The sequence below is a fragment of the Lichenostomus cassidix genome, unplaced genomic scaffold, assembly GCF_008360975.1.
Source record: "Lichenostomus cassidix isolate B80296 unplaced genomic scaffold, HeHo_3.0 HiC_scaffold_44, whole genome shotgun sequence".
Taxonomy (NCBI): domain Eukaryota; kingdom Metazoa; phylum Chordata; class Aves; order Passeriformes; family Meliphagidae; genus Lichenostomus; species Lichenostomus cassidix.
This window is the reverse complement of record NW_028148053.1, coordinates 898276-1326870: the sequence shown is the minus strand read 5'-3', so window position 1 is coordinate 1326870 and position 428595 is coordinate 898276. Positions and strand designations below refer to the sequence as shown.

At 51.1% G+C, this 428595-nt stretch overlaps 22 protein-coding genes, 7 long non-coding RNA genes and 1 pseudogene across 37 annotated transcripts in view; 16 read left to right on the top strand and 14 right to left on the bottom strand.

The window, feature by feature from the left end:
• LOC146420228 (uncharacterized) overlaps positions 1–11524 on the top strand; it is an 18351-nt gene extending 6827 nt beyond the window's left edge. Inside the window, exons 5-6 of the mRNA XM_085048548.1 lie at positions 11332–11426; positions 11516–11524. Coding sequence (XP_084904674.1) covers positions 11332–11426; positions 11516–11524 — 104 coding nt within the window. The remainder of the gene's footprint in view (positions 1–11331; positions 11427–11515) is intronic.
• A 2661-nt stretch (positions 11525–14185) lies between these two features.
• On the top strand, positions 14186–19145 carry LOC146420227 (maestro heat-like repeat-containing protein family member 7). Of its 2 annotated transcripts, none has more exons than XM_085048551.1 (12): positions 14186–14985; positions 15284–15342; positions 15451–15600; positions 15785–15933; positions 16258–16405; positions 16643–16830; positions 16923–17060; positions 17338–17452; positions 18079–18216; positions 18426–18602; positions 18740–18895; positions 19054–19145. In XM_085048551.1, the coding sequence occupies exons 1-11, from the start codon at positions 14865–14867 to the stop codon at positions 18779–18781; spliced, it is 1425 nt and encodes a 474-aa protein (XP_084904677.1). In that variant the 5' UTR covers positions 14186–14864; the 3' UTR covers positions 18782–18895; positions 19054–19145. The 2 variants fall into 2 exon arrangements, with proteins under 2 accessions (XP_084904677.1, XP_084904676.1); XM_085048550.1 differs by having other exon boundaries at positions 15278–15342.
• An 8343-nt stretch (positions 19146–27488) lies between these two features.
• On the top strand, positions 27489–45680 carry MSH4 (mutS homolog 4). The gene is made up of 20 exons (XM_085048516.1): positions 27489–27781; positions 27859–28020; positions 28199–28362; positions 28805–28915; positions 29669–29784; positions 30398–30571; positions 31967–32139; positions 32968–33035; positions 35295–35369; positions 35768–35832; positions 36412–36581; positions 37441–37577; positions 38031–38134; positions 38941–39065; positions 40162–40362; positions 41404–41522; positions 42040–42168; positions 42858–43029; positions 44967–45055; positions 45300–45680. The coding sequence occupies exons 1-20, from the start codon at positions 27553–27555 to the stop codon at positions 45483–45485; spliced, it is 2769 nt and encodes a 922-aa protein (XP_084904642.1). The 5' UTR covers positions 27489–27552; the 3' UTR covers positions 45486–45680.
• Positions 45681–72954: 27274 nt separating this feature from the next.
• Positions 72955–219967, top strand: LOC146420216 (serine/threonine-protein kinase pim-1-like). The gene is made up of 6 exons (XM_085048547.1): positions 72955–72987; positions 73719–74063; positions 74174–74224; positions 74433–74799; positions 219426–219602; positions 219861–219967. The coding sequence occupies exons 1-6, from the start codon at positions 72955–72957 to the stop codon at positions 219965–219967; spliced, it is 1080 nt and encodes a 359-aa protein (XP_084904673.1).
• Positions 76805–77741, top strand: LOC146420225 (uncharacterized). Its single transcript, XR_014849252.1, has 3 exons — positions 76805–76895; positions 77075–77187; positions 77610–77741. It is a non-coding gene; the product is annotated as an uncharacterized LOC146420225 (long non-coding RNA).
• LOC146420224 (cytochrome P450 2G1-like) lies at positions 114660–126966 on the top strand. 2 transcript variants are annotated; one of them, XM_085048591.1, is made up of 10 exons: positions 114660–114860; positions 117150–117312; positions 117992–118141; positions 119545–119705; positions 120944–121120; positions 122681–122822; positions 124076–124263; positions 125438–125579; positions 126056–126389; positions 126830–126966. In XM_085048591.1, exons 1-9 carry the CDS (start codon positions 114693–114695, stop codon positions 126235–126237), a joined length of 1473 nt encoding a protein of 490 aa, XP_084904717.1. In that variant the 5' UTR covers positions 114660–114692; the 3' UTR covers positions 126238–126389; positions 126830–126966. The 2 variants fall into 2 exon arrangements, with proteins under 2 accessions (XP_084904717.1, XP_084904718.1); XM_085048592.1 differs by lacking the exon at positions 114660–114860 and adding an exon at positions 115632–115712.
• LOC146420223 (uncharacterized) lies at positions 128051–138032 on the bottom strand. 4 transcript variants are annotated; one of them, XR_014849258.1, is made up of 6 exons: positions 137054–138032; positions 132701–132769; positions 131792–131840; positions 130844–131131; positions 129468–129633; positions 128051–128342 (listed from the first exon to the last, which is right to left on the bottom strand). It is a non-coding gene; the product is annotated as an uncharacterized LOC146420223 (long non-coding RNA). The 4 variants fall into 4 exon arrangements; XR_014849255.1 differs by lacking the exon at positions 132701–132769; XR_014849257.1 differs by lacking the exon at positions 132701–132769 and having other exon boundaries at positions 131072–131131.
• Positions 151223–153754, bottom strand: LOC146420222 (uncharacterized). The gene is made up of 6 exons (XR_014849254.1): positions 153663–153754; positions 152877–153053; positions 152463–152616; positions 152053–152225; positions 151528–151688; positions 151223–151347 (listed from the first exon to the last, which is right to left on the bottom strand). It is a non-coding gene; the product is annotated as an uncharacterized LOC146420222 (long non-coding RNA).
• LOC146420213 (uncharacterized) lies at positions 164731–255669 on the bottom strand. Its single transcript, XM_085048586.1, has 3 exons — positions 255507–255669; positions 165583–165661; positions 164731–165394 (listed from the first exon to the last, which is right to left on the bottom strand). Exons 2-3 carry the CDS (start codon positions 165632–165634, stop codon positions 164787–164789), a joined length of 660 nt encoding a protein of 219 aa, XP_084904712.1. The 5' UTR covers positions 165635–165661; positions 255507–255669; the 3' UTR covers positions 164731–164786.
• On the bottom strand, positions 171562–174465 carry LOC146420221 (inositol 1,4,5-trisphosphate receptor-interacting protein-like 1). The gene has a single exon (XM_085048549.1). The coding sequence runs from the start codon at positions 174357–174359 to the stop codon at positions 172575–172577; it is 1785 nt and encodes a 594-aa protein (XP_084904675.1). The 5' UTR covers positions 174360–174465; the 3' UTR covers positions 171562–172574.
• LOC146420220 (uncharacterized) lies at positions 178828–180464 on the top strand. The gene is made up of 3 exons (XM_085048590.1): positions 178828–178860; positions 179053–179372; positions 179539–180464. Exons 1-3 carry the CDS (start codon positions 178828–178830, stop codon positions 179996–179998), a joined length of 813 nt encoding a protein of 270 aa, XP_084904716.1. The 3' UTR covers positions 179999–180464.
• On the top strand, positions 184750–190729 carry LOC146420219 (maestro heat-like repeat-containing protein family member 6). 3 transcript variants are annotated; one of them, XM_085048556.1, is made up of 15 exons: positions 184750–185672; positions 185946–186004; positions 186151–186267; positions 186452–186600; positions 186881–187028; positions 187273–187460; positions 187553–187690; positions 187942–188056; positions 188211–188366; positions 188575–188751; positions 188884–189039; positions 189196–189297; positions 189684–189786; positions 190067–190123; positions 190435–190729. In XM_085048556.1, the coding sequence occupies exons 1-15, from the start codon at positions 185552–185554 to the stop codon at positions 190632–190634; spliced, it is 1986 nt and encodes a 661-aa protein (XP_084904682.1). In that variant the 5' UTR covers positions 184750–185551; the 3' UTR covers positions 190635–190729. The 3 variants fall into 3 exon arrangements, 2 of the variants coding, with proteins under 2 accessions (XP_084904682.1, XP_084904681.1); XM_085048555.1 differs by having other exon boundaries at positions 184751–185672; positions 185940–186004; XR_014849239.1 differs by lacking the exon at positions 190435–190729 and having other exon boundaries at positions 184753–185672; positions 185940–186004; positions 189196–189372; positions 190067–190086.
• On the bottom strand, positions 197327–198943 carry LOC146420218 (uncharacterized). The gene is made up of 2 exons (XM_085048539.1): positions 198289–198943; positions 197327–198237 (listed from the first exon to the last, which is right to left on the bottom strand). Exons 1-2 carry the CDS (start codon positions 198941–198943, stop codon positions 197858–197860), a joined length of 1035 nt encoding a protein of 344 aa, XP_084904665.1. The 3' UTR covers positions 197327–197857.
• LOC146420217 (inositol 1,4,5-trisphosphate receptor-interacting protein-like 1) lies at positions 210949–212045 on the bottom strand. Its single transcript, XM_085048538.1, has 2 exons — positions 211208–212045; positions 210949–211064 (listed from the first exon to the last, which is right to left on the bottom strand). Exons 1-2 carry the CDS (start codon positions 212025–212027, stop codon positions 210949–210951), a joined length of 936 nt encoding a protein of 311 aa, XP_084904664.1. The 5' UTR covers positions 212028–212045.
• Positions 220831–221938, top strand: LOC146420215 (uncharacterized). The gene is made up of 3 exons (XR_014849249.1): positions 220831–220944; positions 221120–221232; positions 221653–221938. It is a non-coding gene; the product is annotated as an uncharacterized LOC146420215 (long non-coding RNA).
• On the bottom strand, positions 239815–242097 carry LOC146420214 (serine/threonine-protein kinase pim-3-like). The gene is made up of 3 exons (XM_085048546.1): positions 242085–242097; positions 240848–241041; positions 239815–240469 (listed from the first exon to the last, which is right to left on the bottom strand). The coding sequence occupies exons 1-3, from the start codon at positions 242095–242097 to the stop codon at positions 239819–239821; spliced, it is 858 nt and encodes a 285-aa protein (XP_084904672.1). The 3' UTR covers positions 239815–239818.
• Positions 255670–256085: 416 nt separating the features above from the next.
• Positions 256086–258785, top strand: LOC146420212 (inositol 1,4,5-trisphosphate receptor-interacting protein-like 1). Its single transcript, XM_085048585.1, has one exon. It carries the CDS (start codon positions 256802–256804, stop codon positions 257462–257464), a length of 663 nt encoding a protein of 220 aa, XP_084904711.1. The 5' UTR covers positions 256086–256801; the 3' UTR covers positions 257465–258785.
• An 8489-nt stretch (positions 258786–267274) lies between these two features.
• Positions 267275–271770, bottom strand: LOC146420211 (maestro heat-like repeat-containing protein family member 6). The gene is made up of 13 exons (XM_085048558.1): positions 271732–271770; positions 271400–271548; positions 270972–271119; positions 270540–270727; positions 270310–270447; positions 269945–270059; positions 269651–269788; positions 269266–269442; positions 268977–269132; positions 268719–268820; positions 268230–268332; positions 267893–267949; positions 267275–267587 (listed from the first exon to the last, which is right to left on the bottom strand). The coding sequence occupies exons 2-13, from the start codon at positions 271537–271539 to the stop codon at positions 267388–267390; spliced, it is 1662 nt and encodes a 553-aa protein (XP_084904684.1). The 5' UTR covers positions 271540–271548; positions 271732–271770; the 3' UTR covers positions 267275–267387.
• Positions 271771–271783: 13 nt separating this feature from the next.
• LOC146420210 (uncharacterized) lies at positions 271784–272941 on the bottom strand. The gene is made up of 3 exons (XR_014849244.1): positions 272356–272941; positions 271995–272059; positions 271784–271848 (listed from the first exon to the last, which is right to left on the bottom strand). It is a non-coding gene; the product is annotated as an uncharacterized LOC146420210 (long non-coding RNA).
• A 7735-nt stretch (positions 272942–280676) lies between these two features.
• LOC146420209 (serine/threonine-protein kinase pim-1-like) lies at positions 280677–283179 on the top strand. The gene is given in 6 exon segments (XM_085048545.1): positions 280677–280707; positions 281041–281237; positions 281354–281404; positions 281613–281979; positions 282589–282765; positions 283022–283179. Coding segments are annotated over 6 exon segments (981 nt in total).
• A 270-nt stretch (positions 283180–283449) lies between these two features.
• LOC146420204 (uncharacterized) lies at positions 283450–343288 on the top strand. Its single transcript, XR_014849240.1, has 4 exons — positions 283450–283584; positions 342197–342357; positions 342537–342649; positions 343073–343288. It is a non-coding gene; the product is annotated as an uncharacterized LOC146420204 (long non-coding RNA).
• Positions 298358–300754, bottom strand: LOC146420208 (uncharacterized). Of its 2 annotated transcripts, XM_085048580.1 has the most exons (3): positions 300550–300754; positions 299477–299555; positions 298358–299288 (listed from the first exon to the last, which is right to left on the bottom strand). In XM_085048580.1, the coding sequence occupies exons 2-3, from the start codon at positions 299526–299528 to the stop codon at positions 298450–298452; spliced, it is 891 nt and encodes a 296-aa protein (XP_084904706.1). In that variant the 5' UTR covers positions 299529–299555; positions 300550–300754; the 3' UTR covers positions 298358–298449. The 2 variants fall into 2 exon arrangements, with proteins under 2 accessions (XP_084904706.1, XP_084904705.1); XM_085048579.1 differs by lacking the exon at positions 300550–300754 and having other exon boundaries at positions 299477–299868.
• Positions 308811–311477, top strand: LOC146420207 (maestro heat-like repeat-containing protein family member 6). Its single transcript, XM_085048578.1, has 7 exons — positions 308811–309426; positions 309714–309778; positions 309925–310041; positions 310225–310373; positions 310654–310801; positions 311047–311234; positions 311327–311477. The coding sequence occupies exons 1-7, from the start codon at positions 309306–309308 to the stop codon at positions 311466–311468; spliced, it is 930 nt and encodes a 309-aa protein (XP_084904704.1). The 5' UTR covers positions 308811–309305; the 3' UTR covers positions 311469–311477.
• LOC146420206 (maestro heat-like repeat family member 5) lies at positions 311702–314459 on the top strand. Its single transcript, XM_085048576.1, has 8 exons — positions 311702–311830; positions 311987–312142; positions 312349–312525; positions 312657–312812; positions 312969–313070; positions 313455–313557; positions 313838–313894; positions 314206–314459. The coding sequence occupies exons 1-8, from the start codon at positions 311720–311722 to the stop codon at positions 314403–314405; spliced, it is 1062 nt and encodes a 353-aa protein (XP_084904702.1). The 5' UTR covers positions 311702–311719; the 3' UTR covers positions 314406–314459.
• On the top strand, positions 334847–340463 carry LOC146420205 (serine/threonine-protein kinase pim-1-like). The gene is made up of 5 exons (XM_085048537.1): positions 334847–334898; positions 338358–338641; positions 339006–339098; positions 339303–339669; positions 340276–340463. The coding sequence occupies exons 1-5, from the start codon at positions 334847–334849 to the stop codon at positions 340461–340463; spliced, it is 984 nt and encodes a 327-aa protein (XP_084904663.1).
• A 16052-nt stretch (positions 343289–359340) lies between the features above and the next one.
• Positions 359341–360245, bottom strand: LOC146420203 (uncharacterized; annotated as a pseudogene).
• Positions 360246–388448: 28203 nt separating this feature from the next.
• On the top strand, positions 388449–391172 carry LOC146420202 (inositol 1,4,5-trisphosphate receptor-interacting protein-like 1). The gene is made up of 2 exons (XM_085048560.1): positions 388449–388652; positions 388901–391172. The coding sequence occupies exon 2, from the start codon at positions 388904–388906 to the stop codon at positions 390431–390433; it is 1530 nt and encodes a 509-aa protein (XP_084904686.1). The 5' UTR covers positions 388449–388652; positions 388901–388903; the 3' UTR covers positions 390434–391172.
• Positions 391173–403190: 12018 nt separating this feature from the next.
• Positions 403191–409800, bottom strand: LOC146420201 (endogenous retrovirus group K member 6 Gag polyprotein-like). Its single transcript, XM_085048517.1, has one exon. It carries the CDS (start codon positions 409763–409765, stop codon positions 408698–408700), a length of 1068 nt encoding a protein of 355 aa, XP_084904643.1. The 5' UTR covers positions 409766–409800; the 3' UTR covers positions 403191–408697.
• Positions 403191–411145, bottom strand: LOC146420200 (uncharacterized). The gene is made up of 2 exons (XR_014849236.1): positions 410522–411145; positions 403191–405476 (listed from the first exon to the last, which is right to left on the bottom strand). It is a non-coding gene; the product is annotated as an uncharacterized LOC146420200 (long non-coding RNA).
• Positions 411146–413950: 2805 nt separating this feature from the next.
• On the bottom strand, positions 413951–419531 carry LOC146420199 (maestro heat-like repeat-containing protein family member 6). The gene is made up of 16 exons (XM_085048552.1): positions 419442–419531; positions 418959–419168; positions 418612–418676; positions 418360–418476; positions 418029–418177; positions 417601–417748; positions 417169–417356; positions 416939–417076; positions 416573–416687; positions 416261–416416; positions 415876–416052; positions 415587–415742; positions 415329–415430; positions 414842–414944; positions 414505–414561; positions 413951–414193 (listed from the first exon to the last, which is right to left on the bottom strand). The coding sequence occupies exons 2-16, from the start codon at positions 419077–419079 to the stop codon at positions 413994–413996; spliced, it is 1992 nt and encodes a 663-aa protein (XP_084904678.1). The 5' UTR covers positions 419080–419168; positions 419442–419531; the 3' UTR covers positions 413951–413993.
• Between the last annotated feature and the right edge of the window lie 9064 nt (positions 419532–428595).

The following is a 428595-nucleotide window of genomic DNA, read 5'->3' as shown; positions in this document are numbered from 1 at the left end:
GCAACAGACGAACAATATTAAAAAGGCCCTTTGTGGGCAACAAGGTAAAGAGGAGACTCCAATGAAATGGCTGGGATAGTTACGAAGGATATCCTTTCAGTTATATTCACTAATTGATCTGGACAGTGTAGAGGGCCAAACATTATTGAAGGTTTATTTTGTCACTCATGCATGGCCAGATATTTGTAAAAAGTTAGAAAAGTTGGAAGGCTGGCAAGAGAGAGAGCTAGATGGTTTGTTGCAAGAAGCACAAAAGGCCTTTGGGAGGAGAGATAAGGAAAAAATGCAAGCAAAAGCAAAAATGATGGTGGCAGCAGTGAGGGAAGGGAATAAACCACAGGAGCACACTGCTGATACAAAAAGAAAAGGAGGGAACCCAACGGTGAGACAGTGGAGCCAAGATAGACCAGTACGGAGAAACTGCTTTTATTGTGGTCAAGGTCATAACCAGAAAAATTGTGAACAACAACATAAGGACCAAAGGACATTCAAGGAAATTCAGGTGGAAACACCTGAAGATTAGGGGTGGCAGGGGCTCTATCTCCTGGGCATGAGTACCACATGGAGCCCTTGAAAAATTTACAAGTTGGTCCCCAGGAGGAAAATGATGAGGTTTTGGTTGATACTGGGGCGGAAAGAACTTGTATTGGTAGGGTACCTAGGGAGTGTGTTATTAGTGAAAAGGCTATGAATGTTGTGGGGGCAAAAGGAGAGTATTTCCAGGCATGACTTACTGAGAATGTAATCATAAAAGGGAATGCTCGACTAGAAAGAGGTGATATTGTTTTTATGCCCAAGGCAGGCAGTAATTTATTAGGCAGAGATTTTCAAGTTCAACTGGAAGTAGGAGTTCTTCTAACACAGGGGAGAATGGTGGTACAAATGTTATATTTAAGACAGCAAGATGAGCAGGAGATCGATGTAATAGTGTGGACCAAGAGTGGTAACGGGGGAAGGCTGAATATTACCCCAATAAAAATCACCATCACTCACGAGAATCCACCTGTTAAAGTACGCCAGTACCCCATATCATTGGAAGAGAGGAAAGGGCTGCAACCCGTTGTAGAGGAACTAATAAAGGATGAGATTTTGGAACCCTGCATGTCCCCGCACAATATCCCGGTGCTGCCAGTCAGAAAGCCAGATGGATCCTACAGGCTGGTGCAGGATCTGCGAGAGGTTAATAAGAGTTCAGATAAGATATCCACTGGTCCCAAATCCCTACACTTTGTTAAGTGAAGTACTAACGAGATGCGACGAGAGGGAAACTCACGGCACTCTCAATATGAGATATAAAGTAAGCTCCCTTTTATTTCACCAAACGAGAGACTTATATACTGTTACAGAAGTTTCTATTCATAGATACACACACACACCTGCAGCTGTTCTCACACATTCAGGGATCCTCCTGCTAACTCCCTTATTCTTTTCTCATAACACTCCTGACTCCTAATCTTTCTCATGGCATTCTTCCCACAGAACATTCTCAGGCAAACAAACCACTGCAGCTTGTTGGAATTTTACTGAGGCCTGGCAATACTGAAGCCTTGCTCAGCCCTGCTCAGTTAGCATGAGTTTTGCTGGAAAACTGCGTTTTCCAACAAAGTACCACCACAACACTGATGGTATAGTGTAGTTGACATCAAAGATGCTTTCTGGGCTTGTCCCCTAGCAGAAGAAAGTAGCAATATTTTTGCCTTTAGCTGTTTTCTTCTGGTGTTAGGGAAGACCCTAACACCAGAAGAAAACAGCAGTTGCAATGGACTCGGCTATGGCAGGGGTATACTGAATCCCCGATGTTATTTGGGCAAGCCTTAGAAGGGTTGTTACAATCATTTGTTATCTTAGAAGGGACCCAGATAACTCAATATGCTGACGGCTTATTAGTGTCAAGGGAGCAAGAAACATTGGTGAAACATCAATTTATTAAATTTCTTAGGTAAGATTGGGCTGCAGGTTTCAAAACATAAGCTGCAATTTGTAGAGCGGGAAGTAAAATATTTAGGGCATTTCATTGGACAGGGAAGTCGGCGCATAAGCTCTGAACGAATAGCAGGAATACTTTCCCTTCCACCCCCAAAAAGCAAGAGAGAGGTGAGACAACTATTAGGTTTGATTGGATATTGTAGAATCTGGCTGGATGAATACACTCAGACGGTAAAATTTCTTTATGAAAAACTAGGGGAAGAGGAACTGGTAAAATGGACTGAGCAAGATGATGAAAAATCGGAAAAACTGAAGTTTAAATTATCAACTGCACCTATTTTGAATCTACCATCAATAGAAAAGCCTTTTGATTTATATGTAAATGTTGACAAAGGGGTAGCGTATGGGGTGTTAACTCAAGACTGGGGGGGAATTTGGAAACCCTTCCTTTCTAAGTTACTGGACCCTGTTACCTGAGGTTGGCCCACCTGTGTACAAGCAGTGGCAGCCACAGCTGTGTTAATTGAGGAAAGCCAAAAACTAACATTCGGGGGAAAGCTGAAAGTGCACACTGTACATGCAGTGAGAAATATATTAAGCCAGAGAGCTGCTCAGTGGCTGATGGACCCCCCATATTAAAATATGAAACCATTCTAATCCACTCTGACCATTTATTCCTGGTCACCAATGGATGCAGCAATCCCACTCAATTTTTGTATGGACCCCCTCAACAAGAATTATTACATGACTGTTTAGAAGTAGTTGATCGGCAGACAAAAGTGAGGAAGGACCTAACAGACTGCTCTATTCCTGGAGGAGAAAAGATCTTTGTAGACAGATCTACTAGGTGTATAATGGGGAAACAATGTTCTGGATATGCCCTGATAGATGGCATCAAGTTAAAGGTAATTGAGAGAGGGAAGCTCCCATCAAATTGGTCGGCTCAATGTTGTGAGCTGTATGCATTAAAAAGGGGATTGGAAATATTAGCTAACAGCACTGGAACCTTATACACTGACTCTAGATATGCCTATGGAGTTGTCCATACCTTTGGAAAAATTTGGGAGGAGAGGGGACCATTAAACTCTAAAGGTAAAAGCTTAATACGGGAAGGGTTAATTTTAGAAATTTTAGAAGCTTTAAAGAAACCAAGAGAAATCGCAGTGGTATATGTAAAAGGTCATCAAGCAAGAATGTCATTGGAAGCAAGAGGGAATAGTCTGGCAGATAGGGAGGCAAAGGAGGCTGCAGAAGGAGTAGAAAAGGTAACGGTGGTCAGAAGGGATGAAGATGAACAGGAGGTCCCCATTTTTAATAAGGCTGAGGAAGAGGTGATAAGGTCATTGGAAGGGGATAAGGACCAGCAAGGCCAATGGAAACTTCCAGATGGAAGGCAGATGTTAAATAAGGCATTGACTCGAGAAATATTAGAAGGTTTACATCGAAGTACACATTGGGGCTCACAAGCCCTTTGTGATGAGTTTTTAAGGACTTTTGGATGTGTAGGGGTGCATGAATTGGCAACAAGGGTAACTGAAGGGTGTTTGGTGTGCCAAAAGGTTAATAGAAAAGTGATGAGAAAAAACATACATGGTGGTTTAGGGAGAGCCAGGAGACCTTTTCAACATGTTCAAATTGATTTTACTGAATTGCCTCAAATACAACAGTGGAAATATTTATTAGTGATTGTGGATCATCTTACACACTGGGTGGAGGCAGTACCAACTGTAAATGCAACAGCAAATGCAGTGAGTAAAATGTTATTAGAAGACATTTTCCCCAGGTATGGTATTATAAATAAAGTAGATTTGGACCGAGGAACCCACTTTACCTCCCAAATTTTACAGAAATTGGCTAAAAATCTCAGCATTGAATGGAAATTTCACACCCCTTGGCATCCACAAAGTTCTGGCTGGGTGGAAAGAATGAATCAAACCTTAAAAGTGACTGACAAAATTTAGTTGGAAACTAAAATGTCTTGGATTAAATGTCTGCCCTTGGCCTTACTAAGCATTCAAACTCAGCCAAGAGCTGATTTAGGGGTCTCGCCCTATGAGATGTTGTTTGGACTGCCCTTTATGATCAATAAATATGAAATGGCTCAATAATTGATCAATAAATATGAAATTTATGATCAATAAATAAGGTGGCTGCTCCGCCATCTTTCTCAGCTGGCGAACACAGGCGCTTGGCCCGGGTCATTAACTAGGGCTAGGGCTAGGCTTAGGCTTAGGGCTAGGGTTAGGGTTGAGAGATCTAAAGGGCCTGCAGCTGCAGGCACACTGCCACTGGAAAGAGCCTCCCAAGGTGTCGGGGGTTGAGAATTTCTTCCCATTCCTGTTACTAAGCAACAAATGGTCCGATGTTCGGAGCGATCAAGCCTTTTGTAATAGACAAAGGCTAGGTTTTTGGGCAGGGCAAGGTAAGGAAGAGCCGGCCCTGGGAACTCTCTCTCGTGGTTCGGACGCTGAGGGTAGAGGCTGCTGGCTCTTTGCTTTCCAGCTGCTACCCGAGGAAATCCAACTGTGCCCTGTTTTCTTTTCTCTCCTGGCTGGGTGAGCTTTGATTCAACTTTTCTTCCCACTGGGAAGGGCGCGTTTTCCCCGGGCTGCGTTTCCCCGCAGCTGCTGCCGGGAGAGTCCGGCTGCCTCTGCTGCCCTCCCCTGCCCTCCTCCGCAAGAGACCGCGGCGTCTGCTGTGACTGTAGAAATTCTCGCTGGCCGGCGAGAGAGAGCGCCCGCTCCTGCTGCCCTGCTCCCTCGCTGCCCTGAGCTGTTTTCCGCTGCCCTGCGTGTTTTTCTCAGCCCGTCCGCCATTGCAGTTGCCGGATGGTGACCTGACCCTGCGCCACAGCGCCACCTGCAGCCGCTCGGGAGTCATCGCACCTGCCCTGGCTGGCTGGGAGCTCAACAGCGCCCCTGCTGCTTGCAACCGTGATTACACCACACGGGAGAAGGCTCAGCAGCTCACGTTATCTGCGGTTTGGTTTTCTGGTTCTAGTTGTGGTTTGCTATTATTGTTATTGTTTGTTTATAGATACTAGTAAAGAACTGATACTCCTTTTTCCCATACCTTTGCCTGAAAGCCCTTGATTTACAAAATTAAATAATTCGGAGGGAGGAGGGGAAGAAAAATCACATCCTCTGCTCTAGGGGAAGGTTTAACCTCTCTTGGCAGACACCTGTCTTTCAAACCAAGACACAAGGCCATTGCGAGAAGGCCCTAACGTGGCTGCTCCGCCATCTTTCTCAGCCGGCGAACACATGCGCTTGGCCTGGGTAATTAACTAGGCCTAGGGTTAGGGTTAGGGCTAGGGTTAGGGTTGAGAGATCTAAAGGGCCTGCAGCTGCAGGCACACTGCTGCTGGAAAGAGCCTCCCAAGGCCATTGCGAGAAGGCCCTAACGTGGCTGCTCCGCCATCTTTCTCAGCTGGCGAACACAGGCGCTCGGCCCGGGTAATGAACTAGTAACAGGAATGTGAAGAAATTCTAAATGTACTCAACCCCCGACACCCAGTTGCTCCCAATATGTCCCCAGTTTTCTCCCAACATGGGCCCAGTAACCCCCAGTCAGGTTGTGCAAATGCCCCTCGGGGAAACATCAGGGTGTCCCTGGGAAGTGTTTTTGGGGGGTCCCAGTGATGCCTAAAATGCTGGTAAAAATTGAGACGCAGACACCGCAGCATAGGAAAAAGGGTATTACCTCGGTTTAATAGGATCCAAAGTGCACCTTCATCAAATGTGGTACCACGACGAAAAAAAGAGTGGGCCAGTACCACGCGTATACCATTTATAGACCTCACCAATTAGCATACCTATTTAGAATTCCCCAATAAGAAACCTAACAAATGAAGTAATTACCCCCTTATTCTAATCACTTCCCCCCGAAAAGGCTATAACTTAGTTTACAAAAACATTTTCCAGGGATGAGGCTCTGTTCAAGGTTGGTGCCTCATGTTCTTGAGATTGTGGGGATGTTTCATCTTCTCCAAAGAATTCTGATCCAGGCTATAGTACAAGTTATAAACATGTAGGGCTAAGATACAGGGAGTAAAAGTACAGGAATAGTAAAGGATATAAAGTATATAAAAAGGGTGTAAAAGTATAATGAAAAAGGACAAAAAACCCATCAGGCATAACCAGTGGCAGTGCCGGCAGAGACCCAGCAAGGGGTGGGGGGATGCGCATCCCCGCCACGGTGGGGGTTGGGCTCTGCCTGGGGCCACATGGAGCACACATGGGACAGGTGGGATATGGGGGACACTGGTTTTGGGTGGCCCTGGGAGAGCCATGGGAGGGGAGTGCAGAGAGGGGTGATAGCAGAGCTGGGGGACTCCCGGAAGCCTGGAGGGGGGACCAGTGGGACCCTGAAACAGGGACCCACAGAGGAGGAACCCCCAGGAGCCCCGGCAGCCTGCAGAGAGAGAGAGACAGGGGAGAGATGATCCCTGCCACCCCCAAAGACCCTTGGTATATTGGTTTGAAAACAAACCAGTGGGAGATCACAAGTCAAGATTGAAATTAAAAATAAGTGCAATAATACAAGGAAAAGCACTGACAAAGTCAGATACAACCTAAAACCCTGTTAGGGTGGTAGTAGCAGTCCGACTGAAGTAGTCCAGTTGAAGCGGTGATCCTGTGAAGGTCTAGTCTCCAGTTGAAGATCCAGTGGTAGCTCTTGTCCTCTGGGAACCCAGTAGACAGGGCTAGCTCAGGCAGTTCCAAGGCCAGGTTATATCCAGGTGGGAACACCTGGCTCCTCCCTCCTGGGCAGAGCATCTCACAATGGGATGAGATAAGTCCATGAGTCACACGGTGGGTCCCTGATGGCCCATTGCCTGTAATCCGGAGTGGGTCATTAGCAGCTGATAGCAGCTAACAGCCCACAGCTGGTGGTAATAGAATACTTAACTACATCTACATTGCAACCTAGGACACCTGGCTTCCCTAAGCAGAACCCCAGAGAGAGGAGACCCCCAGAACCCCAAAGCGGCTAAGTCTGATAGGGAGAACTCCTGGGACCCTTGTCAGTCTGTGGAGGGTGGGGATGCTGGGGAGGCCGGACCCCTAATACACATGGCACCCCTGCAACCTTTACAGGGGGGAACCCCAGAGTGAAGAGGCCAGAGAGGGGAAACTCTTGGGAGAGTATTTTTTGGGGCTCAATATTGGTAGTCTGGAGGTTTTTATGAACCCCAGTTTTGCGGTGACTTGTAGATATGGAATTAGACAGGGTGACCTTCAAAAGCAATGTAGTCACCCCTTGTTTTCCTCCCAAACCAGTATTTCCCATTCTCAGACCTTGGCTGGATGGAGCAGGAGGCTGTGAGGAAGAGGAAGATGCCCCAGGACCCCCAGGCAGGTGAGGAGGAAGTCACTGCTCTTTTCCTCCTCTCTTCTGCTCCATCTCCCAGCCCAGCATCGCCCCTGGCTGCAGGACAACCCTGCTGCTGATGCTGTCCTGCTGGGGATGGACTGGGAGGATCTCCTTCCCCTTCCCTCTGGCACAGAGGCAAATCCCAAATCCTCTCCTTGTCCTTCCTTCCCCAGGCAATGAGCTGAGGATGGAGTCCACGGAGGACAAATCCTTGCAGCAGAACTTTGTGGAAGAGGCCATTTTGAGCAGCTGCATGACACAGGAATTGAACAGGGAGGAAAAGCCCTTTAGATGCTGCACAAGGAGGGGCTGCAAGCCCAGTCCAGGGTGCTCTGAGGAGGAAAGACCCACCCTGTGCCAGGAAGGCAATCAGAGCTTTAGCTGGAGTTTGGAACTGGAGGTTCCTGAGTGGCTTCATGATGGGGAGAAGCCCTACAAGTGTGGGGAATGTGGGAAGAGCTTCAGCAAGAGCTCCAACCTGATCCGCCACCAGAAGATCCACACTGGGGAGAGGCTTGAATAAAGACTTTAGTAGTAGTCATGCTAAGGCTTGGAGGGATCAGTAGGCCTGAGTGTAAACAGTGTTGTGTAGCGAAGTTGCCAGTAGCGATCAAAAGGATCAATAGAGCATACTGAGGAGGGCAGAAAGACTTATCTAAGGAATGTAGCTATAGAACAGTTTGTTTATTTAAGTAATCTGCTAAGTGAAGTGTGTGACTTATCTAATAGGGTGTAGTAGATTAATGATGATAAAGAATGTTCAGTTAACGAAAAACAAAGTCACAATGTAATCATAAATCAGGTAGATGTGTCTAGAAATCAAATTTGTTGAGATGAAGCAATTTGGAAAGAAAACATATATATACTCAGTGATTTTGTAACAGGTTGGGGCTCTGACTTTGGACATTTGTCCTCAGGTCCCCAGGGCCCTCAATAAAGCACCACATAAAATAACTTCGGTTGTTTTGTGTTTCCTCGGTTCGGGCAACACTACGAGTGTCCTGACTGCAGGAAGAGGTTTCAGACCAGCTCCCATCTCCTCAGACATCAGCGGATTCACACAGAGGAGAGGCCCTTCCACTGCCCTGACTACAGGAAGGGCTTCAACCACAACTCCACCCTCATCATCCACCAGCGCATCCACACCGGAGAGAGACCCTATGAGTGTGGGGAATGTGAGAAGAGCTTCAGCCAAAGCTCCCAGCTGATCAAGCACCAGAGGATCCACACAGGGGAGAGGCCCTACGAGTGTTCTGAGTGTGGGAAGATGTCACTGTTGAGCCGCTAGCAGAGAAGAAACCTGGATTCTCAGCGTGGCATAGAAAAGAGAGCTTTATTATTTTGAATCCAAACTATATAGACTTTTCAGAGGTCACCCAGATTGGTCAGTCAGAAACCTCCCCCTAGGCCTGATTGGCCAGGCCTGAACTGTACAAATCTGGAGACACTGTTCTAACAACATCCAAACTTTATCTTTGTTTATAAAACATAGAAGAAAGTTCTCATGGGAAAGACCCATGCTAGCCACAGGAAGAGGTTTCAGACCAGCTCAGAACTCCTCTAGCGTCAATGGATTCACACACAGGAGAGGCCCTTCCGCTGCCCTGACTGCAGGAAAGGCTTCAAGCAACTCCAACCTCATCAGGCACCAGCGCATCCATACCGGGGAGAGGCCCTATGAGTGTCCCAAGTGTGGGAAGAGCTTCACCCAGAGCTCTAACTTGACCAAACACCAACAGACACACCAGTAAGGGAAGCCCTGCGAGTGCCCTGAGTGGGGGTAAAGCTTCGTGCACTGCTCTGTATTCATCCCCCATTGGAGGACCCACACTGGGAAGAGCCCTGGTGACTCACACTCCCAGTGACCCAGTGTTGTGGTTTGACCCTGGCCAAATGCCAGGCACCTACGAAATCTGCTTTCTCTTCTCTCCCCTGCTGCAGCTATGCAGAGAAGAGGGAAAAAAAAAACCCCTAACACACACAAACACGCCTCGTGAGTCGAGGTAATGAACCGGGCAGGATGCAGTGAAGGGCAAAACAAGCTGAGAACTTAAAGTTGCAAAGTGATTTATTGGTAACCTAACCCTAAACAGAGTCATAGGAGGCAAATGAGAAGTAATAATAAGCTCTTAAGACACTGTTTCTCTGGCCACCCCCCCACCTCCTTCCCACCAATAGCACAGGGGGTTGTGGGGGGCAGAGTTTGGGGTTTTTTTGGTCAGTCCATGACCAAAATTTCTTCCGCTGTTCAGGGAGAGGAGTCCTCTACTTAGCCATGGGTGCCTCCCACTGGAGACAGTCCTCTGTGAACTTTGCTGTGGGTCCAATCTCACAAGCAGAAGCCTGCCCAAATTCCGCTGCAACATGAGTTCTTGTCTACAGGATTCAGACCTTTGAGCCCAGGCCAGGCTGTTTCTATCTCAGGAACAAGGCCTTTCCCTCCACTGGGACTCCCACTGGATCACAGCTTCCTCCAGGCATCCACCTCCTCCTCTGGCTTGAGCACCTCCCCACGGGCTGTGGGTGGATCTCTGCACCTGTCGTGGACCCCATGGGCAGCAGGGGGACAACCTGCTTCACCATGGTCCTCACCATGGCCAGTGGAGGATTTTCAGCTCCAGCGCCTAGAACACCTCCTCCCCCACCTTCTCCACTGACCTTGGTGTCTCCATGTTGTTTTCCCTCACATATTCTCACCTCCTCCTCATCCTCTGTCTAAAAAGAAGTGCTTGCGCACATTGTTTTGATTTCTTCTTAAATATGATATCACAGAGGTGTAACCAACATCATCTCTAATTGGCCCAGACTTGGCCAGCAGCATGTCCATCACCTTCAGAGCCATCAGAGACTGACTCTGCTGGACATGGTGAAAACTTCTAGAACATCACACAGGACACAGGAGCCATCTCTGTGCCCCTCCCCACCCACTAGCAAAAACTGGGCTAAGGAAAACCAACTCATGAACACAGGGGTGAATTTTCTCCCAACCCTTCAGCCACTTCTTCAGACCTACCAGAACAGCTTTTGAAGGGTTTCAATTTCCCCTAGATGCTAAAGATAGCTTGCTGATATTCTGGGCTAAGCAAAAGTAACATACTCAGGTTGGGAAGACAGCTGGCTGGTGGCTTCCACATCCTCCTGATTCCCTGTAGCCACCTGGACAAACACACGGGCAGGAACATCCATCGGGACTCAGATTGACATCTGAAATTCATTGGGAAGAGCTGATTTATTAATGTTACACCCTAAAAAATGTCTCCTGCCGCGTTCTTGTTTCTTCTGGTGGCATCAAGCAATCCTGGGTGATCTTGGAAGGTGTTTTCCAACCTAAATAATTTCCTTCTTCACCTTGTCAGAAAAACCAAAACTGAGGTAAAATAAAGGAAATTACACAAAGAGATCTAAAGCTGCACCATTTTACAGTGGATTTGTGGGTGAATTTCAGGTTCAGGGGGATATTCATGAGGATTTCGATGATCCGGGGCTGCCCAGGCTGGGGGACAGGACAACAGTCTCATAGTTGTGCCAACAGAATGTGTCCACTTGAGCCCATCTGTTCTCCAGGAATTCCGGTTTTCTGTCCCCGTGCCTGGCCTGGATCTCCCCATTTGGGCTGTGCCCCTCAAAGTGCCCAAATCTCTGCTGAAGTGCCCAAGCTGCTCCCAGCTGTGGATGTTCCTGGCCACCAACCTCTCCTGGTCAGTGTCATGGGGGCCTGGAAGGGGGTTTAGGGAATCCTGGGGTGATTGGGAGGGGCTTTTGTGGCTCCTGGGGGCACTTGTGGTGCTTGGAAGGGGCTTGATGGGATCTGTGAGGGAGTTTTGGGGTCCTGGCTGGGCTGTGTGGCTTGGAGAGAATTTGGGTGGGTCTTGGAGAAGATGGAAAGGGTTATGGTGTCTCTTAGGGCCATTGATATTGCAGGGAGTGGTTTGGGAGGGTCCTAGGAGGAGCTGTGGGGTGGTTTGAGGGGCCTGGGAGTGGCTGTGGGGTTGGCTGTGGGGTGGTTTGAGGGCATTGTGATCCCCCCAGACCCTCAAAGCAGCCACCAGACGCTGCCCTCCATGATGCTGCCAGGGTTCAGGGGCTCCATGTTGGGGTTCCTCCTCCTGGTGCTGCAGGAGAAGGTGAGGGGCGTCCCCAGCAGCTATGTGTGTCCCCCCAAGAGCATGCGCAACCCCCTATCCCAGTATCACCCCCTTTTCCCTCCCCACAGGGCTCTTGACCCAACTCCTGCTCCCCCCAGGAGGGAATTTGGGGAGGGGGCACAGGGTGTGCAGCCCCTGCTGGGGGATGACCCTGAGCCAGCGCCCTTTGTTTAGCACCAACCTGGGCTTGGCGCCACAGGAGGAGGAGAGCTGATGTGTCTGCTGGGGACACCTGAGCCTTCAGGGAACTCCTGTTTTCTTCAAGGAGTTGCTTTTTTTTTAGTATGTAAATACTGAATGTGTTCTAATACACAGACTCCCAGGATTTTTCTTTCGGTGCCCAGTGTCTGCAGGGCTTAGGGGAAGAGGGGAAAAAGGGTGCTTGTGCTCAGCAGGTTGCCTGGGCATGCAGTGTGGAAGGGAAAGTTGCCAGAAGCCCCTTGGCCTTTGGTGGTTCTGCTGAAGCCTTAACGCTTGCGCCAGAGCGAGTGAGCAGAGGCCAGAGCTGCGGAGATCCCTGCGAGACTGTGCCTGGAGATGGCCACAAGCCCTCTGCCAGCCAGGAAGCGCCATCTGTGTCCTGCCCATGTGCTGCCAGTTGGATTGCTGAGGGCTCCAAGGTGCCTCTTGCTGCGGCTCCTCTGGAGCTCCAGCTGGGCTGTGCTGCTGCCGGGCAGGTTGGCCGGGCTGGGGCAGACCCTGAGGGGAGGGGGTGCTGGGAGGCCGTGCAGGGATGAGGTGCTGCACAGGCCCTGAACGGGACAAGGCAGTGGGAAGGCACAAAGGGAGATGTGTCAGGGGAGGCTGGCAGGAGGCTACAAGGGGACAGGAGGCCCATGCGGGGCTGGGGTGCTGGGAAGCCCTGAGGAATTGGGTGTCAAGAGGCCCTAAGCAGCCCCCCGGCAGCTGCCTTGTTCCTGACAGCCCAGCCAGCTGCTCTGGCGTTTCCCCGAGGCACCTGCCATGCCTGTGGCTGAAGGCCTCGAGGCTGAGCCTCAGCAGGAGGGAGGGAGGGAGGGAGGGAGGCTGGGGACACTGCTTAGGTGCCCAGGCTGGGCTGGCTGGAGACAAGGAGGGCAAGGGGGCCCTGCCGGGGCACGGCCACTGGGTGCTGCCAACAAGGGGCAGTGGGCAGAGGCAGGACTGGCGGCCAGCCTGGACCTCCGTGGCTGCCCAGGCCATGGTGTTGCGGCTGAGGCCCCCCTGACAAAGAGCTCTGGCACCACAGAGCCGCTGCCACCATGGAGAGGGCAGCGCTGTGTCCTCGGGCAGGCATATGGAGTTGGTGCTGCCAAAACAGCTCTGGATGCCGCAGAAACAGCACCAGAGTGTGCGCAGGAACAGCAGGAGGCAGAACACCGGGACCTGCTCGACAAGGCATTCGCACCAGCCGGGATGCCAAACGGGGGATATCATGGGCACAGTGGCACGTGGTTTCAGCAGAATTGGCCACAATGGCTTTCTCTTGACTTGCCAGCCTCACAGCAGCTTGGCAGCTTCTGCTGCAGCCTTGGTGCCATTGTGACACAGAGACCCTGATGGGACACGAGCCCTGGGCTGCAGCTGCCATCCCTCTCCTCTGTGCAGGCACCTTAAAGATGACACAGGCATGAGCTTGAAACAAAATCCTGGACTTTGTTGGAACAAAGGAAGAAGAAGCAGGTGGTGAAGAAAAGCAGGCAGGTGTGGCAAAGGTTCAGGGCTGGAGGGAAGCACTTTGATGGCTGCTGAGGAGATGGCCTACTTCATAGGCACAGGTTTTGCTGCTAGATGATCCTGCTTTGCTCTTGCAGTGCACGGCCCTGCATTTTTCCTGCATCAAGTCTTGTGGACTTGTGGCAACAAGTCTGTCCCGTGTCCATCTGACAGCAGAAAAGGGCAGGACACGTCTGCTTCCAGCGCTTCCCTGGGCTGCTCCTTCAGGATGCTGGCACCATCATCAGAGACACACAACAGCTTCTCCTCCCAGAATTATCCCTACCGCCTTCACTTCCCCAGGTGACTCCCTTACATTCTCTGGTGAACCTCCCTATTTGTGCTGTCCATTGCCCTGCTCAACAGGCACCCAGCTGTGTTTGGACAGGAGCTGCCACAGCCAGACATGCAGCATGTGAAGCACTGAATACCAGAGGCTAGGCTGATTCCTTCTTTCCCCGAGTGCAAGAAAGACAGGAAAGCCCAAGGAAACTTCACAGTGTCTCTGTGGAATCTCTCTGTCCTGTGAACCTCAGCAGCTGATGGTGTTCTTGTGCTACTGCTAATCCCTTCCAGGAAAAAGAATCATTCCAGGAAGGCACAACATCATCTCGCAGATACCAAGCATTGCCACCAGTTGCTGCAGGTGCTCCTGCAAACAGCCACTTGTAGGAAGGAGCACAGACACCAATGCCTGTTGGCTTTGGCTGTCCCCTGGCAGAGAAGCCCCCAGGGGCACACGTCTCTGGGGCAGCAGATGGGCACTGGTGCTGCCAGGGCTCAGGGGGTGGCAGGTCTGCTTCAGCAGGGACTCTGCAGCACCTGATTTCAGTGCTCCCCAGGCCCCAGGGGTCAGAGCAGCAGTTGTTCCCACATGTTCCTTGGCCCACATGTTCCTTGTGTGTGTCACACCCCTGTGTTTAGGATGGCCAGCAGCTGGGACTTGTCCCAAGCAGGCCGTGCCAGCTTCTGGGCAAGGCCCTGTGCCCTTCCCGCTGCAGCTGCGTCGGCAGCCGTGGGGGCTCCTTCTGCTGCCCTGAGCCTGCAGAGCAGGGGAGTGTTTGCTACTTGTCTGAGTTGTTCCTAAGGTTCCTGTCGGGCTGCCTTAGGTGCTTGGGGCAACAGATTCCTTCCAACCTGGGCCACTTTGGGTGGGCTGGGGGCAGCCCCAGGGCAGGCGGCAGTGTGTGCAAGGGCCCTTTGTGACACGGTGCAGCATGCTCACTATGGGATGGACCCAGGACAGGATGTCCAAGGGCCCTTTGTGACACATCGTGACATAGGTGCTGGCAACGACACAGCCACGTCACTGTGCTCGGAGCACGCGACGGGACAGGACGGGACAGAGCAGTGTCGTGAGGATTCCCCGCACAGCACACTTGTTCCTTTCTGACCCAGAGCTTTTCCGAGGCGTTACTCCTGCAGGTGACCTCGTGGACAGACCACAGGACTTGGTGACCTGTGGCCTTCCCGAGGCTTTTGTTCTGCAGGGTTCCTCAAAGGCAGACTGCAGGACTTGGTGCCCAGAGCTCTTCCGAGGCATCGCCCATCCCTGTGGCCTGTGCCCTCGAGGCCAGACTGTCAGACTAGCTGACCATAATCCTTGACGAGGAGTCTCCCACCCTTGTGGCAGGAGCTCTTGAGACCAGAGTGCAGGACTTGCTGTCCTGTAGCCTTCCCAAGACTTTTCCCTTGCATGTAGCCATAAATCCAGTCACTGACATGGAGCAGAGACCCCCAGGTGCACCCAAGCTGGCCTGGGAGAAGGAGGTGGAAGAAGGCCCTAGAACTGCCTCAGCACAACAGCCTGGAGAGGTGGAGCAGCTCCAGCCACTGCAGGAGGGTGAGTGGCAGAGCTGGGCCACAGGGCTGGTGCCTGCAGCAAGGTTGGCCCCATCCCATCCCATCCCATCCCATCCCATCCCATCCCATCCCATCCCATCCCATCCCATCCCATCTACTGGGGACATGCCCACGGGCAAGTCGGAAGAGGGGCCGGGGCTGCCACCCCCCACAGCCGTGCTCCATCCCCTGGGCAGCCCGGGGCTGTCCCTGCCTGGGCAGTGCAGGGCTGGCCTGTGCTCTCTGGCCTCTCCTGCAGCCCCTCAGCTCTGGCTGTGCTTGCTCTTTGCCAGATGTAGGCGTGGACCAGACACGAGAGCAGGATGCTGCCCGTGGCCTCTTCCGCAGAACAGCGCAGGTAGCTGCAGCCATCCCCACCTGGGCTGGGCCTGCTGTCCCTGCTCAGCCGAGCTCCAAGCTTGGAGCACTCCGTGGAACATCCCTTCTTCTCGCCCTTCTTCTACAGATGCTTTGCAAATTCATCAGGAGAATTCGGGAGGAAGAGACCAGCACCATGGGCCCTGGTGTCGGAGAATACTCTGACATCTTTAAAAGCAAGACCAGTGCTGCTCTGCTGGATTTGCTTCTGGAGAATGGTGTATGCAGTCCAAAGCAAGTAAGCAGCCTGTGGCCAGGGCTGGAGTCCCCCTGGGAATTCCTTGGCCTCCCAAGCCACACCCGCTGGTCCCTTGAAGCCTTTGAGGCCATCCCAGTGTGGTGGCAAGGGAAGCACTTCTCTGGGGAAGCTGGGGACATTACTCCCTCCGGCAGCTTTCCAGCTCTCCCCGGGCCTTCTCCAGGTGCCCGCCATGGTGAGGTACATTTACCAGTGGCTTGTGTCCAATGAGTTTCCCAAGCGCAATGTGTACAGGGCGCTTCTGGATCTGACTGAGGAATACCCCGCTGATGTGGTGATAACTCTCCTGCGTGTGGCCCCATCGTGTGACAGGTACAGGGCCCACCTGCCCAGAGAGCTCAGGGCTCCCCAGCCCATCACCCTGTGGAGCCCTGTCCCAGGTGTCTGACAAACAGAGAGTTCCAGGGCCCTCTGGCTCCTCCATTTCCCGGCCTTGGCATGTCAGCCCCCAAGCTTGCTGCCATGCTCCCTCCCTGCCCCTCAGGGGTCTGTCCCCACAGGGGTGGGCTGCCTGGGTGCTGCCAGTGAGTGGAAGTGGGCAGAAGCAGGGCTGGCGGCCAGCCTGGGCCCCCACAGCTGCCCGTGGCCACGGTGCAGTGTCTGAGACCCCCCTGAGACAGAGCTCTGTCCCTGCAGAGCTGCTGGTAGCATGTGGAGGGCCATCATGTGCTCACTCAGGGCTGCGGAACCGGCGATGCTGACTCTCCTGGATGTGCTGGGGAGCTGGCCAGAGCACAGTACATGCACCTCCGATGGGGACAACACGCACGTCTTTGCCCTGGCTGTGAGTTTCTGCAACTGGTATTTGCTTGTTCCCAGGCCACCTCTCCAGCACCACTCCATCTTCCTTACCCCCTACACCTCCCTGCCTCTGATGCTGGGCAGAAACCTGTGCTGGGGGCAGTTCCTGGGCACCAGGCCCGGTGCTCCTGCTGTGTCTCCCCTGGCCTCTCCCTCTCCTCCTACACTCAGACACCTGGGCAGAACTGAGCGCTGTCTCGGGGTGCTTTGTCTTCTGCAGGCAACTGTGGTGATATGGAAGATCCTCCAGGTGCCCTGCTGCCCACAGGCAGTGACGGTGTATTTCCCCCACCTCTTTGTGCACCTGCTCTTCCAAGTGTTCTTCAGCACATCAGATATGCCAGACAAGGTCAATACCTTCTGGAAGGAATGTCAGCAGCAACACGGCCTTGCCACCAACCCCAACAGGTGCTCCATGCCAGTCCTCCTGTCCCTCCCATGTCCCCAGGGCAGGAGCCAGTGCTGCCAGCATCGTGACCTGGGCTTTGTTCTGCACACAGTTTTGCAGTGCAGACCCTGAAGGCCCTGCTCTGCCAACTGCACTATGAGGATGTGGTGGCAGCAATGCAACGCAAGCATGGCTGGGAAAGACTGCGCTGTGCTGACACCCAGCACCATGCTGTGCGTCTGATGGCCAGGTGAGACCCCCTTCTCCCCACTGCCCTCGGCATTTGTGTCCTGTGCCCAGGGTGCCACTCACAGTCCTTGTGCTTGTGGGCCAGAGGGCCTTGTCACCGAGGGATGGCCGAGCACACTGAAAAAGGCTGGTACACGAGGCTGCCTACAAGGAGCCACCTCCCAAAGTGCCCACATTCCCTCCAGGGATGCTGGGGAAAGAGCACACCTCCGGGAGTCACTCCTGGGAGAGGTCTGCCCCCCCACGTCAGGGTCTTGGTGCCTTTTTCCTCCTGCCAGGGAGATGTCCCATGTCTCCATACCCTTGTGTTCCTGGATCGCTCGCCCCCTGCTCAGGCGGCTCAGCCGGAGGGAGCCACGCTGGGACCTGCCCGCCCTGGCTTTCCTTGTGGAGGTGAGCCTGAAGACCCGCGTGTCCTAGGTTGCAATATAGATGTAGTTAAGTATTCTATTACCACCAGCTGTGGGCCGTTAGCTGCTATCACCTGCTAATGACCAGTCCCGCATGACAGGCAATGGGCCATCAGGGACCCACCGTGTGACTCATGGACTTATCTCATCCCATTGTGGGATGCTCTGCCCAGGAGGGAGGAGCCAGGTGTTCCCACCTGGATACAACCTGGCCCTGGAACTGCCTGAGCTAGCCCTGTCTACTGGGTTCCCAGAGAACGAGAGCTACCACTGGATCTTCAGCTGGAGACTAGACCTTCACAGGATCACCGCTTCAACTGGACTACTTCAGTTGGACTGCTACTACCACCCTAAAAGGGTGTTAGGTTGTATCTGACTTTGTCAGTGTTTTTTCCTTGTATTATTTCACTTATTTTTAATTTCAATCTTGACTTGTGATCTCCCACTGGTTTGTTTTCAAACCAATACACCGCACTGCCTCGCTCAGCTGCCTCCCAGCTCTCTGGCCTCTTGGGTGCCTGGGACTGCGCCATGCCTATGCTGCTGCCTGGGCCCAGCTCTGTATGGCTCCTGCTGGCCAGCTCCCCTGTCACTGCGTGTGCCTTTCAGATCCTGGAGTGCCTAGACTTGAGGAAATGTGGGAACACAGTCCTGAAAATTGTCTCAAGGCACCTGTGGAGTGAGTGCAAGGAGAGGCGGCGCCTGGCACTCAGGGCCCTCCTCCACCTCACTGACGATCCCTTGATGGTGAGAAGGGGACAGTGGCTGAAGCCGTGCTGGCAGTGTGGGGCTGGGGAATGCAGTCACTTGGCCTTGGCTGGGCTTCAGGAGCTGAGGCAGCTTCTCTGAGCTCTCCTGCCTCCTGCTTCAGCTGCCTGAGTGCTTTTGGGACAGGCCTTTGGCCTCTGGGCCCTGCAGCAGCAGGCTGGGGTTTCACAGACTTGTGTTCTGCACAGACCGAAAGAATGTGGCGCCTGACCAAAAGGCTTGTCAAGCTCCTGTGGGACACAGATGGAGGCATGGTTTTGATGACACTCATGGTACTCGGCTATACAATCGTGGACAAAGTCACGCTGATAGCCAGCCCTGTTGCCCTGCAGCTGGCTGAGGTGCTCCTGCCCCTCTTTGACAACGTAAGGCTCTGCACCCCCAGCCACAGGCACTGGGTGCTGCCCGGACACTTTGCACCCTGTGCATTTTCAGGCACGTGCCTAGGTGAGCTTGGAGCCGCCAGTGCTGAGGTCTTTCTTTCTTTCTTCCTTTCCTACAGGATAATAGCATGGTGCGGCTGCTCTCCATGGTGCTCTTCTGAGCCTTAGTGACTTCTAGTGTGCAAAAGGAGAAAAAGGCCTTGAAGGCACAAGTGTGTCAGAGTCTGCTCCCACTCTTCTTGCACTGCCATGATGAGAAGCGGTCTGTGGCAGTGGTGAGGACTCGTGGGCTGCTGGCGTCCCCCTGCCAGGGGGCTCAGCTGCCTCCCGCCCATGCACCTCACGGGCTGCAGCCTCCTCGTGGCCTTGGCACGGGGACGTGGCTCTGTGCCCTGGGCTGTGGGGCTATTTCCCTGTTTCTGCTGCTCTCCAGGCCTCTCGGGAAGCACTGCTTTCTGCGGCCAAGTTCCTGAAGAGCAGGCATTTCGAGCAGCTGGTGAAGAACAAGCAGCTGTGGAAGTTCAGCGAGTGCCTGGTAAGGACAGTCTGGAAGCCCCAGCCGCAGCCTGGAGAAGCCCCCTGTGGCCGGTGCTCAGTTCGTGGGGCTGGCAGCTGTGCCCCTGCCCACTGCTGCGCCCAGAGGGGCTGAACCCACGCCAAACCTTCCCTCCTGGCCCTATCTCTCTGCAGCTGGCAGAGCACAGGAGCCGAGCGGCCGCACACCTGCGCCAGGCCCTGCCCTACGTGCACAGCCCACAGGAGCCCCTGCGAGAGGCAGCCATCAGGTTCATCGGTGAGCCACGAGCCCGGGCTCCCTCCCCGCCCCGCCGCAGCTCGGCCCCAGCCCCGCCTGCTGCCCCGCCAGCGCCAGCCGGCCCGGGGCTGTGGAGCCCCGCCTGCCCTCGGGGCTGCTGCCGCCCTCCTCTCGCAGCCCTGCCCTTCCTCGGGCGGCACGATGCGGCAAGGGCCCGGGCTGAGCCCTGCCGGCGCAGGAGGCCGTGCGGCCACAGGGCTGGCGGCGCCGCTGTGGGGGAGCTGTGCCGCTGGGGCTGTGACAAGCTCTGTGTTCCCAGGGATCGTCGGGCGGAGCTTCAGGGCGCAGCAGGAAGAATTGCAGCTCATCTTCAAGGGTGAGTAAGGGCAGCGGGATGTCAGCGGGGGCTGGCGGGGGAAGCTGCAATCCCTGCCCTGCTGGGGAGAGCTCCGCTTGGTGAGCGTACAAGGGGCCACGTGGGCAGAGCGGGCAGAGCGGGCAGAGCATAGAGAGATTTCAGGGGCACATCGGGGATTCGTGGCCAGCACCTTTGGGCTGATGCCCTGGCATCTGCTCCCTCGTGGCCAAGGCAAGAGCGGGCTGGAATGGCCCTGGGCAGGGGGTCTCCTTATATCCCCACAGATCCGGGATGTGACCGTGGCCTCTTCCTCTCTGTCCCAGCCCTTGAAGATGCGGCAGAAGACATCAGCCTAACCGTCAGAAGCCTCGCACTTCAGACATCCCACATACTGCACGTGGTGGCGAGGCCTCGAACCTCCATTTTCCAGAAGCGGCAAGATCAACTCCAGAGAGCGTGGCAGACACAGCCTCGTCTGCGGGGCCGTGGTTGGCTTTGCTGCTGGAGCTCTGTGGAGAGCTGATATGTCTGCCTCATCCGCTGGGGCCACCTGAACCTGCCAGGATCCCCTCTTTTCTTTGTTTTTTAGGATGCATTTTCGTTGTTTTTTAGGATGTAAATATAGAATGTGTTCTAATACACAGACTCCCAGGATCTTTCTTTCGGTGCCCAGTGTCTGCAGGGCTTAGGGGAAGAGGGGGAGAAAGGGTGCTTGTGCTCAGCAGGTTGCCCGGGTGTGTAGTGCTGAAGGGAAAGTGGCCAGAAGCCCCTTAGCCTTTGGTGGTCCTGCTGAAGCCTTAACGCTTGTGCCAGAGCGAGTGGGCAGAGGCCGGAGCTGCGGGGATCCCTGTGAGACTGTGCCTGGAGATGGCCACAAGCCCTCTGCCAGCCAGGAAGCGCCATCTGTGTCCTGCCCATGTGCTGCCAGCTGCATTGCCAAGGGCTCCGAGGTGCCTCTTGCTGCGGCTCTTCTGGAGCTCCAGCGGGACTGTGCTGCTGCTGGGCAGGTTGGCCGGGCTGGGGCAGACCCTGAGGGGACGGGGCAGTGGGAGGCTGTGAAGGGATGAGGTGCTGCGCAGGCCCTGAACAGGATGATGCAGTGGGAAGGCACAAAGGGAGATGTGTGAGGGGTGGGTGGCAGGAGGCTACAAGGGGACCTGCAGAACTGGGGTGCTGGGAATCCCTAACGAATTGGGTGTCAAGAGGCCCTAAGCAGTCCCCAGGCAGCTGGAATAACAGAGGAATTGCACTCAACAGTGTTTAACTTAGCTTAGAACTTCTATTAAACTTGACAACTTAGCAAAAGAACAACCCTTATCCCTTAAACTTAAACTTAACATAAACTTAAACTTAAACTTAGCATAAGAACAACACTTAGCTTATACCTTATGACTGAACCTTATTTACAGGCCTAACTTACTTAAATATCCAAGGCACTTCAACACCTCTGAGCGCAGCATTTCTCCCCCATTTGCAGAGCACAGGCACACGTGTGCACACAGACAGAAAGAGGCAGTGCCAGGGAGCTGTCAGAAATTGCCCTCGAGGGCAGGGAAATGCTCACTGCGGATGCTTTTGCATCTCCCCAGCAGGCGAAGGGTTGGGGGGATCGGTCCAGGGTCCTTCATTGTTTGGGGATGCCCCGAGTGCAGCAAACGGGAGAGTTCCCGGCTCGGAGAGGCCCCACTCAGAGGGAGCTCACTGCTCCAGGAGAGCTCCAAGGGGCTCATTTTGGAGCCCTGTTCATAGGGCCCCAAGAGATGGGCTTTAGTCACAGCAATGTTTCATCCTGGCTGCATTTCGCATCAACAGCTTTCTTTGACACTGTGAGAATGGGGATGTTGTGCCATTGAGGGAAGAAAAACAGTTCCCAAGGCTGCTCCTAAAGCAACCAGGAGGTGGTTGGACAGCAGCAGTGCCTGGGAGCAGACAGTGTTTGTGATCAGCTGCAGAGGAGCTGAGCCCAGGGGCTGTTGGCCAATGCTGAAGCCAGTGAGCATTTCTCAGATCAAGGGGTGGCCTGGAAAGGTGGTGGTGGGGAAAATTCACACCTTCAGTGTGATCCTAGTTCCTCCCAGTATTTTCATGTCTGTGCTCCAAGTGCTGCTCACAGCCCTGATCCGTGGGGATTGGAATGTCCCACTCCCTTCCCAGGGCAGTGTCACACCTGAGCCAGGTGTGCAGGGCAGGACCTTGCCCTGACCCCAAGCACTGTCCCACCTGCAGGATCTGCTTCCGATTGGCCTCTTCCTCCTGTGTCCCCAAGCCCAGGTTGGTGCTAAACAAAGGGCGCTGGCTCAGGGTCATCCCCCAGCGGTTCTGTGCACCCCCTGTGCCCCCTCCCCAAATTCCCTCCCGGGGGAAGCAGGAGTTGGGTCAAGAGCCCTGTGGGGAGGGAAAAGGGGGTGATACTGGGATGGGGGGGTCACACACGCTCTTGGGGGGGACAGACATAGCTGTTGGGGACGCCCCTCACCTTCTCCTGCAGCACCAGGAGGAGGAACCCCAACATGGAGCTCCTGAACCCTGGCAGCATCATGGAGGGCAGCGTCTGGTGGCTGCTTTGAGGGTCTGGGGGATCACAATGGCCACAAACTCCCTCCCAGCCCCACAGGCAATTCCAGACTGTTCAAACTACTCCACAGCTCCCCCTAGGATCCTCCAAAACCACTCCTTGCAATATAAATGGCCCTCAGAGCCACCATAACCCCTTTCCCATCTCCCTCAAGATCCACCCAAATTCTCTTCAAGCCACAGACCCAGGCCAGGATCCCAAAAACACCTCACAGACCCCACCAAGCCCCTTCCTAGCACCACAAATGCCCCCAAGAGCCAAAAAAGCCTCTCCCAAGCCCTTCAAGATTCCCTAAACCCCCTCCCAGGCCCCCATGACACCAACCAGGAGAGGTTGGTGGCCAGGATCATCCACAGCTGGGAGCAGCTCAGGCACTTCAGCAGAGATTTGGGCACTTTGAGGGACACACCCCAGATAGGGAGGCCCAGGCCAGGGACTGGGACAGACAACCAGAATTCGTGAAGAACAGAGGGGCTCAAGTAGACACATTCTGACAGCACAACTGTGAGATTGTGGTCCCTTGTGTCAGGTTTGGTGGCCCCAGAACACCCAAATCCTTCTGAATATTCACCTGAACCCCAAATTCACCCACAAATCCGAGTAAAACAGGATTTGTTTTACATCTGTGTAATTGTTTTTATTTTTACCCCAACTTTGGTTGTTTCAAGAAGACAAAGAAGGAAATTATTTAGATTGGAAAAGACCTCCAAAATCATCCAGCATTGCTTGATGCAACTTGAAAAAACAACTGGACAAAGCAGGTGAGATTTTTTAGGTTGTAAAATTAATAAATCAGCTTTTCCCAATGAATTTCCAATGTCAGTCTGAGTCCCGATGGATGTTCCTGCCCCTGCGTTTGTCTACGTGGCCACGGGGAATCAGGAGGACGTGGAAGCCACCAGCCAGGTGTCCTCCCAACGTGGGAGTGTGGGTCACCATGGCTCTTCCCACAGTCGGGGCACTCGCAGGGCTTCCCTTACTGGTGGCTCCTCTGGTGTCGGGTCAAGGTAGAGCTGCTGGAGAAGCACTTCACACACTCACACACTCATCGGGTCTCTTCCCAGTGTGGATGCGCTGGTGGGTGATGAGGTGGGAATTGTGCTTGAAGCCTTTCCTGCAGCCCCAAAGCAGCCCAAAGCGCTCTGCCCTGGGGGGTCCCCAAAGCGGCCCCGCCCCGCGCGGCACTGGCAGCACCAGTCCGGAGCAGTGCGCAGCGCGGGCGGGCGGCATCAGCCGTGCCGGGCAGGGCCGGGCAATGCCCGCGGGGCTCCCGCCGCACTCGGCCCCCGGTTGCCGGGACAGCAAGGGGGGCCCGGCCTGGGCGCCCCCCACCTCCCTCCTCCCCAAATTCCTCTCCCGGGGGTCCAAGAGGTGCCGGAGCCACGTGTCCCCCCGCTGCCAGCGCCACCCCTGAAGGATCAGGGGTACCGCAAAACTCCCTCACAGCTGCCGGATACCCCGCAATCCCCTAAGGAGTAGAGTCCCCCTGGCTTCATCACCCCGACCCCTCAGCTGCCTCATCCCAGGCCCCGTCCCACCCATCCCCCTCCCGCAGACTTCATCCCACACCCCAATCCACATCCCACCCTGCCTGGGCCCCATCCCATCCCATCCCATCCCATCCCATCCCATCCCATCTCATCCCATTTTTCCCAGCAGACGCCACCTGGACCCCCCAGAAACGTCTCATCTTGGGGACACCCCCAATATCTCCCCAAGGGGCATTTGCAACTCACGTCTGGAGTCCTGCAAGATGCAATATCCGCCCCCTCGTCCCCCCCCTAAAAAAAACCCCACCAGGCAGCCAATGAAGATATTTGGGGCTCGGTTCTGGAGTCATACAAGGTCCAAAAATCCCCCCCTCCTAAAAAGAACCCCAGGCACCGCCCAATATATTTGGCGCAGCTCCCCCTGCCTGCTCACCTGCGGGATGCCCCGAGAAGGGTGATGCTCCCGCGCCCGAGGGTTGCGGACACAAAGAACAATTTCTATTTTACCCTAATCAGAACAATAGATGCACGTGGTGATTCCTCTTCCTGCTTCACTTTTCGTTCCTCTATCCCTCCTCTTCCTCCCGCTCCTCCCCCTTTATCTCTTCTTCTCCCCCTGCTCTTTCTCCTTCTCTGTCCCTCCTCCTCCTTGTTATAGATTGGACTCACAGAACCAATACGGAGTCAAGCCAATTAAGAATTTATTATTTATTACCAAGCGATAGCAAGGGCGGCCAGGCTCTGGTAATGGTGCGCGAACTCCCCCCCCGACTCTACAGTCTTTTATAGGCCTTATCTTCTGGGTTACGTGTACTCTGCGCTGTGCAGCTTTCTGGGCTGCTTCTGTTCTTCTTCTGCTGAGACAGTACATCTTGCAGAATGCCAAGGTTACAGATTACTTTTTATTTCTTCCCTGCCAGCGAATTTTCTCACCCAAAACAACTTTCCCTTTGTTTTTAAGCAGTGTTAGCAAGATTTGCAATTTCCTTTTGTTCAAGAGGTGTTAGCAAGATTTTGATTAACAAAGAGTATCTCTTCTATTACACTCCTCTCCTACTGGCTCCTCCTCCCGCTCCTCATCCTCCTGTTATTTCTGACTCCCATCCCAACTTTGTCTCACATCACACCTGGTCCATCGCGTGCTCAGCCGAGCATCCTGTGCTCTGTCAGCACTCTCTGCTCCTTCGGGAAGGATTTGGGATTTATGCCAGGCACAGACACTGAACCTCACCCCAAACTGCCCCGGTGCCATTGCTGTCCCCTGGGTGCTGGGCAGCTGCTGTCCCAGGGCAAGCAGGGACACAAACGGAGCCAAGTGCAGCCCAGCTGCCCGCGCTGATCCAGACGAGCCCCAGGGACAAGGTCCTGCAGAGCCACACGGAGCCCTCAGCTCCTGGCTGGCAACGGCTTGTGTTGTGGCTGCCCCAGCGGCCAGAGCGAGTCCTGGAGCTCCCCCAGCTCCTGCAGCAGGACCCAGGTTCCACCTGCTCTGCCAGGCCCTGGCCAGGGGCCAGCAGATCCACTGGCTCCATGCAAAGGGGGAAGACAAGAAGAATGCATTGGATGCAGCCCCCAAGGACCTTGAGCAAATTGTTCAGGAACATCCAGACCTTGACCTGATGTTTGTAAAACTGCAGCTGGCAGAGTTCTGTGGTGCAGGAGACGCAGCACAGGAAGAGGGGACCTACAAGGAGCTGCAGGAGAAACACCCTGAGCCTCTAAGGATGTTTTGCCTGGAATTTCTGCTGGAGAAAGTACTTCCAGAAGCTGTGGGGGGAAGGAGCGAGAGAAGTAGAAAAAGAGTAATGTTTGAGCATTTAGTGAAACTCCTGATCTGTACTTTTGGGTGCTCAATGTGTCTGCTGGGAGCCTCCTCAAGGGCCTTCAGCCACTGCTCAGCCCATGGACAGCAGCAGCAGCACCTTTGCAGGGCCCAGCAGGGTTCTTGGGAGCTGCCCTTGCCCACCTGCACACAGAGCCTCCCCCAGGCAGGGCCCTGCAGACAGGCAGGTTACTGTAGGGCTGGGCGAGTGCACAGAGGGTGGGATGGGCTCTGTGAGTGCTGACAGGGACAAGGCTCCTCTCAGGAGGAACATGTGCAGCACAGGGAGATGATGAGGGAAGGAGAAGGAGCTGAACAGAGCAATGCTGTGGGCAGGAGGGCACTGTTGGTGTGTGGGAGGTGCCGTGCACAGCTGGGGACAGGGAACACTGTCCTGAGTGCCAGGCTGTCCCTGCCCTGCCCTCTCAGGCACAGCATCACAACATCTTCTCTTGTTTCTGCACTCCTCTAGTACTGTCTGGTGCTGTTATCTGGGGCTCTCAGGGAGGCTTGATTCCTGATTCCTCCCAGGCAGTTGTGTCCATGGGAATGGGGTGTCCGAGCTTCCCTGTGACCTGTGGGGCTGTGGGCAAAGCAGTCCATGGGAAAGGGGAAGGAGCTGAGCCTCCCTCCCTGAGATGCCATCATGAGCACACCTGGGGATCTCCTTGCTGTGTCCTTCCAAGCTCTGAGCTTCCCTCCTGGGGGCAAATCCTTGCCAGAGCCTCTTGGAGTTCCCTGAATGTCCCATGGGGAAGTGCAGAGATGCCACAAGTGAGGAAATGCTGTTTGTTAAAAACAGGCTATTGGAGTTGGCTTTTGCAGATGATAATTAATTGGTGGGAGGGGTTATGATCAAAGTGTGGTTCTGATGGTTGTTGTTGATATTGTTCATTTGTTGAAGGATAATGAGTTTGTTGCAAATGGTTGTATTTCTGGGCAGTTGATATTGTGTCAAATTAATACCTGTGTTGTAAGTTAATGATAGTTATAGCTTAGGTACATAACACAGTACCTAAGCTATAACTAGTACTAGTACTAGTACATTCACCTCACTAGGTGAATGATAGCGAGGATTAGAATGTTCTAGAATACTGGGGATGTAATCGAAGGACGAGTTGGATGGGATTTTTGCATAAAGGGATAAATGCAAGGAGATCATGGGGTGAAGAGCGAGCCTATGGCAAGATCCCAGACAACTGAGAGCAAGCGACTAGCCAATGGAAGGGACTGACACAATCTCCAGCCAATCAGATCGGGCCTTGGGGGCGGGCTTAAGGGCGGTGCTAGGGCGGGGTTTGTGGGGAATGCAGTGCAGTGACACAGCGCTCGGGGCCGTGTGGCTGCAGGTTGTGTGAGTCACTGTGCGCTGAGCTTTGCTTTGGGGAAAGGCACACAGCCGTTCTAAGCCTGTTATCCTTGTTTGTACTAAGTAAATGAGCAAATAAATTCTTTCAAAATTTAAATAGTGAGAGGACCTTTCTCACAGTAATGAATATGTATAGGGCCATTGAGTAACTTTATGCATATGTAACCTGTAACCTGATTTAAACCTAGTGAAGTGCTGCTGAGGTGTGCATGCCTTTGGAGGAGCTACCCCCATGCACCCCAGCTGGAATAAACGCATACCTACTTCATAACTATTTGAGTTGTGGAGTCACTCCGTGCCTCAGCCGGTGCTGAACTTCGCTCTGTGTAAAGGCAGACAGCCGTTCTAAGCCTCTTATCGTTGTTTTTACTATGTAAATGAGCGAATAAACTTTTTCAACGTTTCCCTTTCGAGAAGCCCTTTCTCCCCAGGAGCCGTGTCACAGGGCGGGCACTCAGCCCCGGGCGGTGGCCCCACAGCAGGGCCCGGGCTGCCCCCACTGCCGGCCGGCAGAGCGGGGCGCTTTGCGGCTTGGAGGCGACATCGCTGAGGGCTCATTGCGGCATGGCGGCCAGCTCGGACTCTTACACGGGCCGCGGCTCTTCCCCGCCGGGCAAAGCGGACGGGCGGGAGCGCTGCACTCTGGGGCTTCTGCAGACGCCGTGCAGCTCGGAGAGCACCGGCGGCTCCTCCAGCGGCGGGGCGCGGCCGTGCGGCTCCACCTGGGAAGGCCTCGCTGTCCGCCGGGCCGCGGGGAGCAGCGCGGCGAGGCCGGCGCTTTCCGAGAGGGGAGGTACGCTCTGTGCCCGGGTCCTTCTCTCTTGATATTTTTAATTGTCCTCCTGCTCTCTCATTTCTCTCTCCTCTCAGAATCCTATTTTGGGGACAGAAGTTCTTGTGCAGAAAATGCCGACACACTGAATCTCACGAGTTCTTCTTCTGGGCGAGGCCTGAACAGCACACGAATAGGAGAAACACCTCTCTCCGGCAGATCTGTCTGCAGAAGCCATTCCCCTCACACGGGATATTCGGGTAAGATGAGCAGCTCTTCGAGGAAATAGTCCAGCTTACATTTCTGCCGTTATTTTATTAAACAGAGTTTAATTTTTAATGTATATTTGTTTATCCTTGCTCTGTCGTTTGTGATGCTTCTTGACCAATCTTTCATTGATCTGGAATGAATGTTACTGAATATTTATGACTTTTACAGCTACATCCTCGTCTGCAGTCTCTGCTGATTCTGTTGCATCTGTGATTGTAGCTGTAGTAGAAGGAAGAGGCCTCGCCAGAGGTGAAGTAGGAATGGCCAGTATAGACTTAAGAAATCCTGAGATGGTCTTATCACAGTTTGCAGACAATGCAACTTATGCCAAGGTATTTTATGGGGCTAATTATGATCACTTAATTTCTTTGAAAAAGCTTGCCTTTCTTCATCTTCCAGAGCACTATCAACCTTTCAGCTGCCAGCCCAGAAAGCTGTCATCTGTTAAAATAAGTCCTTCTGCCCTGTCATAGCCATGGAATATACTTTTGGACACTCATCTCTTGCTTCAATGGCAAGCATGATTCTGTGTTCAAGTAACAGGGGATAAGCTCTAATTTTTGTTTGTTTGGCTTTTTCTTTTTTTCTAAATTTAGTTTCACGTAAATTTAGATATGTACGAATTTGACTCGTCAGTGCAGAAATTTGCAGAAAATTTGGAGCTAGACTGATTTTAACCTACAAGGGTTCTGTATTTTGTTATTGCTGTTCATTATTGTCTAAATGTTTTAGATTATATAATTTTTATTGAATTATTTTGAATATTTTGTTCAGGTTATTACTAAACTCAAGATTTTAACACCACTAGAAATAATAATGTCAAGCACTGCTTGTGATGCAGGGAACACAACCAAATTGTTCAGTCTGATAATGGAGCATTTCAAGGTAAGATCTTAAAATTCATTCGTTGTTTTAGAGTTCTTGTTGATCACTTTTATGTGATGGTTGATTTGAGAGTTTGACACAACTTTTAAAATCTTAAATGCAGACAGAATTTGTTTTCTATAATTTTCAGGTTGAATTTTACAATGGTAATAAATAATCCATATGCAGCTCCAGTGCTGCTGCTTCTAATACTGACAATTACAGACATAAGTATATTGCTGATTAAAGCTGAAAGTTTTGAATTTGTGGCATTGGGTAATCTGAGTCATACCGAACCTAGAAAAGATACAGAAATTAAAAAATCAAGCATGCTCCTTTGCTTCTCCCTTGTTCTCTCAGCCTGGTAAATCGAGATGGGGCTAATGTATCACAGAACAGGAAAAAGAACACCGTCAGGGTAAAAGAGGATGAGATGAACTAGTATATGTAATTTATGAGTATCAAAGCCTCAAAACCTTTAAAAAACTGTATAAATTATTACCTGAATTGCTTCAGGCCTACAGAGCTAATGGCTTCTTCATGAGTGCTCTTCTACTTGCTGACCTCTCTCCTCTTTTTCTCGCATAAATCACTTGTTCATCACACACCTTCAGTGACATTGACCTGCTTGTGCTAGGAAGCTAGAATGAATTCTGTGATAACAGCTTGCAGAATTGGTTGATAGATTTCTTGGAAACACATTTCACTAGAAAAATACAGAAATCTCTCTGATGTCACTTTTAAAACTATTTCCTTTCATCCCCATCTTCACAGAATGTGGCTTTTACAACTGTCCAGAGAAAATACTTCAATGAAACAAAGGGTTTGGAGTACATAGAACAATTGTGTGCATCTGAATTTAACACCATTTTCATGGAGGTTCAATCGAAGTATGTTGAAATAAGGAAGAGCATGCTATGTCCAGATAAGTTTTCAACAAAAAACATTTTATATACTCATTACATCAATCTGTGTTTTGTTGCAAAAGTTAGAAAATCATAACAGAGCTATCTTTTTATTTTGCCCTACAGCATTTCTCATGTATCTAGAAACATAAATAGAAAGCCTGTGACATAGTTGGGTGGTTTTTTTTGAGTTTTCACAGCGTTCCACTTTGTCGTTTTCATTCTTTCCTTAAACATACTTTTTAAGAGCTATGGTTGCCTCAGCAAGCATTTTCCTTGTATCAACAATTTTAAGTATCGATACTTAGTCCCCAGGGTCTTCAAGTCACATGTATCTGTTGAAATAGTATGGTCACAATACCAGCTATGCAGTATAGTGTGTCAGGTGTACAGAGACTCAAACATTCATGAATATTTGATTTGCATGACTGTATTTTCATTAGACATGGGTTCGTGCATGTTTGAAATATCCTGCTTTTTCAGTGCTATCAATCCAGTAGTTGCCAGACTGCAGTAGTGTGCATGTTATTTCCGTAGTAGCTCTTGTGCTATTTCCATGGCAGAGTTCAACACTCATTAAAGATTGTTTCTTTCCAAGGTATTACTGTCTTGCAGCTGCTGCGGCTTTGCTAAAATACGTTGAATTTATTCAAAACGCCGTTTATGCTCCGAAATCGCTCAAGGTGCGTTTCCAGGGGAGTGAGAAAACAGCCATGATAGATTCGTCATCAGCCCAAAATCTTGAACTAGTAATTAATAACAGAGATTCTCGGTAAGAATAGTTTTTCCAAGTTATGTTTTTATAAAGTTGGATTTCGCTAAGTTTCCTTGACATTTGTGTCAAAAAGCTGACCATTGTATTTATTTCTGTGTGAGAGAACTTGCATGCCATGCAGAGCTTTAAAAAAAAATATATTTGGACAGAGAAATGTTTTTCAATTCAACACAAAATTTCTATCACAGGAAATCCTAAAGTGAATTGTGGAAAGAGATGATGAATAGTCATCTTTACATTGATGTGTATATTTTATTCAGTCTTAAACATTTTGTTTATGCAAAATTTCATGGACTGTGAGATGAAAGAGGCAGTGTTTCTGCTAGGAGTTTTTTATGTAGGATTAACCCCCCTACATTTTACTCATTTTACACAAGATACATGCTTCAGCCTTAAAAAGTTGTTTTATTTTAGATCTAATAGTGGCAAAGAGTAATTTCTCAAATGATGGTAATGTGCAATGTGGTATTTGATTGCATGGTAGTTTTCCACGTTGAGATCAAATCTTGGAGCACTTTCTTCATGAAGAATTTGAATTTCCCCCTTTTTTATTAGTACTCTTGGCTATTGCTTTGCTCTTTTATAGCATGGTATTTCAGGAGTTTCTGCTTTGTCTGTCCTCATGGTGGTTTGTTTGTATATTTGTATCTGGTTTCTTCCTGTTCAAGCTCTGGTTTAAATCAATATGTTAATATGGCCCCAGTATTTTCATGGGCCTTCTTCTAGCCAATAGCATACAGGATGTCAGGTTTCTAAAACTGTTTAGATTTAGGTGTAAATGCTATATATGGCTTATTCTACACAGATGCAATCACCCTTAAGTGTGAAACCTTGGGATATGTAACGTGTAAAAGCCATAAAGATGAAAATAATATTCATAAATTATGTGCATGTTATTTAGCTCCTGTATTGACTGAAATAAGTTATTTTGAAAAATAAAATCAAATATTATTTCTCTTTTGGATTTCTAAGTATTATAAATTATTTTCATAAATGTATTTCAAGTAAATTGCTCTGATTGGTATTTGCCTCCTTTGTGGGGTTGGTTCATTCATTTTAAATTAGTTTAATTGAAAGGCAAAAAGAGAACTTTACCACTGCAGTAGCAATGGAATACTATTACAAAAAAAATGGGTAAAATACTAAGTACAAATGTATTTCTATACTTTGGAAAACTATATAATTTAGGTCTAATATTACATTAAATCCCATTGAATTACCTGACTTCCTGAGCTGCTGTAGTTCATATAATATACATGGCAAACAGGGAGATGCTAAGCATACCAAAGCATGCCTCAAATTTGTAGCATACTCTTACCTGAAAAGATCTCTTGACATTTGCCATCTCTTTTTTTGGTGCATGTATTCTTCACATCTATTTCGTTTTCAAAGGAGTTGTCACACACTTCTTGGTGTTCTAAATTATACTAAAACTCCTGGTGGAAGTCGAAGACTTAGATCCAATATCCTGGAACCTCTAGCTGATGCTGAAACAATTAACAGGAGACTGGACTCTGTTCAGGAATTCCTCCAGGATGAGGAGCTCTTTTTTGGTCTTCAAGCAGGTAGTTAATTTTGTAATACCTAATGTTGTAATTCTTCTAAAACATTTTCTTCTAATACAGGAAAGTATGTAGTATGACTCATTTAATGGTTTGTTAGGTGACATATTGGACACTTAATTTTTGGAAGTAATCCATATTATCATAGTGACACTTTTCTCAAGTGTTTTGCTTAGAAAAGTGAGTTTCTCTGAGAAAGTATATAGAAGTGTGTGAGCCAATAGCTTTTTTAAGGAATTGGAATTTGTCTCTTTAGCTCTATGGCTAGGTATGCACTATGTTTGATGTATACAAGTATACATAATGGATACATGAAAAAACAGAGACATTGATGAAGTTGTACTTGTGTGTATTTTTTTTCCCCTGTTGCTTCATAAAACATAAGGTCTAGAGAAAGGTAAAATAAAATACTAGAAGTGGTCCACCTGAAGCTGGGTTGTATAATCTTAATCTGTTTCACAAGAGAAATATGATTCAGAAATACGATTCAATCTTAAGAATAAAAGTATTTCTGAATTGACAGATGTCTACGTATACAATAATCATGGCATGCTTAGCTATAGTAAGTATAATTATGAAAAATAATTCAGATAGCAGCTGTTTTTAACCTAGATTTTACCCTGTAAGTAATTTGAATTATATATATATATATATAAAACATACAAAAATATATAAAAATATTAAATACGTATACAAAAATAAATATATATATAAATAATAGAGTGTAAGGAAAATATTAGCATTAGTACAGCCAAGTAATTGTGTGCTTTAAAAGAAAATAGATCTTACAATTTCAGTTTAATTTTTGATGTGTATACTTTTGTTTTACAGTTATCTCAAAATTCCGGGATACAGATCAACTACTCTCGGTTTTGGTACAAATTCCAAAGCAGGATACCGTATGTTTCAAAATACACCTTAGAGAATCAATTATCTGTCTATAACATGCAATATATAAATGTGGTATCTATAATTCATCATAATTTATGCAAATACACTTCCAAAAATGTTTACTCTTTCATCACTCCCCACCTTTATTCTTGGTAAGTGTACATTTTATTCCGCAGTGCTCAGGTGAGAGGAATTTTCTTCACATCAGCATCAATGGAAAAAGTCTTTAGTGACTTACAGTCCTAGTGAGTGTTCTGTCTCAAAGCAAGATTACTTTTTTCATTGGGCTTTGCCTCATACATCACTCTGTATGTTAACAGAGTAATACAAATAGCAAAATGGAATACAACTGTGTAGTTCACCACTGAATCTTGGTTGAGACAGAGCACAGCAGTTAACCACGGAGAGCGTGAGATAACTGAACCTCAACTTTGTTTCCACTAAGCATATTGTAACCATAGCATTGTAAATTACATTTGCCTGCAGTGATTGAGTTGGATATTTCTGCCAGGGCTTTTGAGGCTAATGTTTCCTGATGTCGATGCTTGTGATGCTTGATGCATCTTAAATATTCACAACTCTTTCACCTCTCACTGTCTTCTCACATGCTGACTTACCCGCTTAGATAAATTATTAGTCTAATACTAGTTTAAGAAATCAGGTACAGACTCAAACAGGACAGTAATGAATGTAGATAAATCTCTTTAATGACAAATCCAAACCCCAGAATGTCTCTTGCTCCCAGCTTTCCTTGTAGAGATTGGTAACATGAATTCCTGAGTTCATCTATGACTGTCACGCTGGATGCTTTTATGGATGCAGAGGACCACATACACCTTATAAAATAAACTTACTTACTGCAGTGTTTTCACCATTGACTGGTTCCAATATAGCAGAGCTTACTATTCATACAACAGACATGCTTATTCAAGGTTCATGCTTATTACTCAGTGGCATTTAGGAAGTGCTAGATGAAGCAATTCAGTGTGTTTCATTCCTACTCTCCATAAAAATTTTCATCATAAACCTTCCACCAGTCAGCAGGTGAGATGCACCTCTGAAAAGCCTACAGTATCAGTGACTAAACGGGTGGTATGTTCAGCTTGAGCATTCTCTCATCCTGAAGAGGCTGTCACCTGACAATCTTGCTGAGATGTGGTACCTGAAAAATCATGCCAGTGGTGAAATCATTTAATCCCTTTGGTGTTAAGTGTATCATATGCAAAGATTCACTTTTAACACCAGTTCAGTTAAAATTCCTGTAAGAACTGACTAGGCAAAGATATATTCCACTACCAACTCCTCATGTATAACCACATCTGTTCTTTTGATCTCTGATTCCTTCACGGGACTTAGACCCCATATTTATTTGGATATTATCATTCTTCCATTCATGCATTTAGCACTTTTTAGTTCTATATTTTACAAAAAAACAGCTTTATATGACTGTAAGATAAGACAAGATATGCCCTCAATCACAAGAGTAAAAGGATACTATATACGAGTGAGAGAAGATTTCACATTTTTCATGCTCCTACATTCATGTGCTTATCTATGTTACTTCCTTAAAATCCTCTTGCACAGTACATGTGTACTGCATGTGCTGTGACCTAATGTCAGCAGCAGAACTCTTTGTCATAAGTGTTAATGGGGCATAAAAAACAAGGCAGAGGGTTTATGTGAACGAAAGATTTGAAGAACAGTCATTAATTATTGTGAGCAAAATTTTGAAATATTTACCAGATTTTATTACTACATGGGCAGCTGTTTAAGGACGTTCATGTATCAACCAAAGAGAAATCAACCAAAATGTGTTACATTATGTTTAATGACATTAATGGAAAATGTGCTGTTCTTTACAAACAATTATGCTGATAATAATTATGCACATAATAATGCTTTGAAAAAGTCTACAAGTTTTATAGAGCTTGTGTAGAGTTAATTACACATAAAATATGAAGTTTTCACAGCTTGGGTGTTCTTGGATGTTTTCACAGCAGGATGTTTTTAGACTCAGTTATTATCAGTTCAAACATAGGAAAATCATAACTAATGATGGACAAACTATCACTGCAGGCAATGTAAAATTTAAGTAAACTTTTCTTGTGCAGACACAGAGTTGTCAAACTGAGCTTATGAAGCATTTCAGGAATTTTCATTAAATGTATAAGCCTGTTAATGTTAAGAATATGAGTTCTGCTAGTTCTAAAGTACTTTTAAAAACAGTCATACAAATACCTGCACTACTTTGAAATTTTTTTCAACAGGATAAAACTGCTGAATCAAAAATAACTAATTTACTCCTCTTGAAGCATACCTTAGAACTTGTGGAGCCTCTAAAAGTAAGATGTCTTTGTTTTTGGGGGGCTTTTGTTTTTTAGGGTTTTTTTGTCCTTATTTTTATGAAGTGCAGTTTGTTAAATTTCATAGAATATAGACTAGAATATCTCAAGCTGGAAGGGATCAATAAAGTAAAAAATTTAAATTATGGAGCACAATACTACTGATGTAGTCTGTTGATTTTTAACACCAATTGAAAATATGCATTTAAGTCTAACACTGTGAAGAGCAGGATTCCTACCATTACCTGAATGATTGATGATATAACAAACATTTACCTGAAGCTCCTGCTCAGATTCCACAAACTATTTCACTATTTAGCCTCACTGAATGTGAAGAGTTTCAGTCCTTTGAAAAGGCTACAAAACCAAGTAATTTTTAATATGTCAATCTTCAACAGGCTGCTTTAAGAAGCTGTAACACACAGCTGCTAAGGGCTTACTACAGTTCTCTTGAAGACACAAGGTATTTTTCATCATAACTTTAGAAATTCATCTCAAAAGTGCCTGTAAGGTCAAAGATGTTGCATCTATGCTTGTTTATAGTTCCGGGTATAGCTCAATTCTTTTGCCTAAAAGCTGATTTTAATTGTCAGAAAGTCTAATTTTCAACTAACAAATACAGGGGTAAAAGCAAGAGAGCTAGCTGTGATTGTGAAGTTGCTGCTGAACTGAACTCCCGTAGAAATAACTCTGAAAATACTCTAAATAGAGTATATAATAAAAAATACTCTGAATAGAGTAGTGATTTCCTAGAGTCCCCATAATAATGCAAAAATTATGGCATCATGTATTTGGAAAATTTGTATATTTGAGAAGTAATTTATATCTCCCAAAGATGTGAATAGTATTTTTAGTCAGATTTTGGTATAGTCACTCTTCATTCTGAGGCGAAAACAGAAATCTAATGTTTTCTTTCAACAGTAGAAAGTTTAAAAGTAGCGTCACTTATTTCTAATACTGCTATTTGTAACTTGGGGATGATATTTCAAGTAAAAATCATAAAGCCTTATGTATCTAATTAGTGATCCAACTGATATTGCAGATTTGGAGTGATACTTGAAAAGATTACAACGGTAATTAATGATGATACAAGATACACAAAAGGATGTCTGAGTATGAGGACCCAGAAGTGCTATGCCGTTAAGCCTAACATCAGTGAATTCCTTGACATATCTCGTAGAACATACATGGAAATTGTGGATGACATAGCAGGTATTTCTAAACAAAATTTTGTATTTATTTGGAGTTTAAAGTACATTGTACGTGGCATATGCAAGCTCTGTAATTATATGTGTAAATATGTCTAAATATATGTGTTATAACCTTCTCCTATGTAAAAAGTATTTAGTATTGGTGTGAATTGATTGTCATTGATATGCATCTGAAGTTCTTTTGAGATACTTACTGAGATTCTCCTTTTCTTGATAAAAAAGTTTTCTTTTAATGAAATTGAGCAATTACATTGAGATTCCTATATTCCAAGCTCTATTAGTTCTTGTCCTCTTAAAGTACAAAAAAGTTGAAGTAATGGAACAAAATTATTCCATCTAAAACATTCTGCATAAAACATGTAGATCTTTGGATTAACTTCTTTATTTAAAATATCTGTGTTCTTTGTGCTTTATATTTTAAGCAGTCTCAATCCATCTGTGGACTACCTTTTAGCTAAGGTATTAAGAGTTGGAAAATACGAACAAAAGGAATTTTAGCATGTGTGTCACTGTGTTTTAGTAACCTTCCTGTTTATCATCAAGTCAAAGTAGAAGGAAAAAAAATCTTCTGAAACTGATTTCCTTATTTTTAGTATAAATTGATGATTTCTCGCTAAAGGACCATCTTAGTTTAGTCTATAATTGGAAACCTAAAAAGGCGTCAGAAACTTTAGCACTTGTCATATGTTACAAAGTTCCTGTTTTCTTCTAATCCTACATTCATACACAGTGAAAAATACAGATTTTTGCATTTCTGAAACCTTCCATTAACAGTGTCCATCTTTGTACCAGCACAGGTATGTGTGTATTTGTACACAAATGTATATATTTTGGGTTGAGTCTTTATATGTGGTGTGTAGATATGATAACACAGCTTGCAGAAAAGCACAGCCTACCAATGAAAACAAGTTTCAGCTCTGCTCGAGGATTTTTTATCCAGATGAAGGCTGATTGTTCAACATTACCTAACGGCCAACTTCCTTCAGAATTCACAAAGGTATCTGTACAAGATATTTTTAGCATATTTATTTTTAATATTAATATAATATTTATAACATTGAAGATTTAGAATATTATTTTAATATTATAAATATTTTAAATATTCTTAACACATTAATAAAATATGCATTATACAGTAAACAACTGTTAAAATCATTCCAGTGAAGATATCTAGAAGTAAATGAAGATTTAATTGGTATGTTGTTATAATTACCATATATTCAGTTATATGATCAAAAAATGTGCAAGTACATGGAGTTACATTTTATGTAAGTATAAAGTTGTATATCTTGCTAATAATTGTTTTCTTAAAGGGATTTTTCATGAAAACTGAAATCGAGCATTGTCCTTTTTCTTCCTTTTTCCTTATTGTTCCCAGTTTGGTTTTTAGAAACTGTTTTTCCTTCTGATAACAAGGCAAGCTCTTATTGTTGGTTTCAATTCCCCATAGATCACAAAAACGAAAAACACATACAGCTTCACTACAGCAGACTTAATAAAAATGAATGAAAGATGTCAGGAGTCCCTGAGAGAAATATATCACATGACCTACTTGTAAGACCTGTTAGAACTATTTATTATTTGCTAAGTATATTTATTTTTTCCAATTAACAGCTAATTACATGGGTTTTTAAAGCTATCTTTACGTGAAGTTATGGCTGCTTACAGAAATAGTTTAAAGCAACCCAGTTCAAGTGTATCCCCTGAGACAAAAACCCAAAAACATAAAGTGTGTATTGTATTCTACAATTGCAAATATATTGGCATTATTAGTAAGTGACCATCATGTAAATGATCTACTCCAAATGGCACAATGAATGTATCAGTTTGCATCAGTAATGCAGAATTGTTACTTTTAGTCAGAGCTCCTTGTATTTAGGGTAGAACTATTTCTGTACCTTGTCCTTGCTGCTTGTCCTGTTGCTCTCTGACTCAGAACTTACTGAGTATAATGTTGCCTGTCAGTTGAATGGAAATTCTTTCTAGCAACCATGGAGGGTTTTTATTAACATGAAGGTCTAAGGGAATTAGAGTAGAATTTCATGTTAATCAAACATACTTGATTCCATAGCTGTATTTTGAATTCATTCTCTGTGTGAAGCTTTCATATGAGCTGTTGGTGTTCGAGGTATGTCTTGTGTCTGATCAGCAGAATGTGAGCTGAGATGATGGTATGAGATCTTAATTTACCTCAAAGAAATGTATACATTTGCTCACATCTGGTACATGATTGTGTTTTATGAATGACCTTTTACATATCCTAATGTAAGCAGTATGAACAGTGCAGCTCCTTTCTTTCTGTAAGCTGTATAAAGTGACAGGATGTGCTGTGCAACAGCTAAATCAGTGTCTTATTTCAGAATAGTGTGTAAACTGCTGAATGAGATCTATGAACACATTCCTTGCTTATACAAGCTGTCTGACATTGTGTCTATGCTGGATATGCTGCTTTCCTTTGCCCACGCCTGCACTCTTTCTGACTATGGTGAGTTTCTTCTTTGATTCTGTTACGGGCCAGATGAAAACCCTTTTGATGCAGAATAACCAGGCTGTTTTGTCTGGCTCCATTTCTTTTTCTGGGTCTCAGTAGTCTTGAGGTGAGTGTCTCTGGTTTGTCTTTGCCAGTTTTATGCTGTTGTTCTTTCTGCTTCCACTCATTGAAAATAAATTCTGCTAGTTAGCTGCTGTAAGCCTTCCCAGTCAGTCTTCTCAAGACAGACAGATTAAGCATATTCTGTTCAAAAGCATGAAGTGTACAGGAATTCTGGGTTTACACTTTTTTCTGTTCTAGTGGCAGGAAGATAGTATGAGCAGATGAACATTAAGTATGTCCTATCAAACAAAATATGTGTCTAACTTTGTTTCTCTGCTTCAATTTCTGAAACACTTTTAGACATTTTTGGAAGTAGAGTCTTCTGAGGCGTCCAGCATGAAATGCTCACCTGAATATTGTTCATGCTCTTCCCTAGCCCAGTCCTGCAATATATAAATGAGCACTTTGTCTTCCATTAATGCAGGTAGATAAATAGGAGCCAAATGTAATCGGTTCAGTAAAGTGCTGTATTCTGACAGAAATCCATAGAGATAGTTCCAGCATCAAATGGATCTTTGTAGGTGTGGTATTTTCCCAGAGAATGAATATGGTAATATATAAAAAAATAGAAGGAATGCTACTTCCTTGTTGACCATGCAGACACAAAGTACATATGTAGAAGTAGCAGGAGTCCATGACCCCTTGTACTTTATAACCTCTTAGCAGTATTAAAAAAAAAAAAAAAAAAATCAGTAAAAATACTTCAGCTCTTTGTATTTTTATTTCTGGAGTCCAACCCTACTTACTAGAGAACAGAAACAAAGAAAATTAATTTAGAAATAAAGTTGCAGTTACGGCCTTTTTTTTGTAGTCACAAATCATGAAGGCTTGCATGGCAATCAGAAGCTATACCTGAAAGTGGCTGGTAATTCTTCCAGGAGCTCTTCTCTGTGAGAATTAACTTTATTTCAAAACATACTAGTTTAATAATGTAAAAGAAAATAAATATACTAATTCCTCAGTGTTTTACATCTTTTTTCTCATTTAGTTCGTCCAGAATTTACTGATACTTTAGCAATCAAGCAGGGATGGCATCCCATTCTTGAAAAGATAGCTGTGGAAAAACCTGTGTCTAACAACACCTACCTGACAGAAGGCAACAACTTTGTCATTATTACAGGACCAAATATGAGTGGAAAATCGACATACCTAAAACAGATTGCACTCTGTCAAATTATGGCACAGACTGGTGAGTAAGAGTGTACAATATTAATGACTCTGCAGCACATTATTTTTTCATGGTTAAAAATAATTGGAAAGTTGAATGATTTGGCTTCCAGAATAAGATTATATCTAAATAAAATATTTACAGGTAATTTGTAGTTGATTTGCTTCAGCTCTTGTGTTGCTGACAGAGGCAACTGTAAGGTTTTGCATCTGCCGTTGGAAACTTCTGGAAACTTTCCATCTGTGTATCTTGAAGCTTTCCCTGTCTGTCTTTAGAGAAGCACAGCAAATAATCAACTACTTTAAATAAAACTAGCAACGAATACTGCCAGGTTCTGTTACTGGTGTTGTAAAAGTAAACCAACTATTTGTAAACTCTAACTGAGACTCATTCCTATATCAAGGAATTCCTTGTGACTTTTTTCTTAAAAGTAAGTCTGGTAGCACAAGCTTAAGATTTAACTCTGTAGAATGAAGCTGCTTAGCAGTGGAGAACAAAATTTATCCATCGTGTGTTCATGGGTTCAGTCCCCAATAACTGCAAGTTCTTGAGGAATTGCTCTCAAAAACATGAGTTTTAATATGAATGAAGCAGACTTGTAAAGTTTTTGGCAAAAGGTTCTCGTTCTTTTCTCTTTGGTAAAACTAATATGCTTTAAAGTCTGATAAAGGCAATGTAATCTTGATTTTAGGAAACTAAGATTTCTTGGGATTAGTAAATCAGTGGCCACAGAAAGGTAAAACAATCCTAGGGTTTATTCTTTTTTCTGCATCCCTTTAGACTGACAAACAGCTTCAGGCATATGATTTCTTTAAAGTTCTACTGATAAGTTTCTTTAATTATAGTATCTATATCATAATTTTTTTCTTATAAAGTAATGGTAGAACATAATCTTACGAAACTTTATCAGTAAGATGCATTCTCTGCTGTGCACAAAAACCAAGTGTAAAATTAATTTTCTTTCCCAGTGACGTATTTGGGCAAATGTCACAGTGATAAGAGATTGTATTTGTATTTTATTGTATTTGTATTTGATTGAATTGTATTTTACTTGCTTTGTAGGTTCTTATGTCCCAGCAGAGTATTGTTCTTTTCGCATTGCAGAGCAGATTTTTACCAGAATAGGTATGGATGACGATATTGAAACAAATGCATCAACATTCATGAAGGAAATGAAAGAGGTATGAAACAGAGCTGTCCAGGGCCCATTTTTACTGTGAAGCTCATAGAGATTGTACTTATGTATTTCCAGTGAAAGTGTATTTCAAAAAGTAGTCAAAAATTCAGCCTTCATCTTGTTGATAATAAACCGCAGAAAACCAGGCATCTCTTAAGTAAAAAAATTATTCCAGTGTGAGTGGAAATCGGTGCTTTGTTAGATAGTATTTTCAATATTTTTGGGTTTGCTTAGGCTTTAAATTAATTTTTGTAGGGGCCTAAGCTCTCTCAGTTTCCTCTCACAAACTCATACTATTTTGAGGATAAGTGATACGTTCATTGGAAAAGAGAAATAGTGCTGTAGTGTGAGTCTGCTTGATTAGAATTGACAGCTGTTTGAAAGCTTTGGAAAGGTAAAATTGGTGTATCTCAGGAGATTTTTCTTATTTCTGCATTATGTTCCATCAGAATAACACAAAAAATACCTGTTTTTAAAAAATGCATTTCAAGGAATGAATAACACATGGAATATTTTTCTAGCTAACGTACATCATACAAAATGCTAACAATAAATCACTCATCATTATTGATGAACTTGGCAGAGGTACCAGTGCTGAAGAAGGTATTGGCATTTGTTATGCTGCCTGTGAACATCTGTTGAACCTAAAGGTAATTCTGTTTTGTAAGAAATGGAAGCCTTAGAATCATTGTGTCATCTTGAAAGTATCTTGGGCTTGAGATAGTTTAGTAAGTAAAGGAAAGCCACATGCAGAGGCAAAATAAGAAATTCATTCACTACTTGCTGTCGGCAGGCAGATGTTCAGTCATTTCCAGAGGTTAGAAACTTGTTTAGAAAAGTGGAAGATAGTTTTAGATGGATTGCAAGTTTCATCTCCATTGCTAGTTATGTGATTAACCTTTTGAAGTGTGCAGGTATTTGTTTCTCCTCAGAGTTTGTTCAGTGTACTTTGTGGGTTTTTTGGTTTGAAAAGCTCAGGTACTTTCTGTCACTTGTACTTTTGATAAAGAATTCATTGAGAGAATCAAGCAACCATTTGACAATCATTCTGATCAACACCTGTCAGATTTTTAAGCATCATGGATTTCCTTTTGTTTCTGATACTGTTTTCCTTCTATTGAAAAATGAGCAAGAGAATCCCCAGTTAGGTAAGATGTACTTGCCAATGGTAGAATTCATCCCTTAAGGCTTTTAATTTGCTTTAGTAATTCAAAAACAGCTTTTCACTGTTTTGGAGGAAGACATGGACATCTGTGAGATAATTTAATTTTTCTAAATTATTGTAATTTATTTCAGGATAATTTCCAAAATCAATTTTCTTTCTCGTTTTCTTATTTAGGCATTTACACTGTTTGCTACACATTTCCTGGAGCTGTGTCATATGGATGCTTTATATCCCAATGTGGAAAACTACCATTTTGAAGTGCAACATGTGAGAAGCAGTGCTGGAAATGAGAAAATTGCTTACACTTACACACTTTCTAAAGGATACACAGAGGAAAAGAACTACGGTAATGGATTCCACTGTGACTTAGCAGTTGGTAAAAATTACAGAAGATACTATTTCAGTTATTAGGCATCTAACAGTATTTTTCTGATGACAGATTTCTCCTGAGTTTGTGGCTTTCTCAAAGTGAGACACAGAGATCTGCAGATTTCTAATTTGTTCCAAATGCTTGCGTGTTTTAAGTAACCATGTAATGAGATAGTAGTGTCGGGTAGCATGAAGAACTTACATGAAATTTTGTAGTGAAAATAACATCTTACTGATGTCACGATCTGCTCGATCCATGTCTGTTTGAATGAATTGAGTCATTCTGAGCACACGTGTCTTGGTTTGAAAGACAGGTGTCTGCCAAGAGAGGTTGAACCCTCCCCTAGAGCAGAGGATGTGATTTTCCTTCCCCTCCTCCCTCCGAATTATTTAATTTTGTAAATCAAGGGCTTTCAGGCAAAGGTATGGGAAAAAGGAGTATCAGTTCTTTACTAGTATCTATAAACAAACAATAACAATAATAGCAAACCACAACTAGAACCAGAAAACCAAACAGCAGATAACGTGAGCTGCTGAACCTTCTCCCGTGTGGTGTAATCACGGTTGCAAGCAGCAGGGGCGCTGTTGAGCTCCCGGCCAGCCAGGGCAGGTGCGATGACTCCCGAGCGGCTGCAGGTGGCGCTGTGGCGCAGGGTCAGGTCACCGTCCGGCAGCTGCAATGGCCGATGGGCTGAGAAACACGCAGGGCAGCAGGAAACAGCTCAGGGCAGCGAGGGAGCAGGGCAGCAGGAGCGGGCGCTCTCTCTCTCCGGCCAGCGAGAATTTCTGCAGTCACAGCAGACGCCGCGGTCTCGTGCGGCAGAGGGCGGGGGCAGGCAGCAGAGGCAGCCGGACTCTCCCGGCAGCAGCCACGAGGGAACGCAGCCCGGGGGGGGAAACGTGCCCTTCCCCGTGAGGAGAAAAGTTGAATCAAAGCTCACCCAGCCAGGAGAGAAGAGAAACAGGGCACAGTTGGATTTCCTCTGGTAGCAGCTGGAAAGCAAAGAGCCAGCAGCCTCTACCCTCAGCGTCCGAACCACGAGAGAGCCTTCCCAGGGCCGGCTCTTCCCTTACCGTGCCCTGCCCAAAAACCTAGCTTTTGTCTTTTACAAAAGACTTGATCGCTCTGAACATCAGACTATTTGTTGCTTAGTAACAGGAATGGGAAGAAATTCTCAACCCCCGACAACACGGTACTTCAGTTCATTTAATCTAGTTAAATTCATTTGATTTCAGAAGCGAATGAATGTTCTGGAGAGACTTAAAGATGTGTCTGCCATAAGCAATGATATGATTTAAATAGCAGCTTGGCCCTTTGTGATTAGCAAAAAGGAATCAAGTTTCTTTAAAAAAGGAGAGGAATTTTACAGTATATTAGGCTAAGACAAATTTGAAAGGGTCCACAAAAGCATCAGTGTTCTTTGAAAAGTGGATTTACTTCTCTTTTAACTTTAGAATAAATTAAAGTGTAGATTGGACAGATTGATGAATTATGAGTCAATAAAGGAGTGAGTGACAAAGATTTAAAGAAATCTGTGTGTTTCCAAAGACTAGATTCTGATGTTGATTCCATGATTTAGGGAACATTTAATCAAGAGGAAATTAGCTACATACTGCTTTTGCAAGCTATTGGTAACCAAAGACTAGAGATTATTCCACTCAAGCTTAAAGTAACTTAAAACAAGAAAGAGTGCAAGGGCTCTTCATGACCACTTTTTATTTTTAAACCTACAGTATTAAATAACCCACTGAACCACCAGAACAACCCAAAGAGAAAATATACCAAAATTGTTTGAATAAAAATTGAATCTTTACCCCCTAGAAAAATAGCCTAAGTTAATTCTGGAAGACATAATGTGGAAGGTAGGGATAAAAATTACAACAAAAATCCTAATTTGTATTTTTTATATTTAGGACTAAAAGCTGCAGAAGTATCCTCCCTACCATCATCCATAATTTTGGATGCAAAGGAAATCATAAATCACATTACAAAACAACTTCTGGTATGTAGTAGAAAATTCTAATGCTGTATTTCCTAGTTTCTAAAGAACTCAGACGTATTTTCAGTTTCTAAAAGACGCAGGATAAGCAGTGCCTATGTTTTAATGACAGCAGGGTAAAGGAGTATTGGATGCACACCAAGAATTGTGAGATCAAAAACAGGCTGGGAAAAAAGCTAATATTAGTATTTTTCTAATAGAATGTACTTGATTTCCTGTTTTAATGTCTGTATATTTTTATGAACAGCACAGGCAGAAGAGCACTCCTGAGATGGTGAAACAGAGAGCTGCATACCAGCTAGCAGTGAGATTGGTTCAGACTGCTAGAAATTCCCGTTTGGATGCCGACAGTTTGCGAATGTATTTGAAAGGCCTGAAGAAAAAGTATGAAGCTTGTTGTTCCACACCTGGAAAAAATGATGAGCAACAGTAATGGGTAACATAGGCTGTTGTTCTGGTTTTTGTGGTTGCAAGATGATTCTGGTTTTTTCTGTAGTATTAGTACTATATTTTCACACGGTTTTACATTTTAATTCTTGGTCTAAATTATACTCATTAATGGAAGACCATATCCTTTATGGTTTGGGTTTTTTTCCCTAACATACCTGGAATAAAAGCATTTACTTTCTATGAGGAACACAATTCTTTTTGACAATGAGTTGTATAATTTTCATTATTTCTATTAAATTATTACATTATTATATTAATAAATTACTAATTATTGAACTGTATTGTATTATATTATTATTAAATTAATTAAATTAATTGTTTAGAATTGTATTTTAATATTTAGTATAAATAATTTAATATAATACATTATAATTTTGATACATTACTATATTATTTATTATATAATGTTAAAATTTAAGATAATACTATTTTAATAATAATATAATTGTTAAAATTAATAAAAATAATTACATTGATTATTAAATTAATTAAATTACTGAATTTAATGCTTACTACTTTATAAGTGGTATATGCGTTATTACAGTTCTTACATCTGATACAAAAAGCACTCAGATGGTTCAATTATCTTGCACAGACAATCTTTACTTGCGCTGTTGAACTTGCATCCACAAATGCTGCTGTTCCCTATTCAAGAAGGGTTCTAATTCTCTCGGTTGTTGCACAAAGTCCAATGTAACACAGACAATCTGAATCTGCTGCCTCTCCAGCACTGGGCAACCAGAACACATTTCTGGAACACAATAACAGCTTACTATTGTGGTATTGACACTGTTGATAATTTTTTGTTTAGAGAGTTAGTAACAGGAAATCTGTAAAAAGTTGAAAATACCATTTTTCCTTGAACTTTTTTTAGCACAACTTCATTGAATGACTTTAACCATGAGTTCTAGCTTGAAGGAATTTATCTTTTCTCACTCCATTCTAACCAGCATATAGATATGAGTGCATGTTTTAAATTATGTCTACATAACTGTAGTAATCAATTATGTCTGCATAATTTCTGAAGAGTCATACCTGGCACAGGGTCCCCAACTCTGTCACTGGCATCACCCAGGTACCTCCAACCACCCCCAGGACCCCAAAAACATCCCCAAGACAGCAAAACCCCAATACAGACCCTCCAAAAACCTCTCAGGACACCATAATTCCCACAGGACTTCCCAACACCCTCTGTCCTGAACTCCTTTGAGAAGGTTTATCCCTGGCATGTAGTCCCCATCTCCATCACTGGCAGGTACCCCAAAACAGCCTTGGGACCCCCGATTTCCCCCCCGGGATCACCCAAAGCCTGCCTTCGGGGGCCCTGAAAACCCTCAGAAAACCACCAAGACCCCAAAAACCCCTGTGGCCCACAAAACCACCCCAGAAGCTCCCCATGGAGGTTTATACCCAGCACGGGGTCCCCATCTCCATCATCGGCATCACCCAGATACCCCCAAACACTCCTAGGACCCCCAAACCCTTCCAGGACCCCCAACACCCCCTGGGGCTCTGCTGCCAGAATAAACGGGAGTGGTGTAGCCCTTTTAAGGGGAGTTATAGTGGGGCCTGACTTCACCGGATTCTTAAAGCAGCCATGGGAGGGGGAACCCCAAAAATACACCCTGGGGAGCAAAACATCCCTTAAAGGGGCTTGTAGTGGCGGCCAACCTCAAAATGTCACTTAAAGAGGTCATGATCCCCCCTTAAAAGGGGCTGGTGGGGTTGGGGCCCACCAAATACCCTAAAATGGGGAGGGAGAAACCCTTCAAAAGGGCTTGTAGTGTTGGGATCCCCCCCAAAAAAAACCTTAAAAGGAGCAAGAGTCCCCTTTAAAAAGGCTTGAAGGCTTGGTGACCCTTAAACCCCTCACAATGGGACAAGATCCTCTCCTCTGCTGGGGCCTCTCTGGGTTGGGAACTCTCCCGGGGGCTTAGGGGAGACAAGGGGTCCTGGGCTGAGCCCCCCACCCCTCGAGGCTCTGTCCTGCACCTGCTGGGGAGATGCAAAACCACCCCGAGTGAGAATTTCACTGGATTCCAAGGGAATTTCTTCCCTTGTTCAGAATTTCTTGAAATTCTTGTTCAGACCCTTCATTTCCTTGTGTGTGCACGGGTGAATCTGCCATAGCAAATGTCCTGGGAATGCTGCTCTCACAGAGCCTGAAATCCTTCAGATTTGTCACTCAGTCAGGCCTGTGAGTTCCTGTGGTGGTAAATTCTGTATGAATCTTGTGCTGAATTGTTTGAGTTCTGGGTTAAGTGCTACTCAGGTTCAGTGCTGTTCAGCTGAAGTGAACTGAAGGCTGTTGGGGCTTTTAGCACAAACTGTTGATCAGTCCGGGCTCAGTTTAGCACAGCAGGTGCTACTCTGACCTTTGTTTCGGAAAACATACCAGCTTAAAAATTTTTTGTGTGACTTTAGTCAAGGGTTTTGTTTGCCTTTGCCCCGGGAAAAAGAGTTTTAAGTTTTTTTCCAGGGCATTGTTCCACCAAGTGGGGTTTGATGAACTTAACAGACTGGGAGTAGCACAGAAGATAAAGAGCTATCAGCAGAACATCAGCGAGACATCAGTGACTATCTACAAACAGCTACCCCCACCTACGGAGGGAGCTACGCCACTTCCAGCAGGGGTGAAGACATCGGGTCAGAAAAGCACTGATAGGAAAACTGAAGTGTGAAAAATCTAATTAACATTAGAGGTGAGGAGATTCGGGTCCAATGGGAAACTGAATACTGTGGGTTCGCTCAACTTTGGACCAATGAACACTGACCCAACAAATTTCGAAGTATTTTGACTGTATAAAATATCTGAAAAGATCTAGTAAAAGTCATGTGTCATAGAAAGATTCTCTCTGCACATCTGGGCTATTTGTGGATGAGATGATTCCTGAGGTACATCCTGGCCAGAACAACATCCTGGACAGATAATAAAGTAGTGCCTTGTCTCTCTAACATTAAAAATGTTGCTGGAGGGTTTTTGTTTTTCCCGCAATTTTGGTGACACTGGGGGAGCTCCAGGACTCGCTCTGGCTGCTGGGGCAGCCACAACGCAAGCCGTTGCCAGCCAGGAGCCGAGGGCTCCGTGTGGCTCTGCAGGACCTTGTCCCTGGGGCTCATCTGGATCAGCACGGGCAGCTGGGCTGCACTTGGCTCCGTTTGTGTCCCTGCTTCCCCTGGGACAGCAGCTGCCCAGCGCCGAGGGGACAGCAATGGCACCGGGGCAGTTTGGGGTGAGGTTCAGTGTCTGTGCCTGGCATAAATCCCAAATCCTTCCCGAAGGAGCAGAGAGTGCTGACAGAGCACAGCATGCTCTGCTGAGCACGGGATGGACCAGGGGTGATGTGAGACAGAGCTGGGATGGGAGTCAGAAATAACAGGAGGAGGAGCAGGAGGAGGAGCCTGCAGGAGAGGAGGAAGAGGGACAGAGGAGGAGGAAGAGCAGGGGGAGGAGGAGAGATGAAGGGGAAGGAGCGGGAGGAAGAGGAGGGAGAGAGGAATGAAAAGTGAAGCAGGAGACGGGGCTGCCAATGTGCGTCTATTGTTCTTTGTGTCCGCAACCCTCGGCCCCGGGAGCATCGCCCTTCTCGGGGCACCCCGCAGGTGAGCAGGCAGGGGGAGCTCGGCCCAAATATTTTGGGTGGTGCCTGGGGTTCTTTTTGGTAAGAGGTAATTTTTGAACCTTGTAGGACTCCAGCATCGAGCCCCAGCTATCTTCGTTGGCTGCCTGGTGGGTTCTTTTTGGAGGGGGTGGGGGCGGATGTTTGGATCTTGCAGGAGTCCAGAAGTGAGTCGGAAATGCCCCTTGGGGGGATTCTGGGGAGTCCCTGGCACGCGGGTTTTTTGGGGGTCCCGGTGGCGACTGCAGGAAAGATGGGATGACATGGCATGGCATGGGGCCGGGAAGGGTGAGATATCGATTGGGGTGTGGGATGATGTCTGGGGGAGGGGGATGGGTGGGATGAGGCCTGGGATGAAGCAGCCGAAGTTTGGGGGTGATGAAGCCGGGGGGACCCCACTCCTTAGAGGCTTGCAGGGTATCCGGCAGCTGTGAGGGAGTTTTGGAGTACCCCTCATCCTTCGGGGGTCGTACTGGCAGTGGGGGGACACGTGGCTCTGGCACCTCTGGACCCCACCTGCGCCCCCCTCGCCCCCAGTGCCCCCAAGAGCAGAATTTGAGGAGGGGGGAGGTGGGGGGTGCCCAGGAGATCATTGCCCCCCTGCATTCCACACGTGACCAGGGAGGCAGAGCTCACCCCAAATCAGGGGGTCTGCAGGTCGGTTCTTTTTTTTTTGGAGGGATGTTTGGAACTTGCAGATTCTGGAACTGACCCCCTGACATCTTTGCATGTCCCTGGCAGGGATTTTTTGAGCCAAAGGGAATGTTTGGATCTTGCAGGACTGCAAAGCTGAGTTATAAATGCACCTTTGGGGAGTATTGGGTGAGGTCCATGTGGGACTTGCCCACTATCGGTGTCACAGGACATCGGTTTTGGGGATCCCAAGGAGAGCCGGGAGGGTGAAACACAGGACTCCTAGAGTGGAGAGAGCAGAGAGGGGCAATACCTGAGCTGGGGGACCTTTGGCAGCCTGGAGAGGTGGGGGAGGCTGGAGATGAGGCAGGGCTGGGACACTGTGACACTGAAAGGGGTGATGGGGAGAGGGGGAAGCCCCGAGTGCCTGAAGTGGGGGGAGCCTGAAGAGGGGGACCTGGGAGCCCTGGGAGCCAAAGCACAATCAGGGAAGAAGGGACCCCTGGGAGCACTGAAACCCCATGGCATCCCTAAGCAGGACCCAGGAGAAGGGGGATCCCCAGGACCCATGGGAGCCCAGCAGCTTTGAGAAGGGGAAGCCCCAGAACACCGAAGACAGGAGACTGAAAAGGGGGAACTCCTGGGAGGCTTTTTCTGGACTCACTCTTGACTTTAGGAGGATTTTATAGACATAAAACAACCAGTGACTTCTAGAGATGGACTTGGGCAGGAGAATCCCCCAGCCAAAGGCACTCACACCGTTTTTGTTCCCAAACCAGGATTTCCTTTTCCCAAACCTAGGCCAGATGGAGAAGGTGGCTTTGAGGAAGAGGAAGATACCCCAGGACCCCCAGGCAGTTGAGGAGGAAGTCACTGCCCCTTTTCCCCTCTCTTCTCCTCCATCTCCCAGCCCAGCATCGCCCCTGGCTGCAGGACAGCCCTGCTGGTGACACTGTCCTGCTGGGGATGGACTGGGGGATCTCCTTCCCCTTCCCCCTGGCATAGAGGCAAATCCCAAATCCTCTCCTTGTTCTTCCTCCCCCAGGCAACAAGCTGAGGACAGAGACCAGGGAGGACAAATCCCTGCAGCAGAACTTCATGGAAGAGGCCATTTGGAGCAGCTCCATGACACAGGAATTGAACAGGGAGGAAAAGCCGTTTAGATGCTGCACAAAGAGGGGCTGCAAACCCAGCCCAGGGTGCTCTGAGGAGGAAAGACCCACCCTGTGCCAGGGAGGCAACCAGAGCTTCAGACAGATTTCAGAGCTGCAGTTTCCTGAGCAGGTTCATGATGGGGAGAAGTCCTACAAGTGCTTGAATTGTGGGAAGAGTTTCAGCAAGAACTCCCACTTGATCCACCACAAGAGGATCCACACCGCGGAGAGGCCCTACAAGCATTCCGAGTGTGGGAAGAGGTTTCAGAGCAGCGGCAACCTCCTCCTGCACCAGCGCATTCACACAGAGGAGAGGTCCTTCCACTGTCCCGAGTGCAGGAAGGACTTCAAGCAGAACTCTCACCTCATCACCCACCAGCGCATCCACACCAGGGAGAGACCCTATGAGTGTGGGAAATGTGGGAAGAGCTTCAGATGGAACTACAGCCTGATCTTCCACCAGAGGTTCCACACTGGGAAGAGACCCTATGAGTGTCCCAAATGTGGGAAGAACTTCGGCCACAGATCTCACTTGACCCAACACCAGAAAATCCACACCGCGGAGAGGCCCTACAAGTGTTCCAAGTGTGGGAAGAGGTTTCAGAGCAGCGGCAACCTCCTCCTGCACCAGCGTATCCACACAGAGGAGAGGCCCTTCTGCTGCCCTGACTACAAGGTCTTCAAGCAGAACTCCCACCTCATCACCCTCTGGCGCATCCCCACTGGGGAAAGACCCTATGAGTGTCCCGAGTGTGGGAAGAGCTTCACCCAGAGCTCCAGCCTGATCCGCCACCAGAGGATCCACACTGGGGAGAGACCCTACAAGTGTCCTTAGTGTGGGAAGAGCTTCTCCAGGAGTTCTGCCTTGACCCAACACCAATGGAGCCACCAGTAAGGGAAGCCCTGTGAGTGCCCTGAGTGCAGGAAGAGCTTCATGCACTGCTCCAACTTGATCACCCATTGGAGGACCCACATTGGAAAGACACCCGGCTGGTCGCTTCCATGTTCTCCTGATTCCCTGTAGCCACCTGGACTAATGCAGTGGCAGGGACATCCTTTGGGACTTAGATTGACATTGGACACTCATTAGGAAAGCTGATTTATTAACTTTACATCCTAAAAAATGTCACCTGCTCTGTCCAGTTGTTGTTTCAGGTTGCATCAAGAAATGATGGAGGTTCTTGGAGGTCTTTTCCAATCTAAATAATTTCCTTCTTCATCCTGTCAAAACAACCAAAACTGGGGTAAAAATAAAAAAAATTACACAGATCTAAAGCTGCACCATTTTCCCAGGAGTCGAAGGTGAATTTGGGGTTCAGTGGGATATTCAGGAGGATTTGTGTGTTCTGAGGCCACAGAAGCAGGCAGAAGGGGCCACAATCTCATAGTTGTGCCAGCATAATATGTCTACCTGAGCCCATCTGCTCTCCAGGAATTCTAGTTTTCTGTCCCAGTCCCTGGCCTGGGTCTCCCCATTTGGGCTGTGCCCCCAAAGAGCCCAAATTGCTGCTGAAGTGCCCAAGCTGCTCCCAGCTGTGGATGTTCATGTCCACCAACCTCTCCTGGTCAGTGCCATGGGGGTTTGGCAGTGGGTTTAGGGAATCCTGGGGCATCGGGAGAGGCTTTTGTGGCTCTTGGGGGCTTCTGTGGTGCTTGGAAGGGGCTTGGTGGGGTCTGTTAGGAAGTTTTGGGGTCCTGGCCAGGACTTGGAGAGAATTGGAGTAGCTTGGAGAGAATTTGGGTGGTCTTGGGGAAGAAGAGAAAGGGGTTATGGTGTCTCTTGGGGCCATTTATATTGCAGGGAGTGGTTTGGGAGGATCCTAGAAGGACCTGTGGGGTGGTTTGAGGGGCCTGGGAGTGGCTGTGGGGTTGGGAGGGGATTTGTGGCAATTGTGATCCCCCAGACCCCAAAGCTGCCATCACATGCAGTCCCCCAAGATGCTCCTGGAGGTCGAGGGCTCCATGTTCGAGTTCCTCCTCCTGGCGCTTCAGGAGAAGCTTCAAGATCCCCAGGGGTCATGTGTGTCCCACCCAGAGCGTGTGTGACCCCCCATCCCAGTGTCACCCCCTTTTCCCTCCCCACAGGGCTCCTGACCCAGCTCCTGCTCCCCCAGGAGGGAATTTGGGGAGGGGGCAGAGGGGGTGCACAGCCCCTGCTGGGGGATGACCCTGAGCCAGTGCCCTTTGTTTAGCACCAACCTGGGCTTGGGATGCAGGAGGGAGAGGCTGATGGGAAGCAGATCCTGCAGGTGGGACAGTGCTTGGGGTCAGGGCAAGGTCCTGCCTTGACCCCGGGGGGACAGGGGACAGGGGGGACCTGGGGGAGGAGAGACCCTGCTGTGCATGAGCAGCACTGGACTTCTCTGGGGGAACTGTGAGGGGGGGCTGGGGCAGAGTGACCTCCCCAGTGACCTCACACAGCCCCCTGGGATGTCACACATCCACCTTGTCATGTCATAAAGCCCCCCTGGGATGGCACACAGCCCCTAGTGATGTCACACAGCCCCCAGGGATGTCACACAGCCCCTGGTGATGTCACATATCCACCTAGTGATGTCATACAGCCCCACTGTTATATCACAGCCCACTCTGGGATGTCACTGCCTCCACCAGGATGCCACACAGTAAATCTGTGATGTCACACCTGCACTGTGATGTCACATCCCCCTCTGTGATGTCACACAGCCATCTTTTGATGTCAAATCCCTTTCAGTGGTAGGACACTACATCCTCTGTGATGTCACACAGCAAGTCTGTCATTTAACAGCTGCCCTGTGATGTCACACAGTCCCCCCTTTGATGTCACAACCCATTCTGTGTTGTCACTACCCATTCTGTGATGTCACACAGCCATTCTGTGATGTCATGGCCCACTCTGTGATGTCACACAACTGCCCTGGGATGTCACAGCCCTAGCTGCAATGTCACAACCCTGCTCTGTGATGTCACACTACCACCCTCTGGTGTCACAGCCCACTCTGTGATGTCCCACAGGCAGCTCTGTGGTATCACAGCCCACTCTATCATCTCTCATCACCATCCTGTGATGTCACACTCCTCTCTGTGATGTCACACAGCCTCCTCTGTGTCACAGCCTGCTCTGTGATGTCACATATTCCCTCTATGATGTCATAGCTGCTTGATGACCTCACACAACCTGTTCTGTGATGTCATACAGCCCCTTTCTGACATCACAGCCGCTCTGTGGTTCTACGACAGCCACAGAGGTGTTCCCAAAAATTCAGTAAAATAAAAACCTTCTTAACACCAGTGCAGCATTAAGCAGCAGCATTCTTTATTCAGCCAGATGCACAGGGAAGAGCTCCTCCCAAAGCTGTGCATGCTGAGCACAGGAAAGTTCCTGTTTCTATCCTGTATTTTACAGACCTATTCAGTGATTGTCCCAGAATAAACTTACATATGATCATCTTTTCCCAAAATCATTACCATATTTCCCCCCACCCTTTGCACATCTGTTCTTCTGCCCTGGGGCTCTCTTTGGTGGTCCCTGGTGGTTGGTGGCCCCAAAGTCCTACCTGACCTCCTGGTGAGCTGGTAGAAGTTGGCACACCTGGGCTGATTGCTTCCTACAGAATAAGCATTGTGTGGTTCCAGGGGCCAGGGGGTTTTGGACAATAAGCATTGTATGAACCCACCAGGTGCAAATGATTCTTCATCTGGCAACATTGCCCTCCTCTGAGGCTTGGGAAGCTTCTCTTCCCTTCAAGCCTTCATAAGCCTCACTCTGCTCTTTTACTCACATCCCATGAGTTCCTCACCTGCATTCCCAACCATGTTCTTCAAACAGCTTAATGCAAGTGTCATAATCACAATTATTACTAATTATTACTACGATTACTGATCCAAATTATACTTTACAAAAGTAAAGCCAACCAAGCAGTCAGAGAAAATCCAAGTCCTTTAAATATTTTATTTAACCAGTTACTTACTAATCCTCCCCTTAATTCCCTGCTGGATGCAGCAACCAATTTTAACCTCTCTGCCTGATCATCCAATTCAGCATCACATTTGCAATGTGCACACAAGTGTTGTTGTTTCAATTCAAGGATCCACATACTCCAGTTAACAGCAAAAGATCTAATGCCAGTTTGTTCTGTAAGGTCATTTTAGTTGTGGCTTGCAATTGTTCATTTATTTCAGTAAACCCCAACCGAGTTGCATTCACTAAAGTTCCCATTTGCAGTCCAATGGTGTGTGTTTGGTCTGTTCCTAAAGGCAGATCTTTGAGGAGTAAAGATGGATTCTAAAATCCATCCCACTGCAGTTCCCATGCTGGGATGTTTCCAAGGTTCATCCCCTTTAACCTTTCCCCACATTTGGGTTCCCAGGGGTGACTCCTTCCACAAGGGATGTAACCTTAATACCCCAAGTGTCCATTGTGCTCTTGATTCCCCCAAGGGCAAATGTGTGCTCCAAATTCCATCACTTCCCACCCATCCTGTGTGAACTAATGATTTTACCATGTCCTGCTGATAGTCTGTGTCTCTCCAAGCCTCACTGTTTATTAGGTGAGTGTGGTGGTTTTGATTGGCCCGAAACATCAGTGAAGTGTTTTTAACATCTAGGAGAAATTTGGACCCCTCAGAAGCTGTTCTAGTAGGCCTAGGGAGGTGTCTGAGGGGTGGGGTGTGGCACAAAGATGGCTCCTGTGTGTCCTGAGTGCAAGTTCTGGAAGCTTTTACATCAAGTCCAGCAGAGCCAATCTCTGATGGCTCTGAAGGTGATGGACATGCTGCTGGCCAAGTTTGGGCCAATTGGAGGTGCTGGTTACGCCTCTGTGAAAACATATTTAAGAAAAATTCAAAACAAAGCAGGCGTGCACTTCTTTCACTTCTTTGTAGTTGGAGGAGGAGGAGGTGGAGGTGACAATATGCAGAGGGAGAACAGCATGGAGAGTGCCAAGGTCAGTGAAGAAGGTGGGGGAGGAGGTGCTCCAGTGTTGGAGCTGAAAACCCTCTGCAAGCCACAGTGAAGGCCATGGGGGGGCAGGAGGTCCCCCTGCAGCCCATGGAGTCCACAGGAGTGCAGAAATTCTGCCCACAGCCCACGCCAGAAGGGCAGGGGGATGCCTGGAAAAGACTGTGAACCAGTGGGAGTCTCATTTAAGAGTTAAAACTGCAAAGGCCTTGCAAGAGAGAGAAAGGCCTTGCTCCTGGGATGGAAGCAGCCTGGCCTCAGCTTGGGAGAGTCTGCACAGCACCCTATGGACAAAAAGACTCATGTTGCAGCAGAATTTTGGGCGGGATGTTGCTTGTGAGATTGGACCCACGCCAAAGAAGTTCTCAGAGGACTGTCTCTCGTGGGAAGGACCCCTGGCTAAGTAGAGAACCTCTTTTCCTGATTGAACTGACCAGAGGACCCCTCAACCTGCCCCTGTCTGTGTTGCTGGTTTGGAGAGAGAGAAGGGGGGGGGGGGTGAGTGCAGAGACTGCTTCTTAAGAGGGTGGGGGTGAGAGCAGAAAACTGTCTGGAGAGAGAGAGAGAGAAACAAGTAGAGATAAAGAGTATTTGTAGTAGAAGAATTGTAGTGATGAATAAATTTGAGAATCTGCTCTGTGGACTGAAAAGAGACCCCACACCCTGGCCCCCCCCCCACCCAGCTTGTGGATTGTAAAGGAGGAAAGGGGGTGAATACTATAGGTTCGTAAGAAGGAGGGGGGAAGTGAACAAAATGATGTATGAAAAGTTTATTTTTGCCTTGCATTTATCCTCCATTTCTGTTAGGTAATTAAATCACCTTTTGCAACTTTAAGCTTGAAGCCTGTTTGCCCTTTTTCGTGCGTCCTCCTGGCAGGGTCCTGTCTCAAACCCACGGCAGTGAGACCTAACAGGTGTCATTAAGAAAGGCAGAATAATTTCTACAAACACATCCCAGCCTTAGAGCCTGGGCCACAGCCATGAGCCACTGTACCTCAGGATTCCAAATAGTTCAAGTGTCTATCCAAATGCAATTCCACTTTTCCTTTGTCCTGGGATCCTTTGGCCTTGACCTTACTAAATCAGGATATTTTATACCCACCTGGAAGGGGTCCTCTGGGAGGCCTGGGCTCCCTTCCCAGTCCAGACACCACTGAACTGGCTGGATATATTCCCATTGTCCTGTCTGAGGGCTGTTCCATACTTCTGGAATTTGACATCCCCAAGGGGTATCAGTGCAATCTGTCAGCCAATAGAAATTTCCCGAGGTGATTTCCAGATCCAGTTTTGAGATATTACAATTCTCAACAATATCATTCTGATGTCTAAGAATTCCTTTGGAAGGAATATTCTCCTTCCATCCCCTTCCATTTGCCCTGGGTGCTATTTCCTTCTCACACATGTTCCCAGATTTTTGTCAAAGTGCTGACTAAAGCTCCCTGTGGAATTGGATTTTCTGCAGAGAAAATGTGTTGACAAACAAGCTGTTATAGGGGTTACATTCTGTAATCTGCAAAAATCTTGCATTAACTTTAAGACCACATTCCCCTCCCCAGAGGTTAACAATATAGTTTCTATATCTGTTTCTAGAACAGTAGGAGATATATATATATCTTTTATATATGTATATATAAAACCTCCAGGGTCCAGGGTATCAGTCAGTTTTCTCTCTGCTGTATTTAATGTGTGGTTGCTGGTTTTACCTGCGTGAGATGAACCCAGGGTTTGATTCCTTCCACCCTGAGGGCAGTGTAGGTTACCAGGAGGACTTGGGAAGCTGCTTGGCACTTTTCCTTTAAGGGTTCAGAGCTCCAGCTCTTTACATACACAAAATCCCCAGGCTGGAATGGATCAACAGGGGCATCCACAGCAACTGGTCCCAACAGGGTTATAAACTGCCTTTCCTAAAGAAATCAGGTATAGATTTACATCTGTTTCTCCCTTTGAATGGATTTCTCCAGGAACTGATGGTGTTTGGTACAGCCAACCCTACAGCAATTCACTGGTTTTGTCCCTGGCTGAATTCTGACTCACAGAAGAGCCAGAGGAAGGGTCTGTGGCCATTTTAAAGGGGTTTCTTTAAGCCCCCCAATATGAGGCAAGGTGTCCACAAGGCACATTTTACTAATTTGTTGTTTCAAATTCTAAATCATCCTTTCCACTTTCCCACTCAGCTGTGGTCACCAAGGGCTGTGTCAGTCCCTTTTTATACCCAGGGTTTTGCTCAACTGTTGTACCACAGCTGCTATAAAATGGAGGCTTCTTTCTGAAGACAACCCAAGTGGCCCCCAAATCTTGGTATGATTGATTAAGCTTAACTTTTACCACTTCCCTGCATTTGTTGGTGTGACAGGGAAAGATCTCTGGCCATTCAGAAAATTTGTCCACCATTACACCAAAAGATACTGATTCCAAATTTGTCTGGGTAATTCAGAGAAATCCATTTCCAATAACTTCTAGATTAATTTCCCTGTTTGACTGTTCCAGGAAGTGGCCTTTTCCTATTTCTGGGATTGTTTTTAAATAAATGGAACAATTCACTGTTACCGATTTTGCAATTTCACTCTATCCCACAGCAAGCTCAGAATTTCAGACATTAGCTATATCATGGACTCAGTTCTCCAATGGGTTTTGTTGTGGGCTTTTTCCTTTATTTGCCTCACTACAAAAGGTAATTCCTCCATCCCTCTTCATTCTAAGCGGCTTTTAACATATTTGCTAAACATTGATTTGTACAGGGTTCCACTCCCCTCCCACTCGGTTTGAGGGGTCTCATCTCGTCTTTTAGCCCCCCTTCTCCCCTTTCCCATTTACCAGCCCCCGCCCCCCTTCTCACCGCGCCCCCCGCTCACCCCGCGGCCGGGGAGACTCCCAGCGCCACCAGTGCCACCAGTAGGGCCCCAGCTGGCCCCACACGCTCTTCCCGTGCCCAGCGCCGGTTTTGCAGGTGCCCAGAGCCCCAAAGCAGCCCAAAGCGCTCTGCCCTGGGGGGTCCCCAAAGCGGCCCCGCCCCGCACGGCACTGGCAGCACCAGTCCGGAGCAGTGCGCAGCGCGGGCGGGCGGCATCAGCCGTGCCGGGCAGGGCCGGGCAATGCCCGCGGGGCTCCCCCCGCACTCGGCCCCCGCTTGCCGGGACAGCAAAGGGGGCCCGGCCTGGGCGCCCCCCACCTCCCCCCTCCCCAAATTCCGCTGCCGGGGGCGCTGGGGGCGAGGGGGGCGCAGGTGGGGTCCAGAGATGCCGGAGCCACGTGTCCACCCACTGCCAGCGCCACCCCCGAAGGATGAGGGGTACCCCAAAACTCCCTCACAGCTGCCGGATACCCCGCAAGCCCCTAAGGAGTGGGGTTCCCCCGGCTTCATCATCCCGAACCTTCGGCTGCTTCATCCCAGGCCCCAATCCACCCATCCCCCTCCCCTAGACTTCATCCCTCACCCCAATCCACATTCAACCCGTCCCATCCCATCCCATCCCATCCCATCCCATCCCATCCCATCCCATTTTTCCCGGCAGACGCCACCGGGATCCCCAAAAACTCGCGTCTAGGGAACACCCCAATATCCCCCCAAGGGGCATTTGCGACTCACAGTTGGAGTCCTGCAAGATCCAAACATCCGCCCCTTTCCCCCCCCAAAAAAAAAAAGAAACCACAAACGGGGACATTTGGGTCTCGATGCTGGAGTTCTACAAGGTCCAAAAATTCCCCCTTCCAAAAAGAACCCCAGGCACCGCCCAAGATATTTGGGCCGAGCTCCCCATGCCTGCTCACCTGCGGGATGCCCCGAGAAGGGCGATGTTCCCGGGCCGAGGGTTGCGGACACAAAGAACTATAAACGCACGTGGTGATTCCTCTTTTGGCTTCACTTTTCGTTCCTCAATCCCTCCTCTTCCTCCCGCTCCTCCCCCTTCATCTCTCCTCCCCCCCCGCCCCTCCTCCTCGTCTGTCGCTCCTCCTCCTCGTCTGTCGCTCCTCCTCCTGCTACTCATTCTCCTGGTATTTCTGACTCCCATCCCGGCTTTGTCTCACAGCACCCCTGGTCCATCCCGTGCTCAGCCGAGCATCCTGTGCTCTGTCAGCACTCTCTGCTGCTTCGGGAAGGATTTGGGATTTATGCCAGGCACAGACACTGAACCTCACCCCAAACTGCCCCGGTGCCATTGCTGTCCCCTCGGCGCTGGGCAGCTGCTGTCCCAGGGGAAGCAGGGACACAAACGGAGCCAAGTGCAGCCCAGCTGCCCGCGCTGATCCAGACGAGCCCCAGGGACAAGGTCCTGCAGAGCCACACGGAGCCCTCGGCTCCTGGCTGGCAACGGCTTCTTTACCTTAATAGTGGGTGATTAGCAGGAGCGATTGGGAATGATGAAGGTGATCAGTGACCCATTAAGAAAGTAAAACATGTAACCCTGGAAACCAAGTTCTTGTCACGGCTAAAGTCATACTTTGTAACAGTATAAAAAAGATGATTTTTTCTGTTCAGTAAATGGGACTGTGCATGAATCAGGCTGAGACCCCAAATCAAATGCCAACAACTGCAAGCTTTGGGAGAAAAAAACACTCCTTTTTTCATGCACTGACCACTATTCTTCCTTTTTCAAAAACCTTAGAGAGGACTAAAATATCACCCGAGATAAGTTTGGAGGCCTCATCACGTAAGCAGCAGGTAGAGGCTGAGGGCCCTGGGCTTAGTTGTGTGGAGACTGAGGACAGAACAGGAGTAGCCTGAGAGTGCTTGAAGGGTTCCACAGATGGTGGAGCTTTTCTTCAAGGTGGAAATAAGCATGAGGAAAAATAAGGGCACCAAGGGCAGCTGGGGAGGTCCAGAATGGACACGAGGAGAAAGGAATTTCTTTGCCAGGGCAGTGCTGCGGTGCAACACCTTCCCCAGAAGGAGTCTGGATCAGCCCAAGGCTTTGTGTGCCAAGGCAGAGCCAGGCAGGATGCAGAGCTGTCAGGGAAGGAAGGGCCAGCGAGGTGTGGCAGCCAGGGGATGACGACAGCCTGCAGGGACAGAGGCACAGGGCATGGACAGCGTAGGACAGCCTGGGCTGGAGAGGGCAGAGGGATGTGCAGAAGCTGCAAAGCCCTGACAGAGCCAACTTGTGCAGCACTTTGGCCATGGCTGCTGTCCCTGGCCCTGAGGCCAGCAGGACACAAGTGACCCTTGCAGCCCTGGGGCCTCATGGCCTCCTTGTCCCTGCCCAGCAGCCTGGCAGGGGCCACCCCATGGTCCTGCCCTTGGCATTGCACATCCCCACATCCCAGTGCCCTGGGAAGAGCCCTGAGCACTGAGGGAGGGACAGGATCTGCCTTGCCAGGGGCTGGGGCTCAGGGCTTGGCCCTTTGGATTCCTGAAACATATCCAGGTTTGCTCAGCATCAGAGACACCTTTGCCTTGCTTGTCCCCACCTGCCTGCAGTGTTCTGCTCTAACTGCAATGTGGGGATACTTTACCAGTCGTGTCTGTTAGTGGAAACCATTCAAACTACAAGGAACTTCAGTGTTTCAATCTCACTTTGACTTCTTGAGAAGTTTTTTGCACACACTCCGAGGGACTGAGTCTGATGCAAACAGCACCAAAGCCCCACAAGGATCATTCCAGTCCCTGTGCTGTTGCTGTGCTGCTGAGCTGGCCTGGGCTTCTGGCACAGAGGAGCTCCCAGCAAGTGGCAGCGCTGCAGAGAGACAGCTCTGCCCAGGAGTGTGGCTAGTACAGGTCTTTCTCATGAGAACATTCTGTTGTGTTTTATAAACAAAGATAAAGTTTGGATGTTTTTTAAACAGTGTCTCGAGATTTGGACAGTTCAGGCCTGGCCAATCAGGCCTAGGGGGAGGTTTCTGGCTGACCAATCTGGGCGACCTCTGAAAAGTCTATATATATTGAAATCAAAATAATAAATTTCCTCTTTCTTGTCACACTGAGAACTCAGGTCTTTTCTCGGCTAGCGGCTCAACAGCAACACAGGAGCAGCTCCTGTGCACAGCCCAGCAGGGCTGGGGCACTGCCGGGCCATCTCAGGGACACCAGCAGGGCACACCCAGAGCTCACAGGTGCTCAGCATTGGCAGGGGCTGTGCCATGGCCCAGAGGGGGCTGTGTCATAGCCATGGGCACCTCTGGGGCTGTGTCAGAGAGCCACGGAGCAGCTGTGATGTCAGAAAGGAGCTGTGTGACATCACAAAGTGGGTTGAGTGAGATCATGTAGCAGGTGCAGCATCATGGAGGGGACTGTGTGACATCACAGAGCAGGCTGTGACATCACTGAGAGGCTGTATGAAATCACAGAAGGCTGTGATATTATAGAATGGCTGTAACATCACAGGGCAGCATTATATAATCATAGGGAAGACTGTGTGTCATCACAGTGTGACTGTGTAAAATGACAGGTTTGCTGTGTGAGGTCACTAGGGAGGTCACTCTGCCCCAGCCCCCTCCTCACAGCTCCCCCCAGAAAAGTCTAACACTGCTCGTGCACAGCAGGGTGCCCTGTCCCCCAGGTCCCCCCTGACCCCCAGTGCCACAGCCTCCCCCAGAGGATGTTCCACCAGATCGACCACCAGAGCCTGACATGGGGACAGGGGGGACAGGGCCCTGGGGGGTGGGACAGGGGGACAGGGACCCCCTAGCAGTGTCCCTGTGACCCCGAGGGCAAGAGCCTGGCCCAGGGCTGCTTCACCCTCTTACCAACGAGGGCTTGAGAGCACTTAAAAAATCCCCAGCAAGGAATCAGCAAAAACCAGATTTAATATTAAGCAACAGCACAACAAAGTTCCTTGGCAAGAGTCACTCTGCTCCTGACTGGACAGTTCAGGCACACCAAGGGAACAAAACAACAACACAATCAAACAAAATCCAGGCAATCAAATCAGAAATGAACTGAGGACTGTGTGTCTCTGTGTGTGTGCGTGTGTGTGTGTGTGTGTGTGTGTGTGTGTGTGTGTGACAAAAGGACAGTGAGGGCAAGGATAAAAGGAATATGGCCTAAAAGTGTCACAGCCCGCAAATCTAACAGAACTTAACTTCTACATTAACCTTAACTTATACCTTAAACTCAACAACTTAGCAAAAGAACAATCCTCAGCAGCATTTCACTTAGCTCATACCTGATGACTGAACCTTACTTACAGGCCTAACCCGCTCAGATATCCAAGGCACTTCAACACCTCCCAGAGCAGCATTTCTCCCCCATTTGCAGAGCACAGGCACACGTGTGTGCACACAGACAGAAAGAGGCAGTGCCAGGGAGCTGTCAGAAATTGCCCTCGAGGGCAGGGAAATGCTCACTGCGGATGCTTTTGCATCTCCCCAGCAGGCAAAGGGTTGAGCCTGGAGCAGTGGGGGGATCGGCCCAGGGTCCCTCGTTGTTCGGGGATGCCCCGAGTGCAGCAAACGGGAGAGTTCCCGGCTCGGAGAGGCCCCACTCAGAGGGAGCTCACTGCTCCAGGAGAGCTCCAAGGGGCTCATTTTGGAGCCCTGTTCATAGGGCCCCAAGAGATGGGCTTTAGTCACAGCAATGTTTCATCCTGGCTGCACTTCGCATCAACAGCTTTCTTTGACACTGTGAGAACAGGGATGTTGTGCCATTGAGGGCAGAAAAACAGTTCCTAAGGCTACTCCTAAAGCAACCAGGAGCTGGTTGGACAGCAGCAGTGCCTGCGAGCAGACAGTGTTTGTGATCAGCTGCAGAGGAGCTGAGCCCAGGGGCTGTTGGCCAAGGCTGAGGCCTAATGAGCATTTCTCAGATCGCAGGGCAGCCTGAGAAGGGGAGGGAGGAATGCACCACCCCAGGACCCCATGGAACTGAGGAGACCATGGTGACACTGTGGGGCCTTGTGGGACCGAGGGACCATTGTGACACTGCTGAGCCTCATGCAATGATGGAGACCACTGTGACATTGCAGGGCCCCATGGAACCAAGGGACCATTGTGACACTGCAGGGCTTGTGGAACCAAGGGGCAATTTGACACTGCTGGGCCTCATGGAAGCAAGGGGCCATTGTGACTCTACAGGACCTCATCAAACCAAGAGGCCACTGGGACACTGCAGTGCCTTATAGAACCAAGAGTCTATTGTGACACTGCGGAATCACAGGAGACCTTTGTGACACTGTGAGACCCCGTGGAGCTGAAGGTCCATTGTGACATTGCAAGGCCTCATGGAACAATGGAGACAATATTAAGAAATTTCAAAGCTTCATGGAACCAAGGGGACATTGTGACAGTGCAGGGCTGCATGTAACCAAAGTTCCATGGTGATACAGAGTGGCCTCATGGAATCAATGGTTTATTGTGATACTGCAGAACCAAAGAAGACCATTGGGACACTGCGAAACCCCATGGAACCAAGGGGCTATTGTGACACTACCGGGCCCCATAAAACCAAGGGAACATGGCACAGGTCTGGCTGGTTTGGTCTCCTGGGGGCCACCTGACTGCTCCAGCCAACCTTGACATGTTTAGAGTCACTTCTCATCTGCCACTGAAACACTGGGGCTCTCTGCTTTCCTTCCTGTGGAAAAGAACTGTCCTTCTCCTCCAGGCACCCATGGCCAGAATTGGCATTTCACCACCACATTTCCTTCTATCCAGGCATTGTTCCCATAGGAATATTGCCTAGTGCTCAGAGTCCACAAGCAACTGTAATTCCTTTCAAAGGTCTAATTGAGAGAGTTGTTTGGGGCCTTACACCTGCATTCACCATTCCACAGCCCACTGCTCCCAGGAGAGCCACAAGCATCCTGTGAGGCCACAGACCCCCATTCCCTGGCAATGGGAGTCAGGGCTTGGCTGTCCTGCTTGGCACAGCCCAGGCAGGGCTTTCACAGCCACATTCCACAATTCATTTCCCACCTGAACCTGGTGGTGCCTCTGCGTTCTGCTTTCCCAGCCCCAGGGATGCTCTCCTTGTCTGCTCATTCCCCTCACAGTCTCCTGGCAGGGATGGGCTCAGTGGGGGCTGCTGACATCCTCAGAAACTTGGAGGTTCTGCTAAATTTTACTTCTCCAGAGGCATGTTCAGCCTTCAGATCTTCAGGAACTCAGTGCTCCAGGGCTCATTAACTCAAAACTGCTTAACAAGTCAAGCTTTTGGGAACAATTTGATTTAAGTTTTCAAACCTACTGTGATTAATTAGGCAGATTTCAGAAGTGTATTCAAAGTAAATATATTATATTTTAAAAAACAGTGGGAAAATACTTTTTAGGTTTTGTTTAGGGTTTTTTCCTGTTAATACATTAATATGCGCAATTTCCAACTGATATTGAATCCAAGTTTCCCCCAATACAGTCTGAATAGATAAGAAATTCCTTGTCTGCTCCTGGCCTTGCTGTCATCCCTGACAGCAGCTCTGTGGTCCCTTTGTGCCCCACTGCCCCAGCCATGGTGCCACAGCCCCCCTGTGCAGCCCAGCCCAGGCCAGGAGCATTCCATCTGCACACATCTATCTCCTGGCAATTGGTAACTTGGGAGGGAGCAGCAGCTGGAGACTGCAAAGACAAACTAAACATCGGCTTTGCTGTCAACCCCAATGCCAGGCAGTGTCCAGCGTGGCACATTGTGGCATCCTGGAGCTTTCAGCTGCACAATGTGTGTGGCCAAGCACGTGTCCTCTCAGGCTCCTTGTCTCAGGAGATTTATCAGGGAGGCTGCAAGAGATGCATTTGCAAATGCATTTGAGTGCTGCAGCACCTCTGCAGGCACCTGACACAGCCAGTGGGATCCAATGTCCTGGCAGGAAAATACCCGTGTGCCTCACAACGAGTTCCACAAAACAGCCTGGCAGCTGCTGGCCTGCAAAACAGAGAGTTCTGGAAAATCTCCTTGGCATGGCTGAGAGCTCTCCTCCCTGCAGAGATCCTACAGAATGATCCCTGCACCAGGGCAGCTCTCTCGGAGGGGAAGTGGACACAGAAAAAGGAGCTTTTGCATCAAACCAAGGCCTTGTGGCACAAGTCACAAGCACTTGGTGTCTCTGCATCCCTCCCGCCCCAGGCAGCGCCTTTCTCCTCTGCCCCACACAGCACACACTGCAACGGCCCAGAGACCAAAAGGCTTTGGCCTTCAGCAGTTTCCCCAAAATCAATGGGGGACTGCAGTGCAATGAAAACAACAAGCACTTCTGATTTGTCAATTCCATCATTTTATTTCAATAAAAGCATCTTATGGAACCTGTTCTAATGGAGCAAGAGCTACAGCTCAACTGCCTGAGGAACATATGCCAGAGGAACATATTCCAGGCAAAATGCTAAATAATATTATCTATCATAAAAAAAGAGCTCCCTAGCAGTTTTCTTTACCAACTAATGTCTAGTTTTAACCTTTGAAACTCTTTACCTTGTTTATTAATTTAGTTAATTTAGTTATTAGGGCTCAATTTTAATGTATTTATTTATTTAGGATTTTTTTAATTTAAAACCTTAATTTATTAATTAAACAGGGATAGAAGGCATAAGATAGCCTTTATCCCATTATGGTAAATTCTAGAAGAGAGCTCTACTAACATCTACACCTATTTTAACCTACAGAATTTAAATTACTTTTGGCCCTCAAATTCTTGAGGTAGCAAGTACAATGGCACCTCAGTCTTGAGCCTCCTGGCCCTGCAGCAGATGGACATTGCCACCCAGTTCGGTGGCGTCTGCAAAAATGACTGAGGATGCCTTCAATCATCTTGTCCAGGTCATTGAAAATGTCACTGCCAATGATCTCCCTTATTCCGTGGAGCCCCAGAGTGTCACAATAGCCCCTTGGTTCCATGAGGCTCTGAAGTGTCCAAATGGTCTCCATGGTTCCACAAAGCCCTGCAGTGTCACAATGGCCCTTGGTTCCATGATGCCCCACAGTGTCACAATGGCCCTTGTTTCTATGGGGCCCAGAAGGACCCCAGAAAGGTCTCCTTGGTTCTGCAGCATCACAATAGATTCTTGGTTGCACGAAGCCCTGAAATGTCAAAATGCTCTCCTTGGTTCCATGGTTCCCCACAGTGTCACAGTGGCCCTTGGCTGGTTAGGTCCCCATGATGTCACAATGGCCCCTTGGCTCCATGAGGCCTTGCAATGTCACAATGGTCTCCTTATCTTCATGATGCCCTGCAGTGTCACAATGGCACCTTGGTTCCTTTAAGCCCCACTGTTGGAAAACGCAGTTTTCCAGCAAAACTCATGCTAACTAAATAAGCCTGAGCAAGGCTTTAACATGATCAGGCCTCAGTAAAATTCCAACACGCTGCAGTGGTTTGTTTGCCTGAGAATGTTCTGTGGGAAGAATGCCATGAGAAAGATTAGGAGTCAGGAGTGTTATGAGAAAAGAATAAGGGAGTTAGCAGGAGGATCCCTGAATGTGTGAGAACAGCTGCAGGTGTGTGTGTGTATCTATGAATAGAAACTTCTGTAACAGTATATAAGTCTCTCATTTGGTGAAATAAAAGGGAGCTTACTTTATATCTCATATTGAGAGTGCCGTGAGTTTCCCTCCCGTCGTATCTCGTTAAATGGTGACTCCGACGTGATACGGAGCTAGCAAGATTTAGAGCCGACGACTACGGACCCTGACAGCGGAGTTTTACGACCCTGCTTCTGAGAGCGGCGGGAACGGAGAGGTGCTGGAGCTGTGCAGCTTCAGCGTGTCAAATCTTCGCCCGAATTGGGGAAGATCGGAAGACACAGGCCAAATAGGACCTGCCTACCGTGGGGGCTATACTTCGGTGAACTGCACAACTCTGGCAATTGCGAGCCTCGATCGAGTGCTTAGACGGTGTTGACCAGGACCCTTAAAACCAGCTGGACCAAAATGGAATCAGAGGTAGCCCAAATTTTATTGTTATGCTTTTTAGAAAAGCACGAACTCAGTAGCCTGTTATATTTGGCTGGCCTGATGGCAGTAGGACAAGCTTATGGATTTTTTACAAATCCTATTACAGTATTCAGTGTAACAGAATGGCTGAATTACGGAGCTGTTTTGCTTTTGAACTGTGATAAAATGGCAAGAAAGCTTGGCAAATCATGGAGTAAAGTTGTAGCCTGCTTACAAATACACGCCACGGAGCAAAACCTTACGTGGCTCACGGCGCAGGACATAGCACCCGCATTGAGCAGAGAAAAACCTGTGAATTACTGTGCCGCTTTTGATATGCGTAAAACTTCGGCAGCCGCGGCACAGCTGCCAGGGAAGCCCCCCCCGCCGGGGAGGAGGGGGGAGGGGGAGCGCGCCGTGCCGCTGCTGGTAGCCGAGAATGCAGGGTTGCTCGATTGGATGAAAAGTCTGTTCCTGTCTCAATGTATCACAGAGTATGGCAATGTTACAACGAAAAACATCTTAGCTGCTTTGTTTGAGAGAGTCACTGTTGGACTTTTGCCAGAACAACTGAATATTTTGTTAGAACGAGCTCCGATATCGCGGATAAAGAAACAGAGTAACCAGAAATCATCCCGATGTTACCGATGCGGGAGTGAGAGACGCATGCAGAAAAACTGTAGCAGAAAAGCTTGGTGTTCCCACTGCAACAAAGATACTCACAGTACAGAAGCTTGCAAAAACAAAAAGAACAAACGGAAGGTGACCAGTGACCCAGGAGCAGCGGCGGCCCCTACCCTGCGGCACGCCACACAAAGGAGACCTGAAGTGGAAGTTGTTCCAACCGTGGTTTCCGGCCGAATGACAACCAGAGCGGAAGTCCCAGAGGGTGCCCCGGTGGGCGGAGCCGCGAGCCATCCACGCCTCCTTCACTGCCCCAACTGTGATGTCTATGATGAGACTCTAAACTCTACTCCTCCCCAAGGATGAGGAAATGATTGACAGCTTCAGCAGCGAACCAGAATTAACCAACAGCGTTGCCAGCAGAAACAGCAGTTTGATACAAGATAGAGTTGTTTCTTTTGTAATCATGGAGAACTTTTAAGAATTTCAAAGATGCGAATCTTCTTCAGTGCTCTGAACTAGAGATCCTTCATCTCCCGCTTGGGAATCACGTTCATGTCGTTCCCCATGGTGGCAGCGATCCTGCCCCGCTCTCTAGCTTCAGAAATAAATCTTTGAACACGTTCTCCAGCTGTTTTCTCCAAAACCTCTAATTATTCGCTTTGCAGGGTGAAACATCCATTGCCACGTATTGACCAACAGGCCAAAACCTATTTCCAGCAATTTACTAATAAAGAAGCATTGTAACAAGATATTATCCTGATAAAAAAATAATAACACCTTGAATACTAAAAGCTTTGAACGAAAGCTGAATTTTGCTAAAGCAATTGTGTGAATGTGTGAATGTTGTAGGCCTACTGAGAGTGTGTTGAATGCTTTAATGTGTAGATGAAGCCTGATTGATGAGAGTGTGATTTTGATTTCTTGAGAGTTTTAATGTGTGAATGAGGACCTGTGAGTGAAGTTATACTGAATAGTTTAAATTACCTGTTAAGTATCTTTAGTTAAGCATAAATTCTGTTAAAGTTAAGTAATAGTGAATTTAAATTCTATTAAGTTGTAAGTTCTGTTAAAGTTACAATTCTGTTAAGTAATATTAAGTGATGTTAATTTTAAATTCTATTAAGTTTTAAATCTTGTTAGAGTTAAGTTGTTAAGATAATATCAATTTTAAATTCCATTATAGTTAAGTCCTACTTGTTGGTTTAAGATAAGAGTTATTAAGATTAAGTTTTGTTCATTTTTAGTGATATTAATTTTAAGTTTTAAGTTTGTTAGTTTATATTATTATTCACAAAAGCTTTGCAGTTTTATCTTTTTAGTTAAAGTTAAGTAATAATATCTACTATTTTCAAATATTTCATCTCACCTTATATAGCTATCTACAAAAGTGGTAACATGTTAAGATACTCTTCTTATTGATATTAATCAAAGCTTGTTTATAAGATGTTCTAAGAAAACCCTTCCACTTAGCACCTGAGCTCTGGCCAAGCTTTGGTTCTAACTGGCTGGGGAACATGCCATGAGTCCCAAGTGTTCTACATCAAAATGTGATCAAATAATTTTCATTTACCAAATTGAGTTTATAAAAGCTAAACCTTCTTCCAAGTAAACTTAGAGTCCTTGTCCGGAAAAGGTTCTCTAAGCTTTACCTGTGAAGTGAATGTTTTCAGTAATGATAATTCCTAGACCATGGCAACATATCTGAATAATTAATGAAATTTCCTTAGGTAAATTTATAGCAATTCTAATAATAAGAATTACTTATAGTAAAGCAAATTAATCTGATAACAAGACAATGTCTGTTCTCACAAGCGAAACGGGGGAACTGTTGGAAAACGCAGTTTTCCAGCAAAACTCATGCTAACTAAATAAGCCTGAGCAAGGCTTTAACATGATCAGGCCTCAGTAAAATTCCAACAAGCTGCAGTGGTTTGTTTGCCTGAGAATGTTCTGTGGGAAGAATGCCATGAGAAAGATTAGGAGTCAGGAGTGTTATGAGAAAAGAATAAGGGAGTTAGCAGGAGGATCCCTGAATGTGTGAGAACAGCTGCAGGTGTGTGTGTGTATCTATGAATAGAAACTTCTGTAACAGTATATAAGTCTCTCGTTTGGTGAAATAAAAGGGAGCTTACTTTATATCTCATATTGAGAGTGCCGTGAGTTTCCCTCCCGTCGTATCTCATTACCCCACAGTTTCACCATGGTCCCCTGGGTTACATGAGGCCCTGCAGTGTCACAATGCACCTTTGCTTCTATGGGGTCCTCAGTGTCTGTTTTGCTGGTGGGCAGTGTCAGTAGACTTTAGCATCACCCAGACCCACACATCAGCTGGAGGAAGCTGTCACAGCCAAGGACTTGAGAGCGACTCCCAGACTCTGGGAATTCCTGCAGATGTGTCCACCTTTGCAGCCAACGAGGCTTCCAACCTTGCTGTGAGAGGGCCCAGCTTGGACAGTGCTGGATAAACAAACTGACAGCACTTCCAGTGCAGGAACATGTGGTTTCATTCTCCTGATTGGTTTCACCCAAAGCCTGGCCAGGGCTCAAGGAGGAACCAAGGGAGTTGACTTTGATCCTAAACCCTCAAACAAAGCCAGATGTGGCCTTGTCTGGTTTCTAAATACAGAAAGGTAAATACAGGTTTCACCAGTGAACAGATACATAGATTGTATTGCTAATAATAATTCAGTAATGATCAGCTTCAAATATAACCTTTGTTTGGAAGGTTCATGGAGAGGTCAGCTTTGGCCCAGGGCCTGTTGTTCAGGCCTTAGTACTGCAATGGGTCCTTTGACCTTCATAACTACAACCTTCATAACAATTCTTTGGATAACAGAGTCTTAGATTTAGGTGTTAGGCGTAAAGGCACTGTCTCTTGTTCTTCAACTAAGTGCCACTGAAGTTCATTACTCAGAGGTATAATTTGCATTCCTTTTAAAACATGACTAAATTAGTTGCTATTCTCTATGTTCTTTATCAAATCCTCTTTTTTTCTTGAGACTGTGTCTCCTTTCAGACAAGTCTCAGTGCTCCATTTTCCAGCAAAAAGTGTCACAACAACTCTAACATGGAATCATAACACACCAAGTGCACACACTGCATTGATTACAGACACTGCAGTGTAATGCATTTCACAGCAGCCTCCAATTTGGCAGCCATGAAGCCAATCCCACCAAGAAGAATTTTCTTCTTTCTGCCACTCTTCTACTGCTCTTTCTATTGAGGTGATTCCTGACTGTTGAACTCCAAACCCATCACTGATACAAGTGGAACATTCCTGTCCTAGAATAGCACAGATTCCTCCCTGGACAGAAAGCAGATAATCCAAGGCCATGTGGTTCTGTAGAGCTCCCATTGGTGTTTGTTGGAGCTCATAGGATGTGCTATTCGATATTTTAGCAGTATCATTTGCTACTTCTTCTAATAATAAATTTATTATATTATTATATATCATATATTATATATAGAAATATTATATAATATTCTTATATAATAATCTGTAACATAAACTCCACAGGACAAGGCAATGCACAAGGCACACAGGGTGAACCAGAATCTTTGGCTTTCTGAAATCAAAGGCACTCTTTGGGTGGAAAATATTCCCTTGGCCCCAACTCCTTCCTGTGGTTGTTGCCAAAGTACACAAAAGGGTGGCACTGTAGCTGAGAGTGGTGTAACACTGACCCTGAGCAGCTCCAGCACTCCAAGCTCTATTGACATTGTGAGTGATGTTCAAGCACAGAAATCCTTTCACGCTGTTGTTACGGTGAACTCAGTATTTTTATCGCAGGCATCATGATTAGCAGAGATTGAAATATTCACAAGTCCCTGAGGATTAAGTGGAGGAGAATTAAGGCCACACAGGCTACATTCACAGTGCCCAACCACTGCCCTGTTGCTGGTGCTGTTGAAATAGAATCAACTTACAGAGTCCATCACAGAAATTACCTCTGGAGTGTGAAATAAAATGAAACTATCCACCGGGAGAAAGAAAAACCGCAACTTCTTGACTCGCTTCATTGTTTCCTCCTGGCACCAGAAAATGGAGAAGCCAAGAGGAATTTCCAGCCACTGCTGATCCCAGTTGGAGCCCAGCCTGCTGCAGAGTCCCAGTGGAATCTGAGCCCAGCCCAGGGAGCTCCCAGAGTGTCCTGGAGATTCTTTCTCTGAATTCAGTCACACTTGCATTCCCGAACAAGTCCTGTTATCTCCTCCTCTTTTCTTAGGTTAGAACAGTCACAATGAAAACCTTACCAATGGCACAACTCCCCAGTCCACAAGGAAAAGAAAGGACAAGTTGTAAAGTTCTGCACACATTTGTCCTGCTTGGCTGCAAAAGTCGTGATGCACACACAGCCTGGAAAGCCAAGAGAAGCTGCAATTGGTGGCATATCTTGAGACAAAAGTCGGACCTTGTTCTCCAGGAAAGGTTCTTGAAAAGAGCAAACAGGGCTGTGGAGAAGATTCCTGGAAAACTGAAACAGCTTTCGGGAAGTGAAATGAAAATGCAAAGAAACAATCCAAGATGCTTTCCTTTATTTCTGTGCTCTCCTTTTCCATGTTGTGCTACTTCTCCATGCCATTAATTGCAATAGGATCTCACCTCGAAGATCTATGGCTTAGCAAGTTTTAGACTCCCTGAAATACTGTGAGTTACACAAAGTTTGTCTTCCCCCGTTTTCTTGGAAAGCAATGCTGGAGACACAAGTGCAATTCTTGGGTCAGGTATGAATTCTAGAGACAGGGAATGTGCCCCGGTAGTGTTTGACCCTCAGCAGGGACAATGCACAACAGCAGCCAAAGGGATTGCTGTGCCACTGTGCAGCAGTCAAGGCTCTGGATGTGGGCTGAACACGGCAAAGTTCCCATGTTTGGACAGACTCAGGGGCTGCCCCCGGGGGCGCGCGGGGCTCGGCCGTGGGGCGCGTGGGGGCGAGCGGGGAACGGACAAACGGCCACTCGGACAAACGGCCACTCGGACTAACGGCCCTGGAGCTTCAGTTGCAGCGGCGGCAGCGGCGGCAGCGGCGGCAGCAACGACAGCGAAAGCTCTTCGACCCTCTCCGTCCCTTCCTCCTGCACCTTCTCTCGCTCTCCCCCTTTCTCTCAGCCTCTCCCGCTGTCCCTTTCCCTGTGTCCCCTCCTTTCCCGGTGTCCCTCTCCCCCTGCCAGCCCGGACCATGCCCCAGGCTCACCCCCAGCCCCGGCCGGGGCTGCCCCCTCCCCGTCCCTGGGCGTCCCGCCGCGCTCTCACCTCCTCCCGGCACTCGCCATCGTGGCTGTGGCGCTGCTGGGCGGGCATCAGTGGCTGGGTCTGGGGCGGCATCGCCACCCTTTGGCTCCGCCTGTCCCGAGCCTGGCCCCGGCCTCGACGCAGGGTCCAGTCCCGACCCCGACCGCGGCCCCGGCCTCGACCCTGGCCCCCGCTTCGGCCCCAGCTTTGGCCCCAACCCCAGCTCCGGCCCCGTTACCGGCTCCTCCCGGGGCCCGCGGAGGACACACACGGCTCGGCTGCTCCCGCCACCTCCGCTGCGCCTTTCCCGGCCCGAGCTCCGCCGCTAGGCAGTCCAGCCGCCGGCCCCGAGCTGCCCGTGACCCGTTCAGAGGGGGATGCCCGGCCCGGGGCGGTGCAGAGGCGGTCGGGGGCCGTGTCTGTCCCCGGGCCGAGCGCTGACGGCCGCGTGTCGCCCGCAGGGAAGGCGCAGGAGGCCCTGCAGGAGCGGTACCGGCTGGGTAAGCTGCTGGGGAAAGGCGGATTCGGCAGCGTGTACACGGGGACGCGGCTGGCGGACGGCGCCCCGGTGAGTGGCGGGGCTGGCGGCGGGCAGAGGAGGAGGAGGAGGAGGAGGAGGAGGGTGGGGCTCGGCAGGGCGGGCGGCGAGCTGAGCCCGCTGTTCTCTCTTTCTCGCAGGTCACCATCAAATGTGTGTCTCGGGATCGCATCCATCATTGGGGCGAGTTGGTGAGTGAGCGGGGCCAGCGGCAGAGCCCGGGCCGTGCCGGGCGGGGATAAGCCGGGGCCCGGCAGGGTGGGAGCCGCCAGGACACCTCGAGGGAGGTAGAGCGGGCGTGGGGTGAGCGGGGGACGCAGAGCATCCCGGGCTGGCTGAGGGGTCCCAGAGCCCTGGCAAGGCCTCAGCCCTGCTGATGACATCGTGGTCCTCCTGCAGCCCAATGGCACCCGTGCGCCCCTGGAGATCGTGCTGCTGGACAAGGTGTCCACTGGGTTCCACGGTGTTGTCCAGCTCCTGGAATGGTTTGAGCTCCCCACCAGCTTCTTGTTGGTGATGGAGAGTCCGGAGCGCTGTCAGGACCTGCGTGATTTCATCCTGGCTCGCAGGTTCCTGCCGGAGGAGGAGGCTCGGCGGCTGTTCTGCCAGGTGCTGGAGGCAGTGCGGCACTGCACCAGCTGCGGGGTCCTCCATAGAGACATCAAACCTCGCAACATCATCGTTGACCTGTGCACCGGACAGCTGAAACTGATCGACTTTGGTGCTGGCACCTTCCTCCGACGCACAGTCTACACCAAATTTGCAGGTGAGCCATCCCAGGGGTTGCTCCGGGGCGCCTCATGGCCCAGCCTGGGTGTAGCAGCAGGGATTCCCCCATTTGCTGCAGGTCATAGGATTGCTTCTTCAGCCAAGTTGCTTTTGGGTGGGAGGACCAGCTCTTGGCCCTGCCGAAAGCCTTCAGCATCCACTCTGCCCTGGACTGGGGCTGGGGCAGGGGCAGCCAGCCTGACAAAAACCCCCATGGGGTAGCAGTGAGGGGGGTCAGACCCTGTGCCCTGGCTGGTTTGGTGTGCAGGCGAGGAAGGGCTTAGACTGCTCCACTCCCCTTGTTTGCCTTGGCTTATTTATGTTTTATGGGGGCAATGCAGGCAGGGAGGAGAGTGGTTTTTCCCCACCACTGGGTGGGTTTTTCATTTGCATGTCATGATTGGGCACTCCCAGGGCTTCTGCTGCCCACTTCCAGCCCCAGTGGCTTCTTTTCCAACCCCAAGTTTGTACACAAGTTCCAGGTGCTGGTGAGAGGGCAGCAGGTCACCCCGTGTGCCACTGGTGCAGCCCCTGCATGCCCAGGGATGCCGGGGTGAGGCTCTGCGATCAGCAGCATCCCCTGATGAACTCCATCTATATTCCATAGGAACCCTGTCCTACAGCCCACCAGAATGGACCCAGCTCAGATGCTCCACTGGCAAGGCAGCAACAGTCTGGTCCCTGGGTATCCTGCTGTACCAGATGGTCCGTGGGAAGCACCCATTCAGGAGGGGCCAGGAGATCATCTGGGGGTGGATCTTGTTCCCACAACAGCTCTCTCAAGGTAAATCTCTATGGCATAGGGGGAATACCAGTGTTGGGAGAGAGCAGCAGGCTCATGAGCATCCTGCTCTGGCAGCTGCTGAGGAGGTGGCACATGTCCTGTTCTCCTGCTCTCCTCCAAAATAGAGAATCCCTGGGGAAGTTAAGGCTGAGCTCTGAGCACACGCAGCATGGCCTGGGCACGGGAACGGGGAGGGAAAAGTGGACAGGAGCCTTCTCCAACTGACTGGCAGTTTCTGGTTTCTCTCCTCAGAGTGCCAAGATATTATTAAGAGATGTTTGTCCATAGAACCCTTGGACAGGCTATCGTTGGAAGACCTCTTCAATGATCCTTGGATGCAGGATGTTCATTTGCCGTAGAAGATGGGAGAGATCCATGTGCACAGTTTGATTCAGGGGCCTGGCAGGTAACAGTTCCACACATCTCTTGGCAATCAGAAGCAAAGCAAACCAGACGTTTTTTGACCTGCTTGTAGCTCTGAGCAGGGATCATCAGGAGGGAGCTCACAGCTCTTGTGCTGGAGCTGAGCTGGAGATGTGCTCTGGCAAGCACTGGTGGCCACCATCCACCCTGGTTTTGCTTGTCCTGGTTCATTCTTGTCTGCGGCCCTGGGCAGAACACTGACAGCCTGCTCTGACCTCCGGGGAAGGAGAAGGAAGCCCTGGAGAAGCTGGACCAGATGGGCTGCTGCTGGAGACATCAAGGACAGCTTCAAGGATTAGCACCTCTTCCTCGATCTGGCCATCTGTAGCTGAAGATGATTGACTTCGATTCTGGCGCCTTCTGCAAAGACACACTCCAGACCTAATGTGCAGGTGAGTCCCCAGCCAGGGGATGCTCTGGGCATTGCACAGCCTGGCTGGGCACCAAAGTTTCCCCTCTTTGCTAGGGTGGATGCAAAGAATTCTTCAGTTGGTTGCTAAGCTGCTCTTTGGCTCTGGGCATCTGCTGAGGAGGTGGATCTGCCATGGCTGGCTGGAGGCTGGGCACATGTCCTGCCCTCCTGCTCTCCTCCCAGAGGCAGCAATGATGGGGAAGTTTGGGCACAGCTCTGAGCACAGCCAGCATGGCCTGGGCACTGTGGGCAGCTGGGACAAGGGGGACAGGAGCCTTCAGCTGATGGGCAGTTTCTGGTTTCTCTCCTTCCAGCCGAGCTCTGCAGATGCTGAGGCTGCTCTGGGCTCTGCCAGGGCTCTGCTGAGGCTCAGCCCTGGGCACAGCTGGGTCTGCTCTGCCCTCCCATTGCTCTGACAGCTCTGCATCAGACGAGCCTGTTCTGAGCACACCGACAGAGCTTTCTGCTTGTGCAGGTGAGTGAGACTCTCCTGCAGGCCCAGAGATTGCAGTGAGGGATACACATCCAATTGGCCAGAACCCAAACACTCCACAGTCCCAGCAGAACGCCTGTATCTCCACAGGTTGTTTTGTCTGTCCCACCCTTCAATCCTTTTGGGTTGGAATTGTGCAATTGCATTTCTTCCTCCTCTAGAATGCCACAAGTGAGCCAAACCTAGCAAGAGGGCTGTGTTCCTAAGGCAGTGCAGTCTGGAGTTGGTGAATGAAGAATTGCCCTTCTCCACTTCCAAACCAGAGCAAAAAGCTGTAAGTGGGACTTTGCATCTTTAGGAAACTACTGACAATTTCAAAGGGAATGTACAGCTCATTCACAGGGTGAGAAGGAAGGGCATCTTCTAAAGGAATTGAGGTTTGACAGAGTTTAGATTCCCTGTCCTGCTTGGAACTGTCAGGGCACAATCAATTTCTTATTGCTTCAACCACAATTTAAAAAACCAATATTGGAAACAAACCCCAAAATCTATTAAAAAAGGCTGCCGAGGTCAGTAAGATAGGTCCATGCTATCAGCACACTGACAAAGTAAAAAACTGAGTTCTCTTATTCAAAAGATCAGTTATCTTTTAATTCAAAGTCACAGAAGATTTTTCTCTACACACTTGGGTTTCTTTTCATCTTTCATATTTCATCTAGCTTTTTTTTCTTTTCCCTTTTTTTTTTCTTAAAACAGAGAACATGTCCTAAAAAAGAAATGTCCTTTGCTCCTGGTTCTCTAGTGAAGCAGCTCACTTCCTGGTGGCCCCGGGGCTTGGGGCACTGTCAGCACCTGCTGCTTCAGCCACTGCTTCTGCTGGCATTGAGAGCAACAACCAGATTGTGGCTGATCCCGAGGGAGCAGCAGCAGGGCCTGCCTGGAGCTGATCCCTGAGTCTGGGGCAGGGCTGGACAAATGACCCCACAGCAGCAGCAGCAGCAGCAGCAGCAGCGGCAGCGGCAGCAAATGGATCTGACTTTGAGCACAGCCCCTGCCACTCTTGCCTCCTCTTTGCAGTGGTGTCACAGCAGCCTGAGGCACCTGGGAGCCCTCAGTGCCAGCAGGGACTTGAGATGGCAGGCCCTGGGCTCCTGGAGGTTGTGCAAGGAACACAGCTGGGCACTCTCTGTCCATATGGAGCTTGCAGATGGAAAAGGCTGCTGTGCCCAGGCAGCTCCAAGGGCAGAGAAATGAGGCTCTTGAGCACTTGATCTGGGCCAGTTCCACAGTCCTGGGCAGCAGCCAGCGAGCAGAGGGGGAACAGAGGGCACAGCAAGAGGGACAAATGCAGTCAAGTGCAGAGACTGGAGAGAGCCAGGCCTGGCAGAAGGAACAGCTGCTTCCTTGCACTCTTGAAGAAAGCTCTTGGCTGTTTCAGAGCACTGGAAGGCGTGAAGGGCAGAGAGGAGGCGACACCAAACAATGCTCCTGTTTTCACACCCTCCCCTCTCAGTGTCCAGAAGGAATTGGATGAACTGTATTCTTCTCTCTGAGTCATCTCCTTCAGCATGAGCAGCTTAGCACCAGGAGCTAAAGGGCCTGAAGCCTTAGGCCTCAAGAGCTGACCAAGAGGGAACTTTCTGAGCACAGTAATGCTGCTAATGTGGACCAAGCTAAATCCAGCAGATAGAATACTGGCATTATAGAATCCTTTCTGTTGGAAAAGACCTCTGAGCTCATCAAGCCCAGCCGTTCACCCAGCACTGTCAGCCCAGCACTAAACCACATCCCTGAAGTGCCAAGGCCTGAACAAGAGGCCTGACTGAGGCCTGAACAACAGGCCCTGAGCCAAAGGTGACCTCTCCATGAACCTTCCAACCAAAGGTTATCTTTGTATCCACTCATTACTGAAATATGCACGATCATTAGCATTGTGATAGATGTATCCACTAATTAGTGAATCATGTATTGACCTTTCTGTATTTAGAAGCTAAACAAGGCTATGAAATCCAACATCTGGCCTTGTTTGGGGGTGTATGGTCAAAGTCAAATCTCTTGGTTCCTCCTTGAGCCCTGGCCAGGCTTTGGGAGAAACCAAACAGCAGAATGAATCCAGCTGTTCCTGCACTGGAAGTGCTGTCAGTTTGTTTGTTCAGCACTCTCCAAGCTGGGCCCTCTCACAGCGAGGTTGGAGCCTCACCTGTGGCTGGACACAGCTGCAGGAATTCCCAGTGTCCAGAGTGGCTCTGCAGCCCTTGGCTGTGACAGCTTCCCCAGCTGATGTGTGGGGCTGGGTGATGGTAAAGTCTGAGGGTAACTGGTGATGGATCTTTCTAAATCATTACAGGCACTCTTTGGTAGGAATGATGGGGTGCATTGCTGAGCTTCTCCTGTTGTGATTCTTTGCTGCTTTGAACTGTAGGAAATTGCACTGATTCCTTCAGTTGGTGTCTGTGTCTTTGGTGCTGGCCCTGCCCACTGGCAAAACAAAATTGGCATAGTCTGTCCAGATCACAGCAAAATGTCGCTTTTTAAATATAAATGTAAGGAATCGGTCCCATCCAAGATTCCTGCTTGGGAAGACCTTCCCTATGGTTTGCTGGCTCTGGAGTGGGCTGAGGTCAGAGCACTGTGTGAGCAATGGGGAAGTCAGCTAAGAGAATCTGATCTGCTGGATGTATTAAAATACATCCAAAATTGCATATGGAAAAAGGAAAAGATCTTGTGGGTTTGGGAGGATGAGGATAAATTTTGTAACAGTATATTGTAAAAATCACCGACAGAAGGAACAATTGTTTTTTGAATGCTCCCACATGGAGCAACAGAAGTTTTTAATCTTGAGCTCAGATTTCTTTGTGGAAGTGAATTAATATTATAATATAATAAATATATATATCACAAAAATTATATGTAAAAATATAATTAAAATATGTGTGTATATATATACAAACTAAATAATAATGTGAAATAATGCTGACAATATTAATTTGTTACCTTTTGCTGCTCAGGGATGTAACACTAAATACCCTACAGAAAATGTTTGGCCAGGACCTGAACGTCAGTGACAAAATTGGCGAGTTTGGGTATAATGAATAAAGGAGGATAGGATGAAATTGGCTATTTTTATAGGGTTTTTGTATACTGTGATATGGAATGCTTTGTCTGTTACTGTGAGAACTTGTTGCAGTTTAAAGGATGTTTCAGCAGACTTTACCCTAGAGCTTCTCTACCCAGCCCGGTTCAGCGCCTCAGTGCTCCAAACCCTCTGTCCCAGGGCTGGACACTGCGCTCTCACCAGCCGGGGAGCCATAAGGCTAGCTCTGGTCCGTCTGCTTCCACAACCGGCGGTGATAAAGGAGGCGAGGAGGGTCTATGCGTTGTGTCCATGGAAGATGTTTATTCACATGGTGCAGCAGAGGCCAACGACCTCCCCGAGGCAGAGATGCCTCGAGGGCGAAGGCCTCACAGGCTCAGCACATGTGGAGCATAAACACACATGGAGCATAGACAGCAAGATGGCGGAGGGTAAGGGGTTTTATAGGGAAACAGAGAGGGGCAGGGACAGCACACAGGCCCAGTGACCTCTGGGTACAGGGGAGGTACAGGGGCGGACTTAGGAGTACAGGAACCAATAGGGGAAACCCGAGGGAGTGGCCAGGGCCACGTGGGGTTAGGGTACAGGAACCAATAGGGAAAACTGGGGGCGTGGCTAGGACTGTGTGGAGTAGGGAAGGCAGGACAATAGGTGACAAGTACAGTCGTTAAGAAAGGGGTGTGGGGAACTTGCAGCCATTATCACAATAAGAACTAACGTGATTAAGGCTGCTGGGTTTTTCATATACCACACTATCCACAAGCTGTAGGATTTGTGGAATGGATGGAAGGTGTGTTAAAAGAGCAGATGAAAAAACAAGGAGATGGGAACCTGTCCTGATGGAGAACCCCTTAGAGGTCCACTCCAGAAGCTGCAGGGCTGGATCTTTGTGCATTAGATTTAATGAGGGTAAATCAGAAGCAATGAGAGTTATCAATACCAGAACAGGAATTCAGATTCCTCCAGGACACTTTGGTTTAATAACTGCTCACTGGAGCTTGGCCTTGCAAAGTGTTCATGTCACGGGAGGAGAAATTGATGCAGATTATCAGGGAGAAATTCAAGTACTTCTATGAAACAATAGTGACCAACATTGGATTATGCAACCCCATGACAGGGTAGGACCATTATTGATATTGTAGTTTTAAAAACAATTGTGAAAAAAGGAGATCCACCTCAAATCACTACTGCTTGTGGAGATAAAGGATTTGGATCCAGCAGTCCTAATAATGAAGCCAAGATATGGGTCCAGAGGCCAATTGGCCCTCCTGAGTCAGCTGAAGCAAAGACAACACAGTTTTAATCCTGAAACCTGGGCAGGAACAATGGGAATATGTCCCTGCAGCCAAGTGTTCTATGGGAGAACAAGTAGATGTTACAGGATGTTGTTTTACAGATCCTGCCAGACCAAATCTCCCTGTTTGTTCCCTTTGGAAAATGCTCTGATCCAGAGGGCTCCATGTGAAGGCTGATGTGACCCTGAGTGCCTTCCACAGGAATTCCAGCCAGGAGCCTGGAGCACCTCAAGGTCTGGGACCTGGCAGCTCTCCAGCCAAAGGGGAAAGGACCCCACCAAGCTGTCTTGGTTTGAAAGACAGGTGTCTCCCAAAAGAGGTTGAAAGCCTCCCTTAGAACAGAGAATGTGATTTTTCTTTTTTCCCTCCCTCTGAATTATTTAATTTTGTAAATCAAGGGCTGTCAGGCAAAAGTATGGGAAAAAAGGAATATCAGTTCTTTACTAGTATCTATAAACAAACAATAACAATAGCAACCACAACTAGAACCAGAAAACCAATAGCAGGTAACTTGTGAGCTGCTGAGCCTTTTCCCGTGTGGTGTAATCACGGTTGCAAGCAGCAGGGGCGCTGTTGAGCTCTCGGCCGGGCAGGGCAGGTGCGATGACTCCCGAGCGGCTGCAGGTGGCGCTGTGGCGCAGGGTCAGGTCAGCCTCAGGCAGCTGGATGATGGCGGACAGGCTGAAGAGCAGGCAGCCAGGCAGCTCAGAGCGGCAGAAAGCAGGGAGGCAGGATCAGGCACTGGCTCCCTCCCGGCCAGCAGCGAGGTAGCAAAGATTTCTGCAGTCACAGCAGACGCCGCGGTCTTGTGCGGCAGAGGGCAGGGGCAGGCAGCAGAGGCAGCCGGACTCTCCCGGCGGCAGCTGTGGGAAAACGCAGCCCGGGGAAACGCGCCCTTCCCAGTGGGAAGAAAAGTTGAATCAAAGCTCACCCAGCCAGGAGAGAAGAGAAACAGGGCACAGTTGGATTTCCTCTGGTAGCAGCTGGAAAGCAAAGAGCCAGCAGCCTCTACCCTCAGCGTCCGAACCACGAGAGAGCCTTCCCAGGGCCGGCTCTTCCCTTACCGTGCCCTGCCCAAAAACCTAGCTTTTGTCTTTTACAAAAGACTTGATCGCTCTAAACATCGGACTATTTGTTGCTTAGTAACAGGAATGGGAAGAAATTCTCAACCCCCGACACAAGCTTTGTTACCCACAGACACCGCAGTGAAGCTGAACAGCAAAGGACCTTGGGGCATTATTGTGGAATTAAAAAGGAGCCATCTCCATGGACAATGGAATTATTGTTCCTAACCCAAATGAGATTGAGGAAAAAGTCACTTGTCACTAAAGAACTACTTATGTCTATAAGTTGTATCTTGATAGTCAACCAGAATCTTTGTTTGCCAGAAACACTCTGGAGTTTCACTAAGGGATTAGTCATAAGAATTCTTATGAAAATGTAAAGATCAAGGTAGCTAAAATACTCAATGTAACTTATTGCTGGGTATGTTCTCAACCAATGTTGGGAGGAATGGGATTGCCTTGGAGGGCCCACCCTACGGGGTGGGCAGAACTCTCTCAATGGGCTCTGACTTGTAACGGAGTCAGTGAAGGGACAGTTAAAGAAAATTATACTGTGGAACAAAAGAGTACAATGTTCAGTTTTACAGGATTCAGTAAGATTTCCCTTCAGGAGAAACCTACCCTGTTATAGTTAGAGGCCAAAATGTGAAAGGATTTATATGCTTTAGCATTACTGAAAAAGTCAATAGAACTTGGGGTGCTGGAGCTGCTCAGGGTCAGTGTTACACCACTTTCAGCTGCAGTGCCACCCTTTTGGGTACTTTGGCAACAACCACAGGGAAGAGTTGGGGCCAAGAGAACATTTTCCACCCAAAGAATGCCTTTGCTTTCAGAAAGCCAAAGATTCTGGTTCACCCTGTGCCCCTGTGTGTGCTGCCTCATCCTATGAAGTTTACATTAGGGAGCTGAATAGATTATTAGAAGAAGTAGCAAATGATATTAAAATATCGAATAGCACATCCTATGTGCTCCAACAAACACAAATGGAACTCTACAGAACTGCATGGCCTTGGATTATCTGCTTTCTGTCCAGGGAGGAATCTGTGCTATTCTAGGACAGGAATGTTGCACTTGTATTAGTGATGGGTTTGGAGTTCAACAGTCAGGTGTTAACATTGGGATAAAATGTTACTTAAAAATAGACTTTAGGAACAGGATAGGTAGGCACTACATGTACGGGGCTCAGCGACATGATCACGAAGATTGCTTAGAGAATGGGGATTGTTTTAGTGAAATCATGCGGATTAGCACCTGTGAAATAATTCAGAAATACTGTGGGAGAAGGGGGGCTTAAAGTCATGCTTGGGGGGAAACAATGGAACAATGATAAGTTGATAATTAACATATGATTACATCACTGTTCTGTAAGGGAAGGTATAAAACTGGATTCACTTCAAATCCATGTTGAAGTCAGATTTGGGTAGATATTACACCCCAGCTTCCCGAGCTCGAATAAAGGCACCTGCATATAATCATTCAGTGATTATGTGTTTTCCACGCTAACACAGGAACCACCTCAATAGAAAGAGCAGTAGAAGAGTGGCAGAAAGAAGAAAATTCTTCTTGGTGGGATTGGCTTCATGGTTGCCAAATTGGAGGCTGCTGTGAAATGCATTTGTGGCAGTGACTGTAATCAATGCAGTGTGTGCACTTGGTGTGTTATGATTCCATGTTAGAGTTGTTGTGACACTTTGTGCTGAAAAATGGAGCACTGAGACTTGTCTGAAAAGAGACAAAGTATCAAGAAAATTAGGGGATTTGGTAAATGTGATAAATTACAGAAGGTATAGTTCACAAAATCATTTAGAAAATCAATAACTTTTAATTCTTTACTTTTGCTAAGCTCTGCTTTTTAGTTTTGCTTTAACAGAAAGAGTTCCTGTTTGAGTGTCAAACTGTTCTGCTGAAGATTTGCAACAATTGTAACTCTTTTCGAAAGGCCGCTCAGCAGCCTTGTGTGATTCCCACAGGACACAGTCTAACTGCTATGCAAGAAAGAAACCCCCCCCAAAAAACCTGCGTACCCCTAATCACTACCAACCAACGCAGAGAGTGACGATTCCACGGCCAATCGAGACACCCAAAGGAACGTCAGTCAAACCCACGAGGGCACTCAAGGGAGGGGGTAAAGAGAGCTATAAAAAATGATGATTTGCCATCTTCGGGTGCGGTGCTGTAGGCGTAGCAGGGAGGCTCGCCGCGCCCGCCCAGCGCTGTAACTTGGCTGCTATCTGCTTGCTCAATTAATAAATTCTTTAATTGGCTCTACGTCTCTGATTGATTTTTGAGACTCAACTTATAACAATTTGGTGCCGTGACTCGGATAGGGAAATTCCCCTGGAGTTCCCCAAAGGGAGGCGCCCCATCGTGATTTGACGGCCTGGAGGGGACACTTCACTGGCGCACCCCTACCCAACGGACCTAAATTCCGGATATCAGCCAAGGGTTCAAGGCCCCTGAAACTTCGTGCACGGAAGCCACAAGACGCTGGACAGCGGAGTGTGAGTATCAGTTGAGACACAGAGACACACATGGCGTGGGTGGTCGGGGTGGTTTTCCCGGAGTGCAGCGTGTGAGACGTCCATTTGCAGATGAAGTGATTGTGGACTCCCCAGTAGCGCAGTTCCTGTTCCCCGCGAGGGATCAGGTCGCGACCGGGAGGAAGCAAGTGTTGTGTTGTTGGTGCGTGTGAGGGCACTCCGGAAGATGGGACAGAGGAAAAGCAAGCCCCCTGGCCCCATGAAGGGGAGCGGGAGACTCCCAGGGATTCCCCCTGACAGTCCGTTAGGCATACAGCTGAAATATTGGGCTGATGACCCTCGGACCCAGGGGAAGAGTAAAAATAAAATGATCAACTACTGCATGGTAGTTTGGGGAGGCAAACAAATTAAAACTAATTCCCTATACTGGCCTATCTTTGGATCCGATGAGGATTACGTTTGCCAGGCTTTGAATCTTTGGGTTAACAGTAAAAAACCATTTAGTCAAGAGAAAAGCGATTATGCAGCACTTTAGCTTCCTTCTGCAAGGGGGGCGGGGGTGTATGTGCTCCAGAAGAAAAACAAATGGAAGAACCCTGCTGACGCTCCCCCACCATATGCACCCCCACTGCCTACAGCTTTGCCTGGCCGGGAAGGGGTGGGGGAAGTTCCACTAGACTTCAGCAGAGAGGGAGCAGCTCTGCCAGCAGAAGAAAGGGAAGGAGCAGCTCTGCCAGCAGGAGAAAGGGAGGGAACGGTTACGTTAGCAGGAGAAAGGGAGGGAACGGTTACATTAGCAGGAAAAAGGGGAGGTGCGGTCGAGCATGCAGTCCAGTTGCTATTTCCCGAGGAGCTAAAAAGCCCCTTGTCTGAACATGAGAATAACATTCCTAGAGGCCCGATCACCCGGAACAGAGCTCACAATTTATATCCCTTAAGGGAAGTAGCTATGGGAATGGTAAACCAGGCAGGTGGCAGCCAGGTACCAGGTATCGGGTATGTGGAAGTTCCCCTAAACTCTATGGATGTCCGAGAATTTAAGAAAGAAATGGGACATCTCTTAGAAGACCCCCTTGGGGTAGCAGAAAGAGTAGATCAGTTCCTGGGTCATAGTCTCTACACCTGGGATGAGTTGCAATCAATTTTGGGAATACTTTTTACAATGGAGGAAAGACGCATGATCAGAATAGCAGGCATGCGTATATGGGAAAACCAACATCCTCAGGGTCCCTTTGGTGATGTGAAATGGCCGTTACAGCGGCCCAATTGGGACAACCAAAACCCACAGGATCGGGTTAACATGCAAGACCTGAGAGCTATCATCATTCAGGGAATAAAGGAGGCAGTGCCTAGAGGGCAGAATATGCATAAAGCCTTTAATGACAGCCAGAAAAGAGATGAAGATCCTACCACCTGGCCGGAAAGGCTAAGAAGAAATTTACAACAATATTCTGGAATAGACCCTGATAGCTTGGCAGGCCAAACTCTCCTAAAGGTACAATTTGTGTCAAAAGGATGGCCTGATATTCGAAAGAAATTGAAGAAAGTAGAAAATTGGCAAGAGAGAGGGTTAGATGAATTGTTAAGAGAAGCACAGAAAGTGTATGTGAGAAGAGAAGAAGAAAGTTACAGAAGACAAGCGAAAGTGATGGCTGCGGTAGTGCGGAAGGAACATAAAAATGTAGGGGGCAGAAATAAGCTGCTTCGGTCAGGAAGCTCATGAGCTGAGGGAGGAAGCTCATGAGCTGAGAGAGGAAGCTCACGAGCTGAGAGAGGAAGCTCACGAGCTGAGGGAGGATTCTCACGGGCTGAGGGAGGATTCTATCCTCCGCAGAAAAAGGAGGACAAGAGCAAGGACATGAATGAAGTTATCTGCTTTTACTGCGAGAAGCCGGGACATGTGAAAAGAAACTGTAGACAGAGGATTGCAGATGAGAAAATGTTTGCTGAGGATTAGAGGTGTCAGGGGCTCTATTGGCTCGGGTCACATAAGACCACCGAGCCCTTGATAAAAAATTCTAATAGGACCCCAGCAACAAGAATTTGAGTTCCTTGTGGACTCAGGGGCTGAAAGATCAACAATTAAATCTTTACCATTAGGCTGTAAAATTTCCAAAGACACAGTGCAAGTAATTGGGGCAAAAGGGGAGCCTTTTGGAGTACCCGTAATAAAAGATGTATTATTTGAAACTCCATCGAAATTGAGAGTGGGATCATTACTACTGTTGCCAGAAGCTGAATTCAATTTGCTAGGACGAAATTTGATGATCGAATTAGGTATTGGATTACAAATAAAAGAAAATGGGTTACAAGTTAAATTATATGCCTTGTCCACCCAGGATGAGGAAGAAATTGACCCACGAGTATGGTATACACCAGACACTGTGGGTAAACTCAGTATTGAACCAATTACTGTCACTCTCAAACACCCAGAAATACCGGTTAAAATAAAGCAATATCAAATATCTGAGGAGGGCAAGAGGGGCCTGCAATCAGAAATAAAACAATTATTAGAACAAGGTATCCTTGAGCCATGTATGTCCCCCTACAACACACCAATTCTGCCAGTTAAGAAACCAGATGGCAGCTATCGATTGGTCCATGATCTAAGAGAGATAAATAAAAAGACCATTGAACGATTCCCAGTAGTGGCCAACCCATATACCATCTTAAGCCAACTGGGACCACAGGATACATGGTAGAGTGTAATCGATTTAAAGGATGCCTTTTGGACCTGTCCGCTCGATGTAAGTTGTAGAGACTACTTTGCATTTGAGTAGGATGACCCAGATACACATATCAAACAGCAACTCCGATGGACAGTATTACCACAAGGATTTACAGAGTCTCCAAATTTGTTTGGCCAAGCATTGAACCAAATCTTGAAGAATTACCAACTAGGACCCTCCGTGAAGTTAATCCAATATGTCGATGACCTCCTCATAGCCGGACCACAAGAGGGAAATGTCCGAAAAGAAAGCATCAAACTATTAAACTTTCTGGGTTCTCAAGGTTTGAAAGTATCAAAACCTAAATTACAATTCCCAGAACAAGAGGTAAAATATTTGGGACACTGATCAGTGAATGGAACCAAGAAACTAGATCCTAGTCGGGTCCAGAGCATATTAGATCTGCCTCCTCCGACAACCAAAAGAGAGATCAGACAAATATTAGGGCTATTTGGATACTGTAGACAATGGATTTTGAGCTATAGCCAAAAGGTAAAATTCCTATATGAAAAACTAGCTCATGATGGCTTGCTAAAATGGGAAAAGCAAGACGATGAGGCTTTCCAAAGTTTGAAACAAGAACTAATCAATGCCCCTGTACTAAGTCTTCCAGACTTAACTAGACCTTTCTGCCTCTTTGTGAATATAGAAGAGGGAACGGCATATAGAATACTTGCTCAAGATTGGGCTGGGAATAAAAAACCTGTACGTTATCTATCCAAATTATTAGACCCAGTGAGTAAAGGGTGACCCACTTGCCTACAGGCAGTAGCTGCGACTGCCCTGATGGTAGAAGAAACAATAAAAATCACCTTTGGGAGTGAACTTCAAGTGTTTTCCCCACACGACATAAGGGGAATCTTAGCCCAAAAGGCAGAAAAGTGGATTACAGATGCCAGGCTGTTAAAATATGAAGGGATATTGATAACATCGCCTAAACTGACCCTAGAAACTACATCGCTCCAAAATCCAGCCCAGTTCCTATACGGTACCCCCTCCTCAGAACCACTGGCACATAACTGTCTCTGAGCTATAGAACAACAAGCAAAGATCAGGCCTGACCTTGAAGAGGAACCACTCAGGGAGGGCAGAGAATTTTATATAGATGGATCTGCTAGAGTTGTAGAGGGGAAGAGGAAATCTGGATATGCAGTAATTGGGGAAAATCTTGAAGTACTCCAGTCAGGACCCTTAAGTCCTACTTGGTCAGCACAAGCCTGTGAGTTATATGCTTTACTGCAGGCATTAAAAATTTTGGGTTCTGATAAAGGAACAATTTATACAGATTCCAAATATGCTTTTGGGGTAATACATACATTTGGGAAAATATGGGAAGAGAGAGGTCTGATTACATCTCGAGGGAAAGGACTCATTCATGAACAACTAATTAAAGATATTTTAAAAGCTGCTAGAAAACCAGAACAACTAGCTGTAGTATATGTAAAGGGACATCAAAAAGGGATTAATAAAACTATCCGGGGTAACAATACAGCAGATCGAGAAGCTAAACGTGCAGCTTTACTAAATATAAAAATTGTGAGCAAACCTGGTGACCCCTGGAGACACCCACGGCTAGACTGTGAGAGCTGCGCCCCAGATCCAGAAGACCATCCCTGTTATTCCTGCCTAAAGGAATTGAGCCCAGATGATGCATTTGTATGTAGCTGCTATAATCCTTACAGAGACCACTGCTATAAACATAACATAGATACTCAAGATCATGAAAAACTTACCTATAACCCATACTGTGGAGATATAGAATATGTTGTGCCAAAGCTACTAACCTTTACTGCAAAAGAAAAAGAAAAACTAACCCAAACAGGGGCAGTTGAAAATCCAGAAGGGAAATGGATGCTAGCCGATGGGAAGGAAATTTTACCTAAGGGCATGGCACTCCGGGTATTAAGAAAGTTACATAAAAAGACACATTGGGGCACACAAGCTTTGGTAGATCATTTTGCCAACAAGTATATGTGTATAGGAGTATATAATCTGGCTAAACAAATAACTATGGGATGCATAACCTGCCAAAAAGTGAACAAACAGTATTTGAGAAAAACGATCCCAGGGGGGAGAGAATTGGCCCACCGCCCATTTTCACATGTACAGGTGGATTTTACTGATCTACCCCAAGTGGGACGATATAAACACTTACTCGTTATTGTAGACCATCTAACTCACTTTGTGGAAGCCATTCCTGTGGCTAGCACAGTTTTTCCATGAGAAGTTTTCTTGTGTTTTGTAAATAAAGATAAAGTTTGGATGTTTTTGGAACAGTGTTTCAGAACTTGGGCAGTGCAGGCCTGGCCAATCAGGCCTGGGGGAAGGCTTCTGACTGACCAATCTGGGTGACTTTTGAGAACTCTATATATGTGATGAAATCAAAACAATAAAGGTCATTCCTTCTTGCCACTGAGAACCGATGCATTCATTACTCTGCTAGCTGCTCAACAGCGACACATTCCTACAACCAGAACCACAGCACAAACTGTTACTAAAGCTTTACTGGAGCAAATAATTCCCAGATATGGGCTAATTGAAGTTATAGATTCTGACAGAGGACCACATTTTATTTCCAAAGTGTCTAAATTGGTAGCAAATGCATTGGGGATTCGCTGGGAACATCACACACCTTATCACCCACAAAGTTCGGGGAGGGTAGAATGCATGAATGGGGAAATAAAGAAGCAGCTAACTAAGTTAATGATAGAAACAAAAATGAGTTAGGTGAAGTGCTTGCCTCTGGCTTTACTAAACATCAGGACACAGCCTCGCACAGATATTGGAGTATCACCATTTGAAATGCTATATGGAATGCCATTTGATGTAGAAATCCCTGCAGATCATCCTAAAATATCTGATGCCCATTTACAAACTTACATTAATCAGCTGTTTAATCGGAGGGAAAAACTCCAACAGAAAGGTTTAGTAGTCCAGAGGCCTTCCTTATGGATGCCAATACACAAACTTCAGGTAGGAGATGAAGTATTAATAAAATCATGGAAAGAATCCACACTCACCCCTCAGTGGGAGGGACCTTATGTCGTTTTACTCACTACAGAATCTGCTATTCGAACGGCTGAAAAAGGGTGGACCCACGCCAGCCGTGTAAAGAAGCTCACCCGAGATCCGACGTGGCAAATCATCCCGTCACAGCAACCTGAGGACTTAAAGATAAGACTTAAGAAACAATAAGTCTCCTATAACCCACATGAACCCTGTTAACATTTGTCTAAAGGAGCCTCCTCACACCCATACATGAGGTTACCCTTTCAGTCAGTATGCACAAGACTATGTGGGCAAATGTTATAATGCTGGTTGCATTTGTCATCCTTTTGTATGCTTTGTTTGCAAAGTATGCAAAGAGAAGTGGTGGACTCATTGTGGGGGAGGGCCACCCTCACCGGGGGTTTGCCCTCCTTGCTATAAAGCTGAAAGAGCTGAAACAATGCAAATGTTACAATTGGCAGTTAACCTGAGCAGATTAGAAAAGGGGTCTAAAGAATGGTGGAGGATCTTTGCCCAAGGCATTCACCCCGAGCTGTACTGTTACCACTCCAATGAACCTAAGCCCTTGGTGGCTGAACTTATCAAGAGTGAATGCAGAGTCGAGCTGGCATATTTACCTCTCACAGGAGAACCACTCAAACATAAAAACTGGAACAGTTACAAGATCCGCTGGAAACAGTGAACAGAAACCCATGGGTTCCCTGAAAAATTCTTTTGCTGCCGTGAAGAAAGACATTCCTGTGGCCAGCAGCAACCTGGTCGACAGGCGAGGCAGAAAAGAACCAATAGTAGGAATAAAACCTGAAATTATGACTTTGAACTCCCTTTTCACAAAACGGAGTAAGTCGGGGTGTTTGCCAACCAAATTGGGGAACAATCGGGCTTCACTTAAAATACCAAAGACAATGAGATCCACCGCTAAGACCTTGTCAATATCACATGCAGCAGTAACCTTGATAATAGCCTATCTCACTTGCTCGGTCTCCTGCGGCACTTCAACTCAGACACACCCACATCAGCCCTTTAAATGGTCTGTAATCAACATGTATACATCCACCGTGCTTGCAAGTGACAAAGTAATAGGTCCACAGGCACCCAATCTTACACTAAGCCTGAAATCTGTTATTGAAAGCTACCACTATGATGCAGTACACTTTTACATGTGTCCAGCATCTAACCCAGAGAAAAGCTACTGCAACTGGCCCGGTGAATATTATTGTCCATATTGAGGTTGCGAAATTATAACATCAGGAGGAAAGAAAAATCATGATAAATACCTAGATGCTCAGCTCTGGCCAACAGGTTGTGATCCGGGCATTGCAGCATACGTAGTACATCTCTTCTGCAAACGAATACAACTCACTGTATTAGAACCCACGAATACCATTTGGCTCCTAGGACGAACGTATGGGATTCGAGTTGTAGAGATTGGATACAATTATGGTGGGATGGTTAAAATAAAGAAAGAGCCTCTTCCTGAGAACCCAGAGCCCCTTCCTCAGAACCCACGAAATAGTTCACAGCAGGTACCACCAGGGCCAGGAAACCTACTTAAACTAATTACAAGTAGTTATCTTGCTTTGAATGCTACAAATCCAAATTTAACTGAACATTTCTGGCTTTGTTACACGCCAAAACCACTCTTCTATGATGCTATAGCCATTAGTGGTGAAGGGAACAAAAGTAATGATATCAATCCAACTCAGTGTGCGTGGAAAAAAAGCCTAGAGTTACAGGCCGAGGTAACCTTAGCACAAGTGATCGGCAGTAGCACCTGCATTGGTCAAGTCCCAAAAGAAAAGCAAAAACTATGTAATGAAACTATCAACAACCCAGCCACAAATAAAGAGCAAGCTAAATGGCTTTTGCCGGCCAAAAATACATTTTGGGTTTGTGCCAGCATCGGAGTCACCCCATGTATGCCTTTAAATGCCCTAAACACCAAAGATTACTGCATTCAAGTCATGATCATTCCCCGAATCAGTTACCATCCTGATGATTATGTGACAAATCATAATACCATGCCTGAACATCACCTAGTAAAAAGGGAACCAATTACAGCCTTAACCATCGCCACTTTATTAGCACTAGGAGCTGCTAGAGCTGGCACCGGAATAGCATCGCTTGTAAAACAGGGACGAGAGTTCTCTGAACTCAAGGTAGCTGTTAATGAAGACCTTGAAAAACTTGAAAGTGCCATCACTGCACTAGAAACCTCTTTGAGATCTCTATCTGAAGTGGTATTACAAAATAGGAGGGACTTAGAAGTCCTGTTCGCACAGGAAGGTGGATTATGTGTAGCATTAAACGAAGAATGTTGTATTTACGCTAATCACACTGGGGTAGCACGGGATGCAATGTCTGAACTGCGAAAGAGGCTAGAAAAGCGCAGATTAGAAAAACAAGCTATGCAACCATGGTATGAGAGATGGTTCAATTTTTCCCCTTGGTTAACCACATTACTGTCTGCTATCGCTAGACCTTTCATTGTGCTCCTTTTAGCTTTAACGATAGGCCCTTGCATTTTCAATCATGTAGTTACAATTATTAAAAACCGCTTAGAAGCAGCACACCTGTTACTCATCACAACGCATTATGAGACCATCTCAGATAATAGTGGTAACGAAATCTCAGGTGACAGCAATGATGCTGACTTAGAAGTTGAGTCATTTGAGTTGCCCTGATATAAGTTTGTGAACTAAAAATGAACAAAAAAGAGGGGAGAAACTGTGATAAATTACAGAAGGTATAGTTCACGAAATCATTTTGAAAATCAATAATTTTTAATTCTTTACTTTTGCTAAGCTCTGCTTTTTAGTTTTGCTTTAACAGAAAGAGTTCCTGTTTGAGTGTCAAACTGTTCTGCTGAAGATTTGCAACAATTGTAACTCTTTTCGAAAGGCCACTCAGCAACCTTGTGTGATTCCCACGGGACACAGTCTAACTGCTATGCAAGAAAGAAACCCCCCCCAAAAAACCTGCGTACCCCTAATCACTACCAACCAGCGCAGAGAGTGACGATTCCACGGCCAATCGAGACACCCAAAGGAACGTCAGTCAAGACCCACGAGGGCACTCAAGGGAGGGGGTAAAGAGAGCTATAAAAAATTATGATTTGCCATCTTCGGGTGCGGTGCTGTAGGCGTAGCAGGGAGGCTCGCCTAGCCCGTCCAGCGCTGTAACTTGGCTGCTATCTGCTTGCTCAATTAATAAATTCTTTAATTGGCTCTACGTCTCTGATTGATTTTTGAGACTCAACTTATAACAGTAAAGAACAGAGAATAGCAACTAATTTAGTCATGTTTTGAAAGGATTGGCAATTACAGCTTTGAGTAATGAATAGCACTTAATTGAAGAACAAGAGGTGATGCCTTTACACCTAATACCTAAATCTATTCTCAAAGATTATTATCAAAAGAATTGTTGAGAAGGTTGTAGTTCATCTGTAGGTCAAAGGACCATTGCAGTACTAAGGCCTGAACAGGCCTTTCCTGAGGCCTGAGCAATACCTGACCTCAAGATGAACCTTCCCACCAAAGGTTATATTTGTATCTTCTCATTAATGAAACATTATTAGCAATATGATCTATGTATCTGTGCATTGGTGAAACCTGGGCTTCCCTTTCTGTATTTAGAAATACACATCTGGCTGTGTTTCGGTGTGCAGGATCCAAGAAAACTCCCTTGGTTCCTCCTTGAGCCCTGGCCAGGCTTTGGGAGAATCCAAGAGCAGAATGAAACCAGATATTCCCTCACTAGAAGTGATATCAGCTTGTGTGTTTAACAGTGCCAAAGCTGGGCCCTCTCACAGTGAGGTTGGAAGCCTCATTGCCTGCAAAGGTGGATGCACCTGCAGGAATTTCCAGTGTCCAGAGTGGCTCTGCAGCCCTTGGCTGTGACAGCTTCCCCAGCTGATGTGTGGGGCTGGGTGATGGTAAAGTCTGAGGGTAACTGGTGATGGATCTTTCTTAATCATTACAGGCAATCTTTGGTAGTGACGACTGGGCGCATTGTTGATCTTATCCTTTTGTAATTCTTTGCTAATGATTCTGTGCATTGCTGAGCTTATTCTTTTGTAATTCTTTGCAGTTTTGTGTTATAATAAATTACACTGTTCCCTCAGTTGGTGTCTCTGTCTTTGGTACTGACACTGCCCACCAGCAAAACAGACACTGAGGGCCCCATAGAAGCAAAGGTGCATTGTGACACTGCAGGGCCTCATGTAACCCAGGGGACCATGGTGACACTGTGGGGCTTAAAGGAACCAAGGTGCCATTGTGACACTGTGGGGCATCATGAAGATAAGGAGACCATTGTGACATTGCAAGGCCTCATGGAGCCAAGGGGCCATTGTGACATCATGGGGACCTAACCAGCCAAGGGCCACTGTGACACTGTGGGGAACCATGGAACCAAGGAGAGCATTTTGACATTTCAGGGCTTCGTGCAACCAAGAATCTATTGTGATGCTGCAGAACCAAGGAGACCTTTCTGGGGTCCTTCTGGGCCCCATAGAAACAAGGGCCATTGTGACACTGTGGGGCATCATGGAACCAAGGGCCATTGTGACACTGCAGGGCTTTGTGGAACCATGGAGACCATTTGGACACTTCAGAGCCTCATGGAAACAAGGGGCTATTATGACACTCTGGGGCTCCATGGAACCATTCTGACACTGCATGGACTTGTATAACCAAGGGTCCATTGTTATCCTCTCCCTGGCACTGCCCAGTCCAGCCTCTCCCCACCTCTGCCCCAGCCCAGCAGAGCAGCCCAGTCCTATCTGGCCCTGCAGCAAGAATGGGAAGCAATGGAGGTCAGGGACAGCGACTCTGTGTCTGGAATGCTCAGGGGATCCTCAGCTCTGGCATCTCCTGCAGCCCCAGGACAGCCCTGCTGCCCAGGACAGCAGCAGAGAGTTTGCCCCGGGGCTCCTCAGGCAGCTCCTGCTGCCCCAGCTCTTGTCAGGACTCCTGTGCACACACACAAGGGCTCCTGCTCTTCTCCTGGCACATCCCAGCTGCCCACAGAGCCTTTCCCAGGGGATCACGGCTATGCTGGCCTGAGTAGGCATTGCTGCAGCCCCTGCCCTGCTCCCCACAGCCCCACAGAGCTGGGGGTGCTGCTCTGCAGACCATGGGGGCTGTGCTGCCCGGGGCCATGGGCTGCCTCTGCTGGGCTCTGCTGCTCCAGCTGGGACACACAGGCAGCTGATGGTGCTTCCTGCACTCACCCCTCCCACATGAGCTCTGCTGGGGCCATGGAGGCTGCTCAGAGCTGCCTGCCTTGTTCCAGGCCTGCCAGATGGCCTTGGGGCTGCCCTGGATCCTCCTCTGGAAGTTCCCTGAGGGTCAGAGGAGGCACTGCCCAGACTCCTTTTCCTGTCCCTGCTGTGTCCCCTGGGGCTGCAGAGCTCTCATGGGTCATAGCAGACATTCAGTCCTTTATCTCTGGGTGACTCTGATGCCTGGAACAGGCTACCTGAAAACTGAGGCCAAAACAATTAGGTGTATAAAAAGCAGACAAATTTATTCAAGGCCTTCAAGGTACATTCGGGCAAGCATAGTCTCCCTCAGGGACTACACCCAAAATGGATGCCAGGTCACAAGCTCTTTACCTTTTAAAAGTTTTGTCTTATTAGCATATTGGTCCCTAATTCTCCAATCACACCTTCAGGCGATGATACTGACAGCCCCAGGCCCTTCTCCCCACTTTCCACTGTTCAGATATTTTCAGGCCATAGGGTAACCAGTACGTCCTTGAATCTCTGTCCCAAGAGCTTTGTTTTGTTTAAATGTGTTGGGAACAGATGTTTTCAGCATTCTGTAAGCGCACAGAACTACACCATGTTACAGACACATGAAGAGAAAAAAAAAAAAACCAAATTATTAAGGCATTATTGTGACCCCAGGGATATCCCAGACCACATCACTTCATGCTCAGGATATGCAGTGGGGGGAAGAAGGAGGAAGGGGGGAGGTTTGGAGGGATGGCTTTTGTCTTCCCAAGTCACCGTTCTGTGGGATGGAGCCCTGCTCTCCTGGAGGTGCTGAACAGCTGCCCAGCCCTGGGAATGGCTGAAGGAATTCCTTCTTTTGCTTTGCCCATGTGGTGCCTTTTCTTTCCCTGTTAAAGTGCCTTGATCTCAACCCACTCCATTTTTTACCTTCCCAGCTCTCTTCCTGATCTCACTGGTGGGGAGTGACCGAGGGGCTGTGAGGTGCTGCCTGGGTTGAACCAAGACACCAATTGTCTGTGCTTTGCTTTGCAATATTTCAGATCAAGTGTGTGTTTCATTCACCTCAAGGAGTGTAACAAAAGTTTCCCAACAGCTTCTAAGAGATAGAATACCAAACATCTTGAAAGGGTTTATGGATAACTTTTAAAAACTTGTATGACAATGAGCCTGGAAAGCACAGATGCTTATTTTACCCAATGTTTAACAGGTACTCAATTTACTTGAGCATTTACTCAATGCTTAAGAGAGCTCCTGGGATTTACTGTGAAGAAATATTCAGGGATCCCTTGGAGAGCTCTCTTCTTCCTAATTTGCTTCACTGGGTTCTTCTTCTACTTTTACATGTTTATAATTTGAAAGTTATAAAATTTATGTTGTCTTTTGGAGGGGTAAATCCAACTAGTTTTCCATTCTGACTTTCAAGAAATTTCAGTGTCAGAGTTTGTGAATGACAGTAAATTCACTCTCATACAGATATACTGAAGAATTAATTGTTAAATTAATACTGGAGGGTGTGACATGCAGCCTCATTCAAAGTTATCATTTGTAGATGGCACACATTAAATCCTTTTATTGAAAGAATTTATGATCCCACTATTACTAATATTTTAGTAATATTACTCTAATTACTAATTAGAGGAATTTCCTGTTCCAGAGTCATGACAAAATTCTAACAGATCTAACTACATCAAATGTTATCCTTTGGATGTCTAAGCACGATGGACTTGACTTCTCCACGCTGATGTGAAAAGTTTCAGAGTTGTTTGTAGAACCAGAAAATCGTGGAACCCCAGAACAGTTTGGGTTGGGAGGGACCTTGAAGCTCATCCAGTGCCACCCTCTGCCATGGGCAGGGACACCTTCCACTATCCCAGGCTGCTCCAAGCCCCAATGTCCAACCTGGCCTTGGACACTTGCAGGGATCCAGGGGCAGCCACAGCTTCTCTGGGCACCCTGAGCCAGGGCCTGCCCACCCTCCCGGGGAACAAGTCCTTCCCGAGAGCCCATCCAAACCCTCAGAAACTGGAGTATTCACCATCATCTCCTCTTGCAATTTCCCAGTTTCAAAGGGAGCAATGTGAACATTTCAGCCTTTTTAGAAATTGTATTCCAACAGCTCCTCTCTGGAGTTCTTTCCTTTGCCTCCTGAACTGTGGGAGTTCTCCTCTGTTTTATTCTACATTATAAATGAGCAAATGATGGAATTCTCAACTCTGGTGGAAGGAAAACCTTTTTCCCAATGAGCCCAGTATTTGCACACCACAGTTCTTGACCCTAAACTTGGGGATGCACATGTTTCATGTGCAAGAGCCTCTGTATTTTTCAGTGGACCCTCTATCCTGATTTTAGAAGGGAATTCTCTGCTGAGTGTGCAATTATGTGAGTTAATAGACACCAAAAAATGATTTTTTGGACAGAAAATGAAGTTTTTGGAAGAGTTTCCACAATGATTTCTACCTTCTAATTATTTACAAACAAATTTTAGCCTGCAGCGATGCCTTCTAGAACTTTACAGCTGTGCATGATGTGCAAACCCAGTTTTTTAAAGCTGTGGCGCATGCACTGATTCCTTTTGCAGTCCCTGATGTGTCCCTGCGAGAGGCTGTGTGACAGCTCTGTCACCGCACTCTTTGCACACTGTTGTCCCAGCCGGTCCCAGCCGGTTCCAGCCGGTTTCAGCCGGTTTGCAGCTGGTTCTGAGCCCCCCTAGCCCGCCGCTGTCCTAGGGCTGCTGGGGAGTGGCCCTTGGGGACAGCAGTGCCTTGCAGGCTGCTTTGTGACATGTGGCTGCGCGTGTCCAGAGCCCATTGTGACACCTGGGGACACGGCGTGAGCAGGAGGCTATAAAAGGGCACCGAGAGCCCGGGGCTGCCACTGCCAGGAGAGAGAGCTCCTCTGTCAGGAGACAGCATCTCCCGGGAGAGACCTGCGTCGGAGTGACTCAGGGATGTCCATGGACATGGAGAAGAGCAGCAACGCCCAGCCGAAGAAGAGATGGCTGATGTTCCAGAGGAGGCAGAAGGTGAGGGATGCGCTCGGGCTTGGGGCCAGGCTTGCGGGCACGGAGGGAGCTGCTGTGCCAGGGCAGTCTTTTGCAGGCCCCGCGGCCGCCTGGGTGTCATGCTGCTGCTGCTGCGTGCAGGTGCCGAGCTGTGAGCCACGGGCAGCCCCGCAGGAAGCTGAGGAGCACCGTGACTCCTGTGCTGCGTCTGTGGCGCAGGCGGCAGCAGCAATGAGCCGGGCAGCCTCACACAGCCCCAGGGGCCGCGGCCAGGCTCTGCTGCACTTACTGCGGCACGGCTGCCGTGCCATGCTGAGCGGGATGGCGGCTGTGATCCGGCGACGCGGCCAGCAGCCGGGGACACGGCGGCCCCCGCATCGGGGCACGGGGACAGGGATGGCAGCAGCAGCCCCCGCAGCAGGGCCAGAGAGCCGGGCAGCTGCCCCGCACAGCCCCTGCTGCCCCCCCAGCCCGGAGCCGGCCAGCTGGAAGCTCTGGGTGGGCAGGGGGCAGGGGCGGCAGGGGCAGCAGTGGGGGCTGCCCTGACAGAACCAGGGATGGAGGAGAGAGCCTCCTCCATGGCAGAGGAAGACTGTGAAGTGGACAGTCCCGAAGAGCTGTCCCAAGAGGAAGAAGGAACAGGGCCGAGCCAGACGAGTGAAGAAGAGAGGCCTCCTTTGAGGCCAAGAGAGGCCTGGGCAGAGCACGGGAAGCTTCAGCTGTGCACAGCCACAGGCCAAGGCCCAGCTCTGCCCAGCAGAGCCCCTCAGAGCAGGGAAAAGACCTCGACTCCAGAGCTGATTCGGGAGCGCTCCCCATGCAGCCCCGCTCCCAGGCAGCTGGAAGATCTCCCTGGGCAGGGGGCAGGGGCAGAAGCAGAGCCATGCCTGTCAGGGGCACCAAATGAGGAGGGCTCCAGCTCCAACAAGCTCAGGTCTGTGTGCAGTTTGCCAGGGCTGTCCACAGCCTGGGCAGAAATCTCCCACCTGAGCTGGAGCACTGAGGAGGAGAGTGGCTCAGGGTCCCTCCTAGGTGGGTCATGGTGCAAAGACACAAAGCTGAGCAGCAGGACTGGGGGAGAGAGTGGCTCAGGGTCTCTCCCATTCGAGGCCTGGGCCGAAGACAGAGACCTGAGCGTGAGCACTGAGGAGGACAGTGGCTCAGTGTCCCTCCCAAGTGACTTGTGGTCAGAAAGCAGCGACCCAAGCGGCACTGCCTGCGCTCTGCTGTCCCACTTCAGGAGGGTGCTCAGGGCTCTGCGCAGGGCGTTCAGGAGCCTCAGGCATTTCAATCCAGTGCTCCAGCCATAGGAGGCATCCCACTATGGCTCCGTGGGAATGCCAGTGATGTAACACCCACAGAGTCATGAGCACTGGAATGAGCTCTGGAACGCTGTGTCCTTGCTCTCCTTTGCTCCATGTGTGTTTGTGCACAGCCCCTGAGCCAGGCCCTGCAGAAAGTGGATGCATTGGCTGGAGGATCTGCAGTGCCTTTGCATTGTCCCAGGCATCCCTCTCAGCTCTTGGCATGCAACTGGCAGGCTTGGGATGGAGAGGTTCCCTTCCCCAAAAAATCTGGTTCAAAGGCACCTTCACCACTCTGGCAAGGCCCCAGCCCAAAGAACCTGCTTCTTCTTCTTTGTGACATGGACATGACCAGGAAACAAGATGTGCCAAAGCAAGTGCCAAAGCAAGTGCCAAAGCAAGTGCCAAAGCAAGTCAGGGTTCTGGTGTGAGTAACCAAACCCTGACATTGGCAGTGACATTTTCAATGACCTGGACAAGACGATTGAAGGCACCCTCAGGCATGTTGCAGACGCCACCGAACTGGGTGGCAATGTCCATCTGCTGCAGGGCCAGGAGGCTCAAGACTGAGGTGCCATTGTACTTGCTACCTCAAGAATTTGAGGGCCAAAAGTAATTTAAATTCTGTAGGTTAAAATAGGTGTAGATGTTAGTAGAGCTCTCTTCTAGAATTTACCATAATGGGATAAAGGCTATCTTATGCCTTCTATCCCTGTTTAATTAATAAATTAAGGTTTTAAATTAAAAAAATCCTAAATAAATAAATACATTAAAATTGAGCCCTAATAACTAAATTAACTAAATTAATAAACAAGGTAAAGAGTTTCAAAGGTTAAAACTAGACATTAGTTGGTAAAGAAAACCGCTAGGGAGCTCTTTTTTTATGATGGAGAATATTATTTAGCATTTTGCCTGGAATATGTTCCTCTGGCATATGTTCCTCAGGCAGTTGAGCTGTAGCTCTTGCTCCATTAGAACAGGTTCCATAAGATGCTTTTATTGAAATAAAATGATGGAATTGACAAATCAGAAGTGCTTGTTGTTTTCATTGCACTGCAGTCCCCCATTGATTTTGGGGAAACTGCTGAAGGCCAAAGCCTTTTGGTCTCTGGGCTGTTGCAGTGTGTGCTGTGTGGGGCAGAGGAGAAAGGCGCTGCCTGGGGCGGGAGGGATGCAGAGACACCAAGTGCTTGTGACTTGTGCCACAAGGCCTTGGTTTGATGCAAAAGCTCCTTTTTCTGTGTCCACTTCCCCTCCGAGAGAGCTGCCCTGGTGCAGGGATCATTCTGTAGGATCTCTGCAGGGAGGAGAGCTCTCAGCCATGCCAAGGAGATTTTCCAGAACTCTCTGTTTTGCAGGCCAGCAGCTGCCAGGCTGTTTTGTGGAACTCGTTGTGAGGCACACGGGTATTTTCCTGCCAGGACATTGGATCCCACTGGCTGTGTCAGGTGCCTGCAGAGGTGCTGCAGCACTCAAATGCATTTGCAAATGCATCTCTTGCAGCCTCCCTGATAAATCTCCTGAGACAAGGAGCCTGAGAGGACATGTGCTTGGCCACACACATTGTGCAGCTGAAAGCTCCAGGATGCCACAATGTGCCACGCTGGACACTGCCTGGCATTGGTGACTAGGGGGGAATGTGGATGTGGCGAGCAACACAACTCACTCCCCGGCTTATGAAAAACAACTATTTATTAATTAACAACCAAAGAATGGAAGTGTTAAGCTCGCTACTTCTCGTGACAAGGCAGATCCAAAAACAGCTGCTCAACGCTGAGCGCTCTCCCTGGCAAGTCCAAAAGGGCAGAGGACCAGGGGCAAAGCACTGGGTCACTCTTATACCCTCGCTTATCAAACCCCATTGGTCCATTTGGGATCCTTCATCTCACTGGCTCGTTTGTCCGAATGTGATTGCCTCGTTTCTCTGGTGTATTCCTGTCCAGTCATGGTCTAGGGGTCTCTCCTGGTTGGTTCTCGTCCGGTCCAATCCGCGTTCTTGATGACATCACCCTCTTCTGTTGGGATATTCTAGAAACATCTTCCTTTATATGGGTGCTTTCATGCACATTCATTTAATGGGTGTGTTTAAATGTTACACTTAGTACAGCATCTTGCTGCCTAGTAACTCTAACATAAGTAATATAAAGAACTTAACTTTATAATTAACCTTATGAACTCATTAACATATTATTAACTCATGGAATAATTAACTTTAGTGAAATTAAGCTCATTTACAACAGTCCCCTCTCTCATCCTTTGATCGGGCTTTTGTCCACATCAAGGAAAATCACACAAATTGATGAACTCTTAGTTCCCATACAAACTTCTCAGTTTCTGGTATTTTTCATGTATTTCTTGAGCAGTTTCATTGATTCCCTCTTCCTGATTATCTTTTATTACCATCAACGTTTCTTCAGTCATCTTTTCTAGGGTGTTTTGGGTAATACTTGTTATCATCCATATCATGCAGGGAATTACACATGGGAGAAAAATAATACTTGTTAAAGCACACAGACCAATAAACGCTATTCTTTTTACCCACCCTCCATTAAAGACATTTTCCCACTAATGTGCTTTAAAAAGGGGTGTCCATTTTTGGATGGGCACATGGGCTAGTTTGTGGATGTTATGAGTGATATTCTTAACAGTTTCCCTGTGGTCATCAATGTCAATGCAACATTTGGATGAGTTAAATTTTCCACACACTCCACCTTGTTCCCCAGGAGATAATCTAGGGCTATTCTGATATATTGCTGTGCTCATTTGGTTTTGCTGTGCTGTTATAAGGTCTGTTGCCAGGGTCGTTTGATTTATTACGATTTTGAGGACCACTTGTAATCTGATAATGCAGTTCAACATATAAATAGGGATTCTATACCCCCAAGAACCATCTTGTGCCCAAGTGGCCCAAAAGTATTGATGATTCCTTCTGGGGTCCATTGGTCATCTGCCCACTTCTGAGTTCCCCCTATTAAATCTCTTTTTTGTCATTCTAATTGATCATAAAGTGGGACTCCCAACTCTCATCCTTGAATCCCAGGTAATAGAAAGAAAGAAGGTCTAATCACTCCTAATGTACAACTTCCCAACCAATTTTGAGGTAACTTAGCAGAAGCAGTATCCCCACGTAACCAGAATAAACCTTTTGGAGCTTCCCAAAAGTGGTAATCTTCCCTTTTTATCTCTTCCTAAAATTTTGAAATTCCTGGGGCATCTAGGAATGGAGTTACTTCTTTTCTGATGCATTCATATAATCCTTCATGATTTATGTACACACACCCCATCTTTCCTCCTTCTCTAGACCATACAAGTTAGGGGCTTTCAGTATTGTCTTGGTTTGAAAGACAGGTGTCTGCCAAGAGAGGTTGAACCCTCCCTTAGGACAGAGAATGTGATTTTTCCCCTCCCTCCGAATTATTTAATGTTGAAAAATCAAGGACTTTTCAGGCAAAGGTATGGGAAAAAAGGAATATCAGTTCTTTACTAGTATCTATAAACAAGCAATAACAATAATAGCAACCACAACTGGAATCAGAAGCCAATAGCAGATGACTTGTGAGCTGCTGAGCCTTTTCCCGTGTGGTGTAATCACGGTTGCAAGCAGCAGGGGCGCTGTTGAGCTCCCAGCTGGGCAGGGCAGGTGCGATGACTCCCGAACGGCTGCAGGTGGCGCTGTGGCGTAGGGTCAGGTCAGCCTCAGGCAGCTGGTGATGCCAGGCTGAGAAGCGTGCAGGGAGGCAAAGCAGCTCGCAGCGGCAAAAAGCAGGGCAGCAGGGGTAGGAGCTGGCTCTCTCTCTCCAGCTAGCTAGCGAGGTAGCAAGGATTTCTACAGTCACAGCAGATGCCGCGGTCTCGTGCGGCAGAGGGCGGGGGGCAGGCGGCAGAGGCAGCCGGACTCTCCCGGCAGCTGCTGCGAGGAAACGCAGCCCTGGGAAACGTGCCCTTCCTGGTGGGAAAAAAAAGGTTGAATCAAAGCTCACCCAGCCAGGAGAAGAAAAAACAGGGCACAGTTGGATTTCCTCTGGTCGCAGCCGAAAAGCAAAGAGCAGCCTCTCCTCCCAACGTCCGAACCACGAGAGAGCGTTCTAAGGGCCAGCTCTTCCCTTACCCTGCCCTGCCCAAGCACACCTTTTGTCTTGTACAAAAGACTTGATCGCTCTAAACATCCAACTATTTGTTGCTTAGTAACAGGAATGGGAAGAAATTCTAAATGTACTCAACCCCCGACAGGTATCCACCGGGTATGGATGCCTTCTGTAACTAGGTAACGTTTACACGATAATTGGCCTACCTTTGTGTGACGCTTTGGTCCTTTTCTCTATATACACTCTTTGCCAATGGTTTTGGCTTGTAATTTCCATTTCCCCCCTCAACTTCTTGTAGCTATTACATCTCTTTTCATTTTCATCCACTTTAACACATCTTGCGCCCTTAAACTTATACCCTCCCATGGCCACATTTCAGTCATCTTGGTACCTCCGCAAATCCAGCAATTGGACACATTAAATTCTTTGCTTATTTTCTCTACCATGTCAAGAAATAGATTTTTCCCATATGGTATCATGCCTTCTTCAACATCCCACACTCCTTTTTTTGGCTCTTTCTCTTTGATTCAGTCTTCCACATTTCTACTTCGAACCCTCCCTCCGGATTATGCTTGAAACAAATCCATTCTTCTTTTACAGGGCATTCTCCATCCAATTTTTGTTTGAAACTCCCTATGGTTTTGGCTAGCCAATATATTTTTCCTTCTTCTTCACAAGTTAGTAATTCAGGAAGATTGATACATTTGGTGTTCGGATATGCATGTATCCTTACAAGTGACTTTGTAACATCCCCCACACATAAGGGACAATAACACTTGTCACAGGGACGCGCCAAACTTCCCAGGAGGTGGATACTCAATATCTAACCTAGCCACAGGGGTCTGGCACAGGATACCCTCCCAGCCCTCAAACCTATGGGGGCTCCTCCCAAGGGGGGGATAGTTCGTCTGGCAAGAGCAAAGCCTGACCCAGTCTTGCCCACTCCGTGCTTTCTCTTTACCTGGGTGTGGTATCTTCCTTCAGGACTCATCTTCTCCTTTTCCTGAAACCAGGTTCTTCACAATTGTTTAGGGTCTGATTGTCTAGATAGATGGGGAGTGCTCTATACTTTTCACTTTTGGTGGAGAAAAACACCAGAACTGTGAAATTATTATAATTAACAAGATAATCTGGGAACTTTAAAACAATTGACTCAACTTGTGATTGTTAATTCTTATAATATAATCTCACAAGCAGTTTTTAAACATAGAAACTTGATATAGGTCATTGGTGGTCATGGGGTGGACGATTCCTTAGGTCTTTTCTGCAGGGTCAGCTTCAGACCTCCTGTCTGTCCAGCAACTGACCACTCAGTGGAAGCTCGAACTGGCCCTTTCACTCGGGTGATGTGACTCCAACCCCTCTCTTTGGTTTGGACCGTGGTGTTCGTCGTAAGAAGAACCTGCAAAGAACCTTCATATTCAGCAGTTAGCAGTGTATCCCTTCAGACTTTGGTTAAAACCCAGTCACCCGGCTCAATTTTATGGATCTCAAAGTCTATGGGTGTAGTTTGGGGCAGATATCCTTGCTTCCTTAGATCTTCCGGAGTGACGGCAATTGTCTGAATATACTTTTTGGTGATATTCTCTCCTTCAGCATATACACCTGCGCTAAAAGGGGTAGTCAAATAAGGCAGCCCAAAGATAGCCTCATAGGGGGAAACTCCCAAGTCAGCCCGTGGTCTGGTTCTAATCCTTAACAGGGCTAGCAGAAGGCATTTTAACCAATTCATTTCTGTCTCTTCCATTGATTTTGTTAAAGTGTTCTTAAGTGTTTGATTCACCTGCTCAACTTTCCCTGAGCTCTGGGGATGTCATGGTGTATGAAGATGCCACTTTACCCCCAAAGTTTCCATTGTCTGCTGTAAAACCTTTGAGGTGAAATGAGGACCTCAGTGTGAGTCAATGGTATGCACCACCTCATACCTCGGTAGGCCATTCAGCATGAGAGACACCTTTGCCTTGCTTGTCCCCACCTGCCATCACTGGCCGCAGTACTTTGCTCTAACTGCAACCTGGGGATACTTTCTCAATTGTGTCTGTTAGTAGAAACCATTTAAACTACAAGGAACTTAAGGGTTTCAATTTAAATCTTACTTCTTGAGAAGTTTTTTGAACACACTCTGAAGGACTGAGTCTGATACAAACAGTACCAAAGCCCCATGAGGCTCATTCAAGTCCCTGTGCTGTTGCTGTGCTGCTGAGCTGGGCTGGGCTCCTGGCACAGAGGAGCTCCTGGCAAGCGGCAGCGCTGCAGAGAGACAGCTCTGCCCAGGAGCAGCTCCTGTGCACAGCCCAGCAGGGCTGGGCACTGCCAAGCCATCTCAGAGACACGAGCAGGGCACACCCAGAGCTCACAGGTGCTCAGCATTGGCAGGGGCTGTGCCGTGGCCCAGAGGGGCTGTGTCATAGCCATGGGCACCTCTGGGGCTGTGTCAGAGAGCCTCAGAGCAGCTGTGATGTCAGAAAGGAGCTGTGTGACATCACACAGTTGGCTGTGTGAGGTCACAGATTGGGCTATGACATCACAGAGTGTTGTGTGAGGTCATGGAGCAGCTAGGGCATCATGAAGGGACTGTGTGACATCACAGAACAGGCTGTGACATCACAGGGTCGCTGTGTGATATCAGAGCAGGCTGTGCGGTTACAGAGCGCGCTGTGTACCATCACTGAGTGGTTGTATGGCATCACAGAGTGGGCTGTGATATCACTGACTGGCTTGTGAAACCACAGAGCAGATTGTGACATCCCCGAGCAGGGTGTGATCCGTGACATCATAGAGTGGGCTGTGGCACCACTGGTTGGTTGTGTGACATCAAAGAGCAGGCTGTGACATCACAGTGTAGCTGTATGAAATCATACAGCAGGCTGTGAGGTCACAGGGTAGACTGTGTGACACCACAGGCTGGCGATGTAACATCATTGAATGGGCTGTGACATCACAGGGACGCTTTATGTGACCATAATGAAGGCTGTGTGACATCACAGAGTGAGTTGTGACATCACAGAGAAGCTGTGTTACATTACAAATCTGTCTGTGACATCACAGAGTGGGCTGTGATATCACAAAGGAGATGTGTGATATAATAGAACAGACTCTGACAGAATGGTTTGTGACACCACAGGGAAAGTTGTGTGACATCACAAAGCAGGCTATGATATCACATGGTGCTGTGAGGTCCCGGGGTTGCTGTGTGAGGTCACTGGGGAGGTCACTCTGCCCCAGCCCCACCTCACACTTTCCCCAGACAAGTCCAACGCTGCACATCAGGGTCCCCTGTCCCCCCAGGTCCCCCCCTGCCCCCCAGTGCCACAGCCTCCCCCAGAGGATGTTCTACCAGGTCGACCCCCAGAGCCTGACATGGGGATAGGGGGGACAGGGACCTGGAGGTGGGACAGGGGGACAGGGACCCCCCGGCAGTGTCCCTGTGTTCTCCAGGGCGAGAGCCTGGCCCAGGGCTCCTTCACCCTCTTACCAACGAGGGCTTGAGAGCACTTAAAAAATCCCCAGCAAGGGATCAGCAAAAACCAGATTTAATATTAAGCAACAGCACAACAAAGTTCCTTGGCAAGAGTCACTCTGCTCCTGACTGGACAGTTCAGGCACACCAGGGGAAAAAAGCAACAACAAAACCAAGCAAATCCAGGCAATCAAACCAGAAATTAACTGAGAACTGTCCGTGTGTGTGTGTGTGTGACAAAAGGACAGTGAGGGCAAGGATAAAAGGAATATGGCCTAAAATCTTAACAGCCCTCAAACTTAACAGAACTTAACTTCTACCTTAACCTTGACTTATACCTTAAACTCAACAACTTTGCAGAAGAAAAACCCTCAGCAGCATTTCACTTAGCTCATACCTGATGACTGCACCTTACTTACAGGCCTAACTCACTCAGATATCCAAGGCACTTCAACACCTCCCAGAGCAGCATTTCTCCCCCATTTGCAGAGCACAGGCACACGTGTGTGCACACAGACAGAAAGAGGCAGTGCCAGGGAGCTGTCAGAAATTGCCCTCGAGGGCAGGGAAATGCTCACTGCGGATGCTTTTGCATCTCCCCAGCAGGCAAAGGGTTGAGCCTGGAGCAGTGGGGGGATCGGCCCAGGGTCCCTCGTTGTTCGGGGATGCCCCGAGTGCAGCAAACGGGAGAGTTCCCGGCTCGGAGAGGCCCCACTCAGAGGGAGCTCACTGCTCCAGGAGAGCTCCAAGGGGCTCATTTTAGAGCCCTGTTCATAGGGCCCCAAGAGATGGGCTTTAGTTTTCATCCTGGCTGCACTTCGCATCAACAGCTTTCTTTGACACTGTGAGAACAGGGATGTTGAGCCATTGAGGGGAGAAAAACAATTCCTAAGGCTACTCCTAAAGCAACCAGGAGCTGGTTGGACAGCAGCAGTGCCTGCGAGCAGACAGTGTTTGTGATCAGCTGCAGAGGAGCTGAGCCCAGGGGCTGTTGGCCAAGGCTGAGGCCTAATGAGCATTTCTCAGATCGCAGGGCAGCCTGAGAAGGGGAGGGAGGAATGCACCACCCCAGGGCCCCATGGAACTGAGGAGACCATGGTGACACTGTGGGGCCTTGTGGGACCGAGGGACCATTGTGACACTGCTGAGCCTCATGCAATGATGGAGACCACTGTGACATTGCAGGGCCCCATGGAACCAAGGGATCATTGTGACACTGCAGGGCTTGTGGAACCAAGGGGCAATTTGACACTGCTGGGCCTCATGGAAGCAAGGGGCCATTGTGACTCTACAGGACCTCATCAAACCAAGAGGCCACTGGGACACTGCAGTGCCTTATAGAACCAAGAGTCTATTGTGACACTGCGGAATCACAGGAGACCTTTGGGACACTCTGAGACCCCATGGAGCTGAAGATCCATTGTGACATTGCAAGGCCTCATGGAACCATGGAGAGACCATTAAGAAATTTCACAGCCTCATGGAACCAAGGGGACATTGTGACAGTGCAGGGCCCTGTGGAACCAGTGAGACCACTGTTACACTGTGAGACCCTGTGGAGCCCAAGGTCCATTGTGACATTGCAAGTGAGGCTCAGATTACCTCCACAACTCAAATAGCTATGAAGTAGGTATGTGTTTATTCCAGCTGGGGTGCATGGGGGGTAGCCCCTCCAAAGGCATGCACCCCGTCAGCAGCACTTCACTAGGTTTATATTAGGTTACAGGTTACATGTGCAGAAAGTTACACAGTGCCCCTATACATATTCATTACCTATCCCCAATTAGTATTACAATGAGTTCAGAGTTCATTTAAATATGTTCACGCAAGCACAGTGTCACAGATTAATTGTGGGCAAGGGTCCCGAAGATGAAGTTAGTAGTCTTCCTCAGGATGAACTCTTCACCCTGTTCCCTTGCACATGCTCCCTTGGTTCTTGGTCCATGTCCAAGTCTTAGTACTAACTTGTACCAGTTCTGGGGCCTGAGAGCAGGATGTTCAGTCACACTCAGTAGTTTTTCTCAATTATTTGGGTTTCTTCTCTGTATCCTCCCTGATACTAGGTAGGCACAAAATCATTAAGTGAATAATACATTGTCTTCAGCAAGCAAATCTTAGTAAATCCTTATCCAATCTCTGGCTGTCTAAATCAGTTCAAAAAATATTCTTCTAGTTCCCCTAAATTAGTAAATTCTAGCCCCCCATAAATCATTGGGAGTTTGGCTTTTCTGAAATGCACCAGGAGCATCCTGAACAAAATCGAATCTGGTAGGGACAGAAAATTCTGGAAAAATCCCAAAAAATTGAGATTATGAGAAAACTTAGAGGGTTTGGATCCCAAAAAAAGGAGTTTTTGGATCCCAAAAATGGAGGAAAATGGAGTTTTTGGGTCCCAAAAAAAAAGAGAATTTGGATCCCAAAAATTGACATTTTTGATCCCCAAAAATTGACATTTTGGATACAAAAAAAATTGAGATTTTGGGTCTCAAAAAATGGAGATTTGGATCTCAAAAATGGAGGAAAATGGAGATTTTGGATCCCAAAAAATGGAGATTTTTGGATCCCAGGGATGGAAAATTTGGGAGAAATGGAGATTTTGGATCGCAAAAATTGAGTGTTTTGGACCCCAAAATTGTTTTTGGAAATTGGGAGTTTGACTTTTCTGAAATGCGCCAGGAGCATCCTGAACAAAATTGAATCTGGTAGGGATGGGAAATTGTGGAAAAATCCCCAAAAAATTGAGATTTTGGGTCCCAAAAAATTGAGATTTTGGGTCCCAAAAAATTGAGATTTTTGTATACAAAAAAAATGGGGATTTTGGATCCCAAAAATGGAGGAAAATGGAAATTTTGGATCCCAAGAATGGAGATTTTGTACCCCAAGAATGGAGGAAAATGGAGATTTTGGGAGAATTGGAAAGTTTGGGATCCCAATAAAAGGAAATTTTGGGAAATTGGGAGTTTGGCTTTTCTGAAATGCACTAGGAGCATCCTGAACAAAATCAAATACGGTAGGGATGGAGAATTCTGGAAAAATACCCCAAAATGGAGATTTTGGGAGAATTGGGAAGTTTGGGAACCCAAAAATGGAGATTTTGGATCCCAAAAATGGAGGAAAATGGAGATTTTGGATCCCAAAAAAGGAGGAAAATGGAGATTTTGGATCCCAAAATCTCAAAAAATCCCAAAATCCCAAATTTTGGGAGAACTTGGAGATTTTGGATCCCAGAAATGGAGATTTTGGGAAATTGGGATTTTGGCTATTCTGAAATGCGCCAGGAGCATCCTGAACAAAATCAAATCCAGTAGGGATGGAAAATTCCAGAAAAATCCCAAAAACTGGAGATTTTGGGAAAACTGGGGAGGTTTGGGAACCCAAAAATGGAGAAAAATGGAGTTTTTGGATCCCAAAAATGGTGAAAAATGGAGATTTTTGGATCCTCAAAATGGAGGAAAATTGAGATTTTGGATCCCAAAAAATGGAGATTTTGGGAGAAATTTGAGGGTTTGGATCTCAAAAATGGAGATTTTTGGATCCCAAAGATGGAAATTTTGGGGAATTTGGGAGTTTTGGATCTCCAGAAATTGAAGGTTTTGGATCTGAAGTATGAAAAATTTGGGAGAACTTTGAGGGTTTGGATCCCAGAAATGGAGATTTTTGACCCCCAAAAATGGAGATTTTGAGAGGATTGGGAGGTTTTGGATCCCAAGGAAGGATTTTGGGATCCCAAAATTCCCTTTTTTTTCAGGGGACTTTGGGACCAAATTTTCCCATTTTTCCCAGAGAATCTGGAGGGATTTTGAGGTTTTTTGGGGGTGATTTTGGGACTCCAAAATTCCAAGTTTTTTCAGGTGATTTCAGGGTGAATTTGGATGATTTTGAGATCCTAAAATTCTCATTTCCCCCACAGTATTTGATGGCATTTTGGGGGATTTTTAGTGGATTTTGGGTGATTTTTTTGGCATTTTGGGACTCAAAAATTCTGTGGTTTTTTCCAGGGAATTTTGGGGTGAATTTAGGCACTCCAGGATCCTAAAATTCTCATTTTTCAGAGGATTTTGAGGGCATTTGGACGGAATTTTGGGGTGATTTTAGTATCCAAAATTTCCCATTTTGTTCAGGGGATTTGTGTGACCTTGGGGGGGAATTTGGGGGACTTTGGGCCCTAAAATGCCCTTTTTTCAGGGGATTTTGGGGTTATTTTAGGTCATTTTTGGGTGATCTTGGTACCTAAAAATCCCCTTTTCCACCCAGGTTTTTATATGGCATTTTGGGGTGAATTTAGGCAATTCTGGGACCCAAAAATTCCCAAATTTTTTCAGGAGAGCTGGATGCAGAGCACATGGGCTCAGGGATGCAATACAGGGATTTAGGGGGAATTTTGGGTGATTTATTTTGGCATTTTGGTGCCAAAAAATTCTGAGTTTTTTCCAGGTGATTTTGGGGTGGATTTGGGTGATTTTGGGATCCTAAAATTCCTGTTTTTTTCAGGGGATTTTGGGACCAAATTTTCCTTTTTTTCCCAGAGAATCTGGAGGGATTTTGGGGGATTTTGAAGGATTTTGGGATCCCAAATTCTGGGTTCTTTCCAGGGGAGTTTGGGTGATTTTTTGGGTATTTCAGTACCCAAAAATTCTGGGGTTTTTTTCCATGGGATATTGGATGAATTTGGGTGATTTTGGGATCCTAATTTTCCCATTTTCCACAGAGAACTTGGGTGAATTTTGGAGCATTTTGAGGGGATTTTGACTGATCTTTTGGGGATTTTGGAACCCAAGAATTCCATGGGTTTTTTCAGTGGATTTTGAGGTGAATTTGGGTGATTTTGAGACCCAAATTTTCCCTTTTTTTTCCAGGGGATTTTGAGTGATTTATTGGGGGATTTTGGGACTCCAGAATTCCCATTTTTTATGGGTTTTCTTCAGGGGATTTTTGGGAATCTGAGGGCATTTTGGGATCTCAGTTTTCCCATTTTCCCCAGAGAATTTGGGTGAATGTGGGGGGATTTTGAGGGAATTTTGTGCGATTTTGGGGAAATTTTGTACCCAAAATTCCATTTTTTTCTGGGCATTTGGAGAGATATGGGGTGAGTTTCAAGGTGATTTTGGGACCCCAAAATTCCCTTTTTCCCAGAGCATTTGGTGGTATTTTGGGGGATTTTTTTGGCATTTTGGTACCCAAAAATTCCAGGTTTTTTCCAGGGGATTTCGGGGTGAATTTAGGCACTTTGGGATCCTAAAATTTTCATTTTCCCCAGATGATTTGAGGGGATTTTGGGTGATTTTTTTTTTTTATTTTGGGACTCAAAAATTCCTGGTTTATTCCCTGGGCATTTTGGGGAATCTGAGGGGATTTGGGAGGTTTTGGGCCCTAAAATTCTCATTTTTCAGCAGATCTTGGGAGATTTTGAGTGATTTTTTGGGTATTTTGGTATTGAAAAATTCCTGTTTTTTCCTGAGTTTTTTCCAGGTGATTTTGGGGATATTCACATGGATTTTTTAGGGGAAAAATTAGGGTTTTTTGGGGGGGTTGGGGGAAATTTTGGGGATTCTATGGAATTTTTGGGTGATTTTGGGAAATTTTAGGTGAATTTTGGGGAAATTTTTTGGGAGTTTTGGGGGATTTTAGGAAATTTGGGGGATTTTAGGAAATTTTGAGGGATTTTAAGAAATTTTGGGGGGATTTTGGGGGATTTTTTGGAATTTGGGGGGATTTTTTAGGGGATTTGGGGAATTTTAGGGGAATTTTGGGATTTTTTTGGGGAGGAATCTTGATTTTTGGTGTTTCCCTGGGTTTTTGATTTCAATTTTTTGTGATCCTCATTTTTTTATCCCAAATTTTTCTAATCCCCATTTTTCTACCATCCCATTTTTTAATCCCAATAGTTTACAATCCAAATTTTTTAATGATCTCCATTTTTTAAATCTGATTTAAGATTCCATTTTTTTAATCCAAAGTTTGTTGCAATGTCCATTATTTTTTATCCCCGTGTTTTTAATCCCAACTTTTTTAGCATCCCAAAGTTTTTGAGAATTCTCACCAAATTCTCACTTGAAATTTCAGAATTTCGGGAATTTTCACCTGAATAAACAAACCAAATTTTTGGGAATTCTCACCTGAATAAATCCGTGGAATTTTGGGAATTCCCACCTGGAATTTGCTGGAATTCTGCTGCTCTGGGCTGAAACTCCCCTGGGCTGGTGGAGCTGCCAGAGAGAGGAATCTCTGTATTGAATCCCTGAGCCCATGCGCTCCAGGTCCAGCTCTCCTGAAAAAAAAAAAAAAAAAAAAAAAAAAAAAAAAAATTTTGGGCTTTTGGGGTGGAAGTTTGGGATTTTTCAGTGGAATTTTGGGATTTTTGGGTGAATTTTAGGGTTTGGGGGAATTTTGGTGATTTGGGACAAATTTTGGGGGGTAATTTTGGAAGGAATTTGGGATTTTCTGTGCCAATTTTGCAATATCTTGGGGGTTTTGGGGGGAATTTTGGGGTAAAATTTGAGGGCGGATTTGGTGATCTTTTGGGGAATTTTGGGGGAAATTTTGGGGATTTTTGGGGACACTCTGGGACATTTGGGGACATTTTAGAGACACTTGGTGGCACTTTGGGGACACTCGGTGACAATTTGGTGACATTCGGTGGCACTCTGGGCACTATTTGGGTCCCCAAAGTGTCCCAAAATTGTCCCAAAATGTCCCCCAATTGTCCCCAAAGTGTCACCAAATGCCCTTAAATGTCCCCAACGTGCCTCTGAGTGTCCCCAAAGTGCCCCAAAATTGTCACCAGCCCTGTCAGTGTCCACAAATTGTCCCCAAATGTCCTCAAATTGTCTCCAAGTTGTCCCCAAATGTCCCCAGATTGTCTGGAAATGTCACCAAAGTGCCACTAAATGTCCCCAAAACGCCGCCAAATGCCATTAATGTCCTCGAAGTGCCACGAAGTGTCCCAAATTATCCCCAGATTTCCCCAGGTGTCACCAAATGTCCCCAGATTGTCTCCTCCCTGTCCCCTCCCCGCCCCTCCCCCCAAGCTCCACCTCCTCCCCTTTTAAAAACCCCCCAAATCGCCCCAAATCGCCGCCATGTCGCCTGTCCTGGCCCTGCTGGCCCTGCTGGCTCTGCTGGCTCTGTCGCTGCTGTCGCGACAGCGCGCGAGAGTCTCGCGCCTCCCGCCAGGACCTCCAGCGCTGCCGCTGCTCGGCAACCTGCTGCAGCTGTCGCCCTTCCGGACACTCAAATCGCTGCTCAAGGTGGAAATTTGGGGGATTTTGGGGAAATTTGGGGATATTAGGGAATTTTTGGAAATTTTTGGCGTTTTTTCCGGTTATTTTTTGGGTGAAATGCCGATATTTTGGGGCAGTTTTAGGGTACTTGGGGGATTTTGGTGGACTTTGGACCTCTCTGCAACTTCCATTCCCTGCTCAAGGTGGAAATTTTGGCAATTTTTTTAACTTTTGGTGATTTTTTTTAAATTATCGGTGCTTTTTCTGGGGTGTTTGGGGTGAAATTTGGGGGTTTTGGGGTGATTTTAAGGGAAATATTCGTGGGTTTTGGTGGACCTTGGACCTCCCTGTGCCTTCCAGTTCCTTTTCAAGATGGGAATTTTTGGGGATTTTGGGATTATTTTTTTAGGATTTTTCAGAATTTTCGGGTATTTTGGGTGAATTTTGGGGGTTTTGGGACATTTTAAGGGGTTTTTGTGGACTTTGGACCTGCCTGTGCCTCCCGGTCTCTGCTCAAGGTGGGAACTTTGTGGATTTTGGGAATATTTCGAGGATTTTAGGGAATTTTGGGGATTTTTTTTAAATTTTCGGGTTTTTTCCCGGAGGTTTTGAGATTAATTTTGGGGGTTTTGGGGTGAATTTTAAGGGAAATTTTCGCGGATTTTAGTGGACTTTGGACCTCTCTGTGCCTTCCGGTTTCTTTTCAAGGTGGGAATTTTGAGATTTTTTGGGAATTTTTTTGGTTTTTTTCGTTTTTTCCCGGGGGTTTTGGGGCGAAATTTGGGGGTTTTGGGGTGATTTTAGGCGATTTTGATGCTGGGAGGCTCCAGGATTTTCCTGGAAACTCAGTTGAGTTCCGGAAACAATTCGCTGCTCAAGGTGCGAATTTGGGGGGATTCTGGGGGTTTTGGGAATTTTTGGGAATTTTTGAGGATTTTTCCGGGGTTTTTTTGGGGGGGGGGTTGAAATTCCTAGATTTAAGGGAGATTTTGGAGCAGTTTTAGGGTATTTTTGCGGATTTTGGTGGACTTTGGACCTCTCTGCAACTTCCATTCTCTGCTCAAGCTGGGAATTTGGAGGATTTTGGGGGATTTTGGGGGATTTTGGGAATTTTTGGGATTTAAAAAAAAATTTATGAGTTTTTTTCCACGGTGTTTGTTTTGGTTTGGGGCGATTTTTAGTAATTTTTGGGGGGATTTTTGAGGACTTTGGACATCCCTGCAGCTTCCATTCTCTGCTCAAGGTGGGAATTTTTGAGAATTTTTAGGAATTTCTGGGGATTTCAGGATGTTTTGGGAGAAATTTTGAGGGTTTTTGGGGCGATATTAGGGATTTTGGGAGGGTTTGGGGTGGATTTTGGACACCCTGGAAGTTCCAGTCGCTGCTCAAGGTGAGAATTTGGGGAATTTTAGGGGATTTTTGGGAATTTCTGGCGATTTTGGAAAGGTTTGGAGAGGTTTGGGGGGATTTTGGGTGGGTTTTTGTGCATTTTGAGTGAATTTTTGTGGATTTGGGTGAATTTTAATGGGATTTGGGTGCATTTTTGTGGGATTTGCGTGAATTTTTGTGGATTTTTATGGGATTTGGGCAAATTTCTATGGATTTTGGGTGAATATATGTGGGATTTGTGTACATCTTTGTGGATTTTGAGTGAATTTATGTGGATTTTGGGTGAATTTGTGTGGATTTGGGCAGATTTTTGTGGGATTTGGGTACATTTTAATGACATTTGGGTGGATTTTGTTGGGATTTGGGTAAATCTGGGGTGGATTTTAATGGAATTTTAATTGGATTTGGGTGGATTTTGAAGGAATTTGGGCAAGTATTTACGGGATTTTAGTGGGATTTGGGTGCATTTTGATGGGATTTGGTTGGATTTCTGAGAACTTTTGTGGATTTTGGGTGGATTTTAATGGGATTTGCATGGATTTTGAAGGGAATTTTGTGGTATTTGGGTGAATTTTGGTGGATTTTAATTGGATTTTGGGTGAATTTTTTTTTGATTTTGGGCAAATTTTGGTGGAGTTTTGGGTGGATTTTGATAGGATTTGGGCAAATTTTGTTTGCCCAATTTGGGCAAATATTTATTGGATTTTATTGAGATTTTAATGGGATTTGGGTGCATTTTTATGGAATCTGGGTGGATTTTGATGGAACTTGGGCAGATTTTTGTGGATTTTGGATGGATTTTTATGGGATTTGGGTGGATTGATGTCCATTTTAATGGAATTTGGGTGGATTTGGGTAATTTGGGTGTATTTTCTCGGGGTTTTTTCCATTTTTTCTGGGATTTTTTCTGGAATTCTGTTTCCCCAGCTGAGTGAGCACTATGGCCCGATGTTCACGGTGTGGCTTGGGCCTCGGCCAGTGCTGGTCCTGCGTGGTGCTGAGGTCATTCGAGAGGCTCTGCTGGGGCAGCCTGAGGCCTTTGCAGGCAGAGGGAGAATGCCGACCTTGGAGAGCACTTTTAGGGGTTATGGTGAGAGCCACAAATGACCTGACATGACCCAAAAATTACCCAAAAACTGTCCCAAAAACTGCACAAAAAATCACCACCAAAAAACCAAAAAAACCCCACCAAAAAACCCCAAAAACTGCACCAAAAACTCCCCCAAAACACCTCAAATCTCCACCAAAAACACCGCAAAAACCATCCCAAAACACCCCCAAAATACCCCAAAACCCACCCTAAAATACCCAAAAATTGGCACCAAAACCTCCCCAAAAACCACACCTAAAGCATCCCAAAAACTCCCCCAAAATCATGCCAAGAATACACCAAAAACACCCCAAAATACCCCAAAACCACCTCAAAAACCAGCCCTATAACCACCCCAAAATACTCTAAAAACCCATTGATTTTCCCCATTTCCCATCGATTTTCCCCCATATCCATGATCACCCCACAGAATTTTTCCCTTTTCCTATGGATTTTCTCCATTTCCCATCAATTTCCCCATTCCCATAAATCCTGACTCCCTGAAATTTCTCTCTCCATAGACTTTTCCCCATTTCCCATCAATTTTCCCCCATTCCGCATGGATTTTTCCCGGTTTTTTGTATCTTTTCCCCCTTTTTTCACATTTTTCCCCTTTGTTCGTATCTTTTCCCCTTTTTAAAAAACTTTTCCCAATTTCCATGGATTTTCCCTGTTCCAGGGGTGGTTTTCTCGGATGGCGAGCGCTGGCGGCAGCTGCGCCGCTTTTCCCTGTCGGTGCTGCGGGATTTCGGGATGGGCAAGAGGAGCATCGAGAGTCGAATCCAGGAGGAGGCCCAGGAGCTCCTCAGGGAACTCCGGAAAACTCAAGGCATGAAATTCCACTATTTTGGGGTTTTCTGGGGGGAAAAACAGGTGGGAAATAGCCTGGAATGATCCCAAAAAAATCAGCCCAAAAAAAAAAAATTGCACTGATAATTGGCCCAAAATGATCACAAAAGCACATGGAAAATACCCTGAAATTATACCAAAATTATCCCAAAAATACCCCAAAACGATCCCAAAGTTATCCCAAAAAATCATCTCAAAACCCACCCCGAAAATACCCCAAAATTACGCCCAAATCATCCCAAAATAATCTCAAAAACTACACCAGAATCAGCCCAAAATCATCTCAAAACCACACTGAAAATAACCCAAAATTTTCTCAAATCATCCCAAAATTATCCCAAAAAATCGTCCCAAGTCCACCCCAAAAATACTCCGAAATTATCCCAAAGTATTACAAAATTATCCCAGAAAATCCTCCCAAAAAACCCAACTGAAATTTCAGAGGCCCAGGAGCTCATCTGGGAATTCTGGAAAACCCGAGGCATGAAATTCCGAGATTTTGGGTTTTTTTGGGGGGGGAAATGGGTGGGAAATAGCCAGGTATGATCCCAAAAAATCAGCCCAAAAATCAAACTGAAGTCTCAAAATTCCCCAAAATTATCTCAAAAAATCATCAAAAATTATCCCAAAATTATCCCAAAAAAATCATCCCAAAATAGCCCAAAATTATCCCAAAAAATTATTCCAAAGCCACCCCAAAAGTACACCAAGATTATCCCAAAATACCCTAAAATTATCCCAAAAAATTGTTCCAAAAAACCCAACCAAAATCTGGGAGGCCCAGGAGCTCCTCAGGGAGCTCTGGAAAACTCAAGGCATGAAATTCTGAGATTTTGGGGGTTTTGGGCAGAGAGAAATAGGCAAGAATGATCCCAAAAACCCCCAGAATTATCCTAAAAAATTATCCCAAAAAACTGGACCAAAATTGGCCCAAGATCATCCCAAAACCACACAGAAAATACCCTGAAATTATCAAAAAATTATCCCAAAAGTATCCCAAAATCATCCTAAATTTATCCCAAATAGGCCAAAATCATCCCAAAAAAACACCCTGAAAATGCCCCAAAATGATCCCTCAATGCTCCAAAATTATCCAAAATAATCATCCCAAAACCACCCCAAAATTATGGCCAAAAAATTGTCCCAAGTCCACCCCTAAAAATTCCTCAAAATACCCCAAAATCGTCCCAAAATACCCAAAAATTATCCCCAAAAATTATCCCCAAACCCACCCTGCAAATCCCTCAAAAATCTCTCAAAAACCCCCAAAATCCCAAAAAAATCCCTTTTTCCCAGCAAAAAAAAAAAAATCCCCCAAAATTTTCCCATCCCAAAAAATCCCAGAAAACCCCAAAAACGTGGGAATTCTCTCCAAAATTCCAGGGAAACCTTTCGACCCCACATTCCTTCTGAGCTGCGCCGTCTCCAACATCATCTGCTCTGTCGTTTTCGGCGATCGATTTGACTACCAAGACCCCGAATTTTTGGGGATGATGAAGATGATGAACGACGTTTTCCGTGAGATGAGCACGGCCTGGGCGCAGGTGGGGAATTTGGGAATTTTTTTTTAATTTTTGGGGAATTTTTAAAAAATTGTTTTGACATTTTAAAAAATATTTTCCATTTTTTTCTCTTTTTTTCCCATTTAAAAAAAAATTAAACCAAATTTTAATTTTTTTCTGATTTCTTCTGATTTTTTTTATTTTTCCGATTTTTTTCAAATTTTTAAATTTTTAAAAAATTTTTCCGAATATTTTTCTGAATTTTTTTAAATTTTTTAAATTTTTTTTTTTTAATTTAGGGGAAAATTTGAGGGATCTTGTGATGCAGAATTCCCAAATTCCAGAATTTTTGGAAGTGTGGGAGACAAGAATTTTTGGGATTTTGAGAAAATTTGGGAATTTTTTTTTTTTTTTTTGAGGATTACGAGCGAATTTGGGGGAATTTTGAGGGATTTTGTGGTGCAGAATTCCTAAAATCTGTAATTTTTGGAAGTGTGGGAAATTATCAGGCAGAATTTTTGGGATTTTTTGGGGTTGTCTTTTGAGGTGATTTGGGGTTATTTTTGGCGTCCTTTTTTGGGATTTTTTGGGGTGGTTCTGGGTTGAATTTGGAGTTATTTTTGGTGGGTTTTGGGTGTTTTTGTGGGGGTTTTTTTTGTAGTTTTGGGGTTATTTTTTTGTTTTTTGGTTCATTTTGGGGGGTTTTGAGGTCATTTTTTGGGATTTTTTTGAGTGGTTTTGGGGTGAATTTGGAGTTATTTTTTGTGGGTTTGGGGTCATTTTTTGGGATTTTTTAGGGTGGTTTTGCAGTTTTTTGGGGCTCATTTTTGGGGTTGTTTTGGGGTATTTTTGGATGTTTTTGGGGGTTTTGATGCCAGGTTTTTTAGGATGATTTTGGGGTGGTTTTTGGGGTGTTTTTGGGCTGACTTTGTGGAGGTTTTGGGGTGTATTTGGTGTTATTTTTTGGGGTGGTTAGGGGATTTTTTTGGGGATGGTTTTGGGGTAGTTTTTAGGGTGATTTTGGGGTGTTCTGGGGGATGATTTTGGGGTATTTTTGAGTGGTTTTGCTATGGTTTTGGGACGTTTTTGTGGTGTTTTGGGAGATGATTTTGGGGTGGTTTTGGGTGAGTTTTTGGGGTGGTTTTGGCGTTTTTTGGATGATTTTGGGGTGGTTTTCTGGTCTTTTGGGGGATGATTTTTTGGTGTTTTTGGGGTGATTTTTAGGGTGTTTTTGGGGTGATATTTTTTGGATTTTTTTTACTTTTTTTCCCCTCCCCAAGCTGTACGACATGGCCGAGTCTCTGCTGCAGTTCCTGCCAGGCCCTCACCGCCGCATCCCGAAGCTCCTGGGGAGGATGAGGAATTTCATCTCCCGCAGAATTCGGGAAAACGCCGAGAGCCTCAATCCCAGCAGCCCCCGGGACTTCATCGATGCCTTCCTCATCCAGATGGACAAGGTGGGCTTTCTGGAGGGGTCCGGGGGGGTTTGGGGGAAAAAATCCCGAAAAAATCCCCCCAAAATGGTGGGGAAAATGCCGAAAAAAAATTTTTAAAAATCGTGAAAAAATACAAAAAAAAGTAGTGGGGGGGGGAAATCCCCCCAAAACATCGTGAAGAAAATCCCAGAAAAAACTCTGAAAAAATAGTGGAAAAATAGTGGAAAAATCTCCACAAAAATGGTGGAAAAATTTCCCCTAAAATCCTGAAAAAAATCCTGAAAAAGTCCCCAAAAATCATGGAAAAAAATGCTGGGGGGGGGATCATGAAAAAATCCAAAAAAAATTGTGAAAAAATCTTGAAAAAATGCAAAAAACAATCGTGAAAAAAATCCTGAAAAATCCCCCGAAAATAGTGAAAAAATCCCGAAGAAATTGTGAAAAAATGCTGGAAGAATTGTAAAAAATATAGTGGAAAAATGCCAAAAATATAGTGAAAATCCTGAAGAAATCATGAAAAAAAAAAAGCTGGAAAAATTGTGAAAATATCATTAAAAATCCTGGGAAAAACTTGAAAAAAATGCCAGAAAAAAAAAGACCAAATCATGGAAAAAGTTCCCAAAAAATCGTGGAAAAAATGCTGAAATGCAGATCCTCATCCAGATGGACAAGGTGGGGTTTTTGGGGGGTCCTGTGGGGTCCTGGGGAGTTTGGGGGATTTTGGGGAAAAAATCCTGGAAAAAATCCCCTCCAAAATGGTGGAAAAAATGCTGAAAAATTGTTAAGAAATCTTGAAAAGATCCCGAAAAAGTCATGAAAAAATCCCCCCAAAATCGTGAAAACAGTGAAAAAATCCTGAAGAAATTGTGAAAAAAATGCCAAAAAAATTGTGAAAAAATTTTGAAAATACCATGAAAAAGTCCTGAGAAAAAATCCTGAAGAAATTGTGGAAAAAATGCTGGAAAAATTGTGAAAATACAGTGGAAAAATGCCAAAAACCCCACCAAAAATATAGAGAAAAAAGCCTGAAGAAATCATGAAAAAACAGTGAAAAAATCTCAAAGAAATCATGAAAAAAATGCCGGAAAAAATGTTTAAAAAAAGCTGAAAAAATCGTGAAAATATCATGAAAAATCAAGCCAAAAATATAGTGAAAAAAATCCCAGAAAAAAAAAAATCCAAGAAAAAAATAGTGAAAAAATCCCGAAAAAAAACCTCTAAAAAAGTGAAAAAAGAAGTGCCAAATAAAAAAGAAAAATTGTGGAAAAAATCCCCCCAAAATAGTAAAAAAATCTTGAAAAATCATGAAAAAAAGGACAAAATTGTGCAAAAATTCCCGAAAAATCCCCCAAAAAAGTGAAAAAATCCCCAAAAATTTTCCCAAAAAGTCGATTTTCCCCATTTTTTTCAGGAAAAGGAAAATCCCAACTTGGAATTCACTGTGGAAAACCTGGAGCATTTTTGAGATCCTGGGTGGGATTTTGGGGCTGTTTTCGGCTTTTCTTTAGTGTTTTTCCCAGATTTTGTTGTTTTTCCCAAATTCTGGGTTAATTTTGGGTCAATTTTCCCCATTTTTTCCAGGAAAAGGAAAATCCCAACTCAGAATTCACCATGGAAAACCTGGAATTGACAACTCTTAACCTCTTTATTGCCGGAACTGAAACTGTGAGCTCCACACTGCGCTTCGGCCTCCTCTTCCTCATGAGACACCCCTGGGTCCAAGGTGAGACCCCAGACCCAAATTTGGGGGGAAAAAAACCAAATCTGAGACCCCAAACCCAAATTTGGAGGAAAAAACACCAAATCTGAGACCCCAAACCCAAATTTGGGATCCCCAAGAGACCCCAGACCCGATTTGGGACCCCAGATCCTAAATCCCCAGTTCGATGGATCCCATGAGGGCTTTTAGGGGTTTTTTTAGGGGAATTTCATGGGGATTTCAGGCAATTTTAAGGAGATTTTGGATGGAGATTTGAGATTTGGGATTTCACATTTATTTGGAATTTCAGATTTGGGATTTTTGTGATTTGATATTTGAGTTTGGGATTTGAAATTTGACATTTAGAATTGAGGTTTGAGATTTGAGATTTGATATGTGATGTCTGATATTTGGGATTTGAGATTTATTTGACATTTGGCATTTGGGATTTGAAATTTGGGATTTGGGATTTGAGATTTGGGATTTTGGGAATTTTGGGAATTTGAGATTTGATATTTGGGATTTGGGATTTTATATTTGGGATTTGAGATTTATTTGGGATTTGTGATTTCGGGTTTAAAATTTGGGTTTTGGGATATGAAATTTGGGATTTTCCCCCTTGCAGAGAAGGTTTTCAAGGAGATCTCGGCCATTGTGGGGTCTGGCTGAGCCCAAATCCCAAATCTCAAACCCCAAATCCCCAATTCGATGGATCCCATGAGGGCTTTTAGGGGTTTTTTCAGGGGATTTTAAGGGAATTACAGAGAGGTTTTAAGGGAATTTCAGGGTGATTTTAGATGATATTTTTAGGGGGATTTTAGGGGAATTTATGGGGATTTTAGGAGGATTTCAGAGGGGGTTTAGGGGTTTTTTTAGGGAAATTCTATGGGGATTTCAGGCGATTTTAAGGAGCTTTCACATGGGGATTTGAGATTTGGGATATGCAAGTTCAGATTTAGGATCTGAGATTTGGGATTTGAGATTTCAAATTCAGGATCTGGGATTTGATATTTGGGATTTGGGATATTATGTTTGGGATTTGACATTTCAGATTTGGGATTTGATATTTGAGATTTGGGATTTGAGATTTCATATTTGGAATTAGATATATTTGGGATTTGAGATTTATTTGGAATTTCAGATTTGGGATTTTGGGGATTTTTGGGATTTGCCATTTGAGATTTCATATTTGGGATTTGAGATTTATTTGGGATTTTATATTTAAAATTTGAAATCTGAGATTTGGGATATGAAATTTGGGATTTTCACCCTTGCAGAGAAGGTTTTTGAGGAGATCTCAGCTGTTGTGGGGTCAGGCAGAGCACCGAGCATCGCTGATCGACCCCAAATGCCTTTCACTGAGGCCACGATCTGCGAGATCCAGAGGTGCAGCGACCTCATTCCCATGAATGTTCCTCACCGGCTGACCAAGGACACCAAATTCCGGGGATTTGTCATCCCAAAAGTGAGCGGAAAATCCTAAAAACCCTAAAACCAAAAAATCTGTGTAAAAACCCCAAAACCCCCACTGAAATTCCCCTAAAAATACCATAAAACTCCCGTAAAAATACTCTAAAACTTCTCTAAAATCCCCTTAAAATCCCTCTGAAATCTCCCGAAAATGCCCACAAAATTCCCCTAAATTCCAATGACATTCTGATGAAATTCCCCTAAAAAAACCCCTAAAATCCCCCAAAATCTCCCTAAAATTCCCCAAAACTCAAACCCCATGAATGTTCCTCACCGAGTCACCAAGGACACCAAATTCCAGGGATTTGTCATCCCAAAAGTGAGCGGAAAATCCTAAAAACCGTAAAACAAATCCTTAAAAAAAAAACCCTAAAGAAAGCCTAAAAGAAGCCCTAAAAAAAACCCTCTAAAATTCCCCAAAAGTAGAACTCCATGAATGTTCCTCACCAAGTGACCAAGGACACCAAATTCCAGGGATTTGTTATCCCAAAAGTGAGGGAAAAAACCCAAAAGATGAAATCCCCCGGAAAATTCCCGTTAAATATTGCTAAAAAAACCCCCTAAAAATCCCCTTAAAAACCCATTTAAAACTCCTCTGAAATCTCTCAAACTAAAATCTCTAAAATCTCCCTGAAACTACAATGACTCAAATAATCCCAGTGACCCCATTGATCCCAATAACCCCAATGTCCCCATTGACTGCAATGATCCCAATAACCCAAATGACTCCAATAACCCCAATGTCCCCAGTGACCCCAATGATTCCATTGATCCCAATGACCCCGTTGACCCCAAACGACCCCAATAACCTCGTTGATCCCAATAACTCCATTGATCCCAATGATGCCATTGACCCCAATGACCTCAATAACCCCACTGACTCCAATAACCCCACTGATCCCAATGACCCATTGACCCCAATAACCCAAATAACCCCATTGATCCCAGTGGCCCCAATGACCCTATTGGCCCCAAATGACTCCATTGATCCAAATAAGCCAAACACCCCACTGATCCCAATAACCCCATTGACCCCTATGACCCCACTGATCCCAATAACAACAATAACCACAATGATTCCAATAACCCAAATGACCCCAATAACCCCATTGATCCTAATAACCCCATTGACCCCAAATCCTCCTCTGACTGCACAACTGACCCCACAGGGCACAGAGGTTTATACCCTGCTCAGCTCAGCCTTACATGACCCCAAATCCTTCAAGAACCCCAAAAACTTCGACCCCAGGAACTTCCTGGATAAGCAGGGAAGATTCCAGCGCAACGAGGCCTTCGTGCCTTTCTCGGCAGGTAACGACCACAAAAAAATCCCATAAATCCCAAAACTCCATTTGGGATTCCATAAATACCTTTGGGATCCCAGAAATACCTTTAGGATCCCAAAAATCCCATTGGGATCCTATAAATATCTTTGGGATGCCAAAAATCCCATAAATCCATTTGGGATCCCATAAATCCCTTTAGGATCCCAAAATTCCCTTTGGGGTGCCATAAATAGCTTTGGGATCCCATAAATCCCTTTGGATCCCCAAAATCCCGTAAATCCCCTTTAGGATTCCAAAAATCCCAATCCACTTTTTGGGTCATTTTCCCCATTTTTTGGTCATTTTCCCCCATTTTTGGGTCATTTTCCCCATTTTGGGGTCCCCAGACCCATTTTTGGGTCATTTCCCCCAATTTTTGGGATCCCCAGACCCTTTTTGGGTCATTTCCCCTCATTTCTGGGTCATTTTCCCCCATTTTGGGGTGATTTTTCCTGGTTTTAGGTAAACGGCTCTGCCTGGGCGAAGGTTTGGCTCGAATGGAACTTTTCCTGTTCTTAACTTCGATGCTCCAGAATTTCCAAGCCAAACCGCTGGGATCTCCAGAAGAAGTGCCAACAACTCCTGAGGAGAGTGGATTCGCCAACATCGCCCCTCGTTATGAGCTCAGGATGGTGTCCAGATGAGACCCAAATTCCCGGAATTCCCAGAATTGCCCAAAATCCTGAAATTCCCAGAAAAATCCACATAAAAATCCCCCCCAAAATGCTGAAGAAATTGAAAAAAATACCCAAAATATCACAACTCCACCCCATTATGAGCTCAGGATGGTGCCCATGTGATAGATAAGGATTGATTCTCTAAATCGCAACAGGAAAACAGGGCCCCCACGGGCCAAAGACCTCCTGCTGGCATAAGCAGAACTTAAGCATCCTGTTTACACAAGGCTTATACAAAACTTGCAAGGTTTAGGAAGAAAGGCAGGCTGCAAACGTGACTACGACCTTTCGGAAGGCAGCGGCGGACCCTCTAGCAACAGCAACACACTACGCAGACACAGCCTTATCTCCAGCAAATGACACGTAACCCGGAAAACGGGACTGCATAAAACCTCGGCACACACAAACCTCTGCGCGGTGTGTCTTAGGCAGAGCGAAGGAGCATGCCTAGCCCGCCCAGCGCTGCTTTGACCTGTATCCGCTTGCTTGAATAAATTACAAATTACTGAATTGGAATTGTCTCTGATTGACTTATTGAGACCCAATTTATAACACCCAGACGAGACCCCAACCCCAATTCCTGGAAAAATCCCAAAACTTCTGAAATTCCAAAAAAAAACCCCACAAATAGTCCTAAAATCTGGGACGAATTTATCCCCAAAATAAAGAAATTTGCCGAAAATATTGCAAAATCCACCCCATTATGAGCTGAGGATGATGCCGAGATGAGACCCCCCCCAACCCCAATTATCGGAATTCCCAGAAAAAACCCCTGAATTTCAAACCCCCCCCCCCCCAAAAAATCCACAAAAATAGTGAAAATCCCAAAATCTGGGATGGAAATTCCACAAATAAATCAAAATTCCCTCAAAATCCACTCCGCTATGAGCTGAGGATGAGGCCGAGATGAGACCCTGTTGAAAGCTGGGGGGGGTTGGAATTTTCTCCATCCCTGTAACTAGGAAACCACCGACCAGGTGCTCAGAGCCATTAATTCTTTTGTAAGAGACAAAGGCTGTAGCTGGGTGAAGTAAGGGGAGGAAAACTCAGGCTGTTAGAACCAGCACTCCCTCGTGGGACACCAGGAGGAAAGCAACTGCTTTTCTGCTTCTGGCTGCAACTGTGGGACATCCAACCGTGCTCTGCCTTCTCCTGGCTGGGTGAGCTTTTGCTGGGGAAAAGGCACGGGATCCAATCCCTTTTCCCCACCGGGAGCGCACGCCTTCCCAGCTGCGCTTTTTGCAACAACTGCGGAGAGGTCTGGCTGTCGCTACCCCTGCCCCGCTTGCCAGAATGCACCACAGCGTCTGCTGTAACTGCAGAGCTCCTGCCACCATGCTGGCTTAGCCCGGGTGAGCCATTCCTGCCGCCCCGCTTACCGCTCCAAGCTCTCTGCTGCACTGCTTGCTGCCCAGCCTGTCCACCATAACCAACCCCATGAAACCAATCTGACCCTGTGCCACAGCGCCACCTGCAGCTGCTCGGGAGTCATCGCACCTGCCCAGCCCAGCCAGGAGCTCAACAGCGCCCCTGCTGGCTGTGACTACACCAAACGGGAAAGTGCTTGGCAGCTCAGGGACATCTGTCGCTGGTTTTCTAGGTTTTGTTTGTTGTTGCTGTTCTTGTTATTGCTTGTTTACATCGTTATAGATACTAGTAAAGAACTGTTATTCCTTTTCCTCATACCTTTGCCTGAAAGCCCTTGATTCCAAAGTTAAAATAATTCGGAGGGAAGGCAGTCACATTCTCTATTCTAAGGGAAGGTTCCGCCTCTCAGCAGACACCTGTCTTTCAAACCAAGACACATCCCCTCTGAAGAGCTGAGCAGGACGAGCTCACAGGTTGTGCTGTAGAGCAGCTTTTGCCTTCAGAGAGATGGAAGTCTGCTTGGCAATGACCTTGCTCACCTTGGTTCCTCTCTTGGTCAGCTTTGAGGTGCTGAAGCTCATGCTTTGTGGTCTCTGGGCATTCCTATACATCTTCTTCCAGAGTCTGAATTCTTTGAGAGAGCTGCTGGAGGTTCTTCTTCAAGCTGATTTCCAGGGCTCTTGCAATTTCTTCATCCTTCTTTCCTGTGAATAAAAAACAATGTCACTGGGTCATTGATGTTTCCTCCTTGAGGGGTGACCAGCTAACTGACACAAGGAGGTCCAAAGGCTCTGATTTAACATCCCTGACAGAGGGTCTCTTAGGGCTCTCCTGTTGGTGTTTTTCCTTTCTCATTCCCCCTTAGAAATCCTCATCTCCCAAGAATTCTATTTGGACATGAAGGTAAAATCTGGAAATGGTTTACCCTTTGCCCTCTGAGTTTTAGCAGGGAGGGGACAAGAAATTCAGAGCAAATGTTTACCCCTTTTCAACCTCTCATTTGTGCTTCCTGTAGCTCTATAAATAGGGCTTCAGCTTTGAAAAGTGGGCCACAGGCTAAGTTCTAAGCCCACAACAGCTTGAGCCAGCAGGAATTCCAAGGGTTTCCCTGGACCACTCTGGGCTGCTCCCTGCCATGGCTTTGCTGGCAGCAGCTGGAGCAAGAACAGGACCCACGGTCAGGGAAGTCCAGTTGTTCCTCAGCTTTCCCTGCCCTGGGTGCCAGGGGCTGTTCCAAACTCCCTTTGTGTCCTGCCTGAGCCAGGCCCAGGGGCACCATCTGGGGCCAGCCAGGTCCACTCTGCAGTCTGTGCCCTTGCCAGCACCAGCTGGTCCTTCCCCTTGCCAGCACCAGCTCCTGTAGGCAGAGCTGCTCTCCACAGGCCCTGTGCCCACAGACACCTCCAGGCTCTGCTCAGGGAAGCTCCTCTCCCTCCTGATCACCAACAGGGAAACAAGGCTGATCTCACATGTGCCCCAGCATGGCACCAGCAGTGGGGGAGCAGGAGAAGGGCAGTGGGGAAAGGGAGAGAGATGGGGACAGGACTTCAAGGGGGAACTTCCAACAAGGATCAGGCAATGGGAGATCTCCCAGCAGACTCTATGAAAGATGAGGGACAGAAGAAGGACTTTGACCACTTGCACCTGAGAACACTTCAGCATGGAGGTGTTTCAGTGCCATGGATCACAAAAGCTGCTCCCCATGGAAGGACTGTCCCTCCCCATCCCCTCTGAGGAGCTGAGCAGGATGAGCTCACAGGGTGGTTGGGCTGTAGAGCAGCTTTTGCCTTCAGAGAGATGGAAGTCTGCTTGGCAATGGACCCGCTCACCTTGGTTATTTTCTGGTTCTGCACTGAGGAGCTGACGCTCAGAGTGTGCATTCCTTTAATTTTTTTAATTCTCCATCTATAGTTTCCATTTTTATCATGAGGGAAAAGAAGGCCTCATGCACTTTGGACTCCAGGGCCTTTGTGGTCTCCTTCCTCTGTCTTCTTCCTGTACAAAAAGATTGGTGTCAGTGGGAAAATGACATTGCTTCTTTGAAGGGGAGACCACCCATTCCCCCTGAGGATGCTTAAATCCTCAGTTTTAAAGTCTCTTCTTGTGGGTTTCTTCTTGGGTCTTCCTGCGGGTCTCTTCTTGGGTCTTCCTGCAACTGGCTTTTTATTTCCTCTCTCCTGAGTACTCACTTCAGAGGAATTAACCCTTGTGCTCAAGGTGCAATCTGGAAAGGGATGCTTTTAGCCTTATTTCTTCATGCAGGAAAGCAACAAGAAACTCAGATTTATTTCCCTTGTGTCCTACCTATCAATTTGTGTGCTCCAAACCTCTTTTTCTTTAGAGAATCCTTTCTAATTCAACAGCCTTGGGAAAGAGTTCACTCATCCCTGAAAAACAGGGATGCAGAATTCACATGCTGACGTACTTGTGGGCAACACTTGCCTCCTTCCTGGCTTTCAAATCCTTTTGCCACAGGAGTTTGCTTCCAAAGGCTTTCAAATCCTTTTCCAAGGAGCCTTGCCTCCCTTCTGTAGCCCCAGTGTTCCTCCTGACATGGAGACCTTTTCTCTTATATCTTCTGCCTGTTGAAAGGACTCTCAGCACCATTGAGAGCCCTTCAAACATGGGCTTGGAGCTCCTGAGCTGCTGGTGAGGAATACCGGAAGGAACCCCATGGTGTCCTCACTGCCCAAAGGCCTAGCCAGGAGAGAGCCCAGGCCATGCTGAATTCCAAGTGTCCCTTGAGGGCACAGCACACCCCTGACAGCCATCCCAGCTGGAAAGAGCGGGGCAGGAGAAGAGCTGGCCTTAGAACCCAGGGAGGATGGGATCCAGCAGATCCAGGCTGTCCTGGTCTGTGCAGGGGCAGCTCTGCACCATGGGAGCCTGGGGCCCTGGGCACCTGCATGGGGATGGGAAATAAACAAAGGACTGCCTGGAGGGCTTGGGAAGTGGGGATTTATGGCCAGGTGGGATTGTTTGACCTGACTGCACTGAGCCTTCATGCATGACGGCCTCTGGATCTCCTTCTTGCTTGGCAGGGTTTTGTTTCCAGGGAGTGTGGGCAAGGACTGGCATTCATCTGCACAGAAAGGCTTCTGCCTTTTGCCCCAGGAGGAAAGCCCAGGATGAAATTCCTCCTTTAGTGCTCAAAGAAAGGAAAGGAAATCCCGGAAGGGATGGGCTATGTCTTTGAAATCCTTACCAATTGCGAGGAACACCTCTGCTTCTCTTGTCAAAGAAGGTCATCCCTCTGATCAAATTCATCCCACCCCGAAGGCCAGGCTTTCTGCTGTGCTCTGGAAGGGTTCTGCAGGTAATGTGCAGGTAATGTAACCTCCACTGGCCTTTCTTCTCTCAGGGATAACACATCACATCCCAAGTGTTCCCAAGGATGAGCACAGACAAGAGCAATGGGATCCAGCACGCTTACTTGTTTCTGTGGATATTGTGTGTATGGCTGCCCTAGTCAGCTCATAACCAATCACCATTGCTAGATATCAGGTGCATATGAAAATAAAATCAAAAAGAAAAAGAGGACATTTAAAAAGGAACTTTCTCCAAGGAACTCTAAGACTGCACAGAGCAGGTTCTGGGGCAGAACACATCCCACAGCTGGCCCAGGAGCCATGAGGTCCTGTGAACCAGGAGCCCCACAGCAGTGTTGGGGGTCTCTGACCCTCGGGACCCACTGAGGCTTTCCTGGGCCAGGAAGCTGCCTCGGCTGCCACAGCACTCAGGCACCACACAGGTGCCTCAGCACAGTCCCTCCAGAGCACAGCACCCATGACAGGTGAGACTCTCCTTCACTCTCCACAAGTGGAGAGAGACCTCCCAGGTCCCTTCACTCCCTCAGCACATTCATTTCAGCCTGACTCCTCAAAGCCTTGCTCAGCAACACCCCCAGATGGAGTAGGATGTGTCTCTTGTCAAAGGTCACCCCTCTAACCAAACTCATCAGTTCATCCCACCCCGAAGACCAGGCCTCCTGTGTGCTCTAGAAGGGTTCTGCAGGTAATGTGCTCGAGGGAGACACCTCCACTGGCCTCCCTTCCCTCAAGGGTAACACATCACATCCCGAGGGTTCCCAAGGGTGGCCCCAGACAAGAGGAATGGCATCTATGAGTCCACACTTACTTACAGGCACACTTACCTAATAGGCTTCCTTGGACACCCTTCCACAAACTCATTTATTCTGGCCACTGGTTCACATGAAAAGAAAAAGAAAAATGAAAAAGAGGAAACTTCACTAAGATACTTCCCTAAGGATTTCCAGAATGCATTAAAGAGCTTTTTTGGGACACGCAAATCCCTTATACTGCTTAAACCTCTGATCTAGTCAGGGTTTTTAAATTTACTTATTTCCCCTTCCATCACTGTCTAAATAGAAGAAATTCAGCTCTTAACAAAAAATTTAGCCAAATTTACCCGTGTCCTTGTTTCTTATTACCTGAGACCTTTTCTCAAGGTTCACTCTGCAATGCAAGGGAAAAGAGGGGCAAAATCTCTGTGATGGGTCCAGGACTAGAGAAGATCAGGCAGTTGATACGATGTTCTGTTGCACTCCCAGCTGGTTTCTAACCCATCTTGGCTACCCTGGAGCTCTGAGAATTCTCACAGTCACACACATTATCTTCCTTGCTCAAGATTAAGATCTTCCGCTTTTGCAGAGTACAGAGCCTGGAGTTCAATCCCAGCCATGATTTTCCACAGGGAAAAGGGACAATTGTCCCTTCCTTCAGACTCAAATCCTGGAGCTATCCTGACCAGCTATGAAGACATCTATGGAGAAAGGACAGTGGTGACCTTGGTTGGCTGCCACATGCCCACCAAGCTGCTCTCTCACTCCCCTCCTCAACTGGACATGAGGAAAAATACGACTGAAGATCTCACAAAGCCCAGGACATCCCTCACCAGTTTCCATCATGAGCAAACCAGACTCAGCTTGGAGACAATTACATTGCTCTCTCAGCAATTGCCAATAGACCAGCAAGGTGAGTAACAAAGACAAAACTGAAACCACCTCATTCCCACTGTCCCCTCCTCCTGGTTGTAAACACACCTGGTGCAGGTGGCTGGGGGCAGCAGCAGGTCGAGTTCTGGGTGGGAGGCCAAGACAAGAGGCCATGAACTGCCAAGGAAGCACAAAAGAGTGGTGGCACAGCCAGGGAAGGGACACTGGGAGACACCGCAGGAGCTGAGGGCTTGGGAGGAAGAGCCAGATTTGAGTCTTGGGCATTTAAAGTGTGAGGGGATAAAACCAAGGGCTTCCTCTGTTAGGGTCCCTCTTGGAGGCACCAGCTTGGGCTGTTTTTGTGTCACTGCACCAGGAATAAATGGCTTTATGGAATGAGACATGTGAGACTCTGCTGTGGGAAACCTGGGCTGGAACTGGGGAGGACACAGGGGCTGAGTGTGGGAGTGGTGGCTGCAGGGAGTCCAGCAGGGTCTGTCAGGTCTGTGGAGCTGCTGCTGCCAAGGGCCTCTGGTCCCAGCACTGAACATCTCTGGCAGTGGAGTGTGATGGCCTGAGAGCCTCGGGAATGGTCAGACTGGGAAGTTTCCTTAACATCCTCTTCTGCGGAGCTGGCAGCAGAAAGCATGGCCTCGCTGGCCCTGCCAACAAAGCCACCTGTCCCTTCTGACCAGATCCACCAGAGCAGCACTGACCAGGTAAAGGCAGAGGGCAGAAACAGAGACTGATCAAGAACGAGGAAAGATCTGCTCAGGACACAGCTCACCGCCCTGCTCTGCTCTCCCTCTCTTTCTCGCACTCCATTTCCCTGTGCTGTCTGCTCCTTGTGACTTTTTGTTTCCTTTGCCAAGGGCCATGCTCCAGAGAAGGGGGACCTGGACTAAATTAAGAAACACCTTGCCAGAAGCTGCTGCATGTCAAGAAAGCTCTCCTGGTGTTCAAGGGGAGTCTAGATCTGGGTGAGGAGAAGAGCCCCACTGAGGACTGTAAATAGAGAAATGCCAGCAGGGACCCAAGAGAAGTCACAGCCCCAGGGCCCATGGCTATCCCACAGGTCTAACCCAAGGTGTCAGACAAGAAATGCCAGGGATGCTTCCCCAGGATTGAACTCTGCTCTATTACTTCCAACTACCTTGTCCTATTTTTTCTGGTCAGAAAGGAGGGAAAGAATATAAATGGCATAAACCGCTCTGTATTTGAGGGCTGTTTCTCCTGAAAGCAGAGCGATGGCTTCTTAAACAGGAACAATGAATAGAAGATGTGCACATCTCCATGTGAATGGATGTCCTGAATTCAGGCTGTCTGGAATATGCCTCTGTGGCTAGCACAGGTTTTTCCCATGAGAAATTTTCTTGTGTTTTATAAATAAAGATAAAGTTTGGATGTTGTTGGAACAGTGTCCCAGAACTTGGACAGTGCAGGCCTGGCCAGTCAGGCCTGGGGGAAGGCTTCTGACTGACCAGTCTGGGTGACTTTTGAGAACTCTATATATGTGATGAAATCAAAACAATAAAGGTCATTCCTTCTTGCCACTGAGAACTGGTGCCTTCATTACTCTGCTAGCTGCTCAACAGCGACATGCCTCTGCTATTAATAACTGATGAACACAGACATTTAGCTCAGATCACTCATGGAAAGGTGGCTGTGCTTCCAGGAATGGGTCACCCCACTTCTCACAGTCAGAGAGAAATTGTTCTCTCTGCCTCTCTTTGTCTCTCTTACATTTAGAAGGAACCGAGACTACTGCTTTAGACAGGAAAATTATTTTATTGTATTGCAGGGCCCGATTTGCAATCCTGAGACAAAGCTGAAGCTTTGAGGGAAAAAAGAAAAGGAAGAGGGAGAGGAGACAGGAGGAAAAGAAAAAATAAAACGAAGGTGAGAGGGAAAGAGAGGAGAAAAAAAAAGTGCAGACTGAAAGAAAAAGGAGAAACTCACTCTTCTACATTGTCAGTGATGCCTCTGTTGGCCAGAGATCAACAGACTGTGAGTGGGAATGGACAATGGACTTTGAACGGGAATTCTATGAAATATTAACTTTGTGGTCTCACTCCAACTCTTCTTGACTGCTCCCCCACCCTCTGCAGCAGTGCTGGGCCTTGATGAGGCAAAGCTACTGGATGCCCTGGGGGCTCCAGATGGCAGCAGGGCTCCTTCAAGCCTCAGCAAAGCCCAGTGAAGGCCCCAGGTTTTTCCAGGGAGCAGTGCCCTTTTCCCATTCAATTCTCTCTGGCAGAACTGGACACAGCACTCCAGGGGTCTCAGCAGTGCCCAGAGCATGGGGACAGTCACTGCCCTTGAAGTCTGGTGAGGAGGGGGTGTCACTGCTGTATATTGCAAATAGGGATTCCATTGGCATTGCCCAGAGGGGCGACTGCAGGTGCAGATTGCTCTGCTGAAGGTATTTCTATTCAGGCAGAGTCACACTTTTGTTGTTGGTTTTGTTGTTGCAGACACTGATACTCTTAGGGAAATCCCAGCAGCACCTGAAGGACAGCTGGAGGATTCCCACCTTAGTGTCCCAGCAGTGCAGTGGTTCCTGAGTGCCACAGCCACCCTGTTGCTGGGCAGGTGTCGTGTGGATGTGCTGGGCAGAGGGTTAAACCCTTCCCCTGGCTGTGCTCCTGCTCACACAGCCCACGCTGCTGTTGGCTTTCTTTGCTGCTGGCTCAGGTGTTCCACTTCTGTGTGTTCCACCTTTTCACCCCAGAGCTTGGTCAGCTCAGCCAAGAGCCTCAGGAGATGAGTGCTTTATCCATGGCTACTTGGAGAGGTCATTCCTGCCCTTGGAAGAAGGTGCCCTTTAGGGCAGATTTCCTGAGCTCCTTCACCCTTCAGAGCTGCTGCCCCTGCCACCACCTGCTTCAGCACCTGAGTTCACTGAAGTCTTCTCCTCTGCAGCCCCAGCTCTGTGCCCTGCTGCTGGCCTTTCTCCTTGCCCTTTGGTGCCTGGGACACCACTATTTCCTGGCTGTGACAGCTCTTCCTTGTGGGCCAGGACCAGGTCCCCGTGAGCATCCCCCTTATTCACCTGCAGGCAGCTCTGCTAAGCCATCATCCGAAGATCCCCCATGCCCTTGGATCCCTGTTGCTCTGCCTGGCCATGAATGCCAGGGCAGTTGCCATTCCCCACGGGAATCAGCTCACTGGTTGGAGATCTCTCCAGGTTGCTCCCAGAGCTCTTCTGCCAACTCTCCCTGAGGATCAAGGAGTTCCTAAACTGCCAAGACAGTGTCTCCCTTTCTGACCCCTCCACTGCTCACTCACACAAGGCAAATTAACCTTTGCCCATCCTGTTGAGGTTCTCCAGGCATCCAAGCTGTTCTTTACACCTCCCATCCTCATCCTCCCTTCCCACTGTGTTCCACCAGTGCTCAGGCACAGCCTCCCAAACCATTTAGGGATGTTTTTGGCTCAAAAAAATTGCTGTAGGGAGCTTCTGAGCTCAAACCCAGCAATTTCAGGTTCTTAGACATTCAGAAACTCCCATTCAGGAGCTTTTGGGCTAAGAAACTGCAAGTTTGGGAGCTTTTGGGCTCAGAATCAGTGATTTAGGGAGCTTTGGGGTCCCAAACACTCTTTTTCAGAGAGATTTTGGGCTCTGAAATAGCCCAAAGTTATGGCGGGTTTGGTGTTGAGAAACACCAATTTAGGGAGCATTTGGCTCAGACCCACTCATTTGGGGAGCTCTTGGCCTCAGAAAGTCTCCTCTAGGCAGCTTTTCAGCTCAGAATTCCAATTTAGCGACCTCTTGGGCTCAGAAACACATGTTTACAGAACTGCAGTACTTAGAAAAAGCAATGCTGGGAGCTTTGGGAGTCAGAAAGAGGAACTTGGGGAGCTTCAGGGCTCAGAAACACACATTTAACAAGCTTTGGGGCTCAGTAAAATTAATATCCAGAGACTTTGGGCTCCAAAACCACAATTTAGGATTCTTTGGGGCTCAGCAACACCATTTCAAGGGGCTTTTAGCCTCAAAACCAGCCATTTAGAGAACTTCACAGCTGAGATTAGAGATGTTTCAGGAGCATTGGGGCTCAGAAACACCCACCTAGGGAGCTTTTGGGACTTGAAACAGCATTTGGGGTCAGAAATACTGATTTAGGGAGCACTGTGGCTATAAAACATTGATTTAGGGACTCACAGGCCTAAGAAACCCTGATTTGGGGAGTTTGAGGCTGAGAAAAAATGATGTCGGGAGATTTGGGGGTCAGGGAGACTGATTTAGGGATATTTTTGGATCAGAAAGAGCTATTCAGTCAGCTTCTGGGCTCAAAAAAAAAAAAAAATTAAGCAGTTTTTGGGCTCTCTATCCCCCATTTAGGGAGATTTGGAGCTCCAAACCAGCGATTTAGGGAGCTTTTGCACTTAGAAATGTTAATTTCAGGAGCAGAAGTAGCAACCCGGGGTAAAACACACGAGTCAAGGGCTGGTGCTCACCTGGGACAAGGCTGGGAAGAAGCAGCTCCTCGGCGGGTTGGAAGCACCGCGGGGCTCCTCAAGGTTTTCCTCGCTGCACTCATCCCGGTTCTATCTCACCCTGCCTGCTCCCACCGCACCCCCACAGGCTCCTCCCTAGCACTGATTCCTTGGTTTTACACGGATTTCCCGTAAATCCCCGGACAACTGAATGCGGAAATGCTCTGATCAGGAAGTGGCTGCTCGAACAGGGTGGGGGAAAAGGCACAGCCGAGAGCTCCTGCCTGGTCCTGGGAGCTCCCAGGGGCACCAGGAATGCACTGGGAGGAGACTGGGAGCACTGGGAGTGAACCCCACGGTCTGATGGCAAACATGGCTTAAGTTTAGGGAGGTCAGTGCTCTAAAACACAGATTTTGGGAGCTTCTATTTCAGCAACTTTGGGGCCATGACAGTGATTTCAGGAGCTTTGGAGCTTTGGAGCTGAGAAAGAGCAATTTTGCGGGCTTTGCAGCTCCAGAACACTGATTTTCCAAGTTTATGGTGTCAGAAAAAAACCTTAGAGAGTGCCAAGCCTCAAAGAAAGCAATTTTGGGATTTTTTTGAGCTCAGAAAAAGCAGTTTAGAGAGATTTGGGCTCAGAAACACCTGTTTAAGGATATTTTGGGTTCTGAAACACCAATTTAGGGAGCCAAGAAAATGTCATTTGGGGAGAATTTGGGCTCAGAAATATCAAATTGAAGAATTTTTGGACCTTCCAACCCAAAAACCTATTTAGGGGGCTTTTCTCACGATGGCTGGAATACAAGTATGGGGAGGCCTGGCAGACTGACTATACACCAAACAAACCACGGCAAGTGCTGTGTGCCTGTGGTGGTGGAAACAACCACTGGATGACTGCAAACATATCCTATGTCCCACGTCCCTGCCCAGAGCACTGTCCTGGGCCTTGAAAAGAAGTCTTGGGGACACAATACCCCAGAAAGAATTGAATCAGACTATGGCACTTGATTTAGGGTAAAATAGAAATTACCAATGTAAAAGAGCTAGAAGCTGGATAATAGTAATAATAATATCTTTAAACTGATTTAGAGAGCCAGAGATTGTATAATGATTTACTAAGATATGCCAGCTGCGATCCATTTATTATTTTCATAATGAATATATGCCTACTTGGTACCGGGGAGGATGAAGAAAGGAGAGCCAAGTAATTGAGAGAAACCACCAAGTGTAACCGAGCATCCCACCCTTGGACCCCAGGACTGCTACGAGTTGGTTCTCAGGCTTGGACTAGGACCAAGGACCAAGGGAGCATGCGCAAGGGAACAGGGTGAACAGTTCATCGTGATGAAGAGGAGGGAATCTGTCATAATTAATCATCGGGACCCTTCCCCACAATTAATCTGAGACACTGCACTTGCGCGAGCATATTTAAATGAACTTTGAACTCATTATAATACGAAGCGGGGATAGATAATGAATATGTATAGGGGCTTTGTCTAACTTTATGCATATGTAATCTGTAACCTAATATAAACTTAGTGAAGTGCCACTGAGGGCGTGCATGTCTTTGGAGGGGCTACCCCCATGCACCCCAGCTGGAATAAACACATACCTACTTCATAACTATCTGAGTTGTGGAGTCAATTCCGTGCTTCACACTCATTTCCAAAACAACCTTACAGACACCTTACAGACCCGCATCCTTATTGTGGATGGGGTCACAGTGGCACCTACAGCTCCCTGGGACCGCCCCGGTGAGCCAGGACTGATGATAAATGATGGAGAGCAGCTTGGTGAGTTCATCCACAGCTCCCTCATCCCTCTAGGATGGATCCCACCTGGTCCCACAGACCTGTGAGCATCTCAGTGACTCAGGACTTCCTCCTGGATTGCAGGGGTTCCATTCTGCTCCCTGTCCCCATCCACCAGCTCCAGCTTTTATCCTAATGTGACCCAAGAAGCACTTCCCCTAAACATGAACCAGACACTGTCAGCAGAACACCAAAGCTCCCTGAGCATCTCTAATCCCTACCGTGAGCTCTAAACCCCAATCCCTGAACCACTAACCACCCCCACACACCCCTGGCAGCTGGGCAAGGACCCTGAGGGTCCAGAGCAGGCACAGGGTGTTGGAAGAGGGATGTGAGGTGACCTGTATCTGATCAGCTCATGGGACACGAGGAGAGGGGTGGGAATGCTGTGAGGAGTCAGCTGTGCCTCAGGGTCTCAAGGAGCCCCATGGCTGGGAAGTGGCTGCGAGGTCACATCCCTGCCAGGCAGCAGCAGAACTGGGCACCAAGAGTCAGCCGAGCCATCTGTGTCACACAATGAGAGCTGCCCTTGTTGGAAACAATGTAACTTTAAAATTTTTATTTTGTCTCTCCAGTTAGGTTTTGACCTGACTTTGCCTGGGGAAAAGGAGTTTTCTTTACTTTTTAGGAGATATAGTATCACCCTATAGAGACGGGATTAACATACCATGGATTGGGAGTGACCCCGAAGATAACCAGAAAGATAAAGACCATTAACAGAACATCCACGGCACATTAGTGACTATCACAAACATCTATCCCAGACTCCACCTCCAGCAGGGGTGAAGGCATCTGATCCGGAAAAAAATGATAAGAAAAATTGAAGAATAAAAAATCTAATTATCATCAGAGGCGAGAAGATTCAGATCCACTGAGAAACTGAATATCGGAGGTTACTCAACTCCAGTCCAATGAACTTTAAAACAATGTATCTCTGTGGGGTTTTGACTGTATAGAACTGGGGGGGGGGGATTCTCTAAAGGCATGTGTTCTTGGAATACTTTCCTAGGCACATCCTGGCCAGAAAATAAAGTAATGCCTTTATAGCTTCAAATACAGTGTTAGAGGGTTTTTGTTTTTCCCACAGTTTTGGTGACACTCTGACTGAGAATCACTCTTAGGGGCCATGGGCTGTCTTAGAGGCAGTGTGGTCACCCAGATAAGGGAGTTGCCACCCCTCAGGACTCAGCAGTGGGGTAACCACATCTGGACTGGTTTGTCTGTCTGTGGAGCTCCCCATTCTAGAGGAATAAGGAAGGACTGGAGAGAGTCCATAGGAAATCTGCCAGGATGGAGCTTTTCTTGGTGCCGGAAATAAAATGAAACCTCCACAGAGAGCAGCTTTTGGAAAGTTCATACTGTAAGTGAGGGAAAAGAAATGTCACTCAAAGGACAGCCTTGTGATACCAGAGATGACCCAGCGTGAGCCTGGATCATGCTGTGGCTCTGTGTGCCAGGGACAGGCAGTGCTGGGTGCAGGGACCCCAGGGACGGCACAGAAATGCTGGCTGAGAAATGCTGGGGAGCACAGCGAGATGGGCGTGTGCAGCCAGCCAGGGCACAGGAGCAGCACGGACAAGGAGCCACAGCCTGCAGGAGACGTGGCCAAGGGCTGGGCAGGGCTGGCAGGGCCAGAGGCACCCAGGGCTTTGTCCCCTGGGCTCTGGCACTGCCTCTGGAGGCCCCACTGAAGGAACTTCCTCTCAGGGTCTGCACTTTGCTTCTCCCTCTCCTCTCCCTGAGGAGGCTGGCAGGGGTTGCAGTTTTATGACGTTTGTCCTTCCTCCTCCTCACATCCCACTGCCCCACAAACAGCCCTGAGCCACCCGTGAGGGACAGGCCCTGCTGTCCCAGGGCTGGGCTCAGGCCTTGGCCTTGCTGCTTCCTCCAACCAACCCAGGCTTCTCTCAGCATTCCAGTTCCCTGCGCAGAGCCTTTGGCTCCCTGCAATCCTGGCCCCAAGGATCTGCTCTCACGAGTCCCTGGGGAGCCTTTGGCAGTCCCTGCCCTCAGTGGGGCCCATTGATGCTCCAAGAGACTTGGAGTTTTGTTTCTGACTCCTTGAGCAGCTTCTTCAACCTTCTCTCAGTCCCTGAGGGTCACAGACTCAGCCCCAAATCCACCGTGGGGTTCACTGAAATACAGAAAGCTCTCAGGAGCTCTTCCTTCAATTGTCTTCAAGTCTTCAGGGCTTTCACAGCTATTGGAGTCAGTTTGAGTTCTGTTAAGGAGGAAGACTTCAAAGTGCAACCCATGACTTTTCTTTTGAATCAAGGAAATATTTTTTTATTTTTCAGTTCTGAGGAGAGTTGTTAGAAACATTCTCCAAGTGATATTGATGCTGAATGTCTCCTTAGGAGGTCTGGGCATGTAGAAGAATGAGCCCCTTGCAGGCTGACCCTGCTGGGACAACCTGCTCCTCACCCTCAACCTCACCATGGCTGACATTTCCCACCTGGGACTGACATCCCTGTTCCCTGCATCACAAACTTGTCCCCTGAACTCTGCAGCTGGCTGTCCCAGCCCATTGTTCCATGTCCCACTTGCTCTCCTTAGGGCTCTGCCTGTACACAGGCCCAGGAGAAGTTTTCCTCTTTGTAAGGAAAGAATGGAAAAGCCTGAGCAGGTTTCCTGAACAACAAACCCCACTCAGGAACCACATGCTCAGTACAGGCTGCCTTGAATGATGTCACCTTTCTACAAGGGACAATGTGATCAGAAATTATCTCTGTGACCAGAATTCTCTGTCCCTGTGCTTTCCCTTGATCTCAGTTGCAGATGGAAGTTGATGGTGTCATTCTCACCTTTAACCCCTCTTTTAAATACAAACAGATGTTCCCAGGTGTGTTAAGCAGGTGTTGCTCAATGTTTATGCAAAGCTTTTGTGTTCCCAATGGAATCCCAGAGATCATTGTGACACTTTGGGGTCACATGGAACCATGGAGACCAAAGTGACACTGCAGGGCCTCATAGGTTAAGGGAGACCATTGTGACTCTGTGGCACCTCATGGAACCAAGGGGTCATTGTGACACAGCAGGGCCTCATGGAGCCCAGCAGTGCATTGTGACACTACGGAACCTCATGGAATGAAGGGGACACTGTGATACTGTGGGGCCTTGTTGGAACTCAGGAGACCATTGCTGACAGAACAGGAGCTCATGGAACCTGTGGGGCATTGTGATACTGCAGGGCCTCGTGGAAGCAGCAAGAACATGGTGACACTGAAGAATTTAATGGAAACAAATATCCATTGTGACACAGCAGAGTATCATTGGAACCAAGGAACCATAATTGACAGTACAGAAGCTCATGGAATCAAGGGGACATTGTGATAAAATAGGATCTCATGGAAACAATTGTCCATTGTGACCCTGAGGATCCAAGGAGACCATGGGGACACTACAGAACCTCATGGAATGAAGGGGACACTGTAACACAGCAGAGCATCACTGGAATCAAGGAACCATTGTTGACAGTACAGGAGCTCATGGAACCTATGGGGCAATGTGACACTGCAGGGCCTCGAGGAACCAAGGAGATCATTGTGTCACTGTGGAACCTCATGGACCCAAGCAGCCATTGTGACACTGGGGAACCAAGGAGTCCATTGTTGACAGGATGGAAACTCATGGAACCAATGGACCATTGTGACACTGCAGAACCAACACAGCTGCTGGACCTTGTCACCTGGCCCTGCACAGCTCCCTTGGGAGGCACGGCAGAACCAGCACCCTGGGAGCCTCGGGAATGCCCCTCTGGGACCCATGGCACACACTTCAGAGGTCTGGAATTCCAGTTTCCTGCAAGGAAAATACGTTTCTGCCCTTCAAGGCAAAGCTCTTGAGGGGCTGAAGGCCAAGTGGAGCAAGATCTTACAATGACATTTCACTGCCAGCCTGTGATGTTGAAGATGAGGCCACTGCTGTGACATGACCCTGATTGACAAATGATTGGCCTCAGCAACTTGGGGACAAAATATTCATCACAAAACCTCTAAACCCAACAGAGACAAGACAGGGACAGACGAAAGGGGAGAGCCAGGCCCAGGGGACATGGCTGCATTGGCAGTGATGGCTGTGAGGTCACTGCCACTGCAGCAGCCTGCTTGGCCCTCAGCTGACATTCTGGCCAGAAGCACTGTGAGGTCACCCAGCACATCAGAGAACCAACAAAACAGGAATTCCATCCTTGGTAAGGGGAGGGGTTTCACTGTGTCAGGTTGCACAAAGCTCCTGTCCTTGGACAATTCCTGGGATGAGGCATCAACTTTTCTGGAAAAACAGTTGCAGTTTTGTGCTAATCTCATTGTAAAATATTCCTTCCTTATAACAAATCTAAATCCACTCTCGTTTAGTTTAAAGATATTGACCCTTCTTCTGTCACTGTAAACTTTGGTTAAAAATGACACTCCATTTTCCTTGCACTTTGACCAATATTTTTCCTTTCTCAAAAACCTTGGAGAAGACTCAAAAATCTCCCAAGATGGGGTTTGGAGGCCTCATCACATAAGCAGGCTGTGCAGTTACAGAGTGGGCTGTGTAACATCATTGGGTGGCTGTATGACACCACAGAGTGGGCTGTGTGACATCACTGACTGGCTTGTGACACCACAGAGCAGGCTGTGACATCCCAGAGCAGGGTCTGATATGTGACATCATAGAGAGGGCTGTGGTATCACTAGTTGGCTGTATGACATCAAAGAGCAGGCTGTGACATAACGGTGTAAGGCTGTGAGGTCACAGAGTGGACTGTGTGACACCACAGGGTGGCAATGTGACATCAAAAAGGGGGCTGTGACATCATGGAATAGCTGTGTGACATCAAAGAATGGGTGGTGACAAGATTGAATGGGCGGTGACATCACAGGGATGCTTTACAGGGTGGCTGTGTGACATCAGAGGGTGGCTGTGTGACATCACACAAGGCTATGTAAGGTCACTGGGGAGGTCACTCTGCCCCAGCCCCACCTCACAGTTCCCCCAGAGAAGTCCAACGCTGCTCATGCACAGCAGGGTCCCCTGTCACTCCAGGTTCCCCCCTGACCTCCAGTGCCACAGCCTCCCCCAGAGGATGTTCCACCAGATCGAACCCCAGAGCCTGACATGGGGACAGGGGGGACAGGGACCCTCCGGCAGTGTCCCTGTGTTCTCCAGGGCAAGAGCCTGGCCCAGGGCTCCTTCACCCTCTTACCAACGAGGGCTTGAGAGCACTTAAAAAATCCCCAGCAAGGGATCAGCAAAAAACAGATTTAATATTAATCGACAGCACAACAAAGTTCCTTGGCAAGAGTCACTCTGCTCCTGACTGGACAGTTCAGGCACACCAGAGGAAAAATACAAGCAAAAAAATAAAAAGCAAAATAAAAGGAAAAATAAAAGCAAACAAATCCAGGCAATCAAACCAGAAATGAACTGTCCCTGTCCCTGCCCCTGTCCCTGTCCCTGTCCCTGTCCCTGTCCCTGTCCCTGTGCATGTGCATGTGTTTGTAGGCATGTGTTGCAGTGACCTTAGCTCAGAGGAGCTTGGAGGCTGATATAACTGAGGAAGCCCCCTGGGTCTGAAGAGATCTTTAGCTCAGGGTGACAAAAAGATGTTCCCCCAAGACACCTTGCAGCCAGCCTCCTCAGTATGCATCAGGGAACAAGAGAATTTGGTTTTGGATTTCTCCTCCTCTTTATCCTTTTGGAGTTAATAGCTAGAATGTTCTACTCAGTTCCTTCTACCCGAGGTTTACTATTGGTTTTCAAAGTTCTGTACCCTCTCCCCTTGTATCCCCATTCCCTGGCTTCTCTGTCAATCCTGCATCCATCGCGCCCCGGTTGGCTCTCTCATGCAAACTCCTCCCATCCTGCACCCCCTCTTAACCCCATGTTTGCTTCTGTTCTGCACTCTGTGTACTTGGATCCAGCTTGCTCTGCTCCCTCTGACCCGTCCTGGACCCCATGCACCCCATGCCGCCTCACTGCTCCTCAATAAACCCTGGATTTCGAGAACACAGAGACTACATCTCCTTAATCGCCTTGTCTCCTGTTTTTCTCCGTCTCGGAGGCAATCCGCTCCCGTGCCCACGGAGTCCCGGCGGCACCCGGTCTGGACTCTTGGGGGAGGTTTCACTGCGGCAGCCTTCTTTCGTGGGGTTTCTGGGTTTGCCGCTTTTCCCAGAGCGAGAAACCTCATCTATGAGTGACAAAAGGACAGTGAGGGCAAGGATAAAAGGAATATGGTCTAAAAGTGTAACAGCCCTCAAACTTAACAGAACTTAACTTCTACTTTAACCTTAACTTATACCTTAAACTTAACAACTTAGCAAAAGAACAACCTTCAGCAGCATTTCACTTAGCTCATACCTTACGACTGAACCTTACTTACAAGCCTAACTTTGATATCCAAGGCACTTCAACACCTCTCGGAGGGAAGGGGAAGGAGATCCCACCAATCCATCCCCAGCAGGACAGTGTCAGCAGCAGGGTTGTCCTGCAGCCAGGGGCAATGCTGTGCTGGGAGATGGAGGAGAAGAGAGGGGGAAAGGGGCAGTGGCTTCCTCCTCACCTGCCTGGCTGTCCCTGGGCACCTTCCTCTTCCTCACAGCCTCCTTCTCCATCCAGCCAAGATCTGGGAATGGGAAATCCTGGTTTGGGGGAAAACAAGGGGTGACTACGATGGGTTTGAATGTCGCCCTGAGCAATTCCATCTTTAGAAGTCACTGGACATCTGGTATCCATAAAAATCTCCAGAACACCAAGATTCAGCCCCAAAAAAGACTCTCCCAGGAGTTAATCCTCTCTGGTCTCTCCACTTTGGGGTTCTGGGGTTCCCCCTGTCTGGGCTGCTGGGGGTCCTGTATGGACTGGGAGTCCCCCCTCTCCAGTGTCCCCACCCTCCCCCGACTGCTGGAGGTCCTAGGAATCCCATGGGTTCCCCCTGCCCAAGTTCCCCACTTTGGGGTTCTGGGATTCTCCTCTCTCTGGGGTCCTGCTTAGGGAAGTCAAGGGTTTTGGTGATCCCAGGGATTTCCTCTCCCCTGTCTCTCTCACCAGGCTGCTAGGGCTCCTGGTGGTCCTCCCTCTGGTGGTTCCTGTTTCAGTGTCCCAGGACTCACCACTCCAAGCTGCCAGGGGTCCCCCAGCTCTGCTATTGTCCCTCTCCGTTCTCCCTTCCCATGGCTCTCCTGGGTGTCCCCAAAACCAGTGTCCCCCATCCCCCACTAGGTCCCATGTACTCCCCTCATGGCCCCAGGCAGAGCCCAACCCCACCACGGGGGGGACCCACATCCTCCCACCCCCCAATGGGCTCTGCCAGCACCACCATGGGAACCCCCAAAACCACCTCCTGGGGACACCCCAATGTCCCCCCGAGGGGCACTTGCATGACTTGACTGGGGCTTACTGGTCCCGTGTTGGGAGGAAACTGGGGACACATTGGGAGCAACTGGGATCAACTGGAAGATACTGGAACCATGCTGAGGGCGACTGAGACCACAACTGTGGCAACTGGAATCATACTGGCAGCAGCTGCGACCACACTTTGGGCAACTGACTGAAACTGGAACTGTGCTGGAGGTCACTGAGAGTAACCAGGAAAGAATGGGATCATTCTGAGGGAACTAGAATCTTACTGGGGCAACTGGGAGTGCCTGGGAATGACTACGAGCATACTGAGGGCAACTGGGATATACTGGAAATGTCTGTAACCATACTGGGCTGCCTGGAACCACACTGGAACACAGCTGGGACCATGCTGGGGGCAACTGGGAGCAAGTGAGAGTGTCTGGGGCCACACTGAGGGCAACTGGGCATGACTAGGACCCTGCTGAGAGGGACTTGGACTATACTAGGGGCCACTAGAGGCAAGTGGGTGTAAGAGTTGATTAAAGAATCGAGTTCTGTTTCAACATTTCTCATCAGAAACCACAGGTGCAGGACTTAAGCTGGTACGCAGGGAATGCTTTGTGCCTCCCAAAGCTGGTACGGAAGGAAGGCTTTACACCTGCCTCCCTGCCACCCACTATTGTGAAAGATCCATGAAGCAAGATGGGAAAATTCATGATGGGACTTACCATGGACCCATAGACTCCCTGCTACCCACCATTGTGAGGGGAGCTGCCTCCAAAGCTGACCCCGCCTCAGACACTCCTCTCTTGGCATGTGTGGCCTGCAGGTAGAGTTTGGCAAATCTCCACAGGAATTAAGGGATAGCAAAGGTGGGTGGCAAGGAGGGACCAGGTGTATGGACTAGCATAAAAGACAGCTTTGGAACAGCTGAATTCTGAAGATCTTCCCCACCGTGAGATCACACTGATCGAAGACAGATGCAGAGGAGTGCCTTCTGGACCAGGACCCCCAGAGATGCCGGATGTCTGTGGACCCATGGTGGTAACAATAAACCCCTCTTCTCCCTCTTCTCCCTCTTCTCCCTCTTCTCCCTCTTCTCCCTCTTCTCCCTCTTCTCCCTCTCTTTTCCTTTATTGTCTCTCTCTCCCTCTCTATCGCAAGCCACTTTATAGGCACAATTAATAAAGTTCCTGTTTGGATTGAAATTTAACTCCCTTGACTTGCTGAATTATTTTTGCCTTACTTTCTTTTTGCACTCCAAGATCATAGCTGGCATGAACCAGCATGCGTCCACTTATAAGCAGACAGTGACAGTGGGATCATACTGGGAAGAACTGGGAACTGGAACTGTGCTGGGGGCAACTAGGATCATACTGGGATCACAGTGGGAGCAGCTGGGCCCATGCTGGAGGAGACTGGGATCACACTGAGGGTGACTGGAATCATACTGGGATATACTGGGATATACTGGGATATACTGGGAGTGGCTGTGGGCAACTGGAATAATGATGAAAGCAACCAGGAGGAAGTGGAAATGACTGGGAGCATACTGGGGACTACTGGGAGCATGCTAGCAGAGATGGGAAGTCAAGGGGATCATACTGGGGTCACTGCCATTATACTGGGAGGGACTGGGATCATACCGGGATTATAGGGGGTGTCAATGGACCCTGACTGGGGCTTACTGGAAGCTACTAGGTCCATGCTGGGAGCCAACTGGGGATACACTGGGAGCAACTGGGAATGATAGGGTGCATGCTGGTGACAACTGGGATCTACTGGCAGTGACTGGGATAATCCTGGGGGCAACTGAACCATGCTGAGGTAACTGGGAGTGCCTGGGAATGACTATGAGAATGTTCAGGGCAACAGGGATATACTGGGAGTGCCTGAGACTATGCAGGTGGTGATTGAGACCATACTAGGAGCAACTGGGACAGTGCTGGAGGGAACTGGGACCATGCTGGGGGCAAGTGGGAGTGACTGGGGCCCTGCTGGGAGAGACTGGCATCATATTGGACTTATCCTGGGATCATACTGGGAGTGACTGTGACTATGCTAGCAGCAACTGGGAGAACTGGGGACACACTGGGCAAAAGAGAGAGGAACTGGGAGCAACTGAGATAGTGCTGGGGGCAAATTGCATCACAATAGGGAATGACTGGGAGTGAGTCGGTTCATACTGGGAGCAACAGGGATCCTACAGGGAGTGAGGGGAAGTGACCAGGATCTCACTGGGAGTGACTGGGAGTGCCTGGGTTCATCTTGGCTCCTACTGAGATCCAGGAGGATCCCATTCCATTTCCAGGGGATGCCAGGGGGTCCCAATGTGGTCCCAAAGGGGATCCCGGGAATTCCCTCTTTCCCCCCCCCATGCTCCCTCAGGCACTGTCATGTCTCACAACCTGCAGCTCCAGGATCTGCCCCTTCTCAGAGCCCCCAGACCCTCCCTGTTTCTTGAACCTGGCAGCCCCTGGACCCCCATTGCTGCCTCTCCCATCCCCAAACCCTCCTTTCCTCAACCCCAGGGACTCCCTGAACCCTCCTTCCTGGAGGTCCTCTTTGTGCCACCTGTAACCCCAGCATTCCATGGGAGCTTGGGAGGAGACACAGGTGACCCCAAGTGACCCCAGGGATATCCCAGACCATAGGACATCATGCTCTGTGTATAAAGTGGGGGAACAAGGAGGAAATCGTGACATTTGGAGTGATGTTTTTTGTCTTCCCAGGGAACACAGAGGCAGGAGGGGATTCTGTTTTGCTGGTGGTCAGGGTCAGCACCAAAGACACAGACACCAACTGAAGGAACAGTGTAATTTATATAATGCAAAACGGCAAAGAATGACAAAAGGGTAAGTTCAGCAAAGTACATGATCATTAGCAAAGAATTACAACAGGAGAAGCTCAGCAATACACCCAATCATCACGACGAAAGATTGTCTATAATGATTTAGAAAGATCCATCACCAGTTACCCTCAGACTTTACCATCACCCAGCCCCACACATCAGCTGGGGAAGCTATCACAGCCAAGGACTGCAGAGCCACTCTGGACACTGGAATTCCTGCAGCTGTGTCCACCCACAGGTGAGGCTCCAACCTCGCTGTGAGAGGGCCCAGCTTGGAGAGTGCTGAACACACAAACTGACAGCACTTCCAGTGCAGGAACATCTGGATTCATTCTGCTGTTTGGATTCTCCCAAAGCCTGGCCAGGGCTCAAGGAAGAGCCAAGGGAGTTGACTTTGACCATACATCCCCAAACAGGCCAGATGTTGGATTTCATGGCCTTGTTTAGCTTCTAAATATAGAAAAGTCAATGTTTCACTAATGAGTGGATACATCTATCACAATGCTAATGATCATGCGTATTTTGGTAATGAGTGGATACAAAGATAACCTTTGGTTGGAAGGTTGATGGAGAGGTCACCTTTGGCTCAGGGCCTGTTGTCCAGGCCTCAGTCAGGCCTCTTCTTCAGGCCTTGGCACTTCAGGGATGTGGTTTTGTGCTGGGCTGACAGCGCTGGGTGAATGCTGGGCTTGATGAGCTCAGAGGTCTTTTCCAATAGAATTCTGTAATTCCAGGAGTTTATCTGCTGGATTTAGCTTGGTCCATGTTAGCAGCATTACTGTGCTCAGAAAGTTCCCTCTTGGTCAGCTCTTGAGGCCTAAGGCTTCAGGCCCTTTAGCTCCTGATGCTAAGCTGCTCATGCTGAAGGAGATGACTCAGAGAGAAGAATACAGTTCATCCAATTCCTTCAGGACACTGAGAGGGGAGGGTGTGAAAACAGGAGCATTGTTTGGTGTTGCCTCCTCTCTGCCCTTCACGCCTTTCAGTGCTCTGAAACAGCCAAGAGCTTTCTTCAAGAGTTCAAGGAAGCAGCTGTTCCTTCTGCCAGGCCTGGCTCTCTCCAGTCTCTGCACTTGACTGCTTTTGTGCCTCTTGCTATGCCCTCTGTTCCCCCTCTGCTCACTGGCTGCTGCCCAGGACTGTGGAACTGGCCCAGATCAAGTGCTCGAGAGCCTCTTTTCTCTGCCCTTGGAGCTGCCTGGGCACAGCAGCCTTTTCCATCTGCAACCTCCATATGGACAGGGAGTCCCCAGCTGCATTCCTTGCACAACCTCCAGGAGCCCAGGGCCTGCCATCTCAAGTCCCTGCTGGCACTGAGGGCTCCCAGGTGCCTCAGGCTGCTGTGACACCACTGCAAACAGGAGGCAAGAGTGGCAGGGGCTGTGCTCAAAGTTATGTCCATTTGCTGCTGCTGCTGCTGCTGCTGCTGCTGCTGCTGTGGGGTCATTTGTCCAGCCCTGCCCCAGACTCAGGGATCAGCTCCAGGCCCTGCTGCTGCTCCCTCGGGATCAGCCACAATCTGGTTGTTGCTCTCAATGCCAGCAGGAGCAGTGGCTGAAGCAGCAGGTGCTGACAGTGCCCCAAGCCCTGGGGCCAGCAGGAAGGGAGCTGCTTCACATGAGAACCAGGAGCAAAGGACATTTCTTTTCTAGGACATGTTTTCTGGTTTAAGAAAAGAAAAAAAGAAAAAAAAGAAAAAAAGGAAAAGAAAAGAAAAAAAAGAAAAGAAAAAGAAAAGAAAAGAAAAGAAAAGAAAAGAAAAGAAAAGAAAAGAAAAGAAAAGAAAAGAAAAGAAAAGAAAAACGAAAGACAAAAACAGAACTCAGGAGTGTAGTGTAAAATCTTCTGTAACTTTGGATTAAGAGTCATCCTTTGTAAAACTTTTGTAAAACTTTACAACTGATCTTTTGTAAAGGAGAACTCAGTTATTTACTTTGTCAATGTGCTGATAGCATGGATCTATCTTACTGACCCTCAGCAGCCTTTTTTATTAGATTTTGGGCTTTGTTTCCAATATTGTTATTTTAAATTGTGGTTGAAGCAATAAGAAATTGCTTTGTGCCCTGCCAGCTCCAGGCAGGACTGGGAATCTAAATTCTGCTGATCCCCATCTCATTAAGAAGATGCCCTTTCTTCTCACCCTGTGAATGAGCTGTGTATTCCCTTTGAAATTGTCAGTAGTTTCATAAAGATGCAAAGTGCCACTTACAGATTTTTGCTATGGTTTGGAAGTGGAGAAGGGCAATTCTTCATCCATCAGTTTCAGACTGCACTGCCTTAGGAACACAGCCCACTCGCCAGGTTTGGCTCACCCGTGGCACTTCTAGAGGAGGAAGAAAGTGCAATTGCACAATTCCAACCCAAAAGGATTGAAGGGTGGGACAGACAAAACATCCTGTGGAGATACAGGCGTTCAGCTGGGACTGTGGAGTGTTTGGGTTCTGGCCAATTGGATGTGTATCCCTCACTGCAATCTCTGGGCCTGCAGGAGAGTCTCACTCACCTGCACAAGCAGAAAGCTCTGTCGGTGTGCTCAGAACAGGCTCATCTGATGCAGAGCTGTCAGAGCAATGGGAGGGCAGAGCAGGCCCAGCCGTGCCCAGGGCTGAGCCCCAGCAGAGCCCTGGCAGAGCCCAGAGCAGCCTCAGCATCCACAGAGCTCGGCTGGAAGGAGAGAAACCAGAAACTGCCTATCAGCTGAAGGCTCCTGTCCCCCTTGTCCCAACTGCCCACAGTGCCCAGGCCATGCTGGCTGAGCTCAGAGCTGTGCCCAAACCTCCCCATCATTGCTGCCTCTGGGAGGAGAGCAGGAGGGCAGGACATGTGCCCAGCCTCCACCCAGCCATGGCAGATCCACCTCCTCAGCAGCTGCCCAGAGCCAAAGAGCAGCTTGGCAGACAACTGAAGTTGTTGCATCCACCCTAGCAAAGAGGGGAAACTTTGGTGCCAATGCACACTTTTGGTGTGCAATGCACACTTTTGGTGTGCAATGCACAGATGTGGGAGCATCCTCTGGCTTTGAACTCACCTGCAAATCGGGTGTGGAGCATATCTTTGAAGAAAGTGCCAGAGTCAAAGCTGATCATCTTCAGCTTGCATATCACCAGGTTGAGGAAGAGGTTGTCATCCTTGAGGTCATCCTTGGTGTTTCCAGCTGCAGTTCCACCTGGAACAGCTTCTCCAGGGGCTCCTGCTCCTTCTCTGGGGACCACACCAGGCTGTCAGTGCTCTGCCCAGGGCCCCAGACAACAATGAACCAGACAAGCAAAACCAGGGTGGATGGTGGCCACTAGTGCTTGCCAGAGCACATCTCCAGGTCAGCTCCAGCACAGGAGCTGTGAGTTCCCTTCTGATGATCCCTGCTCAGAGCTACAAGCAGGTCAAAAAACATCTGGTTTGCTTTGCTTGTGATTGCCAAGAGATGTGTGGAACTGTTACCTGCCAGGCCCCTGGATCAAACTGTGCACATGGATCTCTCCCATCTTCTAGGGCAGATGAACATCCTGCATCCAAGGATCATTGAAGAGGTCTTCCAACGATGGCCTGTCCAAGGGTTCTATGGACAAACATCTCTTAATAACATCTTGGCACTCTGAGGAGATAAACCAGAAAATGCTTGTCAGTTGGAGAAGGCTCCTGTTTGATTTGCCCCCTCCCTGTTCCCGTGCCCAGGCCATGCTGCGTGTGCTCAGGGCTCAGCCTAAACTTCCCCCGGGATTCTCTATTTTGGAGGAGATCAGGAGAGCAGGACATGTGCCACCTCCTCAGCAGCTGCCAGAGCAGGATGCTCATGAGCCTGCTGCTCTCTCCCAACACTGGTATTCCCCCTATGCCATAGAGATTAAGATAAACCTTGAGAGAGCTGTTGTGGGAACAAGATCCACCCCCAGATGATCTCCTGGCCCCTCCTGAATGGGTGCTTCCCGCAGACCATCTGGTACAGCAGGATACCCAGGGACCAGACTGTTGCTGCCTCGCCGATGTAGCATCTGAGCTGGGTCCATTCTGGTGGGCTGTAGGACAGGGTTCCTATGGAATACAGATGGAGTTCATCAGGGGATGCTGCTGCTCCCAGAGCCTCACCCCAGCATCCCTGGACATGCAGGGGCTGCACCAGTGGCACACGGGGTGACCTGCTGCCCTCTCACCAGCACCTGGGACTTGTGTACAAATTTGGGGTTGGAAAAGAAGCCACTGGGGCTGGAAGAGGGCAGCAGAAGCCCTGGGAATGCCCAGTCATGACATGCAAATGAAAAACCCACCCAGTGGTGGGGAAAAACCACTCTCCTCCCTGCCTGCATTGCCCCCATAAAACATTACTAAGCCAAGGCAAACAAGGGGAGTGGAGCAGTCTAAGTCCTTCCTCGCCTGCACACCAAACCAGCCAGGGCACAGGGTCTGACCCCCCTCACTGCTACCCCATGGGGGTTTTTGTCAGGCTGGCTGCCCCTGCCCCAGCCCCAGCCCAGGACAGAGTGGATGCTGAAGGCTTTCGGCAGGGCCAGGAGCTGGTCCTCCCACCCAAAAGCAACTTGGCTGAAGAAGCAATCCTATGACCTGCAGCCAATGGGGGAATCCCTGCTGCTACACCCAGGCTGGGCCATGAGGTGCCCAGGAGCAACCCCTGGGACCGCTCACCTGCAAATTTGGTGTAGACTGTGTCCTGGAGGAAGATGCCAACGCCAAAGTCAATCAGTTTCAGCTGTTCAGTGCACAGGTCAACGATGATGTTGTTGATGTCTCTATGGAGGACCCCGCAGCTGGTGCAGTGCCGCACTGCCTCCAGCACCTGGCAGAACAGCCGCCGAGCCTCCTCCTCCGGCAGGAACCCCTGAGCCAGGATGAAATCACGCAGGTCCTGACAGCGCTCCGGACGCTCCATCACCAACAAGAAGCTGGTGGGGAGCTCAAACCATTCCAGGAGCTGGACAACACCGTGGAACCCAGTGGACACCTTGTCCAGCAGCATGATTTTCAGGGGCGCACGGGTGCCATTGGGCTGCAGGAGGACCACGATGTCATCAGTAGGGCTGAGGCCATGCCAGGGCTCTGGGACCCCTCACCCAGCCCGGGATGCTCTGCATCCCCCGCTGTGGTGGTGGGTGATACCACCTCAGGAACTGCTGGGGAGCCAAGTGGTTCCAGTACAGCAGGGTTTCACTGGTAGGAAAACATCCCTGTCCAATTAACACGATAAGTCCCTCCCCAAATTATGTAAATTCCCCTGGCTGTAACCTAACCCCTGACTCCATCCCTCCCCTCTCCCCATTGGTTGTAGTGTTCCCCCCGCCTCCTCTCCCCTGACCCCAGGTGATCCCCATATCTAGGGACACCTGAGGTCTCCTTTTTCTCTTTCACGCTGGACCCCTTCGGAATAAATATCTGGAACATCCAGCTGATTGAGCCTCTGGATTCTTTGTCTCTGGTAATGCATGAGCTATCCAGCTCTCTGGGTGAGTGAGAATCTGTGCCTTACACCGGCACGGGTGTGAGAAGGGTCTTTCTGTATAGCACCAGAGCAGTGCTGGCTGGAGTGATCTCTTGATAGCCTTAGAGACACTTTCGGTAAACGCAGAGGCCTGTTTCCACCCCTCCTTCCCCCACTGTGTTACCCCGCTCACCCCACGCCCGCTCTACCTCCCTCGAGGCGTCCTGGTGGCTCCCACCCTGCTGGGCCCCGGCTTATCCCCGCCCGGCACGGCCCGGGCTCTGCCGCTGGCCCCGCTCACTCACCAACTCGCCCCAATGATGGATGCGATCCTGAGACACACATTTGATGGTGACCTGCGAGAAAGAGAGAACAGCGGGCTCAGCTCGCCGCCCGCCCTGCCGAGCCCCACCCTCCTCCTCCTCTTCCTCCTCCTCTTCCTCCTCCTCCTTCTCCTCCTCCGCCCGCCGCCAGCCCCGCCACTCACCGGGGCGCCGTCCGCCAGCCGCGTCCCCGCGTAGACGCTGCCGAATCCTCCTTTCCCCAGCAGCTCACCCAGCCGGTACCGCTCCTGCAGGGCCTCCTGCACCTTCCCTGTGGGTGACACGCGGCCGTCAGCGCTCAGCCTGAGGCCAGACACAGCCCCTGACTGCCTCTGCACTGCCCTGGGCCGGGCATCCCCCTCTGAACGGGTCACGGGCGGCTTGGGGCCGGTGGCCATGTCACTGAAACTGCGGGAAAAAATACAGAAACTCTCCAGCAACATTTTAATGTTAGAGAGTCAAGGCATTACTTTATTATCTGGCCAGGATGTTGTTCTGGCCTGGATGTACCACAGAAATCATCTCATCCACACATAGCCCGGCTGTGCAGAGAGAATCATTTCATGATACACAGCTTTTACTCGATTTTTCAGATATTTTATACAGTAAAAATACATAGGAAAGCATTGGGTCAGTGTTCATTGGTCTAAAGTTGAGCAAACTCTTAGTATTCAGTCTCTCATTGGATCCCAATCTCTTCATCTCTGATTCTAATTAGATTCTTCATTCTTCAGTTTTTCTTATCAGTCCTTTTTCCGGGCCAGGATGTCTTCAGCCCTGCTGGAAGTGGTCTGGGGTAGCTGTTTGTGATATCCATCATGTCTTGTTGATAACTACAAGGTCCTGGCGAATGTTCTGTTAATAGTCTTTATCTTTTTGGTTATCTTCGGGGTCACTCCCAATCTGTTGGTATGCTGAGTTCACCAGACCTCATCTGGTGGAGCAATGCCCTTGGAAGAAACCTAAAATTCCTTTTCCCAGGGTAAAGACAAACAAAACCTTTGACTAAAGTTTTACAAAATTTTTAACCTGATATATTTTCCAACAGCCGGACTGCTGAGCGGCGGAGCTCGGGCCGGAGAAGGCGCAACGGAGGTGGCGGGAGCGGCCGAGCCGTGTGTGTCCTCTGCAGGCCCCGGGAGGAGCTGGTAACGGGGCCGAAGCTGAGGCCAGGGTCAGGGCTGGGGCTGGGGCTGGGGTCGGGGCCAGGGTCGAGGCCAGGGCCGTGGTTGGGGTTGGGCCTGGACCCTGCGTCGGGGCCGGGGCCAGGCTCGGGACAGGCGGAGCCAAAGGGTGGCCATGCTGCCCCAGACCCAGCCACTGATGCCCGCCCAGCAGCGCCATAGCCACAATGGCGAGAGCCGGGCGGAGGTGAGAGCGCGGTGGGACGCCCAGGGGCGGGGAGGGGGCAGCCCTGGCCGGGGCTGGGGGCGAGCCTGGGGCATGGCCCGGGATGGCAGGGGGAGAGGGACACTGGGAAAGGAGGGGACACAGGGAAAGGGACAGCGGGAGAGGCTGAGGGAAAGGGGCAGAGAGAGAGGAGGAGCAGGACAAAGGGACGGAGTGGGTCGAAGAGCTTTCCCTGTCGCCGCTGTCTCCGCTGTCGCCGCTGCCGCGCCGCTGCAACTGAAGCTCCGGCGCAGTTTAGTCCGAGTGGCCGTTTGTCCGAGTGGCCGTTTGTCTGTTCCCCACTCGCCCCCGCGCCCCCGGGGGCAGCCCCTGAGTCTATCCAAACACGGGAACTTTGCCGTGTTCAGCCCACATCCAGAGGCTTGACTGCTGCACAGTGGCACAGCAATCCCCTTGGCTGCTGTTGTGCATTGTCCCTGCTGAGGGTCAAACACTACCGGGGCACATTCCCTGTCTCTAGAATTCATTCCCAACCCAAGCACTGCACTTATGTCTCCTGCATCGCTTTCCAAACAGAACGGGGGAAGACAAACTGTGTTTAACTCATGGTATTTCAGGGAGTCTAAAACTTGCTAAGTCATAGATCTTAGAGGTGAGATCCTATTGCAATTAATGGCATGGAGAAGTAATGCAACATGGAAAAGGGGAGCATAGAAATAAATAGAGGAAAATATCGTGGTTTGTTTCTTTACATTTTCATTTCACTTCTTGAAAGCTGTTTCAGTTTTCCAGGAAATCTTCTCCACAGTCCTGTTTGCTCTTTTCACAAACCTTTCCTGGAGGGAATGAATTGCAGGGATTATTGGGCTGTGCTGGCCCTGGCCGGGTGCCAGGTGCCACCAAAGCTGCTCTGTCACTGTCCTCACAGGTGCAGGACACAGAATTCTGGAGGAAAGGCTCATGGGCTGGGATAAGGGCAGGGAGAGGTTACTCACTGGTCACTGTCACAGGCACAACAGACAGAAGTTTGGGAAATTAAGGGAATTGAATTCCAAACAAATCACAGTATGAGAAGGAGAACTAAAACAAACCCCAAAAAACCACCTTGCTCACCCCTCCCTCCTCCCAGGCTCCCAGCCTCCACCTACAGCTCCTCTGCTCTCTCTGCACGGGAAATATGTCACCAGACACAAACTTTGCTTTTGCCTCATCCCTGGATCTCTTCCCGGAGAGGAAGAACTTTCTCCAGCAGAAATTTAGAGCGCAGCAGCATTTGAGGCTCAGGGTGTTCCTCCTGCAGCTCCTTGTAGGTCTCCTCTTCCCATGCTTGGTCTCCTGCACCACAGAACTCTGCCAGATGCAGCTTTACAAATGTCAGCTCAAGGTCTGGATGTTCTTGAACAATTTGCTCGAGGTCCTTGGGGGCTGCATCCAATGCATTCTTCTTGTCTTCCCCCTTTGCATGGAGCCAGTGGATCTGCTGGCCCCTGGCCAGGGCCTGGCAGAGCAGGTGGAACCTGGGTCCTGCTGCAGGAGCTGGGGGAGCTCCAGGACTCGCTCTGGCCGCTGGGGCAGCCACAACACAAGCCGTTGCCAGCCAGGAGCCGAGGGCTCCGTGTGGCTCTGCAGGACCTTGTCCCTGGGGCTCGTCTGGATCAGTGCGGGCAGCTGGGCTGCACTTGGCTCCGTTTGTGTCCCTGCTTCCCCTGGGACAGCAGCTGCCCAGCGCCCAGGGGACAGCAATGGCACCGGGGCAGTTTGGGGTGAGGTTCAGTGTCTGTGCCTGGCATAAATCCCAAATCCTTCCCGAAGGAGCAGAGAGTGCTGACAGAGCACAGGATGCTCTGCTGAGCACGGGATGGACCAAGGGTGATGGCAGACAAAGTTGGGATGAAAGTCAGAAATAACAGGAGGATGAAGAGCAGGAGGAGAAGCCTGCAGGAGAGGAGGAAGAGGGACAGAGAAGGAGGAAAAGCAGGGGGTGAGGAGAGATAAAGGCGGAGGAGCAGGAGGAAGAGGAGGTCTAGAGGAATGAAAAGTGAAGCAGGAGAAGGGGCTGCCACGTGCATCTATTATTTTCTGTATGCAACCCTAGGCCCCGGGAGTATTGCCCTTCTCGGGGCATCCCGCAGGTGAGTGGGCAGGGGGAGCTCGGCCCAAATATTTTGGGTGGTGCCTGGGGCTCCTTTGAGGAGGGGGGGATATCTGGACCTTGTAGGACTCTAGAACCGAGCCCCAAATATCTTCGTTGGCTACCTGGTGGTTTTGTTTTTTTTTACGGGGGGTGGGGGGAGGGGGCGGATGTTTGGATCTTGCAGGACTTCAGACGTGAGTCGCAAATGCCCCTTGGGGAGATATTGGTGTGTCCCCTAGAGGCGAGTTTTTTGGCGGGTCCCGGTGGTGTCTGCTGCCGGGAAAAATGGGATGGGATGGGATGGGATGGATGTGGATTGGGGTGTGGAATGAACTCTGGGGTAGGGGGATGGGTGGGATGGGGCCTGGGATGAGGCAGCAGAAGGTTGGGGGTGATGATGCCGGGGGAACCCCACTCCTTAGGGGCTTGCGGGGTATCCGGCAGCTGTGAGGGCGTTTTGGGGTACCCCTGGTCCTTCGGGGGTGGCGCTGGCAGCGGGGGGACACGTGGCTCCGGCACCTCTGGACCCCACCTGCGCCCCTCCGCGACCACAGCGCCCCCGGGAGCGGAATTTGGGGAGGGGGGAGGTGGGGGGCGCCCAGGCCGGGCCCCCCTTGCTGTCCCGGCAAGCGGGGGCCGAGTGCGGGGGGAGCCCCGCGGGCATTGCCCGGCCCTGCCCGGCACGGCTGATGCCGCCCGCCCGCGCTGCGCACTGCTCCGGACTGGTGCTGCCAGTGCCGTGCGGGGCGGGGCCGCTTTGGGGACCCCCCAGGGCAGAGCGCTTTGGGCTGCTTTGGGGCTCTGCGCACCTGCAAAACCGGCGCTGGGCACGGGAAGAGCGTGTGGGGGCAGCTGGGGCCCTACTGGTGGCACTGGTGGCGCTGGGAGTCCCCCCGGCCGCGGCGTGAGCGGGGGGCGCGGTGAGAAGGGGGGCGGGGGCTGGGAGATGGGAAAGGGGAGAAGGGGTGCTAAAAGATGGGATGAGACCCCCCAAACCGAGTGGGAGGGGAGTGGAACCCTGTACAAATCAATGTTTAGCAAATATGTTAAAAGCCACTTAGAATGAAGAGGGATGGAGGAATTACCTTTTGTAGTGAGGGAAATAAAGGAAAAAGCCCACTACAAAACCCACTGGGGAACTGAGTTCATGATATCTAATGTCTGAAATTCTGAGCTTGCTGTGGGATAGAGTGAAATTGCAAAATCAGTAACAGTGAATTGTTCCATTTATTTAAAAACAATCCCAGAAATAGGAAAAGGCCACTTCCTGGAACAGTTAAACAGGGAAATAAATCTAGAAGTTATTGGAAATTAATTTCTCTGCATTACCCAGACAAATTTGGAATCAGTATCTTTTGGTAATGGTGGACAAATTTTCCGAATAGCCAGAGATCTTTCCCTGTCGCACCAATAAATCCAGGGAAGTGGTAAAAATTAAGCTTAATCAATCATACCAAATTCTGAGGGCCACTTGGGTTGTCTTCAGAGAGAAGCCTCCATTTTATAGCAGCTGTGGTGCAACAGTTGAGCAAAAGCCTGGGTATAAAAAGGGACTGACACAGCCCTTGGTGACCACAGGTGAGTGGGAAAGTGGAAAGGATGAATCAGAATTTGAAACAACAAATTAGTAAAATGTGCCTTGTGGACACCTTGCCTCATATTGGGGGCTTAAAGAAAGCTCTTTAAAATGGCCCCAGACCCTTCCTCTGGCTCTTCTGTGAGTCAGAATTCAGCCAGGGACAAAACCAGTGAATTGCTGTAGGGTTGGCTGTACCAAACACCATCAGTTCCTGGAGAAATCCATTCAAAGGGAGAAACAGATGTAAATCTATACCGGATTTCTTTAGGAAAGGCAGTTTATAACCCCGGTGGGACCAGTTGCTGTGGATGCCCCTGTTGATCCATTCCAGCCTGGGGATTTTGTGTGTGTAAAGAGCTGGAGCTCTGAACCCTTGAAGGGAAAGTGTAAAGGAGCTTTCCAAGTCCTCCTGGTAACCTACACTGCCCTCAGGGTGGAAGGAATCAAACCCTGGGTTCATCTCACGCAGGTAAAACCAGCAACCACACATTAAATACAGCAGAGAGAAAACTGACTGAGACCCTGGACCCTGGAGGTTTTATATATATAGATATATATCTCTGACTGTTTTAGAGACAGATATAGAAACTTTATTGTTAACCTCTGGGGAGAGGAATGTGGTCTTAAAGTTAGTGCAAGATTTTGGCAGATTACAGAATGTAACCCCTATAACAGCTTGTTTGCCAACTCATTTTCTCTGCAGAAAATCCACTTCCATGGGGAGCTTTAGTCAGCACTTTGCCAAAATCTGGGAACATGTGTGAGAAGGAAATAGCACCCAGGGCAAATGGAAAGGGATGGAAGGAGAATATTCCTTCCAACGGAATTCTTAGACATCAGAATGATATTGTTGAGAATTGTAATATCTCAAAACTGGATGTGGAAATCACCTCAGGAAATACCTATTGGCTGACAGATTGCACTGATACCCCTTGGGGATGTCAAATTCCAGAAGTATGGAACAGCCCTCAGACAGGACAATGGGAATATATCCAGCCAGTTCAGTGGTGTCTGGACTGGGAAGGGAGCCCAGGCCTCCCAGAGGACCCCTTCCAGGTGGGTATAAAATATCCTGATTTAATAAGGTCAAGGCCAAAGGATCCCAGGACAAAGAAAAAGTGGAATTGCATTTGGATAGACACTGGAACTATTTGGAATCCTGAGGTACAGTGGCTCATGGCTGTGGCCCAGGCTCTAAGGCTGGGATGTGTTTGTGTCTCTACAAGCCACAGTGTTTGTTAGGTGAGACCTAACAGGTGTCATTAAGAAAGGCAGAATAATTTCTACAGACTGTCAGCAGGACATGGTAAAATCATTAGTTCACACAGGATGGGTGGGAAGTGATGGAATTTGGAGCACACATTTGCCCATGGGGGTATCAAGGGCACAATGGACACTTGGGGTATTAAGGTTACATCCCTTGTGGAAGGAGTCACCCCTGGGAACCCAACTGTGGGGAAAGGTTAAAGGGGATGAACCTTGGAAACATCCCAGTATGGGAACTGCAGTGGGATGGATTTTAGAATCCATCTTTACTCCTCAAAGATCTGCCTTTAGGAACAGACCAAACACACACCATTGGACTGCAAATGGGAACTTTAGTGAATGCAACTCGGTTGGGGTTAACTGAAATAAATGAACAATTGCAAGCCACAACTAAAATGACCTTACAGAACAAACTGGCATTAGATCTTTTGCTGTTAACTGGAGTATGTGGATCCTTGAATTGAAGCAACACCACTTGTTGTGTGCACATTGCAAATGTGATGCTGAATTGGATGATCAGGTAGAGAGGATAAAATTGGTTGCTGCATCCAGCAGGGAATTAAGGGGAGGATTAGTAAGTAACTGGTTAAATAAAATATTTAAAGGACTTGGATTTTCCCTGACTGCTTGGTTGGCCTTACTTTTGTAAAGTATAATTTGGATCAGTAATCATAGTAATAATTAGTAATAATTGTGATTATGACACTTTCTTTAAGCTGTGTGAAGAGCATGGCTAGGAATGCAGGTGAGGAACTCATGGGATGTGAGTAAAAGAGCAGAGTGAGGCTTATTAAGACTTGAAGAGAAGAGAAGCTTCCCAAGCCTCAGAGGAAGGGAATGTTGCCAGATGAAGAATTGTTTGCACCTGGTGGGTTCATACAATGCTTATTCTCCACAACCCCCTGGCCCCTGGAACCACACAATGCTTATTGTGTAGGAAGCAATCAGCCCAGGTGTGCCAACTTCTACCAGCTCACCAGGAGGTCAGGTAGGACTTTGGGGTCACCAACCACCAGGGACCACCAAAGAGAGCCCCAGGGCAGAAGAACAGATGGGCAAAGGGTGGGGGGAAATATGGTAATGATTTTGGGAAAAGATGATAATATGTAAGTTTATTCTGGGACAATCACTGAATAGGTCTGTAAAATACAGGATAGAAACAGGAACTTTCCTGTGCTCAGCATGCACAGCTTTGGGAGGAGCTCTTCCCTGTGCATCTGGCTGAATAAAGAATGCTGCTGCTTAATGCTGCACTGGTGTTAAGAAGGTTTTTATTTTACTGAATTTTTGGGAACACCTCTGTGGCAGTCATAGAACCGCAGAGCAGCTGTGATGTCAGAAAGGGGCTGTATGACACCACAGAATGGGTTGTGTGAGGTCATCAAGCAGCTATGACATCACAGAGGGAATGTGTGACATCACAGAGCAGGCTGTGACACAGAGGAGGCTGTGTGACATCACAGAGAAGGGCTGTGACATCACAGGACGATGATGGGAGATGATAGAGTGGGCTGTGATACCACAGAGCTGCCTGTGGGACATCACAGAGTGGGCTGTGACACCAGAGGGTGGTAGTGTGACATCACAGAGCAGGGTTGTGACATTGCAGCTAGGGCTGTGACATCCCAGGGCAGTTGTGTGACATCACAGAGTGGGCCATGACATCACAGAATGGCTGTGTGACATCACAGAATGGGTAGTGACAACACAAAATGGGTTGTGACATCAAAGGGGGGACTGTGTGACATCACAGAGCAGCTGTTAAATCACAGACTTGCTGTGTGACATCACAGAGGATGTAGTGTCCTACCACTGAAAGGGATTTGACATCAAAAGATGGCTGTGTGACATCACAGAGGGGGCTGTGACATCACAGTGCAGGTGTGAAATCACAGATTTACTGTGTGGCATCCTGGTGGAGGCAGTGACATCCCAGAGTGGGCTGTGATATAACAGGGGGGCTGTATGACATCACTAGGTGGATATGTGACATCACCAGGGGCTGTGTGACATCCCTGGGGGCTGTGTGACATCACTAGGGGCTGTGTGACATCCCAGGGGGGCTTTATGACATGACAAGGTGGATGTGTGACATCCCAGGGGGCTGTGTGAGGTCACTGGGGAGGTCACTCTGCCCCAGCCCCCCCTCACAGTTCCCCCAGAGAAGTCCAATGCTGCTAGTGCACAGCAGGGTCCCTTGTCCCCCCCAGGTCCCCCCTGCCCCCTGGTGCCTCGAGGTCAAGGCAGGACCTTGCCCTGACCCCAAGCACTGTCCCACCTGCAGGATCTGCTTCCCATTAGCCTCTTCCTCCTGCATCCCAAGCCCAGGTTGGTGCTAAACAAAGGGCACTGGCTCAGGGTCATCCCCCAGCAGGGGCTGTGCAGCCCCTCTGCCCCCTCCCCAAATTCCCTCCTGGGGGAGCAGGAGCTGGGTCAGGAGCCCTGTGGGGAGGGAAAAGGGGGTGACACTGGGATGGGGGGTCACGCACGCTCTGGGTGGGACACACATGACCCCTGGGGATCTTGAAGCTTCTCCTGAAGCTCCAGGAGGAGGAACTCCAACAAGGAGCCCTCGACCCCCAGGAGCATCTTGGGGGAAGCATATGGTGGCAGCTTTGGGGTCTGGGGGGATCACAATTGCCACAAATCCTCTCCCAACCCCACAGCCACTCCCAGGCCCCTCAAACCACCCCACAGCTCCCCCTAGGATCCTCCCAAACCACTCCCTGCAATATAAATGGCCCCAAGAGACACCATAACCCCTTTCCCTTCTTCCCCAAGACCCACCCAAATTCTCTCCAAGCCACACAGCCTGGCCAGGACCCCAAAACTCCCGAACAGACCCCACCTAGCCCCTTCCAAGCACCACAGAAGCCCCCAAGAGCCACAAAAGCCTCTCCTGATGCCCCAGGATTCCCTAAACCCATTCCCAAACCCCCATGGCACTGACCAGGAGAGGTTGGTGGACATGAACATTCACAGCTGGGAGCAGCTTGGGCACTTCAGCAGCAATTTGGGCTCTTTGGGGGCAGAGCCCAAATGGGGAGACCCAGGCCAGGGACTGGGACAGAAAACCAGAATTCCTGGAGAACATATGGGCTCAGGTAGACATGTCATGCTGGCACAACTGTGAGATTGTGGCCCCTTCTGCCTGGTTCAGTGGCCCCAGAACACACAAATCCTCCTGAATATCCCACTGAACCCCAAATTCACCCTAGAATCCTGGGAAAATGGTGCAGCTTTAGATCTGTGTAATTTTTTTTATTTTTACCCCAGTTTTGGTTGTTTTGACAGGATGAAGAAGGAAATTATTTAGATCCAAGAACCTCCATCATTGCTTGATGCAACCTGAAACAACAACTGGACAGAGCAGGTGACATTTTTTAGGGTGTAAAGTTAATAAATCAGCTTTCCTAATGAGTGTCCAGTGTCCCAAAGGATGTCCCTGCCACTGCATTAGTCCAGGTGGCTAGAGGGAATCAGGAGAACTTGGAAGCGACCAGCCAGGTGTCTTTCCAATGTGGGTCACCAGGGCTCTTCCTAAAGTGGGTCTCCAATGGGTGATCAAGTTGGAGCAGTGCATGAAGTTCATCCTGCACTCAGGGCACTCACAGGGCTTCCCTTACTGGTGGCTCCGTTGGTGTTGGGTCAAGGCAGAACTCCTGGAGAAGCTCTTCCCACACTAAGGACACTTGTAGGGTATCTCTCCAGTGTGGATCCTCTGGTGGGAGATCAGGCTGGAGCTCTGGGTGAAGCTCTTCCCACACTCAGGACACTCATAGGGTCTCTCCCCAGTGTGGATGCGCCGGTGGGTGATGAGGTGAGAGTTCTGCTTGAAGACCTTGCAGCCAGGGCAGCAGAAGGGCCTCTCCTCTGTGTGAACATGCTGGTGCAGGAGGAGGTTGCCACTGCTCTGAAACCTCTTCCCACACTTGGAACACTTGTAGGGCCTCTCCCCGGTGTGGATCCTCTTGTAGTGGATCAAGTGGGAGTTCCTGCTGAAACTCTTTCCACAATCCAAGCACTTGTAGGGCTTCTCCCCATCATGAACCTGCTCAGGAAACTGCAGCTCCAAACTCTGTCCGAAGCTCTGGTTGCCTTCATGGCACAGGGTGGGTCTTTCCTCCTCAGAGCGCCCTGGGCTGGGTTTGCAGCCCCTCCTTTTGCAGCCTCTCTGGGGCTTTTCCTCACTGTTCAATTCATGTGTCATGGAGCTGCTCAAAATGGCCTCTTTCAAGAGGATCTGCCCCAATGATTTCCCCTCCTTGGTCTCTGTCCTCAGCTCATTGCCTAAGGGAGGAAGGACAAGGAGAGGATTTGGGATTTGCCTCCATGCCAGAGGGAAGGGGAAGGAGATCCCCCAGTCCATCCCCAGCAGGACAGCATCAGCAGCAGGGCTGTCCTGCAGGCAGGGGAGATGCTGGTCTGGGAGATGGAGGACAAGCGAGGGGGGAAAGGGGCAGTGACTTCCTCTTCACCTGCCTGGGGGTCCTGGGGCATCTTCCTCTTCCTCACCACCACCTTCTCCATCCAGCCCAGGTTTGGGCAAAGGAAATCCTGGTTTGGGTACAAAAAAGGTGTGAGTGCATTGGGCCGGGGGTTTCTCCTGCCCAAGTCCAGCTCTAGAAGTCACCAGATGTTTTGTGTCTATAAAATCCTCCAAAAGTCAAGAATGAGTTCAGAAAAAGCCTCCCAGGAATTCCCCCTTTCCAGTCTCCTCTCTTTGGGGTTCTGGGTTCCTCCTTCTCAAAGCTGCTGGGCTCCCGTGGGTCCTGGGGATCCCCCTTCTCTTGGGTCCTGCTTAGGGATGCCGTGGGGTTTTGGTGCTCCAAGGGGTCCCTTCTTCCCTGATTGTGCTTTGGCTCCCAGGGTTCCCAGGGTCCCCCTCTTACGGCTCCCCCCACTCCAGGCACTCGGGGCTTCCCCCTCTCCCCATCACCCCTTTCAGTGTCACAGTGTCCCAGCCCTGCCTCATCTCCAGCCTCCCCCACCCCTCCAGGCTGCCAGGGATCCCCCAGCTCTGGTATTGCCCCTCTCTGCTCTCTCCACTCTGGGAGTCCTGTGTTCCACCCTCCTGGCTCTCTCAGGGATCCCAAAAACTGATGTCAAGGTTGGAAAATACCCTGAAGATCACACAGTCCAACTGCAAACCTAACACTGCCTACTCCACCAATCAGCCAGGCTCCCAAATGCCAAATCCACATGAATTGAAATCTTTCTGAAGGTGCTGACTCAGAAATTTTCCTGGGTAGCCTGTTCACAAGCTTGATATCCTTTTTGGTGAAGGAATAATTCCTAGAGATCCAATCGAAACCTCCCATGGAGCAACTTGAGGTAATTTCCTCTGGTCGTATGGTTGGTTTCCTGGGAGAATACACTGACCCCCAGCTGGCTACAACCTCTCTTCTGGGAGCTGGAGAGAACCATAAGGTCCCCACTGAGGTGCTTTTTCTCTGTGCTAAACACCTCCACCTTCCTCAGCCCTTCTTCATCAGACTTGTGCTCCACACCATTCCCCAGTTCCACTGTCCTTCTGTGCACACACTCAAGCACCTCCATGTTTTTTTGTCATGAAGACATGCAGGATTTTGTCATGCAGGATTTGAGGTACAGCCTCACTGGTGCCCCATGGCGCGGGATGATCACTGCTCTGGTCCCGCTGGCCCCACTGGTCCTCATACAAGCTACGATGCCATTGGCTGCTTGGCCACTTGGGCACAGTGCTGTCTATCAGCCAGCACCCCCAGGGCCATTGCTTCCTTGACTTTCCAGCCCCTCTTCCCCCGGCCTGTAGCACTGCACGGGGTGGGTGTGACCAAAGTACAGGACCCAGCATTTTGCCGCCTTCTGTCTCCTACAGGTGGACTTGACCCATCCATTACACCTGTCCAGATCCCTGAGTGGAGCCTTCCTACCCTCAGGCAGATCAACACTGCTGCCCTACTCATTGTCATTCAGATTGAACTCCATTCACCCCCATGCTGTCTCTAAGGCAGATCTAAGAGCAGTGTCCAGTTGCTTCTTTAGGACCAACAGGCCTAGGCAGCCCATCCTCCTAGACACCCTGTGCACTGGCTTCTACCTGGATGCACAGAAAGAAGCTTCTGGTTCAGCCGACTGCTGAGAGACACATGGCAGCATTTGCCTCAGTCACACAGTTGGCATTTAGAGCTGCTCCCTCCCAGATGCTCTTGCAAACTCAGGCTGACCAACGCTGAAGAAAACCTCCATGTCAAGGTGCGGTTCGGGGTGCGGCGAGGCGCCTCCGACATCTTTGTGAGCAGCCAGCCTAGAGGGTCTGGCACCCCAAGAACAACACGGTCTGAGACCTACGGTGTGGCAGAGATGAAGTTCTTCAGGCACACGGCCAGGCAGGTGCCCCAGGACTGCTCGCACCTCAAATGCCTGCAGCTCATGGCCTGTGTTCTTGAGCGCAAGCACTTCTCCACCTTTTCCCTGAAGTACATCTGGAAGACCATCGTCATGCGCCTGCTGAACGCCGTCCCGCTGTCATGGTGGCACAGCAGAGAGTTCCTGTTTCAGCTCTCAGATATCCTGGAGCACCTGCGCTTATCCCTGGAAGAGAAACACCTTGACCACTTTATTGTGGGCAGCCAGAGGCTTCCGGAGGAGATCAGGTTGCCCCGAGATGTACGAATGGCTGAGCCACCCAACATCTTCCATGGCCTGGCGCAGGATCCGGCCGCCCACTCCGAGGCAATGGAAGCTTACCTGGATCTGCGCTGTTGCCTGGCAAGAGTGCTGGCCTACGGCCACTGTTAGCGGGGCTCGTGCGCAGGGCTGTGCTCGTGGGGCTCGCGGCTGGTGGCAGAGCAGCAGCTCGTAGTGCTGGGAAAGAGAGAGGAGTGCGTGCGATACATGGAGAGACGGAGAGATAGATGTGTATATAACTATAGTATATATATGTATAACTACCAAGATTTTTATCAACAAATGTATGTCATATAGATACATATTATAGAGATCGTTTATTAGTTCCATTAATTTTATGAAAAGATTTAGCACATGTATAGTTTCACTACCTGTTGCGATTTCTGTGACACATATTAATGCTCTGTAGTTACTGCATTTACAACAGGCAAGATTTTTATGAAAAAGACATATTTGTAAAATAGATATTATACACATATTGTATTTAATCCAAAACAATAATACAAAAAATAATATTGAAATACAAGAAAATATTGTTTATATCTAAATATTACATCATTACCCATAAGCATATATTTTAAATTAAATATATAGCAAACATGTATAAATTTAAACACTGAAAATCACTATAATAAATAATATATTAAACCAATATAAATTTAGCATATATATCGTGCCACTATATGTTATGACACATATAAAAACTCTGAAGTCCGTGAATTTCTGACAGGCAAGATTTTTATTACATAGATATATTTCTTAAATATATATCTAATGCATATCATGTCTAATATATCATATTTTCCTATGGAAATACAGCCATATACAGTGTCACTATCTGTTGGGACACATAGTAACGGTCCCATAGTTAGTGTATTTATCTCTGGCAAGCCTGCAAATGCTTTGCTCTTGCTTGAATAAAATGCAAAATTGCAGAATCTGGATCGTGTAAGATTTTAATGATCTCAGCCTGACCTCTAGGATTGGTAAATCTCACCAGTTGTGAATCTGAGCTGGTGAACAGTCTCCTTGAACTCAAGCAAGCGTGCAGTGCTGAACTGTTTCTAATCTGAAATTAAACTCAGCTGCCCCTGGGATCACAGAATCACAGAACACCTTGCCTTGGAAGGGTCCTTAACAATCACCTTGTTGCAAGCCTGCTGCCATGGGCAGGGACACCTTCCACTCTCCCAGGTTGCTCCAAGGCCCAAGCAGCCTGGCCTGGAGCACTGCCAGGGATCCAGGGGCAGCCACAGCTTCTGTGGGCAGCGTGGGCCAGGGCCTCAGCAGCCTCAGAGCCCACAGTTTGTGCCACACCTGCGGCCTCAGCCCGCCCTGTGTCAGTGGGAGGCCACTGGCCCTGGTGCTGTCCCCGCAGGCCCTTGCAAAGAGCCCCTCGGCAGGTCTGCCGTGGCGCAGGGACTGACAGGCCGCAGGAAGGTGCCCCGGAGAAGCCCCTGGAGAGCACTGGGGGCCCGCAGTGCCACCAGCAGGGCAGCACGCAGGGCCTGGCGCGGCCATCGGGGCGGGAGGGCACAGGGCGGGCGCTGAGGCCCTGCCGGCTGGAGCAGGGAGCTCTGCTGTGCGGCCGGCAGAGAGCCATGCCAGATGCTGCAGCAGCAAGGACACGGCAGGTCTGGAGGTGTTAGAAACCAGAGAAGAGCTTGAGAATGGCCACACAAGGGTTAGGGGGTCTCCCTGTGCGGGAAAACAATCAGCACTCTGGAGATTTACGTGTGGAAAAGACAAGGAGGAGTCCTGAACCTTTACTGGAAAACAGGGGAGAGGCCATGGGGCATTTCCTACAGTGTTTCTCAAATCATTGGAGGATGTAGCCTCCTTTTTATCCTAATTTCCCAGGTGCATCACTTTCTTTCTTCCCCCATTGCCTGAAGTACATGGAAGGTGCAGACTTCCCAAATCACCTTTCTATGGCCCTTCTAACATTCACCCTCTTGTTTTTTCTTATTTTTCCTTTTTTTTAATATATCCAACCAAACAGTATTAATAATTCTGCTAAGCCTTCGTACTTTTTGTCTAAGTTCAGGAATTTGACATGGCCTTGGCTGAGGAACAGTCCGTGCCCAGGGAAATGGCAGAGTCAGCAGCCTCAGAAAGATTTAAAAGTCATGTGGATTTGGCATTTGGGGGCCTGGCTGATTGGTGGAGTAGGCAGTGTTAGTTCATGAGCTGTGAATCTGGGCTCATCAGTAGTCTCATTGAACTCAACCCAGCTTACAGTGCTGAACTTTTTCTGATGCGAAATTAGCCCAGCTGCCCTCAAGCCCTGTGATCACAGAAGGGTCCTGGAAAACCATCTTGTTCCAAGTCTGCATTTCCTGGGAAAGGGAGAACTGGAAAGTACCACACATGATTGTATCCAGCACATCTTAATGCGCCAAGTCCATCTGGATTACTTTTCATTATTGGATAAAAACAAATCCATGCTCTTTCCCATTTTTTTTAATGATTATTTTTAATTTATTAATCTTTTTCAGAAGATCTATTTCCTTGCCCTGCAGATATAGATGCTTCATAGCTTACGAAGTAAGGCCATTTCTCTGTGCATGGAGACCAAAGGGAAGCCAACAAGGGGAAAAGGTGGCTTCCCACGTGACTCTAATAAAGTCTGTCCCCCTCTTCTATTAATTATTATGCACATTTCCCAGTGTACTTTGATTTAGCAAGGTAATTATGCCTGTGACTAACCTAAACCACAGGATTAATATCACTCAAGTCCAGCCTTTCCACGTTCTTTAACACCATTCTGAGTCCCAGCTGGGAGAGGAGGTGACCACCACCTGCTGCTGCCATCGTGTCCACTCAAGCCAGGAAAAGAAGCACATGCTGCTCCTCACAGGCATTCTCACCAACCACCTGTAAACAACGCACAGCTCCCTTGCCCCTTTGCAAGACGCAACCCATGACTTGTGGCTTTCAGGAAGAACCCGAGGGGGATTTCCGGTGTGGGGTGGCCAGGCTCAATTGTTGGCTTTTTCTCCTTTTTCAGCAGGAGCGAGACGGCACCGGACTGCAGCGCGCAGGGACCGCGCCAGGGCTGCGCTGCACTGCCGCTCCTTCCAAAGCCCCGCCCCATCGCCCAGGCCCCGCCCCTCGCCTATGCCCCGCCCACCGTGAGCCCCGGCTCCGCCCCATGTGACCCAGGCCCCGCCCCTCCCCGGCTTCCCGTCCATCATGGAGCTCTGAGCTGATCAGGACCCTCGAGAGGAAGATGTGGTGCTGCACCGCCGCTCAGGGCCGGCTGGGCTGGGGCCACTGTCTCTGACTGGCCACCGTCTCATCTTCTCCTCCCGGCAGCAGGAGAACGCCGAGGAGCTGCAGCTGCTGCGCTCCGACATTGATACCATGGAGAAAGGGTAAAGCCTCCCTGTTTCCCTGCTTGCCCGTTGCCACTGCTTTGTGTCTCATGGTTGGAAAGGCTGGTTGGCACCTGAGCTGTCCAAATCCAGGTGGCATCGGGCACAGCTTGGACTCCATGGTCTCAGGGCTCTTTTCCACCCTCAGTGATTCTGTGAGGGCACAGGGCAGGGTTCTCGTTCTGTTTGGACACTCATATTTGACTGTTGCATCTTGAAGGTTAATTTTTTGGTCATAGAGAGAGTCAGAATTTTTGTGTTTAATTTCTGATTAGAACCAGTTCAGCACTGCAAGCTTGGTGGAGTTCAAGGAGATTGTTCACAAGCAGAGATTCACAACTCATGAGATTTACCATACTAGAGGTCTGGCCGAGAGCAATAAAATCTCACACAATCCACATTCTGCATGATTGTAGTTTATTGAAGAAAGTGCAAAGCAGTTTCAGGCTTGCCACTCATAAATACACTAATGATGGGATCATTACTATGTGTCTCAACAGATAGTGACACTCTATATGGCTTTAATTGTATATAAAAATAATATTATGGCTGTAATATATTATATACACGTGATCTGTATATTCAATATATCTATTTTCTGAAAATCTTTCCAGACATAAATGCACTAAGAGTGTTACTAAGTGTCACAATAAATAGTGACAACACTAAATATGTGCTATATTGTTATTGTTTAACCATAATTAAAAATCTTCATAGTTAATACATAATCAATACATAATAATAAATAAAAATCGTCAAACATTTTAAATTATTATTTGTGATGATATACTAATTACTTTTTTTTTCCTATTGATTTTATTTATTTTAGTCTATGGTTTTGTTTTCTTGTATTTTAATTTTATATGTGATAACTAATGAACTCTATAATATGTATGCTTTATATATATTTATCTAGGAAATAAAAATCTAGATACTTATATATACAAGATTTCAGGTCAGCTTCAACACAGTTGGTACAACGCTGACCTAAAGGTGTCCCTTGCGGGGACAAGGAGACACACAGTCCATTGTCTAATCCTGGGCTAGCAGAGCTAGTTTGTCCTCTCAGTGTTTTTTCCCCAGTTTCTTATTTCTTTTTCTGCCCCACATTCTCACTTGCTTCATACTGTCATTTTTGGCCTTTCCTAAAGGGCTGGAACAACTGCATGTTACAGGTGGGGTTTGGTGACTTTGGCCATGCGTGTAAGGCATGTGCTCTCCTCATTTGCATTCTTAGGAGTGGGAAAGGTCGTATGCAAGTGGGGCTTCATGTGGATCTGGGTGACTGGTTTTGGAAATGGAATGATAGGAGGAGGTAGAAAAAACCCTCTGGTGGCCCTCCATCTGCTGAGGCAGCAGGAGAGGCTGTGGGGCCTTTGCCAAAGTCTTTGTACATATCCTCTTCTCCTTTAAGTGTTCTTTCAATTGTACCTGTAAAGGATTCTTGTAAGAGCCTGTCGCAGATCCATGTAATTACTCTTTGCATAGGAGTGGGCAACTGGATCCATCACCAAGTGATGGAAGAGATTGAGTGAGTTAGCCATTTGCACATCCTGGGGCAAAGTGATCTCCTCAGGAAGCCTCCGGTTGCCCACAATGAAGTGGTTGAGGTGTCTCACTTCCACATATGAGCGCAGGGCCTCACTGATATCCAGAAGTCGTCTCACAAAATCTCTCCTACGCCACTGTGACACAGGTAAAATGTTCAGCATGTACATGACAATGGTCTTTGTGGTATAGGTGGAAAAGCCAAAACCCAGCTGAAGACACGTGAAGAACTGCAGGCACTTGAGGTGCAAGCTGTCAGGGGGAGCCTGCCTGGCGATGTGCCTGAAGAACTTCATCTCTGCCACGGCGTAGGTCTCAGGCCACCATGTGCTTGGGGTGAGGAGCTCTCTAGACTGGCTGCTAACAAAGATGTCTGAGTCGCCTCGCTGCACCCCAAACAGCAACTCAATTCGAAAGCTTTCTGTGCCATTGGTCACCTTGAATTGGCAGGAGCGTGGGTAGGGCAGCAGCACTAACTGCCAGTGGTGTGACTGAGGCAAAGCTGGCCAGATTGCTCTCAGCAGTACGTAGAACCAGCAGGCTGTTTTCTGCACATCGAGGTAGGAGCCAGTGCAGAGGGTGTGAAGGAGGCTGGGATCCTGATTCCTCCTCAGCTCCTCCTCGGGGTGGTGGAGGAAGCACAGCATGTTCTCAGCCTGCTGCTCCCTTGTGCAGGTGCACTCCAGCTCCACGCGGACACGGAAGTTCCTCATGTGTCTCCGCCTTGCAGTGGACATCTCCAGGTGGAAGGAGTGCCCTTGGGGAGGAGTCATGGGTACAAGAAAGCGATACACAACATCCTCCTCACGGGGACTCCAACCCTCGAAGGCACTGCCAATCCCAATGGCTCTTTCCAGCATCGGGTGGAAAGTGTTAGATAAGACGCGTCCAGCGTAATTTATGAAATCGTCCATCAGGTTAGTTGTCCACCAGCAGCCTGTCTCTAGGTCCTGTAAAGGCCACCAGAGGTGCTCCATTTGAATCCTTCCAATATTATCATCAGATTCCTGGTCTTCGTCTTCGACTTCATTGGCGTCATTATTGTTCTGTGCATTTGCAGCAATATTCATGACTTGATTTCCAACACCGTCTTCTTCATTTGCTCCATCTCTTTGTTCTTCGTTCTCCTCTCTCCTCAGGCTCCTTTCCCTCCAGATAAACCATACTGCCAAGAGGACCAGGAGCCCAGCAAATGCCCAGAGCTGCCAGTGCTGCAAGGCAGACACCAGCAGGTCTCCCCAGGCCCAGCTCCTTTCATTCAGGAGTCTCAGCTGCTCCAACTCCCGCTCCAGCCGAATCCTCTCCTCTTCTATGCGTTTTGCACGCAACTCCACGTGCAGACGCAGTGTCTCCTCATCCAAACCGTCGCCATTGGGCTGCAGGTTCCGAATGAGGGTGTCCAAAGCAAGGACCAGGAATATCCAGGACTCCATGGTCTGCAGGAAGATGGAGAGAAGGCCTTGAGTGGGGCTGGGAGGGAGGCAGGTGGCAGTGGGGACAGCAGTGGCAGAAATCACAGGGATGTGGGGGCAGGAAGGAAAGGGCCCCAGAGAGCTGGCAGGAAGCAAGGCCTGTCCTGCTGCACCAGGAGCAGCAGCAGCAGCAGCAGCAGCAGCGTGCCCTGCCCAAGGCTCCCCTGTGAGGGGCTGTCCCTGCATGCACAGGGAGAACCCACCCCCGGGTGCAGCGTTTCTGCCCCAGCCCTTGTCCAGCCCAGCCTCCCTGCCACGTGTGCACTCACCGCTTGCCTGGGCTCTGCCGGGGCAGCGTTGCCTGCTGGGGCCTTTTATAGCTGCCTCCATTGTGACACGTCCCCCGTGATGTCACAGGTGCCACAGCGCATCGCAGCCAGGCCAGCCCCACTCTTTGTCCCCAGCCCAGCTCAGCCACTCCGAGTGGCCCTGGTGTACTGCTTAAGGCTGCCTTTGAGTAAATCTTCTTCAAAGAACTTCCTTTGGTCCTTCTTTTGTCTTTCTTATCAGCTGCCCTGCATTGGCAATCTCATAGCTATCCTTGGTGGAAGGCACCCTGGAGGATCATTGAGTTCAAGCCTTGACTCCACACTGGTAGAGCTGCACTTAAATCTCGGAGGTGTCAAGGTTGGAAAATACCCTGAAGATCACACAGTCCAATCCAAACCTAACACTGCCTACTCCACCAATCAGCCAGGTCCCCAAATGCCAAATCCACATGACTTTTAAATCTTTCTGAGGGTGCTGACTCTGTCATTTCCCTGGGCACGGACTGTTCCTCAGCCAAGGCCATGACAAATTCCTGAACTTAGACAAAAAGTACGAAGGCTTAGCAGAATTATTAATAGTGTTTGGTTAGATATATTAAAAAAAAAAAGATAAATAAGAAAAAACAAGAGGGTGAATGTTAGAAGGGCCACAGAAAGGTGATTTGGGAAGTCTGCACCTTCCATGTACTTCAGGCAATGAGGGAAGAAAGAAAGTGATGCACCTGGGAAATTAGGATAAAAAGGAGGCTACATCCTCCAACGATGTGAGAGACCCCGTAGGAAATGCCCCATGGCCTCTCCCCTGTTTTCCAGTAAAGGTTCAGGACTCCTCCTTGTCTTTTCCACATGTAAATCTCCAGAGTGCTGATTGTTTTTCCGCAGAGGGAGACCCCCTAACCCTTGTGTGGCCATTCTCAAGCTCTTCTCTGGTTTCTAACACCTCCAGACCCGCCGTGTCCTTGCTGCTGCAGCATCTGGCATGGCTCTCTGCCGGCTGCACAGCAGAGCTCCCTGCTCCAGCCGGCAGGGCCTCAGCGCCCGCCCTGTGCCCTCCCGCCCCGATGGCCGCGCCAGGCCGTGCGTGCTGCCCTGCTGGTGGCACTGCTGGCCCCCAGTGCTCTCCAGGGGCTTCTCCGGGGCACCTTCCTGCGGCCTGTCAGTCCCTGCGCCACGGCAGACCTGCCGAGGGGCTGTTTGCAAGGGCCTGCAGGGACAGCACCAGGGCCAGTGGCCTCCCACTGACACAGGGCGGGCTGAGGCCGCAGGTGTGGCACAAACTGTGGGCTCTGAGGCTGCTGAGGCCCTGGCCCACGCTGCCCACAGAAGCTGTGGCTGCCCCTGGATCCCTGGCAGTGCTCCAGGCCAGGCTGCTTGGGCCTTGGAGCAACCTGGGAGAGTGGAAGGTGTCCCTGCCCATGGCAGCAGGCTTGGAACAAGGTGATTGTTAAGGACCCTTCCAAGGCAAGGTGTTCTGTGATTCTGTGATCCCAGGGGCAGCTGGGCTTAATTTGTGATTAGAAACAGTTCAGCACTGCAAGTTTGCTTGAGTTCAAGGAGATTGTTCACCAGCCCAGATTCACAACTGGTGAGATTTACCAATACTAGAGGTCAGACTGAGATCAATAAAATCTTACACGATCCAGATTCTGCAATTTTGCATTTTATTCAAGCAAGAGCAAAGCATTTGCAGGCTTGCCAGTGATAAATACACTAACTATGGGACCGTTACTATGTGTCCCAACAGATAGTGACACTGTATATGGCTGTATTTCCATAGGAAAATATGATATATTAGACATGATATGCATTAGATATATATTTAAGAAATATATCTATGTAATAAAAATCTTGCCTGTCAGAAATTCACGGACTTTAGAGTGTTTGTATGTGTCATAACATATAGTGACACAATTTATATGCTAAATTTATATTGGTTTAATATATTATTTATTATAGTGATTTTCAGTGTTTAAATTTATACGTTTGCTATATATGTAATTTAAAATATATGATTCTGGGTAATGATGTAATATTTAGATATAAACAATATTTTCTTGTATTTAAATATTATTTATTGTATTATTGTTTTGGATTAAATACAATATGTGTATAATATCTATTTTACAAATATGTCTTTTTCATAAAAATCTTGCCTGTTGTAAATGCAGTAACTACAGAGCATTAATATGTGTCACAGAAATCGCAACAGGTAGTGGAACTATACATGTGCTAAATTTTTTCATAAAATTAATGGAAGTAATAAACTTTATAATATGTATCTATTTAAACATTCATTTGTTGATAAAAATCTTGGTAGTTATACATATATATACTATAGTTATATACACATCTATCTCTCCGTCTCTCCATGTATCGCACACACTCCTCTCTCTTTCCCAGCACTACGAGCTGCTGCTCTGCCACCAGCCGCGAGCCCCACGAGCACAGCCCTGCGCACGAGCCCCGCTAACAGTGGCCGTAGGCCAGCACTCTTGCCAGGCGACGGCGCAGATCCAGGTAAGCTTCCATTGCCTCGGAGTGGGCGGCCGGATCCTGCGCCAGGCCATGGAAGATGTTGGGTGGCTCAGCCATTCGTACATCTCGGGGCAACCTGATCTCCTCCGGAAGCCTCTGGCTGCCCACAATAAAGTGGTCAAGGTGTTTCTCTTCCAGGGATAAGCGCAGGTGCTCCAGGATATCTGAGAGCTGAAACAGGAACTCTCTGCTGTGCCACCGCGACAGCGGGACGGCGTTCAGCAGGCGCATGACGATGGTCTTCCAGATGTACTTCAGGGAAAAGGTGGAGAAGTGCTTGCGCTCAAGAACACAGGCCATGAGCTGCAGGCATTTGAGGTGCGAGCAGTCCTGGGGCACCTGCCTGGCCGTGTGCCTGAAGAACTTCATCTCTGCCACACCGTAGGTCTCAGACCGTGTTGTTCTTGGGGTGCCAGACCCTCTAGGCTGGCTGCTCACAAAGATGTCTGAGGCGCCTCGCCGCACCCCGAACCACACCTTGACATGGAGGTTTTCTTCAGCGTTGGTCAGCCTGAGTTTGCAAGAGCGTCTGGGAGGGAGCAGCTCTAAATGCCAACTGTGTGACTGAGGCAAATGCTGCCACGTGTCTCTCAGCAGTCGGCTGAACCAGAAGCTTCTTTCTGTGCATCCAGGTAGAAGCCAGTGCACAGGGTGTCTAGGAGGATGGGCTGCCTAGGCCTGTTGGTCCTAAAGAAGCAACTGGACACTGCTCTTAGATCTGTGTTAGGGGCACCAGTGAGGCTGTACCTCAAATCCTGCATTCAGCTTTGGGCTCCTCATGACAAAAAACCATGGAGGTGCTTGAGTGTGTGCACAGAAGGGCAATGGAGCTGGGGAATGGTGTGGAGCACAAGTCTGATGAAGAAGGGCTGAGGAAGGTGGGGATGTTTAGCACAGAGAAAAAGCACCTCAGTGGGGACCTTATGGTTGTCTCCAGCTCCCAGAAGAGAGGTTGTAGCCAGCTGGGGGTCAGTGTATTCTCCCAGGAAACCAACCATACGACCAGAGGAAATTACCTCAAGTTGCTCCATGGGAGGTTTCGATTGGATCTCTAGGAATTATTCCTTCACCAAAAAGGATATCAAGCTTGTGAACAGGCTACCCAGGAAAATGGCTGAGTCAGCACCCTCAGAAAGATTTCAGTTCATGTGGATTTGGCATTTGGGGGGCCTGGCTGATTGGTGGAGTAGGCAGTGTTAGGTTTGGGTTGGACTGTGTGATCTTCAGGGTATTTTCCGACCTTGACATCAGTTTTGGGGATCCCTGAGAGAGCCAGGAGGGTGGAACACAGGACTCCCAGAGTGGAGAGAGCAGAGAGGGGCAATACCAGAGCTGGGGGATCCCTGGCAGCCTGGAGGGGTGGGGGAGGCTGGAGATGAGGCAGGGCTGGGACACTGTGACACTGAAAGGGGTGATGGGGAGAGGGGGAAGCCCCAAGTGCCTGGAGTGGGGGGAGCCGTAAGAGGGGGACCCTGGGAACCCTGGGAGCCAAAGCACAATCAGGGAAGAAGGGACCCCTGGGAGCACCGAAACCCCGCAGCATCCCTAAGCAGGACCCAGGAGAAGGGGATCCCTAGGACCCACGGGAGGCCAGCAGCTTTGAGAAGGAGGAACCCCAGAACCCCAAAGACAGGAGACTGGAAAGGGGGAATTCCTGGGAGGCTTTTTCTGAACTCATTCCTGACTTTTGGAGGATTTTATAGATGCAAAACACTTGGTGACTTCTAGAGCTGGAATAGGGCAGGAGGAACCCCCAGCCCAAGGCACTCACACCTTTTTTGTACCCAAACCAGGATTTCCTTTGCCCAAACCTGGGCCGGATGGAGAAGGAGGCTGCGAGGAAGAAGAAAATGCCCCAGGACCCCCAGGCAGGTGAGGAGGAAGTCACTGCCCCTTTCCCCTCTCTTCTCCATCTCCCAGCCCAGCATCACCCCTGGCTGCAGCACAGCCCTGCTGCTGACACTGTCCTGCTGGGGATGGATTGGGGGATCTCCTTCCCCTTCCTCCTGGCATGGAGGCAAATCCCAAATCCTCTCCTTGTTCTTCCTCCCCTAGGCAATGAGCTGAGGGCAGAGACCAGGGAGGACAAGTCCTTACGGCAGAACCTCGTGAAAGAGGCTCTTTTGAATGGCTCCATGACACAGGAATTGAACAGGGAGGAAAAGTCCTGGAGATGCTGCACAAGGAGGGGCTGCAAACCCAGCCTAGGGTGCTCTGAGCAGGAAACAACCCCCCTGTGCCAGGTAGGCAACCAGAACTTGAGCTGGAGTTCTGAATTGGAGGTCCACGAGAATCTTCATGATGGGGAGGATCCCTACAGGTGTGGGGAATGTGAGAAGAGCTTCAGCGAGACCTCCAACCTGATCTGTCACAAGAGGATCCACACAGGGGAGAGGCCCTAGAAGTGTTCTGAGTGTGGAAGAGGTTTCACACCAGCTCCAACCTCCTCCTGCACCAGCGGATTCACACAGAGGAGAGACCTTTCCGCTGCCCTGACTGCAGGATGGGCTTCAAGCTCATCTCCCACCTTGTCAGCACCAGCGCATCCACACTGGGGAGAGACCCTGTGAGTGTGGGGAATGTGGAAAGAGCTTCAGCAAGAGCTACAGCCTGATCTGCCACCACAGGATCCACACTGGCAAGAGGCTTTTTGAGTGTGGGCAATGTAGGAAGAGCTTCGGCAGGAGGTCTGAGCTGATTGTCCATGAGAGAATCCACACTGGGGAACGGCCTTATGAGTGTGGGGAATGTGGGAAGAGCTTCAACTGGAGCTCTCACATGATGAAGCACCAGATGGTCCACACTGGAGAGAGGCCCTGTGAGTGTTCCAAGTGTGGGAAGAGGTTTCTGAGCAGCTCCAACCTCCTTCTGCACCATCATATTCACACAGGGGAGAGACCCTTCTGCTGCCCTGAGTGCAGGAAAGGCTTCAAGAACAACTTCCACCTCATCACCCACTGGCGCATCCACACTGGGGAGAGACTCTATGAGTGTCCTGAGTGTGGGAAGAGCTTCACCTAGAGCTCTTACATGAGGAGACACCAACGGAGCCACCGGTAAGGGAAGCCCTGCGAGTGCCTTCAGTGCAGGAAGGTCTTCATGCACTGCTTCAACTTCATCCCCCGATTGGATGACACACGTTGGGAAGAGCCCTGATGACCCTCATTCCCAGGGACCCACACTGGGAAGACACCTGACTGGTGGCTTCCAGGTCCTCCTGATTCCCTGTAGCCACCTGGACAAACACAGGGGCAGGAACATCCATTGGGACTCAGACTGACATTGAAAATTCATTGGGAAGAGCTGATTTATTAATGTTACACCCCCTAAAAAATGTCACGTGCAGTGTCCCAATTGTTTTTCCAGTGGCATCAAGCAATGCTGGATGATCCTGGATGTATATTCTAATCTAAATAATTTCCTTCTTCATCCAGTCAAAACAACAAAAATTGGGGTAAAATTAAGGAAATTAAACAAAAAGATCTAAAGCTGCATCATTTTCTTGGGATTTGTGGGTGACTTTGGGGTTCAGGGGGATATCCAGGGGGATATCCAGGAGGATTTGGGTGTTCTGGGGCTGCCCAGGCTCGGGGATAGGGCCATGATCTCATAGTTGTGCCAGCAGAACATGTCCACTTGAGCGCATCTGTTCTCCAGGAATTCCGTTTCTCTGTCCCCGTCCCTGGCCTGGGTCTCCCCCTTTAGGGTGTGCCCCCAAAGTGCCCAAATTGCTGCTGAAGTGCCCAAGCTGCTCCCAGCTGTGGATGTTCCTGTCCACCAACCTCTCCTGGTCAGTGTCATGGGCTGGGAGGGGCTTTAGGGGCTTCTGAGGGGATTGGGAGGGGCTTTTGTGGCTCTTGGGGGTTTTTGTGGTGCTGTGAGGGGGATTGGCGGAGTGCTTGAGGGAGTTTTGTGGTCCTGGCCTGGCTGTGTGGCTTGGAGAGAATTTGGGTGGGTCTTGGGGAAGACGGAAAGGGTTTTGGTAGCTCTTAGGACCATTTATATTGCAGGGAGTGGTTTGGGAGGATCCTAGGGGGAGCTGTGGGGTTGTTTAGGCATCTGGGATTGCCTGTGGGGCTTCGAGGGATTTTTTGAGTGGTCATGACCCACCCACACCTCCAAAGCTGCCACCAAATTCTGCCCCCTAAGATGCTGCTGGGAGTCAAGGGCTCCATGTTGGAGTTCCTCCTCCTGACACTGGGGGAGAAGGTGAGGGGTGTCCCCAGGGATCGTGTGTGTGCCCCCAGAGCGTGGGTTACCCCCCTGCATCCCAGTATCACCCCCTTTTCCCTCCCCACAGGGCTCCTGACCCAGCTCCTGCTCCCCCCAGGAGGCAATTTGGGGAGGGGGCAGAGGGGGTGCACAGCCCCTGCCGGGGGATGACCCTGAGCCAGCGCCCTTTGTTTAGCACCAACCTGGGCTTGGGAGGTTTAGCACCAACCTGCAGGAGGAAGAGGTGATCTGCCTGCTCTGTCTGCTGGGGCCACCTGAGACTGCGGGGAACTCCTCTTTTCTTTAAACATTTTCTTTGTTTTTTAGGATGTAAAAATAAAATGTGTTCTAATACAATGACTCCAAGGACCTTTCTTTCGGTGCCCAGTGTCTGCAGGGCAGGGGGGAAGAGGGGGAAAAGGGTGCTTGTGCTCAGCAGGTTGCCTGGGCATGCAGGGTGGAAGGGAAAGTGGCCAGAAGCCCCTTGGCCTCTGGTGGTCCTGCTGAAGCCTTAATGCTTGCGCCAGAGCGAGTGGGCAGAGGCCGGAGCTGCGGGGATCCCTGCAAGACTGTGCCTGGAGATGGCCACAAGCCCTCTGGCAGCCAGGAAGCACCATCTGTGTCCTGCCCGTGTGCTGCTGGCTGCATTGCCGAGGGCTCTGAGGTGCCTCTTGCTGTGGCTCCTCTGGAGCTCCAGCGGGGCTGTGCTGCTGCTGGGCAGGTTGGCCGGGCTGGGGCAGACCCTGAGGGGATGGGGTGGTGGGAGGCTGTGCAGGGACGGGATGGAGAATGAGATGGAGATCCCAGGACTTAGAGCTCCCCATGGTCGTGGAGTAAGGAGAAGACCCTCCCTTGCCCTTTGCTGGTTGCTGGGATGGGACAGGGCATGGAGCAGAACTGGACATTCCTGAGAAAGGAGCTCATGGCCTAAAACATGCCAGGAAAATTTTATATCCCAAAAAAAACCAACTTCCAGGGCCGCTCGATTTTCCCATCTGATTCTTCCAGCCCTGCTGCTGAAATTCCTAGAGAAGAAGAGCAGGAAATGCATCCCTGGAATGTCCATGCCAGCCAGGAAGGGAGGCCCTGCTCCCCCCACCCTCCCAAACCCAAAAGGCTCATTCAGAGCAGGAGCCACTCCTGCATTTCTTTGGGAATATTGGAGGGAGACTGATGAGGCTGACAGTTGGTTTGTAGGCTTTACAGAGTTTGACTTAAATACAGTTGGAATTTACTTGTGAGATTTTGCCATTACAGTGAAACTCACAGTGAAATCCAAAAAGATAATCAATGAAAGAAGATGTTCTGGACACAAGGAGAAGATGTTCTTGTTATGGAACATTAAGTGTGTACAAGAAGGAACTTGCATATAATATGCAACCAACTATATTTTTGTTTGTATAGCTAATTGTATTACTGCCTCAATGGTCATTGTTTGCTAGACAGCTTTGTTATTGTTTGCTAGCAGCCAATCTTAATGAGCCACAGTAATTGTGAAGAGGTGTAAGAGCAGCAGCAGAAAATAATAAACTTTTACTTCTGGCTTTGGATTGCAAGTGTGTGTGTGGGTACGTCCATCTCAACAAAGCAATACGGGCAGCCACGGAGGTCCAGGCTGGCTGCCAGCCCTGCCTCTGCCCACTGCCCCTTGTTGGCAGCACCCAGTGGCCGTGCCCCGGCAGGGCCCCCTTGCCCTCCTTGTCCCCAGCCTGGGCACCTCAGCGGTGTCCCCAGCCACCTTCCCTCCCTCCCTCCTGCTGAGGCTCAGCCTCCAGGCCTTGTGCCACAGGCATGGCAGGTGCCTCGGGGAAACGCCAGAGCAGCTGGCTGGGCTGTCAGGAACAAGGCAGCTGCCTGGGGGCTGCTTAGGGCCTCTTGACACCCAATTCCTCAGGGCTTCCCAGCACCCCAGCCCCACATGGGCCTCCTGGCCCCTTGTAGCCTCCTGCCAGCCTCCCCTCACACACCTCCCTTTGTGCCTTCCCGCTGCCTCGTCCCGTTCAGGGCCTGCGCAGCACCTCATCCCTTCCCAGCCTCCACCCGCTGTGCTGCAGGGAGCAAGGGCATTCCCTCAGGACACACCAGTGCTCAGGGCTCTCCCCGAATCTGAGCCATGCCTCCCACACCTTGTGGCGCCAGTTGCTTTCCTGTGGGATGTTCTACCTCAGCCGAGAGTAAAGAGGAAGCTGGAGAAAGAGCTTGCCAAGCTGCTCTCAACCCTTTACCAGCAGTCCTGGTTAACTGAAGAAATCCCAGTTGCTCAGAAATGAGCCAGTGTAACACCCGTGCACGGGAAGGGTGGGAAGGATGAGCCAGGAACCACAGGCCTGGCAGCCTGAGCTTGGTACCGGGGAAGGCCTTGGAGCAAATCCTCCACAGTGCCATCCCACGGCATCTGCAGGGAACCAGGGGGTCTGCGGGAGGGTGGGAAGGCTCTGCAGAGGGATCAGGCCAGGTGGGGGTGTTGGCAGGGTGTTAAGGGGTCCTGTGGGACTGTTTAGGGGAGCCTGGTGTTAGTGGGCCTATTAGGGAAGGAGTTGTCTGGAAGCTGAGAGGTCTAGGCTGGAATCTGATTCAGCTCCAAGGCAGCATCTGTGGTTTTGCACAGCTTTGCTTACAGAGGGCAGAAAGAATATCTGGGACTTCTGTTAGTGGTCCTGATTCTCATGCAGGGAAGAGGACGGGAGAGCTGCACTTTATTGGCCACTTTGGTGTCTGTGTCAGAGAGAGGATTTGTCTTTTTGCAGTATACTCATTTGGTTGGGGTGCTTTTGTAACACTGAGGGGACCTTCATTCCTTGAGAACTTTTGTTCCTGAAGAGATATTTTATATTATTATCCCTTCATAGAAAACCCTTTGCAAACCAAAGAATGGCCTTTTTTTTTTTTTGCCTCTGATTATTGTTTGGTTTTTGTAAGTGACTCCCAATGGATGACGTTAAGGTAAATTAATTGCTGGTTTGAGACAAGAAGCCAACCAGCAAATCTTTTGCATTCTCAGGCCATACCAATGGATTTGGGTAGTTTGTAGCTTTTTTGAGCTCCTTGAGTTGAGCAATGGGAAGTAACACTTTCCAGAATGTAGCATAATCAAATGCCAGGGTGTTCTGTGCCTTTGCGGCAGAGGTATTTGTGTGCTGCACGAGATCGCTTCAACGAGAAGATAATTCCAGGACAGACTGAGATCTTCTGACAGATACCAAGTGCTGCCACCAGTGGCTCCAAGTGCTCCTGCCAAGGGCCACCTGCAGGAAGGAGCACAGACACCAATGCCCGCTGGCTTTGGCTGCCCTCTGGCAGAGAAGCCCCCCGGGAGCACAGGTCTCTGGGGCAGCAGATGGGCACCGGTGCTGCCAGGGCTCGGGGGGTGGCAGGTCTGCTTCAGCGGGGACTCTGCCACACCTACTGACTGCAGTGCTCCCCGGGCCCCAGGGCTCAGAGCAGCATTTGTGCCCTGGCCCACATGTTCCTTGTGTGTGTCACACCCCTGCATTTAGGATGGGCAGCAGCTGGGACTTGTCCCAAGCAGGCCGTGCCAGCTTCTGTACAAGGTCCTGTGCCCTTCCCGCTGCAGCTGCGTCGGCAGCCGTGGGGGCTCCTTCTGCTGCCCTGAGCCCGCAGAGCAGGGCAGCGTTTGCTTCTTGTCTGAGCCGTTCCTAAGGTTCCTGTCGGGCTGCCTTAGATGCTCGGGGCAACGGATTCCTTCCAACCTGGGCCACTTTGGGCGGGCTGGGGGCAGCCCCAGGGCAGGCGGCAGTGTGTGCAAGGGCCCTTTGTGACACGGCGCAGCATGGTCACCATGGGATGGAACCGGGACAGGGTGTCCAAGGGCCCCCTTTGTGACACGTCGTGACATAGGTGCTGGCAACGACACGGCCACGCCACTGTGCTCGGAGCACGCGACGGGACAGGACGGGACAGAGCGGTGTCGTGAGGATTCCCCGCACAGCACACTTGTTCCTTTCTGACCCAGAGCTTTTCCGAGGAGTTACTCCTGAAGGTGACCTCGTGGACAGACCACAGGACTTGGTGACCAGTGGCCTTCCCGAGGCTTCTGTTCTGCAGGTGCCCTCGAGGGCAGACTGCAGGACTTGGTGCCCGGAGCTCTTCCGAGGCATCTCCCATCCCCACGGCCAGTGCCCTTGAGGCCAGACCGTGGAACTTGCTGACCACAATCCTTGGCGAGGAGTCTCCGGTCCTTTTGGCAGGAGCTCTCCAGACCAGAGTGCAGGACTTGCTGTCCTGTAGCCTTCCCAAGACTTTTCTCTTGCAGGTGCCTTCAAGGCTCGACTGCAGGACTTGCCGACCCGGAGCTTTCCTGAGGCATCCCTCCTGCAAGTAGCCTTAAATCCAGTCAGTGACATGGAGCAGAGACCCCCAAGTGCACCCAAGCTGGCCTGGGTGAAGGAGGAGGAAGAAGGTGCTGGAGCTGCCCCAGCACAACAGCCTGGAGAGGTGGAGCAGTTGTCGCTGATGCAGGGGGGTGAGTGGCAGAGCTGGGCCATAGGGCTGGTGCCTGCAGCCAGCCTGGCCCCATCCCATCCCATCCCATCCCATCCCATCCCATCCCATCTGCTGGGGACATGCCCACGGGCAAGACAGAAGAGGGGCCGGGGCTGCCACCCCCCGCAGCCGTGCCCCATCCCCTAGGCAGCCCGGGGCTGTCCCTGCCTGGGCAGTGCAGGGCTGGCCTGTGCTCTCCGGCCTCTCCTGCAGCCCCTCAGCTCTGGCTGTGCTTGCTCTTTGCCAGATGCAGGCATGGACCAGACACGAGAGCAGGATGCTGCCCGTGGCCTCTTCCGCACAACAGCGCAGGTAGCTGCAGCCATCCCCACCTGGGCTGGGCCTGCTGTCCCTGCTCAGCCGAGCACTGCACTTGGAGCACTCCGTGGAACATCCCTCTCTTCCTGCCCTTCATTCTCCTGCCCATGACTTGCAAATTCATCAAGTGCATTTGGCAGGAAGAGACCAGCGACATGGGCACCGGGTCCATGGCAAACTCTGATGTCAACAGCGCTGACCCCAGTGCTGCCCTGCTGGATTTGCTTGTGAAGAAGGGTGTCTCCATTCCAGAGCAGGTAAGCAGCCTGCAGCCAGGGCTGGAGCCCCCCGGGAATTCCTTGGCCTCCCAAGCCACGCCTGCTGGTCCCTTGAAGCCTTTGAGGCCATCCCAGTGTGGTGGCAAGGGAAGCACTTCTCTGGGGAAGCTGGGGACATTTCTCTCCTCTGGCAGCTTTCCAACTCTCCCTGGGCCTCCTCCAGGTGCCCGCCATGGTGAGGTACATCCACCAGTGGCTCGTGTCCAGTGAGTCTGGTGAGCACAATCTGGACATGGCCCTGCTGGAACTGACCAAGGCACACCCCGTTGATGTGGTGATAACTCTCCTGCGTGTGGCCCCATCGTGTGACAGGTACAGGGCCACCTGCCCAGAGAGCTCAGGGCTCCCCAGTCCATTACCCTGTGAAACCTGTACCAGGTGTCTGACAAATGGGGAGTTCCAGGGCCCTGTGGCTCCTCCATTTCCCGGCCCTTGGCATGTCAGCCCCCAAGCCTGCTGCCATGCTCCCTCCCTGACCCTCAGGGGCCTGTCCCCACAGGGGTGGGTTGCCTTGGTGCTGCCAGTGAGTGGCAGTGGACAGAGGCAGGGCTGGTGGCCAAGACTCACTTGACACAGAGCTTTGATCCCACAGAGCTGCTATGACCATGTGGAGGATGATCATGTCCTTGAGCAGGACTGCACAGCCAGTGCTGCTGACACTTGTCGATGTGCTGGGAAGCTGGCCAGAGCATAGCACGTGCACCTCTGATGGGGACAACACGCCTGTCTTTGCCCTGGCTGTGAGTTCCTGGAACTGGCCTTTGCTCGCCCCCAGGCCACCTCTCCAGCAGCTCTCCATCCTCCTTCCCCCAGTGCATCTCCCTGCCTCAGGCACTGGGCTGAAACCTGGGCTAGGGGCAGCTCAGGGGCACCAGGCCCGGTGCTCCCCCTGCATCTCCCCTGGCCTCTCCCTCCCGCACTCGGGCCCTGCCCCATGGACACCTTGGCACTGAGCGCTGTCTCAGGGTGCTTTGTCCTTTGCAGGCAACTGTGGTGATCTGGAAGATTCTCCAGGTGCCCTGCTGCCCACATGCAGTGACGTTGTATTTCCCCCGCCTCTTTGTGCACCTGCTCTTCCAAGTGCTCTTCAGCACATCGGATATGCCAGATGAGGTCGATACCTTCTGGAAGGAATGCCAGCAGCAACACGGCCTTGCCACCAACCCCAACAGGTGCTCCATGCCAGTCCTCCTGTCCCTCCCATGTCCCCAGGGCAGGAGCCAGTGCTGCCAGCATCATGACCTGGGCTTTGCTCTGTACACAGGTTTGCAGTGCAGACCTTGAAGGCCCTGCTCTGCCTTCTCCAGTGTGAGCATGTGGTGGTGGCAATGGAATGCAAGTGTGGCTGGGACACACTGCTCTGTGTTGACACCGAGCACTATGCCATGGGTGTGCTGGCCAGGTGAGAAACCCTTCTCCCCATTACCCCTGGCATTCATGCCCTGTGCCCAGCGTGCCACTCACAGCCCCCATGGCCATGGGCCAGAGGGCCTTGTCAGTGAGCGACGGCCGAGCAGACTGGAAAAGGCCCAGGAGCAGCCACCCCCCATGTCTGCTCACAGGGTGGTGGGGAAAGACCAGACCTGTGTGAGTCAGGCCTGGCAGAGGTTTGCCCTCCCACCTCAGAGTCTTGGTTCCTTTCCCCACCTCCAGTGAGATGTGCAGTGCATCCACGCGCTTGTGTTCCGGTATTGCACTGCACCTCCTCAGGCTGCTCAGCAGGGAGGAATCACCCTGGGATCTTCCTGCCCTGGTGTTCCTTGTGGAGGTGAGCCTGAAGGCCAGCGCTGCCTCACTCAGCTGCCTCCCAGCTCTCTGTCCTCTTGGCTGCCTGGGCCTGAGCCATGCCCTGTGCTGCTGCCTGGGCCCAGCCCTGGACGGCTCCTGCCAGCTGGCACCCGTCACTGTGATGTGCCTTTCAGATCCTGGAGTGCCTGGACTTTGACTTGGACTTGGACTTGGGTGAATGCAGTGACAGCATCCTGGAGATCATGGCAAAGAACCTGCAGAGTGATTGCAGGGAGAGGCATCACCTGGCTCTCAGGGCCCTCCTCCAGCTCACTTACGATCCCTCGATGGTGAGAAGGGGACAGTGGCGCAAGCCATGCTGGCAGCATGGGGCTGGGGAACACAGTCGCTTGGGCTTGGCTGGGCTTTGGGAGCTGAGGCAGCTGCTCCCAGCTCTCCTGCCTCCTGCTTCAGCTGCCCAAGTGCTTTGGGACAGGCCTTTGGCCTCTGGGCCCTTTGCTAACAGGCTGGGGTTTCACAGACTTATGTTCTGCACAGGCCAGCAGAGTGTGTAGCGTGACTGAAAACCTCATCAAGCTCCTGTGGGACACAGATGCAGATGTGCTCGCCATGACACTTAGTGTACTCAGCTTCACAGTCTCGGACAAGGGCACTCCGATACCCAGGCCCATCGCCCTGCAGATGGCTGAGGCACTCCTGCCACTCTTTGACAATGTAAGGCTCTGTGCCCCCAGCCACGGGCACTGGGTGCTGCCCGGACACTTGGTGTCCTGTGGATTTTCAGGCCTGCGCCCACGTGTGCCGGGAGCTGCCAATGTTGAAGCCCTTTTTTCTCCTTTCATACAGGAACACAGCCATGTGCAGCTTCTCTCCATGATCCTCTTTCAAGAAATCATTAATTACTTCGTGGAAGAGGGAAAAAAGCCTTTCAAGTTAGCTGTGCGTCAGAGCCTGCTGCCACTCTTCTTCCACTGCCATGATGAGAACCATGAAGTGGCAGACGTAAGGACTGAGGGGCTGCTGGTGTCCCCCTGGGATGGAGCTCAGCTGCCTCCTGCCCTGGTGCCTCGCGGGCTGCAGCCTCCTGGCCTGGGCACACAGACACGGGTCCTGTGCCCTGGGCTGCGGTGCCATCTCCGTGTCTCTGCTGCTCTCCAGGTCTCTTGGTCAACACTGCTTCGTGCAACCGAGTTCTTGAAGAGGAATGATCTGAAGAAGCTGGTGAAGAAGAAGGAGCTGTGGAAGTTCAGCGAGTGTCTGGTAAGGAGTGCCTGGAAGCCCCAAAGGACGGCCTGGAAGCCTCAGCCTGGAGAAGGCCCCTGACCACGGTGCTCAGTGCGTGGGGCTGGCAGCTGTGCCCCTGCCCACTGCTGCACCCAGAGGCCATGTGGGTTCCTCTCCAGGCTGCTCTGGCCCCGAGCCGGGTGTCCATGGAGCTCCAGCCCAGCTGGGCTGTGCAGTGGGGTGGCACAGAGGCTCCCCGGGCAGCACCCGGCCCTCTGCCCCCTCCAAAGCCCGGCACCAGCGGCTGCTGGCCGCACCTCTGGGCTGTGCGAGCAGGGGAGGCCAGGGCTGGCTGCAGGGAGAGTCCGGCCAAGGGGCAAAACCCACGCCAAACCTTCCCTCCTGGCACTCCCTCTCTCCAGCTGGCAGAGGACGTGAGCCGAAGGGTCAAGCACCTGCACCAGGCCGTGCCGTACCTGGACAGCCCACAGGAGCCCCTGCGAGAGGCAGCCATCAGGTTCATCGGTGAGCCACGAGCCCGGGCTCCCTCCCCGCCCCGCCGCAGCTCGGCCCCAGCCCCGCCTGCTGCCCCGCCAGCGCCATCCGGCCCGGGGCTGTGGAGCGCCGCCTGCCCTCGGGGCTGCTGCCGCCCTCCTCTCGCAGCCCTGCCCTTCCTCGGGCGGCACGACGCGGCAAGGGCCCGGGCTGAGCCCTGCCGGCGCAGGAGGCCGTGCGGCCACAGGGCTGGCGGCGCCGGTGTGGGGGAGCTGTGCCGCTGGGGCTGTGACAGGCTCTGTGTTCCCAGGGATGGCCGGGCGGCGCTTGAGGGGGCAGTCAGGACAGTTCCGGTTCGTCTGCATAGGTGAGTGAGGGCAGCGAGGCGTCAGCAGGGCTTTTCAGGGGGAGCTGCAATTGCTGGGCAGGCAGCTGCAATCCCTGCCCCGGCTGCGGAGGGCTCTGCTCCCTGTGTGGACGAGGGACGTCCTGGGCAGAGCACAGAGAGATTTCAGGGCCACGTGGGGGATTCGTGGCCAGCACCTTCCGGCTGATCCCCTTGCTCCCTGCTCCCTCCTGGCCATGGCAAGAGCTGGCTGGGATTGCCCGGGCAGGAGGGTCTCCTTGGGTCCCTGCAGATCCAGGCTCTGACCGTGGCTCTCTTCCTCTCTGTTTCAGCCCTTGAACACATGACAAGTGACATCAGCCCTGCCATCTCCAACCTGGCTCTGCAGACTCTATACATCATGCGAGCGCTAGAGACAGCTCCCTTCTCCATCTTCTCGAAGCTGCGCGATCGACTCCAGAGCGCATGGCAGACACGGCCTCGTCTGTGGGGCCGTGGCTGGCTGTGCTGCTGGAGCTTTGTGGAGAGCTGATCTGCAGGGCTCTGGCTGCTGGGGCCACCTGAGCCATCGCGGAATTTTCTTTAGGATTCTTCTTTTCTTCTACTCAGTTTCTTTATTGTGTAAATATAGAATGTGTTCTAATACACAGACTCCCAGGATCTTTCTTTCGGTGCCCAGTGTCTGCCCCAGGGCAGGGAAGAGGGGGAAAAAGGGTGCTTGTGCTCAGCAGGTTGCCCGGGCTTGCAGTGTGGAAGGGAAAGTGGCCAGAAGCCCCTTGGCCTTTGGTGGTCCTGCTGAAGCCTTAACACTTACGCCAGAGCGAGTGGGCAGAGGCCGGAGCTGCGGGGATCCCTGCAAGACTGTGCCTGGAGATGGCCACAAGCCCTCTGGCAGCCAGGAAGTGCCATCTGTGTCCTGCCCGTGTGCTGCCGGCTGCATTGCCAAGGGCTCCGAGGTGCCTCTTGCTGTGGCTCCTCTGGAGCTCCAGCGGGGCTGTGCCGCTGCCGGGCAGGTTGGCCAGGCTGGGGCAGACCCTGAGGGGATAGGGCGGTGGGAGGCTGTGCAGGGATGAGATGCTGTGGAGACCCTGACAGGACAAGGCAATGGGAAGGCAGGAAGGGATGTCTGAGGGGGTTGGAGACAGAAGGCCCCTGAGGGGAAGGGGTGGTGGGAAGCCCTGAGGAACTGGGGGTCAGAGGCCAGAAGCAGCCCCCAGGCAGCCGCTTTGTTCCTGCCACCCGGCTGCTCTGGTGCTTCCCCAAGGCATCTCCCTCAGCAGACAGCTGGAGGGATCCCCAAAATCAGGCATGTATCCCTGGTCCTGGCCTTTCAGAGCTGTGGGCCCAGGAGTTGTGGGGCTGGGCGTGTGCCCTCCCTCTCCTCCAGACTGGGCCCCAGCCCCTCAGCCTTAGGCCGTGCACTCCACTGCCTGGCTATTGAATCTTCTTCCTGTTGGTGTGGGGAGGCTGAGCTCTGTGGCTTTAGGCAAGAGTGAGCAAGAAGAGCAGCAGCTTTGAGCCCAAGAGGGGCCATGAGCAAAGCCCTCTGGGCCAAGAGCATTCCTGGCATTCCTGGGGCATGGACACAAGAGAGTGCAGTGGGCACCTTCAGGGTGCCATGGCTGGCTTTGCGCTGGGTGACCTCCCTGAAAGCAGGGCTGGGGCTTGTGCAGCTCATTGGAGTCCGTTTGGAGTGCTGTTATGGAGGGAGATTTCAAAGTTCTCATGAATTTTATTTTTAATTAAGTGAGTATTTTTTGTTTTTCAGTCCAATGAAGAGGTGATAGAACCATTCCCCAAGGGATCTTGATGCTGAATGTCTCCTTAAGAGATCTAGGCACGTAGAAGAATGAGTCTTTTGCGGGGTGACCCTGTTTGGACAACCTGCTCCTCACCCCCAACCTCACCATGTCTGACATTGCCCACCCAGGACTGACATCCCAAAATATATATTAAAAATAATGTAATTTATACTTTATTATTAATATTTAATTCATACTTCAATGTATTAATTACATGTATTTCTTACTGAAAGGAATGAGAAGGGAGTGTCTTTACAAACAAACTGGGCCTGCTGGTAGATAAAGCCAGATACTGAGAGAGAAGAAACAATGGGAAGGAATTCCACAGGAATTCCTCTGGTTGACTTAGCCAAGACTGTGTTAAATCCCTGGATTTAACTAAAAGAACAGATACGCAAGGAAAAGAAGAATACGGGGGGAATGTATCTACGAAGGGGATCTGTATTAGTCAATTAGGGAAGTCTGTACCTCTCGAGTACCTCAGCCAACGGGGAGAGAGAGAGGGAACTGCGATCAGGAAATTAGGATAAAAGAGGCTGCGTCCTCTAGCAATTTGAGAGACGTAATTTGAGGCATATGGGAAATGACCATGACTTCTCCCTTTATTAATGAATAAAATTACAGGACTCCTGTGCCTCTTTTTTGGACATAAAACTCTGGTGTCTGTGCATTAATTTTCCTGACACTTCCATGACCTGACCACCCTTTCCTGGCCAACCTGAACCTCCTCTGGCACAGCTTGAGGCCTTTCCTCTTGTCCTGTCACTTCATGTCTGGGAGCAGAGCCCAACCCCACCTGGCTACAACCTCCTGTCAGGGAGTACAGCAGGATTCTTCCTTTCCTAGACCCTCTCTTCCTCTTTGCTTTCCAAAACCAAACAAGAATCACTGAAGGATGACAAAGAAACACCAAATCAGGATTTGGGATTGAATGTTCATCCATTTCTTCTGTCTACAGGGACAACCAAGTGTCTCCCTCCTCCCTTGCCCAATATCCAACAGCAGAGGGTCCATGGGCCAACATTCCTCTCTTTGGGAACACCAGGAGGCAAATTTGATGGCTTATGCAGCCCTGAGAGAAGGCAGAAATTCTCATCTGCTTTACCATACCAAAGGAGACTCAGGCAGTGTGAAAAGGATTTGTTGTTGGTGGAGATGCCCTGCAGGGCTCCAGCCCAGAGCAGAGACTCCAGGGACATCAGGTGTGGTCCCACCTGCAGGCTGGCACTTCAAAGCAGTGTAAGGACTTGGGAAATTTGAGTAAAAACAGATGACCTAGAACCACACTTGATCTGTCTTTTATCACTCACTGGACTTTGGTGTAGATTCATGGGAATCTTATGAAAAGAGGAGTAAATTTTACTAATTCTGTGCTGATTATACTACTTCTGTGCTGTAATGCAGTGTTGAAAAGGAGTGATGCTTTTATGCACACACATGTACACACACGTCTAAAGCATGTGAATCCTCTGGTACTTCCCCATTTATTTTGAAGCTTTGTATCTAATTACTGATTTATCCCAGATGTTGCTCATTTTAATTCAATGTTTGCAAAATAAAGCAAATCAGAGGAAAAAAAATATTTAGAAGTTTAAAATCCAAGAACAGCCACTGATAAAACTGCAGAAGAAAGATCTTTTTATAGGATAGCATTTTTCTTACTGAATCTTTTGTCAGTCGACATATTACTCCTAAGTCTTAATGCCTTTTGAAATACAGCTATTTATAATTTCTTTTTAATATTTATTATGCCTTTTGAACCCCACGTACAACAGACTAATGCAATCAGAAAAAGTTTTCTATCCCAAACAGACTAAAAATACAGTTTCTTTATCCCAACGACACCAAACCCCGAGTGTTTGGCGTCCCATCTCACACGACCGGTCCCGGTATCTCCCCAGGGCATTTCTGCTCTGGGGCAGCCGAGTGGCGATGTTCACACACCCGAGCACAGCCATTCGGGCCGGTGTCCGAAGGCATTCGGAACTGCACGGACTTTCTTTAGCAGCACCGTCTGTCTTTATTCTCTCTGTCTTTATTCTCTGTCTCTCTCTCCCCTCACAGCCGAGCAGGGCTGGCGGGAGCCGCTCTCCCCTCAGCGCCCCTGAGCAATGGCGGCAGCAATGGCGGCGCCGCTCCCTCAGCGCCGCCCCGGCCCCGGCGGGCGGGGAGCCCTCGGCAGCGCCCTGGGGGCAGCAGGACCGAGCCCCGGCCCCGGACTGTGTCCCCGTGGCGCCGCAGAGCCCAGGGCACACACGGGCAGGGCACTCGGCGCCATCGCCCCCAGCCCCGCAGCCCCTTTGGAACCCGGCCCGGGGCTCGCCCTGCCTCCTCCAAGGCCCTGCTGGGCTCCGGCTGTTGCTCAGCGCTCTGTGGGGATCTTGTGCTCGGCCCGAGCGGGCTTTGTTTGCAGCCCGGGGGGCTGAGGGTCAGCCGTGAAATGTCACTGCAAGGGCAGTTTTAATGGGATCAGCCCGGTGCTTCCTTTGTGCTCTGCCTCACGCTGCCGTTTTATTCTGCTTTTAGAGCCTCCCTGGGAAAAGAAACCCCCCAGGAGAGCAGAGCCTGATGAAAGATCTGACATCCTCGCCCTAAGTGTGAGAAAGGTCCTCTCACTATTTAAATTTTGAAAGAATTGATTTGCTCATTTACTTAGTACAAACAAGGATAACAGGCTTAGAACGGCTGTCTGCCTTTCCCCAAAGCGAAGCTCCGCGCACAGTCACTCACACAACCCGCAGCCACACAGCCCTGAGCGCTGTGTCACTGCACTGCATTCCCCACAAACCCCGCCCTAGCACCGCCCTTAAGCCCTCCCCCAAGGCCCGAGCTCATTGGCTGGAGATTGTGTCAGTCCCTTCCATTGGCTGGTTGCTTGCTCCCAGTTGTCTGGGATCTTGCCATAGGCTCGCTCTTCACCCCATGATCTCCTTGCATTTATCCCTTTATGCAAAAATCCCATCAAACTCCTCCTTCGATTACATCCCCAGTGTTCTAGAACATTCTAATCCTCCCTGTCATTCACCCATGTTATGTACCCAAGCTGTAACTATCATAAACTTACAGCACAGGTATTAATTTGACACAATATCAATTGCCATAAAATACAACCATTTGCAACAAACTCATTATCCTTCAACAAATGAACAATATCAACAACCATTAGAACCACACTTTGATCGTTACCCCTCCCACCAATTAATTATCATCTGCAAAAGCAAACTCTAATAGCCTGTTTTTACCAAACAGCATTTCCTCACTTGTGGCATCTCTGCACTTCCCCGTGGGACATTGTCACGGTCCACTCATGAGCAGACGCGTGATGGTTCATACCAGCTACGATCTCAGAGTGCAAAAAGGAAAAGAAAACACAAAATGCAACAAGTCAGGGGAGTTAAATTTGAATCCAAGGGGGAACTTTATTAATTTGGCCTGTAAAGTGGCCTGCGATAGAGAGAGAAAGAGAGAAAATTGGGAAAAGATGGGGAGGAAAAGGGAAGGAAAGGGGCTATAGCTACCACCACGGGTCCACAGACGTCCGGCGTCCCTGGAGTCCCGTTCAGTCGGCGTTCCTTGGCCTCTGCAAAGATCGATGTGATCTTTCGGTGGGGAAGATCTTCGGAGTTCAGCCACTCCAAAGCTGTCTTTTATGCTTAGTCCATACACCTGGTCCCTCCTTGCCAGCCGCCTTTGCTCCCCCTTAATTCTTGTGGAGATTTGCCAATCTCCACTTGGCAGGGTCAAGGGAGGAGAGTCCGAGGCATGGTCGGCAGGTTTTTCACAATGGGTGTCAGGGCAACGGGTGCAAAGCCTTCGTCACATACCCACATTGGAAGGCACAAGGTCTTTGTTCTGTATCAACTCAGGCAGGTGCAAAGCATTCACTCCGTATCAGCTTTGGGTAGGCACAAAGCATTCGTTCCGTACTACCTTAGGCGGGCATGAAGCATTTGCTCAGCACCAGCCTTAGGCAAGTACACAGCATTCTCTGCATAAGTCCTGCACCTGTAATTTCTGATGAGAAATGTTGAGACAGAACTCGATTCTTGGATCGACCCTTACACCACCCGGTGGCTCAACATTTATCTTCAGGACCAGTTGTCTTCTTCATGATGAGTCGTCTTCTGGGTGAGTTGTCTTTCTTTGTGATGAGGTGTCTTCTGGATGAGTTGTCTTCGGGACCACATGGTGGTAACACTAAGGAAGGGGGAAGGGGAGAGAAGGGAAGGAAGGGAAACAAGATAGGAAAGATTTTTACATTTACTTTTTGCCATGCAGCTTGCTCAATATGAATCAATGTGATATCAGATTTCAGAATTTGGTGGGAAGCGACTGGAGCTGAGTAAGAGAAGTCACATCCCATGATTTCAGTAAAATTACAAATACAAATATTTGTATGATTACTGGTATAAGCTATCACATTTCCTACTGTGATATTACTACAAACAGTTCTTAAGCATGCACAACCCTTGCCAATGTAAATGATTATGGTTTCAGGGTTAATTTCAGGACGAATTTCAAAATGGCAAACATTTTGGTCAGTATCTAAACAAAAATCTTGTGTTCTGATGGTGTTATTTTTACAGTTGTTCCCACACAATGCAGGATTCCAGGTCTATCATTTGCCATTTATCATTCACCTTTTGGGCCCATGCTCTGTGCTTGAAAGGATAGAGTATAGTTCCATTGTGGCTCAAGTCTAATGTGAAAACAGGATAGATTAAAGATACTGAAGCATTATGAATAGTTAATACATAAGCTGTAACAGTGTTATTAACATGATTATAGGTAAAATTTACCAACTTCCACCAAGATTGGAGGTTCTTTTCAAAATTGTTAGCACTATCCCAAATTATTTTTCAGATTTCTGTGGGAAAAATGCCTTCTTAAAGGCTGTTGCATTTTTGTCAGATCAAAAGTTGCAGTAGCCAATTTATTCAATAATATCTCTGAATCAATGCTATTTAGAATCCCCAATCTAGTTCCTAAAAACACCAGTCAGGTCTCTTCGACATACATCTCCAGGAGAAAAGGGAGCAACCTTTTTGAGAGACCATTCTGGTTTAAATAATATTTGTTGTTGGCTGGTGTTTCCAATTACAAATGGTATTGAAAACCAGGTTCCACTTTTCTGCATTCCACTTGAAATTTTCATCAATGATACCGGGTAGGGTTCTAACCCACTCATTTTTATCCCAGACCCAATCAGACGAATGGTAAATTTTGTCATCATGCATTACAACTAAAGCCAAATTTGGATGGTTATTTTTGGGATAATTTCTGGAAGAGCTAGAATATTCTATGAAGGCTTGAGATCAAGGCAATTCATTATTATTTTGGTTATAGGAAGAAGGCGTAATGCAGAAAAGTATGAGCAATCTAATGAAAATTTTGTAGGCCATTTTCAGAATTAAGTCTTCAATTCTTATTCATATTTCTTCTATAGAAATTCTTAAAGTCCCACGGGGTTCTCCTGTAAAAACAAAAATAGAGACCTTGCCCTTTTCAGGCAAAAAGGAATTAAAATGATGGAACAATAAACCAGGCATTTATTGTTTGGTGTTGGGAAAAAGGAGGGGCCACCCGGATGACTGAGGCAAGTTTATCTTGGTTGATATCCAGGCTCTCCGTTTCTTGGGTAGAAAGGTTCTTTGAGGCTTCTTCTGTTACAGAAAACACATCACAGAAATGGTCAATCTGTGCATCGACTTCAATGAAAGCCGGGCTTACCACAAACAAGCCTTTCTGCCAAGCAGTATACCTTTTCTCAGCATCCTTAAAACTGCAAGAATAAAATCCCACAATAGCTGTTATTAACACATCTCCTTTTTCTGTTTTGGTGAGCTGTTTAACATAGATCCATTCTCCATTTCCCTGCCCACCACTAGGAAATGGAGATCCTAGTTTCCTTGTTCTGGAGGAAAAAGTTTGCTTTGATGTCTCATCTGCAGTCTCAGTGAAAGGGGGGGGCAGAAGCTGTGACGGGTGCGCTTTCTTTCACAGAGGAAGGTGGTTTTGTCACACGCCACTGAGTTACCAGTTTGCACAATTTTTCTAAAGGTAAACCATCCATCAAATCTCTAGGAATTCCTTTTGTAAGTCCTAAACGCCACCAATCAAGTTGGACAAAAAGGGGTTTAGGCTGTGACAGTTCCTTGGCAACATCCATAGTTTTGCTGGGGCAGGGCAGTGTATTTTTAACTCCTACTTGCTGGATACCTCTTGATCTCTCTTCTAGAGGCCTTATCAGACAGTATTTTCTACTGTAATCAACTAATTCTTGTGTTACCTCCCCCCATGTCCAGACTTTAGGTCTAGGTTGAGGTCCGTTACCTGGCAGGGCTGGTGTTGAAAAGTCAGAGGAATTTGTGTAAGAGTCTGTACTGGTACTGCCTGTATTTCTGCTATTATCACCTCTGCACATAAGAATCTGCGACCGCTCCACAGGACTCATTGATGCTGTGGTCTTCTGGAGACTTGTCTCTGTGGTTTTGAGTGATTCAGGCAGTCCCCTTATTAAGGCAGTCATAATTTCAGGGTTAACAGATAACATCATTGGTAATTCACATCCAAGAATTAGTTTTCTCTCATGTATCATTTGTAGGCAAGCAGCTTTGTGTACACTTTCTAGTAATTGGTCAGCTGTGCCTATTATTGCCAAGGGGTCTCCCCTGTCCAGAGGGTTTAACCCTCCAGCCCAGTAAGCAGCACACTGAGTTGGAGACCATGGGGCTCGGTGATCACCTGTTGTTAAGAAAACTCCGTGGCCCCAGTAACCCTCAGCCTCCTTTGCACTCAATTGTACTTGGTCACCCCCAGTTAAAGACACATATTCTGTTTCAGATTCTTTGATAAGATGCCCATATTCCCTTTTGAACTTGGCTAGTTTAGTGGCAGAATAGGGCGTTTCCTTGGTGATTATGTGGGGGTCAGTATCTTCATCATTAGGGTAAGAAAATTCAGTTTTGAATAAGGGTCTTAAATAAGGGGGATTTTCATCAATTTTTTCCATCTGTTCCAATTCCTTCTGTGGATACATCAGGTTAGTTGATCCTGATGATGCTATATTCTGTGAACTAGTGTTCTGTGAATTAGTGTGATTTACTTCAAGAGCAGCCCTTAAGGAACGGTTTTCTTCTTCCTTGCGCTCTAATTCCTTTTCCAGTTTGGAAATTGTTGTTTGGTGACAGCGCACCAGGTTTTCTAAGGATTCTATGATTTTTCCTTCATTACTACGCTGCCTATGATGGTCTTCAATGGCTGCGATCAAGCTGGCACCCAAAACAGAACAGACTATTGTCTTGCTTTTTCCTGGTAGTAAAAACTTAACCTTAGCCTCATTCTGTAGCAGAGAAATCCGATCTACTATACTCTGCATATTTTTCCAATTCTCTCGAGCCCAATCTTCCCCAATAGGAGAGGGTCGAGCACCATATTTAGCCAAAAATGTAAATAATACATTTTTATCATCCACCAACTGAGAATCTCTCTTCTCCTGTTTGCCAGACATCTTTCTCCTTATCCTGACTCACAAATAAAACCAACAACAAAACCAACAACAAAAACAACTCAAATCCACTTGAGAAACATTTCTCTCTATCCTGATTCAGAAACCAGACAACCTAAAAACAATATAACAACAAAAAACAGCTCAAAATCTATCCTGAAACAAAACAACTCCAAAAACAATGCAACAACAGCTCAAAATTCACTTGAGAAACAAATTCTTAATCCTAAAACAAAACAACTTCAAAAACAACAAAAAACAGCTCAAATCTACTTGAGAAAGTTAGATACTTGCTGATGGCCACTCTTACCCTTTCTCAGGTGTCACTAAAACAAAAATTTAACTCCCCTTCTTTTTGCACCCTAAGTTCTGATAGCCGGAATCCCAATAGAGTCCTCAAAAATGAGTTTCGAGGGGTTTTGTCCCTCAGCCTCTATCAGGATCCTGTCCGTGACGCCAATTTATGTCACGGTCCACTCATGAGCAGACGCGTGATGGTTCATACCAGCTACGATCTCAGAGTGCAAAAAGGAAAAGAAAACACAAAATGCAACAAGTCAAGGGAGTTAAATTTGAATCCAAGGGGGAACTTTATTAATTTGGCCTGTAAAGTGGCCTGCGATAGAGAGAGAAAGAGAGAAAATTGGGAAAAGATGGGGAGGAAAAGGGAAGGAAAGGGGCTATAGCTACCACCACGGGTCCACAGACGTCCGGCGTCCCTGGAGTCCCGTTCAGTCGGCGTTCCTTGGCCTCTGCAAAGATCGATGTGATCTTTCGGTGGGGAAGATCTTCGGAGTTCAGCCACTCCAAAGCTGTCTTTTATGCTAGTCCATACACCTGGTCCCTCCTTGCCAGCCGCCTTTGCTCCCCCTTAATTCTTGTGGAGATTTGCCAATCTCCACTTGGCAGGGTCAAGGGAGGAGAGTCCGAGGCATGGTCGGCAGGTTTTTCACAATGGGTGTCAGGGCAACGGGTGCAAAGCCTTCGTCACATACCCACATTGGAAGGCACAAGGTCTTTGTTCTGTATCAACTCAGGCAGGTGCAAAGCATTCACTCCGTATCAGCTTTGGGTAGGCACAAAGCATTCGTTCCGTACTACCTTAGGCGGGCATGAAGCATTTGCTCAGCACCAGCCTTAGGCAAGTACACAGCATTCTCTGCATAAGTCCTGCACCTGTAATTTCTGATGAGAAATGTTGAGACAGAACTCGATTCTTGGATCGACCCTTACAGACATGCAGGGAACTCCGAGAGGCTCTGGCAAGGATTTGTACCCAGGAGGGAAGCTCAGAGCTTGGAAGGACACAGCAAGGAGATCCCCAGGTGTGCTCATGATGGCATCTCAGGGAGGGAGGCTCAGCTCCTTCCCCTTTCCCATGGACTGCTTTGCCCACAGCCCCACAGGTCACAGGGAAGCTCGGACACCCCATTCCCATGGACACAGCTGCCTGGGAGCAATCCCAAGGGCAGTGCCTGCCTCAGCTGCTGCAAACCCCAGAGCCTCCCTGAGAGCACCAGATAACAGTGACAGTATCAGAGGAGTGCAGAAACAAGAGAAGATGTTGTGGTGCTGTGCCTGAGAGGGCAGGGCAGGGACAGCCTGGCACTCAGGACAGTGTTCCCTGTCCCCAGCTGTGCACGGCACCTCCCACACACCAACAGTGCCCTCCTGCCCACAGCATTGCTCTGTTCAGCTCCTTCTCCTTCCCTCATCATCTCCCTGTGCTGCACATGTTCCTCCTGAGAGGAGCCTTGTCCCTGTCTGTGCTCACAGAGCCCATCCCACCCTCTGTGCACTTGCCCAGCCCTACAGAAACCTGCCTGTCTGCAGGGCCCTGCCTGGGGGAGGCTCTGTGTGCAGGTGGGCAAGGGCAGCTGGCAAGAGCCCTGCTGGGCCCTGGAAAGGTGCTGCTGCTGCTGTCCATGGGCTGAGCAGTGGCTGAAGGCCCTTGAGGAGGCTCCCAGCAGACACACTGAGCACCCAAAGGTACACATCAGGAGTTGCACTAAATGCTCAAACATTACTCCTTTTCTACTTCTCTCATTCCCCAACCTCCCCATCCTGCTCCAAGTAGGAAATTGAAGCAGTATCAGGAAAGCTTGTTATCTTCACAGTAATCCCTGGCTCACCTTCTTTGGGAAGTGTCCTCCAGAGCTGTCCCCAGGCTGACCTGGAGCTGGCAGCAGCCCTGACCCACACAGCACCTCTCAGCAGCAGCACCTGCCCTGCTCAGGGTCACTCCTTCCACCACAGCTTCTGGAAGAACTTTCTCCAGCAGAAATTCCAGGCATAACATCCTTAGGAGCTCAGGGTGTTTCTCCTGCAGCTCCTTGTAGGTCTCCTCTTCCCATGCTGGGTCTCCTGCACCACAGAACTCTGCCAGCTGCAGCTTGACAAACATCAGCTCAAGGTCTGGATGTTCCTGAACATCCCCTTTGCATGGAGCCAGTGGATCTGCTGGCCCCTGGCCAGGGCCTGGCAGAGCAGGTGGAACCTGGGTCCTGCTGCAGGAGCTGGGGAGCTCCAGGACTCGCTCTGGCCGCTGGGGCAGCCACAACACAAGCCGTTGCCAGCCAGGAGCCGAGGGCTCCGTGTGGCTCTGCAGGACCTTGTCCCTGGGGCTCGTCTGGATCAGCACGGGCAGCTGGGCTGCACTTGGCTCCATTTGTGTCCCTGCTTCCCCTGGGACAGCAGCTGCCCAGCGCCGAGGGGACAGCAATGGCACCGGGGCAGTTTGGGGTGAGGTTCAGTGTCTGTGCCTGGCATAAATCCCAAATCCTTCCCGAAGGAACAGAGAGTGCTGACAGAGCACAGGATGCTCTGCTGAGCACGGGATGGACCTAAGGCTGATGGCAGACAAAGCCCGGAGGGGAATCCCAAAGAACAAGAGGAAGAAGAGCAGGAGGATAAACTGGCAGGAGAGGAGGAGGAGGGACAGAGGAGGATGAAGTGCGGGTGGGGAGGAGGGATGGAAGAGGGGAAGCGGGAGGAGGAGGAGGGATAGAGAAGGAGCAGCATGAGAAGCACGGGAAGGAATCACCACGTGCGTCTATTGTTCTCTGTGTCCGCAACCCTCGGCCCGGGAGCATCGCCCCCGCCGGGGCATCCCGCAGGTGAGTGGGCAGGGGGAGCTGCGCCAAATATTTTGGGTGGTGCCTGGGGTTCTTTCTGGGAGATTGGGGGGATTTTTGGACCTTGTAGGACTCCAGCGCCGAGCCCAAAATATCTTTGGTTGATCCAGGGAGGGGTTTTTTGTTTGGGGTTGGTTTTTTTTTTTTTTTTTTGCAGAAGGGGAGGAGGCGGATGTTTGGATCTTGCAGGACTCCTGAAGTGAGTCGCAAATGCCCCTTGGGGGGACATTGGGGAGTTCTCGGCACGCGGGTTTTGGGGTGATCCCAGTGGCAGCTGCCGGGATGGGATGGGCCCGAGAAGGGTGAGATGTGGATTGGGGTGTGGGATGAAGTCTGAACGAGGGGGATGGGTGGGATGGGGCCCGGATGAGGCAGCTGAAGGTTGGGGGTGATGAAGCCAGGGGACCCCACTCCTTAGGGGCTTGCGGGGTATCCGGCAGCTGTGAGGGCGTTTTGGGGTACCCCTGATCCTTCGGGGGTGGCGCTGGCAGCGGGGGGACACGTGGCTCCGGCACCTCTGGACCCCACCTGCGCACCCCCTCGCCCCCAGCACCCCCGGGAGCGGAATTTGGGGAGGGTGGAGGTGGGGGACGCCCAGGCCGGGCCCACCTTGCTGTCCCGGCAACCGGGGGCTGGGAGCCCAAATGGAGTTAAATGGGGATTGGGGCCCTGTGCCCCAGCACTCGATCCCCGGAGCAATTCCCTGGGCTCTGGGGGAGGTGGATCTGCACTGGGGGTCCCCAAGCCTCCTGTCCATCCCTGGGGCTGATTGGGGTGTTCCCCCCACGCAGCAGCTTGTGCTGCAGCAGCCATGGAGCAGAGGAGGGTGGGGAAGGGGGTTCTGGGGTGGGAGCAGAGGAGCAGCAGGAGGAAGAGAAGGGAGAGGAAAGGAGGGGCAGGAAAAGGAGAAGCAGCAGAACCATGAGATTTCACCACCCACTGTGTCTGCAGCACCCCTGGCTCTGGGATCATTGTCCCCCCTGCATTCCACAGGTGACCAGAGAGGAGGAGCTCACCCCAAATCTATCGGGGGGTCTCCGGGAAGGTTGGTTTGGGTTTTTTTCTTGAAAGGATATTTAGAACTCACAGATTCTAGAAGTGAGCCCCAGATATCTTTGCATGTCCCTGGCAGGGATTTTTTGGGCCAAAGGGGATGTTTGGATCTTGCAGGACTCCAAAGCTGAGCCACAAATGCACCTTGGGGGAATATTGGTGGAGTCCATATGGGAATTGCCTGGTATCAGCAGGACCGAAATCTCGGTCTGCTGCGCCACGGCAGACCTGCCGAGGGGCTGTTTGCAAGGGCCTGCAGGGACAGCACCAGGGCCAGTGGCCTCCCACTGACACAGGGCGGGCTGAGGCCACAGGTGTGGCACAAACTGTGGGCTCTGAGGCTGCTGAGGCCCTGGCCCACGCTGCCCACAGAAGCTGTGGCTGCCCCTGGATCCCTGGCAGTGCTCCAGGCCAGGCTGCTTGGGCCTTGGAGCAACCTGGGAGAGTGGATGTTTTCCCTGCCCATGGCAGCAGGCTTGGAACAAGGTGATTGTTAAGGACCCTTCCAAGCCAAGGCGTTCTATGATTCTGTGATCCCAGGGGCAGCTGGGTTTAATTTGTGATTAGAAACAGTTCAGCACTGCAAGTTTGTGTGAGTTCAAGGAGATTGTTCACCAGCCCAGATTCACAAGTGGTGAGATTTACCAATACTAGAGGTCAGGCTGACATCAATAAAATCTTACACGGTCCAGATTCTGCATGATTGTAGTTTATTGAAGAAAGAGCAAAACAGTTTGAGGCTTGCCAGTCATAAATGCACTAACTATAGAGCATTACTATGTGTCTCAACAGATAGTGACACTCCATATGGCTTTGCTTCTAAAAAAAATAATAGTATATATTTAATATATTCTATAGATATGATCTATGGATTAAATATATCTATTTTATCAAGATCTTTCTGGACATAAATGCACTAAGAGTGTTCTTAAGTGTCACAACAGATAGTGCCAACACTAAATATGTGCTTGTCTTGGTTTGAAAACAAACCAGTGGGAGATCACAAGTCAAGATTGAAATTAAAAATAAGTGAAATAATACAAGGAAAAGCACTGACAAAGTCAGATACAACCTAACACCCTGTTAGGGTGGTAGTAGCAGTCCAACTGAAGTAGTCCAGTTGAAGCGGTGATCCTGTGAAGGTCTAGTCTCCAGCTGAAGATCCAGTGGTAGCTCTGGTCCTCTGGGAACCCAGCAGACAGGGCTAGCTCAGGCAGTTCCAGGGCCAGGTTATATCCAGGTGGGAACACCTGGTTCTTCCCTTCTGGGCAGAGCATCCCACAATGGGATGAGATAAGTCCATGAGTCACACGGTGGGTCCCTGATGGCCCATTGCCTGTCATCCGGGGTGGGTCATTAGCAGCTGGTAACAGCTAACGGATGGCCCATTGCCTGTCATCCGGAGTGGGTCATTAGCAGCTGATAGCAGCTAACGGCCCACAGCTGGTGGTAATAGAATACTTAACTACATCTATATTGCAACCTAGGACATTATCCACCCCTTATTCTATTACCATCTACACAGTTCTCACTTAAGATAAGGTCTCCTTGTGGGACACAACGGGTTTCCCCATCTGCCTGCATCACCCACCAAGTATAACCAGGTCCTTGGGCAAAAACAACTCCACGGATGGGTTTGCCTTTGCCTGAGGCAGGACTAATCCAAACAGTCTTTCCTAAAAAACCTCTCATGTGTACCACAGGGACTTTATCTCCATCCACTGTGTGCAAAGGTTTGGACTGGGCAGGACCGGCTCGATTGATAGAACCTCTTGTGTTAACCATCCAGGTGGCCTTTGCTAAGTTCAGTTCCCAATTTTTGAAGGTTCCCCCGCCAAGTGCCTTCAAAGTTGTCTTAAGTAGTCCATTGCACCGTTCAACTTTCCCGGCAGCTGGTGCATGATAGGGGATGTGGTATATCCATTCAATTCCGTGCTCTCTAGCCCAGGTGCTTATGAGGCCATTCTTGAAATGGGTTCCATTGTCAGACTCGATTCTCTCAGGGGTACCATGTCTCCACAGGACTTGCTTTTCCAGGCCCAAGATGGTGTTCCGGGCAGTAGCATGAGGCACAGGGTAGGTCTCTAACCATCCCGTGGTTGCTTCCACCATGGTCAACACGTAGCGCTTTCCTTGGCGGGTTTGGGGAAGTGTGATGTAGTCAACTTGCCATACTTCCCCATACCTGTACTTTGACCATCGTCCACCATACCACAGAGGCTTCACCCGCTTGGTCTGTTTGATTGCAGCGCAAGTCTCACAGCTGTGGATGACCTGTGAGATGTTGTCCATGGTCAAGTCCACCCCTCGGTCACGAGCTCACCTGTATGTCGCATCTCTCCCTTGATGACCAGAGGCATCATGGGCCCAACGAGCTAGAAATAACTCTCCTTTGTGCTGCCAGTCCAGATCCACCTGTGACACTTCCACCTTGGCAGCTCGGTCCACCTGCTCGTTGTTACGATGCTCTTCATTAGCCCGACTCTTGGGTACAAGTGCATCCACGTGTCGAACTTTCACGGTCAGCTTTTCTGCCCGGGCGGCGATGTCCTGCCAAATCTCAGCGGCCCAGATGGGTTTTCCTCTGCGCTGCCAGTTAGCCTTTCTCCAGCGATCTAACCATCCCCATAGCGCGTTGGCTACCATCCAGGAGTCAGTGTAGAGATAGAGCCTTGGCCATTTCTCTCGTTCGGCAATATCCAAAGCCAGTTGGATGGCTTTAAGCTCTGCGACCTGGCTCGAGCCACCTTGTCCCTCGGTAGCCTGTACAGCTTGTCGTGTGGGGCTCCATACTGCAGCTTTCCATTTCCGATCTGCGCCTACAATTCGGCAGGAACCATCGGTGAAGAGGGCATAGCGTCTTTCACTCTCTGGCAGTTCATTATATGGGGGTGCTTCCTCGGCACGTGCTACTTGCTCCTCTGCATCTTCTGAAGATAATTTAAAAGTCTCACCTTCAGGCCAGTTTGTTATAATTTCCAGAATCCCAGGGCGATTTGGGTTTCCAATACGGGCGCGCTGTGTGATGAGGGCAATCCATTTGCTCCACGTGGCATCAGTGGCAGGGTGGGTAGAGGGAACCCTTCCCTTGAACATCCACCCCAGCACTGGCAGTCGGGGTGCAAGGAGAAGTTGTGTTTCTGTGCCGATCACCTCTGAGGCGGCTTGGACTCCTTCGTAAGCTGCCAAGATTTCTTTCTCGGTGGGAGTGTAGTTGACTTCAGACCCTCTGTAACCTCGACTCCAGAATCCCAGTGGTCGACCTCGGGTCTCGCCAGGCACCTTCTGCCAAAGGCTCCAGGACAGACCATGGCTCCCGGCTGCAGAGTAAAGCACATTCTTTACCTCTGGTCCTGTCCTGACTGGTCCAAGGGCTACCGCATGAGCGATTTCCTGTTTGATCTGGGTGAAGGCTTGCTGCTGTTCAGGGCCCCAGTGGAAATCGTTCTTCTTGCGGGTTATGAGGTAGAGAGGACTCACGATCTGGCTGTACTCAGGGATGTGCATTCTCCAAAAGCCTATGGCGCCTAGGAAAGCTTGCGTCTCCTTCTTGTTGGTTGGTGGAGACATCGCGGTGATCTTATTGATGACCTCAGAAGGAATCTGACGCCGTCCGTCTTGCCACTTTACTCCCAGGAACTGGATCTCTCGGGCAGGTCCCTTGACTTTACTCTTCTTGATGGCAAAACCGGCTTCCAGGAGAATTCTGATGATTTTCTCTCCTTTCCCAAATACTTCCGTTGCTGTGTCCCCCCACACAATGATGTCATCAATGTACTGCAGATGTTCTGGAGCCTCACCCTTTTCCAGTGCAGCCTGGATCAGTCCATGGCAGATGGTGGGACTGTGCTTCCACCCCTGGGGCAGTCGGTTCCACGTGTACTGCACACCTCTCCAGGTGAAAGCAAACTGAGGCCTGCACTCTGCTGCCAGAGGAATGAAGAAAAAGGCATTGGCAATATCAATGGTCGCATACCACTTTGCTGCCTTGGATTCCAGCTCATACTGAAGTTCCAACATGTCCGGTACAGCAGCACTCAGTGGTGGTGTGACTTCATTCAGGCCACGGTAATCCACCGTCAGTCTCCATTCTTCACTGGACTTACGCACCGGCCATATAGGGCTGTTAAAAGGTGAGTGAGCCTTGCTGACCACCCCTTGGCTCTCCAGATCCCGAATCATCTTATGGATGGGGGCCACAGAGTCTCTGTCAGTGCGGTATTGCCGGCGATGCACTGTTGCTGTAGCAATTGGTACCCGCTGTTCTTCAATTCTCAGTAGTCCTACAGCAGATGGGTTATCTGAGAGACCGGGCAGGGTATTCAGTTGTCTTATGTCTTCTGTCTCTACAGCTGCTATCCCAAAAGCCCAGCGATGTCCCTTCGGGTCCTTGAAATATCCACTCCTGAGATAATCTATGCCGAGGATGCATGGGGCGTCTGGACCAGTCACAATGGGGTGTTTCTGCCACTCTTTCCCAGTTAAACTCACTTCAGCTTCCAGTACAGTCAGCTGCTGGGATCCTCCTGTCACCCCAGAAATAGAAATGGATTCGGTCCCCACATACCTGGATGGCATCAGGGTGCATTGAGCGCCGGTGTCAACCAAAGCCGTGTATCTTTGTGGGTCAGACGTGCCAGGCCATCGGATCCACACAGTCCAATAGATCCGATTATCCCTTTCCTCTACCTGGCTAGAGGCAGGGCTCCTCTAATCCTGTTTTTGGTGCACGATGTTCTTCTGTAAATGTGTTCCTGAGGTTCCTTCAAGAGGATCAGTCATATTATCACTTCCATTCTGTCTGGAGTTCTGTCCACAAGAGACTGGGGCAGTGTTGTACCTAGATGAGCCTCCTGAAGTGGATGTTTCCTTTTTCAATTCACGTACCCGGGCTGCTAAGGAGGAGGTGGGTTTCCTATCCCACTTTCTCATGTCTTCCCCATGCTCCTGCAGGAAAAACCAGAGGTCACGTCGTGGAGTTTGTTTTCTTTCCCTGACTGGAGTACGTCTGCTCCTGATGGCAGAGACTCGGGTTGGTTTTGGTGTGGCATGGAAAAATCTTTCTGTGAGCTCTTTCCTTAGTTTCTGATGGCTCTCTTCAATCAACCTCCGGACTTGCTCAGCCAGGTTTGTTTCTACCGATGAGACCTGGGTGCGTAGTGGGGCGGTGACAGTGTCCTCATAAATTCTCAGTTTGTTTGTTAATACGCCCACCTGGTCTTCGCCTTCCCTCCACTGCAGTGTTGCCAGGTAACGAGAGTATATCTCTGGTCCGAGCCGCGCAAATCTTAGCCACATTTGGGAAGTGCACCGGACATTATCTGGGCTCTTGGGGAATCTCTCGTTGTCCGAGAAAATGATCTCTAGCACGGCCAATTCCCTCAGGCATCGGATACCTTGTTCTATTGTGTTCCATTTTCTTTGGTGCATCTGGAGGTCTTCTTTGCACAGGTATCTGTCCCGTACACTCGCCAGCAATCGCCGCCAGAGGCTGAGAGTTTCCTGGGTTTTCCCAATCCCCTGGTCAATAACCACATCCTGGGACAGGGATCCCAGTTGCCTGGCCTCAATTCTGTCCAGAATGGTGTCATTAGCGGCGGCATCCCAGATCCGGAGCAGCCAGGTTAAGATGGACTCGTTTGCCTGCCGGGTGAATTCCCTCCGTAGATCCCGCAGCTCCCCCAGGGATAGAGAGCGAGTGATGATCTCCGGCTCTGTCTCTTCTGCTGGGTGAGATGGTCCTGCCGCATCCTCATCAGTCGCTGTGCGGACTGACTTGCTCTTGGATTTCTTTTTCTGGACGGGGGCAACTGCTACCGGCTTCAACTGTGCTGATTTGCTTCGTTTCTCCTCCTCAAGAAGACAAAGTATTGTTCTGTTCTTCAGCATGAGGTACACAGTGCTGGTCGCAGAGAAAAAAGAAAACAGAACTGACAGGAAGATTATGCCATCCTTAGCATCCAGGGAGAACTCAATATTGTCAAGGACGGCTGTGCCTGACCTGAAATGTTGGAAGAAACCGCTCTCTCTTCCTAGCCCCAGAGGCTGGGTGCGATTGCTGAGCAGGTCCCAGACGAAGCAGCTCAGGTTAGGCCAGGCAGACAAAGTCGAGTATATATAACGAATGGTGTTCATTGCCTCACAGGTAACCATGCCATAGGCATAATAAACCAATAGAGCAATTCTCATGCCATTCCCTGGTCGCAACAGGAGCAATATGACGGGCAGATAGTATCCCATTTGAGGAAAAATATAGAGAGCGAGATACAGTACCCATATAGATAAGCTGAGCATCATGGTGATAGGATTTCTGAGTTTCCCCAGGTCGAGCCCCACGTTGGGCGCCAAAATATGTCTTGGTTTGAAAACAAACCAGTGGAGATCACAAGTCAAGATTGAAATTAAAAATAAGTGAAATAATACAAGGAAAAGCACTGACAAAGTCAGATACAACCTAACACCCTGTTAGGGTGGTAGTAGCAGTCCAACTGAAGTAGTCCAGTTGAAGCGGTGATCCTGTCAAGGTCTAGTCTCCAGCTGAAGATCCAGTGGTAGCTCTCGTCCTCTGGGAACCCAGTAGACAGGGCTAGCTCAGGCAGTTCCAGGGCCAGGTTATATCCACGTGGGAACAACCTGGTTCCTCCCTCCTGGGCAGAGCATCCCACAATGGGATGAGATAAGTCCATGAGTCACACGGTGGGTCCCTGATGGCCCATTGCCTGTCATGCGGGGTGGGTCGTTAGCAGCTGGTAACAGCTAATGGATGGCCCATTGCCTGTCATCCGGAGTGGGTGATAGCAGCTAATGGCCCACAGCTGGTGGTAATAGAATACTTAACTACATCAATATTGCAACCTAGGACAGTGGCTATATTGTTATTGTTTAATCATAATTACATTGTCAAATATTTATAATTAATATTCATCATGATAGATTAAGTACCTATTTCTTACTTTTGATAATATGCATTTTAGTATATGGTTTTCTTGGATTGAATTTTGGTATTATTTATGATACCTAATAAACTATTTAAAATAGTTTTATTAACTTTATCATGTAGTTATAATAGGTATACATTATATATATTTTTCCAGGAAATTAAAAAATCTTGGTACTTATATATATGAGATTTCAAGGTCAGCTCCAACGCAGTTGGTACAATGCTGACCTAAAGGTGTCCCTTGCGGGGACAAGGAGAGACACAGTCCATTGTCTAATCCTGGGCTAGCAGAGCTAGTTTGTCCTCTCAGTGTTTTTTCCCCAGTTTCTTATTTCTTTTTCTGCCCCACATTCCCACTTCCTTCATACTGTCATTTTTGGCCTTTCCTAAAGGGCTGGAACAACTGCATGTTACAGGTGGGGTTTGGTGACTTTGGCCATGCGTGTAAGGCATGTGCTCTCCTCATTTGCATTCTTAGGAGTGGGAAAGGTCGTATGCAAGTAGGGCTTCATGTGGATCTGGGTGACTGGTTTTGGAAATGGAATGATAGGAAATGGAATAAACCCTCCCATAGCCCTCCAGCTGCTGAGGCAGCAGGAGAGGCTGTGGGGCCTTTGCCAGAGTCTTTGTACATATCCTCTTCTCCTTTAAGTGTTCTTTCAATGGTACCTGTAAAGGATTCTTGTCGCAGATCCATGTAATTACTCTTTGCGTAGGAGTGGGCAACTGGATCCATCACCAAATGATGGAAGAGATTGAGTGACTCAGCCATTTGCACATCCTGGGGCAAAGTGATCTCCTCAGGAAGCCTCCGGTTGCCCACAATGAAGTGGTTGAGGTGTCTCACTTCCACATATGAGCGCAGGGCCTCACTGATATCCAGAAGTCGTCTCACAAAATCTCTCCTACGCCACTGTGACACAGGTAAAATGTTCAGCATGTACATGACAATGGTCTTTGTGGTATAGGTGGAAAAGCCAAAACCCAGCTGAAGACGGGTGAAGAACTGCAGGCACTTGAGGTGCAAGCTGTCAGGGGGAGCCTGCCTGGCGATGTGCCTGAAGAACTTCATCTCTGCCACGGCGTAGGTCTCAGGCCACCATGTGCTTGGGGTGAGGAGCTCTCTAGACTGGCTGCTAACAAAGATGTCTGAGTTGCCTCGCTGCACCCTAAACAGCATCTCAATTCGAAAGCTTTCTCTGCCATTGGTCACCTTGAATTGGCAGGAGCGTGGGTAGGGCAGCAGCACTAACTGCCAGTGGTGTGACTGAGGCAAAGCTGGCCAGATTGCTCTCAGCAGTACGTAGAACCAGCAGGCTGTTTTCTGCACATCGAGGTAGGAGCCAGTGCAGAGGGTGTGAAGGAGGCTGGGATCCTGATTGCTCTTCAGCTCCTCCTCGGGGTGGTGGAGGAAGCACAGCATGTTCTCAGCCTGCTGCTCCCTTGTGCAGGTGCACTCCAGCTCCACGCGGACACGGAAGTTCCTCATGTGTCCCCGCCTTGCAGTGGACATCTCCAGGTGGAAGGAATGCCCTTGGGGAGGAGTCATGGGTACAACAAAGCGATACACAACATCCTCCTCACGAGGACTCCAACCCTCGAAGGCACTGCCAACCCCAATGGCTCATTCCAGCATCGGGTGGAAAGTGTTAGATAAGATGCGTCCAGCGTAATTTATGAAATCGTCCATCAGGTTAGTTGTTCACTTGCAGCCTGTCTTCAGGTCCTGTACAGGCCACTGTAGGTGCTCCATTAGAATCCTTCCAATATCATCAGATTCCTGGTCTTCTTCGATTTCATTGGCATCATTATTGTTCTGTGCATTTGCAGCAATATTCATGACTTGATTTCCAGCATCGTCTTCTTCATTTGCTCCATTGTTTTGTTCTTCATGCTCCTCTCTCCTCAGGCTCCTTTTCCTCCAGATAAACCATACTGCCAAAAGAAGGACCAGGAGCCCAGCAAATGCCCAGAGCTGCAAGTCAGACACCAGCAGGTCTCCCCAGGCTGAGCCACTCTGCTTCAGTCTCAGCTGCTCCAACTCTTGCTCCAGCCGAATCTTCTCCTCTTTCAGGTACTTCACACGTGCCTGCATGCGCAGGAGCTCCTCCTCATCCAAGCCATCATCCACAGGCTGGAGGTACTGAGTGAGAGTTTTTAAGAGCCAGAAAAGGAAGCACCAGGAAAACATGGTCTGCAGAAGGATAGAGAGAAGGCCTTGAGTAGGGCTGGGAGGGAGGCAGCTGGCAGTGGGGGCAGCAGGGGTGGGAATCACAGGGATGTGGGGGCAGGAAGGAAAGGGCCCCAGAGAGCTGGCACGAAGCAAGGCCTGTCCTGCTGCACCAGGAGCAGCAGCAGCAGCAGCAGCAGCAGCAGCAGCAGCAGCAGCAGCAGCAGCGTGCCCTGCCCAAGGCTCCCCTGTGAGGGGCTGTCCCTGCATGCACGGGGAGAACCCACCCCCGGGTGCAGTGTTTCTGCCCCAGCCCTTGTCCAGCCCAGCCTCCCTGCCACGTGAGCACTCACCGCTTGCCCGGGCTCTGCCGAGGCAGCGTTGCCTGCTGGGGCCTTTTATAGCTGCCCCCATTGTGACACATCCCCCGTGATGTCACAGGTGCCACAGCGCATCACAGCCAGGCCAGCCCCACTCTTTGTCCCCAGCCCAGCTCAGCCAATCCGAGTGGCCCTGGTGTACACATAGATACATATTATATAGATATTTTATTAGTACCATTAATTTTATGAAAAGATTTAGCACATGTATAATTTCACTACCTGTTGTGATTTCTGTGACATATATTAATGCTCTGTAGTTACTGCATTTATGACTGGCAAGACTTTTATTAAAAAGACATATTTGTAAAATAGATATTATACACATATTGTATTTAATCCAAAACAATAATACAATAAATAATATTTAAATACAAGAAAATATTATGTATATCTAAATATTACATCATTACCCAGAATCATATATTTAAAATTAAATATATAGCAAACATGTATAAATTTAAACACTGAAAATCATTATAATAAATAATATATTAAACCAATATAAATTTAGCATATATATCGTGTCACTATATGTTATGCCACATATAAACACTCTGAAGTCTGTGAATTTCTGACAGGCAAGATTTTTATTACATAGATATATTTCTTAAATATATATCTAATGCATATCATGTCTAATATACCGTATTTTCCTATGGAAATACAGCTATATACAGTGTCACTATCTGTTGGGACACATAGTAACGGTCCCACAGTTAGTGTATTTATCACTGGCAAGCCTGCAAATGCTTTGTTCTTACTTGAATAAAATGCAAAATTGCAGAATCTGGATCGTGTAAGATTTTATTGATCTCAGCCTGACCTCTCCTATTGGTAAATCGCACCAGTTGTGAATCTGGGCTGGTGAACAATCTCCTTGAACTCAAGCAAACTTGCAGGTGCCCAAAGCCCCAAAGCAGCCCAAAGCGCTCTGCCCTGGGGGGTCCCCAAAGCGGCCCCGCCCCGCGCGGCACTGGCAGCACCAGTCCGGAGCAGTGCGCAGCGCGGGCGGGCGGCATCAGCCGTGCCGGGCAGGGCCGGGCAATGCCCGCGGGGCTCCCCCCGCATTCGGCCCCCGCTTGCCAGGACAGCAAGGGGGAGCGCAGGTGGGGTCCAGAGGTGCCGGAGCCACGTGTCCCCCCGCTGCCAGCGCCACCCCCGAAGGATCAGGGGTACCCCAAAACGCCCTCAGAGCTGCCAGATACCCCGCAAGCCCCTAAGGAGTGGGGTCCCCCGGCTTCATCACCCCCAACCTTCGGCTGCCTCATCCCGGCCCCATCCCACTCCTCCCCCTTCCCTAGACTTCATCCCACTCCCCAGTCTACATCCCATCCCCTCCCATCCCCTCCCATCCCCTCCCATCCCCTCCCATCCCATCCCATCCCATCCCATCCCATCCCATCCCATCCCATCCCATCCCATCCCATCCCATTTCTCCCTGCAGCCGCCACCACGACCCCCGAAAAACTCACGTCTAGGTTACTCCCCAATATCTTCCCAAGGAGCATTTGCGACTCACATTTGGAGTCCTGCGAGATCCAAACATCCCCCCCCTCCTCCCGCCCCCACCAAAGTACACAAAAAAAACCAACCCTCCCAGGATCAACCAAAGTTATTTGGGTCTCGGATCTGGTGTCCTACAAGGTCCGAAATCCCCCTCTCCCAAAAAGAACCCCAGGCACCGCCCAAGATATTTGGGCCGAGCTCCCCCTGCCCGCTCACCTGCGGGATGCCCCGAGAAGGGCGATGCTCTCGGGCCGAGGGTTGCGGACAGAAAGAGCGATGGACGCACGTGGTGACTGCTTCTTCTGCTTCTTCTGCTTCTCTTTCTGCTCCTCTGGCCCTCCTCTTCCTCCCGCTCCCCTCCTCCACCCCTCCTCCTCACCCGCTCTTCCTCCTCCTCTGTCTCTCCTCCTCCTCTCCTGCCTGCTCATCCTCTTCTTTTTATTTCTGACTCCCATCCCAGCTTTGTCTCACATCACCCTTGGTCCATCCCGTGCTCAGCAGAGCATCCTGTGCTCTGTCAGCACTCTCTGCTCCTTCGGGAAGGATTTGGGATTTATGCCAGGCACAGACACTGAACCTCACCCCAAACTGCCCCAGTGCCATTGCTGTCCCCTGGGCGCTGGGCAGCTGCTGTCCCAGGGCAAGCAGGGACACAAACGGAGCCAAGTGCAGCCCAGCTGCCCGCGCTGATCCAGACGAGCCCCAGGGACAAGGTCCTGCAGAGCCACACGGAGCCCTCGGCTCCTGGCTGGCAACGGCTTGTGTTGTGGCTGCCCCAGCGGCCAGAGCAAGTCCTGGAGCTCCCCCAGCTCCTGCAGCAGGACCCAGGTTCCACCTGCTCTGCCAGGCCCTGGCCAGGGGCCAGCAGATCCACTGGCTCCATGCAAAGGGGGAAGACAAGAAGAATGGATTGGATGCAGCCCCCAAGGACCTCGAGCAAATTGTTCAGGAACATCCAGACCTTGAGCTGACATTTGTAAAGCTGCATCTGGCAGAGTTCTGTGGTGCAGGAGACCCAGCATGGGAAGAGGAGACCTACAAGGAGCTGCAGGAGAAACACCCTGAGCCTCAAATGCTGCTGTGCTCTAAATTTCTGCTGGAGAAAGTTCTTCCTCTCTGGGAAGAGTTCCCAGGATGAGGCAAAAACAAAGTTTGTGGCTGGTGACGTATTTCCTGTGCAGAGAGAGCAGAGGAGCTGCAAGTGGAGGCTGGGAGCCTGGGAGGAGGGAGGGGTGAGCAAGGTGGTTTTTTTGGGTTTGTTTTAGTTCTCCTTCTCATACTGTGATTTGCTTGGAATTCAATTCCCTTAATTTCCCTAACTTGTGTCTGTTGTCCCCATGACAGTGACCAGTGAGTGACTTCTCCCTGCCCTTATCCCAGCCCACGAGCCTTTCCTCCTGAGTTCTGTGTCCTGCACCTGTGAGGACAGTGACAGAGCAGCTTTGGTGGCACCTGGCACCCGGCCAGGGCCAGCGCAGCCCAATAATCCCTGCAATTCATTCCCTCCAGGAAAGGTTCCTGAAAAGAGCAAACAGGACTGTGGAGAAGTATCCTAGGTTGCAATATAGATGTAGTTAAGTATTCTATTACCACCAGCTGTGGGCTGTTAGCTGCTATCACCTGCTAATGACCCACTCCGGATGACAGGCAATGGGCCATCCCTTAGCTGTTACCAGCTGCTAATGACCCACCCCGCATGACAGGTAATGGGCCATGAGGGACCCACCGTGTGACTCATGGACTTATCTCATCCCATTGTGGGATGCTCTGCCCAGGAGGGAGGAACCAGGTGTTCCCACCTGGATATAACCTGGCCCTGGAACTGCCTGAGCTAGCCCTGTCTACTGGGTTCCCAGAGGACGAGAGCTACCACTGGATCTTCAGCTGGAGATTAGACCTTCACAGGATCACCGCTTCAACTGGACTACTTCAGTTGGACTGCTACTACCACCCTAACAGGGTGTTAGGTTGTATCTGACTTTGTCAGTGCTTTTCCTTGTATTATTTCACTTATTTTTAATTTCAATCTTGACTTGTGATCTCCCACTGGTTTGTTTTCAAACCAACACAAGAAGATTCCTGGAAAACTGAAACAGCTTTCAAGAAGTGAAATGAAAATGTAAAGAAACAATCCACGATGTTTTCCTCTATTTATTTCTATGCTCCCCTTTTCCATGTTGCACTACTTCTCCATGCCATTAAGCAAATGGATCTCACCTCGAAGATCTATGGCTTAGCAAGTTTTAGACTCCCTGAAATACCATGAGTTAAACACAGTTTGTCTTCCCCCGTTTTTCTTGGAAAGCAATGCTGGAGACATAAGTGCAGTGCTTGGGTTGGGAATGAATTCTAGAGACAGGGAATGTGCCCCGGTAGTGTTTGACCCTCAGCAGGGACAATGCACAACAGCAGCCAAGGGGATTGCTGTGCCACTGTGCAGCAGTCAAGCCTCTGGATGTGGGCTGAACACGGCAAAGTTCCCGTGTTTGGACAGACTCAGGGGCTGCCCCCGGGAGCGCGCAGGGCTCGGCCATGGGGCGCGCGGGGGCGAGCGGGGAACGGACAAACGGCCACTCGGACAAACGGCCACCCGGACAAACGGCCACTCGGACAAACGGCCCCGGAGCTTCAGTTGCAGCGGCGACAGCGGCGACAGCGGCAGCAGCGGCGGCAGCGGCGACAGCAGAAGCGAAAGAAGAGATTCTACGACCCTCTCCCTCCCTTTCTCCCGCTTGTCCTCTCCCTCTCCCCCTGTCCCGCAGCCTCTCCCGTTGTCCCTTTCCCTGTGTCCCCTCCTTTCCCGGTGCCCCTCTCCCCCTGCCATCCCGGGCCATGCCCCAGGCTCGCCCCCAGCCCCGGCCGGGGCTGCCCCCTTCCCGCCCCTGGGCGTCCCACCGCGCTCTCGCCTCCGCCCGGCTCTCGCCATCGTGGCTATGGCGCTGCTGTGCGGGCATCAGTGGCTGGGTCTGGGGCAGCATCGTCACCCTTTGGCTCCGCCTGTCCCGAGCCTGGCCCCGGCCCCGACGCAGGGTGCAGTCCAGACCCCGACCGCGGCTCCGGCCTCGACCCTGGCCCCAGCTTCGGCCCCAACCCCGACCCCAGCCCCAGCTCCAGCCCCGGCCTCGACCCTGGCCCCAGCTCCGGCCCCGTTACCGGCTCCTCCCGGGGCCCGCGGAGGACACACACGGCTCGGCCGCTCCCGCCGCCTCCGTTGCTCCTTCCCCGGCCCGAGCTCCGCCGCTCGGCAGTCCGGCCGCCGGCCCCGAGCCGCCCGTGCCCCGTTCAGAGGGGGATGCCCGGCCCGGGGCGGTGCACAGGCGGTCGGGGGCCGTGTCTGGCCCCGGGCCGAGCGGTGACGGCCGCGTGTCGCCCGCAGGGAAGGCGCAGGAGGCCCTGCAGGAGCGGTACCAGCTGGGTGAGCTGCTGGGGAAAGGAGGATTCGGCAGCGTGTACGCGGGGACGCGGCTGGCGGACGGCGCCCCGGTGAGTGGCGGGGCTGGCGGCGGGCGGAGGAGGAGGAGGAGGAGGAGGAGGAGGGTAGGACTCGGCAGGGCGGGCGGCGAGCTCAGTCCGTCGCTCTCTCTTGCTCGCAGGTCGCCATCAAATGTGTGTCCCGGAACCGCATCCATTATTGGGGCGAGTTGGTGAGTGAGCGGGGCCAGCGGCAGATCCCGGGCCGTGCCGCGTGGGGATAAGCCGGGGCCTGGCAGGGTGGGAGCCGCCAGGACGGCTCGAGGGAGTTAGAGCGGGTGTGGGGTGAGCGGGGGACGCAGAGCATCCCGGGCTGGCTGAGGGGTCCCAGAGCCCTGGCATGGCCTCAGCCCTACTGATGACATCGTGGTCCTCCTGCAGCCCAATGGCACCCGTGCGCCCCTGGAGATCGTGCTGCTGGACAAGGTGTCCACTGGGTTCCACGGTGTCGTCCAGCTCCTGGAATGGTTTGAGCGCCCCACCAGCTTCTTGTTGGTGATGGAGCGTCCGGAGCACTGTCAGGACCTGCGTGATTTCATCCTGGCTCGCGGGTTCCTGCCGGAGGAGGAGGCTCAGGAGCTGTTCTGCCAGGTGCTGGAGGCAGTGCGGCACTGCACCAGCTGCGGGGTCCTCCATCGAGACATCAAACCTTGCAACATCATCGTTGACCTGTGCACTGAACAGCTGAAACTGATTGACTTTGGCGTTGGCACCTTCCTCCAGGACACAGTCTACACGAAATTTGCAGGTGAGCCATCCCAGGGGTTGCTCCTGGGCACCTCATGGCCCAGCCTGGGTGTAGCACCAGGGATTTCCCCATTTGCTGCAGGTCATAGGATTGCTTTTTCAGCCAAGTTGCTTTTGGGTGGGAGGACCAGCTCCTGGCCCTGCCGAAAGCCTTCAGCATCCACTCTGTCCTGGGCTGGGGCTGGGGCAGGGGCAGCCAGCCTGACAAAAACCCCCATGGGGTAGCAGTGAGGGGGGTCAGACCCTGTGCCCTGGCTGGTTTGGTGTGCAGGCGAGGAAGGGCTTGGACTGCTCCACTCCCCTTGTTTGCCTTGGCTTAGTAATGTTTTATGGGGGCAATGCAGGCAGGGAGGAGAGTGGTTTTTCCCCACCACTGGGTGGGTTTTTCATTTGCATGTCATGATTGGGCATTCCCAGGGCTTCTGCTGCCCACTTCCAGCCCCAGTGGCTTCTTTTCCAGCCCCAAGTTTGTACACAAGTCCCAGGTGCTGGTGAGAGGGCAGCAGGTCACCCCATGTGCCACTGGTGCAGCCCCTGCATGCCCAGGGATGCTGGGGTGAGGCTCTGGGAGCAGCAGCATCCCCTGATGAACTCCATCTGTATTCCATAGGAACCCTGTCCTACAGCCCACCAGAATGGACCCAGCTCAGATGCTACATCGGCGAGGCAGCAACAGTCTGGTCCCTGGGTATCCTGCTGTACCAGATGGTCTGCGGGAAGCACCCATTCAGGAGGGGCCAGGAGATCATCTGGGGGCAGATCTTGTTCCCACGACAGCTCTCTCAAGGTAAATCCTATTCTCTATGGCATAGGGGGAATCCCAGTGTTGGGAGAGAGCAGCAGGCTCATGAGCATCCTGCTCTGGCAGCTGCTGAGGAGGTGGCCAATGTCCTGCTCTCCTGCTCTCCTCCAAAATAAAGAATTCCTGGGGAAGTTTAGGCACAGCTCTGAGCACACCCAGCATGGCCTGGGCACGGGAGCGGGGAGGGAAAAGTGGAAAGGAGCCTTCTCCAACTGACTGGCAGTTTCTGGTTTCTCTCCTCAGAGTGCCAAGATATTATTAAGAGATGTTTGTCCATGCAACCCTTGGACAGGCCATCATTGGAACAACTCTTCGATGATCCATGGATGCATGGTGTTCATCTGCCCTAGAAGATGGGAGAGATCCATGTGCACAGTTTGATCCAGGGGCCTGGCAGGTAACAGTTCCACACATCTCTTGGCAATTAGAAGCAAAGAAAACCAGACGTTTTTTGACCTGCTTGTAGCTCTGAGCAGGGATCATCAGAAGGGAACTCACAGCTCTTGTGCTGGAGCTGAGCTGGAGATGTGCTCTGGCAAGCACTGGTGGCCACCATCTGCCCTGGTTTTGCTTGTCCTGGTTCATTGTTGTCTGGGGCCCTGGGCAGAACACTGACAGCCTGGTGTAGCCCCCAGGGAAGGAGCAGGAGCCCCTGGAGAAGCTGGACCTCCAGGAGCCCCTGGAGAAGCTGGACCAGATGGGCTGCTGCTGAAGACGCCCAGGACAACTTCAAGGAGTAGCACCTCTTCCTCAACCTGGCCATCTGTAGCTGAAGATAATTGATGTTGATTCTGGCACCTTCTGCAAAGACACACTCCAGACCTAATGTGCAGGTGAGTCCCCAGCCAGGGGATGCTCTGGGCATTGCACAGCCTGGCTGGGCAGCAAAGTTTCCCCTTTTGCTGGGGTGGATGCAAAGAATTCTTCAATTGTCTGCCAAGCTGCTCTTTGGCTCTGGGCAGCTGCTGAGGAGGTGGATCTGCCACGGCTGGCTGGAGGCTGGGCACATGTCCTGCCCTCCTGCTCTCCTCCCAGAGGCAGCAATGATGGGGAGGTTTGGGCACAGCTCTGAGCACAGCCAGCATGGCCTGGGCACTGCGAGCAGCTGGGACAAGGGGGACAGGAGCCTTCAGCTGATGGGCAGTTTCTGGTTTCTCTCCTTCCAGCTGAGCTCTGCGGATGCTGAGGCTGCTCTGGGCTCTGCCAGGGCTCTGCTGGGGCTCAGCCCTGGGCACGGCTGGGCCTGCTCTGCCCTCCCATTGCTCTGACAGCTCTGCATCAGACGAGCCTGTTCTGAGCACACCGACAGAGCTTTCTGCTTGTGCAGGTGAGTGAGACTCTCCTGCAGGCCCAGAGATTGCAGTGAGGGATACACATCCAATTGGCCAGAACCCAAACACTCCACAGTCCCAGCAGAGTGCCTGTATCTTCACAGGATGTTTGTCCCACCCTTCAATCCTTTTGGGTTGGAATTGTTCAATTGCACTTTCTTCCTCCTCTAGAATGCCACGAGTGAGTCAAACCTGGCGAGTGGGCTGTGTTCCCAAGGCAGTGCAGTCTGGAGGTGATGGATGAAGAATTGTCCTTCTCCACTTCCAAACCAGAGCAAAAAGCTGTAAGTGGGACTTTGCATCTTTATGAAACCACTGACAATTTCAGAGGGAATGTACATCTCATTCACAGGGTGAGAAGGAAGGGCATCTTCCAGAGGAACTGAGGTTTGGCAGAGTTTAGATTCCCAGTCCTGCTCGGAGCTGTCAGGGCACAATCAATTTCCTATTGCTTCAACCACAATTTAAAATAACAATATTGGAAACAAACCCCAAAATCTATTAAAAAAGGCTGCTGAGGGTCAGTAAGATAGATCCATGCTATCAGCACATTGACAAAGTAAATAACTGAGTTCTCTTTTACAAAAGATCAGTTACCTCTTAATCCAAAGTTACAGAAGATTTTAAACTACACACCTGAGTTTTGGTTTTAACTTTCATATTTCATCTATTTTTTTCTTTTCCCTTTTTTTTTCTTAAACCAGAAAACATGTCGTAAAAACGAAATGCCCTTTGCTCCTGGTTCTCGTGTGAAGCAGCTCCCTTCCCTCTGGCCCTGGGGCTTGGGGCACTGTCAGCACCTGCTGCTTCAGCCACTGCTTCTGCTGGCATTGAGAGCAACAACCAGATTGTGGCTGATCCCGAGGGAGCAGCAGCAGGGCCTGGAGCTGATCCCTGAGTCTGGGGCAGGGCTGGACAAATGACCCCAAAGCAGCAGCAGCAGCAGCAGCAGCAGCAGCAAAAGGAGGTGACTTTGAGCACAGCCCCTGCCACTCTTGCCTCCTGTTTGCAGTGGTGTCACAGCAGCCTGAGGCACCTGGGAGCCCTCAGTGCCAGCAGGGACTTGAGATGGCAGGCCCTGGGCTCCTGGAGGTTGTGCAAGGAACGGAGCTGGGCACTCCCTGTCCATATGGAGCTTGCAGATGGAAAAGGCTGCTGTGCCCAGGCAGCTCCAAGGGCAGAGAAATGAGGCTCTCGAGCACTTGATCTGGGCCAGTTCCACAGTCCTGGGCAGCAGCCAGTGAGCAGAGGGGGAACAGAGGGCACAGCAAGAGGGACAAAAGCAGTCAAGTGCAGAGACTGGAGAGAGCCACACCTGGCAGAAGGAACAGCTGCTTCCTTGCACTCTTGAAGAAAGCTCTTGGCTGTTTCAGAGCACTGAAAGGTGTGAATGGCAGAGAGGAGGCAACACCAAACAATGCTCCTGTTTACAGAATTGGATGAACTGTATTCTTCTCTCTGAGTCATCTCCTTCAGCATGAGCAGGTCAGCACCAGGGGCTAAAGGAGCTGAAGCCTTAGGCCTCAAGAGCTGACCAAGAGGGAACTTTCTGAGCAAACTAATGCTGCTAACATGGACCAAGCTAAATCCAGCAGATAGAATACTGGCATTATAGAATCCTTCCTGTTGGAAAAGACCTCTGAGCTCATCAAGTCCAGCCGTTCACCCAGCACTGTCAGCCCAGCACTAAACCACATCCCTGAAGTGCCAAGGCCTGAACAAGAGGCCTGACTGAGGCCTGAACAACAGGCCCTGAGCCAAAGGTGGCCTCTCCATCAACCTTCCAACCAAAGGTTATCTTTGTATCCATTCATTACTGAAATATGCATGATCATTAGCATTGTGATAGATGTATCCACTAATTAGTGAATCATGTATTGACCTTTTTGTATTTAGAAGCTAAACAAAGCCATGAAATCCAATATGAAACCCTTGTTTGGGGGTGTATGGTCAAAGTCAACTCCCTTAGTTCCTCCTTGAGCCCTGGCCAGGCTTTGGGAGAAACCAAACAGCAGAATGAATCCAGCTGTTCCTGCCCTGGAAGTGCTGTCAGTTTGTTTGTTCAGCACTCTCCAAGCTGGGCCCTCTCCCAGCGAGGTTGGAGCCTCACCTGTGGTTGGACACAGCTGCAGGAATTCCCAGTGTCCAGAGCGGCTCTGCAGCCCTTGGTTGTGACAGCTTTCCCAGCTGATGTGTGGGGCTGGGTGATGGTAAAGTCTGAGGGTAACTGGTGATGGCTCTTTCTAAATCATTACAGGCAATCTTTGGTAGGAATGATTGGGTGCATTGCTGAGCTTCTCCTGTTGTGATTCTTTGCTGCTTTGAACAGTAGGAAGTTGCACTGATTCCTTCAGTTGGTGTCTGTGTCTTTGGTGCTGGCCCTGCCCACTGGCAAAACAAAATTGGCATAGTCTGTCCAGATCACAATAAATTGTTACTTTTTATATGTAAATGTAAGGAATCAGTCCTGTCCGAAATTCCCGGACGGGAAGACCTTCCCTATGGTTTGCTGGCTCTGGAGTGGGCTGAGGTCAGAGTACTGTGTGAGCAATGGGGAAGTTGGTTAAAAGCAGCTGAACCAGTGGTTGTCTTAAAATGCATCCAAAAATTGAGCTTTGAAAAAGGAAAAGAGCTTGTAGGTTTGGGAAGACATACGTGGATTTTTTTAACAGCATACTGGAAACAGCACCAGCAAAAGGAACCATTGGTGGGATGCTCCCACGTGGAGTGACAGAAGGAGTTTTTAATCTTGAGCTCAGATTCATCTGTGCAAGTGAAATAATAATAACATAATTAATAACTCTATGCATAGGTATATTATAATAAAAACTTCATATATCATGAAAACTTTTTTTATATAAACATAAGTATAAATATAAATATCGCAACATAATTATATATATACATATATATATTTAATGCTGATATTTGTTAGGTTTGGCTGCTCGGGAATGTAACTCTAAATACCTTACAGAATATGATTGGCCAGGACCTCAATGTCAGTGGTAAACATTGTGAGATTGTTTACAATAAATACAGGAGGAAGAGATGAAATTGGCAATTTTTATAGGGTTTGGTGATACTGTGATGTGGAATGCTTTGTCTGTTACTGTGAGAAATAAAGCGATTAAGGCTGCTGGGTTTTTCATATACCAGACTGTCCACAAGTTGCTGGGCTGTTTGAACAGATGAAGGGGTTGTTCAAAGAGCAGTTGAAAAAATGAGGAGATGGGAATGTGTCCTGATGGAGAACCCATCTGACAGATGTGCTCCATGTCCTTATCAATGAGCCCACTGGGGACATGGAAACCCCTTGATGTGCATTGCTGTCCCCAGTTTGCAAATCCAGCCATGGACAGTGAGACTTGGACTTCCTGGGAAATTGTTCTGGGTGCGATGGCTCCTTGCAGGGCCACCCCAGAGGCTGCAGGGCTGGGCCTTTGTGTATTGGAATTAATTAGGATAAATCAGAAGCAAATGTGAGTTATCAATACAAAAACAGGAATTCAGATTCCTCCAGGACACTTTGGTTTGATAACTGCTCACTGGAGCTTGGCCTTGAAAAGTGTTCATGTCATGGGAGGAGGAATTGATGCAGATTATCAAGGAGAAATTGAAGTAACTCTGTTAAACAATAGTGAACAAGATTGAATTATTCAACCCCATGACAGGGTAGTATGATTATTGATATTGTAGTTTTAAAAACAATTGTGAAAATAGGAGATCTACTGCAAATCTGTACTACTTATGGAGATAAAGGGTTTGGATCCAGCAGTCCTAATAATGGAGCCACAGTATGGGTCCAGAGGCCAAATGGCCCTTCTGAGCCAGCTGATGGAACAGCTCCAGAGAAATTAAATTAAAACACTGTTTTAATCCTGAAACCTCGGCAGGAACAATGGGAATATGTCCCTGCAGCCAAGTGTTCTATGGGAGAACAAGTAGATGTTATAGGATGTTGTTTCACAGATCCTGCCAGACCAAATCTCCCTGTTTGCCCCAACGTTCCCTTTGGAAAATGCTCTGATCCACAGGGCTCCATGTGAAGGCTGATGTGACCCTGAGTGCCTTCCACAGGAATTCCAGCCAGGAGCCTGGAGCACCTCAAGGACTGGGAGCTGGCAGCTCTCCAGCCGAAGGGGAAAGGACCCCACCAAGCCTTGTTACCCACAGACACCACAGTGAAGCTGAACAGCAAAGGACCTTGGGGGCATTATTGTGGAATTAAAAAGGAGCCAGCTCCATGGACAATGGAATTATTGTTCCTAACCTGAATGAGATTGAGGAAAAAGAATGAATAACCTTGTCACTAAAGTACTGCTTATGTTTGTAAATTGTATCTTCATAGTCAACCAGAATCTTTGTTTGCCAGAAACACCTCTGGAGTTTCAGCAAGGGATTAGTCATGAAAATTCTTATGAAAATGTAAAGATCAAAGTAGCCAAAATACTCAGTGTAACTAATGGCTGGGTATGTTCTCAACTAATGTTGGGAGGAACAGGATTCCCTTGGAGGGCCCACGCTATGGGGTGGCAGAACTCTCTCAATGGACTCTGACTCATGCACAGTCATTGCAGTGTGTGCACTTGGTGTGTTATGATTCCATGTTAGAGTTGTTGTGACACTTTGCACTGGAAAATGGAGCAATGAGACTAGTCTGAAAAGAAACACAGTCTCAAGAAAAAAGGGACATTTCATGAAAAGAAGAGAATAGCAACTAATTAGGCATGTTTTTAAAGGAATGTTAATTATAGCTCTGAGTAATGAACTTGAACAGCACTTAATTGAAGAACTAGAGGCAATGCCTTTATGCCTAACACCTAAATCTAAGACTATTACTGAAAGAATTGTTATGAAGGTTGTAGTTCATCTGTAGGTCAAAGGACCCATTGAAGTATCAAGGCCTGAAAAACAGGGCCCTGGGCCAAAGCTGACCTCTTGATTAACCTTCCAAACAAAGGTTATATTTTTATCTGCTCATTAACAAAGCATTATTAGCAATATGATCTATGTATCTGTGCATTGGTGAAACCTGTATTTACCTTTCTGTATTTAGAAACTGGACAAGGCCCAGTCTGGCTTTGCTTGGAGGTGTATGGTCAAAGTCAACTCCCTTGGTTCCTCCTTGAGCCCTGGCCAGGCTTTGGGAGAAACCAAACAGCAGAATGAATCCAGATGTTCCTGCACTGGAAGTGCTGTCAGTTTGTTTGTTCAGCACTCTCCAAGCTGGGCCCTCTCACAGCGAGGTTGGAAGCCTCACCTGTGGGTGGACACAGCTGCAGGAATTCCCAGTGTCCAGAGTGGCTCTGCAGTCCTTGGCTGTGACAGCTTCCCCAGCTGATGTGTGGGGCTGGGTGATGGTAAAGTCTGAGGGTAACTGGTGATGGATCATTCTAAATTATTATAGGCAATCTTTTGTGGTGATGATTGGGTGCATTGTTGATGAGCTTCTACTTTTGTGATAATTTGCTAATGATCATGTGCTTTGCTGAGCTTCTCCTTTTGTAATTCTTTGCACTTTTGCATTATATAAATTATGCCAATTATATAAATTATGCCAATCCTTCAGTTGGTGTCTGTGTCTTTGGTGCTCACCCTGACCACAAGCAAAACAGGATCCCCTCCTACCTAAGTGTTCCCTGGGAAGACAAAAACCATCACTCCAAATATCCCCCCTTCCTCCTTTTCCCCCCACTTTATGCACTGAGCATGATGTCCTGTGGTCTGGGATATCCCCAGGGTCAGTTGGGGTCACCTGTCCCCCTGTGTCCCCTCCCAACCTCCCCCACACCCCCAGCCCCTCCCCAGCGTGGCCAGACGAGGGGCAGGAAAGACCTTGGCTCTGTGCAAGCTCAGTGAGAACAAAACCATCTGTGTGTGATCAACCCTGTGCTCAGCACAGCCCCAAAGCACAGCCCCAAGGAAGCCCTGGGAAGGAAATTCCCTCTGCCCCACCCAAAGCAGCACCCCATGGCCATCCAGCATCACCACGGCTCCACAGGCTCCTTTCTGACCGTGACAATCCCCATCCCAGCAGGGCAAAGGTTGTTTGCCATCGACCCAACCTCAGCAAAGTGTCTCCTGCAGGTTGTCCTGGCATTGGAGAGTAGGAAGGGGGCTCTGTGCTGGTTGCCATGGCAACCTCTGGACCAATGATGCCCTATGGTGGTTGCCATGGCACCCGAGCCCAGCAGGGTCTCAGTGCAAGTGTCCCTGGCATCAGTCCCTCCAAGGGGTTTCCTTGGCAACTGCCATGACAGGTGACCCAGGTGTGGTGTCCCAGCGATGGTTGCCATGGAAACAGTCTCCAGCACTGACCCTTTCTGTCAGGCTGACCTGGCCTTTGGCCCTGGCACTGGGCTTTGCTGCTGGTTCCGCGGCGCCTGCCCAGCCAGCGCGGCACAGGGCAGGTGGCCATGGCACAAACCCCAGCCATGGATCCCCTGTGGCTCTGGGCAGTGACACCAGCCCTGAGCAATGGGCTGCTGCCCTGGGGTCAGTGAAGTGGCCATGGCAACAGCCCCTTTCAGTGGCCCAGGGCAGGTTGGCATGAGAATCCAGCATCACAGCTGGCCCAGGGCAGGGCTGCAGTGCCCTTCCCAGCAGCCTGTCTGCACACAAGCACTTCCAGGGCTCTCTGCATTTCCCTTCCCCTCACTCTTGGCTCACTCACACACCTCTCAACAATCCCCTTGGCGCTTTGAGCTGCAAGGAGTTCAAAGCCTATCTGCCCTTCAGCAGTTGCTCTAATTCTGCCTTCACTGAACCCTGGATTAGGGTTTATTGTAGAACTTCCTGTGTGTCTAAAACATTCCTTGCATGGTTCTGCCTTGGGGAAGGGGAACCTCCTTGGTGGCAGCTTGGGCTTGGCACACACTTAAGGAGGGTGTCTGATTTCAGTGGGGAAACTCAGGAGCTTCAGATTGCTTCAAGAAATAAAAGAAGAAACCCCTCTTTGCCTGAGTGCAGCCAGTTGTGCAAGCAAAGCAGGTCCCAGGTGAGTGAGGAGAGACAGGATGGGGTTGGGCTTTGAGGACCAGGGTTGTCCCCACCCACGTCAAGGGACAGCTTCTCTGTCCAGGCCAGACCTCCTTCGGGAAGACCCTGGATCAATATCAGTCACAGAATGCTGCAATCACCTCTTCTCTAAAGGGACAAATACACCCTTTAAAATAGGAATGCCGATTTATTAGAAGCTCTTTGAAATATTTCTCCATAACTATAAAGTAACTTCCTAAGGAAGAGCATAATACCAGAGGGAAATCAAGGCAGAGCCATGGTTTGTTAGGAGTCTGGGTCAGCCCAAGGCTTTGTGTGCCAAGGCAGAGCCAGGCAGGACGCAGAGCTGGCAGAGAAAGAAGGGCCAGTGAGGTGGGGCAGCTGGGGGATGATGACAGCCTGCAGGGACAGAGGCACAGGGCATGGACAGCATAGGACAGCCTGGGCTGGAGAGGGCAGAGGGATGTGCAGAAGCTGCAAGGCCCTGACAAAGCCAACTTGTGCAGCACTTTGGCCATGGCTGCTGTCCCTGGCCCTGAGGCCAGCAGAACACAAATGACCCTTGCAGCCCTGGGGCCTCATGGCCTCCTTGTCCCTGCCCAGCAGCCTGGCAGGGGCCATCCCATGGTCCTGCCCTTGGCATTGCACAACCCCACATCCCAGTGCCCCGGGAAGAGCCCTGAGCAATGAGGGAGGGACAGGATCTGCCTTGCCAGGGGCTGGGGCTCAGGGCTTGGCCCTTTGGATTCATGAAACACATCCAGGTTTGCTAAGCATCAGAGACACCTTTGCCTTGCTTGTCCCCACCTGCCATCCCTGCCTGCAGTGTTCTGCTCTAACTGCAGCCTGGGGACATGTTGGAGCCTGGCTCGCAGAGCGAGGCCATATGAATATGTTTCTTAAGCTCAATTCAAGCTGTGTGACCAACTCTAAAGTCTCTTTCCCAGGAGATAACGAAATGTAAAGAGCCAAGAGTGTGAGCATCATTAAAAGAATGTTAAACAAGATAAAGCAGTCACATAGACAGAGCTTTAGCTAATGCTTAAAGAGCGTGATTAAAAGTTTATAACCAATTAGCAAGTTAGTTTAGGCGCATGAACAGTACCTTTTATCCAATCATATGTACCAGTGTGTCGTGTGAACAGTGCTTTTGTCTATAATAATGCTTGCTTCCTGAAAATAAATGATATTACACCCTTTATCTCTGGGAGGACATGTGTTTTAATTTGGGTAACCCCCAAATGGGACACTTTCTCAGTCATGTTCCTCAGTGGAACTCATTAACACTACAAGGAACTTCAATGTTTCTATTTGTGTTTGACTTCTTGAGAAGGTTTTTGCATACACTCTGAGGGACTGAGTCTGATGCAAACAGCACCAAAGCCCCACGAGGCTCATTCCAGTCCCTGTGCTGTTGCTGTGCTGCTGAGCTGGGCTGGGCTCCTGGCACAGAGGAGCTCCTGGCAAGCGGCAGCGCTGCAGAGAGACAGCTCTGCCCAGGAGCAGCTCCTGTGCACAGCCCAGCAGGGCTGGGGCACTGCCAGGCCATCTCAGGGACACCAGCAGGGCACACCCAGAGCTCACAGGTGCTCAGCATTGGCAGGGGCTGTGCCATGGCCCAGAGGGGCTGTGTCATAGCCATGGGCACCTCTGGGGCTGTGTCAGAGAGCCACAGAGCAGCTGTGATGTCAGAAAGGAGCTGTGTGACATCACAGAGTGTTGTGTGAGATCATGGACCAGCTACGGCATCAGAGAGGGGACTGTGTGACATCACAGAGCTCACTGTGACACCACAGTGTGGCTGTATGACATCCCAGGTTGGCTGTGAGGTCACAGAGGGCTGTGACATCATAGACTGGGCTGTGAAATCACTGGTTGGTTGTGTGACATGATAGGGCAGGATGTAATGTCCCATGGTGGTGATGTGACATCATGAAGCAGGCTGTGCCACAGAGTGGGCTGTGACATCACAAAGAGGGCTGTGCGGCTGCAGAGCAGACTCTGCCATCATAGAGGATGGCTCTGTCTGACATCAGAGAGCAGGCTGTGACATCACAGTGTGGCTTTGTAACATCATGGAGCAGGCTGTGTGATGTCACAGAGAAGGCTGTGAAATCACAGACTGGGTTGTGATATCACAGGGTTGCTGGGTGACATCCCAGCTTGGTTGTCACATCACAGAGCAGGTTGTGATGTCACAGAATGCTGGTGTGACACCTGAGGGCAGATTGTTTGACATCACAGTGTGAACTGTGACATCCCAGAGTGGCTCTGTGACATCACAGGTTGCTGTGTGACATCACAGTGTAGTTGTGTGAGGTCACTGGGGAGGTCACCCTGCCCCAGCCCCACCTCACAGTTTCCCCCAGACAAGTCCAACACTGCTCGTGCACAGCAGGGTCCCCTGTCCCCCCAGGTCCCCTCCTGCCCCCCAGTGCTGCAGCCTCCCCCAGAGGATGTTCCATGAGATCAACCCCCAGAGCCTGACATGGGGACAGGGGGGACAGGGCCGTGGGGGATGGGACATGGGGACAGGGACCTCCCAGCAGCATCCCCGTGTCCCCCAGGAGGAGAGCCTGGCCCAGGGCTGCTTCACCCTCTTACAAATGAGGGCTTGAGAGCACTTAAAAAATCCCCAGCAAGGCATCAGCAAAAACCAGGTTTAATATTAAGCAATAGCACAACAAAGTTCCTTGGCAAGAGTCACTCTGCTCCTGACTGGAGAGTTCAGGCACAAAAAGGGGAAAAAAGCAACAACAAAACCAAGCAAATCCAGGCAATCAAACCAGAAATGAACTGAGAACTTGCATTGTGTGTGTGTTGTGTGAGTGCCTCTGAAAAAAGACAGTGAGGGAGGAGATGAATGTGGCCTAAGACCTTGAGAGCCCTCAAACTCAACAGAACTTAACTTATACTGTAACCTAAATTTATATCTTAAAATTAATAACTTATTAAAAGAACAGCACTTAACTGTATTTCATGTAACATATAACCAATGATGTAACAATCTAACAGAGGAAGAGTAGGTCCCCTGCCGCCAGGCTGGGGCTGGGCTGGGTGGCACTGCTCAGCAACACGGGGACCCGGGGCATCCCTGGATTCTGGTGGCACAAGCACTCCCCCCGGCCTGCCCTGCGCTTGCTTTGGCCCACGCCAGCCCCGTCCCAGCACCTGGGCCCAGCTCCCAGCCCCAGCCGGGCTCAGTGCTGGCGGCACAGTCCTGCTCTGCCAGCGTGTGCCAGCCTGGGGGCACAGGGAACAAACCCTCAGGGCCTGACTGGAGTGACCGTGCTGCTTGCTTTTCTTCCAGGACTGACGGCCATGTGAGGCGTGGATGCCACCCACCTGTATATAAGTTTTTTGAGATTGTTCTTCAGTTGTTTCTTCCACGTAGTTTTTAGAAATTGTTATCTTCTGTAAATATGTTTTATACTTTATTGTTAGATAGGTTTTATGTAAATACGTTCTATAGATTGTTGTTGTTATAAAGATTCTTACATTGTGAATACATGATGGAGTCCATTTTTGTTGCTTCAGCAGAATAAGTCCAATCACATTTGAAACAGACTTGGAGCCTGGCTTCCACTTCTATCCACAGGGCTAGAGCAGACGAGAGGCAGCCTGCATTAAGGCACTATTTGTTATTGCTTTTAGTCCAGAACACTCAAAACCCCAACATCTTCCATCGATGGTTACAGGCTGGTGGGCAGTTTCAGCTACCAAAGTGCAGCTAGCGGGACTGTCTGCAACACTGGTCATAGCAGAGGTAAAAATAGCTATGCTAGAGGCTCATCAATAAATAAAACAGTGAACAACCACCACCTTTAGAAACGAGCCAGGCTTTAGAGGACTCTGGTTTCCCATGAACAGGCAGGCTGGAAAAGTTCTCCACATTCCTGAGCAGCTCCAGCCTTGTCCTACAGAGCTGTTGCACACAGAATCTGCCTCTCCCTGGGAGCCCAGCATGGGCACCCTCCACTGATTAGCCAATGGGGACTTCACCACTAGGATGAGGAGCAAATTCAAGACCCTCCATCCAAGCAACTCTGGCACTTCATGGCACAGGAACATATTTTTCTATCAGCTCAGCGTTGTAGCTCATGAAGCCATCCACAGCAGCCAGCCTTTGGCTCCCACACAGTGCCTGTCACCCTCACCAGGCTGTCCCTGCTCTTGTGCAACACACTTCCCTCCCTGATCCCCCCAAGTGCATAAAGGAGCAGCTCTGTGCTCCAAGCAGCACAAAGCAGCAGCAGCTCCCAGCAGAGATGCACCTGGCCACCTTTTCTCCCCCAGCAAAAACTGGCTGAGCTCCCTGAAACATGCTTCCAGGCTGGGGAGGACCACAGGCATTTCTGAGTCCACTTGGCCACATCATGCTCCCCTGATGCACTAAGAACTCCTTCCCCTGCCAGAGGAGCATGAACCATCAGCTGTGGGGGCATGGAGAGCACACCTGGCCCCACAGCACTTGCCCAGCCCTGCCAGATGCTCACAGCACCAGACTCCGCTCTCGCTGCTCTGGGCTTTGCTGATCTGGAGCTACTCTCCAGCTGCTGACATGCTTCTCCAGCTGAGGAACGACCTCCAGCTGCCATTGGGCATACTGCAAAACCTGCTCTTAGACATCAAAACCTCTTTTTCTTCTCCAGCCCAAGGAAGGAGCATCAAGCCAACCCTCAGTACTTTGGGATGGGCCAGGGGAGTCCTCACCCTGCAGGTGAGGGGGAGCATCCTGCCTAAGCCCCCTTTCCATCCCCTCACACCAGGGAGAAAAGCAAAGAGAAAAGCAAGCCAAGGGCCAGGTTCCCTGTGCCCTGGCCCAACAGCAAAGTATAATGCTGTTGGGTTTGCCAAGGGCACCCTGAGTGTCCTTGGTAGAAGGGAGTGCTGAGACCTTGCTGAGAGACCTTTGGAGAGAATGAGACATTCGGTGATCCCTCTGCTCTCTGCAGGGTCTGGTTTCTTCGCCAGGTGACACAGGAATGTGATTATGCTCTGATTGCAGCCAAAGGTGCAAACCCAGGGCAGTTGGGAACAAGCCCATCCAGCCCTTCACCTTGCCCTGGGCCACAGGGAATCCCTTTGCCTCTCACATCTCTCAGTGGCAAGCTCTGAGTGCAGCAGAAGTGCTGGGGATTTCTGAACTCAGAGAACGAGGAATGGTGTAAGGGGAGGAAAACAATTCCTCATCTCTTTCCTGCTTTCCATATCCTGTAAAACTGGGAGTAAAAATGCTACCAAATATTTATACTTTAGGAGTGATTCCACTGACAAATCCTGAATACCCAGCCTTGTTCCTCTGCCAATGGCCACAAACCCAGGGCAGCAGGGCAGGGATGGCTCCTGGATAGCCCCACGCACAGGCCTGGCTGCTCATGGCACACTCAGACAGCACCAGTGGAGCTCAGGCAGGGACCTGGATGAAGGTTCTCCCAGAGAAGGAATGAGGGTGGATGAGTCCCAGCAGGACAGTCTGCAGGGAATGGCAGTGGTTTGGCTCAAAGCAGCCTCTCCTGACTTGTCACTGTCCTTTTCTCCATCAACAGGTCCCCATGGCCAGAGGCAGAAAATGTCCAACAGCAGCTCCATGACCCACTTCCTCCTCCTGCCATTCGCAGACACGCGGCAGCTGCAGCTCCTGCACTTCTGCCTCTTGCTGGGCATCTCCCTGGCTGCCCTCCTGGCCAACAGCCTCATCATCAGCGTCGTAGCCTGCAGCCACCCCTGCACACCCCATGTTCTTCTTCCTGCTCAACCTGTTCCTCACTGACCTGGGCTCCATCTGCACCACAGGGTGGCTGTGTGATGTCACAGACAACTCTATGATGTCACACCTCCCTGTAATTTCATACACCTGTGCTGTGATGTCACAGCCCCTCTGTGATGCCACTGCCTCCCCTGTGATGTCACACAGCAAGTCTGTGATGTCACAGCTGCCCTGTGATTCCACACAGCCCCCCCTTTGATGTCACAACCCACTGTGTTGTCACTACCCATTCTGTGAATTCACGCAGCCATTTTGTGATGTCACAGCCCACTCTTTGATGTCACAACCCTGCTCTGTGATGTCACTCCAATACCTTGTGATGTCACACAGCTTCTCTGTAGTGTCACAGCCCACTCTGTGATGTCACACAGCCTCCTCTGTGTCACAGCCTGCTCTGTGATGTCACAGTCCCCTCTATGATGTCATAGATGCTCGATGACCTCACACAACCCATTCTGTGATGTCACACAGCTCCTTTCTGACATCCCAGCTGCTCTGTGGTTCTGTGATACAGCCATAGAGGTGTTCCCAAAAATTCAGTAAAATAAAAACCTTCTTAACACCAGTGTAGCGTTAAGCACAAGCAACAGGACGGTGTTTGAGTGCTGTGAATGTGGCCTGTATGGCATGAACTCTCCTCTGGGGAGAGGCTGGTGGGCATTGCAGTATCTGATAATGCCCCTTATGCCTGTGACAAAACTACTGAGTTCACTGTCACAAAAGCACCATGGATAGCACTGATGGAAAGAGGCAATTGCAGTTTTGCCAAAACAATTCAGGTGGCAATCAGAAAGGGTGCAACAGCAGCCATGATCTACAACTCCCAAGGCAAAGGCAACAACAGTTTCCTGACAGTGCATCACAGTGAGGGAGAGAGTGCTGAAACCCAACAGTTCCTTTCTCTGAAGTTTGGCTCAGGGCAGCACAGCCAGGCTCTGAGGAACCAGGGCTGTTGGTGGCTGATTGTTGTTCTAATCAAGAGATTCAATTAGAAAAAGAATGTATTACGCAATGTGAGCCTTGACTTCAGTGCTTGGTGAGCAGGAACTTGCCATTGCATTCTGGGCTTGCTGCAGGGCAGGAAGGGGCTGAGTCTCTGAAGTTAGTCCTGATCTTGACCCATATAGCTTTGTCCTGTGCCTAGGACTCTAGGATGTCATGAAATGGGACTTAAGCTGCTTCCAGCCCAGCTCACCCTCTGCCACCATGGCTCCTTGGGCCTTGTGTCCGCAAAAGCAGACAGAAAGTGTTTCTGCTGCTCCCCCTTTTGCACCAATCTGCTGAGAGCTGGGAGTTTTCCAACTCCTGTGTCTCCACTGGACCATATTACTGAAGAAGCAGCATCCCCTCCTGATCAATAGGGTGAGTTCCAGGGATGCTTGTCAGCTCTACTTCCTGCCTAGAAATCTTGAAACTGCTTCTAAATGCTGCTCCCTTCAGCTCTTGGACATCTACTCACACAGAGCTGGGAAAAGAAATCCCCTGGCTACTGCCTTCTAAGGTGAGTTATGCCAAAGTTCGAGATATGGGACAAATCTCGATCCATCCCTAGAGTTTTCATAGATCTCTACATGGATGCACATATGGTTTTTGTGTACAAAGGAAGGAGCATGCAAGCAATGTGACTGACGCTTTCACTCTCCATGTTTGTTCCACATGTGAGATCCAAAGACATTCTAGAAAGCCTTTTCTAGGCAGAGCCTTCTGTCCCTGTAGAACAGAGCGTGGCAGGTCGGGGTGGCTGCTGGGCAGCAAGGCCTGGACAGCAGGCCACATCCAGCTCCACACCTGCCAGGCCCTGCTAAGGCTTCATGCCAGCTCCTGGGGAACAGGAAAGCCCTTCAGCCTCGTCACTGCCTTGGCACAGGGGCAGTGCTGGCCTGGCAGCACAGCTTGTTTTGCCCAGCAGTTGCAGGAGATGACAACACAGCCCTTGCACAGACTGACTGGAAGGCATAGCTCTGGGTGTTGCCCGTGAAGCTCAGCTCTGGCACCATGGTCTGCCCCAGGCTGCAGGGGATGCAGTGGGAGCCCAGCTGGGCTCTGCCCTGGGGCCATCCTGCAGCGCCAGACAGCTGCAGACAGGGAGGATTTCACTGCCACCATAGCCAAGTCATGGCTGGAGGGTGGCTGCTCCAGCCCAGCCTGCACTGCTGCATGCTGTGCTCTGCAGGCTGCTGCTCCCCAGGGGCACAGGGCACTGCACTGCTGTGCCACAGGACACAAACAGGCTTCAGCTTCAGCCTAACCAAGGGGGGTGGGTGGGCTGGGAAAAGTGGGGAGGGTCAAGGGGATTTAAAGAGTTCATCCTGGTGGAAGGATGAGGAAAAGAGGAAATGGGATCACAGCAAGGAGGTCAGCTGAGGACTGGAGAGCAGGTCTGAATGACACTAAAATCTCACCGCAGCCCTGAAACATTGCTGTTCTTCAGCCTAGGACAGCAGGAGCCCCCAAACCTGGGGCTTGGTCTTCCTGGCTGTGAGGGGCATCAAGGAAGCCTACAGTGTGATGGAGACTGTGATGAGCTGGAAACTCACTGGGGGAAAAGAGGGAGCAGTTGTGAAGTAAAAGGTAGGTGGGGGAGAGAACAGCTATAAACGGGTTAGTTTTTGTAGGACAATTCTGTGTTACATTGGTTACAAATGAGTTGAGTTGTATCGGGGCTGAGTTTGGTTAATTGGTTAGATGCAACTTAGAATTATTTATGTTGTTGTGCATAATGTACTGGTGTAATGCCCCTGTAAGAACATTAGATGGCAATAATGAATATGGGGGAGTGCAACAGGAATTTTCTAGAAGCTGCCCACAGGCGTGATGACATCAGCTCGAGAATGGATTGGTGGACTAAATGAACCAATGAGATGAACTTATAGAGAAATGATTGGACAGGAATGCTCCACACAAAGGAGCCAATCAAGAAACCCCTAGATGAGCCAATCACATCAAGAATCAAGAAACGGACCAATCCTGTCCAGGCACACCCTATAAGAACTCTGGTGGTGCTTTGCACCCCTGTCCTCCTGAGGTCCTCAAGTGACTGAAGGGCCATCCTGCGTTGTGCACACAGCTTCCTTCCCTTTGCTGTTGGGATCTTGGGCTTATCCCAGTTTCTCGTTGCCAGTCATGGCTTTTTATTTAATAAGCTAAGTAAATATTAAACGGGTTGCAGCCATCTATTACAAGAACTGTTCTGAGAAGAGCCAAGATACAACTTGAGGCAGCTGAAAAATGGCATTTGGGGTTATGGCAGATTGATTACATTTCAGAAGTTATTGATCAAGTTTATTTTTTGGGGGGTGTCATGTTTTCCTTGGAGATGGACGTCCTGCAAACTTGAGCTGCGTCACTGAAATGAGCAAGCAAGCCTCTGCTGCAGCTGGCACTGTTTCTTCCTTGGCTTCTTCCAGCCCCACAGCAGCGCCCCACAGCAGAGCCTGGAGCAGCATCAGCATCCGTGCTGGAGCTTGGCTGGAAGGAGAGGAATCATCAAGCGCCTGTCAGCTGAAGGCTCCTGCAGCCCTTGTGCCAAGGGCCCACAGTGGCCAGGTCATGCTGGCCATGCTCAGCATGCTGCCCAAAGCTCCCCATCCGGCATCGCTGCCTTTGGGAGGAGAGCAGCAGGGCAGGACATGTGCCAGCGCCCGCAGCCAGCAACGGCACATCCACCTCCTCAGCAGCTGCCCAGTGGGATGCCACCCTGCTTGCTGCCATCTCCCAAACGCCCTTAGCCCAGACGTGCCAACAAGATGGGGACCCACCTCACAGCATCCACCTCCAGAGGAAAAGCAGGTCCCAGTTGACGTCCTCAGCCTTCTCCCAGGGCACGTCCAATCCACGCCGCAGCTGCTCCCAAGCACTTCTCGATCCCAACTTGATACCACCTGGAACGCTTCCTTTAAAAAAGAAAACAAAGAAAGAAATTAAATAGATTACGGACACGGAAAAGGGGAAACAGGAAAAAAGGTAAAATCTTATCTCTGTCGGGGGCTTGAGGAAGGCCCAAGCCTTACATGCTAGGGACAAACCCACCCACGGGGGAGGGAAACCCATGCTTTCTCTCCCTTCCTTGCCCCCTGCACTGCCCCCAAAAAGAATGGGAACACAAAGCAAGCAAGGGCAGGGGAGTAGCCCGAGCCCTTCCGTGCCTGCAAACCAAAGTGGCCCAAAGCACACAGTTTTGTGAGGCCCAGCCACCTCTGCTCCCCCCGTGGGGCATTGTTTGTGTCAGGCTGGCTATCCCAGCTCCAGCCCCAGCCCAGGGCACGCTGCCTGCTGGGGGCTGCTGGTAGGGCCAGCAGCTGCTGCTCCCATTTGGGATCCAGCCCAGCCAAAAAGCAGCTTGGCAGCTGACTGAAGAATGAGCTGCACCTGCCTCAGCAGAGCGGCGAGGGAGCCATCGGTGCCCAGCCAGGCTGTGCAGTGCCCACATGTGGGAGCATCCCCCTGGCTGTGGACTCATCTGCACACTGGCTGTGGAGCCTGGCTCTGAAGCAGGTGCCCGAATCCCAGTGCATCATCTTCAGCCTACCAGGGGCCAGGTCGAGGGAGATCTTGTCATCCTCCATGTTGTCCTCCATGTCTCCAGCAGCAGCCCCACCTGATGCAGCTCCTCCAGGGGCTCCTTCTTCTGTGGGAGTGGGAGAGACCAGGCTGTCAGTGTTCTGCCCAGGGCCCCAGCTAAAGTGCGCCAAGGGGGACAAGCAAAAGCAGCTTGCATGGTGGCCAGCAGTGCTGGCAAGAGCAGCTGAGCTCCAGCATGAGAGCTGTGTGTTCCCAACCCACCGCCCCTGCTCCGTGATACGGGCATGACAAAAAAGGCAGCGTTCCTTGGATTTTTATTGCCAAGGCATTGGTGTGGAGCTGCCACTTACCAGGCCAATGGATCCAACGGGCCGTGTGGCTCTCTCCCTTCTTCTATGGCTGATGAATATCCTGCACCCAAGGATCACACAACAGGTCTTCCAAGGATGGCCTGTCCATGGAGTGCACGGATAAACATCACCTGATGAGCTCTTGGCACTCTGCAGAGAGGAAGCAGAAAGCGCCAGTCGCCAGTCAGTTGGAGAAGGCTCCTGTCTGCTTTGCCCCACTATTCCTGAGCACGCCCAGGCTGTGCCGGCTATGCTCAGAGCTGTGCCTAAGCTTCCCCATGGATTCTGTTTGGGAGGAGAGCGGGACGTGTGCCACCTCCTCAGCAGCTGCCAGAGCAGGATGCTCACGAGCCCGCCGCTGTCTCCCAGCACTGCTCTTCCCCCCTGTGCCGCAGAGATGAGGATGCACCTGGAGAGAGCCGTTGTGGCAGCGGGAGCTGGCCCCAGCTGATGCTCCGGCCCTTGCTGAAAGGGTGCTCCCCGCAGACCATCTGGTGCAGCAAGATGCCCAAGGACCAGACGGTAGCTGGCTCACCGTGGTACCAGCCAAAGTTCTTCCATTCTGGGGGGCTGTAGGCCAGTGTTCCTATGGAATACACACACAGTTCATCAGGGGAACACTGCCTGCTCCCAGAGCCTCGCCCCAGCATCCCTGGGCACACGGGGGCTGCACAAGTGGCACGCAGGGCGAGCCGCCGCCTTCTTGCCAGCAGCACCTGGGACTCATGTACAAACTAGGGCTTTTACAAGAAGCCACTGGGCTTGCAAGAGGGCAGTGGAAGCCCTGGGAAGGCCCAAGCATGGCATGCAAAGGGAAAACCCACTCAGGGGTGGCAAAAACCATGCCTTCGTCCTCCCTGCCTGCATTGCACCACAAAACATGAACAAGCCCAGGAAAACGAGGCCAGCGGAGCAGTCCCAGCCCTTCCTGGCCTGCACACCAAACCAGCTGCTGCACAGCTTCTGGCCCCCCCTCTCTGCTACCCCCACAGGTGTTTTCATCAGGCTGGCTGCCCCAGCCCTGCTCCTGGGCACAGAGTGGCAAAAGCTGTCAGCAGGGCTGGAGCCTGCTCCCCCCAGCCCCCCACCCCTGCTCAAGAGAAACTTAGCTGAAGAGCCAATGCCATGAGTGGCAGCAAAAGGGACAATCTCTGGTGCCATACCCAGCTTGGGCCCTGACATGCTGGGAGTGGGAGCGAAGCCCTGGCTGGGCTCACCTGCAAAGCTGGTCTATGCTGCATCCTGGAGATAGGTACCACAGCCAAAGTCAATCAGCTTGGCCTGTCCCGTGCACAGGTCGATGACGATGTTCTCAGGTTTAATGTCCCTGTGCAGGACCCTGTAGCTGGTGCAGTGCCACACGGCCTCCAGGACCTGCTGGAACAGCTCCCGCGCCACCTCCTCGGACAGGAAGCCCTGTGCCTGAATGAAGCGGGAGAGGTCCTGAGAGTGCTCCGGGTGCTCCATCACCATCCAGATGCAGGTGGAGAGCTCAGCCCACTCCAACAGCTGGATGATGCCATGGCACCCTGTGGACACCTTGCACAGCAGGACTATCTCCAGGGGTGCGCTGGTGCCGTCGGGCTGCGGGAGGAGCACCGTGCCGTCAGCAGGGCTGATGCTGTGCCGGGGCTCCATAACGATGCCCTCAGCCAGCCCGGGATGCTCTGCGTCCTCCGCTAAGCCCACGCTCCCACTCCCTCTCCCTCCCTCCCTCCCTCCCTCCCTCCCTGCAGGCGTCCTGGCGCCTTCCAGCCTGCTGGGCTCCGGCTTATCCCCACGGACCCGGCACGCCCCGTTTTCTCCCGCTGGCCCCAATGGCTCACTCACCAGCTCGCCCCAGTCACGGATGCGGCTATGGGACACGCATTTGATGGCAACCTGCGAGCCAAGGGGAGCAGCGGCATGAGCTCGCCGCCCGCCCTGCTGAGCCCCACCCTCCTCCTCCTCCTCCTCCCCCGCCGCCAGCCCTGCCACTCACCGGGCGCCGTCCGCCAGCCGCGTCCCCGCGTACACACTGCCGAATCCTCCTTTGCCCAGCAGCTCACCCAGCCGGTACCGCTCCTGCAGGGCCTCCTGCGCCTTCCCTGCAGGCGACACACGGCCGTCAGCGCTCGGCCGGGGGCCAGACACGGCCCCCGACCGCCTCTGCACCGCCCCGGGCTGGGACTCCCCCTCTGAACGGGGCACAGGCGGCTCGGCGCCGAGCGGCGGAGCTCAGGCCGGGGAAGGCAGCGGAGGCGGCGGGAACGGCCGAGCCGTGTGTGTCCTCTGCGGGCCCTGCGAGGAGCCGGTAACGGGGCCGGAGCTGGGGTCGGGGCCGGAGCTGGGCTTGGGGTTGGGGCCGAAGCTGGGGCCAGGGTCGAGGCCGAGGCCGCCGTCGGGGTCAGGACTGGACCCTGCGTCGGGGCCGGGGCCAGGCTCGGGACAGGCGGAGCCAAAGGGTGGCGATGCTGCCCCAGACCCAGCCACTGATGCCCGCACAGCAGCGCCATAGCCACGATGGCGAGAGCTGGGCGGAGCTGAGAGCGCGGCGGGACGCCCAGGCGCGGGGAGGGGGCAGCCCCGGCCGGGGCTGGGGGCGAGCCTGGGGCATGGCCCGAGATGGCAGGGGGAGAGGGGCACCGGGAAAGGAGGGGACACAGGGAAAGGGACAACGGGAGAGGCTGCGGGACAGGGGGAGAGGGAGAGGACACGCAGGAGAAAGAGAGGGAGAGGGTCGTAGAATCTCTTTTTTCTCTGCAGTGACACAGCTACCACCACTGCCACCGCTGCAACTGAAGCTCCGGGGCCGTTTGTCTGAGTGGCCGTTTGTCCGAGTGGCCGTTTGTCCATTTCCCGCTCGCCCCCGCGCGCCCCCGGGGGCAGCCCCTGAGTCTGTCCAAACACGGGAACTTTGCCGTGTTCAGCCCACATCCAGAGGCTTGACTGCTGCACAGTGGCACAGCAATCCCCTTGGCTGCTGTTGTGCATTGTCCCTGCTGAGGGTCAAACACTACCGGGGCACATTCCCTGTCTCTGGAATTCATTCCCAACCCAAGCACTGCACTTATGTCTCCTGCATTGCTTTCCAAACAGAACGAGGGAATACAAACTGTGTGTAACTCATGGTATTTCAGGGAGTCTAAAACTTGCTAAGCCATAGATCTTCGAGGTGAGATCCTATTGCAATTAATGGCATGGAGAAGTAGTGCAACATGGAAAAGGGGAGCATAGAAATAAATAGAGGAAAACATCGTGGATTGTTTCTTTACATTTTCATTTCACTTCTTGAAAGCTGTTTCAGTTTTCCAGGAATCTTCTCCACAGTCCTGTTTGCACTTTTCACGAACCTTTCCTGGAGGGAATGAATTGCAGGGATTATTGGGCTGTGCTGACCCTGGCCGGGTGCCAGGTGCCACCAAAGCTGCTCTGTCAGTGTCCTCACAGGAGCAGGACACAGAACTCAGGAGGAAAGGCTCGTGGGATGGGATAAGGGCAGGGAGAAGTCACTCACTGGTCACTGTCATGGGCACAACAGACACAAGTTAGGAAAATTAAGGGAATTGAATTCCAAGTAAATCACAGTATGAGAAGGAGAAGTAAAACAAACCCTAAAAAACCACCTTGCTCACCCCTCCCTCCTCCCAGGCTCCCAGCCTCCACCTGCAGCTCCTCTACTCTCTCTGCATGGGAAATTTGTCACCAGCCACAAACTTTGCTTTTGCCTCATCCTGGGAACTCTTCCCAGAGAGGAAGAACTTTCTCCAGCAGAAATTTAGAGCACAGCAGCATTTGAGGCTCAGGGTGTTTCTCCTGCAGCTCCTTGTAGGTCTCCTCTTCCCATGCTGGGTCTCCTGCACCACAGAACTCTGCCAGCTGCAGCTTTGCAAACATCAGCTCAAGGTCTGGATGTTCCTGAACAATTTGCTCGAGGTCCTTGGGGGCTGCATCCAATCCATTCTTCTTGTCTTCCCCCTTTGCATGGAGCCGGTGGATCTGCTGGCTCCTGGCCAGGGCCTGGCAGAGCAGGTGGAACCTGGGTCCTGCTGCAGGAGCTGGAGGAGCTCCAGGACTCGCTCCGGCCACTGGGGCAGCCACAACACAAGCCATTGCCAGCCAGGAGCTGAGGGCTCCGTGTGGCTCTGCAGGACCTTGTCCCTGGGGCTCGTCTGGATCAGCGCGGGCAGCTGGGCTGCACTTGGCTCCGTTTGTGTCCCTGCTTCCCCTGGGACAGCAGCTGCCCAGCGCCCAGGGGACAGCAATGGCACCGGGGCAGTTTGGGGTGAGGTTCAGTGTCTGTACCTGGCATAAATCCCAAACCCTTCCCGAAGGAGCAGAGAGTGCTGACAGAGCACAGGATGCTCTGCTGAGCACGGGATGGACCAAGGGTGATGTGAGACAAAGCTGGGATGGGAGTCAGAAATAAAAGGAAGAGGACGAGCGGGCAGGAGAGGAGGAGGAGATACAGAGGAGGGGGAAGAGCAGGTGGGGAGGAGGGGTGGAGGAAGAGGAGCGGGAGGAAGAGGAGGGCCAGAGGAGCAGAAAGAGAAGCAGAAGAAGCAGTCACCACGTGCGTCCATCGCTCTTTCTGTCCACAACCCTCGGCCCGAGAGCATCGCCCTTCTCGGGGCAATCCACAGGTGAGCGAGCAGGGGGAGCTCGGCCCAAATATCTTGGGCAGTGCCTGGGGTTCTTTTTGGGAGGGGGGGCTTTTGTACCTTGTAGGACACCAGATCCGAGACCCAAATTACTGTGGTTGATCCTGGGAGGGTTGGTTTTTTTTGTGAACGTTGGGGGGGGTGGGGGGAGGGGGCGGATGTTTGGATCTTGCAGGACTCCAACTGTGAGTCGCAAATGCTCCTTGGGGGGATATTGGGGAGTAACCTAGACGTGAGTTTTTCGGGGGTCCTGGTGGCGGCTGCAGGGAGAAATGGGATGGGATGGGATGGGATGGGATAGGATGGGATGGGATGTAGATTGGGGAGTGGGATGAAGTCTGGTGGAGGGGGAGGAGTGGAATGGGGCCGGGATGAGGCAGCCGAAGGTTCGGGGTGATGAAGCCAGGGGACCCCACTCCTTAGGGGCTTGCGGGGTGTGTTGGTTTGAAAACAAACCAGTGGGAGATCACAAGTCAAGATTGAAATTAAAAATAAGTGAAATAATACAAGGAAAAGCACTGACAAAGTCAGATACAACCTAACACCCTGTTAGGGTGGTAGTAGCAGTCCAACTGAAGTAGTCCAGTTGAAGCGGTGATCCTGTGAAGGTCTAGTCTTCAGCTGAAGATCCAGTAGTAGCTCTGGTCCTCTGGGAACCCAGTAGACAGGGCTAGCTCAGGCAGTTCCAAGGCCAGGTTATATCCACGTGGGAACACCTGGCTCCTCCCTCCTGGGCAGAGCATCTCACAATGGGATGAGATAAGTCCATGAGTCACACGGTGGGTCTCTGATGGCCCATTGCCTGTCATGCGGGGTGGGTCATTAGCAGCTGGTAACAGCTAACGGATGGCCCATTGCCTGTCATCCAGAGTGGGTGATAGCAGCTAATGGCCCACAGCTGGTGGTAATAGAATACTTAACTACATCAATATTGCAACCTAGGACACGGGGGCATCTGTGAAGGCGTTTTGGGGTACCCCTGATCCTTCGGGGGTGGCGCTGGCAGTGGGGGAACACGTGGCTCCGGCACCTCTGGACCCCTCCTGCGTCCCCCCTTGCTGTTCCGGCAACCGGGGGCCGAGTGCGGGGGGAGCCCCGCGGGCATTGCCCAGCCCTGCCCGGCACGGCTGATGCCGCCCGCCCGCGCTGCGCACTGCTCCGGACTGGTGCTGCCAGTGCCGCCCGGGGCGGGGCCGCTTTGGGGACCCCCCAGGGCAGAGCGCTTTGGGCTGCTTTGGGGCTCTGGGCACCTGCAAAACCGGCGCTGGGCACGGGAAGAGCGTGTGGGGACAGCTGGGGCCCTACTGGTGGCACTGGTGGCGCTGGGATTCCCCCCGGCCGCGGGGTGAGCGGGGGGCGCGGTGAGAAGGGGGGCGGGGGCTGGGAGATGGGAAAGGGGAGAAGGGGTGCTAAAAGATGGGATGAGAACCCCCAAACCGAGTGGGAGGGGAGTGGAACCCTGTACAAATCAATGTTTAGCAAATATGTTAAAAGCCACTTAGAATGAAGAGGGATGCAGGGATTACCTTTTGTAATGAGGGAAATAAAGGAAAAAGCCCACAACACAACCCACTGGGGAACTGAGTCCATGATATCTAATGTCTGAAATTCTGAACTTGCTGTGGGATAGAGTGAAATTGCAAAATCAATAACAGTGAATTGTTCAATTTATTTAAAAACAATCCCAGAAATAGGAAAAGGCCACTTCCTGGAACAGCTAAACAGGGAAATTAATCTAGAAGTTATTGGAAATGGATTTCTCTGCATTACCCAGACAAATTTGGAATCAGTATCTTTTGGTAATGGTGGACAAATTTTCCGAATGGCTAGAGATCATTCCCTGTCGCAACAATAAATCCAGGGAAGTGGTAAAAATTAAGCTTAATCAATCATACCAAGATTTGGGGGCCACTTGGGTTGTCTTCAGAGAGAAGCCTCCATTTTATAGCAGATGTGGTGCAACAGCTGAGCAAAAGCCTGGGTATCAAAAGGGACTGACACAGCCCTTGGTGACCTCAGGTGAGTGGGAAGGTGGAATGGATGAATCAGAATTTGAAACAACAAATTAGTAAAATGTGCCAAGAGACCTCTTTAAAATGCCCAAGACCCTTCCTCTGGCTCTTCTGTGAGTCAGAATTCAGCCAGGGACAAAACCAGTGAATTGCTGTAGGGTTGGCTGTACCAAACACCATCAGTTCCTGGAGAAATCCATTCAAAGGGAGAAACAGATGTAAATCTATACCTGATTTCTTTAGGAAAGGCAGTTTATAACCCTGTTTGGACCAGTTGCTGTGGATGCCCCTGTTGATCCATTCCAGCCTGGGGATTTTGTGTATGTAAAGAGTTGGAGTTCTGAACCCTTAAAGGAAAAGTGCCAAGGAGCTTCCCAAGTCCTCCTGGTAACCTACACTGCCCTCAGGGTGGAAGGAATCAAACCCTGGGTTCATCTCATGCAGGTAAAACCAGCAACCACACATTAAATACAGCAGAGAGAAAACTGACGGATACCCTGGAACCTGGAGGTTTTGTTAATATATATGTTCTACTGTTTGAGGTATCGGATATGATTTTCTAAGGGGATACTGTGTATTGGATCTTGATGATGATGATGATAAATAATTGCATATTTATAGTAATGATAGAAACTATATGGTTAACCTCTGGGGAGAGGAATGCGGTCTTAAAGTTAGTGCAAGATTTTGGCAGATTACAGAATGTAACCACTATAACAGCTTGTTTGCCAACACATTTTCTCTGCAGAAAATCCAATTCCACAGGGAGCTTTAGTCAGCACTTTGACAAAGATCTGGGAACACATGTGGGAAGGAAATAGCACCCAGGGCAAATGGAAAGGGATGGAAGGAGAATATTCCTTCCAAAGGAATTCTTAGACATCAGAATGATATTGTTGAGAATTGTAATATCTCAAAACTGGATCTGGAAATCACCTCAGGAAACACCTATTGGCTGACAGATTGCACTGATACCCCTTGGGGATGTCAAATTCCAGAAGTATGGAACAGCCCTCAGACAGGACAATGGGAATATATCCAGCCAGTTCAGTGGTGTCTGGACTGGGAAGGGAGCCCAGGCCTCCCAGAGGACCCCTTCCAGGTGGGTATAAAATATCCTGATTTAGTAAGGTCAAGGCCAAAGGATCCCAGGACAAAGGAAAAGTGGAATTGCATTTGGATAGACACTGGAACTATTTGGAATCCTGAGGTACAGTGGCTCATGGCTGTGGCCCAGGCTCTAAGGCTGGGATGTGTTTGTAGAAATTACTCTGGCTTTCTTAATGACACCTGTTAGGTCTCACCTAACAAACAGTGAGGCTTAGAGAGATACAGACTGTCAGCAGGACATGGTAAAATCATTAGTTCACACAGGATGGGTGGAAAGTGATGGAATTTGGAGCACACATTTGCCCTTGGGGGAATCAAGAGCACAGTGGACACTTGGGGTATTAAGGTTACGTCCCTTGTGGAAGGAGTCACCCCTGGGAACCCAACTGTGGGGAAAGGTTAAAGGGGATGAACCTTGGAAACATCCCAGCATGGGAACTGCAGTGCAATGGATTTTAGAATCCATCTTTACTCTTCAAAGATCTGCCTTTAGGAACAGACCAAACACACACCATTGGACTGCAAATGGGAACTTTAGTGAATGCAACTCAGTTGGGGTTTACTGAAATAAATGAACAATTGCAAGCCACAACTAAAATGACCTTGCAGAACAAACTGGCATTAGATCTTTTGCTGTTAACTGGAGTATGTGGATCCTTGAATTGAAACATTAACACTTGTTGTGTGCACATTGCAAATGTGATGCTGAATTGGATGATCAAGTAGAGAGGATAAAATCGGTTGCTGCATCCAGCAGGGAATTAAGGGGACGATTAAAAAGTAACTGGTTAAATAAAATATTTAAAGGACTTGGATTTTCTCTGACTGCTTGGTTGGCCTTACTTTTGTAAAGTATAATTTGGATCAGTAATCATAGTAAAAATGAGTAATAATTGTGATTATGACACTTGTTTTAAGCTGTGTGAAGAGCATGGCTAGGAATGCAGGTGAGGAACTCATGGGATGTGAGTAAAAGAGCAGAGTGAGGCTTATGAAGGCTTGAAGGGAAGAGAAGCTTCCCAAGCCTCAAAGGGGGGAATGTTGCCAGATGAAGAATCATTATTTGCACCTGGTGGGTGCAAATTCATACAATGCTTATTCTCCAAAACCCCCTGGCCTCTGGAACCACACAATGCTTATTGTGTAGGAAGCAATCAGCCCAGGTGTGCCAACTTCTACCAGCTCACCAGGCAGTCAGGTAGGACTTTGGGGTCACCAACCACCAGGGACCACCAAAGAGAGCTCCAGGTCAGAAGAACAGATGTGCAAAGGGTGGGGGGAAATATGGTAATGATTTTGGGAAAAGATGATAATATGTAAGTTTATTCTGGGACAATCACTGAATAGGTCTGTAAAATACAGGACAGAAACATGAACTTTCCTGTGCTCAGCATGCACAGCTTTGGGAGGAGCTCTTCTCTGTGCATCTGGCCGAATAAAGAATGCTGCTGCTTAATGCTGCACTGGTGTTAAGAAGGTTTTTATTTTACTGAATTTTTGGGAACACCTCTGTGGCAGTCATAGAACCGCAGAGCAGCTGTGATGTCAGAAAGGGGCTGTATGACATCACAGAATGGGTTGTGTGAGGTCATCAAGCAGCTATGACATCATAGAGGGAATGTGTGACATCACAGAGCAGGCTGTGACACAGAGGAGGCTGTGTGACATCACAGAGAGGAGTGTCACATCACAGGATGGTGATGAGAGATGACAGAGTGGGCTGTGATATCACAGAGCTGCCTGTGGGACATCACAGAGTGGGCTGTGGCACCAGAGGGTGGTGGTGTGACATCACAGAGAAGGGTTGTGTCATTGCAGCTAGGGCTGTGACATCCCAGGGCAGTTGTGTGACATCACAGAGTGGGCCATGACATCACAGAATGGCTGTGTGACATCACAGAATGGGTAGTGACAACACAGAATGGGTTGTGACATCAAAGGGGGGACTGTGTGACATCACAGGGCAGCTGTTAAATCACAGATTTGCTGTGTGACATCACAGAGGATGTAGTGTCCTACCACTGAAAGGGATTTGACATCAAAAGATGGCTGTGTGACATCACAGAGGGGGCTGTGACATCACAGCACAGGTGTGACATCACAGATTTACTGTGTGGCATCCCAGTGGAGGCAGTGACATCCCAGAGTGGGCTGTGATATAACAGGGGGGCTGTATGACATCACTAGGTGGATATGTGACATCACCAGGGGCTGTGTGACATCCCAGCGGGCTGTGTGACATCACTAGGGGCTGTGTGCCATCCCAGAGGGGCTTTATGACATGACAAGGTGGATGTGTGACATCCCAGGGGGCTGTGTGAGGTCACTGGGGAGGTCACTCTGCCCCAGCCCCCCTCACAGCTCCCCCAGAGAAGTCCAATGCTACTCGTGCACAGCAGGGTCTCTCCTCCCCCAGGTCCCCCCTGTCCCCTGTCCCCTGTCCCCTGTCCCCCCGGGGTCAAGGCAGGACCTTGCCCTGACCCCAAGCACTGTCCCACCTGCAGGATCTGCTTCCCATCAGCCTCTTCCTCCTGCATCCCAAGCCCAGGTTGGTGCTAAACAAAGGGCACTGGCTCAGGGTCATCCCCCAGCAGGGGCTGTGCACCCCCTCTGCCCCCTCCCCAAATTCCCTCCTGGGGGAGCAGGAGCTGGGTCAGGGGCCCTGTGGGGAGGGAAAAGGGGGTGACACTGGGATGGGGGGGGTCACACACGCTCTGGGTGGGACACACATGACCCCTGGGGATCTTGAAGCTTCTCCTGAAGCGCCAGGGGGAGGAACTCCAACATGGAGCCCTCGACCTCCAGGAGCTTCCTGGGGGGAAGCGTGTGGTGGCAGCTTTGGGGTCTGGGGGGATCACAATTGCCACAAATCCCCTCCCACCCCACAGCCACTCCCAGGCCCCTCAAACCACCCCACAGCTCCCCCTAGGATCCTCCCAAACCACTCCCTGCAATATAAATGGTCCTAAGAGCTACCAAAACCCTTTCCATCTTCCCCAAGACCCACCCAAATTCTCTCCAAGCCACACAGCCTGGCCAGGACCCCAAAACTCCCTAACAGACCCCACCTAGCCCCTTCCAAGCACCACAGAAGCCCCCAAGAGCCACAAAAGCCTCTCCTGATGCCCCAGGATTCCCTAAACCCACTCCCAAACCCCCATGGCACTGACCAGGAGAGGTTGGTGGACATGAACATCCACAGCTGGGAGCAGCTTGGGCACTTCAGGAGCAATTTGGGCACTTTGGGGGCAGAGCCCAAATGGGGAGACCCAGGCCAGGGACTGGGACAGAAAACCAGAATTCCTGGAGAACATATGGGCTCAGGTGGACATGTTATGCTGGCACAACTATGAGATTGTGGCCCCTTCTGCCTGGTTCAGTGGCCCCAGAACACACAAATCCTCCTGAATATCCCACTGAACCCCAAATTCACCCTAGAATCCTGGGAAAATGGTGCAGCTTTAGATCTGTGTAATTTTTTTTATTTTTACCCCAGTTTTGGATGTTTTGACAGGATGAAGAAGGAAATTATTTAGATTGGAAAAGACCTCCAAGAACCTCCATCATTGCTTGATGCAACCTGAAACAACAACTGGACAGAGCAGGTGACATTTTTTAGGGTGTAAAGTTAATAAATCAGCTTTCCTAATGAGTGTCCAATGTCAATCTAAGTCCCAAAGGATGTCCCTGCCACTGCATTAGTCCAGGTGGCTAGAGGGAATCAGGAGGACATGGAAGCCACCAGCCAGGTGTCTTTCTAATGTGGTTCACCAGGGCTCTTCCTAAAGTGGGTCTCCAATGGGTGATCAAGTTGGAGCAGTGCATGAAGTTCATCCTGCACTCAGGGCACTCACAGGGCTTCCCTTACTGGTGGCTCCGTTGGTGTTGGGTCAAGGCAGAACTCCTGGAGAAGCTCTTCCCACACTAAGGACACTTGTAGGGTCTCTCCCCAGTGTGGATCCTCTGGTGGGAGATCAGGCTGGAGCTCTGGGTGAAGCTCTTCCCACACTCAGGACACTCATAGGGTCTCTCCCCAGTGTGGATGCGCCGGTGGGTGATGAGGTGGGAGTTGAGCTTGAAGACCTTGCAGTCAGGGCAGCAGAAGGGCCTCTCCTCTGTGTGAATATGCTGGTGCAGGAGGAGGTTGCCACTGCTCTGAAACCTCTTCCCACACTTGGAACACTTGTAGGGCTTCTCCCCTGTGTGCATCCTCTTGTGGTGGATCAAGTGGGAGTTCCTGCTGAAACTCTTTCCACAATCCAAGCACTTGTAGGGCTTCTCCCCATCATGAACCTGCTCAGGAAACTGCAGCTCCAAACTCTGTCCGAAGCTCTGGTTGCCTTCTTGGCACAGGGTGGGTCTTTGCTCCTCAGAGCACCCTGGGCTGGGTTTGCAGCCCCTCCTTGTGCAGCCTCTCTGGGGCTTTTCCTCACTGTTCAATTCATGTGTCATGGAGCTGCTCAAAATGGCCTCTTTCACGAGGATCTGCCCCAATGATTTCCCCTCCTTGGTCTCTGCCCTCAGCTCACTGCCTGGGGGAGGAAGGACAAGGAGAGGATTTGGGATTTGCCTCCATGCCAGAGGGAAGGGGAAGGAGATCCCCCAGTCCATCCCCAGTGGGACAGCATCAGCAGCAGGGCTGTCCTGCAGCCAGGGGCGATGCTGGGCTGGGAGATGGAGGAGAAGAGAGGGGAAAGGGGCAGTGACTTCCTTCTCACCTGCCTGGTGGTCCTGGGGCATCTTCCTCTTCCTCACCACCACCTTCTCCATCCAGCCCAGGTTTGGGCAAAGGAAATCCTGGTTTGGGCACAAAAAAGGTGTGAGTGCCTTGGGCTGGGGGTTCCTCCTGCCCAAGTCCAGCTCTAGAAGTCACCAGGTGTTTTGTGTCTATAAAATCCTCCAAAAGTCAAGAATGAGTTCAGAAAAAGCCTCCCAGGAGTTCCCCCTTTCCAGTCTCCTGTCTTTGGGGTTCTGGGTTCCTCCTTCTCAAAGCTGCTGGCCTCCCGTGGGTCCTGGGGATCCCCCTTCTCCTGGGTCCTGCTTAGGGATGCTGTGGGGTTTTGGTGCTCCCAGGGGTCCCTTCTTCCCTGATTGTGCTTTGGCTCCCAGGGTCCCCCTCTTCAGGCTCCCCCCACTCCAGGCACTCGGGGCTTCCCCCTCTCCCCATCACCCCTTTCAGTGTCACAGTGTCCCAGCCCTGCCTCATCTCCAGCCTCCCCCACCCCTCCAGGCTGCCAGGGATCCCCCAGCTCTGGTATTGCCCCTCTCTGCTCTCTCCACTCTGGGAGTCCTTCGTTCCACCCTCCTGGCTCTCTCAGGGATCCCAAAAACTGATGTCAAGGTTGGAAAATACCCTGAAGATCACACAGTCCAACCCAAACCTAACACTGCCTACTCCACCAATCAGCCAGGCTCCCAAATGCCAAACCCACATGAATTGAAATCTTTCTGAGGGTGCTGACTCAGCCATTTTCCTGGGTAGCCTGTTCACAAGCTTGATATCCTTTTTAGTGAAGGAATAATTCCTAGAGATCAAATCGAAACCTCCCATGGAGCAACTTGAGGTAATTTCCTCTGGTCGTATGGTTGGTTTCCTGGGAGAATACACTGACCCCCACCTGGCTACAACCTCTCTTCTGGGAGCTGGAGAGAACCATAAGGTCCCCACTGAGGTGCTTTTTCTCTGTGCTAAACACCTCCACCTTCCTCAGCCCTTCTTCATCAGACTTGTGCTCCACACCATTCCCCAGCTCCATTGCCCTTCTGTGCACACACTCAAGCACCTCCATGTTTTTTTGTCATGAAGAGCCCAAAGCTGAATGCAGGATTTGAGGTACAGCCTCACTGGTGCCCCATGGCGCGGGATGATCACTGCTCTGGTCCCGCTGGCCCCACTGGTCCTCACACAAGCCACAATGCCATTGGCTGCTTGGCCACTCGGGCACAGTGCTGTCCATCAGCCAGCACCCCCAGGGCCATTGCTTCCTTGACCTTCCAGCCCCTCTTCCCCCGGCCTGTAGCACTGCACGGGGTGGGTGTGACCAAAGTACAGGACCCAGCATTTTGCCACCTTCTGTCTCCTACAGGTGGACTTGACCCATCCATTACACCTGTCCAGATCCCTGAGTAGAGCCTTCCTACCCTCAGGCAGATCAACACTGCTGCCCTACTCATTGTCATTCAGATTGAACTCCATTCACCCCCATGCTGTCTCTAAGACAGATCTAAGAGCAGTGTCCAGTTGCTTCTTTAGGACCAACAGGCCTAGGCAGCCCATCCTCCTAGACACCCTGTGCACTGGCTTCTACCTGGATGCACAGAAAGAAGCCTCTGGTTCAGCTGACTGCTGAGAGACACGTGGCAGCATTTGCCTCAGTCACACAGTTGGCATTTAGAGCTGCTCCCTCCCAGACGCTCTTGCAAACTCAGGCTGACCAACGCTGAAGAAAACCTCCACGTCAAGGTGCGGTTCGGGGTGCGGCGAGGCGCCTCAGACATCTTTGTGAGCAGCCGGCCTAGAGGGTTTGGCACCCCAAGAACAACATGGTCTGAGACCTACGGTGTGGCAGAGATGAAGTTCTTCAGGCACATGGCCCGGCAGGTGCCCCAGGACAGCTCGCACCTCAAATGCCTGCAGCTCATGGCCTGTGTTCTTGAGCGCAAGCACTTCTCCACCTTTTCCCTGAAGTACATCTGGAAGACCATCGTCATGCGCCTGCTGAACGCCGTCCCGCTGTCGTGGTGGCACAGCAGAGAGTTCCTGTTTCAGCTCTCAGATATCCTGGAGCACCTGCGCTTATCCCTGGAAGAGAAACACCTTGACCACTTTATTGTGGGCAACCAGAGGCTTCCAGAGGAGATCACGTTGCCCTGAGATGTACGAATGGCTGAGCCACCCAACATCTTCCATGGCCTGGCGCAGGATCCGGCCGCCCACTCCGAGGCAATGGAAGCTTACCTGGATCTGCGCCGTTGCCTGGCAAGAGTGCTGGCCTACGGCCACTGTTAGCGGGGCTCGTGCGCAGGGCTGTGCTCGTGGGGCTCGCGGCTGGTGGCAGAGCAGCAGCTCGTAGTGCTGGGAAAGAGAGAGGAGTGTGTGCGATACATGGAGAGACGGAGAGATAGATGTGTATATAACTATAGTATATATATGTATAACTACCAAGATTTTTATCAACAAATGTATGTCATATAGATACATATTATAGAGATCGTTTATTAGTTCCATTAATTTTATGAAAAGATTTAGCACATGTATAGTTTCACTACCTGTTGCGATTTCTGTGACACATATTAATGCTCTGTAGTTACTGCATTTACAACAGGCAAGATTTTTATGAAAAAGACATATTTGTAAAATAGATATTATACACATATTGTATTTAATCCAAAACAATAATACAAAAAATAATATTGAAATACAAGAAAATATTATTTATATCTAAATATTACATCATTACCCAGAAGCATATATTTTAAATTACATATATAGCAAACATGTATAAATTTAAACACTGAAAATCACTATAATAAATAATATATTAAACCAATATAAATTTAGCATATATATCGTGCCACTATATGTTATGACACATATAAAAACTCTGAAGTCCGTGAATTTCTGACAGGCAAGATTTTTATTACATAGATATATTTCTTAAATATATATCTAATGCATATCATGTCTAATATATCATATTTTCCTATGGAAATACAGCCATATACAGTGTCACTATCTGTTGGGACACACAGTAACGGTCCCATAGTTAGTGTATTTATCTCTGGCAAGCCTGCAAATGCTTTGCTCTTGCTTGAATAAAATGCAAAATTGCAGAATCTGGATTGTGTAAGATTTTAATGATCTCAGCCTGACCTCTAGGATTGGTAAATCTCACCAGTTGTGAATCTGGGCTGGTGAACAATCTCCTTGAACTCAAGCAAACTTGCAGTGCTGAACTGTTTCTAATCACAAATTAAGCCCAGCTGCCCCTGGGATCACAGAATCACAGAACGCCTTGGCTTGGAAGGGTCCTTAACAATCACCTTGTTGCAAGCCTGCTGCCATGGGCAGGGAAAACATCCACTCTCCCAGGTTGCTCCAAGGCCCAAGCAGCCTGGCCTGGAGCACTGCCAGGGATCCAGGGGCAGCCACAGCTTCTGTGGGCAGCGTGGGCCAGGGCCTCAGCAGCCTCAGAGCCCACAGTTTGTGCCACACCTGCGGCCTCAGCCCGCCCTGTGTCAGTGGGAGGCCACTGGCCCTGGTGCTGTCCCTGCAGGCCCTTGCAAACAGCCCCTCGGCAGGTCTGCCGTGGCGCAGGGACTGAAAGGCCGCAGGAAGGTGCCCCGGAGAAGCCCCTGGAGAGCACTGGGGGCCAGCAGTGCCACCAGCAGGGCAGCACGCAGGGCCTGGCGCGGCCATCAGGGCGGGAGGGCACAGGGCGGGCGCTGAGGCCCTGCCGGCTGGAGCAGGGAGCTCTGCTGTGCGGCCGGCAGAGAGCCATGCCAGATGCTGCAGCAGCAAGGACACGGCGGGTCTGGAGGTGTTAGAAACCAGAGAAGAGCTTGAGAATGGCCACACAAGGGTTAGGGGGTCTCCCTGTGCGGGAAAACAATCAGCACTCTGGAGATTTACGTGTGGAAAAGACAAGGAGGAGTCCTGAACCTTTACTGGAAAACAGGGGAGAGGCCATGGGGCATTTCCCATGGGGTCTCTCTAATCATTGGAGGATGTAGCCTCCTTTTCGTCCTAATTTCCCAGGTGCATCACTTTCTTTCTTCCCCCATTGCCTGAAGTACATGGAAGGTGCAGACTTCCCAAATCACCTTTCTATGGCCCTTCTAACATTCACCCTCTTGTTTTTTCTTATTTATCTTTTTTTTTTTTAATATATCTAACCAAACACTATTAATAATTCTGCTAAGCCTTCGTACTTTTTGTCTAAGTTCAGGAATTCGACATGGCCTTGGCTGAGGAACAGTCCGTGCCCAGGGAAATGGCAGAGTCAGCAGCCTCAGAAAGATTTAAAAGTCATGTGGATTTGGCATTTGGGGGCCTGGCTGATTGATGGAGTAGGCAGTGTTAGGTTTGGGTTGGACTCTGTGATCTTCAGGGTTTTTTCCAACCTTGACACCTCCGAGATTTAAGTGCAGCTCTACCAGTGTGGAGTCAAGGCTTGAACTCAATGATCCTCCAGGGTGCCTTCCACCATGGATAGCTATGAGATTGCCAATGCAGGGCAGCTGATAAGAAAGACAAGAAAAAGGACCAAAGGAAGTTCTTTGAAGAAGATTTACTCAAAGGTAACCTTAAGCAGTACACCAGGGCCACTCGGAGTGGCTGAGCTGGGCTGGGGACAAAGAGTGGGGCTGGCCTGGCTGTGATGCGCTGTGGCGCCTGTGACATCACGGGGGACGTGTCACAATGGGGGCAGCCATTAAAAGGCTATAAAAGGCCCCAGCAGGCAACTATAAAAGGCCGCAGCAGGCAACGCTGCCTCGGCAGAGCCCGGGCAAGTGGTGAGTGCTCACGTGGCAGGGAGGCTGGGCTGGACAAGGGCTGGGGCAGAAATGCTGCACCCGGGGGTGGGTTCTCCCTGTGCATGCAGGGACAGCCCCTCACAGGGGAGTCTTGGGCAGGGCACAGTGCTGCTGCTGCTGCTGCTGCTCCTGGGGCAGCAGGCCAAGCCTTGCTTCCTGCCAGCTCTCTGGGGCCCTTTCCTTCCTGCCCCCACATCCCTGTGATTTCTGCCACTGCTGCCCACTCTGCCAGCTCTCTCCCTCCCAGCCCCACTCAAGGCCTTCTCTCCATCTTCCTGCAGACCATGGAGTCCTGGATATTCCTGGTCCTTGCTTTGGACACCCTCATTCGGAGCCTGCAGCCCAAGGGGGACGGTTTGGATGAGGAGACACTGCGTCTACATGTGGAGTTGCGTGCAAAGCGCATAGAAGAGGAGAGGATTCGGCTGGAGCGGGAGTTGGAGCAGCTGAGACTCCTGAATTGGAGCAGCTGGACCTGGGGAGACCTGCTGCTGTCTGCCTTGCAGCACTGGCCGCTCTGGGCATTTGCTGGGCTCCTGGTCCTCCTCCTGGCCCTATGGTTTATCTGGAGGGAATGGAGACTAAGAAGAGAGGAGCAAGGAGCAGAAAATGATGGAGCAAATGCATTCAGAATTGTGGATGGAAATGAAGAAGCTGATGCTGGAGATGAAGTAGACCGTGTTCTTCACGATAACATAGGAAGGAGGTTAATGGAGCGCATACAGTGGCCTGTACAGGACCTGCAGACAGGCTGCCAGTGGACAACGGACCTGATGGACAATTTCACAATTTTCTTTGGACATGTCACATTGAATAGTTTCTACCCAGTGCCGCAACGAGCCATTGGGGTGGGAAATGCCTTTGAAGGTTGGACTGCCTGAGAGAAGGATGTTGTGTATCGCTTTCTTGTACCCATGACTCCTCCCCAAGGGCACTCCTTCCACCTGGAGATGTCCACTGCAAAGCAGAGCCACGTGAGGATCTTCCGTGTCCGTGTGGAGCTGGAGTGCACCTGCACAAGGGAGCAGCAGGCTGAGAACATGCTGTGCTTCCTCCACCACCCCGAGGAGGAGCTGAGGAGGAATCAGGATCCCAGCCTCCTTCACACCCTCTGCACCGGCTCCTACCTCGATGTGCAGAAAACAGCCCGCTGGTTCTACATACTGCTGAGAGCAATCTGGCCAGCTTTGCCTCAGTCACACAACTGGCACTTAGTGCTGCTGCCCTACCCACGCTCCTGCCAATTCAAGGTGACCAACGGCGGAGAAAGCTTTCGAATTGAGATGCTGTTTGGGGTGCAGCGAGGCGACTCAGACATCTTTGTAAGCAGCCAGTCTAGAGAGCTCCTCACCCCAAGCACATGGTGGCCTGAGACCTACGCCGTGGCAGAGATGAAGTTCTTCAGGCACATCGCCAGGCAGGCTCCCCGTGGCAGCTTGCACCTCAAGTGCCTGCAGTTCTTCACCTGTCTTCGGCAGGGCCTAGGCTTTTCCAGCTACACCATGAAGACAATTGTCATGCACCTGCTGAATGCTTTACCGGTGTCAGGGTGGCAAAGGATGCATTTCCTGAGGTGACTTTTGGATATTAGTGAGGCCCTGCGCTTAAGCGTGGAAGACAAACGCCTCAACCACTTCATTGTGGGCAACCAGAGCCTTCCTGAGGAGATCACTTTGCCCCCAGATGTCCAACTGGCTGAGTCACTCAATCTCTTCCATCACATGGCGATGGATCTGGTTGCCTGCTCCCAGGTGAGAAGTCAGTACCTGGACCTGCAACATCGTCTCCTAGGAATCCTTGAAGTTGACACCTGAAATAGGTTCTCCTGCACAGAGCTGTGCTTATGACGCTTGCAGCTGGCAGCAGAGAAGCAGCTTTTAGTACAAATCTGGTCCTTCAAGGAGAAGACGATGCATGCAAGGACTTTGACAAAGGCCCCACAGTCTCTCCTGCTGCCTCAGCAGCTGGAGGGCCACCAGAGGGTTTTTTCTACCTGCTTCTATCATTTCATTTTCCAAAAGAAGTCACCCAGATCCACATGAAGCCCCATTTGCATATGAACTTTCCCACTCCTAAGAATGCAAATGAAGAGAGCACGTGCCTTACACGCATGGCCAAAGTCACCAAACCCCACCTGTGACATGCAGTTGTTCCAGCCCTTTAGGAAAGGCCAAAAATGACAGTATGAAGGAAGTGGGAATGTGGGGCAGAAAAAGAAATAAGAAACTGGGGAAAAAACACTGAGAGGACAAACTAGCTCTGCTAGCCCAGGATTAGACAATGGACTGTGTCTCTCCTTGTCCCCGCAAGGGACACCTTTAGGTCAGCATTGTACCAACTGTGTTGGAGCTGACCTTGAAATCTCGTATTTAGAAGTATCTAGATTTTTTTATTTCCTGGATAAATATATATCATGTATACCTATTATAACTATATGATAAAGTTAATAAAACTATTTTAAATAGTTTATTAGGTATCATAAATAATACCAAAATTCAATCCAAGAAAACCACATACTAAAACACATATTATCAAAAGTAAGAAATAGGTACTTAATCTATCATGATAAATAATAATTATAAATATTTGACAATGTAATTATGATTAAACAATAACAATATAGCACATATTTAGTGTTGGCACTATATGTTGTGACACTTAAGAACTCTCTTAGTGCATTTATGTCCGGAAAGATCTTGATAAAATAGATATATTTATTCCATAGATCACATCTATACAATATATTAAATATATACTATTATTTTTTTTAGAAGCAAAGCCATATGGAGTGTCACTATCTGTTGAGACACATAGTAATGCTCTATAGTTAGTACATTTATGACTGGCAAGCCTCAAACAGTTTTGCTCTTTCTTCAATAAACTACAATCATGCAGAATCTGGACTGTGTAAGATTTTATTGATCTCAGCCTGACCTCTAGTGTTGGTAAATCTCACCAGTTGTGAATCTGGGCTGGTGAACAATCTCCTTGAACTCAAGCAAACTTGCAGTGCTGAACTGTTTCTAATCACAAATTAAGCCCAGCTGCCCCTGGGATCACAGAATCACAGAACGCCTTGGCTTGCAAGGGTCCTTAACAATCGCCTTGTTCCAAGCCTGCTGCCATGGGCAGGGAAAACATCCACTCTCCCAGGTTGCTCCAAGGCCCAAGCAGCCTGGCCTGGAGCACTGCCAGGGATCCAGGGGCAGCCACAGCTTCTGTGGGCAGCGTGGGCCAGGGCCTCAGCAGCCTCAGAGCCCACAGTTTGTGCCACACCTGCGGCCTCAGCCCGCCCTGTGTCAGTGGGAGGCCACTGGCCCTGGTGCTGTCCCTGCAGGCCCTTGCAAACAGCCCCTTGGCAGGTCTGCTGTGGCGCAACAGACCGAGATTTCGGTCCTGCTGATACCAGGCAATTCCCATATGGACTCCACCAATATTCCCCCAAGGTGCATTTGTGGCTCAGCTTTGGAGTCCTGCAAGATCCAAACACCCCCTTTGGCCCAAAAAATCCCTGCCAGGGACATGCAAAGATATCTGGGACTCACTTCTAGAATCTGTGAGTTCTAAATATCCTTTCAAGAAAATAAAACAAACCAACCTTCCCGGAGACCCCTCGATAGATTTGGGGTGAGCTCCTCCTCTCTGGTCACCTGTGGAATGCAGGGGGGACAATGATCCCAGAGCCAGGGGTGCTGCAGACACAGTGGGTGGTGAAATCTCATGGTTCTGCTGCTTCTCCTTTTCCTGCCCCTCCTTTTCTCTCCCTTCTCTTCCTCCTGCTGCTCCTCTGCTCCCACCCCAGAACCCCCTTCCCCACCCTCCTCTGCCCCATGGCTGCCACAGCACAAGCTGCTGTGTGGGGGGAACAGCCCAATCAGCCCCAGGGATGGACAGGAGGCTTGGGGAACAACCCCAGTGCAGATCCACCTCCCCCAGAGCCCAGGGAATTGCTCCGGGGATCGAGTGCTGGGGGACAGGGCCCCAATCCCCATTTAACTCCATTTGGGCTCCCAGCCCCCGCCCCCCTTCTCACCGCGCCCCCCGCTCACCCCGCGGCCGGGGGGACTCCCAGCGCCACCAGTGCCACCAGTAGGGCCCCAGCTGCCCCCACACGCTCTTCCCGTGCCCAGCGCCGGTTTTGCAGGTGCACAGAGCCCCAAAGCAGCCCAAAGCGCTCTGCCCTGGGGGGTCCCCAAAGCGGCCCCGCCCCGCGCGGCACTGGCAGCACCAGTCCGGAGCAGTGCGCAGCGCGGGCGGGCGGTATCAGCCGTGCCGGGCAGGGCCGGGCAATGCCCGCGGGGCTCCCCCCGCACTCGGCCCCCGGTTGCCGGGACAGCAAGGGGGGCCGGGCCTGGGCGCCCCCCACCTCCCCCCTCCCCAAATTCCCCTCCCGGGGGTGCTGGGGGCGAGGGGGCGCGCAGGTGGGGTCTAGAGGTGCCGGAGGCACTTGCCCCCCGCTGTCAGCGCCACCCCCGAAGGATCACGGGTACCCCAAAAGTCCCTCACAGCTGCCGGATACCCCGCAAGCCCCTAAGGAGTGGGGTCCCCCGCCTTCATCACCCCCAGCCTTCAGCTGCCTCATCCCGGCCCCATCACCCCCATCCCCCTCGCTCAGACTTCATCCCACACCCCAATCCACATCTCACCCTTCCCGGCCCCATCCCATTCCATCCCATCCCATTTCTCCTGGCAGCCGCCACTGGGATCACCCCAAAACCCGCGTGCCGGGACCTCCCCAATGTCCCCCCAAGGGGCATTTGCGACTCACTTCTGGAGTCCTGCAAGATCCAAACATCCGCCCCCTCCCCTTCTCCGGCAAAAAAAAAAAAAACCAAACCCAAACCAATAAACCCCTCCCTGGATCAACCAAAGATATTTGGGGCTCGGCGCTGGAGTCCTACAAGGTCCAAAAATCCCCCCAACCTCCCCTAAAGAACCCCAGGCACTGCCCAAAATATTTGGCGCAGCTCCCCCTGCTCGCTCACCTGCGGAATGCCCCGGGGGGACGATGCTCCCGGGCCGAGGGTTGCGGATAGAAAGAACACTAGACGCACGTGGTGATTCCTTCCCGGACACAGAGAACAACAGACGAACGTGGTGATTCCTTCCCGTGCTTCTCGTGCTGCTCCTCCTCTATCCCTCCTCCTCCTCCCGCTTCCCCTCTTCCATCCCTCCTCCCCACCCGCTCTTCATCCTCCTCTGTCCCTACTCCTCCTCTCCTGCCAGTTTATTCACCTGCTCTTCTTCCTCCTGTTCTTTGAGACTCCCCTCCTGGCTTTGTCTGCCATCAGCCTTAGGTCCATCCCGTGCTCAGCAGAGCATCCTGTGCTCTGTCAGCACTCTCTGCTCCTTCGGGAAGGATTTGGGATTTATGCCAGGCACAGACACTGAACCTCACCCCAAACTGCCCCGGTGCCATTGCTGTCCCCTGGGCGCTGGGCAGCTGCTGTCCCAGGGGACGCAGGGACACAAACGGAGCCAAGTGCAGCCCAGCTGCCCACGCTGATCCAGACGAGCCCCAGGGACAAGGTCCTGCAGAGCCACACGGAGCCCTCGGCTCCTGGCTGGGAACGGCTTGTGTTGTGGCGGCCCCAGCGGCCAGAGCGAGTCCTGGAGCTCCCCCAGCTCCTGCAGCAGGACCCAGGTTCCACCTGCTCTGCCAGGCCCTGGCCAGGGGCCAGCAGATCCACTGGCTCCATGCAAAGGGGGAAGACAAGAAGAATGCATTGGATGCAGCCCCCAAGGACCTCGAGCAAATTGTTCAGGAACATCCAGACCTTGAGCTGACATTTGTAAAGCTGCAGCTGGCAGAGTTCTGTGGTGCAGGAGACCCAGCATGGGAAGAGGAGACCTACAAGGAGCTGCAGGAGAAACACCCTGAGCCTCTAAGGCTGTCATGCCTGGAATTTCTGCTGGAGAAAGTTCTTCCAGAAGTTGTGGGGGGAAGGAGTGACCCTGAGTAGGGCAGGTGCTGCTGCTGAGAGGTGCTGTGTGGGTCAGGGCTGCTGCCAGCTCCAGGTCAGCCTGGGGACAGCTCTGGAGGACACTTCCCAAAGAAGGTGAGCCAGGGATTACTGTAAGGATAAGGAGCTTTCCTGAGACTGCTTCAATTTCCTACTTGGAGCAGGATGGGGAGGTTGGGGAATGAGAGAAGTAGAAAAGGAGTAATGTTTGAGCATTTAGTGCAACTCCTGATGTGTACCTTTGGGTGCTCAGTGTGTCTGCTGGGAGCCTCCTCAAGGGCCTTCAGCCACTGCTCAGCCCATGGACAGCAGCAGCAGCACCTTTGCAGGGCCCAGCAGGGCTCTTGCCAGCTGCCCTTGCCCACCTGCACACAGAGCCTCCCCCAGGCAGGGCCCTGCAGACAGGCAGGTTTCTGTAGGGCTGGGCAAGTGCACAGAGGGTGGGATGGGCTCTGTGAGCGCTGACAGGGACAAGGCTCCTCTCAGGAGGAACATGTGCAGCACAGGGAGATGATGAGGGAAGGAGAAGGAGCTGAACAGAGCAATGCTGTGGGCAGGAGGGCACTGTTGGTGTGTGGGAGGTGCCGTGCACAGCTGGGGACAGGGAACACTGTCCTGAGTGCCAGGCTGTCCCTGCCCTGCCCTCTCAGGCACAGCACCACAACATCTTCTCTTGTTTCTGCACTCCTCTGATACTGTCACTGTTACCTGGTGCTCTCAGGGAGGCTCTGGGGTTTGCAGCAGCTGAGGCAGGCACTGCCCTTGGGATTGCTCCCAGGCAGCTGTGTCCATGGGAATGGGGTGTCTGAGCTTCCCTGTGACCTGTGGGGCTGTGGGCAAAGCAGTCCATGGGAAAGGGGAAGGAGCTGAGCCTCCCTCCCTGAGATGCCATCATGAGCACACCTGGGGATCTCCTTGCTGTGTCCTTCCAAGCTCTGAGCTTCCCTCCTGGGTGCAAATCCTTGCCAGGGCCTCTCCGAGTTCCCTGAATGTCCCACGGGGAAGTGCAGAGATGCCACAAGTGAGGAAATGCTGTTTGTTAAAAACAGGCTATTGGAGTTGGCTTTTGCAGATGATAATTAATTGGTGGGAGGGGTTATGATCAAAGTGTGGTTCTGATGGTTGTTGTTGATATTGTTCATTTGTTGAAGGATAATGAGTTTGTTGCAAATGGTTGTATTTTATGGCAATTGATATTGTGTCAAATTAATACCTGTGTTGTAAGTTAATGATAGTTATAGCTTAGGTACATAATATATGTCAATGACAGGGAGGATTAGAATGTTCTAGAATACTGGGGATGTAATCGAAGGAGGAGTTTGATGGGATTTTTGCATAAAGGGATAAATGCAAGGAGATCATGGGGTGAAGAGCGAGCCTATGGCAAGATCCCAGACAACTGGGAGCAAGCGACTAGCCAATGGAAGGGAGTGACACAATCTCCAGCCAATCAGCTCGGGCCTTGGGGGCGGGCTTAAGGGCGGTGCTAGGGCGGGGTTTGTGGGGAATGCAGTGCAGTGACACAGCGCTGGGGCTGTGTGGCTGCAGGTTGTGTGAGTCACTGTGCGCTGAGCTTCGCTTTGGGGAAAGGCAGACAGCCGTTCTAAGCCTGTTATCCTTGTTTGTACTAAGTAAATGAGCAAATAAATTCTTTCAAAATTTAAATAGTGAGAGGACCTTTCTCACACTTAGGGCGAGGATGTCAGATTTTTCAGCAGGCTCTGCTCTCTTGGGGGGTTTCTTTTCCCAGGGAGGCTCTAAAAGCAGAATAAAACGGCAGCGTGAGGCAGAGCACAAAGGAAGCACCGGGCTGATCCCATTAAAACTGCCCTTGCAGTGACATTTCACGGCTGACCCTCAGCGCCCCGGGCTGCAAACAAAGCCCGCTCGGGCCGAGCACAAGATCCCCACAGAGCGCTGAGCAACAGCCGGAGCCCAGCAGGGCCTTGGAGGAGGCAGGGCGAGCCCCGGGCCGGGTTCCAAAGGGGCTGCGGGGCTGGGGGCGATGGCGCCGAGTGCCCTGCCCGTGTGTGCCCTGGGCTCTGCGGCGCCACGGGGACACAGCCCGGGGCCGGGGCTCGGTCCTGCTGCCCCCAGGGCGCTGCCGAGGGCTCCTCGCCCGCCGGGGCCGGGGCGGCGCTGAGGGAGCGGCGCTGCCATTGCTGCCGCCATTGCTCAGGGGCGCTGAGGGGAGAGCGGCTCCCGCCAGCCCTGCTCGGCTGTGAGGGGAGAGAGAGACAGAGAATAAAGACAGAGAGAATAAAGACAGACAGTGCTGCTAAAGAAAGTCCATGCCGTTCCGGAATGCCTTCGGACACCGGCCCGAATGGCTGTGCTCGGGTGTGTGAACATCGCCACTCAGCTGCCCCAAAGCAGAAATGCCCTGGGGAGATACCGGGACCGGTCGTGTGAGATGGGACGCCAAACACTCGGGGTTTGGTGTCGTTGGGATAAAGAAACTGTATTTTTAGTCTGTTTGGGATAGAAAACTTTTTCTGATTGCATTAGTCTGTTGTACGTGGGGTTCAAAAGGCATAATAAATATTAAAAAGAAATTATAAATAGCTGTGTTTCAAAAGGCATTAAGACTTAGGAGTAATGTGTTGACTGACAAAAGATTCAATAAGAAAAATGCTATCCTATAAAAAGATCTTTCTTCTGCAGTTTTATCAGTGGCTGTTCTTGGATTTTAAACTTCTAAATTTTTGGTTTCCTCTGATTTGCTTTATTTTGCAAACATTGAATTAAAATGAGCAACATCTGGAATAAATCAGCAACTGGATACAAAGCTTCAGAATAAATGTGGAAGTACCAGGTGGTTCGCGCGCTTTACACGTGTGTGTACATGTGTGTGTATAAAAGCATCGCTCCTTTTCAAGACTGCATTACAGCACAGAAGTACTAAAATCAGATTTACTCCTGTTTTCACAAGATCCCCATGAATCTACACCAAAGTCCAGTGAGTGATAAAAGACAGATCAAGTGTGGTTCTAGGTCATCTATTTTTACTCAAATTTCCCAAGTCCTTACACTGCTTTGAAGTGCCAGCCTGCAGGTGGGACCACACCTGATGTCCCTGGAGTCTCTGCTCTGGGCTGGAGCCCTGCAGGGCATCTCCACCAACAACAAATCCTTTTCACACTGCCTGAGTCTCCTTTGGTATGGTAAAGCAGATGAGAATTCCTGCCTTCTCTCAAGGCTGCATAAGCCATCAAATTTGCCTCCTGGTGTTCCCAAAGAGATATGTTGGTGCATGGACCCTCTGCTGTTGGATATTGGGCAAGGGAGGAGGGAGACACTTGATTGTCCCTGTAGACAGAAGAAATGGATGAACATTCAATCCCAAATCCTGATTTGGTGTTTCTTTGTCATCCTTCAGTGATTCTTGTTTGGTTTTGGAAAGCAAAGAGGAAGAGAGGGTCTAGGAAAGGAAGAATCCTGCTGTACTCCCTGACAGGAGGTTGTAGCCAGGTGGGGTTGGGCTCTGCTCCCAGACATGAAGTGACAGGACAAGAGGAAAGGGCCTCAAGCTGTGCCAGAGGAGGTTCAGGTTGGCCAGGAAAGGGTGGTCAGGTCTTGGAAGTGTCAGGAAAATTAAGGCACAAACACCAGAGTTTTATGTCCAAAAAAGAGGCACAGGAGTCCTGTAATTTTATTCATTAATAAAGGGAGAAGTCATGGTCATTTCCCATATGCCTCAAATTACGTCTCTCAAATTGCTAGAGGACGCAGCCTCTTTTATCCTAATTTCCTGATCGCAGTTCCCTCTCTCTTTCCCCATTGGCTGAGGTACTTGAGAGGTACAGACTTCCCTAATTGCCTAATACAGATCCCCTTCATAGATACATTCCCCCGCCTTCTTCTTTTCCTTGTGTCTCTGTTCTTTTAGTTAAATCCAGGGATTTAACACAGTCTTGGCTAAGTCAACCAGAGGAATTCCTGTGGAATTCCTTCCCATTGTTTCTTCTCTCTCAGTATCTGGCTTTATCTACCAGCAGGCCCAGTTTGTTTGTAAAGACACTCCCTTCTCATTCCTTTCAGTAAGAAATACATGTAATTAATACATTGAAGTATGAATTAAATATTAATAATAAAGTATAAATTACATTATTTTTAATATATATTTTGGGATGTCAGTCCTGGGTGGGCAATGTCAGACATGGTGAGGTTGGGGGTGAGGAGCAGGTTGTCCAAACAGGGTCACCCCGCAAAAGACTCATTCTTCTACGTGCCTAGATCTCTTAAGGAGACATTCAGCATCAAGATCCCTTGGGGAATGGTTCTATCACCTCTTCATTGAACTGAAAAACAAAAAATACTCACTTAATTAAAAGTAAAATTCATGAGAACTTTGAAATCTCCCTCCATAAAAGCACTCCAAACAGACTCCAATGAGCTGCACAAGCCCCAGCCCTGCTTTCAGGGAGGTCACCCAGCGCAAAGCCAGCCATGGCACCCTGAAGGTGCCCACTGCACTCTCTTGTGTCCATGCCCCAGGAATGCCAGGAATGCTCTTGGCCCAGAGGGCTTTGCTCATGGCCCCTCTTGGGCTCAAAGCTGCTGCTCTTCTTGCTCACTCTTGCCTAAAGCCACAGAGCTCAGCCTCCCCACACCAACAGGAAGAAGATTCAATAGCCAGGCAGTGGAGTGCACGGCCTAAGGCTGAGGGGCTGGGGCCCAGTCTGGAGGAGAGGGAGGGCACACGCCCAGCCCCACAACTCCTGGGCCCACAGCTCTGAAAGGCCAGGACCAGGGATACATGCCTGATTTTGGGGGTCCCTCCAGCTGTCTGCTGAGGGAGATGCCTTGGGGAAGCACCAGAGCAGCCGGGTGGCAGGAACAAAGCGGCTGCCTGGGGGCTGCTTCTGGCCTCTGACCCCCAGTTCCTCAGGGCTTCCCACCACCCCTTCCCCTCAGGGGCCTTCTGTCTCCAGCCCCCTCAGACATCCCTTCCTGTCTTCCCATTGCCTTGTCCTGTCAGGGTCTCCACAGCATCTCATCCCTGCACAGCCTCCCACCGCCCTATCCCCTCAGGGTCTGCCCCAGCCCAGCCAACCTGCCCGGCAGCGGCACAGCCCCGCTGGAGCTCCAGAGGAGCCACAGCAAGAGGCACCTCGGAGCCCTTGGCAATGCAGCCGGCAGCACACGGGCAGGACACAGATGGCACTTCCTGGCTGCCAGAGGGCTTGTGGCCATCTCCAGGCACAGTCTTGCAGGGATCCCCGCAGCTCCGGCCTCTGCCCACTCGCTCTGGCGTAAGTGTTAAGGCTTCAGCAGGACCACCAAAGGCCAAGGGGCTTCTGGCCACTTTCCCTTCCACACTGCAAGCCCGGGCAACCTGCTGAGCACAAGCACCCTTTTTCCCCCTCTTCCCTGCCCTGGGGCAGACACTGGGCACCGAAAGAAAGATCCTGGGAGTCTGTGTATTAGAACACATTCTATATTTACACAATAAAGAAACTGAGTAGAAGAAAAGAAGAATCCTAAAGAAAATTCCGCGATGGCTCAGGTGGAAGCAGCAGCCAGAGCCTCGCAGATCAGCTCTCCACAAAGCTCCAGCAGCACAGCCAGCCACGGCCCCACAGACGAGGCCGTGTCTGCCATGCGCTCTGGAGTCGATCGCGCAGCTTCGAGAAGATGGAGAAGGGAGCTGTCTCTAGCGCTCGCATGATGTATAGAGTCTGCAGAGCCAGGTTGGAGATGGCAGGGCTGATGTCACTTGTCATGTGTTCAAGGGCTGAAACAGAGAGGAAGAGAGCCACGGTCAGAGCCTGGATCTGCAGGGACCCAAGGAGACCCTCCTGCCCGGGCAATCCCAGCCAGCTCTTGCCGTGGCCAGGAAGGGACCAAGGGGATCAGCCGGAAGGTGCTGGCCACGAATCCCCCACGTGGCCCTGAAATCTCTCTGTGCTCTGCCCAGGACGCCCCTCGAGCACACAGGGAGCAGAGCCCTCCGCAGTAAGGGCAGGGATTGCAGCTGCCTGCCCAGCGATTGCAGCTCCCCCTGAAAAGCCCTGCTGACGCCTCGCTGCCCTCACTCACCTATGCAGACGAACCGGAACTGTCCTGACTGCCCCCTCAAGCGCCGCCCGGCCATCCCTGGGAACACAGAGCCTGTCACAGCCCCAGCGGCACAGCTCCCCCACACCGGCGCCGCCAGCCCTGTGGCCGCACGGCCTCCTGCGCCGGCAGGGCTCAGCCCGGGCCCTTGCCGCATCGTGCCGCCCGAGGAAGGGCAGGGCTGCGAGAGGAGGGCGGCAGCAGCCCCGAGGGCAGGCGGCGCTCCACAGCCCCGGGCCGGATGGCGCTGGCGGGGCAGCAGGCGGGGCTGGGGCCGAGCTGCGGTGGGGCGGGGAGGGAGCCCGGGCTCGTGGCTCACCGATGAACCTGATGGCTGCCTCTCGCAGGGGCTCCTGTGGGCTGTCCAGGTATGGCACGGCCTGGTGCAGGTGCTTGACCCTTCGGCTCACGTCCTCTGCCAGCTGGAGAGAGAGAATGCCAGGAAGGAAGGTTTGGCGTGGGCTCTGCCCCTTGGCCAGGCTCTCCCTGCAGCCAGCCCTGGCCTCCCCTGCTCGCACAGCCCAGAGCTGCGGCCAGCAGCCGCTGGCGCCGGGCTTTGGAGGGGGCAGAGGGCCGGGTGCTGCCCGGGGAGCCTCTGTGCCACCCCACTGCACAGCCCAGCTGGGCTGGAGCTCCATGGGCACCCGGCTCGGGGCCAGAGCAACCTGAAGAGGAGCCCACATGGCCTCTGGGTGCAGCAGTGGGCAGGGGCACAGCTGCCAGCCCCACGCACTGAGCACCGTGGTCAGGGGTCTTCTCCAGGCTGAGGCTTCCAGGCCGTCCTTTGGGGCTTCCAGGCACTCCTTACCAGACACTCGCTGAACTGCCACAGCTCCTTCTTCGTCACCAGCTTCTTCAGATCTTTCCTCTTCAAGAACTCGGTTGCACGAAGCAGTGTTGACCAAGAGACCTGGAGAGCAACAGAGACACGGAGATGGCACTGCAGCCCAGGGCACAGGACCCGTGACTGTGTGCCCAGGCCAGGAGGCTGCAGCCCGCGAGGCACCAGGGCAGGAGGCAGCTGAGCTTCATCCCAGGGGGACACCAGCAGCCCGTCAGTCCTTACGTCTGCCACTTCGTGGTTCTCATCATGGCAGTGGAAGAAGAGTGGCAGCAGGCTCTGACGCACAGCTAACTTGAAAGGCTTTTTTCCCTCTTCCACTAAATAATTCATGATTTCTTGAAAGAGGATCATGGAGAGAAGCTGCACATGGCTGTGTTCCTGTATGAAGGGAAGAAAAAAAGACTTCAACATTGGCAGCTCCCAGCACACCTGGGCACAGGCCTGAAAATCCACAGGGCACAACGTGTCCAGGCAGCTCCCAGTGCCCGTGGCTGGGGGCACAGAGCCTTACATTGTCAAAGAGTGGCAGGAGTGCCTCAGCCATCTGCAGGGCAATGGAGCTGGGTATCGGAGTGCCCTTGTCTGAGACTGTGAAGCTAAGTACACTAAGTGTCATGGCGAGCATATCTCCATCTGTGTCCCACAGGAGCTCGATGAGGTTTTCAGTCAGGCTCCACAGTCTTCTGGCCTGTGCAGAACACAAGTCTGTGAAACTCCAGCCTGTTAGCACAGGGCCCAGAGGCCAAAGGCCTGTCCTGAAGCACTTGGGCAGCTGAAGCAGGAGGCAGGAGAGCTGGGAACAGCTGCCTCAGCTCCCAAAGCCCAGCCAAGCCCAAGCGACTGTGTTCCCCAGCCCCATGCTGCCAGCATGGCTTGCGCCACTGTCCCCTTCTCACCATCGCGGGATCGTAAGTGAGCTGGAGGAGGGCCCTGAGAACCTGGCGACGCCTCTCCCTGCAATCACTCTGCAGGTTCTTTGCCATGATCTCCAGGATGCTGTCACTATATTCATCCAAGTCCAGGCACTCCAGGATCTGAAAGGCACATCACAGTGACAGGGGTGCCAGCCGGCAGGAGCCATACAGGGCTGGGCCCAGGCAGCAGCACAGGGCATGGCTCAGTCCCAGGCAGCCAAGAGGACAGAGAGCTGGGAGGTAGCTGAGCGAGGCAGCACTGGCCTTCAGGCTCACCTCCACAAGGAACACCAGGGCAGGAAGATCCCAGGGTGACTCCTTCCTGCTGAGCAGCCTGAGGAGGTGCAGTGCAATACCGGAACACAAGCGTGTGGATGCATGGCACATCTCACTGGAGGTGGGGAAAGGAACCAAGACTGAGGTGGGAGGGCAAACCTCTGCCAGGCCTGACTCACACAGGTCTGGTCTTTCCCCACCACCCTGCGAGCAGACATGGGAGGCGGCTGCTCCTGGGCCTTTTCCAGTCTGCTCGGCCGTTGCTCACTGACAAGGCCCTCTGGCCCATGGCCATGGGGGCTGTGAGGGGCACGCTGGGCACAGGGCATGAATGCCAAAGAGCAATGGGGAGAAGGGGTTCTCACCTGGCCAGCACACCCACGGCATAGTGCTGGGTGTCAACACAGAGCAGTGTGTCCCAACCACACTTGCATTCCATTGCCACCACCACATGCTCACACTGGAGAAGGCAGAGCAGGGCCTTCAAGGTCTGCACTGCAAACCTGTGTACAGAGCAAAGCCCAGGTCATGATGCTGGCAGCACTGGCTCCTGCCCTGGGGACATGGGAGGGACAGGAGGACTGGCATGGAGCACCTGTTGGGGTTGGTGGCAAGGCCATGTTGCTGCTGACATTCCTTCCAGAAGGTATCGACCTCGTCTGGCATATCCGATGTGCTGAAGAACACTTGGAAGAGCAGATGCACAAAGAGGCGGGGGAAATACACCGTCACTGAACGTGGGCAGCAGGGCACCTGGAGAATCTTCCAGATCACCACAGTTGCCTGCAAAGGACAAAGCACCCTGAGACAGCGCTCAGTGCCAAGGTGTCCATGGGGCAGGGTCTGAGAGTGGGAGGGAGAGGCCAGGGGAGACGCAGGGGGAGCACCGGGCCTGGTGCCCCTGAGCTGCCCCTAGCCCAGGTTTCAGCCCAGTGCCTGAGGCAGGGAGATGCAGTGGGGGAAGGAGGATGGAGAGCTGCTGGAGGGGCAGCCTGGGGGCGAGCAAAGGCCAGTTCCAGGAACTCACAGCCAGGGCAAAGACAGGCATGTTGTCCCCATCAGAGGTGCATGTGCTGTGCTCTGGCCAGCTCCTCAGCACATCGACAAGTGTCAGCAGCACTGGCTCTGCAGTCCTGCTCAAGGACATGATCATCCTCCACATGGTCATAGCAGCTCTGTGGGATCAAAGCTCTGTGTCAAGTGAGTCTTGGCCACCAGCCCTGCCTCTGTCCACTGCCACTCACTGGCAGCACCCAGGCAGCCCACCCCTGTGGGGACAGACCCCTGAGGGGCAGGGAGGGAGCATGGCAGCAGGCTTGGGGGCTGACATGCCAGGGCTGGGAAATGGAGGAGACAGAGTGCCCTGGAGCTCTCTGTTTGTTAGACACCTGGTACAGGTTTCACAGGGTAATGGACTGGGGAGCCCTGAACTCTCTGGGCAGGTGGGCCCTGTACCTGTCACACGATGGAGCAACGCGCAGGAGAGTTATCACCACATCAGCGGGGTGTGCCTTGGTGAGTTCCAGCAGGGCCATGTCCAGATTGTGCTCACCAGACTCACTGGACACGAGCCACTGGTGGATGTACCTCACCATGGCGGGCACCTGGAGAAGGCCCAGGGAGAGTTGGAAAGCTGCCAGAGGGAGAAATGTCCCCAGCTTCCCCAGAGAAGTGCTTCCCTTGCCACCACACTGGGATGGCCTCAAAGGCTTCAAGGCACCAGCAGGCGTGGCTTGGGAGGCCAAGGAATTCCTGAGGGGCTCCAGCCCTGGCCACAGGCTGCTTACTTGCTCTGGAATGGAGACACCCTTCTTCACAAGCAAATACAGCAGGGCAGCACTGGGGTCGGCGCTGTTGACAGCAGAGCATGCCATGGACCCGGTGCCCATGTCGCTGGTCTCTTCCTGCCAAATGCACTTGATGAATTTGCAAGTCATGGGCAGGAGAATGAAGGGCAGGAAGAGAAGGATTTTCCACGGAGTGCTCCAAGTGCAGTGCTCGGCTGAGCAGGGACAGCAGGCCCAGCCCAGGTGGGGATGGCTGCAGCTACCTGCGCTGTTGTGCGGAAGAGACCACGGGCAGCATCCTGCTCTCGTGTCTGATCCATGCCTGCATCTGGCAAAGAGCGAGCACAGCCAGAGCTGAGGGGCTGCAGGAGAGGCCGGAGAGCACAGGCCAGCCCTGCACTGCCCAGGCAGGGACAGCCCCGGGCTGCCCAGGGGATGGAGCTCGGCTGTGGGGGGCGGCAGCCCCAGCCCCTCTTCCGTCTTGCCTATGGGCATGTCCCCAGCAGATGGATGGGATGGGATAGGATGGGATGGGATGGGATGGGATGGGATGGGATGGGATGGGATGGGATGGGGCCAGGCTGGCTGCAGGCACCAGCCCTATGGCCCAACTCTGCCACTCACCCTCCTGCATCAGCGACAACTGCTCCACCTCTCCAGGCTGTTGTGCTGGGGCAGCTCCAGGGCCTTCTTCCTCCTCCTTCACCCAGGCCAGCTTGGGCGCACTTGGGGGTCTCTGCTCCATGTCACTGACTGGATTTCAGGCTACTTGCAGGAGGGATGCCTCAAGAAAGCTCCGGGTCAGCAAGTCCTGCAGTCGAGCCTTGAAGGCACCTGCAAGGGAAAAGTCTTGGGAAGGCTACAGGACAGCAAGTCCTGCGCTCTGGTCTGGAGAGCTCCTGCCAAAAGGACCGGAGACTCCTCGTCAAGGATTGTGGTCAGCAAGTTCCACGGTCTGGCCTCGAGGGCACTGGCCGTGGGGATGGGAGATGCCTCAGAAGAGCTCCGGGCACCAAGTCCCGCAGTCTGCCCTCGAGGGCACCTGCAGAACAGAAGCCTCGGGAAGGCCACTGGTCACCAAGTCCTGTGGTCTGTCCACGAGGTCACCTGCAGGAGTAACTCCTCGGAAAAGCTCTGGGTCAGAAAGGAACAAGTGTGCTGTGCGGGGAATCCTCACGACACTGCTCTGTCCCGTCCTGTCCCGTCGCGTACTCCGAGCACAATGGCATGGCCATGTCGTTGCCAGCACCTATGTCACGATGTGTCACAAAGGGGGCCCTTGGACACCCTGTCCCAGTTCCATCCCATGGTGACCATGCTGCGCCGTGTCACAAAGGGCCCTTGCACACACTGCCGCCTGCCCTGGGGCTGCCCCCAGCCCACCCAAAGTGGCCCAGGTTGGAAGGAATCCGTTGCCCCGAGCATCTAAGGCAGCCCAACAGGAACCTTAGGAACGGCTCAGACAAGAAGCAAACACTGCCCTGCTCTGGGGGCTCAGGGCAGCAGAAGGAGCCCCCACGGCTGCCGACGCAGCTGCAGCGGGAAGGGCACAGGGCCTTGCACAGAAGCTGGCACGGCCTGCTTGGGACAAGTCCCAGCTGCTGGCCATCCTAAAAACGGGGGTGTGACACACACAAGGAACGTGTGGGCCAGGGCATGAATGCTGCTCTGAGCCCTGGGGCCCGGGGAGCACTGCAGTCAGCAGGTGTGGCAGAGTCCCCGCTGAAGCAGAGCTGCCACCCCCCGAGCCCTGGCAGCACCGGTGCCCATCTGCTGCCCCAGAGACCTGTGCTCCCGGGGGGCTTCTCTTCCAGAGGGCAGCCAAAGCCAGCAGGCATTGGTGTCTGTGCTCCGTCCTGCAGGTGGCCCTTGGCAAGAGCACTTGGAGCCACTGGTGGCAGCACTTGGTATCTGTCAGAAGATCTCAGTCCTGGAATTATTTTCTCATTGAAGCAATCTTGTGCAGCACACAGACACCTTTGCCGCGGAGGCACAGAACAACCTGGAAATGCTACATTCTGGAAAGTGTTACTTCCCATTGCTCAACTCAAGGAGCTCAAAAAAGCTGCAAACTTCCCAAGTCAATTGGTATAGCCTGAGAATGCAAAAGATTTGCTGGTTGGCTTCTTGTCTCAAACCAGCAATTTATTTACCTTAATGTCATCCGTTGGGAGTCACTTACAAAAACCAAGCACTAATCAGAGGCAAGAAAAGGGGCCATTCTTTGGTTTGCAAAGGGTTTTCAATGAAGGGATAATAATATGAAAATTCTGTTCAGGAATAAAAGTTCTCAAGGAATGAAGGTCCCCTCAGTGTCAAAAAAGTACCCCAACCAAATGAGTATACTGCAAAAAGACAAATCCTCTCTCTGACACAGATATCTAAGTGGCCAATAAAGTGCAGCTCTCCCGTCCTCTTCCCTGCATGAGAATCAGGACCACTAAAAGGAGTCACAGATATTCTTTCTGCCCTCTGTAAGCAAAGCTGTGCAAAACCACAGATGTTCTCGCAGGGACTCCTGTGGGCTGCCCAGGTACGGCACGTCCTGGTGCAGGTGCCTGACCCTTTGGCTCAAGCCCTCTGCCAGCTGCGGAGAGAGAGTGCCAGGAGGGAAGGTTTGGCGTGGGCTCTGCCCCTTGGCCGGGCTCTCCCTGCAGCCAGCCCTGGCCTCCCCTGCTCGCACAGCCCAGAGGTGCGGCCAGCAGCCGCTGGTGCCGGGCTTTGGAGGGGGCAGAGGGCCGGGTGCTGCCCGGGGAGCCTCTGTGCCACCCCACTGCACAGCCCAGCTGGGCTGGAGCTCCATGGGCACCCGGCTCGGGGCCAGAGCAGCCTGGAGAGGAGCCCACATGGCCTCTGGGTGCAGCAGTGGACAGGCCTTCATATGCCTCACTCTGCTCTTTTACTCACATCCCATGAGTTCCTCACCTGCATTCCCAACCATGTTCTTCACACAGCTTAAAGAAAGTGTCATAATCATAATTATTACTATGATCCCAATTATACTTTACAAAAGCAGTCAGAGAAAATCCAAGTCCTTTAAATATTTTATTTAAACAGTTACTTTCTAATCCACCCCTTAATTCCCTGCTGGATGCAGCAACCGATTTTATCCTCTCTACCTGATCATCCAATTCAGCATCACATTTGCAATGTGCACACAACAAGTGGTGTTGCTTCAATTCAAGGATCCACATACTCCAGTTAACAGCAAAAGATCTAATGCCGATTTGTTCTGTAAGGTCATTTTAGTTGTGGCTTGCAATTGTTCATTTATTTCAGGAAACCCCAACTGAGTTGCATTCACTAAAGTTCCCATTTGCAGTCCAATGGTGTGTGTTTGGTCTGTTCCTAAAGGCAGATCTTTGAGGAGTAAAGATGGATTCTAAAATCCATCCCACTGCAGTTCCCATGCTGGGATGGTTCCAAGGTTCATCCCCTTTAACCTTTCCCCACAGTTGGGTTCCCAGGGGTGACTCCTTCCACAAAGGACATAACCTCAATACCCCAAGTGTCCATTGTGCTCTTGATTCCCCCAAGGGCAAATGTGTGCTCCTAATTCCATCACTTTCCACCCATCCTGTGTGAACTAATTATTTTACCATGTCCTGCTGACAGTCTGTGTCTCTCCAAGCCACACTGTTTGATAGGTGAGACATAACAGGAGTCATTAAGAAAGGCAGAATAATTTCTACAAACACATCCCAGCCTTAGAGCCTGGGCCACAGCCATGAGCCACTGTACCTCAGGATTACAAGTATTTCAAGTGTCTATCCAAATGCAATTCCACTTTTCCTTTGTCCTGGGATCCTTTGGCCTTGACCTTACTAAATCAGGATATTTTATACCCACCTGGAAGGGGTCCTCTGGGAGGCCTGGGCTCCCTTCCCAGTCCAGACACCACTGAACTGGCTGGATATATTCCCATTGTCCTGTCTGAGGGCTGTTCCATACTTCTGGAATTTGACATCCCCAGTGCAATCTGTTAGCCAATAGATATTTCCTGAGGTGATTTCCAGATCCAGTTTTGAGATGTTACAATTCTCAACAGTATCGTTCTGATGTCTAAGAATTCCTTTGGAAGGAATATTCTCCTTCCATCCCTTTCCATTTGCCCTGGGTGCTATTTCCTTCCCACATGTGTTCCCAGATTTTTGTCAAAGTGCTGACTAAAGCTCCCTGTGGAATTGGATTTTCTGCAGAGAAAATGTGTTGGCAAACAAGCTGTTATAGGGGTTCCATTCTGTAATCTGACAAAATCTTGCATTAACTTTAAGAACAAATTCCTCTCCCCAGAGATTAATAATATAGTTTCTATATCTGTTTCTAAAACAGTAGGAGATATATATATATGTGTGGCTAGCACAGACTTTTCCCGTGAGAATCCTTTTCTTTCTCCTTCTTGTGTTTTATAAACAAAGATAAAGTTTGGATGTTATTAAAAACAGTTCAGGCCTGGCCAGTCAGGCCTAGGGGGAGGCTTCGACCTGACAAATTTGGGTGACCTTTGAAAAGTCTATATAAGATGGAATTAAATAATAAAATCTTCTTCTGGATGCCACATTTTGAACCTGGGTCTTCTTACTCTGCTAGGGGCTCAACAGTGACATATATGTGTATATATATATATAAAACCTCCAGGGTCCAGGGTATCAGTCAGTTTTCTCTCTGCTGTATTTAATGTGTGGTTGCTGGTTTTACCTGGGTGTGATGGACCCAGGGTTTGATTCCTTCCACCCTGAGGGCAGTGTAGGTTACCAGGAGGACTTGGAAAGCTCCTTTGCACTTTTCCTTCAAGGGTTCAGAACTCCAACTCTTTACATACACAAAATCCCCAGGCTGGAATGGATCAACAGGGGCATCCACAGCAACTGGTCCCAACAGGGTTATAAACTGCCTTTCCTAAAGAAATCAGGTATAGATTTACATCTGTTTCTCCCTTTGAATGGATTTCTCCAGGAACTGATGGTGTTTGGTACAGCCAACCCTACAGCAATTCACTGGTTTTGTCCCTGGCTGAATTCTGACTCACAGAAGAGCCAGAGGAAGGGTCTGGGGCCATTTTAAATAGGTTTCTTAAAGTCCCCCAAAATGAGGCAAGGTGTCCACAAGGCACATTTTACTAATTTGTTGTTTCAAATTCTGATTCATCCTTTCCACTTTCCCACTCAGCTGTGGTCACCAAGGGCTGTGTCAGTCCCTTTTTATACCCAGGCTTTTGCTCAGCTGTTGCACCACATCTGCTATAAAATGGAGGCTTCTCTCTGAAGACAACCCAAGTGGCCCCCAAATCTTGGTATGATTGATTAAGCTTAATTTTTACCACTTCCCTGGATTTATTGGTGTGACAGGGAAAGATCTCTGGCCATTCAGAAAATTTGTCCACCATTACCAAAAGATACTGATTCCAAATTTGTCTGGGTAATTCAGAGAAATCCATTTCCAATAACTTCTAGATTAATTTCCCTGTTTAGCTGTTCCAGGAAGTGGCCTTTTCCTATTTCTGGGATTGCTTTTAAATAAATGGAACAATTCACTGTTACTGATTTTGCAATTTCATTCTATCCCACAGCCAGCTCAGAATTTCAGACATTAGATATTATGGACTCAGTTCCCCAGTGGATTTTGTTGTGGGCTTTTTCCTTTATTTCCCTCACTACAAAAGGTAATCCCTCCATCCCTCTTCATTCTAAGTGGCTTTTAACATATTTGCTAAACATTGATTTGTACAGGGTTCCACTCCCCTCCCACTCGGTTTGAGGGGTCTCATCCCGTCTTTTAGCACCCCTTCTCCCCTTTCCCATCTCCCAGCCCCCGCCCCCCTTCTCACCGCGCCCCCCGCTCACGCCGCGGCCGGGGGGACTCCCAGCGCCACCAGTGCCACCAGTAGGGCCCCAGCTGCCCCCACACGCTCTTCCCGTGCCCAGCGCCGGTTTTGCAGGTGCCCAGAGCCCCAAAGCAGCCCAAAGCGCTCTGCCCTGGGGGATCCCCAAAGCGGCCCCGCCCCGGGCGGCACTGGCAGCACCAGTCCGGAGCAGTGCGCAGCGCGGGCGGGCGGCATCAGCCGTGCCGGGCAGGGCCGGGCAATGCCCGCGGGGCTCCCCCCGCACTCGGCCCCCGCTTGCCGGGACAGCAAGGGGGGCCCGGCCTGGGCGCCCCCCACCTCCCCGCTCCCCAAATTCCGCTCCCGAGGGCGCTGGGGGCGAGGGGGACACAGGAGGGGTCCACACGTGCCGGAGCCACGTGTCCCCCCGCTGCCAGCGCCACCCCCGAAGGACCAGGGGTACCCCAAAACTCCCTCACAGCTGCCGGATACCCCGCAAGCCCCTAAGGAGTGGGGTCCTCCCGGCTTCATCACCCCCAACCTTCGGCTGCCTCATCCTGGCCCCATTTCACACCTCCCCCTCCTCCAGACTTCATCCCACTCCCCAATCCACATCCCATCCCATCCCATCCTATCCCATCCCATTTCTCCCTGCAGCTGCCACCAGGACCCCCGAAAAACTCACGTCTAGGTTACTCCCCAATATCCCCCCAAGAAGCATTTGCAACTCACTTCTGGAGTCCTGCAAGATCCAAACATGCCCCCCCTCCCCCCACCCCCCCCAACGTACACAAAAAAAACCAACCCTCCCAGGATCAACCACAGTTATTTGCGTCTCGGATCTGGTGTCCTACAAGGTCCAAAAACCCCCCTCCCAAAAAGAACCCCAGGCACCGCCCAAGATATCTGGGCCGAGCTCCCCCTGCCCGCTCACCTGCGGGATGCCCTGAGAAGGGCGATGCTCTCAGGCCGAGTGTTGCGGACAGAAAGAGCGATGGACGCACGTGGTGACTGCTTCTTCTGCTTCTCTTTCTGCTCCTCTGGCCCTCCTCTTCCTCCCGCTCCCCCTCCCCCTCCCCCATCCCTCCTCCCCACCCGCTCTTCCTCCTCCTCTGTATCTCCTCCTCCTCTCCTGCCCGCTCGTCCTCTTCCTTTCATTTCTGACTCCCCTCCCGGCTTTGTCTCACATCACCCTTGGTCCATCCCGTGCTCAGCAGAGCATCCTGTGCTCTGTCAGCACTCTCTGCTCCTTCGGGAAGGATTTGGGATTTATGCCAGGCACAGACACTGAACCTCACCCCAAACTGCCCCGGTGCCATTGCTGTCCCCTGGGCGCTGGGCAGCTGCTGTCCCAGGGGAAGCAGGGACACAAACGGAGCCAAGTGCAGCCCAGCTGCCCGCGCTGATCCAGACGAGCCCCAGGGACAAGGTCCTGCAGAGCCACACGGAGCCCTCGGCTCCTGGCTGGCAACGGCTTGTGTTGTGGCTGCCCCAGCGGCCAGAGCGAGTCCTGGAGCTCCCCCAGCTCCTGCAGCAGGACCCAGGTTCCACCTGCTCTGCCAGGCCCTGGCCAGGGGCCAGCAGATCCACTGGCTCCATGCAAAGGGGGAAGACAAGAAGAATGGATTGGATGCAGCCCCCAAGGACCTCGAGCAAATTGTTCAGGAACATCCAGACCTTGAGCTGACATTTGTAAAGCTGCAGCTGGCAGAGTTCTCTGGTGCGGAGACCCAGGAGAGTTCTGTGATTCAGGAGACCCAGCATGGGAAGAGGAGACCTACAAGGAGCTGCAGGAGAAACACCCTGAGCCTCAAATGCTGCTGCGCTCTAAATTTCTGCTGGAGAAAGTTCTTCCTCTCCGGGAAGAGATCCCGGGATGAGGCAAAAGCAAAGTTTGTGGCTGGTGAGAAATTTCCTATGCAGAGAGAGCAGAGGAGCTGCAGGTGGAGGCTGGGAGCCTGGGAGGAGGGAGGGGTGAGCAAGGTGTTTTTTTTGGGTTTGTTTTAGTTCTCCTTCTCATACTGTGATTTGCTTGGAATTCAATTCCTTAATTTCCCTAACTTGTGTCTGTTGTGCCTGTGACAGTGACCAGTGAGTGACTTCTCCCTGCCCTTATCCCAGCCCACGAGCCTTTCCTCCTGAGTTCTGTGTCCTGCACCTGTGAGGACAGTGACAGAGCGGCTTTGGTGGCACCTGGCACCCGGCCAGGGCCAGCACAGCCCAATAATCCTTGCAATTCATTCCCTCCAGGAAAGGTTCGTGAAAAGAGCAGACAGGACTGTGGAGAAGATTCCTGGAAAACTTAAACAGCTTTCAAAAAGTGAAATGAAAATGTAAAGAAACAATCCACAATGTTTTCCTCTATTTATTTCTATGCTCCCCTTTTCCATGTTGCACTACTTCTCCATGCCATTAATTGCAATAGGATCTCACCTCTAAGATCTATGACTTAGCAAGTTTTAGACTCCCTGAAATACCATGAGTTAAACACAGTTTGTCTTCCCCCGTTTTTCTTGGAAAGCAATGCTGAAGACATAAGTGCAGTGCTTGGGTTGGGAATGAATTCTAGAGACAGGGAATGTGCCCCGGTAGTGTTTGACCCTCAGCAGGGACAATGCACAACAGCAGCCAAGGGGATTGCTGTGCCACTGTGTAGCAGTCAAGCCTCTGGATGTGGGCTGAACACGGCAAAGTTCCCGTGTTTGGACAGACTCAGGGGCTGCCCCCGGAGGCGCGCGGGGCTCGGCCGTGGGGCGCGCAGGGGCGAGCGGGGAACGGACAAACGGCCACTCGGACAAACGGCCACCCGGACTCACGGCCCCGGAGCTTCAGTTGCAGCGGCGGCAGCGGCGGCAGCGGCGGCAGCGGCGACAGCAGAAGCGAAAGAAGAGATTCTACGACCCTCTCCCTCCCTTTGTCCTGCTTGTCCTCTCCCTCTTCCCCTGTCCCACAGCCTCTCCCGTTGTCCCTTTCCCTGTGTCCCCTCCTTTCCCGGTGCCCCTCTCCCCCTGCCAGCCCGGGCCATGCCCCAGGCTCGCCCCCAGCCCTGGCCGGGGCTGCCCCCTCCCCGCCCCTGGGCGTCCCGCCGCGCTCTCGCCTCCGCCCGGCTCTCGCCATCGTTGCTATGGCGCTGCTGTGCGGGCATCAGTGGCTGGGTCTGGGGCAGCATCGCCACCCTTTGGCTCCGCCTGTCCCGAGCCTGGCCCTGGCCCCGACGGAGTGTGCAGTCCCGACTCCGACCGCGGCTCCGGCCTCGACCCTGGCCCCAGCTTCGGCCCCAACCCCGACCCCAGCCCCAGCCCCGGCCTCTACCTGGCCCCAGCCCCGGCCCCTACCCCAGCTCCGGCCCCGTTACCGGCTCCTCCCGGGGCCCGCGGAGGACACACGCGGCTCGGCCGCTCCCGCCGCCTCCGTTGCTCCTTCCCCGGCCCGAGCTCCGCCGCTCGGCAGTCCAGCCACCGGCCCTGAGCCGCCCGTGCCCCGTTCAGAGGGGGATGCCCGGCCCGGAGCGGTGCACAGGCGGTCGGAGGCCGTGTGTGGCCCCGGGCCGAGCGGTGACGGCTGCGTGTCGCCCGCAGGGAAGGCGCAGGAGGCCCTGCAGGAGCGGTACCGGCTGGGTGAGCTGCTGGGCAAAGGAGGATTCGGCAGCGTGTACGCGGGGACGCGGCTGGCGGACGGCGCCCCGGTGAGTGGCGGGGCTGGTGGCGGCCGGAGGAGGAGGAGGAGGAGGAGGAGGAGGAGGAGGGTGGGGCTCGGCAGGGCGGGCGGCGAGCTCAGTCCGTCGCTCTCTCTTTCTCGCAGGTTGCCATCAAATGTGTGTCCCGGAACCGCATCCATTATTGGGGCGAGTTGGTGAGTGAGCGGGGCCAGCGGCAGAGCCCGGGCCGTGCCGGGTGGGGATAAGCCGGGGCCCGGCAGGGTGGGAGCCGCCAGGACGGCTCGAGGGAGTTAGAGCGGGTGTGGGGTGAGCGGGGGACGCAGAGCATCCCGGGCTGGGTGAGGGGTCCCAGAGCCCTGGCATGGCCTCAGCCCTACTGATGACATCGTGGTCCTCCTGCAGCCCAATGGCACCCGTGCGCCCCTGGAGATCGTGCTGCTGGACAAGGTGTCCACTGGGTTCCGTGGTGTCGTCCAGCTCCTGGAATGGTTTGAGCTCCCCACCAGCTTCTTGTTGGTGATGGAGCGTCCGGAGCACTGTCAGGACCTGCGTGATTTCATCCTGGCTCGCGGGTTCCTGCCGGAGGAGGAGGCTCGGCGGCTGTTCTGCCAGGTGCTGGAGGCAGTGCGGCACTGCACCAGCTGCGGGGTCCTCCATCGAGACATCAAACCTCGCAATATCATCGTTGACCTGTGCACTGAACAGCTGAAACTGATTGACTTTGGCGTTGGCATCTTCCTCCAGGACACAGTCTACACGAAATTTGCAGGTGAGCCATCCCAGGGGTTGCTCCTGGGCACCTCATTGCCCAGCCTGGGTGTAGCACCAGGGATTCCCCCATTGGCTGCAGGTCATAGGATTGCTTCTTCAGCCAAGTTGCTTTTGGGTGGGAGGACCAGCTCCCGGCCCTGCCGAAAGCCTTCAGCATCCACTCTGCCCTGGGCTGGGGCTGGGGCAGGGGCAGCCAGCCTGACAAAAACCCCCATGGGGTCGCAGTGAGGGGGGTCAGACCCTGTGCCCTGGCTGGTTTGGTGTGCAGGCGAGGAAGGGCTTAGACTGCTCCACTCCCCTTGTTTGCCTTGGCTTAGTAATGTTTTATGGGGGCAATACAGGCAGGGAAGAGAGTGGTTTTTCCCCACCACTGGATGGGTTTTTCATTTGCATGTCATGATTGGGCATTCTCAGGGCTTCTGCTGCCCTCTTCCAGCCCCAGTGGCTTCTTTTCCAGCCCCAAGTTTGTACACAAGTCCCAGGTGCTGGCGAGAGGGCAGCAGGTCACCCTGTGTGCCACTGGTGCAGCCCCTGCATGCCCAGGGATGCTGGGGTGAGGCTCTGGGAGCAGCAGCATCCCCTGATGAACTCCATCTGTATTCCATAGGAACCCTGTCCTACAGCCCACCAGAATGGACCCAGCTCAGATGCTATAGCAGCAAGGCAGCAACAGTCTGGTCCCTGGGTATCCTGCTGTACCAGATGGTCTGCGGGAAGCACCCATTCAGGAAGGGACAGGAGATCATCTGGGGGCAGATCTTGTTCCCACGACAGCTCTCTCAAGGTAGATCTTAATCTCTATGCCATAGGGGGAATACCAGTGTTGGGAGAGAGCAGCAGGCTCATGAGCATCCTGCTCTGGCAGCTGCTGAGGAGGTGGCCAATGTCCTGCTCCTGCTCTCCTCCAAAATAAAGAATTCCTGGGGAAGTTTAGGCACAGCTCTGAGCACACCCAGCATGGCCTGGGCACGGGAGCGGGGAGGGAAAAGTGGAAAGGAGCCTTCTCCAACTGACTGGCAGTTTCTGGTTTCTCTCCTCAGAGTGCCAAGATATTATTAAGAGATGTTTGTCCATGCAACCCTTGGACAGGCCATCGTTGGAACAACTCTTCGACGATCCTTAGATGCAGGGTGTTCATCTGCCCTAGAAGATGGGAGAAATCCACATGCACAGTTTGATCCAGGGGCCTGGTAGGTAACAGTTCCACACATCTCTTGGTAATTAGAAGCAAAGCAAACCAGACGTTTTTTGATCTGCTTGTAGCTCTGAGCAGGGATCATCAGAAGGGAACTCACAGCTCTTGTGCTGGAGCTGAGCTGGAGATGTGCTCTGGCAAGCACTGGTGGCCACCATCTGCCCTGGTTTTGCTTGTCCTGGTTCATTGTTGTCTGGGGCCCTGGGCAGAACACTGACAGCCTGCTCTGACCTCCAGGGAAGGAGAAGGAGCCCCTGGAGAAGCTGGACCAGATGGGCTGCAGTTGGAGACACCAAGGACAACTTCAAGGATTAGCACTTCTTCCTCAACCTGGCCATCTGTAGCTGAAGATAATTGATTTCGATTCTGGCACCTTCTGCAAAGACACACTCCAGACCTAATGTGCAGGTGAGTCCCCAGCCAGGGGATGCTCTGGGCATTGCACAGCCTGGCTGGGCACCAAAGTTTGCCCTTTTTGCTAGGGTGGATACAAAGAATTCTTCAGTTGGTTGCTAAGCTGCTCTTTGGCTCTGGGCAGCTGCTGAGGAGGTGGATCTGCCACGGCTGGGTGGAGGCTGGGCACATGTCCTGCCCTCCTGCTCTCCTCCCAGAGGCAGCAATGATGGGGAGGTTTGGGCACAGCTCTGAGCTCAGCCAGCATGGCCTGGGCACTGCGGGCAGTTGGGACAAGGGGGACAGGAGCCTTCAGCTGATGGGCAGTTTCTGGTTTCTCTCCTTCCAGCCGAGCTCTGCGGATGCTGAGGCTGCTCTGGGCTCTGCCAGGGCTCTGCTGGGGCTCAGCCCTGGGCACGGCTGGGTCTGCTCTGCCCTCCCATTGCTCTGACAGCTCTGCATCAGACGAGCCTGTTCTGAGCACACCGACAGAGCTTTCTGCTTGTGCAGGTGAGTGAGACTCTCCTGCAGGCCCAGAGATTGCAGTGAGGGATACACATCCAATTGGCCAGAACCCAAACACTCCACAGTCCCAGCAGAACACCTGTATCTCCACAGGATGTTTTGTCTGTCCCACTCTTCAATCCTTTTGGGTTGGAATTGTGCAATTGCATTTCTTCCTCCTCTAGAATGCCACGAGTGAGTCAAACCTGGCAAGTGGGCTGTGTTCCTAAGGCAGTGCAGTGGAGTTGATGGATGAAGAATTGCCCTTCTCCACTTCCAAACCAGAGCAAAAAGCCGCAAGTGGGACTTTGCATCTTTACGAAACCACTGACAATTTCAGAGGGAATGTACAGCTCATTCACAGGGTGAGAAGGAAGGGCATCTTCTTAATGAGATGGGGATCAGCAGAATTTAGATTCCGACTCCTGCCTGGAGATGGCAGGGCAAAAAGCAATTTCTTATTGCTTCAACCAGAATTTAAAATAACATAATATTAGAAACAAACCCCAAAATCTATTAAAAAAGGCTGCTGAGGGTCAGGAAGATAGATCCATGCTATCAGCACATTGACAAAGTAAATAACTGAGTTCTCTTTTACAAAAGATCAGTTACCTCTTAATCCAAAGTTACAGAAGATTTTACATTACACACCTGAGTATTGTTTTTATCTTTCATGTTTCATCTATATTTTTTTCTTTTCTTTACCCTCTTTTTTTCTTAAACCAGAAAACATGTCGTAAAAACGAAATGCCCTTTGCTCCTGGCTCTCATGTGAAGCAGATCTCTTCCCTCTGGCCCCGGGGCTTGGGGCACTGTCAGCACCTGCTGCTTCAGCCACTGCTTTTGCTGGCATTGAGAGCAACAACCAGATTGTGGCTGATCCCGAGGGAGCAGCAGCAGGGCCTGGAGCTGATCCCTGAGTCTGGGGCAGGGCTGGACAAATGACCCCAAAGCAGCAGCAGCAGCAGCAGCAGCAAAAGGAGGTGACATTGAGCACAGCCCCTGCCACTCTTGCCTCCTGTTTGCAGTGGTGTCACAGCAGCCTGAGGCACCTGGGAGCCCTCAGTGCCAGCAGGGACTTGAGATGGCAGGCCCTGGGCTCCTGGAGGTTGTGCAAGGAACGCAGCTGGGCACTCCCTGTCCATATGGAGCTTGCAGATGGAAAAGGCTGCTGTGCCCAGGCAGCTCCAAGGGCAGAGAAATGAGGCTCTCGAGCACTTGATCTGGGCCAGTTCCACAGTCCTGGGCAGCAGCCAGCGAGCAGAGGGGGAACAGAGGGCACAGCAAGAGGGACAAAAGCAGTCAAGTGCAGAGACTGGAGAGAGCCACACCTGGCAGAAGGAACAGCTGCTTCCTTGAACTCTTGAAGAAAGCTCTTGGCTGTTTCAGAGCACTGAAAGGTGTGAATGGCAGAGAGGAGGCAACACCAAACAATGCTCCTGTTTACAGAATTGGATGAACTGTATTCTTCTCTCTGAGTCATCTCCTTCAGCATGAGCAGCTTAGCACCAGGAGCTAAAGGAGCTGAAGCCTTAGGCCTCAAGAGCTGACCAAGAGGGAACTTTCTGAGCACAGTAGTGCTGCTAACATGGACCAAGCTAAATCCAGCAGATAGAATACTGGCATTATAGAATCCTTCCTGTTGGAAAAGACCTCTGAGCTCATCAAGTCCAGCCGTTCACCCAGCACTGTCAGCCCAGCACTAAACCACATCCCTGAAGTGCCAAGGCCTGAACAAGAGGCCTGACTGAGGCCTGAACAACAGGCCCTGAGCCAAAGGTGACCTCTCCATCAACCTTCCAACCAAAGGTTATCTTTGTATCCACTCATTACTGAAATATGCATGATCATTAGCATTGTGATAGATGTATCCACTAATTAGTGAATCATGTATTGACCTTTCTGTATTTAGAAGCTAAACAAAGCCGTGAAATCCAACATGAAACCCTTGTTTGGAGGTGTATGGTCAAACTCAACTCTCTTAGTTCCTCCTTGAGCCCTGGCCAGGCTTTGGGAGAAACCAAACAGCAGAATGAATCCAGCTGTTCCTGCCCTGGAAGTGCTGTCAGTTTTTTGTTCAGCACTCTCCAAGCTGGGCCCTCTCCCAGCGAGGTTGGAGCCTCACCTGTGGCTGGACACAGCTGCAGGAATTCCCAGTGTCCAGAGTGGCTCTGCAGTCCTTGGCTGTGACAGCTTCCCCAGCTGATGTGTGGGGCTGGGTGATGGTAAAGTCTGAGGGTAACTGGTGATGGATCTTTCTAAATCATTACAGGCAATCTTTGGTAGGAATGATTGGGTGCATTGCTGAGCTTTCACTTTGTAATTCTTTGCCCTTTTGCATTATATAAATTACACTGATTCATTCAGTTGGTGTTTGTGTCTTTGGTGCTGGCCCTGCCCACTGGCAAAACGAAATTGGCATAGTCTGTCCAGATCACAACAAATTGTTACTTTTTAAATGTAAAAGTAAGGAATCAGTCCTGTCCGAAATTCCTGGATGGGAAGACCTTCTCTATGGTTTGCTGGCTCTGGAGTGGGCTGAGGTCAGAGCACTGTGTGAGCAATGGGGAAGTTGGTTAAAAGCAGCTGAACCAGTGGATGTCTTAAAATGCATCCAAAAATTGCGTTTTGAAAAAGGAAAAGAACTTGTGGATTTGGGAAGACATACATGGATTTTGTTAACAGGATATTGTAAAAAACACCAACAAAAGGAGCCATTGGTGGAATGCTCCCACATGGAGTGACAGAAGGAGTTTTTAATCTTGAGCTCAGATTCATCTGTGCAAGTGAAATAATAATAATATAATGAAAACCTCTATAGATATATATTATAATAAAAACTTCATATATAATGAAAACATTTCTTATATAAATATAAGTACTAATATAAATGTCACAAAATAATTAAATATATCTATATAATGCTCACATTTGTTAGCTTTGGCTGCTCAGGAATGTACCTCTAAATACCTTACAAAATATGACTAGCCAGGACCTGAATGTCAGTGGTAAACATTGTGAGATTGTTTACAATAAATACAGGAGGAAGGGATGAAATTGGCAATTTTTATAGGGTTTGGTGATACTGTGATATGGAATGCTTTGTCTGTTACTGTGAAAAATAAAGCAATTAAGGCTGCTGGGTTTTTCATATACCAGACTGTCCACAAGCTGCAAGACTGGTTGAACAGATAAAAGGGGTTGTTAAAAGAGCAGTTGAAAAATTAGGGAGATGGGAACCTGTCCTGATGGAGAACCCGTTACAGGTCCTCTCCAGGAGCTGCAGGGCTGGATCTTTATGCATTAGATTTAATGAGGATAAATCAGAAGCAAATGAGAGTTATCAATACCAAAACAGGAATTCAGATTCCTCCAGGACACTTTGATTTGATAAGTGCTCACTGGAGCTTTGCCTTACTAATTTATGTCATGGGAGGAGGAATTGATGCAGATTATCAAGGAGAAATTGAAGTAATTCTGTTAAACAATAGTGAACAAAATTGAATTATTCAACCCCATGACAGGGTAGTATGATTATTGACATTGTAGTTTTAAAGAAATTTGGGGGAAAAAAAAAAAAAGATCCACCTCAAATCACCACTGTCTGTGGAGATAAAGGGTTTGGATCCAGCAGTCCTAATAAGGGAGCCAAGGTGTGGGTCCAGAGGCCAATTGGCCCTTCTGAGCCAGCTGAAGGAACAGCTCCAGAGAAATTAAATTAAAACACTGTTTTAATCCTGAAACCTCGGCAGGAACAATGGGAATATGTCCCTGCAGCCAAGTGTTCTATGGGAAAACAAGCAGATGTTATAGGATGTTGTTTTACAGATCCTGCCAGACCAAATCTCCCTGTTTGCCCCAACGTTCCCTTTGGAAAATGCTCTGATCCACAGGGCTCCATGTGAAGGCTGATGTGACCCTGAGTGCCTTCCACAGGAATTCCAGCCAGGAGCCTGGAGCACCTCAAGGACTGGGAGCTGGCAGCTCTCCAGCCGAAGGGGAAAGGACCCCACCAAGCCTTGTTACCCACAGACACCACAGTGAAGCTGAACAGCAAAGGACCTTGGGGGCATTATTGTGGAATTAAAAAGGAGCCAGCTCCATGGACAATGGAATTATTGTTCCTAACCTGAATGAGATTGAGGAAAAAGAATGAATAACCTTGTCACTAAAGTACTGCTTATGTTTGTAAATTGTATCTTCATAGTCAACCAGAATCTTTGTTTGCCAGAAACACCTCTGGAGTTTCAGCAAGGGATTAGTCATGAAAATTCTTATGAAAATGTAAAGATCAAAGTAGCCAAAATACTCAGTGTAACTAATGGCTGGGTATGTTCTCAACTAATGTTGGGAGGAACAGGATTCCCTTGGAGGGCCCACGCTATGGGGTGGCAGAACTCTCTCAATGGACTCTGACTCATGCACAGTCATTGCAGTGTGTGCACTTGGTGTGTTATGATTTCATGTTAGAGTTGTTGTGACACTTTGCACTGGAAAATGGAACACTGAGACTTGTCTGAAAAGAAACACAGTCTCAAGAAAAAAGGGACATTTCATGAAAAGAAGAGAATAGCAACTAATTAGGCATGTTTTTAAAGGAATGTTAATTATAGCTCTGAGTAATGAACTTGAACAGCACTTAACTGAAGAACAAGAGGCGATGCCTTTATGCCTAACACCTAAATCTAAGACTATTATTGAAAGAATTGTTATGAAGGTTGTAGTTCATCTGTAGGTCAAAGGACCCATTGAAGTATCAAAGCCTGAAAAACAGGCCCGGGGCCAAAGGTGATCTCTAGATGAACCTTCCAAACAAAGGTTATATTTTTATCTGCTCATTAACAAAGCATTATTAGCAATATGATCTATGTATCTGTGCATTGGTGAAACCTGTATTTACCTTTCTGTATTTAGAAACTGGACAAGGCCCAGTCTGACTTTGTTTGGAGGTGTATGGTCAAAGTCAACTCCCTTGGTTCCTCCTTGAGCCCTGGCCAGGCTTTGGGAGAAACCAAACAGCAGAATGAATCCAGCTGTTCCTGTACTGGAAGTGCTGTCAGTTTGTTTGTTCAGCACTCTCCAAGCTGGGCCCTCTCACAGCGAGGTTGGAAGCCTCACCTGTGGCTGGACACAGCTGCAGGAATTCCCAGTGTCCAGAGTGGCTCTGCAGCCCTTGGCTGTGACAGCTTCCCCAGCTGATGTGTGGGGCTGGGTGATGGTAAAGTCTGAGGGTAACTGGTGATGGATCTTTCTAAATCAGTATAGGCACTCTTTTGTGGTGATGATTGGGTGCATTGTTGATGAGCTTCTACTTTTGTGATAATTTGCTAATGATCATGTGCTTTGCTGAGCTTCTCCTTTTGTAATTCTTTGCATTTTTGCATTATATAAATTATGCCAATTATATAAATTATGCCAATCCTTCAGTTGGTGTCTGTGTCTTTGGTGCTCACCCTGACCACAAGCAAAACAGGATCCCCTCCTGCCCAAGTGTTCCCTGGGAAGACAAAAACCATCACTCCAAATATCCCCCCTTCCTCCTTTTTCCCCCCACTTTATACACTGAGCATGATGTCCTGTGGTCTGGGATATCCCCAGGGTCAGTTGGGGTCACCTGTCCCCCTGTGTCCCCTCCCAACCTCCCCCACACCCCCAGCCCCTCCCCAGCGTGGCCAGACGAGGGGCAGGAAAGGCCTTGGCTCTGTGCAAGCTCAGTGAGAACAAAACCATCTGTGTGTGATCAACCCTGTGCTCAGCACAGCCCCAAAGCACAGCCCCAAGGAAGCCCTGGGAAGGAAATTCCCTCTGCCCCACCCAAAGCAGCACCCCATGGCCATCCAGCATCACCACGGCTCCACAGGCTCCTTTCTGACCGTGACAATCCCCATCCCAGCAGGGCAAAGGTTGTTTGCCATCGACCCAACCTCAGCAAAGTGTCTCCTGCAGGTTGTCCTGGCATTGGAGAGTAGGAAGGGGGCTCTGTGCTGGTTGCCATGGCAACCTCTGGACCAATGATGCCCTATGGTGGTTGCCATGGCACCCGAGCCCAGCAGGGTCTCAGTGCAAGTGTCCCTGGCATCAGTCCCTCCAAGGGGTTTCCTTGGCAACTGCCATGACAGGTGACCCAGGTGTGGTGTCCCAGCGATGGTTGCCATGGAAACAGTCTCCAGCACTGACCCTTTCTGTCAGGCTGACCTGGCCTTTGGCCCTGGCACTGGGCTTTGCTGCTGGTTCCGCGGCGCCTGCCCAGCCAGCGCGGCACAGGGCAGGTGGCCATGGCACAAACCCCAGCCATGGATCCCCTGTGGCTCTGGGCAGTGACACCAGCCCTGAGCAATGGGCTGCTGCCCTGGGGTCAGTGAAGTGGCCATGGCAACAGCCCCTTTCAGTGGCCCAGGGCAGGTTGGCATGAGAATCCAGCATCACAGCTGGCCCAGGGCAGGGCTGCAGTGCCCTTCCCAGCAGCCTGTCTGCACACAAGCACTTCCAGGGCTCTCTGCATTTCCCTTCCCCTCACTCTTGGCTCACTCACACACCTCTCAACAATCCCCTTGGCGCTTTGAGCTGCAAGGAGTTCAAAGCCTATCTGCCCTTCAGCAGTTGCTCTAATTCTGCCTTCACTGAACCCTGGATTAGGGTTTATTGTAGAACTTCCTGTGTGTCTAAAACATTCTTTGCATGGTTCTGCCTTGGGGAAGGGGAACCTCCTTGGTGGCAGCTTGGGCTTGGCACACACTTAAGGAGGGATTTCAGTGGAGAAACTCAGGAGCTTCAGATTGCTTCAAGAAATAAAATATGAACACCCCTCTTTGCCTGAGTGCAGCCAGTTGTGCAAGCAAAGCAGGTTCCAGGTGAGTGAGGAGAGACAGGATGGGGTTGGGCTTTGAGGACCAGGGTTGTCCCCACTCAGACCTCCAGGCACAGCTTCTCTGTCCAGGCCAGACCTCCTTCGGGAAGACCCTGGATCAATGTCAGTCACAGAATGCTGCAATCACCTCTTCTCTAAAGGGACAAATACACCCTTTAAAATAGGAATGCCGATTTATTAGAAGCTCTTTGAAATATTCTTCCATAACTATAAAATAACTTCCTAAGGAAGAGCATAATACCAGAGGGAAATCAAGGCAGAGCCATGGTTTGTTAGGAGTCTGGATCAGCCCAAGGCTTTGTGTGCCAAGGCAGAGCCAGGCAGGACGCAGAGCTGTCAGGGAAGGAAGGGCCAGTGAGGTGGGGCAGCTGGGGGAGGACGACAGCCTGCAGGGACAGAGGCACAGGGCATGGACAGTGTAGGACAGCCTGGGCTGGAGAGGGCAGAGGGATGTGCAGGAGCTGCAAGGCCCTGACAAAGCCAACTGTGCAGCACTTTGGCCATGGCTGCTGTCCCTGGCCCTGAGGCCAGCAGAACACAAGTGACCCTTGCAGCCCTGGGGCCTCCCAGCAGCCTGGCAGGGGCCATCCCATGGTCCTGCCCTTGGCATTGCACATCCCCACATCCCAGTGCCCCGGGAAGAGCCCTGAGCAACGAGGGAGGGACAGGATCTGCCTTGCCAGGGGCTGGGGCTCAGGGCTTGGCCCTTTGGATTCATGGAACACATCTAAGTTTGCTAAGCACCAGAGACTCCTTTGCCTTGCTTGTCCCCACCTGCCATCACTGCCTGCAGTGTTCTGTTCTAACTGCAGCCTGGGGACATGTTGGAGCCTGGCTCGCAGAGCGAGGCCATATGAATATGTTTCTTAAGCTCAATTCAAGCTGTGTGACCAACTCTAAAGTCTCTTTCCCAGGAGATAACAAAACATAAAGAGCCAAGAATGTGAGCATCATAAAAGAATGTTAAACAAGATCAAGCAGTCACATAGACAGAGCTTTAGCTAATGCTTAGAGAGCGTGATTAAAAGTTTATAACCAATTAGCAAGTTAGTTTAGGCGCGTGAACAGTACCTTTTATCCAATCATATGTACCAGTGTGTCGCATGAACAGTGCTTTTGTCTATAATAATGCTTGCTTCCTGAAAATAAATGACATTACACCCTTTATCTCTGGGAGGACGTGTGTTTTAGTTCGGGTGACCCCCAAATGGGACACTTTCTCAGTCATGTCCCTCAGTGGAACTCATTAACACTACAAGGAACTTGAATTATTCTATTTGTGTTTGACTTCTTGAGAAGTTTTTTGCACACACTCTGAGGGACTGAGTCTGGTGCAAACAGCACCAAAGCCCCACGAGGCTCATTCCAGTCCCTGTGCTGTTGCTGTGCTGCTGAGCTGGGCTGGGCTCCTGGCACAGAGGAGCTCCTGGCAAGCGGCAGCGCTGCAGAGAGACAGCTCTGCCCAGGAGCAGCTCCTGTGCACATCCCAGCAGGGCTGGGGCACTGCCAGGCCATCTCAGGGACACCAGCAGGGCACACCCAGAGCTCACAGGTGCTCAGCATTGGCAGGGGCTGTGCCATGGCCCACAGGGGCTGTGTCATAGCCATGAGCACCTCTGGGGCTGTGTCAGAGAGCCACAGAGCAGCTGTGATGTCAGAAAGGAGCTGTGTGATGTCACAGAGTGGGTTGTGTGAGATCATGGACCAGCCATGGCATCATAGAGGGGACTGTGTGACATCACAGGTCAGCCTGTGATATCACAGTGTGGCTGTAAGACATCCCACGTTGGTGGTGAGGTCACAGAGGGCTGTGACATCATAGACTGGGCTGTGAAATCACTGGTTGGTTGTGTGACATGATAGGGCAGGATGTAATGTCCCATGGTGGTGATGTGACATCATAAAGCAGGCTGTGCCACAGAGTGGGCTGTGACATCACAAAGAGGGCTGTGCGGTTGCAGAGCAGACTCTGCCATCATAGAGGATGGCTCTGTCTGACATCAGAGAGCAGGCTGTGACCTCACAGTGTGGCTTTGTAACATCACAGAGTTGTCTGTGACATCAAGGAACAGGCTGTGTGATGTCACAGAGAACGCTGTGACATTACAGACTGGGTTGTGACATCCCAGGGTTGTTGGATGACATACCAGAGGGGTTGTGACATCACAGAGCAAGCTGTGACATCACAGAACGGTGGTGTGACACCCGAGGGCAGGTTGTGTGACATTGCAACATCAACTGGGACATCATAGAGAGGGCTGTGACATTACAGAGTGGATGTGTGACATCACAGGAGGTCTGTGTGAGGTCCTTGGGGAGGTCACTCTGCCCTAGCCCCCCCCAAAGTTCCCCCAGACAACTCCAACGCTGCTCGTGCACAGCAGGGTCCCCTGTCCCCCCAGGTCCCCCCCTGACCCCCAGTGCCACAGTCTCCCCCAGAGGATGTTCCACGAGATCGACCCCCAGAGCCTGACATGGGGACAGGGGGGACAGGGCCCTGGGGGGTGGGACAGGGAGACAGGGACCCCCTGGCAGCGTCCCTGTGTCCCCCAGGAGGACAGCATGGCCCAGGGCTGCTTCACCCTCTTACCAATGAGGGCTTGAGAGCACTTAAAAGATCCCCAGCAAGGGATCAGCAAAAACCAGATTTAATGTCAAGCGACAGCACAACAAAGTTCCTTGCCAAGAGTCACTCTGCTCCTGACTGGACAGTTCAGGCACACCAGGGGAAAAAAGCAACAACAAAACCAAGCAACTCCAGGCAATCAAACCAGAAATTAACTGAGAACTGTCCTTGAGTATGTGTGTGTGTGTGTGTGTGCGTGTGCGTGTGTGTGTGTGTGTGTGTGTGTGTGTGTGTGTGTGACAAAAGGACAGTGAGGGCAAGGATAAAAGGAATATGGCCTAAAATCTTAACAGCCCTCAAACTTAACAGAACTTAACTTCTACCTTAACCTTGACTTATACCTTAAAATCAACAACTTAGCAGAAGAAAAGCCCTCAGCAGCATTTCATTTAGCTCATACCTGATGCCTGAACCTTACTTACAGGCCTAACTAACTCAAATATCCCAGGCACTTCAACACCTCCCAGAGCAGCATTTCTCCCCCATTTCCAGAGCACAGGCACACGTGTGTGCACACAGACAGAAAGAGGCAGTGCCAGGCAGCTGTCAGAAATTGCCCTGGAGGCCAGGGAAATGTTCACTGTGGATGCTTTTGCATCTCCCCAGCAGGCAAAGGGTTGAGCCTGGAGCAGTGGGGGGATCGGCCCAGGGTCCCTCGTTGTTCGGGGATGCCCCGAGTGCAGCAATCGGGAGAGTTCCCGGCTCGGAGAGGCCCCACTCAGAGGGAGCTCACTGCTCCAGGAGAGCTCCAAGGGGCTCACTTTGGAGCCCTGTTCATAGGGCCCCAAGAGATGGGCTTTAGTCACAGCAATTTTCATCGTGGCTGCACTTCACATCAACAGCTTTCTTTGACACTGTGAGAACAGGGATGTTGTGCCATTGAGGGGAGAAAAACAGTTCCCAAGGCTGCTCCTAAAGCAACCAGGAGCTGGTTGGACAGCAGCAGTGGCTGGGAGCAGACAGTGTTTGTGATCAGCTGCAGAGGAGCTGAGCCCAGGGGCTGTTGGCCAAGGCTGAGGCCTAACGAGCATTTCTCAGATCGAAGGGCAGCCTGAGAAGGGGAGGGAGGAATGCACCACCCCAGGGCCCCATGGAACTGAGGAGACCATGGTGACACTGTGGGGCCTTGTGGGACCGAGGGACCATTGTGACACTGCTGAGCCTCATGGAATGATGGACACCACTGTGACATTGCAGGGCCTCATGGAAGCAAGGGGACCATAGTGACTGTGTGTGGCTCCATGGAACCAAGGGACCATTGTGACACTGCAGGGCTTGTGGAACCAAGAGGCAATTTGACACTGCTGGGCCTCATGGAATCAAGGGACCATTGTGACCCTACAGGACCTCATAAAACCAAGAGGCCACTGGGACACTGCGGGGCCTTATGGAACCAAGAGTCCATTGTGACACTGCGGAGCCACAGGAGACCTTTGTGACACTGTGAGGCCCCGTGGAGCTGAAGGTCCATTGTGACATTGCAAGGCCTCATGGAACCATGGAGAGAATATGAAGAAATGTCACAGCCTCATGGAACCAAGGGGACATTGTGACAGTGCAGGGCTGCATGGAACCAAAGCTCCATGGTGACAGAGAATGGCCTCATGGAATCAATGGTTTATTGCGACATTGTGGAACGAAAGAAGACCTTTGTGACACCATGAACCACCATGGATGCAAGGGGCCATTGTGACATTACAGGGCCCCATAAAACCAAGGGAACATGGCACAGGTCTGGCTGGTTTGGCCTCCTGGGGGCCACCTGACTGCTTCAGCCAACCTTGACATGTTGAGAGTCTCTTCTCATCTGCCACTGAAACACTGGGGCTCTCTGCTTTCCTTCCTGTGGAAAAGAACTGTCCTTCTCCTCCAGGCACCAATGGCCAGAATTGGGATTTCGCCACCACATTTCCTTCTATCCAGGGATTGTTCCCATAGGAATATTGTCTTGTACTCAGAGTCCACAAACAACTGTAATTCCTTTCAAAGGTCTAATTGAGAGAGTGGTCTGGGGCCTTACACCTGCACTCACCATTGCACAACCACATCCCACTGCTCCCAGGAGAGCCACAAGCATCCTGTGGGGCCACAGAGCCCCATTCCCAGGCCATGGGAGTCAGGGCTTGGCTGTCCTGCTTGGCACAGCCCAGGCAGGGCTTTCACAGCCACATTCCACAGTTCATTTCCCACCTGGACCCAGTGGTGCCTCTGAGTGCTGCTTCCGCAGCCCCAGGGATGCTCTCCTTGTCTGCTCATTCCCCCCACTGTCCCTTGGCAGGGATGGCCTCAGTGGGGGCTGCTGACATCCTCAGCAACTTGGAGGTTGCTGCTGAATTTTACTTCTCCAGAGGCTTGTTCAGCCTTCAGATCATCAGGAATTCAGTGCTCCAGGGCTCATTAACATTCAAAACAGCTTAACAAGTCCAGCGTCTGGGAATAATCTGATTTAAGTTTTCAAACCTTCTGTGATTTCAGAAGTGCATTCAAAGTATATATATTATATTTTTAAAAACAGAGGGAAAAGACTTTTTAGGTTTCGTTTAGGGTTTTTTTCCTGTTAATACATTAATATGTGCAATTTCCAACTGGCATTGAATCCAAGTATCTCCTAATACAGTCTGAATAGAGAAGAAATTCCTTGTCTGCTCCTGGCCTTGCTGTCACCCCTGGCAGCAGCTCTGTGGCCCCTTTGTGCCCCGCTGCCCCAGCCATGGTGCCACAGCCCCCCTGTGCAGCCCAGCCCAGGCCAGGAGCATTCCGGGTGGGAACAGCCCCTGTGCCGTGGTGCCCACAGCAGCCCCTGGGGCTCTGTGCCCCCATGGCCTCCCTGCTGGGCAGCCTCTCCAAGCTCCTGCACAGCCCGTGGCACCTGTGGCCCTTCCCAGCCAGCCCTGCCCCAGGCTCTGCCCGGCTTGGGGCCAGCAGAGAGGCCAGGCAGGGCTGGCCATTGCCGGGAACAGGCCCTGAGCCCCACAGCAGGATGGAGCTGGGGCACAGCCAAACTCACCCGCAAACCTGGGCTGAGCAGCCAGGGCGGGTAACGGCTGGGGACAGAGGCTGCAGGTGACAAATGTCCTGGGCTCCCTCCCTGCTCTGTCCGTGCCACCAAGGGCACAGAGCAGCCTCCTCTCTCGGCCACTTGCCTGTTTTCCAGCCCTTCCCCAGGCCCTGGCTCTGCCCCACAAGCCCTGGGTTCAGTCCTGCCCCTGCACGCTCACACAGGCTGAGATGGACACTGATGGATTTCTCTCCCAGCTTCTCTCAGCCCAGCCTAGCTCCCTCCAAGCTCTCCCAGCTGCCCTGAGCTCTCTGCAGCACCAAGGGACTCTCCCCAGCACAGCCCAGCCAGCTCTGGCCCCACAGCCCTGCTCAGGCCAGGCTGCTCTGGGCAGTGGCCCCACGGCCTCAGCCCCTCTTGATTTAGGAGGGGCTAGAGTTCATTTATTTAGGAGAACTAGAAGCTGGAAGATAATTATGTTTTTGAACTGATTTAGAAGGCCAGACATTGGATAATGATTTACTAAGATTTGCTTCCTGAAGACAATGTATTATTCACTTAATGATTTTGTGCCTACCTAGTATCTGGGAAAATATAGAGAAGAGAGCCAAATAATTGAGAAAAACTACTGAGTGTGACCAAACTTCCTGCTCTCAAGCCCCAGAACTGGTACAAGTTAGTTCTAAGAATTGGACTTGGACCAAGAACCAAGGGAGCATGTGCAAGGGAACAGGGTGAAGAGTTCATCCTGAGGAAGACTACTAACTTCGTCTTCAGGACCCTCGCCCACAATTAATCTGTGACACTGTGCTTGCGTGAACATATTTAAATGAACTTTGAACTCATTATAATACTAATCGGGGATAGGTAATGAATATGTATAGGGGCATTGTGTAACTTTCTGCATGTGTAACCTGTAACCTAATATAAACCTAGTGAAGTGCTGCTGACGGGGTGCATGCCTTTGGAGGGGCTACCCCCCATGCACCCCAGCTGGAATAAACACATACCTACTTCATAACTATTTGAGTTGTGGAATCAATCCGCAACTCACAAGGCTGTCATGGAAACTTGGAAGTGGCTACAGCTTAATCCTACTGAGAGAAGGAAGGGAATCTTCCCAGGGAGCTGCCATCCAGTCACTATTAACAATGTGTGGGATTTAGAAGTAGAACACTAATAAATAATTCAAACATATAATAGTAAAAATAATAACAAGAAATGAACCCCCACATCCCAACACACAGCACCACAACAAAAGGATGAACCTCCTTTTTCTTTATTGTCTCAAGGCTCATGAGAAATATTTCTGTTATATAACACCCAAAAATCCACTCAGGAAGAAGTTCCCCTCCCTTCATTATTACCAGCCTTTGACTGTCTCCTTCCAGACCCTGCCCCACCCTCCCAATCCCCACCCAAACCCATCATACCCCTCCTGGACATCAAGACCCCCTTCCCAAACCCTATTTCCACCATTCCACCCCTCCAATTCCCATCCCACCCATCCTGCCCCACCCAATGCCCATCTCACCCCTCCGAAACTGCATCCCACTTTGCCCAATCCCCTTCCAATGTCATCCCACCCTGAGGGGCTGTGGAATTGAGTCATTTTGGGCAGCGATTGAGCCACGTTGTGTACGACTGAATACATTCCAGTGGAATCGAGTGGTTTTGAGGTACTGCATGAACCCTCTTGGCTTTTCAAATACAAAATGGTGAAAGAAACTGTACCAAATACCCCTGAAGCACCAAATCGTCCAGAACAGCTCCCAAACACAAAACACCCCTCCCAAATAGCAGTAAAACCATGAGGCTTTAGGTAATGAGGCTGGAGCAGAAGACAAAGCTCTTCCTGCCATCGGGGCTTGAGCAGGGCTTCTCTTACTGGTGGCTCCGTTGGTGTTTGGTCAAGTGAGAGCTCTGGGTGAAGCTCTTCCCACACTCAGGACACTCATAGGGTCTCTCCCTGGTGTGGATGCGCCGGTGCCTGATGAGGTGGGAGTTTTGCTTGAAGCCTTTCCCGCAGTCAGGGCAGCGGAAAGGCCTCTCCTCTGTGTGAATCCGCTCATGGAGGAGGAGACTGGATGAGGTCTGAAAACTCTTCCCACACGCGGGACACTCGTAGGGCCTCTCCCCTGTGTGGATCCTCTGGTGGATGATCAGGTTAGAGCTTGTGCTGAAGCTCTTCCCACATTCCCCACACTCATAGGGCCTCTCCCCAGTATGGATCCTCTGGTGGACGATCAGGCTAGACATCTGAATGAATCTCTTCTCACATTCCCCACACTCATAGGGCCGTTCCCCAGTGTGGATCCTCCGGTGGGTGATCAGGTGGTGTCTCTGGTTGAAACTCATCCTACATTCCCCACACTCGTAGGGCCTCTCCCCAGTGTGGATCATCTGGTGGCAGATCAGGTTAGAGCTTGTCCTGAAGCTCTTCCCACATTCCAAGCACTTGTATGTCTTCTCCCTGGTGTGAAGCTGCTCATGGGCCACCTGCTCATAGCTCTGGCTCGACTGCTGACCAATTTCCTGGCACAGGGTGGGTCTTTGCTCCTCCCAGCACCCTGGGCTTGGTTTGGAGCCTCTCCTCGTGTGGGATCTCCGGGGCTTTTCCTCCCCATTGGACTCCTGCACCATGGAGCCGTTCAAATCGGCCTCTTCCATGAGGTCCTGCAGGGAGGATTTGTCCTCTATGGTGTCCATTCCCAGCTCATTGCCTGGAGGAGGAAACACAAGGAGAGGATTTGAGATTTTCCTCCATGCCACAGGGAAGGGGAAGGAGATCCCCCCAGTCCATCCCCAGCATGGCGGTGTCAGCAGCAGGGTTGTCCTGCAGCTGGGGGTGATGTTGGGCTGGGAGATGGAGGAGAAGAGAGGGGAAAAGGGGCAGTGACTTCCTCCTCACTTGCCTGGCTGTCCTGGGGCATCTTCCTCTTCCTTGCAGCCTTCCCCTCCATGCAGCCAAGGTTTGGGAATGGGAAATCCTGGTTTGGGGGGAAAAAACAAGGTGTGAGCACATTGGATTTGAAGGTCCTCCTGCTCGAGTCAATTTCTAGAAGTCACCGGGCATCTGGTGTCCATAAAATCCTCCAAAACTCCAAGATTTTTAAAACAAACAAACAAAAAAAACCCCCAAAACAATCCCATTAGTTCCCTTCTGTGGTCTTTCCACTTTGGAATTCTGGGGGTCCCTCCTATCCTGGCTGCTGGGGTTCTGCATGTATTGGATTTCCCACATCTAGATGGTTCCCATCCTCCCTGGGCTGTCTTGGGAATCCCCAAATTTCTCCCTCTCCAGTCTCCCCACTTTGTGGTCATGCTGGTCCCTCTCCTCCAGGGTCCCCTCACTTAGGGATGCCAGGGCTTTTGGGGTTTCCATGGGTCGCTTCTCCCCTAAGTGCGTCCAGGCTTTTGAATTTTCCGGATGTCCTGGCATTGCCCCCTTCTCTGGATTCCCCACTTTGGGGTCCTTAGGGTGATAGGGCTCCGTCTTTTCAGACTCCCCCTCCTCCAGACTGCCAGCAGTCTCCTGTTCTTGGTATTGCCCTCTCCACCCTCCCCAGTCTGGGCATCCTGAGGTTTCTCCCATCTGGTTCTCCCCGGGGGTCCCACAGCCCCCTGGTTCTGGGCTGGAGGTGGTGGTGCCTGATTTGGGAAACCAAACCCTCACTGCAGGGGGGCTCCTTGCATCCCCTGCCCACTGCTGGGGCTGTGCCAGCAGCCACCACCAGGACACCCAGAAACACCTCCCAGGGACACCCCAACATCCCCCAAGGGATGTTTGTTGTGCAGCTTGGAAGTCCTTCAAACAACCCACCCAAAAACACTGTGCTCATTTAAAAGTAAACTGGCAAGAGAAATGAATCCCACTAAACTGCCCCAACAGATGTTGCGGCTCAGAGTTGCAACTCATTGAAGAGATTACAATAAATCAAGTACAGAGAAAGCTGGTTTTAACCCACAAAGATTGAGTACAACCTGGCTCCCTGTTGGTCAGAGCAATGGTCGAAATGCTACCAAGTGGTGGTCACAGTCCTGTTGAGGTTGTAGTCCTGTGGAAGTTCTGTTCCTTCTCTGGATCCGTTGAGTGGAAGTGGTGTCCCAAGGCCCCAGAGCCAGATTTTATATGCTCAGGTTCAGGTGGGAATGCTCAGTACCTCCCCCTGGGCAGGGAGTTTCACAATGGAATGATGTTATCCTGTGAGTCATGGGATATTTGGGGAGTCCTTGATGGTCTCAGTCGTTGTTGCTGCCCATTGTTCTATTGTGCCATTGAGTCCACGATGACCCATTAGCAGAGATGACCCCTCAGGCTGGGTGGGACTGTGCTGGTGCTTCCCTGGAGGGAGTTATCTCAGCTGAGTCATTGGTGTGAAGAAAAGGAAACAATTTCCTGCCTCACAGGGTTTGCCCCTCCTTCCTTATCTCATTTACCACCCAGCTGGTAGCTTGATGGGTCAGGGTTGCACTGGGCAGCTCTTGCAAACGACCTGTCATCAACAGCTCATCAGAAATGACCTAATGGGAGTAGAATGCCCAGTTTGGTTACACCCACAGAGTGCCAAACTGGCACCCTGCTCCTGTAACCAGGACAGATTGGCAGTGAGATATTTGAAACAAACCTCAAAATCTTTTTTAAAAGGGTGCTGAGGTCAGTAAGATGGATCCATGCCACCAGCAAATTTAGAAAGTAAATACTGACATCTCTTTTTCAAAAAATCAGTTACCTCTTATCCAAAGTTACAGAAGAATTTTCACTACACACATAGGTTTTGTCTTTATCTTTCACATTTTATCTAGGTTTTTCCTTTTCTTTTCTTATAAGACAAAAATTAATGTTCATTTCTCCTGGTTCCCATGTGGAGCTCTCTTCCCACTGGCTGAGCTGCTCAGGCAGAGCCTGGCAGCTCCTGGCCCCTGCAGGGCTGAGGCTTTCCCCTGTTGCTGTGCACAGACTGATGGAGCAGCACTGCTGAACATGGGGACACCCAGAGGAACCAGAAGAGCTGCCTTTGTCCACCTGAAGGTTCAAGGGCCAAACTCTGAATAGACACGGCTGGAAGAGACTGGCAGGCTCCCTGTTTGCTGTGCTGCCCCACTTGTGAGGGGCTCAGCTTTGCGTGAGGCACAGTGAGAACAAGGGGAAGCTCCCTCCCAGCCCTGCAGCCAAGGGACTCCTCTGGCCCCAGGGCTTGGGGCACTGTCAGCACCTGCTGCTTCAGCCACTGCTTCTGCTGGCATTGAGAGCAACAACCAGATTGTGGCTGATCCCGAGGGAGCAGCAGCAGGGCCTGGAGCTGATCCCTGAGTCTGGGGCAGGGCTGGACAAATGACCCCAAACACAGCAGCAGCAGCAGCAGCAGCAGCAGCAAAAGGAGGTGACTTTGAGCACAGCCCCTGCCACTCTTGCCTCCTGTTTGCAGTGGTGTCACAGCAGCCTGAGGCACCTGGGAGCCCTCAGTGCCAGCAGGGACTTGAGATGGCAGGCCCTGGGCTCCTGGAGGTTGTGCAAGGAACGCAGCTGGGCACTCTCTGTCCATATGGAGCTTGCAGATGGAAAAGGCTGCTGTGCCCAGGCAGCTCCAAGGGCAGAGAAATGAGGATCTCGAGCACTTGATCTGGGCCAGTTCCACAGTCCTGGGCAGCAGCCAGCGAGCAGAGGGGGAACAGAGGGCACAGCAAGAGGGACAAAAGCAGTCAAGTGCAGAGACTGGAGAGAGCCACACCTGGCAGAAGGAACAGCTGCTTCCTTGCACTCTTGAAGAAAGCTCTTGGCTGTTTCAGAGCACTGAAAGGCGTGAAGGGCAGAGAGGAGGCAACACCAAACAATGCTCCTGTTTTCACACCCTCCCCTCTCAGTGTCCAGAAGGAATTGGATGAACTGTATTCTTCTCTCTGAGTCATCTCCTTCAGCATGAGCAGCTTAGCACCAGGAGCTAAAGGGCCTGAAGCCCTAGGCCTCAAGAGCTGACCAAGAGGGAAATTTCTGAGCAAACTAATGCTGCTACTAGGGACCTAGCTGAATGGCGCAGATAAAATCCTGGAATTATAGAATCCTTTCTGTTGGAAAAGACCTCTGAGCTCATCAAGCCCAGCCATTCACCCAGCACTGTCAGCCCAGCACTAAACCACATCCCTGAAGTGCCAAAGCCTGAAAAGAAGGCCTGACTGAAGCCTGAACAACAGGCCCTGAGCCAAAGGTGACCTCTCCATGAACCTTTCAACCAAAGGTTATCTTTGTATCCACTCACTAACAAACTATGCATGATCATTAGCATTGTGATAGATGTATCCACTCTTTAGAGAAACATTTATTGACTTTTCTCTATTGAGAAGATAAATAAGGTCATGAAATCCAACATCTGGCCTCGTTTGGGGCTGTATGGTCAAAGTCAACTCCCTTGGTTCCTCCTTGAGCCCTGGCCAGGCTTTGGGAGAAACCAAACAGCAGAATGAATCCAGATGTTCCTGCACTGGAAGTGCTGTCAGTTTTTTGTTCAGCACTCTCCAAGCTGGGCCCTCTCCCAGCGAGGTTGGAGCCTCACCTGTGGCTGGACACAGCTGCAGGAATTCCCAGTGTCCAGAGTGGCTCTGCAGCCCTAGGCTGTGACAGCTTCCCCAGCTGATGTGTGGGGCTGGGTGATGCTAAAGTCTGAGGGTAACTGGTGATGGATCTTTCTAAATCATTACAGGCAATCTTTGGTAGGAATGATTGGGTGCATTGCTGAGCTTTCACTTTGTAATTCTTTGCCCTTTTGCATTATATAAATTACACTGATTCCTTCAGTTGGTGTCTGTGTCTTTGGTGCTCACCCTGCCCACTAGCAAAACGAGGCCCTTCCTGCCTAAGTGTTCCCTGGGAAGACAAAAACCATCACTCCAAATGCCCCACCTTCCAGTATGATTCCAGCACTGGCACAGCTGCTCCCATTATAATCCAGCAAGATTCCAGTTGCTCCCATTTACCCCACTATGGTTTCAGTCTCTCCCAGTATATCCCAGTTGCTCCCAGCATGTTCCCGGTCACTCCCAGTTGCCCTCAGTTGTTTCCAGCCTGATCCCAGTTGCTCACAGCCACCCCCAGTTGCCCTCAGTGCAGTCCCAGTTGCTGCCAGTATGATCCAGTATGATCCCAGTCTCCCCCAGCTGGGGCCCAACTGCTCCCACTCTGATCCCAACAGGATCTCAGTTGCCTCCAGTACAGTTCCAGTTGATCCCTGTTCCTCCCAGTGCTATCCCAGTTGAATCCAGTTGCCCCTAGTATAGTTCCAGTCAATCCCCATATGATCCCAGTCCCTCCCAGCATGGTCCCAGTCATGCCCAGTTGCCCCCAGTGTAGACACAGTCACTCCCAATCACTCCCAGTTGCTCCCAGTGTGGTCCCAGTTCTGCCCAGCATGGTGCCAGTTTTTCCCTGTGGGGATCCAGTCCCCCCAGTATGGTTACAGATATGCTCAGCATATCCCAGTTGCCCTCAGCATTTTCCTAGTCATGCTCTAATAAGGTTCTAGTTACCCCAGTATAAATCAGTCACTTCCAGTATGATCCCAGTACAGCCCAGTCACTGCCAGTGCTGCCACTGCTGGGATCCCCCACCCCTCTCTGCGTTCCCCCCTCCCAGATCTCCAGGGTCCCCACAGGAGCCCCAACGGCTCCAACTCCCTGTCCAGGGTCCTCACCAAGGCCCACTTTGGATCTGCAGCCCCCAGTTTTCCCTGTTTCCCTCTCCTTTTCCCCGAGCCAGGTTTCCCCTGTCCCCAGCGCTGGGCTGGGAGCAGCCGAGAGCCCCGCGCTGCCCATGCCGAGCTGTCCCGGCTGCATCCCCGCTCCTCCCGCGGGCTGCGAGCGACTCGGCAACGGCGGAGGAGGAGGAGGGAGGAGGAGGAGCGGGGAAGAAGGAAGGTGAGAACAGCTGGGGGAAGGAGGAGTGGTTGGGATTAGGGCGGAGGAGGAGGAGGGATCGAGGAGGGGAAGGAGGGGAGAAGAATGAAAGTGACAAGGGATGGAAGTAGGAGGAGAAGGAGGTGGGATTAGAGAGGAGGAGAAGGGGGAGGAATGGAAGTGGAGAAATGGGAGGAGTATGTTATAAATGAAGTAATGGAGTTGGCTTTCGTAAAGGGTTATGAGGTATTACAGTTAATTATTAACAGTTGTATGTATGTTATGGTCATCTCTACTAATTTGTTATGGTTAATTGTTAGTGGTTGTGGATACCTCTGCTGATTTGTTATGGTATTTGTTAATGGTTGTGTATATGTTATGGTTACCTCTGCTAATTTGTTATGGCTAATTGCTAAATGTTATGGTTACCTCTATTGATTTGTTGTGGCTAACTGTTAAATGTTGTGGTTACATCTATAGATTTGTTGTGGCTAATTGTTAAACCTCTGTTGATTTGTTATGGCTAATTGTTAAATGTTATGGTTAAGAAAGGGGAGAGAAGTGGGTGTTAGTTAGCATAAGGGGATAGCTGGGCAAGCAGCTAAGCTATCAGAAGACCCTAGAAATGATGAGGCAATGAGGAGTGAAGATAACGAGCCAACCGGAGCACCTTAAGGAGGCGGAGATAGGGAGTTATAAAAACTGTATCCCCAAGCCAGCTGTGCCTCTGGCTACCCTGAGTCGGTGGCTAAGCGCCCAGTGCTGTTCCCTCTACTTTGTGGAATGAGTTTTTAGTTTTGTCCCCTATTGTCTTTTTGTTAATGAATGTTAAAAATTTTTCCATAGTGAGCTTCGTTTCTCACACAAAGAATAGGGGGAGGCGGCGGGGGCGCTGGGGGGAGGGAATGCACATTGGAAAGGGATCTGTATTAGACCATTTTGGGAGTCTGTACTTCCCAAGTACTTCAGCCAAGGGGGAAAGAGAGATGAAAATGCAGCTGGGAAATTAGGACAAAAAGAGGCTGTGTTCTCTAGCAATTTGAGAGACCCCCATGAGAAATTGTTTTATGACCTCTTCCTTTATTCATGAATAAAGTTACAGGACTCCTCTGTCCCCTTTTTGGACATAAACCTCTGCCGTTGGTGGATTAATTTTCCTGACACTTTCGGGCCGGTGTCCGAACGCCTTTGGAGCTGCCCGGCCGTGATTTCCAGCCGCGGTGTGTCTGTGCTCTGCGTTTGTGCCGCGCTGCGGGCAGAGCGGCAATGGTGGGAGCTGTGCTGCCCTCCTAGCCTGAGGGAGAGCAATGGCGGGAGCCGCGCTGCTCTCCTAGCCCTGAGGGAGCGGCGATAGCGGGAGCTGCGCTGCCCTCACAGCCCCTGAGGGAGCGGCAATGGCAGGAGCCACACTGCCCTCACAGCCCTGAGGGAGAGGCGGGAGCCACACTGCCCTCACAGCCCTGAGGGAGAGCAATGGCGGGAGCCGCGCTGCCCTTACAGCCCTGAGGGAGTGGCAATGGTGGCGCCTCTCCCTCAGCGCCGACCCGGGGCGGAACCGCCACCCTTTGGCGCCAAGAGGGAAGCAGGGCTGCTCCGCTCAGCCACGGCCACACCGGGACCCCGGGCACTGTCCGGCTGCTCCGCTCAGCCATGGCCACACCAGGACCCCGGGCACTGTCCAGCTGCTCTGCTCAGCCATGGCCACACCAGGACCCCGGGCACTCCCCCGCTCCAAGGAGCCGCTGCCGCCGCTGCTGAACCGCAAACGCTCCGGGCGGAGGAGTGACCCCGCCGCCCCCGCTGGCCCCGAGCCCTTCTGCAGCCCCTCCGTTTCGGAAGGACATTGAGGTTCTCGAAATTGCCCAGAGAAGGCACTGAGGATGGGGAAGGCTCTGGGACATGAGTGCTGTGAGGAGCTGCTGAGGGAGCTGGGGTTGTTCAGCCTGAAGGAAAGGAGGCTCAGGGGAGACCTCATCCCTCTGTCATCTCTCATCCCAACCCCTGAGAGGAGGGGGCAGCCATGGCAGGTCAGGCTGTGCTGCCAGGGAACGCTGACAGGATATAGCAAATTCCATTGATTTGGGGTTTAATGTTCTGCAGCAGCATCCTGAGATGGATTGCATTGGATGGGTTTCAGTGGGATCCTGAAGCATCAGGAGCAACACACACACAGTGGGATCATTCCAGACTGGATCCTGCTGTGGAAAAAGCCCCTTTCCCTGGGTTTGGAATAAACCTGGAGTCAATCCTGGAGTGACTCAGAGCGGGGTGTGGGTGCTGTTCCCACTCAGGGACAGGAAAATCGTGTAGAAACAGGGGAAAAGCAAAATTACTGTTGGAAAAGGGCATTTTCCCATCTTTCCTGGGAGGTTTTCAACCTCCCGGACTCCGCCAGGGCTCAGATTTGGTGCCTTTCCCAGGATTCCTTCTCATCCTCATTCCATGGATATCCCAACCCCAGCCCCATGGCACCACATGAGGTTACCATGGTGTCATGGTCCACTCGTAAGCAGACGCGTGATGGTTCATACCAGCTACGATCTCAGAGTGCAAAAAGAAAAGAAAACACAAAATGCAACAAGTCAAGGGAGTTAAATTTCAATCCAAGGGGGAACTTTATTAATTTAGCCTGTAAAGCAGCCTGCGATAGAGAGAGAAAGAGAGAAAATTGGGAAAAGATGGGGAAGAAAAGGAAGGAAAGGGGACTATAGCTACCACCACGGGTCCACAGACGTCCGGCGTCCCTGGAGTCCCGTCCAGTCGGCGTTCCTTGGCCTCTGCAAAGATCGATGTGATCTTTCGGTGGGGAAGATCTTCGGAGTTCAGTCACTCCAAAGCTGTCTTTTATGCTAGTCCATACACCTGGTCCCTCCTTGTCACCCGCCTTTGCTCCCCCTTAATTCTTGTGGAGATATGCCAAACTCCACTTGACATGGTCAAGGGAGGAGTGTCCGAGGCATGGTCGGCAGGTTTTTCACAATGGGTGTCAGGGCGACGGGTGCAAAGCCTTTGTCACATACCTGCTTTGGCAGGCACAAGGCCTTTGTTCTGTATCAGCTCAGGCAGGTGCAAAGTCTTCGTTCTGTACCACCTTAGGCAGGTACAAAGCATTCGCTCCATACCAGCTTTGGATAGGCACAAAGCATTCTCTGCGTAAGTCCTGCGCCTGTAGTTTCTGATGAGAAATGTTGAGACAGAACTCGATTCGTGGATCGACCATTACACAGAGACAGGATTTGTCTGTTTGCAATACACTCATTTGGTTGGGGTACTTTTGTAACACTGAGGGGACCTTCATTCCTTGAGAACTTTTGTTCCTGAACAGAATTTTTGTATGATTATCCCTTCATAGAAAACCCTTTGCAAAGCAAAGAATGGTCCCTTCTCTTGCCTCTGATTAGTGCTTGGTTTTTGTAAGTGACTCCCAATGGATGATGTTAAGGTAAATGAATTGCTGGTTTGAGACAAGAAGCCAACCAGCAAATCTTTTCCATTCTCAGGCCATACCAATTGACTTGGGTAGTTTGCAGCATTTTTGAGCTCCTTGAGTTGAGCAATGGGAAGTAACACTTTCCAGAATGTAGCATTTCCAGGTTGTTCTGTGCCTCCGCGGCAAAAGTGTCTGTGTGCTGCACAAGATCGCTTCAACGAGAAAATAATTCCAGGACAGACTGAGATCTTCTGACAGATACCAAGTGCTACCACCAGTGGCTCCAAGTGCTCCTGCCAAGGGCCACCTGCAGGAAGGAGCACAGACACCAATGCACACTGGCTTTGGCTGCCCTCTGGCAGAGAAGCCCCCCGGGAGCACAGGTCTCTGGGGCAGCAGACGGGCACCGGTGCTGCCAGGACTCGGGGGGTGGCAGCTCTGCTTCAGCGGGGGCTCTGCCACACCTGCTGACTGCAGTGCTCCCCGGGCCCCAGGGCTCAGAGCAGCATTCGTGCCCTGGCCCACACGTTCCTTGTGTGTGTCACACCCCCGTGTTTAGGATGGCCAGCAGCCAGAACTTGTCCCAAGCAGGCCGTGCCAACTTCTGTGCAAGGTCCTGTGCCCTTCCCGCTGCAGCTGCGTCGGCAGCTGTTGGGGCTCCTTCTGCTGCCCTGAGCCCGCAGAGCAGGGCAGCGTTTGCTTCTTGTCTGAGCCGTTCCTAAGGTTCCTGTTGGGCTGCCTTAGATGCTCGGGGCAACGGATTCCTTCCAACCTGGGCCACTTTGGGCAGGCTGGGGCAGCCACAGGGCAGGCGGCAGTGTGTGCAAGGGCCCTTTGTGACACGGCGCAGCATTGTCACTGTGGGATGGAACCGGGACAGGGTGTCCAAGGGCTCCCTTTGTGACACGTCGTGACATAGGTGCTGGCAATGACACGGCCACGCCACTGTGCTCGGAGCACGCGACGGGACAGGACGGGACAGAGCGGTGTCGTGAGGAGCCCCCACACAGCACACTTGTTCCTTTCTGACCCAGAGCTTTTCCGAGGAGTTACTCCTGCAGGTGACCTCGTGGACAGACCACAGGACTTGGTGACCAGTGGCCTTCCCGAGGCTTCCGTTCTGCAGGTGCCCTTGAGGGCAGACTGCAGGACTTGGTGCCCGGAGCTCTTCCGAGGCATCTCCCATCCCCACGGCCAGTGCCCTTGAGGCCAGACCGTGGAACTTGCTGACCACAATCCTTGATGAGCAGTCTCCTGTCCTTTTGGCAGGAGCTCTCCAGACCAGAGTGCAGGACTTGCTGTCCTGTAGCCTTCCCAAGACTTTTCCCTTGCAGGTGCCTTCAAGGCTCGACTGCAAGATTTGCTGACCCGAAGCTTTCTTGAGGAATCCCTCCTGCAAGGAGCCTGAAATCCAGTCAGCGACATGGAGCAGAGACCCCCAAGTGAACCCAAGCTGGCCTGGGTGAAGGAGGAGGAAGAAGGCGCTGGAGCTGCCCCAGCACAACAGCCTGGAGAGGTGGAGAAATTGTCACTGGTGCAGGGGGGTGAGTGGCAGAGTTGGGCCATAGGGCTGGTGCCTGCAGCCAGCCTGGCCCCATCCCATCCCATCCCATCCCATCCCATCCCATCCCATCCCATCCCATCCTATCCCATCTGCTGGGGACATGCCCATAGGCAAGACGGAAGAGGGGCTGGGGCTGCCGCCCCCCACAGCTGAGCTCCATCCCCTGGGCATCCCAGGGCTGTCCCTGCCTTGGCAGTGCAGGGCTGGCCTGTGCTCTCCGGCCTCTCCTGCAGCCCCTCAGCTCTGGCTGTGCTCGCTCTTTGCCAGATGCAGGCATGGACCAGACACGAGAGCAGGATGCTGCCCGTGGCCTCTTCCGCACAACAGCGCAGGTAGCTGCAGCCATCCCCACCTGGGCTGGGCCTGCTGTCCCTGCTCAGCCAAGCACTGCACTTGGAGCTCTCCATGGAACATCCCTCTCTTCCTGCCCTTCATTCTCCTGCCCATGACTTGCAAATTCATCAAGTGCATTTGGCAGGAAGAGACCAGCGACATGGGCACCGGGTCCATGGCAAACTCTGATGTCAACAGCGCTGACCCCAGTGCTGCCCTGCTGGATTTGCTTGTGAAGAAGGGTGTCTCCATTCCAGAGCAAGTAAGCAGCCTGCGGCCAGGGCTGGAGCCCCCCGGGAATTCCTTGGCCTCCCAAGCCACGCCTGCTGGTCCCTTGAAGCCTTTGAGGCCATCCCAGTGTGGTGGCAAGGGAAGCACTTCTCTGGGGACACTGGGGACATTACTCCCTCTGGCAGCTTTCCAACTCTCCCCGGGCCTTCTCCAGGTGCCCACCATGGTGAGGTACATCCACCAGTGGCTCGTGTCCAATGAGTCTGGTGAGCACAATCTGGACATGGCCCTGCTGGAACTGACCAAGGCACACCCCGCTGATGTGGTGATAACTCTCCTGCGCGTGGCTCCATCGTGTGACAGGTACAGGGCCCACCTGCCCAGAGAGCTCAGGGCTTCCCAGTCCATTACCCTGTGAAACCTGTACCAGGTGTCTGACAAACAGAGAGTTCCAGGGCCCTCTGTCTCCTCCATTTCCCAGCCCTGGCATGTCAGCCCCCAAGCCTGCTGCCATGCTCCCTCCCTGCCCCTCAGGGGTCTGTCCCCACAGGGGTGGGCTGCCTGGGTGCTGCCAGTGAGTGGCAGTGGACAGAGGCAGGGCTGGTGGCCAAGACTCACTTGACACAGAGCTTTGATCCCACAGAGCTGCTATGACCATGTGGAGGATGATCATGTCCTTGAGCAGCACAGCAGAGCCAGTGCTGCAGACACTTGTCGATGTGCTGGGGAGCTGGCCAGAGCACAGCACGTGCACCTCTGATGGGAACAACATGCCTGTCTTTGCCCTGGCTGTGAGTTCCTGGAACTGGCCTTTGCTCGCCCCCATGGCCACCTCTCCAGCAGCTCTCCATCCTCCTTCCCCCACTGCATCTCCCTGCCTCAGGCACTGGGCTGAAACCTGGGCTAGGGGCAGCTCAGGGGCACCAGGCCCGGTGCTCCCCCTGCGTCTCCCCTGGCCTCTCCCTCCCACACTCGGGCCCTGCCCCATGGACACCTTGGCACTGAGCGCTGTCTCAGGGTGCTTTGTCCTTTGCAGGCAACTGTGGTGATCCGGAAGATTCTCCAGGTGTCCTGCTGCCCACATGCAGTGACAGTGTATTTCCCCCACCTCTTTGTGCACCTGCTCTTCCAAGTGCTCTTCAGCACATCGGATATGCCAGACGAGGTCGATACCTTCTGGAAGGAATGCCAGCAGCAACACGGCCTTGCCACCAACCCCAACAGGTGCTCCATGCCAGTCCTCCTGTCCCTCCCATGTCCCCAGGGCAGGAGCCAGTGCTGCCAGCATCATGACCTGGGCTTTGCTCTGTACACAGGTTTGCAGTGCAGACCTTGAAGGCCCTGCTCTGCCTTGTCCGGTGTGAGCGTGTGGTGGTGGCAATGGAATGCAAGTGTGGCTGGGACACACTGCTCTGTGTTGACACCCAGCACCATGCCGTGGGTGTGCTGGCCAGGTGAGAACCCCTTCTCCCCATTACCCCTGGCATTCATGCCCTGTGCCCAGCGTGCCCCTCACAGCCCCCGTGGCCATGGGCCAGAGGGCCTTGTCAGTGAGCGACGGCCGAGCAGACTGGAAAAGGCCCAGGAGCAGCCGCCTCCCATGTCTGCTCGCAGGGTGGTGGGGAAAGACCAGACCTGTGTGAGTCAGGCCTGGCAGAGGTTTGCCCTCCCACCTCAGAGTCTTGGTTCCTTTCCCCACCTCCAGTGAGATGTGCAGTGCATCCACGCGCTTGTGTTCCGGTATTGCACTGCACCTCCTCAGGCTGCTCAGCAGGAAGGAGTCACCCTGGGATCTTCCTGCCCTGGTGTTCCTTGTGGAGGTGAGCCTGAAGGCCAGCGCTGCCTCACTCAGCTGCCTCCCAGCTCTCTGTCCTCTTGGCTGCCTGGGACTGAGCCATGCCCTGTGCTGCTGCCTGGGCCCAGCCCTGTATGGCTCCTGCCAGCTGGCACCCCTGTCACTGTGATGTGCCTTTCAGATCCTGGAGTGCCTGGACTTGGACATGGACTTGAACTTGGGTGAATGCAGTGACAGCATCCTGGAGATCGTGGCAAAGAACCTGCACAGTGATTGCAGGGAGAGGCATCACTTGGTTCTCAGGGCCCTCCTCCAGCTCACTCACAACCCCTCGATGGTGAGAAGGGGACAGTGGCGCAAGCCATGCTGGCAGCATGGGGCTGGGGAACACAGTCGCTTGGGCTTGGCTGGGCTTTGGGAGCTGAGGCAGCTGCTCCCAGCTCTCCTGCCTCCTGCTTCAGCTGCCCAAGTGCTTCGGGACAGGCCTTTGGCCTCTGGGCCCTGTGCTAACAGGCTGGAGTTTCACAGACTTGTGCTTCACAGGCCAGAAGAGTGTGGAGCCTGACTGAAAACCTCATCAAGCTCCTGTGGGACACAGATGAAGACATGCTCGCCATGACACTTAGTGTACTCAGCTTCACAGTCTCGGACAAGGGCACTCCGATACCCAGCCCCGTTGCCCTGCAGATGGCTGAGGCACTCCTGCCACTCTTTGACAATGTAAGGCTCTGTGCCCCCGCCACGGGCACTGGGTGCTGCCCGGACACTTTGTGCCCTGTGGATTTTCAGGCCTGTGCCCAGGTGTGCTGGAAGCTCCCAATGTTGAAGCCTTTTTTTCTCCTTTCATACAGGAACACAGCCATGTGCAGCTTCGCTCCATGATCCTCTTTCAAGAAATCATGAATTATTTAGTGGAAGAGGGAAAGAAGCCTTTCAAGTTAGCTGTGTGTCAGAGCCTGCTGCCACTCTTCTTCCACTGCCATGATAAGAACCACAAAGTGGCAGATGTAAGGACTGACGGGCTGCTGGTGTCCCCCTGGGATGGAGCTCAGCTGCCTCCTGCCCTGGTGCCTCGCAGGCTGCAGCCTCCTGGCCTGGGCACACAGACACGGGTCCTGTGCCCTGGGCTGCGGTGCCATCTCCGTGTCTCTGCTGCTCTCCAGGTCTCTTGGTCAACACTGCTTCATGCGACCGAGTTCTTGAAGAGGAAAGATCTGAAGAAGCTGGTGAAGAAGAAGGAGCTGTGGCAGTTCAGCGAGTGTCTGGTAAGGAGTGCCATGAAGCCCCAAAGGACGGCGTGGAAGCCTCAGCCTGGAGAAGACCCCTGACCACGGTGCTCAGTGCGTGGGGCTGGCAGCTGTGCCCCTGCCCACTGCTGCACCCAGAGGCCATGTGGGCTCCTCTCCAGGCTGCTCTGGCCCCGAGCCGGGTGCCCATGGAGCTCCAGCCCAGCTGGGATGTGCAGTGGGGTGGCACAGAGGCTCCCCGGGCAGCACCCGGCCCTCTGCCCCCTCCAAAGCCCGGCACCAGCGGCTGCTGGCCGCACCTCTGGGCTCTGCGAGCAGGGGAGGCCAGGGCTGGCTGCAGGGAGAGCCCGGCCAAGGGGCAGAGCCCACGCCAAACCTTCCCTCCTGGCACTCTCTCTCCAGCTGGCAGAGGACGTGAGCCGAAGGGTCAAGCACCTGCACCAGGCCATGCCGTACCTGGGCAGCCCACAGGAGCCCCTGCGAGAGGCAGCCATCAGGTTCATCGGTGAGCCACGAGCCCGGGCTCCCTCCCCGCCCCACCGCAGCTCGGCCCCAGCTCCGCCTGCTGTCCCGCCAGCGCCAGCCGGCCCGGGGCTGTGGAGCCCCGCCTGCCCTCGGGGCTGCTGCCGCCCTCCTCTCGCAGCCCTGCCCTTCCTCGGGCGGCACGATGCGGCAAGGGCCCGGGCTGAGCCCTGCCGGCGCAGGAGGCCGTGCGGCCACAGGGCTGGCGGCGCCGCTGTGGGGGAGCTGTGCCGCTGGGGCTGTGACAGGCTCTGTGTTCCCAGGGATGGCCGGGCGGCGCTTGAGGGGGCAGTCAGGACAGTTCCGGTTCGTCTGCATAGGTGAGTGAGGGCAGCGAGGCGTCAGCAGGGCTTTTCAGGGGGAGCTGCAATTGCTGGGCAGGCAGCTGCAATCCCTGCCCCGGCTGCGGAGGGCTCTGCTCCCTGTGTGGATGAGGGACGTCCTGGGCAGAGCACAGAGAGATTTCAGGGGCACGTGGGGGATTCGTGGCCAGCACCTTCCGGCTGATCCCCTTGGTCCCTGCTCCCTCCTGGCCATGGCAAGAGCTGGCTGGGATTGCCCGGGCAGGAGGGTCTCCTTGGGTCCCTGCAGATCCAGGCTCTGACCGTGGCTCTCTTCCTCTCTGTTTCAGCCCTTGAACACATGACAAGTGACATCAGCCCTGCCATCTCCAGCCTGGCTCTGCAGACACTGTACATCATGCGAGCGCTAGAAGGATCTCCCTTCTCCATCTTCTCGAAGCTGCGCGATCGACTCCAGAGCGCATGGCAGACACGGCCTCGTCTGTGGGGCCGTGGCTGGCTGTGCTGCTGGAGCTTTGTGGAGAGCTGATCTGCAGGGCTCTGGCTGCTGCTTCCACCTGAGCCATCGGGGAATTTTCTTTAGGGTTCTTCTTAGGATTCTTCTTTTCTTCTATTCAGTTTCTTTAGTGTGTAAATATAGAATGTGTTCTTATACACAGACTCCCAGGATCTTTCTTTCGGTGCCCAGTGTCTGCAGGGCAGAGGGGAAGAGGGGAAAAAGGGTGCTTGTGCTCAGCAGGTTGCCTGGGCATGCAGTGTGGAAGGGAAAGTGGTCAGAAGCCCCTTGGCCTTTGGTGGTCCTGCTGAAGCCTTAACGCTTGCGCCAGAGCGAGTGGGCAGAGGCCAGAGCTGCGGGGATCCCTGTGAGACTGTGCCTGGAGATGGCCACAAGCCCTCTGGCAGCCAGGAAGCACCATCTGTGTCCTGCCCGTGTGCTGCCGGCTGCATTGCCGAGGGCCCGAGGTGCCTCTTGCTGCGGCTCCTCTGGAGCTCCAGTGGGGCCATTGTCCTGTCAGGGTCTCCACAGGAGACAGTGCAGGACAAGGCAGTGGGAAGGCAGGAGGGGGATGTGTGAGGTGGCTGGGGACAGGAGGTCCCTGAGGGGAAGGGGTGGTGGGAAGACCTGAGGACCTGGGGGTCAGAAGCCAGAAGCAGCCCCCAGGCAGCCGCTTTGTTCCTGCCACGCGGCTGCTGTGCTGCTTCCCCATGGCATCCCCCTCAGCAGACAGCTGGAGGGACCCCCAAAATCAGGCATGTATCCCTGGTCCTGGCCTTTCAGAGCTGTGGGCCCAGGAGCTGTGGGGCTGGGCGTGTGCCCTCCCTGTCCTCCAGACTGGGCCCCAGCCCCTCAGCCTTAGGCCGTGCACTCCACTGCCTGGCTATTGAATCTTCTTCCTGTTGGTGTGGGGAGGCTGAGCTCTGTGGCTTTAGGCAAGAGTGAGCAAGAAGAGCAGCAGCTTTGAGCCCAAGAGGGGCCATGAGCAAAGCCCTCTGGGCCAAGGGCATTCCTGGCATTCCTGGGGCATGGATACAAGAGAGGGCAGTGGGCACCTTCAGGGTGCCATGGCTGGCTTTGCGCTGGGTGACCTCCCTGAAAGCAGGGCTGGGGCTTGTGCAGCTCATTGGAGTCTGTTTGGAGTGCTTTTATGGAGGGAGATTTCAAAGTGCATCTCATGAATTTCTTTTTTAATCAAATGAGTGTTTTTTTATTTTTCAGTTCAATGAAGAGGTGATAGAAGCATTCCCCAAGTGGTCTTGATGCTGAATGTCTCCTTTAGGAGGTCTGGGCATGTAGGAGAATGAGTCTCTTGCGGGCTGACCCTGTTTGGATAACCTGCTCCTCACCCCCAACCTCACCATGTCTGACATTGCCCACCCAGGACTGACATCCAAAAATATATTTTAAAAATAATGTAATTGATACTTTATTATTAATATTTAATTCATACTTCAATGTATTAATTACATGTATTTCTTACTGAAAGGAATGAGAAGGGAGTGTCTTTACAAACAAACTGGGCCTGCTGGTAGATAATGCCAGATACTGAGAGAGAAGAAACAGTGGGAAGGAATTCCATAGGAATTCCTCTGGTTTGACTTAGCCAAGACTGTGTTAAAGCTCTGGATTTAACTAAAAGAACAGAGACACAAGGAAAAGAAGGAAGTGGGGGAATGTATCTTAGAAGGGGATCTGTATTAGGCAATTAGGGAAGTCTGTACCTCTCGAGTACCTCAGCCAATGGGGAGAGAGAGAGGGAACTGCGATCAGGAAATTAGGATAAAAGAGGCTGCGTCCTCTAGCAATTTGAGAGACGTAATTTGAGGCATATGAGAAATGACCATGACTTCTCCCTTTATTAATGAATAAAATTACAGGACTCCTGTGCCTCTTTTTTGGACATAAAACTCTGGTGTCTGTGCATTAATTTTCCTGACACTTCCAAGACCTGACCACCCTTTCCTGGCCAACCTGAACCTCCTCTGGCACAGCTTGAGGCCCTTTCCTCTTGTCCTGTCACTTCATGTCTGGGAGCAGAGCCCAACCCCACCTGGCTACAACCTCCTGTCAGGGAGTACAGCAGGATTCTTCCTTTCCTAGACCATCTCTTCCTCTTCGCTTCCCAAAGCCAAACAAGAATCACTGAAGGATGACAAAGAAACACCAAATCAGGATTTGGGATTGGATGTTCATCCATTTCTTCTGTCTACAGGGACAATCAAGTGTCTCCCTCCTCCCTTGCCCAATATCCAACAGCAGAGGGTCCATGCACCAACATTCCTCTCTTTGGGAACACCAGGAGGCAAATTTGATGTCTTATGCAGCCCTGAGAGAAGGCAGGAATTCTCATCTGCTTTACCATACCAAAGGAGACTCAGGCAGTGTGAAAAGGATTTGTTGTTGGTGGAGATGCCCTGCAGGGCTCCAGCCCAGAGCAGAGACTCCAGGGACATCAGGTGTGGTCCCACCTGCAGGCTGGCACTTCAAAGCAGTGTAAGGACTTGGGAAATTTGAGTAAAAATAGATGACCTAAAACCACACTTGATCTGTCTTTTATCACTCACTGGACTTTGGTGTAGATTCATGGGAATCTTATGAAAAGAGGAGTAAATTTTACTATTTCTCTGCTGATTTTACTACTTCTGTGCGGTAATGCAGTGTTGAAAAGGAGCGATGCTTTTATGCACACACATGTACACACACATCTAAAGCACGTGAATCCTCTGGTACTTCCACATTTATTCTGAAGCTTTGTATCCAATTACTGATTTATCCCAGATGTTGCTCATTTTAATTCAATGTTTGCAAAATAAAGAAAATCAGAGGGAAAAAAAATATTTAGAAGTTTAAAATCCAAGAACAGCCACTGATAAAACTGCAGAAGAAAGTTCTTTTTATAGGATAGCATTTTTCTTATTGAATCTTTTGTCAGTCGACATATTACTCCTAAGTCTTAATGCCTTTTGAAATACAGCTAGTTATTATGATTTCTTTTTAATATTTATTATGCCTTTTGAACCCCACGTACAACAGACTAATGCAATCAGAAGAAGTTTTCTATCCCAAACAGACTAAAAATGCAGTTTCTTTATCCCAACGACACCAAACCCCGAGTGTTTGGCGTCCCATCTCACACGACCGGTCCCGGTATCTCCCCAGGGCATTTCTGCTCTGGGGCAGCCGAGTGGCGATGTTCACACACCCGAGCACAGCCATTCGGGCCGGTGTCCGAAGGCATTCGGAACTGCACGGACTTTCTTTAGCAGCACTGTCTGTCTTTATTCTCTCTGTCTTTATTCTCTGTCTCTCTCTCCCCTCACAGCCGAGCAGGGCTGGCGGGAGCCGCGCTCCCCTCAGCGCCCCTGAGCAATGGCGGCAGCAATGGCGGCGCCGCTCCCTCAGCACCGCCCTGGCCCCGGCGGGTGGGGAGCCCTCGGCAGCGCCCTGGGGGCAGCAGGACCGAGCCCCGGCCCCGGGCTGTGTCCCCGTGGCGCCGCAGAGCCCAGGGCACACACGGGCAGGGCACTCGGCGCCATCGCCCCCAGCCCCGCAGCCCCTTTGGAACCCGGCCCGGGGCTCGCCCTGCCTCCTCCAAGGCCCTGCTGTGTTGCGGTTTAGAGGATGTTACAGCAGACTTTACCCTAGAGCTTCTCTACCCAGCCCGGTTCAGCGCCTCAGTGCTCCAAACCCTCTGTCCCAGGGCTGGACACTGCGCTCTCACTGGCCAGGGAGCCATAAGGCTAGCTCTGGTCCGTCTGCTTCCACAACCGGCGGTGATAAAGGAGGCGAGGAGGGTCTATGCGTTGTGTCCATGGAAGATGTTTATTCGCATGGTGCAGCAGAGGCCAACGACCTCCCCGAGGCAGAGATGCCTCGAGGGCGAAGGCCTCACATGCACAGCCACATGTGGAGCATAAACACATGTGGAGCATAGACAGCAAGATGGTGGAGGGTAAGGGGTTTTATAGGGAAACAGAGAGGGGCAGGGACAGCACACAGGCCCAGTGACCTCTGGGTACAGGGGAGGTACAGGGGCGGAGTTAGGAGTACAGGAACCAATAGGGGAAACCCGAGGGAGTGGCCAGGGCCACGTGGGGTTAGGGTACAGGAACCAATAGGGAAAACTGGGGGCGTGGCTAGGACCACATGGAGTAGGGAAGGCAGGACAATAGGTGACAAGTACAGTTGTTAAGAAAGGGGTGTGGGGAACTTGCAGCCATTATCCCAATACTGCTGGGCTCCGGCTGTTGCTCAGCGCTCTGTGGGGATCTTGTGCTCGGCCCGAGCGGGCTTTGTTTGCAGCCCGGGGGGCTGAGGGTCAGCCGTGAAATGTCACTGCAAGGGCAGTTTTAATGGGATCAGCCCGGTGCTTCCCTTGTGCTCTGCCTCATGCTGCTGTTTTATTCTGCTTTTAGAGCCTGCCTGGGAAGAGAAACCCCCCAGGAGAGCAGAGCCTGCTGAAAGATCTGACATCCTCGACCTAAGTGTGAGAAAGGTCCTCTCACTATTTAAATTTTGGAAGAATTGATTTGCTCATTTACTTAGTACAAACAAGGATAACAGGCTTAGAACGGCTGTGTGCCTTTCCATAAAGCGAAGCTCAGCGCACAGTCACTCACGCAACCTGCAGCCACACGGCCCCGAGCGCTGTGTCACTGCACTGCATTCCCCACAAACCCCGCCCTAGCACCGCCCTTAAGCCCTCCCCCAAGGCCCGAGCTGATTGGCTGGAGATTGTGTCAGTCCCTTCCATTGGCTGGTCGCTTGCTCCCAGTTGTCTGGGATCTTGCCATAGGCTCGCTCTTCACCCCATGATCTCCTTGCATTTATCCCTTTATGCAAAAATCCCATCAAACTCTTCCTTCGAGTACATCCCCAGTGTTCTAGAACATTCTAATCCTCCCATGGACTGCTTTGCCCACAGCCCCACAGGTCACAGGGAAGCTTGGACACCCCATTCCCATGGACACAGCTGCCTGGGAGCAATCCCAAGGGCAGTGCCTGCCTCAGCTGCTGCAAACCCCAGAGCCTCCCTGAGAGCACCAGATAACAGTGACAGTATCAGAGGAGTGCAGAAACAAGAGAAGATGTTGTGGTGCTGTGCCTGAGAGGGCAGGGCAGGGACAGCCTGGCACTCAGGACAGTGTTCCCTGTCCCCAGCTGTGCACGGCACCTCCCACACACCAACAGTGCCCTCCTGCCCACAGCATTGCTCTGCTCAGCTCCCTCTCCTTCCCTGATCCTCTCCCTGTGCTGCACGTGTTCTTCCTGAGAGGAGCCTTGTCCCTGTCAGTGCTCACAGAGCCCATCCCACCCTCTGTGCACTCGCCCAGCCCTACAGAAACCTGCCTGTCTGCAGGGCCCTGTCTGGGGGAGGCTCTGTGTGCAGGTGGGCAAGGGCAGCTGGCAAGAGCCCTGCTGGGCCCTGCAAAGGTGCTGCTGCTGCTGTCCATGGGCTGAGCAGTGGCTGAAGGCCCTTGAGGAGGCTCCCAGCAGACACACTGAGCACCCAAAGGTACACATCAGGTGTTGCGGTTTTGGAGGATGTTACAGCAGACTTTACCCTAGAGCTTTTCTACCCAGCCCGGTTCAGCGCCTCAGTGCTCTAAACCCTCTGTCCCAGGGCAGACACTGTGCTCTCACTGGCCAGGGAGCCATAAGGCTAGCTCTGGTTCGTCTGCTTCCACAACCGGCGGTGATAAAGGAGGCGAGGAGGGTCTATGCGTTGTGTCCATGGAAGATGTTTATTCGCATTGTGCAGCAGAGGCCAACGACCTCCTCGAGGCAGAGATGCCTCGAGGGCAAAGGCCTCACATGCACAGCCACATGTGGAGCATAGACACACGTGGAGCATAGACAGCAAGATGGCGGAGGGTAAGGGGTTTTATAGGGAAACAGAGAGGGGCAGGGACAGCACACAGGCCCAGTGACCTCTGGGTACAGGGGAGGTACACAGGCGGAGTTAGGAGTACAGGAACCAATAGGGGAAACCCGAGGGAGTGGCCAGGGCCACGTGGGGTTAGAGTACAGGAACCAATAGGGAAAACTGGGGGCGTGGCTAGGACCACATGGAGTAGGGAAGGCAGGACAATAGGTGACAAGTACAGTCGTTAAGAAAGGGGTGTGGGGAACTTGCAGCTATTATCACAATATTTCCCCATTTTTTACTAAATTAAAGAGGGAAAGGCTTTTCCTAAAAACTTTCATAGCAAATTTTTAAACAACAGGAAAATGGTAAAACAACATAATGTAAAGCAATAACAAAATTAGTTTTGCTGTGAGTATGGGGAAAACGATGATGCAGCTGGCTGATTTTGATGTTGGAGTTCAGTACAGGCTGAATTTTTGGACTGCAGTCATGTTTGTAGTCTGTTTTTCTTTTGCTGGGGCTGCTAAGATGAAGGCAGGGTTTGCAGCAGCAACGGGGCTGTCACCGAAGTCTTTCTCAGCTTAGGAGAGGGAGAAAACTTTGGACGCAGCGCAGCTCCACTGGGTGACACACAGCTCTTCCCTGCTGTGGCTCTGCCGGGTCTGGAACAGTTCCGCTAGGCTCCAGCATGGCCAGATGGCAGCACAGCTTCAGGGACTGCTCCGGCGCAGCTCCACCGGGCTCCGGGGGCAGTATCTGCCGCGGGGAGCTAGAGGTGCAGCCTCACCGGCTCCTCCGAGCCTGCCGCGGGCAACTGGAGGTGCGGCTCCGCTCCTGGCCAGGCCATAGCTGCTTCTGGCTGAGAGGGAACACCTGAGAGGATGGGAGGAGGAGCCCGCACCGAAGAGAAACACTCAGATGGGGAAGGATCTGTAACTGAAGGGAGCGCCCACCGACGCGGGAGGCGGGGCTACAATGGAACACGAGGGATGCAGGGAGCAGGGCTTCGGCAAGCCCGGGAAAATTTCAAGGGGAAGAAGACAACATGGCGTGCCTGACCATGTGGCCGGCGCCATATTGGAAAACACGTGGAGTCAGCTCGGCTGAGGTTTGGGGCACAGGAAAGGAGGTTAGCAGGGATCTCGAGTTAGAGTGATCAGTTCTTGTCACTGTTGAGCAGCTAGCAGAGTAATGAATGCATCGGTTCTCAGTGGCAAGAAGGAATGACCTTTATTGTTTTGATTTCATCACATTTATAGAGTTCTCAAAAGTCACCCAGATTGGTCAGTCAGAAGCCTTCCCCCAGGCCTGATTGGCCAGGCCTGCACTGCCCAAGTTCTGGGACACTGTTCCAAAACATCCAAACTTTATCTTTATTTACAAAACACAAGAAAACCTCTCATGGGAAAAACTGTGCTAGCCACAAGTTCTAACCCGGGAAAGGGACAGGAGAGGCTGAAAAACATACGATCAGCTGTCTCTTGAGAGACAGAGGGGGAACACGAGCTGGTGGAGGAGGAGGTGCCACCAACACATGGCCGGCACCATGTTGGGGGATACATGCAGGGGAAGGTGCTTATTAGGGAGAGAACAAGGGTTTTTCACTGCCAGATAACTAAATAAAACAAAACACAGATTAGTTTACTTTATCTCTCGCGCGCAAAAACTTCCCACACAACAGCTGATTCCCCATTCCTTATAAAATATGTCTAATTTTATAAGAAAAACTTCTCCCAAAATGGGGGCACAAAACTTAGGTCTCCCCTTGTTAGAAGTGGGTTTTTTCTTGTCGAGATTTCGCATGGAGCGCGACTCCCTTCACCTCGACAAGACACCACCTCTAACCCTCCACCCACCCCGAGGCAAAAAGAACAAACTAAAAAGAAAAAAGGGACCCCCGTACCAAGCCGATCAGGCCTTTACCGGCTCCCCTCCCAAGGGGCTTTCCAGAGGGCTTACCAAGCACGGAGAATCAAAAAAAAAGCACTCGGGATGGTCCACCGCTGTTCAGCCGACCTCCTTGAAAAGCACGACTTTTTTCCAGAGGCTACCGGCTGCCCCTTCGGTCTTCTCGCTGAATGCAAGCTTCTCGTCGGGGAAATGGCTTCCCAAATGCGACTACTCCCCTGCCGCAGTTGCGGCTGCAGGGGGACACTTTCCAGGGTGGCTTCTGCCCCACGTTGGGCGCCATTTGTTGCGGTTTAGAGGATGTTACAGCAGACTTTACCCTAGAGCTTTTCTACCCAGCCCGGTTCAGCGCCTCAGTGCTCCAAACCCTCTGTCCCAGGGCAGACACTGCGCTCTCACTGGCCAGGGAGCCATAAGGCTAGCTCTGGTTCGTCTGCTTCCACAACCGGCGGTGATAAAGGAGGCGAGGAGGGTCTATGCGTTATGTCCATGGAAGATGTTTATTCGCATTGTGCAGCAGAGGCCAACGACCTCCTCGAGGCAGAGATGCCTCGAGGGCAAAGGCCTCACATGCACAGCCACATGTGGAGCATAGACACACGTGGAGCATAGACAGCAAGATGGCGGAGGGTAAGGGGTTTTATAGGGAAACAGAGAGGGGCAGGGACAACACACAGGCCCAGTGACCTCTGGGTACAGGGGAGGTACAGGGGCGGAGTTAGGAGTACAGGAACCAATAGGGGAAACCCGAGGGAGTGGCCAGGGCCACGTGGGGTTAGGGTACAGGAACCAATAGGGAAAACTGGGGGCGTGGCTAGGACCACATGGAGTAGGGAAGGCAGGACAATAGGTAACAAGTACAGTCGTTAAGAAAGGGGTGTGGGGAACTTGCAGCTATTATCACAATAATCAGGAGTTGCACTAAATGCTCAAACATTACTCCTTTTCTACTTCTCTCATTCCCCAACCTCCCCATTCTGCTCCAAGTAGGAAATTGAAGCAGTCTCAGGAAAGCTCCTTATCTTCACAGTAATCCCTGGCTCACCTTCCTTGGGAAGTGTCCTCCAGAGCTGTCCCCAGGCTGACCTGGAGCTGGCAGCAGCCCTGACCCACACAGCACCTCTCAGCAGCAGCACCTGCCCTGCTCAGGGTCGCTCCTTCCGCCACAGCTTCTGGAAGAACTTTCTCCAGCAGAAATTCTGGCCATAACGTCCTTAGAGGCTTAGGGTGTTTCTCCTGCAGCTCCTTGTAGGTCTCCTCTTCCTGTGCTGGGTCTCCTGCATCACAGAACTCTGCCAGCTGCAGCTTTACAAACGTCAGCTCAAGGTCTGGATGTTCCTGAACAATTTGCTCAAGGTCCTTGGGGGCTGCATCCAATGCATTCTTCTTGTTTTCCCCCTTTGCATGGAGCCAGTGGATCTGCTGGCCCCTGGCCAGGGCCTGGCAGAGCAGGTGGAACCTGGGTCCTGCTGCAGGAGCTGGGGGAGCTCCAGGACTCGCTCTGGCCGCTGGGGCAGCCACAACACAAGCTGTTGCCAGCCAGGAGCCGAGGGCTCCGTGTGGCTCTGCAGGACCTTGTCCCTGGGGCTCGTCTGGATCAGCGCGGGCAGCTGGGCTGCACTTGGCTCCGTTTGCGTCCCTGCTTCCCCTGGGACAGCAGCTGCCCAGCGCCGAGGGGACAGCAATGGCACCGGGGCAGTTTGGGGTGAGGTTCAGTGTCTGTGCCTGGCATAAATCCCAAATCCTTCCCGAAGGAGCAGAGAGTGCTGACAGAGCACAGGATGCTCTGCTGAGCATGGGATGGACCTAAGGCTGATGGCAGACGAAGCCCGGAGGGGAATCCCAAAGAACAGGAGGAAGAGCAGGAGAATAAACGGGCAGGAGAGGAGGAGGAGGGACAGAGGAGGATGAAGAGCGGGTGGGGAGGAGGGGTGGAAGAGGGGAAGCGGGAGGAAGAGGAGGGATAGAGAAGGAGCAGCACTAGAAGCACGAGAAGGAATCACCACGTGCGTCTGTTGTTCTCTGTGTCTGCAACCCTCGGCCCGGGAACATCGCCCCCCCCGGGGCATCCCGCAGGTGAGCGAGCAGGGGGAGCTGCGCCAAATATTTTGGGCAGTGCCCGGGGTTCTTTCTGGGAGGTTGGGGGGATTTTTGGACCTTGTAGGACTCCAGCGCTGAGCCCGAAATATCTTTGGTTGATCCAGGTAGGGGTTTTTTGTTTTGAGTTGGTTTTTTGTTTGGTTTTTTTTTTTTGCCGGAGAAGGGGAGGGGGCGGATGTTTGGATCTTGGAAGACTCCAGAAGTGAGTCGCAAATGCCCTGCGGGGAGACACTGGGGAGGTCCCGGCACGTGGGTTTTGGGGTGATCCCCGTGGCGGCTGCCAGGAGAAATGGGATGGAATGGGATGGGATGGGATGGGATGGGATGGGATGGCATGGCATGGGATGGCATGGCATGGCATGGCATGGCATGGCATGGCATGGCATGGCATGGCATGGCATGGCATGGGATAGGATGGGATAGGATGGGGCCGGGAAGGGTGAGATGTGGACTGGGGTGTGGTATGAAGTCTGAGCGAGGGGGATGGGTGGGATGGGGCCGGGATGAGGCAGCCGAAGGTTGGGGGTGATGAAGCGGGGGGACCCCACTCCTTAGGGGCTTGCGGGGTATCCGGCAGCTGTGAGGGACTTTTGGGGTACCCCTGATCCTTCGGGGGTTGCGCTGGCAGCGGGGGGACACGTGGCTCCGGCACCTCTGGACCCCACCTGCGCTCCCCTCGCCCCCAGCGCCCCCGGGAGCGGAATTTGGGGAGGAGGGAGGTGGGGGGCGCCCAGGCCGGGCCCCCTTGCTGTCCCGGCAACCGGGGGCCGAGTGCGGGGGGAGCCCCGCGGGCATTGCCTGGCCCTGCCCGGCACGGCTGATGCCGCCCGCCCGCGCTGCGCACTGCTCCGGACTGGTGCTGCCAGTGCCGCGAGGGGCGGGGCCGCTTTGGGGACCCCCCAGGGCAGAGCGCTTTGGGCTGCTTTGGGGCTCTGGGCACCTGCAAAACCGGCGCTGGGCACGGGAAGAGCGTGTGGGGACAGCTGGGGCCCTACTGGTGGCACTGGTGGCGCTGGGAGTCCCCCCGGCCGCGGGGTGAGCGGGGGGCGCGGTGAGAAGTGGGGCGGGGGCTGGGAGCCCAAATGGAGTGAAATGGGGATTGGGGCCCTGTGCCCCAGCACTCGATCCCTGGAGCAATTCCCTGGGCTCTGGGGGAGGTGGATCTGCACTGGGGGTCCCGAAGCCTCCTGTCCATCCCTGGGGCTGATTGGGGTGTTCCCCCCACACAGCAGCTTGTGCTGCAGCAGCCATGGGGCAGAGGAGGGTGGGGAAGGGGGTTCTGGGGTGGGAGCAGAGGAGCAGCAGGAGGAAGAGAAGGGAGAGAAAAGGAGGGGCAGGAAAAGGAGAAGCAGCAGAACCATGAGATTTCACCACCCACTGTGTCTGCAGCACCCCTGGCTCTGGGATCATTGTCCCTCTGCATTCCACAGGTGACCAGAGAGGAGGAGCTCACCCCAAATCTATCGAGGGGTCTCCGGGAAGGTTGGTTTGGTTTTGTTTTCTTGAAAGGATATTTAGAACTCACAGATTCTAGAAGTGAGCCCCAGATATCTTTGCATGTCCCTGGCAGGGATTTTTTGGGCCAAAGAGGATGTTTGGATCTTGCAGGACTCCAAAGCTGAGCCACAAATGCACCTTGGGGGAATATTGGTGGAGTCCATATGGGAATTGCCTGGTATCAGCAGGACCGAAATCTCGGTCTGCTGCGCCACGGCAGACCTGCCGAGGGGCTGTTTGCAAGGGCCTGCAGGGACAGCACCAGGGCCAGTGGCCTCCCACTGACACAGGGCGGGCTGAGGCCGCAGGTGTGGCACAAACTGTGGGCTCTGAGGCTGCTGAGGCCCTGGCCCACGCTGCCCACAGAAGCTGTGGCTGCCCCTGGATCCCTGGCAGTGCTCCAGGCCAGGCTGCTTGGGCCTTGGAGCAACCTGGGAGAGTGGAAGGTGTCCTGCCCATGGCAGCAGGCTTGGAACAAGGTGATTGTTAAGGACCCTTCCAAGCCAAGGCGTTCTGTGATTCTGTGATCCCAGGGGCAGCTGGGCTTAATTTGTGATTAGAAACAGTTCAGCACTGCAAGTTTGCTTGAGTTCAAGGAGATTTTTAACCAGCCCAGATTCACAACTGGTGAGATTTACCAATACTAGAGGTCAGGCTGAGATCAATAAAATCTTACACAGTCCAGATTCTGCAATTTTTCATTTTATTGAAGCAAGAGCAAAGCATTTGCAGGCTTGCCAATCATATGTACAGTAACTATGGGACCGTTACTATGTGTCTTAACAGATAGTGACACTGTATATGGCTGTATTTCCATAGGAAAATATGGTATATTAGACATAATATGCATTATATACATATTTAAGAAATATATCTATGTAATAAAAATCGTGCCTGTCATAAATGCAGTAACTACAGAGCATTAATATGTGTCACAGAAATCACAACAGGTAGTGAAACTATACATGTGCTAAATCTTTCCATAAAATTAATGGAACTAATAAAATATCTATATAATATGTATCTATATGACATACATTTGTTGATAAAAATCTTGGTAGTTATACATATATATACTATAGTTATATACACATCTATCTCTCCGTCTCTCCATGTATCGCACGCACTCCTCTCTCTTTCCCAGCACTACGAGCTGCTGCTCTGCCACCAGCCGCGAGCCCCACGAGCACAGCCCTGCGCACGAGCCCCGCTAACAGTGGCCGTAGGCCAGCACTCTTGCCAGGCGACGGCGCAGATCCAGGTAAGCTTCCATTGCCTCGGAGTGGGCAGCCGGATCCTGCGCCAGGCCATGGAAGATGTTGGGTGGCTCAGCCATTTGTACATCTTGGGGCAACCTGATCTCCTCTGGAAGCCTCTGGCTGCCCACAATAAAGTGGTCAAGGTGTTTCTCTTCCAGGGATAAGCGCAGGTGCTCCAGGATATCTGAGAGCTGAAACAGGAACTCTCTGCTGTGCCACCGCGACAGCGGGACGGCGTTCAGCAGGTTCATGACGATGGTCTTCCAGATGTACTTCAGGGAAAAGGTGGAGAAGTGCTTGCGCTCAAGAACACAGGCCATGAGCTGCAGGCATTTGAGGTGCGAGCTGTCCTGGGGCACCTGCCTGGCCATGTGCCTGAAGAACTTAATCTCTGCCACACCGTAGGTCTCAGACCATGTTGTGCTTGGGGTGCCAGACCCTCTAGGCTGGCTGCTCACAAAGATGTCTGAGGCGCCTCGCCACACCCCGAACCGCACCTTGAAGTGGAGGTTTTCTTCAGCGTTGGTCAGCCTGAGTTTGCAAGAGCATCTGGGAGGGAGCAGCTCTAAATGCCAACTGTGTGACTGAGGCAAATGCTGCCACGTGTCTCTCAGCAGTCGGCTGAACCAGAGGCTTCTTTCTGTGCATCCAGGTAGAAGCCAGTGCACAGGGTGTCTAGGAGGATGGGCTGCCTAGGCCTGTTGGTCCTAAAGAAGCAACTGGACACTGCTCTTAGATCTGCCTTAGAGACAGCATGGGGGTGAATGGAGTTCAATCTGAATGACAATGAGTAGGGCAGCAGTGTTGATCTGCCTGAGGGTAGGAAGGCTTTACTCAGGGATCTGGACAGGTGTAATGGATGGGTCAAGTCCACCTGTAGGAGACAGAAGGTGGCAAAATGCTGGGTCCTGTACTTTGGTCACACCCACCCCGTGCAGTGCTACAGGCTGGGGGAAGAGGGGCTGGAAAGCCAAGGAAGCAATGGCCCTGGGGGTGCTGGCTGATGGACAGCACTGTGCCTGAGTGGCCAAGCAGCCAATGGCATCATGGCTTGTATGAGGACCAGTGGGGCCAGCAGGACCAGAGCAGTGATCATCCTGCACCGTGGGGCACCGGTGAGGCTGTACCTCAAAACCTGCATTCAGCTTTGGGCTCCTCATGACAAAAAAACATGGAGGTGCTTGAGTGTGTGCACAGAAGGACAATGGAACTGGGGAATGGCGTGGAGCACAAGTCTGATGAAGAAGGGCTGAGGAAGGTGGAGGTGTTTAGCACAGAGAAAAAGCACCTCAGTGGGGACCTTATGGTTCTCTCCAGCTCCCAGAAGAGAGGTTGTAGCCAGGTGGGGGTTAGTGTATTCTCCCAGGAAACCAACCATACTGTAGCTAGCACAGGCTTTTCCCATGAGAATCCTTTTTGTGTTTTATAAATAAAGATAAAGTTTGGATGTTATTAAAAACGGTGTCCCAAGATCTGGACGGTGCAGGCCTGGCCAGTCAGGCCTAGGGGAAGGTTTCTGATCGACCAATCCGGGTGATTTTTGAAAACTCTGTATATATGATTGAATCAAAACAATAAAGGTCATTCCTTCTTGCCACTGAGAACTGGTGCATTCTTTACTCTGATAGCTGCTCAACAGCGACACCATACGACCAGACGAAATTTCCTCAAGTTGCTCCATGGGAGGTTTAGATTGGATCTCTAGGAATTATTCCTTCACCAGAAAGGATATCAAGCTTGTGAACAGGCTACCCAGGAAAATGGCTGAGTCAGCACCCTCAGAAAGATTTCAGTTCTTGTTGATTTGGCATTTGGGAGCCTGGCTGATTGGTGGAGTAGGCAGTGTTAGGTTTAGGTTGGACTGTGTGATCTTCAGGGAAATACCTTTCAGGGTATTTTCAACCCTTGACATCAGTTTTGGGGATCCCTGAGAGAGCCAGGAGGGTGGAACATTGTACTCCTAGAATGGAGAGAGCAGAGAGGGGCAATACCAGAGCTGGGGGATCCCTGGCAGCCTGCAGGGGTGGGGGAGGCTGGAGATGAGGCAGGGCTGGGACACTGTGACACTGAAAGGGGTGATGGGGAGAGGGGGGAACCCCGAGTGCCTGGAGTGGGGGGAGCCTGAAGAAGGGGACCTGGGAGCCCTGGGAGCCAAAGCCAAATCAGGGAAGAAGGGACCCCTGGGAGCACCAAAACCCCACGGCATCCCTAAGCAGGACCCAGGAGAAAGAGGGATCCCCAGGACCCACGGGAGGCCAGCAGCTTTGAGAAGGAGGAACCCCAGAACCCCAAAGACAGGAGACTGGAAAGGGGGAACTCCTGGGAGGCTTTTTCTGAACTCATTCTTGACTTTTGGAGGATTTTATAGACACAAAACACCTGGTGACTTCTAGAGCTGGACTTGGGCAGGAGGAACCCCCAGCCCAAGGCACTCACACCTTTTTTGTACCCAAACCAGGATTTCCTTTGCTCAAACCTGGGCCAGATGGAGAAGGTGGCTGTGAGGAAGAGGAAGATGCCCCAGGACCCCCAGGCAGGTGAGGAGGAAGTCACTGCCCCTTTCCCCCTCTCTTCTTCTCCATCTCCCAGCCCAGCATCGCCCCTGGCTGCAGGACAGCCCTGCTGCTGACACTGTCCCACTGGGGATGGATTGGGGGATCTCCTTCCCCTTCCCCCTGGCATGGAGGCAAATCCCAAATCCTCTCCTTGTCCTTCCTCCCCCAGGCAGTGAGCTGAGGACAGAGACCAAGGAGGGGAAATCATTGGGGCAGATCCTCATGAAAGAGGCTATTTTGAGCAGTTCCATGACACATGAATTGAACAGGGAGGAAAAGCCCCAGAGATGCTGCAGAAGGAGGGACTGCAAACCCAGCCCAGGGTGCTCTGAGGAGGAAAGACCCAACCTGTGCCAGGGAGGCAACAAGAACTTCAGACAGAGTTCAGAGCTGCAGTTTCCTGAGTAGGTTCATGATGGGGAGAAGCCCTACAAGTGATTGGATTGTGGGAAGAGTTTCAGCAGGAACTCCCACTTGATCCACCACAAGAGGATCCAAACAGGGGAGAGGTCCTACAAGTGTTCCAAGTGTGGGAAGAGGTTTCAGAGCAGTGGCAACTCCTCCTGCACCAGTGTATTCACACAGAGGAGAGGCCCTTCTGCTGCCCTGACTGCAAGGTCTTCAAGCTCAACTCCCACCTCATCACCCACCGGCGCATCCACACTGGGGAGAGACCCTATGAGTGGCCTGAGTGTGGGAAGAGCTTCTCCAGGAGTTCTGCCTTGACCCAACACCAAGGGAGCCACCAGTAAGGGAAGCCCTGTGAGTGCCCTGAGTGCAGGAAGAGCTTCATGCACTGCTCCAACTTGATCACCCATTGGAGACCCACTTTAGGAAGAGCCCTGGTGAACCACATTAGAAAGACACCTGGCTGGTGGCTTCCACGTCCTCCTGATTCCCTGTAGCCACCTGGACTAATGCAGTGGCAGGGACATCCTTTGGGACTTAGATTGACATTGGACACTCATTAGGAAAGCTGATTTATTAACTTTACACCCTAAAAAATGTCACCTGCTCTGTCCAGTTGTTGTTTCAGGTCGCATCAAGCAATGATGGAGGTTCTTGGAGGTCTTTTCCGATCTAAATAATTTCCTTCTTCATCCTGTCAAAACATCCAAAACTGGGGTAAAAATAAAAAAAATTACACAGATCTAAAGCTGCACCATTTTCCCAGGATTCTAGGGTGAATTTGGGGTTCAGTGGGATATTCAGGAGGATTTGTGTGTTCTGGGGCCATTGAACCAGGCAGAAGGGGCCACAATCTCATAGTTGTGCCAGCAGAACATGTCCACCTGAGCCCATCTGTTCTCCAGGAATTCAGGTTTTCTGTCCCAGTCCCTGGTCTGGGTCTCCCCATTTGGGCTGTGCCCCGAAAGTGCCCAAATTGCTGCTGAAGTGCCCAAGCTGCTCCCAGCTGTGGATGTTCCTGTCCACCAACCTCTCCTGGTCAGTGCCATGGGGGTTTGGGAGTGGGTTTAGGGAATCCTGGGGCATCAGGAGAGGCTTTTGTGGCTCTTGGGGGCTTCTGTGGTGCTTGGAAGGGGCTAGGTGGGGTGTGTTAGGGAGTTTTGGGGTCCTGGCCAGGCTGTGTGGCTTGGAGAGAATGTGGGTGGGTCTTGGGGAAGAAGGGAAAGGGGTTATGGTGTCTCTTGGGGCCATTGATATTGCAGGGAGTGGTTTGGAAGGATCTTAGAAGGAGCTGTGGGGTGGCTGGAGGGGCCTGAGAGTGGCTGTGGGGTTGGGAGGGGATTTGTGGCAATTGTGATCCCCCAGACCCCAAAGCTGCTACCACATGCTGCCCCCCAAGATGCTCCTGGGGGTCGAGGGCTCCATGTTGGAGTTCCTCCTCCTGGCACTTCAGGAGAAGCTTCAAGATCCCCAGGGGTCATGTGTGTCCCACCCAGAGCGTGTGTGACCCCCCCCATCCCAGTGTCACCCCCTTTTCCCTCCCCACAGGGCTCCTGACCCAGCTCCTGCTCCCCCAGGAGGGAATTTGGGGAGGGGGCAGAGGGGGTGCACAGCCCCTGCTGGGGGATGACCCTGAGCCAGTGCCCTTTGTTTAGCACCAACCTGGGCTTGGGATGCAGGAGGAAGAGGCTGATGGGAAGCAGATCCTGCAGGTGGGACAGTGCTTGGGGTCAGGGCAAGGTCCTGCCTTGACCCCGGGGGGACAGGGGACAGGGGGGACCTGGGGGAGGAGAGACCCTGCTGTGCACGAGCAGCATTGGACTTCTCTGGGGGAACTGTGAGGGGGGGCTGGGGCAGAGTGACCTCCCCAGTGACCTCACACAGCCCCTGGGATGTCACACATCCACCTTGTCATGTCATAAAGCCCCCCTGGGATGTCACACAGCCCCTGGTGATGTCACATATCCACCTAGTGATGTCATACAGCCCCCCTGTTATATCACAGCCCACTCTGGGATGTCACTGCCTCCACTGGGATGCCACACAGTAAATCTGTGATGTCACACCTGTGCTGTGACGTCACAGCCCCCTCTGTGATGTCACACAGCCATCTTGTGATGTCAAATCCCTTTCAGTGGTAGGACACTACATCCTCTGTGATGTCACACAGCAAGTCCGTGATTTAACAGCTGCCCTGTGATGTCACACAGTCCCCCCTTTGATGTCACAACCCATTCTGTGTTGTCACTACCCATTCTGTGATGTCACACAGCCATTCTGTGATGTCATGGCCCACTCTGTGATGTCACACAACTGCCCTGGGATGTCACAGCCCTAGCTGCAATGTCACAACCCTGCTCTGTGATGTCACACCACCACACTCTGGTGTCACAGCCCACTCTGTGATGTCCCACAGGCAGCTCTGTGATATCACAGCCCACTCTATCATATCCCATCATCATCCTGTGATGTCACACTCCTCTCTGTGATGTCACACAGCCTCCTCTGTGTCACAGCCTGCTCTGTGATGTCACACATTCCCTCTATGATGTCATAGCTGCTTGATGACCTCACACAACCCATTCTGTGATGTCACACAGCCCCTTTCTGACATCACAGCTGCTCTGTGGTTCTATGACTGCCACAGAGGTGTTCCCAAAAATTCAGTAAAATAAAAACCTTCTTAACACCAGTGCAGCATTAAGCAGCAGCATTCTTTATTCATCCAGATGCACAGGGAAGAGCTCCTCCCAAAGCTGTGCATGCTGAGCACAGGAAAGTTCCTGTTTCTATCCTGTATTTTACAGACCTATTCAATGATTGTCCCAGAATAAACTTACATATTATCATCTTTTCCCAAAATCATTACCTTATTTCCCTCCACCCTTTGCACATCTGTTCTTCTGCCCTGGGGCTCTCTTTGGTGGTCCCTGGTGGTTGGTGACCCCAAAGTCCTACCTGACTGCCTGGTGAGCTGGTAGAAGTTGGCACACCTGGGCTGATTGCTTCCTACAGAATAAGCATTGTGTGGTTCCAGGGGCCAGGGGGTTTTGGACAATAAGCATTGTATGAACCCACCAGGTGCAAATGATTCTTCATCTGGCAACATTCCCCCCCTTTGAGGCTTGGGAAGCTTCTCTTCCCTTCAAGCCTTCATAAGCCTCACTCTGCTCTTTTACTCACATCCCATGAGTTCTTCACCTGCATTCCTAGCCATGCTCTTCACACAGCTTAAAACAAGTGTCATAACCACAATTATTACTAATTATTACTATGATTACTGATCCAAATTATACTTTACAAAAGTAAGGCCAACCAAGCAGTCAGAGAAAATCCAAGTCCTTTAAATATTTTATTTAACCAATTACTTTCTAATCCTCCCCTTAATTCCCTGCTGGATGCAGCAACCGATTTTATCCTCTCTACCTGATCATCCAATTCAGCATCACATTTGCAATGTGCACACAACAAGTGTTGTTGTTTCAATTCAAGGATCCACATACTCCAGTTAACAGCAAAAGATCTAATGCCAGTTTGTTCTGCAAGGTCATTTTAGTTGTGGCTTGCAATTGTTCATTTATTTCAGGAAACCCCAACCGAGTTGCATTCACTAAAGTTCCCATTTGCAGTCCAATGGTGTGTGTTTGGTCTGTTCCTAAAGGCAGATCTTTGAGGAGTAAAGATGGATTCTAAAATCCATTGCACTGCAGTTCCCATGCTGGGATGTTTCCAAGGTTCATCCCCTTTAACCTTTCCCCACAGTTGGGTTCCCAGGGGTGACTCCTTCCACAAGGGACATAACCTTAATACCCCAAGTGTCCACTGTGCTCTTGATTCCCCCAAGGGCAAATGTGTGCTCCAAATTCCATCATTTCCCACCCATCCTGAGTGAACTAATGATTTTACCATGTCCTGCTGACAGTCTGTGTCTCTCCAAGCCTCACTGTTTGTTAGGTGAGACCTAACAGGTGTCATTAAGAAAGGCAGAATAATTTCTACAAACACATCCCAGCCTTAGAGCCTGGGCCACAGCCATGAGCCACTGTACCTCAGGATTCCAAATAGTTCCAGTGTCTATCCAAATGCAATTCCACTTTTCCTATGTCCTGGGATCCTTTGGCCTTGACCTTATTAAATCAGGATATTTTATACCCACCTGGAAGGGGTCCTCTGGGAGGCCTGGGCTCCCTTCCCAGTCCAGACACCACTGAACTGGCTGGATATATTCCCATTGTCCTGTCTGAGGGCTGTTCCATACTTCTGGAATTTGACATCCCCAGTGCAATCTGTTAGCCAATAGGTATTTCCTGAGGTGATTTCCAGATCCAGTTTTGAGATGTTACAATTCTCAACAGTATCGTTTGGATGTCTAAGAATTCCTTTGGAAGGAATATTCTCCTTCCATCCCTTTCCATTTGCCCTGGGTGCTATTTCCTTCCCACATGTGTTCCCAGATTTTTGTCAAAGTGCTGACTAAAGCTCCCTGTGGAATTGGATTTTCTGCAGAGAAAATGTGTTGGCAAACAAGCTGTTATAGGGGTTACCTTCTGTAATCGGACAAAATCTTGCACTAATTTTAAGAACAAATTCCTCTCCTCAGAGATTAATAATATAGTTTCTATATCTGTTTCTAAAACAGTAGGAGATATATATATGTGTGGCTAGCACAGAGTTTTCCCATGAGAATCCTTTTCTTTCTCCTTCTTGTGTTTTATAAACAAAGATAAAGTTTTGTGGGGAATTAGCTAATAGAAAAAGAACATACAGACTTAAATAAGCTGTTTCTTAACACTTAACAAGCCGCTTCTTAACAATAGCCATATTCAGCCAACTATTAATTAGATACCTTCGTCCAATCAGCGATCTAAGGTCACCATGACTTTCTACAACATGGAGGTTGTAGGAGCCGTCGAGAATGCGTTAATTGGTAGCAAGAATGCTGAAATCAGGCATTATAGATAAACATAGATACATGTTAAGGCAAGTAGCCAAACTTAGGGCGTGGAAGTATATAACCAACAGTATTGTATGATTACAGAATATGCATGAGTTAGTTAACTACACTATAAAACTGTAAACTGTAAATCAATAAACTGAAGCTTGTAGTAAATCCATATTGGATTGTCAAGCCTCCGTGTCTCGGCAAAGTTTGGATGTTATTAAAAACAGTTCAGGCCTGGCCAATCAGGCCTAGGGGGAGGCTTCGACCTGACAAATTTGGGTGACCTTTGAAAAGTCTATATAAGATGGAATTAAATAATAAAATCTTCTTCTGGATGCCACATTTTGAACCTGGGTCTTCTTACTCTGCTAGGAGCTCAACAGCGACATATATGTGTATATATATACATATATATATATAAAACCTCCAGGGTCTCAGTCAGTTTTCTCTCTGCTGTATTTAATGTGTGGTTGCTGGTTTTACCTGCATGTGATGAACCCAGGGTTTGATTCCTTCCACCCTGAGGGCAGTGTAGGTTACCAGGAGGACTTGGAAAGCTCCTTTGCACTTTTCCTTCAAGGGTTCAGAACTCCAACTCTTTACATACACAAAATCCCCAGGCTGGAATGGATCAACAGGGGCATCCACAGCAACTGGTCCCAACAGGGTTATAAACTCCTTTCCTAAAGAAATCAGGTATAGATTTACATCTGTTTCTCCCTTTGAATGGATTTCTCCAGGAACTGATGGTGTTTGGTACAGCCAACCCTACAGCAATTCACTGGTTTTGTCCCTGGCTGAATTCTGACTCACAGAAGAGCCAGAGGAAGGGTCTGGGGCCATTTTAAAGAGGTTTCTTGGCACATTTTACTAATTTGTTGTTTCAAATTCTGATTCATCCATTCCACCTTCCCACTCACCTGAGATCACCAAGGGCTGTGTCAGTCCCTTTTGATACCCAGGGTTTTGCTCAGCTGTTGCACCACATCTGCTATAAAATGGAGACTTCTCTCTGAAGACAACCCAAGTGGCCCCCAAATCTTGGTATGATTGATTAAGCTTAATTTTTACCACTTCCCTGGATTTATTGGTATGACAGGGAAAGATCTCTGGCCATTCGGAAAATTTGTCCACCATTACCAAAAGATACTGATTCCAAATTTGTCTGGGTAATTCAGAGAAATCCATTTCCAATAACTTCTAGATTAATTTCCCTCTTTAGCTGTTCCAGGAAGTGGCCTTTTCCTATTTATGGGATTGTTTTTAAATAAATGGAACAATGCACTGTTACAGATTTTGCAATTTCATTCTATCCCACAGCAAGCTCAGAATTTCAGACATTAGATATCATGAACTCAGTTCCCCAGTGGGTTTTGTAGTGGGCTTTTTCCTTTATTTCCCTCATTACAAAAGGTAATCCCTCCATCCCTCTTCATTCTAAGTGGCTTTTAACATATTTGCTAAACATTGATTTGTACAGGGTTCCACTCCCCTCCCACTCGGTTTGGGGGGGTCTCATCTCGTCTTTTAGCACCCCTTCTCCCCTTTCCCATCTCCTAGCCGCCGCCCCCCTTCTCACCGCGCCCCCCGCTCACCCCTTCCTTCTGGAAGGATTTGTGATTTATGCCAGGCACAGACACTGAACCTCACCCCAAACTGCCCCGGTGCCATTGCTGTCCCCTGGGCACTGGGCAGCTGCTGTCCCAGGGGAAGCAGGGACACAAACGAAGCCAAGTGCAGCCCAGCTGCCCACGCTGATCCAGACGAGCCCCAGGGACAAGGTCCTGCAGAGCCACACGGAGCCCTCGGCTCCTGGCTGGCAATGGCTTGTGTTGTGGCTGCCCCAGCGGCCAGAGCGAGTCCTGGAGCTCCCCAGCTCCTGCAGCAGGACCCAGGTTCCACCTGCTCTGCCAGGCCCTGGCCAGGGGCCAGCAGATCCACTGGCTCCATGCAAAGGGGATGTTCAGGAACATCCAGACCTTGAGCTGATGTTTGTAAAGCTGCAGCTGGCAGAGTTCTGTGGTGCAGGAGACCCAGCATGGGAAGAGGAGACCTACAAATTTGAGACCTACAAAATTGAGACCTGAGCCTCAAATGTTGCTGCGCTCTAAATTTCTGCTGGAGAAAGTTCTTCCTCTCCGGGAAGAGATCCTGGGATGAGAGAAAAGCAAAGTTTGTGGCTGGTGAGAAATTTCCTATGCAGAGAGAGCAGAGGAGCTGCAGGTGGTAGCTGGGAGCCTGGGAGGAGGGAGGGGTGAGCAAGGCGTTTTTTTTGGGTTTGTTTTAGTTCTCCTTCTCATACTGTGATTTGCTTGGAATTCAATTCCCTTAATTTCCCTAACTTGTGTCTGTTGTGCCTGTGACAGTGACCAGTGAGTGACTTCTCCCTGCCCTTATCCCAGCCCACGAGCCTTTCCTCCTGAGTTCTGTGTCCTGCACCTGTGAGGACAGTGACAGAGCGGCTTTGGTGGCACCTGGCACCCGGCCAGGGCCAGCACAGCCCAATAATCCCTGCAATTCATTCCCTCCAGGAAAGGTTCGTGAAAAGAGCAAACAGGACTGTGGAGAAGATTCCTGGAAAACTGAAACAGCTTTCAAGAAGTGAAATGAAAATGTAAAGAAACAATCCACAATGTTTTCCTCTATTTATTTCTATGCTCCCCTTTTCCATGTTGCACTACTTCTCCATGCCACTAATTGCAATAGGATCTCACCTCTAAGATCTATGGCTTAGCAAGTTTTAGACTCCCTGAAATACCATGAGTTAAACAGAGTTTGTCTTCCCCCGTTTTTCTTGGAAAGCAATGCTGAAGACATAAGTGCAGTGCTTGGGTTGGGAATGAACTCTAGAGACAGGGAATGTGCCCCGGTAGTGTTTGACCCTCAGCAGGGACAATGCACAACAGCAGCCAAGGGGATTGCTGTGCCACTGTGCAGCAGTCAAGCCTCTGGATGTGGGCTGAACACGGCAAAGTTCCCGTGTTTGGACAGACTCAGGGGCTGCCCCCGGGGGCGCGCGGGGCTCGGCCGTGGGGCGCGCGGGGGCGAGCGGGGAACGGACAAACGGCCACTCGGACAAACGGCCCCGGAGCTTCAGTTGCAGCAGCGGCAGCGGCGGCAGCGGCGGCAGCGGCGACAGCGGTGACAGCGGTGACAGCGGTGACAGCGAAAGCTCTTCGACTCCCTCCGCCCTATTCTCCTGCTCCTCCTCTCTCTCCCCCTTTCTCTCAGCCTCTCCCGCTGTCCCTTTCCCTGTGTCCCTTCCTTTCCCAGTGTCCCTCTCTTCCTGCCATCTCGGGCCATGCCCCAGGCTCGCCCCCAGCCCCGGCCGGGGCTGCCCCCTCCCCGCCCCTGGGCGTCCCGCCGCGCTCTCGCCTCCGCCCGGCTCTGGCGAGCCTGGCTGTGGCGCTGCTGGGCGGGCATCAGTGGCTGGGTCTGGGGCAGCATCGCCACCCTTTGGCTCCGCCTGTCCCGAGCCTGGCCCCGGCCCCGACGCGGGGTCCAGTCCCGACCCCAGTCCCGGCCCCAGCCCCGAACTCCAACCCGAACCCGGCCCCAACCGCAGCCTCAATCCCGGCCCCAGCCCCAGCCCCAGCCCCGACCCCGCACCCGAACCCGGCCCCAGCCCCGACGGCGGCCCCAACCGCAGCCCCAGCCCCAGCTCCGGCCCCGACCCCAGCTCCGGCCCCGTTACCGACTCCTCCCAGGGCCCGCGGAGGACACACACGGCTCGGCCGCTCCCGCCGCCTCCGTTGCTCCTTCCCCGGCCCGAGCTCCGCCGCTCGGCAGTCCGGCCGCCGGCCCCGAGCCGCCCGTGCCCCATTCAGAGGGGGATGCCCGGCCCGGGGCGGTGCACAGGCGGTCGGAGGCCGTGTGTGGCCCCGGGCCGAGCGCTGACGGCCGCGTGTCGCCCGCAGGGAAGGCGCAAGAGGCCCTGCAGGAGCGGTACCGGCTGGGCGAGCTGCTGGGGAAAGGAGGATTCGGCGCCCCGGTGAGTGGCAGGGCTGGTGGAGGAGGAGGAGGAGGCGGAGGAGGGAGGAGGAGGAGGAGGGAGGGCGGAGGAGGGAGGAGGAGAAGGGTGGGGCTCGGCAGGGCGGGCGGCGAGCTCAGTCCGTTGCTGTCTCTTGCTCGCAGGTTGCCATCAAATGTGTGTCGAGGGACCGCATCCGGCGTTGGGGCGAGTTGGTGAGTGAGCGGGGCCAGCGGCAGAACCCGGGCCGTGCCGGGCGGGGATAAGCCTGGGCCCGGCAGGGTGGAAACCCCCAGGAGTCCTGGAGGGAGAGTGGGCGAGGGGTGAGCGGGGGACGCAGAGCATCCCGGGCTGGGTGAGGTGTCCCAGAGCCCTCGCACAGCTTCAGCCCCACTGACAGCACCTTGGTCCTCTCGCAGCCCTACGGCGCCCGTGTGCCCCTTGAGATCGTGCTGCTGGACAAGGTGTCCACAGGGTGTGCTGGTGTCATCCAGCTCCTGGAGTGGGTTGAGCTCCCCAACGACTTCCTGCTGGTGATGGAGCGTCCGGAGCGGAGTCGGAACCTCTCCCATTTCCTGGCGGAGCGGAGGTTCCTGCCGGAGGAGGAGGCACGGGGGATGTTCCGCCAGGTGCTGGAGGCCGTGCAGCACTGCACCAGCTGCGGGGTCCTCCATAGAGACATCAAGCCCGAGAACATCCTGCTCGATCTGGCCACCGGGCAGCTAAAACTCATCGACTTTGGCTGCGGCGCCTTCCTCCGACGCACAGCCTACACCCAATTTGCAGGTGAGCCCTCCCAGGGGATGCTTCTGGGCATCTCATGGCCCAGCCGTGGTGTAGCACCGGGGCTTCCCCTGTTGCTGCCAGGCATGGGATTAACTCTTCAGCCAAATTGCTTTTGAGTGGGCGTTGAATGGGGCAGCTTGCAGCCCTGTTGACCACCTTCACCACCCACTCTGCCTTGGGCTGGGGCTGGGGCAGCCAGTCTGACAAAGCCCAATGAGTGCAGCAGTGAGGGGGTCAGAGCCTGTGCCCCAGCCAGTTTGGTGGGCAGGCGAGAATGGGCTTGGACTGCTCCACTTCCCTTGTTTGCCTTGGCCTATTAATGTTTTTTGGGGGCAACGTAGGCAGGGATAAGAGTGGTTTTTCCCAGCACTGAGAGTGTTTTTACTTTTCATGTCATGATTGGACCTCCCCAGGGCTTTTGCTGCCCTCTTCCAGCCCCAGTGGCTTCTTTTCCAACCCCAAGTTTGTACACAAGTCCCAGGTGCTGGCGAGAGGGCAGCAGGTCACCCCATGTGCCACTGGTGCAGCCCTTGCATGCCCATGGTCGTTGGGGTGAGGCTCTGGGAGCAGCAGCATCCCCTGATGAACTCCATCTATATTCCATAGGAACCCTGTCCTACAGCCCACCGGAGTGGATCTACCTTAAATTTTACAATGGCGAGGCAGCAACAGTCTGGTCCCTGGGTATCCTGCTGTACCAGATAGTCTGTGGGAAGCACCCATTCAGGAAGGGACAGGAGATCATCTGGGGGCAGATCTTGTTCCCACGACAGCTCTCTCAAGGTAAATCCTAATGTCCCGGGTTAATGATGAGACTCTCTCTCCTCCGAGAGCAAAGGGCCCCGACACCCCCTCCCCCACCCACAACAGAACCTCTCAGATGAAAGTGAAGAAAAAACTATTTATTTAACAAAACCACGCAGAGTGCCCTACAAGGCACAGGGGAAGGGGAGAAACAAGGTGAAAGGCAGTTATTCAACCTGATTAAAAAGTCCTTTTCTCAGACGCAGTCCCTCTCCTCCTCGCCCCCCACCCGGGGCCGGGTGGAGCTCCCTGGAGAGCTCTGCTGTCCTCTGGCCCTCCTGGGTCTCCGGGTGGCAAAGCAGATCGAAGAGAAGGGGTCCAAACGAGGAAAAAGAAGAAGAATGGAAAAAACGGGAACAGAGCTCACTCCGACCCCCGTCCAGCACGCAGTCTCTGCCGGGCGACGAATCCTCCCCCGGAGCGAGGCTTGGGGAAAATGTTTTCAAAACAACCCGCGTTTCTCTCTGCGGCTGGGTGCAGTTAAAGAGACAGGACCACACAGTTTTTTTTTTCTTTCTTGGGCATATAAGCCAACGATAGGGGATAAAGGATTATCATATCATCAATCCAAGACACCTAATCTCTATGGCATAGGGGGAATCCCAGTGTTGGGAGAGAGCAGCAGGCTCATGAGCATCCTGCTCTGGCAGCTGCTGAGGAGGTGGCACATGTGCTGCTCTCCTACTCTCCTCCAAAACAGAGAATCCCTGGGGAAGTTTAGGCTGAGCTCTGAGCACACCCAGCATGGCCTGGGCACGGGAATGGGGAGGGAAAAGTGGACAGGAGCCTTCTCCAACTGACTGGCAGTTTCTGGTTTCTCTCCTCAGAGTGCCAAGGTATTACTAAGAGGTGCTTGTCCATAGAACCCTTGGACAGGCCATCGTTGGAAGAACTCTTAAATGACCCTTGGATTCAGGCTGTTCATCTGCCCTAGAAGATGGGAGAGATCCATGTGCACAGTTTGATCCAGGGGCCTGGCAGGTAACAGGTCCACACATCTCTTGGCAATATGAAGCAAAGAAAACCAGACTTGTTTTGACCTGCTTGTAGCTCTGAGCAGGGATCATCAGAAGGGAACTCACAGCACTTGTGCTGGAGCTGAGCTGGAGATGTGCTCTGGCAAGCACTGGTGGCCACCATCTGCCCTGGTTTTGCTTGTCCTGGTTCATTGTTGTCTGGGGCCCTGGGCAGAACACTAACAGCCTGGTGTGGCCCCCAGGGAAGGAGCAGGAGCCCCTGGAGAAGCTGGACCAGATGGGCTGCTGCTGAAGACGCCAAGGACAACTTCAAGGATTAGCACTTCTTCCTCAACCTGGCCATCTGTAGCTGAAGATAATTGATGTTGATTCTGGCGCCTTCTGCAAAGACACACTCCAAACCTAATGTGCAGGTGAGTCCCCAGCCAGGGGATGCTCTGGGCATTGCACAGCCTGGCTGGGCACCAAAGTTTCCCCTTTTGCTGGGGTGGATGCAAAGAATTCTTCAATTGTCTGCCAAGCTGCTCTTTGGCTCTGGGCATCTGTTGAGGAGGTGGATCTGCCATGGCTGGCTGGAGGCTGGGCACATGTCCTGCCCTCCTGCTCTCCTCCCAGAGGCAGCAATGATGGGGAGGTTTGGGCACAGCTCTGAGCACAGCCAGCATGGCCTGGGCACTGCAGGCAGTTGAGACAAGGGGGACAGGAGCCTTCAGCTGATGGGCAGTTTCTGGTTTCTCTCCTTCCAGCCGAGCTCTGTGGATGCTGAGGCTGCTCTGGGCTCTGCCAGGGCTCTGCTGGGGCTCAGCCCTGGGCACGGCTGGGTCTGCTCTGCCCTCCCATTGCTCTGACAGCTCTGCATCAGACGAGCCTGTTCTGAGCACACCGACAGAGCTTTCTGCTTGTGCAGGTGAGTGAGACTCTCCTGCAGGCCCAGAGATTGCAGTGAGGGATACACATCCAATTGGCCAGAACCCAAACACTCCACAGTCCCAGCAGAACGCCTGTATCTCCACAGGATGTTTTGTCTGTCCCACCCTTCACTCCTTTTGGGTTTGAATTGTGCAATTGCATTTCTTCCTCCTCTAGAATGCCACGAGTGAGCCAAACCTGGCGAGTGGGCTGTGTTCCTAAGGCAGTGCAGTCTGGAGTTGGTGAATGAAGAATTGCCCTTCTCCACTTCCAAACCAGAGCAAAAAGCTGTAAGTGGGACTTTGCATCTTTACAAAACTACTGACAATTTCAGAGGGAATGTACAGCTCATTCACAGAGTGAGAAGGAAGGGCATCTTCTTAATGAGATGGGGATCAGCAGAATTTAGATTCCCAGTCCTGCTTGGAGATGGCAGGGCAAAAAGCAATTTCCTATTGCTTCAACCACAATTTAAAATAACAATATTGGAAACAAACCCCAAAATCTATTAAAAAAGGCTGCTGAGGGTCAGGAAGATAGATCCATGCTATCAGCACATTGACAAAGTAAATAACTGAGTTCTCTTTTACAAAAGATCAGTTACCTCTTAATCCAAAGTTACAGAAGATTTTAAACTACACACCTGAGTTTTGTTTTTATCTTTCACATTTCATCTATTTTTTTTTCTTTTCCCTTTTTTTTTCTTAAACCAGAAAACATGTGCTAAGAAAGAAATGCTCTTTGCTCCTGGTTCTCATGTGAAGCAGCTCCCTTCCCTCTGGCCCCGGGGCTTGGGGCACTGTCAGCACCTGCTGCTTCAGCCACTGCTTCTGCTGGCATTGAGAGCAACAAGCAGATTGTGGCTGATCCCGAGGGAGCAGCAGGGCCTGGAGCTGATCCCTGAGTCTGGGGCAGGGCTGGACAAATGACCCCACAGCAGCAGCAGCAGCAGGAAATGGAGCTGACTTTGAGCACAGCCCCTGCCACTCTTGCCTCCTGTTTGCAGTGGTGTCACAGCAGCCTGAGGCACCTGAGAGCCCTCAGTGCCAGCAGGGACTTGAGATGGCAGGCCCTGGGCTCCTGGAGGTTGTGCAAGGAACGGAGCTGGGGACTCCCTGTCCATATGGAGCTTGCAGATGGAAAAGGCTGCTGTGCCCAGGCAGCTCCAAGGGCAGAGAAATGAGGCTCTTGATCTGGGCCAGTTCCACAGTCCTGGGCAGCAGCCAGTGAGCAGAGGGGGAACAGAGGGCACAGCAAGAGGGACAAAAGCAGTCAAGTGCAGAGACTGGAGAGAGCCACACCTGGCAGAAGGAACAGCTGCTTCCTTGCACTCTTGAAGAAAGCTCTTGGCTGTTTCAGAGCACTGAAAGGCGTGAAGGGCAGAGAGGAGGCAACACCAAACAATGCTCCTGTTTTCACACCCTCCCCTCTCAGTATCCAGAAGGAATTGGATGAACTGTATTCTTCTCTCTAAGTCATCTTGTCCAGCATAAGCAGCTCAGCACCAGGAGCTAAAGGGCCTGAAGCCTTAGGCCTCCAGAGCTGACCAAGAGGGAACTTTCTGAGCAAATTAATGCTGCTAACATGGACCAAGCTAAATCCAGCAGATAGAATACTGGAATTATAGAATCCTTTCTGTTGGAAGAGACCTCTGAGCTCATCAAGCCCAGCCGTTCACCCAGCACTGTCAGCCCAGCACTAAACCACATCCCTGAAGTGCCAAGGCCTGAACAAGAGGCCTGACTGAGGCCTGAACAACAGGCCCTGAGCCAAAGGTGACCTCTCCATCAACCTTCCAACCAAAGGTTATCTTTGTATCCACTCATTACCAAAATATGCACAGTCATTAGCGCTGTGATACATGTATCTGTCACCGAATCTGCAGGAAAATATACAAAAACCCTCCAACAACATTTTAATGTTAGAGAGTGAAGGCATTACTTTATTATCTGGCCAGGATGCACCACCGAAATCATCTCATCCACACATAGCCCGGCTTTGCAGAATCATTCCATGATACATAGCTTTTGCTCGATTTCTCAGATATTTTATACAGTAAAAATACATAGGAAAGCATTGGGTCAGTGTTCATTGGTCTAAAGTTGAGCAAACACCCAATATTCAGTCTCTCATTGGATCTGAATCTCTTCACCTCTGTTTCTAATTACATTCTTCATTCTTCAGTTTTTCTTATCAGTCCTTTTTCCAGGCCAGGATGTTTTTAGCTCTGCTGGAGGTGGCATGTGTGGTAGCCGTTTGTGATAGCCACCATGTCCTGCTGATAACCACAATGTCCCAGCAGATGTTCTGTTAATAGTCTTTATCTTTCTGGTTAACTTCGGGGTCACTCCCAATCTGTTGATATGCTGAGTCCACCAGACCTCATCTGGTAGAACAATGCCCTGAAAGAAACTTAAAATTTCTTTTCCCAGAGTAAAGACAAACAGAACCCTTTCACTAAAGTTATACAAAATTTTTAACCTGATATATTTTCCAACACAAGCCGCCATCTCCTCTATCCTTCCACTTGTAGGGAAGGATGAGGGAAATAGCAGGAAATGCCAGCAGATCAAGTCTCCATATAACCCTCTCCAAGTATGGCTTTCCATAGAAGCAGAATTCTGTGGAATTTTGATCATGGGTCTGTCCATGCAGCACCACTGCTGCTGGTGACAGACAGGGTCCACCTGTCTCAAAGGGGAAAGGGATCTTTGTGCGGCACATAGCAGGGCTCAAGGAAAAAGCTTCAAAGCAGATTTGAGGAGAGAAAAGGATAAAAGCGGGCTTGCCAGCGAGAAGCCTGGGGGCAGAATGCGAGTGCTTGGGGAACTGTGTGCTACCGAGCTCCTGTGCTCTGCTGTCCCAGTGGAGGCAGGGGATGGAGATTTGTGCAGCAGCAAGGACACAGGAGCTCTTGATGGGCTAGAAACCACAGAAGAGCTTGAGAACAGCCACAGAGGGATTAGGGCTTTTCCCCCCTGAAAAGGTAGCGAGATCAAAAGCTCAACTGAAGTGCTTCCATGCCACTTCATGCAGCATGGACAACAAAGTACAGGAGCTGGAAGTCTTGCAGGGCAGGAAAAGTGTGACATAGCTGCCATCAGAGATCCCTGGTGGGATGAGTCACACACTGGAGTGCTGTAGCCAATGGCAATAAACCCTCCAGAAGCGGCAGGCAAGAAAGGAGAGGCGCTGGGGTCACCTCTATGCCAGGGAGGGCTCCAAGTGTCTAGAGCTTAATGATGGTGCTGATGGGGTTGGGTATTTATCAGGGGTAAGAATCAGGGGGAAAGCTGACAAGGCAGATATCGTTCAGTTTCTGGGTTGGAAAAGCCCTCGGAGCCCAACTGCTCCCCCCAAGGCCACCCCAGATCCGTGTGCCCCCAAATCCACAGGGATTTCAAATTCCTCCAGGGATGGGAACTCCAGCCCTGCCCTGGGCTGGAAAAGCCTTCCTAGGCAGGAATTGTTCCCAAATCCCTACCTGAGCCTCCCCTCACACAGCTGAAGGCTGCTCCCTCTCATCCCATCCCACTCCCTGGGAGCAGATCCCAATCCTGCTGGCTCCAACCTTTCCTGGTTCCATCCCATCCCATTCCCTGGGAGCAGATCCCGATCCCACTGGTCCAACCCTTCCCAGTTCCATCCCATCCCATCCCATCCCATCCCATCCCATCCCATCCCATCCCATCCCATCCCCTGGAAGCAGATCCCAACCCTGCTGGCTCCAACCTTTCCCAGTTCCCCTGGGAACTCTCCCTGGTTCCTGCTGGGGCTGAGCTGCTCCCAGGGCTCTCCCGGGCACTGAGGGGGAAATCCATCCATGGAGAGGAGAGAGGGAGAAGAAAGCTGCAGGCTCTGCTCTTGTGCTTCACTGATTTTATTGGAAAACAGACAAATTCCTAAGGAATTTGAACTCTGCTCTATTCAACCTATTGAATATCCATGGTTTTATATCCTATACTGTAATATATATATGTACAATTTGTAACAAATAGAAATTATTTTCCAATTTTACTTATTCCCTACACATTATCTTCATTTATGGAATTGTAAATGATTCTTCTTATTCTAAATCTCCTTAGTCTCACTACTCTGCTTCTTCTTTCCTTATATGGATTTTTAAATTCTCATTCCTATTCCTCTTATTCTTATTCCTCTTCTTCTTCACAGGTTTTTGAAATTCTTATTCCTCATCTTCCTCACTTCTCTTCTAAATTCTTATACCTATTACCATTCTTATTCTATGGATTCTTAAATTCCTATTCCTCGTCTTTCTCTATGGATTTTTACATTCCTAATCTTATTCCTTTTCTTCTTCTACGCATTGCTACATTCTTATTCTTATTACTATTCTTATTCTTCTATGGATCTTTAAATTATTCTTCTTCCTCTTCTTTGTCTTCGTCATCTTTTTCATTGTCTTCTTTATCTCCATCTTCTTCATCATCTTTCTCATCTCCAACTTCATCATCTTCGTTTGTCTTCATCGTCATCACCGACACTTTTTTGTCTTCATCTTCGTCATCATTGTCTTCACCTTTGTCATCGTCTTCACCATCATCTTCCTCATCTTCATCTTTGTCTTCATGGCCTCCATCTCTTTGTCTTCCTTCTCTCCTTCTTCTCCCTGCTCCGGTTCTAGTTCCTGCATGTTGCGCTGCCATGGGTTTGCAGCCCCATGGTTTTGCAGCCCCGCAGGGCTGGAGAGGCTCTGGAGCCGTGGCTGTGGCCATGCCCGGTCCCTACTCCTCAGCTGCTGCCAGGCAGGGCCAGCAGCAGAGCCGGTGCAGCGCCCGCAGCGCGCGCCCCAAGGACCAGCGCCGTTTGCTGGGAGCTCCTGGCCAGGCGGGCAGCGAGGGGCCGTGGGGGCTGTGCAGGAAAGGCCCTGAGCTCTCCGGCCCTGCCTGCGGCTCTGGGCTGCACAGCTCCAGTGCTCGGTGCTCCACACAGGCCTCCCATGGGGAAGGCACCGGGAGCCCCACTGCCGCCGGGACAGCTTCCGGGGGCAGCTCCAGGATGCTCACCTCATCCCACTCATCCTCCTCTGGGGCCAGGGCCTTCATCCCAAACCCGCTTGTGCTCCCAAAATCCCAGGGCTCCTGCAACAGCTCCTGCTCGCTGTCGTCTTCCCAGCTGGAGTACGCCGAGGCTCCACGGCCACTCCTGAGGAACATGTCCTGGCCCAGGGACGCTTCCCCTCCACAAAGGCCTTGCCCGATGTGTTCTTCCCAGTCGGAAAGTTCTTCCTGGCTCTTGGCATCTCCCGGGGACAGCTCCTGCTCCATGTATTCCTCCCAGTCTGAGGGTTCCTGCAGCAGCTCTTTCTCCAGGTGTTCTTCCCAGTCTAACACTTCCTGGGAGCTCTTGGCTTCTCCCTGGGACAGCTTGGCCTTGTCCTCCTCTTCCTGATCGGAAAGCTGTTCCTCCATCACTGGGCTCAAGGCTTTGGCCCTGAGCCTGCAGGTGACACAGAGCCCTGGGGCTCTGTGCTCTGCCCCTGGGGACAGCTCTGGCTCTGTGTCACCATCCCCCTGGGACAGCTCTGACTCTGTGTCCCATTCAAGCTGGGACAGGTCCGAGTCACTGCTGGACTCCCAGGGTATGTCCCAGTCCAGGATTTCCTCCTCACTGTCCCACAGTGACCCCACCACTGTCCCCTGCTGCTGCTTCCCAGGACTGGGGGGGCTCTGCAGGGCCGGGTCCAGGCTCTGCTCCCTCGGGGCCACAGCTGGCCCTGCCATGGCCGTGCCTACGCTCAGTTCCAGGTCACTGTGTCCCTGCGGCTGCCACCAGCATCCCTGGATCCGTAGCAGGGCTCTGCTTATGCTCTCCCGGCTGAGGCACCATGCCAGCTCCAGCAGAGCCTGGCTGCAGTCTGGGGGGCTCTGTGGGGCACTGCCCAGGCTCGGGGTCCTCAGGGATGGCAGCTCTGGGCCAGGGCTGGGACACTCTGGGGCCTTTTCCTGCTCAGGGGGCTCCTCCTGCCTGGTGGCTGCAGCCAGGGCAGCAGCTGCCAGCTCAGCCTCTATGGCACTGCCCAGGCCGGGAGCCCCCACAGTGTCCCCGGGGCTGGGGGAGCCGGGCCCCTCCAGGGGACAGGGCTGGGGCTGCTCCTCCATTGCTGGGTCTGAGGCTTTGTCCCCAGGGCTGGAGGTGACACCATCCTGCTGGGACGGTGCAGGAGCTGGGGACTCTGCCCCTGGGGACAGCTCTTGGGCTGGGGACTCTGCCCCTGGTGACAGCTCTGGGGCTCTGAGCTCTGCCCCCAGGGACAGCTCTGGTGACAGCTCTTGGGCTGGGGACATCTCTGGGGCTCTGGGCTCTGCCCCTGGGGACATCTCCCACTGGGACAGCTCCCACTGGGAATGCTCTTGCTCCATGGTGTCGCAGCCCTTCCTGGCACCGGGGCTGGGGCTGCCTTTGGCCTCAGCTGTGGCTCTCCTTGTCCACCGCAGATCCCGGCAGTTGCTCCCTCCTCCGCAGCGGCTCTGCCTGGACTGAGCCCCATGGGTGTCCCTGGAGCCCTCAGCCAGGAGGGGTTTGATGTCACAGGGGGCTCTGACGGCACAGAGGCTCTGATGTCACTGTGGGTTCTGATGTCACACCTGCCCCAGCCCAAAGGGCACAAAGTGCGCAAGGTGGCACCGAGGGCACCCCTGGCATCCCAGCCCCGGTGGGGCAGAGGGAACAGCCTGGAGCAGCCCTAGCTTTGGGCATTTGTGGCCCTCAGAGTGACCACGGTAACCTCATGTGGTGCCATGGGGCTGGGGTTGGGATATCCATGGAATGAGGATGAGAAGGAATACTGGGAAAGGCACCAAATCCGAACCCTGGTGGAGTCCGGGAGGTTGAAAACCTCCCAGGAAAGATGGGAAAATGCCCTTTTCCAACAATAATTTTGCTTTTTCCCTGTTTCTACACGATTTTCCTGTCCCTGAGTGGGAACAGCACCCACACCCCGCTCTGAGTCACTCCAGGATTGACTCCAGGTTTATTCCAAACCCAGGGAAAGGAGATTTTTCCATGACAGGATCCAGTCTGGAATGATCCCACTGTGTGTGTGTTGCTCCTGATGCTTCAGGATCCCGCTGAAACCCATCCAATGGAATCCATCTCAGGATGCTGCTGCAGAACATTAAACCCCAAATCAATGGAATTTGCTATATCCTGTCAGCGTTCCCTGGCAGCACAGCCTGATCCCCCCCGGCTGCCCCCTCCTCTCAGGGGCTGGGATGAGAGGTGACAGAGGGATGAGGTCTCCCCTGAGCCTCCTTTTTTCCAGGCTGAACAAACCCAGCTCTCTGAGCCGCTCCTCACAGCACTCATGTCCCAGAGCCTTCCCCATCCTCAGTGCCTTCTCTGGGCAATTTCAAGAACCTCAACGTCCTTCTGAAATGGAGGGGCTGCAGAAGGGCTTGGGGCCAGCGGGGGCGGCGGGGTCACTCCTCCGCCCGGGGCGTTCGCGCTTCAGCAGCGGCGGCAGCGGCTCGTCGGAGCGGGGGAGTGCCCGAGGTCCTGGTGTGGCCATGGCTGAGCGGAGCAGCTGGACAGTGCCCGGGGTCCTGGTGTGGCCATGGCTGAGCGGAGCAGCCGGACAGGGCCCGGGGTCCCGGTGTGGCCGTGGCCGAGTGGAGCAGCCCTGCTTCCGTCTTGGCGCCAAAGGGTGGCGATTCCGCCCCGGGTCGGCGCTGAGGGAGAGGCGCCACCATTGCCACTCCCTCAGGGCTGTAAGGGCAGCGCGGCTCCCGCCATTGCTCTCCCTCAGGGGCTGTGAGGGCAGCGCGGCTCCCGCTATCGCCGCTCCCTCAGGGCTAGGAGAGCAGCGCGGCTCCCGCCATTGCCGCTCCCTCAGGGGCTGTGAGGGCAGCACAGCTCCCACCATCGCCGCTCCGCCCGCAGCGCGGCACAAACGCAGAGCACAGACACACCGCGGCTGGACATCGCGGCCGGGAGGCTCCAAAGGCGTTCGGACACCGGCCTGAAAGTGTCAGGAAAATTAATCCACCAACGGCAGAGGTTTATGTCCAAAAAGGGGACAGAGGAGTCCTGTAACTTTATTCATGAATAAAGGAAGAGGTCATAAAACAATTTCTCATGGGGGTCTCTCAAATTGCTAGAGAACGCAGCCTCTTTTTGTCCTAATTTCCCAGCTGCATTTTCATCTCTCTTTCCCCCTTGGCTGAAGTACTTGGGAAGTACAGACTCCCAAAATGGTCTAATACAGATCCCTTTCCAATGTGCATTCCCTCCCCCCAGCGCCCCCACCGCCTTCCCCTTTTCTTTGTGTGAGAAACGAAGCTCACTATGGAAAAATTCTAAACATTTATTACCAAAAAGACAATAGGGGACAAAACTAAAAAATCGTTCCACAAAGTAGAGGGAACAGCACTGGGCGCTTAGCCACCGACTCAGGGTAGCCAGAGGCACAGCTGGCTTGGGGATACAGTTTTTATAACCCCCTATCCCTGCCTTCTTAAGGTGCTCCGGCTGGCTTGTTGTCTTCAGTCCTCATTGCCTCGTCATTTCTAGGGTCTTCTGATAGCTTAGCTGCTTGCCCAGCTATCCCCTTATGCTAACACCCACTTCTCTCCCCTTTCTTAACCATAACATTTAACAATTAGCCATAACAAGTCAACATAGGTTTAACAATTAGCCACAACAAATCTATAAATGTAACCACAACATTTAACAGTTAGTCACAACAAATCAATAGAGGTAACCATAACATTTAGCAATTAGCCACAACAAATTAGCAGAGGTAACCATAACATATACACAACCATTAATAAATACCATAACAAATCAGCAGAGGTATCCACAACGACTAACAATGAACCATAACAGATTAGCAGAGATAACCGTAACATATATACAACTGTTAATAATTAACCATAACAAATACCTCATAACCCTTTACGAAAGCCAGCTCCATTACTTCATTTATAACATGCTCCTCCCACTTCACTTCCATTCCTCCCCTTTCTCCTCCTCTCTAATCCCACCTCCTTCTCCTCCTACTTCCATCCCTTGTCACTTTCCTTCTCCTCCTCGATCCCTCCTCCTCCTCCGCCGTTGCCGAGTCGCTCGCAGCCCGCGGGAGGAGCGGGGATGCAGCCGGGACAGCTCGGCATGGGCAGCGCGGGGCTCTCGGCTGCTCCCAGCCCAGCGCTGGGGACAGGGGAAACCTGGCTCGGGGAAAAGGAGAGGGAAACAGGGAAAGCTGGGGGCTGCAGATCCAAAGTTGGCCTTGGTGAGGACCCTGGGCGGGGTGTTGCAGCCCTTGGGGCTCCTGTGGGGAGCCTGGAGATCTGGGAGGGGGGAACGCAGAGAGGGGTGGGGGATCCCAGCAGTGGCAGCACTGGCAGTGACTGGGCTGTACTGGGATCATACTGGAAGTGACTGATTTATACTGGGGTAACTAGAACCATATTGGGGCATGACTAGGAACATGCTGAGGGCAACTGGGATATGCTGAGCATATCTGTAACCATACTGGGGGGACTGGATCCCCACAGGGAAAAACTGGCACCATGCTGGGCAGAACTGGGACCACACTGGGAGCAACTGGGAGTGATTGGGAGTGACTGTGTCTACACTGGGGGCAACTGGGCATGACTGGGACCATGCTGGGAGGGACTGGGATCATATGGGGATTGACTGGAACTATACTAGGGGCAACTGGATTCAACTGGGATAGCACTGGGAGGAACAGGGATCAACTGGAACTATACTGGAGGCAACTGGGATCCTGTTGGGATCAGAGTGGGAGCAGTTGGGCCCCAGCTGGGGGAGACTGGGATCATACTGGATCATACTGGCAGCAACTGGGACTGCACTGAGGGCAGCTGGGGGTGGCTGTGAGCTACTGGGATCAGGTTGGAAGCAATTGAGGGCAACTGGGAGTGACTGGGAACATGCTGGGAGCAACTGGGATATACTGGGAGAGACTGAAACCATAGTGGGGTAAATGGGAGCAACTGGAATCTTACTGGATTATAATGGGAGCAGCTGTGCCAGTGCTGGAATCATACTGGAAGGTGGGGCATTTGGAGTGATGGTTTTTGTCTTCCCAGGGAACACTTAGGCAGGAAGGGCCTCGTTTTGCTGGTGGGTAGGGTGAGCACCAAAGACACAGACACCAACTGAAGGAACAGTGCAATTTATATAATGCAAAATGGCAAAGAATTACAAAGTGAAAGCTCAGCAATGCACCCAATCATTCCTACCAAAGGTTGCCTGTAATGATTTAGAAAGATCCATCACCAGTTACCCTCAGACTTTACCATCACCCAGCCCCACACATCAGCTGGGGAAGCTGTCACAGCCAAGGGCTGCAGAGCCACTCTGGACACTGGGAATTCCTGCAGCTGTGTCCAGCCACAGGTGAGGCTTCCAACCTCGCTGTGAGAGGGCCCAGCTTGGAGAGTGCTGAACAAACAAACTGACAGCACTTCCAGGGCAGGAACATCTGGATTCATTCTGCTGTTTGGTTTCTCCCAAAGCCTGGCCAGGGCTCAAGGAGGAACCAAGGGAGTTGACTTTGGCCATACAGCCCCAAACCAGGCCAGATGTTGGATTTCATGACCTTATTTATCTTCTCAATAGAGAAAAGTCAATAAATGTTTCTCTAAAGAGTGGATACATCTATCACAACGCTAATGATCATGCACATTTCAGTAATGAGTGGATACAAAGATAACCTTTGGTTGGAAGGTTGATGGAGAGGTCACCTTTGGCTCAGGGCCTGTTGTTCAGGCCTCAGTCAGGCCTCTTGTTCAGGCCTTGGCACTTCAGGGATGTGGTTTAGTGCTGGGCTGACAGTGCTGGGTGAACGGCTGAGCTTGAGGAGCTCAGAGGTCTCTTCCAACAGAAAGGATTCTATAATTTCAGTATTCTATCAGCTGGATTTAGCTTGGTCCATGTTAGCAGCATTAGTTTGCTCAGAAAGTTCCCTCTTGGTCAGCTCTTGTGGCCTAAGGCTTCAGCTCCTTTAGCTCCTGGTGCTAAGCTGCTCATGCTGGACAAGATGTCCTAGAGAGAAGAATACAGTTCATCCAATTCCCTCTGGACACTGAGAGGGGAGGGTGTGAAAACAGGAGCATTGTTTGGTGTTGCCTCCTCTCTGCCCTTCACGCCTTTCAGTGCTCTGAAACAGCCAAGAGCTTTCTTCAAGAGTGCAAGGAAGCAGCTGTTCCTTCTGCCAGGTGTGGCTCTCTCCAGTCTCTGCACTTGACTGCTTTTGTCCCTCTTGCTGTGCCCTCTGTTCCCCCTCTGCTCGCTGGCTGCTGCCCAGGACTGTGGAACTGGCCCAGATCAAGTGCTCGAGAGCCTCATTTCTCTGCCCTTGGAGCTGCCTGGGCACAGCAGCCTTTTCCATCTGCAAGCTCCATATGGACAGGGAGTCCCCAGCTGCGTTCCTTGCACAACCTCCAGGAGCCCAGGGCCTGCCATCTCAAGTCCCTGCTGGCACTGAGGGCTCCCAGGTGCCTCAGGCTGCTGTGACACCACTGCAAACAGGAGGCAAGAGTGGCAGGGGCTGTGCTCAAAGTCAGCTCCATTTCCTGCTGCTGCTGCTGCTGCTGCTGCTGCTGCTGCTGCGGGGTCATTTTTCCAGCCCTGCCCCAGACTCAGGGATCAGCTCCAGGCCCTGCTGCTGCTCCCTCGGGATCAGCCACAATCTGCTTGTTGCTCTCAACGCCAGCAGAAGCAGAGGCTGAAGCCCTCTTCCCCGGGGCCAGAGGGAAGGGAGCTGCTTCACATGAGAACCAGGAGCAAAGGGCATTTCTTTCTTAGCACATGTTTTCTGTTTTAGGAAAAAAAAAGGAGAAAAGAAAAAAAAGCTAGATGAAATGTGAAAGATAAAAACAAACTTCAAGTGTGTAGTGTAAAATCTTCTGTAACTTTGGCTTAAGAAGTAACTGATCTTTTGTAAAGAGAACTCAGTTGTTTACTTTGTCAATGTGCTGATAGCATGGATCTATCTTACTGGCCTCAGCAGCCCTTTCTAACAGATTTTGGGGATTGTTTCCAATATTAAGTTATTTTAAATTCCGGTTGAAGCAATAAGAAATTGCTTTTTGCCCTGCCATTTCCCAGCAGGACTGGGAATCTAAATTCTGCTGATCCCCATCTCATTAAGAAGGTGCCCTCCCTCCCTCCCTCCCTCCCTCCCTCCCGACGTCCTGGCGCCTTCCAGCCTGCCGGGCCCCGGCTTATCCCCATGGGCCAAGCACGCCCCGTTTTCTCCCGCTGGCCCCAATGGCTCACTCACCAGCTCCCCCAGTCACGGATGCAGCTCCGAGACACGCATTTGATGGCAACCTGCGAGCCAAGGGGAGCAGCGGGCTCAGCTCGCCGCCCGCCCTGCCGTGCCTGACCCTCCTCTGCCCTCCTCCTCCTCCTCCGCCCGCCGCCAGCCCCGCCACTCACCGGGGCTCCGTCCACCAGCCGCGTCCCCGCGTACACGCTGCCGAATGCGCCTTTGCCCAGCAGCTCACCCAGCCGGTACCGCTCCTGCAGGGCCTCCTGCGCCTTCCCTGCGGGCGACACGCGGCCGTCAGCGCTCGGCCCGGGGCCACACACGGCCCCCGACCGCCTCTCCACCGCCCCGGGCCGGGCATCCCCCTCTGAATGGGGCACGGGAGGCTCGGGGCCGGTGGCTGGACTGCCGAGTGGCGGAGCTCGGGCCGGGGAAGGCGCAGCGGAGGCGGCGGGAGCGGCCGAGCCGTGTGTGTCCTCCGCGGGCCCCGGAAGGAGCTGGTAACGGGGCCGGAGCTGGGGTCGGGGCCGGAGCTGGGGTCGGGGCCGGGGCTGGGGCTGCGGTCGGGGCTGGGGCTGGGGCTGGCGTCGGGGCTGGGGCCGAAGCTGGGGCCAGGGTCGAGGCCGAGGCTGCGGTCGGGGTCGGGACTGGACCCCGCGTCGGGGCCAGGCTCGGGACAGGCAGAGCCAAAGGGTGGCGATGCCGCCGCAGACCCAGCCACTGATGCCCGCCCAGCAGTGCCACAGCCACGATGGCGAGAGCCGGGCGGAGGTGAGAGAGCGGCGGGACGCCCAGGGGCGGGGAGGGGGCAGCCCCGGCCAGGGCTGGGGGCGAGCCTGGGGCGTGGCCCGAGATGGCAGGGGGAGAGGGACACTGGGAAAGGAGGGGACACAGGGAAAGGGACAACGGGAGATTCTGTGGGACAGGGGGAGAGGGAGAGGAGGAGCAGGAGAAAGGGACAGAGAGGGTCGTAGAATCTCTTTTTCTCTACAGCGCTGCCACTGCCACCGCTGCCACCGCTGCAACTGAAGCTCCGGGGCCGTTTGTCCGAGTGGCCGCTTGTCCGAGTGGCCATTAGTCTGAGTGGCCGTTTGTCCGAGTGGCCGTTTGTCCATTCCCCGCTCGCCCCCGCGCGCCCCACGGCCGAGCCCCGCGCGCCCCCGGGGGCAGCCCCTGAGTCTGTCCAAACACGGGAACTTTGCCGTGTTCAGCCCACATCCAGAGGCTTGACTGCTGCACAGTGGCACAGCAATCCCCTTGGCTGCTGTTGTGCATTGTCCCTGCTGAGGGTCAAACACTACAGGGGCACATTCCCTGTCTCTAGAATTCATTCCCAACCCAAGCACTGCACTTATGTCTCCAGCATTGCTTTCCAAACAGAACGAGGGAATACAAACTGTGTGTAACTCATGGTATTTCAGAGAGGCTAAAACTTGCTAAGTCACAGATCTTAGAGGTGAGATCCATTTGCAATTGTCTTGGATTGATGATATGATAATCCTTTATCCCCTATCGTTGGCTTATATGCCCAAGAAAGAAAAAAAATGTGTAAAAATGTGTGGTCCTGTCTCTTTAACTGCACCCAGCCGCAGAGAGAAACGCGGGTTGTTTTGAAAACATTTTCTCCAAGCCTTGCTCCGGGGGAGGATTCGTCGCCCGGCAGAGACGGCATGCTGGACGGGGGTCGGAGTGAGCTCTGTTCCTGTTTTTTCCATTCTTCTTCTTTTTCCTCGTTTGGACCCCTTCTCTTCGATCTGCTTTGCCACCCGGAGACCCAGGAGGGCCAGAGGACAGCAGAGCTCTCCAGAGCTCTCCCCACCCCAGGGTGGGGGGCGAGGAGGAGAGGGACTGCGTCTGAGAAAAGGACTTTTTAATCAGGTTGAATAACTGCCTTTCACCTTGTTTTTTTTTTCCCCTTCCCCTGTGCCTTGTAGGGCACTCTGCGTGGTTTTGTTAAATAAATAGTTTTTGCTTCACTTCCATCTAAGAGGTTCTGTTGGGGGTGGGGGAGGGGGTGTCGGGGCCCTTTGCTCTCGGAGGAGAGAGAGTCTTATCATTAACCCGGGACAGCAATTAATGGCATGGAGAAGTAGTGCAACATGGAAAAGGGGAGCATAGAAATAAATAGAGGAAAACATCTTGGATTGTTTCTTTGCATTTTCATTTCACTTCCTGAAAGCTGTTTCAGTTTTCCAAGAATCTTCTCCACAGTCCTGTTTGTTCTTTTCAAGAACCTTTCCTGGAGAACAAGGTCAGACTTTTGTCACAAGATGTGCCACCAATTGCAGCTTCTCTTGGCTTTCCATGCTGTGTGTGCATCACGACTTTTGCAGCCAAGGAGGACAAATGTGTGCACAACTTTACAACTTGTCCTTTCTTTTCCTTGTGGACTGGGGAGTTGTGCCATTGGTAAGGTTTTCATTGTGACTGTTCTAGCCTAAGGAAACGGGAGGTGGTAGCAGGATTTGTTTGGGAATGCAGGTGTGACTGAATTCAGAGAAAGAATCTCCAGGACACTCTGGGAGCTCCCTGGGCTGGGCTCAGGTTCCACTGGGACTCTGCAGCAGGCTGGGCTCCAGCTGGGATCAACAGTGGCTGCAAATCCCTCTGGGTATCTCCATGTTCTGCTGCCAGGAGGAAGCAATGAAGCAAGTCAAGAAGTTCTGACTTTTCCTTCCTGGTGGATTTTTTAATTTTACTTGACACTCCAGAGGCTATTTCTGTGATGGCCTCTGTAAGATGATTATATTTCAACAGCACCAGCAACAGGGCTGTGTTTGAGCACTGTGAATGTGGCCTGTGTGGCTTTAATTCTGCATGAATTAGTGCTCAGGGACTTGTGAGCATTTCAACATCTGCTAATCATGATGCCTGTGACAAAAATTCTGAGCTCACTGTCATGAAAGCACCATGGATAGTACTGATTGAAAGAGAGAATTGCAGTTGTAATGGTAAAATGCAGGTGGCAACCAGAAGAGGGGCAACAGCAGCCGTGATCTGCAATTCCCAAGGCAAAGGCAACAACAGCCTCCTGCTGTCACCTCAGGGTGAGTAAAGCAGTGCTGAAAACAGAGCTGGAACCTGATCTGTTCTTTCTCTGAAGGTTGGTTCAGGGCAGCACAGCTGGGCCCTGAGCAATCAGGGTTGTCTGGGGCTGATTCTTGCTCTACTCCAGAATTCCCTGGAAAAACCCCTTGGGAAGCCAAGGCAGGAGCAGCTGGGAAGGGCTGGTGCTGCTGCTGCTATTGCTGGGAGCCCCGGCTGGGCCAGGCTGGCGCCCACTGTGCTGTGCTCCTGCTGCTGCCAGAGCCGGGCGGGACTTGGGGACAGGGAATGGACATGGGGGGACAGCAAAGGCCCTGGGGCTGCAGTGATGTTGGGGCTCAGGCCAGCGCCAGCACAGAGCTTTGGCCCTGACATTAACCCAGAGGGGAATGCTGGGGAAATGCTCCATTTCAGCCTTTCTTCACTCAGCACTGTGAAGTAACTGAAATAAAAGGAGAACAAGTAGGGCCTGATCCATTCTCCTTTGGGAAGGGCAGTGAGGGCTGTGAGGCACCATGAGGGGCTCTGAGAGGCCATGAGGGGCCGTGAAGAGCTCTCAGAGGCTGCGAGGGGCCATGAGGGCTGTGAGAGATCAAGAGGAGCTGTGACAGGAAATGAAGAGCCATGAAGGACCATGAAGGACTATGAGGGACTATCAGCAGCTGTCAGGGGCCATGAGGGACCTCAGCCCTGGCAAGAGGGAGTCCTGCCATGTCCCCAGGGCAGGGCAGCTGTGAGGCTCCACAAGTGCAGATGTGGTGCAGAGCAGGCTCAGAGCACCTCTGGGAGGGGATGAAACCCTTCCCCAGCTCCAAACCACACCAAAACCACCATAAATAGGACTTTGCATCATTAGAAGCCACTGGCAACTTGGAAGTGACCATACAGCTCAATCCCACTGCAAGAAGGAAGGGAATCTTCCCAGTGAGCTGCTATCCAGCCACTATTAACAATGGGTGGGATTTATGAGTATAACACAAATAATTCAAACAAATAATAGTAACAAGAAATGAACCCCCAAATCCCAACATACAGCACCACACCAAAAGGATGAACCTCCTTTTTCTTTATTGCCTCAAGGCTCATGAGAAATAATTCTGTTATATAATACCCAAAAACTCACTCAGGAACAGTTTTACCCTTCCTTCATCACCCCCAACCTTTGGCTGTCTCCTTCCAGACCCTGCCCCACCCTCCCAATCCCCACCCCAACCCATCGCACCCCTACTGGACATCAAGACCCCCTTCCCAAGCCCTATTTCCACCATTCCACCCCTGCAATTCCCATCCCACCCATCCTGCCCCACCCAATGCCCATCTCACCTCTCCGGAACTGCATCCCACTTCGCCCAATCCCCTTCCAATGTCATCCCACCCTGAGGGGCTGTGGAATTGAGTAATTTTGGGCAGCGATTGACCCACTTTGGGGTGAGATTGAGTACTTTCCCGTGGAATCGAATGGTTTTGAGGTACTGCATGAACCCTCTTGGCTTTTCAAACTCAAAATGGTGAAAAAAACTGTACCAAATACCCCTGAAGCACCAAATCATCCAGAATAGCTCCCAAACACAAAACACCCCTCCCAAATAGCAGTAAAACCATGAGGCTTTAGGTAATGAGGCTGGAGCAGAAGACAAAGCTTTTCCTGCCGTCAGGGCTTGTGCAGGGCTTCTCTTACTGGTGGCTCCGTTGGTGTTTGGTCAAGTGAGAGCTCTGGGTGAAGCTCTTCCCACACTCAGGACACTCATAGGGTCTCTCCCCGGTGTGGATGCGCCAGTGCCTGATGAGGTTGGAGTTGTGCTTGAAGCCTTTCCTGCAGTCAGGGCAGCGGAAAGGCCTCTCCACTGTGTGAATGCGCTCATGGAGGAGGAGACTGGATGAGGTCTGAAACCTCTTCCCACACGCGGGACACTCGTAGGGCCTCTCCCCTGTGTGGATCCTCTGGTGGATGATCAGGTGAGAGCTCTGGATGAAACTCATCCTTCATTCCCCACACTCATAGGGCCTCTCCCCAGTGTGGATCATCTGGTGGCGGATCAGGTGAGAGCTTTCCCTGAAGCTCTTTTCACATTCCAAGCACTTGTAGGTCTTCTCCCTGGTGTGGAGCTGCTCATGGGCTACCTGCTCATAGCTCTGGCTTGATCGCTGGCCAATTTCCTGGCACAGGGTGGGTCTCTGCTCCTCACAGCACCCTGGGCTTGGTTTGGAGCCTCTCCTCATGTGGGATCTCTGGGGCTTTTCCTCCCCATTGGACTCCTGCACCATGGAGCCATTCAAATTGGCCACTTCCATGAGGTCCTGCAGGGAGGATTTGTCCTCTGTGGTGTCCATTCCCAGCTCATTGCCTGGGGGAGGAAACACAAGGAGACGATTTAGGATTTTCTTCCATGCCAGAGGGAAGGGGAAGGAGATCCCCCCAATCCATTCTCAGCATGATGGTGTCAGCAGCAGGGTTGTCCTGCAGCTGGGGGTGATGCTGGGCTGGGAAATGGAGGAGAAGAGAGGGAGGAAGAAGCAGTGACTTCCTCCTCACCTGCCTGGCTGTCCTGGGGTATGTTCCTCGCAGCCTTCTCCTCCATCCAGCCAAGGTTTTGTTGCCCGAACCGAGGAAACACAAAACAACCGAAGTTATTTTATGCGGTGCTTTATTGAGGGCCCTGGGGACCTGAGGACTAATGTCCAAAGTCAGAGCCCCAAACCTGCTACAAATCACTGAGTATATATATGTTTTCTTTCCAAATTGCTTCATCTTAACGAATTTGATTTCTAGACACATCTACCTGATTTATGATTACATTGTGACTTTGTTTTTCGTTAACTGAACATTCTTTATCATCATTAATCTACTACACCCTATTAGATAAGTCACACACTCCACTTAGCAGATTACTTAAATAAACAAACTGTTCTATAGCTACATTCCTTAGACAAGTCTTTCTCCCCTCCTCAGTATGCTCTATTGATCCTTTTGATCGCTACTGGCAACTTCGCTACACAACAGTGTTTACACTCAGGCCTACTGATCCCTCCAAGCCTTAGCATGACTACTACTAAAGTTTTTATTCATGGTTTTGCAACAGTTTGATAATGGGAAATCCTGGTTAGAGGGAAAAAACAATGTGTGAGCACATTGGATTTGAAGGTCCCCCTGCTCGAGTCCCTTTCTAGAAGTCACCAGGCATCTGGTGTCCATAAAATCCTCCAAAACACCAAGATTAAAAAAACAAAAAAAACAAAAAAAAAAAACCTCAAAAAACAATCTCAGGAGTTCCCTTCTCTGGTCTTTCCACTTTGGAATTCTGGGGGTCCCTCCCATCCTGGCTGCTGGGGGTTCTGCATGTATTGGGTTTCCCACATCTAGATGGTCCCCACCCTCCCTGGGCTGTTGGGGGTCTTGGGAATCCCCAAAATTCTCCCTCTCCAGTTTCCCCATTTTGTGGTCATGCTGGTCCCTCTCCTCCAGGGTCCCCTCACTTAGGGATGCCTGAGCTTTTGGGGTTTCCATGGGTCGCTTCTCCCATAAGTACTTCCAAGCTTTTGAATTTTCCAGATGTCCTGGCATTACCCCCTTCTCTGGGTTCTCCAGTTTGGGGTCCTTAGGGTGACAGGGTTTCCTCCCTCCAGACTCCCCCTCCTCCAGACTGCCAGCAGTCCCTTGGTCCTGGTATTGCTCTCTCCACCCTCCCCACTCTGGGCATCCAGAGGTTCATCTCTTCTGGTTCTCCCAAGGGGTCCCACAGCCCCCTGGTTCTGGGCTGGAGGTGGTGGTGCCTGATTTGGGAAACCCAACCCTCACTGCAGGGGGGCTCCTTGCATCCCCTGCCCACTGCTGGGGCTGTGCCAGCAGCCACCACCAGGACACCCAGAAACACCTCCCAGGGACACCCCAACATCCCCCAAGGGGTGTTTGTGGTGCAGCTTGGAAGTCCTTCATACTCCAAACAACCCACCCAAAAGCACTGTGCTCATTTAAAAGTAAACTGGCAGGAGAAATGAACCCCACTCAACTGACCCAACAGACATTACAGGTCAGAGTTAGAATTCCTCGAAGACATTACAATAAATATGATACAGAGAAAACCATGTTTAACCCACAAAGATTGAGTACAACCTGGCTCCCTGTTGATCAGAGCAATGTTCGAGATCCTAGCAAGTGGTGGTCACAGTCCTGTTGAAGTTGTAGTCCTGTAGAAATTCTACTCCTCCTCTGGTCCCGTTTAGAAGTGGTGTCCCAAGGCCCCAGAGCCAGATTTTATATGCTCAGGTTCAGGTGGGAATGCTCAGTACCTCCCCCTGGGCAGGGAGTTTCACAATGGAATGATGTTATCCTGTGAGTCATGGGATATTTGGGGAGTCCTTGATGGTCTCAGTCGTTGTTGCTGCCCATTGTTCTGGTGCCATTGAGTCCACAATGGCCCATTAGCAGAGATGACCCCTCGGGATGGGTGGGACTGTGCTGGTGCTTCCCTGGAGGGAGTTATCTCAGCTGAGTCATTGGTGTGAAGAAAAGGAAACAATTTCCTGCCTCACAGGGTTTGCCCCTCCTTCCTTATCTCATTTACCACCCAGCTGGTAGCTTGGTGGGTTGGGGTCCCACTGGGCAGCTCTTGCAAACGACCTGTCATCAACAGCTCATCAGAAATGACCTAATGGGAGTAGGATGCCCAGTTTGGTTACACCCACAGAGTGCTAAACGGATGCCCTGCTCCTGTAACCAGGACAGGTTGGCAGTGAGATATTTGAAACAAATCTCAAAATCTTATTTAAAAGGGTGCTGAGGTCAGTAAGATGGATCCATGCCACCAGCAAATTTAGAAAGTAAATACTGACATCTCTTTTTCAAAAAATCAGTTACCTCTTATCCAAAGTTACAGAAGAATTTTCACTACACACATAGGTTTTGTCTTTATCTTTCACATTTTATCTAGGTTTTTCCTTTTCTTTTTTCTTTTCTTTTCTTATAAGACAAAAATTAATGTTCATTTCTTCTGGTTCCCATGTGGAGCAGCTCTCTTCCCACTGGCTGAGCTGCTCAGGCAGAGCCTGGCAGCTCCTGGCCCCTGCAGGACTGAGGCTTTCCCCTGTCGCTGTGCACAGAGTGATGGAGCAGCACTGCTGAACATGGGGGCACCCAGAGGAACCAGAAGAGCTGCCTTTGTCCACCTGAAGCTTCAAGGGCCAAACTCTGAGCAGACACGGCTGGAAGAGACTGGCAGGCTCCCTGTTTTCTGTGCTGCCCCACTTGTGAGGGGCTCAGCTTTGCATGAGGCACAGTGAGAACAAGGGGCAGTGTTGGAAAACGCAGTTTTCCAGCAAAACTTGTGTTAGTTGAGCAGGCCTGAACAAAGCCTCAGCATAGTCAGGCCTCAGTAAAAATCCCAGCAAGCTGTCGTGAGAAGCTAACACCTAGGAACCACAGCTGTGCTTCTGGGCTGTGAGAAGAATGTCATGAGAAAGAATAGGGAGTTAAGAGTGTTATGAGAAAGAATAAGGGAGTCACCAGGAAGATCCGTGAATATGTGAGAACAAACTGCGGATACGTGTGTAGCTATAATTAGAGACATCCGTAACAGTATATAAGTTTCTCGTTTGGTGAAATAAAATGGAGCTTGCTTTATGACTTATATTGTCGTGTGTGAGTTCTCTGTCGCCGTTCGTTAAATGGTGACCCTCCAACGTGATACCAACGAACACCATGGGCATTAGCAGCAGGACTTAGGATCCTGCTCCGATAACGAAAGAACGGGACAGTGGCGAGAACGGGAATTGAGCACCGGTTTGCAGTGATCGGAGACTAGTCTGAGCCGACCAAAAGGGGCTTTGCCTTCCCGTGGATTACACTCTGGAGAGCACTGCAGTGGTGACTGTCTGAAACGGGGCGACCGCGGAGGAGATACAGCGGCGCAGAGGAGCGACCGCGGAGGAGATACAGCGGCGCAGAGGAGCAACCGCGGATAAGGTGAAATCCAGCTGGACAAGAAGAAAAATGGACGTCAAGAAGAAAGTTTATTACACTGCTTTTTAGAAAAGCATGGACTACGTAAAGGCACTCTATCGCAGTTAGCTGGCCTGATTGTTGTAGGAAAAGCCTATGGATTTTTTACAAATCCTGCTACAGTATTCAAAGTAAAGGAGTGGCTAAATTATGGAGCTAGTTTACTTCTAGAGGGTGGTAAAACTGCAAAAAAGCTTGGCAAACCGTGGAGTAAAGTAATAGCCTGCTTGCAGGGAAGCTCCCTCCCAGCCCTGCAGCCAAGGGACCCCTCTGGCCCCAGGGCTTGGGGCACTGTCAGCACCTGCTGCTTCAGCCACTGCTTCTGCTGGCATTGAGAGCAACAAGCAGATTGTGGCTGATCCCGAGGGAGCAGCAACAGGGCCTGGAGCTGATCCCTGAGTCTGGGGCAGGGCTGGAAAAATGACCCCACAGCAGCAGCAGCAGCAGCAGCAGCAGCAGCAGCAGCAGCAGGAGGAAATGGAGGTGACTTTGAGCACAGCCCCTGCCACTCTTGCCTCCTGTTTGCAGTGGTGTCACAGCAGCCTGAGGCACCTGGGAGCCCTCAGTGCCAGCAGGGACTTGAGATGGCAGCCCTGGGCTCCTGGAGGTTGTGCAAGGAACGCAGCTGGGCACTCCCTGTCCATATGGAGCTTGCAGATGGAAAAGGCTGCTGTGCCCAGGCAGCTCCAAGGGCAGAGAAATGAGGCTCTCGAGCACTTGATCTGGGCCAGTTCCACAGTCCTGGGCAGCAGCCAGTGAGCAGAGGGAGAAGAGAGGGCACAGCAAGAGGGACAAAAGCAGTCAAGTGCAGAGACTGGAGAGAGCCACACCTGGCAGAAGGAACAGCTGCTTCCTTGCACTCTTGAAGAAAGCTCTTGGCTGTTTCAGAGCACTGAAAGGCGTGAAGGGCAGAGAGGAGGCAACACCAAACAATGCTCCTGTTTTCACACCCTCCCCTCTCAGTGTCCAGAAGGAATTGGATGAACTGTATTCTTCTCTCTGAGTCATCTCCTTCAGCATGAGCAGCTTAGCACCAGGAGCTAAAGGGCCTGAAGCCTTAGGCCTCAAGAGCTGACCAAGAGGGAACTTTCTGAGCAAACTAATGCTGCTCATATGGACCAGGCTGAATCCAGCAGATAAACTCCTGGAATTACAGAATTCTGTCTGTTGGAAGAGACCTCTGAGCTCATCAAGTCCAGCCGTTCACCCACCAGTGTCAGCCCAGCACTAAACCACATCCCTGAAGTGCCAAGGCCTGAACAAGAGGCCTGACTGAGGCCTGAACAACAGGCCCTGAGCCAAAGGTGACCTCTCCATCAACCTTCCAACCAAAGGTTATCTCTGTATCCACTCATCAACAAAATATGCATGATCATTAGCACTGTGATAGATGTATCTGTCACCGAATCCGCAGGAAAAAATACAAAACCCCTCCAACAACATTTTAATGTTAGAGAGTCAAGGCATTACTTTATTATCTGGCCAGGATGTTGTTCTGGCCAGGATGTACCACAGAAATTCTCTCATCCACACATAGCCCAGGTGTGCAGACAGAATCATTCCATGATACATAGCTTTTACTCGATTTCTCAGATATTTTATACAGTAAAAATACATAGGAAAGCATTGGGTCAGTGTTCATTGGTCTAAAGTTGAGCAAACCCAGAGTAATCAGATTCCCATCGGATCTGAACCTCTTTGCCTCTGATGCTAATTACATTCTTCATTCTTCAGTTTTTCTTATCAGTCCTTTTTCCGGGCCAGGATGTTTTAAGCTCTGCTGGAGGTGGCATCTGTGGTAGCTGTTTGTGATAGCCTCCATGTCCTGCTGATAACCACAATGTCCTGGAAGATGTTCTGTTAATAGTCTTTATCTTTTTGGTTATCTTCAGAGTCACTCCTAATCTGTTGATATGCTGAGTTCACCAGACCTCATCTGGTAGAACAATGCCCTGAGAGAAACTTAAAATTCCTTTTCCCAGGGTAAAGACAAACAAAGCTTCTGACTAAAGTTATACAAATTTTTTAACCTGATATATTTTCCAACAAGAGGAGTGCAGAAACAAGAGAAGATATTGTGGTGCTGTGCCTGAGAGGGCAGGGCAGGGACAGCCTGGCATTTAGGACAGTGTTCCCTGTCCCCAGCTGTGCACGGCACCTCCCACACACAAACAGTGCCCTCCTGCCCACAGCATTGCTCTGCTCAGCTCCCTCTCCTTCCCTCATCATCTCCCTGTGCTGCCCATGTTCCTCCTGAGAGGAGCCTTGTCCCTGTCAGTGCTCACAGAGCCCATCCCACCCTCTGTGCACTCGCCCAGCCCTACAGAAACCTGCCTGTCTGCAGGGCCCTGCCTGGGGGAGGCTCTGTGTGCAGGTGGGCAAGGGCAGCTGGCAAGAGCCCTGCTGGGCCCTGCAAAGGTGCTGCTGCTGCTGCTGTCCATGGGCTGAGCAGTGGCTGAAGGCCCTTGAGGAGGCTCCCAGCAGACACACTGAACACCCAAAGGTACAGAACAGGAGTTGTACTAAATGCTCAAACATTACTCCTTTTCTACTTCTCTCATTTCTCAACCTCCCCATCCTGCTCCAAGTAGGAAATTGAAGCAGTCTCAGGAAAGTTCCTTATCTTCACAGTAATCCCTGCCTCACCTTCTTTGGGACGTGTCCTCCAGAGCTGTCCCCAGGCTGACCTGGAGCTGGCAGCAGCCCTGACCCACACAGCACCTCTCAGCAGCAGCACCTGCCCTGCTCAGGGTCACTCCTTCCCCCCACAGCTTCTGGAAGAGCTTTCTCCAGCAGAAATTCTGGGTGTGACGGCCTTAGAGGCTCAGGGTGTTTCTCCTGCAGCTCCTTGTAGGTCTCCTCTTCCCGTGCTGGGTCTCCTGCACCACAGAACTCTGCCAGCTGCAGCTTTACAAACATCAGGTCAAGGTCTGGATGTTCCTGCGCAATTTGCTCGAGGTCCTTGGGGGCTGCATCCAATCCATTCTTCTTGTCTTCCCCCTTTGCATGGAGCCAGTGGATCTGCTGGCCCCTGGCCAGGGCCTGGCAGAGCAGGTGGAGCCTGGGTCCTGCTGCAGGAGCTGGGGGAGCTCCAGGACTCGCTCTGGCCGCTGGGGCAGCCACAACACAAGCCGTTGCCAGCCAGGAGCTGAGGGCTCCGTGTGGCTCTGCAGGACCTTGTCCCTGGGGCTCGTCTGGATCAGTGCGGGCAGCTGGGCTGCACTTGGCTCCGTTTGCGTCCCTGCTTCCCCTGGGACAGCAGCTGCCCAGCGCCCAGGGGACAGCAATGGCACCGGGGCAGTTTGGGGTGAGGTTCAGTGTCTGTGCCTGGCATAAATCCCAAATCCTTCCCGAAGGAGCAGAGAGTGCTGACAGAGCACAGGATGCTCTGCTGAGCACGGGATGGACCAAGGGTGATGTGAGACAAAGCTGGGATGGGAGTCAGAAATAACAGGAAGAGGACGAGCGGGCAGGAGAGGAGGAGGAGGGACAGAGGAGGAGGAAGAGCGGGTGGGGAGGAGGGATGGAGGAGGGGGAGCGGGAGGAAGAGGAGGGCCAGAGGAGCAGAAAGAGAAGCAGAAGAAGCAGTCACCATGTGCGTCCATCGCTCTTTCTGTCCGCAACCCTCGGCCCGAGAGCATCGCCCTTCTCGGGGCATCCCACAGGTGAGCGGCCAGGGGGAGCTCGGCCCAAATATCTTGGGCGGTGCCTGGGGTTCTTTTTGTGGGGGGGGAGTTTTGGACCTTGTAGGACACCAGATTCGAGACCCAGATAACTTTGGTTGATCCTGGGAGGGTTGGTTATTTTTAAGTACGTTGGGGGGGGGTGTGGGGAGGGGGCAGATGTTTGGATCTCGCAGGACTCCAACTGTGAGTCGCAAATGCTCCTTGGGGGGACATTGGAGAGTAATCTAGACGTGAGTTTTTCGGGCGTCCTGGTGGCGGCTGCAGGGAGAAATGGGATGGGATAGGATGGGATGGGATGGGATGTGGACTGGGGAGTGGGATGAAGTCTGGGGGAGGGGGAGAAGTGGAATGGGGCCAGGATGAGGCAGCCGAAAGTTCAGGGTGATGAAGCTCCCACTCCTTAGGGGCTTGAGGGGTATCCGGCAGCTGTGAGGGAGTTTTGGGGTACCCCTTGTGAAGGAGAATGTTTGTCCATTAAATCTAGAATGTGGATACGTAGGCACGGCTGCTTGGTGGCTGCTAGATATTACTTAACCTTTACACCTGCCTAAGAAAACATGCGATTGCTTAATATTGCTTAACCTTTAAGTTTGCTTAAGAAAACAGTCTTTTGCAGAAATCAGCAGAAGAGAAATCGCCACGCTGTTGAAATTTCGCTTAAACTCCCCGGCAACAGCAGGAGAGCATGCGCAGAGTACTACCGAAGCAGGAACTTAGACCACATAAAAGAAGACTACGAATCAAGAACCGCGCGGCAGTTGGTGGGACGGAGATCCCCGTGCCGCCCAGTGCTGAATTGCCTATGCTTTGCTTGCTGTAATTAATAAAATTTTACCCATTGGAACTAAGACCGATTGGCGTGGTCTCGAACCTCTATAACAGTTCTTGTGCCGTGACTCGGATAGAGAATCCAGAGATTACGTGAGGGTCTCGAGGAGGCGCCCCGCCGATACTGGCGGCCTCGGCTCCCTGCTTGTCACTCCTCTCTATCTGACGATCCGAAATTCAAAGCAAAAGGCAAGGACGAACCGGTCGACCCTGTAAATTTTGTGCACAAAAGTCCGGACGAAGACGCAGGACGCGTGAGTAACTGCCCGTTGCGCAGGGGTATCCGTTCGGTCGGGGTTGGCGATCCCGGAGTGCAACGAGTGGGGGATTTGTGTGTGAGTGAGAAGGGAACCGGCAGCCGGATTTCCCAAGCGAGTGCGGACCCTCAGTAGTGCGGTTCCCATTGCCCGCGAGGGCGTGGGCCACGAAACAGGGGAAGCGAGTGAGCCCCCGTGCGACTGAAGGCACTCTGGAAGATGGGACAGAGGAAAAGCAAGCCTCCTCAACCCATGAAACGCCCCCCAGTACCTAGGGACTCCCCACTAGGGTTTATGCTGGAAAACTGGAAGTATTATCCCAGGACAGGGGATAAGGACAAAGCAAAAATGATTTATTATTGTGTTAAAGTCTGGGGAGGGCAGAAAATTGACAAAGCAGTATGGTGGCCAAAGTTCGGCTCTAGTGAAGACTGGGTGCAACAGAAATTAAACATCTGGGTGAATTCTAAAACTTCTTTCAATCAAGAAGAAAGTGATTATGCAGCAGTCTGGGTGACTCACCCGGGGGAATCAGAGGTCCGAGTTTTCAAACTCTCAGAGGTAGATTCAGAGAAACAAAAACTAAAACACCGGAGGGAAGAAGAAATCCCTGTGGGACCCCCACCATATGCACTACCACCACCAGTAGCACCTCCCCTGCCACAACCTGAGATAGATCAGGATCAGGAAGCTTATGATCACGGACCCCTGACACGGGGAAGAGCTCGGCAACATAATTTATTATTTCCCTTAAGGGAAATGCCCATGGGAGGTCCCAATCTGCAAATGGGATTTATCTCTGTCCCCCTTAATTCAGGGGATGTAAGAGATTTCAAAAAGGAAATGGGCAATATATTGGAAGATCCATTAGGAGTAGCTGAAAAAGTAGATCAATTCCTGGGACCTAACATATACACCTGGGACGAATTGCAGTCCATTTTGAACATATTATTTACTGTTGAGGAAAAGAATATGATTAGGCGTGCAGGGATGCGTGTTTGGGATGCCCAGCATGCCCAGGGACCTTTAGCCGATGTCAAGTGGCCCTTGCAAAGGCCTCAGTGTGACCACCAAAATGAAAACCATAGGGTACATATGCAAGATTTGCGAACAATAATAATTCAGGGAATTAGGGAAGCAGTCCCACGGGGCCAGAACATTAACAAAGCATTTAATGAGAGACAGAAGAAAGAAGAAACCCCCACTGAGTGGTTAGAGAGACTGCGAAAAAAACTTGCAGTTATAGTCAGGATTAGATCCTGAGACACAACTGGGTCAGGCATTGTTGAAAACACAGTTTGTAGCAAAATCTTGGGAGGATATTAGAAAGAAGCTTGAAAAGATTGAGAATTGGCAAGATAGAGGATTAGATGAGCTGCTCCGGGAAGCCCAAAAGGTATATGTAAGGAGGGAAGAAGAGAGCCATAAGAGACAAGTGAGAATGATGGTAGCGGCGGTACGGGAAAGTAGGGAGTTAGATAAAAAAGAGAGGCGGATGCCCCGGGGTCTACCCCCAAGGAGCAGGATGGGGCAGGAGATCGGAGACCGAAGGGAGGAGAGAACTTGTTTTTACTGTGGGAAGAAGGGACATCTGAAGAAAGATTGTAGGCAGAGAATGCAAGATGAGAAGATGTTTAAGGAAGATTAGGGGGGTCAGGGGCTCTATTTCTTGGGAAATTTCATCAGGAGCCCTTGATAAAACTTTGGGTAGGTCCCCTTTCTGAAGAATTAGAATTTTTGGTTGATTCAGGGGCTGAAAGATCTACTATGCAAAAACTTCCTTCCGGGTGTAAATTATCTAAGGACACGGCGTCCATTATAGGTGCCAAAGGGGAACCATTTAAGGTGGGAATTGTTAAGGGGGTCATGATAGAAACCGACACAAAAATTGGGGTGGGAGACTTTTTGATAGTACCGGAAGCAGAATACAATCTCTTGGGGCGAGATTTAATTGTGGAATTAGGTATAACTTTAGAGGTAAAGAATAAAGAAATTCAGATTCAACTTTGTCCTCTTAGAATCGAGGATGAACAAAAGATTAATCCTGAAGTCTGGTATACTCCTGAAAGTGTAGGGCAATTAAGAATACCCCCTTTCACTGTGAACATAAAAAACCCGGAAATCCCGGTAAAGGTTAAACAATACCCCCTTTCACTAGAGGGCAGGAGGGGGTTGAAACCAGAAATAGAGAGATTGATTACCCAAGGGTTATTAGAGCCATGTATGTCCCCATTTAATACTCCTATATTACCTGTAAAGAAACCAAATGGGACGTATTGGCTGGTGCATGACTTGAGAGAAATAAATAAAAGAACAATCTCTCGATTCCCCGTGGTTGCTAATCCTTACACTCTACTGAGTAAATTAGGCCCCGAGAATTTGTGGTACAGTGTGATTGGTCTCAAAGACGCCTTCTGGGCTTGTCCTTTAGATAAATCATGTCGTGATTATTTTGCATTTGAATGGGAAGATCCAGACACTAACCGAAAGCAACAACTCAGGTGGACAGTTCTTCCCCAAGGATTTACAGAAAGCCCAAATTTATTTGGACAAGCATTAGAACAACTCTTACAGGAATATCAACCAGATCCTGGTGTCACATTAATACAATATGTAAATGATTTGCTGATAGCTGGGGAAAAAGAGGATGTGGTTAGAGCAGAGAGTATCAAGTTGTTAAACTTCTTAGGGCTGAAGGGACTGAAGGTATCAAAAGCAAAACTTCAATTTGTAGAAGAAGAAGTTAAATATCTGGGGCATTATATCAGAAAAGGAGAAAAGAAAATAGATCCCGAGCGGATACAAGGAATACTGTCTCTCCCGCCACCTGGAAAAAAGAGACAAATAAGGCAGATTTTGGGATTACTGGGATATTGTAGACAATGGATTAAAAATTATAGCAGTAAGGTAAAATTCTTATACAAAAAGCTTGTTACTGATGGATTGGTTAAATGGGATGAGCAAGATGAGGAGAAATTACAGAAAATACGGGAAGACCTTGCCAATGCTCCCGTGCTAAGTCTCCCTGATCTAAAAAGACCTTTCTTTCTGTTTGTTAACATAGATAATGGCACGGTCTATGGGGTTCTAACCCAAGACTGGGCGGGGAGGAAGAAACCGGTAGGCTATCTATCCAAGTTATTGGACCCTGTGAGTCAGGGATGGCCCACTTGCCTGCAAGCAATAGTGGGATGCGCCCTCTTAGTTGAGGAGGCGAGGAAAATAACCTTCAACAGCAATCTAAAGGTACTCACACTGCATAATATCAGAAGTGTCCTCCAACAAAAAGCAGAAAAATGGATTTCAGACTCCCGTCTTTTGAAGTATGAGGGAATTTTGCTAGAAGCCCCCAACCTAACTTTGGAAACCACAACCCTCCAAAACCCTGCACAGTTTTTGTATGGGGAACCTGAGCATGTCAGGCTGGTACATGACTATTTGAAAACAATAGAAGAACAAACAAAAATAAGACCTGACTTGGAAGAGGAGGAATTAAACGAAGGTGAAAGAATTTTTGTAGATGGATCCTCTAGGGTGGTAGAGGGGAAGAGAAAATCAGGATATGCACTCATAGACGGGAAAACCTTGAATGTTTTAGAATCAGGACCATTAAATAGCTCCTGGTCTGCCCAAGCCTGCGAGCTGTATGCGGTTTTACAGGCACTAAAAAGATTACAAGGAAAAGAGGGGACTATTTATACAGATTCTAAGTATAGTTATGGGATAATACATACCTTTGGAAAAATTTGGGAAGAAAGAGGCCTAAGAAACTCACAAGGAAAGGATCTGATACATCAAGAACTAGTAAAGAAGATATTAACTGCCCTGAGAAAACCAAAGAAAATAGCGGTAGTACACATTAGGGGTCACCAGAGGGGAACTGACTACAGAACGAGAGGTAACAATGCAGCAGATCAGGAGGCCAAACAGGCTGCGCTCAGGATTCTAACATTGAAGCGAGGGGAAAAACAGGAACTAGATCAAGATAAGACAGAAAGCCCCCTTTTCACACCAAAAGAGGAACAGAAAATGCAGGAAATGGGAATAGTTAAAGATGCGGAGGGAAAGTGGCGTTTGCCTGACGGAAGAGAAATGATACCTAAGTCAATAGCTTTCCAGATACTAGCTCAAATACACCAGAAAACTCACTGGGGAAGCCAAGCTCTAGTGGATCACTTTGCTACAAAGTATATGTGCATGGGACTGCACGATTTGGCAAAACAAATTACACAGGGATGTTCTTTATGTCTGAAAGTTAATCGAGCGGTACAAAGGAAATTGCCGATGGGAGGGAGACCCCTAGCGATCAGACCATTTTCGAGGGTCCAAATTGATTTCACTGAATTCCCAAAATCTGGTAGATATAAATATGTGCTCGTTATTGTAGATCATTTAACACATTATGTAGAGGCATTCCCCACTACCAGAGCAACGGCTCAAGCCGTAATTAAGACACTGCTAGAACACATAATTCCTAGGTCTGGCGTAACTGAGGCAATAGATTCCGATCAGGGACCTCATTTTACATCCAAAATAATAAGGAATCTAGCAGAAGCATTGGGAATAAGGTGGGAACAACATACCCCATGGCACCCCCGGAGTTCGGGAAGAGTAGAACGAATAAATGGAGAATTAAAGAAACACTTGGCTAAATTAACTATTGAAACTAATCTCTCGTGGGTAAAATGTATACCCCTCGCCCTCTTAAATATTAGAACACAACCCAGAACAGATGTTGGGATATCTCCCTTTGAAATGTTATATGGAATGCCATATGACCTAGGCATCCCAAAGGAACACCCTGGGATCCTAGACAAAAACATCCAGATTTATATTAAGGAATTAATGAAATACAGACAAGAGCTATGGAACAAAGGCCTATTAACCCAAAGACCTCCACTCGATATTACCTTACACCAGGTAAAACCGGGAGATTGGGTCCTCGTCAAATCCTGGAAAGAAACCACCTTGCAACCCCGTTGGGAGGGACCCTTCCAAGTACTGTTGACTACCAACACTGCGGTATGAACAGCAGAAAGAGGGTGGACACACGCTAGTCGCATCAAAGGACCAGTGCGGCTACAGGAGTGGAAAATAACAAGTGCCCCAGGGGACCTAAAATTGAAACTGGCAAAAACTTAAAAGAACCGCCTGCTTATGAGCTATCTCCAAGATTCCCATTGTTGGTATTCCCATTCCCATATATCCTGCTGGCATAAATCATTCTGCACCTCTTATATCCCAACGTGTGGAGAAAAACTCCCTAGGACTCTCAAGCTACGAGTAAGACGCTTAACTGCAGAACTATTTAAAGATGAAGAAGGGAATATTTACACAGATGATGTGAGAATTGAATGTAATAATCCTAGTTGCATAGGTTGCTACCCTTTTGTGTGTTACGTTTGCTTAGTCTGTAAGGAGAAGTGGTGGACCCATTGTGGTGGAGGATATCCCCCTCGAGGTGTTTGCAGTCCTTGTTGGAGGGCGCAACGGGAACAAACAAATTGGGCTCTAAAACTTCTGGTTGCTCGAGGGGAAATTGAATTTCGAGGTAAGAAGTGGTGGGATATTTATGTCTTTGGCGTAAATCCCTTGTTATATTGCTATCATCCTAATGAGCCCGCTCCCTTTGTTGTCAACATAGTGGCTGGAGCTTGACGATGCAGTATATCCTGGATAGACTGCTTTGCCCCGCCAATTAAACAGCATAATTGGTCTGCTTACACAGCAAGGTCCCAGAAAAAGGGTTATCTTGATCCTCCTGATAGAGACGCTTGCTGCCGAGAAGATGGCTCTCCCCGTGACTTGCAGCAACCAAGCCGACGGGCGAGGCAGAGGCGACGATATCGGAGAGAGAAACTCTCTTGGGATCAAGGGGTCATGGAGGCCGAGATGCCACACAATTGGCAATAAACAGGGTGGGACGACAAAGAAGAGAAACAATAACATAAATGTATGCCTCCACCTTAAATGGAAAAGCTACAAACTCCAGGTTCTAATCCTATTACTAATCATAGGAATACCAGCTGAGAATAATGCAACCTTGACACTCTCACACCACCCACACCAACCGTTTAAGTGGACACTAGGCAGGTTAGATAAACCTACCATAATACACACCTACATTATGGTAGGAGCCCCAGTTTTCACCGTCACCTCGTGTGACATGGTCAATTACTCAGCCTGTGAAAACCCAGAAACACGAGCAAAAGGATGGGTAGGACCAAGAGCCTTTTACATGTGCCCTAATCCAAACCCAGCAGACACTAAGAGAGGCCAGATTTGGTGTGTCAAACAAGATTCGTACTGTGCAGAGTACAGATGTGAAACTATAAACTCAGTTTATTCTCCAAGAGCAGGAAAAGATCAATATATCACAGTCTGGTGGGGACCATACGGGTGCAAACCACCTAGATATAACAAGGGACCTTCTGCCTATAACCCATATGCCAACAGAGGTTTAGAAGAACAGAATGGAGTTCCTTGTCAATTTGCATATATACATGTGGAACAACCTGATGATTCAGGGTGGATAATTGGAAAAAAATGGGAATTTAGACTTTGGATTCCAAGCAATAGTCCCTATAACGAACCGGGAAATGGCCTCAGTCAAGATCCTAAAGGCCTCTTTTACATAAAAAAGGAAATAGTTCTTCCAGACCCACAACCTATAAGTCCAAACACAGCAATCAATCCGCAGAATGTGCTACCAGAAACTAACATCGCAGATTCAAATAATCTATGGAGATTAGTAACAGATAGCTACTATGCTTTAAATGCTACTAATCCTAACTTAACAGAACAGTGCTGGCTTTGTTATAGCTCTAAACCACCCTTTTATGAAGCTATTGCTATTAATGGAAGAGAAACTAAAACTAATGACAGCAATCCAACCCAGTGTAAATGGAGAAATGACTTAAATATAAGAGCTGGAATCACCCTAGCTCAAGTAACTGGAACTGGCACCTGCATTGGTCAAGTGCCACAAGAAAAACAGAGTCTGTGCAGTAAAATTGTGGAAAATCCTAACAATCAAGGACCAGCGAAATGGTTGTTACCTGAAAAAAATGCACATTGGGTTTGTGTTAGTGTTGGAATCACCCCGTGTATACCCTTGAATGCTTTTAACACCACAGATCATTGCATTCAAGTAATGATTATTCCCCGACTTACCACTCTAATGAATATGTGCTGGATCATCAGACGATACCAGAACACCATTTAATAAAAAGAGAGCCGATCACAACTATAACCATTGCCACTTTATTAACATTGGGGGCTACTGGAGCTAGCACTGGTATAGCTTCCCTCGTACAACAAGGAAAAGAGTTTTCCGCATTAAGAACAGCAGTTGATGAAGACCTTGCAAAAATTGAAAATTCAATTACTGCGTTAGAAAGCTCTCTAAGATCTCTGTCTGAAGTTGTATTACAACATGGAAGGGGTTTAGACATTTTGTTCGCACATGATGGTGGGTTATGTGTAGCTCTAAATGAAGAATGCTGTGTGTGTGCTGACCATACTGGAGTAGCCCGAGATGCAATGGCAGAGCTACGAAAAGGATTAGAAAAACGTAAACAAGAGAGAGAGGCCACACAAGCATGGGATAAAAATTGGTTTCAATCTTTTTCCTGGTTAACAACCTTACTATCGACCATTGCTGGACCCCTAATTATGTTAATCCTAGCCCTAACGTTTGGACCTTGCATTTTTAATCGTTTAATAACACTTGTTAAAAACCGGCTAGAAGCAGCCCATCTGATGATAATCAAAGCTGAACATATAGAAGAAGAGCTAGAAGAGGATGAATTAGAATGGAGTCGCCTGGAACTTAAAAGATTTAATGAACAAAACAAAAATGTACCATAAAAGAAAGGGGGGATTGTGAAGGAGAATGTTTGTCCATTAAATCTAGAATGTGGATACGTAGGCACGGCTGCTTGGTGGTTGCTAGATATTACTTAACCTTTACACCTGCCTAAGAAAACATGCGATTGCTTAATATTGCTTAACCTTTAAGTTTGCTTAAGAAAACAGTCTTTTGCAGAAATCAGCAGAAGAGAAATCGCCACGCTGTTGAAATTTCGCTTAAACTCCCCGGCAACAGCAGGAGAGCATGCGCAGAGTACTACCGAAGCAGGAACTTAGACCACATAAAAGAAGACTACGAATCAAGAACCGCGCGGCACTTGGTGGGACGGAGATCCCCGTGCCGCCCAGTGCTGAATTGCCTATGCTTTGCTTGCTGTAATTAATAAAATTTTACCCATTGGAACTAAGACCGATTGGCGTGGTCTCGAACCTCTATAACACTCTGATCCTTCGGGGGTGGCTCTGGCAGCGGGGGGACACGTGGCTCCGGCACCTCTGCACCCCACCTGCGCCCCCCTCGCCCCCAGCGCCCCCGGGAGCGGAATTTGGGGAGGGGGGAGGTGGGGGGCGCCCAGGCCGGGCCCCCTTGCTCTCCCGGCAAGCGGGGCCGAGTGCGGGGGGAGCCCCGCGGGCATTGCCCGGCCCTGCCCAGCACGGCTGATGCCGCCCGCCCGCGCTGCGCACTGCTCCGGACTGGTGCTGCCAGTGCCGCGCGGGGCGGGGCCGCTTTGGGGACCCCCCAGGGCAGAGCGCTTTGGGCTGCTTTGGGGCTCTGGGCACCTGCAAAACCGGCGCTGGGCACGGGAAGAGCGTGTGGGGGCAGCTGGGGCCCTACTGGTGGCACTGGTGGCGCTGGGAGTCACCCCGGCCGCGGGGTGAGCGGGGGGCGCAGTGAGAAGGGGGGCGGGGGCTGGGAGATGGGAAAGGGGAGAAGGGGTGCTAAAAGATGGGATGAGACCCCCCAAACCGAGTGGGAGGGGAGTGGAACCCTGTACAAATCAATGTTTAGCAAATATGTTAAAAGCCACTTAGAATGAAGAGGGATGGAGGGATTACCTTTTGTAATGAGGGAAATAAAGGAAAAAGCCGACAACAAAACCCACTGGGGAACTCAGTCCATGATATCTAATGTCTGAAATTCTGAGCTGGCTGTGGGATAGAATGAAATTGCAAAATCAGTAACAGTGAATTGTTCCATTTATTTAAAAGCAATCCCAGAAATAGGAAAAGGCCCCTTCCTGGAACAGTTAAACAGGGAAATTAATCTAGAAGTTATTGGAAATGGATTTCTGTGAATTACCCAGACAAATTTGGAATCAGTATCTTTTGGTAATGGTGCACAAATTTTCTGAATGGCCAGAGATCTTTCCCTGTCATACCAATAAATCCAGGGAAGTAGTAAAAATTAAGCTTAATCAATCATACCAAGATTTGGGGGCCACTTGGGTTGTCTTCAGAGAGAAGCCTCCATTTCATAGCAGATGTGGTGCAACAGCTGAGCAAAAGCCTGGGTATCAAAAGGGACTGACACAGCCCTTGGTGACCACAGCTGAGTGGGAAAGTGGAAAGGATGAATCAGAATTTGAAACAACAAATTAGTAAAATGTGCCTTGTGGACACCTTGCCTCATTTTGGGGGACTTTAAGAAACCTATTTAAAATGGCCACACACCCTTCCTCTGGCTCTTCTGTGAGTCAGAATTCAGCCAGGGACAAAACTAGTGAATTGCTGTAGGGTTGGCTGTACCAAACACCATCAGTTCCTGGAGAAATCCATTCAAAGGGAGAAACAGATGTAAATCTACCTGATTTCTTTAGGAAGGGCAGTTTATAACCCTGTTGGGACCAGTTGCTGTGGATGCCCCTGTTGATCCATTCCAGCCTGGGGATTTTGTGTATGTAAAGAGTTGGAGTTCTGAACCCTTGAAGGAAAAGTGCAAAGGAGCTTTCCAAGTCCTCCTGGTAACCTACACTGCCCTCAGGGAGAAAGGAATCAAACCCTGGGTTCATCACACGCAGGTAAAACCAGCAACCACACATTAAATACAGCAGAGAGAAAACGGACTGATACCCTGGACCCTGGAGGTTTTATATATATATATACACATATATGTCACTGTTGAGCCCCTAGCAGAGTAAGAAGACCCAGGTTCAAAATGTGGCATCCAGAAGAAGATTTTATTATTTAATTCCATCTTATATAGACTTTTCAAAGGTCACCCAAATTTGTCAGGTCGAAGCCTCCCCCTAGGCCTGATTGGCCAGGCCTGAACTGTTTTTAATAACATCCAAACTTTTATCTTTGTTTATAAAACACAAGAAGGAGAAAGAAAAGGATTCTCATGGGAAAACTCTGTGCTAGCCACACATATATATATCTCCTACTGTTTTAGAAATAGATATAGAAACTATATTATTAATCTCTGGGGAGAGGAATTTGTTCTTAAAGTTAATGCAAGATTTTGGGAGATTACAGAATGGAACCCCTATAACAGCTTGTTTGCCAACACATTTTCTCTGCAGAAAATCCAATTCCGCAGGGAGCTTTAGTCAGCACTTTGACAAAAATCTGGGAATACATGTGGGAAGGAAATAGCACCCAGAGCAAATGGAAAGGGATGGAAGGAGAATATTCCTTCCAAAGGAATTCTTAGACATCCAAACGATACTGTTGAGAATTGTAACATCTCAAAACTGGATCTGGAAATCACCTCAGGAAATACCTATTGGCTAACAGATTGCACTGGGGATGTCAAATTCCAGAAGTATGGAACAGCCCTCAGACAGGACAATGGGAATATATCCAGCCAGTTCAGTGGTGTCTGGACTGGGAAGGGAGCCCAGGCCTCCCAGAGGACCCCTTACAGGAGGGTATAAAATATCCTGATTTAATAAGGTCAAGGCCAAAGGATCCCAGGACAGAGGAAAAGTGGAATTGCATTTGGATAGACACTGGAACTATTTGGAATCCCGAGGTACAGTGGCTCATGGCTGTGGCCCAGGCTCTAAGGCTGGGATGTGTTTGTAGAAATTATTCTGCCTTTCTTAATGACTCCTGTTAGGTCTCACCTAACAAACAGTGAGGCTTGGAGAGACACAGACTGTCAGCAGGACATGGTAAAATCACTAGTTCACACAGGATGGGTGGGAAGTGATGGAATTTGGAGCACACATTTGCCCTTGGGGGAATCAAGAGCACAATGGACACTTGGGGTATTAAGGTTATGTCCCTTGTGGAAGGAGTCACCCCTGGGAACCCAACTGTGGGGAAAGGTTAAAGGGGATGAACCTTGGAAACATCCCAGCATGGGAACTGCAGCGGGATGGATTTTAGAATCCATCTTTACTCCTCAAAGATCTGCCTTTAGGAACAGACCAAACACACACCATTGGACTGCAAATGGGAACTTCAGTGAATGCAACTCAGTTGGGGTTTACTGAAATAAATGAACAATTGCAAGCCACAACTAAAATGACCTTGCAGAACAAACTGGCATTAGATCTTTTGCTGTTAACTGGAGTATGTGGATCCTTGAATTGAAACAACAACACTTGTTGTGTGCACATTGCAAATGTGATGCTGAATTGGATGATCAGGTAGAGAGGATAAAATCAGTTGCTGCATCCAGCAGGGAATTAAGGGGAGGATTAGAAAGTAACTGGTTAAATAAAATATTTAAAGGACTTGGATTTTCTCTGACTGCTTGGTTGGCCTTACTTTTGTAAAGTATAATTTGGATCAGTAATCATAGTAATAATTAGTAATAATTGTGATTATGACACTTGTTTTAAGCTGTGTGAAGAGCATGGCTAGGAATGCAGGTGAGGAACTCAAGGGATGTGAGTAAAAGAGCAGAGTGAGGCTTATGAAGGCTTGAAGGGAAGAGAAGCTTCCCAAGCCTCAAAGGGGGGAATGTTGCCAGATGAAGAATCGTTTGCACCTGGTGGGTTCATACAATGCTTATTGTCCAAAACCCCCTGGCCCCTGGAACCACACAATGCTTATTCTGTAGGAAGCAATCAGCCCAGGTGTGCCAACTTCTACCAGCTCACCAGGCAGTCAGGTAGGACTTTGGGGTCACCAACCACCAGGGACCACCAAAGAGAGCCCCAGGGCAGAAGAACAGATGTGCAAAGGGTGGGGGGAAATATGGTAATGATTTTGGGAAAAGATGATAATATGTAAGTTTATTCTGGGACAATCACTGAATAGGTCTGTAAAATACAGGATAGAAACAGGAACTTTCCTGTGCTCAGCATGCACAGCTTTGGGAGGAGCTCTTCCCTGTGCATCTGGCTGAATAAAAAATGCTGCTGCTTAATGCTGCACTGGTGTTAAGAAGGTTTTTATTTTACTGAATTTTTGGTAATACCTCTGTGGCAGTCATAGAACCACAGAGCAGCTGTGATGTCAGAAAGGGGCTGTATGACATCACAGAACGGGTTGTGTGAGTTCATCAAGCAGCTATCACATCATAGAGGGAATGTGTGACATCACAGAGCAGGCTGTGACACAGAGGAGGCTGTGTGACATCACAGAGAGGAGTGTGACATCACAGGATGATGATGGGAGATGACAGAGTGGGCTGTGATACCACAGAGCTGCCTGTGGGACATCATAGAGTGGGCTGTGACACCAGAGGGTGGTGGTGTGACATCACAGGGCAGGGTTGTGACATTGCAGCTAGGGCTGTGACATCCCAGGGCAGTTGTGTGACATCACAGAGTGGGCCATGACATCACAGAATGGCTGTGTGACATCACAGAATGGGTAGTGACAACACAGAGTGGGTTGTGACATCAAAGGGGGGACTGTGTGACATCACAGGGCAGCTGTTAAATCACAGACTTGCTGTTTGGCATCATAGAGGATGTAGTGTCCTACCACTGAAAGGGATTTGACATCACAAGATGGCTGTGTGACATCACAGAAGGGGCTGTGACATCACAGCACAGGTGTGACATCACAGATTTACTGTGTGGCATCCTGGTGGAGGCAGTGACATCCCAGAGTGGGCTGTGATATAACAGGGGGGCTGTATGACATCACTAGGTGGATATGTGACATCACCAGGGGCTGTGTGGCATGCCTGGGGGCTGTATGACATCACTAGGGGCTGTGTGACATCCCAGGGGGCTGTGTGAGGTCACTGGGGAGGTCACTCTGCCCCAGCCCCTCCTCACAGTTCCCCCAGAGAAGTCCAATGCTACTCATGCACAGCAGGGTCTTTCCTCCCCCAGGTCTCCCCTGTCCCCTGTCCCCCCAGGGGTCAAGGCAGGACCTTGCCCTGACCCCAAGCACTGTCCCTCCTGCAGGATCTGCTTCCCATCAGCCTCTCCCTCCTGCATCCCAAGCCCAGGTTGGTGCTAAACAAAGGGCGCTGGCTCAGGGTCATCCCCCGGCAGGGGCTGTGCAGCCCCTCTGCCCCCTCCCCAAATTCCCTCCTGGGGGAGCAGGAGCTGGGTCAGGGGCCCTGTGGGGAGGGAAAAGGGGGTGACACTGGGATGGGGGGTCACACACGCTCTGGGTGGGACAAACATGACCCCTGGGGATCTTGAAGCTTCTCCTGAAGTACCAGGAGGAGGAACTCCAACATGGAGCCCTCGACCCCCAGGAGCTTCTTGGGGGGCAGCGTGTAGTGGCAGCTTTGGGGTCTGGGGGGATCACAATTGCCACAAATCCCCTCCCAACCCCACAGCCACTCCCAGGCCCCTCAAACCACCCCACAGCTCCCTCTAGGATGCTCCCAAACCACTCCCTGCAATATCAGTGGTCCCAAGAGACACCATAACCCCTTTCCTATCTTCCCCAAGACCCACCCAAATACTCTCCAAGCCACACAGCCTGGCCAGGACCCCAAAACTCCCTAACAGACCCCACCTAGCCCCTTCCAAGCACCACAGAAGCCCCCAAGAGCCACAAAAGCCTCTCCTGATGCCCCAGGATTCCCTAAACCCACTCCCAAACCCTCATGGCACTGACCAGGAGAGGTTGGTGGACATGAACATTCACAGCTGGGAGCAGCTTGGGCACTTCAGCAGCAATTTGGGCACTTTCGGGGCACAGCCCAAATGGGGAGACCCAGGCCAGGGACTGGGACAGAAAACCTGAATTCCTGGAGAACAGATGGGCTCAGGTGAACATGTTCTGCTGGCACAACTATGAGATTGTGGCCCCTTCTGCCTGGTTCAGTGGCCCCAGAACACACAAATCCTCCTGAATATCCCACTGAACCCCAAATTCACCCGAGAATCCTGGGAAAATGGTGCAGCTTTAGATCTGTGTAATTTTTTAAATTTTTACCCCAGTTTTGGTTGTTTTGACAGGATGAAGAAGGAAATTATTTAGATCGGAAAAGATCTCCAAGAACCTCCATCATTGCTTGATGCAACCTGAAACAACAACTGGACAGAGCAGGTGACATTTTTTAGGGTGTAAAGTTAATAAATCAGCTTTCCTAATGAGTGTCCAATGTCAATCTAAGTCCCAAAGGATGTCCCTGCCACTGCATTAATCCAGGTGGCTAGAGGGAATCAGGAGGACATGGAAGCCACCAGCCAGGTGTCTTTCTAATGTGGGTCACCAGGGCTCTTCCTAAAGTGGGTCTCCAATGGGTGATCAAGTTGGAGCAGTGCATGAAGCTCTTCCTGCACTCAGGGCACTCACAGGGCTTCCCTTACTGGTGGCTCCCTTGGTGTTGGGTCAAGGCAGAACTCCTGGAGAAGCTCTTCCCACACTAAGGACACTTGTAGGGTCTCTCCCCAGTGTGGATCCTCTGGTGGGAGATCAGGCTGGAGCTCTGGGTGAAGCTCTTCCCACACTCAGGACACTCATAGGGTCTCTCCCCAGTGTGGATGCGCCGGTGGGTGATGAGGTGGGAGTTCTGCTTGAAGACCTTGCAGTCAGGGCAGCAGAAGGGCCTCTCCTCTGTGTGAATACGCTGGTGCAGGAGGAGGTTGCCGCTGCTCTGAAACCTCTTCCCACACTTGGAACACTTGTAGGGCCTCTCCCCTGTTTGGATACTCTTGTGGTGGATCAAGTGGGAGTTCCTGCTGAAACTCTTCCCACAATCCAAGCACTTGTAGGGCTTCTTCCCATCATGAACCTGCTCAGGAAACTGCAGCTCCAAACTCTGTCCGAAGCTCTGGTTGCCTTCCTGGCACAGGGTGGGTCTTTGCTCCCCAGAGCACCCTGGGCTGGGTTTGCAGCCCCTCCTTGTGCAGCATCCCTGGGGCTTTTCCTCACTGTTCAATTCATGTGTCATGGAGCTGCTCAAAACAGCCTCTTTCAGGAGGATCTGCCCCAATGATTTCCCCTCCTTGGTCTCATTGCCTAGGGGAGGAAGGACAAGGAGAGGATTTGGGATTTGCCTCCATGCCAGAGGGAAGGGGAAGGAGATCCCCCAATCCATCCCCAGCAGGACAGTGTCAGCAGCAGGGCTGTCCTGCAGCCAGGGGCGATGCTGGGCTGGGAGATGGAGGAGAAGAGAGGGGAAAGGGGCAGTGACTTCCTCCTCACCTGCCTGGGGGTCCTGGGGCATCTTCCTCTTCCTCACAGCCACCTTCTCCATCCAGCCCAGGTTTGGGCAAAGGAAATCCTGGTTTGGGCACAAAAAAGGTGTGAGTGCCTTGGGCTGGGGGTTCCTCCTGCCCAAGCCCAGCTCTAGAAGTCACCAGGTGTTTTGTGTCTATAAAATCCTCCAAAAGTCAAGAATGAGTTCAGAAAAATCCTCCCAGGAGTTCCCCCTTTCCAGTCCCCTTTCTCTGGGGTTCTGGGGTTCCTCCTTCTCAAAGCTGCTGGGCTCCCGTGGGTCCTAGGGATCCCCTTCTCCTGGGTCCTGCTTAGGGATGCTGTGGGGTTTTGGTGCTCCCAGGGGTCCCTTCTTCCCTGATTTGGCTTTGGCTCCCAGGGCTCCCAGGGTCCCCGTCTTCAGGCTCCCCCCACTCCAGGCACTCGGGGCTTCCCCCTCTCCCCATCACCCCTTTCAGTGTCACAGTGTCCCAGCCCTGCCTCATCTCCAGCCTCCCCCACCCCTCCAGGCTGCCAGGGATCCCCCAGCTCTGGTATTGCCCCTCTCTGCTCTCTCCACTCTGGGAGTCCTGTGTTCCACCCTCCTGGCTCTCTCAGGGATCCCAAAAACTGATGTCAAGGTTGGAAAATACCCTGAAGATCACACAGTCCAACCCAAACCTAACACTGCCTACTCCACCAATCAGCCAGGCCCCCAAATGCCAAATCCACATGAACTGAAATCTTTCTGAGGGTGTTGACTCAGCCATTTTCCTGGGTAGCCTGTTCACAAGCTTGATATCCTTTTTGGTGAAGGAATAATTCCTAGAGATCCAATCTAAACCTCCCATGGAGCAACTTGAGGTAATTTCCTCTGGTCGTATGGTTGGTTTCCTGGGAGAATACACTGACCCCCACCTGGCTACAACCTCTCTTCTGGGAGCTGGAGAGAACCATAAGGTCCCCACTGAGGTGCTTTTTCTCTGTGCTAAACACCTCCACCTTCCTCAGCCCTTCTTCATCAGACTTGTGCTCCACACCATTCCCCAGCTCCATTGTCCTTCTGTGCACACACTCAAGCACCTCCATGTTTTTTTGTCATGAAGAGCCCAAAGCTGAATGCAGGATTTGAGGTACAGCCTCACTGGTGCCCCATGGCGCGGGATGATCACTGCTCTGGTCCCGCTGGCCCCACTGGTCCTCACACAAGCCACAATGCCATTGGCTGCTTGGCCACTCGGGCACAATTCTGTCCATCAGCCAGCACCCCCAGGGCCATTGCTTCCTTGGCTTTCCAGCCCCTCTTCCCCCAGCCTGTAGCACTGCACGGGGTGGGTGTGACCAAAGTACAGGACCCAGCATTTTGCCGCCTTCTGTCTCCTACAGGTGGACTTGACCCATCCATTACACCTGTCCAGATCCGTGAGTAGAGCCTTCCTACCCTCAGGCAGATCAACACTGCTGCCCTACTCATTGTCATTCAGATTGAACTCCATTCACCCCCATGCTGTCTCTAAGGCAGATCTAAGAGCAGTGTCCAGTTGCTTCTTTAGGACCAACAGGCCTAGGCAGCCCATCCTCCTAGACACCCTGTGCACTGGCTTCTACCTGGATGCACAGAAAGGAGCCTCTGGTTCAGCTGACTGCTGAGAGACATGTGGCAGCATTTGCCTCAGTCACACAGTTGGCATTTAGAGCTGCTCCCTCCCAGATGCTCTTGCAAACTCAGGCTGACCAACGCTGAAGAAAACCTCCATGTTAAGGTGCGGTTCGGGGTGCGGCGAGGCGCCTCAGACATCTTTGTGAGCAGCCAGCCTAGAGGGTCTGGCACCCCAAGCACAACATGGTCTGAGACCTACGGTGTGGCAGAGATGAAGTTCTTCAGGCACATGGCCAGGCAGGTGCCCCAGGACAGCTCGCACCTCAAATGCCTGCAGCTCATGGCCTGTGTTCTTGAGCGCAAGCACTTCTCCACCTTTTCCCTGAAGTACATCTGGAAGACCATCGTCATGAACCTGCTGAACGCCGTCCCGCTGTCACGGTGGCACAGCAGAAAGTTCCTGTTTCAGCTCTCGGATATCCTGGAGCACCTGCGCTTATCCCTGGAAGAGAAACACCTTGACCACTTTATTGTGGGCAGCCAGAGGCTTCCAGAGGAGATCACGTTGCCCCGAGATGTACGAATGGCTGAGCCACCCAACATCTTCCATGGCCTGACGCAGGATCCGGCCGCCCACTCCGAGGCAATGGAAGCTTACCTGGATCTGCGCCGTCGCCTGGCAAGAGTGCTGGCCTACGGCCACTGTTAGCGGGGCTCGTGCGCAGGGCTGTGCTCGTGGGGCTCGCGGCTGGTGGCAGAGCAGCAGCTCGTAGTGCTGGGAAAGAGAGAGGAGTGCATGCGATACATGGAGAGACGGAGAGATAGATGTGTATATAACTATAGTATATATATGTATAACTACTAAGATTTTTATCAACAAATGTATGTTTAAATAGATACATATTATATAGTTTATTACTTCCATTAATTTTATGAAAAGATTTAGCACATGTATAGTTTCACTACCTGTTGCGATTTCTGTGACACATATTAATGCTCTGTAGTTACTGCATTTATGACAGGCAAGATTTTTATGAAAAAGACATATTTGTAAAATAGATATTATACACATATTGTATTTAATTCAAAACAATAATACAATAAATAATATTGAAATACAAGAAAATATTGTTTATATCTAAATATTACATCATTACCCAGAAGCATATATTTTAAATTAAATATATAGCAAACGTATAAATTTAAACACTGAAAATCATGATAATAAATAATATATTAAACCAATATAAATTTAGCGCATATATTGTGTCACTATATGTTATGACACATACAAACACTCTGAAGTCCGTGAATTTCTGAAAGGCAAGATTTTTATTACATACATATATTTCCTAAATATATATCTAATGCATATCATGTCTAATATACCATATTTTCCTATGGAAATACAGCCATATACCGTGGCACTATCTGTTGGGACACATAGTAACGATCCCATAGTTAGTGTATTTATCACTGGCAAGCCTGCAAATGCTTTGCTCTTGCTTGAATAAAATGCAAAATTGCAGAATCTGGATCGTGTAAGATTTTATTGATCTCAGCCTAACCTCTACTATTGGTAAATCTCACCAGTTGTGAATCTGGGCTGGTGAACAATTTCCTTGAACTCAAGCAAACTTGCAGTGCTGAACTGTTTCTAATCACAAATTAAGCCCAGCTGCCCCTGGGATCACAGAATCACAGAACGCCTTGGCTTGCAAGGGTCCTTAACAATCACCTTGATCCAAGCCTGCTGCCATGGGCAGGGACACCTTCCACTCTCCCAGGTTGCTCCAAGGCCCAAGCAGCCTGGCCTGGAGCACTGCCAGGGATCCAGGGGCAGCCACAGCTTCTGTGGGCAGCGTGGGCCAGGGCCTCAGCAGCCTCAGAGCCCACAGTTTGTGCCACACCTGCGGCCTCAGCCCGCCCTGTGTCAGTGGGAGGCCACTGGCCCTGGTGCTGTCCCCGCAGGCCCTTGCAAACAGCCCCTCGGCAGGTCTGCCGTGGCGCAGGGACTGAAAGGCCGCAGGAAGGTGCCCCGGAGAAGCCCCTGGAGAGCACTGGGGGCCAGCAGTGCCACCAGCAGGGCAGCACGCAGGGCCTGGCGCGGCCATCGGGGCGGGAGGGCACAGGGCGGGCGCTGAGGCCCTGCCGGCTGGAGCAGGGAGCTCTGCTGTGCGGCCAGCAGAGAGCCATGCCAGATGCTGCAGCAGCAAGGACACGGCAGGTCTGGAGGTGTTAGAAACCAGAGAAGAGCTTGAGAATGGCCACACAAGGGTTAGGGGGTCTCCCTGTGTGGAAAACCAATCAGCACTCTGGAGATTTACATGTGAAAAAGACACAGAGGAGTCCTGAACCTTTACTGGAAAACAGGGGAGAAGCATTGGGGCATTTCCTACGGGGTGTCTCAAATTGTTGGAGGCTGTAGCCTCCTTTTTATCCTAATTTCCCAGGTGCATCACTTTCTTTCTTCCCCCATTGCCTGAAGTACATGGAAGGTGCAGACTTCCCAAATCACCTTTCTATGGCCCTTCTAACATGCACCCTCTTGTTTTTTCTTTTTTTCCTTTTTTTAACATACCTAACCAAACACGATTAATAATTCGGCTAAGCCTTCGTACTTTTTGTCTAAGTTCAGGAATTTGACATGGCCTTGGCTGAGGAACAGTCTGTGCCCAGGGAAATGGCAGAGTCAGCACCCTCAGAAAGATTTAAAAGTCATGTGGATTTGGCATTTGGGGGCCTGGATGATTGGTGGAGTAGGCAGTGTTAGGTTTGGGTTGGACTGTGTGATCTTCAGGGTCTTTGCCAACCTTGACCACTCCGAGATTTAAGCGTAGCTCTACCAGTGTGGAGTCAAGGCTTGAACTCAATGATCCTCCAGGGTGCCTTCCACCATGGATATCTATGAGATTGCCAATGCAGGGCAGCTGATAAGAAAGAAATAAAAGAAGGACCAAAGGAAGTTCTTTGAAGAAGATTTACTCAAAGGCAGCCTTAAGCAGTACACCAGGGCCACTCAGAGTGGCTGAGCTAGGCTGGGGACAAAGAGTGGGGCTGGCCTGGCTGTGATGCGCTGTGGCACCTGTGACATCACGGGGGACGTGTCACAATGGAGGCAGCTATAAAAGGCCCCAGCTGGCAACGCTGCCCCGGCAGAGCCCAGGCAAGCGGTGAGTGCACACGTGGCAGGGAGGCTGGGCTGGACAAGGGCTGGGGCAGAAACGCTGCACCCGGGGGTGGGTTCTCCCTGTGCATGCAGGGACAGCCCCTCACAGGGGAGCCTTTGGCAGGGCACGCTGCTGCTGCTGCTGCTGCTGCTGCTGCTGCTGCTCCTGGGGCAGCAGGCCAAGCCTTGCTTCCTGCCAGCTCTCTGGGGCCCTTTCCTTCCTGCCCCCACATCCCTGTGATTTCCGCCACTGTTGCCCACTCTGCCAGCTCTCTCCCTCCCAGCCCCACTCAAGACCTTCTCTCCATCTTCCTGCAGACCATGGAGTCCTGGATATTCCTGGTCCTTGCTTTGGACACCCTCATTCGGAGCCTGCAGCCCAAGGGGGACGGTTTGGATGAGGAGACACTGCGTCTACACGTGGAGTTGCGTGCAAAGCGCATAGAAGAGGAGAGGATTCGGCTGGAGCAGGAGTTGGAGCAGCTGAGACTCCTGAATCGGAGCAGCTGGACCTGGGGAGACCTGCTGCTGTCTGCCTTGCAGCACTGGCAGCTCTGGGCATTTGCTGGGCTCCTGGTCCTCCTTCTGGCCCTATGGTTTATCTGGAGGGAAAGGAGACTAAGAAGAGAGGAGCAAGGAGCAGAAAATGATGGAGCAAATGGATTCAGAATTGTGGATGGAAATGAAGAAGCTGATGCTGGAGATGAAGTAGACCGTGTTCTTCACGATAACATAGGAAGGAGGTTAATGGAGCGCATACAGTGGCCTGTACAGGACCTGCAGACAGGCTGCCAGTGGACAACGGACCTGATGGACAATTTCACAATTTTCTTCGGACATGTCACATTGAATAGTTTCTACCCAGTGCCGCAACGAGCCATTGGGGTGGGAAATGCCTTTGAAGGTTGGACTGCCCGAGAGAAGGATGTTGTGTATCGCTTTCTTGTACCCATGACTCCTCCCCAAGGGCACTCCTTCCACCTGGAGATGTCCAGTGCAAAGCAGAGCCACGTGAGGATCTTCCGTGTCCGTGTGGAGCTGGAGTGCACCTGCACAAGGGAGCAGCAGGCTGAGAACATGCTGTGCTTCCTCCACCACCCTGAGGAGGAGCTGAGGAGCAATCAGGATCCCAGCCTCCTTCACACCCTCTGCACCGGCTCCTACCTCGATGTGCAGAAAACAGCCCGCTGGTTCTACATGCTGGTGAGAGCAATCTGGCCAGCTTTGCCTCAGTCACACAACTGGCATTTAGTGCTGCTGCCCTCCAAACGCTCCTGCCAATTCAAGGTGACCAACGGCGGAGAAAGCTTTCGAATTGAGGTGCTGTTTGGGGTGCAGCGAGGCGACTCAGACATCTTTGTAAGCAGCCAGTCTAGAGAGCTCCTCACCCCAAGCACATGGTGGCCTGAGACCTACGCCGTGGCAGAGATGAAGTTCTTCAGGCACATCGCCAGGCAGGCTCCCCGTGGCAGCTTGCACCTCAAGTGCCTGCAGTTCTTCACCTGTCTTCGGCAGGGCCTAGGCTTTTCCAGCTACACCATGAAGACAATTGTCATGCACCTGCTGAATGCTTTACCGGTGTCAGGGTGGCAAAGGATGCATTTCCTGAGGCGACTTTTGGATATCAGTGAGGCCCTGCGCTTAAGTGTGGAAGACAAACGCCTCAACCACTTCATTGTGGGCAACCAGAGCCTTCCTGAGGAGATCACTTTGCCCCCAGATGTCCAACTGGCTGAGTCACTCAATCTCTTCCATCACATGGCGATGGATCCAGTTGCCTGCTCCCAGGTGAGAAGTCAGTACCTGGACCTGCAACATCGTCTCCTAGGAATCCTTGAAGTTGACATTTGAAAGAGGTTCTCCTGCACAGAGCTGTGCTTATGACGCTTGCAGCTGGCAGCAGGGAAGCAGCTTTTAGTACAAATCTGGTCCTTCAAGGAGAAGTGGATGAATGCAAAGACTTTGACAAAGGCCCCACAGCCTCTCCTGCTGCCTCAGCAGATGGAGGGCCATGGGAGGGTTTTTTCCACCTCCTCCTATCATTCCATTTCCAAAAGAAGTCACCCAGATCCTCATGAAGCCCTACTTGCATACGGCCTTTCCCACTCCTAAGAATGCAAATGAAGAGAGCACGTGCCTTACACACATGGCCAAAGTCACCAAACCCCACCTGTAACATGCAGTTGTTCCAGCCCTTTAGGAAGGGCCAAAAATGACAGTATGAAGGAAGTGGGAATGTGGGGCAGAAAAAGAAATAAGAAACTGGAGAAAAAACAGAGAGGACAAACTAGCTCTGCTAGCCCAGGATTAGACAATGGACTGTGTCTCTCCTTGTCCCTGCAAGGGACACCTTTAGGTCAGCATTGTACCAACTGTGTTGGAGCTGACCTTGAAATCTCGTATATAGAAGTATCTAGATTTTTTTATTTCCTGGATAAATATATTTATTGTATACCTATTATAACTATATGATAAAGTTAATAAAACTATTTTAAATAGTTTATTAGGTATCATAAATAATACCAAAATTCAATCCAAGAAAACCATATACTAAAATGCATACTATCAAAAGCAAGAAATAGGTATTTAATCTATCATGATAAATAATAATTATAAATATTTGACAATGTAATTATGATTAAACAATAAAAACTTAGCACATATTTAGTGTTAGCGCTATCTGTTGTGACACTTAAGAACTCTCTTAGTGCATTTATGTCCGGAAAGATCTTGATAAAATAGATATATTTATTCCATAGATCACATCTATAGAATATATTAAATACATACTATTAATTTTTTTAGAGGTAAAGCCATATAGAGTGTCACAATCTGTTGAGACACATAGTAATGCTCTATAGTTAGTGCATTTATCACTGGCAAGCCTCAAACAGTTTTGCTCTTTCTTCAATAAACTACAATCATGCAGAATCTGGACTGTGTAAGATTTTATTGATGTCAGCCTGACCTCTACTATTGGTAAATCTCACCAGTTGTGAATCTGGGCTGGTGAACAATCTCCTTGAACTCAAGCAAACTTGCAGTGCTGAACTGTTTCTAATCACAAATTAAGCCCAGCTGCCCCTGGGATCACAGAATCACAGAACGCCTTGGCTTGGAAGGGTCCTTAACAATCACCTTGTTCCAAGCCTGCTGCCATGGGCAGGGACAACTTCCACTCTCCCAGGTTGCTCCAAGGCCCAAGCAGCCTGGCCTGGAGCACTGCCAGGGATCCAGGGGCAGCCACAGCTTCTGTGGGCAGCGTGGGCCAGGGCCTCAGCAGCCTCAGAGCCCACAGTTTGTGCCACACCTGCGGCCTCAGCCCGCCCTGTGTCAGTGGGAGGCCACTGGCCCTGGTGCTGTCCCTGCAGGCCCTTGCAAACAGCCCCTCAGCAGGTCTGCCATGGCGCAGCAGACCGAGATTTCGGTCCTGCTGATACCAGGCAATTCCCATATGGACTCCACCAATATTCCCCCAAGGTGCATTTGTGGCTCAGCTTTGGAGTCCTGCAAGATCCAAACATCCCCTTTGGCCCAAAAAATCCCTGCCAGGGACATGCAAAGATATCTGGGACTCAGTTCTAGAATCTGTGAGTTCTAAATATCCTTTGAAGAGAAAAAACAAACCAACCTTCCCGGAGACCCCCCGATAGATTTGGGGTGAGCTCCTCCTCTCTGGTCACCTGTGGAATGCAGGGGGGACAATGATCCCGGAGCCAGGGGTGCTGCAGACACAGTGGGTGGTGAAATCTCATGGTTCTGCTGCTTCTCCTTTTCCTGCCCCTCCTTTTCTCTCCCTTCTCTTCCTCCTGCTGCTCCTCTGCTCCCACCCCAGAACCCCCTTCCCCACCCTCCTCTGCCCCATGGCTGCCACAGCACAAGCTGCTGCGTGGGGGGAACACCCCAATCTGCCCCAGGGATGGACAGGAGGCTTGGGGACCCCCAGTGAGATCCACCTCCCCCAGAGCCCAGGGAATTGCTCCGGGGATCGAGTGCTGGGGGACAGGGCCCCAATCCCCATTTCGCTCCATTTGGGCTCCCAGCCCCCGCCCCCCTTCTCACCGCGCCCCCCGCTCACCCCGCGGCCGGGGGGACTCCCAGCGCCACCAGTGCCACCAGTAGGGCCCCAGCTGCCCCCACACGCTCTTCCCGTGCCCAGCGCCGGTTTTGCAGGTGCGCAGAGCCCCAAAGCAGCCCAAAGCGCTCTGCCCTGGGGAGTCCCCAAAGCGGCCCCGCCCCGCGCGGCACTGGCAGCACCAGTCCGGAGCAGTGCGCAGCGCGGGCGGGCGGCATCAGCCGTGCCGGGCAGGGCCGGGCAATGCCCGCGGGGCTCCCCCCGCACTCGGCCCCCGCTTGCCGGGACAGCAAGGGGGGCCCGGCCTGGGCGCCCCCCACCTCCCCGCTCCCCAAATTCCGCTCCCGGGGGCGCTGGGGGCGAGGGGGGCGCAGGTGGGGTGCAGAGGTGCCGGAGCCAGGTGTCCCCCCGCTGCCAGCGCCACCCCCGAAGGATCAGGGGTACCCCAAAACTCCCTCACAACTGCCGGATACCCCTCAAGCCCCTAAGGAGTGGGGTCCCCCGGCTTCATCATCTCCAACCTTCAGCTGCCTCATCCCGGCCCCATCCCACCCATCCCCCTCCCGCAGACTTCATCCCACACCCCAATCCACATCTCATCCTTCTCGGGCCCATCCCATCCCATCCCATCCCATCCCATTTCTCCTGGCAGCCGCCACTGGGATCACCCCAAAACCTGCGTGCCAGAAACTCCCCAATGTCCCCCCAAGGGGCATTTGCGACTCACTTCTGGAGTCCTGCAAGATCCAAACATCCGCCCCCTCCCGTTCCCCTGCAAAAAAACCCCAAAAAAACCCAAAGCAAAAAAATCCTCCCTGGATCACCAAAGATATTTGGGGCTCGGTGTTGGAGTCCTACAAAGTCCAAAAATCCCCCTAACCTCCCCTAAAGAACCCCAGACACCACCCAAAATATTTGGCGTAGCTCCCCCTGCCCGCTCACCTGCGGGGATGCCCCGAGAAGGGCGATGCTCTCGGGGCCGAGGGTTGCGGATAGAAAGAACAACAGACGCACGTGGTGATTCCTTCTCGTGCTTCTCATGCTGCTCTTCCTCTATCCCTCCTCTTCCTCCCGCTTCCCTTCTTCCACCCCTCCTCCCCACCCGCACTTGATCCTCCTCTGTCCCTCCTCCTCCTTGCCTGCCGGTTTATCCTCCTGCTCTTCTTCCTCCTGTTCTTTGGGACTCCCCTCCTGGCTTTGTCTGCCATCAGCCTTAGGTCCATCCCGTGCTCAGCAGAGCATCCTGTGCTCTGTCAGCACTCTGCTCCTTCAGAAAGGATTTGGGATTTATGCCAGGCACAGACACTGAACCTCACCCCAAACTGCCCCGGTGCCATTGCTGTCCCCTCGGCGCTGGGCAGCTGCTGTCCCAGGGGAAACAGGGACACAAAGGGAGCCAAGTGCAGCCCAGCTGCCCACGCTGATCCAGACGAGCCCCAGGGACAAGGTCCTGCAGAGCCACACGGAGCCCTCGGCTCCTGGCTGGGAACGGCTTGTGTTGTGGCTGCCCCAGCAGCCAGAGCGAGTCCTGGAGCTCCCCCAGCTCCTGCAGCAGGACCCAGGTTCCACCTGCTCTGCCAGGCCCTGGCCAGGGGCCAGCAGATCCACTGGCTCCATGCGAAGGGGGAAGACAAGAAGAATGCATTGGATGCAGCCCCCAAGGACCTCGAGCAAACTGTTCAGGAACATCCAGACCTTGACCTGATGTTTGTAAAGCTGCAGCTGGCAGAGTTCTGTGGTGCAGGAGACCCAGCATGGGAAGAGGAGACCTACAAGGAGCTGCAGGAGAAACACCCTGAGCTTCTAAGGATGTTATGCCTGGAATTTCTGCTGGAGAAAGTTCTTCCAGAAGTTGTGGGGGGAAGGAGTGACCCTGAGCAGGGCAGGTGCTGCTGCTGAGAGGTGCTGTGTGGGTCAGGGCTGCTGGCAGCTCCAGGTCAGCCTGGGGACAGCTCTGGAGGACACTTCCCAGAGAAGGTGAGCCAGGGATTACTGTGAAGATAAGGAGCTTTCCTGAGACTGCTTCAATTTCCTACTTGGAGAAGGATGGGGAGGTTGGGGAACGAGAGAAGTAGAAAAGGAGTAATGTTTGAGCATTTAGTGCAACTCCTGATCTGTACTTTGGGTGCTCAGTGTGTCTGCTGGGAGCCTCCTCAAGGGCCTTCAGCCACTGCTCAGCCCATGGACAGCAGCAGCAGCACCTTTGCAGGGCCCAGCAGGGCTCTTGCCAGCTGCCCTTGCCCACCTGCACACAGAGCCTCCCCCAGGCAGGGCCCTGCAGACAGGCAGGTTTCTGTAGGGCTGGGCGAGTGCACAGAGGGTGGGATGGGCTCTGTGAGCACTGACAGGGACAAGGCTCCTCTCAGGAGGAACATGGGCAGCACAGGGAGATGATGAGGGAAGGAGAGGGAGCTGAGCAGAGCAATGCTGTGGGCAGGAGGGCACTGTTGGTGTGTGGGAGGTGCCGTGCACAGCTGGGGACAGGGAACACTGTCCTGAGTGCCAGGCTGTCCCTGCCCTGCCCTCTCAGGCACAGCATCACAACATCTTCTCTTGTTTCTGCACTCCTCTGATACTGTCACTGTTATCTGGTGCTCTCAGGGAGGCTCTGGGGTTTGCAGCAGCTGAGGTAGGCACTGCCCTTGGGATTGCTCCCAGGCAGCTGTGTCCATGGGAATGGGGTGTCCGAGCTTCCCTGTGACCTGTGGGGCTGTGGGCAAAGTAGTCCATGGGAAAGGGGAAGGAGCTGAGCCTCCCTCCCTGAGATGCCATCATGAGCACACCTGGGGATCTCCTTGCTGTGTCCTTCCAAGCTCTGAGCTTCCCTCCTGGGGGCAAATCCTTGCCAGGGCCTCTCGGAGTTCCCTGCATGTCCCACGGGGAAGTGCAGAGATGCCACAAGTGAGGAAATGCTGTTTGGTAAAAACAGGCTATTGGAGTTTGCTTTTGCAGATGATAATTAATTGGTGGGAGGGGTTATGATCAAAGTGTGGTTCTAATGGTTGTTGTTGATATTGTTCATTTGTTGAAGGATAATGAGTTTGTTGCAAATGGTTGTATTTTATGGCAATTGATATTGTGTCAAATTAATACCTGTGCTGTAAGTTTATGATAGTTACAGCTTGGGTACATAACATGGGTGAATGACAGGGAGGATAAGAATGTTCTAGAATACTGGGGATGTAATCGAAGGAGGAGTTTGATGGGATTTTTGCATAAAGGGATAAATGCAAGGAGATCATGGGGTGAAGAGCGAGCCTATGGCAAGATCCCAGACAACTGGGAGCAAGCGACTAGCCAATGGAAGGGAGTGACACAATCTCCAGCCAATCAGCTCGGGCCTTGGGGGAGGGCTTAAGGGCGGTGCTAGGGCGGGGTTTGTGGGGAATGGAGTGCAGTGACACAGCACTCGGGGCTGTGTGGCTGCAGGTTGTGTGAGTCACTGTGCGCTGAGCTTCGCTTTGGGGAAAGGCACACAGCCGTTCTAAGCCTCATATCCTTGTTTGTACTAAGTAAATGAGCAAATAAATTCTTTCAAAATTTAAATAGTGAGAGGACCTTTCTCACGCTTAGGGCGAGGATGTCAGATCTTTCATCAGGCTCTGCTCTCCTGGGGGGTTTCTCTTCACAGGCAGGCTCTAAAAGCAGAATAAAACAGCAGCGTGAGGCAGAGCACAAGGGAAGCACCGGGCTGATCCCATTAAAACTGCCCTTGCAGTGACATTTCACGGCTGACCCTCAGCCCCCCGGGCTGCAAACAAAGCCCGCTCGGGCCGAGCACAAGATCCCCACAGAGCGCTGAGCAACAGCCGGAGCCCAGCAGGGCCTTGGAGGAGGCAGGGCGAGCCCCGGGCCAGGTTCCAAAGGGGCTGTGGGGCTGGGGGCGATGGCGCCGAGTGCCCTGCCCGTGTGTGCCCTGGGCTCTGCGGCGCCATGGGGACACAGCCCGGGGCCGGGGCTCGGTCCTGCTGCCCCCAGGGCGCTGCCGAGGGCTCCCTGCCCGCCAGGGCCGGGGCGGCGCTGAGGCAGCGGCGCCGCCATTGCTGCCGCCACTGTTCAGGGGCGCTGAGGGGAGCGCGGCTCCCGCCAGCCCTGCTCGGCTGTGAGGGGAGAGAGAGACAGAGAATAAAGACAGAGAGAATAAAGACAGACAGTGCTGCTAAAGAAAGTCCATGCAGTTCCGGAATGCCTTCGGACACCGGCCCAAATGGCTGTGCTCGGGTGTGTGAACATCGCCACTCGGCTGCCCCAGAGCAGAAATGCCCTGGGGAGATACCGGGACCGGTCGTGTGAGATGGGACGCCAAACACTCGGGGTTTGGTGTCGTTGGGATAAAGAAACTGCATTTTTAGTCTGTTTGGGATAGAAAACTTCTTCTGATTGCATTAGTCTGTTGTACGTGGGGTTCAAAAGGCATTATAAATATTAAAAAGAAATCATTATAAATAGCTGTATTTCAAAAGGCATTAAGACTTAGGAGTAATATGTCGACTGACAAAAGATTCAATAAGAAAAATGCTATACTATAAAAAGATCTTTCTTCTGCAGTTTTATCAGTGGCTGTTCTTGGATTTTAAACTTCTAAATTTTTTGTTTCCTCTGATTTGCTTTATTTTGCAAACATTGAATTAAAATGAGCAACATCTGGGATAAATCAGTAATTGGATACAAAGCTTCAGAATAAATGTGGAAGTACCAGGGGATTCACGTGCTTTAGATGTGTGTGTACATGTGTGCGCATAAAAGCATCGCTCCTTTTCAAGACTGCATTACAGCACAGAAGTAGTAAAATCAGCACAGAAATAGTAAATTTTACTCCTGTTTTCATAAGATTCCCATGAATCCTGTCCTAGGTTGCAATATAGATGTAGTTTTCTATTACCACCAGCTGTGGGCCATTAGCTGCTATCAGCTGCTAATGACCCACTCTGGATGACAGGCAATGGGCCATCAGGGACCCACCGTGTGACTCATGGACTTATCTCATTCCATTGTGGGATGCTCTGCCCAGGAGGGAGGAACCAGGTGTTCCCACCTGGATATAACCTGGCCTTGGAACTGCCTGAGCTAGCCCTGTCTACTGGGTTCCCAGAGAACGAGAGCTACCACTGGATCTTCAGCTGGAGACTAGACCTTGACAGGATCACCGCTTCAACTGGACTACTTCAGTTGGACTGCTACTACCACCCTAAAAGGGTGTTAGGTTGTATCTGACTTTGTCAGTGTTTTTTCCTTGTATTATTTCACTTATTTTTAATTTCAATCTTGACTTGTGATCTCCCACTGGTTTGTTTTCAAACCAATACATATTTTGGCGCCCAGTGTGGGGCACGACCTGGGGAAACTCAGAAATCCTATCACCATGATGCTCAGCTTATCTATATGGGTGCTGTATCTTGCTCTCTATATCTTTCCTCAAATGGGAAACTATCTGCCCGTCGTATTGCTCTTGTTATGATCAGGGCATGGCATGAAAATTGCTCTATTGGTTTATTATGCCTATTGCATGGTAACCTGTGATGCAATGAATGCCACTCGTTATATATACTCGACTTTGTCTGCCTGGCCTAACCTGAGCTGCTCCATCTGGGACCTCCTCAGCAATTGCACCCACCCTCTGGGGCTAGGAGGAGAGAGCGCTTTCTTTCTAGCATTTCAGGCCGGGCACAGCCGTCTTTGACAATATTGAGTTCTCTCTGGACGCTAAAGATGGCATAATCTTCCTGTCAGTTCTGTTTTCCTTTTTCTCTGCAACCAGCACCGTGTACCTCATGCTGAAGAACAGAACAATACTTTGTCTTCTTGAGGAGGAGAAACGAAGCAAATCAGCAGGCAAGAGGAAAAGAACCAAAGGAGCAGTCGACGTCTCAACACAGACCATCTCCAAATCAGAACAGTTGAAGCCGGTAGCAGTTGCCCCCATCCAGAAAAAGAAATCAAAGAGCAAATCAGTCCGCATAGCGACTGATGAGGATGCGGCAGGACCATCTCACCCAGCAGAAGAGACAGAGCCGGAGATCATCACTCGCTCTCTATCCCTGGGGGAGCTGCGTGACCTACGGAGGGAATTCACCCGGCAGGCAAACGAGTCCATCTTAATCTAGCTGCTCCGCATCTGGGATGCCGCCGCTAATGACACCATTCTGGACGGAAATGAGGCCAGGCAACTGGGATCCCTGTCCCAGGATGTGGTTATTGACCAGGGGATTGGGAAAACCCAGGAAACTCTCAGCCTCTGGCGGAGATTGCTGGCGAGTGTACGGGACAGATACCTCTGCAAAGAAGACCTCCAGATGCACCAAAGAAAATGGAACACAATAGAACAAGGTATCCGATGCCTGAGGGAATTGGCCGTGCTAGAGATCATTTTCTCGGACAATGAGATTCCCCAAGAACCCAGATAATGTCCAGTGCACTTCACAAATGTGGCTAAGATTCGCACAGCTCGGACCAGAGATATACTCTTGTTACCTGGCAACACTGCAGTGGAGGGAAGGCGAAGACCAGGTGGGCGTATTAACAAACAAACTGAGAATTTACGAGGACACTGTCACCGCTCCACTACGCACTCAGGTCTCATCAGTGGAAACAAACCTGGCCAAGCAAGTCCGGAGCTTGATTGAAGAGAGCCTCAAGAAACTAAGAAAAGAGTTCAAAGAAGGATTTTTCCATGTCACACCGAAACCAACCCGAGTCTCTGCCATCAGGAGCAGACGTCCCCCAGCCAGGGAAAGAAGACAAACTCCGCGACGTGACCTCTGGTTTTTCCTGCAGGAGCATGGGGAAGACATGAGAAAGTGGGATAGGAAACCCACCTCTTCCTTAGCAGCCCGGGTACGTGAACTGAAAAAAGAAACATCCACTTCAGGAGGCTCATCTAGGTACAACACTGCCCCAGTCTCTTGTGGACAGAACTCCAGACAGAATGGAAGTGATAATATGACTGATCCTCTTGAAGGGACCTCAGGAACACATTTACAGGAGAAGAACATCATGCACCAAAAACAGGATTAGAGGAGCCCTGCCTCTAGCCAGGTAGAGGAAAGGGACAATCGGATCTATTGGACTGTGTGGATCCGATGGCCTGGCACGTCTGACCCACAAAGATACACGGCTTTGGTTGATACCGGCGCTCAATGCACCCTGATGCCATCCAGGTATGTGGGGACTGAATCCATTTCTATTTCTGGGGTGACAGGAGGATCCCAGCAGCTGACTGTACTGGAAGCTGAAGTGAGTTTAACTGGGAATGAGTGGCAGAAACACCCCATTGTGACTGGTCCAGACGCCCCATGCATCCTCGACATAGATTATCTCAGGAGTGGATATTTCAAAGACCCAAAAGGACATCGCTGGGCTTTTGGGATAGCAGCCGTAGAGACAGAAGACATAAGACAACTGAATACCCTGCCTGGTCTCTCAGACAACCCGTCTGCTGTGGGACTACTGAGAATTGAAGAACAGTGTGTACCAATTGCTACAGCTACAGTGCACCGCCGGCAATACCGCACTGACAGAGACTCTGTGGCCCCCATCCATAAGATGATTCGGGAACTGGAGAGCCAAGGGGTGGTCAGCAAGGCTCACTCACCCTTTAACAGCCCTATATGGCTGGTGCGTAAGTCCAGTGAAGAATGGAGACTGACGGTGGATTACCGTGGCCTGAATGAAGTCACACCACCACTGAGTGCTGCTGTACCGGACATGTTGGAACTTCAGTACGAGCTGGAATCCAAGGCAGCAAAGTGGTGTGCGACCATCGACATTGCCAATGCCTTTTTCTCCATTCCTCTGGCAGCAGAGTGCAGGCCTCAGTTTGCTTTCACCTGGAGAGGTGTGCAGTACACGTGGAACCGACTGCCCCAGGGGTGGAAGCACAGTCCCACCATGTGCCATGGACTGATCCAGGCTGCACTGGAAAAGGGTGAGGCTCCAGAACATCTGCAGTATATTGATGACATCATTGTGTGGGGGGACACAGCAACGGAAGTATTTGGGAAAGGAGAGAAAATCATCAGAATTCTCCTGGAAGCCGGTTTCGCCATCAAGAAGAGTAAAGTCAAGGGACCTGCCCGAGAGATCCAGTTCCTGGGAGTAAAGTGGCAAGACGGACGGCGTCAGATTCCTTCTGAGGTCATCAATAAGATCACCGCGATGTCTCCACCAACCAACAAGTAGGAGACGCAAGCTTTCCTAGGCGCCATAGGCTTTTAGAGAATGCACATCCCTGAGTACAGCCAGATTGTGAGTCTTCTCTACCTCATAACCCGCAAGAAGAACGATTTCCACTGGGGCCCTGAACAGCAGCAAGCCTTCACCCAGATCAAACAGGAGATCGCTCATGCGGTAGCCCTTGGACCAGTCAGGACAGGACCAGAGGTAAAGAATGTGCTTTACTCTGCAGCCGGGAGCCATGGTCTGTCCTGGAGCCTTTGGCAGAAGGTGCCTGGTGAGACCAGAGGTCGACCACTGGGATTCTGGAGTCGAAGTTACAGAGGGTCTGAAGTCAACTACACTCCCACCGAGAAAGAAATCTTGGCAGCTTACGAAGGAGTCCAAGCCGCCTCAGAGGTGATTGGCACAGAAACACAACTTCTCCTTGCACCCTGACTGCCAGTGCTGGGGTGGATGTTCAAGGGAAGGGTTCCCTCAACCCACCATGCCACTGATGCCACGTGGAGCAAATGGATTGCCCTCATCACACAGCACGCCCGTATTGGAAACCCGAATCGCCCTGGGATTCTGGAAATCATAACAAACTGGCCTGAAGGTGAGACTTTTAAATTATCTTCAGAAGAAGCAGAGGAGCAAGTAGCACGTGCCGAGGAAGCACCCCCGTATAACGAGCTGCCGGAGAGTGAAAGACGCTATGCCCTCTTCACCGATGGGTCCTGCCGAATTGTAGGTGCAGATCAGAAATGGAAAGCTGCAGTATGGAGCCCCACACGACAAACTGTACAGGCTACCGAGGGACAAGGTGGATCGAGTCAGGTCGCAGAGCTTAAAGCCATCCAACTGGCTTTGGATATTGCTGAACGAGAGAAATGGCCACGGCTCTATCTCTACACCGACTCCTGGATGGTAGCCAATGCACTGTGGGGATGGTTAGATCGCTGGAGAAAGGCCAACTGTCAGCGCAGAGGAAAACCCATCTGGGCCGCTGAGATTTGGCAGGACGTCACCGCCTGGGCAGAAAAGCTGACCGTGAAAGTTCGACACATGGATGCACATCTACCTAAGAGTCGGGCTAATGAAGAGCATTGTAACAACGAGCAGGTGGACCGAGCTGCCAAGGTGAAAGTGTCACAGGTGGATCTGTACTGGCAGCACAAAGGAGAATTATTTCTAGCTCGTTGGGCCCATGATGCCTCTGGTCATCAAGGGAGAGATGCGACATACAGGTGGGCTCGTGACCGAGGGGTGGACTTGACCATGGACAACATCTCACAGGTCATCCACAGCTGTGAAACCTGCGCTGCAATCAAACAGGCCAAGCGGGTGAAGCCTCTGTGGTATGGTGGACGATGGTCAAAATACAGGTATGGGGAAGTATGGCAAGTTGACTACATCACACTTCCCCAAACCCGCCAAGGAAAGCGCTACGTGTTGACCATGGTGGAAGCAACCACAGGATGGTTAGAGACCTACCCTGTGCCTCATGCTACTGCCCTGAACACCATCTTGGGTCTGGAAAAGCAAGTTCTGTGGAGACATGGTACCCCTGAGAGAATCGAGTCTGACAATGGAACCCATTTCAAGAATGGCCTCATAAGCACCTGGGCTAGAGAACACGGAATTGAATGGATATACCACATCCCCTATCATGCACCAGCTGCTGGGAAAGTTGAACGGTGCAACGGACTACTTAAGACAACTTTGAAGGCACTTGGCGGGGGAACCTTCAAAAATTGGGAACTGAACTTAGCAAAGGCCACCTGGATGGTTAACACAACGGGTTCTGTCAATCGAGCCGGTCCTGCCGAGTCCGAACCTTTGCACACAGTGGATGGAGATAAAGTCCCTGTGGTACATGTAAGAGGTTTCTTAGGAAAGACTGTTTGGATTAGTCCCACCTCAGGCAAAGGCAAACCCATCCGTGGAGTGGTTTTTGCCCAAGGACCTGGTTATACTTGGTGGGTGATGAAGGCAGATGGGGAAACCTGTTGTGTACCACAAGGAGACCTTATCTTAAGTGAGAACTCTGTAGATGGTAATAGAATAAGGGGTGGATAATGTCCTAGGTTGCAATATAGATGTAGTTAAGTATTCTATTACCACCAGCTGTGGGCCGTTAGCTGCTATCAGCTGCTAATGACCCACTCTGGATGACAGGCAATGGGCCATCCGTTAGCTGTTACCAGCTGCTAATGACCCACCCCGCATGACAGGCAATGGGCCATCAGGGACCCACCGTGTGACTCAGGGACTTATCTCATTCCATTGTGGGATGCTCTGCCCAGGAGGGAGGAACCAGGTGTTCCCACCTGGATATAACCTGGCCTGTCGAGACACGGAAGACTTGAACGCCCAATATGAGTGTACAGCAAGCTTCAGTTTATTGAGTTTTAGCATACATACTTATAGGGTGGTTAATTAGGTAATGCATATTCTGTAACCGCATAATATTATTGGTTGTTTGCTTCAACGCCCTAAGTCTGGCTATTTGCCCTATGTATGGATACATACTAACTTTACTCAGTTTTCTATATTCTTATTGGTTCTTGCACATCCCTATCAACAGCCTTATCCTAATGTTGCAGCAAGGCCACTGCGCTCTAAATTGCTGATTGGCCAGAGAGTTGGCATCTGAGCATTAGCTAGCTGAGTATGGCTATTGTTAAGAAACAGCTTGTCTAAGTGTTAGAAAACAGCTTGTTTAAATCTATATGTCCTTTCTCTATTAGCCAACTTTCCACAATTCCCCCGTTTTCTTTACGAGCCTGCGCAAGCCACAGCTGGTTTACTGTTTTTGACAATGATTTCTTTAAGCATTGCAAAGCACAAGGTAAAATGACAGCTATGCCAACAAAAATAAGTAAGACCACTAATCCAATCTGCATGATATAGTGAAGCCATCCCGTTATACCCCAATCACTCCAAGGAATTCCGAATAAGCCATCATCCTTCTGCATGGTTATCTTAGCTGTATGCTCTTTAAGCCATTGTAGCTGTCTGTGTATTGACTCACCATGATTGCTGAGATTGAAGCAACACATGCCTTCAAATTCATCACAGCCATGCCCCTGAGCAAGTAGCAGAAAATCTATTGCAGCACGATTCTGCAGTATGGAATGCCTTAAACCATCCATGTCTGCGGATAGCTTTTCTATTATTTCTGTGGTAACATCCGACTGCTTGCTTACCCAGCAGGCCAATCTCCCTATGGTTTTTAATGCATGTGCAGTGCCGACATGTGGTAAAAGGGACGCAAAGACCTGAGACGTTGGATTCCACAGTTTTACCTCATCTTTGCAGTTTTTGTCCAACTTAAGACTGCGTCTCTGTCTGGAATGTATTAATTTGGCTGCAATGGTCTTGTTCATGGCAAGCAGGGTGAGTTTGCCCAAGTAGCATGGTCCCCTGTGAGCACCTTTCGGGACTCCCTGCCATGCACGATCTCCACAGATGAGAAACACACCCGGGGGAAGGGCAAGGGCGCTTTTATTAGCCCAAATCCGTACATGACCACTGCCCCAGCCATAGCTCCCATGCTGGCCACATTGGGCAGGGATGTTGGCAAATATAGCTGAATGGGGAGTCAACCGGGTGCTGTTATAAATTACTGTGGGACTACCAAAAGATATGCAGCCCGTTTCATTGCCACTTACATTAAGGACTCGGCTCCCCAAGAGATCCAGCTCTTGAGGATCCCATGGCAGTGATGTGTTGAGGCCAGACAGCAAAAGAGCAGTACAATGGCTAACTTTGACAGCCTGCGAGCAGTTGTTAGTTGAATATCGTGCAAAACTGGTATTGTCAAAGCCTGGGACACCGATTAAGCATGTGCGAAAAGGATCAGTAGCAGATGCAAGTGCAAGGCAAAAAGCACTAGTATGCGTTTGACTTGCCCAGGTAACCCACAAGTTTTTCCTGGGCTCAATTGAATGGAGGGGGTTATTAGTGGTTGCAATGGCGGCATCTGTTAGAACGACCTCTGGCATGTCTAGAATGCACAGGAGCAAAACGCCTTTTAGTGCGCTCCCACTCATTTTCTCTAATAACCCAATACTTTGGGATCCTTTCCAAAGCCCAATTAGTACACACTGCTCTCAAAATTTGGGACCCAGAATTTGATGTTGACCAATTTACTGCATCCTGGACCTCCCAACGTATCCAGGCTATAACTTTTTGCTCTTCAGATTCAAATAATTGCAAACCTTGCCAGTCAGGCAGCCCAGTAAATTCAGCTAAAGCTCGTTGTATCCTGTTATGCGCAAAATCAATTTGGGTTACGCGTGTATTAATACAATGTAAGCAACAGATAGTGTACACCTTCTGATGAACCCACCAACGTTTTTTACAAATACCACACTTTATAAGCAACCATGCTTGACACCATAGGCTAACACAGCTTCTACAAGGGTATCTATTCGGGGAAGGAGGCACAGAACCTAATCTATTTATAATATCTGTTAACTCTGATAAAGTTTGCCAACGTTCGGCTGGAACCCCGGCTCGCCGCAAGATGGGATCGGTAGCACAGTGCAGAAGCCGGATCAGTCGCGGTGTTTCAACGATTGGTGGTATCAGGGGCGCCTGTAGCCGTGCCAGGTTGATCAAGCGCAGGCTTCACCCAGCGACTAGGAACCCAAAGGGGGCCTGTAGAGGAAGACACACAAAAATAACCTCTGCCAGAATATATGACCTCTACTGGACCCTCCCATATGCCTGTTTTGGGGTCCTTATACAGGACCTTCATGCGTGGTACCGGTGGCTGTGCCACTCCCTTGTGATGAATTAGGATAGGTGGTAAATCCTGGTCACCAAAAATACACAGATGGTTTAATACAAACAGAGTTTTAGAAAGCCTTTCTCTAGAATCTGAAACCTCTTTATGTTTAGCCAAATAACCCTTTAATGTTGCATTTGCTCTTTGTACCATTGCCTGCCCTGTAGGGGAATGAGGAATTCCTGTGGTATGTTTTATGTCCCAGAGTTGCATGTATTTTTTCAACAAGGCACTACAATAAGCAGGTCCATTGTCTGTTTTGATAGCTTTTGGTTTGCCCAATACTGCAAAGCAGCTAGTAAGGTGCCTTATAACATCCCGGGCTCTTTCACCGGGCTGTAGTGTTGCCCATATCATGTGGCTGTATGTGTCAATGCAAACATGGACATATTTTAGTCTACCGAATTCGGGGACATGGGTTACATCCATCTGCCATAGCTCATTAGCTTGTAACCCCTTAGGGTTTACCCCCATACCCAAACCAACACCCTGGTTATGGAAACTACAGATAGGGCAGGCCCGCACTATAGCCTTGGCTTGTGCCAGTGGAATTCCAAAACCCTTATGGAGACCCTTTGCATTCTGATGGAAGTTCATATGGGCGTGGCAAGCCTTCTCAAAAGAGGACACTGGAGCTTCCGCCACCGCTACCAATCGGTCCGCTCTGGCGTTGCCTTCTCCAAGGCCCTCTGACCACTGATGACTCCTTATATGTAGCACGGCATATGGGTCTGTCCTTTGGTCAATGGTGCGCTTAAGTGTCATCAGGAGTTCAGCTAGTCGGCGCTTTTGTACATCCCTGATCATCGCTTCCTCAATTCTGTTGGCAATATCCGCAACGTAAAGTGAGTCCGTAACGATGTTAACAGGTTGGCTCATCCAGTTGGTAAAAACCCAGACCACTGCCGACAGTTCCAGGGTTTGTAAAGAGTCCTCTGGTGTTGCAGGAATGATTTTGTGTTGCCATTGCTTCTCCTCCACCCACGTCGCAGCAGCTGTACGGTAGCGTTTGCCAGCATCTGTATAGACAGTCACTGCTCCTGAGAGCGGAGAGGCTGACCGCAATGGCTTTACTAACCATCGGTGGTTAGACATCCACGCCAGCGTAGGAGGCTGGAGAGGTCGGATGCTGATGAGTGTTCCCTCTTCCAGCAGCGCTGCTTGGAGTTCCATGGAATTCTGTAAATACCAGTTCAGGTCATCCAGCTTCAATGGTACCTGTATCTCCCCTGGCGATGTTCCCAGGATCTCCCTTATCCTTTGGCGGCCACGTTTGATAAGATTTGCCATTGTAATTATATTTTCCTGAATCGTTTTTCGTGGTTGAAGGGGTGGTGCTAACCATTCCAGCACCAAAACATTGTAATCCTCATTTGTGGTGGGGGTATTTTCCCCCGTTTTCTTTTTATGCTGGGTGATAGCACCTAAAAGGTACTGAGGACCAGTCAGCACAGTGATGTTCAGTGGCACACCGAGAAGGCGACGAGATGTATGATTTTGTACAACACGTTCAGAAATAGTTTGTATTGCTGCCAGCTGTGCTGTAGATAGAGTGACCCTTGTTGCCGGGTCAGTACCTTTTAGTAAGGGCCGCAGGACATTTAATAGTTCATTAGGAATACCAATGACAGGCCGAAGCCATTGTAAATCACCCATCAGTTTCTGAGCATCATGTAGGGTTTGAATGTTTACATGAATTTGTAGTTTTTGAGGACGGACCTGATGGTCTGTTATTGTCCATCCTAAGTATCGCCATGGTGATGTGTGCTGCACCTTTTCTGGGGCGATTACAAGGCCCTGAGCATGCAAGTGATGAGTCAGAGTTTGTAACTGTTCTGTTGTAAAAGGTGCACTCTGTGCCAGCAGTATATCATCCATATAGTGATAGATGATTACATCCGGCCAGCCCTTCCGAAGGGGCCTGAGAGCTGTATCCACATACAGTTGACAAAGTGTCGGTGAGTTCTGCATTCCCTGTGGCAGCACAGTCCATTCAAAATGCTGTGCTGGTGCCTCACGATTGATAGAGGGCAGCGTAAAAGCAAAACGCTGCATGTCGTCTGGATGTAATCCAATGGTGAAAAAACAGTCCTTTAAATCCACAATAAGTAAAGACCATTCATCTGGTAGCATGCTGGGATTAGGGAGTCCTGGTTGTAAGGTTCCCATAGGTAGCATCTGCTCATTTACAGCACGTAAGTCATGGAGCAGTCTGTACTTTCCAGATTTTTTCTTTATCACAAAAATTGGTGTATTCCAAGGGCTGGTTGACAGATGCAAGTGTCCCTGTTGGAATTGTTCTTGTACCAAGCAATGTGCTTGTTCCAGACTTTCCTTTTTTAGAGGCCATTGCTCCATCCAAATGGGTTTATTTGTAATCCAAGTAAGTCGGATGGGGAAAGCCCAAGCAATGGCCCCCTTTAGAAAGGCGATTCTGATGTTAACACAACTCCCATTTGAGCTAGGACATCACGGCCTACCAAAGCATTTACTCCTGGAGGAAGTGGTAGCAACTGCACCACACAATCCACAACCTTGTCATCGATGGTGATTTTTAAACTCGGTGATCGCCGAGCCATGGTGATGCCCCCCACTCCAGTAACAGTAGCTCCTGATGAAAAGGCTGGCCACTGGGTAGGCCACTCGTTTTCGTCTACCACCGTGACATCAGCTCCAGTATCCAAAAGTGCTGTTAACTGTATCCGTTGGCCAGAATATTCCAAAAATATCCGTTTTCGTGGGCATTGCCCTAAATCCACTGTCAGCATAGCCGCGGGTCCTGTGGAGCCAAAAGCTCCTGCTCCTCGCTGAGGGAGGTTACCAAATGAATTTTGGAAAAACTGCATTAAAGGTACAAATTGAGCAATTTTAGATCCAGCAGGGATATGAATGGGTGGATGAAATGTCCGAACCACGATGTCAATGGTACCCTGAAAATCCGCATCGATTAATCCAGTTAAAATGTCAAGTCCTCTTATAATTGCAGATGATCGCCCGATCAAAAGGGCACCAATCGGTTGTCCATTAATTGTAATAGGTCCTGTAATTCCAGTAGGTATCCGCTTGGGGGCGTTGTCCACCAAGGTGACGTTTACTGAGGTTGCCAGGTCCAGGCCGAGGCTTCCGGGGGTAGCTGGCTGCAAGGTGGTTGAATCTGTGCAGGGGTGACCACTTTTGTCATCACGCGGGCACCCTTCGTGCTCCGACTCCCGTTTCCCTGGGACCTCCGACAGGCCGCAGAGTTATGTGACGCAGACTGGCACTGAGGGCACCACACCGCGCCAGCAGGACAGTTTTGCCATAAGTGTCCTGGCTGTCCACAACGATAACAATGGAGCTTTGTTTTTCTCGTTGCTGACGGTGGCTTTGACTGTCGGAGGGGTGCTAGTGCGGCTAAAACTTGATTTTGAGAGGATTCTGCCTGTGCCTTTAATCCCTCCCCCAGTTCCTTAATAGCACTGATTAACATAGCCTGACTGCCTATAGGGAGCTGTGAAGCTTTCTCTAAAAGGTCCTCTATGGACCAACTCCCTGGCAATGTCATGATAAGATTTCTGACTGTCCGATTTCCATTTTGCAATACACACTGCTTTAACGTAGCCGCTTGCATGCATTCTGCTACTCCTGCCATCTTAATCGCTGCAGAAACCTTATCTACGAAAGATCCCAGCGGCTCATCCCTCCCCTTCTTAATGGACATATATGACGGGATACCTCCGGGGGCTTTTATTTTATCCAGAGCATTCCGAGCTAAATCCATAGACTCTCTAATCTTGTTTGGTCCCAAGCGTGCCTGAGCCTCTGATGTTAAGTAAGGACCCAACCCCATCAATTCATTCACAGTGACTCCATGCAGTGGGTCACCCGGTGCGCGCTGCACAGCCACAGACTCCCGGCAGCATGCCTGCCAATGAGCATTAAATAGCAGAGATTGATGTTGAGTAAGTATTAAACGTGCAATGCCTCTGATATCGTTGGGGAGCAGAAGTCCTGATCCCCAGATATAATCTAGCATTTGTCTAGTAGGCTCTCCCTGAATTCCGAATTCACTCACGGTAGCTTGCAACTGAGATAAGATTTTCCAGTCTAAGGCTGAAATAGAAGCAATGAGCCCGCCCTGCAGTCCCGGGCTGTAAACTACTGGGAACGCCCCCAACATCTCAGTCGCAGCTTCTACGTCACCCTCCTGAGCCGCCTGTAAGGCAATTCGCCTCCAATAAGTTTCATGTTGGCACGCAGCCTCCAAACTGGCACCACCGGGACTGGCCAGACCCCCGGTAGGCAGAAGTTCAGGGCTCCCCAAACTGGGTGACTGAGAAACCGAGTTCTGAGATATCGGAGCGGAGCGCTGCTCAGGGTCAGGAGCCGGAGGGGCGGACGGATGGGGCGCCGCCCCTCCCCCGCCGCATATCGGGGTAGCCGCCGGAGCCGGAGGGGTAAGTGGATGGGGCGCCGCTCCTCCCCTGCCGCGTATCCCATCCGTTAGTGGATGGGAGGGGGGAATGTGCACTGTGTTTGTTAAAGGTGGGAGTGACCACGATCGCTCGTTACTTTGCCCTGAGGTAGACAGGGGAGGTGGACTCAGCCGCTCAGAAGCAGCCCTGGCCGCCCTCTGTTCTGCTTGATACTGATCCAGAGCATTATTAACTATCTTCCACACTTTGCCTAATTTTTTCCCAACCTTATCATCTTCAAGAATAGCATCCCTCAACTTATCTCCTAATCTTTGCCATTCATCACGGTCAAAAAGGGTGTTGGGGTCAATAAAACAACCCTTAGCAACCCCCCACGTTACTAATCCTGCTAGCTCACGCCGCAGCTTCTTATCCTTGATTCCACGCTTTTCTAAAAAGCAATACAATAACTCCAGAGCAGCCTGCCTCTCCATTCCCAATTTAGGGAATCGCGCACTTACACCCCACCGAGGTCTCTGCTGCTCTCCTCCTTGGTGCAGCAAGGTCTGCAGGTCCGGCGGCACCAGGAATCCGTCTTTACGGCAATCCTATACGTGCGCTTTGTACCGCTTTGACCCTCCTGGGTTTGGAGCCAAGTGCCTGGGGTCTCTGCGTGGCCACACCGTTACCCAAGTGGGGAACGGGACCCTATCACGTCGAGGGTCACCATTGTCGAGACACGGAAGACTTGAATGCCCAATATGAGTGTACAGTAAGCTTCAGTTTATTGAGTTTTAGCATACATACTTATAGGGTGGTTAATTAGGTAATGCATATTCTGTAACCGCATAATATTATTGGTTGTTTGCTTCAACGCCCTAAGTCTGGCTATTTGCCCTATGTATGGATACATACTAACTTTACTCAGTTTTCTATATTCTTATTGGTTCTTGCACATCCCTATCAACAGCCTTATCCTAATGTTGCAGCAAGGCCACTGCGCTCTAAATTGCTGATTGGCCAGAGAGTTGGCATCTGAGCATTAGCTAGCTGAGTATGGCTATTGTTAAGAAACAGCTTGTCTAAGTGTTAGAAAACAGCTTGTTTAAATCTATATGTCCTTTCTCTATTAGCCAACTTTCCACACTGGCCTTGGAACTGCCTGAGCTAGCCCTGTCTACTGGGTTCCCAGAGAACGAGAGCTACCACTGGATCTTCAGCTGGAGATTAGACCTTCACAGGATCACCGCTTCAACTGGACTACTTCAGTTGGACTGCTACTACCACCCTAAAAGGGTGTTAGGTTGTATCTGACTTTGTCAGTGTTTTTTCCTTGTATTATTTCACTTATTTTTAATTTCAATCTTGACTTGTGATCTCCCACTGGTTTGTTTTCAAACCAATGCAAATCCACACCAAAGTCCAGTGAGTGATAGAAGACAGATCAGGTGTGGTTCTAGGTCATCTATTTTTACTCAAATTTCCCAAGTCCTTACACTGCTTTGAAGTGCCAGCCTGCAGGTGGGACCACACCTGATGTCCCTGGAGTCTCTGCTCTGGGCTGGAGCCCTGCAGGGCATCTCCACCAACAACAAATCCTTTTCACACTGCCTGAGTCTCCTTTGGTATGGTAAAGCAGATGAGAATTTCTGCCTTCTCTCAGGGCTGCATAAGCCATCAAATTTGCCTCCTGGTGTTCCCAAAGAGAGGAATGTTGGCCCATGGACCCTCTGCTGTTGGATATTGGGCAAGGGAGGAGGGAGACACTTGGTTGTCCCTGTAGACAGAAGAAATGGATGAACATCCAATCCCAAATCCTGATTTGGTGTTTCTTTGTCATCCTTCAGTGATTCTTGTTTGGTTTTGGAAAGCAAAGAGGAGCAGAGGGTCTAGGAAAGGAAGAATGCTGCTGTACTCCCTGACAGGAGGTTGTAGCCAGGTGGGGTTGGGCTCTGCTCCCAGACATGAAGTGACAGGACAAGAGGAAAGGGCCTCAAGCTGTGCCACAGGAGGTTCAGGTTGGCCAGGAAAGGGTGGTCAGGTCTTGGAAGTGTCAGGAAAATTAATCCACAAACAACAGAAGTTTATGTCCAAAAAGAGGCAGAGGAGTCCTGTAATTTTATTCATTAATAAAGGGAGAGGTCATGGGCATTTCCCATGGGGTCTCTCAAATTGCTAGAAGATGCAGCCTCTTATTATCCTAATTTCCTGACCACAGTTCCCTCTTTCTTTTCCTACTGGCTGAGGTACTCAAGAGGTACAGACTCTCCTAATTGCCTAATACAGATCCCCTTCTAAGCTACATTCCCCCCTGCCTTCTTTTCCTTGTGTCTCTGTTGTTTTAGTTAAATCCAGGGATTTATCACAGTCTTGGCTAAGTCAACCAGAGGAATTACTATGGAATTCCTTCCCATTGTTTCTTCTCTCTCTCAGTATCTGGCTTTATCTACCAGCAGGCCTAGTTTGTTTGTAAAGACACTCCCTTCTCATTCCTTTCAGTAAGAAATACATGTAATAATACATTGAAGTATGAATTAAATATTAATAATAAAGTATAAATTACATTATTTTTAATATATATTTTGGGATGTCACACCCGGGTGGGCAATGTCAGACATGGTGAGGTTGGGGGTGAGGAGCAGGTTGTCCAAACAGGGTCAGCCCGCAAAAGACTCATTCTTCTACATGCCCAGACCTCCTAGGGAGACATTCAGCATCAAGATCACTTGGGGAATGCTTCTATCACCTCTTCATTGAACTGAAAAATAAAAAAATACTCACTTGATTAAAAATAAAATTCATGAGATGCACTTTGAAATCTCCCTCCATAACAGCACTCCAAACAGACTCCAATGAGCTGCACAAGCCCCAGCCCTGCTTTCAGGGAGGTCGCCCAGCGCAAAGCCAGCCATGGCACCCTGAAGGTGCCCACTGCCCTCTCTTGTATCCATGCCCCAGGAATGCCAGGAATGCCCTTGGCCCAGAGGGCTTTGCTCATGGCCCCTCTCGGGCTCAAAGCTGCTGCTCTTCTTGCTCACTCTTGCCTAAAGCCACAGAGCTCGGCCTCCCCCACACCAACAGGAAGAAATTCAGTAGCCAGGCAGTGGAGCGCATGGCCTAAGGCTGAGGGGCTGGGGCCCAGTCTGGAGGACAGGGAGGGCACACGCCCAGCCCCACAACTCCTGGGCCCACAGCTCTGAAAGGCCAGGACCAGAGATACATGCCTGATTTTGGGGGTCCCTCCAGCTGTCTGCTGAGGGAGATGCCTTGGGGAAGCACCAGAGCAGCCAGATGGCAGGAACAAAGCGGCTGCCTGGGGGCTGCTTCTGGCCTCTGACCCCCAGTTCCTCAGTGCTTCCCACCACCCCTTCCCCTCAGGGGCCTTTTGTCCCCAGCCCCCTCACACATCCCTTCCTGCCTTTCCACTGCCTTGCCCTGTCAGGGTCTCCACAGCACCTCATCCCTGCACAGCCTCCCACTGCCCTATCCCCTCAGGGTCTGCCCCAGCCCAGCCAACCTGCCCGGCAGCGGCACAGCCCCGCTGGAGCTCCAGAGGAGCCGCAGCAAGAGGCACCTTGGAGCCCTCGGCAATGCAGCCGGCAGCACACGGACAGGACACAGATGGCGCTTCCTGGCTGCCAGAGGGCTTGTGGCCATCTCCAGGCACAGTCTCACAGGGATCCCCGCAGCTCTGGCCTCTGCCCACTCGCTCTGGCGCAAACGTTAAGGCTTCAGCAGGACCACCAAAGGCCAAGGGGCTTCTGGCCACTTTCCCTTCCACACTGCAAGCCCGGGCAACCTGCTGAGCACAAGCACCCTTTTTCCCCCTCTTCCCTGCCCTGGGGCAGACACTGGGCACCGAAAGAAACATCCTGGTAGTCTGTGTATTAGAACACATTCTATATTTACACAATAAAGAAACTGAAAAGAAGAAGAACCCCAAAGAAAATTCCCCAATGGCTCAGGTGGCCCCAGCAGCCAGAGCCCTGCAGATCAACTCTCCACGAAGCTCCAGCAGCACAGCCAGCCACGGCCCCACAGACGAGGCCATATCTGCCATGCGCTCTGGAGTCGATCGCGCAGCTTCGAGAAGATGGAGAAGGGAGCTGTCTCTAGCGCTCGCATGACGTAGAGTGTCTGCAGAGCCAGGCTGGAGATGGCAGGGCTGATGTCATCTGTCATGTGTTCAAGGGCTGAAACAGAGAGGAAGAGAGCCACGGTCAGAGCCTGGATCTGCAGGGACCCAAGGAGACCCTCCTGCCGGGGCAATCCCAGCCAGCTCTTGCCATGGCCAGGAGGGAGCACGGAGCAAGGGGATCAGCCGGAAGGTGCTGGCCACGAATCCCCCACGTGCCCCTGAAATCTCTCTGTGCTCTGCCCAGGACGCCCCTCGAGCACACAGGGAGCAGAGCCCTCCGCAGCCGGGGCAGGGATTGCAGCTGCCTGCCCAGCGATTGCAGCTCCCCCTGAAAAGCCCTGCTGGCGCCTCGCTGCCCTCACTCACCTATGCAGACGAACCGGAACTGTCCTGACTGCCCCCTCAAGCGCCGCCCGGCCATCCCTGGGAACACAGAGCCTGTCACAGCCCCAGCGGCACAGCTCCCCCACAGCGGCGCCGCCAGCCCTGTGGCCGCACGGCCTCCTGCGCCGGCAGGGCTCAGCCCGGGCCCTTGCCGCATCGTGCCGCCCGAGGAAGGGCAGGGCTGCGAGAGGAGGGCGGCAGCAGCCCCGAGGGCAGGCGGCGCTCCACAGCCCCGGGCCGGCTGGCGCTGGCGGGGCAGCAGGCGGGGCTGGGGCCGAGCTGCGGCGGGGCGGGGAGGGAGCCCGGGCTCGTGGCTCACCGATGAACCTGATGGCTGCCTCTCGCAGGGGCTCCTGTGGGCTGTCCAGGTACGGCACGGCCTGGTGCAGGTGCTTGACCCTTCGGCTCACGTCCTCTGCCAGCTGGAGAGAGAGTGCCAGGAGGGAAGGTTTGGCGTGGGCTCTGCCCCTTGGCCGGGCTCTCCCTGCAGCCAGCCCTGGCCTCCCCTGCTCGCACAGCCCAGAGCTGCGGCCAGCAGCCGCTGGTGCCGGGCTTTGGAGGGGGCAGAGGGCCGGGTGCTGCCCGGGGAGCCTCTGTGCCACCCCACTGCAGAGCCCAGCTGGGCTGGAGCTCCATGGGCACCCGGCTCGGGGCCAGAGCAGCCTGGAGAGGAGCCCACATGGCCTCTGGGTGCAGCAGTGGGCAGGGGCACAGCTGCCAGCCCCACGCACTGAGCACCGTGGTCAGGGGCCTTCTCCAGGCTGAGGCTTCCAGGCCGTCCTTTGGGGCTTCATGGCACTCCTTACCAGGCACTTGCTGAACTGCCACAGCTCCTTCTTCTTCACCAGCTTCTTCAGATCTTTCCTCTTCAAGAACTCGGTTGCATGAAGCAGTGTTGACCAAGAGACCTGGAGAGCAGCAGAGACACGGAGATGGCACCGCAGCCCTGGACACAGGACCCGTGTCTGTGTGCCCAGGCCAGGAGGCTGCAGCCCGCGAGGCACCAGGGCAGGAGGCAGCTGAGCTCCATCCCAGGGGGACACCAGCAGCCCGTCAGTCCTTACGTCTGCCACTTCCTGGTTCTCATCATGGCAGTGGAAGAAGAGTGGCAGCAGGCTCTGACGAACAGCTAACTTGAAAGGCTTTTTTCCCTCTTCCACTAAATAATTCATGATTTCTTGAAAGAGGATCATGGAGAGAAGCTGCACATGGCTATGTTCCTGTAGGAAAGGAAGAAAAAAAGGCTCCAACATTGGCAGCTCCCGGCACACCTGGGCACAGGCCTGAAAATCCACAGGGCACAAAGTGTCCGGGCAGCACCCAGTGCCCGTGGCTGGGGGCACAGAGCCTCACATTGTCAAAGAGTGGCAGGAGCGCCTCAGCCAGCTGCAGGGCAATGGGGCTGGGTATCGGAGTGCCCTTGTCCGAGACTGTGAAGCCGAGTACACTAAGTGTCATGGCGAGCACATCTTCATCTGTGTCCCACAGGAGCTTGATGAGGTTTTCAGTCAGGCTCCACACTCTTCTGGCCTGTGCAGAACACAAGTCTGTGAAACTCCAGCCTGTTAGCACAGGGCCCAGAGGCCAAAGGCCTGTCCTGAAGCACCTGGGCAGCTGAAGCAGGAGGCAGGAGAGCTGGGAGCAGCTGCCTCAGCTCCCAAAGCCCAGCCAAGCCCAAGCGACTGTGTTCCCCAGCCCCATGCTGCCAGCATGGCTTGTGCCACTGTCCCCTTCTCACCATCGAGGGATTGTAAGTGAGCTGGAGGAGGGCCCTGAGAACCAGGTGATGCCTCTCCCTGCAATCACTGTGCAGGTTCTTTGCCATGATCTCCAGGATGCTGTCACTGCATTCACCCAAGTCCAAGTCCAAGTCAAAGTCCAGGCACTCCAGGATCTGAAAGGCAGATCACAGTGACAGGGGAGCTGGCTCGCCGGAGCCATACAGGGCTGGGCCCAGGCAGCAGCACAGGGCATGGCTCAGTCCCAGGCAGCCAAGCAGACAGAGAGCTGAGAGGCAGCTGAGTGAGGCAGTGCTGGCCTTCAGGCTCACCTCCACAAGGAACACCAGGGCAGGAAGATCCCAGGATGACTCCTTCCTGCTGAGCAGCCTGAGGAGGTGCAGTGCAATACCAGAACACAAGGGTGTGGATGCACTGCACATCTCGCTGGAGGTGGGGAAAGGAACCAAGACTCTGAGGTGGGAGGGCAAACCTCTGCCAGGCCTGACTCACACAGGTCTGGTCTTTCCCCACCACCCTGCGAGCAGACATGGGAGGCGGCTGCTCCTGGGCCTTTTCCAGTCTGCTCAGCCGTCGCTCACTGACAAGGCCCTCTGGCCCATGGCCACGGGGGCTGTGAGAGGCACACTGGGCACAGGGCATGAATGCAAGGGACAATGGGGAGAAGGGGTTCTCACCTGGCCAGCACACCCACGGCATGGTGCTGGGTGTCAACACAGAGCAGTGTGTCCCAGCCACACTTGCATTCCATTGCCACCACCACACGCTCACACCGGACAAGGCAGAGCAGGGCCTTCAAGGTCTGCACTGCAAACCTGTGTACAGAGCAAAGCCCAGGTCATGATGCTGGCAGCACTGGCTCCTGCCCTGGGGACATGGGAGGGACAGGAGGACTGGCATGGAGCACCTGTTGGGGTTGGTGGCAGGGCCGTGTTGCTGCTGACATTCCTTCCAGAAGGTATCGACCTCGTCTGGCATATCTGATGTGCTGAAGAGCACTTGGAAGAGCAGATGCACAAAGAGGCGGGGGAAATACACCGTCACTGAACGCGGGCAGCAGGGCACCTGGAGAATCTTCCAGATCACCACAGTTGCCTGCAAAGGACAAAGCACCCTGAGACAGCGCTCAGTGCCAAGGTGTCCATGGGGCAGGGCGCGAGCGTGGGAGGGAGAGGCCAGGGGAGATGCAGGGGGAGCACCGGGCCTGGTGCCCCTGAGCTGCACCTAGCCCAGGTTTCAGCCCAGTACCTGAGGCAAGGAGATGCACTGGGGGAAGGAGGATGGAGAGCTGCTGGAGAGGTGGCCTGGGGGCGAGCAAAGGCCAGTTCCAGGAACTCACAGCCAGGGCAAAGACAGGTGTGTTGTCCCCATCAGAGGTGCACGTGCTGTGCTCTGGCCAGCTCCCCAGCACATCGACAAGTGTCAGCAGCACTGGCTCTGCAGTTCTGCCCAAGGACATGATCATCCTCCACATGGTCATAGCAGCTCTGTGGGATCAAAGCTCTGTGTCAAGCGAGTCTTGCCCACCAGCCCTGCCTCTGTCCACTGCCACTCACTGGCAGCACCCAGGCAGCCCACCCCTGTGGGGACAGACCCCTGAGGGGCAGGGAGGGAGCATGGCAGCAGGTTTGGGGGCTGACATGCCAGGGCTGGGAAATGGAGGAGCCAGAGTGTCCTGGAGCTCTCTGTTTGTCAGACACCTGGTACAGGTTTCACAGGGTAATGGACTGGGGAGCCCTGAGCTCTCTGGGCAGGTGGGCCCTGTACCTGTCACACGATGGGGCCACACGCAGGAGAGTTATCACCACATCAGCGGGGTGTGCCTTGGTCAGTTCCAGCAGGGCCATGTCCAGATTGTGCTCACCAGACTCATTGGACACAAGCCACTGGTGGATGTACCTCACCATGGCGGGCACCTGGAGAAGGCCCGGGGAGAGTTGGAAAGCTGCCAGAGGGAGAAATGTCCCCAGCTTCCCCAGAGAAGTGCTTCCCTTGCCACCACACTGGGATGGCCTCAAAGGCTTCAAGGGACCAGCGGGTGTGGCTTGGGAGGCCAAGGAATTTCCGGGGGCTCCAGCCCTGGCCGCAGGCTGCTTACTTGCTCTGGAATGGAGACACCCTTCTTCACAAGCAAATCCAGCAGGGCAGCACTGGGGTCGGCACTGTTGACATCAGAGTTTGCCATGGACCCGGTGCCCATGTCGCTGGTCTCTTCCTGCCAAATGCACTTGATGAATTTGCAAGTCATGGGCAGGAGAATGAAGGGCAGGAAGAGAGGGATGTTCCACGGAGTGCTCCAAGGCTGAGCAGGGACAGCAGGCCCAGCCCAGGTGGGGATGGCTGCAGCTACCTGCGCTGTTGTGCGGAAGAGGCCACGGGCAGCATCCTGCTCTCGTGTCTGGTCCATGCCTGCATCTGGCAAAGAGCGAGCAGAGCCAGAGCTGAGGGGCTGCAGGAGAGGCCGGAGAGCACAGGCCAGCACTGCACTGCCCAGGCAGGGACAGCCCTGGGATGCCCAGGGGATGGAGCACGGCTGTGGGGGATGGCAGCCCCGGCCCCTCTTCCGTCTTGCCTGTGGGCATATCCCCAGCAGATGGGATGGGATGGGATGGGATGGGATGGGATGGGATGGGATGGGATGGGATGGGGCCAGGCTGGCTGCAGGCACTAGCCCTGTGGCCCAACTCTGCCACTCACCCTTCTGCATCAGCAACAACTTCTCCACCTCTCCAGGCTGTTGTGCTGGGGCAGCTCCAGCACCTTCTTCCTCCTCCTTCACCCAGGCCAGCTTGGGTTCACCTGGGGGTCTCTGCTCCATGTCGCTGACTGGATTTCAGGCTCCTTGCAGGAGGGATGCCTCAAGAAAGCTCTGGGTCAGCAAGTCCTGCAGTCGAGCCTTGAAGGCACCTGCAAGGGAAAAGTCTTGGGAAGGCTACAGGACAGCAAGTCCTGCACTCTGGTCTGGAGAGCTCCTGCCAAAAGGACAGGAGATTCCTTGTCAAGGATTGTGGTCAGCAAGTTCCACGGTCTGGCCTCGAGGGTACTGGCCGTGGGGATGGGAGATGCCTTGGAAGAGCTCCAGACACCAAGTCCCACAGTCTGCCGTCAAGGGCACCTGCAGAACAGAAGCCTCGGGAAGGCCACTGGTCACCAAGTCCTGTGGTCTGTCCACGAGGTCACCTGCAGGAGTACCGCCTCGGAAAAGCTCTGGGTCAGAAAGGAACAAGTGTGCTGTGCGGGGGCTCCTCACGACATTGCTCTGTCCCGTCCTGTCCCGTCGCGTGCTCCGAGCACAATGGCATGGCCGTGTCGTTGCCAGCACCTATGTCACGATGTGTCACAAAGGGGGCCCTTGGACACCCTGTCCCGGTTCCATCCCACGGTGACAATGCTGCGCCATGTCACAAAGGGCCCTTGCACACACTGCCGCCTGCCCTGGGGCTGCCCCAGCCCGCCAAAAGTGGCCCAAGTTGGAAGGAATACGTTGCCCCGAGCATCTAAGGCAGCCCGACAGGAACCTTCGGAACAGCTCAGACAAGAAGCAAACGCTGCCCTGCTCTGCGGGCTCAGGGCAGCAGAAGGAGCCCCCACGGCTGCCGACGCAGCTGCAGCGGGAAGGGCACAGGGCCTTGCACAGAAGGTGGCACGGCCTGCTTGGGACAAGTCCCAGCTGCTGGCCATCCTAAACACGGGGGTGTGACACACACAAGGAACGTGTGGGCCAGGGCACGAATGCTGCTCTGAGCCCTGGGGCCCGGGGAGCACTGCAGTCAGCAGGTGTGGCAGAGCCCCCGCTGAAGCAGAGCTGCCACCCCCCGAGTCCTGGCAGCACCGGTGCCCGTCTGCTGCCCCAGAGACCTGTGCTCCTGGGGGGCTTCTCTGCCAGAGGGCAGCCAAAGCCAGCAGGCATTGGTGTCTGTGCTCCTTCCTGCAGGTGGCCCTTGGCAGGAGCACTTGGAGCCGCTGGTGGCAGCACTTGGTATCTGTCAGAAGATCTCAGTCTGTCCTGGAATTATCTTCTCCTTGAAGCAATCTCGTGCAGCACACAAATACCTCTGCCGCAAAGGCACAGAACACCCTGGCATTTGATTATGCTACATTCTGGAAAGTGTTACTTCCCATTGCTCAACTCAAGGAGCTCAAAAAAGCTACAAACTCCCAAAATCCATTGGTATGGCCTGAGAATGCAAAAGATTTGCTGGTTGGCTTCTTGTCTCAAACCAGCAATTCATTTACCTTAATGTCATCCATTGGGAGTCACTTACAAAAACCAAGCACTAATCAGAGGCAAGAAAAGGGGCCATTCTTTGGTTTGCAAAGGGTTTGCTATGAAGGGATAATAATATAAAAATTCTGTTCAGGAACAAAAGTTCTCAAGGAATGAAGGTCCCCTCAGTGTTACAAAAGCACCCCAACCAAATGAGTATACTGCAAAAAGACAAATCCTCTCTCTGACACAAATATCTAAGTGGCCAATAAAGTGCAGCTCTCCTGTCCTCTTCCCTGCATGAGAATCAGGACCACTAACAGAAGTCACAGATATTCTTTCTGCCCTCTGTAACCAAAGCTGTGCAAAACCACAGATGATCTTGCAGGGGCTCCTGTGGGTTGTCCAGGTACAGCACGGCCTGGTGCAGGTGCTTGACCCTTCGCTCAAGTCCTCTGCCAGCTGGAGAGAGAGTGCCAGGAGGGAAGGTTTGGCGTGGGCTCTGCCCCTTGGCCAGGCTCTCCCTGCAGCCAGCCCTGGCCTCCCCTGCTCGCACAGCCCAGAGGTGCGGCCAGCAGCCGCTGGCGCCGGGCTTTGGAGGGGGCAGAGGGCCGGGTGCTGCCCGGGGAGCCTCTGTGCCGCCCCACTGCACAGCCCAGCTGGGCTGGAGCTCCATGGGCACCCGGCTCGGGGCCAGAGCAGCCTGGAGAGGAGCCCACAGGGCTCCTGACCCAGCTCCTGCTCCCCCAGGAGGGAATTTGGGGAGGGGGCAGAGGGGGTGCACAGCACCTGCTGGGGGATGACCCTGAGCCAGTGCCCTTTGTTTAGCACCAACCTGGGCTTGGGATGCAGGAGGAAGAGGCTGATGGGAAGCAGATCCTGCAGGTGGGACAGTGCTTGGGGTCAGGGCAAGGTCCTGCCTTGACCCCGGGGGGACAGGGGACAGGGGGGACCTGGGGGAGGAAAGACCCTGCTGTGCATGAGCAGCACTGGACTTCTCTGGGGGAACTGTGAGGGGGGGCTGGGGCAGAGTGACCTCCCCAGTGACCTCACACAGCCCCGTGGGATGTCACACATCCACCTTGACGTGTCATAAAGCCCCCCTGGGATGTCACACAGCCCCTGGTGATGTCACATATCCACCTAGTGATGTCATACAGCCCCCCTGTTATATCACAGCCCACTCTGGGATGTCACTGCCTCCACTGGGATGCCACACAGTAAATCTGTGATGTCACACCTGTGCTGTGATGTCACAGCCCCCTCTGTGATGTCACACAGCCATCTTGTGATGTCAAATCCCTTTCAGTGGTAGGACACTACATCCTCTATGATGCCAAACAGCAAGTCTGTGATTTAACAGCTGCCCTGTGATGTCACACAGTCCCCCCTTTGATGTCACAACCCATTCTGTGTTGTCACTACCCATTCTGTGATGTCACACAGTTTGTGTGTTGGTTGTGTGTACTGCCCTGGGATGTCACAGCCATAGCTGCAATGTCACAACCCTGCTCTGTGATGTCACACCACCACACTCTGGTGTCACAGCCTACTCTGTGATGTCCCACAGGCAGCTCTGTGGTATCACAGCCCACTCTATCATCTCCCATCATCATCCTGTGATGTCACAGCCCTCTCTGTGATGTCACACAGCCTCCTCTGTGTCACAGCCTGCTCTGTGATGTCACACATTCCCTCTATGATGTCATAGCTGCTTGATGACCTAACACAACCCGTTCTGTGATGTCATACAGCCCCTTTCTGACATTGTGTGGTTCCAGGGGCCAGGGGGTTTTGGAGAATAAGCATTGTATGAACCCACCAGGTGCAAACAATTCTTCATCTGGCAACATTCCCCCCTTTGAGGCTTGGGAAGCTTCTCTTCCCTTCAAGCTTTCATAAGCCTCACTCTGCTCCTTAACTCACATCCCATGAGTTCCTCACCTGCATTCCTAGCCATGCTCTTCACACAGCTTAAAACAAGTGTCATAATCACAATTATGTCTAATTATTACTATGATTACTGATCCAAATTATACTTTACAAAAGTAAGGCCAACCAAGCAGTCAGAAAAAATCCAAGTCCTTTAAATATTTTATTTAAACAGTTACTTTCTAATCCTCCCCTTAATTCCCTGATGGATGCAGCAACTGATTTTATCCTCTCTACCTGATCATCCAATTCAGCATCACATCTGGAATGTGCACACAAGTGTTGCTGTTTCAATTCAAGGATCCACATACTCCATGTAACAGCAAAAGATCTAATGCCAGTTTGTTCTGCAAGGTCATTTTAGTTGTGGCTTGCAATTGTTCATTTATTTCAGTAAACCCCAACTGAGTTGCATTCACTGAAGTTCCCATTTGCAGTCCAATGGTGTGTGTTTGGTCTGTTCCTAAAGGCAGATCTTTGAGGAGTAAAGATGGATTCTAAAATCCATCCCACTGCAGTTCCCATGCTGGGATGTTTCCAAGGTTCATCCCCTTTAACCTTTCCCCACAGTTGGGTTCCCAGGGGTGACTCCTTCCACAAGGGATGTAACCTTAATACCCCAAGTGTCCATTGTGCTCTTGATTCCCCCAAGGGCAAATGTGTGCTCCAAATTCCATCACTTCCCACCCATCCTGTGTGAACTAATGATTTTACCATGTCCTGCTGACAGTCTGTGTCTCTCCAAGCCACACTGTTTGTTAGGTGAGACCTAACAGGTGTCATTAAGAAAGGCAGAATAATTTCTACAAACACATCCCAGCCTTAGAGCCTGGGCCACAGCCATGAGCCACTGTACCTCAGGATTCCAAGTAGTTCAAGTGTCTATCCAAATGCAATTCCACTTTTCCTCTGTCCTGGGATCCTTTGGCCTTGACCTTATTAAATCAGGATATTTTATACCCACCTGGAAGGGGTCCTCTGGGAGGCCTGGGCTCCCTTCCCAGTCCAGACACCACTGAACTGGCTGGATATATTCCCATTGTCCTGTCTGAGGGCTGTTCCATACTTCTGGAATTTGACATCCCCAAGGGGTATCAGTGCAATCTGTCAGCCAATAGATATTTCCTGAGGTGATTTCCAGATCCAGTTTTGAGATGTTACAATTCTCAACAGTATCGTTTGGATGTCTAAGAATTCCTTTGGAAGGAATATTCTCCTTCCATCCCTTTCCATTTACCTTGGGTGCTATTTCCTTCCCACATGTATTCCCAGATTTTTGTCAAAGTGCTGACTAAAGCTCCCTGTGGAATTGGATTTTCTGCAGAGAATCTGTGTTGGCAAACAAGCTGTTATAGGGGTTACATTCTGTAATCTGCCAAAATCTTGCACTAATTTTAAGACCACATTCCTCTCCCCAGAGGTTAACAATATAGTTTCTGTATCTGTTTCTAAAACAGTAAGACATATATATATATTATATATATATGTATATATATACATAAAACCTCCAGGGTCCAGGGTATCAGTCAGTTTTCTCTCTGCTGTATTTAATGGTTTTACCTGCATGTGATGAACCCAGGCCTTGATTCCTTCCACCCTGAGGGCAGTGTAGGTTACCAGGAGGATTTGGAAAGCTCCTTGGCACTTTTCCTTCAAGGGTTCAGAGCTCCAGCTCTATACATACACAAAATCCCCAGGCTGGAATGGATCAACAGGGGCATCCACAGCAACTGGTCCCAACAGGGTTATAAACTCCTTTCCTAAAGAAATCAGGTATAGATTAAATCTGTTTCTCCCTTTGAATGGATTTCTCCAGGAACTGATGGTGTTTGGTACAGCCAACCCTACAGCAATTCACTAGTTTTGTCCCTGGCTGAATTCTGACTCACAGAAGAGCCAGAGGAAGGGTCTGTGGCCATTTTAAATAGGTTTCTTTAAAAGGCACATTTTACTAATTTGTTGCTTCAAATTCTGATTCATCCTTTCCACTTTCCCACTCAGCTGTGGTCACCAAGGGCTGTGTCAGTCCCTTTTTATACCCAGGGTTTTGCTTGGCTGTTGCACCACATCTGCTATAAAATGGAGGCTTCTCTCTGAAGACAACCCAAGTGGCCCCCAAATCTTGGTATGATTGATTAAGCTTAATTTTTACTACTTCCCTGGATTTATTGGTATGACAGGGAAAGATCTCTGGCCATTCAGAAAATTTGTCCACCATTGCCAAAAGATAATGATTCCAAATTTTTCTGGGTAATTCAGAGAAATCCATTTCCAATAACTTCTAGATTAATTTCCCTGTTTAGCTGTTCCAGGAAGTGGCCTTTTCCTATTTCTGGGATTGTTTTTAAATAAATGGAACAATTCACTGTTATTGATTTTGCAATTTCACTCTATCCCACAGCCAGCTCCGAATTTCAGACATTAGATATCATGGACTGAGTTCCCCAGTGGGTTTTGTTGTGGGCTTTTTTCTTTATTTCCCTCACTACAAATGCTAAATCCCTCCATCCCACTTCATTCTAAGTGGCTTTTAACATATTTGCTAAACATTGATTTGTACAGGGTTCCACTCCCCTCCCACTCGGTTTGAGGGGGTCTCATCTCGTCTTTTAGCACCCCTTCTCCCCTTTCCCATCTCCCAGCCCCCGCCCCCCTTCTCACCGCTCACCCCGCGGCCGGGGGGACTCCCAGCGCCACCAGTGCCACCAGTAGGGCCCCAGCTGTCCCCACACGCTCTTCCCGTGCCCAGCGCCGGTTTTGCAGGTGCCCAGAGCCCCAAAGCAGCCCAAAGCGCTCTGCCCTGGGGGGTCCCCAAAGCGGCCCCGCCCCGCGCGGCACTGGCAGCACCAGTCCGGAGCAGTGCGCAGCGCGGGCGGGCGGCATCAGCCGTGCCGGGCAGGGCCGGGCAATGCCCGCGGGGCTCCCCCCGCACTCGGCCCCCGCTTGCCGGGAGAGCAAGGGGGGCCCGGCCTGGGCGCCCCCCACCTCCCCCTCCCCAAATTCCGCTCCCGGGGGCGCTGGGGGCGAGGGGTGGCGCAGGTGGGATCCAGAGGTGCCGGAGCCACGTGTCCCCCCGCTGCCAGAGCCACCCCCGAAGGATCAGGGGTACCCCAAAACTCCCTCACAGCTGCCGGATACCCCGCAAGCCCCACTAAGGAGTTGGGTCCCCCGGCTTCATCACCCCCAACCTTCGGCTGCCTCATCCCAGGCCCCATTCCACTCCTCCCCCTCCCGCAGACTTCATCCCACTCCCCAATCCACATCCCATCCCATCCCATTTCTCCCTGCAGCCGCCACCGGGACCCCCGAAAAACTCACGTCTAGGTTACTCCCCAATATCCCCGCAAGGAGCATTTGCGACTCACATTCGGAGTCCTGCGAGATCCAAACATCCGCCCCCTCCCCCCACCCCCCCCAACGTTCACAAAAAAAAACCAACCCTCCCAGGATTAACCAAAGTTATTTGGGTCTCGGATCTGGTGTCCTACAAGGTACAAAAGCCCCCCCTCCCAAAAAGAACCCCAGGCACCGCCCAAGATATTTGGGCCGAGCTCCCCCTGCCCGCTCACCTGCGGGATGTCCCGAGAAGGGCGATGCTCTCGGGCCGAGGGTTGCGGACAGAAAGAGCGATGGACGTACGTGGTGACTGCTTCTTCTGCTTCTTCTGCTTCTCTTTCTGCTCCTCTGGCCCTCCTCTTCCTCCCGCTCCCCTCCTCCACCCCTCCTCCTCACCCGCTCTTCCTCCTCCTCTGTCTCTCCTCCTCCTCTCCTGCCTGCTCATCCTCTTATTTCTGATTCCCATCCCAGCTTTGTCTCACATCACCCTTGGTCCATCCCGTGCTCAGCAGAGCATCCTGTGCTCTGCCAGCAGTCGCTGCTCCTTCGGGAAGGATTTGGGATTTATGCCAGGCACAGACACTGAACCTCACCCCAAACTGCCCCGGTGCCATTGCTGTCCCCTGGGCGCTGGGCAGCTGCTGTCCCAGGGGAAGCAGGGACACAAACGGAGCCAAGTGCAGCCCAGCTGCCCACGCTGATCCAGACGAGCCCCAGGGACAAGGTCCTGCAGAGCCACACGGAGCCCTCGGCTCCTGGCTGGCAACGGCTTGTGTTGTGGCTGCCCCAGCGGCCAGAGCGAGTCCTGGAGCTCCCCAGCTCCTGCAGCAGGACCCAGGTTCCACCTGCTCTGCCAGGCCCTGGCCAGGGGCCAGCAGATCCACTGGCTCCATGCAAAGGGGGAAGACAAGAAGAATGCATTGGATGCAGCCCCCAAGGACCTCGAGCAAATTGTTCAGGAACATCCAGACCTTGATGTGACGTTTGTAAAGCTGCAGCTGGCAGAGTTCTGTGATGCAGGAGAGCCAGCATGGGAAGAGGAGACCTACAAGGAGCTGCAGGAGAAACACCCTGAGCCTCAAATGCTGCTGTGCTCTAAATTTCTGCTGGAGAAAGTTCTTCCTCTCCGGGAAGATATCCCGGGATGAGGCAAAAGCCAAGTTTGTTGCTGGTGACATGTTTCCCGTGCAGAGAGAGCAGAGGAGCTGAAAGTGGAGGCTGGGAGCCTGGGAGGAGGGAGGGGTGAGCAAAGTGGTTTTTTAGGGTTTGTTTTAGATCTCCTTCTCATACTGTGATTTGCTTGGAATTCAATTCCCTTAATTTCCCTAACTTCTGTCAGCTGTGCCCATGACAGTGACCAGTGAGTGACTTCTCCCTGCCGTTATCCCAGCCCACGAGCCTTTCCTCCAGAGTTCTGTGTCCTGCAACTGTGAGGACAGTGACAGAGCGGTTTTGGTGGCACCTGGCACCCGGCCAGGGCCAGCGCAGCCCAATAATCCCTGCAATTCATTCCCTCCAGGAAAGGTTCGTGAAAAGAGCAAACAGGACTGTGGAGAAGATTCCTGGAAAACTGAAACAGCTTTCAAGAAGTGAAATGAAAATGTAAAGAAACAATCCACGATGTTTTCCTCTATTTATTTCTATGCTCCCCTTTTCCATGTTGCACTACTTCTCCATGCCATTAATTGCAAATGGATCTCACCTCGAAGATCTATGGCTTAGCAAGTTTTAGACTCCCTGAAATACCATGAGTTACACACAGTTTGTCTTCCCTCGTTCTGTTTGGAAAGCAATGCAGGAGACATAAGTGCAGTGCTTGGGTTGGGAATGAATTCTAGAGACAGGGAATGTGCTCTGCTAGTGTTTGACCCTCAGCAGGGACAATGCACAACAGCAGCCAAGGGGATTGCTGTGCCACTGTGCAGCAGTCAAGGCTCTGGATGTGGGCTGAACACGGCAAAGTTCCCGTGTTTGGACAGACTCAGGGGCTGCCCCCGGGGGCGCGCGGGGCTCGGCCGTGGGGCGCGCGGGGGCGAGTGGGGAACGGACAAACGGCCACTCGGACAAACGGCCACTCGGACAAACGGCCCCGGAGCTTCAGTTGCAGCGGCGACAGCGGCGACAGCGGCAGCAGCAGCGACAGCAGAAGCGAAAGAAGAGATTCTACGACCCTCTCCCTCCCTTTCTCCCGCTTGTCCTCTCCCTCTCCCCCTGTCCCGCAGCCTCTCCCCCTGTCCCTTTCCCTGCGTCCCCTCCTTTCGCGGTGCCCCTCTCCCCCTGCCATCTCGGGCCATGCCCCAGGCTCGCCCCCAGCCCCGGCCGGGGCTGCCCCCTCCCCGCGCCTGGGCGTCCCGCCGCGCTCTCAGCTCCGCCCAGCTCTCGCCATCGTGGCTGTGGCGCTGCTGGGCGGGCATCAGTGGCTGGGTCTGGGGCAGCATCGCCACCCTTTGGCTCCGCCTGTCCCGAGCCTGGCCCCGGCCCCGACGCAGGGTCCAGTCTCGACCCCGACCGCGGCCCCGGCCTCGACCCTGGCCCCAGCTTCGGCCCCAACCCCGACCCCAGCCCCAGCCCCAGCTCCGACCCCGACCCCAGCTCCGGCCCCGACCCCAGCTCCGGCCCCGTTACCGGCTCCTCCCGGGGCCCGCGGAGGACACACGCGGCTCGGCCGCTCCCGCCGCCTCCGTTGCTCCTTCCCCGGCCCGAGCTCCGCCGCTCGGCAGTCCGGCCGCCGGCCCCGAGCCGCCCGTGCCCCGTTCAGAGGGGGATGCCCGGCCCGGGGCGGTGCACAGGCGGTCGGAGGCCGTGTCTGGCCCCGGGCCGAGCGGTGACGGCTGCGTGTCGCCCGCAGGGAAGGCGCAG

Coding starts and splice junctions, on each gene's coding strand:
- LOC146420227 (XM_085048550.1), top strand. CDS start 14,865: ATGGAGCAGAGACCCCCAGGTGCACCCAAGCTGGCCTGGGAGAAGGAG. Junction 15,934..16,257: donor GTGGCCCCATCGTGTGACAG/GTACAGGGCCCA, acceptor CTGTCCCTGCAG/AGCTGCTGGTAGCATGTGGA. Junction 16,406..16,642: donor CGCACGTCTTTGCCCTGGCT/GTGAGTTTCTGC, acceptor TGTCTTCTGCAG/GCAACTGTGGTGATATGGAA.
- MSH4 (XM_085048516.1), top strand. CDS start 27,553: ATGGCGGCCAGCTCGGACTCTTACACGGGCCGCGGCTCTTCCCCGCCG. Junction 28,021..28,198: donor CCCTCACACGGGATATTCGG/GTAAGATGAGCA, acceptor TGACTTTTACAG/CTACATCCTCGTCTGCAGTC. Junction 30,572..31,966: donor ATTAATAACAGAGATTCTCG/GTAAGAATAGTT, acceptor TCGTTTTCAAAG/GAGTTGTCACACACTTCTTG.
- LOC146420216 (XM_085048547.1), top strand. CDS start 72,955: ATGCTGGAGACACAAGTGCAATTCTTGGGTCAG. Junction 74,225..74,432: donor TCCATCATTGGGGCGAGTTG/GTGAGTGAGCGG, acceptor GTCCTCCTGCAG/CCCAATGGCACCCGTGCGCC. Junction 219,603..219,860: donor CCCACGACAGCTCTCTCAAG/GTAAATCCTATT, acceptor TTCTCTCCTCAG/AGTGCCAAGATATTATTAAG.
- LOC146420224 (XM_085048591.1), top strand. CDS start 114,693: ATGTCGCCTGTCCTGGCCCTGCTGGCCCTGCTGGCTCTGCTGGCTCTG. Junction 114,861..117,149: donor CACTCAAATCGCTGCTCAAG/GTGGAAATTTGG, acceptor CTGTTTCCCCAG/CTGAGTGAGCACTATGGCCC. Junction 119,706..120,943: donor TGAGCACGGCCTGGGCGCAG/GTGGGGAATTTG, acceptor CCCCTCCCCAAG/CTGTACGACATGGCCGAGTC.
- LOC146420213 (XM_085048586.1), bottom strand. CDS start 165,634: ATGGAGAAGGTGGTGGTGAGGAAGAGGAAGATGCCCCAGGACCCCCAG. Junction 165,395..165,582: donor GCCCCAGGACCCCCAGGCAG/GTGAAGAGGAAG, acceptor TTCCTCCCTTAG/GCAATGAGCTGAGGACAGAG.
- LOC146420221 (XM_085048549.1), bottom strand. CDS start 174,359: ATGCAGGGACAGCCCCTCACAGGGGAGCCTTGGGCAGGGCACGCTGCT.
- LOC146420220 (XM_085048590.1), top strand. CDS start 178,828: ATGCCCCAGGACCCCCAGGCAGGTGAGGAGGAA. Junction 178,861..179,052: donor CCCAGGCAGGTGAGGAGGAA/GTCACTGCCCCT, acceptor CTGAGGGCAGAG/ACCAGGGAGGACAAGTCCTT. Junction 179,373..179,538: donor AGGATCCACACAGGGGAGAG/GCCCTAGAAGTG, acceptor CACTGGGGAGAG/ACCCTGTGAGTGTGGGGAAT.
- LOC146420219 (XM_085048555.1), top strand. CDS start 185,552: ATGGAGCAGAGACCCCCAAGTGCACCCAAGCTGGCCTGGGTGAAGGAG. Junction 188,057..188,210: donor CCCTGGTGTTCCTTGTGGAG/GTGAGCCTGAAG, acceptor TGTGCCTTTCAG/ATCCTGGAGTGCCTGGACTT. Junction 190,124..190,434: donor GTTCCGGTTCGTCTGCATAG/GTGAGTGAGGGC, acceptor TCTCTGTTTCAG/CCCTTGAACACATGACAAGT.
- LOC146420218 (XM_085048539.1), bottom strand. CDS start 198,943: ATGTATCCACAGAAGGAATTGGAACAGATGGAAAAAATTGATGAAAAT. Junction 198,238..198,288: donor CAGAAATACAGGCAGTACCA/GTACAGACTCTT, acceptor CAGCCCTGCCAG/GTAACGGACCTCAACCTAGA.
- LOC146420217 (XM_085048538.1), bottom strand. CDS start 212,027: ATGAGGAACTTCCGTGTCCGCGTGGAGCTGGAGTGCACCTGCACAAGG. Junction 211,065..211,207: donor GCGACAAGAATCCTTTACAG/GTACCATTGAAA, acceptor TTCCAAAACCAG/TCACCCAGATCCACATGAAG.
- LOC146420214 (XM_085048546.1), bottom strand. Junction 240,470..240,847: donor GCCCGCAGAGGACACACACG/GCTCGGCCGTTC, acceptor CTTGGCTCGCAG/GTTGCCATCAAATGCGTGTC.
- LOC146420212 (XM_085048585.1), top strand. CDS start 256,802: ATGACTCCTCCCCAAGGGCACTCCTTCCACCTGGAGATGTCCACTGCA.
- LOC146420211 (XM_085048558.1), bottom strand. CDS start 271,539: ATGGTGAGGTACATCCACCAGTGGCTCGTGTCCAGTGAGTCTGGTGAG. Junction 269,133..269,265: donor TCCTGCCACTCTTTGACAAT/GTAAGGCTCTGT, acceptor CCCTTCATACAG/GAACACAGCCATGTGCAGCT. Junction 267,950..268,229: donor GGCAGCCATCAGGTTCATCG/GTGAGCCACGAG, acceptor CTGTGTTCCCAG/GGATGGCCGGGCGGCGCTTG.
- LOC146420208 (XM_085048580.1), bottom strand. CDS start 299,528: ATGGAGGGGAAGGCTGCAAGGAAGAGGAAGATGCCCCAGGACAGCCAG. Junction 299,289..299,476: donor GCCCCAGGACAGCCAGGCAA/GTGAGGAGGAAG, acceptor TTCCTCCTCCAG/GCAATGAGCTGGGAATGGAC.
- LOC146420207 (XM_085048578.1), top strand. CDS start 309,306: ATGGAGCAGAGACCCCCAAGTGAACCCAAGCTGGCCTGGGTGAAGGAG. Junction 309,779..309,924: donor TCTTCCGCACAACAGCGCAG/GTAGCTGCAGCC, acceptor TGCATTTGGCAG/GAAGAGACCAGCGACATGGG. Junction 310,374..310,653: donor GTGGCTCCATCGTGTGACAG/GTACAGGGCCCA, acceptor TTGATCCCACAG/AGCTGCTATGACCATGTGGA.
- LOC146420206 (XM_085048576.1), top strand. CDS start 311,720: ATGTGCAGTGCATCCACGCGCTTGTGTTCCGGTATTGCACTGCACCTC. Junction 311,831..311,986: donor CCCTGGTGTTCCTTGTGGAG/GTGAGCCTGAAG, acceptor TGTGCCTTTCAG/ATCCTGGAGTGCCTGGACTT. Junction 312,143..312,348: donor TCACTCACAACCCCTCGATG/GTGAGAAGGGGA, acceptor TGTGCTTCACAG/GCCAGAAGAGTGTGGAGCCT.
- LOC146420205 (XM_085048537.1), top strand. CDS start 334,847: ATGACTTTCTACAACATGGAGGTTGTAGGAGCCGTCGAGAATGCGTTA. Junction 334,899..338,357: donor CGTCGAGAATGCGTTAATTG/GTAGCAAGAATG, acceptor GGTCTGGGGCAG/CATCGCCACCCTTTGGCTCC. Junction 339,099..339,302: donor TCCGGCGTTGGGGCGAGTTG/GTGAGTGAGCGG, acceptor GTCCTCTCGCAG/CCCTACGGCGCCCGTGTGCC.
- LOC146420202 (XM_085048560.1), top strand. CDS start 388,904: ATGGAGTCCTGGATATTCCTGGTCCTTGCTTTGGACACCCTCATTCGG.
- LOC146420201 (XM_085048517.1), bottom strand. CDS start 409,765: ATGTTGGGGGCGTTCCCAGTAGTTTACAGCCCGGGACTGCAGGGCGGG.
- LOC146420199 (XM_085048552.1), bottom strand. CDS start 419,079: ATGGAGCAGAGACCCCCAGGTGAACCCAAGCTGGCCTGGGTGAAGGAG. Junction 416,417..416,572: donor CCCTGGTGTTCCTTGTGGAG/GTGAGCCTGAAG, acceptor TCTGCCTTTCAG/ATCCTGGAGTGCCTGGACTT. Junction 416,053..416,260: donor TCACTTACAATCCCTCGATG/GTGAGAAGGGGA, acceptor TGTTCTGCACAG/GCCAGAAGAGTGTGGAGCCT.